Here is a 576,716-nt window from a genome sequence, read left to right as displayed (position 1 = left end):
GAGCTTTAATTGAGAAATATTTAACTTGCATATAATATGGATCCTATTTTTAATATGGATTGAAAGCTGAGAATTTTTTACATAAAATATCTTGATATCAGAGATGCTATTTTTTTCGTTTTTGAAATATGATTTTTCAAAACTAATCGATGGTTCGAAAAACAATGTTTCCCCATTTTTCCCACTACAAAAAGTCATAACTTTCAAACTATTGGACCAATTCATATCATCGACATATCAAATTGAAGCTTACGAGTTATTTTTCTTTGAAAAAATATTACTTTTGCGCAAAAAATTGAATTTTGTTTTTGTAATTATTGATTTAGTTAGTTTTTCATAGTTTTCTCGGTTAAAGATAGGAGCGCTATATTTTTTTATATTTTTTATGGAAAGCTGAGGATTATTTACCTAACATATCTCGATATCAGAGATGCTATAATTATCGTTTTTAAGTTAGAATTATGTAAATTTAACATGTTTAAAGTCTTCGATCAATATTCATATGTGACTAAACTAGACCTATGCTACTAGAATCCAATCTTCCCGCAAGTGTGAATTTTGCTTATTGGCTTCAATTTAATATATCGATCATCTAAATCGGTTCAGTAGTTCAAATGTTATGATTTTTTGCAGAAAGTTATTTTTGGACAAATGGGGAAAAATGATTTTTTTAAAATCATATCTAAAAAACGAAAAAATAGCAACCCTGATATCGAGATATGTTGTGTAAAAAATCCTCAGCTTTCAAGAAAAAATATAAAAAAATATAGCGCCCTCTAGTCGAAAGTCATAAAAAAATAAAAAACGACTACAATCAATAATTACTAAAATATAATTATTTTTTTCGCAAGTTAAATATTTTTTAATAAAAGGCTAGGTCAATTAAAAAAAGTCGATCATCTAAATCGATTCAGTGATTCAAAAGTTATTAATTTTCATTTGTCATTTTTGGGAAAAAGTGGAAAAAAAATATTTTTCGGACCACTTAATAACTTATGTCCTGTAATGTGTTTAAATATTTCAACGATCTACACATACATACATACACATACATACGCGTTGTTAATTTTTATAAAAAACAGTATTTCACCGTTGATATATTGGACATCCACCAAGGCTTGCGGTCTTGTCGTTGATGAAATTTATAAGAAAATGCAGTGTATACTTTCCATCCGCCATGCAAGGCTATACAAGTTTTAGATCACCACACGGCCATGAACCATGTCTGTCGTAACAATATCGAACAGTAACCCATATTTCGTCATAAGCAAACCCGAAAGCAAATGTAAGTTGTTAAAAATAGAATGAAAATTTTTATTCGATGTTGTTTAAATACTTAGAAGACATAGTCCTGACCCTAACTTAACTATTTTTCAATAAATCTCCTTGCATTTCAGCAAAACAATCTTATCTAGAACAGAAAATATTTATCAGAGACAATTTTCGTTCAAGATTTTTCCTTACCTGCAGAGAATGCAATTTTTCATTAATTGTGAATAACCGTATCCTCTCTTTCGTCTGCAATGATGTCAAGGCAAAAGTTCATACACACCAGATGGGCCAACCAGAAGGACTGCTGGGCCGCAGGTTGAGTATCGCTGGTCTAACGTCATGTGTATTGATATATACTAAATATAATAACTTTTCTGTATTAAAACTATGGAAAAATGTCAAATATTTTTGATGTGATGAATAGATGTGAAGAATGTTTTACAGATATGTCTGTAAATTTACAAACATATTTGGAAATCTGGCATCTCCGGTGGTCTGAGAATTTATTGCAAGAAATCGCTTGAAAACATGCATGAATTTGCTTGAGAATGAAGTGGATTGAGTCCGCACCACTTAGTCCAAATCTAGTGGGAAATTCGCTTAATGAACATCGCGAAATAAGAGCTAATAAATTAAGTAGTATGCGCCACAACTCTTGTTCAGGAAATAGCTTGCCTAACTATTTCACAAAGTTCATGTTAGTGCTGTTAAGAATTTCGCGATAGCAGAAGTACCGCATCTATATTTAATTCAAGAACAAGACGCCAATTGATATTAAATCCACTATTGCTGCAAAGAAATTACGAACGTAAACAAGCGATGTTTGCCCAATAGGGCGCTTGAAGCGTGCATATGTATTAGTGATCTGTTGGGCAGGCAAAAGAGATCGCTGCATAGGATTTATATGGATCGATAAGATTGAACTTTGTTTAAATAATTATTTTAGCGAAATAGTTGTAGAAGTTACGCGCTACACTACTTTAATAACATGCGAATATATGTACCTTTACATGAAAATATTTAGTTTTAGCGTCAAAGCCATATATACGGTGAAAAATAGAAATTTATGTTATGGCTATGATACATATCAATCAAAGCAGATTGATTATTCAAAAAGTTTCACAGAAAAAGTGCAAACTGCGCATTGCGATTGTATAGCCGGATTGTGTGAAGTGTGCTCCTATTTAGGCTTCGTGCTTTTGCCTTAAAATGCTGGTCTCGTGAAGAAGTAAACTATAATGAATATTCGTTTGCAGATATTCTTAATCAGTGGTTAGTTTCGCCAAAAAGCAGACGATTATGTTGAAATTAAGAGCATATTCAGCCAGAAGGATCAACCAACACTCAAATATGATTTACGGTTACCTGAATGCTCTACGGAGAAGTGAAATATGGTTATAAGAAAATTGATCGGAAACGAAGAAAATCCATCAATTGGCTAATTCATGAAAAATACAAGGAAGCATTCGAACGTGAGCTCGAGCTTCTGTGTCTTGAATCTAGGTCCGAACATGCTGATAATCCGTTCCTGTTATTTTGACGTAGAACTACGTCTTTCATAAGGGGGTCAAATCAGAAAACAGGTCATGTTTTTGTGAAATAAAGTTAACGTTAATAACAATTTTTGCCTCGAACGGATTTTGGCGATTTACATACTAAACGAATCGGAAATTCCGTAAGATTTGTTTAATATTCCATACATTAGAATCCCCTGGTTAGTAAATGGTTAAAATTCATGAAAACTTTAAGTGTTTCTATTTTCCCATACATTTGTTCTGTCCATTTGAGTGCTTTCCTGAACAGAGCTATCAATAACGAGCAACTTATCGACGACCAACGGAGGGGAAATCGTAGGATTTAAAGTCTCCGTGAACAAAGGAAAAGAAGAAGAATGAAGGGGAATACTTGCCTGGAGTATAAACAGTGGATCTCGCTGAGGCAAACTTTCATTTCATTCCACTCCGACCGTCGACAGAGACGGACGTGTTTGGAGCTCCATTCATTACCTGATTTTTAAAAAGCTATTTATTTCTCTTTTCAGATTGTCTACCTGCGATTCATCAACTACCTGTCTTCCCTTGAGGACTACAATAATGGGGAAAACCCGGTCAACCGACCCAGGCATACCACATGGCACCAACAAACGACATCGATCGGACACCGGCAAGGAGCCAATATTAGAAAGTAACCGCTATGCTTTATTTGATGGCCATACCGAGGAGGAATCAACTACCGAGAACGTTAATGTTGAGAAAAAGGTTAAAGTACCACCTTATTTCACAACATCGAGAGATATAGGGACTTTGAGGTCTGAACTGCTGGCGCTGAAATTGCAGCCAGTTTTTAAAATATGCAGCATCGGCATTAAGATTACTAGTCCCACTCTGGAGCAATACAAAATCATGAATTTCACACTCACGATACCCCGTCTGAAAAACCATTTAAGGTGGTGCTGAGAGGTCTTCCTGATATTGAGTTGGAGGATATCAAAAAGGATCTGGAACAATCACACAATATTCATCCGTTGGCTGTATATCGGATGACTCGGCATAAAACACCAGACAATGGGTATTCCAATGTCTTATATCTGATCCATATCAAGAAAGGATCAGCCAACATAACTCGCATGAGGGAAATCAGTACTATCTTTAACATCTCGGTACAATGGGACCGATACAAACCTCAACATCGGGATGTAACGCAATGTTCGAATTGCCTTGGTTTCGGACACGGAACAAGAAACTGTCACATGAAAACTCGTTGTGGCAAGTGTGCTGCTAACCATCTAACAAGCACTTGCAGCCTTCCAGAGGAAGAACCTCGCAAGTGCGTTAACTGTGGCGAAAGTCACCAAGCCACCAGCCGTAGGTGTACAAAACGTGCGGATTTTAAACGCATCCGGAAGCAAGCTACTGATAAAACGCAGAATAGGAAGAAGGTTCCAGAACTTACTGACAAAGAGTTCCCTCCAATGGTTTCTCGTACGATTCCTGTTCTTCCTCCTCTTCCACTTCCTACAGGTCGCCCCCAAACGGCCTCTTCTAGCGAAAAGCCAAAAAAGGAGCAACCGAGCTATAGTAAGGTTGCAGCTATTGGCTTACCACCTACGCCAACACCATCACCTCATTCTTCTACTGAGGATCTCTATAGCATGCAAGAACTTGCAACCCTGTTTCTTGAACTAGATCGACAGACTAGAAGTTGTCGCAACCAACAGGAACAAGTACAAGTCATGCTACATTTTTATTATAACCATGGATCGGTCATCTCTAAGGCTAATTAATTGGAATGCCTGCTCTCTTAAGAGTAAGATCATCGAGTTCACTGACTTCCTGGTGACAAACAGCATCGACGTAGCTATCGTTACTGAGACGCATCTTAAACCGAATATTAATATTCGAGTCCCGAATTATCGTCTATTGAGAATGGATCGTGCTGGTTCTGGTGGAGGAGGTGTTGCCTTAGCCATCAGAAATAACAACAGATATCGACTTTTGCCGTGCCTGAAACTCAACATCATCGAAACTATTGGGGCGGAAATCACAACATCGATTGGGCCTATTATCGTGATTGCGGTCTACTATCCCAAACAGACGTCAATCAGGGATGGCTCGGCGTTGCTTCTTAAAAACGATATCTTCAAGCTAACACGAAGGCAGTCGAAATACGTCATCGGCGAGGACATTAATGCTCGACATCAGTCCTGGGGAAACCAAAGGAGGAATCAAAATGGAGTGACTTTAAATGATGATCTACAGTGTGGGCACTACAGGATTCTTAGTCCAGCGACCCCCACTCGCATTTATCGTTCTGGAGTACATTCCATAATTGATTTCTTCATTACCAACATGGATCGCCACATCGGTGATCCTATTGCCCTTAACGAGTTGAGTTCGGATCACTTCCCAGCGATGGTTGAATTGGGAGTGAATGTCGTAGTCAGGAGGCCACAATGTAGACGGGACTATCATCGTGCGAATTAGGTGGAATTCCAGCAGCTTATTGACAACAACATTGATCTCGATCAGGCTCTTGAATCTCCCGAAGATATCGAAGCAACAGTCAGCACTATTCAAACTGCAGTTATTCAGGCTCGCCAAAACCACATCCCAGAAACGATTCAGGTGAGTGACTCTGTTCAAATTGATTTCATTACTAAATATTTGATTAGGCTTCGGAACCTCTATCGAAGGCAGTACCAACGTACTGGTATTCGAGAGAGGAAACGACAGTATAATCAGTTAACCAAGGTTATCCAGGCCAGAATGATTGATCTCCGTAACAAAAAATTCGCAAAAGATATTAGTAAACTTCCGAACAAGCCAAGCCATTTTGGAGGCTCGCTAAAATTCTCAAGACCAAGTCTAATCCTATTCCTCCTCTTCTTCAACCTGACAATTCAGAACGATTGATTACACCTGCCGAAAAGGCTAATGCAATTGGCAACCATTTCGCTAGTTCACACAATCTTGCCCAGAACATTACAAGTCCATTTGAAGCTTCGGCGAATGATACTGTAAGATCATATTGTGCAGATGAGCACAATATATTTTTGGATGAGCAGTTTGGATTCCGAAAAGGTCACTCTACAATTCACCAGCTTCGTAGAGTATACAATATAATCAGACGAAACAAGTCAGTTTCAAAATCATCTGCCATGGCACTTCTTGATGTTGAAAAAGCATTTGATAATGTTTGGCATAATGGTCTCATTAACAAGCTTCAGAACTTTGGTTTTCCTACATACTTGATAAAAATTATCAAAAATTATCTTTCTGATAGAGCGTTCAATGTTTCTATAAACAATATTTCATCAGAGAAATTCATTGTGAATGCAGGTGTTCCTCAAGGATCCATCTTGGGACCAATTCTTTTCAATATCTACACTTCAGATATTCCCGCCCTCCCATCTGATGGGAAACTGTCACTATTTGCAGATGACACTGCCATCATTTACAAGGGCAGAAGTATCACAGAACTAAGATCTAAACTTCAAAGAGGGTTAGACTCTTTGTCTGGATATTTCAATAATTGGAAAATATGCATAAATGCAGCAAAGACACAAGTCATATTGTTTCCCCACAACACTCCAAAGCTTGTTCCTCCTCAAAATATGACAGTCAGTCTTAATGGCAATAGTATTGAATGGTCTTCAGAAGTAGTGTATCTGGGTCTAACTTTCGATCGAAAGCTTACCTTCAGAGCACACATTGACAAAACAGATACAAGATGCAACATTTTAACCAGGTCATTGTATCCCCTGATCAATAGATACTCTCGATTATCTCTAACGAATAAACTTGCAGTATACAAACAAATAATATTTCCAGTTATCGCATATGCGATGCCCGTTTGGGAGTGCTGTGCTCCAACACACAAATTAAAACTTCAACGCATACAAAACAAAATTCTTCGTATGATTCTAAACTCTCCACCCAGAACGCGAAATTCGGAGATACATCAGCTGGCCGGGATTAAAACCTTGGATGAAATTATCAATAGTAATTGTATGAAATTTGAACAGAGTTGCGCTCACTCAATACACGGAATAATACAAAATCTGTATGATTATGCTACCTGACTTTCTAGTCGTTACCTTTCAAGGTAACGGCTTTGGGATTAGGGTAGATATATTTATTTCCAGTTAGATAAGTAGTTTAAGTTGGGACAATGTAAATAATTTGGGGAGGGTATCTTATAAGTTAGATTTAGGTATTAAAAAAAGGTAACAAAAAACTAGAAAAGTTTAGGCATGATTTTACAATAGGAAGATGAAACAAACGGATAATGTGTATGATGAAAATCTTTACAGAACTTGACATTACAATTTAAAGATGTAGAACCCTAGGTTGATCACTTGAAATGTAGTATTATATTATAATGTAAACCAAATTGAGAAATAAAAAGAATTTAGGTGAAAAAAAAAGGCAAACCTTCATTCGGCATCGGACTGTTGAGCAATCCAGTTCACTTTGCTTTCGCTGCGCTTCGATCTAAGATTGGACCCCACCAGTGGTAATCCAACTTGGAAATCGTCGTTTGATTTTTCTGTTCGTTTTTCGCGTTATTCGTATCGTGTGTTCTTCTTTCCGCGTCATTCGCGTTGACGGCGGAATGGTGTCGACATCTAGATACGATATTAGTTTGTATGAGGCTAACTATTCTCTATCAGATTAGTCGGGTCTAAGACAGTTTTAATTTGTTAAAATATGTATGAAATTTTTTTCTTTGCGTTATTTGCCCACTATAAATACGTTTGTCTGACCCCAGTTTCAATTATTTTCTATGAATTTACAGATATTCTCACCAAAACTTACCATTATAATATAACATTATCTTTAGACACAATTTTTGTATGATATTTCTTCACTACTCGCAAGCAAAAGTGATTTTCATTTACATAGAGTACTAAATTGATTTGGAAAAAATAATTTTCATTCATAATTTTGATTTTAAAAGTGTATTTTTTTTTTCCGCAAATCCATATTATTATGCCTACTCCCCCATTTCGTAATACGAAGCTCAATGCCGTCAACGCGGATAAATTGGACGCTTCGCGTAGTGTGCGATGAGCAAGAAGAAGAGGAAGGCAGGTTCGAGCCCTGCAAAAAACGAACGCATTGCCAGGGGCAGTATAATTTCGAGGTAAGCGTCAACTAATGATGCACGCGGTGTTGGTGCAGTGAAAAGCGCTCGCACTGAACCGAGCCTTCGCGAATGTGACACCGCAGACGTTAAGGTTGTGCACCAAAAAATTATTTGGGAATACCAAGCATCTTGAATGTCTTACTGGAATGTTATAAGTTATTTGGGTCCGCGTGCCAGTCGCAAAACTGCCTTCAACTAGGATTGCATTTGCGCTAATATTGATCATAATGAAGCATTGCTACTGTTTTCGAGGTTGTTATTATTCTCTTGTTTAGTCATCAAGAAAGTAAATGTTCTTGAATTTTGTATGTGATTAGGTTTTGCTTGCCAGTAGCAAAACTTCCTCCACTAAGGGTGATAGCTGCGCTTCTCTCGAGCATGAGAAAGAAATACAACTTTTTTCGAGGCCAGTAATATTAACAGAAGCGTTTCTGTTGAGAATAGCGCAAAATGATGAGAAATGTTTATATTGCTAGTAGTTTCAAGCCACCAATGTATGGCTCTGTATGCATGCTATGGTGAACGCTTGTTTGGCGCTTGGTTTACGCTTATTTTGTACGAACGATATCTAGAGGTGCGATTCCTTTGAGGCAATACTAAATAACATGTAGCATGATATTTGATACTTGCAAGTGTTGTCATTGTTGTTGTTTACATGCGGTGCCAAAGATATATTGATGTAGTTATGAGATATGGAATAATGGTGCTGGTGCAACATGTATATAATCGACTGTAGCCGAGTATATGTCAATTTCGAAAAAGGCCACCGGAATAGCCTTCGAGGTAAATTTTCAATGCATTGACATGAAATAAATTGCGACATACGATTGTTTTGGGAGGGCAAGCATAAATCATCAACCAATTATCGTCAACTGATTCTACAATGAAAAAATTATTTCAGAGATTATTCTACTAAGCAGTTGTTTCTAAAATTTCACAGCATTATAGAATAATATCCGAAGGTATAAACAAGCGATTTATATAAAATAACAGCGTAGTTCTACGTCAACAATGCGGTCGTATCTTGAACACAACCTCCTATAATTTTTTGACGTAGGATTACGTCTTTCGGGAACATATTGGGGTACAAATTGAAAATCGAAGGTCGAGCACATCGTGAAAATTGTCCAATTTCAAACGCTTATTGCTCAGTCATTTCATTATGGATTGATGATATTTTTGCATCATTCGATTTCGGTACACCATAACAATTTTTTATATTGAAGAAAATAATATATGTCATGAAACTAACTATCGAACAATAGAAAAGTCTCAACCCCTATCCTAACGGAAATATCCACTTCTGATTGGTCGAAATTTATGACACATGCGGCGGGTCCCTAACAGAGACATCAAAACCAAGCTGCCTTGGGGAAATCTGCATTGCAAATACATGAAAGTAGGGGAACTTTTGTTCCTACAGAAATGTATTCCCTAACCAAAGTGCCTGAGGGAAATCGACATTGAGCACATCGTGAAAATTGTCCAAATACATGAAAGTAGGGAAAAATTTTGTCATACCGAAATGTGTTCCCTAACAGAGATATCAAAACCAAGGTGCCCAGGGGAAATGGGTATTGCAAATATGTGCAAGTCGGGAGTATTTTTATATTGCAAGTAAGGTGAGTGATACGAATAATTCTAGCAAATTAAATTTAAATTTGGAACTAGAATATTGGTTTGGTATTAGTTGTTGTTAGTCCAATTAATATTCTCATTAGGTTGAATAAACACTCAGAAAGTAAAAATTATAAAAGAAAATTACCATTTCCATTTCAAATATGTTTTTTCAATATTAAAGTAACATGTTTTTACTGATGATAAAAATTAATAATTGCGTTCGGTATTGGTAATTGTCTTATATTACATTGGTGAGTTTTTTTCTTTTTATTTCATGCATACATAATAAGGGAGGCATCTCGTCTAGGATCACAGAAGGCGGTTTTCATCATATCTCGTTCCAATTCAGTGTCTTTTATCTGATACGCACCATCCAACGACTGTTTACCATCCTTCTGTCATCATCACTCGGTAAACACTGGTGGAGTGAACAAACAATGCCCAACAACCAAACAAAACGGCTCTTTTCAGGGCCACCAAATTATTATCAAAGAGTTTAACGATGTAACTCTTCAAACATATCCAAAATCAACAAATAATCTTACGGAATCCTACGTCAACTATGCGGTCGTGTCTTGGACACAACCCTCCTGTGATTTTTTTTCGATTCAAATCTAGTAGGAAAGTCGCTCAATGAACATCGCGAAATAGGTGCTAGTAAGTTAAGCAATATGCGTCACACAAAAGCTCGGTAAATAGCTTGACTAACTGTTTCACAAAGTTCATGTTAGTTCTATGATATATTTCCCGCTAATAGAAAGATCGCAACTATATTTAAATCATCTACAAGAACGTCGATTGATAATGAATCCGCTTCTGCTGCATAGAAGCTACGAATGTAAACAAATGATGTTTGCCCAACAGATGCTCTGCATGTATGTGTAGCAAGAGTCCTGTTTCAACCCCAACCTCACTGCTGTCAAAACGTTAAGCTTCGTGTGCTTTCATTGGGAGGCGAAAATAATGATGGATATTCAGATGGAATAAACATGCTTTCAAAATCAAAATTATGAACGAAAATTTACATTAACGTATCGAATATTTATTTTATGTGATGAAAAAAGGTTTTGTTTCGAAATTACAAAAAACATATTGAACGAAAACTGTGTCCAAATATGATTTTATATTATAATAGTAATTATTTGTAGAACAAACAGGAAATGGATCGATAAATGGTTAAGGGAGTGTCAGGACTACATGTGTTAGGTAATCGAACAGTATGAAGTAGAAATTTTCATTCAAACTTTTATATTTTTACCCTGTGTTTGGTAGAAACGCACCCCTAAACGCGCTCCTGCGGTTATAACACAGCGAACGAAGAGAACGGAGTATGGCAGAGAGTGAGTGTCCTCACTGAATGAACCATCATCGTCATCACCTACACTATTACCGACGATGATCGAACAAGGGACCTTTGTATGCCGAGATATAAAAGCCAGAATCCTACTAAAAAGGAAGTAATTGTGTTGCGCAAAAATGGTCGAGAAATAATTGTTAGTCTTAAGTCCAATAAATTTGTATAGTTTTGTAAGAGAATAAATGTAGTTTTGTGTAGAGTTTGTCTTATAAAATTTGCGAGTTATAATTTTGTGTTGAGTAACCGAATAAACGGAAACGGAAATTGGTTTCGTCCAGTGTGGATTTGAATGAACGCAGTGTTGTAAATCGGCCCAACATAAGCTATCGAAACCGGAAATCCCAACCCTGAGGCGTCAACGATACAACACCCTGCACTTGGCTCTTCTGATCTGATAGATAATAATTTACCACCCAAGCACTAATATCGCCCCAGACGTCGACACTGTACATTTGTCATCGCAAATATAAACAAATCAGATTATAGAACGCACATCAACAAACCACCGCTTTCGTGAAACTGAAAACTTTTTTTTATTACAGAGTCAATTTGGAACTAAATTTTGAAAATGAATTCGCTAATAGTTTGATGGGTAGAGTCTATCCGGTAGATGTGCTTAGGAAATCGAATTCATGAATTGGGTTGTGATATTTCATTGGTTGATTCATTTCTCGTTAACGTATCTAGTTTTGCAAATTAGGCTATTAGATCTGTTTCATTCTTTACTGTTTTCACCCAGGGTACGTTTATGACAAGGTAACCTGGACTCGAAGTGTTTAGGACACGATTCACTTATACATTCTCAACTATGACATCTTAGCTTTGACAAAAAGTAGCGACCGCAAAGCAATTCATAACAAGTGTTTTTTTTTGCGAATATTACGTGGTTTGCTACTTTTGTTTTGAAAATTCTTCAACAATACGTGAGATAGAGTAGTTAGTGAACCATTAATGTGAAAGGCTTTCCGGAATTAGTATCCTGGATGTGTTGTTTCTGTGCTGCTTTTGACGTAGGACTACGTCTAACCGGAAGATATAGGGGGTGAAATGGAAATCTAGGCACTGAACAAGTAGAAAAAAATGCAAGATTTGGAACGCTTATAACTCGAGCATTTCTCAATAGATCGCAAAGGTTTTTGCATCAATTGATAGGAAATATATCTACGCATCTATCATAACGAATAACATTTCATTTTTCTTGAGATAAATAATGGAATAATTGTGAAATATCAAGCATTGTCATCAATGCACTATGTGCCCATTTTTGATTGGTCCATTTTGTGCTCCTCAAATCGTACCGACCGAAACGGGCAACCAGAGCAGCAGCGAAATAGAATGAAGCACGATTGGAAAGGAAAAAGAAAAAAATGAACGAAACATTGGTCGCAGTGCGTAATTCTCGAGCCAGCCAGTCAGCTTAAAAATCCCCGCTCCGCTGCCGTATCGATCATTCTTTGTGTGGACACCGACTGGACAACATCGTTGCTGGACAAGCTGGACGGCGAGGGATCGAGTGCCTTTCTCAAGGCAAGAGGGCGGAGGTGGTAGCGCTGGAGTAGAGTAATAGAGTAGAGTAGAGTTTTCAAAGGGCCTTTCTCAAGGCTAGAGACGAATGAACTGCAAAAGTTTAAAGTCTCTATAATACAAGACCTTCCTTCCTTCCGTATCGATCATTCTCATTCAAACCGTACACCACATCGGTTCGCATCACAACACATCAACAAACCAACACAAGCAGCCATGTCTGGACATGGTAAAGGAGGAAAAGTGAAGGGAAAGGCAAAATTCCGCTCGAACCGTGTTGATCTGGAGTTCCCCGCAAGGGTAGCTAGGCCGAGCGCGTTAGTACCAGTGCACCAGTCCACCTAGCCGGCGTTATATAGTTTCGGCCGCCGAAGTGATCGAGTTAGCTGGTAAAGCTGCTCGCGACGATAAGAAAACCCGCATTCGGAACAGAACACATTCGGTTCGGTGGACATCAAGACAACAGGCAGTTGCAGCGAGTGGCGAGTGACAAACGCAATCGCAAAACGGCATCAGGTAGCAGAAGAAAAAAGTTTGTACTTTATACAAACTGCTTTGGTGGCAAATCCAGAACAAGGCGGCATCGAGGGCGTTCGAAATGGTTTTTTTCAAAACCACGAGTACTAAGTTTTCTAAATTGGAACCATTCCATAAAACAAGGCGCTTTTCAGGGCCATTAAACCTTCCAAAAAAGAGTTTAGGAAATACAGTTCAATGCTTTCTAAAACAATATCCAAAATAATAATAAAACACAAATAGATTTTTTCATAATTTGTTTGCCAGGATATGATGAGTATGTGAATTTGGCAGTTGTTCTGAGCTTATTGATTTTCACCAATTCTTAAATTGCTTCTAGATTGAAAGTACAGTAATTTACACTTATCTCGACATTTAGCTAATTGGACGGACCTGCAATGCGACATATTTAGTTGGACATTTTTGTAAACATAGAGTTCGGGGTCCAAATTATGACCCCACATTGAAAGTCGACACTGTACCACTGTCATCGCAAATGTTCAATTACAGGTTAAAATTACCTCCAATCTGATACTGAGTGGTGGTAATGCGACGTGCCATTGAATGTAATTTGCTGTAAAATATGTCACAAGCTGGATGGGAAGAAATTTTCCAACTGTGAAAGCTGTGGCGAGTGGCAAATGCAATCGCTAAACAGAAAGGTTTAGCCGAACAAGATGGGGATATCGAGTGATAACAAAACAATAAACTCTTTAGATTGAAGATAATTTTGTGATCCTGAAAAGGACCCTTTTTAGCCTGCATGTGAATCCAATGAGCGAACAAATCGTAATGAATGTATTTTTTTGCCATCGCTCCCTTTTAACGCTCATTCGTTCGTCTCGTTGGACTCGCCCCTCTGGCTGAGTCTGCCGATTTGTCTCTATCCTGTGAGTGTGTACCGCTAGAGTATAAAACACGCGGACCCCAAAAAAATATCTTATTTTCTTTCAAACCGTAAACCCGTGTGGTTGTACGGCATCGGCATCGTGGACGTAACAAAGGAGAACAAGTTAAGGGAAAGGCAAAGTCTCACTCAAACCGTGCAGGTCTCCAGTTCCCTGTTGGTCGCATTCACTGATTGCTCCGCAAGGGTAACTAGGCCGAACGGATTGGTGCCGGAGCACCAGTATACCTAACAGCGATTATAGAGTTTCGGAGTGCTCGAGTTGGCTTGCAAAGCTGCTCACGACAATCAGAAAACCCACATCAAGAACAGAGCAGCTTCGGTTTGGCGCTCATCAAGGCAACAATTAGTTCAGTGAGTGGCAAAGTGTTTCTTCGGCACGTCGCATTAAATGTAATTTACTGAACAATATGTCACAAGCTGGATGGGAAGAAATTTTCCAACTGTGAAAGCTGTGGCGAGTGGCAAACGCAATAGCTAAACAGGAAGGTTTAACCGAACAAGATGGGAATATCGAGTGATAACAAAAACACAACACCAAAGGTTCTTTTCAGAACCATCAACATATTCATAAAGAGTAAACAGTAAACTAATCCATTTTTCAGGTAGATAGGTAGGTATTCACGTAGGAGAAGAATATAAAACAATATACTTAAAATATATATTTAACAAAAGCTGTCCCCTTTGTATAGTCCTACGTCACTCCGGTTATGTCCCCGACATTACCCATCCGTCTTTTTTTTAAACTGGTCTTATACGGCGGCTCGACTGCGAAGGAATATATATATATATAAAAAATATTTCCATTTTCAGACATCTCTATGGCTCGATGTGTGGCACCCGGATGCGTTAGTGTCCAACTCGAATTATGAAAACATATCCCACAAATTATATATCGTCGAAAACTGATACCAACAGGTAAATTTATACAAATCCAGATTATACAATAAATACACAAAACGGTTTATTTTAGCTGTTCTTACTGTCAGAAAGGCCAACGATTCCCATGCCTCGGGAAATCAAAACCGGACGACATGCTGAAAGGTCTTGATTGACATCAAGCAAGAGTTGAATCTAGTAAAAGCATCCGTAAAATCCAGGAATCGGTCCAGCTTTCTAATGGGACTAAACAAGACTATCCCGAGAGGGATATTCCGTCAAAGAAAATCGGAAGCAGCATCATCAACATCTCTAATGAAAAACCTAGCGATTCGGCCGGTTCTGATGGCTTAATTCAAGCAATGCGACAGGAGGTATCGAAGAGTTACAGAGAGCTTCAGGAAGCTGAACCCGAATTACCAAACCACAATTTCCCCAATGTTTTGATTAGGTTTTGAATCTAAATAGATTATCTTTACGCTGCAATGAATAAATATATACATGAGGCTAAAATACAATAGATATAAACTTATTTAGACAAATTTATTATACAGCTGCATGATACTTGCAAAGCTACACGTCACAGGCTCACTACTATTGATGCACTAGTCAGTCCAGACTACCTTTCCATATACGTACCCTGGTTTTCACCCATTTTGGTCTCTACCGGTGCATAAATTTATCGATAGGGCTCTTGCTACACATACATGCAGAGCATGTGTTGGGCACACATTCGCTTGTTTACATTCGTAGTGTCTATGCAGCAGAAGCGGATTTTTATCAATCGGCGTTCTTGTAGATGATTTAAATAGAGTTACGGTCATTCTAATAGTGCATAGAGCTAACATGAACTTTGTGAAACAGTTAGGCAAGCTATTTTATGAACAAGAGTTTTTGTGTAACGCATATTATTTAGTTTACTAGCACCTATTTCGCGATGTTCATTGAGCGACTCTCCCATTAGATTGGAATCGAAAAATTGGCAGAAAAAGGATTATCAACATTTTCGCACCTAGATCAAAGTCACAGAGTCTCGAGCTCACGTTTGAATGCTTCCTTGTATTTCCATGAATTGGTCAATCGATGGATTTTTTCCGTTTCCGATAAATTTTCTTATAAACGTATTTAGCTTCTCCGCAGAGCATTCGGGTACTCGGAAATCATATCTGAGAGTTGGTTGATATTTCAGGCTGAAAATGTCCTTAATTTCAACATAATCAACTGCTTTTTTGGCGGAACTAGCCGCCGATTAAGGATATCTGCACACGAATATTCATTATAGTTTATTCTTTCACGAGACCAGCAAAAAGCTTAAAACCTAAATGGGAGCACACTTCACCTAATCCGGCTATACAATCGCAATGTGCAGTTTGCACTATTTCTGTGAAAATTTTTGAATAATCAATCTGCTTCCATTGATATGAATCATGGCCAAAACAGAAATTTCTATTTTTCCCCGTGTGTATGGCTTTGACGCTAAAAGTAAATATTTTTATGTGAAGAAACATATATTCGCATGTTATTCATATAGATTAGCGCGTAATCTTTATAACTATTTCGCTAAAATAATTATTTAAACAAAGCTCAATCTTGTCGCTCCATATAATTCCTATGGAGCGATCACTTTTGCCTGCCCAACAGATCACTAATACATATGCACGCTGCAAGCGCCCTATACAATCACATACACATTCGAACAAATGTGAAGCTATTTCAAGACGACTGAATAAGAAGATGGGTCAACATCGAGATGGAAAACGAAATATGGGAAGGTATTTTGAATCTGTGACGTCACAGATTTTGTTTATGTATGTTAATTTTCTTATAATAGTCCACTACATAGGAAAAGTGTTGCTATTAAAAGTAAAAATAAGCAGATGAAATAAACGAACTTTTTTTTCTAAATCAATGCTAGCATTCAAAAACATAAGGGCCCGACATTTTGACAGTATTTTTGAAGTGTTCTAAACTTAATTTCAATTCAATTTTACTTCTCGTTACGTCGACCAAAAACGTAAACGAACAAAGTCAGAGTTACACAATCTTTTGTTCCTTTGACGGATTAACATTTGACAGTGCATGGGAAAAAAAGGTTGCAAGTTTTTTTCATGTAAAATGAACTTGAAAAACAAATTTAATTGACTCCGTATGACTTAAATTGAGACGAAAAGTTTTCCGCTTGCGTCTTAGTTTTGGGCGACTGAAGTGTTCAGCACTCTAATTGTAAAAGAAGTAATGACAATTGCTGACGAAAGTCAAATTTCCATGAAGTTGCTCTAGAATCCAAACATAGTAGACATTAGAATACTATTTCTGAAATCAAAGAAAAAATTAAACATTTTAGTTCGTGATATGTTCTGTTTTTTGTTCATAATGCGAAAAATATGATTGGGAAATCTGTAATTAACTTCTGTATATCCTCTTTAGACGCTGTTCGTTAACACATTCAATTTTGTACCATTTGAGTAATTGACTGGTATGCCCGGTATGTGAACTTCCTATCTTCCTGGTTACTAACACAATCAAAGATCAACACAACCAAAACCCGTGAATCTTTCCAACTTCTATTCTTCATCTCGGGTCAACATGCCGTGATGTGACATATACTACAGGTGAGCTATATTTTTTGTATTGTACACAGATAAAATAGCGTGTATTTTGTTTATAAAATTAAATTAATTTATGAAATTCGTTAATTCAAACCCGTTTGTCCGCCTTCTTTTCTCACAAAATAAAAAAAAAGTTCTAACTTTTGTCGTGTTTTAATTCAGAAAGCACGAGAATGTTGTTCATCAAAACTGTCAAACAAATAAATGCTTTTCCTGGAAATTAATTAACACAAAGATACATGAGCGATTCAAGTTGATGATTTCTCCTGTGATATGGAAGTGCGAATTGAGGATGTAGAGGGATAGGTACGGAACAACAGCATTTTATTGAAGAAACTTGTGAAAGGTTTCCACGAATTTAAACAAAAACATATGCTTAAATGTTAAACTGCGATGGTCGGATGGTAACGATGCTATTAGGTGTGAAAAAGTAAATTGGCACAATAAGGAGTTGTGAAGTGTACAAATATGATGGGAAGCACAATGATGCGTTAGGTAACGTTCAGGTAATTTATTCTTTCCGTTAAGATTTGTCTGTGTTGCCCTTCAAAGGATTTTAATAGTTTTAGTTTTTCCAGGTCAAGATATTCGGGGCCTTTTCGGAGATTGGAAACAATGGTGTCATGTATCCACCAATGTTTGAATGACGAAACTAGTAATTATGGACGCTGTCAACAAGGCATACGATGCTGAGTTTTAAATCAGCCGTATCAGATTGTAGTAGGGAAACGTTGGTAAATCATATTTTCCATTGTATGTAATAAATTTCATATATTTAAATCTTGTAAAAACATATTTCTATATCAAATATGAGGTTTATTAGGAAGAAATATATATATTCATTTTTTCTTTAATTTACAAAAACTTTAACGATTCCATTGGCGATCTAACGCAAAACGTAAACGATCGGTGAGACATCTGGATTTTGTTTTTGAACTAAGAAAATGATGCAAATGTAACCTAAAACTCAAAAAGGTAGTTCTCACATGCAGGAATCGTGCATTTTTCTACTTGTATTTGATTGTGCTCTCGAATTTCCTTCTTCAATTCAACCATTGTCAACATTTTTATAGTTTTCACTACTGAAAGAGGTAAATAAATAACATGTTATATATAAAATTGCGCAGAATTAAATTTCTTACAAACTCATCGCAATCAAATAATCTTTTATGATTATAACATTGTAATTCATATAAAGAACTACAAACCTTCCATAAGCTCACATGGCAAAATTTAAAACCATCATCACTTTCACCGCAGCGCCGCCTAGGTGTAGATTTGTACGTTAGATCGCCAATACAAATTCAGGCAATTTTGCATGGATTTTGCTAACCCTAAGAATCCTTGAAGCATACCTGGTTATTATCTAAGTACGTATCAAATACCGTATGCGACACGAATAATTGGACATTGTCGCTTCTAATTGGAATTTTTTGTAAACTTCCTTTGGTTAAGTTTTTACAGCACGATACATTTTAGAAGTGTTCTCAACCTAGATTATGAATTTTGCACATTGGTTTCTATTGGTTATTTGTTAGATCTTCAATGATTTTCCTGTTTGAAATTGTTTGTCACATCGTGTTGTGTTTGATGAAATGCCCAATTACAGGTCACAATCGCCTCTAATGCGACACTGAGTGGTGCCTCGATATGTCCAATTAGAAGAAAATCACTGTAATTACATTTTAAAACTGGCTTCGTGCCTTTTAACCTGATAGTGATTACACTATCGTGCCAAATTAACCAAATTAACAGTCGTCACCAGACGTCGACACTGTACCACTGTCAACGCGATTGTCCAATTACAGCCCAATCGCCTCTAACACGACACTGAGTGGGGCCTCGTTATGTCGAATTAGAGGTAACTCTCTGTATGTATCCGCGATGACAAATGTACCAATACAATTCAATGAGGTTGTTTACTTTCACTATTGCATACAATTCGTACGGCCACATTTCCGCATTCAATGTCACCGCCGCCTTATTGATCCATTGACGTTTCTTAATACCATGGACAGACATACAGCTGTAATAGCATTGTACCTGTACAGTGTTGTACAGGTACAGTAATTTACATTTAATGCGACATGCCGAGTAATGTCCAATTAGAGGTAAATATGTCCAATTAAACATGTCGCATTACAGGTCTGTCCAATAAGCAAAATGTCGCATTAAGTGCGATTCACATACAACATCCACGTCACGTTCACGTTTCGTCACGTCACGTTACGTCAATGATTCTTCCATGCAATTCTCATGAAAACATTCACATACACCAGCAACGTAACGACCCGTCAGCATACGTTCAACGAAAATGACCGGCATGATTTGTAGATAAGAATAATTGACGGAGATGGACGGCTCGTTTGGTTTTTGTCTGGGCTTTGTGTCTCGGCTTTTGTTTTGATTTGGTTGTACAGTAATTTACATCTAATTCGACATCAAGATAATTGAACAGATCTGTGATGCAACGCGTTTAATTGGACATTTATGTAAACATTGAGTTCGGGGCCAAATTATGGCACCACATTGAAAGTCGCCACCAGTCGCGAATGTACAATTACTGGACAAAATCGACTCCAATGCGACACTGAGTGGTGCCTCAACATATCGCATTATAAGTAACTTACTGTACTTTTTATGCCAACATATCTCTTAGCTCCAAATTTCGGAGTGAAAATCATTCGTGACTAGCTGAGAGAAATATTCCATTTTTCATTATTGTTGAATAAGGGTCGGACTACGGAATTTAAGCATTTAAATAATTGAATTCAATGATTTTCATTGAATTTTTCAAAATTTAGAACTGATTCTAGGCATGCTGATTTGAAAGAGGGCATTGCAATTTAAAATTGTTGTAGGTGGCGACACCATGAATAACATTAAATTAATCATTCGTTTCACATTTGAAGTGACGGTGCAGGTGGAAGCATTGACTGCATGTGTGAATTGATGGAGACGCTGACGTAACGTAGACGTTCATCTCCGTAAAGTTCTATGTGAATCGCACATTAAATGTAAATTACTGTACCATCGTAACACGACACACATACTTTGGTTGCGAGATGAAGAATAAAAGGTGGGAAGATTCACGGGTTTTGGTTGTGTTAAACTTTGATTGTATTAGTATCAAGGAAGATAAGAGGTTCACATACCAGGCATGACAGTCATTTACTCAAATGGCACAAAATTGAATGTGTCAACGAATAACGTTGAAAGAGGATATATAGAAAATGATTACATATTTCCAAAAAATATTTTTCACAATACATTCATCATTTAAAAAATAAACAGAACATGTCACGAACTAAAATGTTTCATCTTTGATTTCTCCTTATATCAGTTTCTGCTAAAATTTCAATTGGGCCCTTATGATTTTGAACGCTAACATTGTTTTAAAAAAATAGTTCGTTCATTTCATCTAATTATTTTTACTTTTAATATCAATTGGCGATCTAACGCAAAACGTAAACGATCGGTGAGACATCTGGATTCTGTTTTTGAACTAAGAAAATGATGATAAGGTAACCTAAAATTGAAAAACAAATCACGTATGTTTTACTTCCGGACTTTCTAAGGTAATTCTCACATGCAAGAACCATGCATTTTTCTACTTGTTTTTGATGGTGCTCTCGAATTTCCGTCTTTGATTCAACCATTGACAATATTTATACAATTTTCACTACTGAAAGAGATAAGAAAATAACATGTTATATATAAAAATACGCAGAATTAAATTTCTTAAGAAATCATCGCAATCAAATAATCTTTTATGATTATAACATTATAATTTCTGGAAAGAACTACAAACCTTCCATAAGCTCACATGGCAAAATTTAAAACTATCATCACTTTCACCGCAGCGCCGCCTAGGTGTAGATTTGTACGTTAGATCGCCAATAAGAAGAAAAGTAACACACATAAACAAAATCTGTGACGTCACAGATTTGAAAATCTTCCCTTACATTTTCATCTCGGTCTGCTATGGTAGTATTTGCTTCACAATGCGGCAGATGGCGACACTGTACTTTCTCATCGCAATTTGTCAGAATTGTTTTGTATCCAATTTTCAAACGAACGGATTCTTTTTGTGTCAACCATAAGCGAATTGCGTACACAAAAAGTGATCAAATTGAAACACTTTCATTGAGAAGAATATTTTTGTTGCAGGTACCTTAAATACATTCATACATTTTTATATTGATTGTTCATAGTGTAACTTGTTTCTTAATACAATCACATTAATGGTGTAATATGTTTGTTTCCAATAACGATTTACGATCATAAATTGCCAAAACACTGTGTTTGAGTTATAGTTGTTTTGTTAGCAATATTATTCGCAAGCTTACATTTCAATTTCATTTAATTGTTTCAAATCACACTTTTGAAAGTTAATGTTCAAAAAATCTTTCTCAGAATGGCAGATCTTGACGAGACTATGGAAATTGAAGTGATAAATGAAGGATCCGACATAAAAAGACGAATAACCTATATTACATCAAAAATAAAAGAGTATCAGGACAAAGTAAAGGAAATTATATCCAGTTATTATGTCGATTTCGTACCTAGCTGTTACGCTAATGTATCTATTATGAAGAACGGAAAAATGCTCGAGGATGACATCAATAAAGTTGTTGGCCTAATCAACCAGGACACGTCATGGCAGCATCAAACAACACAAGAAACTATGCAGCACTATCGTGAGGAGCTGAGTGAGGCTATTTTAGGCTACAAAACTTCATTCAAGTTGCAGACAATCCACAGCCTCTTTGAAATGATAACGCGATCCGGAGATGACCATCAAAAGTTAATACAAATCCTCGAGAAAATTAAACTGTTGCTCAACGATGGAACCGACCCTATCTTGACGAGATTGGAATGTTATCAGAACATAAGGCTTCGTTATCACGAAGAGTATCAGATACTTCTAAATAATCTCCATAAGAAGTTCGAATCGTTAATTCAGTTCAACGAGAAACCATTCCAGAACATGAAAACTGTTACGATTAGAATTAAAAAGGACGAGGATAAATTGCATCAGGTTATAACGGCGTTGATTCAAACTAATTACAATGTTCAACGGATTTGTAAATTTCTTATGGATAACGTTTTTGAGCCTATTATTACAAGACCAGTTTCATTAACATCCAATGAGGACGAAGGTGATTTTGTAACACTACAGCTGTCTTATCAACTAAAGTCTAGTGATGATTTGCGGCCCAATTATAAAACGATTTTTCAAAAAATTATGGAAACATTCTACTGCTTGGGGCATATGAACATAATCATCTCAGAACATCAGTGCATTTTCTCCATCATAGCGAAACACATTAAGGGGGATTTTTGTAAACTACTTATCGAGAGCTGTTTACAAAATGATATCCCAGACACAATCACCGAAATGAACGAATGTAACATCATTCAGGCTATTCAAGAGTTCAATAAATTTCTAAAGGATATGCTTTTCTTGGATAACGAAAACGATCAAGCGCTGGATGAATATGCCAGTAAGATTGAGGTATTATTTCAGAAGAAATTTTGTATGAACATTATGACCAGCGCTATTGATATAATGAAAAAAGATTTGCACGAAATGGTTCTCATTGAAGAGTGTGAGTATAATTTTTCAAACGGATCGGACATCTTTTCCAGTTGTATGGTATCGAAAAGTGCGATTGAGTTGAAAAAACTTCTCGATAAGATAGTGGCAGAAGCAATGTCAAGTGAAAAACATTTATCAGACCGTTTATTGAAAACAATTGCGATAATATTGGAACGCTACACCATCGAAGTGTCCCATAATCATGAGAAACTGTTGCTCAAAATCCCACAGCAAACTGCCTTGTTTCACAACAATTGTCTGTATTTATCGTTCTGGATGCAAAAGAATGCCAGCAAACTGGACGGTGGCAATTCATTTGTTTTGATTGGAAATGCGCTTCGTGACCAGGGAACTAAAACATTCAACAGCCAACTGCAGAATCAACGCGCAGTACTTTTACAATCACTGGAAGGATTCGGTTTGTTGGATCATCATTCATTAACATCAGATCACATTATAATTATATGTTTCTTATTTTCAGATCTAGCCGACACTGTTGTTGAACTGGGGCCTGAGCCTCAAAAGGCTATAAGACAGTGTATGCGACAGCTCGATGTGCTGAAAAGCGTTTGGCAAACAGTATTGACGGAGCATGTATATAAAACCAGTATGGGTGGACTACTGACCCTTCTTTGTGCAGAAATCATCAAAAGAATATTTAAGCTCGACGATATAACCGATTCCATGGGACATGGTCTGGTAGATGTTATCGGTATAATGCAGGAAAAAGCGCCCCAGTTGTTCAAGGTAATTTACGAAGCATTAGCGAGCATAGATAACTTGAGCATAATTCATTCCAGAATCCGACTGACATAACGATAATAGTGAAAAATTGGATGAAACTGGTACAACTTAGCAAAATTCTTGACGCATCTTTGGTGGAAATCACCGAAATGTGGGCAGAAGGAAAGGGACCACTTACACTGAATTTCAAATCCGAGGACATCAAACATTTGATAAAGGCACTGTTCCAGAATACGAAACATCGCCAAATTTGTCTAGCATCAATAATACAGCCATGATGTGAATAAACACAAGTCCCGTTTTCATTTTTGTTTGTTAACACTTTGCCGTCCACAGGTCTCGTAAAAATGTATTCGCTTAGCGCCGGCAGCGATAATTCGGATTATTTGGCTTATCACCGGCCATTCTTGACATTATCGGGAAATTATAAATTGTTAAGTTAGTCGTTAGTTCTCATAAATTTTCAACCCTGTTACCCTAATTTCATGAAATTTCGAAGATATACATACGTAAATACATATTACAAACGTGTCCATATTCTCTCCGTTATATTTTATTTATTTATTTACGACTAGCAGACCCGGCAAACTTCGTCCCGCCCAAAATTTATTTTTTGTTATCAATACCTCCAAACATTCACGTTTTCTTACTTACGATCATTGGTCCAATCGCAGAACTGTTCATTGATTCATCTTCTAATTGACCCTTCACAATTTACTTTTAATATAAATTTCTTAGGGCTTTCACCAAAACTCGTCATTATAATATCAAATTATTTTCAGACACAATTATCGTTCAAGATTTTTCAATCACTTGCAAATAACATGTTCCTCCGTCACATCGAATAAATGTTTGATACAGAAAATATGATAGAATAAAGATAGCCCTAAATCGGATAATTCCTTCGTCGAGTTTTGCTCTTATCAACACATTCAGCGATCCATTTTTATTTATATAGATACTAGCTGACCAGGCAAACGTTGTTCTGCCAAATAAATTATTTCTAGTGAATATTTTGGGTGTTGTAAGTGTGTTTGAATATTTTAACGGTCTTTAAAATAAATCGAGTGTGACCGATAAAAAAACGTATTAAATGCGTGTTTAAATCGAATGTGACCGATAAAAAAACGTATTAAATGATTTGAACGAAAGGTTATATGATGTTTCTTGGTGTATTTCATCAACGTAACTGACTGTTTGGAATCGCGTTATTTTATCGTTGTCATTCAATCGAGGAGTATTCACATCGGTAATCTAAGTTTGAAACACAGCCATATTGCTTCCTTTATTCATGGATGTTTTTATTGCTTTTCACCGATTTGTAGAACTCAATATTCATATATGCATATGAGTGATCGGATTTTACAATTCGATCGAAATCGACTTTTACACTCTTAAATTCGTTCGTCTTGTCGCGAAACAATAGTCAAAATAAGTCATCCGTATTTATGGTTCAATTTACTCTCTATCTGATCGGCATAATTCCGGAAATAATTCTAAATTGTTGAAATTTGAATGAAAATTATTATTCGATTTCGTTTGGATGCTAAATTTGTTTTGAATGTGTTTGAATGCTAAATTTTGCGTGTTTATTCCACCCGAAAAACCATTACTATTTTTGCTTCATAGAAATAGAACATGGAGACCAATGTTGTTTACGTCGAATTGCGTGGAAAGGTTGTCACATTTGCTCAACTCGATTGGACTTGAGCTTGAACAGAATACAAAATTGCGTTTTTTCCATTCAACAGAATACAACCAACAATATGTGGGGACGAATACGATCGAACTTCATTTTGTGTTTGAACACACGCGCAATGTCATGACAATGCATTGCGCTTTGGCCTGGCTATAACTAAAGCTGTGTCGGCGTTGCTCATGATAGTGTCTCGCAAGTGAATGTATTATTCCTCGCACCGCTTTTGTTGATTGTGTAGTAAGAATTGCAGTCGTTCAATCTCTACCTTCGCGTATATGTCGACCATAAATTGTTGGCACAGCTTACGATATCTTGAATTGGCGTTTCTTGACCATGTCAAATCACCATATGATAAACATAAAAATCCTTCGAGCGCGCCCTCTGTTTGTTTCGTCGCATGTTCATAAATATTAAATCAAAATGAGAAATGATGTTCATAATGAATTAAGTATCTGTGACGGGGTCTCGTTGGTCTAATGTTTATGCAAGAGATTTTTCGTTAAAGAAACCCTTCTGACTTGCACTGTAGTCACGCGTATTCTTGAGCTTGCCACTCCAGAATACATTCAAGGCGTATTGTTCGTCATAGAAATCTCAAATATTTACTAATAAAAATGACGCAAGTAGTACTACGTTGAGAAGGCAAACCTTGGGAACGTTAGTGCCATTGAAGAAGAACACAGCGAGGGTCGTATGAACGGTGTATGTCAATGATGAATTCCAGATTATTGTTTTTTCTTCGCATTAAATTTCTCGTGTCACCGTGCTATCATGATTCCAGCAGCGCTTGTGCTTTGGATCTACACACGTGCTCTCCAGCTGATGTTTTATCAGGGTTGATGGCAATAGCGTGATTGTCATTTTGTAATCCGAGCAATTGTGATTTGAAGAATTTCGATAACTCATTGTGCTCATTCAAAAAGGTTTCCAGCTCGTCGGGGATGCTCCCTGCTTTAGATGAATTGATGTTACTTGTGTATTTGTAGATGGATGTTCAATGAAGCGGGCGTTACGCCATCAGTCATTGAACAACTTAAATAAATTCGTTCTGATGAAAAAACGAACAACGGTTAAATTATTAGAATATTTTTGACACAAAAATAATAAAATCGCAATTAGAAATAGGGAAGTCAAATTAAAAAAAAAAGACGGGTGGGTAATGTCGGGGACATAACCGGAGTGACGTAGGACTATACAAAGGGGACAGCTTTTGTTAAATATATATTTTAAATATATTGTTTTATTTTCTTCTCCTACGTGAATACCTACCTATCTACCTGAAAAATGGATTAGTTTACTGTTTACTCTTTATGAATATGTTGATGGTTCTGAAAAGAACCTTTGGTGTTGTGTTTTTGTTATCACTCGATATTCCCATCTTGTTCGGTTAAACCTTCCTGTTTAGCTATTGCGTTTGCCACTCGCCACAACTTTCACAGTTGGCAAATTTCTTCCCATCCAGCTTGTGACATGTTGTTCAGTAAATTACATTTAATGCGACGTGCCGGAGAAACACTTTGCCACTCACTGAAACTAATTGTTGCCTTGATGAGCGCCGAACCGAAGCTGCTCTGTTCTTGATGCGGGTTTTCTGATTGTCGTGAGCAGCTTTGCAAGCCAACTCGAGCACTCCGACGGCCGAAACTCTATAATCGCTGTTAGGTATACTGGTGCTCCGGCACCAATCCTTTCGGCCTAGTTACCCTTGCGGAGCAATCAGTGAATGCGACCAACAGGGAACTGGAAACCTGCACGGTTCGAGTGAGACTTTACCTTTCCCTTAACTTGTCCTCCTTTGTTACGTCCACGATGCCGATGCCGTACAACCACACGGGTTTACGGTTTGAAAGAAAATAAGATATTTTTTTGGGGTCCGCGTGTTTTATACTCTAGCGGTACACACTCACAGGATAGAGACAAATCGGCAGACTCAGCCAGAGGGGCAAGTCCAACGAGACGAACGAATGGGCGTTAAAAGGGAGCGATGGCAAAAAAATACATTCATTACGATTTGTTCGCTCGTTGGATTCACATGCAGGCTAAAAAGGGTCCTTTTCAGGATCACAAAATTATCTTCAATCTAAAGAGTTTATTGTTTTGTTATAACTCGATATCCCCATCTTGTTCGGCTAAGCCTTTCTGTTTAGCGATTGCATTTGTCACTCGCCACAGCTTTCACAGTTGGAAAATTTCTTCCCATCCAGCTTGTGACATATTTTACAGTAAATTACATTCAATGGCACGTCGCATTACCACCACTCAGTATCGGATTGGAGGTAATTTTAACCTGTAATTGAACATTTGCGATGACAGTGGTACAGTGTCGACTTTCAATGTGGGGTCATAATTTGGACCCCGAACTCTATGTTTACAAAAATGTCCAACTAAATATGTCGTATTACAGGACCGTCCAATTAGCTAAATGTCGAGATAAGTGTAAATTACTGTACTTTCAATCTAGAAGCAATTTAAGAGTTGGTGAAAATCAATAAGCTCAGAACAACTGCCAAATTCACATACTCATCATATCCTGGCAAACAAATTATGAAAAAATCAATTTGTGTTTTATTATTATTTTGGATATTGTTTTAGAAAGCATTGAACTGTATTTCCTAAACTCTTTTTTGGAAGGTTTAATGGCCCTGAAAAGCGCCTTGTTTTATGGAATGGTTCCAATTTAGAAAACTTTGTACTCGTGGTTTTGAAAAAAAAAACCATTTCGAACGCCCTCGATGCCGCCTTGTTCTGGATTTGCCACCAAAGCAGTTTGTATAAAGAACAAACTTTTTTCTTCTGCTACCTGATGCCGTTTTGCGATTGCGTTTGCCACTCGCCACTCGCTGCAACTGCCTGTTGTCTTGATGTCCACCGAACCGAATGTGTTCTGTTCCGAATGCGGGTTTTCTTATCGTCGCGAGCAGCTTTGCCAGCTAACTCGATCACTTCGGCAGCCGAAACTATATAACGCCGGCTAGGTGGACTGGTGCACTGGTACTAACGCGCTCGGCCTAGCTACCCTTGCGGGGAACTCCAGATCAACACGGTTCGAGCGGGATTTTGCCTTTCCCTTCACTTTTCCTCCTTTACCATGTCCAGACATGGCTGCTTGGGTTGGTTTGTTGATGTGTTGTGATGCGAACCGATGTGGTGTACGGTTTGAATGAGAATGATCGTTACGGCAGCGGAGCGGGGATTTTTAAGCTGACTGGCTGGCTCGAGAATTACGCGTGTGTGAGACTGCGACCAATGTTTCGTTCATTTTTTTCTTTTTCCTTTCCAATCGTGCTTCATTCTATTTCGCTGCTGCTCTGGTTGCCCGTTTTGGTCGGTACGATTTGAGGAGCACAAAATGGACCAATCAAAAATGGGCACATAGTGCATTTTGACAATGCTTGATATTTCACAATTATTCAATTATTTATCTCAAGAAAAATGAAATGTTATTCGTTATGATAGATGCGTAGATATATTTCCTATCAATTGATGCAAAAACCTTTGCGATCTATTGAGAAATGCTCGAGTTATAAGCGTTCCAAATCTTGCATTTTTTCCTACTTGTTCAGTGCCTAGATTTCCATTTCACCCCCTATATCTTCCGGTTAGACGTAGTCCTACGTCAAAAAATCCAGATCTTTTTTCTGCATAGAGCCACCCTATTCGGTGTTTAATGTATGGTTATCGGTATCCTACCGGTATCATATATAGTTTACAACCTATTCTCATACCTACCAAGTATTTTGAGTATAGTTTCATCAAAATCGGTCGAGCCGTTTCGGAGGAGTTCGGTAACAAACACCGTGACACGAGATTTTTATATATATAGATAAAAAGATATAGGAGTGCGTTTTATCACACTAAAATCCATTTCCACTTTCGAACGAAAATCAATTTCGTTGGCGCAAACATCTAATGGACTAACAACGCTTGTCACTATGTAATTATAGAACATATGGGAATTAAATTTTCCGAATTTTCCCATTGCCCTTCAGAGTTTTCGGCAAATTTTCAATTGTTTCAATTGTGTCAATCCAACAAAGTACCATTTATTGCACCCTTTTTCGTGTTTCATTTGTATGGCAGATAACTTCTGATTTTTCTAGAAAATTTGAACGAATTTCATACCAAAAAAACAAAACATCCTCATTTTACTCGTTGCGCCATCTGTTTGTAAATCCAATGTAAATTCGTCAATTCGTTTTTGAGTTTTAGGTTACATTATCATCATTTTCTTAATTAAAAAACAAAATCCAGATGTCTCACGTTTTGCGTTAGATCGCCAATTGTCGAATCCAGATGTCAACACCGTTTCTTAAAAAAAATTAAGCTGAAAACAGTATAAAGTGGAAAAACCAGCCGGGTGCTATGATTGATGCTAGGATCGTTAGCAAAATCTCAAGCAGAACTGTCAGTGGGATACCCAATTCATATGAAAACAAAGGGAAAATGTCAGTGGGATACCCGATATGTTGACTCCTGTCAGTTCAATGGGGGTTCTCTAAAGACGTCACCCGGCTGGGAAAAACCGCCGAGCAAAAAAAGTTAACTTGTTCTTCATGACGTAACTAAATTACAGATCGCGCTCAAAATCGACATTGAGACCGCTGACAACTAAAAATAATAAATTAAGAAATATTCAGCGGAAAGATTTAAAATTACAAATTCCCAATTCCCAATATATTGACAGAATGCATATTTTCTGCATATAGGAAAGACGAGACGTTCGCAACGGAGACGTATTGAATATGGATTTCTAAGTTTTTTGAAAAGTAATTTGCCGTAGCTACGTCATCCCTTCCGCTTCGGAGCATAACTTTCCACAAGTTGCCTCGAAACAAGAGTCACTTTCTCGAGCAATTTATTGCTCTACACAATCACCACAAATGATGAGAACATCTCTCGAGTGTCATAAAAAAGTCATAAAACATAACATAAGTACATGGGGACAGCAGGTCATCTAAGAATGTTCGATTATCTGGGCATGGCGGTGAGGTCGTAATAAAAATGACTATCCTTATCAACTCGACGATTTTGTCGATGGAATGAGTGGTATAAGCTATGTTTTAGTTGAAAATTAGTTTCTGGAACTTTGTTCTTGATTGCATTATCATTTTTATTGTGAATGGATAAGTTCTCCGGAATGCAATTAGATACAATCGGAGTTTGTTTCAAAATGTATACAGAATGCGGAACAACGTTTTATTCTCAACAAATGCAGACCATTTCACTATAGGATTTCAGGCGGACAAAAATCGGAAAAGTGACTGTCACCAATCTGTTTTTATATATTTGCTATAGAAAGAAGACACTTTAACTAAGAAAAGTTCAAAATTTCAGCACTCTAGCAGGTACCATACTTGAGATATTAAGAAATAAACATGAAAATTTAAAAAAATGCAATTTTTTTTTCCGATAAAAGCGAATTTCAAAAAACCTTTTTTTAGTCACAAATAACAGAATAAATTTAAAGTTCATTATATTCTTGAAAACGTTATTGATTGGGCTTTCCGAAAAACAAGTAGTTAACTAGTTTTATTGGGGAAAACTAGAAAATAAAGAAGAAAAAGAAGAAGAAAATAAGAAAAAAAATCATAATTTTAACTTTGTTGATCGGCATCTTTTTACTCCCAGGAGCCCCCGGGTCAGGTCCTTGATTATTTTCTAGTTTAAGGTGTATACTAACAAGTGCTGAAGAGTTTACATGCAACAACCTGCAACGACGAGATTTGGAGCGTTTTGAAAATTCTATACACACATAAATTAGATTCCACCTACCTATCTGCTTGATATTCAACGTCATCGTAACCGCTTTGAATTTCTATGTAACGTTTATAGAATGACTATTGTACGATATGTTATATTGAAATAAATAAAAGTATTTTTACAATAAAACTAAAAACCTTGGTGTTCTATTTTATTCCTTCAAACTTTTTATTCTTCGAAAAATCAAATTGTATATTTATTACATGGTTGAAAATCCTTCAAATTTTTAATTGAAGCTATAAATGTTTGAAAATTTAAAAAATCATAAAAATTTTTTTTTTCTGGTTACCCTATTTCAAAACTAGCCACCCTTAGGCTAATGGACAATTTAAAAAAATACGAATCTAATTTATTAGGCTTATTAGGCTCTTCACAATTTTGAGCAAAATTGTAGCATTTAAAAGAAAACTTTTTTTTTCTTAAAATCGTTTTTGTATATATATATATATATATATATATATATATATATATATATATATATATATATAATACACCATATCTCTGAGAAAGCTTGATCAATATTCACCAAAGTTGGCATACATGTTCCTTGCACATTACAGGTGGCCAGAAGCATATTAAAAATTAGAGAGCAGCCAAAGAAAGGGGAGGGGGTGAATTCCGAACAAATCCTAGAATTATTTCCTCTGGTTTTATTAAAAAAAAGACATACCTCGATCGAAATTTGACCGTAATATGTTAACAAATGATTTTAATCAACTTGGCTCGACCATACCAAGTAGAAAAAATGCCAATAGTGTCGATAAAATGATGAAAATATTTTTGTCCGCCTGCTTGTATGAAAATCCCCCATAGTGCATTTCGGCATGTGCCAATGGAGAACGTGGAGCAAATGGAAAATGGAGCGGAAACAAACAGTAAACTTCCGGATAGGGAGCACTGTCTAGCTATCGAGGTGTAGAATTGTTCTCAGGTCAGGTGACTCACTAACGCCGTCTGTTACTCTTTTGTTGAACATTTTCGTTATTTTATTTTATTCAATGATAATGATTTTTCACCATTGGTGATGGCTGTGCAGCTGTTGTGGAAGAATGTTGGATCGTTTTCATTTGAGAAATCTAATGTTCCTAAAAGAACTTCACTGACTTAACGTAATAATTCTAACGTTTTTTCATTAGTACTTGATTAAGATTCCTATGCCAACTAACATAACCTCTTCATGTTCTGAGTGGTAAGTTCCAGAATACGAGTGTACCGGTGCTGATCGCAAGAAATTTCTTTGACAAAAGAATTCTCGGCTAGACCGGAAATCAAATCCTGAATCGCGTTGACGGCATTGAAGGTATATCCTCCAACTAGTGAGTCGAAAATGGTAAAGGCTTTTCATGTCATTCCACAAACTTTTAATACACAGTTAAACAAGAGTCAGGAATACGCGTTTGAAGTTATTAAATAATGATATACAAATTTTCATTCAAATAAATACATTTTAAAACTGCTTTCGTGCCTTCTAATATGATTTGACTTTCGAGTTTGGCACCGAAATTATGGTGCCCAACTTGAATGTTGACACTATACATCTGTCATCGCGGATTATCAAAAGTAGAAAGCTGGCAACTCGGCCTGGGATAATTTTTTTTGCTAATTCTACGAGAAATCGATTACTCGCGGAATACGAGATTAGTAGAGTATTCTTTCGGGAAGCAGATGGGATATACAGTGATTCAAACTCGTAATCGTTCTCCAACTTGCAAATCTCTTTCCTCTTCTTTTGAAAGTCGAAAACAAGCTTTCGGAACATTCTTTTTAGATAAAGTCATAGTGTCATGCGAGTTAAAAGGTTTGCTATCTGTGTTCAGAATAATTGTTTTTATTACTCTAAGAATGGCGAATGTATGTGCTAATGTATGAAAATTGAATCAAACTCGTACGCTGGTTGAAATTTTAACTCGATTTCGAAGGCGTTGATCAATTTCAGAATTCCATCTTTAGTATGGTATCCCTTGTACATTGCAACTATCTTTAGCTGTCGTTAGCCGTTATCTACCAGTTTTTTGGTGTATTCGGAAGGAATATTAAATTTTTTTTCATCACAGGTTTATAAAAATTTTTTGTTTAGAAATTTGATGGTTCCAGATTTCCTACACAGATCACTTCCTCAGTTTTTTACTCGGATCGATGTCGGTAGATTGTTGAAGAATATCAATAACTTTTGAGCAATTTTGATGTAACCATGTGCGAACTTTACACGCCTTGTGTTCTGGGTCATTGTCTTGGTAAAATTTGAATTTGAAATTTGATTCTATTCCATTTTGTTGACACTTTGCTTTATATTTTACTTCAGGATTTTAAAGTAAATATTCTGATCCAATATTTTAGATTATAGAAAATAGATTGAAAAGTGGTAGTATTGTTCAAAAATTCATAACTTTTGAACTACTAGATCGATTCAGATGATCGACATATCAAATTAAAGCCAATCACCTGGTTTTTTGAAAAAATACTACATCTGGAGAAAATTTGGATTCTGTTCTCGTTATTATTGATTGGATTCGATTGTATTCATAGTCTCGGGACCAAAGGTGCTATATTTTTTTATAATTTTTCTGGAAAGCTGAGAATTTTTCACACAACATATGTCGAAACCAGAGAGGCGTTTTTTTTGTTTTTGAGTTATGATTTTTCAAAGTTAACCGATGGTTCGAAAAATCATTTTTTTCCTCTTTTTTCCAGCATAAAAATTTATAACTTTTGATCTACTGGACCGATTCAGATGATCGAAACATTAAATTAAAGTAAATTAGATAGTCTTTTTTGAAAAATATTAGACTTGCGAAAAAAAATGGATTTTGATTTCGTAATTATTGATTGTATTAGTTTTTTATAATTTACATGGTTTCGGGACAAAAAATGCTGTATTTTTTATATTTTTTCTTGAAAGCTGAAATTTTTTTACATAACATATCCAAAAATCAGAGTTATTTTTCGTTTTTAAGTTACGATTTTTCAAAATTAACATGTTTTCAGTCTTCGTTCAATATTTCTTGCGACTAAACTGGATGTATGCGAATAGAATTCAATCAATTGGCAAACGTGTCATTTTTTCAAAAAAGGCTAGCTAATTGACTTTAATTTGATATATCGATCATCTGAATCGGTCCAGTAGTTCAAAAGAAATAAATTTTTGGAAAGAAAGTGAAAAATGATTAATGGAGATTTTAGGGGGTAATAAATGTTTCTAAAATGGTTTGAAACTCCTCACCCCTCTCTAAAGGAGGTTGATGAGGGGGGTTTTGCATAACTCGAGAACTAATTAAGCAAATTGAATAATGACGAGTTTTGGTAGAAGTACTAGAAATTTTATAGTAAAAGGTAATTTTTAATTCAAGGGTCGATTAGAAGATCAATCAATGAACAGCGATTGGAACCATGAATTTGCGTTTAGAAAGAAAACGAGAATGTTTGAAGGTATTGATAACAGAAATAAAATTTTGGGCGGACGAAATTTGCCGGGTCAGCTAGTATGTATATAAAACAATTCAAAATATTAGGTTGCGGAAAAAAATCCATTATTTTCTCGGTAGCTGACTGCACTGATCGACACTCTCGTAATATCGATCATACAATTTCAAATTAAGACTCGTTGTAAAGGAGACATTTCACACCAGAAAAAATCTTTTGCTGTTTTTTGTTTGTTCCATTCAGTTGTTTTTCGTTTTATAAAGTTAAAATGCAAGCCAGACCGCTGAAATTGTGAATGACGTCTATGGTACCGATACTGTAACAGTAAAATACGAGCAAATTAATTTTTTGATTTTTTTTATTTTTTTTCATCTACATTTAGTGTATTTCAAATGTAGATTTCAACTGTCAACAAATGGATCGTTTGAAGCTAGCGGTGGACCAGAAACGTCTGGTATTGGCCAACAGAAGAGGTGTTGTGTTCCATCGGGACAACGCAAAGCCACACAACTCCGGGAGGTTGATCGGGATATTTAAAAGAGGACCCCTGTCTGGAAGGTAGAAAAATGATGAATTTTCGTGATCTTTTTTCGGATGTTAGGGGGTAGTGTTCGGGTATTTTGTTTATTGTTTCAGGTATATTTGAAGATGTTTTTCCCATTTTTTGAGTGAAGTAATATTGATTATTACGCTGTTGACAGCTGGATGCATAGATGCAATCTGGAAATCGGTACCTTGCTGGTGGTATCGGTTCTGAAGCAACGGAGTGTGGCAGAACGAATTCAAATTAATATTTTGGAACCTTAGGACAATACCTAAAGCGTTACATAGGGGTTTTTGAAAATTCGAAAAATTGCCGAAATGGCGGACATTTTTGTTAAAAATGAGTTATTTCTCTTGAAAAATCGCTGTTTAAAAAATATAGAAAATAAATGAGATATCGAAAAACGGGTATGTAACGCTTCAGATAATTCATTTTTACATGCTGATAAAAAATTTCAGCCAAATCGGTCGATACCACCCGTTAAAAAAACATGGATTCGATAAAAACGCGTTTAAAAATTCGTACAGCAATTCTATATCCCTTGAGGTGGCCTCATAGTTTTGACTGTAACTTTTCAACGAAATCGAAAAAATACTTTTGGGACAATATTTCTAAGGGCAAAAGCTTTCCAAAAATGCAAAAACGAAAAATTCGATTTTCCAGACCGGGGTCCTCCCTTAAATGCATTCACCATATATATAGCCCGGATCTGCCACCAAGTGAGTAAGAAATTGGGGTCAAGAGAAGATTGTAAAAATCTATTGCTAGAGGTTTTTGTTAATAAGAACCTAGAATTCTATGAGAGAGGTATTATAAAGCTACTTTTGGAATGGCAACAAATTTTAGAACAAAACGGTGCTAATTGAACCCAAATCGGACAATTGAACCCAAAGTACCTGGCCGGGTAAGGGAGTAAAAAGTGCCCTCAAACCAAATCACCAGCTCTATGGCAAATATTGTATAGGATATTAAATAAGAAATTTTGGCGGTTATTTGAACCCCTATGTGGTTTAACATAGGATCTATAGAGAAAAACGTATTATTCCGTACATTTCACGCCATCCTCAAATGCATCGAGATAAAAATATTTAAAAAATACTAAATGTGCATCTTACTACGGTGTATCAAGAAAAATTACCAAAAAAAAATTTCATGAAAAATTTTAGTACTAAAAAAAATTTTTTTTTTTGGATTTAGAGATTCAGTGCTATCTAATTTACATTCAAATGTGTTTCTAAGGCTTTTCTAAATAGTGTGATTTTTTCAGATTTTTTAGTGTTGCGCGGTACAAAAAAATATATTTTTTTATATTTCCAAAGAGTCTGGCTGGGTAAGGGAGTAAAAAGTCCCGCAAACCAAATCACCAGCTGTATCACATAATCACACATATCTAGAAAAGCCTTAGAAACACATTTAAATATGAATAAGAGTAGTACTGAATCTCTAAAAAAAAGAATAATTTCAATATTTTTTTAGTACTAAAATTTTTGATGATTTTTTTTTGATAATTTTCCTTGATACACCGTAGTAAGATGCACATTCAGTATTTTTTTAAAATTGTTATCTCGAAGCTTTTGAGGATGGCGTGAAATAAACGAAAAAGTACGTTTTCCACTATAGATCCTATGTTAAACCACATAGGGGTTCAAATAAATCACCAAAATTTCTTATTTAATATCTTATACAATATTTACCATACAGCTGGTGATTTGGTTTGCGGGACTTTTTACTCCCTTACTCAGCCAGACTCTTTGGACATATAAAAAAAAATGGTTTTGCACCGCGCAACACTAAAAAACTGAAAAAAATCACGCATATCTAGAAAAACCTTAAAAACACATTTAAATATCAATTAGAGTAGTTCTGAATCTCTAAAAAAAAATCAATATTTTTTTTTAGTACTAAAATTTTTGATGATTTTTTTTTTGATAATTTTCCTTGATACATCGTAGTAAGATGCACATTTAGTATTTTTTCAAATTTTTATCTCGAAGCTTTTGAGGATGGCGTGAAATAAACGCATAAACCACATAGGGGTTTGGGGGCACTTCTTACTCCCTTACCCGGTCAGGCCCTTTGAAGCATATTAAAAAAAAGGTTTGAATTTCATGCGATAATAATAGATTATTTTTTCCCCAACTTAACATGTTTTTTTTTCGATTTTTTTTATATGCAGCATTCGATTACATAGAGTGAAATAAATGGAGACTGTATATAATCGAGTCCATCCTGTATTGAAAGAGTTATATTTACGGAATTCTGAACTGTCAAAAGAACTCAACTGAAAAGTAATTGTTTTAATCAATTACAATTCTACGTCGAGCCCCTAGGCAAAGGTCCTTCTAGTTTTTGGCGAGGCATTTGCCTAACACATAGAACAATATGTAGCATCCAATGGTCATTACTTTGAATAAAATGCTTGAATCCATTCGAGAACAATAAATGTGTATTTTCTATAAAAACAATCTGGTATAAAACCAATTTATACATAACAAATTCAAATGCTACCACTGGCCGGGTTAGGGTCACCTTCCCCTATTTATTATTTTCGTCATAACTATATTTCAATAAACTATGGTAAGTATTTCTGAAGTTATGGCATGTTTTAATTGATTTAATAATCGTTCGCCCCAACCTAATGTAAAAGTAATAGATTGATACAATGGTTCAAAACACGAAATTAATTTCGTTGAGCGATTTCTTCCCCTATTTGTGATATTCATTCTTGTTATACACCAGCTAGTGCAAGGTATGCTTGTCACGAAGCTCCTGCGAAAACCTCGATTATGTGCAATATCGGTGTGATTGGAGGAATAAAGATGGTTCCGTGTAACAAAGCAAATTCCATTCTCATACAATTGGCACGTCCTGCTTCTGGCATGGGAAATAGTATGTGGTAATGATGAAAGAAAATCGCCAGCTGTCGGTTGTCGTTGTCCACTTCCTTTTTCCTGCAGGCTTCTCTCCGGCGCAAGCAAAAAAAAAAATACATATAAAAAACAAACTACCGTACGCCCCTGGAGGAAACCAATTCGCATATCCTTTTGGTGCGCGGCAAGCTAACCTGGTGTGTTGTTGCCTGACCTCCATCCGGTAGATTGGCGAGCTGTCCGCTTGTCTGCCACCGCCTACGTCTCTCCATTTCCACACTGCGATCAGTTCCATTCTGTCGCATGTTTGCTTCCTTTCTTTCCCCTCCCGCAGCCACCTCATAGTTTCATTCCCTTTTACTAGCGAGAGATACTCAAATGTGTTTCGCTTGCCATTGTGAAAAAAACCTATGAATGAATTTACATGAATGAATCGCTTCATCGTTGCGTTCCATCATTACGTTTATATGGGGACTTGTTCGTGTTCCCCCTCGTCCTGCTGCAACTCGTTACCCTCCTCCTACTGACCGACAGACCGAGGCACTTATTTTACCGCGATCCCCTGATGAACGAGAAAGCGGTGCACTCGTCACGTTTGGCCAGTTAGTTCGTGTTCAGCCAGCAACGTTGTCGGTCGCGTTTTTTTCCCTGCTCTATGTTTGCGCACTGCGTGCTGTTTACCTGTGTGAGTGTTGCAGACCGTTTTTGCATTCACTCTCGTTCGGAACCTCCGCGGAGCGTTGTTTTCTAACCTGATGAGACACGGTAAGCATAAAACGATCGACGCACCCACCTACATGCCAGGTGCCGTGAACTCTCACACCCCCAATTATTCAGTTAACTCACGCCACACAAAGCTCCAGTCTCCTTCGGTGCTAGTTTGCATATTCTCATTCTATTTTCTCGCTCTCCTCTTTTTTTCAGCCATAAATCAATCCAGTGCAGTTTATGAATGTACACGTTCGTCCATTGAGAAAGTGCGCGGGTGTTAATATGGTGTGTCTCTGTTATCGGTGGATATTTGGAAATACGTGTGATAAAACAAAAAACTTGAAACCTGCGCAGAGGTAGTAACTTTCGTTTCGTTTGCCACTCGTGGCAGGCAGTGTGAAGGTATGAAGCGATTCGAGAAATACCTTTAAAGCCCACTGGAACACACGGAACACCGAATGAATAACAGCAGTCTGAAGGCGGTGACGAGGAAAACGAAGAAACGACCAACAGCAGCAGCATAAAGAAGAAGATTGGTTAAAACTAACATCCTGTACAGTGCGCGTGTGTGTCGGTGGTGTGGTTAACCCACGAACGTATCTATACACACGAACCATTGTGTTGCGGATGTGTAAATACTCCAACCACGTGTAGGTGTGTTAGTGTTGAAGCTTTTTTTTTTCTTGAATCAAGCAACAATATACGGAGTGTGCTGTAACGTGCGCGATTTGGAGAAGCTGCATATTGAAGCTTTTAGTTTTGATGAATAGAGTACTGCGAGTGTGTGTTTGAGTGGTGGTGCAGGCGCAGTCTAGCAGCACGCACACCTTCGACGGTTCATTCGGAACAGCAGCAGCAGCAGTTTCGTGTGTATACATTCGCAGACTAGTTATGGATTCAATATGGCTGACGATACACGCAAAGTCCGTGTTGAGGAACAATTAAAGATAAAAATAGGTAAGTTGTGTAGTGTCTTCACGTTGATATATTGCTTGTAATTGAAGCCCCAAATTGTGTCAAGTGCGCGAATAGCAGTGCGAAGATTTACTAAGCTAGTGTAGGCCAGTGAAAATGTGATCCAAAGTTGGAACAATACCGAGATTTTCTCCATCGAAATTTACTCTCCGCGGTTGGCCTCCAGCCAGCCTCTCTTGTGTGTGAATCCCTGGAATCGGCTACCCACACACGAAAGCGCGTCCCAAGGTATCTTCCCGCCAGCCAGAACCCACACACATTCGCCGTCTGTAATAACAGTGCTGAATGTCAACAGTGAGCAGAACAAACCCGAACTGTCAACTAGGCTAGACCAGTGAAATAGCTAATTGCGTATGACACGACGGAAACAAACACTTACTACTACCACTGGTGCCTCCAGGTAAGGTAGCATCAGCGGAACAGGTGGTGCAAGAATCTCGATTTTCGGGCAGCTATTCTCGTGGGAACTCAAGGATTTCTAGTGGACCGTTCTGCGCCGGCAGGAAGTGAGGGATACGTATTGTGTTCCGTTCACATTGAATGGGATACTGCGCTCTTATTCATGGTGGCACGGAGTGTAACAAATGTGTGTGTTTGTGACCTTTCCTTCAAAATTGCTGAAGAATTGTTTTAATCACCGTAAAACTTTAGTTGATTAGAGTGAAATTAAATTGTGCAATCCGTAGGCACATTTCGGTGTGAAAACAAAAACAAACAGTCGTATAACTGTGCGTACCGATTTATAAGTGCGAAATGCTACATTCCAAATTTCTCAATGAATCTCACGTGCAATTAGAAATGGAATAAATTGTGCCTCGAATCAATAACAAGTTCTATTGCAAATACCGTTCGCAGTCGTTAATTTATTTTGCTCTTCGTGGTATAAGAAAAAAGGAGAAAAGTTCAGTTTCGAACATTAAAATAATTGCTTCATACCAGTCAATATATATTTTTAGAAAGCTCCATACAATTGCTTAATGGTAGCATCCGAGTGTGTAGATTGACCATCTATGTAAATGATTTTGGGATAGCGTGGAGCCTAATTTCGAACATACTCAAATGTGCATACCCAACACAGGTCGGACACCATTATATACAGGTTGAAAAACAAATATATATTTTTTTATATTCCAAATATGGCTTATTTGAAATCATATTTCATATTTATATTTCAACGTTTAGGTGAAATTTATTTGGCTATTATAAGTACAGTGGATTAAACATCGTGATATTTGAAGATTTTGATTGAATTCTCACCAGGAATTGCTTATGACGATATTGCAGCGAAATTGAGAATAATAACGGTGGGTGTCAAAGAACAAATTGTAGAACGGATAGAGAGCTTTAACTTGTTTGATAGCATAAATCAAGTTTATTACGAATTTTTGGGATAAACTTAATAATAACACCTTCAAAACCACAGTCTTTTAAAGTTTTAGCGTTCTAAAATGCTATTTAAATCTACGAGTTTGATGTTTTATAACTATATCATGTACTAAATTTTCTCATCTTTTAAATGGAACCAACAGAATCGTCTTCCGTAGTGTACTTTTTAATGTAGAGCCAGTTTGAGACAACAGAGTCCGTAACAGAAAAAAAGTTCTATAACTCTGTCATTGTTGAAATTCGAGCATATGCGTAGAAGGATTTTTTTTCATCAAATATGGATCAAGTTCCGAAATTATATTTTTTATCCAATTAATTTATTTGTAAGGCTCAATCGCATAAGTTTTACGGAGCCGCTAATTCAAAATTTGTTTAACAAACATTTAATGTTAATTTTACATTTAGTAGGATTCGACCGAATACTTCCGGTTTACTCGAGGTTAACGTTTGCATTGAAAAGTGGACTTTTTTCGGATGATGATAAAAAAACTAAGACAGATAATTGAGTTTGATAAATTCCCCATGGAAGGTAATTATATTAGCTTACTTGCAAAAAAATTCTACGCCCTTACGAGCGGCCTTCCGGCAGTTAACCGGAACATTCGCTATGATGGACGAAAACATGCTTGCAGGCATGTTTTTGAGTTCTTTCTTCGTTTTATTTATCAATTCCTTCTCAGTTTTCGCGATAAAATGGTTGGAGTAGATCTTACGTTTCATGTTTGCACAGAAATTCTCGATGGGACGCAGTTGGGGGACGTTGGACGGGTTCGCCGACTTGAGTACCACATCGATATTCAGTCGCTCCCTCTCCTTTAACGCTTCGAGAAGTGGCCAACGCCAGATCCGGCCAGAACACCGCGTCTTTGCCCTAATGGTATTTCTTGATGGACGACGCAACTTCTGGCAGGCACTTCGTACTATAAATTTCCCCGTTTACGGTCAGTCCGGAGCTAAAGAAGAGCGGCTCTGACATCCCCTTCTCGCTGATTGTCAGTCACAGCTTAGGGAACTTGGTGTGTGAAATAAACTTCACTTCGGAGCTCACTTCCTTCGTGGGGGAAGTACAATACGAAGTGCCCTGCCAGTCGTTGCCATTCAGAGTGAGATAGGTCTCGTCGTTCATTACCACCACCACGTCGCGATTCGCCGGGAAAATCGACTTGATTCAGTCGCTGCGTCGTTGCCCGCAGCTCCAAGACCAGCGGACGGGACTTCCGCTTCCTGACATGTATGTCCATGTTCGCCAGGTACTTTTTTACTGTTTGGCCAGTTGCACCGACCACCCCGCCAAGTGCACGCAGCGATGTAGCCACTTTTTCTTCGATCTTCCTCTTCAACATCTTTTGGAGCTTCTTGTCGCTCAGGGTCGTCGGCCGTCCGGAACCGGGCTTTCATTCGATGCTTTGATAGTTGTCCAATAGTGCCAAGATTGTGTAGATGACGGAACAGGCGTATCCGGCGTCCACATAGTGCCGCACGATGTCCGTTTTCGACGCGGCGGGGTACCGTTCGTTGAACACGCACACTTATGAACGAAGTAGCTCCACTGTTTTCGCCATCACGGTTAGAGTTGTCAATTTTTTTCTGCTGACTCATAGGTTACTATGATTGATGCTGCATGGGTAGTTTCGTCAGTGCATGTGAAGGTGAACTCATGAAAAATCGGCAATTTTTGTCCATTTTTCAAATGCAAACGTTAGAAGGGCAACAAATTTTGTGGGACTGGTCCCAGTATTGTGCGCACTGTCTGTCGACGGTGGGCGACATTAATGTGAGATGAGGGGACAAGTCAAAAAAACTAGTAACGAAAAAGAAAAATTATAGGAGGTTGTGTCCAAGACACGACCGCATTGTTGACGTAGAACTACGCTGTAGTTTACTACAAGTCGCTTGTTTATAACTGCGAATAAACGGAGGCGATCTGGCGTAGTGGTAACATCCATACCTCTCACCCAGAGATCACGAGTTCAATTCTCACTCCCGGCATTCTTGCAAAAATGGAAGTAAAAGTGACGAACCAGCTGAAATGTGTTAAAAGTCACTATAATAGAGAAAAAAACTGCGAATAAACGAAATAAACTCTTTTGTTAATCTCAACAACCTCGAATAGAGTAGTACTGCTTCATTATGATCATGATTAGCGCAAATGCAATCCTAGTTGAAGGGATTTTTGCAACTGGCACCAAATAATTTTTTGGTGCACAACTTTAACACCTGCTTCACCATAGCGTCAGTTCAATGCATTGATGCAATGTCAAAGGCACCAACAAAGCCTTTATGATGGAGAAAACAAACCTGCCTCAGCAGAGATTCATTACTAATACCCTAGCGCAAATAGATCCCTCCCGCTACCTTCCCTTCTTGTCGCCACGTTCGGATCGACATGTTCACCCGCAACAGGGTAATACGCAAGCACGTACGTACACAAACATCCATATATCGATGGCTTGAAGCAACTAAATATACACACACTTATCTCTGTTTAGCGCTCTTCTCAACGGAAGCCGTTTTTGTTAATATTGCAGGTCTAGATCAGCTTAGCTGTCATCCTTTGTGGAGAGAGTTTTGCTACCGTCATGCGAAACCAAATCACAGACGAAATTCCAGAACATTTATGAGCTGACGATAGCCTAGCTTGATGATTCCTCACACAATTGTGTAGCTCAGAACCTTAATGCAATGACGTCAGTTTGATGTAATGATTGCAATGCTAGAGACATCAGCGAGTCAGTAATTTGGTCGCGTCCACAGCTCAATCCGAAACTAAGACATGTGAGACTTTAAAATTCTTCAGTTCATTTGTCTCTAACCTTCAAAAAGGCCCTTGTAAAACTTTACTTTTTCCTCGTATTACTCCTCCACCCCCATTGCCTTGAGAATGGCATTCGATCCCTCACCATCCAGCTCGTCCAGCAACGATGTTGTTCAGTCGGTGTTCTCACGAAGAATGAAAGTTTGCCTCAGCGAGATCCACTGTTTATACTCTAGGCAAATATTCCCCTTCGTTCTTCTATTCCTTTGTTCACGGAGACTTCAAGTCTTACGATTTCCCCTTCGTTACTCGTCGATAAGTAGTTCGTTATTGACATCTCTGTTCGGGAAAGCACACAAATGGACAGAACAAATGTATGGGAAAATGGAAACTCTTATAGTTTTCATGAATTTTAACCATTTATACAGCATGGGATTGTAATGTATAGTATATCAAACAAATCTTAGGGAATTTACGATTCGTTTGGTATGTAAATCGCCAAAATCCGTTCGCGGCAAAAATAGTTGTTAACGTTAACATTATTTCATAAAACGTGACCTGTTTTCTGATTTGGCACCCTTAAGGAAAGACGTAGTCCTACGTCAAAACACAAAAGTATTAAATTCTTATACTAGACCTTAGATCGACTACATATAGCAGATGTCTCGAGTTCTCAACACGTCTCTGATAGGAACATAGGGTTGTTTCCTTGAACCTCAAGGGTATTCAAAAGGTACTCTCTAGCTGCGTAACTATCCGTAAATTGCCAAACTGCGTAATCGATGTCATCGTAACCATTTCCACACCGACAGACATTAGTTTGAACAAGATTTATTCAGTGGAAATGCAAATCTAGCGAGTGGTGGTTGGACATAAGTCTACTCATCGCACGAATGAAGTCACGACTTACGTCCATACCTTTTGAACCACGCTCTCGAAGAGACATTTGGTATAATTGAATGTAACCATCGCCCAAGACTTCCAGTGTCCCAATCGGTTTGCCAACTCAAGAACAAACTCTGACGCAAAAATTGGAAAAAAATTCATCGTATGGAATATGTCTATCAAACAATTCGCCTTCCTGGGTACCCACCTTTGCGTGTCAGCCTTTTCATTGTCTGGAGTTGAGCAATGAGAGGGGACCCATTCAAAGGTTATCTTATAAGATCTTTTGATCAGCGCACTTATCTGCTGCCTAACTTTTGTAAGGAAAAATTATATTGAAGAATAATACTTACGCTTCACAATCGTGTATTACTTTTAATGTAGTCATGATTACATTCCTGTTGACTTTTATTGAAACTCAGGACTTGACAGCTAGTATCCTGTGTCATACGTCTGGTATTTCTTTGAAACCGACCATGGGTTGCAGCGCCAGTTCTAGAAAACAATCTTTCGTCTGATTTTTTTCTTTCGAACTGATACAAGTAAACAAAATGACAGGAATAGCTTGCCAGAGGCAGGCAAAGGAAAAAAAGCAACAACAAAAAAATAATGAGACCATTGATCGAATGCATGTACATTTGAAAATGGTTTTTGGCTTCGAATTGATGAACCAACGGTTTACCTAATCATTTTAAAATTAGCAGCAGCATGATTATTTCATCCGTAGAGAGAGCTTTAATATTCAAAAAAAGCGGGTGGGTAATATCAGGGACATAACCGGAGTGACGTAGGACTACACAAAGCGGACAGCCTTTGTTGAATATATTTTTAAATATATTGTTTTATTTTCTTCGGCGTGAATATTATTATTTCGTATATCACTTAAGAATGCATCGGATTGTAATAACTCGTAATAACTTCTAATATCTCTTCTGTGGAAGGTTAGATGACCCTGAAAAGCAGATTTCTCGCCTAAAGCTACCAAACCTTAATGTGACTCTGTATCTATTGCTAAGATCGTTTGTAGGACACTTTTTGATAATTCCACATCAGCGTCTGTTGTGCGAATATTTTCGCTTCACAATGCCGAAAAAAAAGTCCTGAAATCGGATGGCTTCCACAATGATGGACTCTATTTTGAAAGTAAAGAACTATGTATCGGCTCAAAGAGATGGATGAAACCGAAGGAAAATTTGAAGGCAAAGTTCAACAAAACGATTTATAAACATCATACAATTTAGAGGATAATGAGAAAACGTTTTTATAATTTATTTAGTTGTATTGATACGACGATAACAACCCATATATAAGAAAAATAAATTCAAAATGAGAATAAATCTTTCTTTTCAATTTTCCGTAGGTTTTCTGATACAGATTTTCTTTCGCTAAAAATACAGATATGCGGATTTCTTTCAGAAAATTTTACAGAATGACAACTCTGCAGAAAAGCGCAAATGGATTCATTTTTGTTCTCACAATGTCGAAATTTGTGTACTCATTTTGCCAGGCTATTTTTTTAGACAAACTGAATGCATTCACATGCAATTCTTCATCAATACCATCACTGTGCGCTGGATCGATTACAGGAAAGCGATGGGTTACGGTTGTCCGTTGGTCGTTGTTGATTGAAGTTCGTGAAACAGTGGCCTTGACTACAGACTTGTGGCAAACTACAGACTTTTTATCGCCCAACATTTTGATCGGCTTCTTGATCTGTACGGAGAGATGCATACGCACACAATGTATCGATTCAGTTGGATCGGTATTTGCAAAAGCCGTACCAAACCGTGCAAAACTATAGGCCGATGAAATGTGCAAATAGGCAAGGGGTGCAAATCAACTCTTGCGCCCCAGGTGCGGAAGCTTCACTCGACGCCACTGGTGATGTGATTCTGAAAACGCGAACTTCTCGACAAAACGAGATTTCAACAAACTATCCGTTTTGACATAGGAAGGTCGCTGATGAAATTTCTGAACATTTTTATTCATTACTCGTATCACATTTAAATTTTTTTCAATTCTCTCGACTGAGAGTATGTTTGTTACCTTCTTTGCATAATAACCGTGGGTAACAGCTATTATAACCATCCTCCTTAGGGGCTTTGGACCATCTGCTCTAGTTCTCAATAGTTTCAGGTTCATTTTCGGACATGCTACTATATAGATCCGTCATTCGCAGACGGAGTTGTTATTTAATTGAACCGGTACAAGGCTTTTGTTACACAACCCCGAATTTTCAAAACATTTGGAATGATCTCGAGTTTGTATCACTGCCGTTTCTTTCCAATGTTTTGAACTTCCCACCTCCAGTTAACACAATACCTGTGGCTATCTGATGCACTTCAACAGAAATCAAAAGTGAAAACAGCCATGGCCATCCCGTGCCTGCATCATACGCCCATCATACCCGAGGACGAGATAATCAGCAATTAAAGTTTCAGCATTTTTTTCCTTCATAAGCGAACCATTTGAGATGGGATTTAACGCTTCTTCGCATTGTCGTCTGTTTCGTGGTGTTGAATAATGCACCGTTTTAGTCAGGGCTCGAACGCATAGTGCGCATTTTGTAATTCATCATCATACCCAATTAACATTTTGCGCCAATTTACTACTTTCTATTTCATTCCGTCCAATTAAACCACGGTCATCTATTCCTATACAAACCTTACCGCGCTTAGGGAAGAAGCCTTGTGCATGCAGCCGCGGTCACGAGATGGGGATCAACAGCCACCGTAATTATGTCATAATTGTATAAACAATTCACGAAATACTGGCATCACTTAGTGTCCACAGTGACTCGGATGGATTGCACCTACAATTCACGTCTCTCCGGACCGGTTAACTGTGTGTGTGTCTTTTATTAGTTGGATTAACTAAACCAAAACAATGGATCAAAGGGTAATTTTTGTTTCTATTTCTCGGGCGGAAGTTTTCACATCTCGAACTTTTTTGGGCTTCGGACCAATATGTGAATTTCCACTGATCCATGATAATGTAGGCTTACGTAGACGACGTCACACAAAAGGCATCTCATCACACTTCGGACGTCATCATAAAACTCGTCATGGAGGAGCGTAGGCGTCGATTTCACTGCCATTGTGTGCCATCCTATTTAGCATTTTTTACTCCCATCGGGCGAAAGCGAAATCATCGCGACATGAATGTTCGACGGCAATTTACTTTGGGACGATGAACCCCTGAACAAGGCGCCCTGATCGGTCTGGGCAAAATAAATTAGACAAATAGGTTAAAATCACTGAAGATCACACAGTTAGTAATGATCATTGACAATCTTTTTTTCTAGGTCCCCTTGTTGGAAATGTCTGATTTTTGCAATCGCCACTGTTTCCAATGACAAACAAACAAATCAAATTCGGGTCAGTTGTATCGTTGCGGGTTTGCAGTGTGAAGACAGAGAGCCCGAAATCAGAATAATTGATATTTACCGCGAGAAGTCTTCCTCGCTTTAATTTCTGTTAATCGTCGCAATTTTCCCAACTTATGGCGAATTAGTCCGCAATACCGATTCATGAGAATTAACCTTGATATTATGTGGCGTGGTGTCGAGCTGTTCCAAGCTCGTCTTGTGTTTCAAACCAACAACTGGAGTGGCAAAGTGGTTCTACTGCAAAAGGGAAGCGACGAGCAAACCGCAATTTGAACACGTCCGAAGGTTATGTTGCAGTTCGGTCCAAAAGCGAGATAAACCATCTCGCAATATATGGTTTGGCAAAAACCGATGACGAAATACGCGGAATCTTGCACTCGGTGACATGTGAATCATCACTCCGAGATATGTTGATGAAATTACGATACAGTCGATTTACGGAAAGGCAGAAAAGCTCTATAGAAAACTTGAGAGTAACTAGTTGTTTGTCATTCGTGTTGATTAGGTAGAAAACGAGTTAGGTTTTTTTCGCAGGAATTTGAGACCCATTTAACCACCCCGATTCTGTATTCCGATGAGTTTACATATCGTTCGAAGGTGATATAACGATCGAGTTCGTAGTTGTCATTCCCTGTTTCAATCGTATTGCTCGTAAGATGTTCGAAAACAATACAGCACGAACGAAAGCTATTTGAATTTAAAAACAAACTCGAACGAAACAGGGAATGGGATTTGCCATTTCGTTTCGTTTGAGAATTCTTCCATTCACATGTTTTGATAGTCCTAGGCATTATATCAACCTTAAAAGGACGGTCATCAAATTTACCTGTAACGAAGAACATAATCTATTACAATGCATGAATTGATCTTACTTGGCAACTGTTTACACTCTTTACTCCAACCCAAATATGTTTTTTTATCCCATCTGTTTACTTTTATTATTAGGCTCATCTAGCTATTCAGTTGTAACAGAGCCGAATTTATCCTGTACATTTTTCTCATGTTGTATATTACACAGTAGCCATTTAAGCGTAAGAGTTTTCCTATCTTATCGATACACATTTTAATCTATTACACATTAGCCGTTTAGGCGTTAGAGTATTCCTATTCTATCGATACACAACACATGCATTTTACGGCATAAGAATATTCCTGCTGGTCGAATGGTCACATTTGGACACAGCGGGACTGTTGATATGAGGCTCCCATTGTTGTGTTTATAAATAGAACCCATTACCGATGCAGCAGATCGATCGTATGTGGAGTAAGAGGCTGGAATCACAATCACGTGATGATTGATGCATGGACGAAGTAGCTAGAATAAACGCACAAAGATGGTCAGTTGAGGGTACTGAGTTATAAGATCATGATTGTTCGCTTAGTAGCGGACACGCAGCCATTAAGGCTACGAAGACCCCCTAAATATATGCAAATATGTTAAATTCAATTGAATTCGAAAATTGTTTCATTCAATCAATACCAGAGATCGAAATGCTCACCGATTTGAGGGAAAAAACATCCGTTTTCATTCACAGGGAAAATAGTTAATAATATAGGATGCGAGGGAATGTTATACGCTCACTTCGATTCTCGCAGAAAACGCAATGCCGATTTTTATTTTCCGGCGAGTTATGATTGCCGAAAAATGGTTTCGTTTTCAGTGACTTCTTGATGCCGATAATGGTTTTTCACTTCTTCAGTGCAGCTGAAAACATGCGGCAACATTGGGTTTATCGTAAAGTGAACATGAGATGGGTTAATATTTGTATAATTCGGACACTGTCTAAATGCAGGTCGTTTAGACGTTGTCTAAACAGGCTAACGTTGGTAAAGTTAGCTTTGATTTTTCGCTCCCTATTTTCATTGCCAGTTGAGACGAAAAAGCATTCTCGTTGTACTTCAGAGATAGAGTTTTCACATATCTCTTTCTCTCTGAAAAATAATTTGCGGAGAAAAGGAAGAGATGAAAATTCCAACATTACAAGACTCATCGAAAGCTAGATTGATTGACTGAATACTTATCTCGAAGCCGAGCCAGTATTTCGATCTCTGATCAATACAAACAAATGCTTACTAAGCCAACGGTTGTCCTACGTCAACGTTGCGGTTATATCAGAGATGTAAACCACCCATTATTAAATTGAATTGAATTTTGGTTATGGATATAATTTGTAGGACTTCAGTTGTGAATGTTGATGTAGGACTAGGTCTATCTTTAAGGGTGCCAGGTCAGGAAACTTGTATTTATGGAATAATTTCAATAAGATCAGCTCATTTTGTTGTGAACGGAAATTGATGAATTGCTTACCAATTGAATTCGAATCTTTCCAAGATTTGTTTGATTTACCATATTTGCTGAGCATTACAATTTCACAGTCCGTAAAAGGGCGTTAGAAGATCATGATCACATGTAATCTTAGAATTAACGAAAATTAGATGCTTTTTCAGTAGTTTTATGCTCTCCTGTGCTTCCAAAACTGAGCCGGCAAAAACGAACATCTAACATAGTGGTGAAAATAAAGATAAGAAAGGAAGAAAGCATTTGCGATTTAAGTACAAATATTGCGTTTGCGTGCTGTAGTAGTTGAAAATGCAGCCTTCAACGGGGTTCGAGCCGCAGTCGGCTAGAACATCCGTGGTATGCGCGATATGGTCTGGAAAGGTTGATCTCACGTCTAACGAGATATGGTCTGCTAAACAAAAAAGGCCAGGAACTTTATCAAGGAAGTCATACCTTCTCGAGAGGAGATACAAAGTGCGACTATCACTTATTTCCTTGATGATAAAACCAACGGACAGTGCATATATATAGCCGACTGGAGTGTATCAGAATAGATCATACAATAGTCCAAAGCTCCTCTAGAAGAAGAAAAGAATCTCTAAAAATGCCGAAAATTTTTCTCGCGATCATGTTGGAATACAGTTGGCGTTGGCTTCCGATGCGTTACCAGCGACAAAACCATCTAAATCATCGGTCCTTTTCGGGATCACCAATAATAGACTCAATTCTCTAATTCGTTCCATTCTAAAAAACATTATTTACACTATTTACGAAAATTCGTAGTTCTACCTCAACAATGCGATCATAAATTTTTATAGGAAAACCTGAATAATATAATTATAAATGCATCGTTTTATTCCACAACTTGTTTGGTTTATCATCGAAAATTGGCCAAAGGTTTGTTTTTATGTTTGTCGTAGAGTTGAAGTTTTTGTCCGTAAGAGAATCTCGAAGAGACCTGAACAAATGATAATTTTAAAGTACAATATCTGGTTAGTATGGAAGAAGTAATATCACACCAATTCTAGGAATTTTTGTCGGGTTGTCAAAGAGACATGAGATCTTAGCATTGTCCTGGTGGATTATGAAGTCTTTCTTATTGGCTGGTTCTGGACGTTTGCCATGATCGCTGCTCTTGAGTCGTTGTTTGAATTTACCGCCTGGGTGCATGGTAGGCAGGGTTACCAATAATATTTTTTAAAAAAACTGGAAGATTATTCTCAAAAAATTGGAAGAAAACTGGATCCTGCAAAATCGTTTTATTTGAAGAAGTCCGACTTTGATTTATCTAAAATGATTTACCTATTCCGATGCTTGGGAAATAGAATTTCCTTCGAAGCTTCGTGTAGTATTTCTATGTAGTTCATAAAAAACCCATTGATTAACCATTCGAGCAGTTCAAAATAACGTTTCCCACCACTCGAACATAACTGTGAAACAATATTTGAGAATCTTTTCTTCTAGAACCTGTAGAAATTACGGTTTTATCTGGATAAAACTTAAAAAAAATGGTATTTATTGCACGAAAATGTGATAAATTGAGGACCATGAGGACACGGTTTCTGGTTGTAGATTACTGCCTCAATCCTAACCTCAAAACTCCGTTATTTTACTTCTAACACGAATTTTGATATTCTGTAGTGTTTCTTTTGACCATTTCGTTGCTATCTTTTTCGCACTCACTCAGAATGTGATTCATGAGATTTTTAGATTTTCATTTCGTCGAATGGTCGATTGATGTGATCGAAAACAAGATTACTTGAGTTTTATATTCATATCAATTAACACATTGACCCTACCATTTTCTGAACTTTAGAATGATTTGGGCTACCTACAACACCTGATGTTCATATAAACACAAAGCCAGCATAGCACGCGGTCTCTATGATCCATTTTGGATGAAATTCCCCGTTATGATTATTGCACCAGTCGTGATTGAAATAGTAGATCAATTGATCAAAATGTTTCAGAGGGCCTACAACATATAATATTTATATAAACTCAGAAAAAGCGTAGCACGTTGCTGTTTGAGTAGACGCCACACCATATTGAATTCGTAAGTGTAAGCAGGAGAAAAATAACAGTGAGAGTAAAAAAAAGAAAGATCGATCCAAGGTAAATACACCTTGAATCGATCGAACGAAAAATGTCAAAAACAAAATTAGTCAAGGCATAGGAGGAATATTTATGCATTCTGAATTTCTGTTACATAAAATTAGGAAAACTGAATCACATATACAAAAAAACTGGAAGATTTTAGGGTTGAACTGTTTGACTGAAGGAATCCAGTTTAAACAGGAACATTGGCAACGCTGATGGTAGGAGTCCATAATACAGATTCCTTTCATTTCTCACCAGACATAAAGTTGGTCCTCCTTCGGCTGAAGACTGGCTTTGGAAAAAACTAATGGTGGTTTATTTAGCTAACATTGTTGTAAATGATCAATTTTTTGCTCAAGAAACGATTACATTGTTAACGTAGAACTACGAAATTGAAACAATTGAAGAATGAACTCTTAAGCACGAATATGTGATGGTATTGATTAGGACTGATGAATGAACGCTTGTACTGAGATTAGAGGCGATTAAACTGCAAAATTCAAAGCCTCTTCAATACAAAAAAAGTCGAGTTAAGTTGCACTGAAGAGTGCAAAAGCGATGGAGTTTCAAGCAGGTACCCATATTTATATATTTTTATGTTTTTAATAGCTTGCATTCCAAGCAGTTTGGGCCAATAAGTAATAAACATCGTTCTTACATACTTTATCTTCTGAATGAAGTGATTATCATACCATTATCGTAGTTGGTGAGGCGACTCATTAAATGTCTTTTCGGTGAAATAGTTTCGAACCCATACATTGTAGTTATTTACGTAACCAAGTTTCACCAGGTTCCCATGAATGGTGGATTTTTTATGCCCCTTTGCGAATGTTTTATGGGTTAAGGGTGGTGACTAACTTCAGTTACCTAGGTTAAGGTTCCAGACAACCGTCCCCAAAATTGAGGATTTGATTCTAAGTTCGACACATGGATTCGAGACTCAAATTTCATAGTGTCTTTCATTCGTTGCCTTTCCACAAGATAGCTCGAAGTTTGGGATACATATAGTCGACGACAGATGATTTTTGCTGAATCGCGAAATGTCTGCGAACCAAAAATTGTTTACAATACTTTGAGTTTTGCACAACATGTTCAATTTTTGATGCGTTGAAAATGTTGAGTTTCGTTGCAAATCAGTACCATCTGCGGGAAGTTTTTATTTTCTTTTTCGATTGGAAGACAAATTCAGCGCGTCGAATGCTTGTGGATGTTTATGGTGACTCGGATAGATTCTGTAGGGAATAGTTTGGATGATTTGGAAGTGGTGATTTTAGTGTTAAAGACAAAAAGCGTCCGGGTAAACCGAAAATTTTTGAAGAATTGGAAACATTATTCGATCAAGATTCGTGCCAAAAACGAACAGAGCTTGGAGTAACTTGACTAGCTATTTTTGAATGACTCAAAGCCGCAGGATGCATCCAAAAACAAGGAAATTATGTTCCATACGAATTGGAAGTCAGGGATGTCGAACGGCGATTTTTCATGTCCGAGATGTTACTTGAACGAATCAGAAGGAAGTCTGTTTTGCATCGAATCGTTACCGAGGACGAAAAATTGATTCACCACGACAATCCAAAACCCAAATGATCCTAAAATCAATGCCGATGTCTAATATCCACAGTGCCAATGTAATGCTCTGTACCAAAAGGGTGTGATCCACTATGAGCTGCTGAAACCTTGTAAAACGGTAAATGGAGACTTCTACAGGCAATAATAGATCTGGTTAGAGATTTCTGAAGCGTTGAAAAGCGTTGCGACCAGACACGAGTCGATAATATTCCGTTATGACAACGCTCGGACTCATGTTTATGTTCGTGTTGGGAACTATTTGGAAAATAGCGGATGAGAAACTCTGGTTCGCTCGCCTTGTAGCCAAGACCTTGTCTCTTCCGACGACCATTTGTTTCTATCGATACAGAATGCTTTGAGTGGAATACGCTTCACTTGAGAACAGGGTATCAAAAGTTGGCTAGATTCATTCTTGGCTTCTTCATCTTTCGAGACGGAATCCGTAAATTGTCAAAAAGAAGGGAAAAAGTGGTCAATGTTTCTTTATAAATATTTATGAGAATGGCGAAATAGAGTGTTTTATGCTATTCCATTATTTCGCGTAAAAATATTACGGCGTATAAGCCTGGAATGAATTGTGGAGTGGGTTGCAGATCAATCCAACATCCGATGTATCTGTTCGGGTAGATATACTACAAGCAAATACATTAAAAAAATATCAACAACGGTTATTATCACAACATCTGCTAAAGTGCTCAAACGGAACCGAAATTGGCGCAAACGAAATTCAATACGCTTGTTTTTAGTAGTGAGTAGCGAGAATTGACAAGAATGTGAATATTTTGGTGCGACAGCTTTTCAAGAAAAAAAACAAAAGCTTGTTTCAATTGCAATACGCACATAGCAACTGCAGCGGCTCGGCTCTGCTTTCGACTGGAATATAACTGTTTGATAAATAGTCATACAAATTCGCGTCTGGCGGTGATGATTACCGTGAAATGCCCACCGGAATAGTGAATAGTAAAATACTGACGGCTAAAGGAACTCACTTACCAGTACATCAAACACTGCTGCGAGGCAGCGATTTCGCTTCCAAACTTCCGGTGTAAAATGTAATCGTTCGCGGAGAAAAGAAAAAGAAAAGCTTTAGGATTGACTGCGCGTGGAAGTGATGCAATCGAATTTTCTACTATTCACTCGACTCGACTTAGTCTGTGCGTCGAATTTCATTTGCGACTTGTCTGTGTGGGGGTGATCTTTTTGCCCACTTTCTACTACAATTTTCTAGGAAAGCGATAATCAACGAGAGACATACGGTAGAAAGTGTTGCTTTGGCCGAATGCTCAACCATTACTCCCACCACAGCAGCAAGAACCTCTTGCAGCATAATAAACCAAAACTCCTTTACACAACATCATAATCTGTTGAAAAAGTGGGTGTTGGAATGGTCGAAGAAATCCGCTCTTTGTGCTTTATTAGTAAACATAAAACAACCTTCTCTTGTCCATCGAGACTTTGGCGGGCGGATCATTCGGTTGATCGCTCGTGTGTAGGCGCATTATGTGTTGCATCGTCCGGCGATCAGAGTCGACCTGCGCGTGGTGTGTTGCATGTTTTGTGTAGGTTAATTTCAATAAATGCCTCCAAATTGCTAACTGCTGTTCAGCTGATGATCGTATTTTGAGGTACCCGAGATAGACCTGATAAATAGTGGTGGGCTCGGGACGCAGGGAGCTCACGTAATAGGGGAAATCGGCGAACCCTCGCAACAAGTGGTGAGTTAGTCATAGCGGTTGCAACATATCGTTTCACAAAGTAAAGCTGGTGGAATCGTGGCGTTTCGGTTGCGTCTCAAGATTCCCACATGCGTGTACGCATCAATTACCCCACAAAGCTGACGATCGCCGCTACGTCTGGCGTATAGTGCCGTTGAACGAGGATTTAGTCATGCTTCTATTCTTTGTGCGAAGGTTGAAACGATAGGATATAGAACGGACCGCTTCGGGCTGATGACACGCTGCTTGCTGCTTGGTGGGAATGTGAGACATATCTTTGTGCTGTAAAAGTGACAGAGATGAATCAGAACGCCGACTCAGCGGAGTGAGTTGGTAATCCACCACACAATAGCTGTGATCTTACGACCATGCTGATTTGAATGGAAATGCCGTACTCGCGTAACCCATTTGTGTCCCAAATAGGAGAGATTATGATTACACCCAATCGGTTCAACTTCCGTTCGAAGCAGCTCATCGACCGGGCGCTGTCAACGGTGACGGCTTATCATATACACATAAATTTGCTGTAATTGGAGAGATTTGTCATTGGTGTGACAATTGCTGTGTGAGTTGATGTGGCTCATGAGTTCACAAAAAAGCACTATCAACTAATTTGGTTACTACCGCTAGGTTTCTCACTATCGATGCGATGTTGTAATAAAAACAAATGCAGTCATGCTCGAACGTGTCCGGTCTGGTCTTGTACGGGTTCGATATTGCGGCAGCAGCATTATTCGTTTCATCAATAAAGAAGCCAAATGTTTGCGTTACGAATTCTACTCAAACTAGGTTACGGTGTATTAAAACTATAATCACTTAGTATCGACGATTTTAAAATCAATATATAGTTTTGATGAAATAAAAGAAGATGAGGAGTCAAAAAAGATAGTGATTTGTCCAATTTGTCCTTATTTTTCGGCCTAAGACTACGAAATTATTTTATTCAATTTGCTTGTTTATCATTTCGTTATTTCAGAATGCATCGAAATTCTATAAATAATTCTTTAGCAGAAAGTTTTAGTGACCCTGAAAAGGACCGATGGTTTTCATGGTTCGTTTCCTTATGTAAGTATTCATCGAGAACGCTATCACGGCGGTTTATTTCGCAGTTGACATACACTTTGTTACAGGTGATTATGTTTTGTTCCTCCAGCGCCATTATTTCACACTTCTTAACCACTTCAATCTGTTTTTGGCAACGCGCAAAACCAACAATAATGTATGCCTTCGATTCAAATATACTAGAGCACTCTCCATCAGATAACATGGAAATTGACGCGGTGCTTCCAACGAACAAAATTGCACCACTGTGTGTGTTGAATCGATATCATGAAAGCGGAGGCTCTGGTCGGGTGGCGCACGGTTCTGCGGTGTAACATTCCTATTGGACGCTTGAAGCAATTTCATAGCGGAATCTTTTGGGAAAATAGTTCTAAAAAGAACTGATAAACCAATTCCTCCTGCTTTTTAAACATTTCAGTAAAAAATGTTGTAACAGGAACGAAGCAGATGGGTATTATGTTTGGTTTTATACAGTCTATGAACTTCCTCATTCAATTCGCATCTAGCCTTCAAAAAGGCCAATTTGGAAAACTTAAACTAAAGCCTTGCTGCCGCTGCCGTTTGGTCGCGAATTGGATGAATCGTGTGATGGTGTGATGATAAAGTTTTCAATTATAGAGGCTTGAAAAGATAAATTTGGAAAAGATGAACTAAAGGTGAATTAACTCTCGGAGAAAGTCTCCAGCAGCAACAAAAACAACAATTCATATTCATATTTTGATCTTCAAAAATATGTGATACACATCAGTAGAAAATCAATCACATACGTGTATCTCATTGCACATGCCCGCGTTCGTATTGAATCGGCAACTGGAAGAGCAGAGATTGTATGAACTGGACTGTTTCGCGGTATGACCGACTATCCATTTTTCAATTTACGCTTCAAATTACCCCCAAAGACGTAATCCTACGTAAAAATTAAATCGAAAGCCATCGAAAAAATCTGAAACATGAAATATACATATACAAGGGTCTTTTCTGGCCTTTTTTTCTTAAAAAAAAACAAAAACTTCACAATAGTACGGTGATGAAACAGGCGTTCGGCGGTTAACGTTTCGATAACACTGAAGAAATTCGTGACGCAGATACATCGTACTTCAAAAAGTTGGACGCTACGCACTTCGCGCTCGGAATAGAAAAACTCGTGCCACGCTATGAAAAATACCTCGAACGTAACGCGATTATGTAGAAAAATAGAAAATAAAATGTAGATTACGAAAATCGCCTTGTTTTTTGTTCTAACTGTATTTTTCCGCGATTTCTGAGGCAATAAAACTTATTTTTTGAACGACCCTCGTATTTTAGTTTAAAAAAAACACAATTATAAAAATTCGTAAATCTATAAAAATTTTAAAATTTAAATAATGTAAAATCTGAAAAACGTTGAATTTTTTAAAATCTGAAAAATTAGAGATTTTAACAAATTTTAGAACCTTAATTTCTGGAGAAAAAAAATTAATTTAAAAAAAATATGAAGAATAAAAAATCTGGAATTAAAAAAAAACTGACTGAAATGGAGTCTCAAAGTTTGGAAATTTAAAAAATCTGAGATCTTAAAAAATCAGATTTCTTGAAAAAAATTAAATTTGAAATCGAAACAAATCTGAAAATTTTTTCATTTGAAATCTTAAAAAAACTAACGTCTGGAAAAATCTGAAAATTTGAAAAAAAATGAAATTTGAAAAAAAATCTTCAAACCAAAAAAATAATAAAAAATTAAAATCCATAAAAATTGAATCCATAAAATACAGAAATCTTAAAAAAAATAAATCTTTAAAAATATCTGAAATGTAAACAAAAATTATAATCTGAAATCTTGAAAACCTAAAAAAGGAAATTTAAAAATTCGAGATTCAAAAAGTTCTGGAATCTTCAAATGTCTAAAATCTCAACAAAACTTGAATCTGAAAAATCTAAAAAACGGTAATATGAATTTAAAAAAATATCTAAAATCCAAATAAAATCTAAAATCTGAAAAAATCTGAAATAAAAAATTTAAAATTCTAATATTTAATTTTTTTTAGATTTCAGTATTAATCTGAAAAAAAAATATCTCAAAAAATATCTAGAATTTAAAAATAATTGAAAAAATCTGAGGTATAAAAAATTCTGTAATGTTAAAAAATCTGAAATCTCAACACAAATAAAATGTAAAAAAAATGAAGTTTTGAAAAAGCTGAATGACTCTAAAAAATCAGAAAATTAAATAAATCATCTGAAAAAAAATAAATCTGAAATCCATTTAAACTAAAAAGAAAATTAAATCTAAAAATGCTGAAATTTAAAAAATTCTAGAATTTTAAAAAATCGTAAATCTAAAATAAATCTGAAATTAAAAAAAAAAAAAATAATTCTGGACAAAACTAATATCCAAAAAAATATGACATCTAAAATATCTGAAACCTAGAAAAACTAACATTCCAAAAATTTTTAATTTAAATAAAATAGAAATTTAAAAAAATGGAAATTAAAAAAAATAAGTTTGAAATAAAAAACTAAAATCAAAGCAAAATTGAAAATGAAAAAATAAATGAATTTTGAAGAAAAATTAAATCTAATAAAAAGTATGATCTAAAATCTAAAAATAGTCATAAAATCTGAAAAAACTAAAACTAAAATCATGAAATCTATTTTCAAAAGAATGTGGTGTGAACAACAATATATCCGATTGTAGAATATTTATAAGGGTTAACCCTTACTCTACAAGTATAATGAATGAATAAATGAAATGGGGCGATTGCTTTTTCCAAACAGTTCAATTGTTGAAAGTACACGTCCGAATTAGGAGTTAGGCCGTAGTGGAGCCGCAAAAACCTAACCGTCAATTCTGATATTGTTATACAGGTCGGACTCGATTATATGTGATTCGATTATATACAATTTTGGACTCGATTATATTCAGTTTGGATTTTTTTTTATATTTCAAATATGTCTCATTTTAAGAAGAAATGTAACCTTTCAACGTTAAGGTGAAGTTTAAGTGGCTATTACATGTACAGTGGGGTAATAGCGTGATTTTTTAAGATGTTGCTTGAATTTTTACCAGTAATTGTTTATATCGATATTGCAGCCAAATTAATTGATAGAAACAATCTAGTTAAATATAAATTTTTAGGATAAAATTAATAATAACACATTAAAATTATTAACTTTGAAGTTTTTCACTTCCAAAATGTTATTAAAAACCACTAATTTAGTTGTTCCACTATTATATCCTGTACTAAATTTTCTCATCTTTCAAATGAAAGCATCAGAATCGTCTCCCGTAGCGTACTTTTTAATGTAGAACCAGTTTGAGGCAACAGAGTCCGAAACAAAACAAAAAAAAGTTCTAGAACTCTGTCATTGTTGAAATTCGAACATATGCGTAGGAGGATTTTTTTCATCAAATATGATCGTCTATCACCTCCTGGGAGAATCTGGATAAATTTATTTTTTCATGTGAGAAAGGTGTTTTCTGACTCTTTTATTTTCGAAAAACAAAAAATTCATGCAAACAAAAAACAAATGAAAAAACTTTTTTTTTGATTCTATACTAATGAAACATAAATTTTTGCGTTACTCGAGAATTAATCAAGCAAATTGAGCCACATTTGGCACAAATTTCTGCATTACTCAAGAATTGATGGACCAAATGAAACTAAATTTGGCATTTGGAGGTTTTAGAGTACAATAAATGTTTCTACGGTGGTTAGATAGTCCTCCCCCTTCTCTAAGGGGGGGCTGCCATACAAATGAAACACAAATTTCTGAATTAATCGAGAATTTATCAAGCAAATAAAATCAAATTTGGCATGTGGAGGTTGAATGCAATAAATATTTCTATGGTGGTTACACTCCTCCCGCTCTCTAAGGGGAGGGCTGCCATACAAACGAAATACAAACTTCTGCATAACTCGAGAACTAATCAAGCACAATTTGGGATGAGAGGGTTTTTGGGTATGAGAAATGTTTATATAATGGTATGACACCCCTCCCTACTCTCGATTGGAGAGGGGGTCCCATAAAAATATTACACATATTTCAACCAAAAATATTCCGACCAAACATGAAAATTTTCGGAAAACTCTGAAGGAAAAAGGGAAAATTCGGAAAATTAAATTCCCATATGTTCTACAATTACAGTGAAAAGACAAGTACAAGTTAGACAAGTTAGCGCAAACATCAAATGGACAAGTTAGTCCATTTGATGTTTGCGCTAGCGAAATTGATCTCTGTTCGAAATTAGAAATGGATTTCAATGTGATGAAACGCACTCTATATCCTATCTACCTATACAAAAAAAAAGAATCGCCGGATGTGTTGATACGAGCAGAACTCGAGGAATTGTCCGATTTAGGACTGTCTTTATTCTATCATATTGTTTGTATAAAACATTTATTCCATGTAACGGAGAAACATGTCATTTTGTTATTTGCAAGTGGTTGAAAAATCTTGAACGTGAATTGTGTCTGAAAAAAAAAAAAAAAAAAAAAAAATATATATATATATATATATATAATATAGTGTCGTAGTGTTATAATATATAAAGGGTGTGTCACATCAAATTTAATTTTTAGGAATTATATCTTCAGCTTTCGCTTATAATCAGATAAGAGTGTATAGATCACGTTGGCCATGCTTCACTGTCAATTTTTCGTAAATTTGGAAAAATGTCGTCGAATGAAAAAGAGCGTCGTGAATTAATCCTGTGCACTCATTTCGAGAATCCGGAGTTGTCACATCGGGACATCGGTAAGATGCTGGGAATCGTCCAATCCACGTTCAGCAGAGTACTAAAACGATACTTCGAGAACCTAACCATCGACCGGAAGGTGAAGAACGGCAAAAATGGATGCTCCGTCAGTGAAAAAGATCACAAGCGCGTAGTTAAGCAGTTTAGACGTGATCCGAGATTGCATGGTTCGTTTCCTTATGTAAGTATTCATCGCGAACGCTATCACGACGGTTTATTTCGCAGTTGACATACACTTTGTTACAGGTGATTATGTTTTGTTCCTCCAGCGCCATTATTTCACACTTCTTAACCACTTCAATCTGTTTTTGGCAACGCGCAAAACCAACAATAATGTATGCCTTCGATTCAAATATACTAGAGCACTCTCCATCAGATAACATGGAAATTGACGCGGTGCTTCCAACGAACAAAATTGCACCACTGTGTGTGTTGAATCGATATCATGAAAGCGGAGGCTCTGGTCGGGTGGCGCACGGTTCTGCGGTGTAACATTCCTATTGGACGCTTGAAGCAATTTCATAGCGGACTCTTTTGGGAAAATAGTTCTAAAAAGAACTGATAAACCAATTCCTCCTGCTTTTTAAACATTTCAGTAAAAAATGTTGTAACAGGAACGAAGCAGATGGGTATTATGTTTGGTTTTTTACAGTCTATGAACTTCCTCATTCAATTCGCATCTAGCCTTCAAAAAGGCCAATTTGGAAAACTTAAACTAAAGCCTTGCTGCCGCTGCCGTTTGGTCGCGAAATGGATGAATCGTGTGATGGTGTGATGATAAAGTTTTCAATTATAGAGGCTTGAAAAGATAAATTTGGAAAAGATGAACTAAAGGTGAATTAACTCTCGGAGAAAGTCTCCAGCAGCAACAAAAACAACAATTCATATTCATATTTTGATCTTCAAAAATATGTGATACACATCAGTAGAAAATCAATCACATACGTGTATCTCATTGCACATGCCCGCGTTCGTATTGAATCGGCAACTGGAAGAGCAGAGATTGTATGAACTGGACTGTTTCGCGGTATGACCGACTATCCATTTTTCAATTTACGCTTAAAATTACCCCCAAAGACGTAATCCTACGTAAAAATTAAATCGAAAGCCATCGAAAAAATCTGAAACATGAAATATACATATACAAGGGTCTTTTCTGGCCTTTTTTTCTTAAAAAAAAACAAAAACTTCACAATAGTACGGTGATGAAACAGGCGTTCGGCGGTTAACGTTTCGATAACACTGAAGAAATTCGTGACGCAGATACATCGTACTTCAAAAAGTTGGACGCTACGCACTTCGCGCTCGGAATAGAAAAACTCGTGCCACGCTATGAAAAATACCTCGAACGTAACGCGATTATGTAGAAAAATAGAAAATAAAATGTAGATTACGAAAATCGCCTTGTTTTTTGTTCTAACTGTATTTTTCCGCGATTTCTGAGGCAATAAAACTTATTTTTTGAACGACCCTCGTATTTTAGTTTAAAAAAAACACAATTATAAAAATTCGTAAATCTATAAAAATTTTAAAATTTAAATAATGTAAAATCTGAAAAACGTTGAATTTTTTAAAATCTGAAAAATTAGAGATTTTAACAAATTTTAGAACCTTAATTTCTGGAGAAAAACAATTAAATTAAAAAAAGTATGAAGAATAAAAAATCTGGAATTAAAAAAAAAACTGACTGAAATGGAGTCTCAAAGTTTGGAAAAATCTGAGATCTTAAAAAATAAGATTTCTTGAAAAAAATTAAATTTGAAATCGAAACAAATCTGAAAATTTTTTCATTTGAAATCTTAAAAAAACTAACGTCTGGAAAAATCTGAAAATTTGAAAAAAAAAATGAAACTTGAAAAAAAATCTTCAAACCAAAAAAATAATAAAAAATTAAAATTACCATAAAATACAGAAATCTTAAAAAAAATAAATCTTTAAAAATATCTGAAATGTAAACAAAAATTATAATCTGAAATCTTGAAAACCTAAAAATAGAAATTTAAAAATTCGACATTCAAAAACTTCTGGAATCTTCAAATGTCTAAAATCTCAACAAAACTTGAATCTGAAAAATCTAAAAAACGGTAATATTAATTTTAAAAAATATCTAAAATCCAAATAAAATCTAAAATCTGAAATAAAAAATTTAAAATTCTAATATTTAATTTTTTTTAGATTTCAGTATTAATCTGAAAAAAAAATATATCTTAAAAAATATCTAGAATTTAAAAATAATTGAAAAAATCTGAGGTATAAAAAATTCTGTAATGTTAAAAAATTTGAAATCTCAACACAAATAAAATGTAAAAAAAATGAAGTTTTGAAAAAGCTGAATGACTCTAAAAAATCAGAAAATTAAATAAATCATCTGAAAAAAAAATAAATCTGAAATCCATTTAAACTAAAAAGAAAATTAAATCTAAAAATGCTGAAATTTAAAAAATTCTAGAATTTTAAAAAATCGTAAATCTAAAAAAAATCTGAAATTAAAAAAAAAAACATAATTCTGGACAAAACTAATATCCAAAAAAATATGACATCTAAAATATCTGAAACCTAGAAAAACTAACATTCCAAAAATTTGTAATTTAAATAAAATAGAAATTTAAAATATGGAAATTAAAAAAAATAAGCCAAAGAAGTTTGAAATAAAAAACTAAAATCAAAGCAAAATTGAAAATGAAAAAATAAATGAATTTTGAAGAAAAATTAAATCTAATAAAAAGTATGATCTAAAATCTAAAAAAAGTCATAAAATCTGAAAAAACTAAAACTAAAATCATGAAATCTATTTTCAAAAGAATGTGGTGTGAACAACAATATATCCGATTGTAGAATATTTATAAGGGTTAACCCTTACTCTACAAGTATAATGAATGAATAAATGAAATGGGGCGATTGCTTTTTCCAAACAGTTCAATTGTTGAAAGTACACGTCCGAATTAGGAGTTAGGCCGTAGTGGAGCCGCAAAAACCTAACCGTCAATTCTGATATTGTTATACAGGTCGGACTCGATTATATTCAGTTTGGATTTTTTTTTTATATTTCAAATATGTCTCATTTTAAGAAGAAATGTAACCTTTCAACGTTAAGGTGAAGTTTAAGTGGCTATTACATGTACAGTGGGGTAATAGCGTGATTTTTTAAGATGTTGCTTGAATTTTTACCAGGAATTGTTTATATCGATATTGCAGCCAAATTAATTGATAGAAACAATCTAGTTAAATATAAATTTTTAGGATAAAATTAATAATAACACATTAAAATTATTAACTTTGAAGTTTTTCACTTCCAAAATGTTATTAAAAACCACTAATTTAGTTGTTCCACTATTATATCCTGTACTAAATTTTCTCATCTTTCAAATGAAAGCATCAGAATCGTCTTCCGTAGCGTACTTTTTAATGTAGAACCAGTTTGAGGCAACAGAGTCCGAAACAAAAAAAAAAGTTCTAGAACTCTGTCATTGTTGAAATTCGAACATATGCGTAGGAGGATTTTTTTCATCAAATATGATCGTCTATCACCTCCTGAGAGAATCTGGATAAATTTATTTTTTTCATGTGAGAAAGGTGTTTTCTGACTCTTTTATTTTCGAAAAACAAAAAATTCATGCAAACAAAAAACAAATGAAAAAACTTTTTTTTGATTCTATACTAATGAAACATAAATTTTTGCGTTACTCGAGAATTAATCAAGCAAATTGAGCCACATTTGGCACAAATTTCTGCATTACTCAAGAATTGATGGACCAAATGAAACTAAATTTGGCATTTGGAGGTTTTAGAGTACAATAAATGTTTCTACGGTGGTTAGATAGTCCTCCCCCTTCTCTAAGGGGGGGCTGCCATACAAATGAAACACAAATTTCTGAATTAATCGAGAATTTATCAAGCAAATAAAATCAAATTTGGCATGTGGAGGTTGAATGCAATAAATATTTCTATGGTGGTTACACTCCTCCCGCTCTCTAACGGGAGGGCTGCCATACAAACGAAATACAAACTTCTGCATAACTCGAGAACTACTCAAGCACAATTTGGGATGAGAGGGTTTTTGGGTATGAGAAATGTTTCTATAATGGTATGACACCCCTCCCTACTCTCGATTGGAGAGGGGGTCCCATAAAAATATTACACATATTTCAACCAAAAATATTCCGACCAAACATGACAATTGAAAATTTTCGGAAAACTCTGAAGGAAAAAGGGAAAATTCGGAAAATTAAATTCCCATATGTTCTACAATTACAGTGAAAAGACAAGTACAAGTTAGACAAGTTAGCGCAAACATCAAATGGACAAGTTAGTCCATAAATAGTCCATAACACTCCATACGACACTATATTATATATATATATATATATATATATATATATATATATATATATATATATAATATAGTGTCGTAGTGTTATAATATATAAAGGGTGTGTCACATCAAATTTAATTTTTAGGAATTATATCTTCAGCTTTCGCTTATAATCAGATAAGAGTGTATAGATCACGTTGGCCATGCTTCACTGTCAATTTTTCGTAAATTTGGAAAAATGTCGTCGAATGAAAAAGAGCGTCGTGAATTAATCCTGTGCACTCATTTCGAGAATCCGGAGTTGTCACATCGGGACATCGGTAAGATGCTGGGAATCGTCCAATCCACGTTCAGCAGAGTACTAAAACGATACTTCGAGAACCTAACCATCGACCGGAAGGTGAAGAACGGCAAAAATGGATGCTCCGTCAGTGAAAAAGATCACAAGCGCGTAGTTAAGCAGTTTAGACGTGATCCGAGAAGTTCGGTCCGGGATGTCGCCAATAAGCTGAATTTGTCAAGTTCATTCGTCCAGCGGACCAAGCAGCGGGAGGGCCTGCGTACATACAAGGTTCAGAAGGCTCCTAACCGCGACGAAAGGCAAAACATGGTGGGGAAGACGCGAGCCCGGAAGCTGTACACCGAAATGCTGACGAAGCCGCATTGCCTGGTAATGGACGACGAAACCTACGTCAAAGCGGACTTTCGTCAGGTACCGGGCCTGTTGTTCTTCTCCGCAGAGGACAAATTCAGCGTTCCGGAGGAGATTCGCAAGCAGAAACTATCCAAGTTTGCCAAAAAGTACATGGTGTGGCAAGCGATCAGCTCTTGCGGAAAGCGGAGCGCCCCCTTCGTGATGACCGGCACGGTAAACGGGCAGGTTTACCTTAAGGAGTGCCTACAGAAGCGCTTACTACCACTATTGAAGCAGCACGAGGGCCCGACCATCTTCCATCCGGATCCGGATCTCGCTTCGTGCCACTATTCAAAGGAGGTGTTGGAGTGGTACGAAGCCAACGGGGTCACCTTCGTGCCAAAGGAAATGAACCCGCCCAACGCGCCGGAGCTTCGCCCAATAGAGAAATATTGGGCGATTATGAAGCAGGCCCTCCGGAAGAACCCAAAAGTTGTCAAATCGAAGGCGGACTTCAAGAGAAAATGGATTTCTGTTCAAAAAAAAAAAACAACCTGACGTTGTACAGAACCTTATGGACGGGGTAAAGAGGAAGGTGCGAGCATACGGGCTTGGGCTCGAAGTATGAATAAAAAGAAAATGCCAAAAGTTGTTTAATAGTTTTTATTTTACTGTCTAAAATTTTCAAAAGGATCGGTCTACTGGGCGAATTTTTACAGCGTTTTTTCCGTGATGCAATTTGATGTGACACACCCTTTATAATATATATTATAATGATGAGTTTTGTTAGAAATACTAGGAATTTTATAGTAAAATGTAAATTCAATGGGGTCGATTAGAAGATCAATCAATGAACAGTTCTGCGATTGGACCCATGAACTTGCTCATAGTAAGAAAACGTGAATGTTTGAAGGTATTGATAACAAAAAACAATTTTGGGCGGGACGAAGTTTGCCGGGTCAGCTAGTTTTTTATATTTCATGCAGTGTTTTTCGGGTCTTTTATCGAAGAGAAGAATGTATAACGACCTTCTAGATAATTACCAGATGGTAAAGGTTCTGTAATATAAAGTTCGCATATTGCTAATATTATTATATAGTCTTTGCATTCTGGGGAAACTAAGATATAACGCCTTTTTTTAGATGGGGCATAAAAAGATGATACAAAAGGATTTCTGGGAACTTTCTTTTCTTTCTCTTGTTTTCTTGTCGATAATGTCCATTTTAAGAAAATATCCCCGAAACTGTAACTGTTAAAAATTGCCATAAGCCACCGTTTAGTTTATGTTTACAATCCTTCAACAAGTGAAATTCTTTCACAAGTGTATATATGTATGACCATTATATTTAGCGAATAACCATGCGAAAGTCAAACATTTATATTTTGCTCTTGAACGTGTGAATCTAACGACGAATATATCGAATAGTTAATATGTGGATCCGTTCAATCCAGTAACAAAAGGCACTGAAATCAAATAAGAATTGTCCGGTAATGATCTTATGCATTATATACAATAAATATTCCACGCCACTAACATTAACATTTCATTCAACAATATCCCTTTTGTACCAACCCATGCGATACGCTAAACGATGACGAACGACGAATAACAAAGCTAGAGAGAATCGCAAAGTCGTTGATATTTTCTAAGAAATGAACGAATTATTGATTTCTCGGTCTGACAGACCAATACGCGAGTATAGGAGTGTTAATCAGAGTGCCATTTTGGCATGGAAATATTAACTAATTACGTGTATCAATGAAAAATATGATACCAGTTAAATAAATTTTTAAGATGATTTTTTTTATGCGATCGCTGCTACAAATCGATGAAAAAATAAGGACAATAGAAATTAATAACGATACTAATTTGCATGAAGTAATCCAGCGATTTTTCCGACAAAATGCCACGTTCGTTTATACTTCAATTGTGTCTGCGCCATATTTAAGCTGACCCCTAGTCTGACCTAGTCATGCATCGAACAAATTGTTGAATGAATAACCCCTGACACTGACTGGAGAATGTTTTCATTTTAGTTATCGCTACTTTTCTAGTCATGAAACACCACCTCAATACTCAATCGATCAATTAAACCTCCGAATACACGTATGTACGAACAGCATTGCGAGGCGCGGGGTATCGTGAAAAGTCGTGACCTAGGTAAATGTTTACTGCATAGTGAACTCTGTAGAACTTCATTCAGAAAGCGATGGCGAGTATTTTATTCAATTTGCGACGTTTCGTGAATTGAATATTCATTGAGCTCGATCAACACGGTATAAGCGCTGAATATACGCGTACTGTTAGGGATACCTGGTCACACGCTCGTCAGCTCGTCGTAGTGTTATGTTAGGTTGCTCAATTAAAAGCCACATGTCAATTGATGCATGGCACAAAAGGGTAGTCAAGGACTCGACGCAATTAAATTAATATACAGCTTATTGCTGAGTCGACTTCCTGACATGCTCATACATCCCTTCTAGAATCACCCCCTCACGGGTGATCGGGTTTCAAGTCGTTGTTTTACCCACGCTCTCACTCGGAGACGCATACCACACACCAGCGGATGCTTTAGACTTTCTGTGGGAAAAACATACGTGGGCCGGAGCAAACCACCCGTGTAGTGTAGCATTTTTGCACTGAATCGTAACACCAGCAACGATGCCAGTGCGGGATGTGTTTGAACAATCACAGCAGTGGTCCAGAAATGCGTGAATACTGACGATGTTCCCGACAGACATCCGTTACTCGCCCGACCTGAGAACTGAGTTTTGGTTTCTCAAGAATTTATTTGATTGCTGAGTGTGGCTTCCCGTGCCTGTGATGCCGACTAAACATCGTATGACAGAAGCTATTTGCATTGTTTTCCTTTATCAGTCTCTGTCACAATGGTGTTGGTTTTTCTTCCATTGAAGCTACTGCAACCTCGTTGAACATGTGCTTCGGATGATTCACGTGTGGCTTGTTGAGGTGACCGACTCAGAGGGTAGGTATTCGGTTTGAGATGACATTCCGTACTGTCTTACTATATAACTCGGCAAACATTCTCGACCATCTCGAACAGTTTGGAAGGCAATAACACCGGAAATTAAGCCGGCGCGCAATCGTCAACAATTCTCATTTTACAATCAGCCGGCAAACATCCGACTGTCCAACAGATTAAACAAGAGATAACGCGAACACAACGATTGGTGTTTGGCAAATTCCGAAACCGGAGGCTTGGAGTGATAATAATGGGTGCAGTGTAATTATCGTGTTTATATTTGACGTTGCGCACATACATACTGTACATGCTGTATGTTGAGAGTATAAGTGAGTCTTGGGCTAATCGTTCACATTTCATTCATTAATTCATTCATACATTATCTATCCTCTACTTTGCCGCTTCCATACGAGAACCGCAAACAGAGAACGAAAGACACGGTTGAGAGGGGTTGAATAACGACCGGAAACGATTTACTCGCTGATATACTTACGATTACACCCACTAGCTTTGGTACCTCTAGATAGCGTGTTGAATGCCGCTATTCTCGAGAGCTTAGGAGTGTTCTTCAGCCGTTCAGTGGACACTCGAAAGTTAGCGTGCAGCAGGGAACGTGAAAGCGTGTATGAGGCATTGAAAAACACTTCTCGCGTGTTATGAAACTCACGTTCCGAAAGGGTGTGTAATTAAAAGTTTTTTTTCGCCCTTCAAACAATAAATGTCGCCCTCAACCCTGAAGGGTGGCTAGAATTGGAAATGGGAAATGTAGCTAATCTCTTGTTATTTTGTTTTTGTTTTCTCTTGCAGGCGAAGCGAAGAACCTTCTCGGTCGTAATGGCAACAACTGCAGCGCCTCCTCATCGGGCTCGAAGGAAAACCGCGATGTGTACTGCACGGTCGCGTTGGACCAGGAAGAGATCTGCCGGACTCCAACAATCGAGAGAACGCTCAGTCCGTTCTTCGGCGAGGAGTACCAGTTTGAGATCCCACGCAGCTTCCGCTATCTGTCGGTATATGTTTGGGATCGGGACAGACACCTAAAGCAGGACAAACCATACGGGAAAATCGCAATCAAGCGAGAGGATCTGCACCAATATAACCACAAAGACCACTGGTTTCCGCTGCGACCCGTCGATGAAGACTCGGAGGTGCAGGGTATGGCTCATCTGGAAATTACCGTCGACGATGGCGTTGGGAATTTGAAGCAGACCAACGAATTCGACGAATGTGGTCAGTTCCAATCGTCCAACAATAGCACTTCATCGTTCGGTTCGGTGATAAGCAGCAGCGGTAGTAGTGATACGAAAGAAAATTCCACCTCCTCTCATCTCCATCATCAAAACCACCACCTCCACCATCATCATCATCATCATCACCATCATCATTTGGTGAACAATTCTGTGAATAGTACAAATTTAAAAATAAGTTTTCCATCCAAGAGCGGCGGGGGCATTGGCGGCGGCGGTGGTATCGGCTGCGGTGGTGGAGGAGGTGGTCATGGAACTCTAAGGACAATCTTCGGTGGCAGCAGCGACTTCGGTAATAACGTGCAGCAGCAACCATTCCGTAATATACTTGATAGCAGCAGCAGCTCGAGCCGAAGTTCGCGCATCTCGATCAAACTGACCGAGTGCATGGATTTGGCCCGGAAAAATGGTCTCTGTGATCCGTACGCAATACTAACTGCTCACTATTCGAATAAGAAGAAAATTACAAAACGTACTAAAGTAAGGAAGAAAACGGTCAATCCTGAGTTTGGCGAAACCGTCAGTTTCGATTTATGTGTGGACGCGTGTGGAGGTGATTCGAAAAGTGATAGCAACAATACTTATACGGTTGTCCCGCTGGGGGGAGCGGATTTGTGCGAAGTAGTGATAGGTTTATGGCATGACAGTCCTGGTATGGGCGACGACGTGTTTCTCGGAGAAATAAAGCTGCCAGTGCGCGGCAAGCAGCAGCTGAACGCGGTTCAACAGAGTGCATGGTACTATTTACAGCCCCGGACAAGTCACTCGCGACCAACGCGAACGTGTGCGACTCCCCCGGGAACTCGGCTCTCTTGTGATAATTCGCTTGGGTCGCTACGTCTCAAGCTAAACTATAATGCCGATCATGTGTTTCCGCTAGCCACCTACGATCAGTTGCTAAACATCTTAATCCAATCCATTGATCAGAAACCCATTACAGCCAGCGCGGTTCACATACTCGGTGAAATCATCCAAAACAAAACCGAGGTAGCGCAACCACTCGTCCGGTTGTGCACCTACACCAATCTGATAGCTCCCATGATCAAGGCGCTGGCAGACCACGAGATCTCCAAGCTGACCGATCCTACCACCATATTTCGTGGTAACACTCTCGTGTCAAAAATGATGGACGAAGCGATGCGTCTGTCCGGTCTGCATTACCTCCACAACACTCTCCGGCCGATCGTGGACGAAATTTTCGCCGAGAAGAAACCGTGCGAGATCGATCCGGCACGGGTAAAGGATAAAAGCATGATCGACTCCAATCTGATCAACCTGCAGGAGTACGTGGAGAAGGTGTTCGAGGCGATTACCAAGAGTGCGGTCAAATGTCCCGCGGTGCTTTGTCAGATCTTCCACGACCTGCGGGAGTGTGCAGCGAAGTATTTCCCCCAGAACAAGGAAGTTCGGTACTCGGTCGTGTCCGGATTCATCTTTCTGCGCTTCTTCGCGCCGGCCATCCTCGGCCCGAAGTTGTTCGACCTGACGACCGAACCAGTGGTGAGTAGAGAACTTTTTTTATGATTTGCGTTTGATATTTCCCAGGAGGAATTGAATCATCTTATGAGCGGTGATAATTCTTATCCGATTGACCGGATCTGTCGGATGAATACTTACCCTTTGCCAAACAGCAAACAAATCGTTGTAAAATAAAAGAAATATAAAAACGCGATGATCTTACTCCCCAATCCAATAGATTGCGTACAAATGGTGTCATTAGCTACGGATTCGAAAACGGAGAATACGAAATATATCATATCGAGTAGAGGATATATCACCATATCAAGCAGTTGTAATATCAAATGTACCCGAATGCCGCAATCGATCGATGATTCTAATTGGGAGAGGAGTATTATTTGCGCGGGGTATTTCCGAGGAGGAATCGATTCCTACTTTGAGCGTTAATAATTTTTCCTGCTCAACGAAGTGGTATATAGTGATGTCGTTTCGATTTATCACATGCATTTGTTTCTTAGAGGCGAATGAACTGCAAAGTTTAAAGCCTCTTAAAAACAAAAAAACAAAGAAAGAAAGAACATGCATTTGTTTCCTCTGAATTTTAAATAGAATAATCGAGGCAAACTATTGTTCGGTTCGATTACTCGATTAATAATCGATTTTTATAGTATTTGATTAATCGAATAGTAAGTATTGAATTAATGGAATGCCGATTAATCGAATCGCAATACTGACTATAATAAAAAACTAATAACACCAATGACAATGAAAAACCAATGACTACAAAACGAACTTAATAATCTGATAAATCTCATCTCTGTTCATAGATTATTGATTGCGCAATAACCATTCAATTAGTAAACAATTAAACGAAACAACATCATTAGTGGTATGATAATATTTTTATTCGAAAGATAAAATGTCTAAGACAGGGACGAACCAGCCTACGGATGAAAGTCTCTTAAATAAAGACAAAAAAATGTCTAAGAGTTATATGCTTGCTACTTATTGAACTATAAACTTGTTCCAATAGCTTAAAAACAGTCTATTGAAACCTTGGAAATATTGAGCTTGTTAAGCAACATTGAAAATATATTTTTATCAGTGTAACGCGTTTATTTTGCTTGTCGATGCTACTGTCATTCATTCGACGGCAAACAAATTTACAACTGTGTTCATTCATATTCATTCTGTGCTCTCTGAGCTTTCCTTAAAGCTCGAGTCATGAGAATTCATTCACATTTATTCATTGCCATTGAATTGTCAGGAATGTTGTGACTGTTCATTTTCAATGTCCCGATATGTGTGTGATTTTCTCATTGAGTCAGTGCCTTGCTTATTCAGTTGTTTTTGAAGTTACTCCGAAAGGGCAACACAAATCGGTGGCGCAAGCAGAAATGCAAATAAAAGAGCAAGATCTGCATGCACACTCACAGCTAAGGATTGCTTAGGCTTGGACGGCGAGGGGGCATTCTGCAGAATCGATCCAAGCAGCGAATGCGAACTTTGTCAGCCAAAGCTGGATGTTGGCAATTTCATCCGCTACTCCTATAGCATAGTTTGATCCGTTTGCAAAAGGAAGCTCGAAATATTCCCATTGCGGTCGTGTCTTGGACACCACCATTTTATGTTCGTGTGTTCAGAATTAAAACAAAATTAAATGTTTGAATATTGAGTCAAGACGGTATTTTTTACATCGGAATTCTTCTTTTGAAGCATTTCTGACAAGTGGATTTGGAACTGCATATTCACTATGTAAAATGAAAGCAATTTAACTGAGACGGAAACCTTGCATGCTTGAACAATTTAATTTATTGTCACTATTATGAGCATTCTGTACTTTCTTATTTTCCTCAACGAATTTCTCCGTTTCGTCAGTGTCCGAGAACGATGCTGATAGTGAATGAACTGGTATTTTAATGTCAATGAATGACAAAACTAGGGATATTTTCTTTTGCTCACATTCCGTGAACGCAGAACAGAACGAAAAACAGAATGAAAAAAAACTGGATGAATCAACTGTGAGTGGCTTGCTTTGATTGTGAGGTTTGGCGTTGGTTCATTTTCGGTATCCCGAATGCAATGGTATAATGATCGAATGTGGCCGGAAATTCAGCTGAAAAGATTGATGTGATACAGATATTTCCAATCACTGATTGAAACACATACAAATGTGTATAAAAGCGAGTGCCCGCACGAAAATCCATGTAGTTATGATTGTGAAGCTGGCGAGGAATGTTCTCGTTCGCTCACCAAAGCACTACTTCCCATTTCTATTCTACTACCGATCCGATCGGAGCCTCTAGTGCAGTGTTTGGATTTCGATCAAAATCGAATGATACACAATGTGTCATGCAAGTAACCTCTCACGAACATATAACCAAATATGAGAGGATCATTCAGATACTTGTATGAATGACAGTAATCACTTTACATGATTATACCAAGAGAGGAACGAAGACTGTTGTTTGCATATTCGAGCTGTATCAAACATCGCAAACCATTTTCGAAGCCTGCATACAAGTTTGAACCGCATATATCGTCCCGCTCTACTATAGCGAAACCCACTGCACAGGCAAGTGCAAAGCAATACTTATGATACAAGAAAAATTACGTCATCATTCGGTCACCATTTGCGGAGAGCAACAAATGGGGAAAGAGAGCGGTGTTGCTAGTAAAACTATGCGGTCTATATGAATATACATATTTCAAGGGATAGCGGCGTTATAAATGGAAAATACCCTTCCCTTAGCCTCTATCCAGCTAAAGAATCATATAGTTTGCACTCTCTGAAACTTAAAAATCAGGATCTGCTACATTAGCTGAATATGAATTATTCGCTTTGCGTAGTCCGTACGATCCTGCTGTTTCATGATGCATGGAGAGGTCGATATGCAAAGGCAAAGAAGAAAATAAACTTTCTGCACCGAAATCGTTTATGATGGTTCTGCTTGCGTGTCGGTGTATCATGAAGTGCGAATCGATGCAGAGTTGTCTCGTTCTCTTTTGTGTCGTTATTTGCAGTACGTAACAACAAAAGGATGCCGCTGGGGGAAATGATTTGTGTATGATCATATTTGAACGAACGATAGCGATTTTTTCAGTGAATGGATCATTTGGCAAACACTGTTCTAGTGCAGTAATGATGAAAAAGTTCAACTAGAAGATGAAGCTAACCTTTCTCAGGATGTTTCATTTCATACTGTTGATTAAATTTTGATTCATTTAGAAACCGGAATCACGAATTCAGTTGTATCTCGGAATTGGTTAAAGGTACAAAAAACATTGTCACATCAAAATAAGATAACTCAATGTTCTTTTAGCAAAAATATTGAAAAAATGTTCTATTACAGTTATGATGAATTTTCGTACTTTTTTTTTGGATACCTTCCATCAGAGTTTGGACTACCTGTTGGTCAACCTCAGCGGACATTTTATTCCCTAATCTCTTCATGTCTGCACCTTCCCTTCTTAATGTGGGTGTCCAAAACAAAATTTCTTCTCTCGGCATCCATCCTGCACAACTTTTTCAAAACAAAACGGATCAACGTGAGGTTCTCCAAACAATTTGCTGTCAAAAGATTTTAGATACGCCTACTACGATCATTGCTGTAAATGAACAGTGATTCCGGATTCTGACTGAATAAAAACTTAAGGGTAAATAGATAAAATGGTCGCTTGCGCCTTTATGCTTCAGCACAAGTGTCCAAGCCATATTGCAGAATATGTAATACAAATTTGATATGAAAGACTTGGTAAATTGTTTTTATGGAATTTCAATGCTCTAATCGAAATTCGAGAACCTATTCCCAGGCCACTAAGTGACCTTTTTTGAACCTATGAAATTAACATGAAACCCCCGTACCTATTCCGAAAAAAAATGAACACATTGAAAATGTGCGCGTTTTATCGAAGTACCCTTGTAGTACCAAATCACAAAACAAGTTACGTATTTTATAAAATAGTTTGAACGTTAATAATCATTCTAGTCCTGAAGAGATTTTGATGATTTGCATTCGAATAGAATCGGAAATTTCCTAAAAACTTTTCGGTATGTACTTTATGGTTATGACTAAAATCGAGAATTAACGAGAATTGAAAGAAAACATATTTTTCTATCGTGTTCCCGTGGCCGAGGTACAACATTTAAATATCACGGCTAAACAGGTGGTGCACCCGTGCCGAGTGGTTAGCATCACACATTATCATGCTGGGTGCTCGGGTTCGATTCCCGGTCTGGCCGGGGGATTTTTCGTCAAAGAAATTTTTACCATACCAGACGGCAGCGAGGCTTTCGAAATGATCGTTCTCAAGGCCGAGTGTTTAGTTTATTTTTCCAAATTTGTCTTTTCAAGGTTAGAGGCGAATTAACTGATGAATTTTAAAGCCTCTAGAATTCAAAATATCATTATCATCATCATCATTGAAGTCGACTTGCTTCAACTATCAAACAACAGTTTTTTTCAATGCTAATGTCACACACAGCGGTTTTGCTCGATTCTAAGGAAAAATGAAAGATGGATATTGCACAGTATATAGGGCAATTTTGTTCGGTGTTACGTGTATTGTTCTGAGTGCATGTTTTTTTCTCGTGGGAAAAACAACTGTGCCTACAAAACAACGCAAACGACCGCGCCGATTTGTATGGTGAAAAGTGCCTCTTTTTTTTTTGCATCACAACATATTTGAATTATAATTTTTTTCGTTCAGTAAATTTTCAAAATATCCATTCATTCATAGTGGATTGATTCAAATGCAACTTCAAACACATGATTACTAAGCCAACGGTAGTCCTACGTCCACCTTGTGGTTACATCACAGGTATAACCTACCTCTAGCATTGTTAATTAAAGGAATATTTGAATTATACCTTTTTATATTTCTTTTATTTTTGCTGCGTTTCTGGTATTTCTGTCAATGCCATTGTCTATCTAGAATCATTTATCTGTATGGGCTAGTTAAGGGGAGATCATACTCTAAAAATAACGGATTTCAGAGATTTTATTTCGGAAACAAAGCTTAAAAGCATATTGAACTAATTTATTCAAAATATCAACCAAATAATACCTGTGCATAAAGTTTAGGTCTGTTTTCTGCATCAAATGCATCAAAGCGTCCGAAATATGATCCAGAACGGTATCCAAATTGTTACGTAGCGGTTTATAAAAATTCAAACAATTGCCAAAATGGCGGCCATTTGAGTAAAAATAGCTGTTTTCCAACAAAATCACTATTTAAAAAAAATCAAAAAATTAAATTTAGATATCAAAAAACGACTACGTAACAATTTAGATAATTCATTTTTACATGTTGGATAAAAAAACTAATCGGTCCACTAGATTTCGAGATAAATGTACCACCAGCTGGAAAACACGGTTTCGAGAACAAGGCTTTTAAAGATTCATACAGCAATGCTACCTTTCTTGTGGTGACCCCTTAGTTTTTGCTGTAACTTTTCAATGAGATAACATATCGAAAAATCCTGTCGGCACAATATTTCTGAAGGTATAAGGCTCTGCGAAACGCATGTATCTACATTAAAGAGTTTTTTTTTAGTTTATCATCAATACTGTTGAAAACTATGGAAAAAGTATTATATGAATACATAAAGTCTGTATTCATGTCCAAACACCCACTATCCAAATACCAGTTTGCCTACCAATCAGGCAAATCCACAATAACAGCACTACACATGCTTGTGACAAAAATTGAAAAATCTCTCTTGTCAAAAGAAACCGCATTATGTGCGTTTCTTGACATCGAAGGTGCTTTTGATAATGCTTCTTATCTATCAATGGCACAGGCAATGAGAAGAAGACACTTTGATAACTGTATAGTCGAATGGATCCATGGCATGCTCACACAAAGAAAAATCACCTCGGAGCTGGGCGGGTCGTCTAATTATGTGATTGCAACAAAGGGTTGCCCACAAGGAGGCGTTCTATCACCTCTCCTTTGGTCACTAGTAGTTGACGACCTTCTGACAAGTTTAGAGGCAAAAGGTTTTGAAATTGTGGGCTTCGCCGATGATCTAGTCATAATGATACGAGGCAAGTTCGACGACGTGATATCGAGCAGAATGCAGATGGCCTTAAACCTAACACAAAATTGGTGTACCACAGAAGGTCTGAGCATAAATCCCTCGAAAACAACAATTGTTCCATTCACCAAAAAGAAAAAACAGCATCTGCAGTCTTTATATCTTGGGGGAGTGGAAATAAAATGCAGCGCTTCAGTGAAATATCTAGGTGTTATCCTAGATGCTAAACTCAACTGGAATGCGCACTTAGATGCAATAATCAGTAAGGCCAATACAGCCCTATGGGCATGTTCTAAAATGATAGGAAGAACATGGGGTCTTAAACCAAAAATGGTAATGTGGGTCTACACTGCCATTGTGCGGCCTAGAATAACCTATGCCTCATTAGTCTGGTTGCCAAAGACCAAGGAGACTGTAGCTACAAAAAAGCTAAACAAACTCCAACGACTAGCATGCATTGCAATTACTGGAGCAATGCGAAGCACACCCTCGAAGGCACTGGAGGCTATCCTTCACTTGCTACCTCTGAACCAACATGTTCAGCTATAAAAGAAAAGCGCTCTAAAGCTTAAACAATGGAAAAAAATACTAGACGGAGACAAAATTGGTCACTTGAGCATCCTGAATCTCTTACCCGTAGGACCATCCTCAGAGATGAACAGTGATTGGATGGAACCTAGGACTAACTACGACATTCCATACAGTGTAATCGAGCCTTCTCGTTCAATATGGAATGAAGGCGGTCCCAGTGTTCGTAATGGTTCAATCATGTTCTACACTGATGGGTCAAAAATGGTAATCAGAACAGGTGCTGGAGTGTATGGTCCCAGAACAAAAATCTCTGTAGCTATGGGAAACTGGCCAACAGTTTTTCAAGCAGAAATAGCTGCGATAATAGAATGCTCAAATGTCTGCCTTAAAAGAAAATATAGACATGCTAACATCTGCATATTCTCAGACAGTCAAGCGGCACTTAAAGCTCTAAATGCTTTTAAATGCTCCTCAAAAATTGTCTGGGAATGCATTCTCCTCTTACGGCAACTAAGTCGGATAAGTTCGGTACAACTGTACTGGATTCCTGGCCATTGTGGAATAGAGGGAAACGAGCGAGCAGATGAACTTGCCAGGAACGGCTCAAGCTCACCTTTCACTGGTCCAGAACCTTTCTGTGGAATATCTGACTGTGTGTTGAAAGGTGAGCTGAAGAACTGGGAAGACCGGGAAGTATTAGCCAACTGGTTGGCGGTACAACTTAACCAGTCAAAAAAATTTATCACGCCGAGTATTAAAATTACTCAACAATTGCTGAGTCTTAATAAGAAAGACTTAGGCACAATCACAGGCCTTATAACAGGACACTGTCCGAGTAAATACCATCTCAAAAACATAGGTTTAGTGCAAGATGATATTTGTCGTTTTTGTTATACCGAAAGTGAAACCTCAGAACATTTGCTCTGTAATTGTGGAGCTCTAACTAGACGCAGACTGCAATACCTTGATAAGGCTATTTTGGAGCCCAAGGAAATTTGGTCTGCGTCGCCGATCAGGATTATAAAATTTATCAAACAGAGTATTCCTGATTGGCACCTATCTCGCTATAGCTTTCAGTCTACTTCTTCATCAATAAGTAGTAGGTAAGCTTGAAGCGGAGTACAAAAAAAATGGGATATACCACAATAGTTCAGAATAATGGACGCAGTGGTTCACATCCAACAGGGGAAAAAAAAGAGTTTTTTAGTTTAGATCAAGGACAATCGCGCAGATGTTAAGGAAGACTGACTTTTGGATGCAGGCCAATTCCTTCTCCATGTTCAAACCCGTTAATTAGCTATATGTCAACAAGTGACAAAATGAATGAATCATGGGAAATAGAAGCGCATCTCAAAAAATACCTCGTAATATATAAGTGAAGTAGTGTTTATATTATGAGCGGATGCTAAATCGTAATTCACACCTAAGAAAACAATATCGTGCAATTTTGGTGTCTTGAGGAATGAATGTTCTTCTACTTCCAATAGAGATAAATCGATCGATCTCTGTGTATATGCGTTACTTTTAGAGGACTTGTTTAAGGGGGGACCCCTGTCTGGAAGGTCGGAAAATAATGAATTTTCGTGGATTTTTTTTCGGATGTAACAAATAATGTGAAGTGTTCGTGTATTTTGGTTATTGTTTGAAGTATATATGATTATTTATTTTCCATTTTTTGAGTGCACGAATAATGGTTATCATTATGACAGCAGACTGGGAAGATCCTGTCTGAAAATCGGTACCTTGCTGGTGGTATCAATTCGGAAGCAACGTTATGTCGTAGAACAAATTCCAATAAATATTTTGAAACTTTAGAACAATACCTAAAGCATTACATAGGGGTTTTTGAAAAATCGAAAATTGCCAAAACGGCGGCCATTTTTGTTAAAAATTAGATATTTTTCATGAAAAATCTCTAAATAGCGATTTCTAAAAATCGAAAAAAATTAGATATCAAAAGGCTATGTAACGCCTTGGATCATGATTTTCAGATTTTTTTTATGGCAGATCACTTATATAGCAAAAAAATGTGACGGAGCACCTGCATTTTGTAACCAATAAAATAAATCTTATTTGCATTGCCATTACCCAACACGAAACAACTCTATTTCGGTTACACATCTCAGTCACACGACATCTGACCCGGAGTGAACAAGATAAATCACTATATGCCCAGGGAAATTAAATTGAAGAATGTTTTTCTCAAGGAGGGTTTTCGAGTGGGAGCATTTGCTATAACTTCGCGGAGCACAAATTTCCCGCGGAGCACCATTTAAAAACCCTGCCTTAGATAATTACTTTTTACATGCTGATACAAAATTTCAGCCAAATCGGTCGAGTAGATCCTGCGATATCGATACCAATATCATGGTATCGAGAAAAACGCGTTTTAAAAATCGTACAGCAACACTATATCTCTTGAGGGGAACTCATACTTTTGGCTGTAACTCTCGGACAACATTTCTGAGGGCATAAGCTTCCTAAAAATGCAAAAAACAAAGATTCATTTTTTTCGATTTTCCAGACCGGGGTCCCCCCTTAAGTGAATAAGTGCAACGATATCAGAATAGTAGTTATCGGCAACGATCCGCAACTCAACCAATTTTATCGGCAACGATCGGCAACTCAACCCATTCGTTGATAATGCAGAATAAATTTCATTTATTTTCTAAATTATAGATTTGAATGTTTTTCTTAATATTCATTTGACGTGTTCATGTGCACGTTATCTATACCTCTCTCCTCCTCACCATGGACTGGCGAGAGCATATTGTACCTACTAATTAAATAATAAGGTAATGCTCCCATTTTCTCTTCTTCAGTATTTTTTTGTCTTTGCTGACGGAAATTCTGTTTTTCGCGAATTTATCATCGCGGTAAAACAATGATGCACACTTAAACCAAATCAAACACCCTATAATTTTAAATTACAATTTTAATGGTGCGGAATTCATTTAACACGTTCGTCGTCCCGTCACCCAGTCTTCGGCTTAGCCAACATGCCTTCTTTCGCTGGTATTTTATCTTTTGCAGAACATGTGTACCCGGATGTAGAGCACGGTTTGAATAATTTTTCCCCATTTTAATGCGAAAAGTGGTCCTGAATCAATCACCAAGGAATCAGGACAAGGAAGAGGATCGATTCAGGAGTAGGGGAAATCCCCCTAAGCAAATAGCCTAATATTTCCAAACCAATACGGTCTTGATCTCTCTCAATCAATAATGATTAATCATTATATCAAGCTTCAAATTACCAAATATATCATAAAATAAAAGAGGTGATTTTTTAACATTAAAATTTGATGCGGGGTGATTTGGACCGTCTGTGGGGTGATTTGGTTCAGTGTGTGTTTCATCGAAAAAAAACATACTTATGTTTGGGTAAAGTGTTTTGCGAAAAAGGTGCAATCAGTAACAATGTTCTGGGTTCGATACCAGGTGTCTTGGCCAGATTCCACACCAGAAAAATAGGATTGAGACCATTTCGAATTCTGTATGGATCTTTTCACTGTTGATCGAGCATTTTCAAACACTTCCGATGCTTGGTCAAAGAAAATCCGTTCGTGATGGCCTGCATTGCTCTTTCAAGCTCCTCCTTCTTCCAACGTTGTCTGCCCATCCTCTTTTTGTAATTCAGCGGCATCTGGAATCAATTAGACCAAGGAAAAGCTTCAAACCTGTAGGACCAACTTACCCCACAACACGTGTCCATACCCCACACAACATGCAAAAATTAAAATGCAATTAATTTCTTTTATTGTTATCAAACTTACAGTTTCGCTGCATCAAATTGTTTCTCTTCTATAGGCGTTCTTTTTTTATCCCTTTTATTTATTTATTATGCTCATTAGCATTTTATCTGTAACAGAGCCGGGTTTTTATCGTGTACATGTACATATGTTTATGTTTCTATAAATTGTAAATTACACAGTAGTAGTAATAGCCATTTAGGCGTTAGGTTTTCTGTTCCATAACATTGTGGTAAATTACACGGTAGTAGCCATTTAGGCGTAAAGGTATTCTATCTGTTCTTCCATTGTTCAGCAATCCGGACAGCGGAGACAGTTGATATTGATCATTGTTGGGTTATTTATAGAACATCAGTCCGATGTTTCTTGCAGAGCAGAGCAGTTGTATGGATGAATCGATCTTTCTTCCACCATGGATCCATCGCTGATGATGGTTGCGTGGACGTAGTTATTCTATAACAACACAAAGACGGTCAATTGAGGGCCCTGAGTTTGAACTCACGATCGATCGCTTAGTAAGCGAACGCGTAGCCAAGTAGCTACGAAACCACGATCGGAAAACTCACAATTTTTGACAAACAAAATTCTTGCTGTGTTCATGCCTGTCGAATTTTACCAAAGTTTTTTTACGTTAGGTACATACGGTTCAGCAATATAAGGAGATGACATTATAAAAAATCCAAGTTGAGCCGTACTTCTTGAGATAGAGGGGTGGTCCAAATCACCCCGTGTTATCCTACTCTTCGCGTAATAATGGTGGAAAATCATTGTCTCCCGCTTATTTCCCTGATTACCTTCTAGCGTACCGACCATCTGATTTGGTCCCCGCAATAAACACGTCCGAAACGCGTCGAGCGACGAATGTGTTAATTCATATTTGTTTTATCAGCAACGCGGAAGCTATTTAGTAGTCCATCTAATCCGGAATCTAATGTTTCTTCTTCAGGACGAACAAACAACCCGTACTCTAACGCTAATCTCCAAGACGATACAATCGCTGGGTAATCTGGTGAGTTCTCGTTCGGCGCAGCAACCCTGCAAGGAGCAATACACCGGCCAGCTGTACCGAAGGTTCGGCACTGAAAAGCACGTCCAAGCGATAAAGCATTTTCTCGAAGTGATCTCCACCGTAGGTGCTACGATAACCGATGACGAGCCGACCATGCTGGAACCGGTGGTGCTAAAAGAGGGGTGAGTATCCGTGAACATTTGATCATCATTGTTTGACCCGAGCTAGGAATAAATCGGTGGAGTAACTCCAACACCCACACACATACATGCTAGCTGTATCTGTATATACCTAGTCACCGAATAAATGAGTTGCAACCAGGCGTCCCAAAAGTACTGCATTTTCATTACAGTCGGTATGAAATAAAATAGAGACTCACTGTGTGCGCGCTACATTCGCATACAAGCGACAGAGCACGAATGAATAAAATAAACCTGTACTATAGCAGTCGGTGCTTCGTCGAATTTGTCTGATTTGTCGGGCCCGATCGTAGTGAGCCAAACGTACTGTTCATTTTCCATTTTTTCGTGTCTGCTACTCCATTAATTCTGTCGCTGTAACAGTCGCTCACGATGCGATGAATATCATCGGTTTACCCGAGTTACTGTCAAATTTGACTGTCGCAAGAAAAATGTCATGACCAAGAAATCGCGATCGTAAAACAAGCCTTTATTTTATGCGTTTGTGCATTTTCACCAGTACGCTCTGGGATGTGGTTGTGAGCACAAGTTACGTATATACAGAGACAGACGGTTCAATTTTAGATCGGCTGTATCTAGAATGATGTACTGCTGGGATGGCCGAATCAAGATAGGTACACAAATGAGCAGCAATTCATAGGAGAAAAAAGCACGGATCCCTAATGATTCTAGGCGAGAGTTTCTTTGTATATATATTGATGACATCGGGAAATACTCAGTGTTTGGAATGTTTAGATTTATCCTCCAAGTAGGAAATTAATAATTGTGGTGACAGATTAATATATAACAATGCATTTTTGGCCTTATTTCGATCAAATCAATTTCAAATCGCCTCAATAAACACAAATGAAGCCAACTTTAAACGTTCGATCTACGCTAATTCCACCCACAACACTTCCTCTCGCATTTCTTTCAACAGATTCTCCCCTGTTGCTCACACTGCTCACTCGCTCTCCACATATAATAGCCGCGTCATCGACCAACAAATATTTTTTTTCCATTTCGGAATATGCTGCAGAATTCACCAGAAACTGAAAATTATCTTCCGTTTCAAAGCCTACAACCTACAGTTTGCGAATGAGAAAATGAATAAAATACTGGTGAATGAAGAACACACTTTTGTAAGCGAACGACGTTGCATAATATATACAAAGACACCCGACATCATCAGCACGAGGGAAAAAAATCATTCACGACAGTAGCAATGCATTTACGATTGCATTCCGAATTTACAAACAACATGACTAGTTAGCAACCAGGCCTGTCGCAGACGAATGAACAAAATACTCACATATGGAAATGCAGCCGTGTACAGCACACGACAGTAAATATAAATGTCGCACGACATTTTCACTGTGTGATTGTCGTTAATAGATTGATCTAACGACTGTTACGGGCCAATGATGGTGACAGTCGTCAGAATACAGTCGTGGTGCGGTACATTTGGTACCCCTGGTTGCAACCCAAAGAAAATGCATCTGTATTCCGTGACCCGATTTTGATACTAATTTACTGTCCCATTTTTCTTCACTACCCTGCTCTTGCTCTATTTCTTTGATTCTCGTTCTCTCTCTCTCTTTACGAATTACTAATTGTGTACTGTAAATAACGATTAAAAAACACACACAAAAATTCCATTTCCAACATGGCTGGATCTATTGCAATTGTTTCGACAGCGAATGGTAAGTCTCGCCCGTATGGCCATCACTCGTCTCAAATTACCTGTAATTGTCTTTTCAGTGTCTCATTGTTCTCCTGATTTCGCGTTGTCTTCTTATTTTGCGTATCCACTCATTCTTTCTTTCCTAATTTACAGCCCATTCTCGGTAGTATCTCATTCCTCATTGTCTTTGTTCCATGAATCGTAAAAAAAATCCTCACCTGAGAATAATAGCACAAAATAGCGAAGACCACAGCAGCAATAAATTAACCATATCTAATGCTCGAAACACCCCATATTTCTCTTCCAAACACGCCCACCCACTCGCTGAACTCGAACACCACGCCAACACACACACACGCACAGGATGATGACCAAGCGAGCCCAAGGTCGGAAGCGCTTCGGTCGGCGGAATTTCAAGCAGCGCTACTTTCGGCTAACGACCCAATCGCTCAGCTACGCCAAGGCTAAGGGAAAGAGACCAATCTGTGATATACCGCTGTCCGAGATACTCGCCGTGGAGCGGCTAACCGAGAGGAGCTTCAAGATGCAGAACATCTTTCAGGTGAGCTGTCTTTCGTTGTTTTTTTTCGTAAAGGGGGCACGCTTGCACAATTCGAACAATGGCCGGATGCGTGGCTGGGTGGATGTGTGTCCTGATTTACACACGATTAACCATCGTCACGCTCGCAAGCGCAAGTGGTCCCACTTTTGGGCCGATTATTGATTTATCGAGGCGTAGATTTTAGATTGTTTACGAGGGTGTCACGAATATGAATGTACTTTTCTACTCGGAACTTGCCGGCGTTCATCCCAGTTACGTGTGGTCCCCCGATCGTTGTACCGTTGAATTCAAAACAATTGAATATTTTATCATACTTTTTTTTCGCTTTGTGCTTCTTTGTTATCTCTCAATCTCATTAATTATTACTATTATTATTTTCTGCATTCGGTCCGCTTCCGTTCTTAGAAGTCTAGCAATGAGGGCATCACAGCGTGGCGCATCACGCTTCGGTGATCATCCCTGGCGCGACTGATGACCGCTAAGACGGAAAAGCCCGGCAGATTCACACCTCCGCTTTGCGACCGCCACGCATGAATCATCATTCGTCGGCGATTTGGTATTAATTGTTGCTGTGCGCATCATTCCTCATGAATATACTTCGAGACGAGGCTATCAAATTCCAATCACATCCTGTCTACGTGCGCATGAGCGTGCACTTTGTCGCTTCGCTGGACTGCACAAACTAGAACAAGGTTGTTGACCGGGATTCTCCCGTGCTGATGATGGGGTGATGGCCTGCATCTCCCGGAGTGAAATGGTCCGCAACGAAATCGGGTCGACCCAGGCAATGTGGGTCACTTAAAGCGCAGCTACAGTTTAGCACAATGGGGCGGGGGCGCGTGCCCTTTTCGCACTAATGATTTATATTCATTAGCAACGCATGTGTGTAGATTAGATGCAAGATTATGGGAGCGGGTACAGGTAACAATGCCAATCCACAGCATCAATTCTGCGCTGCCCTGACAACGGATATACAATTATGTGCAGCAATTTCGATTGTTATCTCCGTATTGTCTTCTGTTTTCACACATACACAGTTCAAAAATGGCCTTTGATTAGTGTAATTTCGAGATGGTGTCTCATCGCCTCAATCGGGTGGAAACAGCCGGCTGTGAGCGCGTTGTATTTCACTCCGTAACTGAGGGTCTGTATATATTTTCCACGAATTATAACCGAGTTGTTTTTAAAATTGTAAATTGTATCTCTACAATTAGTCGATGTCATTAGAAAGCGCGTCGTGCGATGCTGCCTTTCGTCGTTGGTTCATCCGAATTGTGCACGCGCCCATATGACCGACAATTAAGTACAATACATACACAAACAACACGTTAATGGTACAGACATTAAGAATGAGATCAAATTTCTATGTAAATTATTCATAAAGTCCATTGCAGCGCACAGCAATTGTTGTTCCGACTAATTACTGTAAACGGTGGATGTGGAACCACGTTTCAAACCTACGCGATTTGTCTTTCCGGATAATATTCTGTGTCGGCTGAGAGTTTAACGCAACTTCTTAAATGTGAATGAAACATTTTGAAACAGCAGCTATGAAACCTGTTGTTGGGAACTATAATGTTTTCCTCCCTATTTAATCTGTTTCACTAGTGATCAACAAATCATGTCATCGAATTCTTTGGGTATTTTATACAGGTAGATATGTGCAAGTAATAGGGACCGCACAAAACATCAAGAGCAGTTTTATAAAATAGTTTTCGGTACACAATTTGAAAAATTTGCGATGGATGCACCCAAAATTTAATTTAGCACATGTTTTGACATACGGACTTATTACATTACGAGCTTAGAAATAACAAAAGATGTGATACTCTCCCATACTAGTACAGGCAATTTTTTTTTGTGCGGGGGATAGGGACCGCATAAAAAAATCATGCAAAACTTTACCAGTAGCTTTAAAAATCGTGTTCGGTACACATTTTGAAAAAAACTTTGTGCGGTAGGGACCGCATAAAAAAAGTTTCCCTCAAGAAAATAACTCAAATCCACGCCGTTCACCGGTCAATTTCCTTTTGTCTCCCTGCTTTGCGATGGGACAGTTTGCCTCTTCGGTTGCGCGTGGCTGTTTTGTGCTTTTAGTTGCATGCAGAAACGTGATGCTGTTAGATATCATGTCATGCATAAACTTAGAGCATTTGATGGGAGGAGAGGAATGGTTTCAGAAGTGGATAATTGAGACGCAAATATGCATTTTTCGCACTGAATATATGCATTTCGAAACCATCGAAAAAAACATAAATGGACGATAATTTCGTCAAATATGCTTGTTTTCATATACCACAAAAAAAATCGTACACAAAAAACGCACAAAAAAATCGCACAAAAAAAACCGCACAAAAACAGGTTTTACTGTACGGCATTTGTACATTACATTAGGTTGGGGAAAAAGTTATCCATTATTTTCGCGATAGCTAGCTTCAGTGATCAATATCATCAGGTATATGCTCGTTGTAAAGGTGAAATTTCACACTAAAAAATTCTTTTGCTGTTTTTTGTTTGTTCCATTCAGTTGTGAGTTACAGGGAGGGATACAATGAGAAAATTCGGTATATTTTACGCTTTTGCTTTTATAAATGCGAAAATGCAAGCCAGGCCGCTGAAATTGCAATTAGTGTTTATGGTGTCGATACTACAACGGTAAAATACGTGCAACTCAATTTATTTTTCAATTTTTTTTTTTAAATTTTTATTTTAGTTCAATATACTAGTTGAGAACCCTACTATTTTTTTTTTTCAAATATCGTTTGTTTATAATAAGTATTTACAAAGTTAAAATTTCATTAATCATTCAAATTCAATATGAATTATAGTTCATCCAAATCAATTGCATTGTTATTGTTAATGTAATTTGTATACTTAAGGGGGTATTCTAGTGTAGAGACACGAATTTCGGACGTTTTTTCGAACTCCGTAAAAATAAAACAAAGAATATTTTTAGTATCCATTATATCATTATTCGTTTATCTATCTTTCAACAATAAAACAAAAATAGGACGGAAAAAAAATATTCATAATTAGAATAGTTACATGCTGGTGAAGTGAGGGTGTTCAAAAAAAAGTTGTGCCATGGCGTACACGATTCCAGTCCTTCTGGTTATCTGAAACAAAAAAATCGAACAGATTCTGAATCAGTAAAGATGTCGCTATGGCATGAACCTCGGACAAGTCAAAAACATGGGTTTTAACAAAATGGCGGCCGTTTGAAAACAAAAATGCTGTTTAAAACGTTTTTTTTGCGTTTACCGATTTTTTAAAAATAGTAAAATTAAAAAGTTATAATTTTTTATTGGTTCATGCGATAGAGAGATGTATGCAGATTATTTTCATATAAATTTGACATAAATCGGTTCAGTAGAACTTGAGATATCGTGTACGCCAGTTAGAAAAAAACTAGTTCCGAGAGAAACGCGTTTGAAGTTCATTGTGATGGCCGTAACAGGTTAGATACCACATCACTAAGATGGCTCTAACTAGGTAAATAATAGGATTTTCGATAAGTCCTTTCTAGAGTATATTCTTGAATGCCTAAACTACAGAAATATGGTAAAAAAAATTCGATTTTTTCAGATTTCTAGACTAGAATACCCCCTTAATGAAAAGTCGCAAGATTTCACTTTTTGTTGCTGCTGCTATGTTGCCCAGAACTGGTCGTATTAGTTGGTCAAAACTGAGACGCTGCCAACCGCCGAGTGTCGTTGTCAATTTTTGTTGCGTGTATCCCCACGTGGCAGTTACTCTAGGGCACTCGGAAAATTTATGTTTTAAAGTTTGTCCTGCAGTGCTGACAATTTTGGTCGTTAGCTCTTCCAATGATGTTCTATAGTCTCCGATACTCAGTCTTTTCGTTGATCTATAGGTAGAGGTCGCTCCGCTGACTCGACGACAATCTTTTTGTTGAAGCGTTTTTCCAAATTTGTTTCCAGTTCAGGCCCGGTTGGTTTCGTTTCACTCTTGGCAAATCAGACCGATTCAGATAAAAACTGTGTATTCGGTCACTGGTTGGATTCCGTTGTATATGCTGCGGCAGCAAGGATTATTCCTGACACAGGATTTTAAGGCATGGAAAACAGGGAGGAGGAGGGATAGTTTGGAGTATGAATGATTGGTAGAAGGGAATGGAATCAATTTCTTTCAAATGCCGATTAACAAGTAGCGCTTTACTTTTCATCGCTGGTAGTTACAGATTTAGTCCGCCGTTCTCTCTCCTGCGTGCTAGCTGCTGCATTGGTACTCGTGCTGGCAAACCACGAAATAGAAAGCGCCCCATCATCGTAGTCAACTTTGCAGTGTGAACGTTTTGTGGTGGTAATATTGACGCAATGTACCACACCTTTGCTGTGACGAATGTATTCAGCACTATCACTTTCTGCTGCATATTCAAAGATCGCAAGTTTTGCATCCATATAATTTGGGCGATTCTAGATAATAGTCTGTCCCAGTTCAGCTTTGCCATAAGATGTAAAGAATTAGCGAATATTACGCCCAACACCTTAACATTCTCTGCAGTCTGCAACCCTGGTATCGACAGCGGCTCATCATTGATACAGCCGACGTCGATAGCCACCGTTTTTTATCGATTTAACTTAGCCCCAGCCACACGCTCAAAATCGTCGAACAGCCTGAAAATCCGATCGATTGCTGGTATTGAGGTAGCGATCACCGTAACGTCATCAGCGTATGCAACACACAGATCACTATTACATATACGCTCCAGGCGTGTGAGAAGTGGATTCAGGTATACCACAAAGAGAATCATCGACAACGGATCTCCCTGGCGTACGGATCGTTCTATGTGAATTGGCTGTGACAAGTGTCCATTCATTAGCAGCTTGGATGTAGAAGCGTTCTTTACTCTCGTAAGCCAGCCAACGTAGCTCATCTTCCCTTTCAGTCTCCTTGCATACAGTTGAGCGATGCGGTCTTTTAACGATAGTGTAGCTTGATAAATAGATCGATCATTGCTAGCGCACTTCTGTACGTCACTCAGAGCACGATGAGTCCGAAGTATTGCTTCTAGACGGATTTTCAGTACTCTGCTCAAAATTTTATAGTCAACGTTGAGCAGGCTAATCGGACGGTACGATCTCGCCGTTACATCGCCACCTTTCTTTTTTATTAGAACGATTGTGCCGTCAGTGAAACCTGCGGGTAACTCATCTCTCACAGCTTCGTTGATTATGAAGAAGAGTTCACGGTATATCACGTCGTACGTACGCTGGTAGAACTCAACCGGTATCCCATCGCTGCCCGGCGATTTTCGTTTCTGCGACGTTCGGATGGCATGCTCGATTTCATTGATGGTGATCTCATCCATCAGTGCAGCATTAGCTTCGTCATTCTCGGGTATCGCCCTCTCGCTTCGGAAATTCTCTTCTGTTGCCTGACTCGTCTCTTCTGCCGCATACAGGTTCACGAAATACCGAAACATGTGCTGCTCAATTTCGATAGTACCTTGAATTTGTTCTCCTCGCTCGTTCTGCAATTCTGTTACAGCTGTGTTTTTTCGTCTTCTATCTCCTAGTTGGAAGGTAGACAAACTCTCCCCCGCTACAAACGTCTCGTTGATGCGTAAAAATTTTTTCGTAAACTTCCGCTGTAGTGAAAGCATTTGTGCTTTTACACGGTTGATTGTTACTAGCATAGCGGGATTCTGGTAGTAACCATCATAGGCAATTCGTAGTTGCGCGTGTAGTCGTTGGTTCTCAGCGTTGAAAATATTAAAAATTTCCCTTGACTTCCACCGATAAAACTTTTTGATTTTAGGTTTCGCGTATGACATCCACCACGTCAACCAGCTTGGGAAATTCCTCCGTTGACGTGTCCAAAACTGCCACCGAATTCGAAAATCTTCTACATTTTCGGCAGTTAGAAGATGCGGATGAAGTGACCAGTATCCTCGACCATGTTCGGTGCCGAGATGGGGAAGGCAGATGCGTGCTATTAGCGCTTTGTGGTCCGTAAAGGAACAAACGTGTGTTGCTGCGCTTCGAAGTTGTGCGCATAGCCCTGCGCTTACGTACATACGATCGAGCCGGGATGCCGCATTGTGTGTAACGTATGTGGGTGAAGGCATCGCAGGGTACAGCTTAACCCACACGTCTTGAAGCTGCAACTGTTGAACGGTTGCTTGTAGTGCTGGGCTTGAGTTGGAACTCGTAGAGTCGCACGGACGAAGTACACAGTTAAAATCGCCAGCGAGAATGACGTGTTGTGTGTTGTATCGGAGATAGTAAGCGAGTGTTCCATTGAAAAATCGCTCTCTATCCGCACGAAAAGCTGTACCCGATGGCGCATAAACGTTGCAGAGAGTTATGTTCTGTATTCTCAATGCAATGAGACGGCCATCCAAACTCTTTTCGACATGCGAGAATTGTATATGTTCCTTTAGCGCTATTGCCGTTCCCCGTCTTGTGTGATCTACGTTGCAAACGATGTTGAAGTTAGAAAGAGATAGCTGTTCATTTTCTACTTCCTGCAAGAACACGATGTCTAGGTCTAGCGCTCGGACAAAGGTCCGAAGTGCGTCTATCTTTGTTGCGTTCGTTATCGTGTTGATGTTGACGGACGCAATATTGTAGCTGAAGCGGTCAGTCATTACGATGGTAGATAACTCTCTTCCCGCTTGTCGTCTTCGTCCTCTAAGATGTGCTTCTTGCCTGGTAAGCGAACGCGGAGATTTCTTGTAGAGCGAGTTGAGCCAACTGATGTATCGGTGTCGTACCCATCGGACTTGCCGCTAACAGTTTTGCTTACCACTCCACTGTTAACAGGAGGTTGCTGACCTGTGGTATCGGTCAACGACCCACTGCCCGATGGTTGAGTCGAACCCGAGGTAGAGGGTAATGCAGGCAAATTTTGTTCGTTACGGATCGGTGATGGTAACAGCTTATGCTGAGAATTTTTGTTTGGCGGCGGCATGCTTGCCGGTTTTATCGTGTTTTTAGTTATTTGTTTCGTACTTAATGCGGGATAGTTCGGATTTTTATTTGCTTGGTTCGCTTTTTTCAGCGGTATAGATGGGACACTAGTCTGCTTAGCGGCCTCGGCATACGACTTTTGTATGAGCAGCTTTTTATTCTGCACACAAGTAACCCCAATGTGGATGTATTCACGGCAGTGTCGGCAAGTTTGTCGTTGACCGAAGTACGATACCTGTGTCATCTCTCCGTCGATAGTGACCCAGGACTCTATGTTGTGTTTTACAATCATTTTAACTACTCTGATGCCGGTCGGTGTACCGGGGAAGAGAACATCAGTTCCGTTGAGCTGCTCCCGAATGGAGATGACGTCACCGTACCTTGCGAGTACTTCGGCGATTTTTTTGTCAGAAACGTCTTCGGACAAATCGTAGAGCTTCACTTCCACTGCGCCCTCCTGTAGCGTAATTTTCAGCGGATAACTTTCCCCGTCTACCGTGATCTCGTGTTTATTGTTGTGTTCTTCGCAGATTCGTTGCGCTAATGCGAGGTCAGTGACTTTGACGAATGTTACACCGAGAGCTCTGCTGTTCTGTATTCTCAGCACTTCATCTTGTTTTAGACACAGAACGGTAGCACAGAATTGGTGCACTTTAACATTGTCCGTTTTTTTTCGGTACATTCGAAAAATCTATTCGGAATGTGTTTTCTCGGCGACCCATCGCGAAGTCGTTTGTCCGTGCAGCTACACGGAACGGCTCAGCGATGAGCAGGAAGCGTTTATGATGAAAAAAAAACGACTATACTGGTAATATTAGCTTTTGTTCGACTTCCACGTAAAGATAGCAAAAACGCGTCTGTTCAGCGCGGAAGTTGAGCGCTCACTCGTATTTGACAACAAATGGACCGTTTGAAGCTAGCGATTGACCAGAAACGTTCAAAACTTGCTAACAGAAGAGGTTCTGTGTTCCATCAGGACAACTCAAGGCCACAGATTTGCGAAAGTTTGATTGGGATGTTTTAATGTATCCACCACATAGTGCGGACCTGGCACCAAGCGATTACCACCTTTTCCTCGCATTGCAAATTTCCAGAGTGATAAGAAATTGAGATGAAGAGAAGATTGTAAAAATCCATCGCTAGAGTTTATCGCCAATAAGGACCTCTATGTTAGAGACATTATGAAACTACCTTTAGAATGGCAACAAATTTTGCAACAAGACCCATATTTGACCCAAATCAGACAATCCAAAGCTATTAAAAATAGTTTTGAATTTCACCCAAAAACAATGGATTACTTTTTCCCCTACCTGATATATGCCATAGCAATAAAAGAGCAATTTAGTGACTTTCAGCCTTTGGCTGGTTCATCACTTGAGCCAACGGATTTATTCCGTTGGAAGAATGATGGGAGTGAGAATTGAACTCGTGACCTTTAACGTGAGAGGAACGGATGTTAACCACTACGCCAGATCACCTCCTCATAAGAGCAATATGAGCGAGCGATACAAGAGACACATTGCAAATAAACACACATTAAACCTTTTCGCTTACTTTGCCACACACACGGCTCAGACCGAAAAGAATATAAATTCACGTTTATGCTCTCGTTCTTACGCTCAGGAAACACTTTCCAACTTCATTTTATAATGTGGTGTAATATTGTCACGCATTTTCTGCAACAGAACACGTGGCTTTGTGGATAACGCAGTCGTGTAAAATAGCCTTGCACTCCACCCGGCTTTGGATCGATCCCCGCTTGACAATCGTTTGGTTTTTTTGGGTACAATCCCAAGCTTATGTTCGGTCTGCTCCCATACATACAAACATTTTAACACTTCTGAAAAAGGGTCTCGTATTTGTTCATTCACCCTTTCAGCACACGAGAAAGCATTTTTCTGCCAAAGATGATATATTTTCTGCCAACGCTAGTTTGGGTATAGAGAGCGCACATAAAAAAGTTTCCTGTAGAATTAATTCGATTCCTGATAATTCCACTTTGGGTCGCCGTTCGATTACTGTTTGTTCTCCTGCTGTTCGTTCAAAATTTGCCTTTAAAGGCGTTCAGAATTTTAAGGGCTTCCGGATTATAGCCTAGAAAATTAATGCTAGTCGAAGCATCGAAGGATACGTCTGTTATAAGGATTTTGATCATTTCGGGCCAATAAGAATTCAAATAGGACACTGAAACTGAATCTAGTGGACAAGAGACGTGCCCGAAAGTTATACAATGAGGTTCGTTTTTATTTATTTATTTACTAGCTGACCCGGCAAACTTCGTTCCGCCCAAAATTTATTTTTCGTTATAACATTCACGTTTTCTTACTAAGCGCACGTTAATGGGTACAGTCGCAGAACTGGTCATTGGTTGATCCTCTAATCTTTCCTTTAAAATTATATATTTCATAGATAGAACATTAGAAACGCGAATGAGTTGAGAACACCTCATTTCTCATTTCTTGTGCTTCACAAAATTTGTTGTATTTCAAAGGAATAAATGTTTTCAACTCGATGCCAAGACATATTAAATGTGCAACAACACTTACAGAATACAAGAGGCACTGTAGGTCACACATTAAGGCTGTGTTTTCTTAACAGCCGAATCATGTTTTTTAATTTTTTTAACGAAGATTGTAACTGACGAAGTTTTATACGAACGGATAACTTAGTGTGAACAATTTATTGTTGATCTATATATTGGGTTGGGGAAAAAGAAATGTCGTATATTGTCAATATCTTGTGTTGAACTTATTGCATCGGGTCATATTATACGGTTATTTAAAGACGACAATCTGTGCTACAAGTGTCGATGGAGATGGAAGATGTAGTCCACCAAGCAAGAAATTCGCCATATTTAACGTTTTTACTACCTGCGAGGTAAGCAACGAAGGCGGCCGAAAAAATTCGTGTAGTTTATGGACTCGATACTGTAAGGAGTCGTACAGCACAGCGTGGGTTTGATCGATTTCGTTCTGGTGTAGTGGCTGTCGAAGATACACCCCGTACTGGTAGGCCAATCGTCGTGGAAACCGATAAAATCGTTGAAATCATCCAAGTACACCGGCATGTGAGCACTCGCTCGATTGGCCAGGAACTGGGTATAGACCATAAAACCGTTTGAAACCATTTGCAGAAGATTGGATTCCATAAAAAGCTGGATGTATGGGTGCCACACGAGTTGACGCAAAAAAATATTTTAGACCGAATCCGAAGACAGAGAATCTTTTAGACCGAAGACGCCTGCGATGCACTGCTGAAACGGAACGAACTCGACCCATTTTTGAAGAAGATGGTGACTGGTGATGAAAAGTGGATCAACCTAACAACCTAAAGCGAAAAAAGTCGTGGTCGAAGCGCGGTGAGCCGGGCCAAACCATCGCCAAGCCCGGATAGACGGCCAGGAAGGTTTTGCTGTGTGTTTGGTGGGATTGGAAGGGAATCATCCACTATGAGCTGCTCAACTATGGCCAGACCCTCAACACGGTTCTCTATTGTGAGCAGCTTGACCGTTTGAAGCAGGCGATTGACCAGAAGCAGCCAGAAATGATCAATAGGAATGGTGCAGTTTTCCACCAGGACAACGCATTTTTGATGACCTGCCAGAAGCTACGGGAGCTCGGATGGGATGTCCTAAGGGGGGGGGGGGGGTGTGCCATACAAATGGAACACAAATTTCTACATTACTCGAGAATTATTCAAGCAAATGGAACCAAATTAGGCATAATGAAGTTTTAGGGTGCAATAAATGTTTCTATGGTGGTTAGACTCTCCACCCCCCTCTCTAAGAGGGGGCTGCCATACAAATGAAACACAAATTTCTGCATTACTCGAGAATTATTCAAGCAAATGAAACTAAATTTGGCATATTGAGATTTTAGGGTATAATAAATGTTTCTATAGTAGTAGGGTCCCATAAAAATATTACACATATTTCAACCAAAAATATTCCAACCAAACATGACAATCGAAAATTTTCGGAAAACTCTGAAGGTAAAAGGAAAAATTCGGAAAATTAAACTCCCATATGTTCTAAAATTACATAGTGACAAGTGCTGTTAGTCCATTTGCTGTTTGCGCTAGCGAAATTGATCTTTGTTCGAAACTGGAAATGGATTTTAATGTGATGATACGCACTCCTAAATCTTCTTCTATCTATACCAAAAAAAAGGATCGTCGGATGTGTTGATAAGAGCATAACACGAGGAAGGAATTGCCCGATTTAGGGCTGTCTTTATTCTATTATATTTTCTGTATGAAACATTTATTCCATGTAACGGTTATACTATCAGATTATTTTCAGACACAATTCTCGTTCAACATTTTTCAACCACTTGTAAATAATATGTTTCTCCGTTACATGGAATAAATGTTTGATACAGAAAATATGATAGAATAAAGACATTCCAACATTGGACAATTCCTTACTTTGTTCATGCAAATATGAAGATGTGCTAGTGTGGGTGAACATTGAAAATGGTGTCTGAATAATTAAAATAAAAAATTTTAATCTAAAGGCAAGATTATGTTGTAGAGGGTTAATGGCCTCCTTAATTTCACCCATTGTAGGAGGTAATCATCATTCACTCCACCGGTTTAGTCCACCTTCCCTGTCAATATACGACCAAGACCCCACCTGGAATTTTTTAAGAATTTATTGCTCAACTAGTTATTTAGATAAGGCTTGAAATATTTAGAATCCGGATTTACAAAACCAGTTGTATCTCTGGATTGGTTAAAGCTACAAAAAAAAATTTTTTTTTTATATATCTGAATGCAGATAGTTTCATGTTCTTTTCAGAAAAATATTATATATAATATGTCCGTTACAGTTTAGATGAATTTCCGTACATTTCTTCATATATCTTCCATCAAAGTTTGGACTCTCTGTTGATCAGCCTCAGCGGCCAATTCATTACAAGATCTCTTCATGCCTGCAGCATCCCGAGTCACTTTGACACCCTTATTAAATTTCCGCTTGTCAACTGCCCAATATTGTTTGATTGGGCGTAATTGGAGGCATTGAAATTGGACGGATTGAGGTCTTTTTCAATGCAATCGACCCCATTGTCACGGTACCACTGAAGCACCTCTTAACTGTAGTGGCAGCTTCCCAATGCTGATCAAAACTTCGTCGTACCTTTGTGAGCCTTAATAAACGGGAGGAGACGTTTCTGCAGGTACTGTTTCCTATACATTTAGAGTCCACTATCTTGTTTGTGACGAGAATCTTAGTTTTCTGTCCACAGCTGCACATATTTTGCCAAATCAAGAGCTTCCTGGCAAATTTCTCAGCGAAACGAACTAAAATTTGCTATGGACATCATCGCTGGCAATGGCCTTAGAAAATTTCAAGCCAGGGAGCTGTCCAAAATCCATCTTCACGTACGTTTCGGCATTGCATCAACATGCATCCTTCGTTCTTCGTCAAAACCTTGTTGTACAACATTGGAGCGCGTTTTTTGGCCACCAAATTTTGCTTTAGTGTCCTGTTGGGTTGAGTCCAAGCACGGAATTCACGAAGACCTTCTCATATACGGATTCTCGGTACGGTATCTTGGTTGGAGTTGTGTTTTTTGGCGATGTCGTAGTCCGAGAGTCCCGGTCTTGCCTTAATGGTTCTCAATACCTTCAACCTCAGCTTCCGATCGTAAGTTCTACTACGACGCGTCCTCTAATCCATTCGAACAATAGTTGTACGTTTACGGAAACGTAATGTGGGTGTCCAAAATCAAATTTGTTCTCTCATTTTCCATCCTGCCTAACTTTTCCAAACAATTTTCTGTCAGAAAATTTCAGATACGTCTACTACGATAGCTGCTATAAAATGAACAGTGATTCCCATACCGAACGGATTTGTATGCTGAACATATCTTCTGTATGCAGAAGACAGGAGAACTGAGATCATGCTAAGTCTCTCTATTGAACAGTGGCCTGATGTTGATATTGATACTGTGCATCAGTGACGTCGTGTAAAACATTCGCATCCAGTTCGGAAGTGTCGGGTTAACTCCTATGGGATTCAATTTGTGCTGTAGTTATACAAATAAACCTAAAAAACGGCTCAAAAATTCAATTTGATTTAAAACAGAAATATTTGATTCTATTTTTGAGTCATTTTGCGTGTACCCGAAGGCGGTAATATGAATTACTTGTGAATAAAACAAAAGAGGTGAATGAGAAATTAGAAATTTCAATAATTCAATATTGAACAAAATTTTGCTCGTTAGGCGTATTTAGCTGTTTTAGATACAGTCGGGTGAAAGCTTTGAACATTATTCTCAAATATTCTCTCGAAGCAGTTTATTCTAATATAGAGACGGCACTTCAGGTTTTCCTGGCGCTTCAGGTTTTCCTGGCGCTTCCAGTTACAGTGGCATCTTGCAAGCAAGCTTAAATTGACGGAAAATTATCTGCGTTCTAAAATGAACCACCGACTCAATGGCTTGGCAATTCTTTCGATCGAGAAAGAATCGCTAGCAGATCTTGATTTAGATGCAATTGTGGATCATTTTGCTTCAGCTAAAGCACACAAGATTTGACTAGAGAATAAGCAAAGCTGCTGAAATGCTGAATGCTGTAGCTGAAAAATTGAAAAAAGTTACATTTCTAGTGCGCCGTTTTCATAGTTTGCCGGGGACGCTGTCTACTCTCACTACACCGCTGGTTACTCGTACCCCAACCGGCACCGCGAGTGGTAGGAATAGGAGTTACTGGACAAAAAGCTAAGGACCATGAATGGGGTTTATTTTATGCCTACAGTACGAAGTACTGGTAGTCCAGTTGTTCATCAACCCACTGGTGTACATGACCTTACAAATGGATAGTTTAATGAATTCTGTATTGATAAAACATTGTTTTCATACTAAGTATATATTTTTCGAAAATCAGAGTGGTGCTTCGTTTTTGAGTTATTATTTTGCAAATTTAACATATTTTATGTCTTCGTTCTATTTTCCTATGTGACTAGACTAGACCTATGCGACTAGAATCCAATCTTCCCGCAAGTGTGACATTTTTTCAAAGGAGCTTATTCATTACATTATTTCAAAGGAGCTTCAATTTAATATGTCGACTGTCTAAATCGGTCTAGAAGTTGTTATGTTATGAATTTTTACAAAAAGTCTCACAAAAAAAACCGCACAAAAACAGGTACAATCAATAATTACGAAAATAAATCCATTTTTTATGCGAGTTCAAATTTGGCAAAATTGGCTTCAATTTGATATATCGATCGTCTATTAGTTATGAATTTTTAAAAAGTCATTTTTGGAAAAAATTAGAATAAAATGATTTTTCAAACCACTGTATCGGTTTGGCGGCATGGAATGGCTGTATTTGTACTGAACGACGTCGGATTCCACTAAATTTTCGTTTCCTCGGATTCCATCACACGAAGCCTCTGAAAACACAAAACGGATCACTCCGAGATTTTCACCACTGAAAAGAGTCATTCCTAAAACGAACTGATGTCGAATAATCACAGAACCCGATCACCGTTAAATGAGTAAAAACCTCAGATTCTAAAAGGCTAAAGTTTTAGGTAACTATAACCTTTCTTTGTCAATACTGGCAGTTACGCAGGTAGACACAGAAATTACGTTGCAAATTTCAACACACTGTTGTGTGGCTGCTGACATTCTTCGACTCACTGTTCTGCATAATTTCAACAACTTTTATGCATGCTGAAGAGACAACATAATAACAGAACTCGCGCAGCGGTCCTATTGCAACCGTCTGAAGCGTAATTGTGGGAAATCGCCACTCATTCTTCCCATCGGATTTATGAATTGTCCTTTGAGCTTTATTTTCCATAAGAGAGTAATAATGATCATTGAAATGCGAACAATAGCTTCAGATCCCGCGACACCAATGTGCTTGTGGAGAGTGAGTATTGGAGGAGGAGACTGCTAGCGTCAACGCAACACTCATAGTTTCTCTCCATCGTATTATGTTTGTCTCGGCGGGGCGTTTCTTTTCTTCCATTCATGATGCGATCGATCCTGGGAAAATATCAATGCATATTAGGCAACGGATTGTTCCCAGTTGGCCTGTCAATAAAACACGTGAAGTGAAATCTACTTGGGGGTTTCTTTTTCACGTGTATAACCACGTTCTGTGCGCTTATGAAAATGAGAGAAAACCATTGTTCTTTATATGCTTTGTTTTTTTGTTGTTTATCATAATGATGTACAGATATTTCATTGCGTCTAAGGCGTATATGGCTTTTGCCACCTCTCTGTTTCGAAACGGTGGTTTCTTGATATCGCAATTGGATTTTTATTTCTATTCTTTTAATAAGATGTACTAAAAGAATTTGATTATTTTTTCACGAACCTTCCCCCGGTGGACTGTAAGGTCGAGACCCGCGTCGTTATCAACTATTTCAAGTGAGAGTCACTAAATTTTGCACAATGAAAATTGTAGGAATTGTCACTCTCAAACACCATTCAGTGTGATCTTTCCAGGTTCCAGGTCAATCACTGAGCGCAACTGCGAAGTGTACAGTTTAACCAAGCTCAAACTCAAATATTATCTTCCGAGCATCACCTACAGTGACGGAAAATAAGACCATATGCTGGAGGAAATTTCAAAAAGCACTCTAAATATCCGTAGTAGAACTTACGATCGGAAACTGAGGTTTAAGGACAAACCTGGGACTCTCGGACTACGACATCGACAAAAACCACATATCTAATAATTGTATCATTCGGAGATTCCGTATGCGCGAAGGTTATCGCAATTTCCGTGCCTGCAAGTAACCAAACAGGACGCTGAAGCAAAATCTGGTGGCCAAAAGATGCGCTTGTTGTACAAGGTTTTGAAGAAGTATGAATGATGTATGGTGTTGGATGACGAAACATACGTGAAGATGGATTTTCGACAGCTTCCAGGCCTGAAATTTCATAAAGCCACTGCCAGAAGAGATGTCCCCAGCAAAATTGAACTCGTTTTCGCTGATATATTCAGTTGGAAGTTCTTGATTTGGCAAGGAATTTGCAGCTGTGGGCAGAAAACCGATGTTCTAGTCACAAAAAAGACAATGGTTTTGAAAATGTATAGGGAAGAGTGCTTGCGGATACTTCTACTTCTGTTTATTACGGCCCACAGAATTCCGGTGAAGTTTCGGTCAGATTTGATAGGCTACCATCACAGTCGAGAGGTGCTTCAATGCTACCAATCCTTCCAATTTCCCCCAATTCTGCCCAATAGAAAAATAAATAACATCATGAGATCGTGGAATAAAATAGCCGCTGAGGTTGACCAACAGAAAGTCCAAACCTTGATTGAGGGTATCAAAGTTTGGACTTTTTCGTCGAAACTGTAACGGAATAACTTTTTGACGTAGGATAACGTCTTTCGGCAACATATTGGGGTACAAATTGAAAATCGAAAATCGAGCTCATCGTGAAAATTGTCCAATTTCAAACGCTTATTACTCAGTCATTTCATGATGGATTGATGAAATTTTTGCGTCGATAGATTTCAATACTCCATAACAATTTTTTATATTGAACAAAATAATATATGTCATTAAACTAACTATCGAACAATGAAAAATCTCAACCCCTAGCCTAACGAAAATACCTCTTCTGATTGGTCGAAATTGACGACACATGCGGCGGGTCCCCAACAGAGACATCAAAACCAAGCTGCCTGGGGAAAATCGGCATTGCAAATACATGCAAGTAGGGGAATCTTTTGTTCCTCGAAATGTGTTCCCTAACAGAGACAACAAAACCAAGCTGCCTGGAAATCGGCACTGAAAATACATAAAAGTAGGGGGAGCTTTTATTCCTACCGAAAAATAACAGAGATATCAAAACCAAGGTGCCCGGGGAAAATCGGGATCACAAATATATGCAAGTCGGGGGAATTTTTTTATTGCAAGTAAGGTGATTGATACGATTAATTCCAGCAAATAATATTTCAATTTGGAACTCTAATGTTGGTTGCTTCGTGAAATTTCATATCAATGACCGATCGTGCATTGTGAAAATTTTTGCACAAGTGTAAGTGTAAAATTGTATATGGTAGTAGTTTTGTTAAAAATGATTTGATATATGAAACGATTTATTTCAATTTACATAAATAAACACCAAGGTGTGTTCCCGCTCGAGAACAGGTCGTTTGTTTCAAGCTGTCTGTTTTGTTCTGTTCATTTTCACCCAAGGGAATTTTATACGACGAGAAAAATTGGGAAAATGAAAAAATATTAGAAAAAGTGATTTCCCATATGCTCTACATATAGTAAGAGTTGTTGTTTTTTTTATCAATTCGTTTATTTTTACAGACTCAGTTACTTAAGTTTAAAGGAGCCGAATTCTTAAATATAATTTTGAAACTATATATATATATAAACAATTTTCTTACATCTATGGTTAGTAAGGTGGAAAACCGATTACTCGCGGTGTACTCGAGTTTAGGAGGGTGACATATTTTTAGGAGAAGGATGGGATATAAGGAAATTGTAACAATGTTGATGAACGCTCATTTCATAAATCTATTCGTATATCTATAGTGTATTTACATTTCAACTTATTCTACTATTTATAGCAAGGGGACGAATTACCCGCAAAGGAAGGAAAGGAGGGTATAAGGATGTAGGGGCAATCACACACGAAGATCTATAGCTTTAAGGAAAACATATATATGGGACATGTAATCAAGGTCTAACCGAGCCAACACATCTCTCACCGGCACATTGGGCTGTCTTCCTCGGGCCCGAAGGGAGTTTTCTAAATTCGATCTGGCGACCAGATACACCTCGCACGACCAAACAATGTGCTCGATGTCGTGATAACCTTGGTCACAAACGCAGAGATTGCTGCTGGCAAGATTGAAACGAAAGAGTAGTGCATCTAACGAACAGTGATTGGACATGAGTCGGGAGAAGGTGCGAATAAAGTCTCGACTCAAGTCTAGACTTTTGAACCACGGTTTGAGGCTAACCTTAGGGATAATCGAGTGAAACCACCGGCCCAATTCATCTTCATTCCACTTGCGTTGCCAGTTAGCGATGGTATTTTTGCGGACTAAAGAATAAAATTCATTGAAGGCGATTTGACGCTGATAAATATCGCCTTCAATTGCACCTACCTTTGCTAATGAGTCAGCCCTCTCATTACCCGGAATTGAGCAATGTGAAGGGACCCAGACAAAGGTAATGACATAACAGCGTCTGGATAAAGCACTCAAAATTTCTCGTATTCTCTCAAGGAAGTACGGCGAGTGCTTTTCCGGCCTCACTGAACGGATAGCTTCGACAGAGCTAAGACTATCCGTTACAATGTAATAGTGTTTAACAGGTCGTGAGGCGACGCTGTCCAGCGCCCAATGAATTGCTGCCAATTCAGCAATATACACTGAGCAAGGATTCTGAAGACTGTGTGAGGTGCTAAAAAATTCGTTGAACACTCCAAATCCTGTGGACTCGTTTATAGTGGACTCATCAGTAAAGTACATATTATCACAATTGATACCCCCATACTTTTCATCGAAGATCGTTGGAGCGATCCTCGATCGTTGGTAATCTGAATATCCATGCATATCTTGCTTCATGGACAGATCAAAATGCACAGAGGAATTGATGTAGTCAGGGAAACAAACACGGTTGGGAATATACGAAGAAGGATCAACCTGCATGGAGATGAATTCATGATATGAACTCATGAATCCGGAGTGAAAATTTAGCTCGATCAGCTGCTCAAAATTTCCGATCACCAATGGGTTCATAACCTTACACCGGATGAGGAACCGAAGAGATAATAAATTGAAGCGATCTATTAGTGGGAGTAGGCCTGCCAAAACCTCGAGACTCATGGTATGCGTTGAGGGCATACATCCCAACGCGATACGGAGACAAAGATACTGAATTCGCTCGAGTTTAATGAGGTGTGTTTTGGCAGCTGATTGAAAACAGAAACTGCCATACTCTATCACTGAGAGAATAGTTGTTCGATACAACATTATAAGATCTTCTGGATGGGCTCCTCACCAGGTGCCGGTAATTGTACGGAGAAAGTTTATTCTTTGTTGGCATTTTTTACTCAGATACCTAATATGGGCCCCCCAAGTACATTTGGAGTCGAACCAGACACCAAGATACTTGAATGACATAGCATGAGTGATCGGTTTACCCAAAAGTTGAAGCTTTGGTTTTGCTGGTCTATGCTTCCTAGAAAAAACCACCATCTCTGTTTTCTCCGTGGAGAATTCGATCCCTAGCCCAATGGCCCAGGTTGAAAAATTGTTCAAAGTATCTTGTAAGGGTCCTTGCAGGTCGGATTCGTTTGATCCTACGACAGACACCACTCCATCATCTGCTAGTTGTCTTAGGCTGCAATTTTGTGTAAGGCAATTGTCGATGTCGCTTACATAGAAGTTGTACAAAAGGGGGCTTAAACATGAGCCCTGGGGGAGGCCCATGTAAGAGACCCGACTTACTGCCGAATCTCCGTGAGAAAAGTTCAAATGTTTCTCACAAAGCAAGTTATATAACATATTATTCAATAGAGGCGGCAGACCCCGAAAGTGTAATTTGTCCGACAAAACCTCTATTGAAACAGAATCGAAGGCCCCCTTTATGTCCAAGAATACTGAAGCCATTTGTTTATTTTCGGCGTAAGCCATTTGAATTTCTGAAGAAAGCAACGCAAGACAATCATTCGTCCCCTTGCCCCTGCGGAACACATATTGTGTATCTGAGAGTAGGCCATTCGTTTCAACCCATCGATCAAGGCGAAACAAGATCATTTTCTCCAACAATTTCCGTATACAAGACAGCATTGCTATTGGGCGGTACGAATTGAAGTCGGACGCGGGTTTTCCGGGTTTTTGAATAGCTATAACTCGTACTTGTCTCCAATCATCTGGAACAATATTATTCTCCAGAAACCGATTGAATAAATTCAACAAGCGATGTTTCGCCACATCAGGGAGGTTTTTCAGCAAGTTGAACTTAATTCTATCCGATCCCGGAGCAGAATTGTTACATGAAAGCAGAGCAAGAGAGAATTCTACCATCGAAAACTCGGAATCAAGATCGCACCTACCTTGTGGCACCTACAATTGTGGCTCGAACAATTTTTTGCACAGGAGCGGAATCAGGACAAACCTTCCGTGCAAAATTAAAAATTCATCGATGTGAATATTCTTCGCTTTCATTCGTTGAAGAGCGATTTTCCCTTTGATTAAGTTTTTAAATTGATCTTCAAGGGCTAAATACGTTTGAAAATTTTCAGGGGTTCCACGTTTCCGAAAAGCTTTAAATGCATTCGATTTTTCTACATAAAGCTTGGAACACTGGCTATCCCACCATAGATTGGGAGGCCTTCGACGAATAGTGGAACCTGGGATGGGTTTCGTTTGAGCGCGAACCGCGCTGTCATAGATCAAACGAGAAAGGAAGTTATACTCCTCCAATGGAGGTAAACCATCTCTGGAATTGATGGCTAGAGCAATCGCGTCCGCATATTTTTTCCAGTCAATGTGTCTTGTGAGGTCATATGCCATGTTTATAGATTCAGAAGAATTCGACCCAATGGTGATGGAAATTTTGATTGGCAAGTGATCACTACCGTTGGGGTCCTGGATTACATTCCACTTGCAATCTAACGATAGTGAATTCGAGCAAAGCGAGAGGTCAAGAGCACTTGGGTTAGCAGGAGGTTTAGGTACACGTGTTGTTTCCCCAGTGTTCAAAACGGTCATATTGAAGCTGTTACAAAGGTCATATATCAACAATGAACGATTGTCGTCGTACTGTTCCCCCCAGGCAGTTCCGTGAGAGTTGAAATCTCCCAAGATCAATCGTGGCTCAGGAAGGAGTGAGCACATGTCAACAAGTTGCTTGCGGCTAACCGCAGCTCTCGGAGGCCAATACAAGCTGACAATACAGAGGTCTTTGCCTCTGATGTTTGCATGACAAGCAACAGCTTCGATCCCTCCAATAGGTGGAAAGTCAATTCGAAAAAATGAGTGGCACTTATTGATCCCCAAAAGCACCCCTCCGTATCTATCATCACGGTCCAAGCGTATAATATTAAAATCGTGGAAAGAGATATCATCTCGCGAAGAAAGTCAAGCTTCGGACAGAGCAAAAACATCACAATTGAAGTTATGAATTAAAAATTTGAATGTATCCAATTTAGGGATAAGACTACGACAATTCCACCCGATTCCATAAATCCCGATTGGGAAGTTGAACTGGACGGAAAAATAGGGACAGTTGGGGTTTTTGATGTCCCCTCGAGTGCTGGGTCGTTCGAAGATGAAATATTCCCACGGAAGCCAGGAGGAACCTGATTTTGCTTGTCCGCTGCACTCGATTTTTTAGGCAAGCTAACAGAGGATATAACCGTGGGGACTTGTTCTTGAACTTTGGGAGTGGTCACATTTTTGCGCCGGGGATTCCCTTTGAAAATAAACGGTGTGCCCCCGCTAGCTATGTCCGCTTCCATTTCATCAACTGGCAACGCGGAAAAGGTATTGTGTGTTGAGATTGGTTGTTGTTGTTGGGTCAGTGGCGAAGCGCCCTTTAAAATTTCCGCAAATGTGCGCTTCGAGCGTTCCTTTAAAGAGCGCTTCTGTTTCTCCCAGCGACTCTTGTAAGTTTCACAAACTGAGAGCTCGTGTGGGGATCCCCCGCAATACGGGCATTTATGCTCAGTCGCACTGCAGGATTTCCCCTCATGTTGCTCTCCGCAAGTGGCACAGCGCTCCTTGTTGGCACAATAATCCGAAGTGTGACCAACTGACTTGCATTTGTTGCAAGTCATGGGCTTTGGCACGAATAGTCGCACAGGTAGTCTCAATTTGTCCACCATAACGTAGTCAGGGAGGGCGGCACCAGCAAAGGTGACTCGAAACGCGTCGGACGGCGTAAATTTATTTTGTTCCCATCATAGGAAAGTTTCCCGAGCTGACGACAGTCCAAGATTTTCACTTCCATTGAGGGGAGCTTCTTGAACTTGCCTTTTCCTTCTGCTTTTATTTGTTCGCTCATCAGACCCGTTTCAGTTATCAGCCCCTCAATTTCTACGTTATGGGAGGGTATAAATGTTCGATATTCGAGAGTGAAATGTTGATCAGCAACAATCTCGTTTGCGTGTTTCCGGTCATTCACGACAACTCGCAATTTGTTCGGTCTAACCCTGCGAATTTCAGATACAGAAGTGTATCTGGCCAGATCTTTCATGATCTGAATCACGTTAAGGTTTTTTCCTTTCGGTTTTGGCCGGAGGAAAACAACCCACGGGCCAGTTCCAGATGCATCTTCTGGATAAACTCTGACACGTGGAGCGGAGACAACAGAGGGGGAAGACGAGGACGAGGACGAGGTTGAGGATTGGGTTGGATCGGAAGCATCAGAAGGGGGAAGCGAAATCGATGATGGGAGATGGGGAGTGGAAGTAACAGTGGGTTGAGAAGGGAGGCTTGCAATTTTCTTAGAGGGGGGCTTGGTAGGATGAGCGGATTCGTCCCCAGAAGAATTATCTTCCTTATGAGGGACTCGTTTATGTTTTTTTCCCAGATCTTGTATAAGATTCATTATCGGAGATCTCCATCTCTGGAGATCCTCCACTATTCTCCATTTTACAAAAATTTCTGTTTTATTTCTAATTTATTATTGATTTTAACAATAATCTCAAAAAAAAATAGCAAAAACAAAATTATGATAATAATATTAAACAATGAACAAATAATTGAATAGTAATATTAATAATAAATATGTGTACCTTAATATAAAAGTTGTTCCAATAATGCACTCTACTGCCCTAATCAGGGAGAGACAGAGGCTACGCGCTACGGAGACAACACAATAGCGCAAGAATAGCTTACGGAGCCACGTGATGATGAATCCCGTTTGCGACAGTCACGCGATGGCGATCCCGTTATGTCGAATCAGTTCAACAGCCGCAATCCGGCTCGCTGCAAGAGCGCTGCTTCCTTTGTTCCTTCGTTCCACTTCACAAAAGGTCAGGTCGCGGACAGCAATGACCTTCACTCGTACACGATACACTCGTACCAATAGCACAATAGCAAAAGTGGCAACGCACAATACCGACACTGAACTTTACTCGTCAAGAGTTGGATAGCGAATGTAGTTGTTGTTAGTCCAATTAAAATTCGCATTGGGTTGAATAAACACTCAGAAAGGAAAAATTATCAAACAAAATCACCTTTTCCATTTCAAATGTGTTTTTTCTGTATCAAAGTAACATGTTTTGCTGATGAGAAAAATTGATAATTGTGTTCGGTATTGGAAATTATCTTATATTACATTGGTGACTTTCTTTTTTTTTTCAGAGGGTGGTTTTCATCATATCTCGTTCCATTTCGGTATCTTTCATCTGATAGTCATTGGATGATGACTATCTACCATCCTTCTGTCATCACCACTTGGTAAACACTGGTGGAGTGAACAATTAATACCCAAAAACCAAACGAAACGGCCCTTTTCAGGGCCATCAAATCATTATCATAGAGTTTAACTATGTAGTTCTTCAAACATATCCAAAATCAACAGATAGCCTGACGGAATCCTACGTCAGCTATGCGGTAGTGTCTCGGAAACAGTGTCTCCTGTGACTTTTTATTACGTTTTCTGAAAAGAACAATAAACGATCTGCATTTTGATATAAACACATTTCTTGTACCTTTAACCAAACCCAAGATAAAACTGGTTTTGTTATTCCGGATTCTAAATGTCTTCAAGTCTCAAATTCTCCGCGCGGGCCTTGAAGCAACAGTAGCAGATCTTTTTGAAATTCACGCTTTGATTATTGCGAAAGGCTGTTGGAACGTGCGTCAAATAACTACATCAGTTTCATCATATTCGTGCAAGAACAGTGATTTTCACGGCTTATTTTCAAAATGCAAGGACTTTCACCGGAACGCCGCAAGAGGAAATCAAATTAATGTTATGCAATGATCAGCCCAGTCCCAGTTCTACATCCAATAAAAAACCTGTGGCAATGTGTTAAAAAGTCCGTAAATTCTGTCAAATTAGGGAGTAAAACTGATCTGTGTGTCACAATTCAGGAAGCATGAAATGCTATTTCTATCAGTGCTTGTCGGAACCTCGGTAAATCAATGACAAAAGGAGTTTGTGAAGTGATTCGTAATAGTGGTTATACCACCAGGTAAATGAAAGAATAATTTCTTGAAATTATTTTTTTTAATGAACCAGTCATTGTTTAATTTTTTTGGCGCTCATTTTTGTACTCAGCACAGATTGAAGTTTTTTGTTCGAATATTTTATAACAACGTTGAATATTTTTTGTGCATGATAACCAAATTTGAAACATTAGTAATCAAAACAGGCAGTTGGATCTGTTTCATTAGGATGGTATTATTGTCCGTTATAGTTACTCCATCGTCTTATACAACCGATATATAGACTGCTAACACAATTTATTCGATAACAATAAGTTTATTTTACCTTATAATTTAATTTTCTATAGAAGTATCGATTGGTTTTATTCTCTCCCTCATTAAATTAATAGTTCTGGGAATACGTGAAGGGTGAAGTGAGGAGACTTACATGCATCGTTATAGGAACCGTTTAGAGTAATAGAGGCAGCGCCTAGGGTAATCACACAACCCCCATCATCCCTTGTCTACCTCAACCAACAACAGCGAACAACTTGTTCCCCCTTCTCCAGACACATCTCATCGGCAGCTGCGGAGAAACATGTGCAGCAGCGCTTGCTTCGATTTAACATTTTTCATTCATAAAAACCCAACGGCGCAGTCGCCTACTGCCCACAACACATTCATTCGGCGTCCGAAGTTGGCTGCTATTCATTCGTTCGATTCACTCACACATCGGGCGCTTCGGTTCATTCATTCCACTCTAAGGGACTCTTATTCATATTATTCCATTGTGTTCCTGTTCTTTCATTGATGGTGCACTCCTTGGAGCCTTTCCGTTGTATTCCGTTACGACGCAAAAGCAGAAAGGCAGACAAATATGTAAATTTATTAATTTCATGCCTCAAAAACGACAGCAGCACAACTTTTTCAGTGGTATTTCGCCAGCCACCATTCCATATTGGTATTTTCATTCAGCTTCCTCACGAAAGAATGGTGAATGATTAAGGGGCAACACCTGTGTCATTGTGGATAGCACTGCTGCTGCATAGCAGAGCTGTGTCATCTGTTATGTCGAGGGGTTATATTCCGATTCCAGTGCATGACAGCTGCAGTTACTCTTGATATATGCTATAATGGGGCATTTGCGTGTTATACATAATAATAGAATCGGGTTCCGTTCTTTATCACCCAAACCGTTTCCGCTGCGGTTGTGCTGGAAATCCGTGAAAGCCACGTTTCCGCCAAAGCCATTTTACCTGTAAAAACAGATATAGTCGTTATCTGCCAGATTGTTCTAGTCATCAGTGCACCATTGTGTCGCGCTACTCAACACCAGATGGTGTTATGTACCCTTGCATCCGTTCTAAAGTGCGTTAATTCGTTTCAGATTGTGAGGAAGGAAAGACCACTCTACGTGCAAACGGCCAACTGCGTGGAGGAGAAGGAATGGGTCGATCTGTTGAGCAAAATTTGCCAGAGCAACAAGGCGCGACTTGAATACTTTCACCCTTGCGCCTATATCAACGGCATGTGGACCTGGTGAGTAAATGTTATTGTAATTTTTGTAATAGTGTTCAGGTACCAAGAATATTCTCTGTCTAAAATAATGACATCTTTTGTGAAGGATGGGAAACCATGGCAACACTATATTAGGTTAATGGGGAAGTGGCAGGACCTTAACTTCATTTCCGCCCGCAAACTCAATATGGTGAAGTAAACAGATTTAGTAGTCATTCCCAACGCATCTGGTAGTTTTTCTTGCTTTGATGTTTCTTCATAACATGCGCAATTATTTGCGTAATTAAGTTTTACCTTGCTTTATGAAAAGTAGAACGCAACCAAGTGTTTTGGGCATTGATTAAAAAGTAAAAGGGCATTAGCAATTTATCGATTACTTGAAAAAGATAACGACGATCAAGCTCCATCGCACACAACATTCAAAATTAATCATTAATAATGTTGATAGTGCTACGTTTTGGACAGCCGAAAAAATTGAAATACATTGAATTGCTTTTATTGTTATATGAACGTTATGGAAAATAATGAATGCAAACACAGTTAGGATCCTAGTCCCTTCGGATTGTTGGTTGAAAATAATACTTATTGAAGCTTACCCTTCTCCATCAGTTCCAAATTTTCTATTTATGATTACGTGAGCAATTTGTCACTGGCATTTAGATTTCAGTCGATCAAACGTCTTTGAATGTAATATAAGTCAGTGACAGTTAATGAGGTTTTATAGTTCGTTTTTTCGAGCTCCGTATATATTCATAACTAGCTGACCTTATGGATTTTTGGACTTCATTTTTGGATTTGATTGATCTTCTAACTGACCCTTTACAATTTCCTTTTAATATAAATTTCCGAGTACTTCTACCAAAGCTCGTTATTATAATATCAAATAATTTTCAGATACAATTTCAAATACAACATTTTTCAATCACTTGCAAATAACATGTTCCTCCGTTACATGGGATACATGTTTTATCCAGAAAATATAATAATAAGAAGAAATATCAAATCGGACGATTCCCACCTCGAGTTTTGCAATAACCATCATATTTGGGGATCTGTTGTCCCCAAATCGTTCAAGCAAGTCATTTTGACTGCTTTTCAATTTCAATTAGAAAAATAATAATGACACATTATGACACAATTACTTAAACAGTTGTGAAATTATGTCATAATTACTTTTCTAATTGAAATTGAAAAGCAGTCAAAATGACTTGCTTGGGCAATCTAGTGTTAAGTTACATAGCGCGTTTTTTCACCAGAAATTCCATTTCTACTTTCAAATGTCCTAACAATTCTTGTCACGATATAATTGTAGAACGTATAGTAATTAAGTTTTCCGAAAATTTTCAATTGTCATGTTTTGATTAGTTCTCGAGTTATGCAGAACTTTGTGTTTCATTTGAGAGGCGGAGAAGTATCGAACCGCCATAGCCAAATTTGGTTGCATTTGCTTTGAAGAAAGGGCCTGGCCGGATAAGGGAGTAAAAAGTGCCCCCAAACCAAATCACCAGCAGTATGGCAAATATTGTATAGGACATTAAATAAGAAATTTTGGCGGTTTTGTTAAACCCCTATGTGGTTTAATATAGGATCTATAGTGAAAAACGTACTGTTTCGTTTACTTGACGCCATGCTCAAAATGAAAAATTTCGAGATGAAAATTTGAAAAAATACATCAAAAACTGAAGTATTAAAATAAATATTGAAATTTTGAAAAAAAATTGAGATTTAGAGATTCAGTTCTTTTCTAATTCATATTCAAATTTATTTCTATGCCTTTTCTAGATATGTGTGATTTTTTTCAAAATTTTTTCAGTGTTGTGCGGTACAAAAAAATTTTTTTTTTATATTTCCAAAGGGTCTGGCTGGGTAAGGGAGTAAAAAGTGCCCCCACACCAAATCACCAGCTGTATGGAAAATTTTGTATAGGGTACTAAATATGACATTTTGACAGTAGTACCATATATTATATTTGAGTTCTTAAATGGTACAACATAGGATCTATGGTGGAAAATGCAACTTTTCGTGTTTTTCACGCCTTTCTCAATAGCTTTGAGACAAAAATATGAATAAAAAAATAGTTGTATTTGGAACAATTTTTTCATTTAAAAATAAAATACTAAAAAAAATTAAATAATTTTTTATTTTAATTTTTAAACTAAATTTAATTTTTTTTTATTTTGAGATTCTCTAGTTTGTATTCAAATTTCTTCCTACGTCTATTTTAGGTATATGTGATTTTTTTCAGAATTTTTAGAGCGTTTTTCGCGGTGCCAACAAAAATTATATATATTTTCAGGAATTTCGAATTTTTGAAAAAAAATATTACTTTGAGACCCACTTTTGCTCTAATTTTTATTTAAAGCGTTCGCATGTTTTGTTTTTTGGCCTGTGGGCATTTTTTATTTATTTTGAATTTAGAGACCCAGTACTGCTCTTTTATCTTTTTAAAATTTGTTTTATATTCCTAAATTTTGTCGGTATATTTAGAGTATTGTGCTGTACAAAGATTTTTTTCTGAGATGATCTTGGATTGGATTTAGATGGTTTTCCAAGAGCTTAAGAGCTCTGTGACCAAAAATAAAGTCTTTGTGGAAAAATCATTCGGATTAATGAGAAGAACGCCCAAAAAAATCCGAATTATTATTATTTTTTTAAAAATAATCTTACAATTGAAAACTACGAATACAATAATCGATTTCAAGAAAATAAAAAAATAATGCAGACAATTAAGAAAATTATTTTTGTGTCTCACAATGCTCTTAAGAATTCAGGAAAAAATGACGCCAAATGTAGAAAAAAAGACACATACAAATTATTTTAATGAAGTTTTCGTGTATTGTTATGGAGAATGAAATATACGTTTTGGAAGATTTGGAATAACTTCCAGGAGTGACTTTTTATGCAACAATGAGCAAAAATGCGACACATGAATACTTTAGAACGAAAAATTGACAGAATCCCTCAAAGAATATCTTGTTTGGCAAGCAATCTGCACTTGTGGCAGGAAAAGTAAACCGTTTATCACCACACGCGAGATTGGCAAGAAAATTTACCAGGAAGAATTCTTGCAAAAACGGTTGCTGCTATTCATCAATAGCCACGATGCAAATCCTTTGTTTCGGCCAGATCTGGCAGCATGTCGCTATGCTAAAACCATGAGGGAGTGGTTTGAGGCCAATGAAGTCAATGTTGACAATTCTCTCAATTGTTGAGCTACGCCCAATCGAAAAATATTGGGCTTTGAAGAAAGCGGGGTAACCCATATCCCATACCCATGAATTAAATTGTTGCATTGAAAATTTGAAGGTCTATGGTTGTTTTAGTACAATTTTAGATGTCCCGATAATCGCGGATACAGATCTTTTGAAGTTGTACAATTTTTCTTATTTTTTTTGTTCGAGTCCAGTGAAAATTTGCTGAATATTAAAATTTATTTCGAACCATTAATTTACAACGCTCATATTTTTGTCGCGAGAAAAGCCTTCGTAGTTCAGGACTATATTCGAACAAGAAATTTATGCGTTACGATTATTCTATTCATTGTTTTTGAGAGGCTTTAAACTTTGCGTTACGACTCTATCGAACCCTTTATAAAATCGACAATACCCAATTTAACCAGAAGAGAAAGGGGGTCATTCAATACCACTCAAAAAAAATGCACATAATCTCAAGTACATCGAAACACCAGAATTCATGTCTCGTTTATCTTTGCAGTTGCAGCGAAACCGACCAGTATGCGGCAGGTTGCGCCGCCGTGTCACCGAAACCATTCCAGATGGAGCTGGCGACAGCGCTCGATCCCGCCCGGGACCTCCAGAGGCTACACTCGCTCATCATGGTCAACTTCAGCAGCCTGGAGGAGCTGGACCCGGCGCTGAACGCGGCCTGTGAAGATCCGGCCGCCGCCCGGAAGACGATCAAAAAGCTAAATGAGATTGCCAATTCGCTCGAACGGATCCATCGGAAGTACAAAACGATGCTGGTGCGAGAGATGCGCTACGGCAGCCGACAGGCACCTATAGGCGATGACAACTATCTGCATACGTCACGGCTTATGGCGGCCGGCGGGAACCTGGCGGCGACGGCTGCGGCTGCGGTCGCCTCCATCATCCCGCAGCACTTTGAAAAGTCACCAAATTTGTTTCACCGAAACCACCAGCTGCGAAGTTCGGACAATGAGCGATTCTCTCAGTGTTAAGTTTTACTACTGTATGTTCTACTGTATTTGTATCGTAGGCTTAATTTATTTATTTCTGTTTTTTAAAAACCAGTTCTATTATGTATTTGCCACCTTTTAGAGGACACGGAAGAGATACATCCACACTCTTTTTTTTAAGCTCTTACACCGCCAAGTTCTTTTGTAAAAGAGAAGCAAAATATTTAACACATTACGCACATATTTTTCGTTTTTTATAGTTAAGGCAAGCATAAGCAATTGTACAGTTGATTGTGAACAAAGAATAACTGAACAGAATTAGTTTTCCAAACATTCGTATATCTTTTAGTAACGAACTTTTTGTTGTTCAAACCTAAGCACATCCCCACAGAAACACACCGATCTTGAAGATTCCGTTTCAATAAGACTAAAGAGAAGGTAACAAATTTCGTAATCTCATTCACTTCTTCTTCAGCTTAATGGTTATAGTTGTAAGGTTTAGCGTGAAAATCAACCTGAAATGCAAAGCAGTGAAGAATTGTCATGATGTGTACTGAATGAATCGTAATCGAAGTGCTGTTCTCGACCTGGTTGGGTTACCAAGGGGATATGTTATACTTCGATTCCGACATAAGGCCGGTAGGTGCGTGTTGTCACCTTGCAAAATTCGCTCATCGGAACTCAATATTTGAGTCACGAGGCGAGGAACACGAATCCAACTAGAACAAGTTATTATTATCACATGAGGAGAACACGAAAAAACGATGGCTGGTGTGTAAATCATTAATTCAACTAGCATCCTCAAACCTATCCCCCTCTCTCTATCATATAAACAAACACACACTTTATATGTGCGAAAAGCGATAAACATAGGTACAGAAGAAGACAGAATGAAAAAGAAAAGAGTCCATCCCGACATATTTTACAAACATTCTCCGCGAAATATCAGAGAAAATGATTTATAAATAAAGCAAAAAACTAATTCGAACAAATCCATAAGGAAACCTTTTCCCTTGGTTGCTCATTTTTAATGCGGATGTGATACTATCACTGCTCAAATAACAAATACTTCCCAACAAACATTTTTGTATGAGTAGAAAACAGGTTAACGTAGGACTACGATATTAATTTATTCAATTCGTTAATTTATCACTACGGATATTATTTTAGAATGCATTTAAATTACAGAATTGAATTGTTAGTAGAAATTTTTCGAGGATGATTCAATACTGTCCTCGCGAGAACAATACAGGAGCGGGTTATGTGTCACAACTGCACTGAGTATTCATCGTGATCGTTCTTCTTTGAACGGAAATGTGTGTGTGTGTGATACCGCATAAAAAAGTTCACTATACCTTATGTTGCTATTTATTCATATTTCAGAGCAGTTGTAATGTGAGTAAATACTTGCACTGAGCGGCGCAAATTATTCACGAAGCAGCAAAGCTATGACATTTAAAAATTAACTCCCAATCTCAGCTTTAACAATTAATCGTTGCCATACATCAGTAAGCCGTGGAATAATGGTGAGGTATAATTTTCATCATAACGAATATTGCAGATTTTCTTCGTGATTTTTTCTTGTAGGTCATTTCAGTGTTTTGACGAATATTCCTCGAAGCAGTTGTGAAATTATTGGAGCCATTTGTTTAGCGAGTGGAATTCCCCGAAGAAGATATACGAATCTTGAATTTTCAAGTGTTTTCCGGTGTATGTGTGTGTGTGTGTGTGTGTGAAGCTTCCCGCTGTATTGAACCTTCTTGGTGCAGGATTTCTGAAGATTCCCCGCCTCTGGAAAATATAAAACAGCTAAGTTTTTGTTTTGTGTTACTTAATTAATTAATTAATTTTTTTTAAATTTTTTTTATATACAAACATAATAGTTTTATTTTCTTTGAGTGTTAGGCATTTTATGCTCTTTCTGCTTTAATTTTTATTACACAATTCTATCTAAATGAAGGGGAACGAACCCTTCGATGTTGATATGAGCATCGTAGCTTCTCCTAGTAATTGTTTTTCTGAAGTTCGTCCTTCGAAGAAAAATAAAAAACAATCACAGTTAAATTCGACACAGCCAACAATGGATTCTGTTTCACTCAGTTCGGTTCAAAATCTAATTAATTCTCCTCAACACCCAATCATTGAGAATGTTCCTCCCAATAATCTTTCTCGAATACGACAATACCAGAACGTTTCGGGTTCATTGAAAAATCGTTGGGTGGTATTCTTCCGTCCCAAAGGGAAACCGTTAAGAGTGACCCAAATTTGTAAAGACTTGAAAATAACTCAAGTGTCTTGGAGATTATAAAAGTGAATAAAGACAAACTTCGTGTTGTGCTCTCGGATTGTAAAGACGCTAACGCAGTTGTTAATAATTCTTTGTTCACTGATGAATATCGAGTGTACATTCCGGCACACATTGTTGAAATCGATGGTGTGGTTTCGGATAAATCTCTCCAACTAGCAGATTTCGAAAAAGCAGAGGGTATTTTTCATGATGTAAAAGTTCCTCATGTGAAAATTTTAGAAGTTCGATCGCTGAATTCATTTGGAATTGATGGCAACGAGAAGAAATATTTCCCATCTGGTTCTTTTAGAATCTCCTTCGAGGGCACAGCTCTTCCAAATTATGTGCTCATTGGTAAGCTTCATCTTCCAGTTCGATTATTTACTCCCAAAATAATGTCATGCACTAATTGCAAACAGTTAGGTCACACTAAAACCTTCTGTTGTAATAAAATTAAATGTTCTAAGTGTGGAGTCGATCATGATGAAAGTATTTGCAACAAGGATACTGATAAATGCATTCTTTGTGGAGGTGTTCCTCACACAGTTAAATACTGTCCAAAATACAAATCCCGTTCAATTAAATTTAAACAGTCACTTAAAGATCGTTCTAAGCGATCCTTTGCTGATATACTCAAAGCAGCTCAGGTATCCGAGATTTCAGAAAATCGTTTCTCTGTTTTATCAGAGGATGATGAATCGGATACTACTTTCGATCCAATAATCGCGGGAAGAGCCAGGAAGAGAAAAAACACTTCCTCCTCCAAGCCTGCTAAAAATAAAGAGGATTATCCTCTAATCAACCAGAAACTTCTTCTCATTTTTCTGCTCCATCCAACAGTAACCCTCCTGGTTGGGGATCCTCTAACTATGACGTTCATTTCCCTGAATTGTCAAGTTATTCCAGATTTGCTTCTCGATCGGTTCCTGAACCCCGATCATTTTCATGAGGTATTTGCTTTTCTTCAATTGTTGGATGGAGCTTTGATATTTTCGGAATTTCAGATTCATTGAAATGTCTCATTTCTGCTTGGCTTCCTACTATCAGTCAGTTAGCTAAGCAAATGGTTGCAAAGTGGCCTCTCCTCTCCTTCATTAATTTCGATGCCTAATTTATTGGATGAGCCAGAGAAATCTACTATTCTACAGTGGAATTGTAGAAGTCTTCTTCCAAAACTTGACTTTTTCAAGCTAATGTTCCATTTTTTGAATTGCGATGTGTTTATTCTATCTGAAACATGGCTTCGTTCGGACAATATATTAAACATCCATGATTTCAATATTATTCGTTTAGACCGTGATGATTCCTATGGAGGAGTTCTCATAGGTATTAGAAAATGTTATCCATTTTACAGGATTCCCCTGCCTTTAGTCACAGGAATTGAAATTCTTGCGTGTCAGGCACGCATCAAGGGTAGAGATTTGTGCATTGCTTCTATTTGTATTCCACCAAGTAAATGCTTTATTATCGAAACCTTGTGAATATAATTGAGCTTCTACCACAACCTCAACTTATTTTGGGAGATTTCAACTCACATGGCATTGGCTGGGGTGAATCTTTTGATGATCGAAGAGCTAATTCTATTTATGATCTATGCGATGAATTCAACATGACAGTTTTAAATACAGGTGATATAACAAGAATTGCTCCTTCATCAGGCCGCGCAAGTCGCTTAGATTTATCCCTTTGTTGTTCCTCTTTATCATTAGATTGTCATTGGAAGGTTATCCAAGATCCACATGGAAGTGATCATTTGCCGATCACCGTTTCTATTTCAAATTATTCTTAATCGTCTGGAACTATAAATGTTCAGCATGATTTATCTAGAAACATTGATTGGAAGAGATATTATTCAATTATTTCAGAATCAGTGGCATTAGTTAATGAGTTACCCCCGTTAGAAGAATATAATTTTCTAGCTGGTTTAATTCATGACAGTGCTATTGATGCTCAAACGAAACGTTTTCCTGGGAATTCGTTTCGCAGACGTCCTCCTAATCTGTGGTGGGATCAAGATTGTACAAATCTCTATAAAGAAAAATCGAATGCTTTCAAGAATTGGCGTAAATCAGGCTCCTGCGAACGTTACGACAATTACATTTATCTGGAGCGTAAATTCAAAAGCTTCATAAAAGCCAAAAAGAGTGGCTATTGGCGTAATTTTATGAATGGGCTTTCCCGAGAGTCTTCCTTAAGTACTCTTTGGAGAGTTGCCAAACAAATGAGAAATTCAACTCATTCAAATGAACAAGTTGAATATTCTGAAAGGTGGATCTTTGACTTTGCCAAGAAGATTGGTCCAGACTCAGCACCTGCTCCACCTCTCTTCTTGGAGACATCTGATGATATTGCGCCTCCGTTTAGTATGGCTGAATTTTCGTTTGCACTTCTGTCATGTACCAATTCGGCTCCGGGTCAGATAGGATCAAATTCAACTTATTGAAAAATCTACCTGATAATGCAAAGAAACGTTTGTTAAAATTGTTCAATGTTTTTCTTGAGCAGAACGTTGTTCCGCATGAGTGGCGACAAATTAAAGTTATAGCTATTCTGAAACCTGGTAAACCTGCGTCTGATTATAATTCTTCTGGACCAATTGCAATGCTCTCTTGCATTCGAAAATTATTAGAGAAGATGATTCTATGTCGCTTAGACAGCTGAATAGAATCCAACAACCTCCTCTCACCTTCGCAGTTCGGGTTTCGTAGAGGTAAAGGAACTAATGATTGTCTTGCTCTGCTTTCATCAGAGGTTGACATAGCCTTGTGTAGTAAGCAACAAATGGCATCAGTGTTCTTAGATATCAAGGGTGCGTTTCAGTTTCCATTGAGGTAATGGGCAAAGACAGTATTCATCTGTATAATCTCTTGCAGATTTCTCTTGATAATTTGGTTGAGTGGGCTTGTAAATTGGGTATTGAGTTTTCTACTGAAAAGTGTGGTAGATGGTTGTGTTTTCAAGAACACACCGTCCCGCACAATTGCAACTTAAACTTTTGGATAAAACAATTAGGCACTCGCCGTCATTCATGTATTTAGAAGTTGTGTTTGATTCCAAAGGCACATGGGGTAAACACATAGGTTACTTGAAACAAAAATGTCAGAAACGAATAAATTTTTTCCGATCCATAACAGGGACTTGGTGGGGGGCTCATCCCGACGATTTGATTAGGTTGTATAAAACAACCGTTCTATCTGTTATGGAGTATGGAAGTTTTTGCTTCAGGTCCGCTGCCCGTACTCATATTCTGCAACTGGAAAGGAATCAATATCGCTATTTGCGTATTGCTCTAGGATGTATGCAGTCAACACATTCAATGAGCCTAGAAATTTTAGCTGGTATCCTTCCTCTTTCTGTGCGATATACGTGATACGTGATACTGTGATACGTTGTGAAACACTCAATCCGATAGTGATAGCAATCTTTGAAAAAATGCTAACCTTAGGCACTCAATCTAAGCGAATGTCGCTATATCTTGAATTTCTGACCCTGGAAAGCCCATCTGCTTTACTTGGTTTCCAGACCATTCCTTCAATTTTATTCAATACTTCTATTAATTTTGACTTGTCAATGAAAGTTTATGTGAGTGGTATTTCAGGTGATCTCCGCCAAATAGTCATACCTGCAATTTTCTTGCCAAGATATACACATATTGACTGAACCAAAACTTTTTTTTCTGATGGATCTAGTCGTAATGGTTCCACAGGTTTTGGGGTATTTAATATTAACTTCTCCATATTCCGTAAGCTTAGTTAACCCTGTTCGGTGTTTGTTGCGGAATTGGCTGCAATATACACTGCATTACAACATATTCAGACCTTGTCACCTGGACATTTTTTCGGTAAGGTCTAGATATTCTTCGTATTTCTTGTCTGGAATCCAACAGCTTTTAAGTGTTTTGATAGGAAGATCATTTAATATCACTTTTGTATGGATTCCCTCTCATTGTTCGATACCAGGAAATGAAAAAAGCTGATCTTCTTGCTAAGAAGGGCGCTACGGAAGGACTGTTATTTCATAGGCCAATTACTTTAACTTACTTTAATATCTCCATTTTCCTCGTGAACGTGCACTTCAATCTTGGCAAACAAGTTGGAATGGTAGTGATAAAGGTCGGTGGCTGTATTCTATCATTCCTAAAGTTTCCCTCAAACCATGGTTCAAAGGATATGCAGACTCATGTCTAATCATTATTCCTCGAATGCACATCTTTTTCGAATTAACATCAGTGATAGTAACCTATATATTTGTGGTACAGGTTACCATGATAATGATCACATTGTATGGTATTGCTGTGAATTTCAAAATAAAAGGTTATCTTTAATAGAAAATTTTCGCAAATAGGGAATGCCACTCAATGTTTCGATCCGTGACGTTCTGGCTACTCGTAATCTCGATACAATTATGTTGATTTATTATTTCCTCAAATCCATACACTTTCAAGTATGAGTATGTGTATTTTTCTTTTATTTTTGATTATCGTTTACTTCACCAACTTTTTTGTTTTTTGTTATGAATATTTTTATTATTTATCAATAATATATGGTTATTAACGTTTTCATTTTTCTTCAACTATTTCCCTCAGAACTCAAAAATACTCAGATGCACGCAATTGCTCGCAATCTTCAAGGAGGTGGTTATCTCTATAAAAAATCCACAAGTAGAAGTCTTAAATAATATTTTATAACGAATTGTTGTATAATTATTTATATTGTTCTATTTCTTGAAAAAATCATAGGGTTTTTATGACTTTATAAGAAAGAACATTTGCATAGTTCTACTCACAGAGACTTTTCCCCATTCATAAACACGGCTCATTGATGCTTAACGTTGCTGAGCCAGTTTCAAATAAATTAAATTTAATAAATAATTACTCGTTGTCTAGAGCGACACTTAAACACTGAACTTATTGGATATTCAATAAGTTTCCAGTTTTCAGAAGTTTTTCAGAATCTCTTAGCAAAATTACATCTACATCGCTCCCAATAAGGTCATTCTCAAAGAAATAATGCACAAATTATACTACGCCAGCACCCTTCGCTGAACGGCAACAGAATATCCAAGCGGTGGATTGTGAACTGGCCGGTTTAGCTCGTCTTAAACGTTCCATTCCAAACCGATATAGTGGATCTCAGATTTTCTTCTCAGGTTTTCGTTGTATTGATAGTTTTGTTCATTATCGCAAAATTTCATACCTCGATTATAGCAACCCTGCGCCTCGGCCTGACAGCTCATCTGAGCACGACACACACAAAATCGTGCCCCTTCCTTGTTCCAGCCACAGCAGAGGCAAGATACGTTTCCGCGTTCCGGGGCAAAATGGTGTACTCCACGGAGCTCGGTTTTTTACATTGGCGATCCTGCCAGGAGCAGGAATTCCCTGCAGCACGGCTATTTGTGTTCATCACAGATAATTGACCGTTTGGCCGATTATTTTAGCGTAGTGTTAAAACGAAAAAGCTAAATGAATTTCGAAAAAACAAATGCGTGGAAGTGGAAAACATGGCTGTCGTGCAGTGAAAGTGTTGTGTGACATTTATTACCGAAGAATCACCCAACGCGCTCTGAGAAGCCGGATCACTCTTTCGTTACAGTTACAGACTGGATGTGGGTAACGTGCGTGTGAGTGTGTACTTAGTATATATGCACACAAGATGGGATATTATTGTAAGGTATAACAGGCGATATCGGTACGGTCATTATTATAGCTTATGGCGCCACACAAGTGTGAAGTGATTACTTTTTTTATATGATCGGGCTTGTGGGAGGGATCGGAATCGTGTTGATAAAAAGCGGATCGCGACAACCGCGCTAGGTACTATTAAAAGCGGATCGCGACGACCGCGTTAAGTGTTATTAAAAGCGGATCGTGACGATCGCTCTAGATGCAATCAATAGCGGATCCCGAAGACCGCACTAGGTATTATAAAAAGCGGGTCGCGACAACCATGCTACATTTGATTGAAAGGGGATCATGATAATCGAGAATTTAATTCCATTTGTAAATGCGTCGAGATAAATGGGAAATATGAAAATGCTATCGAGGCAATCAATCTAAAAAGAATGTTCTATTTTTGCTTCGGTATATTGTTTCAGATATTGAAAAAATGAAACTGAGGATAAAATCTTTCATTTATTCCCCAGGTTCCGTTTTTTTAGAGAGGGGGGAGGATGAGTGGACGTGGCAGCACTGTCAACTATAAATATCTCGCCATACTCGTTCATCCCACCATTCCTATATACCTCGATTATAGTAACCTTGCACCTCGGCCTGACAGCTCATCTGAGCACGACCCAAGACGGGTCTATGATACTAGGTGAGGCCGTTGGCCCACCTTAGTATATACTTCTAGGCGCCTTGAGCACGACCAACACAAAATCGTGCCCCTTCCTTGTTCCAGCCAAGGTGTGTATACAGCCATTCCATGCCAAACCGATATAGTGGTTTTCAGATTTTCGTCAAAAGTAGTAGTTTTGTTCCTTATCGAAAATTATGAGACCCGTATTTTGACGTAGGACTACGTCTTTCATTTTTATACCGGGGTGTAAAATCAAAGTTTCGAAAACGAAAGCGTTACGCCGAAGACCGAGATTTTGAGTGTTAATAGCTCCTAAACAACTGAACGAAATGGTATGATAAACACTTCATTCGAAAGATAAAATGTCTACGCGTTCTATACTTGTTACTTTCTGATCCAAAAACTTGTTTCAATAGTCTTAAATTTGCTTTCAAAACAGGCTATTGAAATCACCAATCGGTATATAAGCGAGCGCCGCTCGGAAATCCACTCAGTTCTAATTGAACAGCGATTGGAGCATGTTGTCGCTGTTGTGGTGAAGCTCTTCATTTATCATGAAAGCGCGGATGAACGGTGTCACCAAGAGCCTGTTTGTGCACCTTAGGCCAGAAGGGAATCCATCAGGAGGAGAGTGATGCTACAAACGGTTCCCCGGGAAGATCTCGAAGCAGCCGCTACACACACACACATACACGCACGGAATTCTTTCCGTTTGGATCGAGAAAGATCCGGAAAATAATCTGCCAGTTCCTCTAGGAATTTAGAAATACATTCATGTGAAAGAGTTTATTTGAATGTTTTCTATCCATGTAACACTGTGACCAAATATGTTTCAATCAAGTGCTATTAACAGATGGTTATCGAGTTAGCATTAACCACTGGTGGGCTTCCAGTATCGAGGAAAATGTGGAAATATCTAATCGTTACTGAAAATAATCTGCCAGTTCCTCTGGGAATTTAAAATTACATTCATATGAAAGAGTTTATTTTAATGTTTTCTATCCATGTAACACTGTGACCAAATACATTAGGTTTTGTGATTTTTCAATCAATCGCAATCAACAGGATAGCTTCTGAAGATTATTCTTCCCCATCAGTAGGATATTTCCGTATCCAATATTGGATGCATAAAACCTTGTGCCTCCAACGTAAAGCTCTCGTTTTCGAAGTTCTCCAAATATTCATTCATTCAGAATGAATTCAGATTCAACTTCATACAAATGATCTCTAAATCAACGATAGTCCTACGTCACCCTTGCGGTTATACCATAGATATAACCCACTTCCTGTTTTTGACGTAGAACTACGTCTTTCATTAAGGGTGCCAAATCAGAAAACTAGTCACGTTTTTATGAAATAAAGTTAACGTTAATAACTATTTTTGCCGTGAACGGATTTTGGTGATTTACATAGTAAACGAATCGGAAATTCCCTAAGATTTGTTTATTATGCCATACATTAGAATCTCCTGGTTTGTTAATGGTTAAAATACACGAAAACTTTAAGCGTTTCCATTTTCCCATACATTTGTTCTGTCCATTTGTGTGCTTTCCCGAACAGAGCTGTCAATAACGAGCAACTTATCGACGAGCAGCGAAGGGGAAATCGTAGGATTTAAAGTAACCGTGAACGAAGGAAAAGAAGAACGATGAAGGGGAATACTTGCCTAGAGTATAAACAGTGTATCTCGCTGAGGCAAACGTTCATTCGGCATCGGACTGTTGAGCAATCCAGTTCACTTTGCTTTTGCTGCGCTTCGATCTAAGATTGGACCCCACCAGTGGTAATCCAACTTGGATATCGTCGTGTGGTTTTTTCAGTTCGTTTTTGGCGCTATTCGTATCGTGTATTTTTCTTTCCGCGTCATAAATTGGACGCTTCGCGTAGTGTGTGATGAGCAAGAAGAAGAGGAAGGCTGCTTCGAGCACTGCAAAGAGCGTACGCATTGCCAGGGGCAATCAAATTTCGAGGCAAGCGTCATCTAGTGAAGCACGCGATGTTGTTGCAGTGAAAAGCGCTCGCACTGAACCTAGGCTTTGCGAGTGACACCGCATCTAACAACAGCGAAGTAGGCGACTTCGGCGTGTCGGTCGAAAATGTAAGCGCCGTTACCCAGGCTGTAACCAAAATCAAGCTCCCCCCACTGGTGGTGAAGGCGGTCGCTATTGACAAACTTATCAGCGAATTCGCATCGATGGGTTTTACAGTAGAGTCGAGCTGTGTGACATAATTCAGTGTTTTCCAAGCAGTTAACATTGTTTGTTTTGTTTTGCAGTTGTTTCTAAAATTTCACAGCACTATAGAATAATTTCCGAAGGTATAAACAAGCGACTTATATCAAATAACAGCTTAGTTCTACGTCAACAATACGGTCGTATCTTGGACACAACCTCCTATAATTTTTTTATTTTTTGTTAGGGTGACCATTTCCATTTTAGGGTGGTCCAAAAAACATTTTTTCGCATTTTTGCCAAAAATGACTTTTTTCAAAAATTCATAACTTTTGAACGACTAAACCGATTCAGATGATCGACATATCAAATTAAAGCTAATCACCTTTTTACTATACCTGCAGAAAATTTGAATTCTGCTCTCGTTATTATTGAATGTATTAGTTTTTTATTGTTTTCATAGTCTCGGGACCAAAGGCGCCATAGTTTTTTATATTTTTTTCTGGCAAGCTGAGGATTTTTCATTTCTCGAAACCAGGGAGGCGTTTTTTTTCGTTTTTAAGTTATGTATGTCAAAGTTAACCAATGGTCCAAAAAATCATTTTTCCCCTTTTCACAAAAATGACTTTCTACAAAAAGTTATTACTTTTGAACTACTGGACCGATTCAGATGATCGACATATCAAATTAAAGTCTACTAGCTAGCTTTTTTTGAAAAAAATAACATATTTGCCAATTAATTGGATTATAATCACATACATCCAGTCTAGTCGCATAGAAATGTTGAACGAAAACTGAAAACATGTTAACTTTGAAAAATCATAACTTAAAAACGAATAATAACACCTCTCTGGTATGCGGATATATTATCATAACTCAAAAACTAAAAAAGACGCTTCCCTGATTTCGAGATATGTTGTGTTAAAAATCCTCAGCTTTCAAAAAAAATATACGGAAAGCAGGTATAGTATTTTTTCGAACACCAGGTGATTGGCTTTAATTTGATATGTCGATCATCTGAATTGGTCTAGTAGTTCAAAAGTTATGAATTTTTGAAAAAAAGTCATTTTTGACCAAAATGCAAAAAAATGTTTTTTTTGGACCACCCTAAAATGGAAATGGTCACCCTAACAAAAAAATAAAAAAAATACGGGTCTCATAATTTATATATATATATATATATATATATATATATATATATATATATATATATATATATATATATATATATATATATATATATATATATATACATATATATATTTTAGAACGGGAGCCGAGACCACATTCTTCAAGTCCTCATTTTACTCCTGCAGACCCTGAATTCTTCTTCGCAGTCTCCTCCTCCACCAGGGAATCATTTTTATGCTATGATAAATGGTTTAGCATATTCGATGAATTTCGACGAAACACCCTGACGGTTAAACAAATTTTGTACTGTATTTTTTTGGAAAAATGGTTCCCTTTTTCATTAATCGCGATTACTTTGATAATTATTCGATGTATTCATATTTTGATTTTTCATTTTTCGATACAAAATTACACCGAGAGTCGATTTATCCTCTTGAGCTGAAACATAAAATAAGATAGAGTATATTACAAACCTAGCTTTAACCGTAAAATACTTACCTTTCAACTTTCCAATGCTGTTATTGCCACCAAAAAAATTCCACACACAAAAAGCAAAAAAAAATATTGCAAAATATTGCTGATTGTTTACATACAAAATCCAAGATGGTTGAAAGGCCTTTCTCATAAGTCTCGGTACCGTATTGTATTTATCGTGGTTCCAGCCACGATAGATACAATACGGTAGCGCAACTTATGAGAAAGGCCTTTCAGTCATCTTGGATTTTGTATGTAAACAATCTGAAATATTTTGCAATATCTTTTTTTTGCTCTTTGTGTGAGGTATTGTTTTGGTGGCAATAAGAGCATTGAAAAATTTAAAGGTAAGTCTTTTACGGTTAAACTTAGGTTTGTAATATACTCTATCTTATATGTTTCAGCTCAAGAGAATAAATCGACTTTCGGTGTCGGTCGGTGATGGAGGAATTTTTCCCGCGTTTTGCAGTTAGAGACGTCGGTTAATTATTCGATTATAAAGTTTCTGGAATTTCAAGCTTTCCTTTATCTAATATTCTTTGTTTCTGTGTTCTTGGTTAACAAAAACTTAATGCCTGTTTTTGATGGGGCATAAAAAGATGATATAAAAGGATTTCTAGGAACTTCCTGCGACTTGTTTGATCGTCGATATTGTTCAGCTCATATATTGTAGGAATAACCCGAAGCTGTAACTGTAAAATAACCATAATCCACCGATTAATTTATAATTTACAGTTTACAATTCTTCCGCAAGTGCATTTATTGCACAAGTGTGTATATGCGTGACCATTATATTTAGTGAACAACTATACGAATGTCAAACATTTGTACTTTACTTTTGCACGTATGAATCTAACGACGAGTATATCGACGAATAATATATGAACCCATTCAATCCGGTGACAAAAGGACTAAAATCAAATAAGAATAGTCCGAAAATGATATAACGCATTATATTTAATAAATATTCCACGCCACTGACATTAATTTATACATTTCATTGAACAATATTCTAGAATAGGAAAAAAAGTCACTTGTCCAAAAAAGTTACTCCTGTACGCGCATCGGTGTCTCAGACCGAAGGTGGTGAAAAAGTGATATACGTCCCCTTCGTACCAACTTATATGATACGCCAAACGATGATGAACAATGAATGACGAAGCTAGAGAGAATCGCAATGTCGTAGTATTGATGTTTTCTGAGAAATGAACGAATTATTGATTTCTTGGTCTCTCAGACCTAAGTTTAACCGTAAAAGACTTACCTTTTAATTTTTCAATGCTCTTATTCCCACCAAAACAATACCTCACACAAAGAGCAAAAAAAAGATATTGCAAAATATTGCAGATTGTTTACATACAAAATCCAAGATGGCTGAAAGGCCTTTCTCATAAGTTGCGCTACCGTATTGTATCTATCGTGAGCAGAGGCAAGATGCGTTTCCGCGTTCCGGGGCAAAATGGTGCCCGGTTATCCACAATATGATCGACATATCAAATTAAAGCTAATCAGCTATCTTTTCTTAAAGGTATATTGCATCTGTAAAAAATGGATTTTCTCATTCCAATTTTTGATTGTATTTGTTTTGTATAATTTACATGGTCTCGGGACCAAGAGCGTTATATTTTTAATATTCTTCTTGAAAACTGAGGATTTTTTTGCATAACATATCCAGAAGTCAGAGATGTGTTCTTTGTCAGTTTTGAGTTATGATTTTTCAAAGTTAACTGGTGGTCTGGAAAACAATTTTTCCCTTTTTTTCCAAAAATTCATAACTTTTGAATTACTGGGCCGATTTCATCAAATACATAATTTATTGTATTGAAAAAACTGCGTGATTTTACACAGTAGATCTTAAATAGAATGCTTACAGCAAAAAAACTTATCAACTTGTTGCATTCTTAACAATTCTACAGTTTTTTTTTTCTGTCGGCGCTTCAAAATCGCGTTTTTTTTATAAAAATTACTCCCAAAATCATATAGCCCTAAAAATGGAGTATTGCCAGATACCTTTACTGCCCATGTTTGCATACGAGACGTAATCACCAACACCATTAGTGTTTGGAAAACGCTTTTTTACCTACAAGCAAATTTTCAATTAAATAATCCGTCCAGTTGAAGGATATTATCGGCAAAAAGAGGACCTAGGAGATTTTGCGGATTAAAACATATTTTTTCCATGTGGAAAACGATTGCGTCAATTTATGCGTTATGGGGGAGATGCAGAAACGGCTGGTGGCTGATCAATGAAAGAATGTGCAGGCCACTTCTTCAACATCAGCATTATTAACGGCCACTGCCCCCATCTAGCTAGCACCGATGACGATAGGGAAGAATTCTACGCGGAGCTAGAGCGTGAATACGATCGCTGCCCATAACACGACATCAAAATCGTCATCGATGATTTGAACACTCTGGTCGGCGGTTCAGCGCCCATCAGAGAACCAGCGAATACGTAGCACCTTCTTCCAGCACAGTCTTCAATGCCGTTACATCTAGAGATCAACACAGCAAACAGAAACACAAATTGACCACGTTTTGATCGGCGATCGACACTTCTCGCATATCATCGACGTCAGAACATATCGTGGCGCTAACATCGATTCTGACCACTACCTGATAATGGTCAAACTGCGTTCTAAACTGTCAGTCGTAAATAACTTAAGACACTAGCGCTCAACACGGTACCTCCTACGAAGACCACAGGAGCCGAACGTTGCTGCAACATATTCGCGCAGCGAAACTGCGTTGCCGGGGGTAGACGAACTGGATGCTGCTCCCCTCGATGAATGCTGGAACACCTTCAAAGCAGCAATTAGCAGCACAACAGAGACCGTCATCGGGTATGAACATCGGGGACAACGGAACGAATGGTTTGACGACGAGCGCCGAGCGCTCCCGAACGAGAAGGATGCAGCATGCGCAGATATAGTGCAACGAGCGACTCTACAAAACGTGGAACGATACAGACTGAAGCGAAGGCAGCAAACACATCTCTTTCGGGAAAAAAGCGCCGCCTGGAAGAGAAAGAGTGTGAGGAGATGGAGCTGCCTTATCGTTCTCGAGAATCGCGGAAGTTCTTCAAGAAACTAAACGCCTCACACAATAGCTTTGTGTCGCGGGCCGAAATGTGCAGAAACAATTCATTTTTACGAACGAACGCGAGGTGATCGAAAGGTGGAGCCAGCACTACAATGAACACCTGAACAGCGCGCAGACAGGAGACCAAGACGGCGTTGAGGAAGACTACACCGATTCAGTGAACAACGACGACGTATCATCCACGACTATGGGTGAAGTTAAGCAGGCAATTAGTCAGCTAAAGAACCACAACGCAGCTGGTAAGGATGGCCTCGTAGCGGAGCTCTTCTAGGTTCGGGAAAACTTGTAGAGTATACGCAGTGTATATTGATAGTCAGTATCTGGGACACAGAACAGCTACCAGAGGGGTGGAAGGATAGTCAAATAGTAAGTAGAATTGCGGGAAGTTATCAGGCCGGATTCATTCCCGGTTGCTCGACGACGGACCAGATTTTTACACCGCGGTAGATCTTCCAAAAGTGCCGCGAGTATCGGGTGCCTACACATCACATCTTCGTTAACTTGAAGGCGGCATATGATACAATCGACCGAAGACAGCTATGGAGGTGAGCTGTTGGAATCCTTTGCGCCTCACAGGGGACTTCGACAAGGCGATGGACTCTCCTGTTTGTACTTCAACGTGGAAGGTGTTATTTGGAGAGCTGGCTTGCGGGGCACGATTTTTAACAAGTCTAGTTAGGTTATCTGCTACGCCGACGACGTGGACATAATCGGAACAACACATGCGACGGTAGCCGACTTGTATACTCGACTGAAACTCGAAGCAGGGCTGATTGGGCTTGGGATCAATGCCTCTAAGAATAAATACATGCTAGCAGGAGGGACGGATCGCAACAGAGTTTTTCTTGGTAGTAGTGTTGTGATCGACTGCGACGAGTTCGAGGTAGTAGGGGAATTTGTCTACCTTGGCTCGTTGATAACAACTGACAACAACAACAGCCGTGAAATTCGAAGACGCATAGTCATTGGAAGTCGTGCCTACTTTGGACTCCGCAAATCCTTTAGGTCCAACAAACTCCGACCCCGTACGAAGTGTACCATGTACAAATTCTTAATTCGACCGGTTGTTCTCTATGGGCACGAAGTATGGACGACGCTTGAAGAGGACTCACAAGCACTTGGTGTTTTCGAACACCGAGTGTTCAGAACAATATACGGTGGTGTACATGAAAACGGAGTATAGAAAAGGAGAATGAACCACGAACTGGCGCAACTCTGCAGCGAATCCAGCATCCAGAAAGTCGGCAAAGCTGGACGAGTGCGATGAGCAGGGCATGTTGCAAGATTGCCGGACAGCAGGCCTGCAAAAATGGTGTTCGCACCGAATCCGGTAGGAACAAGAAGAAGAGCAGCCCAGCGAGCGAGGTGGTTGGACCAGGGGGAGCAGGACTTGTCAAGAATCGGTGTAGCCGGGAGTTGGAGAACTGCAGCCATCGAGTGATTCGTTACCTGACCTGACCTGAAACGCATACAGTATGTTTCGAACTGTGAGGGAGCGCAGAAGAGCCGATCCATCAGGAGGAGAAGAGAAGCCGACCAAGAGAGTACCAGTATCGAAAATTGGTTCCGTTTGATGCATCAGAGCTAACTAACTAAAAGCAAACTAGCTTTCTAACGACGAACATGGTGGTTTGTATATATCTATAGTGCTGATTATAAGGTGTTTATGTGGCTGAAATTTGAACAAACTTGTTCTGCCGACGGCCGATTGGAAATATTATCAGGATAAGTACCCATTGCGTGCATGCTGATATTCATTGTGTGTTTTTACTGAATAATTATTACAGCGAGCCGTAGATCGCTATCGCTCAGGATAGTCACCGTAGTTGCTTGTGTTGTGCATTGTTCTGTTTTATTTTGTATCTGCTTTTGCCATTGCTGCCGCGCGTGGCACTCACGAAATGAGCGTGTGCAAGGCGTGCGACGGAGAATTAATGATCAGTGATGATCCTGTTGTTTGTGTAGGTAAGTGCAGTGTTCGACTTCATCGGCGCTGTACTTCGCTTACAAAAGCAACAGCAAAACTGATTACAGAGAATCCGAACATTCAGTTTATTTGTGACGAATGTTTGTCGGACCAAAAAAGTGGCGTGCGAGGTGATGCTTTAGACGTTGGTGGTTTGCAAAGGGAGATGGAAAAGATCTCACTTTCGCTCTCTGATGTCCGAGAAAGCTTCACCGAGCAAATAAGCATCGCGTTTGAGAATGAGCGAGATAAGCTTATCAGATCTTTCGACGAGCTTTTCAAAGAGAAGTTGGCATGCTTCGAAAGCAGTGTTGCCAAAAAGTTGGAAAACATGAAAAGCTTTTTCTCTGAAAAAGTTATTGTTGACAAAAAAGACGGGTGGGTAATGTCGGGGACATAACCGGAGTGACGTAGGACTATACAAAGGGGACAGCTTTTGCTAAATATATATTTTAATTATATTGTTTTATTTTCTTCTACCTACCTATCTACCTGAAAAATGAATTACTTTACTGTTTACTTTTTATGAACATGTTGGGGGGTCTGAAAAGAACCTTTGGTGTTGTGTTTTTGCGTTTTTTTTTACAAACTTGATTCTTGATTTTTTTCTAAAGGCTTTGTACTTATTAAATGCTCAACGCCGGGCATCTTTCGGCGTATGCATATATCGTACAATCAAAATGATGGCTATGATAGGGAATGCATAGGTAGTCATCAACTCATTCACTATCATATATTTCATTATTGAGCACATTACCGTACCTTAAACTGTGGTTTCAGAGACGAATGAATTGTAAGATTTGTAGTATCCGTAAACAAAGTAAATAAAAATAAAAAAGAACTGAGGTTTTGGAGACGATCTGTTGAAAAATAAACGAACTATAAGAACTTAAAATAAGAACAGAGCAGCAGGAAATACATAGCTCATCATGTTGCTCCTTAGTTATTTTCCTATACAATGCAGATGTAACGTCAGTCAGTCAACCAAAGAAAGCAGTTCTTGCTACCGAGAAAATTCGTTAATGCCATCCTGCATACAATGTGTTGTAATTTGAAGCCACTTTTATTTCGGAAACTGTACATGGGTTTGTGAAAACTGAATGATCAATTTAAAAAACCCCAACCAGTTCAAGAACAAGCATAAACAAAACAAAACAGTTTATATTATATGTCATATTATGTCACTTTAGAATGCATTGGTATTGTGAAAAACTTTTAATAACTCTTTTTTGAATGGTTTAATGGCCCTGTAAAGCGCCGTGTTTTACGGTGGCTGGTTTTGCCACCAAAGCGGTCTGTATAAACAAACTTTTTCTTTCTTCTACCTGCTGCCGTTTTGCGATTGCGTTTGCCACTCGCTGAAACTAGTTGTTGCCTTGACGAGCGCCGAACCGAAGCTGCTCTGTTCTTGATGCGTGTTTTCTGATTGTCGTGAGCAGCTTTGCAAGCCAACTCGAGCACTCCGACGGTCGAAACTCTATAACCGCTGTTAGGTATACTGGTGCTCCGCCACCAATCCGTTCGGCCTAGTTACCCTTGCGGAGCAATCAATGAATGCGACCAACAGGGAACTGGAAACATGCACGGTTCGAGTGAGACTTTGCCTTTCCCTTAACTTGTCCTCCTTTGTTACGTCAACACGTCCACGTTGCTGCTTGTTTTCTTTTTATGATGTGATGCGATGCGATGCTAAACGATGCCGTACAACCACACTGGTTTACGGTTTGAAAGAAAATGAGATATTTTTTTTGGATCCGCGCGCTTTATACTCTAGCGGTACACGCTCACAGGATAGAGACAAATCGGCAGACTCAGCCAAAGGGACGAGTCCAACGAGACGAACGAATGAGCGTTAAAAGGCAGCGATGGCAAAAAAATACATTCATTATGATTTGTTCGCTCGTTGGATTCACATGCAGGCTAAAAAGGGTCCTTTTCAGGATCACAAAATTATCTTCATTCTAAAGAGTTTATTGTTTTGTTATCACTCGATATCCCCATCTTGTTCGGCTAAACCTTCCTGTTTAGCGATTTGTTGCCACTCGCCACAGCTTTCACAGTTGGAAAATTTCTTCCCATCCAGCTTTGTGACATGTTGTACAGTAAATTACATTCAATGCGACGTGCCGAAGCACCACTCAGTGTCGCATTGGAAACGATTTTAACCTGTAATTGAACATTTGCGATGACAGTGGTACAGTGTCGACTTTCAATGTGGGGTCATAATTTGGATCTCTATGTTTACAAAAATGTCCAACTAATTATGTCGCATTACATGTCCGTCCAATTAGCTAAATGTCGAACTAATTGTAAATTACTGTACTTTCAATCTGGAAACAATTTAAGAATTGGTGTAAATTGAATAATCAGGAAAGTCCCCAACTATCAATAAGCTCAGAACAACTGCCAAATTCACATACTCAGCAGATCCTGGCAAACAAATTATGAAAAAATCAAATTGTTTTTTATTATTATTTTGGATATTATTTTAGAAAGCATTGAACTATATTTCCTAAACTCTTTTTTGAAAGGTTTAATGGCCCTGATAAGCGCCTTGTTTTATGGAATGGTTCCAATTTAGAAAACTTTGTACTCGTGGTTTTGAAAAAAACCATTTCGAACGCCCTCGATGCCGCCTTGTTCTGGATTTGCCACCAAAGCAGATTGTATAAAGAACAAACTATTTTCTTCTGCTACCAGCTGCCGTTTTGCGATTGCGTTTGCCACTCACCACTCGCTGCAACTGCCTGTTGACTTGATGTCCACCGAACCGAATGTGTTCTGTTCCGAATGCGGGTTTTGTTTTCGGCGCGAGCAGCTTTGGCAGCTAACTCGATCACTTCGGCGGCCGAAACTATATAACGCCGGCTTGGTGGACTGGTGCACTGGTACTAATGCGCTCGGCCTAGCTACCCTTGCGGGGAACTCCAGACCGACACGATTCGAGCGGGTTTTGCCTTTCCCTTAATTTTTCCTCCTTTGCCATGTCCAGATTTGGCTGCTTGGTTTGGTTTGTTGATGTGTTGTGATGCGAACTGATGTGGTGTACGGTTTGAATGAGAATGATCGTTACGGCAGCGGAGCGGGGATTTTTAAGCTGACTGGCTGGCTCGAGAATTACGCATGTGTGAGACTGCGTGTGAGACCAATGTTTCGTTCTTTTTTTTTCTTTTTCCTTTCCAATCGTGCTTCATTCTATTTCGCTGCTGCTCTGGTTGCCCGTTTTGGTCGGTACGATTTGAGGAGCACAAAATGGACCAATCAAAAATGGGCACATAGTGCATTTGGACAATGCTTGATATTTCACAATTATTCAATTATTTATCTCAAGAAAAATGAAATGTTATTCGTTATGATAGATGCGTAGATATATTTCCTATCAATTGATGCAGAAACCTTTGCGATCTATTGAGAAATGCTCGAGTTATAAACGTTCCAAATCTTGCATTTTTTCCTACTTGTTCAGTGCCTAGATTTCCATTTCACCCCCTATATCTTCCGGTTAGACGTAGTCCTACGTCAAAACTTAGCTGTTAACAGGAAACGACGGTTTAGTCCAAGCTCAATTAGTGCTAATTTGGACACTCCGAGCAAGAAAATAATGTTAACGAATAAAAATAATGATTTAAAAGAAAATAATGCTTCGAAATAATAGTAGTAAAATTGAAACTTTCGCGAATGTCGTGGCTCGTAAGGCTCGTCCAGTCATTGTGGTAAAGAGTCTGGCAAGAAAAATGATGAAACAAGAAAAGTCTTGAAGACTAAATTAGATCCTAAAATACACAAAATAGAGAATTTCAGAAACGGGAAAGATGGCTCGATTATTGTTGAGTGTGCAGCAGGGGGTAATATTGAACAAGTGAAAAATGGAATTGAGACCAATCTTGGAGAAGGGTTTAGTACTTTTATTCCAAAGCCAATAAAACCGGAATTGAAAATTATTGGGATGAGTGATCGATATTCCTCTGATGTTTTCATTGACAACTTGAAGAGTCAAAATGAAAACATTTCGATTAATGATGTCAAGGTCGTTGCTGAATATCAAAATCCACGCTTGAAATATAACAAATACAACACGATAATTGAAGTTGACCATAATACTTACAGAAACTTGATGACTGCTAGTAAAGTAAGCATCGGGTGGGATAAATGTACCGTGGTTGTGGCCTTTAATGTATTGCGCTGTTTCAAATGTGGAGAATTCGGGCATAAGAGTACAGATTGCGAGAAAGAAAGAAAGAACAAACATGTTCAAGATGTAATGAAAAACATAAAACATCTGAGTGCTCATCAAATGAATTGAAATGCATAAATTGTACCAAGTTTAATAAGGAACGGAAGCTGAATTTGGATATAAATCATCCAGCTTATAGCACAAAGTGTACTGTCTATCAGAGACTGTTGGACGAGAAAAAAGTAACTTTTTCCAAACCAAATAGCAATTTAGAAAAAATATATGTGAGAAGAAGTTAGCAATAATTTATCTGACTATTGCTGGGCTTCCTACGCAGAAATGCGATATCTTGTAGAAAACATGCGTCCTCAGATGGTTTTTCTTTCTGAAACTCACATAATTGATGAAGAATCATATAATCAATACAATATTCCTGGTTATAAAGTTGCTTTTTGCTTGTCGCACTCCAAACACACTGCAGGTGTTGCAATTTATGCAAAAGAATCAATTAAATTTAACATTTGGTTAAACGAAGCTGTTGAAAATAATTGGTTCTTGACTATTTCAGTTAAATCCGCTGACAGATTTACAAGAAGATCATTCACCAATCTTTCAATTTATTCATTCATCCATTCATAGAGAATTGATTCGGATGCAACTTCAAACAAATGATCACTAAATCAACGATAGTTCTACGTCACCCTGGCGGTAATACCACAGATATAACCTACTTTTTTTTCAATTTGTTCGCTTCAAAACATTACAAATACAACCATAATCGATGTTTTGCACATGTTGGCAAAAAAGTGGCGTCAAATTGTCCATCAAACACAAACAAATGGTCGATAAAACGATTGCAAGGTTTTACTATTTAGGGTCAATCGTTGAAATTGTATTCGATCCAATCTTGGCAAGCAAAACGGAATTTGGGAACGTACTTTTGATGGATAAAGCTCTGTTAAGATCTTGCATATTGATAGGCGTTTCGATTTGTTTTTGGTTTAGCACAAATTATGGCGAAAATATGTTCGGTTTGTTGACGAGCGTTCAACGATGTCGATTTCGGTTCAATTGGCTTCTGAAATTTAAATAAAGAACAAAAATTATATTGAACAAATATAAATTAGAACTGTTCCTGCTTACACAATTTGATTCTCCATGATTTCTTTGTTGTGTTCGAATGACAGCTTATAGAAAATCACAAAAAGCAAGAGCTGCAATCATACCGCTTCGCACAGTACATGCATCATTTGTAGCGTTCGGTTGATGTTAGGTCGATACAACGATACATCGATGTTAATCTGGTTAACTGATCAATAAAGCTCTGTTAAGCGCGAGCGAAATATTATCTTGCATATTGATAGGCGTTTTCGATTTGTTTTTTGGCATGGCATAAATGATGGCGAAAATCTGATTGGATTGTTGACAAGCATTCAACGGTGTCGATCAAACTGGTTGTCAGCGGCGGGATGTTTCACAAGTTGTCACGGGCGCGTCTGAAGTATTTCCCCATACACACGAAAAACATATTCCGAAATGCAAGGTTTTGTTCTAAAATTCTTGTTTTTGTTCATTTTCGTTCATATTGATAAATCGCTGGAAATGCAAAGAACAAAAAAAAAAGTCACAGGAGGGTTGTGTCCGAGACACGACCGCATAGTTGACGTAGGATTCCGTTAGGCTCTCTGTTGATTTTGGATATGTTTGAAGAAGTACATCTTTAAACTCTTTGATAATGATTTGGTGGCTCTAAAAAGGGCCGTTTCGTTTGGTTGTTGGATATTGTTTGTTCACTCCACCAGTGTTTACCGAGTGATGATGACAGAACGATGTAAACAGACGTTGGATGGTGCGTATCAGATAAAAGATACCGAAGTGGAACGACCAATATCAATACGAACACAATTATCAATTTTTCTCATCAATAAAAACATGTTACTTTAATATAGAGAAAACATATTTGAAATGGAAAAGGAAATTCAATGCGAATTTTAATTGGACTAACAACACCTAATTACTATATGTAGAGCAATCACTTTCTAATATTTCTTAACTTTTCCAATTTTGCTCGCCGTATAAACTTTTCTTGGTTGAAAATGAACCTAACAAAACAGTCAGCTTAAACCAAACGACCCGTTCTCGAGCGAGAACAAACCTTGGTTTTTATTTATGAAAATTGAAATAAATCGTTTCATATATCAAGTCATTTTTAACACAACTGCTACCATATACAATTTTACACGTACAATTATGCTAAATTTTTCACAATACACGATCGGTCATTGATATGAAATTTCACGAAGCAACCAACATTAAAGTTCCAAATTTAAATTTTATTTGCTAGAATCAATCGTATCACTCACCTTACTTGCAATATAAAAATGCTTCCGACTTGCATATATTTACAATGCCGATTTCCCCTGGGCACCTTGGTTTTGATGTCTCTGTTGGGAAATACATCTCGGTAGGAACAAAAGTTCCCCCTACTTTCATGTATTTGCCATGTCGATTTCCCCCAGGCAGCTTGGTTTTGATGCCTCTGTTAGGGATCCGCCGCATGTGTTGTCAATTTCGACCAATCAGAAGTGTGTATTTCCTTTAGGATAGGGGTTGAGATTTTTCAATTGTTCGATAGTTAGTTTCATGACATCTATTATTTTCTTCAATATAAAAATTGTTATGGAGTACCGAAATCAATTGACGCAAAAATTTCATCAATCCATCATGTAATGACTGAGCAATAAGCATTTGAAATTGGACAGTTTTCACGATGTGCTCGATTTTCGATTTTCAATTTGTACCCCAATATGTTCCCGAAAGACGTAATCCTACGTCAAAAGGTTATGCTAAGTATAAATAAAATAATGTTAGAAGAATTCAATACGCGATTTTTTTTTGTGAAATCCGGGAAATGTTAATGCTAGAGTGCCGTGAACACGGATCCTATCTAGAACTGAACTTACCGAAGTCGCCACTCTAATATTTATTTATTTATTCACACCATCTTTGATTGAATCGTTCATACTGTATAACTGATATTTCTTTTTTTCTTTACAAGGCCGTGGAAACTGGGCAACGAATCAACTTCAACTTCAGAAAACATAATCCCTACATGAGGAATAACACATATTTATCATTAATAAAAAAAATAACTATTGAAACAGCTGAAAAAAATTGGTTGCGCTATAATTGCCACTTGAGCTTGAGCTTCGGTAGACTGTACAATTCGTAGTTGCGCTCCGTGATTGACCTGAACCAACCAAATTGCACAAAAAACACACAGAATGACGCTTGGAACTGGCAAATCATTCTCGTTGTGCAATTTTCGGCGATTCGAACTTTAAACGGTCAATAACGACGCCGGCCACGTCCTTACAGTCACCAGGGGAAGGGAAGGAATGTTAGTATGATATTCGCCGCCCGAAGGCCAGAAGGGTCGCCTCTATAGCGTGGTTCCCTGGCGATTATCATGGAAGGGATAGTTGTTGGCAGAGGTAATAATCAGGATTTACCGAGGTAAGTGATGCGATTATGTAAACGTGAACTATCGACCACTCGACGAAACGAAATTCCGAAAAGCTCATGATTTACAACATTCATCTATTATTCATCGTAGAGGAAATGTGTCTAAAACGCCGGGCAATTTGACCCGCCTGATTTTCTCGTAAACCAGCTAGAATAGAAATGCAATGGATATAGTCAATCGTGCTACTCAATGATAGAATCCTACCATGCAAGTTTTACATTTGTAACATGCTTTAAAAAAATAAGAAAAATAATTTTCTTTGGAAGCGATTTTCCATGTAATTTTCTACATCATTTCTTTAAGGTTTTTGTTGCTTGAAACCGATTCAGAGGCGATAATTGTGGGTCATATTTATTGAGTCGAATTTCCAGTGAATATCTCAGATGAAGAAAATGGTAAGAAAGGATTCTTTCGTTTCTCAATTTGATATTTTCTGTATCAGCTTACCATCGGGCAGTATGGCATACCCTCGATTGGGGCAATTTGCTCGCTTTCGGCCGTAAACATTTTCACGAGAGAAATAGCTTGTATGTGAGGGATGCCAGATGATTTTTGCAAATATCTCTGCATGGCACGAATAAATGTCTTGAAATGTAATCATAATGAACAAAAATGAGCATCACGATATTTCTAAATCATGTTCGATAAATCACAGAAAAATTGTTTTCACATACTTTGAAATGACGTCAGTATGTTTTCACAAAATTAAATGCCTTCAAAACGAAAACATGTTTTCACATCTGGCATCTATATTATGTGCTCAGAGAATGCAGGAAAAAAGAGCGCGGACTGGAGAATTAATGCACGAATACTGGGAGAACACGCTCACCGGAGAAACGGTTTCTTCTCTTCGCTGGTGGGCATGAAGGGAATAGGTTGATGGAATCTCTCGTTCATACAAGCTGTTTCTCTGAGCTTTATAGTCTCTGAGAAAAACAAGTCATGGGCATATTATACTTCTGCTGGGCAATTTAACACCGTATGATTGGATATTTAGAATTTGGGCGTCTTACAAAATAAAATTCGTAGCACTTTTGTTATTCAGTATCTAAAATACAGAATGATTACAGATGACTGAGGGTTAACTAATCTACGTACTGACGTAGTTGTTACCTTAAATTTTAAGAGCACGGTCAAGATAAATCCATTCTCGCTTACGGGGTGCGTATTACCCACTTCTCCTATACGTATTTTTATCGAACTCCAATCGGGACGACAGAAAATCGTTCTTGGGAAACCTGACAAGGTAATCCGAGAAACTTCTTTAAAATTTATCAGACCGGTAATATACTTAGTTATTTATCGTGTTTACTCTTTATCTCTATTGTTTATCTTTATTCTTCTGAAATAATCGAATCAGTGATATATTTTGTTATTCATTGTGCCTACTCTTTATGAAACTCAATAGTGGCAGCAGAAAATGATCGGAAAATATCCTTTTAAATTAATCGGACTTTCGATCTCTTTGATGCAAAAACCTTCTCTATTCGGGAGCACTTCATGATGTGAGTGATGTGAAACGATCCTTTCTCTCTGGTTGCACTATAATTGCCACTGCTCATTAACCTCAAAAACACTGTTTGCCGCCAGGTATGGGCATAATCGCATCGAAATTCGTTCAACAACACTCATTCACAGATAAAACTCACCCTTCTATTCTCCGTTTAGGCCTCACTTTATTTGAGTCAGAAAACATTCATCTATCCTCTTCGCAAAGTTCATTCTCGATTGGAACGGGAAAATACTGTCTCGATTCCGCTCTTCTATTTGCCTCATTTGCTTGAGCCTGCGAGTGTATCTGTAAAATCATTCGTTTTTCACTCAAATAGCAATCATTGAGTCTCGATCGCGGCAGTAAAATATAGGTAGATAGTTGAAATCGAGTTGTTTCCTGTGCACTATTGCAATGATATTTTTTTGTTACTAGTATGAAACGATCTAAGCCAACGCAAAAGACCATATTAACGCAAGTTATTGATGAGAGGGAAGGTGGATTTCATGTGCACTTCAGCTGACAAGGAAAAGAGTACAAGGGAAAATAAAATCATACATACTAGCAGATTCAATCTATTTTGACTCACTTGTTATTTTGTTTCGTGCGATCCTTCCAAAGAAATATTCATTCATTGAATGTTGTTTTCCACTCTTTGTTTTGTTATGTTTTCTATCAGTCTCGAATGAAGATGGTCGGGGAGTGTAAAATGATTCATCGTGCAATCTCACGATTGTTTGCTGCATTCTTTTCGCCATGATTATTCCAAGCAGATACATGAGTGATTTATAATCAGGTGTGGAGAAATGAGCGAATGAACTTTTCCATACTTGTTTGCCGCTACATTGTAAATTCACTCTATTGCGCCTTACGTTATGCAAAAATCGAAACAATGTTTGTAGCGCAGCGAAAAAAATATTATTTTTATATAGATTTAAAAATTGAATTTTCCATCAAATACACCATTTATTTTATTGAAAAAACTGCACTATTTCACACAGTATATCCTAAATAGAACGTGTATAGTGAAAAACTTATCAACTCGTTGCATTTTTAACAAATTTGAACATAATTCTCTCCCGTTCTAAAATTGTGGTTTTGTTACATAAAAATGACTCCCAAATAAATATCGTACATTTTCCTCTAGAGGCGAATGAACCCTATAGTTTCAATCATAAAAAAAATGAAGTGTTTCCAGATACCTTTAAAAGTTTCTGGTTAAGTAAAATATCGAAATACTATTCCAAGTGCAACGAAGAGAATATTTTTTGTTGGTGACAATATAGCTGCCACAACCTTAAAAAGGGTTATTGTTATCTTCTTATTCTACGAATGAATTCATTCTTGGAAAATGTTAGATCAAAATCTTCCCCTACTTCATTGAAGACACGAGGGATAGCTAATAACAGTGAATTTGGGAGGAACTTAAAACAGAATTCTTTCAAGGAGAGCGGGACAATCAATATTGTCCTGCATTTAATCGAATACAAACAGTACAGTCTTCGGTGAAATTAGTCTGGTATACGTATAGTCTGGTAGACATGTTTTATTTATGAAAATTGACTTGATGGAGCTACTTCAGCAAAGCTTCGCTAACCTATGAAAAATAAACACAATAAATTGTGGAAAAATCTGGTTCGTCGCTTCACCACTCTGTCATTCTGGTGGAGATTGACGATGGAGACGCTTGGTTGTTCTCATCCACTACTGTTTGATGTTTGCAAATCGAATGGAGACGCAAAGACTTAGTTCTTTTCTATTCTTCCGCTATACCACGTCAAATGAATGATCAGATAGACTCGAGTGATTCCAACAGAACGTTGTGCATAGAACTCAAAAAAAAAAAGTCACAGCAGGGTTGTGTCCGAGACACGACTGCATAGTTGATGTAGGATTCCGTTAAGCTATCTGTTGATTTAAGATATGTTTGAAGAATTACATCGTTAAACTCATTTAATGTCTCTGTTAGGGAACACATTGCGGTAGGAACAAAAGTTTCCCCTAATTTCATGTATTTGCAATGTCGGTTTCCCCCAGGGAGCTTGGTTTAGATGTCTCTGTTAAGGAACACATTTCGGTGGGAGCAAAAGCTCCCTCTACTTTCATGTATTGGCAATGCCCCCAGGCAGCTTGGTTTTAATGTCTCTGTTAGGGACCCGCCGCATGTGTCGTCAATTTCGACCATTCAGAAGTGGGTATTTCCGTTAGGATAGGGCTCGAGATTTTTCAATTGTCCGATAGTTAGTTTCATGACATATATTATTTTCTTCAATGCAAACAATTGTTATGGAGTGCCGAAATCTATTGACGCAAAAATTTCATCAATCCGGCAGGAAATGACTGAGCAATAAGCGTTTGAAATTGGACAATTTTCACGATGTGCTCGATTTTTGATTTTCAATTTGTACCCCAATTTGTCCTCGAAAGACTTAACCCTACGTCAAAATGAAAACTATATTTTGATCGCATTTTCAGCATAGCAAAATCTCAGACGTGAAAGTCAACCGAAAATTGTTCTCGGCCTATATATCACACGCATTTCTTAACTTATGAAAAGGGCGTATTTTTATACATTACTAGCTGTCCCGGCAAACTTCGTCCCGCCCAAAATTTGTTTTTTGTTATCAATACCTTCAAACATTCACATTTTCTTACTATGAGCAAGTTCATGGGTCCAATCGCAGAACTGTTCATTGATTGATCTTCTACTCAAGCCCATTGAATTTACCTTTTACTATAAAATTCCTAGTATTTCGAACAAAACTGATCATTATATATTAGATTATTTTCAGACACAATTCTCGTTCAAGATTTTTCAACCACTTGCAAATAACATGTTTCTCCGTTACATGGAATAAATGTTTTATAGAGAATATATAATAGAATAAAGACAGCCCTAGATCGGACAATTCCTTCCTCGAGTTCTACTATTATCAACACATTCGGCGATCCTTTTTCGGTATAGATAGAAGAAGATATAGGAGTGCGTTTTATCACATTAAAATCCATTTCCAGTTTCGAACAATTTCGCTAGCGCAAACATCAAATGGACTAACAGAACTTGTCACTTTGTAATTGTAGAATATATGGGGATTTAATTTTCCGAATTTCCCCTTTTTCCTTCAGAGTTTTCCGAAAATTTTCAATTGTCATGTTTGGTTGGAATATTTTTGGTTGAAATATGTGTAATATTTTTATGGGACCCCCTCTCCATTCCAGAGGAGGGAGGGGTGTGATACCATTATAGAAACATTTCTCATATCCAAAAACCCTCACATCCCAAATTATGCTTGGTTAGTTTTCGAATTATCCAGAAGTTTGTGTTTCGTTTGTATGGCAGCCCCCCTTAGAGAGGGGGGTTGAGTGTATTCACCATAGAAACGTTTCGTGCCCCGTAAACCCTTCACATGTCAAATTTGGCAATTTTGTGTTTCATTTGTATGACAGCCCACGCTTAGAGAGCGGGAGGAGTGTCAAACCACCATAGTAACATTTATTGCATCCTAAAACCTCCACATGCCAAATTTGGCTTCGTTTCAAGTAATTCAGAAATTTGTGTTTCATTTCTATTGCAGACCTCCCCCTTCCCCTCAGAAAGGTGGAAGGAGTGTTGAACCACCTGTAAGTTATGGCTAGCTCAGTGGTACTGGTTTGTATAATTACCTCAGGGTCGGCTCTTACCTAGGAACGAGGTGGACTCACGAATACAACGGAAGCTGTTGGTGATGGATATGATGAGAATATGATCGTAATAAGAACAGAATGGTAAGTATATTTTTTTAAATTTATTATATATTTTTTTCTTTCTTTTCAGGTTAGTAGGTTAGAAAATCGTTGCGGCCGAACAGGAACAGGTTGAATTCAGGTGAGTATGTTGGTTGATAATAGAGAGAGGGTTTCTGTGGGTTTATTTATTCTACTCACGGTGCCCGCACACGGGGATCGGTCTCATCGGTCCAAGTGACGATGAGCGGGGGCTAGGCTCGACCAGACCTCACCGCACTGCAACCTCCGAAACGTTCGACCGACTCACCCGTATACGTGTGGAGCAGCGATAACGTTGGGGGCTCGCTGACCACCGGCGTTTTCTCCGAGGTACCTCTTTCGTCGTTTGAATCCAGCGAGGAGGGTGAAGGTCGCCCGGCTTGTGCGGTTCCTAGGACGTGCCACTCCTTCTTCCCTTATTGTCACTCGCACTTCACTCAAAAAGTACAACTTTAATTTTGTCGATTTTTCGGTATAATTTCTTCGACGGTCCGTGAGTTAAGACCGATTCGAGCCATTCCAATCTTCCTTTACGGCTCGAATCCCCCTTTTATCTCTCTCTCTCTTCTATCCCATCTCTCTATCCCCTTTCTCTCTCTCTCCTCCTATTAATCTTCTGCTCCTTTTTTTCGTCCTTTAGGACTAAAGATTCCTCATAGGTTGTAAGGAATCATTGTTAAACATTGTTAGTTTTTTTTACGAAGATTCTTTTTTTTTTGAATTCGCGTGGCAGCATGCAATGCCTTACAGGTAGGTAGGTGATGATGGGATTTGGGCATGTATTAGTAGGGTGTATAATTATGGGAGGTACACTCACTCTTCGGTCCGTATTACCATATGGTTTATGGTTATATTGTGTTGCGGTTTTTCTAACCGTAACAATTATCCCACTCTCAGGAGAAAAAAAATTATGAAAAGTAATTTTTTTTCAATTTTCCGTCAATCTTCATGATTTATTTTCAATTTATCAGAAATCAATGGATACTAAGGCTCGTAATATTTATAATCATTATTTTTTTCCAGCTTAATTCACTATACGATACCATTTCGACATTTTCATGCATTGTGAATACCACTTTCTGAATTTGCTTTACAGCAAAGAAAATTTTAGTGCTCCCTCAACATGTGAGGAACATCTTTGGAGTATATCTATTGCTCCAGAAATTTCTATCCAATTTACCTAACCGAAAATCTTCACTCATTCATCATCACATTCAATCGGGTACCTTTTACTAATCCTATCCCATTCATACAAAGTCGCATTCAGACCTAATCCTATCTTACTACTAACTGTACAATCGAAATAATCTAAACCTAAATGCTCTAAATTAGAAAAAATGTTGCTTTAGACACAATTGTCTAAAGGTGATAAATCAAACTTCATCATGAGTGGAAAATCATTAAATTTTCAAGCTTAAATTCATCGAGCTGATGAATCTATGCTTCTAATGAGTATTCTTATTGATCAGACAGCTGCAGCTGCTGAAAGTAAACTTTTAATCATCTCCTTTTTATAAAATTAACCGGGTTTTAGGTGAGATGCATGCCAAATTCCTAGTGATTTTCCCGCCAGGTCCTCGATTTCATAAGATGAGGAACCAACCTTTGATATTATCTTAGCAGGCAGATACATTGCCCCATATTTAGCGTTATAATTCTGAACTGCGCTAGATTGCTTCATATTCCTATAATATACTTTTTGACCTAATTCAAAATCTTTCGCATACTGACGATGCCTAAGATTGTATCGATGTTTACTGGATTCATGACCTTCTTTAAGATTCTTTTCGACGATCTCATAAATTTGATTGAAAAGTAGTTTCTGATTATCACACCTCTGCTCTAGAGTACGATCCTGTTCTGTGGATGAATCCTTATGATCTGATCCTCTCAAAAAAAATTCGTGACCATGAGTAATGAAAAAAGGAGTCACGGAATGAACAGAAGAATTCAAGATGGTTTCTATCTCCGACAGCTTAGAGTCCCATAACCTTTGGTCTTCCTTGACATAGGTTCTAATTGCCGCGTTCACAGTGCGATTCACCCTTTCCACAGGGTTCGCTTGGGAATGATACTTGGCGTTTAGCCAGTGACGAATATTGAACCGATTTAATAGAGATTTGAACTCTTTTGACCGAAAACATGTGGCGTTATCTGTTATGATAACTTCTGGGGTAGGGTTTCGAAAGAACCATTGGTCTCGAACTATGTTGCAGAGAGCTACGCTATCGATCCTGCGGACGGGTGTAAGCATAATCCACTTACTAAATAAGTCTAGTACAACTAGAATGTATTGGTAACCCTTCTTACTTCGAGGCAAGGGACCAACGAAATCGATGGCTATTATCTGCCAAAGATGTTTCGTTATCCTTCGATCACCCATTAAGAGGTTTACGGGTACAGAAGATCCTTTTACTTCTTTACACGTACTACAATTTTTTATATATTCGCGCACTTCAGCGGACAATCTTGGCCAAAAGTAGCGTTGTTTGATTCGATCAATCGTCTTGTCTACTCCAAGATGCATTGATTCATCGTGGTTTTCACGAATTATTTTCTCCCTATTATCAGGAGGAGCAACTACTTTCCATTCATACCTATGATCGAATGGTAGATTAGGAGTAGAAACAAATTTCAAAAGTTTTCCATCTTTTATTCTGAAATCGACAAAACTGTCAGGGTTGTCCTGAACTTTTTTAATCGTGTCTTCATACCAAGTTGAAGATAATCTAGTGGAGACAACAGCGATGCTTCTGGAAAGAGCGTCAGGAACAATGTTGTCCTTCCCCTTTCTGTGTACGATATTCATATCGTACTGTTGCAAATTCAAACACCATCGACTACAACGGGAAGCTGTTTTCCATTTAGTCGTTATAATGTGGGATAAGGCCGACGAATCTGTGATCAAAGTAAAGTGGGCTCCTTCTATATACCCTCGAAATGCTTCGATCGCTAATAACGCCGCTAAAGTTTCCTTCTCGCACGCATGATAATTGCGTTGAGGAGTTGTAAGCTTATGTGAAAAATAACAAATTACTCTCTCTGAGCCCTCTTGCTCTTGGGTGAGAATACCGGCCACCGCTACATCGCTGGCGTCGGTCTGAATACAGAACTCCTTGGAAAAATCAGGGCTCATAAGGATGGGAGCTGTGATAAGCCTTTCCTTAATGGCACAAAAAGCTTCTTCTGCTCGTTCATTCCATCCGAGAACCTTACTTTTTGTTTTTAGTAGGTCTGTGAGTGAAGTAGTAAGACCACTAAAGTCCTGAATGAAACGTCGGTAGTAGTTACACATACCTAAGAATCTGCGTAGTTTAGTAATTGTTGTTGGGCGCTCATAATCGACTACGGCTTTAACCTTATCCGGATTGGGACGTAAACCTTGAGTGGACAACAAATAACCTAAAAAAGGCAATTCGTTTACACCGAATTTAGATTTTTCTAGATTTATTGCAAGATTGGCAGCCTTTAGTCGACGTGCGACTTCATTGAGCAACTTTGCATGCTCTTCGAAAGTCTCACTGACGATGACAATGTCATCTAAATAAACAAACACTCGGGGTTCCAGTTCACCATGCCCTAAGACTTGGTCCATGAGTCGGGACAGTGTCGCCGGGCTATTAACCAAGCCGAAGGGAAGTCTGGTGAACTGAAACATCCCTTTTCCTTGGACGCTGAAGGCTGTATATCGACGAGAAGAAAGCTCAAGAGGAATTTGTAAAAATGCTTCAGACAGGTCGATTGTGCTAAGATACATAGCTCGAGGTAATTGACCTAGAGTTCTTCCTGGGTGCGGTAGCGGGTACGCGTCTCGCACCGTGCGTTCATTAATCTTGCGAGCATCCAGACACAGGCGGACTTTACCAGTAGGTTTGATGACCGGAACGACATTGAGAGACCAATCTGAGTGACACCTTTCGATGATTCCAATCCTGAGCATCCGTTCGAGCTCTTCGGCAACCTTTTGCTGAATTTTAGGTGAAACCGTGTAAGGGTATTGACGAACAGCGGGCTTGTTTTTCCATTCGTCATGAATTTCTATGCGATGAGTAATAAGTGGGGTTAAGGGAATTTCATCCGGGATAGCAACTTTAAAAAGTATTTTAATCTCCTCAAGCTGGTTTAATTCGGTCTCTGACATATTTGACCGCGACTCAACATGGGTTGGGTTCATTTTATCAATAAGCAAACATTGTTCAATGGAGGGGGAAATGCCGAAGCGCTCCCAAAAATCCATTCCGAGAATGCAATCTAATAGTAAATTTTCAATAACTAGTGTTGAAAGTATTCGGACTTGATTGTCGAATGTGAATGGTATGTACAATTTTCCAAGTATTTTTAACTGTGTTCCACTAGCAGAACGAATTTCAATAGGGTTTTTCACGATATTCAACTTTGCTTTATTCAATTTTCGATGCATTCTGTCACTGATTAATGTGATATTACTGCCCGAATCTAACAAACCGTTCGTGGTATAGTCATGCAATTTAACTTTAGCATACGGTCTATTGTCGTTAGGGACTGAATTCAAAATAACCTGTATATTAGGAGCATCTTCTGAATAGATTTCATCCGTAGCAGGTTCCCAAAATTCACAGGGATCTATTCTTTCTTCAAATGAATTTATGCGGGTGACGTTGACGATCGGCGACTTTCGATCGTCTGAAAGCCGTTTTTTAAACAAAACGGACAGTGCTGGGTGTCGAATCCTTTAAATCCACACATCCTACAAAAAGGACCTCTGCTTGACCTACACTCATCAATGGTGTGGGTGGTGGATCTACAGAAAATACACTGATTTATTTCCGGCGGTCTATGAATTGCAATCAATCTGGATAACGAACGAATGTTATTTGAATTTCCTTCTAAAGGATCTTCTTGACCTACTGGAGCTCTCGAATCAAAATCATTAGCATACGAAACTTTTGGTTTCGTATTTGATTTAAATTGATCCTTATTTTGTTTGTTATTATTCTTATAATTGTGTGGAGTATCATTGTTGAACGGAGGTTTTGGTTTCCTAAACTCTGACTGCTTATTATTATACGGTCGTGAGTTATTTGGATCTCTATTATCCTGCTTTACAGGTTTAGTTTCATGCACAACATTGGTTGACTTTTCAGAGCCAAACATTTTGTTGTAAAGGGAAAAATTTGAATAATCAATCTGACGACCTGCATCAACTAATTGTTGTAGGTTCTCAGTGAGTTTCCACAATAAATATTTCTTGTAGTCGCCCCGCATATTACGTTTCAACACATCAAGCTTTTCAAAGTCACTCATCTGTGTTGTCATTGACCTAAAGAGCTTTTCCATGTCGTAATAATAATCTTGGAAGTACTCGTTTCTTTGTTGTCGATGTTGGTATATTTTTGACCGCACTAGAGAATCCAACTCCGGATGAACAAAAGTTCTCCTCAATTCTTCAACCAAGTGAGTCCAGTCTCTCAGATGACCCTTGGAACTCACAGACATGAACCAGTAAACAAGTGAAAGGCAGAGTCGAACAACTCTTGCTCTGAGATTCTCTCAGCGAGCGAAAGCTGCTGGACCAACACTAAGAACTCGTTCAAATTGCTGCCTTGATCTGTTCCCGCGTATTTGTCTATTTTCCATTTGGAAACAGGCAACGATTTGTGGCTATACGATGACTGAGATGAAATCGGCAAACGAGGCAAAGATGATGGAATCGGATGAATATTCGGAATCAGTGTTGTTGGAACAACTGGGTTTGGGTTCAAAATCGGTAAATCAGAAAACACTTGCGGTGTGGCCGAACTAATCGACATAGGCATAGTCTGCGGTACCTGTGGTGGGTAATATGGAAAATGTTGATAATGTGGATTGTAAAATCCCGCCAAATTCGATCCATATATATTATGATAATTTCCTGTGTGATTTGAATTTGCCAAACAAAAAGCGTTAGAGTTTGGAGTGGGATAACCATACACAGAAGTCACAGGTATATAACTGCCGAAGTGATTGGGTGCTGTGAACGGAATCGAAACTATTGGAAATGAAATATTTGCTGTGGTTGCAGGAATGCTAAGCTGATGAAACGTATTCGCTATTGGAGGATTCTGAACGCTAACTGATGTCGTTACTCTAGGATCACTCAAGACATTCACCAGAGTAGTGGGTGAATTCACTATTCGAGTATTAGAAGTAGTGGTTACACTGACCGCTTGTGTTGTAGGTATTGTGGATATCGGTTGAGCAATAAGCTTCGCTTGGTTTTTCTGCTTGTAGGTTCTCAACAAATAAAGTTCATGTTCAAACGCTAACATGGCATCTCGAACATCCTTTTTCACATCACCTGAACTATTGGAAGGATCAATGCAACCTAATCTTTGCAAACACTGTATTAGATCATCATCCTCGGGATCTAATAACGCGATTACATTTTCATTTTCACTTGGTGGATTCTGTACGGGTACATGAGCATCGTTTATATTTGGAAGTGAATTTGCTGTAGTTACCGGAATTGTTAGGAAATCTGCTAAGATCACATCACTTCCCAAACTCAGTGTCCTTTGACGGTCACGCTTGTCGTAATAGAAATTATTTAACATTTCACAAACTTTTTCGAGCATTCTATTCAAGTTGCTCTGATTCACTTCATCTACGTGTGGGAATAATCTACCAATTCGTACACCTAAATGCAATAACGTTGACTGACAACGCGGAGGAGCTGTTTGTGCCCCAGTCAAACTGCTAACCACTTGGTTAAATTTTTCAACACAGTTAGAATAATCGATTTCGGGATCAAACTTGTACTTTACCTGCCATACTGAATTCGATTGTCGCTCGTGCTTTAAAGCTTCTCTGAGATTTCCTCGTTTTCTAACCACTTGGACGCCATCTTCACAAACTATTTCTCTTATCCGTAACTCATAATTTAATTCATCATCGTTCAAAAACTCGACTCGAAGATCACTAAAATTTGCCTGTAAATCACCAAGGCTTTCGATCTTTTTATTGCTCTCCATCGCTATAATTCACTATACGGAGGCGAAATATTGAAAACTAACTCGCACTGATCACGCTGATCTGGGTATTTTAGAAACACACCAAAGAAAAATCACTTTTATCTCGCTATGCAACTGAATGCGATTTCTACTGCTTCTCACAAGTTTTCACAATGCTTAAAAATGCATAAAATCGTAATATCGTATCGAACCACGCAATTTGACTCGTTTTAGAGTAGCACTTTGCCTGAAAACAATATATTTCACCGGATTGCTTTCCGATAGCAGTTTTTTCTTCTGCCTTTTCGCGAAACGATCGAACTGATCTTTTCCTCTTTACACTCAACTGAAAACTGAATTCAATCACGAAGATTAAGCAATATTCGCGAGTCTCCCCCGAACTGGTTAAAAATATTCTGAATCAGATGGATTCAGAATATTTTCTTTACGCGGATCGCCAATTGTAAGTAATGGCTAGCTCAGTGGTACTGGTTTGTATAATTACCTCAGGGTCGGCTCTTACCTAGGAACGAGGTGGACTCACGAATACAACGGAAGCTGTTGGTGATGGATATGATGAGAATATGATCGTAATAAGAACAGAGTAAGTATATTTTTTTAAATTTATTATATATTTTTTTCTTTCTTTTCAGGTTAGTAGGTTAGAAAATCGGTGCGGCCGAACAGGAAGAGGTTGAATTCAGGTGAGTATGTTGGTTGATAATAGAGAGAGGGTTTCTGTGGGTTTATTTATTCTACTCACGGTGCCCGCACACGGGGATCGGTCTCATCGGTCCAAGTGACGATGAGCGGGGGCTAGGCTCGACCAGACCTCACCGCACTGCAACCTCCGAAACGTTCGATCGACTCACCCGTATACGTGTGGAGCAGCGATAACGTTGGGGGCTCGCTGACCACCGGCGTTTTCTCCGAGGTACCTCTTCCGTCGTTTGAATCCAGCGAGGAGGGTGAAGGTCGCCCGGCTTGTGCGGTTCCTAGGACGTGCAACTCCTTCTTCCCTTATTGTCACTCGCACTTCACTCAAAAAGTACAACTTTAATTTTGTCGATTTTTCGGTATAATTTCTTCGACGGTCCGTGAGTTAAGACCGATTCGAGCCATTCCAATCTTCCTTTACGGCTCGAATCCCCCTTTTATCTCTCTCTCTCTCTTCTATCCCATCTCTCTATCCCCTTTCTCTCTCTCTCCTCCTATTAATCTTCTGCTCCTTTTTTTCGTCCTTTAGGACTAAAGATTCCTCATAGGTTGTAAGGAATCATTGTTAAACATTGTTAGTTTTTTTTACAAAGATTCTTTTTTTTTTGAATTCGCGTGGCAGCATGCAATGCCTTACAGGTAGGTGGGTGATGATGGGATTTGGGCATGTATTAGTAGGGTGTATAATTATGGGAGGTACACTCACTCTTCGGTCCGTATTACCATATGGTTTATGGTTATATTTTGTTGCGGTTTTTCTAACCGTAACACACCTTAGAAATGTTTCTTGTCCCCTAAACCTCCACATGCCAAATTTTGTTCAGTTTGTTTGATTAGTTCTTGAATTATGCTTCATTTGCATGTCAGTCCCCCCCTCCTCAGAGAGAGAGAGAGAGAGGGGAGGAGTGTCTATTCACCATGGAAACGTTTCGTGTCCCCTAAAACACTGACATGACAAATTTGACTCCATTTGCTTGATTAGTTTTCGAATTATGCAGAAATTTGTCTTTCATTTGTATGGCAGCTCCCCCTTAGAGAGGGGGATTGAGTGTCTTACCACCGTAAAAACATTTATTGCACCCTTAAACCTCCATATGCCTAATTTGGTTTCATTTACTCGATTAATTCTCGAGTACCGCAGAAATTTGTCTTTCATTTGTATGGTAGCCCCCCCTAGAAAGGGGGGTGGAGAGTCTAACCACCATAGAAGCATTCATTGCACCCTAAAACCTCCATATGCCTAATTTGGTTTCATTTGCTTGATTAATTCCCGAGTAATGTAAAAATTTGTGTTTCATTTGTATGGCAGCCCCCCCTTAGAGAGGGGGGAGGGGTCTCAAACTATCATGAAAACCTTCCCCGGCCTCAAATGCTTCAGGACAGCATTGTTGGTGTAACGTCATTGTTTCCGTCGCAGTTCCATTTGCCAATTACGTTTGTTTTTCCGTGTTGTTTATTACCAGACTCGCTCGTGCCGCATTATACTAGTCAACATTATCATATTACTCTATACCTGTATCGTGTCGTAGCGTTGTGTATGAGTATTTTTCATGCTTTTGTTGTGAATATTCTAATGTATTGACACCGCCATCGCCTATTCCTACTCGCTCATATTCTCTCATCGATTCGAAGTGCCACCACGTAGCAAGCAAGCTTGGAAGCTTCGAAGCTTGTCCTTCCATCAGTGGCTGCATAACTGTAGGCGTTTCCAACAACTGTTATCACCGTACTCTAGTGCGACATTGAAATTCAGCTGGTTCGTGATCTTCAAACTTGTTCTGGAATATGGATACATGTCAAGCTTGTTCACGATCCTTGAGTTCCGGGAAGGTAATCACGTGCAGTGGTTCGTGTAGCTTTATTTTCCACCACACTTGTGTAGGATTAACCAAGCTGCATTACTCAGCATGGTCAGCACGAGTCGGACTACTTTGGTTTTGTGAATCATGTCGACTAAATTTTAACCCAGCTACGTACAATCGCGAAAAAATTATTATAAAAGCGTTACGCGAGCTGCTGATACGTACGGACTCCATGGATACACGTTTAGGAAACTACGGCGATAATCTTCGTACTATCAATAAAACCCTCTATGGATCACAACAGCAACTCAGACAAACCAGCCAATCGCTAGACAAGTCAACTTTCCTCCACAACATCGATCAGCTCAATCTAGATGATACCATCGATCCTATAAATCGCTCGAGGTCATGTGACGAATCATCTTTCTTTGAAGTATTGGATGAAGTTAACAGCTCAGTTGCACAACAACCGGACAAGCTCGTTGTAGGAAACCGACGCGTGAAAATCCTGTCGAACTTGCAGTCTAGGCCTACATCTCAGGCAATTGCATCCACATCGGCAGCGCCAATTGGAAAGTCGAATGATTTATCTGCGAACGAGCCTCTATCTAATGCTCCAAACGAAGGTAGTACTAATAGATCTAGTTCAGCTACTTCCGTACATCACAACTTGCTCAGCAACAGTAACCACAATATTACTCGGAATACTACTGGGACTTTGATTGTTGCCAAAGTCAGACAACCGACTAACGATATGGTAGATTTCTACGTGACTCCATTCACCCCAGAACAAAAAGAATGTGGTATAAAACAACATGTTCATGAGATAGCAAATGTAGACCCATCGTTAGTCAGTGTAGTCAAGCTGGTTCCCCGTGGTAAACGTCTGGAAGATCTATCTTTTATCTCTTTTAAAGTGACCGTGAATAAAGCTGTGTCCAACGTAGTAGGCGATACTTGGTACTGGCCAGAAGGAGTCACCATCCGTGTTTTCGATTACGACCAAAAAAACGGCCCTACGTCATCTCGACAGAACTTGTCATAGAATTTACTAAAGCCGATCAAATATTATCAACATCGATCATCGAGGCCAACCCGGGACGCACACAAACAGGTTCTATGGACAGCCCTTATCCTTTCGACACAGTCGAGCCATATCTCATCGGTTCCTGCCGCAGTCGTCCCGGCCCTGTGTTCGATAATGGAGATAGGGCAGTCCAGCCTGCTCCATCAGGCGAGTACAATTTTTTTCCAAACAGACCCACCCCTGATTCGTTGCATGGTTTCAGCATTACACCGTTCAATCGTCAACCATCAAGATTTTCTACGCAACACGCTTCAACTCCAGGACGCAATGAAACTGGCCGCATGGAAACCCCTAATCTCCCCACCACAGTCGAGCTCTTCCAACCATCGTTCAGCAGTCGTCCTGGGCCTGTGTGTGGGATCAGAGAAGGGGTCTGTCACGTCAGGGGGTCCGATTGTTCACGCACCACGGCAACAATCAGTGTCAGAAACGGTGTGGCTCAACCTGATCAAAAAAATTTATCTGTCTACTACCAGAACGTCAGAGGTCTACGCACAAAAACGTCACTCCTGAAACTGAAACTATCGTGCTGTGACTACGATATAATCGTCTTCACTGAAACGTGGCTCAGGTCCGATATCTGTAACACAGAGCTTACATCGGACTACACAGTATTCCGGTGTGATCGCAATGAAGCTACTAGCAACCTTTCGAGGGGTGGTGGCGTCCTTGTAGCTGTGAAATCTAAGCTTCAATGCACGACGGTTTCCTTAGCTGATTGTAGTCAGCTGGAACAGGTTGTTGTAAAATTAACACTTCCTCATCGTTCGCTGTTCGTCTCTGCTATCTACCTTCCTCCGTGCTCCGATGTCGGGCTATATTCGGCTCACGCTGTGGCTGCTCAAAACATATCGGATCGTTCATCACTCAACGACGTTATTCTGCTCATTGGAGATTATAATCTTCCTCATCTACAATGGTGTTTCGAGGAGGACATCAACGGATATTTACCCTCTAATGCATCCAGTGAGCAAGAGACAAATCTAGTAGATCCAATCTCGTCGTGTGGTTTGGTTCAGGTGAACTCATATGTCAACTCTAACAACAGACTTCTGGATTTAGCCTTCACGAGTTCTCCTGATATAACTGAGGTATTCGAACCACCACTTACACTGTTGCCCATCGACACACATCACCCACCGTTCATTCTGTTGGTGGACATACAGAGTTCGGTCACATACCACCAACTTCACTCTGCTACGGATGAATTCGACTTGGACTACAGACGTAGCAATTTCGACTCGCTGAATGCCGCGTTTTCGTCCATCGACTGGCAACATTTTCTGAATAGACAGTCTGTTAACGAAAACGTCCTCATATTCTACGACAAACTGATCGAAATAATCCGCTCAAATGTTCCGCGCCGTCGTCGTAATTCAAGCAACGTTAGTAAAAAACCTTGGTGGACAACTGAGCTTCGCAACTTGCGTAACCGACTGAGGAAAGCACGCAAACGATTTTTTGCTCACAGGTCTGATGTGAATAGAGAGTGGTTACGTGGAATAGAGTCATCGTACAATGAATTAAACATCTCCACCTATCAACAATACTTATCAAGAGTGGAATCAAACTTGAAACAAAACCCATCGATGTTCTGGAGGTACGTTAAAGGACAAAAAGCTAACAACCGCGTGCCAACCAATGTCACATATAATGACTACACAGCCAGCACAGCTAACGAAGCTGCCAATCTTTTTTCTAACTTTTTCCAAAGTGTGTATTGTTCAACTTCACCTGTACCTCGCCCGGGATGTTTCAATAACGTGCCAACCCATAATATTCACCTTCCGATCTTCGGATTTTCCAACGATGAAGTACTTGGTGCATTGGTCAGATTGGATGCTTCGAAAGGAGCCGGAGTGGATGCTCTGCCACCTTTGTTAGTAAAAAACTGCGCTGTATCTTTGGTCGTTCCTTTGACGATGATATTTAACAGTTCAATAGAACAGAGATGCTTTCCAAGTTTATGGAAAACAGCTTCAATGATTCCTGTCCACAAATCTGGCAGTTTATACAATGTTGTCAATTACAGGGGAATTTCGATTCTCAGTTGTTTGGGAAAAGTTTTGGAATCTCTAATGCACAACGTCATGCTTAATGCAGCAAAGCCGATTATCTCTGACTATCAGCACGGATTCATACCACATCGTTCAACTGTGACCAACCTAATGTGCTACTCCAACATACTATTCCATGAAATCGAACGGCGTAATCAAGTTGATTCCGTTTATATCGACTTCTCGAAAGCCTTCGACACTGTACCGCACGCCTATGCAGTCGAAAAATTGCAACACATAGGCCTCCCGACGTGGATTACGGAATGGCTAATGTCATATTTAACAGATCGGAAGGCATTCGTACAGCTCAATTCGTCGCGATCCAGTACATTCAACATACCATCTGGTGTACCACAGGGAAGTGTGCTGGGTCCATTGATATTTGTCCTATTCATCAACGACTTATGCTTTCGTATATCCTCCGGTAAGCTACTATTTGCTGACGACCTTAAAATCTTTCGAGTCATCGCATCTCCATTAGACTGCATATTATTGCAAACCGACATTGACGTTGTTCTGAGCTGGTGCAGAGAGAATGGTATGAGTGTGAACATAAATAAGTGCAAAACGATCACCTTTAGCCGCAGTCGATCTTTAGTCTCACACCAATATCTGATCAACAATACTCCATTGGAACGCGTACAGTCCATTCGCGACTTGGGAGTTATAATGGACTCTAAACTTCGTTCTCATGAGCACGTTTCTATCAGTATTGCCAAAGCTTTTTCCGCACTTGGTTTTATTCGCCGTAATGCTGCTCAGCTAACCGATGTATATGCACTGAAATCGCTTTTTTGCGCATGAGTGCGTAGCATTATAGAATACGCTGTTCCGGTTTGGGCACCTTACCACACGTATCAGATAATCCGCATTGAACGCATCCAGAAGGTGTTTATACGTTTCGCACTACGAAACTTGCCTTGGAATGATCCACTAAATCTTCCTGACTACCAAGATCGTTGCCGCTTGATTAATCTCGAGCTCCTGTCGGTACGACGACTAAGGCTACAACAGCTGTTCATATTCGACGTCCTGACGAACAACATTGACTGTCCCGATATACTACGTGAAATTCCACTTATTGTACCCCCTCGCCAGCTGCGACACTCCGCTCTAATCGCCATTCCTAGGCACAGGACTAATTACGGATACAACAGTTCTCTATGCTCATGTCTCAAAGCTTTCAATGCCATCTGTGATAAATTTGATTTCAATATAACCAGACAATGTTTCATCTGTAGACTTAAAAATTTTGTATAGGTTAGGATTAGTCTGTACGGTACCACCGAAGACCGAATACAACTAAAAAATAAAAATAAAAACCCCTACATACCAATTTTCATGTTGATCAGTTCAGTAGTTTCCGAGTCCATAAGAATCAGACAGACAGACAGACAGACAGAAATCCATTTTTATACATATATATTTCAAGGTTGAACTTGAACTTGAAATATTTTTAGAACGAGTACTTTTAGGAAGTTTACTATCCTGAACTTCGTGATTTCAGAAGACCACTAGAATCATACTACATCATCGGAACACGTTTATCCTTGAAATAGTTGCAATATGGAAAATGTACCGATAAGTGATGTTATTAAAGTCTTTTTGATTTCCTACAACTCTTTTTAACACGTTTATGGCCCAACGCGATCTGCCTGAGTTAAATGCAGGGCCCAACTTGCGGATAAATTAATCAATGAAAGTCAAATTGGTTTGAATACATCTTATACATCATAAAAACCATCCGTAATGTAAATTAATAAAAGTATAGAAGAAACATTATATTTCTATGGTTTTGATTTTATGATTTTTCTACATATACTAAATTCATATTTAGGTGCCAATTCGATCAAATTCGGTTTCAAAATCCTGTCCAATTTGAAGGAGGAAAGTGTCACCCATATCTGAGTGACGGGGCGACGAACGTGTTAAACAACTTTTCCATTCGTTAACTTATTTCCGAGTTACAAATATTTAAATTAGGCCTTTTAGAAAACTCTTGAGACAAAACAAAATCTTCATACTCCTGGAAAATACTTAGTTTCCTAGCAAAATCGACATGACACCTTGTTCCTCTAATGTGGATACTTAGTGGAATACCATCTCCCCGAACCCTGCCTCATACGGTTTAATGGATTCATACCCCGTGAGTTCTCACTATATGGTCGATTCATTCGAACGAATCCGTATGCGGATGAGGTTGTGATACTATCACCGATCAAATCACTGACCATTGGGGCGATTGTTTGTTTCTTTGTTTTTTTATTCCTCAGTGGGTATTTGTCATGATTAAATATGTATCTCTCGTGCTTGTGTCGCGTGTCGGTAATTGTTGGTGCCTACTTACAGTAAATAACATTACAGAGTTATACTTTGTGGGTTGGAAAAAATACATTTGTAGCAATAGCAATTATAAAAGAAAACGCGAGTTAATTTCTCATTTCGCTTCTCGAAAGAAGATATGTTAGGCGGTTTTAATTTGCTCATCAATTGACATTGTTTTTTTTATAATATTTTGAAGTGTCTTACTCGTGATACAATATACGTGTACCCAAACTGTTGAGATGCTTATATAAAAAATACAAAATTTCAACTGATACTTACAGTGCACACGAGACGCTTCTCTGCGATAGAGGTTCATTTCCTGTTAACAGAGAGGGGTTTATGTTGTTTCAGCGGTAAAAATCTATTCATTTGTTTTCGACAACTCGCCAAGCGGAGTCGTTTAGGTCTTTCGAACGAGTCCTTGATTGTTTAAATATATTTACGTGTAATTTACATGTCAGTTTGCTTTTCTTTTTGCTTTTGGTGTGTAATAATTGGCATTTATGGAAACGGTGGATAAAATTATATAAAATGAAACGCTATCAAGAGGCAACGAGAAGGAAATATACATAATCTGCTTGTGAGTTACTTTATCAGTACAGATTAATGTACTGATATTATATGATCGGATGTACTTCCTAGAAGTGACTACGTTTACGCACGATGACAGAGACTTCACTAGAGAGGTTACTATTTCTTTTGGGAAAATCATCAGCGCAGATGAGTTCCAACTAATGGGTTGAAACGATCTCATCACAGGAGTCTTGGACTTCACCAGCACCAAAATGATCTCATCTAAAAAATCGATCGCTTCGAATTGGGGATGGAGAATGCGAATTCAATGAGCCGGTAATATCTAACAACTTCCGTATATTCTTTTCTACAAATTACTACTTGCAAGGGAAATCTTTGAAGACGCCCTGTACAGTGCATAGGAACCTTTATATATGTCAGAGCTCACAACTAGAACCTATAACCACATGTAACCAACAGATGAATGGGAAACAAGTTTATGGTCCAATGAAAAAAAAACTTATACCAGCAGCACAATCAAGAAAATAGCTAACACAAATTTAATCATCACTGATGCAGAAGTAATTTTGATTGCAAACTGCCTTGTCTTTCATCTTTCCTTGTTCAGTTTTCAAACTAGACACTCTCAATTAACTACAACATATTCTCAAACGTCAACAAAAAAAATCTCCTGACATCATTAACCCATTACTGTCCAGGTGTAGGTTATGTTTACTTTGCAACTTTTGCGGGAAATTCGAACTTTGCAAGCTTCAATACACAACAAAACAACATAAAATGACAGATAAAATGACACTGACACAAAAAACACTCTTAAATTGTCATGTGGTATCATTTAAAATGCGTTGTTGCATTAAAAACAGTGTTTCAAAAACGAGCATTTTTGCGTATTAAATTTCATACGCTGGGCACTAATGGGTGATATTGATATTTAGGAACCAGAGATCAATGATTTTGAAACCGGTACTATGAAGACTGAAATTTAAAGGAAATCTTTTATATTGCTGGTACAAAATACAACAATACCATACATCCCGTTATAAAAATGAAACCAAAAGTTAGTGCAACACTAGTCAGCCACTCGTATAAACAAAATGCGACTCATCAGAATTTCAATCAGCGATCGATAAACATAAACATCCACACGCTACATCGACGATCACGCCATCCGGACCGTTCCCACCAAATATGCTGAATTAGGATAGGATTAAATATTGTAAACTATTTCGTTCAGTATAAAAGGCAGGGATAATCTTTGTGAAAAGATAGTTATATTTTAATCAGTGAATAAAGAAGGATCCTCACTCCAAAAGTGAAATCATTTTTTTAAGTAATTTAATCCGAAAAGTATTAACTGGTGCTCGAATAGGGACCAGCGCGAGTGATTGAAGGAAAGTGAGATTCGCTGAGACGCGAACAAAACTATCCGAAAATAATCCGAAATTCCGTCCGCCAGGAGCAGCCTTGTAGAAAAGGCTCCACGAGTAGTAGCAGCGAAAGGGATCAAGCCGACCACACCGGGACGATTTTGGACGCCGCGTTAGGTCTCAACCCAGGAGGATTCCAACCGTTAGAGATACCGGACTAAATTTCAAAAACGAGGACTTTCACCTGAAGAGGTCTCGAAAACTCGCACTTCCACTGACAAAGGATGGAAGTTAGAATGTTTAGGATTTGCATGTAAGTATAAAAAACAAATATCACAAAGTGAGGAAAATAAAGTGAATATTTTTTATTATATGAAAAAGTGAATGAAATAAATAATAATATATATTATCGAATTTCCGTGACAAATAAACATCATAAGCAATTATTAAAAGTATTAGATAAAATAACAAACAATTAGTTTCAGATACTAAATATTTCATTTCAGGTAAGGTTAAACATTTATTTGATAAACGTATTTTTATACTTAACAAATTTTTCAGCATTAAACTTTTTTTGTGAAACAATTTTTTTAAGTAAACATTTATTTTAATCAACATTTCCGACAATTTTTATACTATATAACATTTTTGAAAACTGGATAATTTGCTAGAAGAATTTAATCAATTAAGAATAAACAACATAGAACAACTCGATATTAATCAACTCCTGAGCAGGATTCCCGCTCTAGAAGCCGCTTCCGCTCCAAAAACTATTCTAGATTATAGTGATCCTCCGATGTATTTCACAAAACCAGATGGATCAGGAGTTAATCTTGAATCGTTTGTGAAAATTCCGGATCTCGTGAAAGATGTACGGATTTTCACAGGAGAGCCTAGCGAATTAAACAGCTGGCTCAACGATGTTGACAGTTTGATTAAACTTTACCAAACAAACGAACGAAATTCCATTGAACAGCAGAACAAATTTCAGATGGTTTGCAAAACTATTAGGCGAAAAATTAGAGCCGAAGCCAACGATGGTTTGGTAACCTCAAATATTGGAATAAATTGGCCTTCAATTAAAAAGACTCTCATTACCTACTATGGTAAGAAGAAAGACTTAGAAACACTATATTATCAATTGACGAGTGTCCAACAAAGAGGTAAATCACTCGAAATTTATTATGATTAAGTTAATAGATTTCTTTCATTAGCAGTCAGCAGAATTCGTCGACGCGGCAATAACCGCATCGAGAACGGTGATGACCGTTTTTTATATTATATTTTCAACAATTTCGATTGTGATCGATATACTTGGCGAGCATTGCCACGAGTTGCTGTGCATGCAGAAATATTCTAGGGGGACATTGATAAAATTAATAAAGTCAGTCTTAGTTGAGTAGTCAACGAGTGTAGTTAGTTTTATTTTTTAAAATGGAACACACCGGTCGGAAAAGTTAACTGGCGCCCGAATAGGGGGGCCTCGCGAACGGGAAAAGTATAGTTCGTTTAGTGGATAAAAAACTGTTAAGTGTTTGTACTGTGAAAATTTTAGGAAAAACTGTAAAGCCGTATAGTACAAGTGCTAGTTAACTATTCACTATTACCGAAAAAGCGAATCGTAGGACACCGTGGAAAAAACCCAATCGGTGTTAGGACCCGTAGTAGCAGCAAGGCAAAAAGGACAACCCGACACATGTGCCTACGAATCCCCCGTGGACCGCGAGGATCAGAATAACCAACAAACTCAGACCATTCTGGCAATTCTGTATGTACTTAATTAAGCGAAAATTAAAAGAAAATTTTAAATTAAGTGAATTTAGTAATAAGAGTGAACATTTTATATTTGAGCAAACATTTTTGATTGAAGTGACAAGTGAAATTCAAAATTAAGAGAAAAAGTAGACTAGAATTCTACCATAGTTCACATTTCGCGAAATTCGGTCCAACATGATTCAATTGAAAAATGTGTTAGAAGAAGAATAACCGATGAAGCAGCCGATGTGCTAAATACCAACAATGTTGCTTCAGAATGGAATGAAATAAAATCTATATTTTTGTTGTATTATAGCGACAAGCGAGGATTGAAAACGCTTGATTTCGACGACTATAAAAAGGTGCAACAGAATCTTTGGCAGGTTATTACAGTAGGGTTAATGAATTATTATCAGCTATCATGCAAAGTGCAAACGGACGAAAAATATCGACCTCACGCCGCAATATACATCGATTAATTTAAGGAGAAATCCCTTGACTCATTCATAAGGGATCATGAAAGAAATCTCAGCCTTTTGCTGAAGACGGTCCCTCCCGAAACTCTTAGCAATGCTTATCAGTTTTGTCTAGATTACCATAATATGGATATTCGATCTGGATCATCAAGAAATGAAACAGCGAACGTTTCACTACCTAAACCTAGAGGTTTAGAACTTCCTAGAGTTTCACCACGACCACCACCAAGATTCGCTATGAAACTTTCCATGAATTTTCCCCCACAGTTGCCACCAAGACAAGTCTTTAAATCATACCCACAACAGCCTAGCCCATTTGCTCAAAGATTAATTCATTCCCGCAACTGCCTAACCCATTCATTCAGAGGAACCAATCTAGACCAGAACCAATAGATGTGGATTATAGTATTCAATTCAATCAAAAAACCAGAAAATATATGAAACGATTATCAAGCATGTTGGATGACATCGATACCACTATAAGTAATAACATACAAAACCGCTTGGATGAAGCCATTTACCATCAACCGATCAACCGATTGGGAAGTATTGAAAAAAAAATTATTAAATAAAATAAATGGAAAATAAGAAATATTTTTTTTAGGTAAATAAGAAAACTAGAATAGAAAAAAAGATTATAATTAAAATAGGTATTAGAAGAGTAAAAAATTCTGTTAGTTATGAATTCTGTTAATACTCGTATGAATCAGTAAGCTGAAATTTTATGTATTTTTTTAGTTGAAGATGCAATCTTTATGATCACATAGTAATATAAAAAAGTTTAGTAACTGAATAAGTGTTACTAAACAAGCTAAAATTCATGATTTGAAGGATTTTAAAGAAGATCTGAAGAAAATTTCAGAATGTAAAAAAATCGACGAAGGGCTACAACAAGTTTTAGTAACCCGGTATAAATATTTGAGAGATTTGATTCATGAGAGCATCATTAAACTGCAAGGCGATGCTCTAGAAGAATCAATCTTGGAAAACTTGTTCACTGCAAGGGACAATACAAGTACTGAAGAAAGCGTTAATTCGGATCAGTCAAGTGAAAACATTTTTTTCAACTTTTTGTTTCTGTGACAATTACGAAACAATGGCTCCCAAAATCGATATTGGAATAGCTTTGAAGCTGGTAGACAAATTTAATGGAGAAGCCGAAAAACTGGCGAGTTTTTATGAAACCCTTGACTTGTTGAGAGATTACAATGAAGGGGTTCCACAAGCTGACCTTTTGAAAGCTGACCTCATTAAAACTAAGCTCACGGGTCCAGCGCATGGTATTATTAACAATGCGTTGAACTTGGTAGAAGCCAAAGAACTAATGAAGAGTAAATTTACTATTAAGTTCAGCCCACAAGTCATCGATTCGGAAATGGCGGCGATTAAACAAAATGAGAAGACCATATCAGAATATGGCCAAGAAATTAATGAGCTGGCAGCAAAATTAGCAGCAGCTACATTCCCCGATGAAGCGGCAGCTAATGCGATTATCCAGCCAGTTGCTGTCAAATTGTTCACAAATGATCTAAAAGAACATAGAACACAATTTTATATAAAAGCAAGAAAACCAAGTACGTTCACAAAGGCAATAAGTGATGCCTTAACCATTAACGTTCAAGGATTTCATTGACAACAAAAGATCGAACTATATCCTATGCCCAGAAAATTTGATACAGACCATTCAAACCGTTTATAGAAATTACTTTAGTAGGGGTAAACCTTTTAAAATCTATTTCTTCCGTTGTTAACATATATTATACACAAACTCGCCATTCGCTTGATTGAATGCTATACCAGTATGGATTGATAGTGCACTAAATGATGCAACGATAACGAATTTCCGGAATGGGGGTTCAATTTTCCGTCGTACTTAGAACAACAGGAGTTTTAGAACAGAGTGAGTTTTTTCCAGTATTCGGAAATTCACACACACCCCAAGAGAACTCTCTAGCTTCTAATAGATAGATGTGTGGTGGATGCCCGCCTTAACGATACATTCAAGGCGCGTGATCAGCAGAATTAGCAAGAGTCCAAAGTTCCGAGAACAGGCGATTGCGATTTATGCTGACCGCGGCAGAAAGTGTCACGTAGGCATCGCCGCATGCATGGTAGAATATGTCTGAGAGAGTTAATAAAATCATTCTTACACCTCAAATCATGGCGAGTAGTACATTGCTAATACCACGTCCCTCGATGTCTAAGCTGTACGAGTAGACATCAAATCATGGCGATCCTTCGCCAGTCGAGTAAAAAGTTAACCTTTTTAACAGAGTAAAAGTTGAGTTTTAACAGTGCAAAAGTCGAGTGATAAGTGGCAGAAGAAAAATCGATCACAGCAATCATTAATTACCGACCAACAATGGGTTGGTTTAGCAGCGACGAGATCGTCGCGCCGGCAGCAATTAACAGCACAGCCGAAAACAGCCACGCACAGACGATAGCAATCTGCATACTTGCGGCAGCCGCCGTGGGATACATCGCGATTAAATTAATTGCGAAATTGCACCGCCAACAGACAGCGAGTGGCCAACCGGACCATTCAAATGAACAATTTAGCAGCAAACGTTTAACCCTTAAACTTCTAACGATGTTTAACGTTTGTGCTATGTGAACTGTGAAGTGAATAATCATAAAGACCATAAAGTGAATAATTCATAAAGACTCAGACCAGCCGCACCGTAGTGCGAAATTCAAAACGAAAAATAGCACACAGTTAATTTAATTATCAAAATACTGTGACCGAATGAGAGCACCGGGACAGCAGAACGGTTAAAAGCAGCAACAATCAACCGCAGCGAACAACAGTGAATGCATGCGACCATCAACATTGTCCTGTTATCATTTCACGACGCAATGCGGAATGCGCATCCACAGGCTAACTTCAACATTATCAACAGGCTGCGTAGAGGAGAGCGCCTCCGCAGGCCGCATCCAAAAAACGAGCAACCGGAAACCTGATTCAGACGACCGCCAGTGAAGTGTTCTTCAATCAGTTCAACGACCATGTAGATTAGTACAAAGCAAAACAACGAAAATTAATGTAAGTAAATGGATTTTATTTTTACAGTGGGGGATAGATTAAATAAGCTTTTAACTAATTTAAAAAAGCATAAATCATATACGCTACCCACAAAGAAACAAAAAATTAAAGATATCAAACAGCTATTGCTAGAAGTTAAACATGTAGTGATTGATGCTAGAGGAACGGAAAATCAGATAGCTTTCAAAAACAGATACATCGATCTTAAAAACATAGCAAGGGAGTGTTTGGTAATATTGAAATCAAACGACCTCGAATGCACAGCTATAGAGGATGATGATTTAGAAATTGGGGAAAATACTGAAAATAAGGAAGACAAAGAAGAAGACGAAGTCGAAGAGCAAGAAGAGGTAGAATTGGAACAAGAAGAAGAGGAAGAACAGAATAGTGAATTTTCAGACTTATCAGAAGAGGAAACAAGTGAATCTGAACCTGAACCATCCAAAATGGCTACGCTAGATCTTGGAATAGCTATGAAACTTATTGAAAAATATGATGGCGAGCCAACTGGGCTATCATTATTTTTAGAAACGATGGATCTGCTCAAAGAATATTCGAAAGATGTTCCTGAGGCATCCATCATAAAATTCCTAAAAACTCGATTAATAGGAGCAGCCCATGGCTCCATTGAAAATGTGACTACGTTAGGACAAGTTAAGCAAGTTCTGAAAGACAACTTTACCATACGCCTCACCCCTAGAGCGGTGGAGAGCGAGATTCGTCAATTAAGACAAGCAGCGGCACATTACTGCTTTTTCAACGCCGTCGGGCCAATACCCGACTGCCGATGGGACTGAAAACCAGCCCATCCTCTTTTTCACGATTGATGACCGTAGCGATGTCGGGACTTAATTTGGAAAGATGTTTAATCTACCTTGATGATATTATTGTGTTTGGTAAAACATTTGACGAACACAATAAAAATTTAATTTCTATATTTCAAAGACTTCGAGAAGTAAAATTGAAGCTTAATCCTTCTAAGTGTAATTTTTTGAAGCAAGAACTGCTTTATCTAGGACATTTTATTTCAAAAGAAGGTGTCCTTCCTGACCCTTTAAAAATTGAAACTATAAAAACTTGGAAAAGCCCTTCAAATGCTGACGAAGTTAAACGCTTCGTAGCATTCGCCAACTATTACAGGAAACACATTCGAAACTTTGCTGAAACGTGTATTCCATTAAACTTCCTTACGAGAAAAAACATTCCATTCAATTGGACTTCGGAATGTGAAACAGCATTCCAAAAATTAAAGGAACAATTTATAAACCCACCGGTGTTAGATTATCCAGATTTTAGCGAACGAAATATTTTTAAACTACATACTGACGCTTCAGGTTATGGTATAGGTGCAGTACTCAGTAACAATAATGACAAACCAATAGCCTTTGCAAGCAAGACGCTAAATAGCGCAGAAAAAAATTATTCAACTATAGAGAAGGAACTTTTGGCTGTGGTTTGGGCAGTCCGACATTTCCGTACCTATTTATATGGGCGAAAATTTGAATTGTACACAGACCACAGGCCTTTAGTGTACCTTTTTATATTAACTGACCCTTCAAGCAGGCTGACGAAGTTTCGTCTAGCCCTTGAAGAATACAATTTCGATGTCTATTACAAAAAAGGTTGTGAGAACGTAGTAGCGGACGCGCTATCACGTACAGCTGAATTGAAAGACATGAATACAAAATTAAGCCAAGATGCATTCATAACAACCCGAATGCAAGCTAGAAAAGAAAAATCGGAATCTTCCACAGGTGATGTGATCAATGGCCATGATACTTCACATGGAAAGAAAGCTCAAATTAAAATACAAAATAATGATGTTCAAGAGAACATAACGTGGATCCCTGAGAAAGAAGAAATAATTATTAAACCAACAGAATCCTTGGTATCGTTACGACGAACAATGGATAAACTTGGAGCAATATGCAAAATTAATAACGTCGACGAATTATACATAAAAATCAACAATGAATGTGCGCACAAATTCTATGAAAAAATAATAAATCATGATTTAATCAAAGGGATACCAAATATAATTGAAATCTCAAACAAGGTGAAAATTATAACGGACGAATTAACTAAAAAGTTGATCCTTAATGACTATCATTTGTTGCCAACTGCAGGACATGCAGGCATCAAAAGAACAATAAACACGATCAGACAAAAATACTACTGGAAAGGCATGAACCAAGATGTAGCGAGATTTGTTAAATCTTGTGTAAAATGTCAAAAATATAAGTCAATCAACAAAGAGAAAATTCCTATGACAATTACTACAACAGCTGGCGCAGCGTTTGAAAAGATTTATTTAGACCTTGTTGGACCGTTGATTCCTTCAGAAGGTTATGAGTATATCTTGACAACGCAGTGCGAGTTGACAAAATTCATTACCGCAACTCCAATAAAGGACAAAGCAACTGAAACAGTAGCCTCAGCTTTCGTAAAAAGCGTCGTATTAAAATATGGCGTGCCAGAGAGGATTGCGACTGATAGAGGAACAGAGTTTATGTCGGAACTGTTCACATCAGTTGCAAAACTCCTGAATATTGAAAAACTAAATAGCACAGCATACCACCATGAATCAATAGGAGCATTAGAAAACTCACACAAAGCACTTGGAAATTTCTTAAGAATCCAGTGTGATAACAAGTTATTTTCATGGATAGACTGGGTACCATATTATGAATTTGCCTATAATAATACGGTTCATTCTACTACACAATTTACACCTTTCTATCTCGTGTATGGCCAACAGTCTAGAATGCCATCAAACCTTACAGACAACAAACCTGAACCTATTTATAACTTTGACGATTATAGTAAACGCATGAAACTACGACTACAAATATGTCACAACGAAGTAAAGGAAAGATTAATACGAGAAAAAACCGTCAGGACAGAACACATAAATAGAAACGCGAAAATAAGGAATTATAAACAAGGAGATTTAATCCTACTAAAAAATGAAACAGCAAGGAAATTGGATGAGAAATATTCTGGTCCATTTCAAGTATTGGAAGATTTAGATCCAAACATAAAAATTTTAATTCAAGGAAAACAAGATTTAGTGCATAAATGTAGAGTCAAACCATACATAGGACGTGTGGTGGATGTTTAGAAAATGACAACAATAACAATAATAATAATAATAATAATAATAATTATAATTATTATTATTATTATTATTATTACTTACGATACTTCAAGGAGGTGATAATTAACCCGCACCCGCAATTAACCCCCCTTTGGCATTTAAGAAGCCCGGGGGTAGGTGAATATTCCAGCTCAATGCTGAGAAGTGCCATAACTCTATATAATTATAATATGCCATAATTGTAATTCACCATAATAATTCATTGTAACACTCTATTTGAAACATTAAATGATCTTCAATTAAATATATTTATACAATATTAATTTTTAGCGTTAACAGTTCAATATCAATACAATATCAATGTAATCAATTACAATATCAATTAATAACAATTTATCATCAACTCAATTTATTATATTGCTTATAATACTACTATAAATAAGAATAAGATTATAACAACTTTAAACTTGATTTAAAAATTAAACTATAGCATAATTTTTAAATTTTATAAGAAAGGGCGTGTGGTGGATGCCCGCCTTAACGATACATTCAAGGAGCGCGATCAGCAGAATTAGCAAGAGTCCAAAGTTCCGAGAACAGGCGATTGCGATTTATGCTGACCGCGGCAGAAAGTGTCACGTAGGCATCGCCGCATGCATGGTAGAATATGTCTGAGAGAGTTAATAAAATCATTCTTACACCTCAACTCATGGCGAGTAGTACATTGCTAATACCACATCCCTCGATGTCTAAGCTGTACGAGTAGACATCAAATCACATGAGCCAACCAAAATTACATTTTTCCCGATACCATTCCCCTAGTTTTTATACGCGTAGGATTTCACCATAAAATCAAAAACATCAATGGATCCCACAGTATAAAGAAATATACCTTTTATAATACTTTTTCGAAACATTTTAAACATATTTCTATATTTCTTACATTTTACCTTATCGAGTTTTAATATTTTTTCGATGATTCGATAGGATTTCATACACTTCATAAACTAGGATGCGAAATAGATGCATTAAAATACACACTAATTCACAAAGGAACCACAATGTGATACCACTCAAGAAATAAATTTCTGACAAGCCTAAATTGAACTTTCAAGAGTCAGCGCATACAGTGTAAGAGATTCCTATACTCTTTGATCTAGAAGATTTTTAGAATATGAGGTGCAACAAACCGGATTCGCTTAATGAAGCACAATCTATTACGCTACAATATACGACCGCAGCATTCAGACATATACTCGAGAAGGTAATATTCCGAAAAGTAGTTCGAATGCTCCCCAAAAAACAACAATGTTGTGAAATAAGTTGCCCGGCAAATCTAGATTTAGTCTTAGTCCGTTCTTGTAACAATACGTTTTTCTAAGTGAATTTAAATTTGGGCTATGGACTCGATCATGCCACTCGGAGGTCACACCTGAGCCATACATGAATAAAATACGAGTGCGCGACTCGCCCCTATTTTCGTCAGTTGTACTTCTAGTGAAACATTATTATATAGTTACGTGCACCGCAACAGCAACCAGGTTCACATCAGTAATATGCCACTCCAAATAATTCAAATTCTAGGCAAACATCGCATGACCGATCACAACACTGATGTCAGCAGATTTATCATTAAGATTAGTAATCAAATTAAGAATTTAATCGAGATCAATCCAAGAAAGCAGGCAGTTAAATTTTGGCAGTCCAATTAGAACGATCGATTCGCGTCGCAAAGTAAATTTACAATTGGGTCTGACAATGAAAAATAAATAAATATCTTTTTATAAAGGGTGTGTCACATCAAATTGCATGACGGAAAAAACGCTGTAGAAATTCGCCCAGTAGACCGATCTTGTTGAAAATTTTAGACAGTAAAATAAAAACTATTAAACAACTTTTGGCATTTTCTTTTTATTCATTTTCTTCCATTTTCTCTTGAAGTCCGCCTCCGATTTGAAAACTTTTGGGTTCTTCCGGAGGGCCTGCTTCATAATCGCCCAATATTTCTCTATTGGGCGAAGCTCCGGCGCGTTGGGCGGGTTCATTTCCTTTGGCACGAAGGTGACCCCGTTGGCTTCGTACCACTCCAACACGTCCTTTGAATAGTGGCACGAAGCGAGATCCGGCCAGAAGATGGTCGGGCCCTCGTGCTACTTCAATAGTGGTAGTAAGCGCTTCTGTAGGCACTCCTTAAGGTAAACCTGCCCGTTTACCGTGCCGGTCATCACGAAGGGGGCGCTCCGCTTTCCGCAAGAGCAGATCGCTTGCCACACCATGTACTTTTTGGCAAACTTGGATAGTTTCTGCTTGCGAATCTCCTCCGGAACGCTGAATTTGACCTCTGCGGAGAAGAACAACAGGCCCGGCAGCTGACGAAAGTCCGCTTTGACGTAGGTTTCGTCGTCCATTACCAGGCAATGCGGCTTCGTAAGCATTTCGGTGTACAGCTTCCGGGCTCGCGTCTTCCCCACCATGTTTTGCCTTTCGTCGCGGTTAGGAGCCTTCTGAACCTTGTATGTACGCAGGCCCTCCCGCTGCTTGGTCCACTGGACGAATGAACTTGACAAATTCAGCTTATTGACGACATCCCGGACCGAACTTCTCGGATCACGTCTAAACTGCTTAACTACGCGCTTGTGATCTTTTTCACTGACAGAGCATCCATTTTTTCCGTTCTTCACCTTCCGGTCGATGGTTAGGTTCCCGAAGTATCGTTTTAGTACTCTGCTGACCGTGTATTGGACGATTCCCAGCATCTTACCGATGTCCCGATGTGACAACTCCGGATTCTCGAAATGAGTGCACAGGATTAATTCACGACGCTCTTTTTCGTTCGACGACATTTTTCAAATATACGAAAAATTGACAGTGAAGCATGGCCAACGTGATCTATACACTCTTATCTGATTATAAGCGGAAGCTGAAGATATAATTCCTAAAAATTAAATTTCTACAGCGTTTTTTCCGTGATGCAATTTGATGTGACACACCCTTTACTATCACCTAAGGAAAGGGAAGAAGTGATTATTCCCTTTAAGCATACTCTGGTATCAATCAAAGGAAAACCATCATTGAGTAAGTACTCGAAGCTGAATCGATTCGAGAGTACCACCTCCGTCCATACAAACATACATACAAACATACATGATCCACGAAAATGGAGATAATTTAAAATTTTTATCCATTTTTTTTTATTCACGCCTTTGCGGGGCTATATGAGACAGACCTCACGAGTAGGGGCCAACTAATTTTGAGCTCAGACAGTCACTGTTTGTTAACTGACCATCCAGAGTGTTTTGGGGAAGATCAAGTCTTGCATGTCAGCGCAAATGAGCATTATTGGTCCTTGAAGCCAAGTACACCTGAGTCTTTTTGCAAATCAATTGTGGGCTTGGCCGAACCGTCTGACTTAAGTTGCGAAACTGGCAAAAGGAATGTGGACTGCACAGCATGCTTTAGTGGCGCCTTCATCTCAAAGTGGTGGAAAGAAAGAAAGACGAGGGATCAGGGCATGTTAGGTGTTTTTTTTCGGTGAAAAGCAGGACTTGAAGATGAAATGCACAATAACAACTGTTCACTTCATCTTTGGATCTGGTCTCTTCTCTGCAACACTTGTGGTGGTGTTTTGGGCCTTACGATACTTCAAGGAGGTGATAATTAACCCGCATCTGGACTCAGCAGTCTTGTTCATATCGGTGGTGTCCACTCTGATGGTCTCGTTCCTCGGATGTGGATGGTGATTTCACGGGCCTAAATTTAAATCTGAGTTTTGATGTGTAATTTAGTTTTGTCAAGGGTATGGGTTTAGAACACAATTTTATATAAAAGCAAGAAAACCAAGTACGTTCACAAAGGCAATAAGTGATGCCTTAACCATTAACGTTCAAGGATTTCATTGACAACAAAAGATTGAACTATATCCTATGCCCAGAAAATTTGATACAGACCATCCAAACCGTTTATAGAAATTACTTTAGTAGGGGTAAACCTTTTAAAATCTATTTTTTCCGTTGTTAACATATATTATACACAAACTCGCCATTCGCTTGATTGAATGCTATACCAGTATGGGTTGATAGTGCACTAAATGATGCAACGATAACGAATTTTCGGAATGGGGGTTCAATTTTCCGCCGTACTTAGAACAACAGGAGTTTTAGAACAGAGTGAGTTTTTTCCAGTATTCGGAAATTCACACACACCCCAAGAGAACTCTCTAGCTTCTAATAGATACATGAGCCAACCAAAATTACATTTTTCCCGATACCATTCCCCTAGTTTTAATACGCGTAGGATTTCACCATAAAATCAAAAACATCAATGGATTCCACAGTATAAAGAAATATACCTTTTATAATACTTTTTCGAAACATTTTAAACATATTTCTATATTTCTTACATTTTACCTTATCGAGTTTCATACTGTTTCGATGATTCGATAGAATTTCATACACTTCATAAACTAGGATGCGAAATAGATGCATTAAAATACACACTAATTCACAAAGGAACCACAATGTGATACCACTCAAGAAATAAATTTCTGACAAGCCTAAATTGAACTTTCAAGAGTCAGCGCATACAGTGTAAGAGATTCTTATACTCTTTGATCTAGAAGATTTTTTGAATATGAGGTGCAACAAACCGGATTCGCTTAAGGAAGCACAATCTATCACGCTACAATATACGACCGCAGCATTCAGACATATACTCGAGAAGGTAATATTCCGAAAAGTAGTTCGAATGCTCCTCAAAAAACAACAATGTTGCGAAATAAGTTGCCACACCACCGACACAATTTACTTAAAGAAACATCGTTTCGGAGACAAGTAAACATCATGTCAACAACTATTGGGGAATTTCAAACATGGATCATGAAGAATCAAAAACTTTAAACGTTAAAAATACAGGTGAACCCGAATGAACCCGAAAATTGCGAACAAGTGGAACCTACCGAAAGACCCGATAAACCAGTGGATTCTGAGGATGATGAAGTGCTATGTTAAATTTTCCGCTAGCACACGTATCAAACGCACCAACATAAATAACAATTTTATTCCTTATTAGCGGTTTCCGAGAAACCATTGAACGATTCAAAAAATCACTTCAAAATTACTGACGGATCATTAAGTACACAAGAGAAAGAAGTGTCAGAAAAATACTGATGTGTTAGGAAAACACTAGTAGGTGGATTGACCAATTAGAACAGGTAGAGCGCAGACCATGTGCAACACGCCATGGAATGCATCAATAGGAATAGAATAGCTGACTTGGCAAAATCCATTCACATAAGCGAGCCGCGCTTGTGGTTCGCCCTCTTTTTTGTCTACTGCAGTGCAAAGAATAAAGTCATTATTAAAACCGCGAAATCGTAGTCTTTCTAAAAATCACTTCCAGTGTAAGCAAGAAATTACTGGTGTCAGAAGTGGGATAGTGTAAGTGGTAGTGAATAAATTGATAGTGACAACAGCTCCGGAATTAAGATAAGGCAGAGTCAAGCAGCAGCATCGAAGACACCCTTCTGAGGCAACACACGGACGTCACCAGCTTATCGGTCAACTGGACGACCGCTCACCATCCGCCACTGCACCGATTAATGTATCTCATATGGTGAGTATTACTCTGATTTTTTTACGACCTTTTGTTCTATAAAATAAAGTATAAAATGCCTAGCACTCGCAATGATGAAATTCAGCAGCTCAAGACATTGGTCAGCGAGCTTCAAAAAAAGCTTACTGGTAAGCGAGAAACAAGCCACGACGCTGAAATTCACGAGTTGCGAACCGAATTATCGGGGCTGCGCTCGCAGGTCGAGGCAAGACATATGCAGGGCGGGGATGCATTTAAGCTTCCCGACACGTTCAAGTACCTTTCCGAATTCCAAGGAAACAAAAAGGAACTCACAGCGTGACTCGAAGAGGTACCTCTATGATAATTCTATGCATTCTATGCACTATGCTTTGCGCTAAGGCGGAAACGCTAAATAAACCCCAACACTACTTCAACCAGAAATATTCCAATACACCAAAAATCTTTAAACCGCAACCACAGCAGGCGCAAGCCAGCGGCTCGCAGCTGAAACAAAATAACGAAAGTGAATTTATCTCTGAAATTTTTAAACACTACAATCATAATTCCTGATTCTGCACCAATTAGGAACAGACGTAATTCGGAATATTATTTGGAAATTGTAATACCTTCAGAAAACAAATTTGAAGAATCACATATCAATGACGAATTGCCTTTTTCATCAACATTGATAGAACACAACGAATCGCAAAAGCAGGGAACTGTTCTAAAATCCTAGAACACATCGAAAAACTAGAAGAGGAATATATAATAGACAGCCATTTAATTGATAGCTTCACGGACGAGCAAATGACAACCAGCTTCGACCAATACATTAAAGAGGAGTTCTTGCGGAATAGTTCCAAATGGAAAAAGCAATGCGGATGATTCCAGAATTCAAGGGGGCGACAGCTGAGCCTGACGCATTTTTACATGCAGCAGACTACATTGCTGGTAAAATATCAAATGATTTACATGACGAATTAATTCTGGTTGTATCGTTAAAGCTAAAAGGACTAGCATTCTTCTATTTTAAAAGACTAAAGGGAGCAACTTGGGAGGAAATAAGAGCATGTTCAGAGAAAGAAATTCGAGGCAAATATGAAATTGGAGGAATCATCTAAAAAAAATCGAAACTCTGGAACAGGGACCAACAGAATCGTTTCAAAGTTACAGAGATAAAACCCTAACATTAAAGGAATTCATTGAGGAGTACGAAAACGATGAAGAGAAAACGGAAAAATATTCATTTGCTCTAAGGAGCCTAACGTTGCACTTTTTAGCTGGGCTTGAAAATAGTAATTTTAAAAACCTAGCGAAAACTCAAAAGAGTAAATCCTTTGGAGAACTATTAAATTATTTACAAGAGGAATGTACAGATGTTGAGCACTTATCGATAATTTGAATAGGTGAGATTCTAAACTTAACAAACACACTTTGAAGTGGGATTTCAAGGAAATAATGAAAGATTGAGCCATATATGTCTACAACCAATTTTTAACGAGATGTGTCCATCAATCACAATCATAGCTTTTGAATGTACCGAAGGGCTGGAAAACCAGGAATTCTTTCCTGTAAGGACATGCATGCCCCAATACTTACTTCATGAGTAACTAAAATGTGGGATATAATGATATTAAAGAATAATATTATAAAATAAAAGCAGTAGCAATCAGAGCTTGGAAATATTGAGCTTGTTAAGTAACATTGAAAATATGTTTTCATCAGTGTAACGCGTTCATTTTGCTTGTCGATGCTGATGTCATTCATTCGACGGCAAACAAATTTACAACTGTGTTCATTCATATTCATTCTGTGCTCTCTGAGCTTCCTTAAACCCTGAGAGAGAGGAGCCAGCTCGCGTTTGTTGTGATCACCCTTATGTCAGCGCGAACCAGTCACGGTGAACCAAGGGGAAGTATTGAAATATGTAGAAAATTTCAACATGACATTTTTTTGCAAGACGTTTTATGTGAAAATAATGTTGACGTCGGACTACATCTTTCATTTCTATACTGGGGTGTAAGTTCAAAGCTTCGAAAACGAGAGTGTTACATTGGAGAAACAGGATTTTGAGCAATAAACCCTCTTCGCCGGTTGAAAGAAATGGTATGATAACCGCTTCATTCGAAAGATAAAATGTCTACGCGTTATATGTGTGTTACTTATTGATCCAAAAACTTGTTTCAATAGCTCAAAAATTGTTTTGAAAGCAAGCTATTGAAATCACAAAAATCTGTATATAAGTAGGTGCCAGCTCCACTCAATTATAATTGTACAGCGGTTAGATCATTTTGGAACAGTTACTGCTGCAAAAAAAAACAAACTTGCTGCTGTGAAGAAGGCGACCAGCAAGAAGAAAGCTGCTGCTACTGCTGGTGTGGCTGCCCGAAAGCAAAAGTCAAACAAATCCTCAAAAATCGTTGCATGCAAGCCGAAAACGCCGAACTCATAGAAATCAGTAGCAGCTTCGAAAAAACCTACCATCGCCACACATAACGCACAACTAGAGAGAAAACAAGATAGTGTTTTCAGCAAATCAAATCCAGTTCTTTTCAGAAAGAGTTTATCAAATACTGCGGTCAAATACATTCTTTTTTAATTTCTTCGATCAAGTGCGATCAACGTAAGATTACATCTTTCGAGCACTTATTAGGAGTACAGTGAATCTTGAGAAAGACAATTCATTCCTGCTCGAAACTCGCACCAAAAATGTTCACTCATCAATGTCACACACGGGAAGTGGGTGTTGTGAGGGGGGGCAGAGTGAGCGCAACATTTATGCAGACTGATTGGAAGCGACAGATATGTTGTATATGGGAAATGGTATACAAATTATATCACACATAAAGGGGAGAAAGAATCTTGACCCTTTTAGTTTTTTGGACAAGACTATTGGTTCACCTTCACTATCGGTCAATTCGATTGGATCTTCAGTGATACTAGTGCCTTGATTAAACCTACATGTCAAAATTGAATATTGCATATGAATGTGAATATCATGGCAAAGATGACGAGAGACTGGTAGTATAATTCTCATCTTCATCCGAATGCCTGTTAAAAATGCAGACACAGCATCCTTTTTAGTCAACCTAGTATTATTTCCATCGGACACAAACAAAATTCCCTCAAAATACACCTGAGAGAAATCAATGTTGGCTATTTTCATTGGAAGATTAGCTCTTATTTTATGTATTCCACATACACACAGGTTTTTTTTTACGCGGGGGATACGTATCTCGTAAAAAAACCGCGTTAATTGGAAAATCCGCGTAAAAAAACCTAGGTGTACGCTGCATATTCAAATTGCATCGGAGATAGACAATCATCGCCCACATTGCAAAAATCGATTCGTCGAGCTTGCAGTAATAGATCAACCTGGAACCAGTGAAAGAATACAAGAATTCGCGAAAACTGAATGTACGATCGGAAAAAGTCACAAATGGGCCCAAAACACCCATAAATTCACACAAGATCTCCACCGACAAACAAATCATAAAAGTCAGTTTGCTTCTAATTTTGGATTTTGTTTTAGAAATCATCGAAATAATTCTTTAGGACAACTATATCGAAATTATCAAAAGTAAAAAATGTTTGAATGGGCCGATGCTGCTAGAAGCCATGATGTGGGCTGGTACATCTTTTATTATTTCCTACGTGATCAGTGTTCAAATTTTTACCCCCATATATTCCTGTTAGACGCAGTCCTATGTCAAAAATCAAATCGGGAATAAAACGCACAAATGTACTCACTAACAAAGGTTCACGTCAAGTTTGAACACTTTTCTCATAAATGAATGACAACAACTTGCTTGATTGAAATTGTCAGTTTGGAATTTTCTTGATGAGAATGCGTAAAAAGAATAAGAAGAAAACAAACTATCTGTCATTCAGCTAGCTCCTCTCTCTCAGCTTAAACCTCGAGTCATGATAATTCATTCACATTTATTCATTGTAATTGAATTGTCAGGAATGTTGTGACTGTTCATTTTCAATATCCCGATATGTGTGTGATTTTCTCATTGAGTCAGTGCCTTGCTTATTCAGTTATTTTTGAAATTACACCAAAAGGGCAACGCAAATCGGTGGCGCAAGCGGAGATGCCAACAAAAAAGCAATATCTGCATGCATACTCACAGCTAAGGATTGCTTAGGCTTGGACGGCGAGGGGGCTTTCTGCAGAATCGATCCGAGCAGCGAATGCAAACTTCGTCAGCCAAAGCTGGATGTTGGCAATTTCATCCGCTAATCCTATAACATAGTTTGATCCGTTTGCAAAAGGAAGCTCGAAGCTGTCTTGGACACCACCATTTTATGTTCGTGTGTTCAGAATTAAAAAAAAATTAAATGTTCAAACCAAGAGAGAAACGAATATACGGAAAAAATCATTAAAGATTGTATGAGTGAAAATTGGTGAACAAAAATCAAATACATTTATCTAATTATTAGATTATTTTATAATCTGCTCGCAACAATCTCTCCAAGATTATTACAAGCTCTGTACGTAAGGGCGTTGAAGCACCGCTAATCTTGATGACGTGATGACGCAATTCCTCTCAGTACATCAATAATGAAACCATACTTTGAAAATCATGCCAAATATAGAATTGAAAGAATTTTTAACTACCGCAGCGAATCAGCGAATACATATCATCATGATGAATCTGCATTCCCGATCATCACCTTTGGAGGACAGCGAGTAACATCATCGGCTAACGTCGTTCCCAGGAAATTGTCATCGCTGCAGTTTCTGGTACGTGACAGTTAGGTAAACAATGATTTAGTGAGTAGGGATCGTAGCTGTTAATGTAGATCAGATCAGAAATAAATTTTATAATTCAGTTTTGTGCTCTCGACCTAACCACTTGTCTCTTTACTTTTTAAAAACCGAATGTTCCACTTACCATAACTCATATTTAATAGAAATTGGAGTAATTGTGTTCTCTTCTTGAAGAGCCTCCATTTCAAGAGAGATTTTTTGATCTTCCGTCAGAACAAGTTTTTTCCGTCGCAAATGCCTATGACAACATATTTAATAGAAATTGAAGTGAATTTGTTCTCTTCATGGAGAGTCTCTATTTTAGGAGTGATCTTGACTATGGAAACATATTAGTTAACACCGAGATGACTCCATCTTTGTGAAACGTCAGCATAGCCACCCATAAACCAGACGAATCCCAGACGAAGTGTAGGAGATCATAAATTACCCACCCAGCGGAAGGCGGGCGATCAAGCTGTAAACATTGACCAGATGCATTATCGAGAATGGAACTTTCTCAGGAAATCGATAGCATGATACGAATCATATAAATAGAGCAGGGCAATGAATGTTAAGTCAGTTTCAGTTTCAATTTAGTTTCGTTTAGGTTTAGTTTAGTCTCAAGGAAATTAAAAGTGGAGCATAGCTTCTAATTTTTTTTTCTACTTTAAGCCTGAAGAAAGAAAGTTTACTTATCCAACAGAAATTATGGTAATTTTGTTCTGCCTATGCTAACATATTTAATAGAAATTGTATTAGTTCTGTTTTCTTTACTACATTTTAGGAGTGATTTCCGTCAAAACATAGATGTCGCCGCTAGCTGAAATCAGCTGTTAGCGTTCGTTCAATTTTTCTTCCACCAGCTGTAAAGCGACAATATGAGCGCGCTGCCGTGCCACTGACCGAGCGGGGGATCAGATTACAAAGAGCTGATTCATTACGCGAGTTAGCTACCGAGGCTCACTGCTAACAAGCTGACGGAAGCATCGCACGTGGAGACAGCAAGGAAGACAAAAAAACGGACGACATCGATTTTGTTACGATTGGCATATTTATTGAGGACGGCGATGGATGGAATTCGATCGATGACCACACCGCTAGGAGTGCACCATCAGCAGTTAGAACTGTAGCTAGGGTTTAATTTATTGAATAAATCAGTTTAGATCGAACCACGAATGAAGACGGATATTTTTTAAAAAGTATACCACGTCCGAATAAATTTAACTGGAGGCTCCGGCGAGATCCTCCTAGACGGGAAGTGTATAAAAGTGATTTGTGCAGTGTGAAAATCTTAGAAAAAAAAATCAAAAATCACTGGTTCAAAGAGCCAGATACTGTATCTAACACTGGAAGCGAACTGCAGGACACCGAGGACACTTCTGATCCCGATCGGTACCGCTGGCCCGGAGTAACGATAGTAAAACGGACTATCCAAAAGTACCTGCCTGCAGATCCCCCGTTTTTGAGGACAGCCATCGAAAAGTCCAGCTTATGATGTTGGCCACACCCAGGACTTGGTCCTCTATGTAAGTAATTCCTTTTCTATTTTATCCAGTTTATCTAAGTGTTTGAAATAAGTGAATATAAAAAAAACCCAAAAAGTCCAGAACACTGGCACTAGTTAGAAAGTGAAAAATATCTTGTCGTGAAAAGGCAAAGTTACATTGATCAAATTAATTTAATTAAAAGTGAATCAAACCTTTACACAGGTTTACCGGAGTCCTACATAGAAAACACATAGTGTTTTCACGTATTTTCTAGCTGAACAAATTTATCAGTTTGGTCCGTGAGAGATCATTTCAAATACAAAATTAGCAGGAAAAAGAGCCGATTAGATTTCTACTTCGGTAAAATAATGGCGAACCCTGCACCAAACCATGCACCAGTGGTTCTATCACTGACGATGCAGCAATTTTTAGAAATGGGAAAATTGCCGTACTTTGTCCGAGACATACAAGAATTTAATGGAAAACCGTCAGAGCTCTTAGCGTGGCTCACCGACGTACAAAGCATATTTAACATGTACAGTGAAGCAGGTGCAAGTGCGGCACAAATCGAGTTAATTGAACGCTGCGTTCATCGTAAGATTAGAGGCGAGGCAGCTGACGTCTTAAATTCTAACAATATTATGCACGATTGGACACAGATGAAAAATACGTTATTATTATATTACCGAGATAAACGAGATCTTAAAACATTAGATTATGAGCTCACCTCTATCAGAAAAATTGGGAATGAAAGCTTGGGTAGTTACTATTCTCGGGTCAATGAACTTCTTTCTTCAATAATAGCACAAGTTCAAACTGAGGAAAAATTTGCTTTGCATGCAGAGTCTCATATCGACTATTTTCGGGAAAAAGCAGTAGATGCTTTCATCCGAGGTTTAGAAAAACCTCTTTGCCAATTATTGAAGACGTTCAATCCAAAAACGCTAAATCATGCTTACCAGTTTTGCTTAGACTTTTATAATATGGATTCACGTTCGGCTCCTTTCCGCAACGAACATCCAGTTTCTAATCCAAAACCAAGAGACTTTGACATAGGTAGAATGCCCCCTAGGTCACCACCTAGAAAATTATTTGTACCACCTCCAATTCCAGCACCTAGAAATTTTGCATACCCGAGAATGCCCATGATCAACAGGCAACAATTTCAATCAAATCCATTCTCTCAAAACAGATCACCATTCCAAAATTCATTCCAACCGCCACCCAGACCTTGGGTCCCAAAACCACAACCAAAACCGGAACCTATGGAGGTGGATCAGAGTATCCGCTCCCGTAATATAAATTACAGCAACCGACCGCAAATGAATTTCAAAAGACCACATCCCCCGTCTTATCAAATACCGTTCAAAAGACAGGCTCATCCCATTGATAATAATTTTGAAGATCAACAAGAAGAGTATGATCAGTATAATGATGCTTTCGAATCAGAACAACAATTTTACGACTTCGAACAACCTGAACCTTTTGAAGACCAAACAAATAATTTACAAGATGAACAAGTAGCTTCCACATCTACTAATTTTTTAGATTGGAATCCAAGTTGGTGAGGCCAATGCTACCTTACATCAACTTAAAAACAACGAAAGGAGAATTCCCTTTCCTAATAGATACAGGAGCGAACATAAACATAATAAACCCAAAACTCGCTTGGGCTTACAATAGCAATAAGCCATATAATTTCAATGCCGAGAATATTACTAGTGCTAACGGCACATTCAACGCAACTTCGGAATACTGAATGCACTAAACGCAAACATTGATTTTTCCAACAGAACTTTAACATTGCATGCCGATAGCCAAAGACTTGTTATCCCACTGTGTGAATATTCTCAAATAAATCTTTCTTCTAATAGCATTTTTCGAACTTTTTAATTCAAGAGATGTTTTTCATGAACCTAATGGGAAATTAACATGTTCAACAAATGTTGAATGTATTATTAATACTTCCGATGATATTCCAGTTCACCAGAAAGTATATCCTTACCCAGCAGCTTATAGAGATGAGGTAAGGAAACAAATTGACAAGCTTCTAGAGGATGGCATTATTCGACCATCTCGCTCAGCATGGACAGCACCGGTATGGGTAGTACCAAAAAAGTCCGATGCTTCGGGAGAAAAAAAGTTCCGAATGGTCATTGACTACAGAAAGGTTAATGAAAAAACGATTCCTGACAAATATCCAATGCCTGAGATCAGTTACGTTTTAGACCAACTTAAAGGTCAAAGATATTTCACTACACTTGATCTGGCCTCAGGTTTCCATCAAATAAAAATGAGGGAAAGTGATATTGAAAAAACAGCTTTTGCAATCAATAATGGGAAGTATGAATTCACCCGAATGCCATTTGGGTTGAAAAACGCTCCCGCGATTTTCCAAAGAGCAATCGATGACGTGCTCAGGGATCACATTGGTAAGATATGTTATGTGTAAGTTATCACCATCCACTTTCCCAAAGGATGATTCATCAACCACATTCACTTTCACGATTCTGAAAACATAAATAAAACTTTGTATCAACGAATTTCCGAAAACGCTGATCAACCGTTCATATTTCCAAATATCAACATTTTCATCATCCAACTAATGCAACCAATGTAATGCTGACGAATCACACCACCAACGATTACCGTTCAACTTTCCAAACATCAACATCTTGCATCATTCAACAAACGCACCGAGGAATACTTACGAATCATCACCATCCAGCATTATCTGGTGTTTACAAACCATCCGAATGGAATCTTTATCTAGTCCGATACTTAGCTAACGTTCATTCATCATCGTAGCGAGAAGATAACAGCGAATCATCATCTAGCACCAATGCCACGATCAACTCAACCAATGTTTACTAATATTGCACCGAGAAATCTAAGTGTCAACATTTTATCAGCGCTGAATGAGAAGACATCAACAAGGTTTGCTTTCATAAATAGCGGATAGGTATTTAAGGAAAGAATCGATCAGAATAAAGTCAGTCATAATTCAAAATTGAAACAAACATCTATGATTTAGTTTTTAAAAATCCCTTTGGTTCGGTAAAGTAGTTAACTGACGCAGTCGAACAACGAACAAAGTGAAGTTATCAGTCGAACAACGAACAAAGTGAAGTTATCAGTCGAACAACGAACAAAGTGAAGTTATCAGTCGAACAACGAACAAAGTGAAGTTATCAGTCGAACAATGAACAAAGTGAAGTTAGCAGTCGAATAACGAACAAAGTGAAGATAGCTGCCGAATAAAATGAAATAAATATAAAAAATACAACAGTAGATCAATTGAATAATTAAGCCCAACGAAAATGGGATTGTATGTTCAATGAACGAAATAAGTGAAAAATCAAAAGGAAAGGAAAGAATCCCAACGGAAATGAAATTTCTACTTGTATTAACGTAAGTAATGAATTTAAAAACATAATTTACATAATTTACATCCATGAAAAGGAATTAAATGTTTACAATTTAGTATAAAGTAAATTCCGCGAAAAGGAATTGAAAAACCCACTACACAACATTACAGATAAATTAAATGATATTAAAAATTAAAAACTAATTCCACGAAAAGGAATTAAGAACCCAATCCATTATAATTAAAAGGAATTATACACTACGCAACATTACAACTTGTTAATTCCGCGAAAAGGAATTGAAAATAAATTAATTTTGGGTAGTTGACAAGAATAGACAAAATGGCTGAAGAAAGGATCGCAGAAACGGAAGAAATATTCCAAAGGGCAGAAAAAATTATGCGTGGCATGCAAACACCACAAGCTATTAGAGAATTGCAATGTTTTGATGGAGATGCAGTGAAATTACACTCCTTTATAAAATCTGTTGAAAATATAATGCCATTTGTAACAGCTTTGGAAGGTACACCATTTTACAATGTATGGACGCAATCCATACGCGCAAAAATAACGGGAGAAGCGGACAGAATACTCGAAATTTATGGAACTCCGGTCAACTGGATTGACATAAAGAATAATTTGATTGCATATTATAATGACAAAAGAGATCCCGTTACCCTTACACGGGAACTCTTCCAATTACAACAAAAAGGATCGATTGAAAATTTTTATGGCAAAGTACAAAATTTATTGTCCCTTCTTATAAACCACACCAACATTAATACTATAGAAGAAAACGTAAAAAAAGACAGGATACACACACATCAAGAAAATGCATTGCAAGTTTTCTTGGCGGGATTAAGTGAACCCATCGGAGGCAACGTACGGCCTCGACAGCCCAAGACATTAAAACAAGGATTCGATGCCGCAATCGAGGAACGAAATTTTTTAACCAGGACAGGATTAAATATCCAAAAGCCAAATTACTATCTCCAAACATTTCCTCCTAAGCCCTCAACTAATCCATTACCATATAGAAATTCCTTTGGACCAAACCAATTCGTTATACCCAGACTTCCAATTCCAAACAAAAATGTCTTCGCACCGAAACCTTACCCAACTCCACAGCCTAAACCAGTTCCAATGGAAATCGATCGTTCCATACGATCGAAACAAGCAAACTACATAAACCGACCAAATACAAATAACCCTAGGCCAACGTATCCCTCTCCAAATTTACAACGAAATTTTTTCCAACCAATTGGTCCACCTAGAGTACACGCTGAAGAACTACACAACACGGAAGATCCTATGGTACAGCAAATTTACGATCCATACTACTATCACCATTACTACTCTCAACAACAAGAATTTTATGATCAAAATTTAAATTCAGATGAAAACATTGGGGAAAATGAGCAACTATCTATAGAAGCACCGCCGAAAACCTCTATCGAAAATTAAAAAATCGAGAGGATAATCTAAATTTTCAGATGGTATCGGAAAGAGACAGTCCTACTTAACAAATTTTATACCCTATATTAGACTACCCACTAAACAAGGGTTTGATTTAAAACTACTCATTGACACGGGTGCCAACAAGAACTACTTAAGTCCCCGACTTGTCAATAACTCAACTAAATTATCTGTACCAACTTATGTAACGAATATTTCCGGGAAACACGCTATTAACAGTTATGTAATGTTCAATCCATTTCCAGATTTAACAGAGAATAAATGCTCATTTCATCTATTTGACTTTCATGATTTTTTCCACGGTCTCATAGGATATGAGACATTGCAACAACTAAATGCAAAAATAGATACAACATCTAACACAATATCAATATTTGGGAAAAACATTAAAATGTACAGGAAATACCCTACTGTACTTGTTAAAAAGATCTCAGGAGAATCAATAAATCATATCGAGATGCCTGTATCAGAAAAACAAGGAGATTTTTATATTGAAAATTGTATAGAACTATTGCCGAATATTTCAATTCATGCTGGACTATATCATGCTGAAAACCACAAAGCATTTTTGGTAGTTGAAAATAGTTCCACTTCAGAGCAAATACTCAGTTTAGATTTCCCAATTGAAATAGAACTGAATAACTTTGAACAATACGAAACAAATGATGAATTGAACTGCCTGGATACAACAACCATTAGCAGAAGATACAGAATACTTGTTGACCAATTGAGATTAAATCACTTAAATTCAGAGGAAAAAGCAAAATTACTAAAAATAATAGAAGAATACCAGACAGCATTCTATATCGAAGGCGAAACACTCTCAAATACCACTGAAATAAAACACTCAATACATACAAAAGACGATTTCCCAGTTTATCAAAAAAGTTACCGCTACCCTCATTGCCACAAAGAGGAAGTTAGTATCCAAATTCAGAAAATGCTCAACGAAGGCATCATTAGACATTCGAATTCCCCTTGGAACTCCCCAATATGGGTTGTACCAAAGAGATTCCTCAGGAAAACAAAAATGGAGAATAGTTGTCGATTATAGAAAATTAAATTCAAAAACAGTGGATGATAAGTTTCCAATCCCTAACATCTCAGACATATTGGACAAATTAGGCCGAAGTACGTATTTCACTACGCTAGATCTTGCTTCGGGATTCCATCAAATAGGCATGAACGAAAACGAAAAAGATATAGCAAAAACTGCCTTTTCTACCGACGGTGGTCATTATGAATATGTTAGAATGCCGTTCGGGCTTAAAAATGCCCCGGCAACTTTTCAACGCCTCATGAATACAGTTTTAAGAGGTTTAGTGGGCGTAATTTGTCTTGTATACATGGACGACATCATCGTCTTCAGTACAGGGCTTCATGAACATTATAATAACCTTGCTCAAGTACTAAACGCTCTCGAAAAAGCAAATCTAAAAGTGCAACTAGACAAAAGCGAATTTCTACAGAAAGAGGTTGCATTTCTTGGACATATTATCAGCGAAGACGGTGTCAAACCGAATCCTGACAAATTAGATGCTATCAAAAATTGGCCAATCCCTAAAACAGAAAAAGATATAAAATCATTTTTAGGAACTTTAGGATATTATCGAAAATTCATCAAAGACTTTAGCCGATTGACAAAACCTCTTACCCAATGCTTGAGAAAGGATGAAAAAATTATACACAGTGAACAATTTTTGGAAGCATTTGAAAAATGTAAACAAGTATTGACAAGCTCTTGTATCCTTCAATATCCAGATTTCAGTAAACCATTCAATTTAACTACTGATGCATCGAAGTACGCAATAGGTGCAGTGCTTTCACAAGGCCCGATAGGGAAGGATAGACCCATTGCCTTCGCTTCAAGAACTCTTAACAAACATGAAGAAAAGTATTCAACTATAGAGAAAGAGTTACTTGCCATCTTCTGGGCAACAAAATATTTCAGGCCTTATCTTTTCGGTCAAAAATTTACTCTTTTCACAGACCATAAGCCATTGACTGGTGCGATGAATCTAAAAGATCCGTCGACAAAAATTGCAAAATGGATGATTGCATTAATGGATTATTCATACGATATTCAATACAAAGCTGGTAAGCAAAACGTAGTTGCTGACGGCTTATCAAGAATTCCACACGAAATGAACGTACACGATGAAGTTCAAAACGAAGAAGTATCATCTGATATGGCAACACAACACTCAGCCGACACAGATGATTCTGAATACATTCCTTGTACAGAAATGCCGGTGAATTCTTTTTCCAATCAACTTATTCTAAAAATTGATCAAAATGAGGAAGAAAACTTTGAACAAGTTTTCCCAAAAGTTTTTCGACATACTATAAGCAAATTTAATTTTGGCGTACCAGCACTAATACGAATTTTCAAAACGAAACTGGATTATACAAGAACCAACTGTATTTACTGTCCCGAAAGCTTAATGAATATTATCCAAATAGTTTACAAAAACTACTTTAGCAGAAACAAAAAACTAAAAATTTTCATATCTCAAAAATTATTAATCGACTTAAAACTCTCTGAAGAAAAAAATGAAGTCATAGAAACAATCCACGGTAGAGCACATAGAGGAATCGAAGAAAACTTGGCTGAAATAAGCAGAAATTACTATTTTCCTAACATGAAACAAACAATTCGCCAATTTATCTTAGTATGCCAAACATGTCAAAAATCAAAATATGAAAGACATCCATATAAAATAATGTACGCACAAACACCCATACCCCAAAAACCTATGGATATTCTTCATGTAGACATTTTTATTGCTCAACCGAACATTTTCATATCAGCTGTCGATAAATTATCGAAATTTGGTATGTTATTCCCAATAAAATCAAGATCAATACCAGATATCAAGGGAGGTATCATAAAACTAATAACAACATATGGATGTCCAAAACTAATTGTATGTGACAATGAACCTTCACTAAAATCTGCGGAAATAAGAGGTATGCTCTTAGATCTCGGCACCAATATGTATTTTACAGCATCAAACAAAAGTGAAATGAACGGAACAGTCGAAAGATTCCACTCTACATTAAGCGAAATATACAGGTGTTTACAGGACAAATACGATAATATCAGCAAAAAAGAATTATTTAAAATTTCTCTGGCTCACTACAATAAGACAATTCACTCCAGCACAAATTTGAAACCTGTTGCAATATTTTTTGGTATCAAAGAAGGAGATGAAAGACCATTAAACATTGACGACATTATTACCAATAGAAATAAAATTTATGACGAGGCGATTACTCGCCTCAAAGAAAAACAAACCAGTAATCATAAGTATCATAACAAAAATCGAGAAATTGAGCCAAGCCTCTGCCCTAATGACACAGTATATGTTGCTAGACAAGGTATCAAAAGCAAAACAAAATATCCATTTAAAATAAGCACTGTTTCCACGGACAGAACAAAGACATTCGAAGACACAAGAAATATAAAAATACACAAATCCAAAATAAAAAGACGCAGACAAACGTAGACGCACAATCTATCTTTAAATGAGTTTCAATATTTTAAAATTAGAAAATAGGCTAAGATTTATTTACTCTTAATAATACAGTTTCTTTTTTTTTAGGTTTACTGGAGCAAGCGAAAGGATTTCCAAAGAATAAAACAGATTTGAATCAAATTATTATCTCGTTTTAGGTACATTCAGATAGCAATGGCAACAATAACAATAACGGACCTATCAAGACACACAGGTATCATCGCCTTCAAAGAAAGAGAGACAAAAATAGTCAGAACACACCATCTACACATTCATAAAATTGACATCGAGAAATTTCAAAGTAACATTAAAATGTTCAATCATACTTTGAAAATTCTCAAGGAAAACGATTCATTGACAGAATTTCAAGACGTTCTGGACGCAAGAATAAAAAGCCTCTTGGAATCATTTTACAAATTGAAGCCTTTGAAAAGAACGAAACGGGGTATTTTGAACCCTTTAGGAACAATAATCAAATCTATTACTGGAAATTTAGACGACAATGACATGAAGGATATACAACGTACACTTGACAAGACTGAAGGTAAAATAAATGAAATTATCAAAAATAATGAGAGGCAAATTGAAATAAATAAGGACTTTGAAACAAGAATGAATGTAATTATTGAAACAATAAACAATCAACAATCAAAAATACTCAAAAAATTGTCAAAAATAGGAGATCTGGATAGCATAATACATATTAGGCAATTGACATATGATACAATTTTTAATATGGAATTTCTAGACAAAAAGTTATTTTCGATATTTTCGAATCGATCCAATTTGCCAAATTAGGAATATTATCAAAATCTATTCTGAGTCCGAATGAAACAAATTTTGTTTTGGAAAAACTAGAATGTCAAAATATGAATATAAATACAATAGATGAGATTTACGAGCTATTAGAAATAGAAGTTTTCCATAATCATTCAAATATATTTTTCATTATAAAAATACCAATATTCTTGCAAGGAACTTAACAATCGAGCTGTATCATCAAACTACAACATCGCCATCACAAGTAAAGCGTCAACATTTGTCAGTAATGGTCACTGTCCGATCATAGAACAATATCGAATCTGTCAACAACATAGGTTAATCAATGTCACAGGAGATGGATGTATCCATAACACACTTTGGGGACAAAACGCTACATGTCCATACACTGAATCTATAGTTTCTTCAAAAATAAAACAAATCAACACAAACACATTGCTAGTGATAAATGCTATAGATCCCATAACCATAAACTCGAGTTGTGATCCAACGAATAGAATATTAACAGGCACGATTCTAATTACATTTGATGATTGCATAATCACAATCAACAACGAAGTATACGACACTAAGAAATCAATTGGCTATGATGAAATGAAACTTATTCCAACAATTGGAGTAATAATAAACGAAACAATACTAGAAAATCAACCTGATATTGTTGAATTACATAAACTAAATATTAAAAATCAAAGACACATTGATGAAATAAAAATTAGTCAAAATGCCAATAAAAACGTCACTATCAGCGGATTTCTCATGCTATCAATTATATCATGCAGTCTAGGATTCTGGATACTCATATCCGCAAGAAGAAAACGAGAAACAAAAATTGAAGTAAACCTAGACAAATCAAAACCATCCTCAGAATTAACTCTTTTGAATCACACAAAGATTCGAGACGAATCTTTCCAAAGGGGGGAGAAGTTATCACCATCCACTTTCCCAAAGGATGATTCATCAACCACATTCACTTTCCCGATTCTGAAAACATAAATAAAACTTCGTATCAACGAATTTCCGAAAACGCTGATCAACCGTTCATATTTCCAAATATCAACATTTTCATCATCCAACTAATGCAACCAATGTAATGCTGACGAATCACACCACCAACGATTACCGTTCAACTTTCCAAACATCAACATCTTGCATCATTCAACAAACGCACCGAGGAATACTTACGAATCATCACCATCCAGCATTATCTGGTGTTTACAAACCATCCGAATGGAATCTTTATCTAGTCCGATACTTAGCTAACGTTCATTCATCATCGTTGCGAGAAGATAACAGCGAATCATCATCTAGCACCAATGCCACGATCAACTCAACCAATGTTTACTAATATTGCACCGAGAAATCTAAGTGTCAACATTTTATCAGCGCTGAATGAGAAGACATCAACAAGGTTTGCTTTCATAAATAGCGGATAGGTATTTAAGGAAAGAATCGATCAGAATAAAGTCAGTCATAATTCAAAATTGAAACAAACATCTATGATTTAGTTTTTAAAAATCCCTTTGGTTCGGTAAAGTAGTTAACTTGTATATTGATGACGTCATAATATTTGGTAAGACGTTAGATGAGCATTTGCGAAATCTAAAAATCATTTTGGATGCTTTAAATGAAGCAAATCTTAAAATTCAACTAGACAAATGCGAATTTTTGCATTCTGAAATCGAATTTTTGGGATACGTTATTTGCGAGGAGGGAATTAAACCCAATACAAAAAAAATTGAAGTCATTAACAAATATCCGGAACCAAAAAACTTGAAAGAGCTCCGTTCATTTCTGGGAATGATGAGTTACTATCGGAGATTTGTAAAGGACTTTGCAAAAATTGCAAAACCCCTTACAAACCTTCTTCGGGGGGAGAGAAATCTGTCATCGAATAGAAAAATCACGCTCACTGATAATGAAAAACGTTGTTTCGAAAAATTAAAGAATTTATTATCTTCCTCAGACATCCTGATTTACCCCGACTATAACAAACCTTTTATTCTTACGACGGACGCATCTGATTTTGCCATTGGTGCAGTCCTGTCCCAAGGAGATGTCGGCAAAGACAAGCCGATCCATTTCGCTTCTCGTGCATTATCAGTAACCGAGGAGAAATACTCAGTACCAGAGAAAGAGATGCTAGCCATCTTCTGGTCATTGAATGTATTTAGAAATTATTTGTATGGTGCAAAGTTTAAGATTTTAACTGATCATCAACCTTTGACATTTGCACTATCGCCGAAAAACTCAAATGCAAAACTCAAGAGGTGGAAAGCCTACCTGGAGGAACACGATTACGAGATCGTATATAAGCCAGGTAAAGCAAATGTTGTTGCAGACGCCTTAAGTAGAATCGTATGTTCTATGACAGGAACGCAACATTCTGCAGATGATAGTGACGATCTTTACATAAAATCAACAGAGTCACCACTCAATGTATTTCGTCACCAAGTGATGATAAAGAAGGGACCGGATAAAATAGTAACGGAAACCCCTTTCCCCGGATACACAAGGATAAAAATTGATATAAATGATATTAACGATGATTCATTATTTAAGGTACTAAAGAGACACTTAAACTGTTCAAAAATAAACGGCTTGTTAACAGACGAAATCACGATGGGAAAGATCCAAGAGGTCTACAAGAAAAATTTCGGACAACAAAAACTGTTATATATTCGGTTTACACAGAACATTCTTGAAGATGTGAGAGAAGAAGACGAACAGTGGAATGTCATCCGCACAGAACACCACAGAGCTCATAGGGGTGCACAGGAGAACAAACTACAAATATTCCGAAAATACTTTTTTCCAAAATTAGCTCAGAAAATAGGAGATTTTATCAAAAACTGTCGAATATGCCATGAGTGTAAGTATGACAGAAATCCGATAAAGTTTCCTATTCAAGAAACACCAATTCCCAAGGCTCCTTTTGAAATAGTACATATAGACATAATGTTTTTGGAGAGCCTTCATTTCTTAACTTATATTGATAAATTTTCAAAATTCGCCCAAATTACAAAAGTTGAATCAAGAGCAGCAATCGATCTCACACCAACCATAAAGGATATTCTTCTTAAATACAAAACCCCAGAAACACTTGTGATGGATGGTGAGAAATCCTTTATGACGGGAGAGCTCGTTAACTTCTATAACACACATAAAATTACCCCATATGTTACTGCCACCGGACGAAGCGAGATGAACGGAACAGTTGAACGTTTCCATTCAACGCTTCTGGAGATTTACCGAATAACTAAAACCGAATATCCAAATTTACCAGTTTTAGATCTTGTCCAATTATCCATTCAAAAATACAACAGCACCATCCACTCCTCCACAAAATTCACTCCTTTAGAAGTAATCCTTCCTTCCCCTCGAACACCTGAAATTATCGAAAAAGTTAACAGAAATCTTCAACAGACACAGAAAAACGCATTGGGACATCATAATAACAAGAAGAAACATGTTCCAATAGCAGAAAACATAGACGCCTATGAAACTAATCGACAAAGACTGAAACACAAGAATAGATTCAAAAAAATTAAAATTTCCAAAGTCAATAAAAGTACCATAACGACAGACGATGGACGACGTGTCCACAAAGACGATATAAAAATTAGAAAAATCTAAATAAAGATTCTACTTTCATGTTTCAGATTTTTTCTACTATTCATCATCCAGACTGGGACGATACAATCGGAACATGGCATGACAATTAAGTTACAGGACATAGGACGACAACCAATCCTGGTATTTCATCAGGGTGAAGCACGAATCAGACTCGACCACAAATACTACATACACCACTTCAATCTTACAACCATCAAAACGCAAGTCAAAGGCCTTAGAATTCAATTTGAAAATTTTAGTAAGAATCAGTTCACAGACCTAATAATTGAAAAATTTAATGAAATTGATTTCGCTCTCAGAAGCATTGATCCAGTCAGACGACACAAACGTTGGAATAGTTTAGGTACGGCGTGGAAATTTCTAGCTGGTAGTCCAGACGCCAATGATTTAAAAATTATCAATTCATCTATCAATAACCTTATCTCTAATAATAATGAGCAGATAAAAATTGACCGTGAGATCAATCTACAATTGAAAGAAGCTATATTCAAAACAAAGAAAGCAATTGAACTATTTAATATAGGATTTGCTGAAATGTATTGTACAAAAATGTTATTTCATTTGAATTTCCTGTCTGAAAAAATCGATCTAATTATTGACACTATTATGCTAGCAAAATTAGGTATAGTCAACGAACAAATTTTGAGTTTCAAAGGAATTGAAATCTTAATTGCTGATTTAGCTAGGGAAAACGTAACAGTTCACAATGCTGTGCAGGCGACGAATTATGCGACGACATCAGTAGCATCAAACAACCTGGAAATACGATACGGTACGATTGGTGCCAATCATTCACGAAAACAAACAAATACATATACCCAATCAGCTTTTCTTATTTCACAACGAGGAAATATATCAGATAAGCTCAATAGAACCCACAGTATTTGATCTGCATGAAACACATTTGGAGAACACAACTTGCATACCTAATTTACTAAAAGGTAAACCAGCAATCTGCAATTTTACCTCAAACCCAATTGAAGAAGAAATATTCTTCCTCGACGATCAGCACATACTTGTAAACACAATCAAAAATTTTATATTATCATCAAACTGTGGAATAACGGGCCGAAACCTCTCGGGATCATACGTCATATTCTTTAACAATTGCCAAATATACATCAATAACGTTTTATACTCAAAGAGGGTAAAATCATTACCAGGAAACCCAATTCAACTACCACTAGATGGAATCGAAGTAAAAAAGCATCAAGAGATTTTAAATATCAGCATAGAACACCTACACAACCTCCACATGGAAACAAGGAAGGAGTTAGACGTTATTCGATTATCAACCGATAGTATTCAGTGGCCAGCATGGTCTATTATTGGCGGAGCTGTTTCGCTCCCTTGTATGATAACCGGTATCGCAATTCTTTTTAAATTTCTCTCCCACAGAAGGGCCACAGTTAATATACAAACAATACCTAACACCATACCATCTCATGTACCACCAAGAGATACTCAACCCAACATCAGAATATTGACAATTCAGGAAGTGATTCGGATGGAACCTCATCTCTAAGAGGGGACGAGTTAGCTACCGAGGCTCACTGCTAACAAGCTGACGCAAGCATCGCACGTGGAGACAGCAAGGAAGACAAAAAAACGGACGACATCGATTTTGTTACGATCGGCATATTTATTGAGGACGGCGATGGATGGAATTCGATCGATGACCACACCGCTAGGAGTGCACCATCAGCAGTTAGAACTGTAGCTAGGGTTTAATTTATTGAATAAATCAGTTTAGATCGAACCACGAATGAAGACGGATATTTTTTAAAAAGTATACCACGTCCGAATAAATTTAACTCGCGCACGCGTTCGCGAGTATGGATATAGGTCAGTTGTGCTAGGATCAGCAATTAGATTTCGTCACGGTTTAACCTAACCAGCGACTGGAAGAGAACATACTGTATAAAAAGTATAGCATGGACACATATTCCCGATTCGAAAGGGATACCGAATTTGAACGCCCTTTGCTTCCCGGGTGGCAAAATATTATTGAATGAAATTGTAACTCCTTTCACACTGGGAAGCAAGGGGCATCAAAATTGCTGACAATCCATTATCTTAGTATTTAAGAACCCACAAAGCATGTAAATAATCAGTATCAATAAAGTATCCAAAGAATATTCAAGTAGTACGTTCGGGTCCTCTACATCCGAAAAAGGTTTTCCTCCGGCGTGAGGAAGTTTACTAAGTTGCATATTTCACTTCGCTACAAATCCTGAGTTACTCTGTTTCACTTGTGCTGCAAGTGGAACATAGAAACTTACAAACAAACTTGGAATTTGAATTGGCCTGTACTGCAGGACGGTTCTAACCAAACCTCTCCCTTGCAAGGAAGTTATCATTGGAGTTCTCATTACGCGGGATTTTCATTGTCTAACTTCTGGTTAAGTCTTGGACGGTCTGTTCAGCAGAACGTCGAATACTGACCGGCAACCAAATCGCGTCGTAAGGTCGGCGTGTATCGATCGCCGACATATGGTGGCTCCAGAGAGGACTCGTTCGAATTAAAACGCGACGCGAAGTTAAAACTCGTAAACCGAATCACTAAAGTGAAGATACTCCGGGACCGGTAACAGTCTCGTTAACGCGAAGTGAAAGAACAGAACCACGTAATCCGAAGAAGCATGACGGAATACGTGAACAATCCAAATGGACACTGCCGTTTGTGTACGGCAGAGGACACTTCGGACCGGACTATGGCCGAGTGCTCCAAGTGTAAACACTGGTTCCACATCACTTGTGTGGGACTGGAACTTAAGCACTCCAGGAGGGAAGCATGGAACTGTCCGCAATGCGTCAAAGAGATCAACGAGCTCCAGCAACTGAGAAAGGAGATCGAAGATTTAAAGGCGACGCAACGCAGTCGTCCAACGGAGCAACCAACAGTAGCAGATCCGCTCGAGATAATTCGTCGCCAATTTGAGTCTCAAATGGAGAGTCAAAAGAAGAGGGACGAAGCCTACCAAAAGGCAATGCAGGATCTGGTATCGAGCCTGGGATCTGGAGGATCCAGGACAAAAACAGAGGTACCAGCGGGCACGTTAGCCCCAACGTCGGTAACCCTACCAACAGAGTTAACCAACTTGCTGCGGAAACAAGCAGCAACATCTTTACCCATGTTTCATGGGTCATACAAGGAGTGGCCGAACTTCAAACGTTTGTATGACGAAAGCAAACAAACAGGAAACTTCAGCGATGCTGACAACGTGAGCCGTCTGATGGCTCAATTAGGAAAAAGGCCAAAATCATACGTCAGCGCCCTAATGATGGACCCTGGCAACGAAAGGCAGATCATCGAAACACTATCAAGTATATACGGCCAACCAATGGCGATATACAACGAACTGTGGGCAGACTTAACCAGGTTGAGGAACCCAAGAATGGAAAACCCACAAACAATGATCGAGTTTGTGGTCACACTAGGGAATTTAGTGTGCAACATGAGGATGATAAACAAAAGATCATACCTCAACAACCCACTCCATCTGGCAGAAATAGTAAGAAAACTTCCCTTGAACGTCAGAGAGCAGTGGGCCGATAAAGAAACTAACTGTCTTATGCCCATGGAAGGGCAAGAACCAATCAGATTAACATTGGAGGATCTGCGACGCTACTTTCTCCAGGAAAGGACAAACCTGCATGCCGTGAGGAAGAACAAAATATACTTCCAAGTCATTCCAGTAACATTATCAGCAAGAGGGAAATCCCTCGATACTTTCGCCTTTCTCGACCACGGTTCCTCGAACAGCTTGATTCTAAAAGATGCAGCTGAGGAACTTGAGTTACATGGACCATCCTCACCCCTTAAAATGTTGTGGACTAACGAATCGGAATATTCTGACCCAGAGAGTCAGCAGGTGTCGTTTGGTATCAAAGGTACTAATTCGATGAGAAACGTCCGCACAATCAGAAAACTCTCCTTGCCGATACAAACACTGGATTACGATGAAATAAAGGAAAAATACCGTCATCTAAGAGGACTTCCAATCCACGGATATCAAAACGCTAAACCGACCTTGTTAATTGGGCTAGAACATCCCTTACTATTGACACCAACAAATCAGCGTGTCAGCAAAGAAGGTCCAGTAGCGGCTAAAACACCACTGGGATGGACCATATACGGGAACGATAAATTGGAAACAGACTCAATCTTCACGTGTATTCAAATGGAGACAGAATCTCTAAGAGAAGAAATTCAAAAATTCTTCTCTACGGAAGAATTTGGCGTGAAAGTAACGACGATAGACGAACGTAGTACCGAAGAAAAACGAGCAGCACAAATAATGGAACAAACGACAACATATCTTGGAAATCAATATGAGATGGGACTGCTATGGAAACAACCGAGAGTAATAATGCCTTCCACCGAAAGTTACAAGGCTGCCCTCAAACGACTAGAGACAATGGAGACAAAAATGAAGAAGTCACCAGAATTCGCCAAATGGTACAAAGATAAAATACAAGATTACCTTAAAAAAGGATATGCCAGGAAACTAACATACAAGGAAATAACACAAACTTCCGATAAAACGTATTATCTACCACACTTTGCCGTAGAAAATCCAAACAAATCTCCCCGTCTAGTCTTCGATGCCAAATCCAAAGTCCAAGGAGTTTCCTTAAATACAGAACTTTTAACAGGACCAGAAGAATTACCCACGATTCTCGGCGTTCTCATAAGATTCCGTGAAGGGATGTACGCAGTAGCAGGAGACATACGAGAAATGTTCTATCAAGTGAGAACAAGAGATGAGGACCAGGATGCCCTAAGATTCCTATTTAGAGACGAGAATCAAACAATGGGACACTACGTCATGCAAGTTATGATATTTGGAGCTACATGCTCCCCCGCCTGTGCACAGTACATAAAAAAACAAGAATGCCGATCTATACCATGATAAATATCCACAAGCCGTTGAAGCAATCAAGGCTATGTATGTGGACGATCTTCTAGATAGCTACCACTCAATAGAGGAAGCAATGAAAACAGTAAACCAGATAATCAAAATCAACGATAATGCCCACTTTGAATTACGCAACTTCATCTCTAATAATCATGAGATATTGAAAGCGTTACCAGAAAATCGCATATCACCCTCCTGTGAAAAAAAGGAGTTTGAAGAAAAAACGGCAAAATCAGAACGAGTTCTAGGAGTCTTTTGGGATATAAAATCAGACTCAGTCCAATATAAGATTAACGAGATCAACTGCGAGCGTATACCTACCAAACGAGAAGCATTATCACAAGTAGCCAGAGTATTCGACCCACTTGGGCTAATAGCCCATCTAACCATAGGAGGAAAATTGCTTATGCAAGAAATCTGGAAGGATGGGACCATTTGGGATGAGAAGATACTTGGTACCGAGATTGGTACCGAGATGGAAGCAATGGATATTCAAACTAAAAACCGCGGTCAAACTCGAAATTCCTCGATGTTATTCAACAAAGTTATCAAACACCAGTAAAATAGAACTTCACGTATTTATGGACGCATCAGAAGATGCATTTGCTGCTGCTGCTTATATTCGGGTCGAATGTAACCAAGAAGTGGATATCAGTTTAATCACTGCCAAAACCAGAGTAGCTCCTACTAAAAGGATGACAATTCCCAGACTTGAATTACAAGCCGCAGTACTCGGAACACGACTAGCTAACACAGTAAAGATGGAAACTAGGTTAAAATTCGATAAACAAGTTATGTGGTCAGACAGCACCACAGTTCTAGCTTGGATAAGGAGTGATCACAAGAAATATAAACAATTCGTCCAGAATAGACTAGGAGAAATTCTGGAATCCACAACGGTTATGGACTGGAGATGGGTCCCAACAAAACTCAATCCAGCAGACGAAGCTACGAGAGATAAAACTATATCAAACTCCATATGGTTCACTTCCGCTCCCTTCCTGAAATTAGAAGAAGAATATTGGCCTACAGAAAAAGTAAAGCCAACAACAACCACGGAAGAGGTGAAAATATTCAGGATAGACCAAATACCCGATGTAAAATTGCAGCTAAATTGGTGTTCAAACTGGCAGAGGTTGCGGAAAGCCGTAGGATATTGGATCTTCTACGTCCGAAAACTCCAATCGAAAGTGAGAGGAAAACCATACTGAAATTTTGTAACGGTCAGCGACTACAGAAATGCCGAAATATTAATCATAAAACAAACACAAAGAGAATCATATCCACAAGATTTAATCACGCTAGAAAACAACGGAAGGGTTGAAGTGAACAGCTCCATAGCTGAACTAGAACCAACACTTGACAGTGATGGGGTAATAAGAACTACCGGTAGATTGGACAAAGCAGGATCACTACCATACGCGGTCCGACACCCAATAATAATTCCAAATAAGCACCACGTGACCGACCTCATTACGAAGGATCACCACAAGAGATTCCTCCATCGCCAATTGGAAGCAGTAATTGCAACGATCAGACTAAACTTCTGGATAGTAAACACCCGCAGTGCAGTTAAACGCGCATTCGCGAAATGTCAGTGGTGTAAAAACCAAAAATCCACCCCGCAAGCACCTCGAATGGGATTACTACCCGAATGCAGGACTAGTCCATCAATAAAGGCCTTCATCCACACTGGAATCGATTACTTCGGCCCCATGGAAATTACAGTCCGCCGGTCAACAGAAAAACGTTGGGGCGCATTATTTACTTGCATGGCTACCAGAGCTGTACACCTAGAACTAGCAGACGATCTTACCACAGACGCTCTTTTTTTTTTTTTTTATTATCTGTATTAAAGTGACTTTCAACTCATTTGGCTGGTTCGTCACTTTTACTTCCCTTTTTTGGAAGAATGTCGGGATTGAGAATTGAACTCGTGACCTTGAGCGTGAGAGGCATGGATGTTACCACTACACCAGATCGCCTCCTCCCACAGACGCTCTTATTCGATGCATCCTCACTCTACAATACAGACGTGGCCAAATAAAAGCTATTTACAGCGACAACGGCACAAATATGCAAGGAGCGAGCAACCTCTTCAAGGCATTGGAAAAAAGAACAGCAAGCAAAGGGATTGAATGACATTTCATCCCACCCTCAGCACCACATTTTGGCGGTGCTTGGGAGAGAATGGTTCAAGAAACCAAAAAACTGCTCAAGCAAAAACTATGGGGAAATTCAAAACCCAATGAAAGTGAATTGAGGCTTGCACTCACGGAAATAGAGTACCTGTTAAACAGTCGCCCATTAACACACATACCGCTAAACGTGGACGACAACGAACCGCTGACCCCCAATCATTTCCTAATGGGTGCTGCTGATACACCGTACCCGTCATTAAGTGACGTTAATAAAGCAGAAGCGAGCAGGAGTCACTGGCTCAAAGTTCAGCATGCCACACAAAACTTCTGGGAACGTTGGACCACAGAATATTTACCAAAGCAAATGAAACGCGAAAAATGGAGAAAACCAATGGAACCTCTACAAAAGGATGACATAGTTGTAATGGCCGACGAACAAATTATAGGAAAATTCCACAAGGGAATAATCACCGAAACATATCCATCATCAAGCGGACAAGTGCGATCGGTGACAGTTAAATTCGGAAAGAACCAATTAGTTAGGCCGGCCGTTAAACTTGCAAAACTCGATGTGAAGACGCCGAGTACAACCGTCTTCACAGGACATATCAACCTAACAACACTGCCCGATGAGCCTAAGAGAATTAAACGAATGCAAGAGGTCGGCCAAGACAACTTCCAACATTGGGCAAAAAGGCAAAAAATTGATCTCGACAAAGTAAAGGAGCTAGCTAGTCGGATACCTAAGGCTAAACCAAAAAAGCCGATAAGAAAATCCAAACCTAACATACTGGCAAAATTCCTAACAGCGACTGCACTCCTCTCCGCAATTCAACCAAGTAATACGATAACCATCAACCCAATAAACGATCCAGGCATACTTTTTGACCATGATGGCGGGGACAATATGGAAGAAGATATCGACGCAATCAAAAATCGCCAAAATTTAGAGATGCATGAAATATCGGACAAAATTACCAAAATGCACGCCAAAAATCATCAGCTAAATGACTACATAAATAACAAAATACAACATATGAACCTGAAAATCCAAGGGCTGAAAAGAAAATATACAACACAGGCAGCTGAAGATACAGTACGCCGATTAACCGAGTCTATACTGCTGGCCAACAAGTTCATGGAGAGTACGGTAAACAAATACAAGGTTATCCAATCGCACCCATTCAACTATACGGAGACAGAGAATATTATGAAGGAAATAAGTAACCAACTGCCGAATGGATATGAAATTTTAAACGATCCCCTCGGCACACAATTCGGCTTAGAAGAAACAAATGGACATCTCCATATTACTATGCAAACAGTTATAATAAGCAGCGAAATATACGAATTATTCAGAATCATACCAGTACCCTCGCCAGCAAACCGAACCATCATCGTTTCCGATCATAACTTCATCGCAATGAGTCATACGCAGAAGTTCTTCTACCCAGCACCAGATAGAGAACGCTTCAACAAGAGCCATTACATTTCCGATCAACACACCAACAAAACTGAACCAGATTGCATCACAGCGGCACTTCTTAAAATTCATACAAAGGAACAATGTAAACTCGAACAACTACCATACGATTATATGGAAATAATACCTCTGGCGAAAGTTAATCAATTTATCTACTACACACACAATCCAAACAGCATAAGAATACACTGTGACAAAACGATAACTCCCAGTTATTACGCGGCTTTAGTGAAACTAAACACGAATTGCGAGATACAATCAAAGAAAGGCGTAACATATGCAACCATACAAGAAGAAAGTAATACAACAAAATTGTATCATCGAACCAAAACCGACACTTTACACATGATATGGAACCAAGGAGACAAACCACTCACCAAACTAGATCCAACTGAAGAAGAAGAATCACCTACTATCAACACGAATTCAAACCACCATGGTTTGATCATAGTGATAATCACAATCATCTTTACCACGATATCGGCCGCAATAGTGGCATACTACTTCATCGGCCGAGAAAAGGAACACACAACAGATGACCCGATAGCTATCTCCCGTGAGACGACCCCTAGAAGAAGCGAGAGAAGACCACCACCAAGACCAATACCCAGGATCATGATGACTAACGAAGCAGATAGTATAATATGAACAAATAACAAAATAACTATTCCTAGCACAATTGACAAATTTATCGTAATTCTGTCGAGCAGAATTACGGTGGGCCGGTATGTCGCCGCTAGCTGAAATCAGCTGTTAGCGTTCGTTCAATATTCCTTCCACCAGCTGTAAAGCGACAATATGAGCGCGCTACCGTGCCACTGACCGAGCGGGGGATCAGATTACAAAGAGCTGATTCATTACGCGCACGCGTTCGCGAGTATGGATATAGGTCAGTTGTGCTAGGATCAGCAATTAGATTTCGTCGCGGTTTAACCTAACCAGCGACTGAAAGAGAACATACTGTATAAAAAGTATAGCATGGACACATATTCCCGATTCGAAAGGGATACTGAATTTGAACGCCCTTTGCTTCCCGGGTGGCAAAATATTATTGAATGAAATTGTAACTCCTTTCACACTGGGAAGCAAGGGGCATCAAAATTGCTGACAATCCATTATCTTAGTATTTAAGAACCCACAGAGCATGTAAATAATCAGTATCAATAAAGTATCCAAAGAATATTCAAGTAGTACGTTCGGGTCCTCTACATCCGAAAAAGGTTTTCCTCCGGCGTGAGGAAGTTTACTAAGTTGCATCTTTCACTTCGCTACAAATCCTGAGTTACTCTGTTTCACTTGTGCTGCAAGTGGAACATAGAAACTTACAAACAAACTTGGAATTTGAATTGGCCTGTACTGCAGGACGGTTCTAACCAAACTTCTCCCTTGCAAAGAAGTTATCATTGGAGTTCTCGTTACGCGGGATTTTCATTGTCTAACTTCTGGTTAAGTCTTGGACGGTCTGTTCAGCAGAACGTCGAATACTGACCGGCAACCCAACTCGCGTCGTAAGGTCGGCGTGTATCGATCGCCGACAATGGATATTTCCGTAGCAAATGCCTATGGCAACATATTTAATAGAAATTGTAGTAATGTATTCGGGGGTGTATTCGGCACTAAAAAGTATTTAGTTCAACAGTCATGCTCCGTCGTAATTAGGACTCCTGTGTAGCGTAATTGCCTATAGCAACTAATTTAATAAAAACCACACCGGTTATCAGTAGATAGAAAAAGCCAGTCTAGTATCGATGTCAGTAGTGAGTCTGGTTTCATAAGGTGTCATCAGTCACAGTTAAATGCGTTTATCTGGAATAGAGAGACATAATTGAGACGTTCTCGTTAGCCATATTACCGTGGTAGGTAGGCAATAAATTCGTGAGAAATAATACGTTCTGTCTCAGTGGCCGTATATAAATAAATTCAATTAATGAAGTTATCCGGTGATGTAATTTATCCTCGCATGTTAAGGTGAAGGTGGAAGGAAGCCACAATGGCGCTCATTTCTTTCATCTCCCTCCCTCACCCCTCGCCAGAAAATCAATAATTTTGCGAAATAGTGTAAAGTAAATGATCGTTTTCGCACACTTCCCATCAAGTAATACCAACAAAACTCTAATCGATAATTCACAAGATATTAATTTTTCCTCTGCCGTCGCAATGTATAGTGAAAAACGTTGGAAAACTCGAGCTAGTGCTCTGAAAGTTAATTTTCTTTTTCAGTTTTCTGCAATGGTTTTGTTTGTATTGGTGAAATCATCGTTATTTTTTCGACACTGATGCCAGACAACATCATCGAAACAGCTGTAAAAACCACTCAATAAAATGTTATTCCTGAGTCATAGCGTTTCATGTCATGAGAATCAATAAAATAAAATTGTGTTAATATCAATACAATTTTTATTTTTATGTTTAATGGGTCTATAATTTAAGTTTTAGCAACGTTAACATTGGTTAAGAAAATTGTATTGCAGAGCTCGGAACACTGCCACGGCTGCCTATGCTTTCGAAAATAGTAAAGGGAAAAGTATTACATTCAATCAAAATGCCTTGGCCAACGAAGAGAAGGGTTGAGGCTCTCCAACGTGAATATGTGAAAACAATACGATCAACGAAGGAAAATATTAAGGAATTATCAATATCGAGTTACTGTGCGGAAGAACTTGTTAATACCAATCGGAACACATCGTTCATACATTTTACTTTAGTATTGAATTGTTATTTTTTTTAATGTATTCTAAGACTCGTGTCAGTGAAGCGCCACACAGTCTGATAAGTGAATTGATCTATTTACGTACAAAAACCAAAACAAACGAAACAAATTGCTTTTCTCTCACAAACAGTATTACCCCATGAAAACACGTGATTTTACCTGTACTTCTACAATGGCTTTCTTCCACCTTCACCTTAAGTGTAGTTTTTTCATTCCAACGGTTTCAATATGCTCGTGATGATAGACTGCTTGACTAGTGATCCCCGATTTTTAAAATTAATCGTTCATCAGCTAATCGAATACTTTTCAGCAGTTTGTTATTCGGTACGATTCATCGCCCCAAAAAATCGATTAATCGATTAATCGTCACACTGAGAAAAATAATTAGTTAGACTAATATTTCTCGTTTGCTAGAAAGTCATCTGGAATCAAAACAGTGTTCATTCCGCCTGAAAATTAATTATTATCTTTTACGCTCCCCTAAACTGGTAAACGAAGTTCAATTCGTGTTGACTGCACTGAACTTCGTTTACTAGTTTAGCGGAGCATTAAAGATAAACTAACCAGACGTCCCGCGTTACACGGGACAGTCCCGCATTTCAACAAAATGTCCCGCGTAAGATCCCGTCCCGCAAAACGTCCCGCATTTGGCAAAAGAAACGAAAGTGTCCCGCGATATCAATATATTTCAATATCATAATTTGATCATGTTGATTTTCTTAAATGAATGTACCTCAAAAAAAAACTTTTATTCAGCAGACTGTTCAAGAGCGCTTCTTCTTTCAAAAATTAATACGTTGAACTGGTTTCATTGCACCGACATTGGGCTTTTTGTTTAGAGAGTGTCAACTGGAAGCAACAGCAACAAAATTGGAAAATGATTTTTATAAACGTCCCCTATTGATCCGCAGGGACCAACGTGAGTCAGGCGAAAAGATCATCTTTGGTCCCCTAGCTCGGTCAGGGCTTAACGTTTTAAATAAGCCGGAAGAACTAGTGTATACTCGACAGGAAGAGACAGAGTTGTTCGATGAAGTATCGTAAATAAAGCGCTAGGCGGTCTTACGGAAGTTGGTCGGAACCTGAACCATGGCCGATGAAAAGATGTATATCGGCGTGTTATTTTACCTTTTCGTGGCTTTGGTAGTCGCCTGTCTCTCTATTTTGGCCATTCGCCTAAAAGTTTTCTATCGGGCTGGGGAATGTTGGTGGTCTTCGCGAAAAGGTGTATCTCCAGCCGATCCATCCTCCAGTGATCTTTTGGCATAATGGACTGATCCCAGGTTCGGCATGAAGACCACATCACCTTCCCAACTCCGGCAAGCACTCTGTACTATATATCTCCCCGTTCATCATATGACTCGAAAGAAGAGCGGCTTGGACATTCCCTTCACGTCTGTCAGAGAAGGACCTTCTTCGAGAACATGATGTGAATGATATATTCGACGTCATCGCTTACCTGGGGAACGTAAAGTACCCGGTCCCCTGCCATTCGTTGAATTCTAGCATCAAGTACGTCTAGTCTTTCTTTATGAGTACGGAAAGAAGTTTTTCACATTTTTCGCCGGAAAGAAGTTTTTCACCAGCACCTCAAGCTACTCCTTCTGGGGGATTGCCTGCTGCTCAGATACGGCCGGTCTCGTCTGACGCTTCCGCATAAAAATGTCCATTTTGGCCAGATTCTTCTCCACCGGCAAAGAGATGATATTGTAAATACCAGCTCGGCTATATCTGGCGGACACAGAGTGCCTCAGGATGTCCAACTCCTTCGCTGTGGGTGGAGCTTGCAGTATGGAAAAATCATAAATTTGCTTGACAGTGCTGCTGCTGCGAATCAATAGCCTTGAATTATTTTTGTTGTAGACTTAATAAGCGTAAGATTTATAGAAATTTTGTTCCTATAAATTATCTTTCATCGCCATCCAAAATTAGTCCATTTTTTTGAATGCATACGTTAAAACTGAAATCGATAAAAAATTAATTGGAATGTTCGGGGACTCCATTCGGTAATTTGAAGAAAATTGTAGAATTTGAATCGTGCTTGCCAGGCTTAAATGCTCTGATTGAGCGAGTGATTTTCGGGCTTAAACGAAATCTAAACCACCGAAAAATCACAACTGAGTGCCGATACTCAGAAAGAAATAATACTGACCAGTTTAGACTCGCTTAACTATGGTTTATGTTCACATAACTTATATACATAAAGTTTTGTTTTTTGTGTATCCCGCGTTAGACCTCTGACTATCTGGTCACTTTAATTAAAGATAATGATTGAATTCATGGTAAAACTCCAGCGGCCGTACGTTTTTTTTCTGTGGAATTCTCTCGATCGATTAATCGACGTAAATTATTCGTTCGCTTCGATTATTGGTTGCGCAGTATTCGTTCGATTAATAATTGATTTCTTTAGGAAGTATTCGATTAATCGAACGATTATCGGGGATCACTATGCTTGACTTTCGCACTGAGCAGACGTGTATTTTTGACGTAGAACTACGTCTTTCAGGAAGGGTGCCAAATTAGAAAACAGGTCACGTTTTTATGAAATAAAGTTAACGGTTACAACTATTTTCACTGTGAACGAATTCTAATGATTTGCATACCAATCGAATCGGAAATTCTCTAAGATTTGTTTAATATGCTATACATTACAATTCGCTGATCTCTAAAAGGTTTAAATTTATGAAAACTGGAAGAACATAATTTTTCCCATACATTTGTTCTGCCGATTTGTGTACTAACCCTACCCGTATTTCAAATGCTTATAACCGGAACATTTCTTAACTAATCGGAAAGATGTTTACATCAATCGATAGGAAATATTTCTACGCGTCTATTACAATTAATAAAATGTTATTTTTCATGAGATGAACAATTGAATAACTGTAAAATGCCAAGCGTTATCTAAACGCCCTAACTGCCATGTTTTGATTGGTCCGATTTACGGTTTCCCCAACACAGATGTCAAAATCGATGTACCTGTGGAAATCCGCTTTGCAAATGTACATGCAAGTCGGGGGGTATTTTTGTTCCCACTGAGCTGTGTTTCCCTAACACGGACTTCAAAATCAATGTGCATGGGGGAATCTGCTTTGTCAAAACATGCAAGTCGGGGGTATTTTCTCCCACTGAGCTGTGTTCCCTTAACACAGAGTTCAAAATTAATGTGCCTGGGGGAATCCACTTTGCAAATACACGCAAGTCGGGGGTATTTTTTGGTGTGGAGTACTTTTGTACTCGCTTGACGTTGTGCAGACCGGAATATGTTTCCCTAAAACGTACTTTTAAACTGAGAAGCCTGGGAAAATCATCATTTGAGATACTAGAGGTGAATGAACTTTCGCGGTTCGAGAACTACGTAAACATGAGATGTGCAATAGTTTCAGAAGGAAATGTAAAATACAATGATTGTTTGACAATTTTTCCGTTCACATATTTTGGTAGTCCTAGGCATCATATCAAATGTAAAAGGACGTTCATCAAATTCATTTGTAACGAAAAACATAATCAATTACAAAAATTTCGATGCATTCTAAAATAATATTCGAAGTGGTAAACAAGTTGATTGCATAATATAATTGCGTAGTTCTACGTGGAAAATTTGCGGTCGTGTCCTAGATACAACCCCTTACAATTTTTTCGCTCTATCGAGTCTTCGTTACTTTGGTGTTTTTGAGTCTACGATGGTTTTTTTGCCGTCGGTTTCGGTGCAAATGTAATACCTCCTGTTTCCTGTGCGTTGAGTTCAATTAGTTAAATAAAAATCAAGTTCAATAGAAGCGAAGTTTAGAAAAAAAAATCGTTCCTTAAAAATGCAGAAATCTGCATGGCGTGTGTAATTTCTTTCGTCATTTAAAAATGGCGTTTTTTTCATCATGTTTGATTGGAATTGCGTGTGAAGTGCTCTCATGTGAAATTTACAAATTTAGCGTTAACACAAAAGGCAGAAATTTTGTCAATGTTTTTCGACCCCGGAGGCCACAGTTGGAAGTTCAAAAGTGGTCGGAAAGATGGTCGTGCTGAGTTTTGCGCTGTAAAGTTGTGTCATTTGTGTCTCCTCGCCTCCCGTTTGCGTGTTTAGAAGCAGGGCTAGTAAAAAATGGTCGCAATGACAGTCGTTTACTCCTTTCGGCTTCAGTTCGGCGGCTCCATGTAAAATTTTTATTTTTTCCCTAATTTTTCCCGGCATGGCAGTAAAGTTGAAGAGAAATCCAGCTGTTTATTGGAATTTCCGGAAAAAAAAACAATTGAATATTAATTCTGTTGGTTTGGAAATGTCCCAGTTCGGTTGCGTAATTTGATTTATACATTTGAATCGATAACGAAAGCTATAAGTGTGAGTGTGTTGATCATGATGCAAAAAATACGGTGGTTGCCAGAAGAGCAATAGAAGTGCCATTTGATTCCTGCGGTGGTATTATCACCATAAGAAGTACACATTTTAATCACGGGTCACAAGGAAGATCGTGAAGTATATTAAGCGCCACCATGCCTTGTCTTCGTGTATGTTTGTGTTTCTTCATTTATGACCAATAAAAGGTGTGCAGTACACACACTTCTGGTGCTACAGGGATCTAGTGATACTATTAGAAGTGAATGAAATGTACACAAAAAATAGCCAATAGGTTCTTTTTCTGGTGCAATTTCTGCATCTCATATTTAATTTTATATATTTTGTTGCCAACGAGTTTTTCTCGTCTGATTTCTTTCTTCGTCACAATGTACCGGAGTCTCAGATTTATTTCTTAATTTTTTCTCCCTATTTCATTGTTTAATTTTGGATGTTTATATTTTAGAGATCATGTATTATCCGTTGAAGATTTTAGAATTAAATTCCAATTAATTACAACTCCGTCGTTGCGATAGAGGATCGATACAGAGTAAACGCGATCAATAACATATATATGGCTAGTGACCATTCTATCCTGGATTCCTCGAGTCGAGAAAGACGCACCACGCTAGATATGGGGTACAGACTAGGGGGGCGTTGCTGATTAATGGTCAGCTGCATCCCAATAGGAAGTATCCCGTGTCGGGCACACGTACAGAGCATCGAAGACTGCAACATACCAATTATGAGAACACTTGTAATACTAACCTCGAGCCAACCGCGAGTAATCGGTTACATATTACTAACATAGTTGTAAGCAAACATTGTCAAAATATTGAACTCCCGGCCCCGTTATGACGCCATATGAGCCTTAATAAAATATATATTTTGGATAAAAAAAAAAAAAAATCTTTCCAGATTCTCCTCGATACTCGAAGCCCACCAGTGGTGATTGCTAACTCGATAACCACCTGTTAATTGCACTTGATTGAAAATCCCATAAAAATATTGCAAATGCCTATGGCAACATATTTAATAGAAATTGTAGTATTTTAGTTCTGCCTATGGTAACATATAGTTACGGCAGGCTCGCAGTAGGGAAGCGCAACGTCAACATTAAGCTGCATGGCATTCGTGGACCGCTATGCTGACAAAACATCGTATCAAATTCCTCGCATCAGCACGACCACGAGACGTTGGCCAGTGAGTTCAGTTCAGTCAGTCAAACATTACCATTAACTCTGTACACATCGTAAAAACAAAGAAATAAATGTTTTTTTTAATCAACCGTTTTAAGAACACATAATTATATTTTATAGAAATTGAAGTGATTTTGTTCTCTTCATAAAGAGTCTCCATTTTTGGAGTGGTCTTCCGTCGTAACATAGATTTTTCCGTCGCAAATGCCTATAGCAACATATTTAATAGAAATTGAAGTGATTTTGTTCTCTTCATGAAAAGTCTCCATTTTAGGAGTGATCTTCCGTCCTATGCCTATAACAACATATTTAATAGACATAATACTAATTTTGTTCTCTTCACGACGAGTCTTCATTTTATGAGTGATCTTCCGTCGTAACATTGATTTTTCCGTTGCAAATGTCTATAACAACATATTTAATGAAAATAATACTAATTTTGTTCTCTTCACGAAGAGTCTCCATTTTAGGAATCATCTTCCCTCGTAACATAGATTCGCAAATGCCTATGGCAACATATTTAATAGAAATTGAAGTGATTTTGTTCTCTTCATGAAGAATCTTCACTTTAGGAGTGATCTTCCGTCGTAACATGGATTTTTCCGTCGCATATGCCTTTAGAAACATATTTAATAGAAATTAGACTAATTTTGTTCTTTTCACGAAGAGTCTCCATTTTATTAGTGATCTTCCGTCGTTATAAGGATTTTCCGTCGCAAATGCCTGTGGCAACATATTTAATAGAAATTGCAGTAACTTTGCTTTCTTCACGACGAGTCTCCATTTTATGAGTGATCTTCCGTCATAACATAGATTTTTCCGTCGCAACAGCCTATGGCAACATATTTAATAGAAATTGAAGTTATTTTGTTCTTTTTATGAAGAGTCTCCATTTTAGGAGTGATCTTCTGTCGTTACATAGATTTTTCCGTCGCAAATGCCTATGGCAACATATTTAATAGAAACTGTAGTAATTTTGTTCTGTCTATAGTAACATATTTTATAGAAATTGAAGTGATTTTGTTCTCTTCATAAAGAGACATTTCGTTGGAATGCTACTGTCATTGCACGGCTTTTTCAGTATATGTCAAAAAGTTGAAGCGTAAACAACATAGTTTTTTGCCACTTCGAATATGTCGAATTTCGTAACGATGGGAGTGTTACTTCAATAATCCAATATTAAGAAAAAAGCTGCGGAAAGTCATCGCATTCTGGTGGAAGTTTATGGTGACCATGTTCCAACTGAGCGAACGTGTCAGACGTGGTTCACACGGTTTAAAAGTGGTAATTTTGACTTGGAAGACGAAGAACGTTCCGGACCGCCAAAAAGGTTTAAAGATGAAGAATTGGAGGCTTTACTCGATCAAGATCCGTCACAAACGCAACAAGAATTTGCAGATACACTTGGAGTAGGTCAGCAAACCATATCCGATCGTTTAAAAGCAATGGGAATGATCCGAAAGATAGGACATTGCGTGCCGTATGGATTGAAGCCACGAGACGTCGAACGCTGTTTTTTCTCGTGCATTTTAGGAGTGATCTTCCGTCGTTAATTGTTTTTTTCGTCGCAAATGTCAGTTACCGAGGCAACCGACTTCAACCCTAAATCCCAGGAACAACACCTATCACAGAGACTGGAATACATACAACAATCACAACAACAGATAGCTACATCATTGGCATCATTAGAATCAGTCAACGGAAATAGCCTGGCAACAATCCAACGAACACACAATTTGGCATTCCGTAACCCGACGCCAGAATCAGCAACGGCAACAAGAATGCAGAGTCAACATATACGAGCGGCGGCGACGAACATAACACCCAGCAATTCCAAAGTGCTTAATCAATAGTTTTATTTAGATTAGCAACACCTTTATAAACGTGTGAAAATAAAATAGTTCAGTTCTAGTTTGGATGGTCAAGAGTGAATTTAGTTTTAACTTTTAAAAAAATCCGAAGTAAAGATTAAAAACCTAACTTGCCAATGGCAACATATTTAGAAATTGTAGTAATTTTGTTCTCTTCACGAGTCACCATTTTATGAGTGGTCTTCCGTCGTAACATGTATTTTTCCGTCGCAAATGCCTATGGCAACATATTTAATAGAAATTGTAGTGATTTTGTTCTGCTTATGGTAACATATTTAATAGAAATTGTAGTAGTTTTTGTTTTTTAAGGAGTGATTTTTCGTCGTAACATGGATTTTCCGGGCGTAATTGCCTATAGCAACTAACTTAATAGAAACCACAGCGATCATCAGTAGATAGAAAATGTCAGTCTAGTATCGATGTCAGTAGTGAGTCTGGTTTCATAAGTCATCATACGTCATCAGTTAAATGCGTTTACCTGGAATAGAAAGACATAATTGAGACTATAATTTCGTATTATAAGAAAACAAAAAGGAAATGGAAGTGTTTTCATTAGGAAAGAGTCGAATTAAAAAATGAACCAAAACAAAACAAATGTAAAAAGGTCCATTCTACCGTGTCGCGTGTGATAGCATCGTTCAAGGAGACCCAGACGACCCAGCGGTGAGCTGGCAGCAGAAGAAAAGCGCGACGACGACCGACCCCGTGCTCGTAAACTTTGGCGATCAGCGTAATTTTACCACCGATTCACACCACCCATTTCATCTAAGAAAATTAAACAGAGGAGACATAGAAAAAATAATAACGATATCAAAGAATTGAATACAAAAATAAGAGCAAACTTAGCAATGCATCCAATGACGCCAGCTAAAATGATCGAAATGATATCAAAAACTAACTTTTTAGAGGATGTGACGGAACCACTTGTGTCAATCATTAGAAATTACCAACCTAAAACATTGGAAGATTCACTCCAAACCGATAAACTAAAAAGTACTTTAATCGAATATTTCAAAGTTTCTGGTATGCTTAAAAATGATAACTTCAAGGATGAAATGTAAAATACGACTATACATTATGCTTTGACATACTTGTATTAAGAACAAATACGAACGACGCCTGTATAAGACCAAGTTAGGTTCTACCCCAGAACCTAGAAAACCCTTAGACATAGTGCATCTAGATATTCTCATTGAGCAACCATTGAGCAACGACAACGTGGCCCGGCCTCTTTTTCGCTTGTTATTGCGTGGTGTAGAGTTGTATCTCAATAAAATAAGATTTTTAAAAAGTGCTATCCATTAAGAACGAACGTAACTGGTGTCAGAAGTGGGATACCAGCCCGAGTGTAGTGATGAATAGTGATCGAAGCAACCGCCCCGGATAAGTTCCACACTGAAGGCTACATTTGATCCGCTCACAGCTGTTCCCATGGATGGATGAAAACTCTGTAAGTAGAGTGTTCCTATATATCATATTTACAATGCCAGCAGACACGCGTTCAAGTGAATTGAGCAATTAAAAGCCTTCGTGCAGGAGCTCAAGAATGAGATCTCCGCACGAAGTGAGAAGAAGCGTCGAAACGCTCAAGTGATGGAGCTCCGCGGTGACAACTTCAAAGTTAAATTACAAAATGGTGGATACTTCTTAAGTAGCCTTTATTTAAGGGCTATTCAAAATGAAGTTGAAGGGGAAGCCCGCACAATATTATGTGCAAACGGCAATCCCAACACAATAGAAGGTATTAAAAAGATACTAACGGATCACGATCACGGAGATGAAAAGGATTTCACCATTTCATAGCTCATCCTAATATTGCACTTCGACCCAATTTTACTCATCAACCCTATTCTAGAACACAATATGTTCAACCGAATTATGTACCAGAGATCCTTTTATACCAAAACAAGATAAACCAAGTGCTACTTAAAATGATGAACTGAATTTTTTAGTGTAAAATCTACATTTCCATATTTGTCATACTATGGAAAAAGTGTTAGTTTCTTGAAAATTTTAATAGATACAGGATCGAATAAAAATTACATTCATCCTAAATATACCAGAACTTCACACAATCTAGAGAAACCATTTGAAGTGTTATCTGTTGGAGGAGATATTAAAATTGATAAATACTCTCAAGCTCGATTGTTTAAATCTTATTCTGATAAAAGGGTAGAATTGTTTCATATAAATAACCTAAAAACTTTTGATGCTATTATTGGTCATGATACAATGACAGATTTAAAGGCCATAATTGACATATCTAATGGAAAAATTAATGATGAATAATGAATATACATTTCCTCTATTGCAGCATAGGATTCAGGAAGAGAATCAGGTTATAAAAGATGAACACTTGTCGGAGATGGAAAAACGTCGAATTAATAATTTAATACTTAAATTTCAGGATCTTTTTCAACAACCGGATGGTAAGTTATCCTTCCCCACAGGAATAGGAAAAAAGTAAGAATGAATAATGACAATCCTATTTCTTCAAAATCATATCCATATCCACAAGCACTTAGAGGTGTAGTGGAAAAAAATATTGAAAAGTTATTAAGTGATGGAATTAATGGGGCCTTCAAAATCTCCTTGTAATTCACCAATATGGATTGTACAAAAAAAAATTGAAGCAATAAAGAAATATCCTCAATCAACAAATTTGAAAGAATTGAGAATGTTTTTAGGATTACAGTGGGGGAAAATCCTATAAGCGCACCTGGGTTGTCTGAAAACTCTAGATATTTAGTAGATAAAACCATTCCTTTTTTACGTATTGATTTCCTAATGACTAAATGTGTACTAACTTTGTTGTTTAAGTCATCATTGGTGCAAACATATTTTTTTACTAAAACATTTTTAAAATTATGGTGCGAAATTCTAATAAGCGCAACTGGCCATTTAAATATTTTCCCACCAATATGTAAACATATTGAACATTTTTCAACACATCCTGGTAAGGTTGTAACGTGAAAACGAGCTAACCACAATCAGCTAAGCAGTGAAGTCGCGCAATTGAATTTGAAGCACGATGTCGAAAGGAAAGTTCTTGGACGAAACTGAGCGGAGATTAATAACCGAATTGAAGGATATTGGTTTAAGCAACCGGGAGATAGCAAAGAGGATCGATAGAGGAGAAACAGTGGTTCGGAATTTTTTCAAGAAGGGCCCAAAATATGGCATCAGAAGGAAGAATAAAGGTAACTGCAAAATTTAAAACCGCGACCGGAACCTCATCATTCAGTTTGGGGAGACTGGAACATTTAATGCTTCGGAAATAAAGCAAGAACTGGACCTTGTAGCATACGCATGAATCATCCGACGATCATTTATGACTTTATGACTTAGTTGGACTTTTACACCCATATAATTTTGGAACGAAATCAGTTCATTTCCTAGACATGTGCTTACTAACATTATTCTGTTTCAATCGACATACTGATTAAGGCGGAACAATGACTGTGAGTCATGTTGATTATTTTTCAATCATCATAAGTAAAGCTGACGCATAATTGCAGCGCAGCGCGCGACACATACTTTACGACCATACGCGAGCGTAATAAACTGACCCACTTTACGACCGTGCGCGTATACTCGATGTAAACATAACAAACACGCGCCGAGCAAACCAAACTTCTGTGTTTATGTTTATGTTCATTTCTTTTACTAACTTAGAATAAGGAAACGGAAATGTAAGAAATGATAAAAACCTTGTGAGTCGAATAAAGAGAGTGCAGTAGTGCAGTCGAACAGTAGAGTTCAGAACGAAGACGGAACGTGTTGTTCTTACCGATGACAAAGTCCGTTGGCGGAACCGATGCCTTCAGATCCGCCGCTTGGCGACCGTTCAGATCTGCCACCATATCCGAACGACGTGTTTCCCAAATTTTGCGAGGATCTGGACATCTGGTTTACACGAAGAAGGCAAAGAAACCAAACGTTGGATTTCGCTAAACAGCACATGGATTGGAAGGCAGAGACGGGATGAAGTAATCTTTTCCGACGAGAAAAAGTTCAATCTTGATGGTCCCGACTGCTGCGCGTATTATTGACATGATCTACGAAAAAATCCCGAAGTGAAGTTGAGCAGGAATTTTGGTGGTGGAAGTCTCATGGTGTGGGCTGCATTTTCAAGAAAAGGGAAGACTCCTATCGCCACTATTTCGACAAGGATGAACTCCGACAACTATGTAGAGCTACTGGACAGTGTTTTGGTGCGATTTACAGAAGACATTATGGACGACAACTTCATCTTCCAGCAGGATAATGCTGCCATTCACGTAAGCAAGAAATCATTGTCATGGTTTTCCGAAAGAAACATTCAGGTTATGGACTGGCCAGCTCGTAGCCCGAATCTCAATCCCATCGAGAATCTCTAGGGAATGGGCAAGGCGAGTCTACAGTGGTGGACGGCAATTTGCAACAGTTCGTGAGTTGGAGAGATGTGTAAGGGACGAGTGGAATAAAATTCATGAAATGTTGGATAATCTGATTGAGTCAATGCCAAACCGTGTCTATGAAACTATTCTGAAAAATGGTAAACCAACCAAATATTGAATGCTGTCATTTTCGTGTATAAATCGTTCTTTGAGAATAAAGTCTGATGTGCGCTTATAACAATTACTACCTTGAAAACACGTTTTTCTCATTCTGAATAGCTGTTGAGAATAGGATTGGGACTTTTCTTGGCAAGATAAACTTGATGTTCGAAGGTCATTCAAATCCCATGAAAATATTTTGGAAATTTATAATATATCTAGTTAATCTTACAGCCAAAATATAAATGTGCGCTTATAGGAATTTCTCGCACTGTATATAATAATTTTCTCCAATTAATGTATTTAAAAATCAAATTATATTCAAAATTGGACCTCAATCAAACTATAATTTCACAACATATTTTGGAAATCATAAAATACATACTTTTACTGAACCACATTTCTCAAGCCGATATCTAGAAATAAAATTAAAAGAATTTCTTTTACCAAGTATCTTAAATGGAATAATGACTACAGAACCAATAATGGGTTTAATTCAAGTAAATTTATAAAAAATGGTCGGGTCGAATGAGTTCATTCTACAATAAGAGAAATAATAAGATGTATCAGAAATACAAGTACAATTAATGAATTACCAATTAATGATATAGTTCAATTAGTTGTTCATAAATATAATAAATGTAATAAATATAACAGTTCATTCGTTCATTAATGATACTCCTAAAAATGCATATACAGGAGTTAATATAGAAAATTTATCAATGCAAGACTTCGCAAAACAAAAACAAAAGAATATAGACCGAATAATAAAATTATATGAGAACAAAAATAATATTGGGTGTACAAATAAGTCCCACTCGTATGACTCAATAGGTTTGCCATTTCAAACATACACATCGGACAACACTGAACACAACTTTATTATAAGGATAATGGTTGAGGCTTCGAGTATCAGTGGGTATTGAATCCTCAAAGTCAAAACTACATTCTTCCCATCACACCAAAAATGGAAAATTTCGTTACAACAAAGCCGTTTTTGCGGGGAATTCTTTTGCATTACTGCAAACAAAAGCAGACAGCAGCTGAGACACATCGGATTCTTGTTGAACGTTACGGCAAGCATGCTTTGTCGGAACCAACATGCAGAGCTTGCTACCAAAAAGATGGGAGAAGGCTATAGCTAGCGATGGACAGTACTTTGAATAATCTGTGACTTCAGTTCTTTTTATAATAAAACGTTGAACTTTTCAAAAAAAAACTTTTCAAACTTATTTGTGCTCCCAATGCATCCCAGCAATAATCCGGGAGCCTTCATCCCACCAGACAAGAGTACAGGTCGCCCAACAATATAAATGTTCTCGAAGATCCTTGTAACCCAACGAATACAAACCAATATGCAAACTACGAACAACTTCAGAACGATAAAACGAACTCTCATCATGCAGAACAAGATCTAGAAACAGAAACCTATGACGAAGTAAATTTTTTCGAGGATCGGGATCATCAAACACTGGAATGAATAATTTTCTTCTGCATTTAGAGATCCCTCGAAATAATGACAGACCACTGAGATACGGGAGCCAACAAAAATTACGTAAGCCCCGAAATAGTTCCCGCCAGCAAAACAAAAAAAGGGTTTCAACACAGAGTAAAAAACATAAAACGGAACACATCTCATAGACAAATGTACGTATTTTAACCCTTTTATTAATGACTGTAAGAAATAACCAAATATTGATTTCTTTTATTTCTGTTCCACAATTTCTTTGACCGTCTTATTGGATACGAATAATTGCGAACCATAAGCGCCATAATAAATACTTCTCCGAATACAACCATTGTAGGCACTTTTGAAATTTCTTACTAACGAAGAACTTCATCTTCAATAAGAAGAATCAATAATAAAAACCTTTGCTGCTCGAATGAAAGGAGACTTTCTGATTGAAAACGATATCACTATAGGACAAAATGTCGCGATTCCATCTGGTAATACAGTACTCAAAATGACATTACTACAGTGCCTGTGATAAACTATAACAAGGAAATAGTAACAATTCATGGAGACAAGGAAGCTTTATCTACAGAGCTTCTCAATTTTGAATAAATTTCTCCCCGAGCACAGAACACGAATCTAGTAAAGCCCATAACCATAGAAGAAAATATAAGGACCGAAAATTTGAACCAAGAAGAGGAAAGAAAACTCTTCCAAGTTTTAAAGCAACATCCTGAAGTTCTGTACTAGAACGATGAGAAATTGTAGCGACCCTTAATAAGATTAATAAGAGATCTGTTCCAACTAGAACTTAGATTCATACATGATTTTCGAATAAGAATATCGGAATTTTCCATACACATGGCTGTCCAAGTGGGGACAGCAGCCCACCCGTTGAGTGATTATTTAGAAGCTATCGCGAGTGCTTACGCCATTTTAACCCAGAATAAAGTGACAGAAGTGTTCCAGTAGGGAGAAATTTTTGTGCATAATCTGAAATCTGGCGTTTGGCGCAGATTCGTAAAAACTTCATTAGTGCTCGCTCGAAGTAATTGCCAAACTGTGTATAAAGTGAATTTGAGGAAAACATTTACGAGTGTTGTGAGACAACAGGATTCGAGTATGGCAGCGCGTGTGACCGATTATGTCGGTGAGGCGCTCGTACATGAACAAAAAAAAAGTATCATTGAGAAGATGCGCGATCGAGTTTTTGGTGATAATAATTGGCTTACACAATCCAATGCGTAAACAAAGTGCAACAACGAAGAATAGAAGCAGTTTGATGACAGAGATGGATTGAAATAATGGAAACGCTGTGAGAACGAGAGAACACGGTCGGTGGCGGCGACCACAGGCCAGCGGGATTTGGTGCGTCGTCGTAATACCAGTACAAAGAGTAGTCGAACCTCCGGCATATTGTGGATGAAGACCGTAATTAAAGCTAAGTTAAAACCTAGTTAAGTACAGTTAAATAATTTTAAACAAAAAAAATACTATTAAAAAAATAACAATTATGAGAAATCGCTGATGCATTTGATACGATGCATTCAGCAGATGCTATGAGCGAGAAAAAAAGTTTGAGTTTATTCAATTCTGTAAGAACTGTTTATTCTGTTTGGAAAACATAATCATATCTCCCATACTTCAATTGTATGAACAGGGAAATATGGGGAAATGTACTTATCGATAATTTAAACTGGTGTGATTCTAATTTAAACAAACACACTTTGAAGTGGGAATTTTAAAAAAGGTAATATGTTGGGCCATATTTGTCTACAGCCAATTTATAACAAGAATGTGTTCATCAATCGCAATAATAGCTTTTAAATGTACCGAAGGGCTGGAAAGCCAGGAATGCATTCCTGTAAGGGCATGTATGTCCCAATACATACCTGAATGTTCAGGAGAAACTAAAAATGTGGGATATGATATTATCAAATAATAATAAATATAAATAAAAATAAACCAAAATGAAGTAGCGCTATAAAAGCGAAGAAGGATCATGGGAGAGGAATTCACAACCTCCAATATTCAAAAATTCAAAAAAAAGGAAATTAAAGAATAAAGAAGATTAAGGAATGTTAAAGAAGATTAAAGATTAAGCAATGAATTAAAGGAGGAAATATATATTCAGCAAGAATGATGACAATAAACATGTTGTACCAAGATTTTTTTTAATGAAGCTTTAAACGCTTAGCAATGATAATCGATAAGACTTTTTGGGAAGCTTTAAGGAGATATGACCATTTTAGTTTCAATATACAATAGCGGTGTTACAGAGTTGAAGGAATTTAGTTTTTTAATTACAACCGGAAATTAAGAATGAAAAAAAGGACATTAATCTACACATTCAGATTTTTTGTAACAAGTCGAGCTCATTTGTAGGAGGTATAGCATTCTACGTTATTTAGCTTTCGTTATCAGGCAGCAACATCACTTTTGATGTTAGATTACTGTTTTGGAAAATCGCCAACCTTTAACATACAATATAAAAATAGAACAAATACAGATATACACATACATATAATTTTATCAATTTATCAAAAACATTATACATTAAGATATTAAGATATATATGCAGATATTAAAGCCACTCAAGATCACATTTTTAAACAATTATATCCGTTCATATAAAAAAGCTATTGCATTATACAATTTGTAACATTTCAAAAATTAAAATAATATATAGTCAGTTATAAAGGAAAACTAGCCTTACGAACCAATTTTAGGGAAAACTCTTCTAGTTTCCCCTAAATCTCATTGAGTGGGGGGAGATGTAGCGCCCCTTAATAAGATTAATAAGATATCTGTTCCAACTAGAACTTAGAGTGGATTTATGATTTTCGAATAAGAATATCGGAATTTTCCATACACATGGAAAATTCCATGAATCAGAGATAGAGCGGTAGAGAGATAAACAGAGAGTAAGTAAGAATAAACAAACTCCGCATGTGGAGTGCAGTCGGTCGGAATTTAGATTAAGAATGTTTCGTTAAGCGAATTGGATAAAATAAAAGGTCAGTCTGAACTCACAGCTTGGAGTAAAAAGTTGTATTTATTTCTTAAGGAAAGTGCCTTGGACCGATCGGGCGCTTCAAAATTAACTTTTACAAACACAGTAAAGCATCGGATCGATACAAAAAATGATCAGCCCGTGTTCTAAAAATTATCGCTACACCTTCTACCACAGAGAAGAGGTGCAGCGACAGATTGTGAAAATGTTGGATCAAGGAATTATTCGACCATCGAGTAGTCCCTAGTCTTCACCAATTTGGATAGAACCAAAGAAGATTGATGCTTCTGGTACGAAAAAGTGCCCATTGGTTATCGATTATAGGAAGCTTAATCAAAACACTATAGATGATCGATACTCCATCCAAAACGTCGCTGATATACTTGATAAATTGGGCAAGTGTCAGTATTTTTAAACCTTAGACTTGGCTTCAGGGTTCCATCAAATACAAGTACATCAGAAAACAGCGTTTAGTGTCAACGGAGGGCACTACGACTTCACCAGGATACCTTTCGGCTTAAAGAACGCACCCGCAACGTTACAAAAAGTGGTAGATAACATATTAAGGAACACATCGGAGTGCGCTGTCTGGTGTACATGGATGATATTATCATCTTTTCTACCAGCATACAGGAGCATCTGGTTAATTTAAAATTAATTTTGGAAGCGCTCAAACCTTCGACGTATGCGCTTAATCCGAAAACTCTAAACGATGGACTCATATGCAGTAAATTACGGCTCGAGGAACATGACTTCGAGAGCACATAATGTTCTGGCAAGCAGAACGTTGTAGCCGGAGGATTGTCTCGGATCCCTCAACAGGTCAGATCTTCAGATGCTGCAACAGTGCATTTAGCTGACTCGGACAACGAAAATCTTATTAAAATGACTGAAGCACCATTAATTTCAATTCTTCAAATTCCAAGAGTCAGCAGAATTCGTCAACACGGCAACAGCCGCGATCATCATATTTTTTATATCACATTCTCAACGATATCGATTGCGATCGATGAACTTGCTGAGCGTCGCCACGAGCTGCGCATGCAGAATTGTTGGGGGGAACTGTAACATTAATGTAATCAATAAAGTTAGTCTGAAGTCAGGTGTCGACGAGTGTAGTTAGATTTATTTTTTAAAAACCCAAAACCCGGTCGGAAAAGTTAACTGGCGCCCGAATAGGGACCTCGCCAGCGGGAATAGTATAATTCGTTTCGGAAAAAAACTGTGAAGTGCTGTGAAAATCTTAAGAAAAGACTGTATAATTAAACCAGTCTGCCAACGGTTAAATAAGCCGTACAGCACAAGTGAAAGTGAACAGTTCCCGTCACAGAAGAAGCGGATCGTAGGACACCGTGGTGAAACCCCAATCGGTGTCAACCCTGCCCACACCTGCCTACGATCTCCCCGCGGACCGCGAGGACCAGAAGAACTAAAAAAGTCCAGTAGCCGACCTTGCTGGCAATTCTGTAAGTACCTAATTAAGTAAAAATTAAAATAAAAGTTTAATTTAAAGTGAAAATTAAAATAAAAGTTTAATTTAAAGTGAAAATTAAAATAAAAGTTTGATTTAAAGTGAATTCAGTAACCAGTAACATTCAAAATTAAAAAAAAGAGCAGACTAGAATTTTACCATAGGCTAAGAATGTCGTTACCACTAGTACCAGCACCTGCGCCGCCGGCACAAATTCCGGCCGCCCAGAATTTTATTGAGCTTGGCAAAATGCCCGATTTTTTGAAAGACTTAAGATCATTTTGTGGAAATCCAACTGAATTGATGAACTGGATTTTCGACGTGGAAGGCATTTTCAATATGAATCGCCACATTCCGCAAAATTCACTCCAACACGATTTAATAGAAAAGTGTGTTAGGAGAAGAATAACCGGTGAAGCAACCGATGTGCTAAATGCAAACAACGTTGCTTCGGACTGGAATGAGATAAAATCTACACTATTGTTGTATTATAGTAACAAGCGAGAGTTGAAAACGCTTGATTTCGAATTAACGACTATAAATAAAGGTATGGATTGTCCCGAAAAAAGTTGACGCTTCAGGAATAAAAAAATTCAGAATGGTCATCGATTATCGGAAAATTAATGATAAGACTATTTGTGATAGGTATGCAATGCCCGAAATAGGACAACTAAAAATCAAAAATATTTTTCCACACTTGACCTAGCCTCCGGATTTCATCAAATCCGTATGAAGGAAAGTGACGTTGAGAAAACTGCATTTTGCATTAACAGTGGAAAATATGAGTTTACAAGATTGCCGTTCGGGTTGAAAAATGCGCCCGCGACATTTCAAAGAGCCATTGATGACATCCTTAGAGAACACATAGGCAAAATTTGCTATGTTTATATCGATGATGTAATCGTTTTTGGCAAAAATTTGGAGGAACATTTGAAAAATTTGGCCTTAATTTTGAAAACCTTAAATGAAGCCGGATTAAAAATCCAAATGGATAAATCCGAATTCTTACATACTGAAGTAGAGTTCCTTGGATATATAATCAGTTCAGAGGGAGTGAAACCAAATGAAAAGAAGATTGAAACAATTAAAACATTTCCTGAACCAAAATCCATCAAAGAGATATGATCTTTTCTCGGTATGATGGGGTATTATCGAAGATTCGTGAAAGATTTTGCTAAAATCGCAAAACCTCTCACCAACCTTCTAAGAGGGGAGGGAGTTCATTCGAACAAAAAAGTTTCACATTCAAATGATCAAAAATCCTGTTTTGAAAAAAATGAAAAGTATATTAGCCTCTTCGGATATACTCATTTATCCAGAGTATAATAAGCCATTCCTTTTAACCACTGACGCTTCTGATTTTGCTATAGGAGCGGTATTGTCTCAAGGTGAATTAGGGAAAGATAAACCTATTCATTTGCCTCACGCACCTTGTCGAAGACAGAAGAAAAATATTCAGTACCCGAAAAAGAGATGTTAGCCATTTTCTGGGCTTTACAGACTTTCAGAAACTATTTGTACATCATTTCTACCGAAGCACCATTGAATGTCTTCAGGCATCAAGTAATCATAAAAAAGGGTGAGGATGAAATTAAGACAGAATCGCCATTCCCAAATTCAATAGAATTACTGTGTGTATGAACAATATTAACAACGATTCTCTCCTACAGGTATTAAAAAAGCATTTCGACCCAGGTAAAGTGAACGGACTTTTAACAGAAGAAGAAATCATGGGTAAAATCCAAGAAGTATACAAGGAACATTTTGGTCAGAATAAATCATTAAAAGTTCGTTTTACTCAGCGATTGTTGGACGATATCTGCCAGGACAAGGAGCAGTGGAACATTGTCAGAGATACGCATCTAAGAGCACATAGGTGTGCAGATGAGAATAAGCAACAAATTCTTAGATAGTTTTACTTTCCAAGAATGCAACCAAAAATAAAAGAATTCGTCAGGAACTGTCGCATTTGCCACGAATGCAAATACGATAGGAAACCTATAAACTTCCCCATGCAAAAAACACAAATCCCTACCGGTCCCTTCCAAATCGCACACATAGATATATTATTCCTAGAAAACTTGTATTTTTTGACGTATATCGATAAATTCTCAAAACTTGCCCAGATCAAATTAATACAATCTAGAGCTGCCGTCGATATTGTCCCATCCGTTAAAGACATTCTATTAAAATATCAAACCCCTAAAATTCTTGTCATGGACGGTGAAAAGTCATTCATGACAGGAGACCTTCAGAATTTCTATAATCAATATAACATTGAACCGTATATAACAGCCAAAGGACGCAGTGAAATGAACGGAGTCGTTGAAAGATTGCATTCAACGATTTTGGAAATTTATCGTATATCAAAAAATCCCGAAATGTCAGTAATTGATCTTGTGAATATCTCAATTTACAAGTATAATTCCACAATTCATTCCTGCACTAACTTTACCCCATACGAAGTAATAATCCCTTCTCCAAGATCCCAGACGATAACCGAGACTGTTTTCAAAAATTTAACGACTAAACAGAACAACGACATAAAATACTGTAATAAAAACAAAAAGGACATTGTTACAAACAACAACATAGACGCATACGAGAAGACACGACGAAGACTAAAACATGTTAACCGGTATAAGAAAATTAAAATAACGGACGTTAACAAAAGCACTATCACCACAGATGATGGCAGAAAAGTACACAAAAATGATGTAAAGATCAGAAAGTGAGCTTATCTGAAATCATCTTGTATTTCATTACAGATTCTTCACACTTCTGACGCAAATCTGAACGTTACACCTACAGAGACTGGAGACACCACTATTTAGTTTTGAATATGGCATAGGTAGGATTCAAATTCAATCATACTATTATATACATCAGTTCAGTATAAAAACACTCAGAACTCACATTGAAGTGAAGCGGCCCTAATCGCTTCAGACATCATTATAGAGACGCTTGGAGAATGCTTCGCTCTATTTTTCCATATTTCATTTTAACACGCGCGTTGTTGTCAATTTACAAAAGTACATCCACCTTGGAGATGAACGGCCCTGTTGTTAATTTTTGTTTCCGCGTATGCTAAATTTGCCCTAGTTTAATTGTGTTGCTCTTTACACAATCGCGTGCAGAATCAGCACGAGGAAGCGCGCGCCAAATTTTGTATTAGTAAATAAGAAAACAACAATTGTAAACATAACAAATAATAAAACCATTCGAAGCGCGTGCCCGTGAATTTAGCGCGCGCCAAATTTTGTATTAGTAAATAAGAAAACAAGAATTGTAAACATGACGAATAATAAAAGCATTCGAGGCAGTCAAGCTCGGGGATTAGTACTCAGAATTTCTACCGCGCCGGGCGCGTTCAATTTTTCCTCCGAAAGGTCCATGATTTTGTATCAAGCCAGTGTCCAAGTGGTGACAGCGGTATCAAGTCTGGCGGATTTAGGGGCTTCCACCCTAAGGGGCGCGTCCTCGATCCTCTGGACTCTACCAGGGATTAACGTGAGTTTTGGAATAGCTGCTTATGCGGCTGGAACCCTCTTAGAGTGGTATTCTAAGGATAGGAAGCATTCACGTTTACGTGAAGATTTGGGGATGGCTAGACATCTCATATTAGAAAATGCTGTACCTGTTGCGATATACGATCGTCTTGATCAGTTGCTTAGAAAAACCGATGATGAAGAAGGGCGAGTGGAAGATGTTCTCTCTTGGTTAGATGGAAGAGAGAGCAAACTTCATAACGATGAAATTTCATGCTTTTCAAATGATATTTTACGAAATGACATCATGTTTATTAGTAATCCTAAGGATGATAAAAAGTTGGGGATAATTTTTCCCATCGTGAGAAATGGTACAAATGTGTACTTAGTAAGTGTTGTCGATATTGAAACTTTCAACGTTTCTAAGGAATACGTACCTTGTGGAAATTTAACGACGAAAATGTTGTTGCATAATCATGTGAAACACATGATGGGAGGTTCTTCACGCGATAATGATGTCTATTTGGCGAGTCGCACTCCGAAAATGGCACCAGATGATGTTTTAGAAACTAGACTTTTCAGAATGTCGAAATTCGTCCGCCGACTGACTGGAAATGATGAAGCTAAAAGAAGCCTGCTCCATGCCTACATTCAAGGTGGCACAGTTAAGTGAAGGAGGTCTCTACGGATCGTAAATGCCATAATCCCTGACTCTGTTCCGAGAAGAAACAGACGGAATTCTGAATATTGTTTTGAAATTGTGATACCAGAATACAATGAAAATAAATCTGAACACTCACAAATTAATAATGAATTGCTGTTTTCATCAACAGTAATAGAATTGACCGAATCGGAAAAGGAAGGGAACTGTTTTAGAATTCTGGAACACATCGGAAAATTAGAAGAAGAATATATAAAAGATAATCACTTAATTAATACCTTTACGCACGAGCGTACAACAAAAAGCTTCGACCAATACATCCAGGATATAAAAGCGGAGTTCTTGCAGAATAGTTTCAAAAATTGAACAAAACCTCAATAAAGAAAGAAGCATTATGGCAGATTTTCCAACAGAAAAAGCATTGCAGATGATTCCGGAATTCAAAGGGGCGGCGGCTGAGCTTGACGCATTTTTACATGCAATAGATTTCATTGCGGGTAAAATATCAAAAGACTTACATGATGAATTGATTATGGTTGTATTATTGAATCCACCTTGGAGATGAACGGCCCTGTTGTTAATTTTTGTTTCCGCGTATGCTAAATTTGCCCTAGTTTAATTGTGTTGCTCTTTACACAATCGCGTGCAGAATCAGCACGAGGAAGCGCGCGCCAAATTTTGTATTAGTAAATAAGAAAACAACAATTGTAAACATAACAAATAATAAAACCATTCGAAGCGCGTGCCCGTGAATTTAGCGCGCGCCAAATTTTGTATTAGTAAATAAGAAAACAAGAATTGTAAACATGACGAATAATAAAAGCATTCGAGGCAGTCAAGCTCGGGGATTAGTACTCAGAATTTCTACCGCGCCGGGCGCGTTCAATTTTTCCTCCGAAAGGTCCATGATTTTGTATCAAGCCAGTGTCCAAGTGGTGACAGCGGTATCAAGTCTGGCGGATTTAGGGGCTTCCACCCTAAGGGGCGCGTCCTCGATCCTCTGGACTCTACCAGGGATTAACGTGAGTTTTGGAATAGCTGCTTATGCGGCTGGAACCCTCTTAGAGTGGTATTCTAAGGATAGGAAGCATTCACGTTTACGTGAAGATTTGGGGATGGCTAGACATCTCATATTAGAAAATGCTGTACCTGTTGCGATATACGATCGTCTTGATCAGTTGCTTAGAAAAACCGATGATGAAGAAGGGCGAGTGGAAGATGTTCTCTCTTGGTTAGATGGAAGAGAGAGCAAACTTCATAACGATGAAATTTCATGCTTTTCAAATGATATTTTACGAAATGACATCATGTTTATTAGTAATCCTAAGGATGATAAAAAGTTGGGGATAATTTTTCCCATCGTGAGAAATGGTACAAATGTGTACTTAGTAAGTGTTGTCGATATTGAAACTTTCAACGTTTCTAAGGAATACGTACCTTGTGGAAATTTAACGACGAAAATGTTGTTGCATAATCATGTGAAACACATGATGGGAGGTTCTTCACGCGATAATGATGTCTATTTGGCGAGTCGCACTCCGAAAATGGCACCAGATGATGTTTTAGAAACTAGACTTTTCAGAATGTCGAAATTCGTCCGCCGACTGACTGGAAATGATGAAGCTAAAAGAAGCCTGCTCCATGCCTACATTCAAGGTGGCACAGTTAAGTGAAGGAGGTCTCTACGGATCGTAAATGCCATAATCCCTGACTCTGTTCCGAGAAGAAACAGACGGAATTCTGAATATTGTTTTGAAATTGTGATACCAGAATACAATGAAAATAAATCTGAACACTCACAAATTAATAATGAATTGCTGTTTTCATCAACAGTAATAGAATTGACCGAATCGGAAAAGGAAGGGAACTGTTCTAGAATTCTGGAACACATCGGAAAATTAGAAGAAGAATATATAAAAGATAATCACTTAATTAATACCTTTACGCACGAGCGTACAACAAAAAGCTTCGACCAATACATCCAGGATATAAAAGCGGAGTTCTTGCAGAATAGTTTCAAAAATTGAACAAAACCTCAATAAAGAAAGAAGCATTATGGCAGATTTTCCAACAGAAAAAGCATTGCAGATGATTCCGGAATTCAAAGGGGCGGCGGCTGAGCTTGACGCATTTTTACATGCAATAGATTTCATTGCGGGTAAAATATCAAAAGACTTACATGATGAATTGATTATGGTTGTATTATTGAATCCACCTTGGAGATGAACGGCCCTGTTGTTAATTTTTGTTTCCGCGTATGCTAAATTTGCCCTAGTTTAATTGTGTTGCTCTTTACACAATCGCGTGCAGAGTCAGCACGAGGAAGCGCGCGCCAAATTTTGTATTAGTAAATAAGAAAACAACAATTGTAAACATAACAAATAATAAAACCATTCGAAGCGCGTGCCCGTGAATTTAGCGCGCGCCAAATTTTGTATTAGTAAATAAGAAAACAAGAATTGTAAACATGACGAATAATAAAAGCATTCGAGGCAGTCAAGCTCGGGGATTAGTACTCAGAATTTCTACCGCGCCGGGCGCGTTCAATTTTTCCTCCGAAAGGTCCATGATTTTGTATCAAGCCAGTGCCGAAGACGGTCGGTTCAGAAGACCTAAGAAATAAATTTGATCAGATCGATAAGAATCAATTTTCAGAAATAATATTGGAAAAATTTGATGAAATCAATCATGCTTTGGATAACATAATACCCGACAAAACAATAAGACAAAAACGATGGGATGCTGTAGGAACCATTTGGAAATTTATCGCAGGGTCGCCTGATGCAGGTGATTTGAGAATGATAAATTCAAGTATCAATGATCTCATTTACAATAATAATAGACAGGTCAAAATAAATCGAGATATTTCGCTTCAATTAAAAGAATCAGTCTTCAAAACCAAAGATGCCATACAGCTGTTTAAATCAAAAACATCAGAGTTCTATTCCATCAATATTCTGTTTAATTTGAAAAATCTGCATGAAAAAATAGAAAACATTGTTGAAACGATAATGCTAGCTAAATTAGGGATCCTAAATCAGAAAGTTGTGTCTAAAAACGAATTAGAAATGTTAAGGAGGGATCTAGAAAAAGAAAATGTTACAGTTCATTCGTCATCAGAAGCAGCCACATTTGCCAGAACATCAATAGCTACCAATCACCGAGAAATCATACTTTTTATCAAGATGCCGAAATTGAATTCCAGATTTTTCCGAAAGATCCATGTAACCCAACTTTTCATAATCAACGACAAGTTCATGCAACCAAAAAGTTTTTCCTGATACACCATACCGCAAGATTCACAGTCAAGACGCTGGAACCAACAATTTACAACATTGAAGATACTGAATTAGCCGATTCCACATGCATACCGAATCTCCTAGATGAAAAAGCAGCCATTTGCAACTACACTTCGAAGTCGCCACGAGCTGCTGTGCATGCAGAACTATTGGGGGGAACTGTAACATTAATGTAATCAATAAAGTTAGTCTGAAGTCAGGTGTTGACGAGTGTAGTCAGATTTATTTTTTAAAAACCCAAAACCCGGTCGGTAAAGTTAACTCATGCCAATTCTTTTAAAATAATATTAACGCAGTCTGTTCTACAGCAAATTCAATCTGAAACAAAATAAAAGAGGAAACCCACGACTGAGCCCATCGAGGAAACAATAAAAACTACGAAGCAATTGCCTAACACTTTTTCTTTCCAAGAATGAGAAATAAGGTGACAACCTTCGTGAATATCTGTCCGATTTGCCTCGAAAATGAATATGAAAGAAATTCATACAAAATCAAATATTCCCATACCCCCAGTCCCAGCAAACCACTAGACATACTTCATGCCAACATCTTTATTTCCTCCCCAAACCTATTCCTATCCACTGTCGACAAACTATCTCGGTACAATATTTAAATCGCTTTTAAATCCTGATCCATACCCAACGTAAAACGCGGTTAACAAAACTAATAACTACGTATGGCACCCCGAAAATGATTGTGAGCGATGCGATGTATGATTAGATGTATTAAACGCAATTATCCAGATTCTACAAAGAAATTTATAAATTAGCAACCACATTGTACAACACAACAGTTCACTCAGCAACACAGCTTACATCTACCGAAGTGTTCTTCGGAATTAAAGAAGGCGACGCATTCTTCAAAGAATGCTTGAACATAAAAATGAATTATTTGATGAAATTACCCAAAGATTAGAACTCCAACAAAAGAAATCAATAGACCCTCATAACAAAACCCGAACAGAGGAACCAAATTCACAACCTGAAGAAGCAATTTATAAACATTCAGGGATACCAAATAAAAGAAGAAGAGAATTTAAGAGACAGGTTGTGATTGTAGATTCGACTGTAAGAAGATAAAGAGACTTCAAGGCTCATGATAAAGCTTCTGAGAAACCGAAATTCGACAAAAATAAAGTTGAAAAAACGAAGCCGGTCAACGACACACCTCATTCAATGAACATAGAATCTATTAGAAGTGAACTGATCCTCGACAGGTGCCAATTATACATCCATGAGATCGTCGGTTCAGTTAAGGATTCTTCAACAGCGAAAATATCAATATAATTATTTGCTTGACGCAATAAAAACCAGCGATATATCGAATTATTTACCGTACATTACGTGCACGGACTCACAGACTGAAATGAAGGTTAGACTGCTTATAAATAGACGGGCAAACAAAAATGTTGTACTTTTTTTTTTAAATCTGAAAACATTTCAGAATGTCGTGAAGTAACAAGAAGAGGGATTAAATTGGTCACCCCACAAACACGAATTGAATTTCCATAATTTCTTCGGTGGAATTCTAGGTAAAGATTCCTTACTAAAAATGCTTCCCTGCTAGCAAACTTTATTCGCATACAATCGAAATAAGCACAGTGAAGAATCATGACTGACTGGTAACAACATTTCAAAAACTTTGTAAATATGTTATTTTTGTACAATAAAAACTCTAATGTTAGAATCGTAAAAGATCGGTACACCGCTCGAAAAATAGGTGATGATTGCCTTGCGATATTTAATTTCCCTGACCAGCAGTTCTAGCGTGAGAATTTAGCGTTTGAAGTGCTAAGTCGTTGTGTTCCCATTTTAAAAAAGTCTATATCAGTCTTAAAAATTATAACTGGCGCGGTCTAAGAAGGACCTGCGTCTAGTGTCCTTCTTAGACCGAGTGTTATGGGTTCTGATACAACGAGGACTACTACGAGTGCATATTGGGAATTTGAGGATTCACCTTGTGTGATGCAAGGACCTTTCCGAAATATAAACAAATAATAGCTTCCGATCAAATCCTTGCCTATTCCGGTTTCAATATTTCATTCATTCTAACCACAGACTATGCAACTATGCGATTTGCACTGTCCTCTCTCAAATTGGAAACAAAACGGAAAGACCGATAGCATTCGTCAGGGGTATTAAAGTCCAGTAGAAAAGGAAGCTTTGGCAATCATGATAATGGAGGCTTTTCGGGGGAAAAGAAACCAAAATTAGACGAGAGCACATCGTCTAATCACATGAGTAATATTTTTTCTTTCATTTCCCTTCTACTAACCCTAATAATTTGAATGCTTACTAACCAGTGGAAAACCGCAACAACCACATAAAATAAGAAACAGTTTTAGACGACTTAATAGTCAAACTATTGAATGATCAAGTGATAATCAAAACAATTTCTAATAAGTGCCTGAATAATTAAATAAAATTGAATGCTTCGAAAAGCGACAAAGTGCAAAAATTACAAAATCCGAAATAATTAAACAGTTGAATGATTATAAGATAACTGAACAATAACTGAAAAGTACATTAGACCTGGTATCACTTATTTGGAATTCGTTAATTTGCGACAAAATTAGCGCAATTCAAGCCAACAGTGGAGCGAAAGCCGTAACAACAATTCCGAAGCTGATTTTTCCGAAGAGGAAATTATAGAAACCGGACCTACTAACGCACAACACATGATGGAATCGTTATCAAGAATCCCAGATCCATAAAATATATTCGACGGAAACTCCAAACAGTTAAATGAATAGATCACATCAGCCGAAAATACATTGAAAATATTTGAGCCTACAGATTCGAACAACGTATTCGTAATTCATGAACAGTCAGTGATCCACAAATTACAGGGGAAGGCCAAAGATGCTATATGCATGGCTCAACACCCACTAACATTTTCGGATATAAAGAATATTCTGATATCAATCTTTGGCGTCGAACTTTGGAAACACAAACAAACAGACACTATGTCAGCACATAAGTATTATCGAAGAATCCAGTATTTGGTAGAAAATATAAAAATACTGGCAAAACAAGACAAAGATTAGAACGAAACAAGACAAAGATATGGTGTGTGGGATTTATCCTGAGATACGACAAGTTTTCCACAAGGAGTACTCAGATGACGAACTAAAGAACGTTATTAGAAATAATATAGATCATTCTTATAACAACTGTATCTTCGCGCCAAGGGAAATAATATCCGGTTGTGATAAAAAAAAAGTGGAACCTGCAAGAAAAAATTAAAAGTGTACTACTTTAATCTATTATCGTCAGATATCGTTTCAAGTGCAGACCAAATAGAGTTCATCCGAAAAAATACATCCAATTCAACCATCTCCTAGCGGATCACACTTTTTGTGTTGAGCTGTGTTTCGCATGAATTATATCGAACCTTAAAACTAACGTTCGACGCAAATTCGGCTACCTTACCATTCAATGAAGAGAGTCGTATTTCAGTGTGGTCCTCGATGCATGAATAAACTGAAGTTGTGTATAAATTCAAAAAATCCGAAAAATCCGAACATTCCATGGCGACCGTGACATTGTCACGGTGAGCCTTTTGTGTAGTGACGTGTGAAGCTGAAGATCATCGGGTAATGAATAAAACCGTATAGATGAAAATAAATAGATTTCTCAACGAAATAACAATTCTACCTGCGTGAACACTTAGCACCTGCATCGCTGAAAAGCAAACAGTGATTAAATAAAAATAAGAAGTTACAGATCCAGAGAGAGAGAGTAGAGAGCGCCTCCACTTCATCGAATTGGCGGAAGCCAGTGAATGTATGTAAAATGGGAATCCTTGGAGATAAAGATTTCACCATTATAAACAATCAGGGCGTGCATAGCGAATGCTATGTGGAGCACTCGATGAAGCTAAACATTATTTTTTGTGTAGGTGCGAAAAATTAAATCTATCGCGGATTTAGACAAAGTATAAACCGAGTAGATTGCGACTGGCAAGAATTGCAAGAAAACATTCGAGCGCTACGAGAATGAAAACAGCTTTATGTGATTCGTATAGTGCAAACGTGCAGTATTCAATAAAATGAACAGTGAGACAGTAGCCGAACGAACACCACGGCCATCACATAATGCAATAAATTATGCAGGCAGCAAACAATGACTGGTAATGTTATTATGGCACCTAATACAATACAAGATGATGCTCGAATAAATGCCGCCAACGTTCCATCAGAGAAGCACAAATGTCAGATACAAAATGTAGATGATACACTAATAGCAAGTATAAAAAGAATGATTTGCAAAAAAAAAACCCAAATCGAAGATATGGTAGAAAAACATTGTTAACTAATTTGAACCAAAATAATTAAGTTCTAGACATGATAGTTATTTCTAACATTTCTAAGTAAAACCAGACAATTACGGCGATATCAAAACTTTTATTGATTGACTAGACCGCAATCATTTAGTTTAAGACTTCAGCTAAAGTTTCGCTGTTGTACATATAATAACATACACACAACAATGGCAAGTCCGAAAGTGGATGTGAAGTTAGGTTAGGTTTGAACAATAAAAGTTAGTGTGCGGGTCAGCTCCGAAAAATTACTGCACCGTACGAAAAAGCCATCGTAGTCGTTCAATTTTAAAATTGTGATAGAACTTCGCATGAGGTACTTATTGATCAAAACAGGAGATCCACATAAACTTTAGAATAACTGGTCTCCCTATTATCCCAGTTAAAGAAGAAAGTATTGAATTTCCCAAAACATCTGCACCGGTGACCGCCGAAGAATTCATCAACACAATTAATAACATGCAAACATAGGCGCATTTCGACAACACCACGGGTGGCTACGAGACCGACAGAGAACAACGCGACCGGACATTGGAATTGCCGACGACGCATCATCGAACGATCACAACGTGGACTTCGCACCTGACGACTAAGCAGCAGCGCAGCGTGGCCTGGTTCTGGAATTGCAGAGTTAGGCTTTTGAGCATATTTTGGTAGGCTCGAAATCAATTGAATCGTTGAGAGAACAGTTGCGGTTTTCTTTTTAAAAAGTCCGAAATCCAACGCGATAACTTAATTGGCGCAGTGCGGTGAAGGATAACTCGTTGAGGTGTTCACAAGTAAATTCAATTCGTGAAAGTGATTTCCCACGCGTGTGAATATCGAGTGGCTGAGGATTGCAAAATTTACAACGGACGCACGAGGGACCTAGATTGATCAAGTAAGTAATTAGATCTAAGTTTATTAACAAACATTCATTCGGAGTGATACAAAGCTTAGCTGAAACAAGAAAAGCTGTATCGGTAAATAATAAAAAAAACATTAATTCTGAGAGACGAGCCCGGGTAACACCGTAAGCGACTCTCTTTATATCACAAAAGTGCACGACTAACCTAAAACCAAAACAAACTATAAATTAAAAAACCTAGAAAACCTAACGATATGATTTAATTACTTTTAGCTTAGAGTGATTGTTACGTGAATAACAGTAATGAATCCCGAAATTTCCACGATCCTTCCTCGGAGACATTGGAGACTGCAACATCCCAAATAAGAGAATACGATGTAATACTAACCTCGAGCCAATCGCGAGTAATCGGTTACATATTACTAATATAGTCATGAGGCAAAAATTGTCGAAATATTGAACTCCCGGCCTCGTGAGGCTAACGCCATATGAGCCCTAATAAAATATATATTTTGGAAAAAAAGCTTCAACCATCGCGGATATAAATTAACCTACAGATAAATTCAAAAATCAGAGTATTTCCCAGGCATGCTCGGAAAAGTTAAAATCTTGATCGCTAATTGTGAAGAATGTAAATTTCCCAAGTACGAGAGAAAACCGTTTGAAATCCTAATAACTAGAAGAGTTTACGAGAAACCTCTCGTAACACAATTCATTGACGTTTATATCAAAGAAACTGAAAAATTCCTAACACTCGTTGACTTCTTCTCAAAATTTGCACAAATCTATAAAATCACCCACGAAATATCTGATGAGCTGATAGAAACACTTATCAAATCTTTCAAAATTTTTGACCTTGCAATAGTCCTTGCGATTTTCTTGATAACGAAATATTTCATCCCCCGACGAGCAACGCTGGTCGTTTCCAAGGACATCCCAACCGAAGACGAGTCCGACCGTGGAAACGCATCAGCGAGAAGCAGATCATCCATAGAACCCAAATAGAACGGAATTGAAATGAGCTACATAAACTTCGGTTAGCTACCAAAGCACCGAAACAAGAGCCGACCTCGATAGAAAGGCCACTAGCGGGAGATAATTGGATTCTCTATTTGAAAAGGCAGTCATTAATGACACTGGATTGGCCAAAATTCAAAAGTATATTTGAAAGCACAACTCAGGCTGGAGTTTTTTTTCAAATTTGGAGAATATATCTTCAAAGCGTATTAGAAGGATGCCCAGCGAGATCAGTGCAACAATTAATGTTAAACTCGGAAAACGTTCCCAAAATCATGGAAAGATTAGAGGAAATCTTCGGAAATCCCGACCACGTGTATAAAGAATTACTATTGGACATTCTGAGAGTGAAGAAAGAGAGTGAAACGGCTATCGTAGAGCTGTCTGATGCTCTCGATAATTTGGTAGCCAACGTGGAAGTACTAAAACGTGAAACATGCCTCCAAGATCATTTGAGGTTGACTGAGGATGGTATTAAAAAACTACCATATACAATTCAGATGAAATGGATGGAAACTGTTCAGGTGAACAATATGAAAAATAAAAGACCGCAGTCGCCGCATGCAGCGACTAACAGAATGATGAATTCGAGCAATCAGTCGACGGAAAAGATATTGACGTTATGTAATGAGACGCACAAGCTAGTAAACTATACGTAATTTAAAAGGCTCAACACGTGAGAAAGAATTTAATTCGTATTTGAAAAACGTTCATGCTTGAGTTGTCTGAACTCATCGAATCATCTATTGCGTGACTGTAGACAACAGTTATGGTTATGGGACTCTTTGTTCGCATAAAGTGGATATTTTAACCGCGAAAAACGACCTTAGATTCCCCAATAGCGTTATCAAAATGTTTCGTGAATACCCTGAAAAAACAGATGCATTGTTAAATTCTTTCGAAACCAAGATAATAAACCAACCAACAGATTTGAATGAAGAAGACTACTATTTATATAATGACGTTTTTATATCACCGAACGTAGCAATACATTCCGGAATATACAGTTCAACAGGCAATCACTTTTCCGCCATAGTAACTAATTTCAAAAATGAGCCTGCGAAAATAGAGATCAACACCCCTATAGAAACTGAACTTAACAACTTCTCTTTAGAAGAATCAGTTCGAGCTGAAGGAATCCTGTATAAAACCTTGCGATCCACAATATATGCCAAATGACCAGGAATATCATTCTGGTGAAAACTGAACAAGACCAAATGTTTGGCGATACGGATGAACCGGATAAACAAGAAAATGCCTCAGAAGCAGACTGTGATGAGCAAAATTTTTATTCAACAGAAGAAGCAGCAACGAATTGGTAAACAATTTTTTACCGTTTACCAAAATTTCCACGGACAAATGCCCCCTAAAAATTTTAATCGACACAAGAGCTAACAAGAATTGTATTAGCCCAAGACATGTTAACTTTAGCAAATGTCGTCTTACGCAGACCGTTAAAGTTACAAACGTTAGTGGTTTACACACCGTGGACAAATCTGCTAAATTTAACCCCTTTAGTAACATACCAGACACAAAAAACCAAACGTCCCACGTCTACGAATTACAAGAAGGATATTGAGAAAACTGCTTTCAGTGTCGAAAACGGGCACTACGAAACTTTGAGGATGCCTTTTGGCCTAAAAAATGCTCCTTCGACGTTTCAGCGCGTCATGGATAATGTGCTGCGATAGCATATAGGTGTCAGATGTCTTGTGTACATGGACGACATCATTGTGTTCTCCACCAGCCTACAGGAACACTTGGAAAGTCTACCGAAAATTTTTGATAATCCACCCAAATACAATATGAAAATTCAACTCGATAATTGCGAATTTCTGCATAAGGAAGTCGCCTTCCTTGGCCATATTGAAATACGCGATGGAGTAAGGCCTAACCCAGATAACCTAGAAGTTATCCGAAAGTGGCCTTTGCCCCAGAATGAAAAGGAACTACATGGGTTCCTTGGAATTCTTGGCCATTATCGCAAATTCAAAGGTGATTTTGCGAAAATAGCTAAACCGCTGACCTAAGATATGAGAAAGGATGAGAAAATAGCTCATACTAGGAATTTCGTAAACGCTTTTGAGCGTTGTAGAAATATCCACACTTTGAGCGACATTCTTCAATTTCCTCAATTCGAGAAACCATTAGTTCTAACGACAGACGCCTCTAGTTATGCAGTTGGCGCTGTCTTATCCCAAGGCCCAAGGCAATATTGGCAGCGATAAGATTTTAGCCTTCGCATCCCGGACACTTAACAAATCGGAGGAAAATTACTCCGCTATTGAGAAAGAATTATTGGCCATTGTGTGTGCTTGTAAATATTTCAGACCTTATATCTATGATCGAAAGTTCACTCTCTATACAGTCTACAAACTACTCACCTACAAATTAAACCTCAAAGACACTAACAGCAGATTCATTCATTGGCGCCTCTGTTTAGAAGATTTTGATTATGAAATTAAATACAGACCTGGAAGGCAATACATCGTAGCTGATAGTCTTTCCAGACAACGGGAGGAAATTAACATCAATGAAGTGGAAGAAAACTCTTCTTCCATATCTGAAAACCACCCAACATATAATAGCAGCCCACTCTGCTGATATAGATGATTCTGCATTTATCCCATTCACAGAAAAACCATTGAACGAGTTCTGTAATTAGATTGTTCTGAAAATCGGACCCCATGAAGATGAATTTTATGAAGAAGTATTTCCACGAATTTTCCGACGAACCATCACAAAATTAATATTTGGTGTTCCATACCGTATCAAAATGTTTAAGGACTTCATCGATCCCAAAAGATCGAACTGTATCCTATACCCAGAAAGGTTGATACAGGCGATTCAAATCGTTTATAGAAACTATTTTTGGCAAACCTTTTAAAAACTATTCTTAACAAATTATTTAATACACTCAGACATATTCATAAAACAACTTAATATATTCCTATACAGTCTACAAACTACTCACCTACAAATTAAACCTCAAAGACACTAACAGCAGATTCAATCATTGGCGCCTCTATTTAGAAGATTTTGATTATGAAATCAAATATAGACCTGGAAGGCAATACATCGTAGCTGATATTCTTTCCAGACAACGGGAGGAAATTAACATCAATGAAGTGGAAGAAAACTCTTCTTCCATATCTGAAAACCACCCAACATATAATAGCAGCTCACTCTGCTGATACAGATGATTCTGCATTTATCCCATTCACAGAAAAACCATTGAACGAGTTCTGTAAATAGATTGTTCTGAAAATCGGATCCCATAAAGATGAATTTTATGAAGAAGTATTTCCACGAAATTTTCCGACGAACCATCACAAAATTAATATTTGGTGTTCCATACCGTATCAAAATGTTTAAGGACTTCATCGATCCTAAAAGATCGAACTGTATCCTATACCCAGAAAGGTTGATACAGGCGATTCAAATCGTTTATAGAAACTATTTTTGGCAAACCTTTTAAAAACTATTTTTAACAAATTATTTAATACACTCAGATATATTCATAAAACAACTTAATATATTCCTGTAATTTTTAGATCAATTCTCCAGATACGCTACGTTGATCCCCATCAAATCTAGGAACATTCAAGATGTACGTAAGGGATTAAATAAATACTTTCACATTTATGGTACCCCAAATTTGATCGTCACTGACACTGAACGTTCAATGAAATCTATAGAAATTAAAACTCGTCTGAAAAACTTAAATATCGACATCCATTTCACTCCTCATACCATAGTTCGAGTAACGGTACAGTGGAGAGGTTTCACTCAACTTTGAGCGAAATTTTTCGATGTATTAAACCGAATTATCCCGATTTAAACGACCAGAGCCTTCTTAGAATCGCGTGCACCTCATACAATAACACATTTCATACTGCTACAAAAATAAAACCCAGTGAAATCTTTTACGACATACGAGACGGCGAAGAAAGGCTTCTTGATATAGGCAAAATTCTGGAAGACATAAACAAATTATATGACGAAATTATGTTAGAATCAAACAAAACTAAATCAAAGAATTTGGGTTACCCTAATAAGGAAAGGGAGCATCCACCGGCCCTCCAGAACGACGAAACTGTGTGAAATGAAACGCAAGGCGTTAAGAACAAAGGAAAAGAAAAGTATCTCCCCGTCAACGTTTTTCAAAAAAAAAGAAGAAATCAACACAAACTATACAAATATACGACCTAACGAGAAACCCTGGACTTGTGACACTACAAACGGGAAATACATTAATCAAGACCGGACGACACAGAATTAACCACGCCATAGATCTGGACAATCTCTACTTAACAACATTGAGACAGCTACGGAAGGAATGAAATGTTTCACCAAGTTTACGGACATCAACACCATGTTACAAACGAAACTAAAAGATGCTAAACACTCTTAAAGAAAACTTTAAAAGAAACTTCTAAAACCTTTTATTTTTAAACCATATCGATCTCATACAGAAACATTTAGATTCAATTTTTGAAGTAATTCAGCTTGCAAAAATACATTTAATTTCTAAAAATTTCTTGGAAACAGAAGAATTAAACTTAATTTTAGACAGATTAGAAGAGCAGTATATTACAATATTAAATCCAGACCATGCCTACGAATATTTGGATATAGAAGCTCTGTTCAAAGGATCAACATTCTACTTCATCATAGGCGTTCCACAAATTTCATCACATCAACTCAACAGCCTACTTCTAGAACTTCTACCTATAGACGGTCGAATAATGTACGGCGGTGTACGGAAATCTTACTTATTCCATCAAAGACAGTTGCCAAGACATTGGAGAAAACATGTTGTGTGATGAGTACTATTTAGAGCAGTGGTAGCCAGTGTTGTAAACGGTCGACATTTCTCTCAACCATCACATACTGCTCTTGCGCGAGAGTCACAGCTCAATATGTATTGCGAATGTGACCAAGAATGCATTGCTCGGTTCCAACAGTCACCTCTGAAATAAACGCACAGCCGCAAACACGACAATCAATTGAACGTTTATATATTCTCTCTTTCTGTCGAACGTACCCAGAAAAGCGGTGAAAATATGCTATTTCCATTCTACAATTCGTGCTCATAACCATACTTTAATTTCGGCTACTTTGACTGTAGTTTTTAACTGTCATTTGACATTACTGCAGTTTTAATGTCATTTGACATTAAAACTGCAGTGATATGCATTCTTCTTCTCTCTTTATTCTACATTCAAGCGTAGCTGCATACATACATTCACCTTCTCACTCACACATCCATATACGATGGATGATGTTTAGACGAATTGCTTAGATCAAAGCAACCGACAAACTCTCCCCTATCAAGTGCGAATGTGTTGAATGAACGTTTTCAGCGGTGAGCGTTCCCCGTGAACACTGTTGTTTATTTACGGGCTAATGAATAGCTAATGAATAAGACGGAAAAAAACGAAATGTCACGGAAAAAAACGAAATATAATCTTCGCTTTACATCTAATATATTCCGCTCGAAATGCGCAGCCCACCCTTTTATACATACCGTGCCAACGCGACGCAGCCCTGTCATCCATATTTCGACCGCTTTGAGGTTTGCCTCAGCCCTGCATAATCAAACCCAATCACGCAGGCAGCACGAGTGCTCTTCCTCCTTCGTATTCGGACTGCGGACAAGGTAAGTTGTGTTCGCTGCGACCGTCTAAAACATCTCCAAAATGGCTGGAGTCAGAGTGGCCTAAACTGCACATGCAGCACCAGCTGCTCGGATCAATTGGTAATGTTTTTACGACGGAGCCATATTCTCGCTATGGACAAGGATTCTACGGTGTTACGACAAGACAAATCCGGAAGCTGGCGTATGATTTGGCCGAAAGAAATGATATTCCTCACACTTCCAATAGCCAAAAGCAATTAGCCGGAATAGATTGGTTCTCTGGCTTTCGAAAGCACTACCCACAACTCTCTTTTCGGACATCAAAAGCAACCTCCGCCGCCAGGGCACAAGAATTCATTCGCATTGCAGTCGGGAAATTCTACGATTTACTGGAGGACGTACAACAGAAGTACAACATTCCACCATTAAGGCAATTCAACGTCGATGAGAATTCAGTGATTCCAATAACTATCTCTTATCGATAGGAGAAGCAAATAAACTAAAAAATATTATCTTCATTCAACAGGTACAGACCAGAAATTCCAAAATTCTAACAATGCGGGGAAAAGGCAGAAAAGCGCTATAACTTCAGCTGAGCGCTGAGTGCTGAACACGGAATAACGATTATAGAATCTTACACAGGAGTCCCTTGGTTGCTACTGTCGGCACAATTCAGCTCCTCTACGGGCGACGATGGATGGATCCAACGCTATCGATGGCAATATTGGGTACATAACGGCATAGATATTCTCTGTTCCTGCTTTGAGTAACGAAAAATTGCAGTCCAATCACTTTGATCACATTGTTATATTCTGTAAATGCTAACTGATTGAAACCCAATGAAATATACGTGATAGTTGCAAAATAGAATAAACTTTCCTTTTATGAACTTGTTACGTTGTTTCCTAGCGAAAACATGCTCAAAAGATTGAATCACATGAAATGGTCATATTGCCCCGCATGGTGGACTATTTTGCCCCGTAGTACTTTCGATCGACGGAAATGGAACACATTTTTAAAAGTGTAAATTTTCCACATAAATCTTTTTTAAAGTATATACATACAATTTACATCGATCAATAAGGTTTCAAATCGAGAGGTTTTAACATGTAGCATAATTTATAAACGTTTCTACGTGTTTTAGGACGCTTCGTTCTAAGGGCGACCATATTGCCCCTATCTACCCTAGTTGAAAATTCTTCCATACAATTGAATAAAATAACTTTGTGAGTAATTCTTGTTAATCGTGTGTATCCAAGCTGATCATTTTCTGTTTTCCTTTCCGTTTTTTCCGTGCTAGTTGAACCTTCTGACAATTGTTCTCGTTAGTACTCAAATGACTTTTTCATGTTTTTGGTGCTGTTCTGCTCACACTCGCATTAATTCGTGCAAGTAAGGGCAGTAAAACCGGGTTTATACGTTGTCAGTTACTCGGTTGCAAGTAAACGTCGAACGATTCGAAGAATTACTAACGTACTTATACAATGAAATTTGACATTTGATTTGTATGTATGGGGTAAACGGGCGAGTAGCCAAAAAACATGGAAGTAGCTCGGTTGCGAGTGGTTTTTTTTATCGCTGTGCCGTGTCTTGTGTAAATTGATGCAAAAAAGCGCGTTCAACGCCTTCACTAGTTAAACAAAAAACTTTGACAAAGGACGTGTATTTCAGGGAAAATTGTTTGAAATATACTTTTTTACGTGCATAAATCAGAAAATAGTCTATTTGATACGTCAAAAATAGACAAGTTTGCTGCCACATCCTGTGCTGTAAAAATTTGCTGAGTTAGGAACGAAAATCGTTTGTTCGAAAATTCGAAAGAACGAGCTGCCGACTATGTACTTTATTCAGTGATACGAGAAGGATTTCGTAGTTACACAGCAATTGGATTGCCTTCTTCTTATGAATGTAGGATTCGAGGATGTCTTGAAGGATATCTTCCAAATCATTAATCAACTCGCACGCATTGGATCATCGTGATTTCCAAGCTTCCTTTCTACTTTTTTTTCCTTTTTTTCACTCGAAAACAAACTTAAGTTCAAACAACAAATAGGAAATTTTCAATTTAACCATTTTTTGACAGAATGAGAATTTCTCAAGAGTCGACAACTAGGAAAAATGTTGATGCACTCCAGTCGATTAATGCTGATTTTTCTCGAAGACTGTGGTACTTCAAAGCACATGAAAGAGTTTTCCAATTTTCTCTACCCCATTCAGTTTCGATTATGTACATGCCGCTGAAAACATGCAGATGGAACTCATTGAAACGCAGTGTGATTTAGAGCTGCGTGACAAATTTGAAAACCATGATGTCTTGGATTTCTACTCCAGATTTGTTCCAGAAACGCGATTTCCAGAACTAATAAAACATGCTCATATTACTACTTCTTTGTTTGAATCCACAAATATTTGTGAGCAGTTGTTTCAGTCATGAAAGAAGTGAAATCAAAGTCAAGGAACAAAATCACTAACAGTCATTTGGAAAACACGCTTCGTATCACTATCTCTCACATTCAAGCTGATTTAGATAAAATGGCTCACGAAATATAGTTCGATTGAAATCGAAACGGTGTTGGAGTATGTTTATTTTTAGGGATTTTCCATATTGAAACAAACAAAAAATATTGTAGAAACTTCTTGATGATTGAAAGAACGTCCAATTTAATCGTGATACCGTATTCACATTATCATGTATACTCATAATTCTTTCAGTGAAATCGCGACTGCTCTCAGCAGAGAAATTTGTAGCGAAGAAAAGTGATAACACTGCAGCCGTGTAGTTCGTTGTCCCCCTTCAATCTCACTAAGTTTCGCGGTCCCTGGTTCCTAGCAACGATAAAGTTCAGTTTGTACGAGAAGCGTGCGGGAAATCAGCAAAACAGATCTACGAGCTGCTCGAATCGTTTTCTGTCAATGAATCTATCAATCATTTATTGACGCCCAGTGCAAGAAATCGAAAGAATTAGGCAATTCAATTTTAACATCATAAACGATCGAAAGAAGGACAGACGGAAAACACTATACGATAAGAGCGAACCGTTTGTACGATCCTAAAATAACAACCTATCGGGAGCGGGTGCAATAAAATAACGAAAAGGAAAGGGACCAAAAAGATCGCACACATCTCCTATCGCGCTTAGCCCTTAGAATGCAGTATGAGTGAAAGATAAGCTTTAGCCAGGAGTTGCATGTGGTGAAACACAGATAAGCGATAGGTAAAGGACTCTTTTGCAAAGGAGTAAGAACGTTTATAGTTTTCTCTTTCTTTCGCACGTTATATTTGAACTTAGGCTAGAATTAGGATAGGATAAAAATTGTATAAAAACCCAAGGTTCTCTGAATAAAGTAAGTAGTCTTTGGAATCGTGTCGTACGATTAAATCCGAAATTTCCTATTGAATCGACTGACAAGAGTTCTTCAGATTCAAGTTTTCCAACGTCCGCAGCAATAGTATAATTTGCGCTCGGAGTTCGTGAAGATCTTGTACTCGTTGATCCTCCCGCTTAGTTGATATTCACTAGATTGATTCTGCTCCCGTTCGTTGCTCGTTCCGTACGGAATTAGTGCGAAGGCAGTCAGTTCGATTTGTTGAAAGGAATAACATTGGTTAGCTTCCGTTCGTGGCTCGTTCCGTAGGGAATTAGTGCGAAGGCAGTCAATTCAGTTTGTTCCAGGAACAAGGGTAATTCACTCGACACTTTTCCTTACTTCAACCCAGTCAAGTGCCAATCCAGATTCGCAAGGTTGATTCCTTCGCATCAACCGAGTTTGCGTATTGGGCACCTTTTACCCCCAGATTGAAGCGAATATGTTTGGAACGATGCAAAAAACTCCTAGAGCGGTTAAAAAACGAGACTAGCAACAAACCTACCAGACTTCATCTCCGCAAATTATTGGCCATTTGCCAATCCATCGGATTATTCCCTTTGGGCCAAGTTGGAGGGGCGTGCCTGTGGACGTTCTCATTGGAATTGCCAATCGTTAAAGAATTCTATCGAGAAGCTGCAGCGATTGACGATTGGCCTTAGCGTTCTCGATTCTGATATTTTTACACCTTCAATAAAAGTTATGGGTTTTTACCTCATTTGTTCTCGAGTTATAAATTTTACAGGTATGACAGGTATGACGGAATGCTTTCTAATTTAAAATAAAAAGTAAGTCAAAAAAGTACCATTTAAATACGTATATTCAACATCGAGAGCAACTACAAATTATCAGAAATCAAAATTCTCTACAAACATCAGCAAGTTTAGGGTTATCATCGATTTGTATAAGTTTAGGTCAGAGTGTTCTAATCTACATCAACATACAAGAATCAACATGTACCAACACAGGAAACACAGATCGCAATTGTATCGGGACGCTCCAATCTTAAGGGGGAAGCAGTTAGAGAACGAAGAATACAATTTCCCAGAACATCCGCACTCATTCTGTGTTATACCACCGGTGTGAACAGACGTGCTTGTTGAGCTGTTAATTAGCAGAAACTCGTTCAAAACGTATTTAGACAATTTTATGCTTTAGTTTTATTTCGGTAAAATCCCAAGTGCAATAAAAAAGTGTTTGAGTGTAATCTATTCTATTTCTTGCTCCCCACGCCAATCATCATGAAGGGAAAGAGGACAACCCGCAACCGTAAACTGAGGAAAAAGAAATCCGACGACAAAGCTTTATCGTCGGAGAGCGAATCATCGTCTGAGGGGCGTGGCAGCCCAAAGCGGAAAGTTCTCACAAATTCCATTCGTTCACGCAGTGAGCGCTCTTCGCGTGCGTCGTAAATTTCCTACGCAACGGTGATTCTAACTCCAACAGGAATCGCCACATGGATGTACACTCGCTGCAAAGTGGAGCAGCTAACTTGCCGGATGCACCGGCGTTGCCAGCTAGACTTCCGGTACCAGCCGTCAACAACAAGAAACCTCCACCGATCATGGTGAAGAATATTCCTTTCGACACCCTTTATAAGGAACTGGAAACTAAAAACATTTCTGCCGAATATAAGCTATGCCGCGTTGGCATTAAGGTGTCTGTTGCCAACAAGCTGAGCTGGGATGCTGTTATCAATTATCTGCAGGAGCGGAAGGCGGAATACTTCTCCCATGAGTACAACGTGGAGAACCCCTTCAAGTCCGTGGTGAGAGGGCTGCCGGACATGGACATCAAAACAATCGAGGAAGAGCTTGTGAATCGCTACAAGCTTCAACACATCGCCGTGTTCCTCATGAAGAGAAAGGGGGAAGAAAGCAAACAGTTTCATAATCGGCTTTATCTGGTCCACTTCCGTAAAGGAACCGTCACTGCAGGGGCGTTACAAGCTGTACGAACCATCCGTTCCGTCTCTGTACGTTGGGAACCGTATCGCGGTTCGAAGAATAACCTCACCCAGTGCGGACGGTGCTTGAATTTCGGGTATGGAACTCGTAACTCCTGCTTGAAACCACGATGCAGTCTCTGCAGTCAAGCGCATGTCACCACGGATTTTCAGCTGGATGGCAATGCTGCAAACAAGTGTGCCAATTGCAAGGACGACCACCGTGGTACGGATCGTTCGTGTCCCAAGCGCGAAGAATACCGTCGAATCCGTCAGAGAGCGTCTACATCGAACCAGCCAGAAAGAAAGCGGAACATCCTTCCGCCGCCGCCTGTTATAAACGTGCAGAACTATCCCGCATTGCATGTCAACAACACTGCTCCAACTGCTTCCATACCGACCAACCTAAGCTGGGCTCAAATAGCAGCTAGGGCCGCTCCTACACGAAATGGGCCGGAAACCACCGTTGCTGTTCATTCCAGTGTCTCGCCATCAGCTGGTCCAAGTCGATTGGATCCAAGGACCAGAATCACCCTGCCCCATGCTGCGCAACCACAACAGCAGGGAGAAATGAACAGCGAATTCCTATCGACGGAAAAATACACCATGGAGCAGCTGCTCGATATCTTCAACGAGATGAGTACCAAACTCGCCAACGGTCAAACGCGACAAGAGCAGTTGCGTGTTATAGGCTTTCTCTTTGTCCGGTATGGCTGATAACGCTATCAACATCCAACTGTGGAACGCCTGCTCTGTAGCAGGCAAACGCGAGGAACTGCTCGATTTTCTCCGAACCAAAAATATCGACGTGGTAGCGCTAGTCGAAACACACTTGAAGCCGGAGAATAGTTTCAGCCTTCCAGATCACGTCGTTTTCCGTCTGGACCGATCAACAAGGCACAACAGATCCGTTACGAGAGGAGGGGGAGTAGCCGTTGCGGTCAAGCGAAACATCACCTGCAGGTTGCTGCCTGATCTTCATCTAAAATTTATTGAAGCAATCGAGGTCAGTACTTCGCTTGTACCAGTCATCGTCATCGCGGTCTACTGTCCTAAACAAGCCCACGTACGTGATGGTACTGCCGCTTTTTTCAGGAACGATTTAGCCAAACTAACGAGGAGACGGGCCAAGTTCATAATCGCATGTGATTTGAATGCTCGGCATCAAGTGCGGGGCAATCAACGGCGGAACCAGAACGGGACCATTTTGGCGGAAGACTTCGAGACTGGGCACTATAACATATTAGCGGGGGTTCACTCGATCATAGATTTCTTTCTGACAAACGTGGCCGTACCAGAGGATGCAGTTGTCTACGATGAGCTGCCATCGGACCACTATCCAGTGGTGCTGAAGTTGGATGGTTCTGCTGATGCTGCTACGAATTGTGGACGGCAGCATTAACACCGCCCTACCTTTGGATACCCCTATGGAGGTTGATCTGGCGTTGTAATCCATCCGAAAAGCAATTGAAATTGCTCGTGATCATGCGGTTCCGGTTCAACAATATCAGGTGAGTACCTCTCTTCAAATTGACAGCATCACAAAATATATGATACGTATTAGGAATACTTACCGGCGCCAATACCAGCGTACTGGCGATCGTGATAAAAAAGTTTCTTTCAATAAACTGACCAGGGTAATCCAGGAAAGGATTAAAGATCTTAGAAATAAGGAATTTAATAGAAAACTTCCTCCCCACTCTAAACCCTTCTGGTCTTTAACAAAAATATTGAAAAAGAGACCTAAACCAATTCCTCCCTTGTTCTCGTCAGGGTACTCACGTGAAGGTGGTCTTTTGCTGACTTCCACTGAAAAAGCGAATGCGTTGGGGCAACAGTTTATGTTGTCGCACAATCTTGGCAGGCTGTCGCTGAAGGGGTTGCCATGGTTGATCAATCGAACAATTTAATTCCGGAGGAATCAAGAGTCACGGCTGATGGGCTGATAGCACTTACCAAATGTTTCAAGAATATGAAGGCCCCTGGTTTCGACAACACCTTCAATATCGAGCTCAAACACTTGAGCCATGGCTCATTTGTGTTTGTAGTGAAAATTTTGAATAGATGCTGGGAGCTTTGCTACTTTCCTCCAGTATGGAAGCTAGCTAAAGTAATACCAGTTCTGAAACCGGGGAAAGATCCTTCTATTCCTAAGAGCTATCGGCCCATCAGCTGTGCACTCTCTAAGTTGTTCGAGAAATGCATCCAAAGTCGAATTCTTGCTTTTGCAGATGAGCATGGTGTTTTTCCTGAGGAACAATTCGGTTTCCGTAAGGGAAGGTCTACCATCCATCAACTCACCAGATTTACCAATATTATACAGTGGAACAAGTTGTTATCCAAGACGACAGCAATGGCGCTCTTGGACATTGAAAAGGTCTTCGACAATGTGTGGCACGATGGTCTAGTGTACAAGCTGCAGCGATTTAATTTTCCAATGTATCTTATTAAGATCATCAGAAATTATCTCTCTGATAGGACATTTCGGGTATGCCTTCATAGTGTGTGCTCAGAGCATTTCGATATAGATGCAGGTGTGCCCCAAGGAAGTATCCTTGGGCCCATTCTGTAAAACATTTATACTGCGGACATCCCATCGCTTCCCGGTGATGGGATATTTTCCCAATTTGCCGATGACACTGCGATTTTGTTTCAAGGCCGCGTAATCGGTGCTCTGACTTGCAAATTGCAGGGTGGACTGGATGCCCTAGCAGAGTATTATACCAGTTGGAAATTGTCATCAATGCGGTGAAGACTCAGGCTATTCTATTCCCACATTCGAGATCTCGTAGACTTGTTCCGTCTGATAACGTAAGAATTCAGTTCGGCGATTCACTTATCGAATGGTCCAGAGAAGTGATCTACTTAGGACTCACCCTAGACAGTCATCTGATTTTTAGGTCTCACGTTTATAAAATCGTAACGAAATATAATATTCTGCTCCGGTCGTTGTATTCGTTGATTGGCAGAAATTCTAAACTTTGTCAGGGGAATCAGAGGACTGTCTATAAACAGATCATTTATCCTGCAATTGAATATGCGGTTCCAGTCTGGAGCGGCTGTGCCCGGACACACAAGCTGAAACTCCAGCGCATTCAGAACAAGTTCCTCAAGATAATTCTGAATCTGCCCCCCTGGACGAGAACAACACAGGACCACGAAAGAGCCTGCCTGGATACCCTGGAAATGAAATTCCACAATTATATTCAAACATTTGGAGAGAGAGATGCTCCTATTCCGAACATTTGATTGTCCGGAATCTGTACAGTAATTCCATAGGTTTAGGTTAAGGATAGGTTAAGTAGGCAGTTTGTATTAAAAATAAAAAAAGAAATAGAAATGTCTAACATTCAAATAAAAAAAAACATCAAATAAAACGAGCATTTAATAATGCAGTTTATTAAGCTAGAATGAAGATGCAAAGCATAAGCTGTTCAGATTTAATAGCTTTGTGTAAAACAAAAATAAAATGAAATAAATATATATTTATGTAAAAAAAAAGAACATCCGCACCGTTGACCGCCGAACAATTCATCAACATTATTATGTAACATGCAAACGTAAGCTCATTTCGACAATATCACGGGTGGTGTTACGGACCCAGTAAAATTGAATGATAGGAGCGCGTCAAGGCGCAATGTAAATTTTAATTTAGTAGCGCATTTGGCGTAATTAAAAGAACAAATTTATTTGTAAACAGATTCAGGCGAGCATATGTTTTGACCCAGCCTGGGTCTGTATGAGATAAGCGCAACAGGCGCAAATAAAAATCAATACCAGCGAAAAGAGACTGTTTCTCTTTCCGTCTTTAGCTTCCAACAAGATAAGCGTGCCAGATGTTTCCATCCGAGCCTTATGAGTTATGTTTAGATAAGACCCAAGCGAGAGCACCGGGCCACCCAAGGGGTGCTAGTTTGATCAAGTGCGGCCCAGATAGGGAGCCAGACAAAAATAAATATTTACTGACGGCAATTAGCCAAGTTAGGTTTGTGCCTTATCGCATGAAATGTGCGAAGGGCCGAAAAAGGAAAAGGCGTGTAAACCACAGCGTTTATTTAGATTCCCATGTGGGAGTCAAAACCTAATTGCTAACCGCATGATCTCGCGCCTTACCGCGTGAGAGCGAAGGGCCGAAGACCAAATAGGACGCTGAACGAATGCGTTTAAGCGATAAGCGGCATTTATGACGCACGCAAATTAGAGCATATGTTTATTTGGGACCCTACGCGGTGGCGTAGTGGAGGAAGAGAAAACAGAAATTTCCACGCTGGTAGATTAGATTAGGACCGCACGAAATAGGCGGGTAAATTATTATCAGGATGTTTGTTGACATCCTAAATATGAACAAGGGCGTACACGCCAATAAGCTAGAACAACTTAGGGAAAAATAATCAGGCATATGTTTTACGACAGGCGTAAACATGCGCAAAGCGCACTAATTTGTTTAGGTCCCGTCCTCTTCGGCGCACCAGAGATAAGCGCGAATGACGGGAGACGCATAGGACCGCAAACAAGTGGAAAAGGTTCCATGCGGTAAATACAGATAACCGATATGTTTCGGTTATCTGAATAGGAAACAGCTGGGAAAAATCCCACGCTGAGAAATTCGGCGGCAGATAACCACGTGGTTGGTTATCTGTGAGAATAGGAAAGGGAGATTGTTCTCTCCCTTAGAAAACATGTATATATAGTTTAAGTGAGGAAGAAGTAAGTTAGTCCAATTCTAAAAATCAAACCAAACGGTTCATAGTTCAATTTCATCTTTCAATTCAAATTAGTTCAATTCGTTAATTCAAAGTCCAAAAAATAAAGGTTAAGTTCATTTTCAAAATAGCAGATTGGTGATTCCTTAAATCCGAAACCATTCACCAGCGTTGGCAACCAGGCGCCACGCACCCAAGGCCAGAGCTCCTAACAAGAAAGAAGCTCAACCAAAAAGGTAAAACACCAAGAAACCAGGAAATATCCCATCCGAAAGTAGTTACGAGTTTCACTCGGACGATCCAATCTGGAGTCGTCTGAAACATATTCGTGATTACGGGATATTTTCCGCCGGGCCTAGCCCTTAAGAGACAAAAAACAAGTCCAGGGAAATAGGTTCCCTGGCTTAGCAAAGATTTGGACCCGTGATTCTTAGGCCTCAATTACCTACATCTAGGGAAATAACTTCCCTAGATTAATCACGAAGCGCTCGAGAGAGGACGAGCGAAAAGTCTTGCCTTCATAGCAAGCATCTAGGGAATTTCGATTCCTTAGATTATAGGTGGCAACCAGACCGACAGAAAACAACGCGACTGGACATTGGAATTGCAGACGACGTATCATCAACCGATCACCTTTTAGGCACATTTTGGTAGATTCGATATTATAAATAAATAAATCAATAAGTTGATAAATCAGTCTTAGTTTGAATCGTTTAAGGAACAGTCACGTTTCCTTTTTAAAAACTTCAAAATGCAACACGGAAAGTTAATTTGCATATTCATCAATTTAGTGAACGCAAAGAGCAAGGTCAACATTTCTCGCCGCATCAGGTGACGAGCAAAGAATAAGTATGAGACACGGGACATAACTCGGAATCACTTAGTCGGCATTTATTAGTAGATAAAAGACATTCAATCGCATGTAACCAGTTAGGTATTATTTTACCCTCGGACAATACACAAATGTATTTCAGTTATGGTTGAATAAATTCTTTTTCAAAAAGGCGATCGCGGCCTTATACATGTGATTATAGTTTTCACCACAGTATCAGTTGCGTGCGAGCAATTGTAAAAAATTCATTTCAAACCCGACGTTTTATTTGAAACCCGCTTACCCATCTTTCAACAATAATCTCGCACTATTGATTCATGTCTGACCATAAACCATCTCGAGAGGACTGGTTTGGTGGAATAGGCCCTTTGTTTCGTACTTAATATAGTAATTCATAAGAGTATAGCCTATTCTTAAGATGCGTTCAGTAGCGTGATAAGAAGTTCTTCACAGTTCCTATCTTGAGAAAGAAAAGGGGAATATAAGTTTAACATTTTTGTATATAATCTAGTAAATGGGTTCCAGGCAGACGTAAAAATCTACCAATCACTTGCGACAGTTTCCTTCTCGTGTGCCTCTATCAGCTTTACTCAATGCATTACACTAATATATAGAAAATCATAATCTTAAACGTATCTTACAGTAATACAACTAAATGACTAGAGCCGAAAGGGGGGTTAATTTGATATGGGAAATGAAAATATCTTATTCATAAAATATTCATCTGCATGCAGAAATACTAATGATCGTAGAATCTATATGGCTTGAAATTTAATCATTCAAACTAAAAATGCTGGACGCCATTAAAAAGTCCTGCCCATACTCATCGATCTTATGGATGAAAACAGTAGTTAAAAGTTCCTTCGGATGGAATAGTTTTAATTTGTCAAAATGTTAAAAAATATTTTCTTAGAATAGAGATAGACGGGAATGTCACGTTGCACGGAACGGCAGTGATTCCGTTATCCGCAGGATATAGAGAAGTAACGGCCACGTCACGAATCACGGTGTAAGTCTACTTACTGTCACCGAATTCCTCCTCGCAGGTCAGTAGAGAGTCTTCCGCTATCATTCGATGGTACTCCTCCTGCAGCTCCACCAGTTCTCGCCGCAGTTTTCTTGCTTTCTTCTCGAGCTCCTTCTCCTCGGTCACAATCGACTGCATCCGGCTGCGGGTGGCCTCCGATTGGCTGTGATCGATCACCCAGCGGGTGTATAGGTCCGACCAGAGAATGATACTAAGTGGAGCCACCGAAGGCCAAATCACCGCCACGTTCGGGATGTACATCGGATTGAGCAATGTGTCGATCACCTGCGGTCGGTTGATATGGCTCCACAAACTAATGGTACGCTCGCGCACCTTCAACTCCACCCGTTCCCGTTCCGAATCGCACAGAAACGTCCCGTACTGACTGCTGTAGCTGTGCTCGAACAGACTTATCAGATACCGCGAGTCGAACTCGAAGCTGCACGGAAACTGGTTGTACAGCTGGAAGACACAGTCCAGGAAGAGCACAAACGTAGCACTTGAAGTTTTATGCCGCTGAGCGGATGGCGTGTAGCAGGAGTGTTTGTGCCGTGTTGAAAACGGGTAACCCGCCCACAACCACTCCCGTTCGATTAAGGCTTGCAATCTAAGAATAAAATGGATGCAACATCAACTATTCGCTCATTTTACTAACAAACGGCACACATTATGGTGCAAATACTCACCCTTTGATAGTGCGGCAGTCAGGATTGAGAATTATTTGCGCCACAGAGGTAACGATTGCTGGTGTGTCCAGTCCTTTGCCTCCGTGCACCAGCACGGGAACTCCTTCCAGGGCCAAACATTGCGCCACAATGCACGAAACATTAATCGCGTTGAGCACATACGTTAGCCAACCGGAATTCTCTAGACGCGAGAGCCATCGGTCCGACCCGGAGCTCACATCATTGCAGGCGTCCATTAATTTAACAAAGCTATCTAATAGTGCAGAAACGGAGGAAAGTGGCCCAATGGGTCGGCTCAACACACGCCATTGCGAATAATGTGGTTCGAACTCGGTGTTTGTGTTTTTATGTTTTCCCCAGGTGTCAAAAATGCATCCCTTCTTACCACCCGGTTCCACCACTGCATTCAGAATCGCTTCATCCGCCCGGCATCGTTTCACACCAGGACCAGCCAACGGTTGGGCACAACGGAACAGCACCGCTCCATTGGTGTGTTTGTAGGCGAGCACCGGAAATCGTCCTCCATCGCGAAAGGCAGCTGATTGGATTATTTGCTCGTCGGTTATCGACTTCAACACCATCAATCTGGAACCATACGTTGGGCATACTTTGTAGTCATGGTTTACCGTTGTTAAACGCCATTCCTCAGTGGCAAGTAATTTGGCGAATTCGGTCTCCATTGTGTACTCGGTATGGCCATCTTGGATGACATTATACATCGGAATGTAAAAGAACGGGTAAAGCTTTTTGATTTCCTCCAAATTTGACAGCTGTTCTATCGAGTTGGATATGTTAAAATATTCCTGGGGAGTGTTGATCCTGAGATGAATTATCCTAAGATCCTTGCACTTCAGAATAATGGTTCCACCTTCTAGAACATTATTAGTAATGCATGGTTTGCGTTCAACGATATCCACATTTTGATGCAGCAGCTGGAACGATACAAGAACAAATATACCTTTCTTAATTCTTTTCATTCACTTGCACAAATCGGCACAGCGATAAACTTGCTTCCATGTAAACCATATGCTAGTAACCATTGCTATTCCCACACTTACCCAGGCCTCTCGTGCACCCTCTTTTCTCGTGCTCAGTATCAGGACGTGGCTCGTTATACAAAGCGTTCCATCGATCGGTTCTCGAGTGAGCTGCTCGTACAATTGCACTCCGTCTAGCTTCGGAGTTCTAATCAATTCGGCAAACTCCATTTTGCTGTCGCTGCAGTTTAAACCTCCTGTTGCTTTCTCACTCACGGTCGCGATCACTTGACATTCACTCAACACCAACACGCAGAGTTTCAATTCTTCCTGACTCAGCGCAACTTACACATTTTACAGCGAATGTTCGTTTTAACGAGTGTATAAATAGATGAAGAACGAAGCGAACAATATTCCACAATTACTTTTATCCTAATTCGATTATAGTTCGAAATTATTGATACGTTTGAGCAAGTTTTGAAGCCACGGATCCACCCGATTGCATAGCGACGTTCCACATAATAATATCTTCTGACAGTTCATGTTACAACACGAATGTTTGGTCTGACCAAGATAAGTGAAGTGGAAGGTAAAACGTAATGTCAGAATTGCCGTTCGGACGTATCCCGTAAGTTTGAACTTATTTACATTGATGGTATCCAGTCAACACTAAACATTGACTACAGTTTCTAGTGGCGGTACCACGATCAAAGCATTCCTTGAATCACATTAGCCGAGCCAGCTGGCGGAAGCATATGCATAAAGGTTACTAGGTAACAATTTTCAACGACAACTGTTTATTTATTATACTTCCTCAAATACCTTCGACGAAATCAAATGTAACCTTATCAACGTAAGTAATAACATCAACAATTCCAAACTTTTCGTCTTGCCATTCCTCATACGTCTTTTCTAAATAGTGTAAATTACGAGCCACCTGTTAACTCCATCATCTTGGGTCTGACGAAGATAAAAACAACTGCACATTCATTAGGAATTGTACAATTAAGTACTACTAATAAAAATGACAGTAATACCTATGTCCACACAAAAGGCAAAAAAACGGGGATCAATGAATAATACTCAAATGAACAAACTTCGGCTATCGTGCTACCTGAATCTGATCATAATTGAACACTTTACATAGGCGCTGTAAAACTTCGGATTGCTTGCTCAGATTCTGCGATGTTGTCGGCACTCCATGGATTAGGATCTTGCTGGATGAAATCCACGTAGTTAATATAGCGGCAAAACAATCTGCGCTACGTGTTGGTGATGGACGTAGTCCTCCAGCTCGACAATCGGCCTAATTGTTGGAATGGTCACCAGGTTCCCTCTTCCCTCGGTTGAACTGGAACAACGTAACTCGCTGCCCGCTCTCAGCTCACCAGAGCACAAGCCAGACAATCGGATATCCCCGTCCGGGATATCTTATGTAGCCGCGATTCCGATCTTCTGCTCCATCTATACCTGTTCCTCAGGAACGCCGATATCAACGTTTAATGATGTTTCCTCCGTTGTATCATATCCCTACTATTCGAACGATAAACTTTTACATAGTCGCGGCAATACATACACATACTCTTTACAGATACACGGGCCGAAGGTTGTGCAGCCCACTGATCATTCACCAATTCACTTTCTCGAGTAAAATTCTGCTTCGGACACAAACGTAAATAAATTAAGTACGAGGCACGAAAACGTTTGTTTCTTCGATCGGAGAAACATTTAACAGATAGTGTGAGAGGAAAAAAGTTGCAAGGTAATTTGAAAAATTTGCAAACTACTGTGCATTTTCAAGAAATTTCACACTTTCTGTTCACCCTGGGTACTTTTTATCTATCAATAAAAGGGTTTAGATGTCTGAGAGCGGTTGAACATCTGTATATTTCTCATTTCGTTGATTTTATTCTCACAGTATGTCTCGTATACCAAAGTAACTGGAATGATCGATATATCGATATATCGATATATCGACAGATCGACAGTGAAGGATTATACATGAACTGAAGGAGTTGCTACATAGCACAATTTCAATACATTCATTCGTATTGCGAATTACGCAAATTCAGTTGCTTGTGGCAGTTATTGAACGGAATTGGTGCCCCTGGACGTTATGACTTAGGGAAATGAATGCTATTTTCAAAGCGACATAGTGGCCAGAGCAGACGCGATTGAATGCGACAGATGCAAACAAGATGTGTTATTTTCATTTCGTGTTCATGTTTCGAAATGAACTCTGATAAAGAATATTTACTGTCCGAAAGCGTACGTAATATCTATATCAAGATTTAGCTAATGATCCGAACAAATTTCATAATTATACCCATATCAGCAGGAAAGCTTTCGAATATATTTTATTACATATTGGAGTTATTCTCATGAAAAAGTGGACCAACTTCATTAAAACTCCTATACTCGCGCATTGGTCTGTCAGACCGAGATATCAATAATTCGTTCATTTCTCAGAAAATATCAACACTATGACTTTGCGAAACGTACACGTAAAGACTTCCAGTATCATCTCTAACTGATTCATAAGAACTTCAAATAATTTTCTTGCTGCTCAAATTCCACAAGCCGTTCTGCTTGACCGTTCTTCTCGTAGTTCTTAATTCCTATTATGCGCCTTAGGCCGAGGACATAGTAAACGCGATGTGGTGCCAGATATGATATCACACCTTCATTCTGTATACTTGAATGAATTGGGAGATATTTAATTTAGTAATAAATTGTATTTTTTTTCAAAAAGTTACAACCAAAAATCTAAATTAAAAGTACAGGAAATGAAACATTTTTCTCAGTGACATTTGGTTACTTTTTCTCTCAACAACTCAATTTTTTTCGGTTCGATGAGTTCGGTTGTGAAGATATTTATAGATAAATCGTCTGGCAACCATCACTTGCGTTCACTCGTGGCAAAACACTCCGCACACAGTTTCGCCGCATTTAAATCGCGTTCGCATCGCGTTTACTATGGCTGATGTCACATTAGGCAGATTCGCCGCCGCGGATATTGCGACGGTTTTTTTTCTCGATATGAATTCGCTTCCAAAACCGCCCCGCTCTGTGTGACATGGCTAATTCACAAAACCCTGTAGATCCTCCGCTGCGGTTTTACTCGCGGAATCCGCGGCGGCGAATCCGCCTAATGTGACATCAGCCTATGTCAGGTCCGGGCGGTTTGCATTTGATTTCCCGAGCTTTCCGAGCCTGCGCTCGCGCCCGCATCGCATCGCGTTCACTATGTCCTCGGCCTCATACTTTGGTCGATAAGGAATATGAAATTCATCATATGAATTGTCATATATTGCAAGATGCTGAACTATAGGTGTTTCGTTCTTGACACTTTCATTACATGACGTGAGACGAGTAGCGAGACGTAACTTTCAGAATTATTTACTTTTTGTTTGGGTGTGTGGTTATGATTTCAATGTCAACTCGCTAAGGAAAATAATTGAAGGAAAAAATAAACAAATATGTATTAGTGGAATATAGTGCACAACCTCCTTTTGCCCTAGCCAATTACTTGTAACGGCCCTTTCCGGATCTCCTTCCCGGTATATGCACAGCATTCTCCTCCCTGAACGAAATCAGTGGAGCCACAATCAGCGTTATTTTTTGTCACCAACGCCGTAAGCTGATAGTACTCTTTTCCCCGCCGATGGGAGCCAAACAGAAGTACATTTTGCTTAGAAAGAAAAGCGAAAAGATATACTAAAACATCCTTCTGCACTGTTATGATTCGACAATAAAGCGCGAGCAGCTATTTTGCCAACGAATGCATTTGTCACCAAAAGATACGACTTGTTTTGTAAACAAATTTGTTTTTTCACGAGCAATGGCCGAACAGCAATTTTGACATTGCGGTCCACCTATAGTACAACGCCTTGATATATTGTTTTGGTCAACAGGTTGCATATCGTAAATTTGTTCATGAATTAAACAAAATAGCAATTGCCGGTAAAACAACCGCTTTTTTTTTCAATTTGCTCGTAAAAGAACGTGTAACTGAGGAAATTCTGTATTCAGCTTTCGTTCACTTAGTTTTGCTAACTATACTATGTCAATTTTCAATCGTGAGATATGTGACTCTAATAATCCATTAGTGTTTTTCGACATCCAAATTGACGAAGAAAAAGGTATTTGTAGGATATATTTTGCTTTTGATGAAGAATCTAATCAATTGTTCAATATAGTTGGTAGACTTTTGATTGAACTTCGAGCGGATGTTGTGCCTAAAACGGCGGAAAATTTCCGCGCTCTGTGCACCGGCGAAAAAGGCTGCTCGAAGAACACCGGAACACGGCTGCATTTCAAAGGAAGCAAGTTTCACAAAATAAAGCCACTGTTCATGTGTCAAGGTGGGGATATCGTCAGCTTCGATGGCAATGGTGGGGAGAGCATTTATGGCAAGACCTTTGAGGATGAGAACTTTACGTTGTCGGTGCGGATGATGGATGTTTTACTACCATTTTTCTTATTATCAATTGTACTTTTCCAGCATGAAGATGGTGCAGTTAGCATGGCAAACATGGGCAAACCTGATACAAACAGCTCACAATTCTTTATTACCTCGGGCGATTGTTCTCATCTGAATGAGATCAATGTGGTTGTCGGTTATGTTATCAGGGGTATTGGGATAATCGCGGAAATGGAAAAATTTGCTTCAAAAGATGGTAAACCATTCCAAGATATTATGATTGTGGACTGCGGCCAGATCAAACCCGGTGAAGATTGGGGCATTGGTGATGAGGACGAATCAGAGGATAGATTGCCACCGTTTCCCAGAGATTGGGACGAATGTGGAGCAGATTATACGGTGAGCCTTCTGCGTCGTAGGAATATTTGGTTAAGTGTTCTCGTTTTATTTGCAGATAAAAGAAATGTTGGAAATACTCAATAACATCAAAGGCGCTGGAAATTTTTTCTTCAAGCAAAGTCGGTGGATTGAAGCTTGTCGGCGTTACAAGAAAGCGGAGCGATACCTCAATTTTTTTCACAATAACGTCCGTACCATCGAAGATCGCTCAGAGATGGATAAATTTCTTGTCACCAATTGTCTTAATCAGGCAGCTGCAATGATCAAACTGGAGGAATATGAGAATGCAATTTATGCATGCAAATCGGCGCTCATTCTAGATCCACATAACGCGAAAGCCTTATTTCGGCGAGGGCAGGCTCACCATATGCTCAAAAACTACGAATTGGCGGTAAAGGATTTGCGAGAAGCAATGCAGCAGAGTCCCAGTGACAAAATAGTACTTAGCGAATACACGCGGGCAAAAAGGAGCCTCAGTTGCTACCTAGAGCAGCAGAGAAAGGGTCTTACCAAAATGTTCAAATAAAAAAGTGATTTCCGGAATACTGTGCATGGTGTGGCATTGTGCTTTGATTTTTATTTATGAACAATGATAATAATCTTTTTTTTATTTATTGGTTCAAAAGTATATATTTCGTAATTTTTTACCTTTCATTGGCACAGGACATACGAACAAAAAATAAATAATTGGCATACTTGCAATGAAAGCTAAATTTATAAATTGTATGGAGTAATTATATATGCGAAATATATCTTAAAATATCGAACCATTAGGTATTTCAATAAATATACCCCCTCATTCTGCGCGGCGAACGGACGAGATGGCTGGAACTATTTGCATGTTGACGTATGACTACAACATTGGGCCACATTATAGAAATCGAGTCGATAGGATTTTTGCTCGTTAGCTCTATTTTACTATTGTAGACACCGAGCAAGTCGATAGCATAGACCGACTGGAAGCTATCGATCAACTGTCAGAATTTTCCGAGTTGTTTGGTTTTCTTGTCGCATGCCTTCAGAGAATTATTTTGTTTTGGTTTGCGTCCCTGATATTTTCCATTCTTATTTTGATTTTTTTTGACTAACATTTCAGAAACGCCTAAATATATGTCATCGCAACATGAGAAATTCGAGCTCGGTAAGATTGATTGATTGATTCTTTGTTTTTAAGAGGCTTTAAACTTTGCAGTTCATTCGCCTCTTGCTCGGTAATACCATGGACAGACATACAACTGTACTAGCGCTGTTCGTGTACAGCGTTGTACAGGTACCACGATAGCATGACACACATACTTTGGTTGTACATTGTACCGCATGTCAGACTGACAATCAGAAGTTTGAATTTATTGCATTGTATTTTCACCAATATTTCAATGAAAAAGGTTTTTATTTAGCGTCTAAACTATCGAACACAACAAATATGTTTCAATCTGAGTTATTAACTCAAGAGAAAGTCAATGAAAAGAATGTATACCAAATGTTTTGATTCGTTTTGTTCATGATACACACCACTAACCGTCTATGGCGCCGCGCACAGTACAACTGTAGCCATGTACAGCGGAAAAATAGGTCGGTACAGGTACAGCGATTGTACCGAGTTGCTTGCATGGTTCTAGCGCTGTACATGGTGACAGACATACAATTTTCGAAGTACAACGCAAGTACAGCTGTATGTCTGTCATAAGTATAAGAGATTATCTCGGTTTACAAATTCTTTTTTATTGCTATACTATGCCAAACTATACCACTTTCACTACAATAGATCAAACTAATGGTCGGAGTGGTATAATGCTCTATACCATATGCTAAAGCTATCCTGCAAAACAATAATGATTTTTTTCAAATTACAGATTTGGATTGACATGAGGGGAAAGGTAAAGAAAACACTAGCACACAACAAGCGAGAATTTAGAGCAACAGGTGATGGCCCCAATACAATAAAGCTATCGACGCCGCTACAACAAGAAATCGACGCTAAAAGAGGATTACATGTTGCATTACATGAATAACAAAAATTGTTTTGCTAAAAGAAAAGTGAAATTCATGCATGACTCTTCACGGAATTCCATTGATTTTCTATTAATTATATTTTTTGTACAGCAAATTATTCCACGCTGTCGTTTTTATTACACATGCATGCGTGCCTTACGCCTATTAAGCTTTATTCTTTGAGGGAATATCAATTTACTCCAAAACATAACCATATTAACACTTTTGGAAATACATTTTCATAGCAGATGCCTCAAAAAAAGATTTGGCATCCTTTTTATAGTGCTTCATGAAACATTTCAAACTTGTTTCAAAATATTTCATCACAACCGCTGACATTCGAGCTTGCTAACGAATCGAGCAGTTTTCCTCGATTTCTATAATTCCAGATTTTACTCGGTGTGATAGTGATAGTGATTGTATCGAATCCTCGATTCGATTTCTATAATAGGGCCCATAGTTGCACCAATAGCTTTCACTCGGTCGATGCGACCGACTTGCTTTGCATCTGAAATAGCAAAATATAGGACCCTATTATAGAAATCGAGGCGATAAGAATTTTGCTCGTTAGTTCTATTTTACTATTATAGAAATCGAGCAATTCGATAGCACCGAGCGAGTGATAACTATCGATGCAAGTGTCATAACTTTTCGAGTTGTTTGGTTCACTTGTTGTATATCTTCAGAGAATTATTTTGTTTTGGTTTGTGTCCCTGATATTTTCCTTTGGGAAACATTTCAGTAACGCTTAAATATATGCATTTTCAACACATGTTCGTTTGTTTTGATCAGTATTTGTTTTACGGTGCTGCCAGAATAGTCTATACATAGTAAGTGTTCAATCCAGCGTTATTTATATTAATCATGTTATAATTTACAATGTAGAACTTAGTTCCAGCGCAATCTCAGTGGCTGAAAATGAGTGGACAGACAAATCACCACCAATTTGAACGACTGGTTAAACCAATGGAAGCGGATGTAAACATTGCTCGAGGTTTTTGTGGAGGCATTCAGTGAGGAGCTTAATGCATTCCTAGCAAACATTAAATCGTATAATTTTGCACGTGCTTAGTCTTACAAGAAGTCAGAATAAATCATAATCGCATATAATATCAATCAAAGTATGTATCGTGTACATTTGAAATCGCATAAAATGTAAAAACTCGATTTTATATATCATTATCAAATTAAGTCGCAATTCGGTATATCAAACATCAGTTTTATGATGTACGTTGTCATAAAATATATTTAGTCCGCATCATATGCGTATATTACGCTGATGCAGTTTGTGTGTCGTATAAGCGTATAATTTAAATCGATTCAGTACTGCAGTAAATCGTGTTGCATGTTGAAGAAAATCATGAAACAGTAAATCATATTAGATCCCAATAAAGAACATATTACATCATATTGAAATGTCAATGGAATGTTTCAACAATGACAAATGATTTACAAAAATGGACTTCTGAATATCAGCACTCGAAATTGCCGATGTTCGATGAAAGTAACAACGGCAAACATCCCTTCTAATGAAACATGCAGCAAAACGAATTGAACGCCAATCTTAGATATATACCACATCGAATTTGGCACATTGCATCGCATCGCTTTGCAAGATTGCCAGATTGATTTATTATATTCATTATAATAGTAATCAGAATTCAGTTGGATATGATTAAGAAAACAAATTATATAGTGAAAATTGTAATAAAAATAATTTAAAATTGAGATAGTTTCATTGATATTCATTTATTTTTTATTATTCCCACATCGGATCAGTTTTCACCAAACATCAATCTGTGCCATTTTAAACATTTATATTCCACTCACAACACAAGTAAATAAAATAATTATTATTTCTACAAATATAAATACTTATATATAAAAATGGCGATTCGTGAGGCTATAATAAATAATTTTTAATATTTTTTTCTATATCTGTAATAAATCGTATATGAGTATGGCAAAAGTCGTATTAGGTACGTTGATAGTTCATGAATATATTCATATTCGATCGCAATTCAATTTCAACATAATCACTATTATTGCCGATCAAGGTTGCATATTCATCCAAACTAATTCGGTAAGCATTATTACGTGTTACTTTTGAGAGATTTTTTTTATTTCTATACTATACCAAACTTTCTATACCATATGCTCGATTTCCATAATAGGGCCCGATAGTGATCACACCGACTAAAATCTGGTATTATATAAATCGAGGAAAACAGCTCGGTTCGTTACTCTTGCTCGAATCTCAGCTGTGGTGCTGAAATATTTTGAAACGAGTTTGAAATGTTTCACAACGCACTATAGAAAGAATGCCAAATCTTCTTTTGAGACATCTGCTATGAAAATTATAAATATGTGTATTTTCAAAAATGTTAATATGGTTATGTTTTGGATAAAAATGATATTCCCTCAACGAATGAAGCTTAATATGCGTAAGGCATACATGCATGTGTAATAAAAACGATTGCATGGAACAATTTGCTTTACAAAAAATATAATTATTAGAAAATGAACTTTTTCATGTATTTTCATAACCGCAATCTATGGAATTCCGTAAGGAGTCACGCACGAATTTTCCTTTTTTTTAGCAAAACCATTTTTTTGCATGTAATTCTTTTCTAGCGTCGATTTCGTGTTGTAGAGGCGTCAATAGCTTTATAGTATCTGAACCAAGACGCATTGGTGATCTCAGCGCATTGAACTCCTCTCTAAATTCCTCTAACTTTTCCTTCACCGGGATTATATTAAAACTGCCCCCACAAAAACTTCGAGCAATGTCTACGTTCGCTTTCATTGGTTCAATGAGCCGTTCGAACTGGTGGTGTTTTTATTTCTTCTGTCCACTCATTCTCAGCCTGTGAAATATGCGCTGGAAGTAAGTAAATTATAACATGATTAATATAAATAATACTGGATTGAACACTTACCTTGTGTGGACTATTCTGGCAACAACGTAAAATAAATACTGGTCAAAACAAACGGAAATGTGTTGCAAATTGCATATATTTAAGCGTTTCTGAAATGTTTCCCAAAGGAAAATATCAGAGATGCAAACCAAAACAAAATAATTCTCTGAAGATATGCAACAAGCGAACCAAACAATTCGAAAAGTTCTGACACTTGTATCGATGGCTATCACTCGTTCGATGCTATCGAATTACTCGGTATCTATAATAGCAAAATAGAGCTAACGAGCAAAATTCTTATCGCCTCGATTTCTATAATAGAGCCCGTAGTTAACGAGTTGTTCGTTCCAGCCATTGATTAATCGTTGGCATATTGTTCAAGATTTAAAATCTGTGGAGGTGATCTGGCGTAGTGGTAACATCCATACCTCTCACGCAGAGATCACGAGTTCAATTCTCACTCCCGACATTCTTCCAAAAATGGAAGTAAAAGTGCCGAAACAGCCGAAATGTGTTGAAAGTCACTATAATAGGAAAAAAAAAGATTAAAAATCTCTAACAATTGGTTTCAAATCTGGTAACAGAATTTTTGTCAACGAGAATTCAACAACAGCAAACAGAGTTTTAAAGGTAAAATTCCTGATTATGAAGAAACAAGGGAAGTTGAAATCTGTGTTTACGAGAGACGGAGAGATCGTATGTGTGAAGAGAATTGTTGACGGAGATCGTTATTGAATAACTTCTGAGGATTAGCTGATGGAGCTTTTACAAACGAATTGATCTCTTTACAAAAAAAGCTGTCTTTCCTTTCTCTCCGTCCTTATATCCATCCATGAATCCTCTCCTGAAAGCAATTACCGTCTCAGTAAGTGAACCTCTCCAAAAAGTGCTCTCTATCCTAAAAACTAAAACTGAACAAATTGGACTTCATGATAACTGGATTCTGCTGCTGCTACCGTTGCTCAGTACGCTGCAAGTCATTTTGGCTGCTTTTGACGTAGGATTACGTCTTTCGGGAACATATTGGGGTACAAATTGAAAATCGAATATCGATCGCCAATGTCCAATTTCAAACGCGTATTGCTCAGTCATTTCATGACGGATTGATGAGATTTTTACATCAAAACATTGCGGCACTCTATAACAATTTTTCACCTTGAATAAAATAATATATATCATGTAATTAACTATCGAACAATTGAAAAATCTCAACCCCTATCCAAACGGTACTGATTGGTCGAAATTGACGTCATTTCTTTTTCGCCTGCTTCGCTTCTTTCGTTCCCCGATAAGTCAAATATTTGCATGGCGAGCGAGTGGGGGGCGCCTATTTCTCACATACCAACTGATATAAAAGGACGGTAGCATTTTTGGATTTCTCATTCTCGTTCAACGCTCAGATCGGCAAACATCTGGGCTTCTAGTGTGCAGTGCTCTACAAATCAACCAACACCATACGGTGCGGCAAAGGAGAGGAAGCCATCGGCAACCAACGATGGATGCGGTGCGGCAAAGGGAGCAAAGAAGAGGAAGCAGCGAAGAGCATCGAATTAAATCTAGTGTGCATTGCTGGTGCGCTCCTCTTCACATCAACAATTGGATGCGGCAAATGAGGCAGAGGAGTGAAGTGCATTGCATCGCATCGTATCACACCCGCTATCCGTCGTTTAGCTCGTCGTGGTGGTGACAATCAAACCCTCGCAAATCGACGCACAGAAGCCGATGGCGCCAAAGTCAAGGAAAGCATCAGCGATTCCGTAAAAGCTACCGCTCCCAAAACTAAACTGCTACATCCGACTGAAACGCAGCAGATTCCGCACAACCCATTAAACCATTCCAGTCCTTCTCAGGACTATCAATTTGTCTTGAAACAAAAGAGTTTATTTTACTGTTTTCCACTTACCACAAAAACTATATAAAACCGATCAAAAATACTGTTTATTTTTACATTTTCTACTAACAACTAACATGGAAGGTATCACGTTAAAAACATACGTTTCATCAACCACCTTTTACTGGATTTGGCAAAAGAAGCGAAGGACATATGCATGCATGTATATAACGGAACGCTCCAGTCATACACAGCCCGTTAGGGACGAATTACCTTTGGGTTAAAGTCCCTTCAAAAACAAGAACGAACGATACACAGCCCGTATCAGACAAATGCATGAAGGAATTCTATAAAATAATATTTTTGCGGTGCCTTTGCGCCATCTACACGGGCGAGTAGCAAAAAATGTCGAAGTTCGTGACATCTGGTAACAATATTTTTCTTCTTTTGAATTATAGAGACTTTAAACTTTACGTTCATTCGTCTCTAGCCCTGAGAAGGGCCCTTGCGAAGAAAACTAGTTCATACTCTTTCTCGACCTACCTTTAGAAAGACATTTTCATTGTCGCTCAGCACTCCTCAGCAAACGAGTCTGCTTTCGGCGGCACCAAGCGACGCCATGTGCAATATTCATTTAGGGAGGCAGATTAATCTCCCATCGAACTAGCAGGCCCAAAGGCAGTTTTGAATTGATAAAATTTAAATGTATTTATTTTTTTTTATTTTGATTTTTGACGGCTCTTTTCAGAGCCACCAAATCATTATCAAAGAGTTTAACAATATACAGGTAAACTTCGATATAACGTACATTTCACTTTCAAAATTGTACGTTGTATCAAATTGTACGTTATATCGAAGCATAATAAAGTACCCACAAACGTAGTCTATAATACATTATTGTGTTGCTGTTTTAGTAAAGTTAATGAATAACTTCAATCAGAAGACGAAGCCAACCTTTCTCATGATGTTTCCCTTCGTAGTGTTGATTAAACCTTGATTCATTTAGAATCCGGAATCACAAAATCAGCTGTATTTCGGGATTGATTGAAGGTACACAACTGTTTTAGCATCACAATACATACAATTCATTGTTCTATCAGGAAAAAAAAATGATTTTTTTTTCCTTTACATTTTGGAAATGTGTACGTTATATCGAAGTAAAATGTACGTTATATCGAGTGACGTTATATCGAGGGTACGTTATAACGAGGGTATGTTATATCGAAGTTTCCCTGTAGTTTCTCAAACGTATCCAAAATCAGCATGTGGCAGATAGCCTAACGTAATCCTACGTCAACTATGCGGTCGTGTCTCAGACACAACCCTCCTGTGACTTTTTAATTTAGAAAAATAATAATGACACATTATGACACAATTTCTTGAACAGTTGTGACTTTTTGTACAACTTATTAATAAACGTATCGATACGTTGTACACAGTGTTTGGATATCTATCAATATTGAATGATACACAATGAATCATGCAAGTAACCTTACACGAATATAGAGGGTTTTTTTTTCAATAAGAGAGTTACAGAAATTTTCTTAAATAAAACAAAAGCGGTTTTGGATATCAATGAAATTCTTTATCCGTGTAAAAGTACATGTGATGCCATTATGTATTGAATTCGATTTCTTTTGTATGACCACCACGGGCACGCTGGCAGAAGTCCAGACACTGAATCCAATTTTCTACGGGTTTTCAAGCATAAATCGGCTGATACTGCTGCAATTTCACTTTCGATATTCGTACGAAGTTCGTCAATCGTCATAGATAATGTACTATGTTTGTAGTTTGTATTTATATTGATAAGAATATGTACTTCTATGCTTGAAAAAGTGATCTTAGGTAGTTCATTAACACGTTGAGCCCCGTCTTGGTCCCTAGGGATTGACGTTGAGATTTTCGTCGGAAAAACGTTGAATACTGGGACATTGTTTGTCTTCGGATGTTTTACGATATATTATTGTCTTCTAATCGCATTTGTGACTTTTTTACGTTGTACAATAAATATCTTTGGAAAGCAGGGAAACTGATAGTGTGTAAATGCTTTTGATGCGGACTGAACGGAAAGCATAGCAAGAAAAATTCGGGGCTGAACGTGTGGTTATTAAACAGCGCGCGCTCTAAATCTCTGATATAGTACTACGCCCGAAAACACACAGAACATAACACCGATTCGAACTATGGTTGAGGAGTTATTTCGGTTACCTTCTCAGGTAACCGAAATCGCTAATCTCCGACATCGCGATTTGAGAATAAAATAGAGTACTTGGCGTGAAAAATCATAGAATATATCGCCGATTTGATTCATTGTAAAGAACTTCTTTCGGTGACCTTCTAAGGTAGCTTAATAATAATCTCCGGTGTAGCAAGTTCAGAATACAAGAGAGTACTATGCGCGAAAATCATACAATAAGCCGTCGATACGCGATTCGAGTCATTGTAGAGGAGTTACCTTCTCAGGTAGCCCATTCAGAACCTTCAGGTAGTTACCTTCTCAGGTAGCCCATTCAGAACCTTCAGGGATTACAATAGCACTAGGCGCGAACGATCTCATAATATATCGTCGATTCGAGCCATCATAGAGGAATTCTTTCGATAACCTTTTTAGATAACCCAATATTAATAATCTCCGTCGTCAGGGTCCATGTTAACATAATCACATCACTTACCGCAGTGAATCCTGATTCTTAACCCTCCCCACTAACAACTATCCCTTCCATGATAAACGCTAGGGAACCACGCTATAGAGGCGACCCTTCTGGCCTTCGGGCGGCGAATATCATACTAACATTCCTTCCCTTCCTCTGGTGACTGTGAGGACGAGGCCGGTGTCGTTATTGACCATTTAAAGCTCGAATCACCGAAAATCGCACAACGAGAATGATTTGCTAGTCCCAAGCGTCATTCTGTGTGTTCTTTGTGCAATTTGGTTGGTTCAGGTCAATCACGGAGAATTGTACAGTCTACCCAAGCTCAAGCTCAAGCTTAAGCTCGTACGAAGTTCATCAATCGTCGCTGGCTTGTTGGCATAGACTAAAGACTTGACGTAGCCCCACAAGAAATAGTCTAACGTCGTCAAATCGCACGACCGAGGCAGTCAATTGACTGGGCCATTTCGTGAGATAACACGTTCACCAAACTTGGGTTTCAATAAATCGATTGTTAATTCGTTGTGTGGCTTTTGGCGCCGTTCTGTTGAAACCACATATTATCCAATTCGGGCCAAAAATATTCGGTTATCATTGAGCGGTAAGGCCCAACGTCGCCGCCGAACCATAAACCGTACCAAACCGTATTTTTTTCGGGATGCAATGATGACTCATAGAGTACGTGTGGATTGCTGCCTGGCCAATAATAATTATAGACGACGCCATTCAGCCAGAAATGAGCCTCATCGCTGAAGATGAATTTTCGATGAAAATCCGTATCATTTTCAAGTTGTTGCTCAGCCCAATTCACGAACATACGACGCCTTTGGTGGTCGAGCGGCCATTGACTCCGAATTTCTGTAGTTAATTTTAATAATCTCAACTCGTTGTTGGATCGTATATCTTTCCATTGTGAAATGGCAAACCTTACTGAAGAGAAATGTCAAGAGAGCGGGAAAAAATATGGCGTCGTTTGCTGTCCCTATCGGTCTACTTTTGTAGCGTCTCTATTGAAATACACGTTACAAAAATGTCTTGAGACGAATCTTTTGAGAACAACAGCTCATTGTCTTGTTCAACATCTGTATAACGAATCGAAAGCGATGGAGCTGATGATATGAGTTGATAATAACTCAATTTTAATAACAATTTTGACATGTCAGTAATCACACTAGGATTGGGCGATCTCGGATCTATCTTTTCCATTCCGATTTCCGATTTTTTGGGTCGATCTTTTTTACTCTAAAAAATCGGGAAAATCGATTTTTTTTGCTTTCGATCTTTTCGGTTTCAGGAAAACTTCTTGTAAATTTATTTTTCAGTATACATCGATTTTTTATCCCACCAAAGGCTGAATGCTGACAGAGACAGAACGAGCGGCAGCTACCGTTTTGTCTCATATTCCGAACAGTCTCAAATTCCGAACACTTCATTTTTAAATGTAAATTTACTAAACTTTTATGTTATAAATAATTGAATAATGAAAACACAGACATTCTTTGGGTTATAGTCTTCATTTTAACATCAATTACAGGTATCGATACAGCGTATAATTCATTATACTAAGCATTTGCAAAAAATGTGATAAAATGTTTGCGTTAGTAGATTCCGTAAAAAACGAGCCTTATTTTTTAAGTAAAAAGCAAGTACCATCAATAATTACAGGAACGAAATACAAATTTTTGTGAGTATAACATTTTTCTAAAAAATACTAATTGGCTTGAATTTGATATATCGATCAAATAAATCCGTCCAGTAGTTCAAAAGTTATGATTTGTTTAAAAAAGGCAAAAAAGGCAAGGCTGTTCGGAATTTGAGACAAAAGTGTTCGGAATATGAGTCAGAGGCAAAAATGGTGTTCGGAATTTGAGACAAATGTGGTTAAACATTTTTTTAGTTTTTTACCATGAATATGTATTTGTAAATCAATTTTATTGCAGTCAAGTGATAAAGAAGGCTCTATTGTAGTCAACAATTAAATTAATTTCGTGAAAAAGTATCATTTTGAGTAATGAGACACTGTTCAATGGCCATCAAAGCTTAAGTGTTCGGAATATGAGACAAAACGGTACTGAGGAGATGTACTGTAACCAGGTGCGCATAGAATCACTGAATCAGATGTTGACATCAATTACAGGCGATGGGTTGTTTTTTGGAACTGGCGCTAAAATCAAGAATTGGCTTGTTGATGTATGACACGATTGGCTTTTATGGGATCATTGGCAGCTGAGTTCTGGGCGGTTGTTGAATCTCCAATAATACTTTTTCAATTAATTTATTGTATAAATTCTCGGCCTGACGGTACAAGATGAATGCCCTGTTGCTGTGGCCTTCATGATGAGGAACAACACAAAATGCTTTTGATGTTTGAATAAAAATATGAAACTTGTATCTCCTGTTTAAAGAAAAGACTACATTCATACAGAATAAGCAGATAAATCGAAAAAAGCTTTTAATTTTTCAAACATCGACTTGGCAAAGATCGATTCGACAAAGATCGATTCTTTGGTATTGATTTAATCAGTGGATCGATCCCCATGTCGTTTGGAAAATCGATTCGACAAGATCGATCTTTTTATAAAGATCGCTCAATTCTATATCACACCTCATTTTTAATCACGTGTGAATGATGTTTATATGCTATTGTGCTATATCTAATGTTAATATATTTTTTTTCAAATATCCTGTAAAAATATTGACCGGATAGGCCGAATACCGGATAGTTAACGGACATTCGTTTCATCTCTAGTAATAATGTTATTATTTTGCCCGGTTCATTTCTCTGAATTCACTTGTCCGTCAAGACAACGTGACAACGTAGTATTTCCAATTTTTATCCATAGTATATTTCTGTAGTTATAGATTTATTAAACTTAGGTTAAAATATCTTCCTGAGAGGATATAATTTTGAGACTGCGTAGAAGATGACTGCCTGTAAAAATCAGGCTTTAGTTTTCCTAGAAATCACCACCAACTTTCCGGACAACCCAATATGAGCTATCCTGATTTTTATTTTCATTCTTCCTGATTTTTGGAAATAATAGTTGGCAACCCTGGTTATAAGTTAATAGTAATTTAACACTAAACCTACCGATGTTTCATGTATACCCATTCCTACCACAGCGGGTCAAGTGACCCTTTATGAATAGTTAGTGGACAATGGCTTAATTTATAAAGTTTTGTTGAGGAACATGGTATACCATCTTTCCCCCGTATATTTCGACATTTTTAGAAAACAATTGTTGGCAAAATAATGAAATTACAATTTTTCACACGCAAAATAGCACTGTAGCTTGGAATGGTTACTGTTAGCTCGCTTGGATAGTTAGCAATACAATTAATTCTAATCATTCACATATACAACAAAATAAATAAAGCAATAGCAAAAAATGTGTAATGCAATACTTTTGTATCATAACCACACATACAAATCTTTCTGATATCATATAAATGTTTGCATGGGTCAAATGACCCGTTGCGGTAGTTAGGGCAGATTACATATATTTCTCAGTAAGAAATTTAATAAGAGAGGAGTAAACACTGAAAAATACATTCGATGTATATTTTAGCAAAAGTAGTGTAGGTAAATGTTGTTGTGACAATGCAATTCGCAAGAAAATTTTGACTGAAAGTTCAAAATGGGTCATTTGACCCCTCGTGGTAGGTTTAGTGTTAATTTTGAGAAAAAAAAATATGATTTATCGTGTGTTATTGAGAAATTATTGATTTTTTTACAATATCCGGTATTCGGCCGGATAGTAAGTCACTATCCGATATCCGGCCGGTTAGCAAACATTGGTCGGGTAGGCCGGATATCGGATAGTTACCGGATATCCGTATCATCTCTAATAATTATCATCTTGAAGAAACGATTTTTATTGATAATGTTTGTTTTACAAAAAGTTGGTTGAAGTAATACTTAAGGATACAGAGAATGTTAATTTTGTCGCCTTCTAATCACGATCGGATCTCATTAACAAAGTTTCCAGAAGAGGAAAACGCCTGTTCAGAGTCCAGTACCATTGTCATGTATTTGTCTCTGATCCCTCTTTACGAAAACTCTAGTCCGAGGGTTTTCATCAATCCGTTTATAGACGTTCAGTTTAGGCTGGACGTTGTTACCTTTGTTTGTTGCAATTGTCGTTCAATTTTTTCCTTGATGCTCAACTGTTCTGCAGGTTCCGCATCACCCAGTGAATTTTTTTCCTCCTGTTGTCCAGCTACAGAAAAAATATCATCATCATCAAATTTGATCAAGTCAGGACCAATTCAAATCAGGGTTGCCATAATAAAATCTGTGTTTTCGACCTGAAAAAAAATCTTTTTTTCTTAGTTCTTTTCCAGAAAATCTGTATGGATATCTGTATTGTATTTATAAGTCTAATTTTTAGCCATAATTTGAGCTTTAGTTATTGTACGATGTTGAAGGTAACCACGTGACGCTAGTAAACAAATACATTGTTGTAAAACACAACGCTTCATTGAGGTGTAATGAAAGTTTAAACAGTTGCATTTTTTCAGGCTTGTTTGTATTGCGCAACGTAAATACTCATAACATATTCTAGAGCACACACAAAAATGTAAGGCATAACTGCCAACGAATGAAAACGTAGATTCAAAAACTGGATAACTGTCAACGAATGAAAAGGGGACATTAAATTGACATGAAGCCATGTGTTCAGGATAAGCACAGGTTCTTATAGAAATTTTTATGCTACATAAATTAATCGGTATTCATTTATATTAACATTTTTTGAACTTTTATTGTTCAGCTGTTTACCAATCATTTCAGCAGTAGTTATTTGTCTACTCTACAGTTCAATACCTGTTCCAACAGTTTCAACTCACACGAAGATTTTGTGGGTTTTATAGACTCTACTCAAAATTTCCAAAGTCTAATCCTGCGTATTTAAATTTGATGTATTGTTCTGGGCATATATTATTCAAAGAGTAAGATAAAAAGCTCTGGTTTCTTAGTTGATCAGAGTAAATAAAATTCGTTGAACATCCGCAGACTGCGTTCAACGACGGATTCCAGTGAGAGCAAGCTTGTTGCAGATAAATTAAGAATATTCAATGATTTGAGCTCTACTATTTGCTGAATTTAGTTGAACTCAATGCAACTCGTTAGATCTATAGAATGTATCTTTCATCTGAAACTTATTTCCATCGAAACTTCAAACGACAATAGCTAAAATTTTGAGGATTTCCAGTTCAGTAGACTCATCAATTATGATTGAAGAGTACGAATTTTCAATTTTCTCCAAAGCAAAATGATTATTCATATATGGGAATGAATCTGCGTATACGAAACGTCTTTCTGCAATCCTTCCAATCAGGACTTCAAGCAGCTGCTTCGAAATTTCTGATGGTTGCTCTGATAGCTGTTCTAGTACAAATTGCAATCTGACATCAGCTTCATAAAGCTGCATATAATCTAAGGAACTGGAGTTCCCTAGATGCTTGCTATGAAGGCAAGACTTTTCGCTCGTCCTCTCTCGAGCGCTTCGTGATTAATCTAGGGAACTTTTTCCCTAGATGTCGGCAATTGAGGCCTGAGAATCACGGTTTAAATTTATTAAAGCCAGGGATCTATTTCCCTGGACTTGGTTGGTCTCTTATGGGCTAAGCCCCTTTGCGTGAACAAATCCCGGCTAGGGCAGCCACAAAACTTCAACCTCTTCCGGCTCCAGTGCGGTCCGGTGAAGCGAAGCAAATGGTCTGCTTTTCGGATTGGGATTTGTTCCTTTTGATTATACCTTTTATAGCGTGGCGCCTGGTTGCCAACGCTTGGGTGTATCCGGATTCTGATGCGTGACGCCTGGTTGTCAACGCTTGGTGGATTTTCGGATCACGAATTGAACTTTGAACTACGAACTTTGATTTTGAACTAACGAATTAGACTTCTGATTTGAACTGTTTGATTTGAACTGTTTGATTTGAACTGTGAAATTGAACTGTGAAATTGAACTGTTTGATTTGAACTGTGAAATTGAACTGTGAAATTGAACTGACTTCCTAGGCCAGAATCCCCAGTATATATACCCAAGAATTCATTCCTAGGCGTTAAAACTATAAAGGAGAGAAGAGATCTCTCTTTCCTTCTCAGACAACCGAGCCCATATCGATTGTCTGCCTGCTATTTCCCTACATGTTATTACTACCCGCTTATCTCTGCGGACCTTTGTCGCTCTCGCTAGAGGGGTACAATTTAGAAAGTTTATTACTCATCGTCGGCTTAAAATGTTATTTTTGTTTATAGCCCTTCGTATATTCGATAATGGGCGAGGCCAGGCTTATTACCAGCAATAATCTTTCGCCTGGTGCCTTGTTGTCTTTGTGTATTCCAGGCGCCTTATCTGTCTATGCTGCCTGCTCACGGTCTCAAATGAACACGTGATTTCCTATCTTGTATGCCTGCGCTACACTATGAGTAATACGATCTATTCAGAGGATCGTGCGGGTCACAGATTTGTTTATTTATTTGTCCCTACTTTCTGGTGCGTCATGCACCGCTTGTCTGAAGCTATACAAAAGGAAAAGAAAAATAAGAAAGGGATGAATCACATGGCCGTATCTGGTGATTCATTGGGCTATAAATTTTCTATGCGCTCGTTTGCACTTCAATAACATTATTTTGTTTATTGGCCGGCCTTGCTATCTAAATTGGGTCCGTAACATTCCGGCCCTGATAAATCTACTTGTTCGATTTATAAAATTTCTGAACGGACCCTATGCTACCTGTGTTACTTATATCTCTATTTGTTTACATGTTTTCGGAGCATCATTTATTTTACATTCATCCTTATATTCTAACAGAGTTTAAAAACACTTTTAAATTTCAATTCTTCGGCACGTTGCCTGGTTCCAAAGGATGTCCTCTTCAATGCTTGGTCCATGGATCATACATCTTAGCTCTGACGCGAGCTTACATCAGTTGGCTGCATCTTTCGGATATTGGTGCTCTGGTAGCGAGCACTGACGTCTTCTTCCTGATTAGTTGATGGCTGGATCATTTCCCTTGATAATGTCCAGTACTGCAATTTTAACTGCCGGTCGTTTCAGGACACCTTTCGCGGTTTGGATCTTTGCTTGGCGAACTTGCCCGTCGCTCGCCACAAACGTTTCGATGACTCGTCCTTTAAGCCATTTTCCTGGTGGTGCGTCGTCGTCCGTGATTAAGACGATGTCGTTGACTTTGATCGGTTCTACTTTCTGCGTATTTTTATTACGCTTTAACAGAGTTGGTAAGTACTCCTTCTTCCATCGGTTCCAAAACAACTTGGAATAATGTTGAATGCGTCTCCATTGCGCTGTGTCATACTGACTGGTCGTTGGTGCATACGGTGGGGCATACTCTCCTGCTCTTTCTTCGAGGATGTATCTTGGTATCGTTACGCTATCAGCAGATTCAATAATTTCTAACCAGTGTTGCCAGTCTGACTGCAACTTCTCGGGAATTTCGTCATCCCAATCTATATTTTCTATGTGCAGCCTTTGCATGAGGATTCTTCCATGCACAGTTATATTTGAGATGAGTCCAAGTGGATCGTAGACACTCATCACGAAAGCTAGTACCTCTCTCTTTGTTGGTAAACGTAGCATTTGTGTAACATCACTTCCTAGCTTGTCTAATTTGATTTGATAGCCGAGTGTGTCAGACGTGGTGTTCCAATATACACCAAGTACCTTTTCTGTCATTGAATCCTTTTCTTCGAACATTTTGATTCCGGAAATTTGTACACGTTCCGAGGGTAAACTTTGCAGAAGTTCTCTGCTGTTTGACACAAAGTTTCTGATGTGGAAACCCGCGTGATCGTGAATTTTCATAACATGTAGTACTATCTCTGCTGCCTTATCAAGCTCTTCGAAACTATCCAAATAATCGTCGACGTAGTGTTGCTTGATGATTGCTTCAGTCGCCACTGGACAATATTTTCTGAATTTTTCTGCGTTGTGGTTTTTAACCGCTTGTGCACATGACGGTGAACAGGTTGATCCGAATGTCATCACCTGCATTACGTATACATCAGGTTTCTTACTGCTATCACAATCTCTCCATAAGAATCTCTGAGCGTGTTGATCTTCAGCTCGGATTCGTACTTGGTGGAACATCTCTTTGATGTCTCCACATACAGCAATTGCTCCTTCTCGGAATCTTACTAAAACACCGAACAATGACGTAGTAGCATCCGGCCCTGATAACAGTTCCGTGTTGAACGATACACCTTGTGTCTTTGCCGCCGCATCGAAAACCAACCTTGGTTTAGGTGGCAACTTATTTTTGTTGTGCACAATAAAGTGTGGAAGATAATACACTCTTGATATCGGCTTCATAATTTCTTCCTCTGACAGTTTGCGGATGTAGCCTTTCTTCTCGTAATCCGCAAATGTTTCTATTGCCCATTTTTTCAACTCTGGGTCTTTTTTTAACGTTCTCTCACTCGTTGTCAGCCTCTTTGCTGCATTGTTGTAGCTATTTGGAAATTTCGTTTCCTCATCTTTCCATAGAAGTCCAACTTCGTATCTACCATCCTTGTATTTCATAGTACTTCTTAGAATTTGTTCAGCCTTTTCTTCTTCAGCTGATTTTGGTAGATTCTTGACTACCTTAACGCCGAAGTCTTCGGTGGAGAAATATTTCTGCAAAGCCTTGTTCATTTCATCTTCTTGCTGAATGACCATGATGTGTCCGCCTTGCACATTGGACGATATGTTGCCGAACATGAACCATCCAAGTTTGGTTCGTAGCGCTGTGGGCTCGTTCGGTTTTCTCATTCGCCTTTCGAATGGAATTAACAAGTGACTGTGACTCAGTCCAATTAATATCGTCGGGCGTATACTGCTGTAACTGCTCAACGGCAGATTCTTGAGGTATGGATACCTTTTCTCCATCACCTCCTTGTTGAAGCTTTGCTCTGGGAGTTGGAGATTCTTTATCGTTCTCACTCCTTTCATGACGTATTCTTTTTCATTGTTGCCGTTGATTCGTACCTGAACTCTACGGCTGTTTTGTTCGTTTCTCGTGACGTTCTGCGTCCACTTTAGCATTAACGGATCAATTCTTCCGTTGAGCCCTAACTTGTTCGCAATCTCCTCGTCTATTAGAGAGAGTGATGACCCCGCATCCAAGAAAGCGAACGTGTTGATGATTTTGTCATTATTTTTCAACGTCACAGGAACTATTTGGTAGAATACGTTGGATTTTGTTAGTTGTTGGTGATTGTGTATCTCACCATCTGCTTGTGTATCTGGACTATGCTGTCCTTCCGACTGATTTGAATCACTTGATTCTCTCTCATGAGATTTATGAATTAATGGATGATGTTTGAACTTACATCCATTAATTCCACATTGTTTTGCTCTTTTGCAGTCTCGCATCATATGGTTTGTAAATGCGAGACAGCTCAAGCATACCTTTGCCTTAAAGGCTAATTCATTTCGCTTTTCAGGCTTCATAGCCTTAAATCTGGTGCATTCGAGGAGTTTGTGGTTTCCCCGACATGCTTCACAATTGCGTTTTATTATTGTCGATCTATTTTCCTGATGCGTATTTACGTTAAATCGACGCTCAGGCCTCGTGTCTCGCGGCTGCGATCTGTTAATTTCTCGCGGCTGCGGTCTGCTTGTTTCTCGCGGCTGCGGCCTGCTGGTGCCATTCAGCAGTCTATTGGTTCTCGAATGAGGCTTCAGCCACTCATTGAGATCAGCTAAAGTCTTTGCCCCGTCGTACATTTCTTCAGTCCACTTCACCTGTAGACCGTAGGGCATTTTCCTTATGATCTCTTCCACCAATCGGTGGTCAATCAGGAATTCTTCTCTATCCATAAGAGAAACATTACAGACGAGATTATCCAGTGCTTCGGATATCTCGGTAATCAAATTCCGACTCTCCCTTTTGATATTGGTGAGTTCGGCTAGTAGTTCTTTATAGACTAGTTCGGGTCTTCCGAAATTATCTTCTAGTCTATCAATTATTTGGTCCATATTATTTGGATCCATCATTAACTGTCGGACGCTCCTCTCTGCGTTCCCGTACAGCACTGTTTGCAGGCGATTCAAATTTTCAAGCCTGTTAAATTGACCTTGTTTTGTGGTCTCATCAAAGGCCTTTTTAAATTTCGGCCATTCTCTGGCCGCACCTCCATATTTTGGCAAGCTCATGAGTGCTTGTCGCTTTAGGTAGACAGTCCATTCTGGCTCTGCCTCCTGATTTTGACCTTCGATGCTGTCATTATTGTGTGCTGAACTTGTACCTGGTTCAGCTTCGAATCTCATTGTCCTCATGGACTTTACCAGAGCCTCCATTGCTGCTCTGTTCTCTTGCAAAATTTCTTGCAAGCTGTCTCCGGAAACTGATTGTCTGACTTTGACTTTCAGTTCCATCATTTCCCTTTCTGTGCTCATGCACTTAGGGCATACCCACCTTTCATCTTTCTTGGGTAGGTATGTGAGTCCCACACATGAAATGTGGAACCACCGATCGCATTCATCGCATGCGACCATGTCCTCTTTCTTGTCTTTGTCCGTACACAGACGGCAGTGCCCATTAGGGTTGGCTTTATATGCATATGTAGCCATTTTAATTAACGTGATTCCTTCTTGAATACACGTGAGTTCAATTCAGATCTTTTTTGAGTGCTTAAATTTTCAAGTCTTATCTCTTTCTTATAAACGTGATTCCCTTTTGAATGCACGTGTGTTCAAATCAATTTCTATGAGTGCTTGAGTTCCAAGTCTTATCTCCTCTTACAACGTGATTCCCGTTTGAATACACGTGAGTTCAATTTCACTCTCTGGCGCGAGAGTTCAAATTTCAATTCTTGACTTCTTAGTCTTTTCAAAAAGGCGTGATTCTGAGCCTCCCGATTTACTCCTCTTGCGCGAGGGATCGTGGTTCTTGTCTTGGCGAAGGTGTGAGTTTTAAATCTCCTCTCTGGAGCCACCAAAATATAATCTAAGGAACTGGAGTTCCCTAGATGCTTGCTATGAAGGCAAGACTTTTCGCTCGTCCTCTCTCGAGCGCTTCGTGATTAATCTAGGGAACTTTTTCCCTAGATGTCGGCAATTGAGGCCTGAGAATCACGGTTTAAATTTATTAAAGCCAGGGATCTATTTCCCTGGACTTGGTTGGTCTCTTATGGGCTAAGCCCCTTTGCGTGAACAAATCCCGGCTAGGGCAGCCACAAAACTTCAACCTCTTCCGGCTCCAGTGCGGTCCGGTGAAGCGAAGCAAATGGTCTGCTTTTCGGATTGGGATTTGTTCCTTTTGATTATACCTTTTATAGCGTGGCGCCTGGTTGCCAACGCTTGGGTGTATCCGGATTCTGATGCGTGACGCCTGGTTGTCAACGCTTGGTGGATTTTCGGATCACGAATTGAACTTTGAACTACGAACTTTGATTTTGAACTAACGAATTAGACTTCTGATTTGAACTGTTTGATTTGAACTGTTTGATTTGAACTGTGAAATTGAACTGTGAAATTGAACTGTTTGATTTGAACTGTGAAATTGAACTGTGAAATTGAACTGACTTCCTAGGCCAGAATCCCCAGTATATATACCCAAGAATTCATTCCTAGGCGTTAAAACTATAAAGGAGAGAAGAGATCTCTCTTTCCTTCTCAGACAACCGAGCCCATATCGATTGTCTGCCTGCTATTTCCCTACATGTTATTACTACCCGCTTATCTCTGCGGACCTTTGTCGCTCTCGCTAGAGGGGTACAATTTAGAAAGTTTATTACTCATCGTCGGCTTAAAATGTTATTTTTGTTTATAGCCCTTCGTATATTCGATAATGGGCGAGGCCAGGCTTATTACCAGCAATAATCTTTCGCCTGGTGCCTTGTTGTCTTTGTGTATTCCAGGCGCCTTATCTGTCTATGCTGCCTGCTCACGGTCTCAAATGAACACGTGATTTCCTATCTTGTATGCCTGCGCTACACTATGAGTAATACGATCTATTCAGAGGATCGTGCGGGTCACAGATTTGTTTATTTATTTGTCCCTACTTTCTGGTGCGTCATGCACCGCTTGTCTGAAGCTATACAAAAGGAAAAGAAAAATAAGAAAGGGATGAATCACATGGCCGTATCTGGTGATTCATTGGGCTATAAATTTTCTATGCGCTCGTTTGCACTTCAATAACATTATTTTGTTTATTGGCCGGCCTTGCTATCTAAATTGGGTCCGTAACACTGCATTTCTTCCACAATAGCAGTTTAACAGCGACCAAAACTGGTTCGAGGGCATCAACCAATTCCCTTATCAGTTTTTCATCGCTGAAACTTATCTTATGTTTCGTTTTCAGATCGAGCAGCGATTTTTGAACTGAAGTTCGGAGGTCGTAGAATCGGCGGAACACTGCCGGTTGTGATTTTTCGATCTTATTTTGATTCTCGAGTCATATTTCAAAGCGGCATAAAGACAAATATTATTTATGATGTAAAAATTAAAATTACCGAAATTACCGGTTAATGATTGTAAAATTACCGGTAATTCGGTAATGGAAAATGACACGGTATTACCGGTAAAATTGGTAACGGTAAAACCGGTTAACAATGCCTAGTTGCAATTATCACAAAAGAGGTTGTTGAAAATGAATTCAAGTTAATAAAAAAAACAAGTGGTAAAGTCTGCTTCATTTAATATTGGAACAAATTCTTTTGCTCATTGTGGCGCTCCTAGTGGACGGATTTGGAAACTTTATTCACCCACGTGTCGGGAAATTCATTACCTTTCATCATGTATTTATGTCATAACACCAAACGATAGCATTTTGTAAACAACCGCCATGGAAGCCGAACGGAGAGATAAAATTGTGCACAGTTTTGTTGAAAATCCATTGTTGTCGGCATCTAAGCTAGCTAAACAGCTTAAAATGCCCAGAAATACCGTATGGCGTGTTATCAAGCAGTACAAGGAAGCATTGATGACGGCTCGGAAGCCGCATTCGAAGCGTCGGAGTGGAACTGTCGACCGGAAACTGCGTGGGAAAGTCATCAAGGCCGTCAAGAGGAATCCCAATCTTTCAGACCGCGATTTGGCCAATAAGTTTCAGGCCGCTCACAGTACGGTGCGACGAATTCGTCTCCGGGAAGGAATAAGGTCATTCCGAGCCAGCAAACAGCCAAATCGGACGCTGAAGCAGAACAATGTGGCCAGAATCCGTGCTCGAAAGCTGTACGACCAAGTGCTGACCAAGTTCGACGGATGTATTCTGATGGACGATGAGACCTACGTGAAGGCGGACTTTGGGCAAATCCCAGGTCAAAAATTTTATTTGGCGACGGCCTAATGTGCCGTATTACGGGAAAAGTACGAGAATTTCTTCGAAACAGCAATGAATAATTTTTTAATTTTTTTATTATGAAAGAGTAAAGAAAATGCTACATTTGTATGAAAAACAAATTATGAATTCGTTAATAAATGACTGAACTACACGCAATTGTTTGTGTTCCAATATTAAATGAAGCAGACTTTAAAAGTTCTTTTACAAGTTTACAAGCTATCAATGGTTAAGACACATTTGTGTGTGCATGGAAGGTTGCAGTACACTTTTAGACAAGACAAGTCGTTGTTATTTCCGCATGTTTGATGATTTTTTTGCATTGATAATTGTACAGAAATATACATTGAGCTTGAAATGACCAGAAAAGTTATGGAAACAGAGTGTCCGAAATTCGATTTCACTCTGTCCGAAATTTGATACTTTCATAAGTAGTGTCCGAAGTTTGATTCTAATTCGCTTCAGTTGAAAAACATTCTTATCGATAATTTTTTATGTTTTCAATCAAATAGGTACCACAATAGAAAGCTTAGAAGCATATTGAACTAATTTACTCAAAATATCAATCTAATAATACCGTTCTGAATCATATTTCGGACGACATCATATTTCGGACACTTTGTTCTAATAGCTTGAAATGCTTCATGCACTGATGATATAACTATAAATTTAATATCACAATTGCTTCTTTAGAGTGATCCCTTGGTTTCACTATCACTTCATTTGAGAATAACATTTGAATTATCACATAGTAGGAACATATTCAACAGCACCACTCATTATCGTTTGTGTTTGACGTTTGTTTTGCGTGAGCACGTAGAATTTACCCGTTCATAAATATTTAAATTTCTCCCGTGTTTCATTAGTTCTCATCATCGTTAACAGTTTACTGTGATTGCTTGGTAAGTGTTTCGCAATTCACTATAAAATATAATCAAGTGTAATGTAATTTTAAAATAAATAAAATTACAAAATAAAATGTCCGAAATTCGAATTCAATCTGTCCGAAATTTGATTTAGTATCCGAAGTTTGATTCTTATTCGCTTGATGTGAAAAGCATTTTATTCGATGATTTTTTTATGTTTTCAGTCAAATAGGTACCAAAGTAGAAAGCTAGATGGCTAATTTTTTAAAAATATCTCTCAAATTATACCTGTGCATAAAGTTTAGATCTGTTTTCTGCATCATATGCCTTAAGCGTCCGAAATATGATTCAAAACGGTACCTGTGCATAAAGTTTAGATCTGCTTTCTGCATCAAATGCCTTAAGCGTCCGAAATATGATTCAGAACGGTATGTGCAAGATATATGGTTAAGATGGTCGAGCAACGTCAAAAAAGGAACATTGCTAGTGTGGATATACAGTGACTCAAACTCGAAATCATATCCCACTATGCAGATTGTTTTTCTCTACTTTTGACAGTCGAAAACAAGCTTTCGAAACATTCTATTTAAATAATGATGTACACACCATTTTAAAGCTCAAGCCTTTAGCTTTTGGTATATTCTACGAACATATTGTTATCTTGGTGTGTGTAGATGTAAAAAAAAATTCTTTCTGTAAAAAAATTGTGAATTAACTCCAACACAGTCACTAGTCATCCATTTAAGTAAAGGGTGTGTCACATCAAATTGCATCACGGGAAAAACGCTGTAGAAATTCGCCCAGTAGACCGATACTTTTGAAAATTTTAGACAGTAAAATAAAAACTATTAAACAACTTTTGGCATTTTCTTTTTATTCATACTTCGAACCCAAGCCCGTATGCTCGCACCTTCCTCTTTACCCCGTCCATAAGGTTCTGTACAACGTCAGGTTGTAGTTTTTTTTGAACAGAAATCCATTTTCTCTTGAAGTCCGCCTCCGATTTGACAGCTTTTGGGTTCTTCCGGGGGGCCTGCTTCATAATCGCCCAATATAAAGGAAATGAACCCGCGCGTTGGGCGGGTTCATTTCCTTTGGCACGAAGGTGACCCCGTTGGCTTCGTACCACTCCAACACGTCCTTTGAATAGTGGCACGAAGCGAGATCCGGCCAGAAGATGGTCGGGCCCTCGTGCTGCTTCAATAGTGGTAGTAAGCGCTTCTGTAGGCACTTCTTAAGGTAAACCTGCCCGTTTATCGTGCCGGTCATCACGAAGGGAGCGCTCCGCTTTCCGCAAGAGCAGATCGCTTGCCACACCGTGTACTTTTTGGCAAACTTGGATAGTTTCTGCTTGCGAATCTCCTCCGGAACGCTGAATTTGTCCTCTGCGGAGAAGAACAACAGGCCCGGCAGCTGACGAAAGTCCGCTTTGACGTAGGTTTCGTCGTCCATTACCAGGCAATGCGGCTTCGTCAGCATTTCGGTGTACAGCTTCCGGGCTCGCGTCTTCCCCACCATGTTTTGCCTTTCGTCGCGGTTAGGAGCCTTCTGAACCTTGTATGTACGCAGGCCCTCCCGCTGATTGGTCCGCTGGACGAATGAACTTGACAAATTCAGCTTATTGGAGACATCCCGGACCGAACTTCTCGGATCACGTCTAAACTGCTTAACTACGCGCTTGTGATCTTTTTCACTGACGGAGCATCCATTTTTGCCGTTCTTCACCTTCCGGTCGATGGTTAGGTTCTCGAAGTATCGTTTTAGTACTCTGCTGACCGTGGATTGGACGGTTCCCAGCATCTTACCGATGTCCCGATGTGACAACTCCGGATTCTCAAAATGAGTGCACAGGATTAATTCACGAAGCTCTTTTTCGTTCGACGACATTTTTCCAAATTTACGAAAAATTGACAGTGAAGTATGGCCAACGTGATCTATACACTCTTATCTGATTATAAGCGAAAGCTGAAAATATAATTCCTAAAAATTAAATTTCTACAGCGTTTTTTCCGTGATGCAATTTGATGTGACACACTCTTTATATCCACCTGCTTTTAATCGATTCCTATAACGTTTCTGTAGGATTTTTCAACACAGAGATTTTTTATTGGGATACGTATGTATACGTGTCAGTCCGTGATGAATCTGTGGGTTCTGCTCTAAGGTGCTGGACTCAGAACGTGTGAAGAGTGGGACATTATTCGGATGGTAAGAATAGAGCGGCTCCATTTACTACATGGGCTTAATAGTGTTGGGATTTTTCAACAGACGGCGCTTTAAAAAATGAACAAGATTGATTTCGAGAGGTTCATCTGTCACTAGCTTATGTGTGAAGTTTCATGACATTTCGTTCATTTGTTCTCAAATAACAGTTGTTTAAGTGTCACTACTTGAGCACTCGTATAGAAAAAGGGAAAAAGAGGAATATCGTATTTTTGATGGGAAAAACTCAATCAATGCAATGGTTGACAAAATGTTATTCCACTTCAGCTTCTTCGAGAACAGCAGTTTATCGGTGGCTTAGTGAATTCAAAATGCACATGCACCTCGCTCTGGAATGCCAAAAGGGGCTACGAATTCAGAAAGCGTAAAACAAACGCATCGACTCGTTTTGAACGATCGTAAAGTAAAATTACGCTAGTTAGCTGAGGTCGTATGCATTTCAAAAGAACGAGCGGGATACATTTTGCACGACATTTTGGACATGAAAAAGCTATCCGCGCAATGGGAGCCGCGTTTGCTGACCGTCGACTAAAAACAGCGGCGCGTTGATGATTCAACAGCCGGTATCGGTGTTTTTGAAGCGTAATCGAGTGGACTTCTTTCGACGTTTTGTGACAATGGATGAAACGTGGATCCATTACTACACTCCTGAGTCCAATAGGCAGTCTGCAAATTAGCACTGAGGCATATTTCGAAGACGTAGACGTTTCGTACTACATCGAAATGTTGGAAACTCGTTGTACCAAGTGTATTGCCCTCGAAGGAAATTATGTTGAGGAATAAATACAACTTTTCCCAAAAAACGATTGTTTTCATCAAAAATCGCGGGACTTTTCAGCCCATATAGTATTTTAGCCATGTGAATCACGTGAGAATTTGGTTTTTTCAAAGATAGAGAACGGTGCAAAAGTGTCAGCCAATCGTGTTGGAACTTATGGAAGCAGCGCATGGAGTGGCTGCTGGAGCGAGAAGATTTTTGGAGAGTGACAAATGTTGCGAAACCAGAACCCAAAAAGGAAAAAAAGAGGGCTCAGGACCGGAAAACACGTGGTAATATTGGACTCTTGTTGGACGAAAGTCAGTTGAAAGTGATGAAACATTGTGAGAGCAATCGTGCTGTGGTATGTGGTATGCATTGAAAATTCACCGCGAAAAAGTGTCCATGCCAACGAACGTACTCTACTGGAATATGTTGTGTTGTGCTAGTATATCAGAGGGAGGTTGCATGGGAACTCACCCAGAGCACATGGAAGATTTGTTCGACAAGCTTTCAGCTGCGGGTCAGAATCGCGAAGAATCTTTACGTATGGCGATGGTGTTTTGCAGTGTGCCATCATCCTAATTGAACTTTGTACAAGATTTACAGAATCAAGTTAACCCAGACTGGCCTGTAAAACTTGTGAAAAATCGTTTACTAGAAGAGTACCGCCAACGTCAGAATCGCAATGAGTCACTTACGCAAAATGTAAAAGCGATGAGGTTAGATTAGAGCCGAATGAATGGCAAAGCCTATCTAGGAAGAAAATGAGGTAGTATGTGGGAACCAATAAGAATCTACGTGTGTGTTATGTTTGTCAGCAGATTTCTTTTGGTTTCTTTTCTTTCAACTGTTAGATCAAAGTATCGACAGAGTAGCACAAATTTCCCATACCACATCGTCTCAATAAACCACAGAAACATAGACTATTCAATTAATTTTCTTTCTAACTCGATCTGATTCATAACTCAAAGGTTACGTTCAACGAATAGTTCGTACGAAAACGAGGATAGGACAATTTGTTCGCCAAAGTTGTGTTTTTGAGTAATACTTATTATAAATAAATAAAAAAAAATGCAGACTAAGATTTCGGACAGGATCGCTAACCATTGAGACAAATTCGACAAGATCAACGAGATTGATGCAATAATTATGCTGTGTTGGTCTGTCGATTCATAGTAAGTGTGTTATTCAATTCAAAATCAGGATCTCGTTCGGCATTAAATTAAAATTGCATCGTCAACAGGTAAATTTATTATCAACTGCTTTCGCACTAGTAAAGCAAATGTCGTGTCAAAAAATACACCATAAACTGAAATATCGAAAACAATAGCTCATTTCCATGATGCTGCCCGAAGCTCCGTTTTTGTGGGATAAATTCGTCCACGATAGCCAATATTACTCACTCAAAGTGTTCCGTGTCCGTATCGCGGACCAACATTAGCATGATGGATGTCCGATTCCGGGAAAAATAATGACAGCGATGGATCAATTCAACATCCGCTTAAAGCTATAGGGTGAACTTTATACAAGAGGTACGTAATTGCAGTTTTGTTTGTTCTTACTCTCGTTCACATTCGCTTTTTTTTTGTAGGTACTGCTGTCCAGCTTTACGATGCGTAAAATTGTAATAATCTATCCTAACGAGATTCTATTATATACAAATAACTACTGTTTGTGGTCAATACGCGTCTGAAAGTCTCTCCATTATTCATACAACCATGTCTGGCTCGTGGTAGTTCGATTGAATAGGGTTGTCTACCTGTTGCCAATCACCGTGCTTCGTTGAGCTCGAATATGTTTTGAGTTGGTGGTCGCGATGATTAAAGCATACGACGTTCGGCTGTTAAATGGTGGTCTCGTGTTTCAGATCACTCTGACTGTCGCACTCCTCACTTTCGGCGCCGTTAATTAATTGTTGATTTGGATGCTGCCGATGAGGAAAATTACTTTCCGCATCATCGATGGTTGGAGATTCGTTGTGCTCTTGTGGGGATTTGTGCGTTTGACTTAAATTTATGGAATAGCTGGATGACGCCCTTGACGAGACCAGCGGGGTCGATGCGGTGGAAATGTTGTTTTCCATGACACCACATCCGTTGTTGTTGTTGGGCGGGAACTGGGTGACATTATTTGCCAGACAACTGCTGCCTCCGTTGATGCTTATCAGGGGAATCTTGATGATACCGTCGTTGGCGGCTGATGTCGTTGTTGACGTCGTGGATACCATTGTTGAGACTAGCGTCGAGGCTGACGTCGTATAACAACGGGATCTTCCGCTCAGATTGTTTTTCAGCATTACGACCATTTCAGCGGTCGTGTTGGCTGAATGAGATCCGCGCCCTCCTGGCACAAAGTGACCAATCTAGAGATGGTTAGAGAGTATATGTCGTTAAAATTACATATGTTGGTTGAAATGTCATCAATGGACCTACCTGCAAGGAGTTCCGTCTGATGCAGTTGTCATAGCGGACACTATTATTCGGATGTAAATTGCCCTTGCAGAGGGACCGCTTGGATTGCATCATTGATCGTGCCCGCAGCTGTCGAAAATGAAAGAAGGAATCCTTCAGTTGAGTAAGCAATATGTATTAACTGTCAACAATGTTAATTATTTTTTAGAGGCGAATATGTTCTTTATCATAGTATTTTTCCGATACATGGGATCACATTCCCTCGAATCTATTATTTATGTCACATTGCACGTTGTGATACTTCTATCCCCAAAATTTCCCCCAGTTACCAAATTAACGAAAAGAAATCAGAGGTGGTGAGTGGATTGAATTATTTGTCGTTCTGACTCGAATGACAAACATTTAATATAATTTGGCATCCGATAGCTACTACAAAGACCTTACAACACATGTGATTAGGATATAATCAGCTATGAAAATACCTAATCCGTCATCAGTCATGCTGCCTTTGCGAACGGAATGCTCGACAGTGGAGGGGTGGGAAGCTGGTGTGTAAGATTGATGAGTATTTCGTGCCTCTCTTGCGCTTATTCGATTATTGACTTGTGATCTGGACCATCGGGATTTCGCTGCTAAAATCGGAAGTACGCGTTTTGTATCTTACGCTGGCGGGGATTTCTTCATGAGTTTTCTCAGCCCATAATCGTTTACTTGGTAAAGCGATGAAAATTTAAAGATTTGGCTTCTACGGTGGAAAAGCCACGAAATTGGCTTGTAATCTGAGCGGTGAACAATGGCTTCTTCAGAGCAGCATCTTCACATTCCATCCGTCTTCTTATGTAGAGCATCTTTTTTCGGCGTTTGATGTTTTCATCGGGAATAGCGAATCAGATAGAAGGCTCTCGGCTTTTCATTGTGTGTTTATCAATAATGCAGACGAGAAGGAAGCCTGGCTCTGAAAATACAATGACAGTGAATTATCAAATGCTTTTTGCTAGGGCTTCGTCGTTTAAGTCGAGTTTGTTCATCATTCAATGGATTCCAGACCCTGCCAAGAGGAGCGAACATGGTAATGATTGAGGAAATTTGTCATTTCAATTCTCCTCTTGAATAAAATTAAAAAAACGCAATCAAGCCTCGAAAATGGTTGCTGTTGTTTTCAGTTTTTGATCGGTTTTGGAATCATCCAGGAACCAATACAATTAGTTTATACGGTTTTTTATATTCTGTCTTATATCTAATTCATTTAATCTAATCTTCACCTTTAGTGATGACTGTTAAGCTGTTAAACCTTAGTTCACCATTCATAACTAAATATGGAAGTGTAAAGTCAAACGAATCTGTGAAAAAAATCCACCTTGCATCACTGTTTGACGTTTGTTCTACACTATGACAGTTTTTATTGCTGTTCAAACCATACGGCGAATTAACCTTTTGAACGGAAACGACGAGTCCAGTTCGTCATAAATCTTCCTGAACAAACTGTCAATGATGAGTTGGACTCGTCAGACATTATTGAGGTTTGATGCTTTTTATGAGAGCAGTATCTGTAAGTCATATCGGTCTATTGCTTTGATATACTTGTGAGCATGCTTCTAGAAAAATTACAAAATTAAAAAAAATAAATCGTCTGATAGAGCTGTTTTGACTGGAAATAAATTGTTGTTCAGGAGGTTAAACAAACGACACACAATAAAGCAGCTAGCAATAAGCAATAAGAGCAGCTAGTTTTGTAAAATTGTGAATAAAAATTTGACACAATAGCTGTTATTTATTGATATCACTAGCTGACCCGGCAAACTTCGTCCCGCCCACGATTTCTTACTATGAGCAAGTTCATGGGTCCAATCGCAGAACTGTTCATAGATTGATTTTCTTATCAACCCCGTAGGGTTTACCTTTTACTATAAACTTCCTAGTATTTCTAACAAAACTCATCATAATATCATAATCATAATATCAGATTATTTTCAGACACAATTCTCGTTCAAGATTTTTCAACCACTTGCCAATAACATGTTTCTCCGTTACATGGAATAAATTATTTATAGAGAGGAGGGAGGGGAGTGTTCAACCAACATAAAAACATTTATTGCACCCTCAAACCTCCATATGCCTAATTTGGTCTTATTTGCTTGATTAGTTCTCGAGTCATGCAGAAATTTGTGTTTCATTTCTTTGGCAGCCCCCCCCCTCTCAGAAAAGTGGGAGGGGTATTGAACTACTTTAGAAATGTTTCTTGCCCCCTAAAACCTCCGCATGCCAAATTTGGTTCAGTTTGCTTGATTAGTTCTTGAATTATGCAGAAATGTATGTTTCATTTGTATGACAGAGTACCCCTCCCCTCTCCTCAGAGAGAGAGAGAGGGGGAGTGTCTATTCATTCATTCGCTCAATTTGCTTGATTAGTTTTCGAATTATGCTGAAATTTGTCATTCATTTGTATGGCAGCTCCCCCTTAGAGAGGAGGGTGGAGAGTCTAACCACCATAGAAACATTTATTGCACCCTAAAACCTCCATATGCCTAATTTGATTTCATTTGCTTGATTAATTCTCGAGTAGTACAGAAATTTGTGTTTCATTTGTATGGCAGCCCCCTTTTTGGGAGGGGGGGGAGGAGTGTCTAACCACAATAGAAACATTTATTGCACCCTAAAACCTCCATATGCCTAATTCGGTTTCATTTGCTCGATTAATTCTCGAGTAATGCAGAAATGTGTGTTTCAATTGTATGACAGCTCCCCCTTAGGGAGGGGGGTGGAGAGTCTAACCACCATAGAATCATTTATTGCAAACCTCCACATGCCAAATCTCGTTTCATTTGCTTGGTTAAGTCTCGAGTAATGTAAAAATTAGTGTTTAATTTGTATGGCAGCCCTCCCTAAGAGAAGGGGGAGGGGTCTCAAACTATCACGAAAACCTTCCCCGGCCCCAAAAACCCCTACATACTAATTTTGATGTTGATCGGTTCAGTAGTTTCCGAGTCCATAAGAATCAGACAGACAGACAGACAGAAATCCATTTTTATACATATAGATTGCCGCTCTTGTCAGTCCTTGCATCTATAAGTAAACGAGATTCGACAAAAGCACGTTACGATGAGCCATCCTGTATTAGACGTGATATATTTCTGGAAGGCCCGATAATTTTGATCCGACGAAATAATTTTTTATCTGATATCAATTTCAGCTGCTCTTGGTTCGTTCTGAAGGTATCCCAAAATAGCTTTGGCAGAAAAGATATCTTTATATCAAATATGTTTTTTTCTTGTGTTGATGCGTCAAATGCACAAATAAAAGCTCCTTTGTTATAAGTGAAAAAATGTTTGTATGTATAGAGCAGACCTCTTATTCTCGCAGACTGAATGTCAACCTGAAATTGTACCCAAAAAATTCGAACGATTCCAAGCAGGGATCGAACCACGGCCGGTTGGGTTTTAATGCTGTTCCACATAACAACTGGTGCTGTTATACCAAAGCACGAGAATATTACACCACATTATAAAATGAAATTAGACCTAATAAGTATACTCGGAAGAGAGCTTTTGTGCTGGAACAAAAATAACGGAAAACGTAAACATATTTTTTTTATCTTTGATGCGTGCTTATTTGCAAAGTGTCTCTTATTTTTCTCTCTTATGTTGCTCTTATATTGCTATGGCATATACGAGGGCAGTCGGATAAGTACTTAGCCTACAAAAAAAAAAAATCGGAAAAGTGGTGATTTATTTCTCAACATAGTCTCCTTTTAGCTCGATACACTTGACCCAGCGATGGTCCAACGTCTTTATTCTATCTGAAAAATACGTTCTCTCAAGGTCTGCAAAGTAGGCCTCCGTGGCGGCGATGACCTTCTCATTCGACTTAAATTTCTGCCCGGCGAGTGACTTATTCAAACAAAATAAAAAGTCGCTCGGGGCAAAATCTGGAGAATACGATGGATGGGTCAGCAGTTCGTTGTGCAATTCGACCAATTTGGTCGTGGCGACGGCGGAATTTCCATTTGTTCCATTTTTCTAAAATCCGCGGACCCGCCCGCTTCCACACACGGTCAAAATAAAGCTACGAGTTTGATACGGCTGAAATTTTGACAGTAGCCGTTTACGAGACGATAAGTAATCTCTTTTGCGATACTGACACTAACGAGCGATGAGGCTAAGTACATATATGACTGCCTTCGTATATTATACACAAACTCACATCTCGCTTGAGTGAACGCTGTGTCAGTATGGGTTGATAGAAAATTTAAAGAAACTTTTTGGCTCATTCAATGTAATGTATGAGGAAGTCAAAAATGTGCTAAATATTTTTGGGTGCAGCTTTGATCGATTATTAGATACATCTGAATCTGTTAGTGTCGGCGACTTATCTGTTTATGTATACCGGGAATAATCTCAGCTTTTAAAAGAAATGAACGTCATATCTATGCTTGTATCAACCAAGAATTAAGTGGGCCATTTTGGTGTTGCGGTATTTAACGTGCTTGGTTGACATAAAGTTTCAAACGCGTTTTTTTCGAACCTATTTATTCCAAGCGATATCTCAGTTCTACTGAGCCGATTTATTCCATTTTTTTAATCCCATTTGTTTATTTATCTAGGCTCATTAACATTTTAGCTGTAACAGAGCGAGTAGTCACAGCCTTTTTTAGGCATAAGCGTAACCCTTCTGTTCCATTACATATGGTAAATTAAATACACAGTAGTAGCTCCTTAGGTGTAAGAGTATTTCTTCTGTTCTTTCATCGTTCATCGGACAGCGGAGACACTTGACATGATCAATGTTGTGTTGTTAATAGCGCAACAGTCCGATTTTTTTTCCTTGTTGCAATCAGAGCTTCCATAATAGCAGAGCTTGCATGATGATTGTTGCGTGGACGTAATTATTCTATTACTACACAAAGATGGGTAATTGAGGACCATGAGTTTTGAACTCACGATCGATCGCTTAGTAAGCGAACGCGCAATCAATGCGGCTACGAAAACCTCCCTATTCCAAATTTGATCTGAATAAATCTATATACTTCTCTCTATCGCAAAAACCAATAAAAACATTATTTTTTAATTATACTATTTAAAAAATTGAAATCGTCATAAAAAGCGTGTTGAAGCGGCATTTTTACTGATTCTGAATCTGCTCGATTTTTTCGTTTCAGATAACCAGAAGCCGGAATCGTGTACGACATGGCACAATTTTGTTTACAACCTCCTCTCTTCAACAGCTAGTAACTGTGCTAGTTTTGAATATTTTTTCAGTTTAGATCTTGTTGTATTTTCGAAAGATAGATGAACAAATAATGAAATAATGGATGGAAAAAATATCCTTCGTTTTATTTGTTCAGAGCTAGAAAAACCGTCCGAAATTCGTTCCTGTTCACTAGAATACCCTTTTTACAGGGGCATACTTAAATCACACTGCCGGATCTGTGTTTTTGACGTAGGACTACGTTTTTCATGTCTGTCCTGGAGTGTAACTTCAACCTTTCGGAGTTTTTGATATGTTCTGTAAAAAGACTCTAAGTAAAGACAGGGGCGCAGTTTATATTTTTTTTCTAGAAAGTTCAGTCGAAATAAGTAAGAAGATCAAAAATTAGTCTGGCGGTTTGAAAGTTACAATTTTTGCAAACAATTTTTTTCAATTTTTTCGAACAATTTTTTTGACACGAGTATATTTAGCATTAGAATGGAGAGAAAATTATGCATCTCAATTTTGCACGTTTCATTGCCTTGCCGGTTTTTTTGTTGTTCTATTTTTTTTTAAGAATTCATAACGAACTTCGATGTGATTATTAACTAAATAAATCCAATTGAGACAACCCTTACCCCTTACCAGATCGTATTTGAGAAAATATGTGAAGCTAGCAGATTCCATCGCAAACTTCACAGTGGCCAAAATCATCGCAAATCAGTCTGTGCTGAAGCTGATGAGCATTCTTCGATCAAAAATGGGCCTACCTGAATCTAATTTTGGAGCACCGTTGAAGAAGACTATAAAGAAAATAAATATGAAAAAACATTGAGTTTGCTCTAACAATGTGTTTATACCATTCATTTTGAGTGGTGCTTAGACATAATGCAAAAACCTATATGTAGCATAGTTTGAAGCCATAACATCGTTTTAGTTCTGTAATTGTTGATTTCATAATACGCGTAGAAGTTCCATCCTAAGAAATTCACAATAAACTACCTAACACTTTCACATACTGAAAGAATTTTGGTAAATACAAAGTGCTCGGGGTGAGCAGAAAGTGTGAAAACTCATGAAAATTCAGAACAGATTTAAGTTATGCTTCAATATAGATGTGAATGCATTCTTTTCAAATATTTATTTAACGTGTTCACGTGTATTGTTTATATCTCCTCCACCCTCACCGTGGACAAGCGTGGACATTTTAGTAACCCCTACCCCTCTAAAGGTATCTACGTGGTATGTGGACAGCCCCAAAAAAGCTACAGTCAATTCGAAATTTATAAAAAATGAACATTTCTAAACTTTTCGATCAAAAGTAGGCATTTTGCTAGATATATTTTTTTCCTGATAATTCCAATGAAATACCCTTTTTTTGGGTTTGAGAAATCGCTGATCGATTGAGCGTTTCAGAGGTACAAACCAAGATAGGAAGAATCAAAAATGGGCATAATTTGAAAAACTGTCGATTTTTATAGATTACTAGACTACTAGTAGTCCTACTAGTCTTTCAGTAACGGTGTCAAATCAGAAAACAGGTAACGATTTGATGGAATAATGTTACGGTTGATAACTTTTTTTCACAACGAACGAATTTTTATGATATGTATACCAATCGAATTGAAAATTCTCTAAGATTTGTTTGTGCTATACATTATAATTCCTTAATCAGTTGTTTTGTCCATTTGTGCGCTTATCTCTGTGCTGTCAATAAGCATCTACTTATGCATGCTTACATTACTTAATTGTATTATAGAGGCTTTAAACTTTGCAGCTCATTCGCATCTAAACTAACATATTGATGAGTTACAATATTGATATGCCACTGCGAATCAAATGAAACGTTCGTTCTAGGGGGAATTTAAGAGTAGGAAGGAAATATTGCGACTTAAGCTCCGCACTTTATGCTTTCTCATTTGTGCTGTTAAAAGAGCAAGTTCTGCTACATACCACGTTGTACCGAAAGGAGACATAAATTACGTAAGTCTTTTAGACATTTTCTGTTATTGTCGTGTCACTCCAAATTGCGATCAGCCAACAGCATATGTTTCAGCTAAGCAAGCATCCTGTGCAGAGAGTTTGCGTTTGTCGAATAAAATAAGGCTTTGCTATGAGTGAAACTCGGACTTGGGAGAAGCCATTTTTGCGAGGCTCATATATTTTCAGTACCTAAGGTTATTTTCACAATGGTATGGGTATGTTCAAATTGTGCTTTAGTGCTACTTTACTTGCTCCTTTTAGGCGCAAAACTTGAGGAACAAAAAATTGAACCAATCAAAACGTGGGATTTACGCGATTGTACCGTTTTGTACCAAATTCCGACCACTTGAGCTTTGATGGCCAGTAAACAGTGTTTTATTACTCAACATCGTACTTTTTCGTAAATTTAATGTGATTTTTGGATACAATAGAGCCTTTTTTTCATCTGACTACATTGAATTAAATTACAAATACATATTCATGGTGTAAAACTAAAACTATGTTTAATCACTTTTGTCTCAAATTCCGTACGCAATTTTTGTCACTGACTCATATTCCAAACATTTTTGTCTCAAATTCCGAACAGCGAAAATGCAATTTTTTAAAAAAATATTAAATTGAAACCATTTACCTTTTCTTGAAAAATGTTATAATCGCAAAAAATTGGATTTTATCACTGGTTTTGATAGTCACATTTTTACATATGTTTAATATTATAAATTATAGATTCTTGTAAATGATTCAAAATGAAGCCTATGACCCAAAGAATGTCAGGGTTCTGATTTTTCAATTGTTTTAAACTTTAACATTAAAGTTCAGTAAATTTACATTTAAAAAAGAAGTATTCGGAATTTGAACCATGCGTAGAAACTTGGTTCATATGATGCTTGTTTTTACGGAAATTGCGCTAACGCAAACATTTTATCATTGGTTTTGACTGTCATTTTTTGCAAATGTTCAATATTATAGAAGGTAAATAATTTTTATTTGTCCAGTCTAAAATATGATCATGGTTTGTCCACTTTTTTGAATGCTCTAATTCAGCACACCTTTGTCAAATCAGGTATTCGAATGTTTCGAAACATATAAATAAAATTGTCTTCTTCATGATCTACAGTAGTTTTATAGTATATTTTTAGAGAATCACACGTTTTAAAGGATTATAAGATACACAATCTATTGGTGTCAATGCGCCCCTCATTCGAGCTAACTTTTAATCGATCACCAGATGATTATTTGGCACGTATTCAGACCTTTTCTCGATTATAAAAAAATGGGTGGATTATAGCTATGATATAACCGCAAAGTTGAAATTTTGATTGAATTGAAAAATTTCCGAATTCAATCGTATTCAATATATTTACTTTGTGAGTAAAGAGATTGAATAAATGCCATATATAGTCAATTCATGCATTATGATAGATTATGTTCTCCGTTACAAGTAAAGTTAATGACAGTCCTTTCACGTTTGGTATGATGCCTACGACAAAATATGTGAACGGAGGAATTATCAAACGATTATTTTTTTTTACACTTCCCTCTGAAGTTTGCATCTCTCAAGTGCACGTACTTCTCGAACCACGAATTTGCTTGATTTGACGAACTTCAGGCACTCAGTGCCAGAAATTCAGTGAGCAGAAGATATGAAGGCATATCCTTCAATGCAAACTTGAATAACCGAGCCAAAGCGTTGTGTTCGTACCCGTTTTTGTAATCCGTGTTAGAAAAACAAATTTCGGAGTGCAAAAAAAAACATGCGGCTGAGGAAAGTACCCCCTGCTTGCATGAATCAACAACTTAAACTTATACTTTTTATATTATAGAGCCTTTAAACTTGAAAGTTCATTCGCCTTTAATGTCTGCTGGCTGACCTATGACTGATGATGAATTAGAGAGGTTTTGAACTTTTCAGTTCATTCGCCTTTAATGTCTGCTAGATTTTCCCAGTTTTCTAAGTGTTAAGGAAACATATTCTAGTCTGCAGTACGAGTACAAATGTACTCGCAAGCTGCATTTATTTGCAAAACCGATTTCCCCACGCTCCTTGGATTTCAAGTCTGTGTTAGGGAAACACATTTCAGTCGGAACAAAAATACCCCCGACCTGCATGAATTTGCAATACCAATTCTCTCAGACACCTTGGTTCTGAAGTCTGTGTTGGGGAAACACATTTCGGTCGGAACAAAAAATAACCTCAACTTGCATAAATTTGTAATACCAATTTCCCCACGCTCTATGGATTTGAAGTTACGGAAACACATTCCAGTCGGAACGAAATTACCCCCGACTTTCATGTGTTTCCAATACCGATTTCTCCAACACTGCTTGGTTTTGAATTCTGTGCTAGGGAATACATTTCGGTGAGAACAAAAATCCCCATACTTCCATGTATTTGCAATGCCGATTTCCCCAGGGCTGCTTGGTTATGATGGCTGTGTTGGGGAAACTGTAAATCAGGCCAATCAAAACTAGGTAGTTAGGGCGTTCAAATAACGCTTAACTTTTTACAATTATTCAATTGTTTATCTAATGACAAATAACATTTTATTAATTGCGATAGATGCGTAGGAATATTTCTATCAATTGATGCAAACATCTTTCCGATACAGTAAGAAATGCTCCAGTTATAAGCATTCGGAATCTTTCATTTTTTCTTGCATGTTCTGTGTTTATGTTTTTATTTTACCCCCCATATACTCCGGTTAGACGTAGTCCCACGTCAACACTTACAAATATTGTAAACATTGCTTGCACACCATTTGTATCAGAGTTGCATAGCTAAACCATTAAATTAACGCATTTTGATGAACTCAAAACAAAAACACCCCAAATTTGGACAAACCATAATCATTTACCCTATTATAGGCTATATCGATACCTGTAAAGGATGTTAAAATGAAGTCTATAACTCAAATAATGTGGGTGTTCATTATTCAATTGTTTAAAACGTCGAAGTTTAGTAAATTTACATTTAAAAATGAAGTGTTCGGAATTTGAGACTGTTTACTGTTTGAGAATTATGAGACAAAACGGTATAATGCTTGACATTTTAACTGACATTTGCATAATGCTAGACAATCTCATGAATAGATGGTGTCGTGCTGAGATCTCAGAAGTGTTGTTTTCCACGATCGATTCTGATCCAGCCATCATCAAATGCACAACTGAATGTGACGAGACATCGGTATATGAGTTCGAAACGACAAAAGTTAGGAAAATGACAAGTTGAAGATGAGTCAAGTCATATTACATTAGTACAACCTAGGCGCTACGAGACGGTTACTCGAAACTACCCGGAAGAAATGAAGGGTGTGTCACATCAAATTGCATCACGGAAAAAACGCTGTAGAAATTTAATTTTTAGGAATTATATCTTCAGCTTTCGCTTATAATCAGATAAGAGTGTATAGATCACGTTGGCCATGCTTCACTGTCAATTTTTCGTAAATTTGGAAAAATGTCGTCGAACGAAAAAGAGCGTCGTGAATTAATCCTGCGCACTCATTTCGAGAATCCGGAGTTGTCACATCGGGACATCGGTAAGATGCTGGGAACCGTCCAATCCACGGTCAGCAGAGTACTAAAACGATACTTCGAGAACCTAACCATCGACCGGAAGGTGAAGAACGGCAAAAATGGATGCTCCGTCAGTGAAAAAGATCACAAGCGCGTAGTTAAGCAGTTTAGACGTGATCCGAGAAGTTCGGTCCGGGATGTCGCCAATAAGCTGAATTTGTCAAGTTCATTCGTCCAGCGGACCAAGCAGCGGGAGGGCCTGCGTACATACAAGGTTCAGAAGGCTCCTAACCGCGACGAAAGGCAAAACATGGTGGGGAAGACGCGAGTCCGGAAGCTGTACACCGAAATGCTGACGAAGCCGCATTGCCTGGTAATGGACGACGAAATCTACGTCAAAGCGGACTTTCGTCAGCTGCCGGGCCTGTTGTTCTTCTCCGCAGACGACAAATTCAGCGTTCCGGAGGAGATTCGCAAGCAGAAACTATCCAAGTTTGCCAAAAAGTACATGGTGTGGCAAGCGATCTGCTCTTGCGGAAAGCGGAGCGCCCCCTTCGTGATGACCGGCACGGTAAACGGGCAGGTTTACCTTAGGAAGTGCCTACAGAAGCGCTTACTATCACTATTGAAGCAGCACGAGGGCCCGACCATCTTCTGGCCGGATCTCGCTTCGTGCCACTATTCAAAGGACGTGTTGGAGTGGTACGAAGCCAACGGGGTCACCTTCGTGCCAAAGGAAATGAACCCGCCCAACGCGCCGGAGCTTCGCCCGATAGAGAAATATTGGGCGATTATGAAGCAGGCCCTCCGGACGAACCCAAAAGTTGTCAAATCGGAGGCGGACTTCAAGAGAAAATGGATTTCTGTTAAAAAAAACTACAACCTGACGTTGTACAGAACCTTATGGACGGGGTAAAGAGGAAGGTGCGAGCATACGGGCTTGGGCTCGAAGTATGAATAAAAAGAAAATGCCAAAAGTTGTTTAATAGTTTTTATTTTACTGTCTAAAATTTTCAAAAGGATCGGTCTACTGGGCGAATTTCTACAGCGTTTTTTCCGTGATGCAATTTGATGTGACACACCCTTTACCTTACATGCGGGACGCAACACGTTAATTCCCCATGATTATAATGCGACATCTCAAAGCCCGCGTGAGTCTCATGCGTAAAAGAGACCTTTTATTATTTTTCAATTTTTTCTAACTTTTTATAAAAATTTAAACTCATATCTTGAATCATTTATTTCCGTACCAGATTTTCAAAAATATACTCAGCAACATCTAACATGAATTCCAGAAAATATACAATATCAGTTTCACGAATTTGAGTAATGCAAAATCCAAAATTGATCAGAATACAAACTTGAGTTGAACATTCATTGCAATAAATTATGTCAAGAGTATTGAAATATCTTCTACTCGCCCAAAATTTGTGTTTTTTTTATCAATATCTTCAAACATCCACGTTTTCTTACTATGAACAAGCTCATGGGTCCAATCGCAGAACTGTTCATTGATTGATCTTCTAATCGACCCCGTTGAATTTAACTTTTACTATAAAATTACTAGTATTTCTAACAAAACTTATCATTATAATGTCAGATTATTTTCAGACACAATTCTCGTTCAAGATTTTTCAACCACTTGCAAATAACATGTTTCTCCGTTAGATGGAATAATTTTTTTATACAGAAAATATGATAGAATAAAGACAGCTCTAAATCGTTAAATTCCTTCCTCGAGTTCTGCTCTTATCAACATATCCAGCGATCCTTTTTTTGGTATAGATAGAAGAAGATATAGGAGTGCGTTTCATCACATTAAAATCCATTTCCAGTTTCGAACAAAGATCAATTTCGCTAGCGCAAACATCAAATGGACTAACAGCACTTGTCACTATGTAATTGTAGAACATATGGGAATTTTCCCTTTTTCCATCAGAGTTTTCCCAAAATTTTCAATTGTCTTGTTTGGTTGGAATATGTTTGGTTTTAATATGTGTAATATTTTTATGGGACCCCCTCTCCATTCCAGCGGAGGGAGGGGTGTCATACCATTATAGAAACATTTATTGCACCCTATAACCTCCACATGCCAAATTTGGTCTCATTTGCTTGATTAATTCTCGAGTAATGCAGAAAACTGTTTTTCATTTGTATGTCAGCGCCCCCTTAGAGAGGGGGTGGAGTGTCTAACCATCATAGATACATTTATTGCACCCTAAAATTTAAATATACCTAATTTGGTTTCATTTTCCTTATTAATTTTTGTGTAATGCAGATAATTGTGTTTCATTTGTATGGCAGCCCCCCCCCCCCCCTAAGAGAGGGGGGAAGAGTATCTAACCACCGTAAAACATTTATTGCACCCTAAAACGTCCATATGCCAAATTTTGTTTCATTTGCTTGATTAATTCTCGAGTAATGCAGAAATTTGTATTTCATTTGTATGGCAGCCCCCTCTTAGACAGGGGGGTTGGAGAGTCTAAACACCATAGAAACATTTATTGCACCCTAAAACCTCAATATGCCTAATTTGATTTCATTTGCTTGAATAATTCTCGAGCAATGCAAAAAATTTATGTTTCATTTGTACGAAACCACCCTTTAGAGAGGGGGGAGGGGGGGTTGGTCTCAAACTATCACGAAAAACTTCCCCGGCCCCAAAAAACCCTACATACCAATTTTCATGTTGATCGGTTCAGTAGTTTCCGAGTCCATAAGAATCAGACAGACAGACAGAAATCCATTTTTATATGTATAGACAGAAGATGAATAGTGGATATCGTCGAAATCGGAATTATACGCTTTGATGTCAACAACAGTTAATACAGCTGTGATCCTACTGGCGATGAACATATGCGAGATGGATTCATTGAATGTGTATTCAAATCGTGTATTAATAGAAAGAAATGAGCCCAATTATTGCTAATCATATATTTAACATGCCAAAGGACGATAATCAATACATCCCAGCATTTCAATCGCATGAAACCATTGCCATGTGTAGAGTAACAATTCATCTATATAGACGTAATGAGAAATCCGATATTTTATCATCCATATGATGGTCCGATTCATCACGTTGTGCTTATCACTCTTCCCTCGGTCGAATATATATATATTCAGCGCGTTTTTTCCCTTTCTGCTAATGGCAAATAAGATCGCGCTAGTTATGTCATCCCAAGCGTGAACCAGGTTCAAGCGTTTCTTCGAATGCACGTCCCTCGGAATATGTTCTTTTTATGGACGGTATCCAGAAAATTAGTGGATGGAAAACGAATGAAAGTGGATTAAAACTGTCCCACCCGCCCGCGGGGGCAAATGTCACGAATGTGTAAGGGTATTTTATTGGGAATTCCCGTTTCCTCTGGAACGCTGCTGCCCAGCAATGCTGATTTACGATTGGCGCAAAATGGTCTCATCTCGTTAATGCAAGGGAACATCCTGAATAGAGAGGTTCCACAAAACGTGACCTATCAGAGGAGCCGAGTATACAATAAATCATTAGCATCCGGAAATTGCAATATCTGACTGATATTTCGAATGGAGAAGCTTTGTGGTTTACTGTGTTATGGAGCAGCAAAAAATATCGTTCAAGAAAGAAAAATCGATTGCCGAAACTCAACATCCCTCGATTTCATGTTCATAAATGCTGCTTTAATCTTGTTAGGCTTCCTATTGTGGAATACTTTGAACAGCGTGTTATTTCTTACATAGAGTAAATACACCGTACGAAGGATATTAGCGATTTCAATCGATAGTTTTGGTTTATAACACAGATGACGGTTAGAGTTATTTCTCTACATTTGTTCGTAGTTAAACCTTGTATAAAATTTTGCTTGTTGTTATCGTAACTCCGTCGATAACCTTGAAGTTTATACTATACGACGTGGTGTGCGATTCGAGTGAAGCGGGATGTCAGCGGAAAATTGTTGACAAACGAGTAATTTTTCGTTTATAGCATACTACTACATTTCTGCGTATTCGTCAGTACTCGCTTCAGGCACCCATTCATTTTCCCAAAAAGATTGCTGTACTGAAATCAGAGGCAATTGGAATAACGTAAATTCTATGAATTACATATCCTCTGACGAAGGTGGATGTGAATTTAGGAATTCCATACGAATGCTATGCTATTGTTAATAAAATTATAATATTTAAAAGTAGAGTTGAAGGTTTCAGCTAGAAGGATTGTGTATGATTCGATCAATTACGATATTCATCAACGCTCTAGATTAGATTAAACCAGTTTGATATTACTTCCAACTTATGTATTGAAGCGAAAATTGAAAAATTATACCGAACGGTTTTATGCTCACGTTTGGAAACATTTTCGAATAGCATTAACGTTAATAAAGAGGCTTTTGCCGTCTCAACGTAGGTATTATCTTGCATCATTTTTATTAGTACTTAAGTTGAGATTTCTTATGCCAAATAATATGACTTGAATATATTCTGAATGGCAAACTCTACAATACGCGTGCCCACAGTGTAAGTCGGAATAAAAATTCACTGATGAAAAATCCATGAAAAAATCTAAAAAAAAATCATGATCTAATTGATTGTGGACCCGCTTACTAGCGAGTTATCGTGAGTTCATAAATCAGGGCCCTGAGCTGACCATTTTTGTGTATTATTTCGTCCATGCAACAATCATCGAGTGATGGAAACCCAGCCTCTCGCCGTCCACACACGCTCTGTTGCTTGCAACCAGTGTTGCCACATATTCATCTGTACTAGAAGGGGTAAAATCTTTTTCATCTGTACTTTTTCTTTCAAAAATCTGTCCTATTAAAAATATTTGTTGCATAGAACAATCTATTTCATTAGTCTGAAAAACATATTACTCAAGTTTGATACTCTCTTTTTTCAATTAGCAATAACCGCACTTCGGATGTTCGATATAACAATCGAAGAATAATTGAAATCTGTTTACAGCATATACAAGGTATAACAGATGACTTTCGATGAAAAATAGGGATTCACACTGGATGTTTCGAAAAATATCAATTTTGAAAATGTTTAGTTTTTATATTCATTTTTCCAACTTGCCCGTAGAGCGGGGTAAGTTGAAACGCGGAACTATCATGAGTTTAATGAGCGGTTTTGCTTCTAAAATTATCTACAACTTATTTATGAAACACTATATTGAAGGAATTACATATAAACATTTGGAAAACAGGGTTTTGGTACACGTGAGATGTGGGGGAGTAGTCTAATACACGCGAAATGGACACTACATAATAGGAACTTTTATTGTTGTGTTCAGGCGCGAAACATCCAAAAAAACAAAAATTCCAGCGTTTCATAACTATAGAACCAGATGGAATAACTCTCACTCCTTTACTAAATTAACGCCAATTTCACATGAATTACATTAGGTTTCTAATTCATAGATCATCTTCAGTTCCCAATCCGTTCAAATAACCCATTCGGGGTGGTTTTGACCAAGCTGCGCCATGTTGTAGGGTGTACCTTGTTCTACGCATAGGATACTGCTCGTTTAAGCTCTTTAAATCACTCATACTACTTGTAAGCTGACTCTACTATTCGTACGATCACTCTTCATAAGTTCTTGATACGGTTTTGATCTGGTAAACAAGCTGACCAGTCCAGAATCTGAAGCCCATATTCATCGAACCATGCCATGACTTTCCGGATTTTATGAATTGATCCCAAATTACCCAATTACCACATTGTTTTTTTATGTAAAAACAGTAAATTCTGAAGTACTTCTTTGCAATTCTAACCGTTCATTCGTGTTGACGATAACCTGCCAAAACCAGGCCTTTTTGAGAAAATTCTCCCCAAACCATAAAAATCTCATCTCCAAAGCTGCGGTGTTGAAAACTAATGTGGAAGCCAATCCTATGGGTTTAATTATTTCAGGAGAACTGCTCTGATAAAAAGAAATTCAACTTTGATAGAATTTCTTCATATTAGTAGGACTTACGGAACTGTCACGTAATTTTTCAACTGGTAATTTTGCAGGCGGTAGTTTGATGGTTTGAGGAAAATATTTTTAAAACGACCTGATTCAGATAGCTTTTCATCAACGCCAATGTACAGTCAGAAGGTCAATGAAGTACTACAGAATCATTTCATTTACTTTTGTTTGTACAATTCATAAAATCCGGAAATTCAAGGCATGGTTTATTGAATAGGGGCTTAAGATTCTGGACTGGTCAGCTTGTTTACCAGATCAAAACCCTATCAAGAACTTATGAGGAGTGATTGTACGAATAGTAGACGCAGCTTACAAGCAGTATGAGTGATTTGAAGAGCATAAACAAGCAGTATCCTCTGCGTAGAACAAGGTATACACTACAACATGGCGCAGCTTGGTCAAAAACACCCCGAATGGGTTATTTGAACGGATTGGGAACTGAAGATGATCTATGAATTAGAAACCTAATGTAATTCATGTGAAATTGGCGTTAATTTAGTAAAGGAGTGAGAGTTTTTCCATCTGGTTGTATAGTTATGAAACAGTGGAATTTTTGTTTTTTGAATGTTTCGCGCCTGAACACAACAATAATGTTCAAATGGTCAGTATTTTAATTGAAGATATTTGTTATGTCCTACACTATATACTTCAATTCAACCGACTTCCGACATATCTCAGGGAACTCAGAAAAAATGAGTGGTTCTATAGTTGTGAAACGCAGTGTAGTAGTAACATTGAGTTACGTAACATTTTAACGACCCCTAGTTGCAAAATTAACAAATTTTACATGTATCATGTATCATTATTTTCAGTATCATGTGTATTCAAAAATTATGTAGAACATACTGAGGAATGAAATATGAATGATTCTTATTTTTTTAATTTATCATCATTCATTCATACAGCAATCACCAACAAATTATGTCCGGCATCTGCAGCAATGTTTAAAAAAAGCCGATTTTCATTGGTTTCTACTTACCCCAGGGTTGAAAAAAACATGGGGTGAGCTTAAATGCTCAGAGCTATACGGAAAAAGATTTTTCAGTTTAGTTTTCGAAACCACTACACTTGATTATCCCTATTCGATTACCTGACGTGCAATTCTGGCAATATTTTTGAAAAAAATCAGTGTTTTCGGACCGATTCAGTCAGCGCGCAAAAATGTTTGTTTTAATTTCACGGAGCAAGACAAGGTGAACAAAGGCGTGGATTGCGATAAAGCATTCCAATATTCTGGTAATGGCTGTCATAAGAACGGTTGAATGATAATGTTAACTATATATATTTTTATCACGTAAATCCATCATTTCTAGTGGAAGTTATGATTTCCGTTTTAACTTACCCCGAATTTCAACTTGCCCCGGTATACCTTACCTCAATAGTAGTATTTTTTGGTCATTCCTCAACCGTCAATTATTTTCAGAAATTCGATTTCTGAGGCTCTTTTGGGGTATGAAATTCGTTTTCCAGCTCTTGTAAATCCCCATCGTGGAAACCTGGAAATGCTTCGCACCTAACATTGGTGCTTGTTACATCGGGAAATTTTCTGGTATTCAACATTGTAGCAATCTTGAGGGTCGGATAATTGAAATCGAATCTCTTTCCATCTGCGTTACCAGGTTCATGTAAAAACACGAGTTCTTCCAACCAATTCCTATTCCGTCCAAGGATTGGCTGAAAGGATTCGCATCGGACGCGAAATGTGATAACTGGAGCATCGGACTATAAATTTCTCGAGAAAATCCTTAAATACGATGCGTACAGGGTGAATCAAAAGTCATGAAACTATTCAAACATAATCAATAGTCAATAGTTATACTACCGAACAAACAAGTGACCACTTTACCCCCGCTGACCATTTTGCCCTCACTACTAATACTTCTCTGTCCGGAATGCTGCAAACAAGTTAGGAATGTCGTCTATAGCCGTGCATTCATTGCAATCGGGACCGTCAACTAGAAAATTTCTGTGAACGAGTGTCTGGAAAAGTCTGCTGCCTTCCCAGAAGCAACACAATTGTTCCGTGTTCGTTGTTCTGATCGGATTTGGTATCCTTCTGTTACGGAACAAAGGTCATCGAGTGGTATGCCGCCAACAACGTGCACAAGGCACAATGACAAGAATTCTCCCAACATGCCAGAACTCTGCCCAGCCGGGAAATATTGAGTCATCGTAAAACAGAAGCTGGAGAAGACCCAAAAACTGTTGTAAGCGAGAAATAGTTTCAGACACACTGACATTCTGCGTCGAAAGAAGCGAACGAGGTTACTGTATCTGATGGGAGGACCATCGAAAGGCCCAGCAATTCGGCTTCGGTCATCCACTTTCAATGAACAAGATTCAATTCGAGAGACGAAGAGACTAGCTTATGTGTGGAGTTTCATGACATTTCGTTTATTTGTTCACAAAGTACAGTTATTTTAGTATCACTACCTGAGCATTCGTATAGAAAATGGAAAAAGATGATTATCGTATTTACACCAAACATTTTTTTTTAATGGGAAAAACTCCTGCACGACATTTTGGACATGAAAAAATTATCCGCGCGATGGGTGCCGCGTTTCCTGACCGTCGACAAAAACAGTGGCGCGTTGATGATTGAACAGCCGATTTTGTATTGTTGAAGCATAATCGAGTGGACTTCCTTCGACGTTTTGTGACAATGGATGAAGCGTGGATTCATTACCACACTCCTGAGTCCAATAGGCAGTCTGCAGCGTGTCTGACATAGGCATATTTCAAAGACTTAGACGTTTCGTACTACAGAAAGGGAATCGAAATGTTGGAAACTCGAAATACCAAGTGTATTGCCCTCCAAGGAAACTATGTTGAGGAATAAATGTAGCCTTGCAACATTTCCAACGATTCGGCACAAGAAATTTTGTTTGCGACATAAAATTTCACACAATATGAAATAAAATAAGTAAAAAAAAAACTTTTTAAGTTAAACGGTTTAGTTGTGATTAAACATAATAATGTACTAAAAGCAAGAAAATAATGAGGCAAGTAGCAGTGAGCAGTTATCACACCTCTCCTTCATTAGTCTAGGTCATTGATAAGACTAAAATAACATCGTGGGACATATGATGAAGTAGCTAATTGTGGATAATGGAAATTCAACGTGTCCCACGATTTTATTTTAGTCTATCAATGCCCTAGACTAATGAAGGAGAGGTGTGATAACTGCTAACTGCCTAATTATTTTCTAGCTTTTAGTACATTATTATGTTTAATCACAATTAAACCGTTTAATTCAAAAAGTTTTTTTACTTATTTTATTTTCTAGTTTTTAGTACATTATCTGATTCATTAGAATATTTCTCTACAATAAAACCATTGTACTGTATTCTATCAGTCAAAAAATGTCGTTTGATATCGATATTGAGTGAATTGCAGAAAATACATAGTGTGTTCTCCAAGTCAAGTTCGTTCGTTTGATACACATATCTCAATTAACCTTTTTTTGAGATGATATAGAATCAGCTTTTGTATCGACGGTCAAATTGGATTTTTCAAGATTAGCAGTTATAAAATGGTCAAAGATTAGCAGTTCCTATTGGTCAAATTTCTATTAATGTGGGACAACCCTACAGACATACAAACATATATACGAACAGTACAAGCTAAATAAAATCGTTTAATAAAGTAATTTGCTGATCTTCTGCTTCATCTATACCTGTTCCTCAGAAACGCCGATGTCAACGTTTAATGATGTTTCCTTCGTTGTGTCCCCGTTTCATATCCCTCCTATCCGATCGATAAACTTTCACTTAGTCGCGGCAATACATACACACACTCTTTACAGATACACGGGCCAAAGGTTGTGCAGTCCACTGATCATTCAACAAGAGCCAAAGGTTGTACCGCTTATGACAACTCTACACGAGCTGATGTTTGCGCCGGCTAGTGACCATTCTATCCTGGATTCCTCGAGTTGAGAAGACACACCACGCTAGATATGGGGTACAGACTAGGGGGCGTTGCTGATTAATGGTCAGCTGCATCCCAAAAGGAAGTATCCCGTGTCGGGAACAGGTACAGAGCATTGGAGACAGCAACATCACAATTACTAAAACACTTGTAATACTAACCTCGAGCCAACCGCGAGTAATCGGTTACATATTACTAACATAGTTATAAGGCAAACATTGTCGAAATATTGAACTCCCGGCCCCGTCAGGTTGACGCCATATGAGCCTTAATAAAAATATATATTTTGGATAAAAAAAAATATATATAGGAGGTTGAGTCCAAGATACGACCGCATTGTTGACGTAGAACTACGCTGTTATTTTATATAAGTCGCTTGTTTATACCTTCGGATATTATTCTATAATGCTGTGAAATTTTCGAAACAACTGCTTAGTAGAATAATCTCTGAAATAGTTTTTTCATTGTAGAATCAGTTGACGATAATTGATTGATGATTCATTCTTGCCCTCGTAAAACAATACACAAGCTGATCGTATGTCGCAATTTATGTCATGTCAATGCATTGAAAATTTACCTCGAACGCTATTCCAGTGGCCTTTTTCGCAATTGACATATACTCGGCTATAGTCGATTATATACATGTTACACCAGCACCATTATTCCACATCTCATAACTACATCAATATATCTTTGGCGCCGCATGGAAACAACAACAATGACAACACTTGCAAGTATCAAATATCATGCTACATGTTATTTAGTATTGCATCAGTGGAATCGCACCTCTAGGCATCGTTCGTAAACCAAGCCCCAAACAAGCGTTCGCCATAGCATGCATACAGAGCCATACATTGGTGGCTTGAAACTACTAGGAATATAAACACATCTCATCATTTTGCGCTATTCTAAAAAACGCTTCTGTTAATATTATTGGCCTCAAAAAAAGTTGCATTACTTTCTCATGCTCGAGAGAAGCGCAGCTGTAACCTTTAGTAGAGGAAGTTTTGTTACTATCAAGCGAAACCTAATCACATACAAAATTCCAGAACGAAATTTACTTTGTTGGTGGCTAATCAAGCACGCGAACCCAAATAACTTATAACATTCCAGTAAGACATTCAAGTTGCTTGGTATTCCCCAAATATTTTTTTGGAGCACATCTTTAACGCCTGCTTCGCCATAACGTCAGTTTAATGCATTGATGCATTCTCAAAGGCACCAAAGAAGCTGCTGGGAAAAAGACTTAAACACAAATTTATGCATAACTCGAGAACTAATGAAGAAAATAGAACCAAATTTGGCATTTGGAGGTTTTATTGCTCCCTAAAACCTCCATATCGAAAAAAATGTTTTTCTGGTGGTTTGACACTCTTTTCCCCTCTCGAGAACTAATCAAACAAATGGAATCAACCTTAGCATATAGAGGTTTTATGGATCGATAAACGTTTCTATGACGGTTCCACACACCTACCCCCTCTCTAAGGGTATGGGGGCTACTGGACCCATCAGTAAGAAAACGTGGATGTGATAACGAAACATAAATTTTAGGCGAGACGAAGTTTCACGGGTCAGCTAGTAGAAATAAAAAAGTTAGAGCAAGTTTATCTCATGGTGACTAACGCAGCTTAGAAAAAGTGCTATATTCCTTTTTTTCAATAGATAGAAAAAAACTTTGTTCTACAAAGTTGCTTGCAAAAACTAGGGCTACAACATTGTCGAACTATGTTTACTTCTATCTATAAAAATCAGAAAGTTAGGAACCAGGAACGCTCGTTACAATTTATAGTGTCGATAATAATCTCCATAATTGCCGTAATCTTTACATGTGCTCGTAATGCTAAAACAAATGAAATAGGCCATATCTACAATGTACAACTATCTCAAATGTTTTATCATTAGTGCGAGTCATAGGCATGTGCGTTTAAATGTATTGGGTGCAATCAGGACAAACCAAGGACTCCTGATGGCCACAAAAATACAATCCCAATCAAGCTATTGTTTGGTAAACTCCTCGCCTCCACCATCACAAACTACAAATATATGTTATCCCAATAAAGTGGAAGAAAATGCCATTCCATGCCGTGTCAGTTCGAAAACCTCCATTTGCCATATTTTGTTCAGAGATATAATGAACCTTTTCGTATTGTCCAAGTCGTGAAACACACAGTCACATATACATACTGCTTGAAGTATTACCCAATTTATCATTCGAACTAAATAGGTTAGATTTTCAAACGTCATCAATTTGAAAGCATTCCTATAACTGGGTGCTTTCAATTCCATCCTCTGTCCACCCAGTGCTTTGCAAACTTTGCTGTTCGGGCCATAAGAAGTGACAACGAATTACATTTTCGGATAAAATACGAATCTGCAATGCGCAAAAAGGTAGGGGGGCTACTTCAAAGCAAAACAAGAAACAGGTCCCCTACTCACGCATGTATTCCCATATCATAAATTCTGACTGATGAAGAGTGTCTTCTTTGGGGCCGTCGTGTTTTCCAATGAGCACAAAATGAATTCCAGACATGGCCGAAGGACACACCAGAGACATGTGTTATTTATGAAGTGCGAAATGATTTAACCAAGGGGAAGTTTTCTCATTCTATAAAGTAATTTTAAGTTACGATTTTGCTGAATTCAATACAATTGAGTTCAGATAATTCAATTGTAAAATATCGGATGTTTTAAACGAGTAAAATTTAGAGTGAGTACACCTTCAAAAATTCTCTCGAAGTGTTTCAATGCGAGGTCGGAGGAATATAATTTACCATCCTGAGAAACAGAAGCCACAATCATACCCGGCATACCCGGCATTTCGTTCATCGAAATACTCGTTTCTGGAAGTCGGTTTTGTATCCACCAAAGTTAGCTTCATAGATTCAATCGCCTTGCTGACCTAAGCAATTGCCATTGTGGGATTTTTTCGTTGGCAGAGAAGCTGCCGCAGCATTTTAGATTGCTGCTGCTGAGGGGAGTGTAAGTGTGATCATCTCACCGTGGGTTCAACAATGGAATCTCCGCTGGCTATGCCCCTCATATTATGTATTATTCGTTACGCTCAATTTGGACAGCACGATAAAAATGTACACGATATGAGAAGTTTTGGTCTTTCATTGGAAGGATTCAACGCAGAGGCTATTGAAGCGAAATTGGAACAAAAATTGTTTCTTCCAGTCTTCCAGCATAATAGACGTATTCACTTCACTGCGTGATACTGCTGTTGTTTGGCCTTCCGGAGAACAGTACTTGATCATTTTTATAATTAATGGCGGACCATTTGTTCAGCCGACAGAGGGCGTATTTTTTCTTTTCCCCTTCCTTTTCCGCCAACCGGAACGTTTAAACCTGACAAGGACTTTTCATTGCGTTGTGTTTTCCCTTTCTTCCGAATTGAGTGAAGGCTGGATTTCCGGATAGCAGCTTCACACGGACTCCATCGTGAGGAGGCATTCCCCAGTTTCCGCACGATTAATCACTTGTGGATCTTAGTAGTGACAGTTAAATCTTATGCTGTTAAGCCTTAATCTAACACAGAAATACCAAAGCGTGAGCACTTACCAGCCTTGACGTCTCACAGCCCACGTTGACATCCATCGTGGTCTCGCGGAAGCTCGATTGATCTCTTGCAAACCCAGATCCGTGGCCTCGTCGCCGGCCGCAGAGGGTTTCCCGGAACGCCACACGATACCGATGTGACATCACGTTGTAAAGAATCGGATTGATGGTGCTGTGGGACGAAAACATAGAAATGTCGTAAAAACATACATTTTTTGTGTGTATATTTCCAGAATTTGTTCAAAGATGATAAAAAACACCCTCAGGGAAAAAAGTGAGTACTATGGAAATCTTATACCGGTATTAGTTACTGAATAATTTGCTTGGCTTTCATTACATAAGGGACCCTTCTCGTCATTTACGGTTCAGGGTATGATTTTTCGGAGTAAAAAATCACTGGCGATCCTTTGGCACCCTTGTCCGAAACTGACATTCGCGATTTCTGGGTCAATCAATCAATTTGTAAAGGGTTTGGTTTGATGGTGGGTGAAAAGCAGCGGCACTATGTCTAACAAGAGAAGTTTGTTATATTTTTTTCTTTCTTCCTTTCTTTTAAAGAAAAACACGAGTAGCTTGCGAATAAACACAAATCATTGCCTGTAAACTTGGAGTTGTGTTAAGCCGGGAGCATGGAGAAAATTAGCGTTCGGAACTGTTTTGTTGTTTGCTTCGGCTTTGTTTCCTTATTTGCATGTAGCCTGCCAGGCAGCAACACTGCAAAACCGATAACGGAAGTTTTATTTGCGTCGACATTGGGTAGGATTGTTCGCAAATAAATGGGGAACTTTTGGGAAATTTACGGTTTCTGGTGAATAATTTAGGCAACTGTATTTGCATGTTAAGTTTGAATGATTTCCGTCAACTTTGAGCGGTTCATCTGAGTCTAAAGTTACCATCTAAAGTTCAGGGAGGGATGCTTAATGTTTGGGACGATAAGATGTTTGTTTAATGGGGGTTTACCCACACATGAAATCCTACTGGATGTCGTACTAGTGGATGAGTAAGTAATCATATTTCTTTACATAGGATTATGTCTTTCGGAAACATATTGGGGGTATGAATCGAAAAACGAAAATTTATAACATCGTGAAAATTGTCCAATTTCAAACGTTTATTACTCAGTCATTTCATGGACGAGATGGATAGACGAGATAACACTTACATTGTAGAACATATATATTATCAGGAAACTAACTATAGAACAACTGAAAAATCTCAATCATTATCCGGAAATCCCGCGTTCTGATTGGTTGAAATCGAAGATACAAGCCTTCTCTTACACACTTTTATTTCTCAGTAATATCTTGATGAATTCATAAGATTTTTGCATCAATCGATTTGGGCACTCCATAATAATTTATTACAACGAATAAAATAATATATTTTGTGAAACAAACTATCGAACAATAGAAAAATCTCAAGCATCATCTTAATTAAAATTCCACGTTCTGGTGAGAATGGATCGTTCAATTTGAGCTGTCTATGCCTGCCAACAGGAACATTTCGATAATTGATATGACCTTCTTTAGCCTTCAAGGCCTCCTGTAAACGCTTCGGCATGCTCTCTACAAGGTTTTCCAGGTGTTGTGGGTCGAGTACTTCCCATGCGCGCTCCAGGGCTGCAAAATAATTGTTTTATTTATGACACCGGTTTTGTCGATCTTAGCATCGAGGATGGCCCGCAGGTTTTCAATAGGGTTAAGATCCGGGCATTGTGGAGGCCATTCGAGGGGTTCGAAGCGACACGACCGGATTGATAACGTTGTTACCTTGGATGTGTGCTGAAAAACGAAGCGCACTTCGAGGTCCGTCTCAATTTCATGCAGGATGTTGCAGTACGACTCTGCCGTCATTATTTTCTCAATCTTTACCAAGCTGCCCACCTCACCCCATGAAAAGAACCCCCACTTCATCAAGTAGCCTCCTCCGTGCTAGACCGTCCCTTGGATATGACGCTCCTGAAGCTTTTCATCTGACTTGCGCCACATACGAACCCGCCTCTTTCGATTGAAAAGCTCAAATTTGGATTCGTCTGTCCACAACACCGTTTTACAGTACTCAGCGGCTTATCAGCGTGCTTCCTGGCGAATTCGAGCCGTTTGACCTTGTTCGCCTTGCTAATGAGAGGCCGCTTCAAAGCCATCCTGCTGCTGAATCCGTGCGCTTCGATGTGACGAAGGACAGTCCGATGCGAAACCGAATGCTGAAGCTCGTCACGGATCTGCCGGACTCTGACTCTGCAACTTTTGTGAAGCGATGAAAAAAATGGGTTTTCATATGGAATGAACACATTTTCAAAATAAAAATTATGAATTAAAACTATTTTTTCTATATGAAATATGTATTATATGTAATTCCGACACTAGACACTAAAAAACACTAATGAATTTGTTCATAAACACTAATGACGTCACAGATGTCGACACCGTACAATGTCCATTGATTATGAAAAATTATTTTGACAAATCAGTTGAACGAACCAGGGATGCCAGGCCTGCAGTTTATTTTGTTTACAGCGTTTTTTAAAACCGCTAATCCCCGGCCTAAGGCCGTCTGCACACGGGTCAACTGAAAATCAACTTCAACTTGACGAAGGTTGGAGGCATGTTAAATCAAATGGGAGTCCGAACGCGGGACAACCAGTTGACAAGGTGGAAGCAACCTAGCATGTCGAGTTGTCGCTTTTTGAGGCTGACAACATTTTCGTTCAATTTTTATTCGCGTCATTTTCTGTGATTCGTCAAAATGATGCCACATCATTTTTTTTTTTATCCAAAATATATATTTTTATTAAGGCTCATATGGCGTCAACCTGACGGGGTCGGGAGTTCAATATCTCGACAATGTTTGCCTTATAACTATGCTAGTAATATGTAACCGATTACTCGCGGTTGGCTTGAGGTTAGTATTACAAGTGTTTTCGTAATTGTGATGTTGCTGTCTTCAATAATCTGTACCTGTGCCCGACACGGGATACTTCCTATTGGGATGCAGCTGACCATTAATCAGCAACGCCCCCCTAGTCTGTACCCCATATCTAGCGTGGTGCGTCTTCTCGAGGAATCCAGGATAGAATGGTCACTAGCTGGCGCAATCATCAGCTCGTGTAGAGTTGTCATGAGCGGTACAACCTTTGGCTTTTGTTGAATCATCAGTGGACTGCACAACCTTTGGCCCGTGTATCTGTAAAGAGTGTGTGTATGTATTGCCGCGACTATGTAAAAGTTTATAGATCGGATAGGAGGGATACGAAACAGGGACACAACGAAGGAAACATCATTAAACGTTGACATCGGCGTTTCTGACGAACAGGTATAGATGAAGCAGAAGATCAGGATCACGGCTACCTAAGATATCTCTGACGGGGATATCCGACTATTTTTTTCTCATAACCCCATCAATATGGGAACCAAATGAAACGGCTTGACTAGCAGTTAGTTATGAAAAATCTAAATCTGAAATAGTCGCCACCACAAAATGGCGATATATATAATATAGATTTTTTCAAAACTTCACCAATATGAGTATCAAACGAAAAGGCATGACTAGTAGAACACAGTTATTTGTGAAAAAGTTAAATTCAAGATGGCGACAGTTACAAAAATTAATTGTAAATAACAATTATTTTTTTTTTATATCATATAAGAATCAAATGACAGATTTCCTTCCTTTTGATTGTTTACTTTTGAATTTAGAACACACCTTTATTTATTTTGTCATAATTATTATGCGTGTTCCATAATATGAAAAATCCAGTTTGTCTGCCGCTACAAAATGACTGATACCATATATTCTAAAAAAATATTGATAGGGATATGTATATCAAATGAATGGCCTTGACCTGGAGAACACACTAAATTATGAATAATATAAATCCAAAATGGTTGCCGCTACAAAATGGCAAGCCTGTATTATTATTACATTTAATCACAATGAAACCGTTTAACTTAAAAATATTTTTTTCATATTTTATTTGCCTACACACACATATGCGGTATACTAAATGTATGTAATTAACCCTTTGATTCGTGAACAGGTTTACGAGACAACAGGATTTGTTCAGAAAAAGTGTAACTAATACAGCGCGGACTCGATTATATACAGTTTCTGATTTCTTTTCACTGTATATAATCTAATCCTGTATATATTCGAGTCAAAAAAATTTTTTTTTTCGTTTTTTTTTTTGCATGTATTTTTCGTTTTTTGAATATAAAAGAGGAATTTGATTTTTGATTCATCCCCTTGAAGTCAGAAAAAAACCTTTCTCACATGATAAAAATTAATTTATCCAAATTCCCTCAGGAAGTGATAGACGATCATATTTGATGAAAAAAAATCCTCCAACGCATATGTTCGAATTTCAACAATGACAGAGTTATTGAACTTTTTTTTGTTTCGGACTTTGTTGCCTCTAACTGGCTCTACATTACAAAGTACGCTACGGAATACGATTCTGTTACTTTCATTTGAAAGACGAGGGAATTTAGTACAGGATATAGTAGTTGAACATCTAAATTAGTGAATTTTAATAACATTTTGGAAGTGAACAACTTAAAAGTTAATAATTTTTAATGTGTTATTATTAATTTTATCCTAGAAATGTATATTAAACCAGATTGTTTCTATCAATTAAATTGAAGCTCTCTAACCGCCCTACAATTTGTTCTCTGACACCCAACTTCTATCTTTCTTAATTGGCAGCAATGTCGATATAAACAGTTCTTGATGAAAATTCAAGCAAAATCTTAAAAAATCACGATTTTTACCGCACTGTACATGTAATAACCACTTAAATTACACCTTAACGTTGAAAGGTTAAATTTCTTCTTGAAATAAGTCATATTTGAAATATTAAAAAAAACAATTTTTCCAAACTGTATATAATCGAGTCCAAAATTGTATATAATCGAATCACATATAATCGAGTCTGTATATAATCGAGTCTATATACAATCGAATCCGACCTGTATATGGTTGCATAAAATATAGTATTAGTACGGCTCCTTGCTGTGGCGACTGAGAGCAGTCATACGACCGTAAATGTTTAATCGACTCATAGAACATATTTTATCTTTTGTAATCACAACTTTCAATTGTTAAAAAATTTTACACATTTTTCTTATGATTAATTTACTTTGATAAAATTTTAGTCTGTTTCTGCTCCAATATTCTATTTCTATATAAACCACTTCGTGTACGATTTAATTTTCAAAAAAGTGGACCAAATGCAAACGCTTCGATGGGTCACGTATCGAATAATTTCACTACTCTGCTGAGCGTCTTAGCGCCTTGTGACGATAAAGAGTCGATGTTGTACGTTTTGGCACAATCATTTCACATCGAGTGAGACTTGATGTTGTACGTGAAAGGGTTAAGTAATTGATACATGTATTTTATGATTAAAATGCTGTTAGTTTGGACTAAAGTTTAATAACAGATGAATGAATTCTATGAATATGAATTTCGACATAAATTGCCTAAAGGGTGTGTCACATCAAATTGCATCACGGAAAAAACGTTGTAGAAATTCGCCCAGTAGACCGATCCTTTTGAAAATTTTAGACAATAAAATAAAAACTATTAAACAACTTTTGGCATTTTCTTTTTATTCATACTTCGAGCCCAAGCCCGTATGCTCGCACCTTCCTCTTTACCCCGTCCATAAGGTTCTGTACAACGTCAGGTTGTAGCTTTTTTGAACAGAAATCCATTTTCTCTTGAAGTCCACCTCCGATTTGACATCTTTTGGGTTCTTCCGGAGGGCCTGCTTCATAATCGCCCAATATTTCTCTATTGGGCGAAGCTCCGGCGCGTTGGGCGGGTTCATTTCCTTTGGCACGAAGGTGACCCCGTTGGCTTCGTACCACTCCAACACGTTCTTTGAATAGTGGCACGAAGCGAGATCCGGCCAGAAGATGGTCGGGCCCTCGTGCTGCTTCAATAGTGGTAGTAAGCGCTTCTGTAGGCACTCCTTAAGGTAAACTTGCCCGTTTACCGTGCCGGTCATCACGAAGGGGGCGCTCCGCTTTCCGCAAGAGCAGATCGCTTGCCACACCATGTACTTTTTGGCAAACTTGGATAGTTTCTGCTTGCGAATCTCCTCCGGAACGCGGAATTTGTCCTCTGCGGCGAAGAACAACAGGCCCGGCAGCTGACGAAAGTCCGCTTTGACGTAGGTTTCGTCTTCCATTACCAGGCAATGCGGCTTCGTCAGCATTTCGGTGTACAGCTTCCGGGCTCGCGTCTTCCCCACCATGTTTTGCCTTTCGTCGCGGTTAGGAGCCTTCTGAACCTTGTATGTACGCAGGCCCTCCCGCTGCTTGGTCCGCTGGACGAATGAACTTGACAAATTCAGCTTATTGGCGACATCCCGGACCGAACTTCTCGGATCACGTCTAAACTGCTTAACTACGCGCTTGTGATCTTTTTCACTGACGGAGCATCCATTTTTGCCGTTCTTCACCTTCCGGTCGATGGTTAGGTTCTCGAAGTATCGTTTTAGTACTCTGCTGACCGTGGATTGGACGATTCCCAGCATCTTACCGATGTCCCGATGTGACAACTCCGGATTCTCGAAATGAGTGCACAGGATTAATTCACGACGCTCTTTTTCGTTCGACGACATTTTTCCAAATTTACGAAAAATTGACAGTGAAGTATGGCCAACGTGATCTATACACTCTTATCTGATTATAAGCGAAAGCTGAAGATATAATTCCTAAAAATTAAATTTCTACAGCGTTTGTTCCGTGATGCAATTTGATGTGACACACCCTTTATATGTTTCATGTACGGAATAATGTGAAATTGTCGGATTTAAAAATCTGTGCTACAAATTGAAAAACCAGGTAGACAAATTAATCTCCAAAGCTGGCATCCCTGGTTCGTTGATAAATAGCCAGACCGAAATACGACACTCTTAATTGAATGGTAAGGTACGTGGGTATGCATCGACCGATTGTCGCATGCTAATGCGTTGGATTGATGGTTCAAAATAATTCATGGGAAATTAACACTTCACTGCTCAACACAAAAAGTGTGGTCTGTAGTGTAGTATTGAGATTCATGATATGAGAATCCATATGTCACAGTCTAATTGAAATTCGCGAAACGTCTAGTATGAGTGTAAATGAAACACTAACTGGTGGCATATCTATATATAGGGTTGGGGAAAAAGAAATGTCGTATTTCTGATCGAAATTTGACGCTTTATATAACATACTTAAAATTATCCAATTTAAGTCAAATATGCGCCGTTTTGTTCGCAAACTTGTTACCATTTAGAAGGTAACTTCATTATAAAACCCCTCCTCCTTATTTGCAAAAAATTCAGACAGCCAGTTTTCGCAAACCTCTTTTGAGGCCGACTTAGTATCACCAAGAGCGTTTTGCATGGACCGGAAGAGATGATAATCACTTGGATCCAGGTCCGGACTATACGGTGGGTGCAATAAGACATCCCATCCGAGCTCCCGTAGCTTCTGGCGGGCCATCAAAGATGTGGGAGGCCGAGCGTTGTCCTGGTGGAAAACAACACCATTCCTATTGATCATTTCTGACCGCTTCTGGTCAATCGCCTGCTTCAAACGGCCAAGCTGCTCACAGTAGAGAACCGAGTTGAGGGTCTGGCCATAGTTGAGCAGCTCATAGTGGATGATTCCCTTCCAATCCCACCAAAAACACAGCAAAAAGTTAACTTTTTTTGCTCGGCGATTTTTTGATATGGATAATTCGATTCTCATCTCAACTATGAAAACACGGGTGCATGAATGGTACACCAAAACTAGCGTTGGCAAAAAACATGTCATCTTTCGCAGAAATGATGTCATTTAGTGTGCTGGAGAGTCAAATGCGCAAATAATGAACTGTTTTAAAAGCTTAAAAATAGTTTGTATGTATGCGTGCAGACATCTCTTTCTGTTTTCTTTTCTCATTTCATTTGGGATTGTGCAAAAAAAGTCCATACGACGTCAATGGGGATCGAATCTAGGCCGGCTGGCTGGAATGCAACGCTATTTTACACGACCACGCTATCCACATGGCTAATGATGCTTCAGTGATAATATTGCACCTGATTATAAAATGAAGTTGGGAAGCATTTTCTAAGAGTAAAAAAGGATCGCATGAAGGAGAACAATATCTATCTCGGTCTGGGCCGTGTATGTGGCAAAATATGCGGAAAGCTTATTTGTCTTTTCTTTCGCTCGCTCGTATTAATCTTATATTGCTGTACCATGTATATTATACAAATGATTACCAGTATTTGTGAGTCATGACATTTTCTGTTATGTTATGTCTCGTTTAATAATGACAAAACATGAGCTAAAAATCAATTTTGGGTGTAGTCATTCAAAGAAGCCCGAGCAGAGATGAACGGTTTGTCACGTCATGGGCGACCATTCACCTCTTCAACCGATGAAACCAACGATGATATAAAAGAAATGGTACTCAGAGATCGTCATTTCAGTTTGAGAGAGCTAGCCTATGAATTAAACATCTCTCACGAGAACGTTCGTCATATTTTGATTGATGTTTTGGGCATAAAAAAGTGGCAGCACGACTAGTGCCAAAAAGAGGTGAATTTTCTCCAGAGAATATAATCGCAATCAAGTGGCTGAAGACATGCTGGAATGATCAAATTCTGATCTCAGGTTCATCCAACGCATAACTACTGGTGACGTGGCATGGATGCAAACGAGTGAACCATCATCAGCACGGACCACTGCAAACGAGTCGAAACTGAAAAACCACACCAATCTAAAGGTGATGCTGAGTTTCGTCGTGTTGTCCATTCGGAATTTATTCCGGAGGGCCAAACGAACAATAAAGAGTTACTTGAGTAGCTATGAGGCGTTTGAGAGAGAAATTTCGTCGCAAACAGCCAGATTTGAGGAATGATAACACTAGGATTTTGCACCAGCACCGATCGATCATTGTGAATGCATTTTTGACAAAAATTACACATTATTCTATTATTTGTTTTTTAATCTTTTAAGAACACAAACATATTTAAACGAAAAAAATATTCAATATTGAAAGAGTTACAATCTGGTAAAGTGAGGGCGTTCCGAAAAAAGTAGTGCCATGGCGTATACGATTCCGGCCCTTCTGGTTATCCGAAACAAAAAAACTCAATCCGCGTTGACAGCATTGAGCTACGTTTACTAGTTTAGGGCGCCAAAGATAATAATTAATTTCCAGGCGGAATGAATATGTTTCTGCAATTAAAATTATGAATGAAAATTAACTTCTCTATATCAAATTAGTATTCTATTCAAATAAAAAAACACTTTTCTTCGCAGATGGTGAAAAAATCTCATAAGAAAATTGTTTTTGAAGACAACTTTTAATGAAAAGTTTCAGTAAAAATGTCGGAAATGTATAGACAAATGGCTAAAAAAGGGTCAGAGATATGTGTTTCAAGTAATTAAATAACATGATGTAGAAATATTTATTCAAATTTTAACATTTTAAAATAGGATTCGCGTCTTCTAATCTAGATCACAATATCGAGTTTTGGACCCAAATTATGAGCCCTAATTGAATGCCGTGCAGACGTCGACACGGTACCACTGGCATCGCGAATAGATTCTCAATCAGTGAAGATGCCGCTATGGTATGAACCTCGGACAAGCTTGAAATTGAAAATTGTATTTTCGCATGCGTTTTATAACATTTAATTGGTTCATGCGATAGAGAGATGTTTAAAGATTGCGTCCATATAAATATTTAAAAAAAACTGTTCAGTAAAACTTGAGATATCGTTTACGCTAGCAAGAAAAAACTAGTTTCGAAAAAATAACGTATTCGAAGTTTTGTGTCAAGCCCCTACTATATTAGACACCGCAACACTTAAATAGCTCTAACTCGGCAAGCAATAAGAATTACAAAAAAAACTTCCAAGAGCATATTCTTGAATGTCTGAACTTCAGAAATGTGAAAAAGAACGTCAACACCTAATGGTTGGTTTTGATTGACCTCGCTTTTTCTCATATTTTTGCTCGAGAAATATATAAAGGAAACTCTAACACAAGTATAAGAGTAACAAATAAAATAGGTAGGCTTTCCCGATTTGACTCGTCGCTCACATTCTACAACAATGTAACAAGAAACACTTTTGCATGCAGTTTCAGCGTTAACTTACATGGTTTGGTTTTTTTTCTGCAATGTAGCGTCGCATCAAGCGAGAGGTATGGCTTGTTTGGCTCTTTGGCTTCGATTTTCATTGATAAAGATTCAGCAGTCAGCAGTCCTCCAACTAGCAACCTGACACTAGCGTCGGCGAGGCACGAAAACGGCCTTTTTCTAGGCCGTTAGTGAAGAGTTAGCATAAGTTTTGAAAACTTATGCTTATTATGAAAACGATCACTAGCCTTTTTCAACGCTAGATGCGAATGAACTACAAAGGTTTTGAGTTTGTATATTTACATCCTACCTACTTTTCTCAATTACGATTCGGAAGTCCACCAGAAAACCATCAATCGGAGGCGACGGCAAGTGCGTCCAAAATTACCTTTCACAAGGCGGATAGTTCAAGTTAAATTTTCTGAATAGGCCTTGTTCAGAGCTAAATGCGAATGAACAGCAGAATCTCAAAAGTTCCATAATTCAACATTCTTTTGTAGAGCAGAAAAAGGGACTGCGGTAAGGAATATGTTTGCTATTTCTTGCTACTGATATGAGTATCTGTTCCGCACATGTCACGATGCGTCGAGCGAGAGAAAGATTTCGTAAACAAACTGCTATTATAGATTCCAGAACCGACCACAGAGAGCACTGTACTGGACAAAAACAGTACCGATTCTAAAATGGCAGAGCTTTAAGGTGAAGGTGGAAGCTAGAAAAAATGGCTGCCACAATGGCTTTCGTCTCCCTTCCTCACCCCTCGCCCGAAAATCAATAATTTTGCGAAACAGTGTGAAGAAAATTATCGTTTTCGCACACTTCCCATCAAGTAATATCAACCAAACTCTAATCGATTACTCACAAGATATTGAATTTTCATCTACTGTCGCACTGTATAGTGAAAAACGTCGGGAAACTCGAGCTAGTGCTCTGAAACGTCAATTTTCGGCAATGGTTTTGTTTGTATTGGTGAAAGCATCGTTATTTTTTCGACACTGATGCCAGACAACATCATCGAAACAGCTATAAAAACCACTCAATAAAATGTTATTCCTGCGTCATAGCGTTTCATGTCATGAAAATCAATAAAATAAAATTGTGTTGATATCAATACAATAATTATTTTTACGTTTAATGGGTCTATAATGTAAGTTTTAGCAACTTTAACATTGGTTAAGAAAATTGTATTGCAGAGATCGGAACACTGTCACGGTTGCCTATGTTTTCAAAAACAGTAAACGGAAAAGTGTTACATTCAATCAAAATGCCTCTGCCAACGAAGAGAAGGGTTGAGGCTCTCCAACGTGAGTATGTGAAAACAATACGATCAACGAAGGAAAATATTGAGGAATAAAGATGTTTTCAAAAATGAAAATTTAACTTTCAGAGCACTAGCTCGAGTTTTACGGCGTTTTCCACTATACATTGCGATGGCAGATGAAAACTTAATATTTGGTGAGTAATCGATTAGATTTTGGTTAATATTACTTGGTGGGAAGTGTGTGCGAACGATCATTTTCTTCACACCGATTTGCAATATTAATGATTTTCGGGCGAGGGGTAAAGGAGGGAGATGATGTAAATGAGCATTGTGGCAGCCATTTGTGGCTAGCTTCCACCTTCACCTTAAAACGAAAATATATGGATATGCCTAAGTGACAATCGTCTTCAACTCTTCTTACTGAAAATCAATGTAAAGAAGTTTATCAGATAATAAACAGAGCATTTCTTAACGCATTCTTCAAATTTAGTTAATGTGTAATATCAAGATACCAAAACATGTTATTTAAAGATTATACAATGAGTCATGCATTCGACATTTTTTCCAATAGAAGATTAGAAAAATATATGAAATCTATAAGAAAACCACCCACACCATTCTTCCGCACAATCTCGCATGTCTTTCTTCACAGTTCCACAGTTCATTAGCCAAACCGTCCCATCATCCCCTATCGCTCGGTGGTCTTCATTGCCAAAGTTTGGAGAGCAAACGCTTGACTGAGCTTGTGCCACCGAGAATATTAGCCGCAAGCGGTTTCCCAAACATTTCTTATGGTTGGACAGCAAATTGGTCTTCCGGTTGAGCGCCATTGAGTTGTTTATTTTTGATGCTGTTGTATCAGCATCTGATCGTTTTACGCTCTTAAGTTGGGATGATTTCCCCAAACTTAACTTGTAGCATATTTGGCCTTATGATACAAAGCTTTTAGGCCAACAATTTGGCTCCCAGAAGGAATCGGCCACTTTCTGCGGTCAACAATGTATCCGGTCGTTTTCACACTTCAATGCCTTCGAGCTAATATTTTTTTTCTTCATTAAAATAAAACAGCTTCGTTACTTCCTCTTTTCCTCTCGGTGAACGCCTTCTCGTTTCCTCGAGTGAGGGAAAGTAAACTTCATTCCTAATAATTTCCTGAGCAATTCATTTCGAAATTACGTCGGATTCACTTACGGGCAAAAGTTTTCCTTTTTTCTCAGGAGTCTTATGTTAACATCGCATACAATTCGACCCCATGCCAAACGAAAAATCGAAATGGAAATGTGATTGTTTCTATCCATCACTCGAATAGTTGCATACTGCTTCGTGGTGTTCTCCGGAGGAAAAAATTACTTGCAAGTGGAAGCTTTTCGGTTTCCTGTTTGCGCTCCGCACCCTCCTTTTGGGTTGGCCAAAAGGTCGTGGTGGGTTTAGGGGGCAAATACCGAGATGGCTATGAGAGTCAACAAACCGATCATATGTTGGAGAGTTAGAATGTGGAAAATTAAACAATCAACTTCGATTGTTGGCGCGTCGAAATTTCCCTTCGTTACGTTGTATAATTTTGGGCGGGAAACATTCCACAGCCAAAATGCTGGAGGGAGAGTGTTTGAAATTCTATCAAAGGGAACATGTAGGCACTCAGAAAATACTTTGCTCCACATCACGTACGCAGTGTTGATTGAATAGAGCTATTCTCGGGACCTACTGAATATGCTCCAACATCTTCTGTGGAAACAAACGCACAAAGAGCACTATCAGTGCCACCGAGGAAAAGCTTCTCCCCCGAATAGTGAGCCCAAGGCTGTTTTATTACATTGCGTGACTTGCGTTCCACTGTCGATTGACTTAGATAGTAACTTACATGCCTACCCTACCCCCAGCGAAATGGCAAACGAACCTTGAAAGTGGAAAGCGGAGCCCTCGACTCCAGGTATGTAAATGGAATGTAGTGCGGGGTATGACATCTCATTTCGCACATCTAGATTGGCACGGGACCGCATTTGTTTTTTGGTACTCAAAAAACACGTTCCGGTGGTAACGGCCATTTAACCCTCATTTCATGGTTGTTTGTTATGCAAATTTCGCTATGTGTGTTGTTTCGGAAGGATGTTACGAACCAGAGGGAAGTTGGTTGCGAGTGAATCACGCTGTGGCTTCCGGATATAAACTTCAATGAAATCGAAGTTGGAACGGGTCAATCGAATGAATTGATTGGTGATCTCAAATGAAAATGCAGACCTTCTTCAGACGGCAGTGTTTGATGGAAAAAATTGAAGTAATGTGGAGGAATATCATTCGCATTTTCTTTTTTCGTTTCGGTACAATTAAACCAAGCAGGACGAAATCACTAAGTGATTTTCATTATCGTGTCTCTTTGAACCGACGGTATCATAAAGCTGCCGTTAGCTTGGACTCGTATCTCTTGCAAGCTATGCTTCGATTACTATGGCAGCCATTACCATCACCATCACCTGGAGGGAACATTGAATTTGCATAAAGTGATTTTGCTTAGTCGACATTACGCTCATGGAATTGCCACTTACTGTACATCTTGTTAGCATACCAAGCTTCAACTGCTCTTCAAAACAATTGCAACTGTGTACAGGTTTATCTTTCCCCACGGATTACCGTGAAAGCTTCCTACATTTCGATCAAGGCTCTTCCGGATACTTTTTATCAAGGAGACAGGTAAACAACCCGATAACGACAAGATGAAAACCAAGAACAAATTCAACTAGTAAAAGTGCTGAGATTTCAATTGAAATAAAATGACGATGTATATTTTCATATTCGAAGTAGAACGAGAAGCAAGCGGTTACATTGGAAAATATATTATTTTGCTTTGATCAATGATTTCCTCGCGAAATAGGGTTATCGAATTGTTTTTCCTGTAAAGGCGAGTTTTCTTGCCAAAAAAAAAAAAGTTATGAAATTGTTTTCGTTCTTCCCCATTTTCCGCTTTTGAACTATGAGTTTGCAACTTGCGAAGAAACATATGATAAGTAAAATAATGGCACCTTTCCGCGCCATCAGCATTCGTTTTCCTCTGGAACTTGCATAACGGAAAGTTATATTATCTGTGCAGGTAGCTTTTTTCTGACAGTCCAGGCAACATAAATTATGTATAATACTCAAAATTTCGAATTTCGGGATGACGGCTACCCTAAGCATGGGGTACAATCAAACACAATGTATACAAAATTGAAGCGTTTCATTGTGTCAGCATTGATCTTTAGGATGTTTTCCACAATCACGTTGATTTTCAGGAGATTTACTTTTTATTTCACTATGTTATATGATAAATCAAAAAAGGTATAAAAATGGTGATACTAAAATCATGCGGGGTAACGTTGGCCACCACTAGGGGTATGAAGGCCACATGATTCTAGCCGTATAGCGGATTATTTTTTTCGGCAAAATTCTACAACAGATCAAGAATATTGAACTATTGATCAAGTGTGACAAGAGTGAGAGATGTTATATTACCTATAACGTGCTTAACCCTTTTACGGGTACTGGCAACACTATTGCCACCAACAAAAAATACTCTTTTCGCTGCACTTGGAATATTATTTCAAAATTTTACTTAAGCAAAACCTTCTAAAGGTATCTGGCAATACTCCAATTTTTTTGGGATGTTAAAAATGTACAATATTAAATTGGGAGTCATTTTTATGTAACAAAGCCACGTATTTAGAGCGCCGGCGCAGAAAATTCTGTTTGAAGTCGTTGAAAATGCAACAAGTTGAAAAGTTTTTCACTGTAAACGTACTAATTAGGATCTACTGTGCAAGATGATGCACTCTTTTCAATTAAATTGTTTTATAATAACGTTTCACCTATACACACACACACACACACACACACACACACCAAAATGGGTATGCATTATTGAGAGTACTGCAATACACTAAAACAATGCATTATAATTGCCCAATAGTTGATTTTTTCAATAATCTAGAGAGTGGCCATCTTACCCCGGCTGTTCGTCTTCTCCTGTCTTCCCCTACTGTTCTACTAATCAGCGTGGCAGTGGGCGGAGCTAAAGTTGCCTTCTTGGTGTTAAAAGATTGGATACTATGCAGTACGCATCGAGCTGTGTTAGCGGCTGGTTTGGACTACTCTTACTTTGTAATTAAAATCTGTTCCATTTAGAACTTGGCCGCATAAAATTTCCAACTAACAATACAGAAAAAATTATTTTTCGATTTTTCTGATGAACTTTCGAACTATTCGCATTATCTCCTTCACAGTGACATTGTCTACTGTATCTGCCATCTTCTTTCACCACTTTTTCATATCAGATGGTGTTTTGATTGTTTTGATACACTTATTCAATTTACGCTTGACAATAGCCCAATATTTTTCGATGGGACGAAAGTCTGGAGAATTTAGAGGATGAAACAGGCGTTCGGCGGTTAATGATTCGATAACACTGAAGAAATTCGTGACGCAGTTACATCGTATTTCAAAAAGTTGGACGCTACGCACTTCGCGCTCGGAATAGAAAAACTCGTGCCACGCTATGAAAAATGCCTCGAACGTTACGGCGATTATGTAGAGAAATAGAAAATAAAACATAGATTAAGAACCTTGTTTTTTGATCTAACTTCATTTTTCCGCGATTTTTGAGGCACTGAAACTTATTTTTTGAATGCCCCTCGTATTTTTATACAAAATGGAACGCAACAATCATCATGTGTCGATAATCCCAGTCCCTCACATTTTCGGTCTGTTGCATCTGTAATTGGTACTATTAATAACGCAACAAAGGACGCTGTGAACAGCCCAACTGTGAACATTCGTACAATAGCCATATTCTTACGCTGAAAAAAGGCGACATGTGTTGTGCAACGATAGAATAGGAATTCTCTTGCGCCTAAACGGCTACTGTGTTATAGATAAAACCAATGTTTATCGATAGATAGCAATACTCTTACGCCTCAATACGCAACAAAAGTTATCTTAAGATAAAAAAATGTACACGAATGAATTCGGCTCTGTTATTATAGCTTGAATTGCTAAATGATGAGCCCTAATAAAATAAACTGTTGGGATAAAAAAATCCATACCTCTCACGATTAGGATCACGAGTTCAGATCTCACTCCCGACATTCTTCCTAAAATGGAAGAAAAAATTACGAACCAGCCAAAAGTGTTGAAAGTCACTATATACAGAAAAAAAATTATTTTCAGACAAATACAGTGATTGTTCATTAATTGCGCCGAAAGAATAGTGCAGTTCTATAGTAACAATAGAAAAGCACCTAACACCATCTTTAAACTAATGTTTGTAAGCCTTTCCATCGTAAATCGTCATGCATGCAAACCAACGAGAGTAGAATTGATAGCTGAAAAAATATAAAATTGATATCTAAAAAATATAAAATAGATATTTGAAAAAAACATCGAAATTTAATATTTTTATCAAAGTTTTTTTATTTTTATGTATTTATTTTGTTTGTGAAAAAGTCCGAAACTGAAAACCGAAAGGACAGCGAAAAACCAATGGATTTCTCAAGCGCGGCCTACATGCATGAAACGTCGAAGCCAGTGATTATGAATCTTTTCCTGATCCAAGTTCAGTTTCTCGTAATAATAATCCTTCGTTGATTCCCGTAAATCCTGTGGATAAGACTATCCCTGCCACAGTATTCCAGCATATTGATGCTGTTCGGAATTAGAGGCAGTGACTAAAATGGTGTTCGGAATTTGAGTCAAAACGAGCAAAACGTAAGTAGGATATTCCAAAACTAAGAACTTGCAGCTTTGTAATGATGTTTACTTAATTTCCAAGTGTTAATTTTCAATAAAGTGTAAATAGCATTTAACAGCCTCAGCCTCCCAAAAATCACTTAGAAATTCGATATTGTATCTCGCCCCTCAATTTGTTTACGTAGGACTACGTCTTTCCTTTTTATACTGGGGTTCAAGTTCAAAGTTGTGAAAACGAGAGTGTTACGCCGGAACAATAAGATTTTGAGCGCCTATTTGCCGGCTGATCGAAATGGTATGATAGCCACTTCATTCGAAAGATAAAATGTCTACGCGTTATATGCTAATTAAAACTTGATTCAATAGCTTAAAATTTGCTAAATTACTACTTCGATATAAGGTACATTTCACTTCCAAAATTGAACGTAGTATCGAATCATACGTTATATCGAAGCGTTATAAAGAATTCAGAAACATAGCTCATATTACTTTATTATTATGCTGTTTGGGTATAGTTAGTAAATAATAATGAAAAAACCCATCTAGGAGGTGAAGCCAACCTTTCTCTTGACGTTTCCCTTCATAATGTAAATTGAGGGTAAATAGTTAAAATGACCGCTTTCTCGTTATAAAAACTTTTTTCCTGTAACAGTGCCCCTTTTCCGATGTATGGGAGACTTGTTGGTAGTTGTATGGACTATTCATATATGTAATTACGTTCTGAATTAAAAAAAAATATTTTTGAGAAAAATAAATTCAAATTTTCAAAATAATTTTATAATTAATTATTTTTATGGAAGATTAAATTATTTCCTATATTTCATTCTCTGTCTAAAATTTTGTGGGTCTTCAAGTATTCAGGTAATTCTTTTTCCAAAAAAGTGTAAAATAAAAAAGTCCAACTCAAAAACTACAAAAACTACAGAATTTTGGTCAGACAATGTAATAAAGGAAATTGTTCAAGGTTTTATTAAAAAAAATGGCAAAAAAGGTTCCAAAACAAAAAAAAATATTTTGAAAATTAAAATTCGTTTTTCTCATAAAGCCATTCCTCGCCAAACCCATATAGTGGTTCTCAGATTTACATGAAAAGTGGTAGTTTTGTTCTTTATCGCAAAACATTAGACCCGTATGTTTTTATGTTTCTATTGGGGTGTTCATTTTCATTTTATGGGTGGTCCGAAAAATCAATTTTTTTCATTTTTTTTTTCCAAAAATGCCGTTTTTTAGATGGCCCACCTCATACCCATACACATCTTTTGAAGTGTGGAAGGTTTACGAGCAGATATCTTTCGATAATAATTTTTTTTCAATTCTGAGAGATTCCTTTTTATCTTGCTTCACTTCCGTGTATTCCATCTTTGTCTCTCAATCCAATACTAGTTGTGATACAAACACTTTGCATATATTTTTCAATTCCCTTAAATTATTCGCCCGTTTTGCGGCTTCTGGAAGCTGGTTAAATAAATGGTAACCCTTGTAAAATAGAGAATTTTGTGTGCACGTCTTTTTAAAATTCTGCAATCTAAGATCTCCTGCTTGTCTTGTTTCGTAACGATGTACATCTTTTCCATACACTACCGTGCTTCTCAAGAATTGTGGAGCCATTCCTATCGTCACACGGTATACAAAAACTAATGCGTTAAACTCGATTCGTTGTCGAATAGACATCCATTGCAGACAGTTTAACATTCTTGGTGTCAGCCGATCACAACATAAAATTAAACGCATCACCTTATTCTGGAGGATCTGCATCCTTCTCCTTTGTTGTTTCGTTGCGAGGAACAGAATGGAAGCACAATAATCAAAGTGAGGAGCCATTATTGATTTGTAGACCATAATTTTCGCATCTGTTGTCAGGAAACGATTGACTCTGCACAGTACACCAAACTTTTGGGCGGCCTTACGTATTGTATAGTTAATGTGCTCGTTAAAATTCAATTTTCCGTCCAACATAACTCCGAGATACTTCATTGACTCTACTCTCTGAATTTCCTCACCGTCAATTTGAATTGTTCTATCTATATTAGTACTCAACCGTGTAGTAACAACCATGAATTTTGTCTTGGTAACGTTCAGCTTAAGCCTCCTCCATTTTAACCACTCCGAAAACATGTTCAGCTCATGATTCATTTTATTGAAGTACTCGTCGAAACTGTCTGCAACGACAAACAGTACTGTATCGTCGGCAAAGAGATTGATTTCAGCTTCTTGCAGGATCAATTTCACATCGTTTATATACAATATAAACAACAATGGTCCAAGCACACTACCTTGTGGAACACCTAAGTTTACTTCTGCTGTTGGTGATATGCAACCGTTGTATTTTGTCACTTGTACACGATTTTCTAGATAGCTGTGAAACCAATCCAGCACGGTCCCACGGATACCGATGCCCCTCAGCACTCTTTTCAGCTTCTCCCGATCAATTGTTTCGAAGGCTCGTTTAAGATCTACAAAAACAGCAAGAATTATTTTTCCTTGCTCTATGTACTGCTTCCACTTCAAGAGTAATAAGTTCAAGGCTGATTCACAAGAGTGATGTTTCCTAAAACCGGATTGCTCTTCCAACAGGATTCCAGTACGTTCCACATATGCCATCAACTGTTCCTTCACAATCGTCTCTAAAACCTTTTCGTTATAAATTTTAAAAATTTATAACTTTTGAACTGTTGGACCTATTTAGATGATCGATATATCAAATTGAAAAATTCATTAAAAATATTGAAAAATATACCAAAAAAGGGTTATATTTCCGTAATTATTGATTGTAGTCGTTTTTTATTGTTTTCATGGTTTTGGATCCAAGGGCGCGATATTTTTTTATATTTTTTCTTGAAAGCTGAGGATTTTTTACATATCATATCTCGATATCAGAGATGCTATTTTTTCGTTTTTGAGATATGAGATATGAGAAACGGTGATCCGAAAAATCATTTTTTTCCTATTATCCAAAAACGACTTTTTGCAAAAAATTATAACATTTGAACTACTCAACTGATTCAGATGATTGATGTATTAAATTTAAGCCAATAAGCTAACCTTATTTGAAAAAAAAAATAGGATGTTGTGTCCAAGATACGACCGCATTGTTGACGTAGAATTACGCTGTTATTTTATATAAGTCGCTTGTTTATACCTTCGGATATTATTCTAAATTGCTGTGAAATTTTAGAAACAACTGCTTAGTAGAATAATCTTTGAAATAGTATTACCTCAAAGGAATCGCACCTCTAAGCATCGTTCGTACAACGTAAACGTAAGCGCCAAACAAGCGTTCGCCATAGCATGCATACAGAGCCATACATTGGTGGCTTGATACTACTAGGAATATAAACACTCATCATTTTGCGCTATTCTCCAAAGAAACGCTTCTGTTAATATTACTGACCTCGAAAAAAGTTTCATTACTTTCTCACGCTCGAAAGAAGCGCAGCTGTCACCCTTAGTGGAGGAAGTTTCATTACTAGCAAGCGAAACCTAATCACATACAAAATTCTAGAACGACATCTACTTTCTTGGTGCCTAACAAGCGAAATAAACTCTTTTTGTTAATAACAACCTCGAAAACAGTAGCAATGCTTCATTATGATCAATATTAGCATAAATGCAATCCTAGTTGAAGGCAGTTTTGCGACTGGCACGCGAACCCAAATAACTTATAACATTCCAGTAAGACATTCAAGATGCTTGGTATTTTTCGGCGCACAACCTTTACGCTTGCTTCGCCATAACTTCAGTTCTATGCATTGATGCATTCTCAAAGGCACCAACGAAGCCCTTATGATGACGGAAAAAAAACAATGTTAACTGCTTGGAAAAAGACTGAATTATGTCACACAGCTTGTACTCTAATGTAACACCCATCGATACGTATTCGCTGATGAGCTTGTCAAGAGCGACCGCCTTCACAACCAGCGGGGGGAGCTTGATTTTGGTTGCTGCCTGGGTAACGGCTTTACAGTTTACATTTTCGACCGACGCGCCGAAATCGCCTATTTCGCTGTTGTTCGATGCGGTGACATACTCGCGAAGGCTCGGTTCAGTGCGAGCGCTTTTCACTGCAACAACATCGCGTGCATAATTAGACGACGCTTGCCTCGAAATTTTATTGCCTCGGCAATGCGTTCGTTTTTTGCAGGGCTCGAGCCTGCCTTCCTCTTCTTCTTGCTCATCACATACTACGCGAAGCGTCCAATTTATGACGCAGAAATAAAAGCACACAATTCGAATAATGCGAATAACGAACAGAAAAACCGAACGACGATACCCAAGTTGGATTATCACTGGTGGGGTCCAATCTTAGATCGAAGTGCAGCGAAAGCAAAGTGAACTGGATTGCTCAACAGTCCGATGCCGAATGAAAGTTTGCCTCAGCGTGATCCACTGTTTATACTCTAGGCAAGTATTCCCCTTCATTCTTCTACTTTTCCTTTGTTCACGGAGACTTTAAATCCTACGATTTCCCCTGCGTTGGTCGTCGATAAGTTGCTCGCTATTGATAGCTCTGTTCGGGAAAGCACACAAATGGACAGAACAAATGTATGGGAAATGGAAACGCTTAAAGTTTTCATGAATTTCAACCATTTACAAACCAGGGGATTCTAATGTATAGCATATTAAACAAATCTTAGGGAATTTCCAATTCGTTTAGCATGTTAATCGCCAAAATCCGTTCGCGGCAAAAATAGTTATTAACGTTAACTTTATTTCATAAAAACGTGACCTGTTTTCTGATTTGACACCCTTAATGAAAGACGTAATTCTACGTCTAAAAATCATTCTATATTATTCTAGTCACATAGGTCTAGTCTTGTCACACAGGAATATTGAACGAAGACTTAAAACATGTTAAATTTGCAAATTAATAATTCAAAAACGAAAAGAATAGCACCTATGATATCAAGCTATGCTATGTAAAAAACCCTTAGCTCTCCATAAAAAATATAAAAAAATATAGCACCCTCTATCTTTAACCGAGAAAACTATGAAAAACTAACTCAATCAATAATTATAAAAACTAAAATCCAGTTTTTTCGGAAAATAATATTTTATCAAAGAAAACTAATTCATAAACTTCAATTTGTCGATGATATGTCGATGATCTGAATCAGTCCAGTAGTTCGAAAGTTATAATTTTTTGTAGTGGAAAAATGGGGAAAATTGTTTTTTGAACCATAGATTATCTTTGAAAAATCATGATATGTCGATGATCTGAATCGGTCCAGTAGTTCGAAAGTTATAATTTTTTGTAGTGGAAAAATGGGGAAAATTGTTTTTTGAACCATAGATTATCTTTGAAAAATCATGACTCAAAAACGAAAAAATTGCATCTCTGATATGTTATGTGAAAAATCCTCAGCTTTCAAGGAAACATATTAAAAAATATAGCGCCCTCTAGTCCAAAGCCATGAAAACAATAAAAAACGACACAATCAATAATTACGGAAAAAAAATCTTTTTTTAGCAAATTAAATATTTTTCAATAAAGCTCATTGGCTTCAATTTGGTATATCGATCATCTAAATGGGTTCAGTGGTTCAAAATCTATGAATTTTTCAAAAAAGTCGTTTTAGGAAAAAAGTGATTTTTTAGATCACCCTAAAACGGAAATGGTCACCCTAATTTTAAAAAAATTAAAAAAAATCGGGTCTAGTTCTTCGCGATAAAAAACAAATCTACCACTTTTCACGAAAATCTGAGAACCACTTTATCCGTTTGGCATGGAATGGCTGCATATGAATAGTCCATACAACTACCAACAAGTGTCCTATGCGCTGTTACTTTTGGTATTTTTTTGGAGATTTTTAAAAAAATATGTTTTTGAGAAAAATGAATTTCATTTTATAAATCAATTTTTTATTGTAATTTAAAAAAATGTATTTTTGTATTGTACTCCTAAGACGAGTTGGCATGAAATTCATCCATTGAAAATATGTACGTTATATCGAGGGTGCGTTATAACGAAGATACGTTATGTCGAAGTTCTCTTGTAGTTGTGATTGGAAAGCGACGGGAAGTTGGTCTCACTCGCTCGCTTAGACACTATGCTCTTCTCTCCCAATTGCATTTTTTTCTGCATCCGGGTCGAACGGAGCCTTTAGCGAAAAAAGAAGTGTGGATGACAATTTGTCATTGATTGGTCACACTGGCTATGGATTTGATAGCGGAGATAATGAAATGTTTGATATGGTATAGAGAATATTTTGTTTGATGAAAGCCGAAGTTTTAATAACATTTTTCGACTAATGCCACAATCGATCGATGATTCTAATTGGCGGGGAAGAGGATATTATTCGTGCTGGGTATTTTCGAGGAGAAACCGATTTCTTCTTTGAGCGTTAATAACTCTTAATAACGAAGTGGTAGTGTAATCACTTTATTCGAAATATTAAATACCTAAGAGTTATATGTTTATTAATTATCGACCCGAAAACTTGTTTCAATAGCTTAAAAATTGCTATCAAAACATGATATTGAAATCATTACAATCCGTATAAAGGCGGGTGCCCACTCGGAAATCCTTTTCAAGAACGTCGTGGGATATTTGCTGAAGCGGACACGGTTTGCTGAGAAGTTTCGAATCACAATGAAGTGTCTTTGTCAAGGCAGGTGGAGAAGAAGTTCAGAATGAGGTGTCGCCAAGGGCCCTTCTCAGGGCTAGAGACGAATGAACTGCAAATGTTGAAAGTCTCTATAATTCAAGAAGAAGAAGAAGAGAAAGAGGTATTTCCGAGGAGGAATCGATTCCTCCATTTAACGTTAATAATTTTTTTCCGGCTAAACGAAGTGGTATGATACTCCCTTTGTTCGAAAGATCTAAGAGCTATATGATTGTTACTTATTGATTGTTAAGTCAACGTCATCCTTGCGGTTATATCACTGATACAACCCACTTCTAGTTTTTGTCGAGTATTTTTCTGGTTGACTGGAATTGTGTATATTTGGAAACAATTTATCCTGCCAAAATTCATACGGCCGATGTAATACTTTTCATCAAAGTATAAATAGCATTGCCTTGCGTCCATACGCAACACTCATTGGAAATACGAATCAAATCGACATTCTCATTTGCATACCCTCCAAACGTTATTGGAAACACGCGTTCATTCACTTGTCGTTCTTATTTAGTAGGAGAAGATGAAAATAATTATAAACAACACAGAAAGCGGAACGCTTTCTTAGGCAATAAAACGAGCATTCGAAGCTCCAATTCATGATCTCGTCCGTATTGTGTTATCCATTCATGCGGCACAAATTTAATCCAGGCGACTGTTATTTCTTCCATTCGTCTGAATTCGTCCTTCTTCAATCCAGCAGACAGTCAGTCAGTCAGTCTTAAACGCTTCAGAGATATGGTTTGCAGCGGAAATTGACTCTACTTTGATTGCTTTTTCGATGAGCTGCTTCGTCTCTCCGCCTCCACCGGAATGTTGCCTCGGTGATCTAGAATGGGATTTTCATGGTAAGTTCGTTTCGCTTGGAGCCAACTTAACATTCCGTTCAGCTATCCCGGTAGTCAGAATTAATCAGAGCGCTTCCGGAACACACACCAAAGGGAATCCATTCAATCATCAAGTTTGTTATCATTTTTCGGCACGAGAGAATCCTATGGACGTACCCTGAAACAATGCAGATGAAAAAGGTATGCTTTTTCCACCATGTGGATGATTGATTTAGTTAGCTGATAACGAACTGCGATAGAACCTGATTTTAAATTAAATTCACAAAGATAAATACCATTTTCCATCTTTTAATCAAATTGTTTATGCATTAGCTAATTTATTCGATGTACAACCAGTGGGTCGGGAGATGCTCTCGGAAGTAAAATATCCTTATTTTCTATAGCTAATTCTATAGCCAGATTGATGTATGGTACACTAACATGAAAATACAGTGGCAACTAACAAATTAAGAGAGCGAATAACATGGCAGAAGCTAGCGTTAGAAATGGAGAAAGGGTTTTTGTTTCTCAAATGAATGAAACATACGCCGCTGGCTACCTGAGCTACGGTTCATTCATTACGATAAATTATGATGCACCATGAAGGAGTTCCGTCGTCACGTACGATCGGTACTTACATTGCATACTGGATCAATTTTGGAGTGAATATATTCAGAAACTGTTACATTAAGTAATTAACACGCGGGTTTTTATAGTAACTTCCCTACACGGGGTGACAGGGTTTTCATAGTATGTCTTTAATAAGCTGTATGCTGTTTTTAATTTTCAACCCATTATATAATAAAATGAAAATTGCGTGAATCAGTCGGAACTTCAGGACAATTCTTAGGTAACATGTAGTACTCGGTATTTTCGTAAGCGACACAACAGTTTTTTCAGCTAAGTATCATGATGGGAAAATCCAACCTTCGTTTGTGTAAATCTATTTAGGTCATTTATTTCACGAACATTCCGCTTGTCACCATCAATATTTTTAAAACTAATGTTGAAGTCATTTACATTGAAGTTGAAGTAATAACTTTATTCTTTGCTTTAAGGGCGACTTACCACGACACGTAGTACAGCCATCCGGCGACTGAGAACAGCCAGGTGTTCACCGTGTTGAAGTGCTGCCAATTCCGGGCATACAAAAAGAGCAGCCTTTGGGCGTGGAACGGTGCCCAGCAGACGAAGAACGTTATCACAACAGCAGCTGTGGGTGGGCAGGCGCGCAAAATGGGTGAAAGAAAGAATGAAAGTGATTACAGTTTGTATGAACGAAACCAGAACGAAAATGGGTACGCGTTTAATTTTAATGGTATAATTAATTGGCATAAAACCGGAAGGATCTCGTCTGTCGAGTGACGTGACGGGTTATCTACCCGAGCAGACGCGAGGGATGTGCTTCGAAGGTTGCTTCCATTGCTATCACTTGTCTGTAATGAGCGGGATAATCTGGCATGATTATAAGGAGGTCCTTCCTCTGGTTAGATGTTATGTAAAATTGTCTCAATCAATTCACCGTTTCAGAAAAACGGGGCAAGACGAAATACGAAAATTTATGTACATCACACAAAATCGAAATAGAAATTCCACGGAAAACGATTCATTTAATATGTCACTGAAAAGTTATCGAGCTCCAATGTAATCCACACGAAACTTTGTACTGTTTCATTCAATTCTGCAAACAAACAATTTCACTAGTTGTTAGAACAAAATTCGCAGCCAAAAAGTACCACGGAAGGCTTCCCGTTTATTAAATTGTGACTTGGAAGCAATAACATTTGCGTTTTTATTACGGCAAACAGTGCTTCTTTACAGCAGCAGTCGTACCATGTTGGGGGAGCGAGTCCCCTTGAAATAATTTTTATTGGCTTTAATTTTGGCAAAATGCGCAACTTTCCACGTGTGTGCAATGATTGCCGATGGGTTTAAATTTGCTAAGTTTGAGCATTAGTCCCGGTTCCTTATTTTTTGTTGTAATCGAATGTGGACCGAATTTGTCGATATATAAACCATTCTATTTTGTGGTAGTTTAGTCAATATTGGAATTCAATATCAAACATGCTCACTCACGGTTAGCGCACTGGAATCAGTATTAAGAGTAGAACACAATAACTGCCGACATTCGGCTGTTAATTACCTAGGCGCGGCGTGGTAACTAAGAAATAAATAAAATATTTCAATATTGATGCTCCTGCTAGAGGTTGGCCGCCTCCGTTCATTTAATTGTAGTGAGGGAGAGTTGGAAAGGCTTCCTGGAATGCAGGGTTTCATTAGCCGATAAACAAAGACCCTAATTTAACAGTGCACCGTGTTTGGATTCAGATAATGTATAATGGTTTAATGCTACTAAAGCGAAGATATTCTCGGAGTAAGCACATTTTTGAGCCGAACGGAGCCAATTAAAACGGGGACGCAAAGGGGAATTTTGTGCGGCTTCTGCCTTAGGTTATGATCCTCTTTTGGAGGCGTCAGCCTTTGAATATTTATGAATTCTTTCCCCATAATTAATATTTCATGTCTGAAAAGAATTAGGAGAATTAATATTATGATTGTTAAAAGCATGGTTCATAGTGAATTGGTGTCACGCGGCAGATGAAATAAGTCTGTTTCGCTTTGTATTTGAATGGAATAAAGTTGAGTGAACGGAATAGTTAGTTGTATAAAAAGTTTTTTGTTTTTTGACCGGTTCAAACATCCATCCTGAATCCTGAAAATATGTGGATATTTCAATAAGATCTTTATTTTTTTTAAAACTTTTTCAAATCAATCTGATTAATTATTGTTCAATTTGCTGAGAAATTGTGTGCGAATCGACCCTTCAAACCATGTTCAGCAAAATATCGTTGATTGGATCGATCAAAAATCTTTCAATACCCGAACGGTAACAAGGGGATCTTCTTTGTTTTCAAGGATTATATTACTGAACGTCGTTATTCATTTTTTCGCAACTGTTTCCCTCCAAATTCACCAGAAGTACTCATAAGCTGTTTATTATTTTTTTATCCAAAATCTTCTTGAATGGCGTTCACGTTCCCTGTGGAACTTTTGCCGTCTCAACGTATTCATTAACTAGCGTCGTTCATTAATACTTGGTTGAGATTTCTATGCCGAATAACACGCCTTGAATGTACTCTAAAGTGGCATGCTCTAGAATACGCGTGAACACAGTGCAAGCCGGAAGAATTTTCTTTGACGAAAGATCCCCCAACCAGAACGGGAATCGAACCCGAACACCCGGCATGATAGTGTGGGACGCTAACCACTCGGCCACGGGTGCACATTATCCAAAATATATATTTTTATTTAGGCTCAAATGGCGTCAGCCTAACGGGGCCGGGAGTTCAATATTTCGACAATGTTTGCTTACAACTATGTTAGTAATATGTAACCGATTACTCACGGTTGGCTCGAGGTTAGCATCACAAGTGTTCTCATAATTGGGATGTTGCAGTCTTCAATGCTCTGTACGTGTGCCCGACCTTTGGCTCTTGTTGAATCTTGTTGTTCTGTTTATGTTAATATTCTCTATTACACTATGGCTTATCCTATACTCTTGGGATGTTTTGTACCATTTCGAATCATGTCTAACAACATCCAAACTAATCTTTTAGAGCTTCTAAAAAGTCACTACCTTGACAGTACAGGTCCGATTGAGTTAGAGCTAGCCGCCGTTCATTTGAGCCGGTACGTCAGAAAGAGCGTACGATCTACGGTTCTTCAAAAATGATCCGCGGCTCTCAAATGAACGGCTCTTATATGTACGGCTCTTGAATGAACCACGGTTCATAAAAGAACCGTGTTTCTTTTAAGCGCCGGCTTATTGATAAAGAACCGTGAATTGTACGCTCGTTCTGACGAACCGTGGCTTGCATCAGTGCGGAAGAAATATGTTTCCCATGCTGCTTTTAAGCGGTTTCATTTAACTGTTTGTATGTTTGTAAATTTTGGCGGATTACATATTTTCTCGAAACCCCATAAATATGGGTCTCTAATGAAAGGACTTGACTAGTAGGACACAGTTATTTATGTAAAATGGAAATCCAAGATGGCGGTCGTTACAAAATGGCAGACAACTAATTTCGTCAAAACCCCATCAATATGGGTATCAAATGAAAGGGCTTGACTAGTAGAAAACAGTAATTCATGAAAAATGTAAATCCAAAATGGCGAACGTTACGAAATGGCAGACTAAATTTCTTCTGAAAACCCCATCATATGGGTATCAGATGAACGGGCTTGACTAGTAAATCACAGTAATTTATGATAAATCCAACTCGCATATGGGTAACGAATGAAATGATTGATTAATATAATACAGTTAATCATGAAAACATTCCATTCGAAATATTTTAAAAACGTTTGAGATATAAAACAGGGAGAAAACTGTGTCGTTATCGAAAACTGCTATATTCTCCCGACTGATAATTCGACATGATCAACATTATATGGATCAAGTGAAATCAGTTCTAGTGAAAATAAAAAAACTCTGTATGAATTGATTTCAGAGCTGGTAAAGCGATCTACAAAGCTTGAGTCAGACGAATTAGTTGCCCTAACAAATACTGCTAGATCCTCGCTTCAAGCAGCAAAGTTTTGGGGATAACAGAAAGTACACCTATGCACACCAGTCGTTGATAAGGTGCTAAAAATGACATCCATAGAATACACACCTACGAAACTACCACAAATCGTTGGTGATGGAGCGCTGTCATCTGTATGGGGGGAGTTTGATGCATTGGTTGGCAATCTTCGATCCTCACAAGATCCGAAAGCTGCTGCAACGTCTATTGTAGATAAACATTTAGCGGAACCACATTTGCTGCGACTAAGCGACCCTTCGTTTTGGTGGAATGAAAGGAAATCTATCTCTCCGCGGCTTTATGGTTTTTTTTTGAAAATATTATGAAGTCCGGCGACTTCAGTACCATGTAAGCGAGTTTTTTTCCGAAAGCAAAACAAGTTTGCAGTTAAAGATGTAGTAGACTTTCATCAGATAGCATTGAAAAGATAATGTTTATAAATAAAAAAAAATAAAGAAGGTCATTGTGATGGAAATATATCAGAGAAAACTTTCAGTAAAGTAATATTTTTACTTTTCTCTGTACTGATTATTGTTTTAAACCTTATTTTTACGTCTTCCATTCTTTACATATCCGAAAAACATATCCGGTTCTTGAAAAAAGCCGTCGAGCCGCTCGAATGAGCCGGCTCTTTTCATTGAGCGCACGGCTCTGAGCCGCTCATTGGAATGAACCGTTTTACCCATCTCTACTCTGTATCTAGGATATCGAATGAAAATTATGGAATCAGTGTGCAGATTACAGATGCCAGATATCAATTTCGTCGTAGAACTACGTCTAACAGGAATATATGGGGGGTAAAATCAAAACCTAAACACTGAACGACCATTTCTTAATAGATTGCAAAGATGTTTGGATCTTTTTCTACCCGTGTATCACAATGAAGAAATTTATATTAGTTTTTAGAGAAACAGTTGAATAATTGTAAAATGTCAAGCATTATCTAAACGCGCTCAATCCCACGTTTTGATTGGTCCAATTTGTGCTCCTCAAATTGTACCGACCAAACAGGTAACTAGGATAACAAAATACAATTTGAATGCATCGAAAACAATCGTAGCTATCTATCGAGCATATCGGGTAAAGGAAATGAGAAAAAAAGCGTCGCTAGCCCCACTCCTAAGTGATTATTGAGCTAGTCAATTTGAATATATTTCGCTACTGATCGATTGGGATCATTTATTTTTCGGAACCGGGAAGAAGTTCAGATTAATTTTTTCAGATTCTGATTTAGGTTCAGATACTGTATCATTGCTTTTATTTCTCTCCTTAGTATATCATTCGTGTTTTTTTGTTGACCAATAACTGCAGGCTTCTGAACACGATGAATGTTATGTTCTGGTGAGTTTCTAAAATTTGTCAAAAAAAAATCCTAAAAGGTTTTCGGTCTCAGAACAGTGAAAAAGCTAGGAAAAGTTCGCCGTTTATTCGTTCAACGTTTAAATTGATAAGTTAAAGATTAACGATGCATCGCAATGTTAGCTCTGTGTAGATTTTTCCGTGATATCTACTTTTTTTCATTTTCTTCTTATTTCCTGATATCTATCTATTTATTTTTCTATTCGTCTCTATTTTGTACCAAACTTCATATTCATTTTCATTAATCCATCACCTTATTCATCGGATCCTTCACTTTTTTCGCAGAAGCGTAGAGTCTAGTAATGTGTTTGAGGATTATTTTCAATTATTTTTGTTCACTTTATTCGTTTTCTTCATGGTTGAAACCCTGCCTATGTTTTTGTTGAGTAAATAGTATTGATTGAGATATTGGGACATACTTTCTCGTTCTTCGTAAATGTAAAAAATGTGGTAGTAATTTACACTCAAATTCTATCCTCATCCACATATATCCGTGAGGCTGAAAATTCCGTGCTTTTGTGCTAACCGAATGATAGCAGCCGAAACCGTAACAAGCAGTAAAGTTTTGTATACAGTTCTAGCTAAACAATGGTTCATACTGGTTGATCTATTATTCATACCCGGTATCCACTCCTCCACACTCCTGAAGTTGTTAAAACAATCCTCAACAACACCGTAAAATGAGACAAAATAGAGCTCGAGCAAGTTGATGCAGACCACTGGGAGAGGCAAATAATTCTGCATTTTTGACTAAAGTTTATTTCCCATTTATCACGTGCAGCATTCCGGATAATAGAGTGATGTACTCTATTTCGCACACCAGTAGTGGGACCGAATTACGTCACAACTAAGACAGTTAGAAGTTTTGTCCCACCGGTTCCGGATCACCTCGGGCCCAGCTAAGCAAAGTTATGAGTGATTCCAACAAATTTTATTCGGTACCCGAAACTTGTACGTCTGTGTTGCCGTTTACAAGAGATAATGTTGTTTCCATGCAATATGTAGCAAATTCGACAGAAATATACCAAACCTCTTTTAGTCGAAATGTGTCCTGTTTTCGTTGAATCGAAATTTTCCGCTTCCTATCACTCCAGGCGCTCTTGCTCTTTGTGCTCGGCGGCTCGGTCTGTAGTACATATGCGTTTACGCAATAATATCTAATCTCAAATTGATTCTCTCCCTGCCAGATGTGCCATATCGCACATTCGGATTCATCAGGAAGCTATCCCGCAAATCCCCAGAAAATTGCTCATGATCTTTGCGTTTGTACGATAAATTTAATCTTTCAATGTTGGTGAGGCCAATAGAATGTTGTTGACATAGGTCACTTGTGGTCTTTCGCCACTCCGCCTTTGGTCAGCCGTTTAGAGCTGGATCAGAATGCTGATTGCAGACCAGAGCTCGATTGAAGATAGGGATGGAGCAACAGGCGGATATTATTTTCTGTACTGACTGAACGGAAAGAAACGGATGGCGTTTAGACAGTGAAGAGAAGGGGCTTTTACTAGAGCATTACCGATTGGTAAAAGTTGAAAATCATCACATTAAAGTAGTATAACAATTCATGACACTTGACACAAATTTTATCAATAATTCGTGATGAGCGTATTTTCGTTCCCAGCCTTAGTTTCAAAGATCTTTTTTTTTATTTGGTTTTCATTACCAGACAGCAGCCTTGCAAAGATGGTGTTCGCATCGTCTCATGGTCTCGGGACCAAGGATGCTACATTTTTTTAAATTTTTTATGGAAAGCTGAGGATTTTTCACATAACATATCTCGAAACCAGGGAGGCGCTTTTTTTCGTTTTTGAGTTATGATTTTTCAAATTTACCCGATGGTCCAAAAATTATTTTTTTACTTTCATTTTTGGAAGAATGTCGGGAGTGAGAATTGAACTCGTGACCTTTAGCGTGAGAGGATGTTACCACTACGCCAGATCGCCTCCACGGGTCCAAAAAAATCATTTTTCCTTTTTTTCCCAAAAATGACTGTCTCCGCCTAAATAGGTTCTAAGCGGAGTTCCAGAGTATTGAGATGAGTAGAGTAGAGAATCCTGTCTACAGCGCCAAAAATGTCTCCGTCCAGAGAGGTATCTGAGCAGAGTTCCGAAGAGTATTAGAGTAGACTGGCTACCCGATGATTATTGAAGAAATGAGATCGAATATAGTCAAAAGCGCTTGATCTATACTGATCGATGAGTTTATTGCGACTGACTCTGTTTTTAACATTTCGTGGCCTATTTATTATGATTGGTCCCATAGTGATTTGAATAATACAATTGTTGTATGGGTTGCGTTTAGAATATTCGCCATAAACAATTGCGCTTTGTATAGCGGGTTCATTTCCATGTGTCCCTGTCTTTTGACAATTCGCTTGTTATTGTTATGATTGTCTATATGTTGTTTTGTTCTGATGTTGCGTTGTGTTTTGTGAGTGGTAAGTACTGTGTGTTTTGTATTGTGATTGATGTAATGTAATGTTTTGTAGGTAATTGTGGCTGGATGAGAAGGTAAGTGAATAAAATTCGCATGTATATCTGCTCTAATTGTTTTCGTTTTACAGGAGCGGATTCCGGACGCTGTTAAAGTGTTTTTATAGTGTTCGTAGTGTAGTTTTTTTGTGTTATGTTATGTTGCGTGCAATAAATGGTCTACTAAAAATGTGTTTTCCTTCCGATATCCGCGTCTGGGCCGTAACAATGACTTTTTTCAAAATTTATTACTTTTGTACTACTGGACCGATTCAGATGATCGACATATCAAATTAAAGCCTACTAGTTAGTTTTTTTTTAAATATTAAATATTATTATTATTGCCAATTAATTGGATTATAGTCACATACACCCAGTCTAGTCGCATAGAAATATTGAAAGAAAACTGAAAACATGTTAACTTTGAAAAATCATAACTTAAAAAGGAAAAATAACACCTCTCTGGCATTCGGATATATTTTGTGAGAAAACCTCAGCTTTCAGGAAAAAATATGAAGAATATGGCGCACTTGGTCCCGAAACGATGTAAGCTATAAAAAAAAACAAATATAATCAATAATAATCAATAATTACGATAACAAAATCCATTTTTAATTAGAGTATAAAATTTTTTCAAACAAGACTAGATTGGCTATAGGACGGAATAGGACGTAAACTATATATATATAATACCGCTAGGGTACCGATTACGATATGTTTAATACCGATTAGGGTTGCCACATACAAATTGGCATAAATGTACATATAACCTCAAAGGATCACCCGCATCTCCTATTTTCAATCGCGATTTTAGTATTTTATAATTTTAGTTTTAGTATAATATTCAAATAATCGACCCGTCGTTCATTTTTTCAAAAAGAACGAATTTATTTACGTTGTTAAATGACAGATGGCGCTAATTTCGCTTAATCGAACTTTCATCCATACATGCGCCAATAACCTTAATTTGGCTAAAGCCATGCGTTCTCCCGGCTGGAAGACCTTTCGAATAAACATAATAAATTATTGAAATTCTTCATATCATATATGCTCGGATTGCAAGGTGACAATCACATTATTGTCATCAATCCTAATAAAATACCGAGTGGAGAACACGTGTGTACATTCAATGCGTATGTTGTTGAAGACATTACTGGAGTCATAGTAGGCAACTGCACAGCGACGCGAGAAAATGTGATTCGAAGAAGAAAAAAAAATTGGAGTTCATTGTTGACACACTCCATTTGAACGATGCTCTCCATATTCTTCTTCAATGGTACAACGGTCATTCCTAATGGTCCTAACGTTCAGCATCTCAACGTAGACATATTTGCGAACGACTGAGAGGTGAAGAGCGAACAGCTGCGATTCTAAACAATCTGAAGCGGTGTGAAGAAAAATATACTCACTTGCGTGACGCTATCATGAGCAACGTCGCATAGCTTTTGCTATTGCTAGACCTAAACGCATGCATCGTCATGATATTATAGCACGTGTGTCCGAACAAAAAATGAATGAAATGAAGAATGATCTTCATTAGATCATTACACGTATTCGGTCCAACCTTGCTGGTTGGATAACAGAAGCGAGGATTACCTCATATGCACATTTTGAATTTGCATAGTCGTCAAAACACGTCCTGAGGAAATCGATAGCGTAATTTTCTCAAAAATTCCAGATGCGTATTCCGTGATCGTATTCTGAAATCCGAACGTGTCAAAATTACCCGAATCGATTGGTATATCGCATTCTGTCATCCGTTCGATTTCGACGAGTTGCGCAATTGTGGCAACCTTGGAACGCAATGCGATATAGACGTCATTGAGCTTCGTGTTCCATTACTGTGAAGCGCAAATTATTATGAATTTTGAGTGAAATAAACACACTTTTAAAACATAAATTTTAAATGAAATTTCTCTGCAGGCAGGGAAAAATCTTGAACGATAATTGCCTCTGATAATTATTTTATATTATGGATAATGTTTTGGCTGAAATGCAAGGAGATTTATAAAAAAAAATAGTTAAGTTAAGATAAGGACTATGTCTTCTAAGTATTCAAACAACATCGAGTAAAAATTGTGATTCAAATTTCAACAACTTCAAATTGCTTTCGGGACTGCTAATGACGGAATATGGGTTACTTTTCGATATTGTTACCACAAACATGGTTCATGGTTCTGTCATGGCCTTGCATGGTAGGTGAATTGCCTCTGATAATTATTTTATATTATGGATAATGTTTTGGCTGAAATGCAAGGAGATTTATAAAAAAATAGTTAAGTTAAGATAAGGACTATGTCTTCTAAGTATTTAAACAACATCGAGTAAAAATTGTGATTAAAATTTCAACAACTTCAAATTGCTTTCGGGACTGCTAATGACGGAATATGGGTTACTGTTCGATATTGTTACCACAAACATGGTTCATGGTTTTGTCATGGCCTTGCATGGTAGGTGAAAAATGTACAATGCATTTTTCTACAGATTTCACCAATGACAGATGACAATGACAGGTGGATGTCCAATATATCAACGAAGAAGTACTGATAAGGACGGACAATCATTCATAAAAATTAACAACGCAGACATTGACATTTAACTCTGTGTGGTCGTTTGTCTGCTCTTAGCCACCACAGCAAGAAACCATGCTAATCTTATATTTTACTCAACCATGTACCAGTTTATGTTTTTTCCTAAACGAAGCTCGATGTCTTTCACGAATCAATACGGTGCTCCTATGTGTAATAGATAATGGTACACATTAAAATACATTATTAAGTTAACCCCTTACCGTATTATTTTATACGTTCACACATGAAATGATTTCACTAGCCTGCTGAGCGTTCTAGCGCTCTATGTTATTCAAGTACCCACGAATGAGACTCGATGTTGTACGGGAAAGGGCTAATATAGCTCAGAAAAAAAAAAAAAAAAATGTTTATTTTTCATAATCTTGCATGTAACGGGTATTTCAATAGGGACGCTATAAAAGTAGACCGATAGGGACAGCAAACGACACCATATTTTTTCCGCTCTCTTGACATTTCTCTTCAGTAAGGTTTGCCATTTTATATTGGAAAGATATGCAATCCAACAACGAGTCGAGATTATTTAAATTTACTACCGAAATTCGGAGTCAATGGCCTCAACATTAAGAGTGCTATGTCCAATTTATGATCGTCATAATCGTCCTGCCAGATTAAAAATTGAGCGTCTAATAGAAATATTTCAATCCACAGGCACAGTATAAAATGTTCCCTTGCCAGTGAGACGAAGAAGTGCCCGTAGTGTTGAGAATATTGCTGCCGCTAGCGCATCAATTGTAGTTAGCGCTCAACTTCCGAGCTGATCAGAAGCATTCGTGTTTTGCTATCGACTACGGAAGTCCTTCGCCGGCTATATTTTTCCAAAGTTCTTATTCGAGTTTCGTAGGCTATCGCGATGTCCGCGATAAAACGCCGCGAAAACACATTTCGTATTGACTATGCGAATGTGCCGGTAAAACCATCGTCGGAAGAGGTACACCGTTTCGTCGGTGTTACTTTAGGCATGACGCGAGACGAGATAAAGCGTATCCAATACAGTCGCAATCTCGGAGTCGCCTTTGTGAAAACCGCTTCTCTCGAGTTGGCACTTAAAATCGTCGAAGACAACGACAACACGCACGAGATAGTAGTGGACGGAAAATCGTACGCACTACGACTAATGATGGAGGATGGAGCAGTGGAGGTAAAGATCTTCAATCTCTCCGAAGATGTAACGAATCTCAAAATCGAAAAATTCCTCAATACATACGGGGAGGTTCTGTCAATTCGAGAGGAACTTTGGGACGAGAAACATTTCTTTCCTGGGCTACCGACCGGTGTCCGCATCGTACGGATGACAATAAAGAAAAACATAGCATCCTACGTTACGATTGACGGTGAAACGACACTGGTGTCGTATTACGGCCAGCAGCAAACTTGCCGACACTGTGGCGAATTTATCCACAATGGTGTTTCATGTGTGAAAAATAAAAAGCTGCTGGTTCAAAAACTGGCCACAAACAATTTCTCGTACGCAGATGTTACGAAAAACAACTCGAAGTCGCGTACAAAACCTTTAGCCGCGCGATTACAAGCTGCGAAGACCATGGTACCCTCAGCGGGAACCGAAAAATCATCACCAGAAACCATAGAAACATCTACAAGCAAAACAATGCCTCCTCCTGCTGATCTATCTCATCGTGGCGAGTCCGATGACTTCGCTTTAGCAGCAAGCATACAACAAGAAGAAAACGAATCATGGACCAAAGTTCAGAGAAGATCATTTCTACAAAGGAAAACAAACGGTAACGAGACGGACTCATCAAGTTGTAGCCGACGTTCTACACGCAGTAGCAAAAAAATGCGCTGTGACGAAAACGACGACCCGCAGGACAATGACCCCTGAAAATAGTAAACATGTTCACCAGTTATAACATTGCGACTATAAACGTGAACACAATCACGAACACTAACAAAATCAACGCGCTTCGAACATTTATCCGAACGATGGAGTTGGACATCGTGTTCATTCAAGAACTAGAAAACGAGCAGCTTATCCTTCCTGGTTACAACGTCATAGCAAATGTCGATCACTTGAGGAGAGGCACTGCTATCGCATTAAAAGATCACATCAAATTCTCGCACGTAGAGAGAAGTTTGGATGGTCGCCTGGTCGCTCTGCGTGTTCAAGATACTACGCTTTGTTGTGTTTACGCTCCATCCGGCACAGCTCTCCGCACTCAGAGGGAGCGATTTTTCAATAACACGATTGCCTATTACCTTCGACATCGTACGGAACATATGATTTTAGCTGGCGATTTCAATTGCGTACTGCGACAGTGTGATGCAACAGGCTACAACATAAGCCCTTCTCTCCAGGCCACAGTACAACAGCTGCAACTACATGATGTGTGGCTCAAACTTCGCATAAGAGACAGTGGTCATACCTTCGTCACGGCAAATTCTTCCTCTCGATTAGATCGAATTTACGTAAGCGGAGGACTATGCGAACAACTACGAAATATAAACACACACGTATGTTCATTTTCCGATCACATGGCTGTGACATCACGCATATGTCTACCAAATCTCGGTCAACCCCAAGGACGGGGATTTTGGTCGCTCCGTCCTCATCTTCTGACCGACGAAAACATAGGAGAACTTCAGATACGATGGCAATTCTGGACACGTCAAAAACGCAACTACCGTAGCTGGATGGAATGGTGGTTACACTATGGCAAGCCAAAAATAACCAGCTTCTTTCGATGGAAATCGAAACAAGTTTACGATGAATTTCATAACGCGCAACAAACACTGTATCAGCAGCTACGACGAGCATATGATAGCTACTATCAGAACCCGAGAATGTTAGCAACCATCAACCGCCTCAAGGGGGAAATGCTCGCTTTGCAACGTCGCTTCACACAAGCTTTTGTACGCATCCACGAGCAAATTGTAGCAGGAGAACCTCTTTCGGTGTTCCACCTCGGAGAGAGGAGAAGAAAGCGGACAACAATTACACGACTTGTTGGAGATCGGGGTGAGATAATCCATGATTCGGCAAATATACAAAACCACGTGCTTCAATATTTCTCCAATCTGTATTCGGAGGAAATTGAAGGAACGGAGCAACACAACTTCCAGTGCGCCCAAATCGTTCCCGAAAACGATGCGACGAATGAAGCTGTTATGAATGCGATCACAACAGCCGACATATGGACCGCAATTAAATTGAGTGCCTCCAAAAAATCACCTGGACCGGATGGTATTCCGAAAGAATTTTACCTCCGTGCTTTTGATGTTATCCACCGCGAAATGAACCTTGTTTTGAACGAAGCACTATCATCGAATTTTCCGTCAGAATTTGTGGACGGTGTTATCGTTCTGGTGAAGAAACGAGGAACTGGCGACACTGTTGGCTCGTATAGACCGATTTCGCTTTTGAATTTCGACTACAAACTCCTCTCCCGTATTTTGAAGACACGTCTGGAGAATGTAATGATAACACATCAAATTCTGAGCAAATCTCAAAAATGCTCGAACGCACACAACAACATATTTCAAGCCAATCTGGCTCTGAAGGATAGAATCGCACAGCTGACCACGAGCAAACAGGTCGGCAAGTTGGTGTCGTTCGATTTGGATCATGCCTTCGATCGAGTAAGACACTCATTTCTTTTTGATAACATGCGTTCTCTCGGTATTAACAGCACATTCGTGGAATTGCTCTGCCGAATTATGACTCTATCCTCTTCCCGCCTATTAATAAATGGACATCTGAGTACATCGTTTCCCATCCAACGATCGGTGAGGCAAGGAGACCCCATGTCCATGCATTTGTTTGTTCTATATTTACACCCTTTGTTGACATCGCTCGAACGTGTATGCGGCACCGATTTGATTGTGGCATATGCGGACGATATTAGCGTTATCGTCACATCTCGTAGCAAAATAGAGGAAATGCGAAATATATTTCGTTGTTTTGGGCGAGTTTCGGGAGCGGTACTCAACCTACATAAAACTACGTCCATTGATATCGGTTTCATCAATGGAAATCCGATTCAAGTAGATTGGTTAAAAACAGAAAACAACATCAAAATCCTGGGTGTGATTTTTGCTAAATCGGTACGGCTTATGATCTCCCTTAACTGGAATAAGTTGGTGGGCACCATCGCGCATCATGTGCGGTTACACTCTATGCGCACCCTCACACTGCAACAGAAAGTGATTCTTCTCAACACCTTTATAACGGCGAAGATGTGGTATTTGTCATCAATTCTGCCACCTTACAATATACACATAGCAAAAATAACAGCTACTATGGGCATGCTCCTGTGGAGCAGACAGCCGGCTCGCGTTCCTATGCAGCAACTCGCGAGACCACGGGATCAAGGAGGATTAAATCTACAGCTACCGGTGCTGAAATCCAAAGCACTGTTGATCAATCGCCAACTTCAAGAGATCGATTCCACTCCCTATTATACTTCCTTCCTCAACCAAACATATACCCGCCCTCCTCCAGCTGACCTTCCTTGCCTGAAAACAATCCTGCAAACATTACCACGTTTGCCTCCCGGAATCAAACGAAATCCTTCCTCCGGTCAAATCCATCGGTTTTTCATCGATCAGACAGCGAAGCCGAGAGTAGAGCTGCGTCATCCTACAATTAATTGGAAGCGTGTGTGGCTCAACATTGGAAGCAGAGAATTGACTTCATCCCAGCGTAGTAGTTGGTACCTGCTGGTAAATCAAAAAATTGAGCATCGAGTGCTGTGGTGCACGATTGGTCGAGCGGACAACGAGCAATGCCTGCACTGTAACGCGGCGAGAGAAACAATTGTACACAAATTGAGTGAGTGTCAACGAGTGACGGCAGCTTGGCAAACTTTACAGAGAGTATTAGCGACAGTAGTAAACAGCCAAAGAATATTTTCAATCGATGATCTATTGTATCCCATTCTGAGCGGTATAGGCAGAGAACAAAAAACAAGAATCCTCAAACATTTTATCAATTATGTTACCTTCATTATGATTTGTGATAACGTAGTGGACATAGGGGAACTAGAGTTCCATCTACAAGTTGAATTTTAATTTATTTTCGTGTAAATAGACTTAACAAATAACTGAAATACACTAAGTTTTTACAAAAAAAAAAAAAAAAAAAAAAAAAAAAATTGAGGAAGACTCAAATCAGTCTCTAACACGTCGTTCTCAAGCGTTGAGCATCTCTGTGACGTCGTTGTGGCGAATTTTGCGAAAAGATATTGGCATACATCCTTACAAGATCAAATTGACGCAAGAACTGAAGTCGCTTGACCACCAGAAGCGTCGTATTTTCGTGAATTGGGCTGAGCAACTTGAAAATGATCCGGATTTTCATCGAAAAATCATCTTCAGTGATGAGGCTCATTTCTGGCTGAATGGCTTCGTCCATAAGCAAAATATGCGTTATTGGTCAGGCAGCAATCCACAGGTACTCCATGAGTCATCATTGCATCCCGGTTGGTGATTACGGTTTGGTGCGGTTTATGATCCGGCGGCGTCATTGGGCCGTGCTTCGTGATAATCAAGGCCGGCACGTTACTGTGAATGAGAATCGCTCAATGAAAACCGAATATTTTTGGCCCGAATTGGCTGATATGGACTTGGACAATATGTGGTTTCAACAGGACGACGCTACGAGCCACACAGTGAATTTAACAGTCGATTTATTGAAAACCAAGTTTGGTGAGCGTGTTATCTCATGAAATGACCCAGTCAATTGGCCGCATCGGTAGTGCGATTTGACGCCGTTAAACTATTTCCTGTGGGGCTACGTCAAGTCTATGGTCTATGCCAACAAGCCAGCGACGATTGATGAACTTCTTACGAATATCAAACGTGAAATTGCAGCAGTATTGGCCGATTTATGCATGAAAACCGACGAAAATTGGGTTCAGCGTATGGATTTCTGCAAGAGTGCCCGTGGTGGGTATGCAAAAGAAATCGATTTCCATACATAATGGCATCACATGTACTTTCACATGAATAAGGAACTTCATTGATATTCAAAACCGTTTGTGTTTTATTAAAAAAAACTTTTGCATCGCTCTTATTGAAAACCCCTTTATTACGACCGCAAAGGGTTAAAATCGTTGGGCAGTTCCATATTCGCCTCAGCTGAGCAAAACATTCAATGCTCACATCAACCCTTTGCGGTCGGAATTAATTTCCCATGAAAGAGAACCTTTTATCTTTCCATTCAAATAATATTTTGTTTATACCGAGAACCGTTACCAGTTATTTAGACACTAGCTGACCCGGCAAACTTCGTCTCGGCCAAAATTTGTTTTTTGTTATCAATACCTACGCCTAAGCCCCCTCTTGTACAGTTTTTACGTCAATGATATAGATGATTGTCTAACTAGAGATTGCACGTTGAGACAACTTGCAGACGATGGAGTTATTTCCATCACGGGTACTAATCCCGCCGTTCTGCAAAATTCCTTGCAAGATACCCTGAAGATACCTGTTCACGTGGGCTCTCAAGCTGGGTATCGAATGGTCCTTTTTTCTAGGAAGCACGAACCCGCCCAATTCCAGCTTCACCTATCCGGCAAAACGATCAAGCACTCGATGTTTTTCAAATACCTTGGAGTATATTTTGACTCTAAATGTACCTGGGGAATACACATTGCGTATTTGAAACAGAAATGCCAGCAAAGAATCAATTTTCTCCAAACAATAACCGGAACATGGTGGGGTGCCCATCCAGGAGACCTCATTCAGTTATACAAAACAACGATATTATCAGTGTTAGAATATGGCAGTTTTTGCTTCCGATCAGCTGCCAGGATTCATATTCTCAAGCTGGAGAGAATACAATATCGTTGCTTGCGTATAGCCATGGGGTGTTTGCATTCGACACATACGATGAGTCTCGAAGTTTTGGCAGGAGTACCCCCGCTTACTCTTCGGTTCACAGAATTATCCTACAGATTTCTCATCCGTTGCAAGATCATGAATCCATTGGTGATTGATAACTTCGAAAATCTACTCCAACTGACTCCTCAGTCAAGTTTTATGTCTCTATACCATGAGTACCTTACCCATGAAGTGCACCCTTCACCGGGCATCTCCAACCAAGTTTGCTTCCCATACTTTTGCAATTCCTCTGTCAATTTTGATCTGTCCATGCGACAAAAGATCCATGGAATCCCAGATCATCTACGCTCCGATTACATTCCGGAGATATTTTCGGCAGAATATGGGAAAGTTAGATCTGATAAAATGTTCTTTACTGACGGTTCATGCATAAACGGGTCCACTGGCTTCGGCATCTTCAATGAAAATTCCAGTGCCTCTTTCAAACTCAAAGATCCTTGTTCCGTGTATGTCGCTGAACTGGGTGCGATATATTACGCATTAGGGATCATTGAAACATTGCCCATCGACCACTATTTTATTTTTTCAGACAGTCTCAGCTCAATAGAGGCAATCCGCTCAATGAAAGTTGATAAACGCTCATCTTATTTCCTAACAAGAATAAGACATCTATTGAGTGTTTTGGTCGAAAAATTATTCAAGATTACCTTAGCATGGGTTCCCTCTCATTGCTCGATTCCGGGGAATAAGCAATGAGAGATAAGGTACTCATGGTATAGAGACATAAAACTTGACTGAGGAGTCAGTTGGAGTAGATTTTCGAAGTTATCAATCACCAACGGATTCATGATCTTGCAACGGATGAGAAATCTGTAGGATAATTCTGTGAACCGCTAGCTAAGGTGGGCGCTTCAGAAGGCACACTTTTTGAAAGGCAAATTACTTATAACGAATTTTTTCACATTCCTCGTCAGGACACACTCGTTAGTTGGCAGCGCATGTGGAGTGAAGATGAGTTCGGTCGTTGGTTACACACGATTATCCCTAAGGTTTCGACGAAAGCTTGGTTTAAGGGATTGAATGTCGGTCGTGATTTCATTCGCGTGATATCTCGGCTTATGTCCAATCACTACAACCTAAACGCGCATCTCTATCGAATTGGGCTCGCAGCAAACAATCTTTGTGATTGTGGCGATGGCTACCACGACATCGAGCATATTGTCTGGTCGTGTATCCGGTTCCATGCTGCTCGCTCTCAGCTCTCTAGAGCACTGAGAGCAAAAGGCAGACAATCGGATATCCCCGTCCGGGATATCTTAGGTAGCCGTGATCCTGATCTTCTGCTTCATCTATACCTGTTCCTCAGAAACGCCGATGTCAACGTTTAATGATGTTTCCTTCTTTGTGTCCCTGTTTCGTATCCCTCCTATCCGATCTATAAACTTTTACTTAGTCGCGGCAATACATACACACACTCTTTACAGATACACGGGCCAAAGGTTGTGCAGTCCACTGATGATTCAACAAAAGCCAAAGGTTGTACCGCTCATGACAACTCTACACGAGCTGATGATTGCGCCGGCTAGTGACCATTCTATCCTGGATTCCTCGAGAAGACGCACCACGCTAGATATGGGGTACAGACTAGGGGGGCGTTGCTGATTAATGGTCAGCTGCATCCCAATAGGAAGTATCCCGTGTCGGGCACAGGTACAGATCATTGAAGACAGCAACATCACAATTACGAAAACACTTGTAATACTAACCTCGAGCCAACCGCGAGTAATCGGTTACATATTACTAACATAGTTATAAGGCAAACATTGTCGAAATATTGAACTCCCAGCCCCGTCAGGTTGACGCCATATGAGCCTTAATAAAAATATATATTTTGGATAAAAAAAAAAAAAAAATCAATACCTTCAAACATTCACGTTTTCTTACTTAGCGCAAGTTCATGAGTCCAATCGCAGAACTGTTAATTGATTGATCTTCTTATCGACCCCGTTGAATTTAACTTTTACTAAACAATTCCTAGTACTTCTACCAAAATTCATCATTATAATATCAGATTATTTTTAGACACAATTCTTGTTCAAGATTTTTCAACCACTTGCAAATAACACGTTTCTCCATTACATGGAATAAATGTTTGATACAGAAAATATGATAGAACAAAGACAGACCCCTGCCCTCTTCTCCCTGTAGAGAGGGGGAAGGAATGTCTATTCACCATAGAAACGTTTCTTGCCCCTTAAAATCTTCACATGCCAAATTTGGCTCCGTTTGTTTGATTAGTTTTCGAGTTATGCAGAAATTTGTTTTTCACTTGTATGACAGCCCACCCTAAGAGAGGGAGCAGGAGTATCTAACCATCATAGAATCATTTATTGCACCCTAAAACCTCCACATGCCAAATTTGGTTTCGTTTGCTGGAGTAATTCTCGAGTAATGCAGAAATTTGTGTTTCATTTCTATGGCAGCACCTCCTCCCCCTCTTAGAGAGGAGGGTGGAGTGTCAGACCACCGTGAAAACATTTATTGCGTCCTGAAACCTCCATATACCTTATTTGGTTTCGTTTGCTTGATTAATTCTCAAGTAGTGCATAAATTAGGGTTTCATTTGTATGGCAAACCCCCCCCCTTTTCTAAGAGAGGGTGTAGGTGTATCTAACCACCATAGAATCATTTATTGCACCCTAAAACCTCCACATGCGAAATTTGGTTTATTTTGCTTGATTAATTCTCTAGTAATGCAGAAATTTGTGCTTCATTCGTATGGCAGCCCCCCTTAGAAAGGGGGGTGGAGTGTCTAACCATCATAGAAACATTTATTGCACCCAAAAACCTTCACATGCCAAATTTCGTTTAATTTGCTTGATGAAATCTCGAGTAATTCAGAAATTTGTGGTTCATGTGTATGGCAGCCCATCCTTAGAAAGGGGGGAGGAGTATCTAACCACCGTTAAAACATTTATTGCACCCTAAAACTTTCACATGCCAATTTTGGTTTCTTCTTCTTCTTCAATGGCACTAACGTTCCTAGGGGAACTTCGCCGTCTCAACGTAGTATTACTTGCGTCATTTTTATTAGTACTTAGTTGAGATTTCTATGCCAAATAACACGCCTTGAATGCATTCTGAGTGGCAAGTTCTAGAATACGCGTGATCACAGTGCAAGTCGGAGGAAATTTCTTTGACGAAAAATTCCCCCGACCAGAACGGGAATCGAACCCGAACACCCGGCATGTTAGTTATGACGCTAACCACTCGGCCAAGGGAGCACAATTTTGGTTTCGTTTGCTTGATTAATTCTCTAGTAATGCAGAAATTTGTGTTTCATTTGTACGGCAGCCCTCCCTTAGAGAGGGGGAGGAGTATCTAACCACCGTTAAAACATTTATTGCATCTTGAAACTTTCACATGCCAAATTTGGTTTCATTTGCTTGATTAATTCTCGAGTAATGCAGAAATTAGTGTTTCATTTGTATGGCAGCCCCCCCCTTAGAGAGGGGGAGGAGTATCTAACCACCATAGAAACATTTATTGCACCCTAAAACTTCCACGTGCTAAATTTCGTTCCATTTGCTGGATTATTTATCGAGTAATGCAGAAATTTATGTTTCATTTGTATGGCAGCCCCCCCTTAGAGAGGGGGAGGGGTCTCAAACTATCATGAAAACCTTCCCCGGCCCCAAAAACCCCTACATACTAATTTTCATGTCGATCGCTTCAGTAGTTTCCGAGTCCATAAGAATCAGACAGACAGACAGAAATCCATTAGATTAAAATTATTTTAGAAAGTATGAACACTATTGAGCGAGATTGAGGATGAGTCTTATGTTGAACCGATCAACAATTGGATGTAGCGCAAACAGTTTTTGCATACTGGCCATCCTCAAATCTCGCAAATAGGAGTACGCAAAGGATATGACGTACATTGTTCTCAGACTTGTCCCGGAAGACAACACTCTCACACCCCATCGCGGCTTTCACCAGGTGGAACGCAAATATTGTGTTATTCCTCGTCGGAATATTTTGATATCCATCCGCTGGCGCACATAACCTTATCACAGCCACAAATCTTACATTGCAATCAACGAACGTGTCAACATTACGCTGGAAGACGGCTCCCCTTGGCTTCGTGCTTCGAAACTGATCCGCCATCAACAACAATTCCGAATTCGGAAAGCGTAACTTCTGCTTGGCGAAACAGTAAACAATGAACAAGTCAACATTCGCCCGGGAAGTGGTGAAGCGATTCGCGCTCGTCTAATCCTCGTGGGTTCCTCTCCGGCTGAGGAAACGCTAAGTCACAAGGAAAATAGACTTCACCACATGGACTGAGCACCCGAGAGAGATTCGAACATAAATTTCCCATCCAGACTTTTCTACGAATGGCAATTGCATAAGTATAACTCGCAGTCGTTCTGTTTGTGTCATATCTTATAGTGTTTAAGTTTTATATGCTAGCGACGGATATTCGAGGGAGGAAACTTTAGCCGTATGTGAGTATTTGCTATGTTTGAGGTGACATCGTCGGATAATTAAATAAGTAACCTCTGCACACAATGGGTGTCAAAGTTTTTCCACAAACGTCATGCTGATGGGAGGACAGAACTAGAATGTTTCATCATAGGTTCTCTAGCGCAAATAGTTTTGGAAGACTCTTCCTTTTCGGTGGTTAAGCGTTGGAAAAATATTTGTGACACCATTCCTTTTTTTTCTTATAACCGAAAAAAAAACATATATATCTCGAGTTTCAACCGATAAATTATTGATTCTGTTCCGAACTCCATTTCACGCATCAAGCGTTTCTCGAGATTCATCATGTTCGCTTGGTATCCTCTGTCGAGTTACAAATATGATTTATCTTTGTCAGAACGAGAAACGCAAAATTCAAAGGTTAACAAACCTAGAAAGCATCGAAAAGGATCTTTCATCACGCCGGAGCATGAAACATAACAATTTTTTCTCAGGGATTGTGCAGAATGCCTACTAAACTCCTGAATGTTGATCCTTGATACTGAACCGATCAATCACGAGATTATCCATTTTTTTGTTGCACCTAGAGGTGTAACATTTCACACCGCCTTTCCACTTCCGGGGGCAATCCCACAGCTGCACGATTTCATTGACTTATTGGTTGGCTCCTTCTCGGGGTTTGCTGCATAAAAATGAAACATCACCCGAGAGCCCCACCGGAACCCTAAACGATGGTAATGAAAGGCCATCCAACAGAATTTGACTCGGTATTTGCTTTCTGCTGCCACTGTCGGATTTCACGGTGCCCCCTGACAACGCCACTACCCACCGGAGAGATATTTGTTTTCCACTTTCGTTCCCTTCTTCTAAAACTTTCTCTTTGTTAATTTTTTTCTTCGTTTAGCTGGCCTAAGTTCAACACATTTCGACTCGACAGAAGGCTGCAAGGATGAAGAGATGAAAAGTTATAGAGCTGCGAGAAGACCGGACGGATTCCATGAAGGGCAATCGTCGCGGCATCGGTGCGAAAGCGCAGGGAAGAAGTACCAATCACGGTAATTGGATGACGAGTGCGAGACAATCGGTGCAATAAGTTGGCATTGGAGCACATTGAATTGAAATGCGATTTGAAGGTCGAACGGGGCAGAATTGGTTGGTAAGGAGTTTCGTAATGAGCTGAAGATCATTTTGACATGAATCTCAATGGAAGTTGCTCTTGTTACACTTATTGCGCTCTCTTTCCGCGAAAAACTCTGCACAAAGAAAATTTTGAAGTTGTATTTATGAATTCACTTTCAACCTATTTGAATCATTTTGAGCATATTACGTTCGCTTCTGGCGATAGTAATTTCGTCGAGCTTTGCATTTAAAAATTCCATTTTAAAAACGCGCATCATTCATCAGAATCGAAAATTGCTCCATATTCTGCGAAAATTGTTCCGTGAACTCCTTGAAACGAAAGTTTGATCATTCTTCGATCTATAAAACAAATTGCCTGCAGGAAGAATGTTCGATGTTGGTCATAAATTGTTATGTTCCTTTTTACTCCTCGCCACAGTTGTAGCATGTTTCGTAAATATTCCACATTTTGCTCTCTTGAAGCAAACAAAATTTCTTGAAATTAGTTCGAATCGTCTCGATAATAGTCAATTTATAGGCAGTGAAAATTAAATCCTCTTCTTTCTTGTAAACTGTAAAAGTTTGAAAATAATTGGGAGAGGAATGATAACCATTGTGGACGTGATGTTTACATGACATCATATCGTGGTCGACTTTAAGCTGAATGTTATGCTATTAAAAATTAGCATAACTTATTATATATCTGTCATTAAAGGTAATTAATCATTTCAGAATCTCAGATGGGATTTTCTTGTCTCTGTCGAATTACTGAAACTCTACAATACTAACGTGGAAGTAGAGCGTAATCCATCATTTAGTTTGCTTTCAGTGCTCGATTTAACCCTATCGTATTCGCGTGCAAAATTATAACTCGTATACTCGCGCATGGTGACACAGACCGAAAGTTGAACTTCTCTGTAATAATTTTATTGTGTATTTTTTATGCATCATTGGTAATTGTTTGAAGAAGATCATACTTTCTTCTTGAATGAAAAAACTACAGAAAATATGTTTTCTTCGTCTTCATTCAGTTTGATTAGTAATCTAATTCGAATTCCTCTAAACAGAGTAATTTTTGATTTCAAGGTTCTGGAATATAAAGTTTGCATATTTCTAATATTCTATGTTTCTGTGTTCTTGGTTACACAAAACTTAATGCATGTTTTTTTGATGGGGCATAAAAGATGAAATAAAAGAATTTCTAGAAATTTCCTATAAGCTATATAAAAAAATATAGCTTCCTCTAGTCCAAAGCCATGAAAACAGTAAAAATCGGCTACAATCAATAATTACAAACATAAAATCTGTTTCTTTTGCAAGTTTGTTTTTAATAAAATATAAGGCCTTGTTTTTAATTGAAAAAGGCTAGCTAATTGGCTTCAATTTGATATGTCGATCACTTGAATCGGTTCAGTGGTTCAAAAGATATGAATTTTGGAAAAAAGTCTTTTTTAGGAAAAAGTGGGAAAAATGGTTTTTTTCGGACCACCCTAAAATGGAAATGGGCAACCTAATGCAAACATAACAAAATACGAGTCTAATATTTTGTGATAAAGAATAAATCTACCACTTTTCATGAAAATCTGAGAACCACTATGTCGGTTTCACATGGAATGGCTGTATATTATCTTCGAAACGTAGTAGAAGAATTTCTCGAGTTTTGTTTGTAGTTGGACAAATACCTTTTAGTATAAAATGGCAAATGCGAACTTTTGGCTCATAGTAAGGGCAAAAGTGCGCACTTATTGATTTAAACTTCTGAGATAACTTGTTACAAGAATAAATGTTTTATCATTATCAGTGGGAGAAGCATCATTCCTAGAGTGTGATGGCACCATCCAGTGGGGTCATGGGGGTGTTTATTTTTCTTTCTCATCTACGATTTCAGTTCTGAGGATTCCGACGCTTTGCCTTGGAGCGCTGTTGCTTCATTGCGCTGTTGTGGGGTTCGAAGAGACAGCTAGAAGCCTATGTCGGGCCATTTCGAGCATTTCTGGAGTGCATTTTTTCAAATTTACTTCCTTATTGTTTAGTTGAAAACATTTCATAAATTTTTTGAGAGCAAAATGCTGGTGCTAACTTTTGCCCCACAAGCAGTTTTTCAACTAAAAAGGTTTTAACTTTTTACAAAAACGAATACGCTTTATTATCTATTATAGAATGAAGGTTTTCCTTGACAATGTAGTTTCTAACTTTCCAGTTATTTTAGGTAGCTAAATCGTCATCCCCAAAATTGAAAAAAATAAAACAGAACAACGTAAAATTCTTCTTACCTTATGGCTTTTTTCACTTTCATGAAATGTATCTTATTCATATGTGTGAGCTGCTGGTATAATAATGTGTCAAACAAACAAACCGTTGCCGGATTTTTATATTCGTTTGTTTTGAAAAGGCCGATGCGCACTTTTGCCCCGTACTACTCTATACTTTTAGCCGTTTTTTCTAGCCGATTTTTCAAAGTTTGTAGTAAATTAAAGGAGCATTTAATCGCGAATCTATCAGAGTACAAAATGCTACGCGACTTTCAGAATGAATTGTGGGTTAGGAGTGCGTGTATGTGTGGAAATAAGTATCTATACGTGTGAGTATCATCACTTCTTTCAATCCTCGTACGTATAATCGCATGAAAACAAAAGTTACGAATCTTTCTTTCTGAGAGTCGCGTAGGACTTTTTTTTACTTCTGGTACGATTTACCTAATCTTCTCTAATTTACTCAAAACTTTGAAAAATCGGCTAGAAAAAACGGCTGAACGTATAAATTTGAAACGTTCACAGATGTTTAGGAATTACACTAGGCTAAAAATTTTATTGCAAACATTAGAACTTACTGCGATATTTGTAGAATTACAGTAGATTTTTCAAAACACTCTAAAAATCCTTTTTTGACACTTTCGATGCAAAAAATTCAACAATTTTTTTTTCTCGTCAAAGTAACAAATTATCATCGTTGTGCAGCATTAATTGGAGTTTCCAAAACTGCCTTTCGATTTGCAGTGCGATGGTTGTTTATTGAATGATTCATCATCGAAAACGGTGGAGTATTTTTTCATTCAAACTGAAATATCTCTGTAAAGAAAGGTCTAACAGGAACGTTCTAGGAACCAAATGAAAGCTGGTTGATAAGGGTAATTGGATTTGCTAATGAGTTGGTTAGCCAAAAATTGTGTTAGTCCAGAAAATCTTTGAAAAAAAAAAACAGAGAAAAATCGATTTTTCATTTCTTCCCGATATTGTTGCCCACTACAGCTACACACACCAAAATAAAAATATGTACGTAAAATATTCTAATACCTGAAAGTTGTAGCTTCAAAACCATCGATATGCGTTGATTTTTCATGAAGTAACAGCAAAAATCACTTAAAATTTCCGTCTTCGCACCCTGTTGCTCTAATTAATTTGTCGAGTGTATATCGTAACCAACGCGCGTTGAAGTCACTATCTCGATTTTTTCAAATAACATTTCGTAATTGCTATTTTTGAATGTCGTAAATAATGCACTGTTTCAAAAGGTGCATTGTCGAAGTAAAATGAGATGTTTCAATCTTCTGAATAGTCAACAACGCCGGCTAGATCCATACAGTCACCAGTTCGAAATAAGAATGTTGAATGTTGATTGGAATTTTGAATGAAGATTCGATTCTAATGTTCTGTATTTGTAATCTTCATAGTTAAAAGTACCGTGCATTGCCATTATTTCAATGTAATTTGGGCTGTGGAAATTAGACAAAGAATTGATTCAAACTTCTGAGAACATAATCCTTATATGAGGAAGAACACATAGAGGAACTGGTACAAATTCGGTACCCCATTTTGTTTTTTTGGCTCTTGGCCAATGCTCGGAATTTCTTCATATTACATCAGCTTATGGAGGGATATATTGCGGACATTTACCCGCAAACCGATTTCAAAAATTTTGATTTGGCTCGGAGCTTTGAGCATAGAAGTGAAACAACTCAAACTCGAGTACCCGAGATGCCTGGGTATAAATTCAACACCACATTTTTTGTATTTTTTCAAATTAAAAGAAACGTCCTGAAATCACTGAAAAATGTATTTTTTGACATTTTCATACAAAATAGAAGTGAACTACTCTATCTTACGTAAATTAACTCAACTTTGACTAAAAAGCATGCAATTTTACATAACAAAGAGGAACAAAAAAAATATTTTTTCAAGAAAAAGTGAACAAATTTCATCTCGATTTATTTCCAACTAAAATAGTAAAACGAATCAAAAGCCTATCAAAAATCGCAAGCGTAGTAATCACTTTGTTTACATTGGGGTGCCAAATTACCCGCATACCGAATTTTAACTTTGGAATGAAATCTATGAAATTTGTGAATAAAATCTCGATACACTTACTTGAATTCGTTGAATAACATCAATTTCTTGATCCAAATCAGCTTTAATATTTAAAATCGGCTCACTATTCGATTTTTAATGGTTCTTCAAAAGACGCATATGATAAATTTTCGAGATTTCAAAAACAACTAAACTTGAATTTTTTTTAAAAACCACAAATATTTTGGGTTTTTGGCATCTGACGTTTGTTACTACATTACTAGAACACTTTTTTTTATTCACTACCAGAGTGCGCTCATTACCGCCGGAGATCCGGGTGAGTACCAAATTACCCACAGGGTACCGAATTTGTACCAGTTCCTCTATCTACCTTTGATAAAAAAAACTATTGTAACAATTGAAAAAATCGATGGCAACTTAGTTGCCACTGCCCGTTAACCCCAAAACACTGTTTGCCGCTGCCTTGTTAGCTCACTTTATTGCCTCTTTGGTTATGCAAAATTCAAGCAATATTTTTAGTGCAGCGAAAGAAAATATTTTTTTATATAGACTTTAACCCTTTATAAGGCCGTTGTTTTGACTTTGGCATAACCAAGGGTTAACGGGCAACTATATTGTCACCAATTTTTCCAACTGTTTTAATAGTTAATTTTTTTTTCAAAGGTAAATATTTGTTAGTCCCCATGTAAGGCTCATGTACTTTGAAGTTGGAATCAATTCGTTGCTTAGTTTCCACGGCCTTATAAAGAGTTAAAGTTTGTTTTGGTGGATTTGTTCCAGTTGTAGGGAAACCAGCGTTTTTGTGACGGTCTGTATGTCTAAGTGTTTTCATATATACCCAAAAAATGCCCATTAAGGAACAAAAGCCTTTTTTCACTCCGGATAATCGAATTTTCCGGATAATCGAATCGTAAAAAAATTAAAAGAGCTCCCCCTGGGAGAGAGGGAATGTTTTGAGGTAATCGAAACAAAATATTGATCGCTTTGTTACAACTCATGGACCAAAATATTATTCAAATGGTCAAGCCCAACTACAAGCAAAAGCTTATGCGTGAGCAAAAGCTTGGCATTCAAGAGCCAAGAAAAGTTCGATGACATGGTTAAGCGAATCACCATTAGGAATACTATGTTCTAGGTAACCGAGACTTGGGACGAGGTACCGGCTGATTCTGATTCTGAACGACGATGAGATAGACAACCTTGTTTAGTCCAAACACATATTTCTGGGATGATGAAATTTTTTTGAAAAGCGCAGAATCACCCAAGGGATATTAGCAAAAAATGAATTTCGGGATTTAGGTGACAAAAAAAATCGAGATAACAGTAGATCTCGATGTTTCATGAAATTCAAAGACATTTTCCGATTTCATGCACTTGGATGATTTTATAGTTTTCGGAAGGCTCAAACTTTGGCGTCTTTGTGACAATGGTAAATAAAGTCCGATTGAGCTGAAATGTTGTATAGTGTATTTTTTCGAGGGAATCAACATTTTTCAGGAAGACCCATTCGTACATTTGAGATGATCATTTTCGTTGGTCAAAGGTTTATCATTTATTTTGTATTCTTTGCAATAATCTCAACACTCCAGCCCCAACTTTTCCGTTTCCTTATTACGTTTATGATTATTCGAATGATCATATTATATATGATACACTGTGGATTTAAACATACTATACGGACCATGCTCATCCTACTTGTATCCATATTTCATTGAATTATTCTATTAGGCATGTTTAAATATTAAATCAATGTATTTATTTAAATTTAGAATTTTCAACGTATATAAATCTACTGCGGATAATCGAAACTAGTTGTATGGAACAACCCCTTTTCCAGCCTTCTCTACTTAGCTACGTCCTAATTTTGTTCAAATAATCATATTTATAATGTATATTAACAAATTACTCAGAATTTCTGATGAAAAAATTCAAAACTAAAATACTTGGATAATTGACTATGCAATGCAACTATGCAATTATGGTTAGTTATGTTATATACGTAAACGATAGCAATAACAAATTTGATTTTATTTAAATCGAGTAAACTTTGTAAAACATAAATTCAGGATATATCCGAACATATCTGGTCGGAAAATATCACACCAGCCTGATAGTCTTCCATTCCATTTTTTCCTTTGGACAGAATTTTCTCTCTCACATTTTTTTACACTAAGTACTAAGTTAGATGTTTACCGATCTAATGCTAACGTATCTGAAGCACATCCCACCGCACCGCATTACCATTTTTGTGATTTTCCAATGGGCTCGTACCCAACAGAACATCTCTCCAAAGCTAACACTTACCGAGCATGCGAATAATGGCCTTTCGTGATTGGGATATCCGTGATGGACCATTTACCGAGTCGTTCCGAACGCCTGCAATGGTAAGAAGGGGAAAATGGAAGTGAAAAAAGCAGCTGATTAAATACAGGTCGGATTTATTCATATAATCTTATCTGCAGAAGCGATACATAGCTATTGTCGACCACTTCACAACAGCACAACTTTGAGCGTCGTTCTGGCCTTTTCTCGGTATAATTAGCCAGAGGAAGCATCACAACGAAAAGAGCCCTCATTTCCAATCCATTTTTATGATTGCGACGACCGTTTCATTAGGGCGAAGAACAATGGTCCGTTTATGGATTGACGAAGAAATCAATATTTCGAATTCTTCCACGTGAATGCATCAACAAATATCAATTTCATAATGAGAGTCCCCTCCGATGGACTGGTTGGGTCGATGGATTTTCGGATGAGCGGGTTCACATGCGAGATGTATCCTATGGACAAGATGTCGCGTAAACATGTTTTGATAGTTGCTTTCCTGTCCAGTTCGAGATGTGTGTGCTCTTGTAACGAGTATATCCACTATGATGTGTTGAGTATAGGGTAGCACTCTCAAGTAGGATTATACAATGGGATATATTTCGGGTGAACCTAAGAAACAATGGGTTCTGTTGATGATAGCGTTCATTGGTTTCAATATAACAGAGTAGGTCGTCAGCTGTGGTACCCTATTCCATCTCCCTAAAGTAGGCACACATCACGTGAAAGCGACGGCAAAAGTAGGAGTGATACGATTGACCTTGAGTCGTGAAGCTACCCTTGTTTCAGAGACACGGGAATCTAGAAAATTGTCGAACTAGGATGGTAGATAGCTACAGATCTGTGATAATGAAATATACGTTAGCCATGCAAAACGTAATCATTGATTCGTTTGGTTTCATTCTCGTTCTATTGAAGTTATAATCAATAATAATAAAATAATAATGCACAAACGCAAATTTCGTAAACTGTATCATGCCTAAACGTCATATACTCAAACCATCACCACTATATATTTTTAAATGCAGGTCAGAAGAAAAAAAAAGAACAATTCCACATAAAATAAAAACTTGAACTTGGAAAAATTAAATAGTTAAAAAATCGGAAAGAAAATCGAAATACTACATTATCACATCGTTTATGATTTGTTAATTAATTAAATGATAGATAAATTATGGTGTGCGATGATGTCATGTCGGTTACGAAGAAATAGAGACATTAGTTTTGACGTAGGACTACGTCTTTCATTTCTATACCGGGGTGTAAAATCGAAGTTTCGAAAACGAAAGCGTTACGCCGGAGACCGAGATTTTGAGCGTTAATAGCTCCTAAACAACTGAACGAAATCCGGAAATCCACTCAGTTCTAATTGAACAGCAATTGGAACATGTTGTCGCTGTTGTGGTGAAGCTCTTCGTTTATCATGAAAGCGCGGATGAACGGTGTCACCAAGAGCCTGTTTGTGCACCCTAGGCCAGAAGGGAATCCATCAGGAGGATAGTGATGCCACAAACGGTTCCCCGGGAAGGCATCGCTACACACACATACACATACACACATACATCTTTCCGTTTGGATGCCATTCAGCATCGAGAAAGTTCCGGAAAGATCTAATCATTTCTGGAAAATAATCTGTCAGTTCCTCTGGGAATTTAAAAATACATTCATGTGAAAGAGTTTAATTGAATGTTTTCCATCCATGTAACACTGTGACCAAATACATTTGGTTTTGTGGTTTTTCAATCAATCGCAATTAACAGGATAGCTTCTGAAGATTATTCTTCCCCATCAGTAGGATATTTCCGTATCCAATATTGTATGCGCCCGCAATCGATTATTGCTCAGTCGCCGAAAGTTCCGAGCTCAGAGAGTTCGTTCCCCTCTAGTTTGCCATCCAAATTGCCATCGTAAACCACGCCTTCTCTCGATTCAATCACGCACAAAAAGCATACTTAAGCGATATTCTGGTGGTGAGACGCATTCATTTTTCGTGAGGACATCGACAAGACAACATCGTTGCTGAGGGTGCTGGACGGCGAAGGATCGAGATCTGCCCTGAAACGCAAGCAGTTTGTTTGAAACTGTGAGGGAGCACAGAGAAGCCGATCCTTCAGGAGAAGAGAAGGTGACCATCGGAGCAGCCGCTACACACACACATACACGCACGGAATTCTTTCCGTTTGGATGCCATTCAGCATCGAGAAAGATCCGGAAAATAATCTGCCAGTTCCTCTGGGAATTTAAAAATACATTCATGTGAAAGAGTTTATTTGAGTGTTTTCTATCCATGTAACACTGGAACCAAATATGTTTCAATCAAATGCTATTAATAGATGGTTATCGAGTTAGCATTAACCACTGGTGGGCTTCCAGTATCGAGGGAAATGTGGAAATATCTAATCGTTACTGAAAATAATCTGCCAGTTCCTCTGGGAATTTAAAAATACATTCATGTAAAGAGTTTATTTGAATGTTTTCTATCCATGTAACACTATGACCAAATATGTTTCAATCAAGGAAAATGTGGAAATATCTAATCGTTGCTGGAAAATAATCTGCCAGTCCCCCTTGGAATTGAAAATTACATTCAAGCGAAAGAGTTTATTTTAATGTTTTCTATCCATAAAATATCCATATAATACATTTGGATTTGTGATTTGTCAATCAAGTACAGTTAGCAGGAAAGCTTCCGAAGATTATTCTTCAGAACAAGGTTTTTCGTATCCTATATTGGATGCATAAAACCTTGTGCCTCAAACGTAACGCTCTCGTTTTCGAAGCCCCCCAAATATTCATTTATTTATTCATTCAGAATGGATTTAGATTCAACTTTAAACAAATGATCTCTAAATCAACGATAGTCCTACGTCACCCTTGCGGTTATACTATAGATATAACCCACTTCCTGTTTTTTAGATTTTACCAAAAACCTAATGCATGAAATATTTTGAAGGTTATTATTCAACATATTAAGGACCGGAAAGAAATCTGTAAGACATACGCCTAGGACTGCACGTTTTGACTTGTGTGAAGTTAGTGGATGAAAGTCCAGCGGATAAAAGTTTTTGTTGTGTGCAAGTTTCTGTGCAACGTCTTGCTGGATTTAATGAATAATTAATTATTTCAGTTGAAATAAATTGATTGATTATCAAGTAACAACCTTCAGAATCATGCTCATTAGATAGAGAATTGAATCATTCATCTTTCCTCATAATTTTTTTTTATCGTGACAGAGAAAAGTTATAGACTTAAACGTTAGCATAGGTCAATATAGGACAATATACAGAATTTAAAAAAAAAATGTTCAAATAGAGTTATCGAAGTTATTCGATAGATAAATATTTTACCTATCTTCCAGCCACAATTTTATTAATCGAAAAAGGGTCAGGAAACAGTTATAGACCAAGTTGTATGGGAGAAATTAATTATTTAAAAGAAAATTGAAAAAAGTTATTCGAAAGGACCCAAACCACATTCTCGAGATAGTACTCATTCGACATAGAATATTTTTATCTATCTTTAGCAAAATTTCCATTGGTCGAAAAAGGGTCTAAGAAAAATTATAGGCCAAAAACTTGCACGGGAGAAATTGATTACTTGAAAGAAAAGTAAAAAAAAAAAGTTATTTGAAAGGACCCTAAACACATTTTTGAGATTATACTCATTGGATAGAGATTATTTTTATCCATCTTCAGCCAAATTTTCGTTGGCCGAAAAGGGTCTGAGAAAGGTTATGGGCCAAAACGTATACAAGTTGTAAGTGGAAAATTAATGAATTCAAAGAAAATTGGAAAAAAGTTATTTGAAAGGACCCAAAACACAGTTTCAAGATAGTACTCATTCAATAGAGCACATCTATCTATCTTTATGCAACTTTTCATTGGTCGAAAAAGGGTCTAAGAAAAGTAATAGGCCAAAACCTGTACAACTTGTATGGGTGAAATAAATTAATTTAATGAAAATTGGAAAAAAGTTATTTGAAAGGGCCCAAAACACATTTTCAAGATAGTACTCATTCGATAGAGAATATTTTCATTTATCTTTAGCCAAACTTTTGTTGGTTGGAAAAGGGTATTGGCCAAAACGTATACGAGTTGTACGGGGGGAAGGATCTGGCTGGGTAAGGAAGTAAATAGTGCCCCAAACCAAATCACCAGCTCTATGGAAAATATTGTATAGGGTACCAAATAAGAAATTTTGACTATTTTTTAAACGACCATGGTGTTCACTTTTTCACAATTTTTCATTTATTTTACGCAATTGAGAATGAGCTTCGAGATAAAAATTTAAAAAAACATGGGTGGGTTATATCTATGATATAACCGCAAGGTTGACGTGGGACTACCTTAGCTTAGCAATCACTTAGCAAACAATTTCCAAATTCAATTGAATCCAACATATTTGCTTTGTGAGTAAAAAGATTGTGTAACGCCATGTAAGGTCAATTCATGCATTGTGATAGATTATGTCTTCGTTACAAATAAATTTAATGACAGTCCTTTTACGTTTGGCGTGATGACACTTGGGTTTCGAAGTCTGTGTTAGGCAAACACATTCCAGACGGAACAAATATGCCCCCGACTTGCATGAATTTGCAATGCCAATTTCCCCACGCTCCATGGATTAGAAAGTCTGTGTTAGGGAAACACATTTCACTCGGAACAAAAATACCCTCGACTTTCTTGTGTTTGCAATGCAGATTTCTCCAACGCTGCTTGGTTTTCAAGTCTGTGTTAGGGAACACACTTCGGTGAGAATAAAAGTCCCCATACTTCCATGTATCTGCAATGCCGATTTCCCCAAGCCTGCTTGGTTTTGATGGCTGTGTTGGGGAAACCGTAAATTGGGCCAATCAAAACGGAGCATTCAGGGCGTCTAGATAACGCTTAATATTTTACAGTTATTCAATTGTTTATCTAATTAAAAATAACATTTTAATAATTGTGATACTAGCGTAGAAATATTTCCTATCAATTGATGCAAACATTTTTCCGATCCAGTAAGAAATGTTTGAGTTATAAGCATTCGGAATCTTTCATTTTTTTCCTGCATGTTCTGTGTTTAGGTCTTCATTTTACCCCCAATATACTCCAGTTAGACGTAGTCCCTCGTCAAAAAAAACGAGTGGGTAATGTCGGTGACATAACCGGAATGACGTAGGAGTATACAAAGGGGACAGCTTTTGCTAAATATATATTTTAAATATATTGTTTTATTTTCTTCTCCTACGTGAATACCTACCTATCTAACTGAAAAATGGATTAGTTTACTGTTTACTCTTTATGAACATGTTGGAGGTTCTGAAAAGAACATTTGATGTTGTGTTTTTTCGTTTTTTTACAAACTTTCTCAATTTTTTCTCACTATCTTATAGTTGCTTCTTGATATTTTTCTGAAGGCTTTGTACTTATTAAATGTTCAACTCCGGTCATCTTTTGGCGTATGCACATATCGTACAATCAAAATGATGGCTATGATAGGGAATGCATAGTGGTGCTCAGCTCGTTCACTATCATATATTTCACTATTGAACACATTACCGTATATTTAAACTGTGGTTTCGGAAACGAATGAATTGTAAGATTTGTAGTCTCCGCAAACAATGTAAATAAAAATGAAAAAGAACTGAGGTTTTGGCGACGAACTCTGCGATCTGTCGAGAAATAGACGAGCTATAAGCGTTCTGAAAAACCAACAGTGAATAAAGGGACGGATGACCTTTAAAATTAGAACAGAGCAGCAGGAAATACATACTAGAGGCGAATGAATTGAAAAATTTAAGCCCTCTTGAAGCCAAAAAGAAGAAGAAGAAGAAAGAAATACATAGCTCATCATGTTGCTCCTTAGTTATGTTTCTATACAATGCAGATGTAACGTCAGTCAATTTTCAACATCAGTTATCAACCAAAGAAAGCAGTTCTTGCTACCGAGAAAATTCGAGAATGCCATCCTGCATACAATGTGTTGTAATTTGAAGCCACTTTCAATTCGGGAACCATGCATGGGTTTGTGAAAATTGAATGATCAATTTAAAAGACCCCAACCACCAATAAGTTCAAAAACAAGCATAAACAAAATAAATCAGTTCATATTATATGCCATATTATGTCACTTTAGAATGCATTGGCATTGTGAATAACTTTTAATAACTCTTCTTTAAAAGGTTTAATGGCCATGAAAAGCGTCGTGTTTTACGGTGGCTGGTTTTGCCACCAAAGCAATCTGTATAAACTTTTTCCTTCTTCTATCTGCTGCCGTTTTGGGATTGCGTTTGCCACTCGCTGAAACTAGTTGTTGCTACCGAACCGAATGTGTTCTGTTCTGTAGGCGTGTTTTCTTCCTATCCTCCTGAGAAGGGCCGTTTTTTTTGGGTTTCGGAACACACCATTCGCTTGAAATCTAGGTCACTTGTGCTTCGTTACCGCTTTGGTCCTCGGATCAGTAAATATTTACTTTCCTTTACAGCATATATTAAATGAGGGGCTTAGAATGAAAGGGGTGTAAGTGATTTGATCGATTTCTCTACATCGACTCTCTCTTTTGGTCATAACTCCGCAGCAAATACATTCCCAACTGTTTTTCACAATGTAGGTCAGAACCTCATCTATCGGATTCTATAGCAAACTTAAATTGGAACGTTTTTGCAGTTGAGTTATTAACTGAATAAAAAGTTGCTGAAGAGAAATCGATCAAGTCACTTACACCCCTTGCATTCTAAGCCCCTCAAATATCTTATGAAGCATAGGATTCCTTCCTACCTTCTTCTTGAATCGAAAATCGAGCGGACAGATCTGATGGGTGATTTTTTGTTTTTGGTTTCCCTTTTGCCAGTCCCCTCTGGTTTTATTGTGGTTTTAAATGTCGAGCTAAATGTAAATTACTGTACTTTCAATCTAGAAGCAATTCGAGAATTGATGAAAATTGAATAATCGGGAAAGTCCCCAACCATCAATAAGCTCAGAACAACTGCCAAATGCACATACTCATCATCCTGGCAAACAAATCATGAAAAAATCAATTTGTGTTTTATTATTATTTTGGATACTGTTTTAGAAAGCATTGAACTGTATTTCCTAAACTCTTTTTTGGAAGGGTTAGTGGCCCTGAAAAGCGCCTTGTTTTATGGAATGGTTCCAATTTAGAAAACTTAGTACTTAGGTTTTGAAAAAAAAACCATTTCGAACGCCCTCGATGCCGCCTTGTTCTGGATTTGCCACCAAAGCAGATTGTATAAAGAACATACTTTTTATTCTGCTACCTGCTGTCGTTTTGCGATTGCGTTTGCCACTCGCCACTCGCTACAACTGCCTGTTGTCTTGATGTCCACCGAACCGAATGTGTTCTGTTCTGAATGCTTTTCTTATCGTCGCGAGCAGCTTTGCCAGCCAACTCGATCACTTCGGCGGCCGAAACTATATAACGGCGGCTAGGTGGATTGGTGCACTGGTACTAACGCGCTCGGCCTAGCTACCCTTGTGGAGCAATTGGCGAATACACCTACGCGGAACTATAGACCAACACGGTTCGAGTGGGATTTTGCCTTTCCCTTCACTTTTCCTCCTTTGTCATGTTCAGACATGGCTGCTTGTGTTGGTTTGTTGATGTGATGTGATGCGAAACGATGTGGCGTACGGTTTGGATGAGAATGATCGTTACGGCAGTGGAGCGGGGATTTTTAATCTGACTGGTTGGCTCGAGAATTACGCATGTGTGAGACTGCGACCAATGTTTCGTTCATTTCATTTCTTTTTCCTTTCCAGTCTTGCTTCATTGTATTTCGCTGCTGCTCTGGTTGTCCGTTTTGGTCGGTACGATTTGAGGAGCACAAAATGGACCAATCAAAAATGGGCACATAGTGCATTTGGACAATGCTTGATATTTCACAATTATTCAATTATTTATCTCAAGAAAAATGAAATGTTATTCGTTATGATAGATGCATAGATATATTTCCTATCAATTGATACAAAAACCCTTGCGATCTATTGAGAAATGCTCGAGTTATAAGCGTTCCAAATCTTGCATTTTTTCCTACTTGTCAGTGCCTAGATTTTCATTTCACCCCCTATATCTTCCGGTTAGACGTAGTCCTACGTCAAAACTGGAGGTGCATGTTGGCAGCACTTGCCTGAACGTACCTTCCTATCCCATGCTACTTTGGCCAACACATACACACAGTGACAAGTGGACCGACATTTCACTGGGTGGGTATAAACAAGGGATTGCTAAGATGGCCGCCTTTCTGTAGCCAGCATACAAACTTATGAGCATAGAAATCATAACCTGAAATTAGAAATGAATTGCTTCGCACGATCCTGTAGCAGTGATTTTAATTACAAATCGACAAGAAAGCTTCCGGATGGGTATCCAAACATCGCTTGCCAAAGGAAACTATCCAACGTAATCAAATATTAACATATATGACTCCAAACAGTAAACAATACGTGAGCCCCTGAGCACGAGCCCTGTTTTATGCTGCCTACGCTCAATTTTCATTGGTTGGGATAGGGTTGCCAGAGCCCCGGGTATGAATAAACAAGAACAGAGAAAACGATGGTATTAAACGTATCCATGCAAATTTATTGAACTACAAACTACTTAAACTCTATTGAACTAAAGTTGAATTAAATTAAATTAACTGAAGCGTCCAGTATCGATAAAAAATATACATAAAAAATGTAAGGGGTTGTATCTAGGACACGACCGCATATTTTCGACGTAGAACTACGCATGTATATTACGCAATCCACTTGTTTACCACTTCGAATATTATTTTAGAATGCATCGAAATTTCTGTAATAGATTATGTTCTTCGTTACAAATAAATTTGATGAACGTCCTTTTACGTTAGATATAATGCCTCGGACTATCAAAATATGTGAACGGAAGAATTGTCAAACGATCATTGTATTTTACATTTCCCTCTGAAATTATTGCACATCTCATGTTTACGTAGTTCTCGAACCGCGAAAGTTCATTCGCCTCTAGTATCTGAAATGACGATTTTTCCAGGCTTCTCAGTTTAAAAGTACGTTTTAGGGAAACATATTCCAATCTGCACAACGACAAGCGAGTATAAAAGAACTCAACACCAAAAAATAGCTGATTCCCCCAGGCACATTGATTTTGAAGTCCGTGTTAGTGAAATACAGCTCAGTGGAAACAAAAATACCCCCGTCTTGCATGTATATTTTCAAAGCGGATTTTCATAGGTACATCGATTTTGAAGTCTGTGCTGGGGAAATCGGACCAATTAAAACTTGGCAGTTAGGGCGTTTAGATTACGCTTGACATTTTACAGTTATTCAATAATTCATCTCATGAAAAATAACATTTTATTAATTGTGATAGACGCGTAGAAATATTTCCTATCAATTGATGCAAACATCTTTCCGATCTGTTAATAAATATTCGAGTATAAGTATTCCAAATACGGGTAGGATTAGCACACAAATCGGCAGAACAAATGTATGGGAAAAAAGAAGTTCTTCCAGTTTCCATGAATTCAGATGTGATAGTTGTTTTTATGATAAATAATTGTATTATTACAAAATCTCTGAATTGTTCAGATAGAATCTAGACGCACTACTCATTTGACTACAGCGCTCTATGATCGGTTCTGGAATGTTTTGACAGCAGATCGTTTGAAAAATTCGACAATTAAAGTCTGGTTACGACGCATTCATATTTTAAAGAAAGTGACTGACATCCATATCTAAAATCCGACGTCAGGATCAAAAATTGCAAAATCTCCCAATGTATTAATCTACATAACCAACCGATCAAATCTTTTAAATAATAGTGTATAATATGTTATTATATTTAAATCACTCGGATAAAAATTATCGTCTTAAATATAGTGAAGATACTTTATTTTCCATTGAAAATGGCACAAAGTTGTTGGTTCTCTCCTAGAAAAAAAAGGGTGAAGTACAGTAGGTAATAATTAGGTTGAATTGTATGACCGAGAATTGTGAATTTAAATGTTAATGAATAACTTCAATTTTCTCGAATTGTGTTTAATCAGAAGAATTATGAAGATTATGATTATGAAAAACAAAACATCACATCTCTTCTTCAGAGCATATGGCGATAGTGCTTAGGCTTGTGCTTGTGACGAAACTTAGTGCTTATGACGAAATATAACGATTCTTACGTTAATTTTTAGGTGACTTAGGTTTTTCCAAACCCTCTGCGTAAAAAAATCCTGGCTGTATAGAATATATTGGAGTTTTCAAAAATGTTTTTCTATGACTATTTATTGAACTATTCATCATCAAAAACGAATTCGAAATTTTTCGTTCAAACTGTTCTACAACAACGTTATAGAAATCAAGTGAAAGATAGTTGACAACGTTAATTGAATTTGTTATCTTTGAAAAAACAGAACAAAATCGATTTCTCATTTCTTCTCGATATTTTTGTCCAATACATCTACATACAAATTTCTCTGTAAAATATTCCGTGTAAATCCATGTAAATTATGCTTTAAAGTGATTTTTATCCCATCTTCATGTGTTGATATTTCACGATTTTAAAGCATTTCAAAAATCGACTAAAAATTTTGATTTCGCACTCTGTTTCTTAAATTTTTTTTTTCGAGTGTGAAAAAGTTCTATTTCCATTTTCGTTAAATCATTAATTTCCCTCCTACAACTTGGATGCATTTTGCCCCATAACTTTTCTCAGACCCTTTTTCGGCTGAAAATGGATAAAAATATTCTCTGTGTTTTAAAAATTTCCTTAAATTAAATAATTTCCCCCATACAAGTTGTATAGGTTTTGGATTATAACATTTCTTAGACCCTTTTCCGTCCAATGGAAATTTCGCTAAAGATAGATAAAAATATTTCATATCGAATAAGTACTATTTCGAGAATGTGTTTTGAGTACTTTCAAAAAACTTTTTTCCAATTTTATTTCAAATAATTATTTTCTCCCATACAACTTGGCCTATACCTTTTCTCAGACCATTTTCTGATAAATGAAATTGTGGCTGGAAGATAGGTAAAATATTTATCCATCGAATAACTTCGATAACTCTATTCGAACAACTTTTTTTGATTTTCAAAATTCTGTATATTTCCTATATTGACCCTCACGTTTCAGTCTGTAACTTTTCTCTGTCACTATCAAGAAAAAAATGAATTATGTGAAAAGATGAATGATTCAATTCTCTATCTAATGAGCATGATTGTGAAAGATGTTACTTGATAAACAATCAACTCGTGAAAACTCGTGAGCGGTCCGTAAAGTGTTAAGACGGATCGTGTTGGTGATATAACAAATTTTATATATATATATATATATATATATGAGAAATTAGAAATACAATAAAGAGTCAGTTGATTAGTGACGGCCATTCTTTGTCAATCACCGTTTATAATATTTTATGTTGAAATAATCACTACTGAATCCCCTAAGATAACCCTTTCCATAAGAATAATTTCATGCGTTTAACTAATATCAGTGAACTATCCAAATTTCTGCCACCCGAACAGCTCTTGGGGCACTCACCGAGTTCGGCTGTCCTCTGCGTTCGGGAGCGGATCTGCATGCCCATCCTGCCGTACAGCACTATCATCACAACCATCGGAGCGGCGAAGAATAGACACGTCGAAAGCTCCCATAGGGGGATTCCCTCCGGATTGCTCAGCATCGCACAGAAGGCGGAATCCATAATTTTCTCATGGGCTGCGGAACGAGAAGGAAGAGAATTTAAGAGATACAAAAAGTGGTGTCGAGTTGGTTTCTGGTTGATGCTGTAATAGAGAAAAATAAAATGGATGGGTTCCCCGGAAATAGTATCCGATTGTGGTCATAGGAAAATAATGCCACATAAAAATCTAGCAGATGTATTTGAGACACCGATTCCTTCGAGGCAATAAATATGTAGAACAGATCAGATTTATTTTTTATGATGCATACTGATGTTGCCACACAAGTGACAGAGCCTTATTTCAGTGGAAGTTAATCTGGATTATTTATTGTGTTCATGCGAATTTTTTAAACCTTTGCAGTAACAACTCACTATATTTATTTCACGTACAATCCCTTCCTGTCGCAGACTCATAATTCACATTATACCTTTCCACATATATTAAATTTTTCGTACAATTCGACGATTACTGTAGCGTGATACTGTTGGGCTCCAGCAGAGTGCCGCAAACAAACACCTTTGCAGACACAGCGGTCGGCGAAAGGATATATCATTATATCTGACAACGCAGAAAGCGATATACGGTGTTGGAAGCCTGAACCCCACGAAGCCGGTGGCACGAGGGAACATTCTCACGTAGCGACACATTCATTATCACGACTGGACGAATTCGTTGTGTGGCGGGATAAAAGCACTTGTATGTATCTCAACTTGAATGTAACGAAGGAAAAATGATAATTCTTTTTCGAGGATGTTTATGTTTCCTATGTTTCCGCTTATTCGTTGGTTTTGAGTGTAGCGCTTTTCTCAGCTGTAACCCTTTATGGGTTCATTTGGCAGAATTCCATTTGTCTATCCACGGGCGTCATCACGTTTCCTGTATTTTAATGGAGATACGAAACAACAACCACGGATGATGTATGGGAGAAGATTTCGTGGAATATTTAGTAAGATCGTAATGAGGATATCTATATGGGGGTTTAAAAAGCGAGCATCGTTATATTATCTTTCAGAATTAAAATCCTAAGTAAGATACTTAAAACAAAACGGAAGAGTCATATCTCATCGTTGGATGTTCTGTTCAATGTGTTAATAGCAAGAGAATAATGCATAAAACGACTCAGAGCGCTCACTTGACTTTCTTGGAACACAGCAAGAATATAAATGATAAACTTATGGAACATCATGGTGGTTAACAACAGCTTCTTAGTATGCAAGTTTGACAGTTGTAAAGTGCTTTAAAAAATAATAGTAGCAGTTTATAATTTAATTCTCGGCATTATTTCGGTAAGGTTTTTATTGGTAAACAAGATATTTCAATTCTTGTATATTTTACCTATTTCTCCTATATGCGTGTGAATGTTATTCGCTGTTTGTTTCATACTTTAATGTGTCTAGTTATTTGAAAAACTATTGATGAATGGATTTCAACAGTTAGTTTGGAACAAAATTACAAGGTACGAAAATGAAATACGGATTTGACGAAAACAAATCGCGCAAATTCAAATGTACAATGTTTCCGACATTGAACTTGGAAATCCACCGTAAATGTACCAATATACCAATATCTTTTAGAAAGAAGTCGGTGATTATCTTCGTCTTAGTCTTCACCTTTTTCCTTCTTCTTTTTTGTGTAATTTAAACTTTTAAGTTCATTCGCCCCTAGCCATTTGATGATCCAAACCGATTCTCCCTCAATCTCAGCCTCGCTTAGCCTTAAGTTTACTGCTCGTTACCCGATTTCTATCCATTTCGCTTTCCGATTTTTAGAATCGATTCATGGTACTCGAAAAAATCGCGAAAATAGATTTTTTCGATCTTAGAAAAAACTTTTTGTGGATTTGTTTTTCAGTGTACATCAATTTAGTTCTCAGCAAATACCACTAAACAAATTAAAAGAATAGGCTCATGCTATTATGTTTTGGTCGTGGCTTTCACATTATCTGGCCACTGGATGAACAGTTTAATGATTTCTGTACTAATAAAACATAGCTTTCATGCTCGAGTTTGCAGTGTTTTATTGCATTATCCACGATTTTTGTTATACGCGGTGATCTTTGCTAGACTATTTCCCGGATAATCGGAGTTCTACTGTAAAGTGAATATTTGTATTACTTCATTAAGGCGGTATTCCAATTTAGAAATAAAAAAAAACAATCGTTTTTCTTATTATTTCTGAAGTTTATACATTGGCGAATTTCATGCCAACTCGACTGGCCGTTGCCTGCACCATCTCAGATAGCAGTGAAACGTTGTGGGTGTAAAGACATGGGTCACTTAAGCAACTTTGCATACTTGAAATATTCGAAAGATAATTAGACTACTTGTTGGAAAAAGACAAATTTTGTTTCTTAATTGTTCGCGACGAACGCGACCCGAGCCAGCTGCAGACGAACAGGGGGAGAACGATGATGCAATCGGAAGAAACGAATATGCAATCGGCTGCACTCGTCGATGCAGTCGTACACACACACATAGCGAGAAGTGTAGTTTTAAGTTTTCTGTTTTTCTTATTCTGTTAGTGCGAAAGGATGTGTAGATTTAAGTTTTTCCTCATTCTGTTTGTGACCTTTAGAAGAGCAACATCAATTATATAAGTGAAAATTAAAACAGCCTTTTCTTGAAGAAGTGTCCCAGTGAAGCAGCAGCAGTGAATTCCAATCTGGCCAACAGGGCGACCACCGTAATTTCCATCCTCCGTTGTCTTGTGAGTCACCGGGCTACAAACAAGCAACGAACGTGTTCGATCCTGTCATCCTTTTGCTAGCATCGTGTTGTGCAGCGGTTAATGGCGTGTTTTAGCCGCTGAAATTTCTCTGCGGGTGCTGCTGTGTGTCGCTGAGGGTGAATTATTTCGTGTTGTTTTACGGCGAATGTGCGCCATGGTCCTTCGACGAGTCAGAGCAAGCTGCGATCTGAGTGTGCGATCGTCAGCGACTTTGTGTTGTGTTGAGACAAAACATTAATTTTTTACAAAAATTTAGAATTTAAAAACTATGATACCTACAAAATTCTTGTCAAATTATGGAATGAAGGAAATTGTTTAAATTTTCACAAAAAAATACCAAAAATTTTTTGGAAAAAAATTTCGCTGACAAAAAAGTTATTTTAAAAATTAAAACTAATTTTTCTCAAAAACATATTTTTAAAAAAAATCCCATGAATATATATATATATATATATATATATATATATATATATATATATATATATATATATATATATATATATATATATATATAAATAGCCCTTACAATTGTCAACAAGTCGTCCATACATCGGACGATGGGCACTTTTACATGGAAAATGTTTTTCAAGCAACAACTTTTTCATGTTTTCTTTGAAAAAAATACAACTTATCCTAATTTTGTTTAAAGTCAATATAGCGATACAGTTTATTCGACAAGGTTTTAGATTTTATTAAAATATAAACTTTCGTGGAAGACGTGATCGTTCTATCTTTTATAGTTATGGAATATAAGCAGTTTTTGTATGAAGACTCCTGAAAAAATAATGTATTGCTCGTAACATTTGTGTGTGTGAATTCTCACGTTTGACATGTTCTTGACATGTTTCTAAATAGAGAAAATTTAGCAGAGCATGTAAATTGCGATAATTTATACATAAAAATGTTACGAATTAAACATCAATAGTATTTTTTCAAAGAAAAAAAAAAATGAAAAAGTTGTTGTTCGAAAAACTTTTTCCGTGTAAAAGTGCCCATCGTCTGATGTATGGAAAACTTGTTGGAAATTTCGAGAAAAATGAATTTTAATTTCCAAAATACTTTCTTTTTAATGACATTGTTTTCCAAAAAATTCTTTGATAATTTTTAATGGAAACCTAAGTAATTTCCGTTAAAAATTATCAAAGAATTCAATTTCCTACATTTCATCCTTTGACAAGAATTTTGTAGGTATCATAAAAGATAAAAAATAAAAAGTTTGGCTTTTTCCAAAAAAAGTAGTCTAATTATTTTTCGAATATTTTAATTATGCAAAGTTGTCTAAATGACCCATGTCTTTACACCCACAACGTTTCACTGCTATCTGAGATGGTGCTGTTGGTCTGTCTGGAAGGTCGAAAAATAATGAATTTTCGTGATTTTAGCGTCATAACTAACATGCCGGGTGTTCGGGTTCGATTCCCGTTCTGGTCGGGGGAATTTTTCGTCAAAGAAATTTCCTCCGACTTGCACTGTGATCACGCGTATTCTAGAGCTTGCCACTCAGAATGCATTCAAGGCGTGTTATTTGGCATAGAAATCTTAACTAAGTACTAATAAAAATGACGCAAGTAATACTACGTTGAGACGGCGAAGTTCCTCTAGGAACGTTAGTGCCATTGAAGAAGAAAGAAGAAGAAGAAGTATTCGGGTATTTGGTATTTGTTTAAGGTATATTTGAAGATGAATATTCCGTTTTTTTGAGTGCACGAAGAATGATTATTACGCTGTTGACAGCTGGATGCGTAGATGCTGTCTGAAAATCGGTATCTTGCTGGTGGTATCGGTTCTGAGGCAACAGGGTGTCGTAGAACGAATTCCAATGAATATTTTGAAACTTTGGGACAGTACCTAAAGCGTTACAAATGGGTTTTTGAAAATTCGAAAAATTGCTAAAATGGCGGCCATTTTTGCAGAAAAAAATAGTTATTTTTGATAAAAAAAATCGCTCATTAGCTCATAAGCTCATAAAAGCTCATAAAAAAATCGAAAAAATTAGATATTAAAAACGGGTATTCATTTTTATATGCTGGTAAAAAATTTCATCCAAATCGGTGGAGTAGATCTGAGATATCGAAACCACCAGTTGAAAAACATGGCTTCGAGAAAAACGGGTTCAAAAATTCATGCAGCAATACTACCGTTCTGAATCATATTTCGGACGCTTAAGGCATATGATGCAGAAAACAGATCTCAACTTTATGCACAGGTATTATTTGGTTGATATTTTTAATAAATTAGTTCGATATGCTTTTAAGCTTTCTACTTTGGTACTTATTTGATTGAAAACATGAAAACATCATAGAATAAAATGCTTTTCAAATCAAGCGAATAAAAATCAAACTTCGGACACCATTTATAAAAAATCAAATTTCGGACAGATTGAATTCAAATTTCGGACTCTTTATTTTGTAATTTTTTGAACGAAAGTTACATTACACTTGGTTATATTTTATAGTCAACTGCGAAACACTTACCAAGCAATCACAGTAATCTGATAACGATGATGAGAAATGATGAAACACGAGAGTAATTTAAATATTGATGAAGGGGTAAATTCTACGTGCTCACGATAAGCAAACGTCGACACAAACGATAATGAGTGGATTTTGGATTTTGATGGATTTTTCCCTACTATGTAATAATTCAAATGTAATTCTCAAATGAAGTGATAGTGAAACCAAGGAATTACTCTAAAGAAGCAATTGTGATTTTAATTTTATAGTTATATCATCAGTGCATCAAGTATTTCAAGATATTAGAACAAAGTGTCCGAAATATGATGTTGTCCGAAATAAGTGCGCAACACATATAGCGTCACCGTCGCCGTCCCGTCAACTATTCTATTGGACTTATTTTGCCGACGTCAAAGTTGCCGGTGATTTTGTATGTGAATGCTACCATACAATTTCCATGGGAGAATATTTAACATTTCATTCCTTTACGTTGATTTCACGGTGACGGGACGTTGTATGTGTAGCGCACTATATGATTCAGAACGGTATATCCTTTGGGTACCTGCATTCTTTTGTATGTAACTCTCCAACGAAAACAAATATCGAAAAATTCTTTTTAGGACTACAGGACATTTATATTTTTTCGATCTTCCAGACCCCAGACCCCTTAACAAATCTAGAGGAGTTAATTCTATGTGTTCACTTGTATGTACTGTAGATTTGCGATTCGCAGATATTTCTTTCACCACTGTTCGTAACCGAAAGTCATGTTCAGAGGAGGCAAAAAAACGAAATAAAGTAACTAATAATGATTTAATAATTGACCTGATTCCATAATCGCCCATCCGGCGCTAATCAGTCATTGATGAATGCTAAAGGCGTTTGAGAAATTATTCCAGGCATTCATGAATATTAATAAGACATCACAATTTAGAGCTCATTTGTATTCACAATTTTACAACACGATACACGATCAAAAGTCTGAAAATTTTGAGACAGATTTTATTTCTGAAAACAAATTTGTCACTCCTAGAAACATTCTACTCTGACGTGTTGACGTGACTAAAAATAAATAGGTTTCGCGTTTGATGCCACCATCGGCCATACCAGCCGTCATCCCGCCGAAATGATATTATTAATTATCTAAACTTCTAACAATTTCAGCTTTGTAGCGGTGTGAGGCACACTTTTGAAGCTAGCGCCAAAAGTTGTGCGTATCGAAGATACGGGTGGGAATCTAACTCGTGACGACAAACACACACACGTGTCAAGTTGCAAAATATCCCTCTGGCTAGAAATTCGCCACCGTCAGCAAGATGGGGGCGATGGGAGCAACTTTACGAAAATACTTTCCGCCGTTTGACAAGTAAACGCGCAAAACCAGTTCATTTATCACTGGCGAAAGCATTACGAACACGTGCGCTTACAAACACGTATGACATTTTCATGAATGTTATTCAATATCGCTCAGCACTATCATTTCTTGGGAAGTAGGATTAGAATCTTTCCGATGGTAGGACATAGTAGGAAGCTGTTTGCCTGAAGGAAAAAAAATGATAAATGGTTCTGGACATGAAGGGCACCCCTGAGGCCCGGCATGTATGTGAATTGATATAGATTGTGACTGTATCTGGCGTATCACATTCCAATGTGAAATATCCACTGCTTCGAGTTACTTGGTTTTGTTCTATCGGAAGGGCTGTTAGTATGAAATGAAAATTATATAAATAGGAAGACACTCTCCTGGGGAAACAAGCCGATCGATTATTACAGTTTAGGTACACTTACTGGGGGGATATTCGAGGTAATCGATATCGGTGAACACGGCGAAAGGCACTGCGCTGAAGATGCTTACGACCCAGAGCCCGGCGATAATCCGAACGGGGCGTTGCAGCCCGGACATCGTGTAGAGATGCAGTGGATGACAGATGGCCAGAAACCGCTCCATCGAGAATGCCACAATTGTCAGCACCGACACGTACGTGGAGGCTTCCGAAACTAGCGCCCGAATCTTGCAGAACACCAGCCCTAAGTTGTACGGATACTGGTGCCAGTAGAGACTGATTTCGTACGGAAGGCCTGGAAGAGAGATAGAAATAAAAAATCAGGTTCGATTGAGTGGAATGGGATTTGCATGTTTATACGAGTATGTTTCCTTAGAACAATGAGGTTTTCGAAGCAGTTCATATTATTTACCGCTTATCTCAATTTCACATTTTAGAGCTTGAGCTTGAGCTTGGGTAGACTGTACAATTCGTAGTTGCTATCCGTGATTGACCTGAACCAACGAAATTGCACAAAGAACACACTGAATGACGCTCGGGAGTAGCAAATTATTCTCATTGTGCAAGTTTCGGTGATTCGAGCTTTGAATAGTCAATAACAATAGTTCTCTAGCGTTTATCGTGGAAGGGATAGCTGTTAGTAGGGAGAGGTAAGAATCAGGATTCACTGAGGTAAGTGATATGATTATGTAAACACAGATTCTCTGTCGCTTGGCGAAACAAAATTTCGAAGAACGAATGCAACACCCGCCAACAAACCTGAAAACATAAATAGGAGAATTCTTCTAGTAAAACAAACCGATATGAATTTTTCATGTACATATATCCCCGGGCTGCTAGGTTTTTCTTGTGGTACCTGAGAAGGCAACTGGGAAATCTTTTCTACTATAAAACAAACCAATATTGGGCCTGATTCTCGAATACACTTCACGGTGGAAACGCAATAAACGGCACGCCATTGAACTACGTTTTACGAGTCAGTAAAGTGTCGAAGATAATAATGAATTTTCAGGCAGAATGAGCACTTTTCAAATAAAAAATCATTAATGAAAATTAACTTCTTCGTATTAAACTGGTGTTCAATGTGAATGGAAAATTTAGTATTCTTCATGTGGTATAATAATCTCATACAAAAATTTTATCTGAAGATAATTTGATATTATAATGATAAGTTTCAGTGGGAAACTGATTTCGTATTGTGGCATATACCACAAATTACTTTGGAGAACCCCTCGTACTATTTTCTTCAGCTCAGAATCAACAGCGGTGTGTGCTTCTGAGTGTCTTTCTCTGTGTAGAATGAGATGCATGGCAATGCGAGTGCCGTTCCCATTTTCGATTTGGGCGGCTGACCATATTGAGTGCCAGGTGTAACTCGGCGGCTCAATTTAGCCAGGACGCAAAGCACCAACACAGACTTTTTTTCATTTTCTGTTTTTTTCCCCCAAGTGGAAAGAGTCTTTCGGCGGGTTTTCTTGTTCTTGGAAACCTAAAACCGGCCAGCGACTCGACTTAAACTGCGCTCGGGAGATGAAAAGACAATTGCCCGCGAATGTTTGAAAGCGGGACAAATCCAAGCACAGAAGGGACTTCGGAACGACTACGGAATTGCTAACATCGTTAACAATTGCGTAGTTCCGGTTCCAATGAATATCTGGCTGATCTGAGGATCGAAAAGTGTGGTCGGCCATTCCGACTTTGTCAGTGGAAGAAGGCAGAAGTGGTCAGTAATTGTGTACCGCGTAGTAAAAGATTGAAGGTAATAGACGGAGTTTAGTGCATCGCAGTTAGTATTTTTCAAAGTTTTTTCTTTTTTTTTCTCGTTATTTTCATTAGTGTGATTAGATTAGCATGATTAGCATAAGTGTATCATTGTTACGCTGAAAGGGATAGATACTCTCCAGTGCACCAGCAAATTAAATTGGAGGTAAGATCAAACACGTGGCATGTGGCATGACTAAGTTTGTAATATATGTGGCATTTGTGTGGTGTTTCGTTTCTGCTGTTAACGTTTAGGGAGTACCGCTACTGACGCCACGTACGAGGTCCGGAATTTTGCCGCCACACTCGTCAATTCTGGTGGCCGCGCGGAGCGCTTACGCAAAACGGCACTCGCGCAAGAAAGGAAATCATCACAGGGTACGCAGCACGGAGCCATCACTCGTTCGTGTGCGTACTCGAGATTCATTGTCCCGTTCACCGTCTCCTAGGTCGTGAGTAGAAATCTATTTATTTCCATTATTAACATACATGCGCATGTAGGGAATAAATAGAGACAGAAGAACCACACAACAATGACACACTAGAGTTTGAAGAGTGTTTTTACCGACAGTGAGCGCAAGCCCGTCGGCAGATAGAAAAGCCTGGATGAGATGAGGCGATAGAGTAGTTAGGAAACGTGCCGTTCAAAGAATCGATGGGTCAGAGAGAAATTACCAAATAAAATGTTTATATAGATGTTTAAGGAAAATAATGTTCGTAATTTATGTTTTCTCGAATATATCTAAAATGAATCGTTGGGGGGAAATATATAATTAATTTGTTCAAAGATTATTATTGTAAATAAATGTTAATGTAGCTCTTGATTGTTAGGCAAGGAAAACTTTGCGTATTTACTGGTTCGCGGTGTGGCCTAAAACCCGTCAAACCGAATAGATTTTTCAGTGTGTGAGGTCACGAGTCCAGGGTTGAGACTCGTTTCTGTTGTTGCATACAGCTTCAACCCCCGCTTCCTCTTCTGAAGCAAGCTTCAAGGTGGGTGGGACCGATCATCATTGAGGTAGATCCAGTGATGAGAATTTCAGTATAAACGGTGTTCATTGAGAACCACCGGAGTGAGTTTCTGTTGTTTTAGATTCGGAACGCGGACAAACGGTGTCGCGGGTCTCTCTTTGGAGCGCAGCCAACAGTCGCGGAACAAACCGGGTTTAGCGACAAAAGGACAAACCCGCTCTCAGGTGTTGGGTGTCTCAAAGCCGGGCAACAACAGCAAACACGGCGGCTGGTCTCCTCTTCGCAGGAGTGGCGCATAAGCCAGCCGCTTATCTACGTAAAAGCCCCGGTAGCGACTGGCTCGCACGCTTTCCCAGCGTCGCGGGTTACAGTATCCAGATGCCGACACCGTACCGTTGTCACCGCGAATACGTTTCATTTCGTTTCCACCGTGAAGTGTATTCTAGAATCAGGCCCATTGTGTTACGTATCTCATCGAGTCGTGATTTATCAACATTCAATGATGGAGGATACCAACCGGTTACCTCAGAAGGTAATTGGGAGAATTCCTTTAGAATTTAGATTAATCGACGTTATCTTTCGTAAGTCATTGTGTCGCGGATTTTTTAATTCTTAATGTATATAAATAACCGTAGACGGAGGGTATCACGGGTTACTTGAGAAGGTAACTAGGAGAAATTTTGTACTACGAAACAAACAAACTACTTCAAAACGATTCTTGACTCATTGGGTCGCGATCTTTCTCATTCCTCACATTTATCGATATCCGGTGGCGAATAGTATCCATGAGTTTCCTGAGAATGTAACTGAGACAATTCCTCTACTTGAAAATGATATGTTTCGAAACTGGTTGCGTCGCTAGCTCCGAATAAACAATACTATAAAACTCCCTCACTATGGAAAGGAACGCCAACTCAAACATTTCTACCCGAATTAAATCGTAGTTGTATTTTTCTATTTTGTTGAGATTAGTATGAATCTCTGGCAACACAGATGGTGAATCATCGACTTAAGGTGAAGCCACAAATGGCTGCCACAATGCACAATGGTCCAGGAGGTGCATTTAGGAAATTAGCATTACAGCTCGACAGTTATTCTCTAGACAAAAACTGTCTTCGACAAAGTTGTTACATATGACAGAGCGCTCATTTTTATGTTATCAAAAATAGAGTGACCAAAATTGTCGATGAAATAGAAAATATAACTTTCTTATCTCCAAAATAGAGGTAAACATAGTTCAACAATGTTGTAGTCCCAGTTATTTGAGATATCTTTGTAGAACAAAGTTTTTTCTATCTTTTGAAATAGTTACGTTAGGGTCACCATGAAAAAAACTGTTTTATTGCTCTAACTTTCATATTTCAAATTCTACATAAAAACTGTCTTCGAAGGACTTTCAGAGCAGAGCTTACTAATACAAACATTTTGCGATGCATAACTTGTCAATATCTCAACTCCACTCAAAGTTATTGATATTTCTTCCCAAAAAAACGCTCTCTTCAATTGCTTGCCATTCTTTCTGGGGCAAACACGCCAACTACTCTGCATCAGAGAGTGATTCCGTTTCGACGTGTGCAAAACATGGTTATCTCTGCAAACAATACATCTGTTTATGTTAACTTTTTATTCATTAGAGGTGTTGTAAACTGGAATATGTTACCATCCGAGTTAAAACGTTCAACATCGGAAGCAATTTTTAGGAGAGACTGTTTACGCTACTGGAATAGTTTATAAATGAATAATTTAGTTAGATTAAATTTTTATTGTATAAGTCTTGTCTATGTTTCATCACAGTATTGCCATCGGAAGTAGTGATTTAAAAAGGTGTTCCTTTATACAACTGGACAATAAATAAATAAAAAAATAAATAAAATAAACAAAGTTTATTGGTGGCATTGAAAAATCATAGTTCACTCTATATGATGTGTGATTCTCAAAACTATGTTATTTTATGTTTTATAAATCATGAGTTTTTGGGTGAAAAGCCATCAACAACTTTGAGTACGATTAAGATATTGACAAGTTCTGTATAGCAAAATGTTGGTCTTGATAAGCTCTAAAAGTCGTACGCAGGCAGTTTTAATGTAGAAAATGAAATAGAAAAGTCAGAGCAAAAAAACCCCGCCTTTTCATGGTCACCCAAATGCAACAGGAAAAATGCGCTAAATCGATTATATTAAGTGATAGAAAAAAGCTTTGTTCTACAAAGTTATTTAAAATAATTGGACCTACAATATTGTCATATTATATTTACCTCTATCCATAATGATAAGATAGTTAGCTTTTTTATTTCATCGACAATTTTGGCCACCCTATTTTTGATAACATGAAAATGAACGCTCTATCATACATAACAACTTTTCCGACAGGTTTTTTTTCTAAAGAATAAATATCTCCCACAAAGTTGTTTTTTAACTAACTTTCATTAGGGTAACCATGAAAACCCCGGTTTTTTACTCTAACTTTTATATTTGAAATTCTACATCAAAATTGTCTTCGCATGACTTTTAGAGCTTATCAATACCAACATTTTGTGATGACTCATGACTCAAAAACTCATGATTCCAATTTTAATTCACTCAAATGCAAAAAATAATATATCTTTTAAAATCACATATGAGGGCCTTAGAATGCAAGGGGTGTAAGTGACTTGATCGATTTCTCTTCATCAACTTTTTCTTTAGTTAATAACTCAATTGCAAAAAAGTTCCAATTTAAGTTCGCTATAGGATCCGATAGATGAGGTTCTGACCTATCTTCCACATTGTCAAATACAACTGGGAATGTATTTGCAGCTAAGTTATGACCAAAAGAGAGAGTCGATGTAGAGAAATCGATCAAATCACTTACACCCCTTTCATTCTAAGCCCCTTATATAATATGTGATGTGATAAATAGAGTGAAATTTGTTCTTTCAAATTCCGTCAACAAACATTTTTTATGTTTGCCCCAAAAAGATTGGCAAGCAATTGAAGAGAGCGTATTTTTTTGGGAAGAAATATCAATAACTTTGAGTTTAGATATCGACAAGTTCTGCGTCTCAAAATGTTTGTATTAGTATGTTCTGAAAGTCTTTCCAAGACAGTTTGTATGTAGAATTTGAAATATGAAAGTTAGAGCAAAAAAACAGTTTTTTTCATGGTGACCCTAATGCAACTTAGAGAAAAAGCGCTATATCGGTTATTCCAATAGATAGAAAAAAACTTTGTTCAATAAAGATATCTCAAATAACTGGGACTACAAAATTGTCGAACTATGTTTACCACTATCTATAAAAATAAGAATATTAGATTTTTATTTCATCACCATTTTTGGTCACCCTATTTTTGATAACATGAAAATGAGCCCTCTATCATATGTAACAACTTTGTCGAAGACAGTTTTTGTCTAGAGAATAACTGTCGAGCTCTAAATGCTAATTTTCACTTAAATGCATCTCCTGGACCATTGTGCAATGGCGCTTACTTCTTCAATCTCCCTCCCTCACCCCTCGCCCGAAAATCGATAATTTTGCACAATTCCCATCAAGTAATATCAACCAAACTCTAATCTCTTACTCACAAGATATTAAATTTTCATCTGCCGTCGCAATGTATAGTGAAAAACGTCGAAAAACTCGAGCTAGTACTCTGAAAGTTAAATTTTCATTTTTCAATTTTCCGCAATGGTTTTGTTCGCATTGGTGAAAGCATCGTTATTTTTTTGACACTGCTGTCAGACAGCATCATCGAAAAAGCTATAGAAACCACTCAATAAAATGTTATTCCTGAGTCATAGCGTTTTAAGTCATGAAAATCAATGAAATAAAATTGTGTTGTTATCAATACAATTATTGTGTTTGCGTTTAATGGGTCTATAATGTAAGTTTTAGCAACTTTCTTATTGGTTAAGAAAATTGTATTGCAGAGCTCGGAACATTGCCACGGGTGCCTCTGCTGTCAAAAATAGCGAACGGAAAAGTATTACACTAAAAAAAAATCCAACGAAGAGAAGGGTTAAAGCTCTCAAACGTGAATATGTGAAAAAAATACGATCAACGAAGGAATATATTAGGCTGTCAAAAAAGTCCTGCGGTATTTTTTTTTGAATTTTCATTTGTTCATAAAATTAGTTACAATCATCTGTTTTAAGTCAAATATGCGCCGTTTTGTTCGATGACTTGTTCCCAACGAGATGCCAACTTCATAATACCCTGTTATAGAAGCTCGCTTACTTATTGGCAAAAAACTCGGATAGCCAATTTTCACAGGCCTCTTTTGTGGCTTCTGACTACCTAGCTCGTTCGCCATGGACAAAAACAGGTGGTAGTCACTTGGTGCAAGGTCCGGACTATACGGCGGATGCAAAAGAACCTCCCATCCGAGCTCCCGGAGCTTCTGGCGCGTCACCAAAGAAGTGTGTGGCCTGGCGTTGTCCTGATGGAAGACAATGCGGCCTCTGTTTATCAAAGATGGCCTCTTCTTCATGAGTGCTACCTTCAAGCGGTCCAGTTGTTGGCGATGACAATCCCACCAAACACACAGCAGAACCTTCCTGACCGTTAATGAGGGCTTGGCCACCGTCTGAGCCGCTTCAGCGGGCTTCGACCACGACCGTGCGCTTCACGTTGTCGTAAGTGACCCACTTTTCATCACCAGTCACCATCCGTTTCAGAAACGGGTCGATTTTGTTGCGATTCACATGCGTCGATACGGTCAAAGATGTTTTTTTTTTGCGTCAACGTGTGTGGTACCCATACATCGAGCTTCTTTGTGAATCCAAGCTTCTTCAAATGGTTAATAACGGTTTGATGACTTATCCCCAGCTCTTGGCCGATGCTACGGCTGCTACTATGCCGGTCTTTCTCGGCTAATTCAGCGATTTTGTCGCAATTTTCGACGACAGGCCTTCCGGAGCGTGGCGCATCTTCGACGACCTCTACACCAGAATGAAAACGTTGTAACCATCGTTGTGCGGTGGAAATGGAAACTGTATCGGGTCCATAAACTGCACAAATTTTATTGGCAGCTTGAGATGCATTTTTGCCTTTGTCATAGTAGAACTGTAAAATATGTCGGATTTTCTCTTTATTTTGCTCCATATTTGCGACACTATAACTCACGAACGACTTAACGACACCTGTCAAGGACTATATTATAGCGCGCAAAAATACCTTTCCAACAAGCTATAGTATGACTCGATACAATGAATACAACTAGAACTACGCGCTTACAACGACACCTCGCGGAAATACCGCAGGACTTTTTTGACAGCCTAATAAATATTAAAGAATTATCAACATTGAGTTACTGTGCGGAAGAACTTGTTAATACCAAAAGAGCCGCAATTCGCATGTGTTATAAGCCGCAATTTGCATGTGTTAATGTGTCATGTTACGCTAGCGTATAATCAGAAGTTTTACTTCATATGCAAATACACCTTCAATTATTGATTGTAGTCGCCGTTTGCTGCCTCATGGCCCTGGACTAGAGGGCACTATATATATTTTTTCACTTTCTCCCGAAAGCTGAGGATTTTTTACATAACATATCTCGATATCAGAGATGCTACTTTTCTCGTTTCTAAGATATGATTTTGCAAAGCCAACCGATGGTTCGAAAAAAAACGATCTTTTCACTTTTTTCCATTACAAAAATTCATAACTTCTGAACCACTGGACCGATTCAGACTATCGACATATCAAACTGAAGCCCATGAGTTGGTTTCTTTGAAAAAATATCACTTTTGGGGGAAAAAAAATTGATTTTGGTTTTTGAAATTATTGATTGAGTCAGTTTTTCATAGTTTTCTCGGTTAAAGGCAGAGGGCCGTTTATTTGTTTATATTTTTTTGGAAAGCTGAGTATTTTTCACATAACATACCTCGATATCAGAGATTACCTCAATTTCACATTTTAGAACCGTAAATACAAACACATCAAGTTAAAAATTGGAATTAAATTCTTCTCACGAGACAGGTGGCAGGCAATATTCAACAAGTCTTATAACTTTGAACACAGTGAAAATAAGGTTCAATAACATTTACCCGAAGTGCACTCACCAGAATGCAACATATACTCGAATAAATGGTATTAGGAATGTTCGTGTCCCTGAGGACACGAACTATAAGCATTTGAGGAACAAGGCCGGGAAATACTTAGAACGTGTATTGGAACGGAAGAAGAATATGCGAAAATTGTTGGCCTTCCGAGAAAAAAAACGGAATTCGCGTTCAACCATAAAGCTATGAACGCGAACGCGTTATACAAAATGCATACCAATCGAATCACGAAAAGTAAAGTGCTGAGAGACGACACGTGTGCTGATAACGCCCCCACTCTTCGGGAAAAAATGCCGATGACAGCTGTAATAAGTATGTTAGATTCTGTTCGATTTGTCAAGTTCTCAGATGGTGCAAAATTATTATGTACGCTCAGTACCAGCTCACGTGTTACTCAGAACTGCTGGGGTTGCATGTTATTTGGGATGATAAATGAGGAATTTACAAGATTCACTCCTCCCGGAGCGCGGAGAGACGAGCAGCACATGTGTGCGGAACGACTAACAACAATCGATTCAATCGAAATTTGATGGTACATTTATTGGAGTGGATTGTACGAAGGCGTTGCAGTGATCCCAAGCGCGGAGCCCGGAAAGGGAACTACATGTGCTGAATTTAGCATATATCGTATGTAGTAAACACTTCACTTTACATATTCTCGAATTGCTTCCATCTTTACTCTAGCTGGAAGCATCTGAGCGTTTGCTCTGGGAATCGGATAAACAGCTCTAAGATGGAACGATTCATGTAAAGCCTTCCTAGGTGAATTTGTCATACATCGTAACCGGATGTGTGGAAGGGTGATCATTCATCGGGATGATTCAATATGGATTCCACATGATAATAAATTCCGCAATTGTTCATTGTCACGGACACTGACACAATTATTCATTTTTCTAATCTTTTCTTCTAAAATCGAGAATGATAGAAACAGTTCATCCTGTTTGAAAGGTAAGTAGAGCAGTGCGGGGCAAAAGTGCGCATTGGCTTTTTTGAAGCAAACGAGCATAAAATTTCGACAACACTGTAGTCGTTTGATACATTATTACATCAGCAGCTCACACATATAAAAAAGATACATTTCATGAAAGTGACAAAAAGTTATGAGGTAAAAAGAGTTTTGAGATGTTTTGATCTAATTTTCTTTAGTTTTGGAGATGACGATTAACTTACCTAAAATAACTGGAAAGTTCGAAACTACACTGTCCTGGAAACCTTCATTCTATAGTAGATGATAGTGCGTATTCGTTTTGTGAAAAAGTTCAAGACCTTTTTTTGAAAATTCGATTAGTTCAAAAATTGCTTGTGGGGCAAAGGTGCGCAGTGGCTGTGGGGCCAAAGTTCACATCAGCGTTTTGCTCTGAAAAAAATATAAAATGTTTTCGACCAAATTTTTAGCGAGACCCACAAGACGAAAACTGGTTTGAAGAAATGCAGTCCAGAAATGTTCCAATGGCCCGACAGAGGAGAAGGATTGTTCGAAGCGTCGGATTGCGGCAGACCTCGGTATTTCAGAATCAGCTCCTAGGAAGAGGCTCATATCAGTGAGTGATTTATGATTTGAATCTTCTTTCATTGACATTTTTACTTCTGCAGGGATGTACCAGCGACCACCTAGGGCGGTTGAGACAAGTATTTACGAGTGAGCAGTCTGAGGATCTGAAGGACCACTGCAGAGCACTGGACAAAGCTTTCTATGGTATGACTCTCAAAGATTTACGTTGTCTGGCGTTTGATTTTGCGTAAGCCAACAACCTCCAGCGCGATTTCAGCCAAGTTGCAAAACTGGTCGGAAGATATTTGGATTCTAGCTTCATGAGGAACCATCATCTGTCTCTTCGAACTTCACAGCAGCGCAACGAAGCAACAGCGCCCCAAGGCAAAGCGTCGGAATCCTCAGAACCAAAATCCAAGATGAGGAAGAAAAATGAACAGTTGCTTAAAAATAATTAAAAATGAATTTCAAATGAAAAATGTTTTCACCATGCATTCAATTCAACAACGGTTATGTTTTGTTTATGTTTATGTTTTCACAATGAACTTCAAATAACTATTGTTTTTTTTCAACAATGAGTTTCAAATAAATCAAGTGAAGGTAACCATGTATTTATAAAGCTGATCTATAATAATAAAAAATGATTTGGTGTCCGTTCCTCGCAATTTAACTCAAGAACGGTGCAACGGATTAAAGCTGTCAGTATCAGGATCGATGCGTCTTAGTCTGCATCAGGTTTATATGTCAAAAAAGATATTATATACCGCGAGTTTAGATTATGTGCATAATAATAATTTTTGTGGGAACTTGAGTGTTCGAAATGATTTATATCAATATATCAATTGTGGGTGGGAAGAAGTTTGCCGGGTCAGCTAGTTTGTTAATAAAAACGAATTCTGTTTAAAATGTTGGACATTTTCAGATATATTGTTAGACTCCTCCCACCTAAAAATTTCCACGTGTTATGTTCGACCATAACACCCACTCATCTCTGCCCATAAAACATCATACAGTACCCCTTCCTCCCCATTGGAAGGTGCCTACACACTCTGGTAATTATGCTTCTCCCGCTGGCAATGATAAACCATTTATTTTTGTTTCAAGTTACCTCAGAAGTACAATTCAATAAGTGCGCACTTTTGCCCCGTACGGTACGCAAAGGTACGTACCTTTGCTTCCCCTATGGGGCAAAAGTATGCATTTGCCATTTTGTATCAAAATAGGCTTTTGTCTAATATTGTTAGACTCCTCCCTCCTAAAAATTTCCTCGTGTTATGTTCGACCATAACACCCACTCATCTCCGCCCATAAAACATCATACAGTACCCCTTCCTCCCCATTGGAAGGTCCCTACACACTCTGGTAATTATGCTTCTCCCGCTGGCAATGATCAACCATTTATTTTTGTTACAAGTTACCTCAGAAGTACAATTCAATAAATGCGCACTTTTGCCCCGTACGGTACGCAAAGGTACGCACCTTTGCTTCCCCTATGGGGCAAAAGTATGCATTTGCCATTTTGTATCAAAATAGGCTTTTGTCTAACCACAAATAAAACTCGGGAAAATCTTGTACTACGTTTCGAAGGTAATATACATAGCTACAATTTGGTAAGCAAACTGAATTCTATTTGCTTTTATTTCAAGAGCTATTGGACGATAACACTCAAGTGCGCACCATTGCCCCGCACTACTCTATTTGCGGAAGAGTGAAAGCAGCTGCAAAGCGCTGTGAGGGAAGAAAAACACATTTAACATATTTATTCCGACGTTATTTACCTTGCGCTTCCATGCAGCGTGGAAACATAAATCCAGTAATTTTTATGATCTTTTTTCCTCAAATCTCCTTCTTCGTGAAAATTAGATGCAAAATGATTTTATGATGGACATTTGATACTTTGTGTACGTCTCATGTTGTTTGAACTGATTTATTCTATGTCAACATATTTTCCTACGGTGCTTGATGTCAAATTCTATCCAGAAAGTTGTGGTAAGTAAAGCTCTGGCGAGCTTGATATAGGGGAAGACCGGGCAAGACGCCCATGTTAAGCAAAACAGGATGAAGCATGTATTTTTACTACATATTTCTACGTTTCTTCACATCCACAACGTAGCCACGTCTGTTTTCTTTGTAATGAAATGAGCAAGAACGATTACGATTAGGCTAACCAACAGAAATAACGAGAATTTCAAACGCATTTAACGCATAGCTCTGGTAACATTTGAGAATGTGTTCAAGTTTGCACAATTTAAATATGTTTTTTAATACTTCAAAAGCATTATGACAGAAGCGGTCAAAGTTTCATGAAATCAGGCATTTTTTACATATATATTATTTTATGAAAATAGATATGGTTTTTGGTGCTACAATACATTCAATTGTGTTTATAATGAAGTTATAAGCACATAAAAATCCTGCCGATTACCGCGTTTTCCATGATTTTTCATGGTGGGGCGTGTCTCACCCAAAGTTCCCCTATAATGCGTCTCCATTTTCCTAAACACGAAGCTCATTTTTACTATTTTATTGTCTGAATAGGTTCCCAAACATTCAAAGAATAAACATTAAATTATTTTTTTATTTGTTTTTTAATGTTTTGGCGAACGGATGAATTCCTGAGGCTCTTGTTAATCTAGAATTTAGTATTGGTGATGTTGTTCTAAAATAAAACATCCGAATCTCTCACTCTAAAGGTCACGAGTCAAATTCTCACTCCCGACATTGTTCCTTCGGAATGGAAGTAAAGCCGTGGTTCGAGTGACGAACTAGTCTTTAAATTGTAGGTAGACAATAAAATAACACTGGAGGAATTTAGAATAAAGGGTGTTCGGATCAAAAAGTGGTCAACTTAAATTCGCCGTATTTTTTCTAATCATTCATATACAAAACCTGATCACCCCTCATTTTGTAGGTGTGTGTGTAGAATGATGCCTCTATTTGGATTTAAACATTATATCTTTAGTTATCAAAGCAAGAGGAGCGACGAATCAAAACTTTGTACATGCGTCGTGAAAATCCAAACTACACGCACGCAGAAATAGCAAAATCGTTGAATGTGGCCAAATCAACCGTCACCAAAGTAATAAAAGTGTTCGGGAAACGTTTGTCGACAACTAGAAAGCCTGGATCTGGGGGAAATCGAAAGCCGGGAGCCGCAGTGACGAACAGAAGAGTGGCTAGCGCTTTCAAGCGCAACCCCAACCTCTCCGTTCGAGATGTCGCAAATAAGTTGGGAATATCGTCTACAACCGTGCATAAAGCTAAAAAACGATCCGGACTATCGACTTAGAAGAAGATAGTGACTCGCAACGATAAGCAAAACCTTACGGCAAAAACAAGATCTCGGAAGCTGTATACGACATTGTTGACAAAATTTGATTGCGTGGTAATGGACGACGAAACCTACGTCAAGGCAGACTTCAGACAGTTTCCTGGACAAGAGTATTATACAGCAACCGGAAGGGGAAAGGTGGCAGACATTTTCAAGCATATTAAACTATCAAAGTTTGCCAAGAAATATCTCGCTTGGCAAGCTATCTGTACCCGTGGCTTGAAAAGCGACATTTTCGTTGCAACCGGGACCGTCAACCAGGAAATTTACGTGAAAGAGTGTCTTCAAAAGCGTTTGTTGCCTTTCCTGAAGAAACATGACTTGTCTGTGCTGTTTTGGCCGGATTTGGCATCCTGCCATTATGGAAAAAAGGCCATGGAGTGGTATGCCGCTAACAAGATGCAGGTTGTGCCCAAGGATAAGAACCCTCCCAACACACCAGAACTTTGCCCAATCTAAAAATATTGGGCGATAGTTAAGCAGAACCTTAAGAAGCCCCAAAAAACTGTGAGCAGCGAGAAGCAGTTCAAAGCAAACTGGCGCTCTGTGGCGAAGAAAGTGGATAAGGTGACTGTAAAAAATCTGATGGCAGGCGTCAAACGAAAGGCTCGCCCATTTGGACTAGGTCGACCGGAGTCTTAACTAAGTATTTATTCCGTCTTTTATACATATTGAACTTCAAAAAGGAACATACTTTGATTTTTTTAATAAACAAATAATCGATTTACACGCAATTTAGTTGGATCACTTTTTGATCCGAACACCCTTTACATCGTTGCTCGTTAATATTGCCCGGAAGTTCCGAATGAGACAAAAATCAACGGCAAAGCTTTTTATATCGAATATCTAATATCCATAGGAGCACCATTTTGATTCTTGAACAAGTTCACTAGACTATTAAATTCGTTTAGAAAAAGTGTGAACTGATATATTGTTGCAAAAAGTATAAGATTAGTATACTTCCTTGCTGTGGTGGCTGAGAGCAGACAAACAGTCGCAAAGAATTAAAGAAATGTATAATATGGAACACCGCATAGTCGATATTTTTTATGTATCTCCTTTTACTTTCTTCTTAAAAAGGAACTTGAAAAGGAAAGGAACATTTTTTCCGGAAAGCTTTATTCGGATAGACTCTGTACACATTGATCATTTTACTACAGCGCTATCCCGGCCTGTTCACGAATCTTTTGACAGTTGATTGTTTGAAAAGTTTCCCTATGTCGGTGGTGAATGTATTGAAGAAGAGAAAGTGAAAGTGAAAGTACACATCCAGTTTTTGAAAAGTTGGGGAAGCCGAAAGAAAGAAAGTTATTTTTAGAGATCCTCGTCGGAAATATGACATGGTCATGTCCACGTGGATGCGATCTGGCGAAGTGGTAACATCCGTACCTCTACCGCTAATGGTCACGAGTTCAGTTCTCACTCCCAACATTCTTCTGAAGTGGAAGTAAAGTGACGAACCAGTCAAAAGTGTTGAAAGTCACTATAATTCAGAAAGAAAGAAAAAAGTTCAACAATTGCATCTTGTTGCATCTTGTCTTGTTGGAAGGAAAACTTAGGAAGTCTGATATTATATTGTTATTTTACATTATAGTTGAATTTACATTCGTTTCTAACCTCTTCTTGGCAATTCCTTAATCTAGAATCCACACCGATTCGGTTATTTTAATGAATTGTAAGAACTCTAATTCACCACATACCACGAGAGTATACTTTCCGTTCGTTTACCAATCCTGTTCAATGTTGTTAAAACGGGTACCACGAAGCGGTAGTTTGAGTTTCGGAAAGAGAGAGTACGGTGCTTGTTCAATCACATTTGTGTCGTTTTTGTCAAAAGATCGTTTACAATGATCGATCGATGAGCTTATGCATTATCGCGGTGCAAAATCCAAGTGTTATCCTCCCACAAATCTGACCGTTTACGACGAATTTTCCCTCACAAACGACTCATAACGCCAAGGCGCTTTTACTCTTAATTGACTGTTTGGTCCTCCGGAAGGAATTCTAGGGGCACGGACGGGATCTTGACATAGGACTGTGATTGTGTGTAGTAATTGCATTTGAATTAAGTTATTGCATTGTTCAAAATCTGTAATTTTTTTTTTTTTATACTTCGAATGGAAGCCCTGAAAAAGCAGGAGGATTCGAGGAAGTGAAGCGGGCTTTTTAATGTCTTCCTTATATGGAGAACATAATATTAAGATCGCGACTACTAAGCTTAAGCTATCATAATATGATATGCTTGAGTATACCCATCAGTACTTCTAAATCAGCAGCCAGTTAAATTCATTAATTTGCACATTTACATAACCAAACAACATGCTCGATATTATGACATCCTGGACTAGAATTACATAAATTATTAGTGGCAAGACCTACACGATAAATAGGTGAATTGAGCCCGATTTGATTGAACTTTGAGGAGAATAGAATAAAACCATCTTTAAGATTATCCCTCTATTAGTTCTTCCAACTTATAAATGCCTGTTTGTCCGAAAAATGAAGAATAACTCGTGATAAGTATCGACTCACACTGTGGGCTAACGCCGAATTGTAGGCAAAAAGATTGCTTGTTGCGTTCGTGAAGATAACGTGGTGGATAACGAAATTGCTTTCTAAATGGCAACAAATTTGCGGACAAAACGGCTCAAATTGGATAATTTTAAATATGTTAAATAAAGCGTCAAATTTCGATCAGAAATACGACATTTCTTTTTCCCCAACCCAATATAAAAATGGATTTCTGTCTGTCTGTCTGTCTGATTCTTATGGACTCGGAAACTACTGAACCGGTCAACATGAAAATTGGTATGTAGGGGTTTTTGGGGCCGGGGAAGGTTTTCGTGATAGTTCGAGACCCCTCCCCCCCTCTCTAAGGGGGGGCTGCCATACAAATGAAACGCAAATTTCTGCATTACTCGAGAATTATTCAAGCAAAAGAGACAAATTAGGTATATTGAGGTTTTAGGGTGCAATAAATGTTTCTATGATAGTCAGACTCTCCAACCCCTTCTCAAAGGTGTGGGGGGGGGGGGTGGTTGCCATACAAATGAAACACAAATTTCTGCATAACTCGAGAACTAATCAAGTAAATCAAATCAAATTGAGCATGTTCAGGTTTTAGGGTGCAGTCAATGTTTCTATGGTAGTCAGACTCTCCAACCCCTTCTCTGAAGGGGGCTGCCATACAAATGAAACACAAATTTCTGCATAACTCGAGAACTAATCAAGTAAATGGAACCAAATTGGACATGTTAAGGTTTTAGGGTGCAGTAAATGTTTCTATGGTAATCAGACTCTCCACCCCCTTCTCTAAGGGAGGGCTGCCATACAAATTTCAAATTACTCGAGAATTATTCAAGCAAATGAAACCAAATTAGGCATATTGAGGTTTTAGGGTGCAATAAATGTTTCTATGATGGTTAGACTTTTCACCCCCTTCTCTAAGGGGGGAGGGATGCCATACAAATGAAACACAAATTTCTGCATTACTCGAGAATTAATCAAGCACATGAAACCAAATTTGGCATGTGGAGGTTTAAGGGTGCAATAAATGTTTCTATGATGGTTAGATACTCCTCCCGCTCTCTAAGGGTGGACTGTCATGTAAATGAAACACAACTTTCTGCATAACTCGAAAACTAATCAAGCACAATTTGGGATGTGAGGGTTTTTGGGTATGAGAAATGTTTCCATAATGGTATGACACCCCTACTTCCTCTGGAATGGAGAGGGGGTCCCATAGAAATATTACACATATTTCAACCAAAAATATTCCAACCAAACATGGCAATTGGAAATCGGAAAAAGGGAAAATTCGGAAAATTAAATTCCCATATGTTCTACAATTACATAGTGACAAGTGCTGTTAGTTCATTCGCGCTAGCGAAATTGATCTTTGTTCGAAACTGGAAATGGATTTCAATGTGATGAAGCGCACTCCTATATCTTCTTCTATCTATACCAAAAAAAAAAAGGATCGCCGGATGTGTTGATAAGAGCAGAACTCGAGGGAGGAATTGTTCGATTTAGGACTGTCTTTATTATATCATTTTTCCCGTATATAACAATTATTCCAAGTAACGGAGAAACATGTTATTTGTAAGTGGTTGAAAAATCTTGAACGAGAATTGTGTCTGAAAATAATTTGATATTATAATGATGAGTTTTGTTAAAAATACTAGTAATTTTATAGTAAAAAGTAAATTCAACGTGATCGAATAGAAGATCACTCAATGAACAGTTCTGCGATTGGACCCATGAACTTGCTCATAGTAAGAAAACGTGAATTTTTGAAGGAATTGATAACAAAAACAAATTTTGGGCGTGACGAAGTTTGCCGGGACAGCTAGTTTTACTATATTTTCGGTTCGTGTTTTGAACACAAAAAAAGCTGGATAAATTCCCTGTCTAATGGTATATAATACAACACATGTCGCAGAAACGATTTTGAGTAATATGTGTTTGGAATTTGGATACAGGGCATTCAAAACAATTTCGATACCTTATTCCTACTGTACGCGTGATTTTCCAAATTTGATAAATGTGGTATGTAGCTTACGAAATGCCTCACCTAATGCAATGAATAACTCGAAATTTTTAATTTTGCGACTTGGTCCTCTCTGACTTAACACCGACCAACTATCGTAGATATTAAATTAAATGACAAAATAACTCTTCAATTTCACCTAAATCCCATGATTTTTTGCTCCATCACCCATGATGAAATTTTGAATTTTGCGACTATAGTACAAATAGAACTCATTCCCCACAGCCTCCTCCTCCTTAGACGTTAAGCAGACTTGAATGATTACTTCGATACACGATACACTAATTAACCCCGTAATGAACCACGTTCCTTTTAGCTTCTTCAAAGAAATTAGTACCGGCATGTCCGACTCATGTGTATATCATGGGTCTTGAATTCCACGATACAAGACCACACAGAATTCGGAGAAAATAAGAGATAATTGGACAGTAATATCATCGGCATAATTGGACTGTGCTTTCGTGACGCAAATCGCCCAGACCAGCCGTTCATCTGATGGTCGGTCGATGAAGCGAAAATGATGACTGAAAATCGTCACTCAATCTTGAGAGTGATAGCCACTAAACTTTTTGTGTCTCTTTGTCACCACATAAACATCGGGGATTAATTACCGATAGAACTGCTGCAATCATCAGAATCTGACTTTGGGACATTTCTCACAGCCTACATTTTCATTGGAAGTCCCTAGTCGGAACCAGAGCAGACTTAAATGATTGATTCAGATTACGATCCCACGTCATGTATTTTCTAATTAACCACGTAGGCCAATAATACATTGGAATAAATCATGTTTCTTTTAGCTTGTTCGAACAAATCAGTACCGGCCAGTTTGACGTGATTTTCGTTGGTCTACATTTTCATGACGAGCACACACAGAATTCATAGGAAATACGACATAATTAGGCATCATCGGCATAATTGGACTGTGCTTTTGAGACGCAAATTTATCACACAGAAGCAGTCCAATCCATTCTTCGAAGTAAGGGCCAATAAAAATTGTTCTCTGGATTATTATTATTATTATTTTCGCAAATTCATAATTGCAAAACTTTTAATGATATTATAACCCTAAGCAGAGTGCATCATTTAAACTTTTTTTAAATCGTGGGGACATTGTCTAGCCTGATACTCATCATGATTATTTCAGCAATTGGAATGAGTATAATGAGCAAGATATATGAGGCGATACTTTTATTTTACTTAGAACAGTTTTTCTCCACCATAAATTTCAAAAAAGATTCATTTGGAGAGATTTCTCTGAATCGGAAAAGTTCCAAAGTAGAAATTAAATGTGCCCAAGAAATAACGATCCGATAAATCAACGTCAAACATCAATTTGTCAAATGGCCCATACCGACCGAAAGTATTCCGAAACTCATTAGATTTCGTTTGTCATGGTTAGCACTAACAGAGTTAACCCTACGGATGTTGAATGGGTTCACCGAAAATCATTGACTTGCTGCTGTTGATCAACTTTTGCTCGCCCCATCTTTACAAAGCATTTGCTATTGAATTAATCTAAAACGGAACCGAATCAGACAGCGTTCATTATCAACGTAAATATTGGGTTGGGGAAAAAGAAATGTCGTATTTCTGATCGAAATTTGACGCTTTATTTAACATACTTAAAATTATCCAATTTAAGTCAAATATGCGCCGTTTTGTTCGCAAACTTGTTGCAATTTAGAAGACAACTTCATTATCCCTCCCTTATAAAACCACCCCCCCCGCCACCCTATTTACAAAAAAAATAAGACAGCCAGTTTTCGCAAGCCTCTTTTGAGGCCAACTTAGTATCACCAAGAGCGTTTTGCATGTACCGGAAGAGATGATAATCATTTGGAGTCAGGTCCGGATTATATGGTGGGTGCAATAGTACATTCCATCCGAGCTCCCGTAGCTTTTGGCCGAGCGTTTTCCTGGTGGAAAACAACCCCATTACTATTGATCATTTCTGGCCGCTTCTGGTCAATCGCCTGCTTCAAACGGTCAAGCTGCTCACAGTAGAGAACCGAGTTGAGGGTCTGGCCATAGTTGAGCAGCTCATAGTGGATGATTCCCTTCCAATCCCACCAAACAAACAGCAAAACCTTCCTGGCCGTCAATCCGGGTTTGGCGATGGGTTGGGCCGGCCCACCGCGCTTCGGCCACGACTTTTTTCGCTTTAGGTTGTACGCGTGACAATTACATCGTGATCCACTTTTCATCATCAGTCACCATCTTCTTCAAAAATGGGTCGAGTTCGTTCCGTTTCAGCAGTGCATCGCATGCATCGCTCTCACGTTTTCTTATGCGTCCATCCCTCGCGAACAAATTATGGATTTAACGAGCCCATGCGAAGGATGTGCCGTGTCTTCAACAGATACTACGATGTGTTTGACTTTAATGTTTCACGTTGTAGAAATAAGAGTTGTTTCCGTAGAGTTTTTAATTAATATGTGTAGTGTCGTAATTTTCATGTCATTGGGCGTTGATTCGGTCTAAAAGATTTTTTTGCGTCTACTCGTGTGGCACCCACACATCCAGCGTTTTTGGGAATTCAATCATCTGCAAATGGTTCCATCGGTTTCCACGATGATTGGCCTACCGGTGTATCTTCGACAGCCACTACACCAGAACGAAAGCGATCAGACCAACGCTGTGCTGTGCGAACCGTTACAGTATCGGGTCCATAAACTACACGAATTCGGCCGCCTTCTTTGCAGTTTTACCTCGCAGGTAGTAAAAACGTAAAATATGGCGAATTTCTTGCTCGGTGGACTCCATCTTTGACACGCTATAACTTGAGACTGAAAAGGACAATCACAACACTGTCAAAACGACACTTGTAGCACAGATTGTCGTCTTTAAACAGCCGTATAGTATGACCCGATGCGATAAGTACAACATAAGATATGTTTAAGTGTTGCCATATATTGACAATATACGGCATTTCTTTTTCCCCAACCCAATACAATTGGCAAAATTGAGGAACTGTGTAATACACTGTGTAAAGAGGCTTTGAAGAGCTTGGCGGGATCATAATCAGCAATTTCTGTTGATTTGCGACAATCATATATAGAATCATTAGCGAGGGAAACTTTGAAATAACCGTTTAGCTATATAAATTGCGTTGTAATGTTATAGTTCGATACAAGAAAAGCTGAATACGCGTGACAATTACATCGAAAGCCGTACTGAAAAATATTGGGTTTGAATTTTATTCACACATTAAACTCTTTTTTTGTGTTTTACACAGTCATCTATTGATTTGAGTTTTATACATCCGCAATTATCATGTTTGAGTTATTCCTGTTATTTATTCCTAGAAAAACAAAACATTAGTACCGTGAGTCGGTCGTCTTTTTCCTCTTAATCAAAGCGGCTTTGCAATGAATTGCCACCATTTGTCACTGAATCTCGTACTCGTACCATTAGGGATGTTCTTCTTACATTACAAAGAACCAGATTTGCCGCATCTAGCATTCCCAACCCACTCACAACAAAAACATGCTCCTAAAGGAATCCATTCATCAACATGATCGTTCAAGCCGTTTCGAAATAGCCCCATGCCTGGTTCGGAACGAATGCCCGGGTGGAATGTGGTGACGGTTCGATGGCATTGTCGAACATTGTTTTCTATGGATCCTGAATTTTCCCAACAACATCAAATGGTTTTGTGGTGACGCATCGCACGAATTTCACGCTTGTCCGGAACCATCATGGGGCCAACTACTGTCAAAGCATAATGTGCACCGACCGTAATGGTCGCTTAGACCTATCCGATGATCGATTATTTTTTACCGCGTGGAAGCAATCAAATTTACGGTTGAGGTTTCAGCTTGGTTATTTGGGATTGGATTTCAAAAGCATTTTTCAAAACGACGAAACGTTCGTCATGCTCACACTCTCGATAATTTAATAAATCGCTTAATATGGTGTAAAAAAGCCCGCTTACATTTCCATTACACGTGCGATATGAATCTCTGACGTTGTCTCTCCCGGTGCGTGAATCGTCTCTATACATAGGGCTCGCCGCTTGTTTTGCTTAAAACTTTTTCGTCTTCACCATGGCAGCGAAATATACTCAAGGATTTTCCCAAATTAATTACACCCGAACGCGTCCCGTACACCTTTCACCCCGAAAGTGCCGAAGAAAAAGAAAGGTCAAACAGATTTACGCGTCTCGCCTCATATATTTTGTTTATTGCGAGCCCATGGAATCCGGGCGAGACATGAAGAAGACAACGCTCCGCGGGTGGTGTTGCTGTTTTGACGTAGGACTACGTCTTTCATTTCTATACCGGGGTGTAAAATCAAAGTTTCGAAAACGAAAGCGTTACGCCGGAGACCGAGATTTTGAGCGTTGATAGCTCCTAAGCAACTGGACGAAATGGTATGATAAACACTTCATTCGAAAGATAAAATGTCTACGCGTTCTATACTTGTTACATTTTGAACCAAAAACTTGTTTCAATAGTCTTAAAATTGCTTTCAAAACAGGCTATTGAAATCACCAATCGGTATATAAGCGAGCGCCGCTCGGAAATCCACTCAGTTCTAATTAAACAGCGATTGGAGCATGTTGTCGCTGTTGTGGTGAAGGTCTTCGTTTATCATGAAAGCGCGGATGTACGGTGTCACCAAGAGCCTGTTTGTGCACCTTAGGCCAGACATGAATCCATCAGGAGGAGAGTGATGCCACAAACGGTTCCCCGGGAAGATCTCGAAGCAGCCGCTACACACACACATACACGCGCGTAATTCTTTCCGTTTGGATGCCATTCAGCATCGAGAAAGATCCGGAAAATAATCTGCCAGTTCCTCTGGGAATTTAAAAATACATTCATGTGAAAGAGTTTATTTGAATGTTTTCTATCCATGTAACACTGACCAAATATGTTTCAATCAAGTGCTATTAACAGATGGTTTTCGAGTTAGCATTAACCACTTGTGGGCTTCCAGTATCGAGGAAAATGTGCAAATATCTAATCGTTACTGAAAATAATCTAAAATTACATTCATGTGAAAGAGTTTATTTGAATGTTTTCTATCCATGTACCACTGTGACCAAAGACATTTGGTTTTGTGATTTTTCAATCAATCGCAATTAACAGGATAGCTTCTGAAGATTATTCTTCCCCATCAGTAGGATATTTTCGTATCCAATATTGGATGCATAAAACCTTGTACCTCCAACGTAACGCTCTCGTTTTCGAAGTCCCCCAAATATTCATTTATTCATTCATTCAGAATGGATTCAGATTCAACTTCAAACAAAGGATCACTGAATCAAGATAGTCCTACGTCACCATTGCGGTTATACCATAGATATAACCCACTTTCTGTTTTTGTTCACGCGGACTTATTAAAAAAAAAAACCACACAGGGAAGGGAGAAAAAGTTTGATGTTTTCGTTTGGAAAACAAAAACAATCAAAAGTCACGTAAGCCGGTGTCTACAAGTGCTGTTTGCTTTCCTAAAGAATACTTTTAAACGATTTCCATATTTCGAGGAATGAATTGGGCAGCTTTTTGCTAGAATAATACAAGTTTTTTCTTGCAAGCGTGCAGTCTGTTTATTTTATGGATTCATCTCAATAATTACCTTTGTCGTTTTTAATTTCATGGAATTGTGGAAGCGAACTATCCGTGAGTTGGAGAGTTGAGAGTTACCGGGCAAGAATAGTTTGTATTTATTTCTGTAATTTTCTTGAATAAAACGGACATTATAGAGCACAGGTAATCAACTCTTTTCAGAGAAGTCATAAACACGTGTTAGTCATGGTGTCGAAAAAAATTCAAACCAGAAACTCAAGAATGAAAATCTTTAGTACAAACATTTGGTAGCACTGACAAGGGCCGATGAATGAATGCTTTCACTGAGTCAGGGTTACGCGAAGTAAGAAAACACCAATTCCAAATTAACTCTCAGAATTAACGTGTACAGTACTCGTTTGCTAACTGAGCTGCAGGGACTTCTTTGTTGAATTCTATAACAACTTGCTAATTGGGCTGACATACCAAACGTCACAAAAACTGAGGGAAACTTCAATTACTTGTTTGATTGAAAAAAACTCATGCGCTTGTAAACATTCTAATTTAGTCTTAAAGGTAGTTTCCTGTACAGTGTAACGTTTTTAATTGCATTTTCTGAGCGCTAACCATCTGGAAATTGGATATACCCAAGGTTTCCACTAAAATTTCATGAGATTAGAAATGTTATAACAAAATAATGTCAAATTATATAGCATCAAATTGTATTCGATTGCCCCTCACATCTCATTTGACATCTATTATTGATACATAACAGTCAAGGCGGTATAATAAGGTGGAACGTTATGTCAGAATTGCTGTTCAGCCATTACTTGAGTTCGAATTGACAGCGGCCAAATGAACGGCTAGCGTTTCCGAGAAAGAGGATAACAAATGGCATGCAATGAAGAATGCATACCGCTATGTGTTTGTTTGTTTACGCTGTTGGCATCATTGTTGTGTTTCGCTGACTGCTGCAAGTTATTGTCTTCATTGCTGTTTTACGGGACGTGAGGGTTGTTGCCGTTGCTGCTGGGATTGGCAATTCAGCGATTGTGGGAGCTGTGCTAGTGGGTATATGAAAGAGCCACTACCGGCGGGCTTGTACCGTACTGCTCCTAGTTCCATTCGCTTTGATCACATTAGTCGTTGACGACCCTTTACGATTTAGTGAGCGCAACGGTACGGTTTGGATATCCAGGCATGTCGTTTCCCGACGACTGCTGCTTCAGCTGGAGACTCACCTGATCGTGCGGGACACAACAGCTAGTTCGATTGAAACCGGTCCAGCGTAGGTAATTGTTGGTGTGCAGAAAACGCTTTGTAGCATAACAATTGGACCTGGTTTGTTTATAAACAAAAATAGTCGCTGTCATTTTTCATCCCCTCTCGCATCTTCCATGCCTTATCCTCATACTGTCGAAAACGAACCACCTGTCAATTCCAGCTCCTTGATAACAGTCTAGTTAAAGAACATCCAGTAAACTAACGACTACTGTGTTGTTGATTGAACCCTGTCTTGAACGACATTCAAAAACTGAACTTACTGAATATCCAAGAAGTTTTTCAGTATATCTTAGCAAAATAACATTTTCAACGCTTCCAAAACCAACGCTCGAAAGAACACTCAGCACGGTAACAGAAAATCCGAATCGAATTAGGTGCGTGATGGCGGCGTCGACAGCAACCGTTGAGAAACAAATTTTCACTTTCAGATTTCCATCGATGTACGCCGCTCTCATCGTAGAAAAAAACGAAATATTCACATCCGACTCGAAATGTGCTGCACTTTGACGCCACTGTTAACCTGGGAACAATGTTCGAATTCACTAAAATTGATTGATTGATCGGGAAAAGTTATTAATAAATCATTCACCAAATGGCCTTTCTCAAGGTTATTTGGAAACCATCACCAATTTCTAAATTGGCATTTTTTAAGGCTTGAGGCGAATGAATCGAGAATGAGCCTTAGAGCCTGAGAAAGCGTCTATAGTGGGAAACATCATCATTATCACACCAATAAATCCAAACGCGCTCCTAAATCCACAGAAGTTCCCTTCCAGCAAAAAAAGTTATACAAATCAACGAAATTTTGATTACTTCGGATATTATTTTAGAAAACATCGATTTTTTTCTATTCGATAACACATAAAATCAACCATTTGTGCTTGTAATTTAATCATACACAACCATTCTCCACATAAAGGAATGAAAACCGACGTCGTACTTAATATTTCTCTTCTGCTTCATTCCTGCCCGTCCTTTCAAGCTCTGCACTATATCATATCGTGATATAAATCATCTGCTCTTCGTTTGCATCGAGCCAAACAGCTGTGTCTGAAATCATCATTCAGAAACACTGCTGTCTGCTAGCTGCAGCAAGACTGTGAATAATGATGACTATGGTTTTAATTATAGAGACTTGAAAATTTCTCAGTTCATTCACCCCTCGCGTTGGAAAAGGCCGATTTGGACAACTAAACCAATCTCTCGGCCTTCAGAAAGGCCATTCGGAAAACGTAGCTGTCGCATGTTGAATATAGCTGCTATAGAGGAACAGCATTCGTTGTCTGTATATGCTGCGATCTATGAACCAAATTAAAGCTTTCTTACTGCCTTATATATTTTTTTACATCCAATTTTTATCTTTCTCAATTTCGCTGCAATATCATTTTAAACAATCCATGATGAGCCTTCAAAAAAAAAAATCACTAGTTTTACACTGTATTACACCCAATTAACTTTCATCTTGACGTTGTTATAGGAGGGGCTCAGAATGCAAGGGGTGTAAGTGACTTGATCGATTTCTCTTCATCAACATTTTATTTAGTTAATAACTCAACTGCAAAAACGTCCAATTTAAGTTTGCGTACGATCATAGCGTCTAGAGAGAAGCAGGGTTACCGTAATAAAATCTGTGTTTTTGGTCTCCATAGCAAAAAAGTATACTAATATTATAATTTATGCAACAATGTATCAGTTCATACTTTTTCTAAACGAACTTGTCTTGTCTTGTGAACTTATTCACAAACCAAAACGGTGCTACTTTGAATTATGATTTATAATAATGAATGAATAATAGATAACGGTAAGAAGGGATTAATAAAAAACTCCATGTATTGCATATTATATCAAATATTTTTTAAACATAAACATAAAAACATTGTTTCGTAAAAACTTATCAGGGGTTCATAAAAATAAAGGAATCTTGTCCATCTTCCATAATCTCACAAGTTATACATATACTGCTCTTTCAAGTAAAAAATAATAGCGACCAGTACGGAACACGCGTTGAAATTTAATACGACCGCAAAGGGTTAAATTTATAAGTTCAATTTTGATGCATAATCTTAGCTTTAGTATCATTGATTGATATAGTTGGTATAGTTGAATTTGACGATGTTGATGGTATCCACGTAAAAACTCGCACTGTGTATAAGAAGGAAAAAGATAAACAGTGTTATTTATTTGTTGTAAAGCTAGCCGATGTCGCAGACTTTTGCATCTTTTCGCCTTATATTGAATATGAGAAAGCAGTACTACACGCTACATGTGAATGTCAAAATGACTCATACAGACTGATTCAAATGCTATATGATTAAAATTGGTGAGTTGGGAAAAATATTATTGAGAACAAGCCATAATTAATATTGGATCATAGTTTTGAAAAATCTATAAATCTGTATGGAAACCAAAAAAATCTGTAATCTGTATCTACAGATTCTCGGTTTCAAAAAGTTTGAAAAATCTGTATAAATACCGATTATTCTGAAGATATGGTAACCCTGAAGAAAAGCAACGTTTTTCTGCTGAACTAACAACAATGTTATATTCTGGAGGTTTAAATCAATTCTACACGGCTTTTTCGATTTGACAAGCAGCAGTTGTGACCAGTGAAAATTAGAGCTTTTATTCTGAGAAATTGTCGTATATGATATAATATAAACTCAAAAGGTGAAAGGTAAAATACTTTGTCGGGCGAAATAAGTAATGACAATTACTCGATATGATTTCCCCATAGTTTGTGATTGCAAGTACTTTTTGTCCATTTTGTGTTTCGGACTGACAGTGCACTAACTACAGGGTGGGCCATTTAAAGTGGAAGGATTTATTTTTGCAATAGCAAAGTAAAGAAGTGGAATTTTAATTTTTTTTTTTGAAATTAATTTATTTTGGTCCAAGGAGATTTGTTCTAACTACTTTTTGATTATGATATCTCGTAAATGACCGCCTCTGGCCTTGACCGCAAAATGTGCCCTTTTTCGGCATTTTCCATCACTTTGCCCAATGTTTCGGCCGATATGGCAGCAATTTCTTGTCGGATATTGTCTTTCAGCGCAGCCAGGGTCCTTGGTTTACCAGTGTATACCTTGGATTTTAAATATCCCCATAAAAAAAAGTCAGGAGGCATCAAATCAGGTGATCTCGGTGGCCAGTCATAATCGCCGTTTTTCGATATTAATCTTCCGGGGAACATTTCGCGCAATAATTTGGTCGTGGCAGCCGCTGTATGGCATGTAGCGCCGTCCTGTTGGAACCAGTAATTGTCCAATTCATTTTCACGAACAAATGGCAATAAAAAATCGGTTATCATTGTCCGATAACGCTCCCCATTCACGGTTACCGTTGCTCCATTTTCGTTTTCAAAGAAGTACGGGCCGATGACTTTATCGGCATAAATGCCACACCACACAGTAACTTTTTGGTCGTAAAGAGGTTGCGTTTCGATGAATTGAGGGTTATCAGTAGCATAAAACCGACAATTTTGTTTATTCACTCCTCCATTCAAGTTGAAATGCGCCTCATCAGACATTATGATTTTTTGCCAAAAGCCACAATTGAGAAGTTATTTTGAATGTACAGCTGAACAATTTCAGCGCGTTGTTTAGGTGTGTCTTGTTCCATGGTTAAAATTGTACTGAAATGACGCTTCCAACGCGGTATGACATTTGTTAATCTGACATCTCTGTCAAAAGTTATGGGGTTGCCAGATGCTTCCACTTTAAATGGCCCACCCTGTATAAACAGTTATTCCAATGATCGTCGACATTTCTCTTGATTTTGTTATAATGAACCGTGGAAATAATTAATTATAGAGACTTGAAAATTTCTCAGTTCATTCACCCCTCGCGTTGGAAAAGGCCGATTTGGACAACTAAACCAATCTCTCGGCCTTCAGAAAGGCCATTCGGAAAACGTAGCTGTCGCATGTTGAATATAGCTGCTATAGAGGAACAGCATTCGTTGTCTGTATATGCTGCGATCTATGAACCAAATTAAAGCTTTCTTACTGCCTTATATATTTTTTTACATCCAATTTTTATCTTTCTCAATTTCGCTGCAATATCATTTTAAACAATCCATGATGAGCCTTCAAAAAAAAAATCACTAGTTTTACACTGTATTACACCCAATTAACTTTCATCTTGACGTTGTTATAGGAGGGGCTCAGAATGCAAGGGGTGTAAGTGACTTGATCGATTTCTCTTCATCAACATTTTATTTAGTTAATAACTCAACTGCAAAAACGTCCAATTTAAGTTTGCGTACGATCATAGCGTCTAGAGAGAAGCAGGGTTACCGTAATAAAATCTGTGTTTTTGGTCTCCATAGCAAAAAAGTATACTAATATTATAATTTATGCAACAATGTATCAGTTCATACTTTTTCTAAACGAACTTGTCTTGTCTTGTGAACTTATTCACAAACCAAAACGGTGCTACTTTGAATTATGATTTATAATAATGAATGAATAATAGATAACGGTAGGAAGGGATTAATAAAAAACTCCATGTATTGCATATTATATCAAATATTTTTTAAACATAAACATAAAAACATTGTTTCGTAAAAACTTATCAGGGGTTCATAAAAATAAAGGAATCTTGTCCATCTTCCATAATCTCACAAGTTATACATATACTGCTCTTTCAAGTAAAAAATAATAGCGACCAGTACGGAACACGCGTTGAAATTTAATACGACCGCAAAGGGTTAAATTTATAAGTTCAATTTTGATGCATAATCTTAGCTTTAGTATCATTGATTGATATAGTTGGTATAGTTGAATTTGACGATGTTGATGGTATCCACGTAAAAACTCGCACTGTGTATAAGAAGGAAAAAGATAAACAGTGTTATTTATTTGTTGTAAAGCTAGCCGATGTCGCAGACTTTTGCATCTTTTCGCCTTATATTGAATATGAGAAAGCAGTACTACACGCTACATGTGAATGTCAAAATGACTCATACAGACTGATTCAAATGCTATATGATTAAAATTGGTGAGTTGGGAAAAATATTATTGAGAACAAGCCATAATTAATATTGGATCATAGTTTTGAAAAATCTATAAATCTGTATGGAAACCAAAAAAATCTGTAATCTGTATCTACAGATTCTCGGTTTCAAAAAGTTTGAAAAATCTGTATAAATACCGATTATTCTGAAGATATGGTAACCCTGAAGAAAAGCAACGTTTTTCTGCTGAACTAACAACAATGTTATATTCTGGAGGTTTAAATCAATTCTACACGGCTTTTTCGATTTGACAAGCAGCAGTTGTGACCAGTGAAAATTAGAGCTTTTATTCTGAGAAATTGTCGTATATGATATAATATAAACTCAAAAGGTGAAAGGTAAAATACTTTGTCGGGCGAAATAAGTAATGACAATTACTCGATATGATTTCCCCATAGTTTGTGATTGCAAGTACTTTTTGTCCATTTTGTGTTTCGGACTGACAGTGCACTAACTACAGGGTGGGCCATTTAAAGTGGAAGGATTTGTTTTTGCAATAGCAAAGTAAAGAAGTGGAATTTTAATTTTTTTTTTGAAATTAATTTATTTTGGTCCAAGGAGATTTGTTCTAACTACTTTTTGATTATGATATCTCGTAAATGACCGCCTCTGGCCTTGACCGCAAAATGTGCCCTTTTTCGGCATTTTCCATCACTTTGCCCAATGTTTCGGCCGATATGGCAGCAATTTCTTGTCGGATATTGTCTTTCAGCGCAGCCAGGGTCCTTGGTTTACCAGTGTATACCTTGGATTTTAAATATCCCCATAAAAAAAAGTCAGGAGGCATCAAATCAGGTGATCTCGGTGGCCAGTCATAATCGCCGTTTTTCGATATTAATCTTCCGGGGAACATTTCGCGCAATAATTTGGTCGTGGCAGCCGCTGTATGGCATGTAGCGCCGTCCTGTTGGAACCAGTAATTGTCCAATTCATTTTCACGAACAAATGGCAATAAAAAATCGGTTATCATTGTCCGATAACGCTCCCCATTCACGGTTACCGTTGCTCCATTTTCGTTTTCAAAGAAGTACGGGCCGATGACTTTATCGGCATAAATGCCACACCACACAGTAACTTTTTGGTCGTAAAGAGGTTGCGTTTCGATGAATTGAGGGTTATCAGTAGCATAAAACCGACAATTTTGTTTATTCACTCCTCCATTCAAGTTGAAATGCGCCTCATCAGACATTATGATTTTTTGCCAAAAGCCACAATTGAGAAGTTATTTTGAATGTACAGCTGAACAATTTCAGCGCGTTGTTTAGGTGTGTCTTGTTCCATGGTTAAAATTGTACTGAAATGACGCTTCCAACGCGGTATGACATTTGTTAATCTGACATCTCTGTCAAAAGTTATGGGGTTGCCAGATGCTTCCACTTTAAATGGCCCACCCTGTATAAACAGTTATTCCAATGATCGTCGACATTTCTCTTGATTTTGTTATAATGAACCGTGGAAATATATTTTTTGGATTGGTACCGAAAATGAAAAGCGAGACTAATTCCGTGGAATGACGAAAGAAAGTATTCAAACAAAGGTTCTCGAGAAATGAAGCGAGGGAAAACGATGGAATGTGCCATTGTCGCCCACGTCTAGTCTCGCGAAGTGCTCTAATCAACTGGATTATAGTATAGTATGCGTTATTTACTACGTTTTCTACTAGTTTGAGTGATTGGTGAGAGTTATAAGAAGTTCAACTTTTTTTTCGATATATTCCGAACATAGTCGAACGATTTCATATCAATATATCAATACATATGAATGTGTTATGTTACAAACTTTAAGCTACATTTTTTGAACTAATAGCATCTCGGAAAAATAATTCATGTTCTTGCTGAATTATCACCTTGAGGGATCAAATACCGTGGCACCAGCGTGATAAAAATAAGAACAAATTCATGATCCCGCCGAAATCTCTTCTATATCCCATCAGCAGCATTAACCATCAAATTTCGTTCCTCCGTTCCACAATGTTCTTTTCTCTTATTGCTGCTGCTGCTCCTGCTGCTGAAACAGTGTCTCTAGCATCCGAACAGGAAATGAGGCCGAACATCTTCCGGTGACGACTTCCAGCAGCCGACGCTCACACGGTAAATGTTGTAATGTTCTCACATTAAAAAGTTATGGCACTAAATAAGAATCAGGGAGGCAAGCAGTAGCTGGGGCGGAAAAACGCCTCCTACCGGAGAGGACTCGGCCCGAGGAACGGACGAACACATCGAAGGGATGGTTTTGATCTCTTTCTGCTTTTTCGGTGGGATTGGTGTTCTGTTAATTTATTCTCTTGAACTTTGTATCTTTTTGAGGACCGTCGTAATCATTAGCGCGAGAAGTTTTGCTTGGACAGCGTCCCAGCTAATTAGGTACGTCAATTGATTAGCTTTCGCCAAGTTTTTTTTTTGTGATAGCCTGTGGCCATCCCATCCGATAGGAGAATACGTTTAGCCAACAGGTCAAAAGAGCGATATAAATCGTACCAACAAGCTTTGATTACGGCTCATTCTGGAACGAAATAAATCTGGTTCAATATTTGATTAGGAATCTTTGGGGCCTTTAAAGGTGTTTTAGGGCGAAGTTGATAAAAATCTTTTATTGTGGGAACCTATACATTTAATAATTGTAAATTTTGAAATAATACACAGTCTCCAATTTCTTTTCACTGTATATAATCGAATCAAAAAAACATTTTTTTTAAATTGTTTTTTAGATACAGCCATTCCATGTCAAACCGAAATAATGGTTCTCAGATTTTTGTGAAAAGTGGTATATTTGTTCTATATCGAAAAATATTAGACCCGTATTTTTTTTTAAATTTTTTCATTAGGGTGCTCATTTTTATTTTAGGGTGGTCCGAAAAACCATTTTTTCGCCAAAAATGACTTTTACCGAAAATGCATAACATTTGAGTTACTGGACCGATTCAGATGATCGACATATCAAATTAAAGACAAGACAAGTTGTTACTTTTCAGAAAAATGTCACACTTGCAAAAAAAAATTGATTTCGTATTCGTGAATATTTTTATGTAGAAAACCGTGAATTCAGAGCGCCGGCGGAAAATTATGCCTCAGTTCGTTGAAAATGCAACACGTTGATAAGTTTTTCACTGTAAGCGGTCTATTTAGGATATACTGTATAAGATCATGCGGTTTTTTCAATAAAATAAATGGCGTTTTTGATAAATAATTCAAACTTTAATTTTGTTTCTTTGTAAGTCTATATAAAAAAAATCTCGCTGCACTACAAATATTGTTTTGATTTTCGCGTAACCAAAAGCACAATAAAACGAGTTCACAAGGCTGCAGCTTACAGTGTTTTTGATAAAGGCAAATATATTGTCACAAATTATTTCAACTGTTTCAATAGTTTATTTTCGATAGATATGACGAATTTCATGCCAACTCGTCTTAGGAGTTGGCAGCATCATCTCAGATAGCAGTGAAACGTTGTGGGTGTAAACACATGGATCTTTGAAGCAACTTAGCATACTTGAAACATTGCTTTTTGCTGAAAAACAAAAAAAATTTAAAAATTAAAATTCATTTTTCTTAAAAATGTATTTCTTTCAAATTCTCAAAAAATTATATGAATAGTCCTTACAATTTCCAACAAGTCGTCTACACATCGGAAGATGGGCACTTTCACAGGGAAAAAGTTTTCTAACAACAACTTTTTCATGTTTTTTTTGTAAAAATATCAAATAATCCTAATTTTGTTCAAAGTCAAGATAGAAATATAGTGTATTCGACAAAGTTTAAGATCTTATTAAAATATGAACTTTTGTCGAAGACGTCAACTTTTTGTCTTTTATAGTTTCTTGAATAGAGGGCGACCAATGAAAAAATAATTTTTTTCTCGTTACATTTTCGTGTGTAAATTCTCGTGTTTAACATGGTCTTGATATGTTTCTGAATAGAAAAAAAAATCGCAGAGCATGAAAATCGTGATAGTTTTTAGGTAAAAATGTCACGAACTAAACGTTAATACTTATTTTTCAAAGAAAAACATGAAAAAGTTCAAAAAACTTTTCCCCTGTGGAAGTACCCATCTTCCGATGTATGGACGACTTGTTGGAAATTGTATGTATATTGTTGTATATTCATATATATTTTTTCGGAATTTAAAAAAAAACATGTTTTCAAGAAAAATGATTCTAATTATAAAGATATTTTTTTTCAATTAATTTTTAATTCGAAAATTAGCTTGATGTTTTCTAATGAAAACAAATAATTTCCTACATTTCATTCTTTGACTAAAATTTTGTAAGTCATACAGATATTGTAAGAGAAATTTTGAAATTTTTAGTTTTTTTCAACTTTTTTTTTCGAAACTATAATAAGATCTACAAAATGTTGGTTGAAGAATGAAATGTAGGGAATTTTTCATGTTTTTATTAAAAAAATATCAAGCTAATTTTTGAAAAAAAATACATCGAAAAAATTTTTGAAAATTAAAATTTATATTCGTCGAAAGCATTGTTTTTTTTTAATTTTGAAAAAAAAATAAGAATAGCCCATACAATTTCCAACAAGTAACCCATACATCGGGAGAAGGGAACTTTTACAGGAAAAAAGTTTTTAGAACAACAACTTTTTCATGTTTTTCTTTGAACAATAAGTATTAACGTTTAATTCGTAACATTTTTACCTATAAACTATCACGATTTTCATGCTCTGCGATTTTTTTTTCCATTCAGAAACATATCAAGAACATGTTAAACACGAGAATTTACACACGAAAATGTAACGAGAAAAAATTAATTTATATGTTATTATATAAATTACTATATACGTTTAATTCGTAAACATTTGTATGTATAAATTATCGCGATTTACATGCTTTGCTAACTTTTTTCTATCAGAAACATGTCAAGAACATGTCAAACGCGAGAATTTACACACGAAAATGTAACGAGTAAAATATTATTTTTTCAGGGGTCTCCATACAAAAATGCCCTATATTCCAGAAACTTTAAAAGATAGAAAGTCCACGAAAGTTTATATTTTAACAAAATCTAAAACTTTGTCGAATACACTATATCGCTATCTTGACTTCAAACAAAATTAGGAATAGTAGTAATTTTTTCGAAGAAAACATGAAAAAGTTGTTGTCAGAAAAACTTTTTCCCCCGTAAAAGCGCCAGTCGTCCGAGGTATAGACGAGTTGTTGGAAATTGTAAGGACTATTCATATATTTTTTTGAGAATTTAAAAAAATACATTTTTGGGAAAAATGAATTTTAATTTTTAACATATTTTTTTTTCAGCGAAGTTTTTTTCACAAAAATTTGGGATTTTTTATGAAAACTTAAATATTTTCCGATATTTCATCCTTTGACTTAAATTTTGTAGGTATTATAGTTTTTGAGTCATAAATTTTTGTAAAAAATCAAGAAAAATTTTTCGCCCTTTTAAAAAATTATTTTTTATTTTGAATATTTCAAGTATGCGAAGTTGCTTAAAAGACCCATGTGCATACATCCACAACGTTTCACTGCTATCTGAGATGGTGCTGCCAACGACTAATCGAGTTGGAATGAAATTCGTCATATATGTTTTTCTTCATGTAAGGATTATGTTCTCTGAAGTTGGAGTAGATTCGTTGCCTAGTTTACACGGCCTTATGAAGGATTAACCCTTTTGCGGTCGTACTGAATTTGGACATGGGTGTCATACTGGTCGGAATCATTTTTCCTTGAAAACTTTGTCAACTATATATGTGTAGAGCAATTCGCTGCAATGACAAGTATACTTAACCTACTTTAAATATATTATAACATGCAGGCTTTTGAATTAGCATTTTTTTGTGGCCACAAACATAAATATAAATATGTAAAAAACTTGAAAAAATACCACAAATAATTTTTTACTTAATTTTTTTATGGGGAATGATCAAGAAATAATAGGGTTTTGGTAAACAGTAACACTCGAAATATAAATGGCATTGGGAATGACTTCATATAATTTAGGCTTGGCAGCGAATGAGTTAACTTAACAATGTATTTTAATGTGATGTTTTTATATAAAAAATATTTTGTCGCTTGAGACACTTATGCGATTATTCAAATAACTTGAGACATTTATGCAAAAAGTAGCTCTGGTACTTATGAACAATCTTTTCCATCACGCCAAAGTGTTTTAAAAGCTAAATTCTGCTGTTGTAATTATTGTCCCACATCCCTATGCATTCAACGCAATGTGCGTTGTCTTGTGTGGGTGACTTTGTTTGATACTGAGTACCGTTATCTATTACTCATAGGAACACCGTATTGATTCGTGAGCAGGTTCACTAGACATCAAGCTTCATTTAGGAAAAAAATAAAGTGATACTTGATTGAGTAAAATAAAAGATTAGCATGATTTCTTGCTGCGGTGGCTGAGACCACAAAGAGTTAATAGCCGATTTTATTCGCCTTTAATTTGATAAGAAAAAAAAATCGGAAGAACGGTTCAAAAATTACGAATTTTCAAAACTAGCTATAATTGCAGAAATGCCGATTTTTGGACTAACCTAACACAAAATGGGGAACCTTAAGAGCAAAGTAAAATTTAAACATTTTCGGAACATTAAAAAAAATTATGAAAATATGCCACGAAAAAAATTATTGTTATAATGCGCAATCAAAGACAAATGGGGTGATGTTTCATTCATTCATGGATGTATCAGTGAAAAAAGGTCTTACTGGTACGTTCTAGGAGTCAAATTAAAGCTGAATATTTGGGCCTATTGATTTGATTAGAATTGGATAAACGCAGTGTTTTTTAGTTCCACTGCAAGACAGCAGGAATGTCTTATTCCAATAACGAAACTCTGCAAAGTATTGATCGCGTATTTTCAATATTTTATTACAAAATAAAAATCCAGTCTTATCGGATGATTGATAACGGATGAATGCTAAAATAATGCTGAATTATGCATCAGTTATAAAAACCCGGGCAGAACAGGTACGATACAGTAAATGGACAGACTGGTAATTTAAAATTCACAAAAGAAAACAGAGTTTCTCTGACACATAATCGAGAAAGCGTTAAATCGTGTTTTACTCAATGAATAATAAGCCTCACGAAGCTATGAATAATATTAATAATTCTAATTGATGAAACTATTTCACGTTCGATGCGCTTGGAACAACTTCCTCTTATTAAGTGAACCATTCTGGATCTTTCTATCAATCTCCATTCAATCCTCACCTGTTGCAGTGTGCGCTATCAAATCGTTTAAAGTGAAAGGTAAATTGCATTACACACTGTATAAAAATCCGTTTTGATTGCTTGCGAACCTAATAATCCTTCTTTGTGATTTTGAAACATTAATAAATGTTTTATTTCCGCTGAATATCAAGTTATATCAAACAAAACTATATGTATGATATTGTCGTTTTTAGAACTTTGGTACACTTCATTAAATAGGGGCAGTTCGACCCTCAACAATTTGGTTTGTATTATACAGGAGAACATTTAGCGACAGTCGAGAAAATAGTAAAATCATGGGAAATATAGATAGATACAATTTACATAATTCTAGAGCTAGAGTTTCGTTGTTTCGAGATAATTTATGAGTAGGAAAACTTATTGTATAGTGAAAAACAACCGACAAAATGGAGATTCAAAATGTATATTTTTCTGTCAAAATGAAGTAATGATCGTACACACAAACGTTAATCGACCAGCTGTTCCTGAAACATCCGGCATCCATGCATTGATAATCTCTTACACCTGAATATCGAATGACTTGAATGGCCACTCCTTTTTTTTAATGTCTTACTTATATTAAAAAAAAATCTTGTTATTTTGTTTCTCGAACAATTCATATTGAAATACATGTTTTTCTGTCACATCCAGCTTCTGGAGAATACATTAACCATATGGCGGGCCAGTCCAGTTCAACGGAGGAGCGTTTTAACGATCTCTTCCTGAACGTCAAAAAAGTCAGCCACTTGATCGGTTTGGACGTGTTGGATCCCAGCTATCGCTTCACAGTACGAACAGGCCTTAGCTGTGTGGTGTTCGTCAATACGTTATTCATGGCTCTTTACTCGATGTGGTTGGAGCGAAACGATCTACTCAAACTGATGGAGGTAGTTCCCGTACTGATGCTGCTACTGCAAGCATTCCACAAACTGATGCTGAGAATTACCGTTCCTGCGAACTACAGGGTACTTTATGGGAAGACATATCACATTTTTGAGCTGATGCACGATAACCAGAGCAACAGGGTGCTGATGTATGGTTCGCTGCAGACCACATGGATTTTGCAGAAGTTACTACAGCTTATGTACTCAGCAGTGGTTGTGCTCATTTCGTTCATCCCGGTCATTATCTTCATGTTCACAGGAAACAAAACGCTTGCCATACCTTTGCTCTTTCCGGGTATCGATGAAAGTACGATGATGGGTTTTTGGGTGCTACTGATCATTCACCAAACACAAATGTTTTTCGCCGTCTGTGGATATCTGGCCGTTGATTGCCAGTTTCTTGCCCTAGTTGTCCCTATCAGTGGGTATGCTGACGCATTTAGGAATGAAATTGAAATATTAAACTCGTTGCTTGATCAGTCTAATCGAGACGAAGAGAAAATATTCAAACAGTTCACCCATGTCTGTAAGTTGCATCAAATGCTGATTGAGTACGAGGAGATGTTTGAGCAGCACTACGTTATCCCTAATCTTACCAAGATTGTTTCGATATTTATCGGTTTGATTAGCAATATTTTCCTCGTCTTCAGAGGCGATTTCCTACAGGCGTATTTGCTGCTGGCTGGGTTTTTCGCGCAGTTGACCCAATATTGTTCGATGGGAACAGTTCTCACGGTTAATGTACTGAAGCAAAAAAAAAAAATCTTCCGAACCCAATCCAAACTAACTTCCCCTCTTTACAGAATGATCAGCTTATCAAGGATGTGTACAGTATTAAATGGTACCTGTTGAAAATCAGCGAGGAAAAACATCTTACACTGATGCTGCAGAGAGCACAAACCGCCCCGCTTTCCACTATTGGCAAAATGGCTCCGCTGAATGTGGAGACTTATGTGCAAATTTTGAAATCGATTTACAGCATTGTGATGATGTTGGTTACATTTTTGGAGTGAGAAACTACGATGTGATCAAATTTAAATGAATATAAGATCACCAAATTTGCACCGTGTTTTGTTAGTGTGTTTCTTGCATAGCTGCACTGTTCGGTAATAATCTATTCGGATGCAATCAAATACTACAGGCCTCTGGATGTTCGCATACCACAGTATACTCGTAGAATGTGAGTTAAAATATTTGGCAAGGATGCAATCAATAAATAATCAATTTTCGGTTCTACTAAGCGATTGTAATTATTCCTTATTGATCCTAAATGTTCAATTCTGGGTGCCAATCTGATGTTTGAGGCTGACAGTTTGCTGGTAATAACTGGATTTTACTTGAATCGTCACAATAATACACAACAATTGTATTTTGTGGTATAATAATCATTAAAAACCACAAGCACAACTCTTTCCTGCAGAAGCCGATCCACTGAAAGCGGTCCCACTGCGGCGATTTAAAAAAAGTGATTTCGCGTAAAATCGTGTTGTCTCCTCCAGCGAGAAGTGGCAGAACTCGCCTGAAGACTGTTGATAGGAATCAGAGCCATTGTCGCTCCGTTCCAGTGTTGCGAAGTGCTCTTGTCATCTGGAGACATAATCAGTTCCAGAGAAAAACACTTTAGACTGTCTATTTGGCTAAACAATTTGTACCATATTGAAGAGTAGTGGGAAGGTTTTATGTTCAACAGTTCGCGGACTATTTTGAATATAAATGTGACCACTGCTGTTATCGGAGATTGTTATCGCCAATTTAGATGTTGCCAAGCCGGGTTAGACGATATCAATTGTTTGTGCCACTGTGTCAAGACAATATAAACTCAAAAGGCTTCCCTCCTTTGTGGGCTATTTCCTATCTTATCCTGTCTTTCGTAATTTTTCTGTCTGTGGAATATCTATTTCCGGTGTCTAGCGGACATTTTTTGCCTTAACATTTTTGAACGCAAATGGGTTTGAATTAGTCCAAACAAAGAAACTTCAATTTCTGTAGATTGCGTCAGATTTGTATCACAATTGTCCGCGGTTATTCTCAAACAAATGTAATACAAACAGCATTACGAAATGAAAGAAATCTGTTCCTCATTATAAATCAGATGTATTATCGTGCTAAATCATCGTTCAGTCAAGCAACCGCTTTCGGAAAGCTTCATTTCAAACCAATAGGAGCGCAAGGTACTGTCGGTCCGCCCGCAAAGCTCATACCTCGCACATCTTCTTCTTACAAGTCCATAGTCTGTGTATTGGTATAAAAAATTGGACCAAAATACATGAAACTGTCATCTCGATTTTTTTTTGTCAAAAATCAATACTCTGGAACGTCGTTTTTTCAGAATACGAGGTTAAACGTATGGTTTGGAGTGCCAATGAAAATAGTTATCTTTGACAAAAGATCCCGAAGTGTCATACAGTTTGAAGACATTTGGAATCAAAAAAAAAATTGAAAACCCCAATTTCATGTACCACAATCTCCCCCTTGGGTAATTTTTCGGTTTTTAAAAAACTCAAAGTTTTTAACATGTTCGATATATGGGTGACGCTTTCCTCGTTCATATTAAATAGTATTTTTAAAGGAAATTTGATGGAATAGGCACCTATATATAAATATGGGATACATAGAATAATCATAAAATCAAAACCTTAAAACTAGAAGCGGCAACCGCAAGGTAGACGAAGGACTACCGCTGGATTGTTTTCATTTCATCTGCCATTTGATTGAAGTTGCATTTGAATCAATTCTCACTGAGTGAATATTTTGAAAGAACGTTGATAGTTGAGTGAATGAGTATAAGTATGGAATTATTTATACAGGGTTGGATATGAAATGCCACTCTTTTGGACTTGTTGGTGGTCCTGGAAAGAACCGAGGCGCCTTGATGTTGCGTTCGTTTTCGGGAACACATTCCGATCAGCATAAATGTAGACGAGTACAAAAGGACTCGCAGCTTGCATGTGTCTGCTACGATGATTTCCCCAGGCGCATTGATTTTGCATCCGTGTTTCTTTTGCACATTCCGATTCCGAGTAAAAATCCACATGCCTTCAAATGTTTTTCGACCTAACTCCTAAACATATATTTTTACCATAATGATGTATTTGGAAAAGTTGTTAAAAATTATACGCAAATTCAGAAGGAGAAATTTAGAAGGAGATTAATAGAAAGCTTTTTTATTTAAAAACACATCAGGATTCATAATTTGTGGCTAAAAATGATTGTTACTATACAAAAATTCGAAGTGTCGAAAATTCCTTAAAAATTCAATGTTTCACAAAGTTCGTCAAAAATAGTTTTACCATCTTGGACTCATTTTTTAAATTTTCTAAATTACTTCTGTTTTATATGGAAAAATAAAAAAAAATTAAATAAAAAATGCATATATAAATAAAACAAAATTATAAAATTAAAAAAGACAATAAATTAGAAATGTTTTTTTCAAATATCTCGAGAATGGCTGCATTTAGCAGGTGATTGATAATGAGTTTTTTTTTGTTTTAAATTACATCAGGATTCATAATTTGTTGATAAAAATGATTGTTAACACACAGAAAATTCGAAGTTTCGAAAATTCATAAAAGATCGATGTTCCTCAAAGTTCGTTAAAAATAGTTTTACCATCTTGTCCCATTTTTAAAGTTTTCTACATGACTTCTATTTTATATGAAAAAAATAAATAAATATATATATATTTTAGATATTGCAATTCAAAGGTTTTTTTGTAAATAAAAAAAGAGCATTGATTTTTCTCCTCTTTTTTTCACACTTTAACATCAACACTCTATAACCCTTCTAAGACAGTATTTCAATACGACTTACATTTTTTGAGAGATAAATTATCAAAGATTTATTTTACTAAAACCGATACGCCCTTTTCAAAAGTTAGACTTACATCAAAAAAAATCCAACTGCTGTGAAAAACTCGTATTTTCTTTTTAGGATGATTTCATTTGGAATTGCTCATATGCAGTCGTGTTGGGCATATCGGCCGCTGTTGCTACTAATGTGCATGCTGTATCCGACAGAACCTTGTTGCGTTACCTGGATAAACAGAAAGAAACCGGTAGATTGGATCTCTGCAAGTTGGGCCAGTTCGAGACAGTTTTTACCGCAAAACAAAAGGGAGAGCTAGTGAAACATATAATCCAGAAGACGAAATATGAATTTGAATTAACGTTTCAAATACAGACTGATCAATAAGTTCGAATACACTTAAAAATGTGTTAGAAAATGAAAATAAAAGATATTCTTTTTTGCGTCATTCTTAATTGAGGCAATGTTTATTGAGAACCTTTATAATATATTAGCTGAGACCAGGCCGTCTCCCGGTACCGACGGATTATGGTAAAGATGAAATTCCGCTTCACCCTGTGGGATTTCAACCGCCGGAATATGTCGCCGGATCGCTTACCTCTCGCAAACAACTTTACTACGACGCACAGTGCGTTGAATATATGGGGATGCGGGACAAAAATCAAAACAACCCTTATAGTCCTTTTTTCGGATAGGTATAATGGAAAAAATATTAGTCATGATGAAATCTACTATTTGCATTAAAGACTTATGTGTTATACGTAATCGAAAAAGTGTGTGGTTTCGGCTTGTCGACAACTAGACCCATCCTTGACTTGAACGCCTCTTGAATTTCTCGCTTCCTGCTTTCATACTCTTGCTTATGTTCAGCAGTTTTCACTTGCCAGGCTTTGAACGGCAATCTGTTGAAATGAATGATAGTTATTATTTATACACTATTAAAAAATTCTATAATGTTAACCTGTAACCGATGTGAATTACGCATTCAAAACATTTTGTCTTGCAATGCAATGGTGACAGGCGACCTAGTTTCGGTATTTGGTAATGTCTCAACAGCCTTCGATGTATTCATCTTTTTCGGAAAAGATCCACAAATTAAGCATTTTGCAGTAGCTTTATTTCCGGAAAGCACATTTGCCACCTTTCCATCTATCATAGTAAGATGGAATTCAAAACTTACAACGATCTGAGCGCTATTGTTGTTGATGATGAAAATCTGTAACGCTGCCGTCAAAACCCCATTTACAGACGAGATTGACTGAAGTTGAAGTCATTAGCGAAATTTCTTTGACGATGCTGGCGGAGGTGCAATTCATAAAATCTTGTGAATCTACTTCAGCAGACTTCTCGGTCGCAGAGATCAATTTAGGAATTATTTTTGCTTTTCCTTGTTTCAATGCATAAAGAATTGGTAGCAAATTTGGATGTATTTCATTCAAAGTACTTCGAAGTACATTGTACTTTCTTTCATAGAGATCTAAATCAACATATAGAGCCAGTGCTTGTGCCGCCGTCAGTGTTTTCTCCTGATTTCCACTCGAACAGATTGATACATTGGCAGCGAATGCAAGCTCTTCAGGTGCATTGTTGTTAACAAGATCTTCAACACGTCGCCTTTTTGTCTTTTTCGAACATTCGTTAAACGATTTCTGAGGTCTTCCTTTACCAATTTCAGGAACAGACTGCAAATCGTCTTTAGTTTTACCTTTCTGATATGCCGGAAGCTTAACTGGTTTTGACAACCAGTCAGAATTTTGCTTTACGAATTTTGAATATGATCTGCAGCATTTCGACCATCTCTGGTTAATTTTGTAGCAATAAACTTTGCAAAATTTCAAAAGCTATTCTTTAAAATCTTTAGAGAAATCATCCGTATCATAAAAACTCAACAAAAAGGTGAACAAACGATCTTTTCTTTGGGAGGGGTCAACTGGGAGCCATTGTTCGAAAATTTGCTTATTCTTGATTGTAGAAATATCATCTAAAAAGGTAAACTGTGTTCAGAAGAGCAGACTTGAGTAACAAGAATCACTTGCAGAATATCAAGGGTATGATGACTGAAAAGTTGAGGGGTATTTTGGAGCGGAACTCCGCGGAATTTTTTTTGCCGAAGGATTTGAAATTTTAGTATTTTTTTTAAGGAACAAAACTACCTTAACAAAGAAGCGTTTATTTTCACAGTGATTGCGGCATGTCCCAATAATAGTTGAGGAATCGGATTATACTTGCGTGTTGCTACCGTCGCCATTTGGGGCTTCACTTTAAAAGATATCGAACGTAAACGAAAACTCAATGTAAAACTGTGATGAATCACTGAAAATTAATTTGCCACGTGCTTAGAAGAAACGTCTTGACTGCACATGCTTGTTCTGACAAATTGGGTGGGCTAACAAGGCTACTGAGATCGTTTCAGCATGCCTGAAACATGTATAAAACACACCGCCTACTTAGTTTGGGTGAATATAAAAGTGAATTTTTTGACTTTTGTCTATGGGACGCCGCACTGTGCGACGTCGGGGTACTCCTTCATCGTGCGCGGTTAACAAAAAAAGGACCAATCTACATTGATCGATTCTCTTCATCGACATTCGGTTTCGTTAATAACTCAACGGTAAAAGCATTTCCCGATGTGTTCAAAGATCAGGAGTATACAAGGATATCTCGTTTATCAAACCATGTGGCAAAACTGGGGCCAAATCTGTCTACAAGGCATAGAACATAGAAACGAAATCAGTGGTAAGCGGATGTGCTGAATGGCTTTTAAAATCGTGTATGTTAATCGTAGGAACGTTGAAGAAAATGTGTTGAGGTAAATATTAAAAAAAAACATTAATTATAAGCATCACTCTCTCTTAGATTTTATGGAAGCTAATTACTGCATCACATCATTTACCCTGGTTTTTTTTTTTGTTGCATACATATGTACAATAAGATGTTTTTTTTGCGGAAACAGTGACCAACTAATTGAAAAGAACGGTTCGCTTTCCTCGTTACTTTCCTCAGTGAAAACTTAAAACTTCACTTGCACTTTCACATCACATTAGATTCATACTTCATTCAACAAACAAACCTGGTGTACAAAATTCTAGAACAGACGTTGAAAAAAAATATGATGCCAGTGTTCTTGACAACGTGAATTATAAGTGCTGCAAAAGGAAGCGGTTTCACGCCAAATGCGTTCTGGTAACGTCAGACCCGCTTCCGTTTTTCACCAAGTTAAAAATACTGTGCGAAATAAAAAAGCTACCTACCTTCTGCTCAAGTTTTTCCCCATGGATGGATGGGTAATGCTGCCAATACTGATAGTGCACAGAACTTCTTCAAAGCGTTTTCTTTAACGGTGCTTCGCGAAGCGTTCCATTTTTTAAAAGACTATCATCTTCTGCATTCGTAAGCTGGCGGGGAAAGTGTACTGTATATTCACGCTCGTTTGGGAGTTTGGGAAAAGTTTGCGATAACAGCGAAAGAAGCTTTTCCTCAGTTGCTAGGTATGTGTGGGTTAGTATTCTCTTTTTCATAATAGTTCTTGCAATGCGGCGAAGCGAATGCGGAAGAAGGTAGCGAAAAAAGTATTCCTGTGTAAGCAGATTGTTCTACAATATTGGACCACTTGGAAAACGGCAATAGCCGGATTATCCGTCGTCAGGAGTTGTGAAAGTGATTGAAAGGATGTTTACATAATGCTTGATTTGTTATTTTCAAATGTGTGTTTCTCACAAGGACCCTCATTGTCAATCGGCATGATGCAAGGAGTGTGTACTTCTCCTGTGTTTCACACATCGAGAGCGTATGTTCGTCAAAAGTGGTTTTCAACAGCATCCGTACTTAGGCTTAGTAATTCTCAGGATGAAATGCATTGTTGATTGTCAAATGTCACGAAGCTTTAAATCGTAAACAGTACGTTGATCGGATGTCGTATCATCTGTGCCTCTGGATTATGACTCGTTTCTTTAATTACGAATTAGTATTGTCCGCACAAAGCACGACTCCAGGATGGTGGGGAAAAGAACTACGAACCACTGGGAGGGAAACGAAGGAACGTATGTTTTTTTTTCGAAATACCCTAAAAAATATTTCCAACATAAAAACTCATCTCCATGTGCTTTACCTTGAGAGGGACATATTCCAAGGCGTTAGTTTCAGCCAGCTAAAGCTCAAGTGGTACATCGCTACAAAATAAGATATGGCTCACTGAATGTATTAGATGTACCGGTAAGTTTCTTCGGTTCTACAACAGATGGCGTAACTTGAGTATTATTCAAGTGAATCAAATTTCCAGACATGCGATGGAAAGCTACTGTGATTGCGCGTCTTTTTCAGTATATGTCAAAAAGTTGAAGCGCAAACAACATAGTTTTCTGCCACTTCGAATATGTCGAATTTCGTACTAACGAGAGTGTTTTTGCGGAGAGTGCAGCTTTTTACTATAATATGAAGAAAAAAGCTGTGGAAAGTCATTGCATTTTGGTGAAAGTTTATGGTGACCATGCTCCGACTGAGCGAACGTGTCAGAAGTGGTTTGCACTGTTTAAAAGTGGTAATTTTGACTATGAAAACGTAGAACCTTCCGGACCGCCAAAAAAGTTTGAAGATGAAGAATGTCGCGAAACCAGTCAAAACATACTTGGAAACGGTGAAATGGGAGGTCCTATCCCACCCGCCGTATCCTCCAGACATTGCTCCTTCCGATTACCACCATTTTCGATCGATGCAACATGTCCTGGTTGACCAGCACTTCCGCAAAGGGATCCGTGAATTACCAGAAAGATAGGAAAAAGTTCTGACTAACGGGTGTTAAATAAAAAATGAGAATTTTTTCAATCAAATATAAATTTTTTTTTGTTTTCATCGATTTCAGTATTTTTTTATTAATAACATAATGTATTTTCTTCAAAAAATGTCAGCGAATGTTTGAGTAAGGGCCGTGGTCTGCTGTTCGACGCAACTTTGTCGCGATGCTCTCACAAGAACGTTGTACGGCACTTACGTTAATTTTCCGGATACAATTCCGGATTCTTGTAGTCAGTTGCTTCGTGTCCATGGCCCTCCAATTGTTTTTATGCACTAGGGCACTGAGTGAGCCAAATAAATGCTCTATTGGGCGGCACTGGTGCAAGTTTGTTGGGTTACGATCTTTCGGCACGAACGGTATCTTTTTCTCCTCAATGGGAAGACGCCTTGTCCGGCCAGAAGACGTACTTCCCATCCGCGTGATGCTCGCTCAGGAACGGCAGCAGGATTTTATCGAGGTACTCTTCTCGATAGATTTGTTGGTTGATTTCCAGACCGCTCGGCTTATACCAAGGCTTTGAAATGCCCCGGTCGAAAATGGCGATGTACAACATAACCTTTTTTTCAAACTTGTGCTTGAACTTGTATTTCACTTCAGGCGGTGTGGATGACTTGTCGCTGGAGTAGTAATTATCATTTCCTGGAATATGCGTTTTGGACAACGGAACAAGCTTTCGTCGTCCAGAACGAAAGACGTCCCAATATTTTTTGGTCATCCACCGACACTGTGATTTAACCGTCTCAATGTGCTTCCTTCCATCTTGAGGGTCCGATGAATCAATACGTGGGAGCAGCCATATTTCCGATCGGCGTCACGCAGGCTGGTTGCGTCCTTGTTGTCAAACAGCTTCTTCAACGATGTCTTCCTCTGCTTCGTCATTATCGTCACCGGACGACCACTTCCGACCTTCCGCTCTACGTTCAGGGAACCCAGGATACGATATACCGTACTGACAGGTACATTTTCTTCCTTAAAATGTGCCACCGTAAATTCAAACTAGCAAAACCAAACACGCCTACTGTTTTTAGGGAGCCCAAAGAGCAATTTTCTTGGAGAAAGAAAATTTTACGCTCTTTATTTGAGCGTTTTTACTGAAAGGTATTGAAAAAATTCTCTCAATTCTCAATTCTCATTCTCATTCTAACACCCGTTAGCAATGGGCAATACTTTGAATATTAAATTTGTAACCATTTTTGCAGAATAAAACATTATTTTTTGAAAAAAACGAACGAACTGAGTTTGACTTCATACAAACGAACAATAAAAATCAACATTTCGTCGAACAATAGTCCTTCCGTATTCATCAAATTTGGTTCCATGTTTTTTCTTTCTGCTCCTGCTTCTTATTGAAGATATAAGAAAAAAATGCTGAACAAACTCAATGCAACATTACACAATGGTCCGGGAGAAGCATTTAAGTGGAAATTAGCATTTAGAGCTCGACAGTTATTCTCTAGACAAAAACTGTCTTAGACAAAGTTGTTACTCATGATAGAGCGCTCGTTTTTATGTTGTCAAAAATAGGGTGACCAAAATTGTCGATGAAATTAAAAATCTAACTTTCTTATCTTTATAGATAGAGGTAAACATAGTTTGACAATGTTGTAGCTCCAATTATTTGAGATATCTTTGTAGAATGAAGTTTTTCACTATCTCTTGAAATAACCGATATAGCGCCTTTTTTTCTAAGTTACGTTAGGCTCACCATGAAAAAAAACTGTTTTTTGCTCTAACTTTTATATTTCAAATTTTACATGCAAACTGTCTTCGAAAGACTTTGAGAGCTTACTAATACAAACATTTTGCGATGCAGAACTTGCCAATAAAAAAAATTTTTGAAACTACATTTGCAAATGAAATAAAATTCTGATTATACGCGAGCGTAACATGAGCAAATTTATATTACATTATAGACCCATTAAACGTAAAAATAATGATTGTATTGATATGAGCACAATTTTATTCTGTTGATTTTCATGACAAGAATAGCCATGACTCAGGAATAACATTTTATTGAGTGGTTTTTATAGCTGTTTCGATGGTGTTGTCTGGCATCAGTGTCGAAAAAATAACGATACTTTCACCAATACTAACAAAACCATTGCCGAAGATTGAAAAATGAAAATTTAACTTTCAGAGTACTTGCTCGAGTTTTCCGACGTTTTTCACTAAAAATTTAATATCTTGTGAGTAATCGATTAGAATTTGGTTGATATTACTTGATGGGAAGTGTGCGAAAACGATCATTTTCTTCACACTGTTTCGCAAAATTATTGATTTTCGGGCGAGGGGTGAGGGAGGGAGATGAAAGAAATGAGTGCGATTGTGGCAGCCATTTGTGGCTAGCTTCCACCTTTACCTTAAATGCATCTCCTGGACCATTGTGCATTGCAATACGACTTCAAAAATTTGAATGTAATAGTACTGATCTCCTAAAAGAAATTCACTTCAGAAGTATCGCATGAGATAGAACATATTTTTAATGAGACTTTAAATAATTGAATGATGAATTTCGTCTGATAAAAACAAGTCTCCATACTCATTGTCAAGTAATTCTCATTGTAGACAGTAAAATACATGTCCAATTTGCCGATTCATGAAACTAAAAAAGTAACGAACTGAAGGCTGAAGGTTGAAACATAATATGTTTCAACCTTCAGCCTTCATAACTTTAACAGTAATAATTTATTATACCATAAACCATGTAACCAGTTTTAGACATAAAGAATTACTTTGGAAATGAAAACTCAATGCGTTTCGGTTCTCTTTACTTCTATCATACAACTGTAAAAGTTGATTCAGCAATGGGGGTTTGGCAACATTAAGAAAACATCTTCCTAGTCATTCAGTGAAACAGTAATTGATGGAAACAAATGGCATACCTTTGAAGGCCACCAAAGAAAGCATTTGTAAAGCCGGAGCTACCGGGCCGGGTAACGTTCAACAACTGTCTCGAGTGAGGACCCTCATTTGCCATGGCAGACTCACAAATCTTCCAATCGTTAGAAAATAAAGAAAACACCAGAGTTCCATCCCCGGTCGGTCGTTAAATTTGACACGTGCTCCCTAGTTCGACTTGACGGCTTACGCCCACTGCTGATCGGTTCTAAAAATGGCAAAACGAATTGCTTCAAATCCCTTTTACCGCCCCACAAGCCGGCGAAGATTTGGCACGCTTAATACGAGATCAATTTGAATACCGAGTGAACCGGAAAAGAAATCTTCACCCTGGTTTGCCCACCCGCATCCACGCAGGATTCAATGAGGATGTTTCGGGTGGGGGATGTGGTATGCACGTCATTTATTCCGGCGTTGAACTGTGAAATGTTCACGGGTTTACGGGCAACGCCTTTGTAGATGGTTTGGGTCATAGCAGAATATTGGCGGGAGCACATTTCACTCCATATTACGTGCATAGTGCGAAATAGCAAATCGACAGGTTTAATGGAAGAAACACAAAAGATAAACCTGAATTCGCTGTGTGTGTTAGATGTGATACAACCAAGTCAGCACTATTGCGCTTTTCTTCTATGGTAATTGATACTACGTGTCAACATATCTGCCCTGCACATCATAAACATTGACGGCTTGTACAAATTAAGGTTATTTTATTACTTAATGTGACATGTTTTCGTTCTTCTAGAAATATGAGCCGTTATTCTCCATTCGACACATGTGAACAATTACATCCATAAATTCTCCAAATGTGCTGGAAACATTCCTCAGAAAGTTTTTTTTGCAGAAAATGATGCGCAAATTGATTTTAGTTCAAATAAACCATAATTTTCCAATATAGACAATCTAATATAACATCAAAAATAAAATCGCTCCTTTGCCGATTCTCGGAAAGAAAATAAAACTGTTCGAATCTCAATAAATTCCATAATTTCTGTTTCCGTACTGTACTCTGAGAGGAAATTGAGAGAAGAGCAAAGAACGATTCATGTCCGATTGGATGAATTTATTCAAAACAAAAGATGCTCCACTCGCGAAAAACAAAAGTTTTCTGTCGCCATTCTGCTTTGTTGCCAAGTGGTATAAACGGTTTTTGTTCCCGAAGCGCTACCGGCGGCTCAGCACTTTTCGATTGAATTGCCGTTGACTTTTCGTCTGTAGTATTAATACGACAGAGTATTTAGGGGATCGCGCCATCAGGGTGGAACCTACTACCATGACAATCGAATATTGATGACAGAGATTTTCTCTATTTATAGATTATTTTTCCATTTCAAATATCATAAAACGTATTCTAGTGAAAAAATCCTTGGTTCATTAAATTGCGATATATAAAAAAAATACATGATAACATGCACTTTTGGCTGCTTCAGCTTCAGTGCACTGCTCAAACGCATCAATTGTCGTCGATAGAGGTCCCCCGTAACTGTTTCATTCGGTTTTAGAAGCTCATAGTACACCACACCCAGCTGGTCCCACCAAATAGACAGCATAATCTTCTGGCCGTGAATATTCCGTCGATGTTGATGCATGAGCTACTCCAAGTGTATCTGCAAGTTCTTTTTGCTTTTGTGACGGATCTTGATCGAGTAAAGCCTCCAATCTTCAAACTTTTTTGGCGGTCCGGAACGTTATTCGTCTTCCAAGTCAAAACTACCACTTTTTAACCGTGCAAACCACGTCTGACACGTTCGCTTAGTTGGAGCATGGTCACCATAAACTTCCACCAAAATGCAATGACTTTCCACAGCTTTTTTCTTCATATTGAAGTAAAAAGCTGCACTCTCCGCAAAAACACTCTCGTTGGTACAGAATTCGACATACTCGAAGTGGCAAAAAACTATATTGTTTACACTTTTTAACAATTTCCCCCCGATTAACTCGGTTCGTGGCTATCTCGATATTCGACGAATCATATTTGGCGTCAATTCAGACTTCGAAGTTGCGTAAGGTGGCCCGCCGCGCTTACGCCATGATATTTTGCAAACAACATTTCTATGTTTTACCCAATTTTTATCACTCGTGATGATTTAATTCAGAAATGGAACGATTTCGTTCTGTCTCAATAGAGCTGATGCTGATTAAAAGTTCGGTTAATTCCTTTGCGTTAACTCATGTGGCACTCGAACATAGAGTTTCTTAGCTTAGCCGTAATTTCTCAAATTATTCCAAACTGTTACATGATTGATTTATAGTAACGGGTATTTCAATAAGGACGCTGCAAAAGTAGACGGCATATTTTTTTCCCGCTCTCTTGACATTTCTCATCAATAAGGTTTGCCATTTCATAATGGAAAGATATACGATCTAACGGCGAGTCTAGATTAATAGAATTTACTACCGAAACTCGGAGTCAATGGACTCAACTTTAAGAGCGCTACGTCCAACTTATGGTTCTCATAATCGTCCTGCCAGATCAACTATAGAGCGTCTAGTGGAAAAATTTGAATCCACAGGTACAGTAAAAATGTTCCCTTGCCAGTGAGACAAAGAAGTGCCCGTAGTATCGAGAATATTGCTGCTGCTAGTGCATCAATTGAGGAAGACCCAAATAAGTCTCTCACACGTCGTTCTCAAGCGTTGGGCATCTCTGTGACGTTGTCGTGGCGAATTTGCGAAAAGATCTTGGCTTACATCCTTACAAGATCAAATTGACGCAAGAACTAAAACTAAGCCTTCTGTCACGTTCAGCTGCCCGCATGGACTCTTTATATTCTCTCCCAAGGATGGCTCAATTTCAGCCTTTCTATATTAGCTAGTAAAGGAAAACACACTCTTATAGGTTACCTAACGAGACGGCGTTTATTAGCTCGGTTCTGACCTACTTCCCTAGCTCCTATTTTGTATTACAGTACTCACAGGTGTATTGGGTATTGTGTCAGGGCCCGCCGCTGCCTCTGCATCCGCTGGACCAGTTCCAGACCGAAACGTTGCACTAGTTAGGGGTGTTCTGTATCGCCGTATCCTCCGCCTCTTCTGGACCAGTTTCTAACCGGAATATTGCCCCGGCTGGGTATAAGAATGCTCCTTCTTTCGGCTCGATATCTCCTCGAACTCCCGTTCCTTGACTGGTGCACAGGAACCGGGATGTTCCACTCGTTTCCGTTTGTCGGGTTATTGCTAGCGCGTACCACAGAACTCGCGCACAAATGAACTCGGACGTTTTATCTAGTGGAGTCTGAACACAACTTTTCAGACAGGTTTATCAACGATGATGGATGGAATACGTCTATTCTCTATCTCGTGTCTCAAGCAAGTCCCATCTTCTCAGGCCGGAATTTCCTCCAACCAGCCGAGTAATCATTGGGATCGATTTATCCCGCCAGGAATCCACTCGTACCAATCGTAAAGCCTTTTATTTTGTGGTGTGTAGTGTTGTGGCTGCTGTATATAAACCCTGGTTTCGTGTAATGTTTGTTGCCTGTGCACCGTCCTTTTAATTCTAGCTAGCTCGTCGTTTAAATTAAAGTCTTTTAAATTAAATTTTTATTTCGCTTCATATAGGTTTTATTTTTATCAATTGGGTGCATAGTTTCATTTTTGTGTAAATGTCCCTAAGTAGCTTATTTATTTTTCCCATAGATGTGTGTTTTGCCTTTTTTTCCTATATTTTAATGCCGTGGGTTGAAATAGAACCCCGAACAACATAAACGAACAGGTGACCTGTCACAAACTGAAGCCGCTTGACCACCAGAAGTATCGTATGTTCGTGAATTGGGCTGAGCAACAACATGAAAATGATTTTCATCGAAAATTCATCTTTAGCGAAGAGGCTCATTTCTGGATGAATGTCTTCGTCTATAAGCAAAATATGCGTTATTGGTCAGGCAGTAATCCACACGTACTCCATGAGTCATCATTGCATCCCGAAAACATACGGTTTGGTGCGGTTTATGGTCAGGCGGCTTCATTGGGTCGTACTTCTTCCGTGATGATCAAGACCGGCACGTTACTGTTAATGGGAATCGCTACCGCTCAATGATAACCGAATATTTTTGGCCCGAATTGGACGACATGGACTTGGACAATATGTGGTTTCAACAGGACGGCGCCACTCGATTTATTAAAAACCAAGTGTGGTGAGCGTGTTAACTCACGAAATGGCCCAGTCAATTTGCTGCCTCGGTCGTGCGTTTTGGCGCCGTTAGACTATTTCCTATGGGGCTACGTCAGGTCTATGGACAAGCCAGCGACGATTGATGAACTCCGTACGAATATCGAACATGAAATTGCAGCAGTATCGGCCGATTTATGCTTGAAAACCGTCGAAAATTGGGCTCAGCGTGCAAGCGTGCTTGTGGTGGCCATGCAAAAGAAATCGAGTTCCATACATAATGGCATCAATTGTACTTTCACATGAATAAAGAATTTCATTGATATCCGAAACCGTTTTTTTTTATTAAAAAAAAGTCACAGGAGGGTTGTGTTCGAGACACGACCGCATAGTTGACGTAGGATTCCGTTAGGCTATCTGTTGATTTTGGATAAGTTGGAAAAAATACATCGGTAAACTCTTTGATAATTATTTGGTGGCCCTGAAAAGGGCCTTTTGTTTGGTTGTTCGGTATTGTTTGTTCATTTCACCAGTGTTTACCGAGTGATGATGATAGAACGATGGTAAACAGTCTTCGGATGGTGTGTATCAGATAAAAGATGCCGAAGTGGAACGAGATATGATGAAAACCGCCCTCTGTGATTCTAGACGAGATGCCACCTGTGTAATGTATGGATGAAATAAAGAAAAAAAACTCACCAATGTAAAATAAAATTATTACCAATACATGTTACTTCAATATATAGAAAACATATTTGGAATGGAAAAGGAAATTTTCATTTTTAATTTTTACTTTCTGAGTGTTTATTGAACCTTGTGCGATTTTTAATTGGACTAACTCCTATTCTACATTCTATCCAACTTTTATAAGACTAGGTGATGATCTTGCTGCTTGGTGTCATTGTAAACAAACAATGCTTCAATTTATATTCTAGTGTGTAGGTATTGGTGACTACCATACACTGCATGATTTTCATATGTGTGTGTGCAAGCGCTGAGCGTAAACGAATGTTTTTGTATTTTTCAAGTGTTAAGTTTCTATAAGACCAGTTACATTTTTCTTTATTTTAGTTGTTTTGATCAATTAATCTGGAAAATGACGAAGGGAAAAGTGCTTACGGAGAGAAAAGAAAGACAAATCGATGCATTTCATCAAGAAGATGTTGGTATCAGAGAAATTTCTCGTCAGATTGGACGATCCCATCAAGTAGTGCTCTATTATTCGGTGAATCCTCACAGAAACGGTAAGAAGGAGAGAGCTCCACGTAAATCGAAGCTCTCCGATCGGGATAAGCGAGAAATAGCAAGAACAGGTTCGAATACCTCAAAATCGCATGTGCAAATAAAACAATATTTCAACTACTCTGAGTTTTTCCAAAGCTCACATGAACCGACAGTGGGACATGGTATGTTGTGAGAAAGAATGTTTCCTAAAGAATACATTTTGCTACATACCATAACGAAAAGTTTTTCAATGTATAGGTTATCTGCACTGACGAAAAAAGTTCAATTTGGATGGTCCTCATGGTTTTAACGGGAATTGGCGTGATTTACGGAAGAAGGAACAGTATTTTTCAACCAGGAATTTTGGTGGAGGCTTGTGCATGGTTTGGGCGAGATTCTGTGCAACCGCAAAGCTCAAGATAGCTTTCACATCATTCAAGGATTACACACATGTTCTGGAATCCTCTCTCCTACCGTTTTTGCGTGAATATCGTCACAAAAAAATCATATTCCAGCAAAACAATGCTACTATTCATACCAGCAAGTGAACTAAGCAATGAATTAAGAACCAAAAACTTAATTTTTTGGACTGGACGGCTCGCTCTCCAGAATTGAATCATGTTGAAAATCTCAGGGGGGATCCTTGTACGCAGGATCTACAATGAGGAAAAGGGTACACCACGATTGAAGAGCTCAAGGTCGCAATTTCGGAAAAATAAAAATATCGAGAAATCCGTTCAGCAGAATTTGGTAAATAGTAGAATTTACAAGGTTATTAGTCGAAATGGCAAGGTTGCCAATTATTGACATGTAAATCAGCCGATCGTTGTGAATTTTTCATTTATAATACTTATGAATTTTGAAGTGGTCTTATAGAAACTGGACAGCTAAAACAACTCTTTCGAACAAAATTGGCGTTAAATATACTTTTTTCTAAGCATTCAACAATGTATGAATGCATCTTGTTGAAATTCTGTTAGAAATTCTGTTAGTGTTGCAACGAAATATAATCAGGGTGGTCTTATAGAAGTTGGACAGAGTGTATACTATATGTAGAGCATATGGGAAATCACTTTTTCTAATATATCTTAATTTTTCCAACTTTTTTCGATATAAATGATATAAAACATTATTTAGTAACAAACAACCATGGATACTTTCTGAATGTCCCTTCTTTATTGACGTTTTTCTAGACAAGAGGCGAATGAACTGTAAAGTTTAGAATGAAAGAAGAATCTTGTTATTATTATATTATAATATTTTATAAATATATTATATAATCAGTATCAGACATTATTTTCACACTTCCAAAAAAAGTGTTACACTATTGTAGAGAATATGTAAAAAAAAACTATTTGAATGTAAAAATAGTCCCCACTTCATGTTGGCTCCTAAAAAGATAATATTAATAATTAAGGACCTGCTACATGCGCTTCGGCATACTCCCCACAAAGTTCATTAGATGCTCTTCCCTGGTGCGCTCCAGGGCTTCAAAATAGTTATTATTATAGTCTGGTTTTGTCAACCCTGGGATCGAGAACCGCACACAAATTCTCGATGTGGGTGACGTTCGATCTCTGTGGAGGTTATTCCAGCGGTTTGGTCCGACAAGATCGAAAGAAAGTCTTGGTCTTCTTGACAGTAGGCTTCGGGTCGTTGTCCTGGTGGAATAAAAATTTCTCTTCAAAGCCCGTCAGGATCACCGAAACTTCTAGATTTTTCCGCATGATGTTGATATAGGAAACTGCCGCCATTACACTCTGATTTTCACGAGGCTTCCCATTGAACGCTACAAAAAATACCCCCACACCAACACATTTCCTCCCCATGCTTCACCGTGCCTTGGATGTGGCGCTCCTAAAGTTCCTTACCCGATCTGCGTCACACACGGACCCGCCGCTTCCCGTTGAACAGCTCGAATTTCGATTTGTCCGTCCAGAGAGATTTTCCAAAACACTGGTGGTTTATCAACATGCAGGAAAAAATGAAAGATTTCCTGAAAATTTCAGTTGATAGGAAATATTTCTACGCGTCTATCCCAATGAATAAAATGTTATTTTTCCTGAGATAAACAATTGAATAATTGTGAAATGTCAAGCATTATCTAAAAGCCCTAGCTGCCACGTTTTGATTGGCCCGTTTTACGGTTTCTCCAACACGGACTCCAAAGCCAAGGTACCTGGGGAAATCGGCATTGCAAAAACATGCAAGTCAGGGGTATTAGTGAGTCATTTTGATACTCTGCTGAGTGTGTGTATCTTACTTACGATCGTAGCAGTCCCGCATCATCACACGCCTGAAGCATGTATCCATTTCACATCGATAGACGACGAGTGAGGTTCGATGTTGTACGTGAAGGGGTTAAAGTTCAAAGCCTCTAAAGTATAAAAAGGAAAAGTTGAAGTTGTTGATTCCTACAAGCCGGGGGTACTTCCGTACCCGCATGTTTTTTGCACTTCGGAATGTGCTTTCCTAACACGGACAACAGAAGCGGGAACGAACACAACGTTTTGGCTCAGATATTCAAGACTGCATTGGAAGATATGTCTTCATATCTTTTGCTCACTGAATTTCCACGCATACCGTTTGATGAGTAGGCAAAATGCTGATAACCATTTGCTGCGATAACGTCGATTGATTCAACAACATGTGTTCCGTCCGAGAAACGCACGGAAGGGGAAAACGAATGATGTCGTAAGTACCACCCCTCCATTATTCGATACGAAGCGATTCTGCATAAAAATGCGCCCCGACCGTGTGGAGCGATCAGTCTTCAATCAACCATCACCAAGTGCAAAAGTGCAAGTCAACAGCAAGCAGCAAGATAAGAAGAAATATCCAACACATCATCGCAAGAATGCAGTAGCAGCAGGGCAGCAGAAGCAACAGTCGCAAGAGCGCGACAGCAGCAGCAGAGTTAATTGCAGTAGATTTATTTTGCCATCGATGAATTCACATCAGCGGTGGCATCATCAAGCAGCAGCAGTTATTAATTTCAAGATTAACGACGCAATAATGTCTAAAGAGAGAAAATGTGCATAATATAAATATATGAAGAAAACCATGTGTTCACTTTGCACTACTCAAACCCTTTTCTGAAGCAAATCCAAAGGAGTTACATGCTCTTTTCAGAGCATTGGAGCGGAGCCACAAGGGGCTCCCACCCATTGAACAAGGCGTGAGGAACACAAGGGTTCCTTCCACGCACCGGTTGTCTCCACGAGGGGAGCAACCTTCTAAATACAGTCCACCCCTAGTTCCCAGCAGACGGAACATTTGGTCCGATCGAACCGGATAACATCGGTGACAGAAGAATAACCATCCACGAGCGGATCGGTTATGCTGTATACGAGCAGCAAGCAGGGTGAAAAGTAGTGTGAGTGGGGCATGGTGTAAAATCTAAAATCAAGTGAGTTTAAGCAAACGAACATTCTAGACTTTCAGACGATTAATAACAAAAGAGTGTGTTAGTGAGTGCATTGCATACAAGGAAAATAATCGCGAAGAATTCAAAAGAAGAAACCAGCGAGATGGACGAAGTGGAATCATTCATTTACAATCGTTGGACGTCTTTACGTGCAATTACAAGAGTCAAGGACACCATTACCATTGCGGAATGGGAGCAAACTGAGCTCTCTTCAGCACAGGTTAAAGTTTATATGAATAATGTAGCAAACGGCCGCAATTCTTTCCTCGTGTGGCATCACAAGATACTGGCGAGAATTTCATCAAAAGAACGCAAGAAACAAGAAGAGGAGTACATTTCATTCTGCGATTTGTATGAAGAAGTAGCTATCCATCTCCAAACGCGCATGGACAGTTTGAATGCATCCATCACACCACAAGCTCACAGTATCAAGCAGCAGGTTATATTGCAACCACTCCCACGTATCACATCAACTTTACATCATTACATGTACACGCATGAAGAGGAATGCACCACCACCACGGCAGCAAGTCAGAACAACGCAGTCAATGCAACATACACGTCAGATTCTACACAATCACATAAAATTATCGACGCACACACCGAGAAAGATGATCCATTGCACACACACATAGATGCACTTCTCGACGCACCAACAGAGGATGTTGTTACGATAGATCGGAAAGCAAAAGTCCACAATGCGAGGAAGGAGCACGTACCAGAAATACAACCGTCACACACACAAATACAGCGCAGCGAAGTGAATTTCGAAAATTTAGCTAAACCGATGGAAAACAGCAGCACCAACACCTCAATAAAAATGTGCAACGTTTCGAAACCACCAAAGCAGCAACAGCCCACATCCAACACAGCAGACGAACAACAAACTGCAGACTTTATGGCAACCACGAGGGTGAAGCAACGCGAGCGTGGACAGGTTCGTTCCGGTTTCGAATTTCAATATCGAATACAAGATTGAACTCCAATGACACCACATCTTTCGTCGGCGGAGTATGTTCCGTCCGAGAAACGCACGGAAGGGGAAAACGAATGATGTCGTAAGTACCACCCCTCCATTATTCGATACGAAGCGATTCTGCATAAAAATGCGCCCCGACCGTGTGGAGCGATCAGTCTTCAATCAACCATCACCAAGTGCAAAAGTGCAAGTCAACAGCAAGCAGCAAGATAAGAAGAAATATCCAACACATCATCGCAAGAATGCAGTAGCAGCAGGGCAGCAGAAGCAACAGTCGCAAGAGCGCGACAGCAGCAGCAGAGTTAATTGCAGTAGATTTATTTTGCCATCGATGAATTCACATCAGCGGTGGCATCATCAAGCAGCAGCAGTTATTAATTTCAAGATTAACGACCCAATAATGTCTAAAGAGAGAAAATGTGCATAATATAAATATATGAAGAAAACCATGTGTTCACTTTGCACTACTCAAACCCTTTTCTGAAGCAAATCCAAAGGAGTTACATGCTCTTTTCAGAGCATTGGAGCGGAGCCACAAGGGGCTCCCACCCATTGAACAAGGCGTGAGGAACACAAGGGTTCCTTCCACGCACCGGTTGTCTCCACGAGGGGAGCAACCTTCTAAATACAGTCCACCCCTAGTTCCCAGCAGACGGAACAACATGCGTTGGACATGCATGTCACAATCGAAACTGAGTGCCTGATGTTCATCAAACCAAGCAAAGCATGATCATCGAATTTACTTGTAACGAAGAACATAATCTATTACAATGATCACGAATTGATCTTACATGACATTTGTTCAAATATTTACATACAAAGAAAATATTCTCAATTCAATTGAATTCGAAAATTGTTGTGTTGTTGTGTGTTTCATTCAATCTAATTTTTCATTAGAGGAGCATTCAATCGCAAATCGCGAGGAGTGCGTGTTTGTATGAAAATGCGTATGTATACGTGTGAGTATCTTCCCTCCTTACAATCCTCGTACCTACAAACGCATGAAAATAAAAGTTCGTTCGTTCTGAGAGTCGCATAGGATTTTGTACTTCTGGTACGATTTGCGATTAAGTTTGAAAAATCGGATGGAAATAACGGCTAAATCTATCGGTATGAACCGTTCACAAATGTTTGGGGAATACACTAGGCTAAAAATTTGCCTGTAAATATTAGAACTTACTGCGATATTTGCAGAATTACAGTGGATTTTGTAAAGCACTATAAAAGTCCTGTTTTGGCATTTTTTTTGAAATCCATGCACAAAATTTAATATTTTTTTTCGTCAAAGTAATAAACTATCCTTCTGCAGTGTTTATTAGAGAGCCTGTACAGCAGCCTCTTTACAAAGTGAAAATAACAAAAAAAGAATTCAACGTTTGTATTATAATTTTTTATATGATAACTAACTGACCCGGAACTTCGTCTCGCCCAAAAATTGTTTTTTGTTATCAATACCTTCAAACATTCACGTTTTCTTACTATGAGCAAGTTCATGGGTCCAATCGCAGAACTGTTCATTAATCTTCTATTCGACACCATTGAATTTACCTTTTACTATCAAATTCCTAGTATTTCTAACAGCACTCATCATTATAATATCAGATTATTTTCAGACTCAATTCTCGTTCAAGATTTTTCAACCACTTGCAAATAACATGTTTCTCCGTTACATGGAATAAATGTTTTATACAGGAAATAATAATATAATAAAGACAGCCCTATATCGGATAATTCGTTCCTCGAGTTCTGCTCTTATCAACAGGTTTTAGTTTTCCTGTGCCATATCCGATGGTCTTCCTGAAGAAAGAAATGTCACATTATACCGAGTCTGAGCTATCAATATCCAGGTGTCCTTCAATCGCTTAATATCTGTTTTCATCTCATTTGTTTATTTATTTAGGCTCATCAGCATTTTAGCTGTAACAGAGCCGGGTTTGAATCATGTACATGTTACACGTTTTATGGTTTCTATAAATTGTACATAACACAGGAGTCTCGCGCGTGCAGTGATCGATAGCAGACGTGTTATTTGTTCGATCCTTATTTAGATTTATTTTCTAGTGTTCTAGTGGCGTCATGGAAAAGAACACTGTTTCCAAAACAGTCCGAAAGTTGTTTCCGAAGAAGCTTAGCAACCATTGATTTGAAGAGTGATGTTTTTATGTTGAAATGGGAGAAATTAACAAACCAAAGCATACCAATTCATGGTGCTCTGTTGAAGACGGTGCTCAGTTTCTTATATTTAACGTGCCGCAGTTCTAGGCTGCATATGTGTGTGCTTGTGATTGTAGCGCAGTTTGAAGCGAAGGGTCCCTCCTGCATTGGTGAGAACCCCAGAACAACATTTATGTAAGAGACACGATGATGAGTTGAACAAGCTAAGTTAATTTTTCCTACTCTCTTTCTCTCAATCCCTCATATTTTCTGTTACCCTCAACTGTTGTATTACTGTTTTATGGTGTAAAGGAGTATTTGTATTGTTTGTATTTGTTTGTAGCCTGCCTTGTCGCGTGTAGTTAAACTATTTTTGCATACAGAGTGAGGGGTGGACAAAAGTACAGCAGAAAAAAGAAATGAAGCGGTAAAAAAGGAGTGCTGGGAAAGTGCCTCTGTGTGACAGCGAGCGAGAGAGATTATCGTAGTGAGAGTGTTGTATCTATCAACGTGAGGTTTTTTTTCTCAATCCCATGGGCGAATGGATGTAAGTGGGAATGCAATAGAGCGAAAGAAACATGGTCATCGTCCTCGCTCACCATGGATAGTTTTTTCCTTTTATTTTTTTTATACGTCTGTGTTTGTGTTCGTTGATGCTAGATTAATCTCTTCGCTCGTATACTTGCACCCTTTCCACTACACAGCGCCGCACTCTGAGAGTGGCGGTCTCGCGAAGCCAAGCCAACCTAATGCAGTTAGGGTTGCTCATTTTTTATCAGCCAAATATTTACGATCGTTGCTTCTGCATTTGTCTTTCCGCAACCATAGAAGTTGAAATGTGAAATTGCACTGTAATTCTTTCTGAGGTATCTTTAAACTTGGATTAATATCTGAAGGTGATGCAAATTTGTCGGGCTCGGGTCCTTACTTTACTGTATTGTGTTATTGTTGTCTTATTTTAAATCGCGTATATATCTGTGTCTGTAGATCACATTATCATTTCTATAACCTTGTTGTGCATATACAAGTTCCTGTTTTTGTATTCCAGTTTTCAAACTCCAAACATCCTTAACAGTGTATCCGCTGGAGACTGTGTAAAATTGTAATTATTGTATTTTTTGTATTATTATTTGTAGAATATAAAATGTTAACTTTTAAGAGTTCTGTGTTTGGTTTTAGTCTGACCTTCTTAGGTTTAAAAATAACTTCGGTCGTTACGATTGAATAATATTTTCAAAGATAATACAATAGGTTTGGTCTCCATGATTGAATAAAAATGTATAGATCAAGAGTTTTTAAAGGAGTTTTTTATGACCTTCTCAGGTCAGGAAAAATATCTATTTACTACGCACGATGAATAATGAAATGCATGATAAGAATGTATATTCTCTTCAAATCACATTCGCCGAATAGTTGAGAGTTCACATTTTTAGAATCACATCACTTACCGCAGTGAATCCTGATTTTTCTTAACCATTCCCATTAACAACTATCCCTTCCATGATAAACGCTAGGGAACCACGCTATAGAGGCGACCCTTCTGGCCTTCGGGCGGCGAATATCATACTAACATTCCTTCCCTTCCCCTGGTGACTGTAAGGACGTGGCCGGCGTCTTTATTGATCATTTAAAGCTCGAATCACCGAAAATTGCACAACGAGAATGATTTGCTAGTCCCAAGCGGCATTCTGTGTGTTCTTTGGGCAATTTGGTTGGTTCAGGTCAATCACGGAGAGCAACTACGAATTGTACAGTCTACCCAAGCTCAAGCTCAAGCTCAAGCTCGAGTTCTGCTCTTATCAACACATCCGGCTATCCTTTTTTTGGTATATATAGAAGTAGATATAGGAGTGCGTTTCATCACATTAAAATCCATTTCCAGTTTCGAACAAAGATCAATTTCGCTAGCGCAAACATCAAATGGACTAATAGCACATGTCACTATGTAATTGTAGAACATATGGGAATTTAATTTTCCGAATTTTCTCTTTTTCTTTCAGAGTTTTCCGAAAATTTTCAATTGTCATGTTTGGTTGGAATATTTTTGGTTGAAATATGTGTAATATTTGTATGGGACCCCCTCTCCATTTCAGAGGAGGGAGGGGTGTCATACCATTATAGAAACAAAATCGCTCACATCCCAAATTGTGTTCGATTAGTTCTCGAGTTATGCAGAAATTTGTGTTTCATTTGAATGGCAGAGCCCCCCCTCCCCCTTAGTGAGTGGAGAGGGTGGAGAGTCTAACCATCATAGAAACATTTATTGCACCCTAAAACCTCAATATGCCCAATTTGGTTTCATTTGCTTGAATAATTCCCGAGTAATGCAGAAATTTGTGTTTCTGCATAACTCGAGTATTAATCAAGCAAATGAAACCAAATTTGGCATGTGAAGGTTTTAGGAGACAAGAAACGTTTCTTGAGTGGTTAGATACTACTACCCCCTCTCTTAGGTTAGGCTGTCAAACAAATTTCTGCATAACTCGAGAACTAATAAAGCAAACGGAGCCAAATTTGGGATGTGAGGGTTTTAGGGTACGAGAAATGTTTCTTTGATGGTATGACACCCCTCCCTTATCTGGAATGGAGAGGGGATTCCATAAAAATAATACACATATTCCAACCAAACACGACAATTGAAAACTTTCGGAAAACTCTGAAGGAAAATGGGAAAATTCGAAAAATTCCATTCGCATGTGTTCTACAATTTCATATTGACAAGCGTTGTTAGTCCATTTGATGTTTGCGGTAACGAAATTGATCTTTGTTCGAAAGTGGGAATGGATTTTAATGTGATAAAACGCACTCCTATATCGTGTTCTATCTATATAAATAAAAATGGATCGCCGAATGTGTTGATAAGAGCAAAATTCGAGGAAGGAATTGTCCGATTTAGGAATGTTTTCATTCTATCATATTTCCTGAATCAAACATTTATTCCATGTAACATGTCATTTGCAATTGGATGAAAAATCTTGCACGAGAATTGAGTCTGAAAATAATCTGATATTATAATGTCGAGTTTTGGTAGAAGTACTGAAATTTTATAGTAAAAAATAATTCTAAGGTGTAGATTAGAAGCTCAATCAATGAACAGTTCTGCGATTGGACACATGAACGTGTGCTTAGTAAGAAAACGTGGATGTGATAACGAAAAAATAAATTTTGGGCGAGACGAAGTTTGTCAGGTCAGCTAGTATAAAAATAATTATCTTCGTAATTACACCAGCAGGAAGGGTTTGCAATTTCCGTCTCGTAGGTGTCTCAATAGGAACAGAAGCAAACCTAATCTAGCACCCGTGAGTGTTTGTATAGACTAAGGCTATTGCCTTCAATAACATTCCAGAAAGAAAGAAATCAAACCGAGCAGGAATGTCGACCATCTACTTCACACGTTCCCGATCACGTTCACATTTTCCCAGAGCATGTGCCAATTCATTCGGAACGAACATATAATGGATAAAACCCACAAGCACATTATTGGAATTGTTTCACAGCTTCTATTCAAACCTAACAGCTCCGTACGTTTTCCATTCTCCTGTGGAGCTATTCCACGAAAAATAATGGATCGATCTAATTCGGGTGGCTCCGATTTTTATGAAACGTTGCATATGCACTTGGTTTAGAAGACTGTGTCAAGAAAGTTGTTCGATGCAATGGCCTAGAGTTTAATGTTGCCAAAACAGAACCAATATCGCCGTTGACACTTTACTTGGCGTAAAGTAAAAAGGAATAACGGTGGGCTTAGACTAGTGATACATTCATGTGAAGAAATACGATGAGATTTATAGTAATCACAACAACCGTTTACACTAGTGCGAACTTATATAATGAATATATGCATATTTTTGGTTCACCTAAAGTAAAACTGCATCCAACATTAGTGTTTTCTCTCCAGTGAGAATTTCACTAGCGTTTACAAAGGCATCTATTTTCCGGTGAATAAATCCATCTATAGGTACACCTAAACTAGCGTTGGCTGAAAACATTTTATCTTTGGCAGAAATAATGTCATTTCGTGTGCTGGAGGGTCAAATGCGCAAATAATGAGTTGTTTTAATAGGTTAAAAAAGATCATCATCTCTTTCTTTTCTCTTTCTTCATTTCATTTGGGATTGTGCCCAAAAAAAGTCCGTACGACGTCAATGGGGATCGAACCAAGGCCGGCTGGAATGCAAAGCTGTTTCATACGACCACGCTGTCCATGTAGCTACTAGTGCTGTTATATAAAAGTGTGATAATATTACACCTCATCATAAAATGATGTTGGAAAATGTTTTCTAAGAGGAAAAAGAAAAGCATGAACGAGAATAGATATTTTTCTGTTTGGGCTGTGTATTTGGCAAAGTATGTTTCGCCTGTTTCGCTCGCTCATAGTGGCTGTAGTATATATATATATATATATATATATATATATATATATATATATATATATATATATATATATATATATATATTATACATTTTCTGTAATAAATCGGGATGAGATCTCCCTAATGTTATGCCCCACGCACCTATGAAAAACTAAGTGCGGATATTATCTTTGGAAACAAAAATAATCCGATGGTTTGCGTGTTTCCAAGAAATTCGAAAGGGCCTTAGATGTTGAGGTTTTTCTATATTTCTCTTTCACATTTTATTGTAGGTTAAATTTGAAGTTGACCAATCATTACAATTCCACTTCCTTTGTGCCACCATGTCTGATTCATTTTTATTTATTTCATATCATCATTTTTAAAGTTATTTCTTCACTGAAGCACCCACACAGTTACGAATTTATTTATTTTTATGATGTTACCAACATCGACATCGACGTGATGTCGACCACCAAGTTCAACCCGCGTTCGATAGCTCGAAAAAAAAATACGAGTGAGGAATTTCCAATTTTTCACTTACCCAACAGCAGGAGGATGAGATCGGAGACAGCCAGGCTGAACAGGTAATAATTGGTGGCGGTGCGCATCGATGGGTGACGAATAATCACCAGGCACACAATTAAATTTCCGATCACTCCGGTGACGAGGATCCCCACGAACAGCACCGTTACCTGCGGAGAAAAGGAAGAGCAGAAAATAAAACAAGTTAGGACGAAAAATTTAATATTCCATTATGACGCCAGTCGATCGAAACAACTCCCGGTTCTAATATTCAATACATTTGATGGAAGTCAGACCGTAGGAAATTGATAATGGAAAGTGAGAAAAATAAATCCCCTATCTTCTCCACGGGGTGAAAGATTAAACTGATAGATCCCGCCGTGGGGCTTTGTTTGTTCGCTAGATTCCGTTTGATTCTTCAGCAGACAGAGCAACGCAAAGAGGTTTGTTATGCAGTTACTACGAGAAGAGGGACTTCGTGGGGACTTTTGTGAAATTTCAATCTGCGCCGGAGGCTTTAGGATATGCTCAGCAACAAACTGGAGCATCTCCATGAGTAAATATTAAACTTTTGAAACTAATGTTACGCAATAACTTTTTCAATTTTCGTCCACCCGATGGCGTCGTCGAGAGTGACGACCCTCCAGATAGTTTCTGACCGTTCTGTTACAGAATGGCATCGTATGAAGTTGTTAATGTGCTCTTCTGGCTTTCGTGCTTTGTGATTATTCCGTTGGGGTCCCGGTGATGGTCAATTGAATGAAGTCACGTTCCCCCACCGCCCTTCGGTCCCCCCCCCAGTCACGTAATAAACGGGGGAAATTTATTTTCCGCGTGATGGCAATAACGGAGACGCTGACTCTGCCTTACATGGTATCAATGTCGGGGCGCTCAAGAGTTTATTTTTTACGATATTCTCCATTAGGGAAATGGTATTACACCGTGATCAGAGAGGAGGTAAATACACGGGATTTATCCCCCTTAATGGTTATTGCTATGTTCGGGTACGGTGGGTGGTTGAACTTTTTTTCGCAATACCCCAGATAAAGATAAATAGTTATTATTCGGTTTTCTCGTTCGATCGAATCATGTTATTGGTTGTGTAAAATCGGCAGTAAATTTTGTATTGCTCAACATTTATTGGATTTGTTTTTATTTTGTTTTTCATCGAAAAATTTTACAATGTCATAATTAGCAGTAATTGTGGTTGATGGAGACGTAATAATTTGTGGTAGTGTACAACAAAAAGGAATCTTTAGATGTGTTTTACGATGTGTGTCTATATTACGATAGCTGTATGAAGGTAAGTAAGGAAGAACACGATAGGCATCATTTTTATTTTGAACGTGATAGTGAAAAATAAAAAGTAGTTTATCATTCTTTATACATTTTTACATGCATTCTAATAATTTGTTGAAGCAGTTTTTTTTCCTTTCGCTCAAGCGACCTATGGTCCGTTTTTGTTGCTCCAATAACATCTCTTATTTGACGACTAGAAACGGAAGCCAACTGTATTATAATGTGTGGAAGTACATCTGTTTTAAAATCTAGTTCAATTAAGAAACTAAACCGTTGCATTCGAGCTAGGACTGCATTACTGTGGGGTACAAAAAACGTCACGATCCTTCTAATTGTAAAACTTTTCGATTATATAGTTTGTGACATGATACAACCGCAATGTGTTGGGGGCAAACTTTATCTCCGAAGATGAGAACTGTTGCATCCTGATGAAGCACCATCATGGATAAACTCATTGAATACAGCTTTATACGTCTTGATTTATGAACTGTTTCCTGAAGATTATGTTTCTTTGTCCCGAGCCATGTACCTGTTAATCTGTTAACAGCAAAACCACACACAAATATTTTGCGTAGCTCAGCACTGGGAAAATAAGAATGCAATAATTGGATAAGGGAACGATTTCACGCTGTAAATTTTCTTGGAAAGTCTCTCGTTCTCGTGCCAAAATGAGAATTCTTCTGAGAAAATAATGATCCCCGAACATTCGGAAACCGTGCGTCGTCTCCAAATTCCACCAGCTCGATAATTCCCTTTTCTGGAAAATGGCTGCACTGAAAGCATGGTAGCAGCCACCGCCATTAACAGTTCAATTAAAAGGAAATTCCGTAAGGAGAGCAAAAACACTATCGATGGTATCTTTCAGGGAAGGAAAATATTTCGTTGTAAAATATTCCTTGGAGTGGAAACCGAAACGAATTAACCGATGGGTTCAAAAGGTGGTTGATTATTATTCCGTCCGCCATTCCCTTGATCACCGGTTGGAGTGAACATTCATTTCCGCTTTCGTTGCTGTTTTTCGAGACTGAAAAAAATAGAGGAGTACGGAATCAACCACCTATTCCACAAAAATGGGTTTTATCTGTCAATCTGTGTAACTGGTACGTTTGAAACTCGTTAGAAAGTTTAAAGAGAGAGTTTTTCTGCTTGTTTTCCGTCTGCTGTGGGCTGCGCTGTGCTTCCAGTTTGTTATTATCACAGAGAAAGTTAGATAAACGTTGAGCGTTCTTGATTTTGAAAAAACCGAGAAAACAAATCAACTAACAGGAGATAATAATCATCCAAATTAGTTTGTTACTTAAACAGGTCTACCCAGCAAATAAAAAAAGGTTGCTCCGGAGGTTTCTTCTCTCATGAAATTATACCTTCAACTGGATAAGTTTGGCGTCTACAAAGGAGCTAATTGCAGTGCTTGCTAAGTGCAGTGATACCGATTATTTCAGCAATTTACAATATTTCTAGTGCAGCGAAAAACTTGTTTTTTTTATATAGAGTTTCAAAGAAAAAAATAGAAAATTTGAATTTTTCATCAAATACACCATTTATTTTATTGAAAAATGGCCTTACACAATAGTTCCCAAATACAGATCGGACTCGATTATCCGGAGTATTGAGATTTTTTTTTACTCCGGATAATCAAGTCATGAAAAAAAAACGAATTTTCTATAATAAACGTAATATAATTATGATTTGCACTTATTTATTAAACGGTTTTATCTAAGTTGACCCGTTTGTATGTTTGTGACTTTGTAACTTTGTATGTAGCGCTATACAACATTAATAGAAATTTAACCCCTTTCCTGTTGACCGATTGATCTGAAATTTGGAACACATCTTTATCTCTGGTGTCATTATAAAACTGCGTATTCCATGATCTTGAAAATCCAAGATGGCGGCCGCTACAAAATGGTGTTATGTATATATTTTCTCAAAACCCCATCAATATGGATATCGAATGAAAGGGCTTGACCAGTAGAACACAATTATTTATGGGAAATGTAAATCAAAGATGGCAGATTACATACTTTCTCAGAACCCCATCAATATGTATATCAAATGAAAGGGATTGACTAGTAGAATATAGTAATTTATGAAAAATGCAAATCCAAAATGGCCGCCACCACAAAATGGCGCCATATATATTTTTACAAAACCTCATCAATATTGGTATCAAAAGAAAGTTCTCGACTAGAACATAGCAGATCATGAAAAATCCAACTCCTAGGTGGCCGCAGTCCCCAAACAACTAAATACTTTTTAGATGGTTTCATTCAGCTTGAACAGTTTGTATGTATGTTTGAATGTTTGTAGGGTTGTTCCACATTAATAGAAAATTGAACTCGTTCCTGTTGACTGATTGATCTGAAATTTGGAAGACACTTTTAATTCTACTGTCATTATGAAACTACGTATTCCATGATCTTGAAAAATTAAATTCGGCCGTCGCTGAAAAATGGCTTAATGGCTTGACTTGGAAAACACGAAACATAATAAACAATATAAATTCAAAAATGTCGCCACCACTAAATGGTCGACTTTGTATTTTTTGCAATCCCTCAATATCGGTATCGAATGAAATGATTTGACTAATAGAATACAGTACATTGTGAAAATATTCCGAAGAAAATTAGGTAAGAAATGAACGTTGGATTTTTGTTATCCACAGTTAGTTGTTTCATCATATACCTCACAATTTTATTTTAGTCTCATCATTGTCCTAAATTAATGAAGTAACGGATTTGATAACTACTAACTGTTACTTGACTGATTATTTTCTAGCTTTTAGCACATTAAACCGTGTTGTGTACTATGAAATAAGTCAACCAAATAAGTGACCATCCTTCTGTCACAGCATAGTTAGAGTGAGGCAGGAAAGAGGATGTTGTCAGTTTACCCTTTTTCTGCTCGCATGCCATAAAATATAGGCAAATAGAATACACCCACACACATAGTTAAGCTTTATAACACAGGAGAAAAATTTATATTTATATATTTAAGCTGATAAAAATTGATAATTGTGTTCGGTATTGGTAATTATCTTATATTACATTGGTGAGTTTTTTTTTCTTTATTACTTCATACATAACACAGGAGGCTTCTCGTCTCAGAGGGTGGTTTTCATCATATCTCGTTCCACTTCGGTATCTTTTATCTGATACGCACCATCCAACGACCGTTTACCATCCTCCTGTCATCATCACTCGGTAAACACTGGTCGAGTGAACAAACAATACCCAACAACCAAACAAAACGGCCCTTTTCAGGAGGCCACCAAATCATTATCAGAGTTTAACGATGTAATTCTTCAAACATATCCAAAATCAACAGATAGCCTAACGGAATCCTACGACAACTATGCGGTCGTGTCTCGGACAGAACCCTCCTGTGTATTTTTCATTTTTATTTCTTACCCAACTTTCTTCGGATTATTTTGATCATGTACTGTGTTCTCGGGTTATAAAATAAGCGCGAAAGTGATCGGTCGGATGGAAATAAAAGATGCGTATGGTATGGCTTTTAGAATTCAATTGTTTTATTCGCTTATCAGCTTTTATATATAACCATCTCATTAAACAATAAGCTTTGAAACATTGATATAATGTACCATTGTGCTATGAAGAATGCGTATAGTAATCGCCACAATCGTCAAGGGACACATCCTCATCTTCCGTCACAACATAGACCGCCCACCAAATTACGATGGGAAATTTCTGCTCTATTCCTTCCTGGCACGTACTCGTCATCTTCCAAAGGGATTCGCCGGATCCGTCGAATATCCCGCCTAGTAATACCGTTGGTTGTTCTAACAGCCACTACCCTAACGTGACCATCGGCTCCAGGGAAGGCGTCGATAATGCGGCCCATAGGCCATTGCTTGGGTTTCTCGTTATCAGCGACCAATAATACAACATCGCCAACTGAAATGTTCGGTGCTGCACGTTGCCATCTTGTCATCCGTTGAAGTGTTGATAGGTACTCGGTCTGCCACCGAGCGCGAAATTCCTGGATAACTCGTTGCACATATTCCCACCTGCTGAGGGATCCGATACGACGCTCCAACTGGTTAATCTCGGGAACAGTATTTAGCGGTCGACCGATGAGAAAGTGTGCTGGTGTGAGAGGCTGAGGCTCGTTGGGATCACGTGTTCGACGACTGACGATACTAATCGGTCCAGCATAGTCAATGCCGGTGATGGAGAAAGGCGGATTCGGTTTCAGGCGATCCGCTGGTAGTTGACCATCTGGTGCAATGGAACTGGTCTTGCACGAACACATTCGACGCAGGCTCGACACGTCTTCCGGGCTGCACTCGTACCACGAACAATCCAAAAGCGCCGTCACACCACCGCTAGTAACGATTGCGGACCACAGTGAAGTTGCTCGTGATGCTCATGATGGAGAATAAGCGCGGTGAGAGTTGAGTGGCTAGGCAACAGGATCGGATGCTTCGACTCGTAGTTGAGTTCTGACAGCTGCAGTCTACCGCCCACCCTGAGGAGACGGTTTTCGTCCAGAAACGGTTGCAGTTGACGTAGCGAGCTGTTATTGTTGATTTCCCGTTTACTGTCCAGTTGAAAGATTTCCTTCAAGTAGTGCTGGCTCTGTACGTAGCGCACAAACACTCTCATTGCGTTGTCTATTCCCTTTGGCGTTAAGATTCGTAGTTCTAAATTCTCGATGACTGAAACGTAGCATCGAGCGTCGAGCGTCGAGGAAGTTATTATCATACTTAGCTATACATGCTACGGCAATTGAACGTTGTTCTCTCTCTACTTGTCTCTGCAGAGTCACGTCGAGCGCGGGAAGGACTTGTGATGATACGTGGTCACTGGTTGTGCTTATCTAGCATGGTCCGTGCCACCTGAGAGAATTGTTAATAATTTGCGCAGGTAGAGCACCGCGCGAGATCAAGTCTGCAGGATTGTTGTTGGTGTCCATTTGCTGCCAGTTGATTGCCGGAAGTAATGTGGTGATTTCAGCCACGCGGTTGGCAACAAACGTCTTCCATCTCGACGCACCGCCATAAATCCATGCTAGTGCCACTGTGAAGTCCGAATAAGCTCGTATTTCGATGAAAGGGGTTGAGATTGCCGCGATAACGCTCGCCATCAGGCGGGCCAAAATCGCCGCCGCACACAGCTCCAGGCGAGGTAACGTGGTCCGTCCATTTCCGATAGGCGCCAATTTAGATTTTGCGCACAGCAGATGTGATGATGTGTTTCCTCCTTCGTTAGCAGCTCGAATGTAGACGCACGCACCCATGGCTCGCTCTGACGTATCACTGAAGCCGTGCAGATAGATTCTGATCGCCTTTCGAACGCCGATTACTCGTCGAGGTACCTGTAAGTAATTGAGATCGGAAAGGCTTTGTTCAAATGAAAACCAATGTTAAACAAACTCACCGGGGAGAGTTTCATCCCACAGTCCACCCTCAGTTCCCACAACTGCTGCAGGATCAGCTTCGCTCTGACGATGATTGGAGCCAGCAATCTAAGAGGGTCGAATATGCTGGCGATTTGCGAGAGCATGATCCGCTTTGTGGGCTGAAGGATCTTGTTCGGTGTGTTGGAGAACTGGAACTCGTCGCTGCGTGGCTGCCAGTGGATGCCGAGGGCCTTGATGGTGCGGGACTCGTTGATCTCGATGGATGATTTCACCTCTCTGTCTTCCGTTGGGATGTCATTGAGGACAGCTGCATTATTCGATGCCCACTTCCGTAGATGGAAGCCTCCGGAAGCGAAAATGGTTGTCAATTGTTGACGTAATAAAGCTGCTTCCTTTTCAGATTCAGCACCCGTTAAGATGTCGTCCACATACGTGTTTTTCTCCGCTTTTCCTACTGCTACTGGATACTGCTTACGATGGATACTGCAATAACTGCTGCACACATTTTGTTGCCAGATATAAGGCACTTTTCGTCCCGTAAGTGACGGTGTTTAGGCGATATTCTTTTACTACGTCGTCGCAAGACCATCGCCAAAGGATCCGCTTCGTGGATTTGGATCATGCGATACATTTGTTTAATGTCACCGATAATTACAACGGACGGGAATCGGAATCGGAGAAGAATGTCGACTATTGAGTCTTGCAGAACGGGACCACACATCAGCATATCATTCAGTGACTTGCCAGTGGTGATCTTGGCTGAGGCATCAAACACGACGCGACATTTCGTGGTGGAGCTATTCTCCTTAACCACACAGTGATGGGGGAGGTACACGGCAACTCTCGGAGATGATTCTTCGGCAAGTGTCATGTGACCAAGTTCACAATATTCCCGAAGAAATGCATGGTACTCCTGTTCCAGGTGCGGGTTTCTTTGCAATTTCCTCTCGATTTGAAACATACGCTTTTCGGCTGTTTGTCTGGAGTCTCCAAGTTGACTTGGGGGATATAGGAACGGCAAGCGAACAATAAATTTTCCAGTGTCGTCACGAGTGGTGTGTTTGTGAAAGTGATCTTCACATGATTTTACCTCCTCGCTGAAGTGGGGCGTAGATGTGCACCATTCCTCCAACTCCCAAAATCTACGCAACTGTTGATTGAGGTTATCGTCAGAGACGGTCAACAAACACGTCGAAGACTTCGTGTATGGTGAGATGGTGGGTTCACGATAGCGACCAGCAAGTGGAGGCGATCTGGCGTAGTGGTAACATCCATGCCTCTCACGCTGAAGGTCACGAGTTCAATTCTCACTCCCGACATTCTTCCAAAAATGGAAGTACAAGTGACGAACCAGCCAAATGAGTTGAAAATCACTATAATACAGATAAAAAAAAAAAAAAAAGCGACCAGCAACCACCCAACCTAGCTTGTTGTTCTGGAAGGTTGGTAGATCGCCATCAGGACTCAGAATGATCTTTCCAGGCTCAAGCAACTGGAAGAACAATTCAATGCCGAGGAGCACGCTGATTTTACTTGAACGGTGAAACACTGGGTCGGCAAGGTTGATTGAATGCGGCATGGGCCAACCGTCAATGTTCGCTGGTTTAACAGGAAGCGTTTTAGTGATTCTTTCTAACACCATACACGGAACTGTGGTGCGATAGTCCGTACATCGAGATGTTATGACGATTGGCACGCATTTGTCTGCATGCGCAGGTGTAACCGAGGTACCTTCAAGGTTCATATCAGCTTCTTGCAACTCGAGACCAAGTTCGTTGCAAAAACTCTGGCTGATAAAACTTACTTGAGATGCGAAATCAAGCACAGCGCGACATGCATGTGGCCGTCCTTGCTTGTCCAGTGCGTTGATGGCCACTGTGGCGAGGAGTACGTTGGAAGCATCGAAATCTGTGGGAGCATAGAGGGCCGAAATCAGTGATTGTGCGGCCAGACTACCACTATTGGGGACAGCATGCGATGTTGGCGTGAGGGCAGCGTGCAGCAGAGTGTGTTGGAGTAAGCCACATTTCCTACAATTCCCGGATCTGCACGATTCACCACGATGATCTTTTAAGCAATTGCGACACAGCATTTGCGAGTCGATAAGGGAAAGCTTCTCCGCTGAGCTCATATGAACAAATTTACCGCACTGGTAAAGCGGATGAGCTGATTTGGAACGGACGTTGCAATTTGAAGAAATGTTGGTGGCAACGAATGTTGTTGTTCCTCTGTACGGTGGCTTCACAGGTGGCTTGGACACAATTGTTCGCGGCTTAAGAGGTTGCGCAGATTGCAGAGCGAAACTATGTGAATCGATGAAAGCGAGAAACATCTTCAGTGTTATGTTCCCTTCGGGCATGTCAGTAACCTTCTGGTACCAAAGCTGCTTGGTTTCGTGATCCTATTTCTGAATGAGGATGAATAATAACCAAGTATCGCGGTTGCATGGCTTGGAGGGCTCGAACAACCTCGTCGGAGACGTCGTGAAGCGAACGCGATCCATGAGCAGACGGTGCTGTCAGGGCTGGTTCATTGAGAAAGCGTTCGATGTGTTTGTGAGCTATCTCGAGTGGTTTATCGAAGCGTGATTGGAGCTTTTGCAAAGCTGGACCGTAATTTGCATCTTCGATCTTTAGATGAGAAATGAGCAATGCAGCCTCACCGGTGAGATTGGTTTTGAGGAAGTATAATTTCTGACTATCTTTCAGCGATGGATTTTGATCGACCATGCTCTTAAAGAGGTCGATGAATGACTGCCATTCTAAATAGTTTCCACTAAACGCAGGCAAGTTCATACGTGGCAATTTCAGATCCGTCAGTGGCATGACGGCATCATTGTGAACAATGGTTGACGTGTTCGCTCCAGAAGCCATTCTGTCCATTCAGCAACTCGGCATGTTGCTGTGAGAGTTGGTTGATTATAGCACTATGTGACGACGATCGGTCAGCCATGTTATTATCGTGATTTTTCAGAACTTTTAACACTCTCGACAACCGATTTTTTAACGAAATGTACACCTTTTCTACGCGGCACTGATGCTGAACAGCATCATCGTACAATTCTTCGCTATCACTTATGTCCAAAATTCGTTTGTGCACTGAACAATAGGCATTCCAAATATCACCGAGAACATCGAGTTCTGTTTCTACCTCGGTTTCTTCAGCCGTTTCAGGCTCTAATTTTGCCACCATATCGGACACACGCTTGAGCCGTGGATCAAGTGATTTTCTCTCACGGTTAAGTTTATCCATCATGGAACGGATCACTCACTGTTTTGCGGATTGACGAATGCAGGCGATAATGCCAGAACGCGCGACAGCGATGGATAAAAACTGTACGGTTCACGACGGATATTCCCGCGATCCGGCTCGAAGGACCAAATTATGTGTTCTAGGTCGACCTTTTTGTGGCGGCGACCTTTTCAAATTTATGTTGTTCATAGTGTAGTGTATTCTCCAAGTCAAGCCATGCAGTAATTTTTTAGCGGTGGCCAAATTGAATTTTTCAGGATCATGGAATACTTAGTTTTATAATGACAGTAGAATTAAAAGTATGTTCCATATTTCAGATCAATCTGTCAACAGGAACGGGTTCAATTTTCTATTAAAGCGAGACAATCCTACAAACACTCAAGCATACATACAAACAGGACAAGTTGAATGGAACCATGAAAAAGTAATTGTTTATTTGGGAATTGCGGTCATCTTGGATTTGGATTTTTCATGATCTACTGTGTTCTACCAGTCGAGAACTTTCATTTATTACCCATATTGATGGTGCTTTGAAAAAAAATATGGCGCTATTTCGGATTTGCATTTTTCATAAATAACTGTGTTCTACTAGTCAAGCCCTTTCATTTGATAACCATATTGATGGGGTTCTGAGAAAATATGAAATCCGCCATTCTGTAGTGGCCGCCACTTTGGATTTGCATTGTTCATAAATAATTGTATTCTACTAGTCAAGCCCTTTCATTTGATACCCATATTGACGGGGTTGTGAAAGAAATATATATAGCGCCATCTTGTTGTGGCGGCCATGTTGGATTTGAATTTTTCATAAATAACTGTGAAAATAAAATACTCCGGATAATCAAGTCTAAAATTCCGCATAATCGAGTCCGACCTGTAGTACGTTTACAGTGAAAAACTTTTCAACTCGTTGCATTTTCAACGAATTTCAACAGAATTTTCTTCCGGCACTCTACAATCGTGGTTTTGATACATAAAAATGACTCCCAAATTAATATCGTACATTTGTAGCAGCCCAAAAAAGTTGGAGTATTGCCAGATACCTTTAGAAGATTTTGGCTAAGTAAAACATTGAAATAATATTCCAAGTGCAGCGGAAAGAATTTTTTTTGTGGCAATATAGTTGCCAGTACCCGTCAGAGGGTTAATGTACGATTTTAATTCAAGTGCAACCTTCTGAGCGAAATACCCAATGGCTTTTTAAATGTCTATCTTTTGGTGGAACCCTTGAAACGTTTAGAATTTTGTGGTTTCTATGGTTTCTATGGAGATATGTTTATATTTATTGACGTTATTCAGAAAAAGCTGAGGAAATAACTTTTGACGTGGGACTACGTCTTTGATTTGGAAAAAATCGACCCCTCGAACATTTGGTATGGGGTAACTTTTTGAAATTTTAGCTATTCTTCCGTTCACATATTTTGGAAGTCCACCAACGCTAGTCCTACGTCAACCTTGCGGTTATATATTAGGTATAGCCCAACCATAGTTTTTAAAAATCAAAAAATCACCCTCCCGTTTCAGAGAAATCGGCGGTTTAAAAAAATGTTTTTTGATGCCAAATGTCTTAAAAATGCATGGAACGTCGAGATCTACTGTCATTTCGAATTTTTTTGCGGTTTAAAAAAAAAACTTTTCACTTTTCAAAAAAGCTTTCACGTCCAATTAAACTAATATTTTGCATTGGCTATATTATCGTGCAAATCAACGTGAAAAATCGAGATACGTATTTTTATTGGTACCCAAAATAATACGTTTTGCCTCGTATTCGAAAAAAATACCAGTCCCAGAGTGTCAATTTTTGACAATTTTTTTTCGAAATGACAGTAGATCTCGATGTTCCATGTAATTTTAAGACATTTGGCACCAAATATTTTTTGAATTTTACATTTCCCTCTGAAATTAATGCACATCTCATGTTTATGTAGTTCTCGAACAGCGAAAGTTCATTCATCTCTAGTATCTGAAATGGCGATTTTCCCAGGCTTCTCTGTTCAAAAGTACGTATTAGGGATGCATATTCCGGTCTGCACAACGGCAAACGAATACAAAAGTACTCAACACCAAATAATACCCCCGACTTGCATGCATTTGGAAAGTGGATTCCCCCAGGCACATTCATTTTAAAGTCCGTGTAAGGGAAAAACAGCTCAGTGGGAAAAAATACCCTCGACTTGCATTTTTTGACAAAGCGGATTCTCCCAGGTACATTGATTTTGAAGTCCGTTTTAGGGAATAACAGCTCGGTAGGAAGAAAAATACCCCCGACTTGCATGTATATTTGCAAAGCGGATTTCCAAAGGTACATCGATTTTGAAGTCTGTGTTGGGAAAACCGTAAATCGGGTCATTCAAAACTTGGCAGTTAGGGCGTTTAGGTAACGCTTGACATTTTACAGTTATTCAATTGTTCATCTCATGTAAAATAACATTTTATTAATTGTGATAGATGCGTAGAAATATTTCTTATCAATTGATGCAAAAATCTTTCCGATCTGTTAGGAATTGTTCGAGTTATAAGCATTCGAAATACGGGTACGGTTAGCACACAAATCTGCAGAACAAAGGTATGGAAAAAAGGAAGTTGAAAAGCCCCAAGTTTCTAGTTGCTAATACTGCCATAAGGCATTGAAATCATTCATATTTTTATGTTTTTTAACGATTTTCCTCAAAGAGAAATTATAATCATGGTTTGTCCACCTCTGATCATGGTTTGGTTTTAGAAACCATAATTTTTAAATGAAAAATTTCGAATTTTCAAGTGGATGTTGCATTTATCATTGTTTAAGTTTACTGTCATCATATTGACCCATTCATAATTTAGGCTTTCTTCAGAATATTATAAGGACACCATAAACAAAACAAACTGCAGCGCGCCAAGCGGTTGCCGTAGAAATCATGTGGACAAACCAACATTAGTGAATCGGACAACTCATGATCAGAATTGAGGTCATCTGCATGCATTAATTACATGGTTTAGCTATGTAAATCTGATACAAATGATGTGCAAGCATGATGTTTACAATACTTGTAAGTGTTATAATCCAGAAAAGGTTTGAATACGTACCAAATAATCATCTGTTGATTGATTAAAAGTTAGCTCGAATGAGGGGCGCATTGACACCAATAGAAGGTGGATTTTACAATCCTTTAAAACATGTGAATCCGTAAAAATATACTATAAAACTACTGTAAATAATAAAAAAGACAATTTTATTGATATGTTTTGAAACATTCGAATACCTGATTTGACACAGGTGCGCTGAATTGAACCATTCAAAAAAGTGGACAAACCATAATCATATTTTCGACTGGACAAACCAAAATCATTTACCTTAATCATAGACAAATGAACCCAGCGGTTGCTGCGTTAGCTGCTTATCTCATAGCTTGCAAATCTATCATGGATCGTCTAGTCAAACGTAAATCCACTGTCTGTTTCTTAAGTGGATATACACTGAATAATCTAAATGGCTATCGGGTTTGTGTCCTGCAGGTACATAAAATTACGAAAAGATCTACACACCAATGGCGATTCCCCATCGCTCCTCTCTAGGTCGATTTACTCAGTATAATGCCTTTCGCAGCGCTGTGATGGTCGAATCTGAAGTTCTACTGCATAAATATTTATCCTCATCTTTCTTCCAACCCGCGGGTCATATTTATCTGCAACGTTTGAAAAAAAACCCGGTGGATCGAATAAAAACAAAACCAAATTCCGTTTTGGAGGATTTTCTGCCCCGAAAGTAGTCTTATCAGGCAAGATTCCTTTCCGAAAAACTCCGTGTTTCCGGCGAATAGAGGATTCCGTGCTAATCCCGCAATGTTGGTGAATCCACGTGTTTTCATGAATTTAAACCGCTTAGAGATTAGCGAATTGTAATGTATAGCATATCAACCAAATATTAGAGAGTTTCCGATTCGATTGTTATGCAGATCATGAGAACTCGTTCACAGTGAAAATAGTTATTAACGTTAACTTTATTTCATAAAAACGTGACCTGTTTTCTGATTTGGCACCCTTCCTGAAAGACGTAGTTCTACGTCAAAGAAATACCGACCAAATACCGTTCTGAATCATATTTCGGATACTTAAGGCATATGATGCAGAAAACAGATCTCAGCTCTATGCACAGGTATTATTTGGTTTATATTTTTAATAAATTAGTTCAATATGCTTTTAAGCTTTCTACTTTGGTACCTATTTGATGGAAAACATTAAAAAATCATCGAATAAAATGCTTTTCAAATCAAGCGAATAAGAATCAAACTTCGGACACCATTTATAAAAAAAATCAAATTTCGGACACTTTATTTTGTAATTTTTTTTAACGAAAATTACATTACACTTCATTATATTTTATAGTCAACTGCGAAACATTTACCAAGCAATCACAGTAACCTGATAACGACGATGAGAACTGATGAAACACGAGAGAAATTTAAATATTGGTGAAGGGGTAAATTCTACGTGCTCACGCTAAGCAAACGTCAAACACAAACGATTATGAGTAGATTTTGGATTTTGGATGGATTTTTTTCCTACTATGTAATAATTCAAATGTAATTCTTAGATGAAGTGATAGTAAAACCAAGGGATTACTCTAAAGAAGCAATTGTGATATTAATTTTATAGTTATATCATCAGTGCATCAAGCAATTCAAGATATTAGAACAAAGTGTCCGAAATATGATTCAGAACGGTAATTTGGATTGCCTCATCTCCGTCATTTACACAACAAGGAATGCAAACGCGTACAAAAGGCGTAGTTCACAAATTACGTAACGATAAAAATGCGGTTGACAAACCCCCTCCTCATTATGTTTCGTAACGCTAACATTATCTGTACACAAAGTCAAAGTCGTTTGTAGAAAAAATATTATACATTAGATTTTTTCAAGTAATGAAAATACCAACATAAAAATCACACATCTGCCCAGGTCGTAATTAATTGTTCATACGGAAGTTCCTTGTATGCAAGTAGTGACTTCGGAATAACTTTCGACAAGTTCATAGAATTTTGAACAAACGGAGATGAAAAATTAATGCTCACATCTGTTGGGATTGGTTTTTTCAAACCAACTGGCGTTTCGCTAAGAGGAACATGGGCTGGTATAAATTGATGTTGATTTTCACAAAAGTAACTACTTCTAAGTCGGCACATTATACTACTTGCAAAAGGTACAGGGATGTCCGTACGTGACGAGCAAACCACTCGTCTTAATATCGTACTAATTCCGATTCATCGATTTGCGGACTCAATATATTCTGCTTTGACGGAATATCCATCGATAGCTATGTTATTCTATACATCAACCAAAGATTGTCCTGCATACTTAAAATGTGTTTGCGCCTCAACGTATAAATTTCACTTCCTGAGAATATAGAACTAGGTATATGGAAATGGAAAAACAATAATTAAAATGAATATCGAAAAGAAATATGATTAACCATTCTGTCCGATTTACTGGTAATACTTTTTATTCACGCCCTATGCAGTTGTTTCTTGATAGCGTGAATTCACAAAGATGTTTTTGAATTCTTCTACATTACTTGCTTCACATTACATCGTTGGAGCGTTACTGTTCAAAAATAGTATACCGGATATCACATTCCACTGCCGTTCCGTAGAAAGGGAAATTCATATTTCAACATACAAACTCTAGAGAGAGACTTTTCGTAAGATCACATAATCCCAGCCGGAGCGTCGTAGCCCCAACATGTGTCACCCAGCATCTGTGTAAATTAGCATAATTCGGAAGAAAGCTCTCCAGAATCGAAATGAGGTCGTTTCGCGTTTGCCCCCCCAAAGAGGGGATGTGATTGCGTGGAACCGTAGGCACACGGTTAGGATACGGATATTGGACCGCATTTTGATCTTTTTTGGGAACGAACAACAATTAAACAACCACACACCTTAATTATGTGGAACGCATTATGAATTGAGAAATCGGAAGGAACAATGTTCCTTGCAGCAAGATATTTCTAATTTTATTAAATAATTCGCAAACTACCCAAAGCACTTACAAAATGAATGTAGTAAATTGAATCGAATAATCCCAGCAATTTAAGCTCGTCCCAGGTCCATTTAATATTCATTTGGGAATGGACAAACCTTGCACTCCCCCGATCTTGTTTTAATTTCCCACACTAATTTCGTTCTTTGGCAAACGGTAATCCCAACCTTCCGAGAGCAGATTTTCCACCAACACGATTCGAGGATGACAGGACCACTCACACAATATTTTGAATATAAAACATTCTCCTATACCCAGAACCGACCCTACTCTCGTTTCAGATCCTGATGCGAAATTGTCGAAATGGTGGAGCTATTCAGTTCAATATAATCATCCATCGGTCGTTACGAATACTAGAATTTACATGTCGAGTTTATTGAATTGGGCCGTCGCTCGTCAGTGACCAATGCGTTGGGCAAATATTCGCAAAATGATATTAATTTTATTCACGGATCAACGATGTAGCTTATTAAATGAGCTCAGCTATTCGGACAGGCTGATAGGATTTTAAATTAACGGAATGTTGGGCTCGCATCGGTTGGTTGCCGACTGCGAAAATATTCAACGCGTGGATTCACCAACATTGCGGATTTAGCACGAAATCCTCTATTCGCCGGAAACACGGAGTTTTTCGGAAGGGAATCTTGCCCGATAAGACTACTTTCGAGGCAGAAAATCCCCCAAAACGGAATTTGTTAGGGAAAAGATTATCGATTGTCTGGTTTTGTTTTTCTTCGATCCACCGGGGGTTTTTTTCAAACGCTGCAGATAAATATGACCCGCGGGTTGGAAGAAAGATGAGGATAAATATTTATGCAGTAGAACTTCAGATTCGACCATCACAGCGCTGCGAAAAGCATTAGGGTGGGTTTAGACTAGTGATATATTCATGTGAAGAAATATGATGAGATTTATAGAAATCGCATCAACCGTTTACACTAGCGAGAACTTCTATAATGATTATATTCATATTTTCGATGAATTTATTCACCTGAAGTAGAACTGCATCCAACTTTAGTGATTTCTCACCAGTGAGAAATTCCCAAGCGTTTACATATGCTTAATTTATTCAAGTTATATATACCTCGAATAAGTGTATCATATTTATTCTTACCCGTTTACACCTATTTTCACGTGAATAAATCCATCTATAGCTATAGATCTCCCTAATGTAAACCCGCCATTATATAGAGACGAGTGATGGGGAATCGCCATTGGTGTGTTGATCTTCTCGTAATTTTATGTACCTGCAGGACACAAACCAGTTAGCCGTTTAGATTATTCAGTGTATATCCACTTAAGAAACAGACAGTGGATTTACGTTTGACTAGACGATCCATGATAGATTTGCAAGCTATGAGATAAACAGCTAGCGCAGCAACCGCTGGGTTCATTTGTCTGTGATTAAGGTAAATGATTTTGGTTTGTTCAGTCGAAAATATGATTATGGTTTGTCCACTTTTTTGAATGCTCCAATTCAGCGCACCTGTGTCAAATCAGGTATTCGAATGTTTCAAAACATATAAATAAAATTGTCTTTTTTATTATTTACAGTTGTTTTATAGTATATTTTTACGGATTGTAAAATCCACCTTCTATTGGTGTCAAAGGCCCCTCATTTGAGCTAACTTTTAATGAATCAATAGATGATTATTTGGTACGTATTAAGACCTTTTCTGGATTATAATACTTACAAACATTGTAAACATCATGCTTGCTCATCATTTGTATCAGATTTACATAGCTAAACAATGTAACTATAGCATTTAGATGATCTCAATTCTGATCAAGAGTTGTTTGATTCACTCATGTTGATTTGATTTCTATGGCAACCGCTTGGCGCGCTGCAGTTTGTTTGTTTTGTTTACGGTGTCCTTCGCGTAATATTCTGAAGAAAGCCTAAATTATTAATGGATCGATATGATGACAGTAAACTTAAACAATGCAACATTTACTTAAAACTAGAAACAACTACTAGCAACTAGAAACTTGAGCCTTTCCAACAAACCCAAATTCGTATTGATTATATGTGATTTTCATGAAGAAATATCGATTTGCATTTACTAGTTGCGTGGAAACACCCTAAATCGGACAAACCAATATCATTTACCCTACTACATTATATTTCCCGAGAGAGTTAGTCCGATGTTTGTGTTTATTCTTCCTTATATTTACATCAATTTTTGCTTAACACCTTGAGCCCCGAATTGTTCTTGCTACGCCTTCCATTCAGCCCCCATCAAGAGCATTTGCACAATACAGGTCGGACTCGATTATCCGGAATGTTGATTTTTTTTCATTCCGGATAATCGAATCATAAAAAAATTAAAAGAAAATCTCTCGGTAAACGTAAAATAACTATGATTTGCTCGGCCTTTTGCTTGGAACGAGGTACTAAAGATGAAGATGTGGAGTTTGAGGCCCTGATCGACGGTGGTATAATCAACATTGTTTTGCATCCAAACACATATTTCCACGATGATGAAAATTCGTTTTCGACTGTCGAGGGTGCGAATGCTTCAGAAGTTTTGGAAATACTTTAGGTTGATGAGTTATTACTATTACTTAACTGAGGATAACGGATTGCCATAGAAAGACCTGCTGCGAGAATAACATAAAAATATTTAAGAGAAAAATGTTAATTTTCAATTTTTGCCTTGTTGCATATTATGCACATTAGAGTGCCAAAAAAATGGGAAAAAATGACATTCGAATTTTCGAAAACGATTTCCTGCAAAATATTGATTCTTGCGAAAAAAAATCCCTATGAAAAATTTCAGCTCAATCGGACTTTATTTACTTGTGACGCAATGAGGTACATATCGAGGTGGAGCAGTAGGCGAAGTATATCTGTATTGGCAAGCAAAATATCGAGTCATAATTATTTGCATTCAATATGGAATGTATTAGGCTGTCAAAAAAGTCCTGCGGTATTTTTTTTGAATTTTCATTTGTTCATAAAATTAGTTACAATTATCTGTTTTAAGTCAAATATGCGCCGTTTTGTTCGATGACTTGTTCCCAACGAGATGCCAACTTCATAATACCCCTGTTATAGAAGCTCGCTTCCTTATTGGCAAAAACTAGGATAGCCAATTTTCACAGGCCTCTTTTGTAGCTAACTTCTGACTACCTAGCTCGTTCGCCATGGACAAAAACAGGTGGTAGTCACTTGGTGCAAGGTCCGGACTATACGGCGGATGCAAAAGAACCTCCCATCCGAGTTCCCGGAGCTTCTGGTGAGTCACCAAAGAAGTGTGTGGCCTGGCGTTGTCCTGCTGGAAGACAATGCGGCCTCTGTTTATCAAAGATGGCCTCTTCTTCATGAGTGCTACCTTCAAGCGGTCCAGCTGTTGGCAGTACAGGTCCGAATTGAGCGTTTGGCCATAGGGAAGCAGCTCATAATAGATTATTCCTTGACAATCCCACCAAACACACAGCAGAACCTTCCTGGCCGTTAATGAGGGCTTGGTCACCGTCTGAGCCGCTTCAGCGGGCTTCGACCACGACCGTTTGCGCTTCACGTTGTCGTAAGTGACCCACTTTTCATCGCCAGTCACCATCCGCTTCAGAAACGGGTCGATTTTGTTGCGATTCAGTAGCGATTCACATGCGTCGATACGGTCAAAGATGTTTTTTTGCGTCAACGTGTGTGGCACCCATACATCGAGCTTCTTTGTGAATCCAAGCTTCTTCAAATGGTTAATAACGGTTTGATGACTTATCCCCAGCTCTTGGCCGATGCTACGGCTGCTACTATGCCGGTCTTTCTCGGCTAATTCAGCGATTTTGTCGCAATTTTCGACGACAGGCCTTCCGGAACGTGGCGCATCTTCGACGACCTTTACACCAGAACGAAAACGTTGAAACCATCGTTGTGCGGTGGAAATGGAAACTGTATCGGGTCCATAAACTGCACACATTTTATTGGCAGCTTGAGATACATTTTTGCCTTTGTCATAGTAGTACTGTAAAATATGTCGGATTTTCTCTTTATTTTGCTCCATATTTGCGACACTATAACTCACGAACGACTTAACCAAACAAAACACTGTCAAGGACTATATTATAGCGCGCAAAAATACCTTTCCAACAAGCTATAGTACGAATCGATACAATAAAAACAACTAGAACTACGCGCTTACAACGACATCTCGCGGAAATACCGCAGGACTTTTTTGACAGCCTAATATATGGAAGAAACAAAACAATGTTGAAAGTTCTCACGGTTGCATAATAATTGGAGCCAAAATTCTCATGAAATCGTTCAACTATTTGTTTTTTAACAGATGACAATTGTATCGTGGCCTATTTGTTTCTATGAACGTGGGGGAGAGAAAATGACACATAGAAATATTACTTTCATTCGTCTTTTTCGATGTGATTTCACAAATATTCACTGCACGCTAATCTTATATTCAGCGTAACGATTTATTAAGAGTTTTCAAATGCATATTACTCAAAATGGTTATTGCGACATATTTTGTGTTATATATCATTAGACAGGAAATTTATTCAGATTTTTTTGCTTGAAACATGAACAGTGAATATAGTAAAACAAGTTAACAATTTGACGATTTAATTGGGTATGACTTCTTTCGATTGCACTATCCACTCGCTTCCACCCCTATGCAACGAGCAATCTTTTTGCCTAAATTCGGGCGTTAGCTCAAAATGTGAGTTGATGTGTAAAATGAATTTTTCTCCATTTACCGTATTAATAGGCATTAATTTTATATTATATTGTATGTTGTCCAATCAATTTGTGCTCAATTCATGTTGTTATCGTATCGGTCTCACTACTAACAATTTGTATAGTTGTGGTCCAGGATGTCATAATATCGAGTATGTTGTTTGATTATGTAAAAATGCAATAAATGTATTTAAATGGCTGCTGATTTAGAAGATGAAGTATACCCACGTAAATCAGATTATGATAGCTTGAGTAGTCGCGATCTTACAGGAATATAAAGTTATTACAAACAATGTTCCGGACAACGTGGTAACGAAGGAGATAATGCTATTTTTATCTATAATATTATATATTTTTGTAGTCATAGATTGATTTGACTCAGGCTTCTATTTATGTAGGTCTTAACTATTTAGACTTGTGTTTCAAAATGATACATGATGACTCTTTGTCTTCTTCTGCATGATTGAATAAACAGAAGAAAAAGGTAGTAATGGCTTTAACCCTTTCGTTACGAGCGTCGTTTATAGACGACAACCGCGCGACGTGTACGAGCGTCCTCTTTAGACGACATGAAATTCATACTGCTCTTCGATCACACCAGTGCGAATGTGCATACTTTTCGGCGCAGTGCTCCGTACAGGGGTAGCACTTCGGCGGAGCACACTACCGTAATGAAAGGGTTAATGGTATTTTTGTGAACATTTTGGAACAGAATGCGGTACCGAATTCTACCACGTTATGTCATCTAACCTGTTTAAAGAATACAAGTACATACAGGAAACTGTTTTTCCAGGGCATCCATTTGATGTATCAAACGAGAAAAAAATACAGATTTTGAACAATGAAAAACTCAATTTAAATGCAATTACTACACACAATCACAGTCCTATGTCAAGATCCCGTCCGTGCCCCTAGGCTCGGACCCATCAACTTTCTAATTGATAAATTACTTCCATATATTTTCACATGGATGCGGTGGGCAATCAAAGATAAACACAACGACTGACGTCACTATTTGAGAAATAGTTATGACAGCGCATGTTATGTCGCTCGAAACTCCACTATCTTCATTACCTTTTTTCCAGTACATTGCTAGTGACGGATTTCGGGCCAACTCGGCTAGATGTTGGCACGACTCTCTCAGAACTCAATTAAACTTTCTGGGCATGAAGACCTTACTTAATAAAGCAAATTGGCATACTGAGTTTTCCGAAAATTCATCTAGACCAACATATGGAAAGGGCTAAATATTTTTGATCATTTTTTTTATAAAATTTGTTTACTCGAAAATGGTAATTCCTACAAAAAAGTGTCCTGTGGAAGAGTTTTAGAAAAATAATTGAATTTTCAGAAAAAGATACTAACAAAAAATTTTTCAAGATTCTTTCTCCAAAATTTTCTATTTTGGTTAGAGTTTGGTTTGGTTTACTGTTATACAAAAAATCAATAACAGGTAGAAATGGATTCATGGTGACCCTTGGATGCTAAAGTACAGTTTTCAGCTTGTTTTTGTAGTCAAATACAATATGTTTCAATTCAGAGAGCAATGACAGCTCTCGAACGAATAGTTGTTGTAGATTTAGGTATCTATTAAGAGTCACTGCAAGTCACGGTCGATATGATAATAATAAATGGATTGTATAGATACCTAACGGATGAATAAAGTGGCTCTGCGGTTGTTTGAAAATTACCAGTCGTGGTCGGCGGCAAATGTCTAGTGACAGGAAAGAAATAGCATAATTTCGTTTCTGCGTAATCATCAGAATTAAACAAAGAAAAGTGTGACATTATTTAGCAACATGAGTCAAGCCGTGATCTCCAGGTTTTGCAAGGATTACAAATGTAGCATCTGAGATGACCATTTTGAGCAAATCGACTTTCAGTTTTTGAAAATGTGGAATTTGAAAAAAAAATTTCAGTGTTTTTTCTGAATATTCAATGATTTTCCTCGAACTCATCCTTAGATCACTTTTTTGTAGGACTTACCATTTTCGAGTAAAAAAAAATTATAAAAAAATGACCAAAAATATTTAGCCCTTTCCATATGTTAGTCTAGATAAATTTTCGGAAAACTAAGTATGCCAAGTTGCTCAATTAGGTAAGGTCTTCACGCCCATAAAGTTTCAATAAGTTCTGAGAGGGTCATGCCAAGCCCATTGACGAGTTGGCGCGAAATCCGTCTAGTGTCGCACAACAGTCAAAGTTTCAGTTTTTTGAAAACCGTAAAATCACCCAAGAGATATTATGAAAAATCGAATATTATTTTAAAATGCAGCGAAATTTTAGAAATAACTGTTAAGCAGAATAGTATGGTCACTCCGAAATTTTTTTTATTGTAGAATCAGTTGACGATAGTTAATTGATGATTCATTATTGCCCTAGCAGAACAATACAATGTACAGAGCCATGCATTGGTGGGTTGAAGCGACTAAGAATATAAACACATTCAATCATTTTGGGCTATTCTCAAAAGAAACTTTTCAGTTAATATTACTGGCCTCAAAAAAAGTTTAATTAATTTCTCATGCTCGAGATAAGCGCAGCTGTCATCCTTAGTGGAGAATGTATTGCTACTGGCAAGCGAAACCAAATAACATACAAAATTTTAGAACGACATTTACTTTCTTGGTGACTAAATAAACGAAATGAAGTTCATTCTGCTAATCTCAATAATATCGAAAAGAGTAGCATTGCTTCATTTGGATCAAGATTAGCGCAAGTGCAACCCTATTTGAAAGCAGTTTTGCGACTGGCACGCGAACCAACATAACTCATAACATTCCAGAACAACATTCACGATGGTCAAATTTAGTATTCCCCTAATAATTATTTGGCGCACAACCTGACGCCAGAGCGTCAGTTGATGCAATGTCAAAGGCACCAATAAAGCCCTTATGACGACGGAAAACAAGCGATGTTAACTGCTTGGAGTAACGAAAAATTTCTTCCCGCTATTTCCCCTCCTTGTTTATATTTATCATCACGGCTGCATAATTTGGATCACCAAACAATCGTCCATCACAGCATCAAAAAAACTGGAGCAGAAACAAATGGATACAACTACAATTTCAGCGTAGCGAAGATGTACTATTTGTATGTACGGGTTATAAAGCACGCGCTTACGCACACAAATATCCATATATTGATGGCTTAAAACAACTAAATATACACACCCTTATCTTCGTTTTGCGTTCTTCTCAACAGAATCCCTTTCTGTTGATATTACCGGTCTCGATTAGCTTTGCTGTCATCCTTGGTGGAGATAGTTTTACTACGGTCATTCCTGAACAATCATTTTCTTGGCGATCCGATGATAGTCTAGTTTGATGATTCCCCACACAATTGTGCAGTTCAGAAGTAGTTCAGAACCTTAATAGAATGACCTCAGTTTGATGTAATGATTGCATACCAGAGACATCAGCGAGTAAGTTATTTGGTCGCGTCCACAGCTCAGTCCGAAACGAAGACATGTGATGACGCAAAACAAGGAAGAACAAGCGATGTTTATTGTATCATATCTAGAACGACACTGAGATCCAATATTTATGCTCCAGGAAAATATTCCCCTTCGTTCTTCTTCATCTTCTTTTCTTTGTTCCCGGAGATTTAAAATCATTCCCCTTCGTTATTCGCCGAAAAGTTGCTCGTTATTGACGGCACGGGTAGGGAAGCTCGCAAATGAGCAGAACAAATGTATGGGAAAATGAAAATGCCTCTAGTTTTCATCAATTATTTACACACCAGGGGAATATATAGCATAACAAACAAATATTAGGAAATTTCCGATTCGTTTGGTATCCCAAACCGTCAAAATCCGTTCGCGGTAAAAACAGCTATTATCGTCAACTTTTTTTCATCACAACATGACCTGCTTTGTGATTTGGTACCCTCAATGAAAGACGTAGTTCTACGTCAAAAGTTTCGAATTTTCCAAAAATTTCCGAATAAAACATTTGAATTCCACTAGCGAAATTCTTGAAAATGTGTGTGTACAGGTGTCATTGGAAAATTTGCAAAAAAATTCGAACTGGGAAAATCTGGGGGTGTCAGTTTTATTCTGATATCCCCCACATAAAAGGCAGTGCCAATCGTTGTAAGTTAGTCTGAATAAGTCAAGAGAATGAAGTGGTTCAAGAAATATATTTTTTTAGTAAGTTAGTTGTATATCAAAAATTAGGGCTAGAGCTTCACGAGACGTTTTTTTTTCATCCAAAATATATATTTTTATTAAGGCTCATATGGCGTCAGCCTAACGAGGCCGGGAGTTCAATCTTTTGACAATGTTTGCTTACAACTATGTTAGTAATATGTAACCGATTACTCGCGAGTTGCTCGAGGTTAGTATTAAAGTGTTCTCATAATTGGGATGTTGCAGTCTTCAATGCTTTGTACGTGTGCCCGACACGGGATACTTCCTATTGGGATGCAGCTGACCGTTAATCAGCAACGCCCCCCTAGTCTGCACCCCATATCTAGCGTGGTGCGTCTCTCACGAGACGTTAATACCGTTAAAGTAAAGATACTGTACGGTAAATTTTATTTTGGTAAAAATCTACCAGAGAAACGGAGTGGGACTGGGACAGTTTCTATTCATGAATGCGGCACACTTCATTTGTTGTTGTGGACTGTTGAATTGCGTTGTGTTCCCGTGGTTGAGAGGTTAGCGTCACGCATTATCATGCCAGGGGAGGGTTCGATTCACGTTCTGGCTAAGGATTTTTCGTCAAAGAAATTTCTTCCGACTTGCACTCGCGTATGCACTTCCGATGAGTTCTCGCGTATTCTAGACCTTATCCCTAATAATACACTCAATCTTATCGCAAAATTAGGGCCCGTATTTTTAATTTTTTTTTTCATTAGGGTTCCCATTTACATTTAGGGAAAAATAAAATCTATCCTCTTTCTACAAAAATGCCTTTTTTTTTCAAAAATTCATATCTTTTGAACGACTGGATCGATTCAGATAATCGACCTATTAAATTGAAGTCAAAGAGCTGGTCTTGCTTTGAAAACTGGGTTCTAGTCGCGTATATCTAGTCGAGTCGCATAGGATTTTTGAACGAAGACTGAACACAAGTTAATTTTGAAAAATCATAGCTCAAAAATAAAAAAAAACACTTCTCTGATTTTTGGATATGTTGTGTAAAAAAACTTAGCTTTTGAGAAAAGGTATAAAAAAAACATGGCGCCCTCGGTTCCGACCATGTAAACTATAAAAAACAAATACAATCAATAATCACGAAAACAAAATCCATTTTTTTAGCGAGTATAACATTTTATCAAATAAGAATAGCTCATTAATTGGATATGTCGATCATCTGTATCGGTTGAGTAGTTCAAAAGTTATGAATTTTTGAAAAAAAGTACAATATGTGGTATAAAGATCTGACATAATTTTTTGTGTTTTTTACTTCTTCTTTCTTTGTTTTTAAGAGGCTTTAAACTTTGCAGTTCATTCGCCTCTAAGCTGTGTTTTTTATGATTTTTAACATCGTTACCGTGTTCATATTCTCCAGAAGTGCCCCACGTCTGAAAAACATTCGTTTGTGCATTTATTCGATATACCGTTGTTATACATTTACATTTTTCGCGAGTGTTTTGAGCTTTTGTTAGTGAAACAAAATAATAGACACACTACTTTCCACGCCGATTTTTTGTCCTGAAGCGACATCTGCTGGATAACAAATCAACGATCGCTCCTAAGCTCAACATCTCTAGCGTTTGCATCTTCACGGATCACTGAAAGCTCATTCGTCTTGAGTGCAGCATAACCGTAGGCGCTTCTGGAACCTGTTTTCACCGTCGTATAGTGAGACTTTGCAACATACTCTTGGCGTTAGTAGCTGCATATTTGCACAAAACTATGACTTGCCCACGCTGCAGAAAGGTTACTTCTGACGCGGACCGCATCATCTGCCGCGGTTACTGTGCCGCGTCTTTCCACACTGTGTGTAAATGTCGATTATCCCGTACTTGACATTTTAAAACTACAAAAGAGAAACCTGCTCTGGATGTGCGATGCATGTGCCGATCTTCAGAACCACTTCAGAAGAATGACTACTCGATGCGACGACTCTAGCGGATCTACGGATGCAAAAGTTATTGACTCGCTAAAAGTAGAGATGGCCAAGCTTAATGACGCGGTAAACACGCTTGCTGCCAAAGTTGATTCTCAGCCTAAGACACCCATTGGTGATGCAGCGAAGAAATCTTACACGCCGAAACGCAGAAGGATCTCTATTGGTGAGTCCGATCCCAATCTGAGCACTGCACCTGCCATCAATAGAGGATCCAAAAAGAGTACCAACGAAATTATAAAAACAATCCAAGTCAACGATGACTTGTTTTGGTTGTACCTCTCGGCGTTTGATCCAGCTACTACAGAACAGGAGATCAGCGACTTGGTTCGAAATTGTCTAAACATGAACAACGATCAATACATCCCGAGAGTGGTTAAATTAGTGCCCAAAGGTAGAGACCTATCGACCATGAGATTCGTGTCATTCAAAGTTGGCGTCATCAACACTATGAAGAATGCTGCACTTCGTTCTGATTCCTGGCCTCAAAATATTCTCTTTAGAGAATTTGAGGATCGCTCAAAAAACTCCCCGCCGATTGTACGCATCCATACGGAACATCAGCCAATTCCGGACGACACGAGAACTCAGAACAACTCTACGACGACATTGGACCAAAACGATACGAGACTAGTGTGAGGAGCCGAATATCCACCATTACTACCTTCTCTGCATCACCAGGACGCACTGCCCCCAGTACTAAGGGAACCTCAACTCCACCCGATCCAGTCGCGCCATCGTGTTGTTCCAGCCATCGCTGTCGTCCTGGTCCTGAGATCATGGTTGGAAATGGGGTCTCCCGACAACATATATTCGGCAAGTATAAATGCGCTGGAAAGAATTTCTGCCCTAATTCGCTTCCGCGTTCCAGGCCTAACCATCGTTTCGATGATGCGGATTTATTGACACCTCGTAGCCTCGTTTTACCATATCCTGAAAGTCGTCCTGCCCCTGCGGCTGTGGTCGATGAAATAGCCTTTCAGCCTGTGCTGACAGTGAATAACGATTTGGTTCTTGCGCTTCGGATTTATTATCAGAACGTTCGTGGCCTGAGGACAAAAATTGACCTGGTGTTCCTCGCTACTGCTGAACTGGACTATGATATATATGTCTTCACCGAAACTTGGCTCGACGATTGTATCCAATCTGCACAGCTGTTCAGCAGTAATTACAGAGTGTTTCGAGTAGATCGCTGTGACACTAACAGCATCCGTCGACGTGGTGGAGGGGTGTTAATCGCAGTGAAGCAGGTGTATGGCTCTGCAGCTGTCCGTTATAGTAATGTCATAACTATGGAGCAGTTATGGGTAAAAGTATCGGTAGTAGGAGGTGATATTTTGATTGGTGCTTTTTTTACATACCCCCAGATAGAAGTCAGGATAGCTCTTTTGTGCAACTTCATTTTGATGCAGTATCTGAGGTATTTAGAACCCAGACGGGTGTAATCACTGTGGTTCTGCTTGGCGATTTCAATCAACCACGCTTGGTTTGGTTAGAAACGAACAACGGAGAATATGCTTCTGTGGATCCGTCGCAGTCATGTATCAATATGGCCAGCCAAGTTCTCCTCGACAATATATCATTTCATGCACTGCGACAACACAACTTGATTCGCAATTGCTCGAATCGTATACTTGACCTCATCTTCTCGAATGGCACGCTCGTGAGCAACGGTTCCGTATCCGTCACCCGGGAACCGATAGTTCCGATTGATCGCTATCATCCTGCCTTAATTTATTCTGTGGAATGCAAACCGCCTGTCCAGTATGAAGAAGCTTATGACTTCGAAAGACTCGACTTCCGCCGAGCTGATTACGACGCTCTGAACCAATTACTATCACAAGTAGATTGGTCGGAAGTTTTCCAATCCCTTGATGTCGATAGTGCCACCAACAGCTTCAACCATATTCTTATGAGTTGCATAACACAGACTGTGCCACGTAGCAGACCACCAAGAAATCCCGCATGGTCTAATGATCGTCTTCGAACACTACGCAAAAGGCGCGTCAAATTTTGGAAACTTTTCTGCCGCCAAAGATGTCCCATCCTTAAACGTCAATTCAATGAGGCCAGTCGAATATATCGTGGATACAATCGCTTTCTATACAAACGTTACGTTAAGAGAAGACAGGACGATCTTCGCCGAAATCCAAAACGGTTCTGGAGTTTTGTAAATTCTAAACGCAAAGAGTTCGGGCTGCCAACCGTTATGCATCTTGGAGATTCGTCGGTCAAAACTCCACAAGCAAAGTGCGACCTATTCGCGCAACATTTTAAAAGTGTTTTCGTGGATAGTATTCCTACTGAGGACGAAAAGACAACAGCGATCAATGGAACCCTTAGAGACGTTATTGATTTCGACGTTTTCGAAATTACCGAAGAGATGGTAGAGTCTGCGATAAATAAAATCAAGTTCTCCTACAATCCCGGGCCGGATAAGATTCCCTCTTGCGTTTTTAAGAGATGCAAGACCTTGGTACTACGACCTCTTCAAATTATTTTCAATCGCTCTCTCCAACAACAAAAACTTCCGACTGTCTGGAAATCGTCATATATGATTCCTATGTTCAAGAAGGGCGACAAAACCGACATCTCGAACTACCGTGGCATAACATCGTTGTCGGCGGGATCAAAACGTCTAGAATCTATTGTGAATGCTGTCTTGTTTAGTTCATGCAGAAGCTACATTAGTGCTTTCCAGCACGGATTTTATCCAAAGCGATCAGTAGAGAGTAATCTTTGCGAATTCACTTCGACTTGCATCGGTGCGATGGACGACGGATTACAGGTGGATGCAGTGTACACGGATATCAAAGCTGCTTTCGACACCGTAAATCACGAAATCCTACTGACTAAACTATTTCGACTCGGAGTTTCGGAGAGAATGTGCAACTGGCTTCATTCGTATCTGCGCAACAGGCAACTTTGCGTCAAAACTGGATCCTGTGAATCGGCACTTTTCTCGCCACGTTCTGGTGTACCACAAGGCAGTAATCTAGGTCCATTGCTGTTCACACTGTACTTCAATGATGTGGTAACTCCTCTGCGAAACGGTGGGCTACTGATTTATGCTGACGATCTTAAAATTTTTCTTATTGTTCAAAACGAAGTTGACTGCAGAGAGCTGCAGGAGCTCTTGGATCGTTTTGTGTATTGGTGCACTATAAACTTTCTCGAAGTGAGTGTCGCTAAATGTTCGATTATAACCTTCCGGAGATGTAAAAGGCTTATCATATACAACTACACCATTCGTGGAGAACTACTTGAACGCATCGAGAAAGTTAAGGATCTTGGAGTGTTATTGGATTATCGACTCTCTTTCAAACTGCAATACACAGCTATAATTGATAAAGCCAATCGTCAATTAGGGTTTACCTTAAAAGTCGCCGAAGGTTTTGTTGATCCCTTGTGTTTGCGTGCGCTCTACTGTTCGCTAGTCAGGCCAATTCTGGAGTATGCATCTGTCGTTTGGTGTCCATTTGAAGCAGTGTGGATTGCGAGAATTGAGTCCGTGCAAAGGAGATTTGTGAGGCGGGCACTGAATAACCTGCCTTGGCGTGACCCGATGAATCTCCCACCTTATGAGGATCGATGCGCGCTGTTGCATATTGGCTACGGGCTGAAATTGACAGTTCTGAGCTACTGGGTCGCATGCGCATATATGCACCTGAACGAGTTCTGCGATCTAGGCAAATTATCCAAGCTACACGCAGGAATACCCGATATGGCTCACACGATCCAATTAATTTTGTTTGTAGACGTCTTCATGTAGCATACAATTTGTTTGATTTTAATGTGTCTACTTGTACATTTCGTCAACGTTTATTTTCCGCGTGTCCATTTTAATTTATGTAGTAAGTTTCATAAAGACCTTGATGTCAAATGATGAATAAATAATAATAAAGACAATAATAATAATAAAGACAATAAATTATTCTCGCATAGTAGGGATGAAAATTAAATTTATTTCAAGAATCCTCAGGCGTAGCATTCACACCAAAGGCAAAACCAAACGGCGTTTGTACAGATACGCTTATACGTAAGAATAGTGTGGCTTTTGAAGCATATTTAAAGGTCCACATTGAACGGTGACCGAAACAATTGATTGATTTGAATTCAATAAACAATTTATGTATATCGTTATAATTATTATTTTAATCACAGAAGCTCACTGTTTTATAAAATTTTGAATTTTGGAATTTTAGCTGTAGTGAAAAATGGCAATGAATTTAACAGATTGTTTTGTTTTGATTGTTTAATTTAATTATCAAAATTAATACAATATTTGATAATAAAGTTTGTCATTGATAAAACTCAATAAGCCTGTGTATCCGTTTCAGCGATTTCATAGCTCGGAATATAGTGGAATGATTTCCTGAAAACCACCAGCATATTTTCTCTGCTTTCAAACAAATATTACAGAGAGAACAGTTTTAATGACTTCAATAATTCGCGAAAGCGGTATAATTGATCTTCTTTAATTCAATCTGATTCCGAAATGGGTCCTCCGAAGCTGCTTTGGCTCTTCCGAAGTTTCCCATAATTTCACTTGGGCTTACGTCAGATCGGAGTGATAAAGTGATGAAACGGCACTTGCTCAAAATAAACCCTCATAAATTTAGGATACTGTGTACGTTCCATTTCCGGCCCCCCTCCCCCTTATGATGACTCAACAGGATTCAATCTGTGCGCCCCGGAGCCGACACGAATGTTTCAGTGCTAGAATCAATGTAATCGGATCAAGAGATTTCTCATAATAAAACACGAAACGGAGGAATAAACATTGTTTTATATCTGTTCCATTCGAGTTGTTTCCTGGGAGCAACGAATGTGCGCCATTGCCATTAGGGGAGCACCGAAATGGAACCGATAAAATCTGCTCCCGCTGGAGGTAATGCTGTATCTGTTTTAAAAGTTAATGAAATGGGCATCTATTTACAAATTGTGTAGTTATTCTACGCCTCCGCTTGCTCATCCTGAACCTGGTCTGGTACCTTGAAATATTTGGCGTGAGTGGGTTTTTTGTCGTTTGCTTTGTTCGCATTTTGTTTCGCAATAGTAATCTACGATTTCAAGAATTTATTATATTTTATGTTTATACCACCTTTACCTTCACCTTGTATCGATAACAAATCAAAATTGATTATTACCGACTGCATGCTTAGAATAAAAGTAAACTGCTTTCACGACTAATTTTCGAAGTACCAAAAATTTTTAATATAAGAAAATTAGATCACAATCTACATTCAGTTCCCCGTCTTCGTTTAAAATCAATCCAATTACTATTCTCAACCCTTTCGAGCGATTCGCTTCCTCAAGTAGGGAAACACGGGTACGTGACTAAGCGTTTTCCAGCTGTCCTCGATGAGAACGGTAATTAATTTTCGACCGCTCGAACGTTTATCTCTTTCGCCGCCTATGAAATCTGATTGTGCTTCACCCTATTTGATATCCCGACATCATCGACCTCACCCCGGAAATCTTTCCCGAACGCAAAATAGTTTGGTAATTAACAGAACATTTATGGATGGAACAGACTTTTTTTTAATACTCACAAGAAGAGCGGTCGTTAGTGGCATCTGCTGCGGACCACGGGCGTACTCCAGAAACTCCTGGACGGTGCATTGGAAGTCAACATTGCTGGGATCGCAAGGGTGCAGCGGCTGGGATGACTCGTTGAGCGAACCGTGGTTGCCGACACTGGTGAAATTTGCATCGCCCAGTGTGTAGTTCAGCAGTGGCAACCAGGCCCGGTCCGAGGGCGTGGGAAACGGCAGATTCACCCCTGGAGAGCTAACTGTTGCCAAGGTAGTGTAGAGTGTGATGAGAACTGCTGTCGTGGCGTTTGGCCAATGTGCCAGAGTGGCACCGGTAGTGCCATAACCGCTGTTGGGCGTCATCCTCGAGACAGGAGGACAGAAGCACTCTGGACGTGGATATTTTTCTTTGGTTTAGGATATTTGTTCTTGTTTACAGTGAGTGCTTCCCAATGAGTTGACACTTTTCTTTGATATCACACGCAGTAAACAGTACTCGGTACAAACACGTTGTCACGGAAGACGAGTCTAGCTTCTGCAATGGAGGCCAAGGAGCGGCGATGTGGATTATGATGGATGCAAAGAGCATTATCATCGGTGACTTTATCACACTGGTGTCGGTGTTTCGGAACGGTTTAATGTCTGCTTTATTATAAGCTTTTAGTACCTTCGCAAACATTGTTGTGCGGGAGAACATTTTTGGATGCTGTAACGAAGGCGTATTTGATTGCAATTTTCATTTAGTACGGACGGATGGATACCGAATGACGAGTGACACTGAGGGTAACGATGTGAACACAGTAACAACGTTTTTATGAAATAAATCCGTTTGTGAAATGATTTAGCTCCATTCTTGATGCTCAAGAATTTTTTTTTATCTTAAATAATTGCTGTGGATAGTTAGATGAATTGATTGATGTAAACGACTGTTATTTGGCGTGAGATTACGTTTACACGATGAGCCCTATGTCGGTCCCTAGGAACTGACGTTGAGCTTTTCGTTAGGAAAACTTTGATCACTGGGACTGACAGTCACAATATGAGGAAATATAATAATCTATTTGTTTCCGGGTGTTTTACGATATGTGACTTCTTTCTAGTCGAATTCCTGACTATTTTCTTTATATGTATACAATGAATGTGCGGAAAAAAATCATGACCAAATTTAAAGAACCGACCATGTACATTTTGTTTATTGGCCCAAAAAAAATGACCTTTCATGATTTCTGCTCAATCGGACATGATTTAGGGGTGCCTCAAAGCGCCCAAAGTTTTGAATTTTTGATCCTCGAAAATCTTCCCGAAGTGTGGGTAGGGGAGGGTGGTTTAGGTTGGGGTACATGAAAATTTGAAAATCGAATTAAAATTTTAAGCGTTTAGAGGCACCCTTAAATCATGTCCGATTGAATCGAAATTTTGCACAGGTCTTTTTTTTTTGGGCCAATAAACAAAATGTCTATGGTCGATTCTTTAAATTCGATGATTATTTTTTCCATATCTTCATTGCCACTCAGGCCAATCAATAGACATGCATTTTTTTTCGATTTTCCAAATTCCATTTAACCACTCCACCATGACATGGGTCAATTGAGCAATTTGGCTTTTATGAAATGAGAATTTTTTTTACAAAAAAATAAAACCAAAAAACTATGATTCCTACAAAATTCTGATAATATGAATACGATAATAATATGTACGAAATTGTTCATATTTTCATAAAAAATACCAATATATTTTTTATTTTTTTTTTTAAATTAAAACTAGTTTTTTTTAACGTTTTTTTTTTAATTCACAAAAAAATTATATAAATAGCCCTTACAATTTACAACAAGTCGTTCATACATCGGGGAAAGGGAACTTTTACAGGGAAAAAGTTTTTCTAACAACAACTTTTTCATGTTTTCTTTGAAAAAATAACAACTAATCTCAATTTTTGTTTAAACCCACGATAGCGATATAGTGTATTCGACAAAGTTTTAGCTCTTATTAAAATATGAACTTTCGTCGAAGATATCAACTTTCTATATTTTATAGTTTCTTATATATAAGGCATTTTTGTGTGTAAATTCTCGCTTTTGATATGTTCTTGGCATGTTTCTAAATATAAAAAAGTTAGCAGAGCATGTAAATGTTACGAGTTCAACAATAATAGTATTTTTTCAGAAAAACATAAACAAGTTGTAAGAAAAGCTTTTTTTCTGGGAAGGTGCCCATCTTCCGATGTATGGGAGACTTGTTGGAAATTGTAAGTGCTAATTATATCTTTTTTCCTGAATTTTAAAAACGCATGTTTTCGAGAAAAATAAATGTTTATTTTCAAATTTTTTTAATGGAATTCTTTTTTCAAATTTGTTTTGATATTTAAAAAAAACCCAAATTATTTCCTACATTTCATTCTTTAACCAACATTTTGTAGATCATATAGTTTTTAAATTAAGATTTTTCGAAAAAAAAATTGAAAAAAAGACCCAAAAACCTCTCACAAAATCTATCACACCTACAAAATTTAAGTCAAAGAATAAAATGTAGGAAACTATTTGCGTTTCCATGAAAAATATCAAACAAATATTTGAAAAACAAATCATTGAAAAAAGTATTTCGAAAATTAAAATTCATTTTTCATGAAAACATTTTTTTTATTCTAAAAAAATAGATATGAATAGCCCATACAATTTCCAATTTTTTTTCTGTTTAGAAACATGTCAAACGCGAGAGTTTACACACTAAATAGAAAATTGACGTCTTGAACGAAAGTTCGAAAGTTTGTCGAATACACTATATGGCTATCTTAGGTTTAAAACAGTGGTGGCCAACCTGCGGCCCTCCGACGCTGTAGTTGAAAATTCTTCCATACAACTTAATAAAAATAACTTTGTGAGGAATTCTTGTTAATCGTGTGTGTCCAAGCTGATTATGTTCTGTTCTCTTTTCCGTTTTCTCGTGCTAATTTAACGTTTTGACAATTGTTCTCGTTAGTACTCAAAGAACTATTTCATGTTTTTGATTCTGTTCTGCTCACACTCGCATAAATTCGTGCAAGTAACGGCAGTAAAACTAGGTTTCTATAAGTTTGACATTTGATTTGTAGTATGGGATAAACGAGCAACTAACCAAAACACTTTGAAGTAGCTCGGTTGCGAGTAGCCCCGTACTTTCGTGGTATGGGTACGCTCGTAATTCTTTGGATCATTTCGCGTTTACTCGCAATCGAGTAACTGACAATGTACACTGGTGGACATAAGTATTCGTCATGAATTAATTTATCGCATTTGTATTACATACACAAATAGTCTGTGATATAAACTCAACTGTGCAGGTGCAGTAGATTCTGTGAAGTGTACTCAGTAGAAGCAGTAGAAGTTTTCAATGATTTACCCTGCTTTAATAAATTACAGGAAAGAAAAAGGCCGAGTTCCACATTTTTAATTGGACAGAAGTATTCGTCACGTTGAAAAAAATGTTAATTTATCGATCCCTAAAGATCTGGAAACACTGTAAATGAATGAAACTGACACATTTAATCACTTTTGTATATTTTTAATAAAAATCGGCTGCGTTCGTATGATTTTTATTCCGTGGTAACAAAATGGGCAGAAAAGGTAAGGAAACTACGATGGAGAAAAGGAAAATTGTTTTGAATTTGTTCAAAATGAATAACACAGTTTCCGAAATAGCTAGGAGTGTTGGTATGCCAAGAACAACGGTACAGGATATTATCAATCGTTATAAGAACAGCGATAACTTCGACAAAAAACCTAGGACGGGAAGTCCTTGCAAGTTAACGGATAGAGAAAAGCGAAAAATAATACAAATTATTGAGAAAGAACTGAAAACATCTTCATCAAAAGTGCGAGGAGAGCTGCTGGAGTTCAGGGGGCAAGATGTTCTTTCCAAAACGGTGCGCAGAGTGTTGAATAATGCCCAATATAAAGCCCGTGTTTGTCGTAAGAAGCCTTTTATTAGCAAGGTTAATCAGGCTAAAAGGTTGAACTTTGCGAAAGATTACCAAAATCACCCGATTAGTATCTGGAACAATGTGTTGTTTTCCGATGAGGGCAAATTCAATGTTTACAAATGAGATGGAAGGGTATTGGTATGGCGAAAACCGGATACTGAGCTGCAGAAGAAAAATGTTCAAGCTACCGTGAAAAAGGAGGTGCATCAGTCATGGTCTGGGGCTGTATGGCAGCATCCGTTGTCGGGGAATTGGTATATGTAGATGGTATCATGAAAAAGGAGCAATATTCAAATATTTTGAAAGAAAATATGAAGAAAAGTGCTGAAAAGTTGGGTATAGAGAGCAATTTCTACTTCTAACAAGACAACGACCCTAAACATACTGCGGAAGCGGTATCCCTCTGGCTGCTATATAATACACCCTATCAGCACAAAACGCAACCCCAATCACCGGATATGAATCCCATAGAGCATTTGTGGGATGTTCTAGATCGACGTGTACGTGAACATCATGTAACATCACAAAAGCAGCTGAAAGATATTTTTCGTGAAGAATGGTATAAGATCGAGCCTAAAGTATGCGAGAAGCTGGTTCACTCAATGACAAATCGATTGAAAGAGGTCATTGCACAGAAAGGATTAAACACAAGATATTAAATGTCTAGATAATTTTATCAGAAATGTTTTTTTGGAGAAATGTTCTAAGTGCCGAATACTTTTGTCCAGCTGAATTTGAAGATAAAGTTATGATTTTTGTAAAATAAGCTAATTGTTTTCATTGTTTTGATTTCCCAATAAAGTAAATTTATAATAAGACTATATTGTTTCACTTGAATAACCTTCGGAAGTGGATTGGAATAATATCGCTTAGTAAAAAAACATTCGTGGTAGATTCATGCATATGCCGAATATTTATGTCCATCAGTGTATAAACCCGCCTGAACTGCTGGAAACTGTTTCAAGAGTCTTATGAGAGAGAACGGGATGTATATACGCGTGAGTACAAAAGAGAGAGAGAGAGAGAGAGAGAGAGAGAGTGAGAGAGAGAGAGATTCGTGATACCGTATTCACATTATCAAGTATAGCCATAATTCTGTCAGTGAAAACGCGACTGCTCTCAGCAGAGAAATTTGAAGCGAAAAAAAATCTCATCAAGTGTCGTGTTCCCATCAGTACTTGTTCGGTTTCTTAGCAACGATCAAGTTCGGTCTGTACGAGAAGCGTGTGACAGCTGTCACGTTATTTAATTGTGGAAAAACGGCACAACAGATCTACGAGCTGCTCAAACCGTTTTCTATCAATGAACGATTCGTGGTCCGTACACTACAACAGTACAAAGAAACAGCTGATGTGGGCAATAGGCCCAATAAGGAACGTTCGAGGTCGGTACGGCTGCACAATGTTATCTATGTTGTTCATGAACGCGTTCAACGCAATCCTCTTCGGAAAAAAGCGTTCATCAGTCTAAATAAATTGGATAAATAAATTGGCGCGTACATCGATGCATGAGTTATTTATCGACGCCCAGATTGAAGCGAATACGTTTAGAACGATGCAAAAAATCATAGAATGGTTAAAAACGACATACATAATTATATATATATATATATATATATATATATATATATATATATAAGTTACCGTCAATTCCAAACGGCAACACCAGCCATGCACCAGCTCGAACAATCTAAACAGCGGCATCATCACTTTTGGCCAAACGTCCCATCTTCACTGAAATAACATATTCAACGTAGACACCACAACACGAATCAGCATAACAGGCAACGGTACGCAACTCGAGAATGTAGGTATCAAATTCCCTTCGGCTCATTGAGTAGGCATAAATCATAAGTCATGTAAACTGGAAGCGATAATAAAGTTAGTCTTAATCTTACAGTGAACAAGTGTAGTTCTTTTTTAAAAACGCTCTCCTTTAATTTAAAAACGTAAGTGGCGCAGTCGTGCGGATTGCGGTTTTAGTTAGAAGTTCGCGTGTGTGACCGAATCGACGGCTTATCGATTGTAGTGGCACCCCAAGGACAACTAACAAAACCAAGCGATCAGAACCAGCGAAGGAATATCGCAAAAATTAAGGTAAGCAAAAGGAGACTAGGTATAGTGATTTAATATTAAGTGATTTAATAACGAATCAAAAGGTGAATTTTTATAACCGGTACCAAGTGAAATACTTTATAAAAGGATATTTTAATTTCCTAGAGACTAGGTGTAGTGATTTAATATTTAGTGATTTAATAACGAATAAAAAGGTGATTTTTTTTATAACCGGTACCAAGTGAAAAACCTTCTTCTGTAGGAGCATTGAACCACTGCGACCATTAGTTTGATCTATTGTGGTGCAAGTGAAAAACCTTATAAAAAGATATTTTAATTTCCTAGAGACTAGGTGTAGTGATTTAATATTTAGTGATTTAATAACGAATAAAAAGGTGAATTTTTATAACCGGTACCAAGTAAAATACTTTTTTAAACAAGGAAATTTTAATTTCCAAAATTAAGCGATTTAGGAATTTCAATCGAGGCCGAGACATGGCAGAGAACCAGCTCGAACTTCTCCAAGCGAGTTTGGAACAACTGGCCAGCCGTCTGGCCGAGAAGGATGAGCAGATCGCTCAATTACAAATCCAAGCAGCGCAAGGTGAGCGAAATGCTCAATCACTTGCCGCCCAACTGGCTGCCAACAGGCAAGCGAACCCCGTGCAGGTGATTCAAGTGCCGGAGCAAAGAACGGAATCGATACTAAAATCGTTACAGACGCCCCAAATTATTCGGGATCTTCCGTGTTTCGACGGAAACCCGTTAAAATTAAACTCATTTTTAAAGGGGATTGATAATATAATCCCTCTGCTGAATGAGGCACAGAATACTAACGTCTATAGAGTGTGGATTCAAGCGATCCGCACAAAAGTAATTGGGGACGCTGACAACGTACTCGAACTATACGGCACCAACTTAACGTGGGCCGAGATAAAACAAACCCTAATCACACATTACAGCGACAGGCGTGACGAGGTCTCCCTCACCAGAGACCTCTTCAAATTGAACCAAATCGGAAACGTGGAAGAATTTTACTCCAAGGTATCGCACATCGTTTCACTGCTCACAAATAATCTGAGCATAACAGAACAAAATGCAGCCGTGAAACAAGCAAAGAAAGAATTTTTCCAGGACATAGGGCTAAAAGTTTTCCTCGCTGGCTTAAGAGAGCCGCTAGGACCAATCATTAGAGCCCAATGCCCCACTACAATGAAAGACGCTCTCCGACTTTGTATGGAGGAGCAAAACTATAATTATGTAAAATCATATAAACCAATGCTACCACCGAAACCATTTAATCATCCAAGAGCTCCTATTCCTCCAAACATACCTACCCGGCCAGTGAATCCTTTTAAATTTTCAGCACCATACAATGGTCCTGTGAACGTACCCCGTTTTCCACCGAACCCCAAACCAATCAATCGGCAACCTAATTTCTCTCCAAACCCAATTCAGAGACCCCCAATTTTCAGAAATAATTTCACCCAGCAACCAAATCCTAATTTTCCCCGCAATCAGTTTGGACAAAACCATCAAAATAATTTTCCCAAACCAGTCCCTATGGAGGTGGATCACTCGATCCGAAGTAGGAACGTAAATTACATGAATAGAAACAATAATAACCATTTTAAACCACGCCAGAATTTAAATCCTTTTCACCCAAGTCCCAACTATCATTTCGAACATTGTGAAGAAACATATTTGCCCGATTATGGACATGCTGAAAATGACAATTATGCCTTAGCGAAGGTTGAGGGAAATTACCCAGACTATGACCCCCATAACAACATCTATTCAGAAAATGATCCAAACATTTTCGGAGGAAACATCGAAACCAATGAGACATCTGAGAACACAGAAGGAAATGTAGATGATTTAAATTTTCAACCGGATTCAGACAGTTCAAACGGGAGATAACAAATTTTATCCCATATGTAAAATTAAACACGAAAATAGGAGAGATGAAATTTTTGATAGACAGTGGCGCTAACAAAAATTACATCAATCCTGCGAAAATTGCAAATCTAAAAATTTCCAAACTAAATCATTCTTTCGTCAGAAATATCAACGGCACCCATTCCATTAGCGAATCCGTTGAATTTTCTCCCTTCGATGGAAAACCTCCCATCACATTCTTTTTGTTCAAATTTCATCCCTACTTTGACGGACTTATTGGCTATCAAACATTGACTGAACTTGAAGCCGACATAATCACTTCTTCTAACACACTTAAATTTCCAGACTATACCATCCAGATGAGTAGGAAATATCCTAATTCCTACGACATCAACTTGAATGCAAATGAAGAGGTTCCTATAAAACTTCCAATAGACATACAGAACGGTGACTTCTATATTCCAGAACTTTACTCCTTAACAAACGACGTGAATATCCTTCCAGGACTCTATCGATCAACCGATAATAAAGCTACTGTCATGATTAGAAATACTAGCCATTGTCCGGTGAAAGTTAATTCAAACAGACCTATTTTTTCCGAATTAAACAATTTTGATGAAGTCTCACCTCCTGATTCAATGAATAATAACCCTCAAGAACTGCTGAAACAAATCCGCTCAGACCACCTAAACTCAGAAGAACGCCAAAATCTGTTCAAAATAATAAAGAAATACAGCGATATATTTCATCAAGAAGGACTAAACTTGACCTTCACAAGTGCTATTAAACACGAAATTAACACCAAAGATGAAATACCGGTACACTCGAAATCCTATAGATACCCTTATTGCCATAAAGCTGAAGTGCAACAGCAAATAAGCAAAATGCTCGATCAGGGTATTATTCGTCACTCGAGCAGCCCTTGGTCTTCCCCGGTGTGGATTGTCCCCAAGAAAGAGGACGCATCAGGGAAGCGAAAATGGCGTCTAGTGATAGACTATAGAAAATTGAACCAAAAGACTATCGAAGACAAGTACCCTATACCCAATATAAATGAAATATTGGACAAACTGGGACGTTGTCACTATTTCTCTACATTGGACTTAGCTAGTGGGTTTCACCAAATTGAAATTCAAGATCGGGACATACCAAAAACCGCCTTCAGCGTGGAGCATGGGCACTATGAATTCCTTAGGATGCCATTTGGTCTTCGGAATGCTCCATCCACGTTTCAACGCGTGATGGATAATGTCCTTAGAGATTATATTGGCACCATATGCCTTGTGTATATGGATGACATTATAATTTTCTCCACCAGTCTTCAAGAACACATTGAAAGCCTTTGTAAAATTTTCGATAGACTTAAAAGATTTAACATGAAACTTCAGTTGGACAAAAGCGAATTCTTGAAAAAAGAAGTTGCTTTCCTGGGTCATATTGTGACTCCAGAGGGCGTTAAGCCTAATCCCAATAAAATACAAACAATAAAAGAGTGGCCTTTACCTAAGAATGAGAAACAACTCCGTGGGTTCCTCGGCGTGTTAGGATATTATAGGAAGTTCATTAGAGACTTTGCGAAAATCGCAAAGCCCCTAACAAACTGTTTGAGGAAAGGTGAGGAAGTCCATCATTCAGAGGAATTTATTGAAGCTTTTCACAAATGTAAAAATATATTAACAAGTAGCGACATACTGCAATACCCCGACTTTACACGAGACTTCATCTTAACCACAGACGCCTCTAACCACGCGATTGGAGCCGTATTATCCCAAGGCATAATAGGTCGAGACAAACCAGTAGCGTTCGCCTCGAGAACTCTAACCAAATCCGAAGAAAATCTCTCAACGATCGAAAAGGAATTACTAGCCATTTGGTGGGGCTGTAAATACTTTCGACCATATTTATTTGGCCGCAAATTCACACTATACACTGACCACCAGCCCTTGACTTACGGTTTAAATTTGAAAACCCCCAACAGTAAATTGATCCGCTGGAGATTAGATCTTGAAGAATACGACTATGACATTAAATACCGACCAGGCAAACAAAACACTGTTGCCGACTCCCTATCTCGGATTCCCCTAGAGATCAATCTCAACGAAGACACAGATAATAACGAAGACGAAAACGATACCGACGACGCAACCGTTCATTCGGCAGACACGGATGACTCGGAATTCATACCTATGACACTAAAACCACTGAATGCATTTTCAAATCAAATAGTTTTAAAAATTGGACAGACAGACAGTGAAGAAGTCGAAGAGATTTTTCCACGCGTGTTCAGAAAAACGATAACAAAATTACATTTCGGAGTTCCGACCCTTCTAAGAATACTACGTGATTACACAAATCCAAAAAAATTAAATTGCATCAATTGTCCAGAGACCGTCCTACCTTCTCTTCAAATAGTCTACAAAAACTATTTTAGCCGAAATAAAACTTTTAGAATGAGAATATCCCAAATCACCTTAGAAGACGTCACTACCGAAGAACGCCAGAACGAAATCATACGAGGACAACACGATTTCGCCCACAGAGGTATTCAGGAAAATCTTCAGCAAATCTCTCGAACATACTATTTCCCTAGCATGAAAAGAAAAATCAGAACGTACATAAGATTATGCGATCAATGCAATAAAGCCAAATATGATAGAGCACCTTACAAAATCAAACTAGGACAGACCCCCATCCCAAAACGGCCACTAGAGATTATCCATGTGGACATATTCATATCTCAACCGGATATGTTCTTATCCATTGTAGATAAATTCTCTAGGTTCGGAGTTTTAGTAAGTATCAAGTCCAGAACAATACAAGATATAAGAAGAGCCCTTCTGAAGTTCTTTAGCACTCATGGGAAACCTCAACTTATTGTATGCGATAACGAGCCATCCATGAGATCTATTGAGGTTCGAGGACTCCTCGATGACCTAGGCATACAAATATATTTTACACCGACAAATCATAGCGAGACCAACGGAATAGTGGAAAGATTCCACAGTACACTCGCCGAGATTTATCGTTGTAATAGGCATAAGTATGAATCACTATCCAACAAAGAATTATACAGAATTTCTTGCACTTTATATAATGAAACCATACATTCTGCAACTAACATGAAACCCCGAGAAATCTTTTTAGGTATCAAGGACCAAGATGAAAGACCTCTGGACGCCGAAGAAATATTGGCAAAAAGAGATAAATTATATGACGAAGTCGTATTAACACTGACCAAAACACAAAGGAACACACATAAACAACACAACCGGCATCTGGAAGACGAACCAAAATTGGTCCCAGATCAGCAAGTGTTACATAAAGTGCAGGGAATTCGGAATAAAACGAGAAAACGATATTCAACGGTTCAAGTTGTCGAAGACAGATTGAAAAGCTTTATTGACGACTCGAATCGTAGATTACACAAAAATAATATAAAAAGAATAAATAATAACTAATAATATTTTTTCTTTCAGATGGCACTTTGTCTGTTGATCCTTCTTGTTCTGCAAATGCAACTTTATTTTGGACAAATCATTCAAATTCAAGACATTTCAACAAACCCCGGACTATTGACCATACGAATGGAATCAACATTCATCAAAAACGGACATATTCACGTTTATCACGAAGTAGACCTCGACCTATACCAACCTATACTTAACCAACTCAACACCATAATCACCGGATTAGAAACCTTTCCTAACATCAGAGAAATCACAAGAATGTTGCGTAGTAAAATGCATGAAATTACAAACTTATACAGAATCCTTTCCCCTAAGGAGAGACACAGAAGAGGAGCCTTCAATTTTTTAGGGTCTACAATAAAATTAATTACAGGAAACCTAGACCAAGAAGATTTAGACAGAATTAACACGGAGATTGAACATCTCAAGGCAGGAAATCGACAGTTAATTAATGAAAACAATTTACAAGCAACAATCAATGAAAAACTACAAAATAGAATAAATAAAATAATCCAATCCATTAATGACCAACAAAGTAAGTTGGTAAAACAAATTATTTCAAATAGACAAGCTATATTAGATCCCAACAACGTAAACCAAAATTTCACGGCCCTCAGCAAAGTAATCAGAGTTTCATTTCACCTAGACCAAATACGAAACCACCTAGACACCGTATTCGAAACCATTCAATTAGCTCGCGTAAATGTGATTTCGAGGAACTTCCTAGAACCGGAGGAATTAAAAGTCATAGTGCATCAGTTAGAAAAACAGAACATTACATTGCTTAATTCAGAACAGGCTTATGAATTTATAAGTATAAAAATAGTCTTTAAGAACAGCAAATTATATTTTGTTATCTCAGTGCCATTTGTTAAAACGGAAATATTTAACGAGTTGCTGCTGGAACCATTACCAATCAACGGAACATCTCTAAAACTACCATCAAGGACAGCAATAGTAGGAAGCCAATCAACTTATCTTCTCAACGGGCGATGCCAACCTGTGGGACAAAATACCATGTGCGATCAGAACAATCTGATAGACGTTTCCAACGACGCATGTTATTCCAAAATCCTACGAGGATTTTCCGGAAAGTGCAGCTTCGTGGATCACGATGCCAATTCAGGCGTCAAGCGGCTAACTGATTTCCATATCGTGCTGAAGGACGTTCAAAAAGTATTCATACAATCGGATTGCAAACTGACAAACAGAACACTATCAGGTAGTTTTCTAATATACTTCTCAAACTGTGCAGTAATCATCAATGGCACAAAGTTTGACAATCGAGAAAGACACAACAAACAAACACCACTGGCAATATCGCTAGATGGTCTACAAATAGAAAAAGGCGCTCTCGAGGAGAATATAACTATAGAAAAACTACAAGAATTAAACATCCGCAACCGTGAACGAATGGATTCAATAGAAGAATCATTTGCAATCCATATCTCAACAAATATCGGAATATTTTCGATAATTATAATTTCTGGAATAGTAATAGCCATAACGAAAATCAACAAACGCACTAGTAACGTATTTAAAATTGGCCAGCATCCATTCCCAGAACCCCGCAGAACATTACCAGAGAAGAAGGAAAATTCAGAGAAACCAACATCCGCTAAAATCGAACCGGGACGGTTCGAACTTCATGAGGGAGCAGTTACCGTCAATTCCAAACGGCAACACCAGCCATGCACCAGCTCGAACAACCTAAACAGCGGCATCATCACTTTTGGCCAAACGTCCCATCTTCACTGAAATAACATATTCAACGTAGACACCACAACACGAATCAGCATAACAGGCAACGGTACGCAACTCGAGAATGTAGGTATCAAATTCCCTTCGGCTCATTGAGTAGGCATAAATCATAAGTCATGTAAACTGGAAGCGATAATAAAGTTAGTCTTAATCTTACAGTGAACAAGTGTAGTTCTTTTTTAAAAACGCTCTCCTTTAATTTAAAAACGTAAGTTATATATATATATATTATATATATATATATATATATATATATATATATATATATATATATATATATATTTTTTTTTTTTTATTATTCTAAAATCATTGCGGCCCGCGGCTATCATGAAAATTCTAATGCGGCCCGCACCATGTCTATACCTGGCCACCACTGGTTTAAACAAAATTAGGATTAGTTGTAATTTTTTCAAAGAAAACATGGAAAAATTGTTTGTTAGTAAAACTTTTTCCCTGTAAAAGTGCCCATCTTCCGATGTATGGACAACTTGCTGGAAATTGTAAGGACCCTTCAAATATATTTTTTTGAAGGAAGGCAATCTGACTTAGCGGTTAGAGACATCCTGGCTAGTCGCGACCTCAACCTTATGCTTCCCTTTACTAATTTCTCAAAAGAAATGATATCTCTGTTTTATTCCTCCCTTCCTCATCAAACCAAACTACCCCACTCGCTCCATCCTAGTCCTAAATCCTAATCTTGTCCAATTAATCTAATGTTAGATTTAGTTATTACTGAATTGTTAGTCTCAATTATATAGAAATAAAGTTATATTTAAGGTGAAATTCGACTCTGTAAACGTTAGATAATAAGTAATTGAGTCTGATTAATAAACGTTTTTGTAAAAAAAAAAATATTATGAAAAATTATGATAATAAATAAAGTAATCAACATTTCGTGAACAATAAAACACTAATAATTTTGACAAGAAACCCAAGATTAATTCATCTCTCGTCACTCAGTATCCGCCATCAAAAGCATACGTAGGAATTAATCTATGTCATTCTCATTTTTCCACCTTTTTCATAACACTATAATAGCTTCTGACATTCATTTTTTTTCCCAGTGCTCGCCTTTTTGTCCAATTCAGCGATGTTGCCGTTTCAATTATCGCACTTATTCTCAAACAGCAACGAATTGAATTATACTGTCAGGGTGGCTGGGTCCTACTTCACTTCACCTTTTTCATCAAAGTTTTAGCATGAATGCGTAACCGGAAAGCACCCATCCCAGCGTGGATCTAGCATCACTTTATTCCACACAATGTGTCACTTTGCATTATACTGCATTTCGCTTTTTCGGGGAGAAGTGGAAAGGACTTATGAAGGATCACAATCTAGAAACAATTTAAATCACTCTCTGCCTCACAAAGAGGCGTACACAGTCACCCACTTTAGACACAGCGCGGTCCGGAGAAAGCACCACAACGCGATACAATTTTCTTTCATTGCATTCATTCACTCCACTTTCACTTCGGCACTTTCCGCCATCCATGCATTTAAACTTCTGCCCTAGCCCTAGCGTTTTAATTTTGTTCCGCTACCACCATCACTCGCAGACTCAAATGCCTCGGATTTGCATCCCAACGAAAGCAATCGTTTGGTGGTGCGAGAATCTTGTGGCTTTGTTTTTCTTTCTTCCGTGTGGCTCCAACGAACGAAAAATTGCTTCTCCCCTGGCGATAAAATTCGAAATCTGAAACGAGAAGAAAGCGAAAAAAATATTCAGCAATTGGATGTAGAGCAATGATCGAGTGTTAAGAGTAGATGAATTTCGATAAGCTAATGTTGTGAAAATTGTTTCGATTATACAAAGGACAGTAACGTATTTGTCGATGCTGGTTGTGTTTTGTAGAGTTTAGAATGAAAGGGACCCATTTTTGGGGTGAAGGTGCATACTAATATCGTTGCTTCGATTATTCCATTTCTTTTTATCTTTTTCATACCTATCAATTGTCAATCGATAATTCAATATACCCCACGTGTAGAATTATAATCGATTTACCAATAAGTATTGTGACCTGTTGAACTCGACACGACTCTTGTCAACAGCAAAGGCGTGAGCTGAATGTTTTGTTCTCCAGAGCAATATCAACTTTAACGCACGAGTTGCTCTTCTTTGGAAGGAATTCAATCGTGTAAGAAGAGGTTCTGGAAAATGTGGGCCTATGTTGAACAGAAATTGACTACGTGTTTCACTGTTCAACGGAATATCTATCATGTTCTCAGATGATTTCTGATTCCACCTTTTCTATGTTGGAATACCCTACCGTGCTCTGCAACACGCGAAGCGTGCGGAATGTGAACTCGGTTGAACTTACCTGTAACTAAGTACAGGGTGGAGGCGCTTGGTGAGCAATAGACTAAACGATTGCCCGTTACTACAGAACTGATTCATATGCATAGTTAAGCCGAGTATTGCGTTGCAAAAAAAAGTAATCGTTTACGCGTTTGAAGGTGCGGGGAAATTACCATAGAAACTCGCTAGCAGAAAAAATGCGTGGGCCGGTTCTAGAGCCGGACTAGAGTCCATACTGGTGCCCTGACCGGTTTTGTATCGCATTTCATACCGTTGTTTTGATGAATAGCCTTCTATGTATGGAATTATATCAGCAGATATTTCTTATGCATTTTTACGGAAGCATTCCTCGAGTTTTGACGTAGGACTACGTCTTTCATTTCTATACCGGGGTGTAAAATCAAAGTTTCGAAAACGAAGGCGTTACGCCGGAGACCGAGATTTTCAGTGTTAATAGCTCCTAAACAACTGAACGAAATGGTATGATAAACACTTCATTCGAAAGATAAAATGTCTACGCGTTCTATACTTGTTACTTTCTGATCCAAAAACTTGTTTCAATAGTCTTAAATTTGCTTTCAAAATAGGCTATTGAAATCACCAATCGGTATATAAGAGAGCGCCACTCGGAAATCCACTCAGTTCTAATTGAACAGGGATTGGAGCATGTTGTCGCTGTTGTGGTGAAGCTCTTCATTTATCATGAAAGCGCGGATGAACGGTGTCACCAAGAGCCTGTTTGTGCACCTTAGGCCAGAAGGGAATCCATCAGGAGGAGAGTGATGCTACAAACGGTTCCCCGGGAAGATCTCGAAGCAGCCGCTACACACACACACACACACACACACACATACACGCAAGGAATTCTTTCCGTTTGGATGCCGTTCAGCATCGAGAAAGATCCGGAAAATAATCTGCCAGTTCCTCTAGGAATTTAAGAATACATTCATGTGAAAGAGTTTATTTGAATGTTTTCTATCCATGTAACACTGTGACCAAATATGTTTCAATCAAGTGCTATTAACAGATGGTTATCGAGTTAGCATTAACCACTAGTGGGCTTCCAGTATCGAGGAAAATGTGGAAATATCTAATCGTTACTGAAAATAATCTGCCAGTTCCTCTGGGAATTTAAAATTACATTCATATGAAAGAGTTTATTTTAATGTTTTCTATCCATGTAACACTGTAACCAAATACAATAGGTTTTGTGATTTTTTAATCAATCGCAATCAACAGGATAGCTTCTGAAGATTATTCTTCCCCATCAGTAGGATATTTCCGTATCCAATATTGGCTGCATAAAACCTTGTGCCTCCAACGTAACGCTCTCGTTTTCGAAGTTCTCCAAGTATTCATTCATTCAGAATGAATTCAGATTCAACTTCATACAAATGATCTCTAAATCAACGATAGTCAAGTTGTAATTTACGTCACCCTTGCGGTTATACCATAGATATAACCTACTTCCTGTTTTTATCAGAAGCACGAAGAATGAAGCACAATCTTGCAGTGCCTCGGTGCATGAGTTATGACTTCCAAAATATTTACATTACTATTTGTTTTTCAGAAGCAACTATTTTCTAATAATTATATCAGGATCACCCAAAACTCATTATTCAACGATCGAAAGCAATGCGCCTTGTGGATTCCTTCTACCATGATGTATAAAAATCAAACGCATAAATTAGTAGCTGTTTATATTCATCCTCCCTAACTACGGGCTTTCATCTGTAACTATAGTTTCTACAGCAAACTAACGCAATTGACGTCGGCGGTAAATATAATATTCAAACATCTCTTATCATGTTCCCGGTGACAGAAGCGATTATCACACATGAACCAGACCTGTTTTTACTTCCCGTTTATAACGATATTCTCTTCTGCTCATGCCTGCTTGTGTGGGTTTTATAAGATTAGCAACAATTACTGAATCGCAACCGCAATTCATGAAAAGGATGGTACCGTTTTGTCTCAAATTCCGAACACTTCATTTTGAAATGTAAATTTACTGAACTTAAATATAAACTGACCAGACGTCCCGCTTTTCGCGAGACAGTCCCGCATTTGAGCAAAATGTCCCGCGTCAGATTCTGTCCCGCGTTTGTCAAAAATGGAAATGATTGCAATGAATGTTCTGGCTTCGTGTCTGTCGAAATTGTAGAATTCGCATTGTGCTCACCAGGTACAAATGCTGTGATTTAACATTTTTTTCAGTCGTAAATAAAATCTGGATCACCGAAAAATCACAACCAACTGTCGATACGTTAACCCACGTTAAAGCGTTGGCAACTATATTCACCTACACCTATATTCACCTACACCTATATTCACCTATATCACCTACAAACAATATTGTTTTCGCAGCACTTGGGATAGTGTTTTAATATTTTTTTAACTGACGACTTCTGAAAGTATCTGACTATACTTAATTTTTTCTAAGGCTGCTGAAAGTGTAGGATATTAATTTGGCCGTCATTTTTATGCAAACAACCCGCGATTTTAAAACGCCTACAGAAAGTTCCGTTGAAATTCGTTGAAAATCCAAAAAGGTGATAAGTTTTTCTCTAGAAACGTTCTATTTAGGGCCTTCTGTGTAAGATCGTGTAGTTTTTTCGATAAAATAAATAGTTTATTTGATGAAAACTTTCAAATTTTCAATTTTCCCTTTGTAAGGCAGTGGCATCTGTACTGCTTCTCAAGAAAAAAATTATTTCGCTGCACTAAAAATAATGCTTTTATATTTTGTTGAAATAAGCCCTTTTTGTCTTAATTGCACATTGTTTATTTTAAACTGGCAATGAAGTGAACTTACAAGGCAGCGGCAAAAATATTGCCACCATATTCAGGCATACCAGTTTCTGTGCGATCTCTTTTTGTGCAATTCCTTGTTTGTGTGAATCTCTTTGTTTATTTGTTTAGTTTAAAGTTCATCTGACAATTTCGTCTTAATGAATAATTATAAATAGTTCTAAATAGTCGAAATAACACTAAAACATGGCATTGAGCACATCGGAATTCTCGATTCTGTTTTTGAAGCGTCGTGCTGGTTCTCCAAAATCAAAAAGGTGCTCTACTAAGGAAAATGTTCTTATCATCTCCGTAATTGGCTCATGTTGACCAAATGATGAACGATGCGGTAGCGGTTGCAACAAATACGAGGATCGTAGGACTCGGCTGGGGGCGTGAAAGTTCACTCTCTCGAGCAAGTTAGGTGCAATTTCAGCAGAAATTAGTTTGGCAATGAAAGTGGCTTGTTGAATACGTCTACGTCGCTGAAGTGTATCCAGATTCAGTAATCGACATCTAGCAGTATATGGTGGCATGTTTCGCGGATCATGCCAAGGCAGATGCCTGAGTGCTCTACGAATGAACCGTTTTTGAATTCGTTCAATCCTGATGCTCCACATGTGCTGATAAGGGTTCCATATTACCGATACTGTTTCCAGAATTGGCCGAACAAGAGAGCAGTAGAGTGATTTCAGACAGTAAGGATCACTAAATTCTCTAGAAATTCTCGAGATGAACCCAAGCTGACGATTGGATCTAGTGATCAGCGCAGAACGGTGTGCGTCGAAGGTGAGTTTAGAGTCGAGAAATCCAAAATGAAGTTATCGATCGTGTAGTCAAATATAATTGGCTGTTTTATTCGATAGAAACTCATGATCACACACTTAGTGATGCTGATGGAGAGTTTATTCAAGCGACACCAACACACGAACTGGTCGAGCAAGCTCTGCAAACGACGGCAATCCTCAAGAGTTTTGATGGTGAGATAAATTTTCAAGTCGTCTGCATAGATCGACACATAGCCGGATGCTAGAATAAGCGACACATCATTATAGAAGATTGCGAACAGCAGTGATCCTAGATTACTGCCTTGCGGAACTCCCGAAGAAACAACAAACGGAGATGAAGTGTAAGACTGGAGCTTGACACGGAGCGTTCTTCCAGAAAGGTATGACCTCAGCCAGTTTATGAAACCTTCAGAAGCACCAAGACGGGATAGTTTTCTCAGTAGGATGCGATGGTCAATTCGATCGAAAGCGGCTTTTATGTCGGTATAGATAGCATCGACTTGAGCACGTTCCTCTAAGCGGTTCACACAAAACGATGAAAACTCGAGAAGGTTGGTGCTAACCGAGTGTCCTGGCATAAAGCCATGTTGTGTTGGTGAGATATAGCTCTTAACTTCGAAAAAGACAACATCGTTTACGATCAGCTCAAATAACTTAGATCCAGCAGATAAGCTGGTTATACCACGATAATTAGTCACGTTACCCTTGTCTCCTTTCTTAAAGACGGGAAACATAAAGGAGTGCTTCCACACGTCAGGAAATATCCCTTGATACAACGAAGCTGTGTATATACGGGAGAGTGGAAAAGCTAAGGATGTAGCACAGCGACAAAAAACTATCGCTGGAACGCCATTAGGACCAGGTACTGTTGAACGTTTCAACTTTTTTACGCCCTTCACAACCATCTGTGGGGAAATAACGAATGGCCGCAAGTCTATTAAATTCTCCGGAACGTTAGCTGCAGCACTCTCGGCTTCCGATGGGGTGGCTGCATCAACTACAAACACTGAAGCAAAGTGTTTTGAAAACAAATTATATGTTTCAGGAACAGAGGACGACTCCCGATCTCCCAAGAATACCTTAGACGGAATATATGCAGTTTTCCGCTTGGAATTGACAAAATTCCAGAAACTTCTTGGATTTCTACGCAAATCCAAGATTTGTCTGGACACGAAGCACGTACGATTTGTAGAGAGTTGCGTTAAGGCTGCGGTATGCATTGCTAGCGAATCGAAAGTTGTGTTTTGTTTCAAGAGTTCGTCGTCGACGCAATTTGCGTTGGCATGAGTTTTTGGCGCGACGTAGGACACGAAGGAGTGGAGTGCTCCAAGCTGGATACATCGGAGGTTTCTTTCGAGGAGTATTCGTTACGAGCCAGTTGCAGACAATTTCGCAAAACCGCGCCGCCATGTCAATCACGTCCTGACCAAGGACACTCCAATTGTAGCTACCCAGAAACTCATTGCAGTGAAATCAATTTTAGAATAATTCAGCGATTGTTCAGCTTCGTTTCGATTCTCAGCAGCCGACATTGCTCCACCTGTAGTCGATAACGATAGTACTAACGGAAGATGGTGGAGATCCACCGCTAACAGTGGCGCTACGAATTCGCTGATGGCTATATTAACGTCGGGAGCGCAGAAAACTAGATCCAATGTGCGGCCACGAAAATTCCGAATGAAGTTGCACTGCTGAAGACCGAGAAAGGTGACTCCATCCAATAGAGCAGCGATTTTATAATGAATCACACGATCGCACAAAAACAGTTTTGCCTGTATGTATAAAAAAGAAATAAAAAAAATTGTGATTCGATTGTATGCAGGGTTCGATGACATACAGTGGAAATAAATCGAAGATTATATATAATCGAGTCTGCTCTGTATATTGTCACAATTTTTATCAACTGATTCAATAGTTTATTTTTGATCAAAGGAAAATATGAGCCCTTCGTCATGTAAGGATTATTTTTTACTGAAGTTTGCTAACTTGCCTAGTTTCCACGTACTTGTAAAGGGTTAAAAGAAATATTGCAGGACAGGTTTAACTTCCACAACACGTGCGGAGACTTAAGTTAAAATGTCTTTAAGAATTTACGTAAAATACACGTAAAATACACGGAGTCGAAAAACATCTTATATTTTAAGGTTTTTGGAAGGAAGAATGTCGGGAGTGACAATTGAACTCATAACCTTTGGTGTGAGAGGTACGGATGTTAAACACTACGCTAGATTGCCTCCTTTTGCTGCAATGTAAATATTTTTCATGTAAAGTATTTCACGAGTGAATAATACTTAAAGACTTACTAAACAATTGTACTTCTTCAGCTTATATTCACATAACTTACTTTTTTTTGCGTCCCGCGTTAGACCTCTGGCCATCTGATCACTTTACTTAAATATTTCAAATAATTGAATAATAAAAATCCTGACATTTTTTGTGGTATAGGCCTCATTTTAACATTATTCACAGGTATCGATACTGCTCAAAACTTATAATACTAAGCATTTGCAAAAAAGCGATAAAATATTTGCGTTAGCAAATTCGGAATTTTAATCAAGTTTCGATGCAAACAATCCAAATTTTTGGAAGTGTTATATTTTTTCAAAGAAGAATAGCTAATTCGCTTTGATTTGATATATCGATCATCTGAACCGGTCTAGTAGTTCAAAAGTTATGATTTAAAAAAAAAATTGCGTCTTGGGTGTTCGGAATTTGAGACAAATGTAATCAAACATATTTTTAGTTTTTCACCATGAATATGAATTTTTAAATTAATTTCATGGTGACCAAATGAAAGAAAAGGCTCTATTGTATTCAAAACCACATGAATTTCGCGAAAAAGTACCATTTTTAGTAATGAGACACTGTTTAATGGTCGTCAAAGCTTAAGTGTTCGGAATTTGAGACAAAACGGTATATAGAAAGCGCAATGTAAATTGTTTTTTTAATGTGGTAGAGGAGAAAAGTGGTTTGATAATTGATCGTAATGTCTAGCTAAATTTAAGAAAATAATTAGGTCAGTTCATGCATTTTGATAGATTACGATCTTCGTTATAAGTACATTTAATGAATAAGTCTGATCGGTCGTTATTTTTTTACGTATGGCACGATGCCTTGGTCATTTCATTCATTCATGTGAAAGAAGAATCGTCAAATAATCATTATATTTTACATTTACCTCTGAAGTTATTGCATCTCCCAAGTGTACGTACTTCTAGATCCAAGAATTTGCTTGTGTTCATGAACTTCAGCCACACAGTTTAGTTTTGACATGCACTCCAAGTTTTTATATTATAGAAGCTTTTAACTTGCAAATTCATTAGCCTCTAATATCAATAATGCTGATTTCCCCAGGCTCCTTTGCTTTGAAGTCCGTATTTAGGGGAACCACAATCCGGTCTACATATATGCATGTGAGAACAGAAATGGCCCCCGCTTGCATGTATTGCACTGCAAATATTCCGCAGGCTCCATGGTTTTGGAGTTCGTGTTGGGGGAAACACATTCCGATCTGCACAAATGCAAGTGATTACAAAAAACATTGTTATGTAAATACTTATTAGAAGTTTACAAAATATAGAGAAATCTTGTTCATCTTTCATAGTCTCTCAAAGTTATGCATCACAAATTTAACACGACCGCAAAGGGTTAAATGTATTAGTTCCAGTATATATTTTTTTAAGCTTAAATGTCATTGATCGACATAGTTATTATGAAATTCACGATATTGATGGTATCCACGTAAAAATTCGCATTCACTGTGCTTTAGTAGAAAAAAGATAAACAGTGTTATTTATTTATTGTAGATCAAGCCGTGGATGCAGACATATGCATCTTTTAGCCTTAGATTGAACACTTAGAACTGAGTACTACACGCTACATATGAATGTCAAAATGACTCTCATTCGGACTGATTCAAATGCTATATGAATAAGATTAATGAGTTGGGAAAAAATATCATTGAGATCAAGCCATAACTAATATTGGATCGTTATTTTGCAAAAACTGTATAAGTACAGATTATTCTGTAGATATGGTACCACTGAACAGATCCACTAGACATTAAAATTATTTTAGAAAAAGTGTGAACTGGTATATTGCTGCATGAAGTACAAGATACGTATACTTTCTTACTGTGGAGGGTGAGAGCAGACAAACGACTGCAAAGAGGTAATTTGGTTGACAGAAACAATCAAGTTTGTTATGATTTTTTGTGACAAAATGAATAATAATATATTCAAAACCACTAACTTTTATGTTTTTCACTTCCAAAATGATATTTCCACCCACTAGTTTAGATGTTTCAAAACTATATCCTGTACTAAATTTTCTCATCTTTCAAACGGAAGCAACAGAATCGTCTTTTGTAGCGTACTTTTGAATGTAGAGCTAGTTTGAGGCAAACCGGGCCCGAAACAAAAACAAAAGTTTTATAACTCTATCATTGTTGAAATTCAACCATAAGTCTCACAGTCTCACAATCTGATTTCAGTCTCCAAATTATTTTTACTGTATATAATTGAATCCTGTATATAATTGAGCAAAAAAATTTTTTTCGTTGTTTTATATAGACATATATTTTTTTGTTTTTTTGAATATAATGTTTGACGGGGAAGAATGAAATGAGATAATCGAGTTGTAGAGGGAGATAGCGACTAAACGCCCGACTGACTACTGAGCCATGTTGACGGAGAAACTGCGCGAATTAACTATCACATTAACGTTGAAATATTGTATTTTGACGTAGGACTACGTCTTACATTAAGGGTGCCACATCAGAAAACATGTCACGTTTTTATGAAATAAAGTTAACGTTAACTATTTTTGCTGCGAACGATTTTTAACGATTTGCATACCAATCGAATCGGGAGTTTTCTAAGATTTGTTTGATATACTATACATTACAATCCCATAGTCTGTATATGGTTTAAATTGATGAAAATTGGAAGCATTCTCATTTCTCCATACATTTGTTCTATCCATTTGTGTGCTTTCCCGGACAGAGCTGTCAATAACGGGAAACATATGCAGCCGCTAGAATAGAAACAACGAAGGGAGATAGCGGATAGAAAACATTTACGAAGTAAACTCCACCCCTGCATAGTAAGTAAGCTGTCGCTAGCGTATAGGTATTGTATCTCCTCTGAGGAAAATTCTCGGAATCTTTCTGTGCCCGAAACAACAAATGTCGCTTATTCTGATCGTATTGTGTTTTATGTTTCCTCTCGAGCTGTGAATGCTAGCGAATATTTCACTTGAAATACATCTAGCATTGCAATTAACACAACCATCCAAGCCATGGCAAAGCAGGTGAAAAAAGAGAAGAGTGCAAATGCTTATTGGTCGCTTCTAGCCATCAGTGTGTGTGTTGCATGTTTTCGTTGCGCGAAACTTAGAACTTGATCATGTCCTGTACATGTGAATAGCACACCTTCGATACTTTTAAAGGGTGTGTCACATCAAATTGCATCACGGAAAAAACGCTGTAGAAATTTAATTTTTAGGAATTATATCTTCAGCTTTCGCTTATAATCAGATAAGAGTGTATAGATCACGTTGGCCATGCTTCACTGTCAATTTTTCGTAAATTTGGAAAAATGTCGTCGAACGAAAAAGAGCGTCGTGAATTAATCCTGTGCACTCATTTCGAGAATCCGGAGTTGTCACATCGGGACATCGGTAAGATGCTGGGAATCGTCCAATCCACGGTCAGCAGAGTACTAAAACGATACTTCGAGAACCTAACCATCGACCGGAAGGTGAAGAACGGCAAAAATGGATGCTCCGTCAGTGAAAAAGATCACAAGCGCGTAGTTAAGCAGTTTAGACGTGATCCGAGAAGTTCGGTCCGGGATGTCGCCAATAAGCTGAATTTGTCAAGTTCGTTCGTCTAGCGGACCAAGCAGCGGGAGGGCCTGCGTACATACAAGGTTCAGAAGGCTCCTAACCGCGACGAAAGGCAAAACATGGTGGGGAAGACGCGAGTCCGGAAACTGTACACCGAAATGCTGACGAAGTCGCATTGCCTGGTAATGGACGACGAAACCTACGTCAAAGCGGACTTTCGTCAGCTGCCGGGCCTGTTGTTCTTCTCCGCAGAGGACAAATTCAACGTTCCGGAGGAGATTCGCAAGCAGAAACTATCCAAGTTTGCCAAAAAGTACATGGTGTGGCAAGCGATCTGCTCTTGCGGAAAGCGGAGCGTCCCCTTCGTGATGACCGGCACGGTAAACGGGCAGGTTTACCTTAAGGAGTGCCTACAGAAGCGCTTACTACCACTATTGAAGCAGCACGAGGGCCCGACCATCTTCTGGCCGGATCTCGCTTCGTGCCACTATTCAAAGGACGTGTTTGAGTGGTACGAAGGTCACCTTCGTGCCAAAGGAAATGAACCCGCCCAACGCGCCGGAGCTTCGCCCAATAGAGAAATATTGGGCGATTATGAAGCAGGCCCTCCGGAAGAACCCAAAAGTTGTCAAATCGGAGGCGGACTTCAAGAGAAAATGGATTTCTGTTAAAAAAAACTACAACCTGACGTTGTACAGAACCTTATGGACGGGGTAAAGAGGAAGGTGCGAGCATACGGGCTTGGGCTCGAAGTATGAATAAAAAGAAAATGCCAAAAGTTGTTTAATAGTTTTTATTTTACTGTCTAAAATTTTCAAAAGGCTCGGTCTACTGGGCGAATTTCTACAGCGTTTTTTCCGTGATGCAATTTGATGTGACACACCCTTTAGGTGCCATTCGTATTTGCTCTCGTGCGCATCGACTCTGTTCTGATGCAACAAACTCCTAACTTTGTTTTTGTTGACGGTTTTGACCGAGAGTCGAGAAACGATTTTTCATAAACGGTCATTCTCGCGATGTTCCATTTTTATCGCTTCAACTGTGTGCATCTGTTAGACGCGTGTTTGACGCTTGTTGAATGGCGATGCACGGAAGATGCCTTTCGTTAGATACTCAGTGCAATGCGTGCATTGATATAAAGAAACAAATTGCGACATATCTATATATATATATATAAATAGATTTCTGTCTGTCTGTCTGTCTGTCTGATTCTTATGAACTCGGAAACTACTGAACCGATCAACATGAAAATTGGTATGTAGGGGTTTTTGGGGCCGGGGAAGGTTTTTGTGATAGTTTGAGACCCCTCCCCACTCTCTAAAGAGGTGCCGCCATACAAATTAAACACACATCTCTACATTACTCGGGATGAATTCAAGCAAATGAAACGAAATTTGGCATATGATGGTTTTAGGGTGCAATAAATGATTCTATGGTGGCTAGACACTCCGCCCCCCTCTCTAAGGGGGGACTGCCATACAAATGAAACACAAATTTCTGCATTACTCGAGAATTAATCAAGCAAACGAAACCAAATTTGGCATGTGGATGTTTTAGGATGCAATAAATGTTTTTACGGTGGTTAGACACTCCACCTCCCTCTTTAAGGGGGAGCTGCCATACAAATGAAAGACAAATTTCTGAATAATTCGAAAACTAATCAAGCAAATGGAGCCAAATTTGTCATGCGAATGTTTTAGGGGACACGAACTGTTTCCATGGTGAATAGACACTCCTCACCTCTTTCTGAGATAGGGGGGGCAAGGTCGATTAGAAGATCAATCAATGAACCGTTCTGCGATTGGACCCATGAACTTACTCATAGTAGGAAAACGTGAATGTAACAAAATAACAAAAAACAAATTTTGGGCAGAACGAAGTTTGCCGGGTCAGCTAGTGACCAATAAGTGTAAGGCAAAGGCAAGAGACAACCGTTGCTTCTCGAAATGATTCTACAAAACCACGCAAGCCATTTAACGTTTTCAGGGTCCCGGAACTTTTTATTAAAGAGTTATTCATGAAATTTCGACGTATTCGCAAATAATATCCGAAATGATAAACCAACAAATTTCAAAAAAGAAAGATTGTTTGGGTTTTCAACATTTCATAAATTGTACCAAAAATGTAAATCCGTCTCTAATTTTTGCACATGTAGAATCTACCTCAAAGTAAATTATAAGTAATTATAAGTAAATAATAAAATAAAAAAAAATAAAGTAAAAATAAGAAAACCTTTCTAATATAAGCAGATTTCTAAGAGAAAATATAAAATAATAAATGAAGTATCCAATGTAACCAAGAAAACCGATTAGAAAAAGGTTTAGTGAGCAATATAAATCGTTTTCTTTCGGTCAGATACCTTTGCAATGGAATACTATATATTTTATATTTAATTTCATGGAGAGGGAATATAGGACACTGTGATTGAATTGTATTCACTAAATGCTTCAGGAAAATCCTAATGATTTTAGTGGTTTTTCTGTTCCCAACCAAAATAACTAATTCTATGATTCTATTTGATTTTTTATTGTTTCAGACAACTGTTTTTGTTTATTCATCAACCACGTCTCATTGCATCTTTCCTCGAAAACCACTCACTACGCGATACTGGTTCGCTCCGTCAGCACAGCTGCCAGCTAAAGTTGTGGCCTAACTTGCAACGGAACGCCAAAATCTCGTCTCGCGGAAACCACGAAACCATTTTTTGCTCTCATGTGTCCAATTTTTCCTACACGTGTCTTTTGGTACCTTGTAGTACAACAAGCGAGCAATAGGGTTTGTTGCCAAATTAAAAAACAAACAAACAACTCAAACCATTCAATGTTCCGTGCCTGCCAACGATTTCCCAGGGTGTGCAAATCGCCCAAAGCGCAATTTTTTACGCTCTATCTGCAAGCTCGCAACAAGACTTGCGAGAATTGATTTGCATACTGCAACCTACATGTTTCATCTAGTGAAACAAACAGCTTCGTATCAGTTCGAACAGAAATCAATCATACTACGGAGGAGAATAGTTGCAAAAGTTGGGTAGAACGCAATACGCTTGCAGATCCAATTAGTCAATAAGTTTTAATACAGTTAACATGAGTTCGGTGAGCAAATTGAAATACTCAAGATTTAATGATTGATGTAACCATGGGCAACACTAGTGCCATAATTCGTGCAATTGAAACGTAATTCACGTACGACTGAAGCTCTGTCTGCATGCGGTTGGCGATTGGCCATTGGTCACCTGAAGCTCGACCACCATAATTAAAAGAATGATGTACGGTTGAAATGAACCAGAACCGGAAGACTATTAACAATGTCACGGAGATAAGGTGGCAATTAATTTCACGCTTTGTGCTTCAATTAATAACGATAATCTTAGGTGCGAAAACCCGTCATGCATGGTAATCAAATATTATGTCGGATAATAAGCATTTGCCAGTATTGAAGCAGTGAAATTTCAACGAAAAGTATAAAGCTATAGTCAATTCGAATTCAGAATCACAGCCCGTTTCATAGGTGTGCCCGTAGTGGTCGATTCTATAAAATTTTCACAGAAATTCGCTTTGAAAGTGTTTCTTTACAATCCGTTTAGATTCTCAGAGTTGTGCAAAAAATGCAAAAATTACAAAATCGTTAAAATTGAGAACAATTTGGACGAACTTAGGGCTCATGGAAGTTGTTGTGGCCAAAAATATAATTCCGGTGAAACACCTACCCGGAGAATCCGTCAGTGGCAGCGATCTCAATAATGACCAATCAATTATCACCCAATAATTGCAGCATCAATCACGAACCTCACTGGCCTTGCCTCCGAACAAGTGTTCCCGCAGCCAGTAAGTTTTCATTCGAAGTGTTTTTCCGCTGACAGAAAAGCTTATCTCTGTCCAAGAACTCGAAGGAATATTCAAAGAAGATTATCATGAGTATTTGTTCTTCTCTTCCCCTTTTCACTTCGCTCGCTAATTTGGCTTCATCTGAATTCGTGCTGTTGGATATATACTCATAGTTAAGAGGAACTCTTGGGTAAAAGTTTTTCCATTATTTTTTTTACCACATCGTTCTGTTCATAATCTCCTAGGAGTACAAGTTTTTCCGAGCTCCTCCTTGTCATCGAGGATTTTCTCCCTACATGCCAACATGTCTCCGCGTTCCCCGGCGTTCGGTTACGGTCCGTTACTTAAGCCTAGAATGAACCCATCAAACACTGTAACTCGCGGATAGATATAAACGCTCGCTAACTTCCTCCCCAAAATGTGAATAATTTAGCATTTCTTAGTCCGCCGATGAAATTGCACTACTTCCTGGTGCTTGTTTCCACCCTCGTAGTGATGCCGTTGTTGTTTGCTCGGGGGAAACTTCTTCTCTCCCAACGGATTTTCCGGCCCAGAATGTGCCGTCGTCTATCGAAATCATCCTGCCTCTAGACGGAACGCGGATGTGTGCGTGGGTGCTTTTATATGGTCCTCGATTTTTATGACCATGCATGGCAGTTCATCTTTAGCCGGGGCCCGTGCTATCTCCGGAGCAATGCATTACGATCGTATTAAATTTACGCCCGTTTCGCTTCCCGCCACTCAGCCATTGCTTTGTGTTTGCCGGTTTTATCTTGAAAGCGACAGTCTGGAAACGGGTCGTTGTTGCGGCAAAGTGATAAAAGACCGCGTGATGATTTAATCCAGCTGCAGTAACTACCTCTTGGATAAACATCTACGCTGAATGGCCTCGCATCAGAAGGTGGTGGCGTATAATTACTGCCGCTGATTGTGGAGACTAGGCTTGAGATAAACGCCTCAGAGCTCCAGCGCAAACTCAACGTGTTTCGATCGGTTATTTTGCTGGAGAAAAACAGCCAGATAAAAATATGTGAATAACGAATTTTCTATTGGGCAGCGTGATTTTATCTTGCGTTTCACAGTGTGAGTATCAACAGATTTCATCCAGACGAATTCAAGTACACATTCACAGTTTAATGTTTTACATTGTATCTATATTTAGGACCTTAACTTAGTTTCGACTTGAAAGCATTTATTGTATAGAAAATCACATCCTTTTGAATATTACTCATGGCGTCTAAACGCTTGGGAACAGTTGCTTCAGTTTCAAGTTCATTCGAGCTCTCTTTCATGCTTCATTTGTCATTGTTACCAATTTTATACCATTGTTTCATTTTTTTTGACGTAGAACTACGTTTTTCAGGAAGAGTGTACCAAATCAGAAAACAGGTCACGTTTTTATGAAATAAAGTTAACGTTAATAACTATTTTCACTGTGAACGAATTCTCATGATTTGCATACCAATCGAATCGGAAATTCACTAAGATTAGTTTATTATGTTATACATTACAATTCGCTAATCTCTAAACAGTTTAAATTCATGAGAACTGGAAGAACTTCCTTTTTCTCTATACATTTGTTCTGCCGATTTGTGTGCAAACCCTCCCCGTTTTTCGAATGCTTATAACTCGAACATTTCTTTACAGATCGGAAAGATGTTTACATCAATTGATAGGAAATACTTCTACGCGTCTATCACAATTAATAAAACATTATTTTTCATGAGATGAACAAACGCCCTAACTGCCATGTTTTGATTGGCCCGATTAACGGTTTCCCCAACACAGACTTCAAAATCAATGTGCCTGGGGGAATCCGCTTTGCAAATACATGCAAGTCGGGGGTATTTTTTGGCGTTGAGTACTCTTGTACTCGCTTGTCGTTGTGCAGACCGAAATATGTTTCCCTAAAACGTATTTTAAACTGAGAAGCCTGGGAAAATTGGCATTTCAGATACCAGAGGTGAATGAACTTTCGCGGTTCGAGAAATGCGTAAACATGAGATGTGCGATAATTTCAGAGGGAAATGCAAAATGCAATGATCGTTTGACAATTCTTCCGTTCACATAGAAGAACGTTCATCAAATTTATTTGTAACGGAGAACATAATCTATTCTAAAATAATATTCGAGTGGTAAATAAGAGAATTGCATAATTTCGACGTAGTTTACGTCGAAAATATGCGATCGTGTCCTAGATACAACCCCTTACAATTTTTGTTTAAAAGTGACACAAAGGCACATGAGAAAAAAATACTCTTTCACGTCCCATTTTTGACAAAAAAAAAAAATGAATGATGACTGGATGAGATCGAAAAATGTCGAAACTTAAAAAAAGTATTAGATGTGTCAGTAATGAATACTGTGTACCGTTCTGAATCATATTTCGGACACTTATTTTGCAGATGCAGTTGCAGATGCAGAAAACAGGTCTAAACTCCTATTTGATTGAAAACATAAAAAAAATATTGAATTAAAAGTGTTTTTCAATTGAAGCGAATTCGAATCAAACTTCGGACACTATTTATAAAAATAGAAATCAAATATCGGACAGAATGAATTAGAATTTCGGACATTCTGTTTCCATATGTATAAAACTCAATTTATATTTCTAATGCAATGAAATTATCGAACATGCGAAAATAACAACGAATTGGCCAGTCTCAAAGTGTACTGCAGCCTTCCATGCACACACAAATGTCTTGATCAATTATCTACAATCATTGATGGCTTGTAAACTTGTAATAGGACCGTTACCACTTGTTTTTTCTAAGTAACTTTAAATAATTTGTAACTATGACCATCTCAGATAGCAGTGAAAAGTTGTGGGTATAAAGACATTGGTCATGGTCATGGTCAAAAAGCCAAATTTTTTTTCTAAAACTTTTTACAAAAACTTATAACAAAAAAACTATGATACTTAAAAAACTCTTGTCAAAGGATGAAATGAATGAAATTGTTTAAAGTTTCATAAAAAATACCAAAAAATTGTTGGAAAAAAAATTTGCTGACAAAAAAGTTATTTAAAAAATTAAAATTCATTTTTCTCAAAAACGTATAATAAGTAATTTCCTACATTTCATTCTCTGATCAACTTTTTGTAGATCTTATAGTTTTTAAATTAAGATTTTTAAAATTTAAAAAAAACCCACAAAAAAATCTGTCAGACCTACAAAATTTTAGTCAAAGAATGGAATGTAGGAAATTATTTTGGTTTTCATTAAAAATTATCAAAGATTTTTTTGGAAAAAAATTCCATTGAAAAAAAAATTTTGAAAATTAAAATTCATTTTTCTCGAAAACATATGCTTTTAATATTCTGAAAAAATATATGATATGAATAGTCTTTAAAATTTCCAACAAGTTTTCCATACATCGGAGGATGGGCACATTTACATGAAAAAAGTTTTTCGAACAACAACTTTTTAATACCGTAAGGGTTATATTGCTTAAATGAATAATTATATAATTGAATTCAAATTATTTGTTGTTCAAAGTAATAAAATAACTCAAGGTTATTCACAGAGTTTGAATCTTCATTTTTCAGTTTTGTTACATAGTTCCATCTATTTTGTCATTATCCTCTTGTACCAATTTCGCTTTCTTAATTCGAGAATTTGCACCTTTTTTGCCCTTTTTCAGTTCTTCGAGTTTTTCTTTCTGCTTCATTCATTCTTCCTGCTTCCTCAACTTAGCTAATGTTTGAATTTCTTTTTCTTCCCGTTCTAATTCAATTTTTCTTCTCCTTTCCTCAAGTTTTTGGCGCTTCGTCAGTTCAATCCACTTCTTCGTATGTTCTACCTCTTTATACAACATATCCCAGGACTCGCTTGTGGCCACTGCAGAAGTAACGCGAGGCTTACTTCCACTGTGTGTTGATGAGTTGCTAGGACACACGGCAACAAAGGGAGTTCAACGTTTCTTTTGTTAGAAGTTCATCCAGTTCCATATTGTCCAGTAATATTCAGATTCCCTCATATCTATCTGCTGCTCTGTAGTTGAAAAACATGTGAATTACATACAAGATTTCAAATTATATTGGAGCGTTATATGAATCTACGCTACATATCCATAATAAGCCTGAAAACTTACATTGTAGTATCATTAATAATCGTAGGGAAAAAAATCGATTAGAATTTCGGACACTTTATTTTGTAATTTTTTTAATTACATTATACTTGATTATATTTCGTGGGTGAATGCGAAACACCTACCAAGCAATAACAGTAAACTTATAACGATGATGAGAACTGATAAAACACGAGAAAAATTTTAATATTGAAGAACGGTTAAATTCTACGTTCTCACGCTAAGCGAACGCCAAACACAAACGATAATGAGTAACGTTTGCATGAAAAAAAATGGACAGAAATTGCCGATTTTTCATGGGTTCACCCCATCAATCATAGTAAGCTCTATCAGTCGAACTCTAACCGTGATGGCGAAAACAGTGAAGCTACTCCGTTCAGAAGTGTGCGCGTTCAAAGAACGGTACCCCGCCGCGTCGAAAACGGACATCGTGCGGCACTTTGTGGACACCGGATACGCCCGTTTCGGCATCTACAACATCTTGACACTAGCCCGGTTCCGGACGGCCGACGACCCTGAGTGACAAGAAGCTCCAAAGGATGCTGAAGAGGAAGATCGAGGGCAAAGTGATTACATCGCTGCGTGCGCTTGACCGGGAGGTCGGTGCATCCGGCCAAACAGTGGAAATGTACCTGGGGAACATGGACATACATGTCAGGAAGCGTCGTTCATCAAGAAATACCTTAAGAGCGCGGTGTTTTGGTCGGAGGTTGGTTAGAGGAGATGGAGCGGCTGAATATCGATATGGTACCCAAGTCGCGAACCCTCTCAACGTCCCCCAGCTACGTTTCATCGAGAATTTCTGGGAAAACCTAAAGCGTAAGATCTACTCCATTAATTTTGTCGCAAAAACTGAGAAAAAATTGGTAAATAAAACGAAGAAAGAACTTAAAAACCTTTCGTCCGCCATGGCGAATGTTCCGGTTAACTGCCGAAAGGCCGCTCGCAAGGGCGTTGAATTTTTTTGCAAGTCAGCTAATATAATTACCGTTCATGGGAAATATTTCAAACTCAATTATCTGTCTTTTTTTTATCACCATCCGAAAAAAGTCCATTTTTTGAATGCAAACGTTAGTGCTGTTGGATTTTTTCCTTCTAGGTTATAATTCAAATGTAATTCTCATATTAAATTATAATGAAACCAAGGAGGTATTCTAATGAATCAATTGTGATATTAATCTTATAGTTATATCATCAGTGCATTAAGCATTTCAAGATAGTATTACAATGTCCGAAATATGATTCAGAACGGTATATCTTAGATAGCAGTGAAATTTTGTGGGTGTAACGTGTGAATACATTGGTAAATACATTTTTTACAAAAAATTCTTATTCGAATTTTAATTGGTCAAAAAATGAAATTCCGGAGGATGTTAAAAATTTTCATGAAAAAATACCGAAAAAAAATCGAATAAAATTTTACTATAAAAAAATGACTTCAAAATTGTTTCATTTTTCACAAAAACATATTAAATTCTCAAAAATAAAATACTAAAAGCCCACACAGTTACCAACAAGTCATCCGTACATCGTAAGATGGGCACTTTTACAGGGAATTTTTTTCGAACAACTTCTTTTTCATCTCAAGTCATGTCATGACAATGTTTTGGTCAGAAGAAGAAATGTCTTGAATTCAGACCAAAATCTTTTTTTTTTGTTTTTTTAGTTTTTTCGATATTGTTCTATGAAAATTTAAACAATTCCCTTCATTCTATTCATTGAACAATTTTTTTTTAGATTTTGTAGCTCTCGATCTATAAATTTTTGTAAAAAACAAGAAGTGGGTTATATCTGTGATATAACCGCAAGGTAGACGTAGGACTACCGTTGGCTCGGTAATCATTTATTTGATATTGCATCTGAATCAATTCTAAATGAATAAATGAATGAACATTTTGAAAGATTGCTGAAAGTTTTTCTTGTTAGTGTGTGGTTGGATGAGTATGAGTATGGAATTGTTATTAACATGAAATTCAACTCTTTCGAACTTGTTGGTGGTCCCGAAAAGAACCGATGGAATTGGAGTGGCCGTGTAAAAGAAACTGAAGATGTTTGATACATGATTCACTTTTTTTTTCGTGAGAATAACACGAGATTTTCATGATCACTCCATGCGCAGAATAGAAACTGAAGGTGCCCCTTCACGGTGAAAACGAAATAAAGTCTATATAACCTTGCATAAAAATCATTTCTTTTTTATCGTGATGTGGCAATTTTTCATGATTGTTCCATGCGAAAGCAGAACAGAAACTGATGCTTTTGACGAATTCACGTTAGATTTACAACCAGATGGCGCAGCGAGTAAAATGATGATGTTTTGTTTTTTTTGGTCGTTCAAATTTTTTAGAAAAATCAGAATTTATCGTCAAATTTCTCGATTCCACGTATTCTTTCTACGCTTAAAAGGTTAGAAAATCGTCATTTTACAATGTGGTATGTATATTTTGAAGAATGGCTTGGTATAAGTGTTGTAACTTTAATTTTTTTCAACCAGATAAACGATGAGTAGCATATGTTGCGCTAAAAATACTGCAAATCCTTCTTGTATCGGCCCTTACATTATCCATGCGAAGGCAGAACAGAAACTGATGCGAGTAAAAGTACTCACGCCTTTCATGTGTCCGCTGTGATTCCCGAAACACTAATGCAAGCGAGCACGCAAGAAATCGCAGCTTGCATGTATTCGCTATGACGGTTTCTCCAGGTGCCTAGATTCTGCGTCAGTGTTCGGGAACACATTGCGATCACCAATCATCATCAATGAGAAATGATGATTTCAATAGCTTGCTTTCAAAGCAATTTTCAACCTATTGAAACGATTTTTTGGACCAATAAGTGACAATCATATAACTCGTTGACATTTCATCTTTCGGATGAAGTGATTATTATACCACTCCTTTCAGCCGGTAAAGAGGTATTAACGTGCAAAACCTTGCACTCCAGCGTCACTCTCTCGTTTTCGAAACTTTGAACTTACACCCCGGTACAGAAATGAAAGCCGTAGTCCTACGTCAAAATTGACATAAATGCTTTAGCACTTTTCAAAAAGTAACCTAACTTTTGATGTAGGACTACGTCTCTCATTACTTTACTGTAGTGTAAATTCAAAGTTTTGAAAACGAGAGCGTTATGCCGGAACAACAAGATTTGATACCTCTGAACTGAATTGTATGATAGCCACTTCATTCGAAAGATAAAATGTCTACGTTTTATATGCTTATTAATTATTGACCCGAAAACTTGTTTCAATAGTTTCAAATAATCATATAGTCACTTTATTCGAATGGTGTCTAAGAGCTATATGCTTGTTACTTATTGATTGCCAAGCAACGCTTTTTAAAACAGGCTATTGAAATCACACAAATCTGTATATAAGGCTTTCGCCCTCTAGGAAATTCATTTTATTGTGATTGGAATCGCTCAATCACTATGCTATTCTCTCCCAATTCCATTTCTTTTCTGCAGCCGGACCGAACGGAGCGTTTAGCGAAAAGTGTGGATGTGTGAATGACAATTCGATACAGATTTTTTACAAATGGTGACATTGGCTATGGATTTGATAGCGGAGAAAACGAAATGTTTGAAATGGTATAGAGAAAGTTCCACCATATCAAAGAAACCACATTGTTTGATGAAAGCAGGAGTTATATGATTATTAATTGTTGCTTCGAATACTTGTTTCAATAGCTTTAAATTTGCTTTGAAAACAGACTATTGAAATCCTAAAAATCAGTTTAAAATCTGGCGCTCGCTCGGAAATCCATTTCAAGAACATCGTCTGATATTTGCTGAAGCGGAGGAGGAGCGTCGATCGACAATGAATTGTCTTTATCAAGGCAGGTGTAGAAAAAGTTTGTATTTAGTTGTCCCCTTCTTAGGGCTAGAGAAGAATGAACTGCAAATTAATTAAAAAAATAATTCTCTTCCGTCCAAACGAAGTGGTATGATAATCACTGTTCGGACGCGCTTGAAGCTTGATTTTTTCACTTTTCAAATCGACATAACGATTAATTACTTCACGGGGTTCTGCTATGTATCACTCCCTATGATCACGCAACTCCGACTTCTCTGCGGTAATTTCAACATGGTGGTCATATGATCAAACCTGTCGTTTCTAGAGTTCAGTTAAATTCTTAAAAATTCACCGCTGTTATAAAAATCAACCTTCAAACGTGGTAGAAAAAACGGTTCTTCTTTTCTCTTCCAATCGTTTCTTATTCTGTCAACGCTCGCTGCGACGCAGTTGAAATTTGCAGAGCTCTGTTGCCAGAACAACCACTTTATTCCTAGATTCACAGTATAACATCGTAAGAATGGGAAATGCTGTGATGCTGCCTCAATTCGTTGGTGTCCGGTTGTCGGCCATGGCGGTCGAAATTAGACATAATCCATATTCCTTCCAAAATCTTACTAAAAATACTCAATTAAGCAGAATTTCTTTCCTCCTTTTTAGAACCAAACATTGATTCTTCGCGCATTTCTTCAACTATTTTATTTCTCCTCTGCTCATTTTTAAGCTCTAATTTCACTTGTTATACACGCGAAAAAATGTTTCTTCCGCATTTGCCTTTGCATCACTTTAATTAAATGAAAAGTATAGCAGAAGTTTATCAATTACTTGAAGAAGGTTATGGTGAATAAATGCGAAAATAGATGGGCGGATAGATTGCCTTGATATGGTTGGTACGATTCAATTCTATACCAATTTCAGATCAGATTGAAATTTAAAATTATGTTTGATGATGATTATGATGATTATGATTAGTTGGAAAAGAAAATATTTTTTGACGTAGGACTACGTCTTTCATTTCTATACCGGGGTGTAAAATCAAAGTTTCGAAAACGAAAGCGTTACGCCGGAGACCGAGATTTTCAGTGTTAATAGCTCCTAAACAACTGAACGAAATGGTATGATAAACACTTCATTCGAAAGATAAAATGTCTACGCGTTCTATACTTGTTACTTTCTGATCCAAAAACTTGTTTCAATAGTCTTAAATTTGCTTTCAAAATAGGCTATTGAAATCACCAATCGGTATATAAGCGAGCGCCGCTCGGAAATCCACTCAGTTCTAATTGAACAGGGATTGGAGCATGTTGTCGCTGTTGTGGTGAAGCTCTTCATTTATCATGAAAGCGCGGATGAACGGTGTCACCAAGAGCCTGTCTGTGCACCTTAGGCCAGAAGGGAATCCATCAGGAGGAGAGTGATGCTACAAACGGTTCCCCGGGAAGATCTCGAAGCAGCCGCTACACACACACACATACACGCACGGAATTCTTTCCGTTTGAATCGAGAAAGATCCGGAAAATAATCTGCCAGTTCCTCTAGGAATTTAAAAATACATTCATGTGAAAGAGTTTATTTGAATGTTTTCTATCCATGTAACACTGTGACCAAAGATGTTTCAATCAAGTGCTATTAACAGATGGTTATCGAGTTAGCATTAACCACTGGTGGGCTTCCAGTATCGAGGAAAATGTGGAAATATCTAATCGTTACTGAAAATAATCTGCCAGTTCCTCTGGGAATTTAAAATTACATTCATATGAAAGAGTTTATTTTAATGTTTTCTATCCATGTAACACTGTGACCAAATACATTAGGTTTTGTGATTTTTCAATCAATCGCAATCAACAGGATAGCTTCTGAAGATTATTCTTCCCCTTCAGTAGGATATTTCCGTATCCAATATTGGATGCATAAAACCTTGTGCCTCCTACGTAACGCTCTCGTTTTTGAAGTTCTCCAAATATTCATTCATCCAGAATGAATTCAGATTCAACTTCATACAAATGATCTATAAATCAATGATAGTCCTACGTCACCCTTGCGGTTATACCATAGATATAACCCACTTCCTGTTTTTTATATTACAAATAAAGATTATTCCAAGAAAAAAAATCAATGATAAGGCAGAAGTAATTTGGCTGTTAGTACAGTAAAAAATTCAATTGATGATTCACCTGGAACTGTTTAAAATTATATTGGTGCGAAGTTAAGAAAAATAGAAGTTAGGTGTGGAAAAACAAATTGTAGAGCGAATAGAGAGCTTTGGTTGATATGAACAAACAAAATTCCACTGATTCACAACTATTTCCTATACCAACTTTTATCATCTTTTAATTGGAAGCAACAGAATCGTCCTAGGTAGCGTTTGAAGTAGAGACAGACAGAGTGAAAACATACATAGCCTGAAATGAAAAGAAGGCCAATAACTCTGTCATTGTAGAAATTAGAACATATGCGTAGAAGAATTTTGTCATAAACTATGATCCTCTATCGAGTCCTGAAATAATTTAGATTTTTTATGTGAGAAATGTATTTTCTGACTTTAAGAAGATAAATCAGGAATTAAATTCTTCATTAATAAAACAACAAAATATATGTATATAAAACAATAAAAAATTAGTGAAAAGATTTAGAGAATGTATATAATCGAGTTCGCCTTGTACTCCAGAATTTCATAGAACATCGAGTCACCGAGAACAACCATATGCTCCAGTTGAATGTGCATGCCCATTTGTATGAAGGGAAGTGGGTTAATTTGACTCACCAAGACTCACAAGTTCAAGGTTTGAGGAATTGTGTTTTATGATTCTGCTGTAAGTATCGACGCGTATTGACGGTTCGACCAAATAAGTGATTATTGTGTTTGTTTGTGCATGTTTTTGATTTTGGTTCATTAGTATATTAAATAAATGCTCAATCACCTTCATTCTTCCATTTTCCGACCGTATACATCCGAATAAGTCTTATCTTTTGTGCATTTCCAAGGTATTCCCACAACACACATCATAATTTCTGAGAATGTTTTCACTTGGTTTTGGTTTTCACTCCATAAATATCACCGCTTTCGTTTATCTCCTTCCAAAGGCACCGCTTCGGTTGATATTCTCCGAAGCAGCCTCCCTAGTGGAAGGGTCAGTAACGGTTAATTTAATTACGCCTGTCTCCACCTTTCAATTATTCACTTTATAAACACATTTCTATCGATTCGCACCCATGGCCACAAAAATCATTTAATTTCACCGACATGACAATGCATCCACTGAATGTGCCAATTACCACCATTATGAAGCACTTGTCAACTACAGATTTCGAGCAACTGCAGAGAAAAATTCAATTCATCGCACAAACACACTTGTGCTCGGATTTTTCACTGGCTTCTTATCTTTGGATACACATTTCTATCCACTGCAGTCGTGAAAATGAATTAAGATCAACGGCAGCACTCGGACGACATCAAATTCTGATAAAGCACTTCTAGCTCAATCCTTTGAGACAATTAACGAAGCGGGTCGATGACAAGTTTGGTCGAGGCATAGGCGTAGGCGTACGCAAATCTTCAGTAGATCTTATCAAGTTTTCAACGATGGAATCAGATACGAAGCGAAAAATCAATCAACAAGTTAATATCCTCTATTCAATCTTCATTTCTTTGAGCACGTAATGCCATAACATATTGACGGAGAGCTGATAAAGCATCACTTCACTTCATGCACTATTCACCAGCAGATTCGTTATCAATACTGGATGTTATCCTTGCGTAGAAGAAAATCCTCTTATACTTTTTCCAACATCCTTCTCTCCAGCGTCAACCACTTCCGAAAGTATCACAGCGTGAAATCGCTCAATTCGGTAGATATATGATTACAGGCCATTTAAGCCTTCACTTCGCTTGAACACCAGGCTTCCGTGGCGCGCCAACGTTTTAGGCCGCCAGCGAACGACAGACCGACCGAGCCGTTCAGCTATGCGATGATAACTGAGCTGCAAAAATGATCTTGAAAATATTTTTTATCTTTCGCTCTGTTCGGTGCCTTGTTGCTTGCATTCCAAAAAGCACGCTGGTGAGCTCAACGAGAGCCAGCAGCCTCAATGCTCATGATACGGCTGCCCGCCAAATTCGTGAGATACCGCGGGCGTGGAGAGTCGCCAAATTCATTGAGTGCAATTATTTATCTCCTGCAAACACTGAGTGAGCACCGAAACGCACGTGGTAGATAATACTCTGAGTGCCTGTAAAGACGATAAAAAGCGCTAGTAACCCGAACTCACGCTCTCTTTCCATTTGAAATGTATTTAAACTTGACATTCCATAGCCTTCAGTCTTATACTACAGTAAAATGAGATATGAAAATGTCAAAAATTAGAAGAAATATAATTCGGAGCTTTTTAGACACCCAGAATACATTCTGAAAAATGTTCTTATCTTAGTCGGTACGCTCCACAACAGTTTAGGATTGGGCGATCTTTATAAAAAGAGATGATGATGACCCATCTCATACCCCTACAAAGATTTGAACTGGCCGATTTATCTAATAGATAATATTTATATTTAACCAAATTAAGATATCAGTATTATAAAACAAAACAGCGAACTGACTCTGTTGCAGGCATGAATTTCTATTAATCGAACATCATAAATAGGCAAAAACTTTAAAAGAAAAACAATGGTCCTATCGTTATCGACATTATCATAATGATAATCCCAACTTCAGACCCAAAGTTTTTTGAAGGCATGTCAAGAAAATTTCCAACCCGGGAAGATCCTTGACAGATTGGGAATCGAACCCAATATCTAAAAGTGTCTACTTAGAACATGATAGAGATCTGCCACATTCAGAAATACTCGATATAACCATCTAATAAAAAGATAGTTTACGACAATTCTGAATGAGCTATCCTCATTCCAGTTTCCACTTCAGACCCACATAAAAATTTCATTATGTATCAGTATTCTGCCAGTGTTCCATTAACATAGTCCAGGCCCACCAAACGCGCGCGAGGCTCAAACTCTCGTAGACAACGCTTATTACTTTTTTTTACAATATACATTAACAAAACAACAAAATAAAATCATCAGTACGAACATGGTAGTTTAACCTGTAAATAAATTTTATTAATTTTTATCAATTGAAAACATAAATGAATGATTTAGGAAAAAAATTATAAAAGATCAATCTCGACGAATCGATTTTCTAAACGACCTAGAGATCGATTCACTGATTAAATTGGTACAAAAGAATCGATCTTTAAAAAATCGAAAGCATTTTTTCCAATTTATCTACTTGTTTTATATGAGTATCGTCTTTTCTTCGAACATGGAATAAAATTTTACGATTCAATTTAAAAATAAGAAGCAGTTTTGCTTCTCAACATGAAGGCCACAAAAAAATAGATATTCGAAAAAAAAATTCTAGAGCATGCCGCTTGTACCATTGTGGAATCATTTAATTAGATAAATTAATTGAAATAACTTCATTAGAAACTCAACAAGTACATAGTAGCTGTCGCTAGTTCTAATACTGTCAGAATTTGTGCGGAATTAAATCGCAGAATGTTCAAACTGACTTTGTTAGCAAGCCAAATGAAGTGCTTCAAAGGGGTCAAATATTGCCATTATGTTTATAAAATTTATCTGGCGATCTTTGGTACTGAAATACAAATTTACAAAAAGTTTGTCTCAGATAGAAAAAATCGAACCAACATACACAGCAGCTTCACCTAGATTCACTATTTTCACATCCTCGAAAGTGATCCAAACGATGACATCAGATTTATAATATTTGTCAGGTGGTGAGATTAAAACAATTTCTTAGATCGAAAAAATCGAAAGAAAAAGATCGATCTTCGCGATTTTTTCAGGTACAAAGAATCGATCCAAAAAATCGGAATTCGAAAAGGAAAAGATCGATCTTCTGAAAATCGATCCAAGATCACCCAATCCTACAACAGACGCGGATTCGGGGTGGACTAAATATGAGTTATGGAGTTTTCTTTTTTCTTCATTTATAATGATAATACATAGCCATACATACATACATACATAATACAGCAGGGTGTGAAGTTCACACAGTCTTTTTATGCCATAATATTAAAACAAAGAAACATTTCTTCTCTGATTATTTTTGATTACCGTGGTAAATTAATAAAGTAATAGTGAAGTTAGTTCAGTTTGAATCATACATCTGAAGCGCACCGCGCGGTCCGAGCACATTTATTTAAAAAATAAAAACACAACCGTTTTCGTCCGTGGCAGACGATCGACTCCTTTTTCTTCATTTCTCTCTTCTCTTCTCATCCTTCACAGAGGATGTATATTGCTCTAAAAAACTAAAACTATTAAGCTATGAATCGCACGATCCACTCACTAGGATCGTGCATGGGAGACGTATTTATTCTTCGAACGTCTCGACCCTATTGTAGCCTTATCTAAAATAAACCGAATTATAAATTACACGATCCGTAAACAAGAATCGTGCGTAGGAGATGTATGCTTATTCGGGTTCCACCCGTCTGTGTTTTATAGGGGCGCTGCACATCTTTGTATTTGATTGCGATCCGCTTTCCGACATTATCAAAAGCTGTACGCACGACTCCGATTGGACATTTCTTTCCAGATCTACACCAAATAAATTTTAAAAGGGTTCAAAGTTATATGCTTTACCCCACCAAACTTTCCTAGAATGTATCTTCAAATGATGTAGTTAAACACTTCTAGTTAAACCTATGCGCCGGAGCTAATTTCTGTTGAAAGCAGAAACTCTCTTTTCCAAATAATTCCCTGGCAGTGCTCTCCAAATCATCACAGCTGAAGCATTTCTAAATTGTTCTGCTCCACTTTTACCAACTGGAATATCACGAAGACATGCTGTACATACACAATAATTTGGTTTGCTCAATATATTCTCTAAAGTAAACAAATTTTCATCCAAAAAAATATGTTATTAGCACCTTTCGTCCTCAGCAGTAACCGAATTCTGACAAATCTGTCGGCAATATATTCATCAGAAAATTTTTGCCGGAAATCTCCTGTTTTTTTTTCAAAATTCCATAATTACTTCGGGCATAAACTCGTGTTCATTTCACGCGCCGTTTTTCTTACTGAATAGACTGGATTCTGGCAGATACTTTTCTTGACCGCATTGACCTTCCACTGCAGACCGCACATTTCGTTTTTACCCGATTATTTTTTGGATTGCGACCTGTGTCGCAATCAGAACAAACACAGATGATAACGGTATACAATAACAATACTACTTTTTAATTTTTCACGAATTGATTGATATAAGAATCATTTCAATAGGTTTTAAATCTTTAAAATATGGCGAAACAGCCTGCGTGACGCCGGTCGGAAATATGGCTGCTCCCACGTATTGATCCATCGGACCCTCAAGATGAAAGGAATCGTCTGCAGGAAGAAGACGAGGTCGCCGGAGTACACGGAGGAGCAGATTGAGACGGTTAAATCACAGTGTCGGTGGATGACCAAAAAATACCGCGGGGCGTCTTTCGTTCTGAGCGACGAAAGCTATTTTCCGCTGTCCAAAACGCATATTCCAGGAAATGATAATTACTACTCCAGCGAAAAGTCATCCACACCGCCTGAAGTGAAATACAAGTTCAAGCACAAGTTTGAAAAAAAAGGTTATATTGTACATCGCCATTTCCGACCGGGGCATTTCAAAGCCTTGGTTTAAGCCGAGCGGTCTGGCAATCAACCAACAAATCTATCGAGAAGAGTGCCTCGATAAAATCCTGCTGCCGTTCCTGAACAAGCATCACGCGGATGGGAAGTCCGTCTTCAAGCCGGACAAGGCGTCTTCCCATTACGCCAAGAAGACGCTGGCGTATCTTGAGGAGAAAAAGATACCGTTCGTGCCAAAAGATCGTAACCCAACAAACTTGCCCCAGTGCCGTCCAATAAAGGATTTCTTTAGCTCACTCAGTGCCCTAGTGTATAAAAACAATTGGAGGGCCAAGGACACGAAGCAACTGACTACAAGAATCCGGAATTGTATCCGGAAAATGGACGTAAGTGCCGTACAACGTTCTTGTGAGAGCATCGCGATAAAGTTGCGTCGAACAGCTGACCACGGCCCTTACTCAAACATTCACTGACATTTTTTTGAAGAAAATACATTATGTTATTAATAAAAAATACTGGAATCGATGAAAAAAAAAATTTGTTTTATCTGTGATTGAAAAAATTCTCATTTTTTATTTAACACCCGTTATTATCAATGAATAAAACAATTTACCCCGAGCTCCGTATTCCCGTTCCGAAACACAATTGCGCTTTCGTTAAGTCAAAAATAGTGTCTCTTCGCTACAACATCGTCTGTTGTTTCTGTGCTTTCGTGCGGATCGCTTGTATTGCGATGCTACAGTTCCCTACAGTTCCTGGCTACTAACGTCTTCGATTTTGTTGAAGGTTTTTCAACATGTCAGACATTTTTAAGCTGTATGAAGTGTGATTTGATGCTCACTATGTCGACATAGAAAAATCACCGAATAATACCATAAACTGTATAAACAAAACAAATAATGTTCGGGCTCTTCCCGCAACGATGAGCTGTATGTTATATTTCGTAGCCCGTATAAGATTGTCACGTTAAATTCAGAAAATTCCATAAAAACAAAACTTTCTGTGAGACAGCGAGTCTCGTCAGTAATCAACTGTTTGCCCGGTTCACATTTGTTTAATAATTTACTATTGAATTAAGCTTTACATATCACTTCTCATATTTGGAAAACATGATACAGGGTGTTATGTGATGACACGGAATATTTCGAACAGGTGGTAGAGGTGATTTTATATTTGATAGAATAAAATCCTTCTACGCTTATGGTCGAATTTCAACTATGACTGAGTTATTGAAGTTTTCTTGTTTTGGGCTCTGTATTGAACCGATTCGGAGATTCTTCTAGAAGTGTTCAAATGATGTTGCTGCGAAATGAAAAAAAATAAGTTGAAAGTGTTTCAAAGAATAAACTGTAGAACGGTTAGAGAGCTTTAATTCAGTTCATATAAGTAGTCAAGTTTATCATTTATTTTTGGGAGAAAATTTGAAAAACTCGTCAGAAAACAATAAATAATAAAACAATAGAAGTTTCTACTCTTCTACCTAATTGAAATGTTTCATTACAGTATGTAGTACAAAATTTTCCCACCTTCCAAACAGTAGCAATCGTTTTAAGTAGTGTTCTTTTTTATTAGAGTCAGGTAAACGGAACCCAAAACATAAAAAGTTCGATACCTCTGCCATTATTGAGAATCGAACATATGGGTAGAAAATATAACAATCCACCATCTTACGCCGTTGGTATTTTGATTTTGGAAATAGTTTCAAACCTCTGTTCAGCCTACATTCAATCTTAAAAAAGCGAAATTGACAACATTGCAATTTGCATACCTTTGCTGGATAACGACCAGATGTTTGAAACATCGAAATGCAACTTTCATAACATTTCATGCCTTCGGAAAGCAACCATATGCTAAAATTTTTGCACCGAAATCTATAAGTTACCACTTACTTTCAATTTAATGATATTTGTATAATTTTATTGGGCTATAAATTCGATTCAAAGCCATAATGTGCGGAAGGTGTTTTCATTTTTTTTTTAAATCTAATGAAATACAAAAATATGCGAGCTCTGATAAAAAAGAACACACATTATGATGAAGGATAGAAACCATTCGGTTGAACCTCTTACAGAAAAAAATAGATGGAAAATAATGTGTTCGAAAAATCGAAACAAATCGCCATAAAGAACATTTTTACCTGCTGAATATTAACCAACACATATAAACTACCAAGCGTGTTCAGGATAGTTTTCTCCAGAAGGCGTCTCCATATCTGAATGTTTATAAACATCGATTAATTCAACGAATATTTATGTTCCGTTTTTGTTCGCAACAATCTTAGGTGATAGCATTCCGCACATTTTCGAATGTGGAGGTCGTTCGAAATTGTTCGTCTCGCAATGTAATGCTACTGCATTCGTGAATGCCGTTCAATTATTAGATAGTGCTCCCGTGGCCGAGCTGAAATCAAACCCGAACCCCCGGCATGATAATTAGGGTATCATGCCGGGGGTTCGGGTTTGATTTCAGCTCTGACCAGGGGATTTTTCGTCGAAGAAACGTTTGCCGACTTGCATTGTGATCCACGCGTAGTCTAGAGTTTGCCACTCATAATAGATTCAAGGCGTGTAATTTGACATAAGAAATTTCAATTAAGTATTAATAAAAATTACGCAAGCAAAACCTACGTTGACACGGCGGAAATTTCACTGGAAATGTTAGTGCCATTGAAGAAGTGCAATTCCACGCCAATTCATTCATCATTTATCTTTCTCCCATGAAATCGTAACTCAAAATCTTCTTGAATGGCGTTAACGTTCCCTGTGGAACTTTTGCCATCTCAACGTATGCATTAAGTAGCGTCATTTATTAATGCTTAGTAGAGATTTCTTATGCTAAATAACACGCCTTGAATGTATTCCGAGAGGCAAGCTCTAGAATGAATACGCGTGGCCCCAGTGCAAGTCGAAGGAAATTTCTTTGACGAAAAATCTCAAAATAACTCAAAATGTCTGATTTAAAAACGATGTTTGAAATGTAAGATGTAAGAAAAATAACATTTTAAATGAACTGTTAAAAATCTCACTCGAAAATTGAATTTAATATTAAAAACTCTCAAAACACCTTCCACTCTAGATATTTTTCTGTATATTTTTATTGGAAATTCCATTCTAATTTAATAATTGAATTACACAAAGTATTGAAATTTTGTGTCACCAAAATGGAGGCATGAATTTTTGAAAATTTATGAAATTTCAATACTTTGTGAAATTGTAACCATTTAAGAAAAGTAACATAAAAAATTAAATCTACATGCGTTTCAACATGAAAAACTATATATAACGTTTTATCCTAGGACTAACCGTTCTAGAGATATTTTTTTTCAGCATGGTCATTAAAGGGTTAATATGTGTAACTCTCGTGGTTTTCTCGACAGAACATCTATCTCCGAACATAACAGTCACTCTTTGTAGCGAATGAGTTCTGGTGAGTGCAAAGCACGTGCTTTTTCGGTAAAACGCGCGCAAGCTTGTCTTTATTTACTTCACTTCGGAAGTGAGATTTTGAAATGGAAAGTTATCGGGAAATAATGAACAGAATGAACACAATTTTCGAATGGAAATTAGGACTAAATATGTTCCTCATGATAATCATAAACTAAGTACCTGTTTCATATAGGTAAGAAGTGAATTAAATGATTTGTTATAAAGCGTATTGTTTGTGCGTTCTCGAAACCCACTCCATTCTTTCAGTTGGAGGTGTCATTTGGAGGATTTGCTTCAATTTACTGTTAACTTTTTTGAAGTACTACTTTTCAATAATGTCTTAAAAGATGCTATTATTTCGTCTCAACATTGAAGTGTTCATTGAATAGCATATAAATTATCAATCAAATGCCATGTCCACTATATAAGCTATCACATCCGCTCTGTGAATCACACATTGTGCGTCGTTTGGGTACATTAGAAGAAACTCACGGCGAACGTGGTATGAATATATATCGGCGAAACGAGACAATGTATTTACACGGAGCATTTTCGGTGTAGAGAATCAAACCAGCGGAAAACTCGCAGTAAGTATCTAACCAGACTAATTCACCTTCTTCCGGACTAATCCCCATCACCCACATACTCAATTTTCGCCGAAGAAGCTATTTGGTTAGATCAAATTAGAATTTCGGAAACGGAAATCAGAACAGCGCAAAGCTGTTCGGTTACGACTTGATTAGTATCGATGTAAGAATAGAGAAATAGTTGTATCAACCTGCGATTATTCGATGCTCACGTAATCGGTGAAGCTGGAGAATATACCGGAGATACGAATGATTTTGAGATCCTGTTCCACGATATTTTAATCAAGCATGTTCTGGAACTAGTTCAACAAAAAAGTTTTTTTATGTTCTTTTTCTTTGTGTTTTCTCGTAACATCATCGTTCTGTTATCTTTTTCTGCATGTTCTGTGGTAAAACTGAAAACAGGGCGGACTCGATTATATACAGTCTCGGTTTTATTTTCACTGTATATAATCGAATCCTGTATATAATCGAATCAAATTTTTTTTCTTTGTTTTTATCGTTATTTATGCATATATTTTAGATTTTTTGAAAATAAAAGAAGAATCTAATTTTTAATTCATCCCCTTAAAATCATAACATACCTTTCTCATATAAAAAAACCTAATTCATTCGGAAGGTGATAGAAGGTCATATTTGATTAAAAAACACTTCTACGCATATGTTCGAATTTCAACAATTACGGAGTTATAGAACTTTTTGTTTGTTTCGGACTTTTTTGCCTGAAACTGGTGCTACATTGAAAATCACGCTATAGAAGACGATTATGTTGCTTCCATTAGAAATATGAGAATATTTAGTACAGGATACAGTTGTGAAGCATCTAAATTAGTGTATCTGAATAACATTTTGGAAGTAAAAAACTTCAAAGCTAGTAATTTTTAATGTGTTAATATTAATTTTATCCTAAAAATTCTTATTAAACATGATTGTTTCTATAAATTCAATAAAAGCTGTCTAACCACTCTACAATTTGTTCTTTTACACCCAACATCTATCCATCTTAATTTCACTGCAATATCAATATAAACAATTTCTGGTGAAAATTCAAGCAAAATCTTCAAAAATCGCGATTTTTATTCCACTGTTCATACACTTTCACTTTCACTTTAACGTTGAAAGGTTACATTTTTCCTTGAAATAAGTCATATTTGAAATGCAAAAAAAAAAAATTTTTTTACAACTGTATATAATCGAGTCCAAAATTGTATATAATAGAATTACATATAATCGAGTCTTTATATAATCGAGTCCGACCTGTACTAAAGATACATTGCACAGTAAAGAGAATACATTCTCAGTGATTTGCAGGAATAAAAATCTAGTTGTGGGTGTGGGAAAATGTATTTTGTTGATTATATTTATAAGATGAAAATTCTCTAAATTACCTTTCCATTACTCTTGAGCTCAGGTAGGCTGAACAGTTCGTAGTTACTGTCCATAGTTGTCCTGAATGAATAAAATTTCATAAAAAACAATTATGAAGAAAACAATTATGAAAAGTACGTAGAATTCATCCTCAACAGTTGGGCATGGAAGCAATGAATTAATGTCCGCGGCTTAGCGTAGACTTTATCGAGCGTAGAGTCTATGAGTGTACCAGGGAGAATTCATTGGTTCTAATCGCGCGCAACCGTACTTAATTTTCGGATACTTAACAGCAGACTTCCTGTCATATATGTTTGCATCATCGATTAATTTCCTCAAATCCTACATTCACATACTGGAGCTTTTGGTAGCCTGAACAAACAAGCATTCAAACCCTCTTCCCAAGTACCAAGCTAACGGTTTGCGTTTAGGAGGAAGTATTCACATCGTCTAAAAAAACATGTTTTTTTTTTGTACCTGTTCTGGAACTGTTCAATTTTTTAATACTGAAATTCAATAGCGATAGGTTTTATTTCTGATTTGGTATTTTTGATTAATCAATATGTTTAATGAGATGTATTCTATTCGATTTCACGGGGTTGATTTCCTCTTTCTGGTCTGGAATTTTTTATGTAAAACTACGTCTAACTGGACCATATTATATGGATAAAGTGAAACTATTAATTCTGAAAATGTAGGAAACAAAGAAAAATTCCGACAACTTATAACTCGACTGTTTCTCAATAGATCGCAAAGATGTTTACATCAATTTATAGAAATATCTCTACACGTCTTTCACAGTAAAGAAAAAAAAAAGTTAGATAAGCAATTGAATTATTGTAAAAGCTCAAACATTGCATAATTTGTTCTAAATGCTTTTACTTGCAATAAGATCCTTGTTCTTTATTGACGTCCTGGTACATACAAGATTTAGCCAGATAATAATTCCGCTGACTGTACTGTAGTATTATGAAATAAAATAAGTAAAAAAAAACTTTTTAAGCTAAACGGTTTCTTTGTGATTAAACATAACGGGGGTTAAATAAAAAATGAGAATTTTTTCAATCACATAAAAAAAATAATTTTTTTTTTCATCGATTTCAGTATTTTTTATTAATAACATAATGTATTTTTTTCAAAAAAAATGTCAGTGAATGTTTGAGTAAAGGCCGTGGTCTGCTGTTCGACGCAACTTTGTCGCGATGCTCTCACAAGAACGTTGTACGGCACTTACGTCCATTTTCCGGATACAATTCCGGATTCTTGTAGTCAGTTGCTTCGTGTCCTTTGCCCTCCAATTGTTTTTATACACTAGGGCACTGAGTGAGCCAAAGAAATCCTCTATTGGGCAGCACTGGGGCAAGTTGTTGGGTTACGATCTTTTGGCACGAACGTTATCTTTTTCTCCTCAAGATACACCAGCGTCTTCTTGGCGTAATGGGAAGACGCCTTGTCCGGCCAGAAGACGTACTTCCCATCCGCGTGATGCTCGTTCAGGAACGGCAGCAGGATTTTATCGAGGCACTCTTCTCGATAGATTTGTTGGTTGATTGCCAGACCGCTCGGCTTAAACCAAGGCTTTGAAATGCCCCGGTCGGAAATGGCGATGTACAACATAACCTTTTTTTCAAACTTGTGCTTGAACTTGTATTTCACTTCAGGCGGTGTGGATGACTTGTCGCTGGAGTAGTAATTATCATTTCCTGGAATATGCGTTTTGGACAGCGGAAAATAGCTTTCGTCGTCCAGAACGAAAGACGTCCAGCGGTATTTTTTGGTCATTCACCGACACTGTGATTTAACCGTCTCAATCTGCTCCTCCGTGTACTCCGGCGACCTCGTCTTCTTCCTGCAGATGAATCCTTCCATCTTGAGGGTCCGATGGATCAATACGTGGGAGCAGCCATATTTCCGACCGGCGTCACGCAGGCTGGTGGCGTCCTTGTTGTCAAACAGCTTCTTGAACGATGTCTTCCTCTGCTTCGTCATTATCGTCACCGGACGACCACTTCCGACCTTCCGCTCTTCGTTCAGGGAACCCAGGATACGATATACCATACTGACAGGTACATTTTCTTCCTTAAAATGTGCCACCGTGAACTTTTTTCCTTACTGGAAATGCGTTTCGTGGAACCGTACAATGCGTTCGCGGAGCACGTGCTGTTTCGACGCTATCTTTGCTTTGACTAAATTCAAACTAGCAAAACCAAACACGCCTACTGTTTCTAGGGAGCCCAAAGAGCAATTTTCTTGGAGAAAGAAAATTTTACGCTCTTTATTTGAGTTACTGAAAGGTATTGAAAAAATTCTCATTTTTTATTTAACACCCGTGAATAATAATACAGATAATATACTAATAGCTAGAAAAAAATGAGGCAATTAGCAGTTAGCAGTTGTTATACCCTTTCATTCATTAATCAAGGACATTGATGAGACTAAAATAAAACCGTGATAATAACAACTGAAAGTCACAGGAGGGTTGTGTCCGAGACACGACCGCATAGTTGACGTAGGATTCTGCTAGGCTATCTGTTGATTTTGGATATGTTGGTAAAATTACATCGGTAAACCTTATGATAATGATTTGGTGGTCCTAAAAGGGCCGTTTTGTTTGGTTGTTCGGTATTGTTTGCTCACTCCACCAGTGTTTGCCGAGTGATGATGATAGACGGATAGATGGAAATAGTTGTTGGATGGTGCATATCAGATATAAGATGCCGAAGTGGAACGAGATATGATGACAACCTCTGTGATCCTAGACGAGATGCCTCCTGTGTTATGTATGGATGAAATAAAGAAAAAAAAAACTCATCAATGTAATATACGAAAATTACTTATACCGAACACAATTATCATTTTTTCTCATCAGTAAAAACAGGAAGTGGGTTATATCTATGGTATAACCGCAAGGGTGACGTAGGACTATCGTTGATTTAGAGATCATTTGTTTGAAGTTGAATCTAAATCCATCCTGAATGAATGAATAAATAAATATTTGGGTGACTTCAAAAACGAGAGTGTTACGTTGGAGACTCAAGGTTTTATGCATCCAATATTGGATACAAAAAACCTTGTTCTGAAGAATAATCTTCAGAAGCTTTCCTGCTAACTGCACTTGATTGACAAATCACAAAACCAAATGTATGTGGTCGCAGTATTATATGGATAGAAAACATTAAAATAAACTCGCTTGAATGTAATTTTCAATTCCAAGGGGAACTGGCAGATTATTTTTCAGCAACGATCATTTTTTTCCAGGTTTCCTCTCTATAACCAGCAAACGAAATGAGTTGCGCGCGTGTATGTGTGTGTGGCGGCTGCTTCTATGTCTTCCCGAGGAACCGTATTTCGATGCTGATACTCTCTTGGTCACGAGAGTATCAGCATCGGCTTTTCTGCGCTCCCTCACAGTTGAAACAAACTGATTGCATTTCAGGTCAGGTCAGGCCAGGTAATGAATCCCTCGATCCCTCGCCGTTCAGCTCGTTCAGTAACGATGTTGTCTTGTCGATGTCCTCAGGCGTCGTGCACAAATTACGTAACGCTAAAAATCCGAATTTTGAACCACCTCTCCCCCCCCCCTTTCGTAACGCAATTTCCTATCTCTAATAAACAGAAAGTAACGCAACATCTACCCCCTCCCCCCTTATCGCGTTACGTAATTTGTGCACGACGCCTCACGAAAAATGAATCGGTTTCACCACCAGAATATCATTTCAGTATGCTTTTCGTGCGTGATTGAATCGAGAGAAGGTGTGGTTTACGATGGCAATTTGGAAGGCAAACTAGAGGAGAATGAACTCTCTGAGTATGAAAATTTCGGCGACTGAGCAATAATCGATTGAAAATTATATAATTTTCGCGATACGAAACATTTTCCGTTTTTCATGTTATGCATCCAATATTGGATACGAAAATATCCTACTGATGGGAAAGAATAATCTTCAGAAACTTTCCAGCTAATTACACTTGATTGAAAAATTACGAAATCAAATGTATTTGGTCGCTGTGTTCGCCATATAATTAGAAAACATTAAAATAAACTCTTTCGCATGGATGTATTCTTCAATTCCCAGGGAACTGGCAGATTATTTTTCAGCAACGATTAGATCTTTCCGGAATTTTCTCGATGCTGTATGGCATCCAAACGAAAATTCTCGTTTCAGTTTGGCCTGCAAAAAACTTTTCTAAACTCTAATCCATCAAATTTGGAGCCCTGAAAAGGGCCGATGATTATATGCTAAGCTAATATACCACCCTCTCCTTGGATTCGATGGGCCAGCTGAATGTCCTTGGGCATGATGTGACGCGTTTTGCATGGATAGCACACAAATTTGTATCTTCGAATAAGCCTCCTGCAGCGTCATAACCGCGGAACTTTGGAAGCGCAAGTCGGTTTTGAAGTCCTGAGCAATTCCACGATCCAAAAGCTGCAAAGGTAAGGTAGCTTGCGGATCAGCAATTCGGTCGACTTCCGATAGCGATGAATTTCACGCAAAGTTCCCGGTCGATAGCGATGTGGCTTCTTCACCTATCCTGCGGCTGGTGCGCTTATCCGAGCTGCTTTCGTGTGCCTTACCACTGAAAGACTAACTATCTATCTGCTTGGTCCCAAACAAACGAGTCGTCACGGTGCGAGAGTAGAGTAAGAAATGAACGAAAGCAAAGGAAGCGTCATTTTATAAACCATAAAAGTATAGAATCTAAACCCCACCCTTATTATATTCGTTGCTTACCCTGAGAGAGAAACGAATAACATCGAAGTAAGTTTACAGTAATGTATTTGAATCCGGACACTTTGCGTTACATTTAATACCATACCGCAGCCACAACATTTTCTGCATGTTGAATTATTGCGATTGATAAGTAACTATCAAGAAACTATCAGTAACTATATTAGCAACTATTAATCGCATAAATTCAACATGAAAAAAATTTTAGTCATTCGGTGGTAAGGCACACGAAGTCAGCTCGGATAAGCGCACCAGTAGCAGGATAGGTGGAGAAGCCACATCGCTATCGACCGGGAACTTCGCATGAAATTCGTCGCTATCAGATATCGACCGAATTGCTGATCCGCAAGCTACCTTTGCAGCATTTGGTTCGTGGAATTGCTCAGGACTTCAAAACCGACTTGCGCTTCCAAAGTTCCGCGGTTATGACGCTGCAGGAGGCTTATTAGAAGATACCAATTTGTGTGCTATCCATGCAAAACGCGTCACATCATGCCCAAGGACATCCAGCTGGCCCATCGTATCCGAGGAGAGCGTGCTATATTAGCTTAGCATATAATCAACAGCCCTTTTCAGGGCTCCAAATTTGATGGATTAGAGTTCAGAAAAGTTTTTTACAGGCCGAACTGAAAGGAGCATTTAGCGAAAATCGTGGTTTCGGTAATAATTCGTTACCGATAGGTGCCATGGATATGGATTTCCTTATGAAGAATATGAAATACATGACATGATGTAGTGAATATATCCGAAGTAATCACTTTGGTGAAACTGCATTATAAAATTATTTGTGTACGAATGCCGCAATCGATAGTCGACTCTAATTTGCGCTGGGTAATTTCCTCGGAGGACTCGATTCCTCCTTTGAGCATTAATAATCTCTTTCTGGCAAAACGATGTGGTATGAATCACATTATTTGAATGATATAATGAAGAAGTTTTCTGCCAATTTCCTTCAACCTCCAAACGTATCTTTCTCCCGTTTGTCGTTTTCGCGTTCGCTAATCCTCTCTCACAACACCCATTTCTAGTTTGAGAAATTGTTGAGTAAACATTGTTTGCCAGTGCGCGTAGAGCGGGAATTCCTAAAGATTCATTGCACCTCTAATAAATTGCCGAAAGACGTGGTCTTACGTTGATCGCACTTGATTGAAAAAATCCAAAACGAAATGTATTTGGTCGAAGCATTATATGAGTAGAAAGCAAATAATCGCTCGAAAATGACTTGATTTTCGCGATGTGAAACATTTTCCGTTTTTCATGTTATGCATCCAATATTGGATACGAAAATTTCCACTGATGGGGAAAAAATATTCAGAAGCTTTCCTGTTAATTGCGATTGATTGAAAAATAACAAAACCAAATGTATTTGGTTGCAGTGTTATATGGATAGAAAACATTAAAATAAACTATTCCGCATGAATGTATTTTTCAATTCCCAGGGGAACTGGCAGATTATTTTTCAGCAACGATGATAGCAACGAGAATTCCGCGCGTGTATGTGTGTGTGTGTGTGTGTGTGTGTGGCGGCTGCTCCGATGTTTCAAGCGGAACCGTGGCATCACTCTCCTCCTGATGGATTCCCTTTTGGCCTTAGGTGCACAAACAGGCTCTTGGTGACACCGTTCATCAGCGCATTCATGATAAACGAAATTAACTTCACAACAACAGCGACAACATGCTCCAATCGCTGTTCAATCATAACTGAGTGGGTTTACGAGCGGCGCTCGCTTATATACCGATTTTTGATTTCAATAGCCTGTTTTGAAAGCAATTTTAAGACTATTGAAACAAGTTTTTGGATGAAAAAGTAACAAGTATATGACGCGTAGACATTTTATCTTTCAAATGAAGTGTTTATCATACCATTTCGTTCAGCTGTTTAAGAGCTATTAACGCTCAAAATCTCGGTCTCCAGCGTAACGCTTCCGTTCTCGAAACTTTGGTTTTACACCCCGGTATAGAAATGAAAGACGTAGTCCTACGTCAAAACTTGTTACTTTAATATAGAGAAAACATATCTGAAATGAAAAAGGTAATTTTCTTTTATAATTTTTACTTTCTGGGTGTTTATTCAATCCAATGCGGACTAACAATACCTATACTATACTATGTGTAGAGAAATGACTTCTTCTAATATTTCTGCACTTTTCTAATTTTTCTCGTCGTTTAAACTTTCCTTGTGTGAAAATGAACACAACAAAACAGACAGCTTGAACCGAACGATCCGTTCTCGAGCGGGAACACACCTTGGTTTTTATTCATGAAAATTGAAATAAATCGTTTCATATATCAAGTTATTTCAACACAACTGCTACCATATACAATTTTACACTTACACTTGTGCTAAATTTTTTACAATACGACCGATCGAAAAATTTGATATGAAATTTCATGAAGCAACCAACATTGAAGTTCCAAATTAAAATTTCATTTGCTAAAATTAATCGTATCACTCACCTTACTTGCAATATAAAAATGCCCTTGACTTGCATATATTTGCAATGCCGAGTTCACCCGGGCACCTTGGGTTTGATGTCTTCGTTAGGGAACACTTTTCGGTGGGAACAAAAGCTCCTCCTCATTTATTTGCAATGTCGATTTCCCCCAGGCAGTTTGTTTTTGATGTCTCTGTTAGGGAACCGCCGCATGTGTCGTCAATTTGGACCAATCAAAAGAGGGTATTTCCGTTAGGATAGGGGTAGAGATTTTTCAATTGAAGCAAGTTTCATGACATATATTATTTTCATCAATATAAAAATTGTTATGGAGTGCCGAAATCGGTTGACACAAAAATTTCATCAATCCATCATGAAATGACTGAGCAATAAGCGTTTAAAATTGGACAATTTTCACGATGTGCTCGATTTTCGATTTTCAATTTGTACCCCAATATGTTCTCGAAAGACGTAATCCTACACCAAAAATATTTTTTTGACTCGATTATACAATGATAAACATTCGTTTAGCCGCACTTGAAAAAAAATTGAAACACTTACAAAACAACTAGGAATGTTCTTTTTGTCGGGATACTTATTTGCTGTAGTGATAGTATATTTAAGTCACTTTTATTGAAAGGACGTGCGTCACAATCACACACACATAGCGGCATCGGTGGATATAAACATTCAAACGTCGTTTTTTCCCGAGACATACGTTTAGCCGCAGGACATAAAAGTCGAGTTTTCGCATAATCACCAATCCTTTATCTGTGTTTTTTGAAAAAATACTTGGGAATGTTCAATTTACAAGATAAATATTAGATGTGCAACGTAAGAAGTTGGTCAGATTACTTTCTTTCTTTCTTTGTTTTTAAGAGGCTTTAAACTTTGAAGTTCATTCGCCTCTAGGTCAGATTAGTGATTTACGTAGAATTTAAAGAAATGGCGAAGGGTATTCTATTGACGGAAGAGGGGTGGAAAATAATAAAGATATTCAGGGAACAAAAGTTTTATAATCGCTCGATCGTAACAAAAATTGGTCTATCTGAGGAAGTGGTACGGAATTTCTTTAAATAGTGCCAGAAATATGGGATATAACGACCAACAAATGGGAACACCAAAGTTACTTTGCGAATAAGACACGAAGCAACCAGGAAACGATGTCCTGCTCATACATTAAGGCAGAATCGGTTGTTCCAGTAACGAAGAGGCATATTGCGCGCATCTTGAATGAGTCACCAAACATCATGTGGAGGAAACCTCAAGGGAAGCCGTAACTGACCGCCACCCATAAGCAGAACCATCTCGTTTTCGCCCGGCAAAACATGGAATGGAAACTAGAATGGAGAAATGTTGTACCGTTCTGCATCATATTTCGGACACTTAAGCCGTATGACGGAGAAAACAGATCTAAACTTTATGCACCGGTATTATTTGGTTGATATTTTGAATAAATTAGTTCAATATGCTTTCATGCTTTCTACTTTGGTATCTATTTGGTTGAAAACATCCAAAAATTATCGAATAAAAATGTTTTTCAATAGAAGCGAATAAGAATCAAACTTCGGACACTATTTATGAAAAAAATCTAATTTCGGACAGAGTGAATTCAAATTTCGGACACTCTGTTTGCATAACGGTTCCTTGTGGTTTTAGGCTTAACTTATAATGCTGTACAATTAATAATGCAATAAAATGATCAAACATGGGAAAAGTGAAGTGTTCAGGTATTTTGGTTATTGTTTAAGGTGTTGAAGATGTATTTTCCATTTTTAGAGTGAACGAATAATGATTATCACGCTGTTGACAGCAGGACGCGTAGATGTTGTCTGAAAAACGGTACCTTGATATTGGTCGCAGAACGAATTCCAAAGAATATTTTTAAATTTTAGGACAACACCTAAGCGTTACAGAGGGGTTTTGAAAACTCGAAAAATTACCAAAATGGCTAAATCGGTCGAGTAGATCCTGATATCGATACCACCAGCTGAAAAACAATATTTCGAGAAAAACTCGTTTGAAAATTCGAACAGTAATACTATATTCCTTAAGGTGATCTCATACTTTTGACTGTAACATTCCAACGAAATCGAATATCGAAAAATCGTTTTAGGACAAAATTTCTGAGGGCATAAGCTTCCCAAAAATGCGAGAAAAAAAAAGGAAATTCGATTCTCGGCCTTCCAGACCGGGGTCCCCCTAAACCGCAGTAGAGCCTGTAGAAATGTATTCTATTGCTCTTAATTTACATGATGTTTATTGTTATTGGTTACATTTTCATATATCTCATGCGCTCTCATCCATGTTGAACATCCGACTGGGAACGGTTTTTTAATCCCAACAGCTTTATTTTAATAGGCTCATTTAGCAAAATCAGTTGTGACAAAGCCGAATTCATTCGTGTACATTTTTTATCTTTGTTTTATCTATAACACAGTAGCCGTTTCGGCGTAAGAGATTTTCTATTCTATCGATGCACAACACATATCGCCTTCTTTCGGCGTAAGAATATTGCTATTGTTCGAATGTTCACAGTTGGGCTGTTCACAGCGGGACTGTTTATATGAGACATCCTTTGTTGCGTTATTAATAGTGCCAATTACCGATGCAGCAGACCGAAAATGTGAGCGGTAAGGGACTGGGATTACCGACACATGATGATATTTTGCTTGGACGTATTAGCTAGAATAACACACTAAGATGGTCAGTTGAGGGGCCCTGAGTTATGAGCTCATGATCGTTCGCTTAGTAGCAACCAATTAGGTTACGAAGACCCCCAACTGGGAACGGTTAATACTTGTAATTGAGCTTTTGACGCCAGATATGCCTCGACTTCTGCGAACCAAGATCGCACATTTGCTTCAAACGATCCTTTTCGCTGTGTTTGGAAATAGCAGGATGTCTCTCAACAAACTTTGCAATTCGTCCTTATGTTGGCATTCCGTGGAGGAAAACGTTCTGTTTGCCCAATATTGGCCGACACTGATTCTGAGGATTTCCTCGCCCACGGGAAGCCCAGCTGCAGCCATTTCCTCCACCCAAGCAGTGATTTCTCCTACTTCTGCTTCCGTCAGAACCGTTGGTTTTCGGACCGGATTTGGGTGTGACTCCGTCCAACAGTCGACGGATGATCCTGCTCGAATGACATCTAAAGTGTCTTCAACTTTGTTTTTATTGTATTTACGCTTAGCATCCATAATAAACTTGAAAACACACATTGTAGTATCACCAATTTTAACTGTCCGAAATATGAATCGTACGGAAAAAAATCGATTCAAATTTCGGACATTTCATTTTATAATTTTTTGAAGAAAAATTACAATTACCATTACACTTACCAAGCAATAACAGTAAACTGATAACGATGATGATCACTGATGAAACACGAGAGAAATTTAAATATTATTAAACGGTTATATTCTACCTACTCGCGCTAGCAAACGTCAAACACAAACAATAATGAGTGGTGCTGTTAGATTTTTGCCTACTATGTTATAATTTAATAGTAATTCTTATATAAAATGATAACGAATCCGAGGGGATAATCTAAGGAATAAATTGTGATAATAATCTCATAGTTATATCATCAGGGCATTAAGCAGATATCATTACAAAGTGTCCGAAATATGATTCAGAACGGTATTTGGTCCGGACTGTTACAGTTGCTATTGGTACAATTTAAGTCAACAGCATGCCGTGAGATCGAAGCGAAACTTTAGGGGAACGTTTTCTATCACAGCAAGCTTCTCATTTGTTTCATTTTCACCCGAATGAACTCCGAAAAGTATCTTCAATTACTGAAGGACGTTTTGATTGGCCATATTGAGAATAACGCTACCGAGGATGTCGTTTTTTCAGCAGGATTATGCATAGATCCACGTTTCCAAGCAATCGAAGGCATGATTTGCCGAGAAGGACATTCCGCTTCTTGAATGACCTGCTGGCAGTCGATTGCAATCCCTTAGAGAACCTATGAACAATCTTGGCCGAGATGGTATATGCAAACGGATGACAATTTGACAACATTTCCAGTCTCAAGGCAGTAATTCAGGAATGTTGGCCTATAATCAATATGGCAACACTTTAAAAGCTGTCTGACTCGAAGCCAAATCGAGTTTTCACAGTGATCCGAAATGGAGGTGGACATAAAGGGTGTGTCACATCAAATTGCATCACGGAAAAAACGCTGTAGAAATTTCATTTTTAGGAATTATATCTTCAGCTTTCGCTTTAAAATCAGATAAGAGTGTATAAATCACGTTGGCCATGCTTCACTGTCAATTTTTCGTAAATTTGGAAAAATGTCGTCGAACGAAAAAGAGCGTCGTGAATTAATCCTGCGCACTCATTTCGAGAATCCGGAGTTGTCACATCGGGACATCGGTAAGATGCTGGGAATCGTCCAATCCACGGTCAGCAGAGTACTAAAACGATACTTCGAGAACCTAACCATCGACCGGAAGGTGAAGAACGGCAAAAATGGATGCTCCGTCAGATCACAAGCGCGTAGTTAAGCAGTTTAGACGTGATCCGAGAAGTTCGGTCCGGGATGTCGCCAATAAGCTGAATTTGTCAAGTTCATTCGTCCAGCGGACCAAGCAGCGGGAGGGCCTGCGTACATACAAGGTTCAGAAGGCTCCTAACCGCGACGAAAGGCAAAACATGGTGGGGAAGACGCGAGCCCGGAAGCTGTACACCGAAATGCTGACGAAGCCGCATTGCCTGGTAATGGACGACGAAACCTACGTCAAAGCGGACTTTCGTCAGCTGCCGGGCCTGTTGTTCTTCTCCGCAGAGGACAAATTCAGCGTTCCGGAGGAGATTCGCAAGCAGAAACTATCCAAGTTTGCCAAAAAGTACATGGTGTGGCAAGCGATCTGCTCTTGCGGAAAGCGGAGCGCCCCCTTCGTGATGACCGGCACGGTAAACGGGCAGGTTTACCTTAAGGAGTGCCTACAGAAGCGCTTACTACCACTATTGAAGCAGCACGAGGGCCCGACCATCTTCTGGCCGGATCTCGTTTGGTGCCACTATTCAAAGGACGTGTTGGAGTGGTACGAAGCCAACGGGGTCACCTTCGTGCCAAAGGAAATGAACCCGCCCAACGCGCCGGAGCTTCGCCCAATAGAGAAATATTGGGCGATTATGAAGCAGGCCCTCCGGAAGAACCCAAATCGGAGGCGGACTTCAAGAGAAAATGGATTTCTGTTCAAAAAAAACTACAACCTGACGTTGTACAGAACCTTATGGACGGGGTAAAGAGGAAGGTACGAGCATACGGGCTTGGGCTCGAAGTATGAAAAATGGAAAATGCCAAAAGTTGTTTAATAGTTTTTATTTTACTGTCTAAAATTTTCAAAAGGATCGGTCTACTGGGCGAATTTCTACAGCGTTTTTTCCGTGATGCAATTTGATGTGACACACCCTTTACTAAATATTAGCTACCGATTGGACTCGAAATTTGCCGCACAATTTTTTTTTTATTGAAATTTTAATATGCGGCTAAACGAATTTTTTTTTTTGAGAATGAATTCGATGAAAATAAACAATCGTCTTTTATGAGCAAAACTGTACAAAAAATTGACTTATTTTTAAAAATATTGAGGAAAAAAAATGAGTGGGTTATATCTATGATATAACCGCAAGGTTGACGTGGAACTACCTTAGCTTAGCAATCATTCGTTTGTATTGATTAAATTCTTGATTGAATGAAACAGTTTCCAAATTCAATTGAGTTCAATATATTTGCTCTGTGAGTGAAAAAAATGAACAAATGCCGTGTAAAGTCAATTCATTTATTGTGATTGATTGTTCTTCGTTACAAGTAAATTTAATGACGGACCTTTTACGTTTGGTATGATGACTAGAACAAAATATATGTACGGAAGAATTATCAAACGTTTGATGAACCAGCCTAAGGCTGAAAATCTTTCCAATAAAGACAAAAAAAAAATTATCAAACGATTATTTTATTTTACATTTCCTTCTGAAGTTAACATCCCAAAAGTGTACATACTTCTCGAATCTCGAATTTACTTGAAACTGGGAAGTTCATTCGTTTCTAGTGTCTGCACGATTTTCCCAGGTTCCTAAGTTTAGAAGATCATGTTAGGACAGACATATTCCACTCTGCACAAAGGCAAGCGAGGACAAAAGTACTCGCAGTTTGCATTTATTTGCAGAGCCGATTTCCCCAGAAACCTCGGTTTTGAAGTCTGTGTTAGGGAAACACATTTCAATCGGAACAAAAATACTCCCGATTTGTATGAACTCGCAATGCCGATTTCCCCACGCTCCATGGATTTGAAGTCTGTGTTAGGGAAACACATTCCAGTCGGAACAAAAATACCCCCGGCTTGCATGAATTTGAAATACCGATTTCTCCAGGCACCTTGGTTTAGAAATCTCTATTAGGGAACACATTTCGGTGGGAACAAAAGCTCCCCCTACTTTGGTGTGTTCTTCTTCTTCTTTTTGGCTTTAAGAGGGTTTAAACTTTTCAGTTCACTCGCCTCTAGGCTCTTTCGTGTGTTTGCAATGCCGATTTCGCTGCTTGGTTTTAAAGTCTGTGTTAGGGAACATTTTTCGATGAGAACAAAAGTCCCCCTACTTTCATGTATTTGCAATGCCGATTTCCCCAAGGCTGCTTGGTTTTGATGGCTGTGTTAGGGAAACCGTAAATCGGGCCAATCAAAACGATGCAGTTAGGGCGTTTAGATAACGCATAATATTTTACAGTTATTCAATTGTTTATCTAATGAAAAACAATATTTTGTTAGTTGCGATAGATGCGTAGAAATATTCCCTATCAAGTGATGCAAACATCTCTCCTATCCAGTACGAAATGTTCGAGCTATAAGCATTCGAAATCTTTCATTTTTTCCTGCATGTTCTGTGTTTATGTTTTCATTTTACCCTCCATATATTCCGGTTAGACGTAGTCCCACGTCAAAACAGGGTGCGGCTAAACGAATGTCTACCACTGTATACAGTGAACGGAATCTGGAGACTGTATATATCAGTGTGTGATGATGTGATGATACGAGGTATGGCTATTAAATGACGAGACTGGTTACGAAAAAGGGTTCTATTTTAAAAATTGCGGTACCACGATATGCTCCCTTTCAATATACTCCCTTTGGCTCCTCACACACCTTTCCATACGTTTTTTCCATTGTTCGAAGCAGTGCTGAAACTCTTCTTTTGTGATGGCGTTCAAAAGCCGCGTCGCTTTTTCCTTCGCCTCTTCTACGGACTGAAATTGGGTACCTTTCAACACGGATTTGATCATGGGGAATAGAAAAAGTCGCATGGGGCTGGATCTGGCGAGTACGGGGCATGTTCGAGCACTTGAATGCCCTTATCGGCTAAAAATGGCTTCACCGATAGCGCGTTATGGGCAGGTGCATTGTTGTTCGTGTTTTTCGTCACACATGATTTCCGACGCGCACTACAAACCACGTTCGCAAACTACTATACTTGTATCAATCAATCTTCATCACGGGCTTAAAATTTCATGGTGGGACAGTTATGCCTAGAATATCAACATGGGACAATTGAGCTTGGTGTTGTTTTTTTTAAATACTGAGAACAAACTATAAGTTTTTTTGTGTTTTTCTAGAAGATTAGGCATAAAAACATCGTTTTTTTGCAGAAAAGTGAAAATTGTCAAAAAGTAACATAGGACAACTATGCGTAGAACGGTTGTGTAAATATTACTAATTAACAAATAATGATTACACAACTATTTTAATGAAACAAAAAGTACGGCGATGTAGAGTTTCATTCGATTATCCCGTTTATTCCAACTGACTTTCAATCCAGTCGATATATTTGGAAACGATTGTGTATGCAATAACTTCATTATCGCCGCCACATCCGTTCCTTCCTAGGCTTGCTATTCCGTACAGGAAGTACCGTGACTCGATTCTCTTTATCAACGAGCTGCCTGATGAATCGCGACAGTGGTTTCTATCCGATCCTTTGGCGCATAAATATGTTCCGTTGTGATTCAATCTCAGCGGTTCCAATAAAGTATTACACTGCTCCGTATCCATTATCACCAGGTCGTGTCTTCGTTTGACTAAAATGAAATGTAAACTTTCAATCGATTTTCAAAACCATCAGCCAACCAGAAGTACCGGATGTGTCATCACTCCACCCAGTCGTAATCGCGCCCCCTCCGGTAATATTGCGTTCGGAAGAATCTATCGGAAGACAAATCGGTCTGATAAAGTTAGAAAATGGTACGTCACGAGCCAGCCGGATTAGAGCAATGTCGTTGTTTATTGCGTGTCGTCCTTTGCTGAACTCTGGGTGTATGATGATTTTTTCAATATCAACATCTACTGGTGCATCAGCACATCCATTCTGGTCGCAGTCGGGCCCTTCATTTGACAGGTCGTACTCTCCCAGACGAACGCCAACTCTAAAAAAAAAATTGGATTTTAGTAACTAATATAAGCTTTTTACACTATGCGTCTTAGCCTACAACTTCGACCTCCTCGAATTAATGCAATGTGCCGCAGTGAGAACATAGCGCGAATTAATCAACGATCCTTCACAATAAAATCCAACACTTTCACCAACATTTTTATACATAAGCAGAACGGTCCATCCAAAGTCATCCAACTTCACAGCGGGAATTAAGATCAGGTTATCGACATTATTTCCACAATGCGGAGTCCTGGGGAGAGTGGCGTTCTTGCTAGTAGAACCAGGAATAATGCAGCAAACCTGTGAGAAAATATAAACCTTACATATATGAAACGCTCAAAATGTGAAATCTAAATATGACCGCGTTATTACAGGGCGATTCAATTTTTAGTCAAAATATTGAAAGACTTACTAATTCGTCTTTGTTCTGGACTCCACATCTACTCTGCCTGAAAAGCTCCCTCACCGCTCTGGAAGCCTCGGACTCAGTGACATTTACACTCAGTGATTTACATTCACTTAACTTTATGCAATGACCTACCTCGCCGACCGGATTCGTGCAGGGGTCATTCAAATCTGGAACGATCGATAAATTCATTGATAAATTATTTATTATTTTAACCATCACTGTTCCTACTTAGCATCGATCCTCCTGTAACGAGTCCAACAAGGGTAAAAAAAAGCCACCGTTTCGAGTGCAACAACATTTCTCGAGTTACAGTTCAAACAGCTGTTTAACCGCACACCACACAAATGGCAAAACTCAACTAGTGCAAGCAAGAAGTGGGAGCAGTTCTTATATGACGTGGAAATATGCCTGTTTAGTAAACAATCCAATGAACACATCGTGATTGTCAATGTCTTTTTTATATTAAAATGTTTACTCACAATAACTAGGGAAAACCAAAGGAATCGAGTTCTGTTAACAGAGCTAATTTTTTCTAACTTTGCGTAGAAACAAATTATCAACGGGAACTTCTGAATGTGGTACGATTCAAGTTTCAGCTCATGAATGTTCAAAATATAATTCTTGAATTGAATGATTTTCATCAACCTCGAAATGCCATAAAATATTTACCAATTTGGATTTTTTTTACCCCATTTAACTGGAGATTTAATATGGTTTAACCCTTTATAAGGCCACCAACAAAAAATATTTTTTCCGCAACACTTGGAGTATTATTTCAATATTTTACCTAACCAAAAACTTCTAAAGGAATCTGCCAATACTCCTTTTTTTTGGGCTGCTAAAAATGTTAGATATTATTTTGGGAGACATTTTTTATGTAACAAAACAGCGAATTTAGAGCGTCGACAGAAAATTCTGTTCAAATTCGTTGAAAATGCAAAAAAGTTGATAAGTTTTTTTACTGTAAACGTACTATTTAGCAGTTCTTCTAATTGTATTTTTCTTCTTTGAAACTGTATATAAAAACAGTTTTTTTTCGCTGAACTAAGACATGTGGTTTTTGTAGGAGGCTATCTGGCGTAGTAGTAACATCCATACTTCTCACACAGAGATCACGAGTTCAATTCTCACTCCCGACATTCTTCCAACAATGGAAGTAAAAGGGACGAACCAGCCGAAATGTGTTAAAGGTCGCTATAATAGAGAAAAATAAATTATGTAAAAAAAAACTTTTTAAGTTAAACGGTTAAATTGTGATTAAACATAATAATGTACTAAAAGCTAGAAAATAATTAGGCAAGTAGCAGATAGCAGTTATCACACCTCTCCTTTATTAGTCTTGGGCATTGATAAGACTCAAATAAAATCGTGGGACATATGATGAATTCGCTAATTGTAGATAATGGAAATCCAACGTGCCCGATTTTATTTTAGTCTTATCAATGCCCAAGACTAATGAACGAGACGTGTGATAACTGCTATCTGCTACTTGCCTAATTATTTTCTAGCTTTTAGTACATTATTATGTTTAATCACAATTTAACCGTTTTACTTAAAAAGTTTTATTTACTTATTTTATTTTCTAGTTTTAGTACACTATCTGTTTCATTAGAATATTTCTCTACAATAAAACCATTGTACTGTATTCTATCAGTCAAAAAATTTCATTTGATACCGATATTGAGTGGATTGCAGAAAATACATAGCGTGTTCTCCAAGTCAAGTTCATTCGTTTGATACAAATATCTCAATCAACCTTTGTTTTGAGATGATATTCTTCTTCTTCTTCAATGGAACTAACGTTCCTAGAGGAACTTCACCGTCTCAACGTAGTATTACTTGCGTCATTTTTATTAGTACTTAGTTGAGATTTCTATGCCAAATAACACGCCTTGAATGCATTCTGGCAAGCTCTAGAATACGCGTGATTACAGTGCAAGTCGGAGGAAATTTCTTTGACGAAAAATTCCCTCGACCAGAACGGGAATCGAACCCGAACACCCGGCATGTTAGTTATGACGCTAACCACTCGGCCACGGGAGCATGAGATGATATGGAATCAGCTATTTTGTAGCGGTGGCCAAATTGGATTTTTCAAGATAAGCAGTTTTGAAATGACAGCAGAGATAAAGGTATTTTATAAATTCGGCCAGTTCCTATTGGTCAAATTTCTATTAATGTGGAACAACCCTACAGGCATACAAACATACATACGAACAGTTCAAGCTAAATAAAACCGTTTAATAAAGTAATTTGCTATTTTGAGATTGCGGCCATCTTGGATTTGAATTTTTCATGATCTACTGTGATCTACTTTTCAAGCCCTTTCATTTGATACCTTTCATGATATATTAATCTGGTTTTGAGAAAATATGCAGCCTGCCATTTGATAGTGGCAGCCATAATAGATTTGTATTTTTCATTAATAACTGTGTTCTACTAGTCAAGCCCTTTTATTTGATACCCATATTAATGGTGTTTTGACATAATATGTAGCCTGCCATTTCGAGTGGTAGCCATCTGGGATTTGCATTTTTCATAAATAACCGTGTTCTACTAGTCAAGCCCTTTCATTTGATACCCATATTAATGAAATTTTCGAGAAAATATGTAGTCCGCCATTTTGTGGTGGCAGCCATCTATGATTTGCACTTTTCTTAAATAACAGTATACTACTAGTCAAGCCCTTTCATTTGATACCCATATTGATGGGGTTTGGAAAACTTATATTGATGAAGTTTTGAGAAAATATGTGATCCGCCATTTTGTAGCGACCGCCATCTTGGATTTTCAGGATCATGGAATACGCAGTTTTATAATGACTACAGAGATAAAGGTGTGTGTCAAATTTCAGATCAATCGGTCAACAGGAAGAGGGTCAAATTTCTATTAATGTGGATCAGCGCTACAGCCAAACATGTTACAAACATACAAACATACAAACATACAAACATACAAACATACAAACATACAAACAAATTACAGGGCAAGCTAAATAAAACCGTTTAAAAAGCTAGGAAAATTGTAAATCGCTGAAATAATCGATATCGCTGCACTAGAAATATTGTTTTGATTTTTGCATAACCAAAGGCGCAAGAAAGTGTATTTAAAAGGCAGTGTTTTCGGGGTTAACGGGCCGTGGCAACTATATTGCCACCAGTTTTGACGTAGGACTACGTCTCTCTGTACGTCATCTGTACCGGGGTGTAAGCTCAAAGTTTCAAAAACGAGAGCGTGACGCTTGGAGTGGAAGGTTTTGAACGTTAATAACTCTTTGGCTGCTGAACGAAGTGGTATGAAAATTACTTCATTCGAAAGATAAAATGTCTAAGATTTATATGATTGTTACTTATTGATTCAAAACATTGTTTCAATAACTGAAAAACTGCTTCGAAACATACCATCGAAATCGGTATAATATGATGTACTATGATGTAGATGCCAACCTCTCTCAGATTCTATTCTGCTTTCGCATGGAATAGTCATGAAAAATTGTTTGCTTGAGTTTGAGCCCGAGCGGCGAAATATTTGCACACATTTGCGCATTCGAATAAGTGCTCCGTGATGGAATACAAGAGCATCAGTTTCTATTTCGCATGGAATGGTCATTAACAATCTCGTGTATTGTAAGATATAACCCACTTCTAGTTTTATCAACTGTTTCGATAGTTAGAATTTGTCCACATGTAAATATGTGTTCGTCATGTAAGGATTATGTTATCTGAAGTTCTGAGTCGATTCGTTGCCTAGTTTCCACGGCCTTATAAAGGGTTAATGTGCGGGCATAAACCTTGAATCCAGTTCCAAGAGAGTGGGTATAACTCGATAGATTTTGGACTGAAATTTTATTAAATTAGCCTTGATAATGCTTCTTATGTATTATTGAAAAAAAATATATTTTCAACCGGCATTATCAATTAGAATACAACAAAAAACAGACTAGTTAGCCTCAAAAAATTTGAAATATCTTCAGTGTCGGACAAACTTGATGATGCTGATGGTTTCAGATGGTTTCTATGCGTTCTACGCATAGTTGTCCCATGTTCCAAAATCAGCAACTGAGAAAAGCGCAATCAAAGTTTTCTAGCATATTTGTCTACCAGAAGCTTTAAGCATTTCAGTTTGGCAATACACAGGGTTTTTTATAAATAGTAAACTTTTATTCAATGAAATGTGAAAAGTTTCCCTCACTTGAATCAATCGAGCTTGATTACGGGTTGAAAATGCATGGTGGGACAGTTATGCACAGAATAACAACATGCGACAATTGATCTTGATGTTGTTTTTGACGTAGAACTACGTATTTCTTTAAGGGTGCCAAATAAAAAAAAAACAGGTCTCGTTTTTATGAAATAAAATTAACGTTGATATCTATTTTTGACGCCAACAGATTTTGATGATTTACATACCAAACGAATCGGACTTGTTATTATGCTATATATTGCAATTCCCTGCAATTCCATAGAAAATCATTACTTCAAAAAATTACTATTCCAGCAATATTGTTATGAACCAGTGTGTGTGACGTGAAATATTCTAGGCAAACGAAAATTATTTCACCGAAAAAGCTACTATTCCCGATGACTTAGACTAAGACTAATAATAAGAATAAGACGATGGAAAGAACGCACAATACCATAGCTATCCACTGAGAATAAATCATTTTTTGAATTCTTGTGTACTCAAAATATCACGAGATCGTAAGTATTTTCAATATTTATTTGTGTCTTTCCCCATTAACTTCATATTCAATGTAATGAATGACGACATATTTTTTGGTTTGCCGATCCAATATCCTTCATCTAATATTGACGACCCTACACAAAGCTGCACCAATTCATGTGACACCGAAATTAGAGCTCAGAACCACAAAATTGATGATGTTTGTATTTCTACGCGCTTAAAAGTGAGATTCGGTCGTGATTATTAGATTTTGGTCAACTCTCCTTAACTCAATATCCAAAGGACTATCGAGTTAGGGAGGTATCGAGTTATGGAGAGAACAAGGCTTGTAAAATCAATCAAAGGTGCCATAAGGTTCATCGAGTTAGGGAAACTATCGATTTACAGAACATCGACTAAGGCAGGGCTGACTGTATTTACAACGGTTCATTACGCGATTGAACTAAAGTCATAGATAATCTTCGAAATTTTTAAGTTTGAAATTGCATATAGGTTATGGGCACTAACTTTCGGTCACTTTTCAGAAGCTCATGCTGTGGATAATGGCAATGCAATCAATATCATATTAAGTTGGATTATATCACTGATTATGCTGGAGATTCCGTTCGGCCGATACGAGAAGGTTCTGCAGTATTTGAAGCGCGTAAATTTAACATAGATTCGTCAATTCCACCCAATGTTATGTGTCACACTGATATTCATTAAACATTTTCAGTTAGAAAGTTAAACCTCCTGCCAAAAGCTAAGTTTTGTTTTTGTTCGTTACAACCCATTCGACGGTTAGGAGTACATATAACAAACGCCCATTGTCATGGCCACCATTTGGAGAATCAAAAGAGTTCATAACAGACTTTTGAACAATGAAAAGAATGACATATAAAAAAAATCATAAAAAATACCAATTTTTGTTTGAAAAAAAAATTTCGTTGAAGAAAAAAATATTTTAAAAATTGGAATTAATTGTTCTCAAAAACTTTTTTTTTTAATTTTCAAAAAATTAATTCAATAGCCCTCAAAATTTCCAATACATCGTCCATACGTCCATACATCGGAAGATGGGCGGTTTTAAAGAGAAAAAGTTTTTCTAACAACAACTTTTTCATGTTTTATTTGAAAAAATTACAACTAATTCTAGTTTTCTTTAAAGTCAAGATAGCGATATTGTGTATTTGACAAAGTTTTAGATCTAAATAAAATATGAACTTTCGTCGAGGACGTCAACTTTCTATCTTTAATTGTTTCAGGAATATAAGGCATTTTTGTATGGAAATCCCTGAAAAAATAATGTTTTACTCGTTACATTTTCGTGCGTTTGACATACTCTTGACATGTTTCTGAATAGAAAAAAGTTAGTAGAGCATGTAAATCGCGATATTTTATGCATAAAAATGTTACGAGTTAAACATTAATAGTAATTTTTGAAAGAAAAACATGAAAAAGTTGATGTTCGAAAAACTATTCACCCGTAAAAGTACCGATGTATGGGTGACTTTTTTTGAAAATTGTATCGACTATTCATTTCTATTTTATCAGAATTAAAAAAAAAAAAATTTTCGAGAAAAATAAATTTCAATTTTCTAAATATATTTTTTCAATGATTTTTTTTTCAAATTTTGCTTGATATTTTTTAATGAAAACATAAATAATTTCCTACATTTCATGCTTTAACCAACATTTTGTGGATCTCATAGTTTTTAAAGTAAGATTTATCGAAAAAGAAGTTGAAAAAAACTCAAAATTTTAACAAAAAATCTATCAGACCTACAAGATTTTAGTCAAAGAATGAAACTTAGAAAATTATTCATGTTTTCATTAATAAATATCAAGCATATTGTTAAAAAAATTCATTGAAAAAAACATTTTGAAAATTAAAATTCATTTTTCTCGAAAACATGTTTTCTCAAAATTCTGAAAAAATGGATATTAATAGGCCTTACAATTTCAACAAGAAAAGAAAGAAAACTTTTTCCCTGTAAAAGTGGCCATCTTCCGATGTATAGACGACTTATTGTAAATTGTAAGAGCTATTCGCGTTTTTTTTTGAGAATTTAAAAAAAAAATACTTTTTTGAGAAAAATATATTTTAATTTTAAAAATAATTTTTTTGGCGAATTTTTTTTTTAATTTTGGTCTTTTTTATGGAAATGTAAACAATTTTGTACATTTCATCCTTTGACCTGAATTTTGTAGGTATAATGGTTTTTGAGTTATATTTTTTTTGAAAAAAAAAATCAAGAAAACAATTTTGGCCCTTTTAAAAAAGTGTAATTCTTTATTAAATATTTCAAGTATGCAAAGTTGTGTTTACACCCACAACGTTTCGCTGCTATCTGCGATGGTGCAGCCAACTCCTAAGACGAGTTGGCATAAAATTCGTACTTTGAGTAATATGCGTTTGAAATCTACATAAATCGTTACATTTTTCGAAGAGTGACTCTCCTATATAGAAATGAAAAACATAGTCCTATGTCAAAAGCTTTCCTCTTATCTTTGAACCAGCGTTTGATTCAACGAATTAGCACACCGAATAAATGAATCGTGGGATGATTGGCATCAAAATGCCGGATCATCGCAAACCTGTAATCAAAAAAAATGCTTTTAATTAAATGGAATATTTTCTCTTACATTGTACTAGTTTTACGTACATAACGTATGAACGCTGAAACTCACGCAACTGACCTTCCTCTTATAAATAGGAATGAGCACTTTCACTTCTCGGAGCTCAAAACATATTTTCTGGAGTTTTTTTCATTCAATTATATTTTTTTATTTAAATAAATACCAATAACACCTAGAAATACACAATAGTAACATAACGGAAACACGCACAGTCTGGAACACCGTTCGCGAGTATACGGGTTATCATTTTGGGCGCGATTCTAGGAGGGTAAAGTGATGTGTGAGTGTAGTGAAAGTGTATGTGGAGAAGATCTTCGTGATAAGGCCCCTCATATCTCTAGTGCATTTGCTTGAAACTGGTTTTTACAAGAACGGGTTATAAGCTTTCGCGGTTAATGTTGTACGTTTCGCACGGCTATACTTGAGAGAATTTTTTTTTGCGTTTCAAACACTGGGCCATCCGCAAACTTTTTCGTGACAAACCATCCTAACGTCTAATTTTTCGGAAGCTTTCGTTAAAATGAGATCAACAGTGCTATATAACTTCTACTTTTTACAATGTGAATCGATTTTGAACTGGAGATCATACGGTTGATGCGGTTAATGCTTACCGGCAATTATTCATTCTGTCTAGATATATGCCCCAAGCCGCCCGTTGATGTGTTATAAATGCTATTCAATTGATAAGATCATCAATGTCTGAGCGAAGTTCGTTTCACGTTTCACGTTTAATGCCCTTGTGTTCGAGGAAAAAAATGGTGCGACAAATCATAAAAATATTCTAAAAAGTCCGTCGTGGGTTCATTATCATAATCGGGATTGCCTGGAGCTCCTATTATATGGTTTTGTTCTTCAGTCAGTCCAACAAAAAAAATATCAGCAAAGCAAGAGAGACACACTCCATTAGCATTGGAAACACAAGAAGGCGGGAAACTTTCATGGTTTCTTGAAATTCCCAAAAGCGCAGAAATGATCATCGGTTTTCATATATCTTTATTATGGTGTCCTTCAGCATTCGGAAGGTTTACCACCGGGCTTTTATTGGTTTTAGCGTACGTAAGACAATAAGAAAATAAGTAAAAAAAATGGAATCTGTTCTACCGATATGGCAGATGCATAAAATAGAAACAAAATGAATGCGTTATACATCTTTCAATTAATATATTGTAATCTGTTAATGATAATTATAATAATAATAATAATAAACATCAAACCGGAACATCTAGTATTCGCATGTATACCAATGAATTGTATTCCCAATACATCCAACATCCAAATTCACACAATGAATACTTCTTTAAACTATGAAAACAAATACGACACATAAACAACGATCATTTCAAACAAGTTCTTTCTCCGCTGGAGTATTCATATGCATGTTCTCGTATAGGCTCGAGAAATACGCGACTCGTCTGCTAGTAGCCACGCTGTGACAACCACTACCACTTTTTTGGTTTCTCCACGTTCGAACTGAAAAATCCCAGCATTTGTTGTTCTCGATTATTCGTTCGTAGAATTTGTCCTCTTAAGTAGCATTCGGCGTCGATCCTTGAGCAGTTGAGTTGTGTAGTTCGCGTAGTGCAAGTCGAAAGTCAATCGATACGAGAAAGATGGTCCGGCTATCACGACAACTGCCGTGTTTTGTCCTTCTGGCACTTGCTTCCTTTGCATCGGCGCAACGGAACCTTCCAAGGCCTCCCCAGTGTGGGCTCATGGTAGGGGATCGTATCATTGGCGGTCAAGCCACCGATTTGAAGGAATATCCGTGGTCCGCTTTGATTTTATACAGAAAACCAAACGGAAAACCGGGTTATAACTGCGGTGGATCCCTCATTAATTCGCGATACGTATTGACGGCCGCCCATTGTATTGATGCGATTCCCAGCGGATGGGAAGTGTGAGTAGTGCTGCTGGAGATGATAACGTATAATTACAGAAAGTAATGATGTTAATGTCATCCATACAGAATCGGTGTTCGACTCGGGGAGTACGACTTAAATAATAATGGAAATGATTGCGTCGATGGAGTCTGTGCCGATTTACCGTTGGATAATGATATCGATAGAATAACTGTTCACGAAAGCTACGATCCTCTGTCGAAAGGTCAATATGATGACATTGCTTTGATTAGACTGAGCCGTGATGTGTCTTATTCGGATTACATAAAGCCAATCTGTCTACCCACGGACTCTGCAAGCCGCTCCCGTAAAATCATCGGTACAAAAGCCGTTGCCGCCGGATGGGGGAGAACTGAAACGGGTAAGATGATATGAGATAGTTGAGTGATTTTCTTTCTGACTTTTTGTCTTCATAGCGGGACAAAGTCCGATCAAGCTGAAGGTTGACTTGAATGTAGCTGATACTAATCAATGTGCCACCGTTTACCTTCGCCAATATGGTATAACATTGCGAGATACACAACTTTGTGCAGGCGGTCTCGCGGGTAAGGATACCTGCACAGGAGATTCCGGTGGGCCACTGATGAAGCGCATCAAGGCAAACCATTTCCTGTACGGTATAGTGAGCTTTGGACCAAATAAGTGCGGTACCAAGGATGTACCCGGGGTCTACACCAACGTTGCCAAATATACAGACTGGATTGAAAAACAATTGTATTGAAGAAATTCACCCTGTGTAGAAGGGTAATTGTGCACTTCAAGAAATAGATCAAAATATAGATCAAGCTACGAGCTACAAAGTGTGAGAACAAAGTTTTGCTACAATTATGAAGAAATTGTCCAACAGTATCAACATTACATCATACGAACATTCCTACTCGAAGATCAACAATGTCTAACAACCATTCTTATAATTTACATAGTTTGCGAAGTAATTGATTAAAAAAAATGATAAACAGATTTTTACCATACAGTAAAAGCTCTCTATAGCGACATCGCAAGGGACCGTCGTAATAGAGAATTGTCGCTATAACGGACTGTTGCTATAGAGGATTCGGACGTTATAGAGAGAGAAACGCCCAAGTCTACATGAAACAATAATATGACATCATTAACATTAACAGATCATTAATTGATTTCTAACAATCACGAAACAAAATATTGAACAATAGATACAAAATTAAGCTCATTTGTCCATGAATGCATTTTTCTTTAAATCAAAAAATATTGAAAAGCTGTCCTTTGGTAAATTTGTTTTAGTTAATAAACCAGCATCAATAGTTTGGAAAGCATCTTATAGCTGGTTTTGAGTAGGTGGACTTATAGTTCCACTGTGAACTATTTCGCCAGACACTGAATGAGTTTCATCATCATTGTTATCTATAGATGATTGCTCTTGCACTGTTTTTATTATGTCATCGTCAGACAAAATCGCTTCTTCGCATAAGTTGTCGTCAAAAATCACGTAGTATGGAAAATACAAATTGCGATTATACCTTATATGATATTCGAAAATATTAACCATTAATCTCCAAAAGAACCAAAACCTTGTTCAACGAGCGCTTCAAAATTTTATCGGAATGCATAACGGCCCATGTCGTTATCAATGCTGTTTTCGTAAACGCATATCAAATTATCTGATTTCACAAAATCAGCTGTGACGAAGTAATTAACAATAATGGATTGTCTGAGCTAAGTTGGTGTTTAATTCAGATGTCTGGCAATTGAACAGAGATAGGGGAAATTGACAGCATTCTTTTTTTGCCTCTCTCTAGCACTGTCCGCGCTACGGACTCCTCCTCGAAAAGCTCCCACGCCTGAACAGGCGGAGCGGACTGATCGGAAAACTTTGTTAACTCTTTTTGAGTCTTAAAAAAGACTATTGGTTTCGGTGGATAGAAAACTCGCTGCTTCCTTTCGTTTGTTTATTGGTGACGGTTTACACAGAAATGAGATGGGATGCTGTGTCGGTGACCGGTATTTATACTGCTAGTGAGATGTTTCGTGTGTGATGTCTATTGTGCACAAGAACAGCGTTTGTGTTATCTCGTCTGTTGAGTGTTATCTCGGGCTACTCTAACTTATCTCGCGTTGTACGCGACAAGCACTGTTTTAGCGGAATGGATTTAGTTTGCGCCAGATTCATTTTGAGTATCTTGAGAAAACGTGATCCACAACGTTTTCTCTTTACCCACACAGTACCATTTAGATTGCTTCCTACTGCGCACCATTTTTGAATTGCTTTTTCGCCATACGAAATGGTACAGCTGATCATGTGCAGTAATATTCTGAACAGAATTTCAAAATTTACCGTCAGCAGAATCGCATCTAAATATGTGTTCAGGTAAAGTACTATGTTTCAAATTTTATTTCCTCTGTTTTTGTAAAGTATCCGAAAATTCATATTAGTTGCGAGCGAACAGATGATTGATGTTTATAAAATATAACAAATCATATTTTCGTTCATAGTCATATACTAAGTCCAATTCAGCTAATTATTAGTGCAGTGACCCTCTCCCACGAATAGAACATCTCAGATAATTTCAATATGAATAAGTATTTACAATAAGAAAGATTCCTACTGAAGATAGGGGAGAATCCAACCAAGGATTTTCCAACAGGAACGATGGAATTTTCCATACTGTGCAAGTTGAAAATTCCCTACACATAGCAGGTAGCCAGTAAGTTAGTTCTGACGTTTTTAGAGTTCTGTACATCCTCACAGAGGGATCGAGGATTAGAGAAAAAAAAATGAGTTGATAGTTGAACATCGAGAAGAATAGTTGTTTCTCTCGATAGAACAAAAAAGAAAAGTGCCCCAGACCGCTCGGGCCCTACATTTGGTGACAGCGGTGGGATGCTGTCCAAGTGGGGACAGCAGCCCACCCATTAAGTGATTATTTGGATGCTAGCGCGAGTGCGTTATCGACAACCAATTTCAGTGTGCGCGGCGCATTTTATTCTTCGAATCAAGAAGGATCTTTTGTTTTTGTGACGGAACAATTTCAATCGAAAGTGTGAGAAGAAAATTCGAAACGAGAATCGAATCAAAAATATAATCAATGAAAAAAAAAGTATCAGAAACATTGTGGAACAAAAGTTAAAAAATTAAGTAGTGATCGTAATTGACAGCAGATCAAGTGACATTGGATCTTCCAAAGTGTATGGAAGCAAAACCAGAAAACCAAAATCTGAATCGAAGTGGTTATCCCACCAAGTGAAAAAACGTTTGAATAGAAACTATCAAAACAGATTGGATTAAACGAAACGGTACAAAAATATTACAACAGTGCCTAATCTCAACAGCCAGAATGAAGACGAAACATGTGACGGAAGGCAATGCTGTGGAAGAGACGGTTCCTCTCAACGCAAAACTGTTGATCAAGTGCAATAACTTAAAATGGAAGCAGTTTGATGGCAGTGATGTATTCAAAAAAGGGAAACACCGTAATATCGGGATACGTCAGTATCGGTGACTAAAGACCGGCAGGATTGGCTGCGTTATCATGAAGCCAGTATTATGAGAAGGGGAACTTCTAGCAGGATTCTGGTTGGAGGAAATCGTTAATAAAGCTAAGTGGCACCTAATTAAGATAGTTTTATAAAATTTTTTTGGCAGACTTATCTCACTTCTTAACTAGGCGAACCTAGCCAGAATTTTCACCTGCCCCCGGGCTTCTGAATGCCAAAGGGGGACTAGGCTCTGCGGAATGCACGTATCTGCATGCTCGTGCTGTTTTAGTCCTGACCGAGGAATTGTCGGACAATCGCGCAGGTGCTAAGGATGACCGACTTTTGGATGCCGGCCAATTCCTTCTCGATGTTCAACACCTTTAGCGCTTCCAGAAGTGTCTTCGGGATAATTCCAGTTCCAGAGAGAACGACTGGAACAATTCTTGGGACCTCCCTTAGCCCCCACAGTTCCTTGAGCTCCACGGCCAATGGTCGGTACTTGCAGATTTTGCGACCGTGGGTCTCCTCCAGATTCTGGTTCAGTGGAATAGCGACATCGATGATGGTGACTTTGCGGTCGCTCTTGTCGTAAACCATTATATCTGGGCGGTTGTGGTGGATCGAGAGGTCGGTCAGAACAGTGCGATCCCAGTACAGCTTGAAACGGTCATTTTCCAGGACAGGTGCAGGCAGGTACCGGTAGTTTGGTACGTTGTCTTCCAGTAGAGCACATTGGAGCGCCAGTTGTCGATGAACAATACGGGCCACGTTGTTGTGGCGCTCGGTGTAGGCTGCGTTGGCCAAAACGGGACAGCCTCCCATAATGTGCTCTATGTTTTCACCTGGTTGATGGCACATCCGGCAAATGTCATCAACGTCTTGATGCCAGACGTACCGCCTGCAGTTTCTCGTCGGCATTATCCTGTCCTGGATGGCTATCATGTCGGTTTCTACTACTGAAGAGAGTTCACCACGCGTTAGCCACAGATTAGATGCGGCCTTGTCGACGTGTGGCCGGTCCAGTTGATGGGGGTGGGCACCATGCACTGCCTTCTGCTTCCAAGCTGCAATCTTCTCCTCCACTGTCTGCAGATTGCAGTTGAGTTGGTACTCCGCTTGCGCCAAGTGCAGAGCGCTGTATCCTCTGTCGGCGGCGCAGACAGCCCGGTATAGCGCGTTTTGGTTGGCGCGTTCTGCGAAGTACTCGCGCAGTTGTCGTACCTGGGCAACACACAGTGCAGAAATGTCGACGATTCCAAGTCCCCCTTCTTTGCGTGGTAGTGAAACTCTCTCCAGTGCCGATTGAGGATGGTGCATTCCGGCCTCTTTGAATGCTTTCCTCATCCTCTTCTCAAGGTCCTCTAGGTTAGTTTTGCTCCATTTGACTACACCAAAACTGAAGGTCAGCAGGGGAACCGCGAATGTGTTGATCGCGCGTACCTTGTTCCCCGCGTTGAGGAAAGTCCTCAGGACACAGTTCACTCGACTCAAGAACTTGTCTCGCAGCTCCGTCTTGATGTCGGAGTGGCGAATCCCGGTGAGCTGTCGGAATCCAAGATATTTATAGGATTCGCCACGAACCATGTCTCTTATAAACTCGCCGTCATAGACCTCGTAGCCTCCGGATTCGGTAAGTTGTCCTTTCAGCAGGTGGACACAGCGACACTTGTCGAGGCCGAACTCCATACAGATGTCCCTGCTTATGTCTTCGACAACCCGGATAGCTACACCTAGACGCTGACGTGAATCAGCGTAGACCTTGAGATCGTCCATGTAAAAGGTATGGGTCACTTCTTCGTGGGCGCCGTCGCCATACCTTATTTTATAGCCATGACCGTTTCTATTGAGCGTCCTACTGAGGGGGTTCAGTGCCAGACAAAACCAAAGCGGGCTGAAAGAGTCGCCTTGGAATATCCCCCTCTTTATCTGCAGCGTTCTAGACTGCAACACATTTTCCCCATCACTGAGGTGCAGAGACGTACTCCACTGCCTCATCGCATGCTGCAGGAACCTAACGACGACGGGATCAATTTTGTAGAGCTCCAATACCCGGACGAGAAACGAGTGAGGTATGGAGTCATAAGCCTTCCTGTAATCGATGTAGGCCATACTTAGGTTCCGCTGGTTATATACCGCCTGGCCGACTATGGCTGCGTCAATGATGGCCTGGTCTTTGCAGCCATGCGTATTTTTCCTGCATCCTTTCTGCTCTTCTGCGATGATGTGATGCTGTTCGCAGTGAGCAGAAACTTTGGCGGTAATTATGCTGCTCAGTATTTTGTACAGACTCGATAGGCACGTTATCGGTCTGTACTTTGATGGGTTCAATGTGTTGCTGTCTTTCGGGAGGAGGAAGGTGACGCCACGGGTGGCGAATTCAGGAAGGTTGTGTGGGTCACGTAGCACCTTGTTTAAGCACTCAGCTATCTTTGGATGTGCGACGGTCAGCTTCTTGTGCCAAAAGTTCTGGACACCATCGGGGCCCGGTGCTGCCCAGTTCCTCAGGTACCGCGAGGCTTCGCGGACATCGTTCTCTCCGACGATGATAGCTGGCATCTCTCCAATTTCACCACAACTCTCCTCCTCCCGTCTTAACCACATTTGCCCGTCGCGATGTTCTACTGGGGTCTCCCAAATACCAGCCCAGAAGTTCGTCACATCGCTAATATCTGGCAAACCTTCGCGGTAGTCGGGCTTCTCGTCGCTAATGTGGTCGTAGAACGCTTTTTCGTTATCTCTGAACATCCGATTTTGTTCCTGGCGCTTTGCAGAGTCAGAGTAACGTTTCAGCCGTTTAGTTAGGACGCACAATTGCTGTACCAGTGTGTCGAGTTTTTCCGTCAGCTGGTGAGCTCCCAGCTGGCGAAGTTCAGTAGGCCGCACGATCACAGCAACTTGGCGACATAATTTCGCCGATCTGCTGCCTCTTTTGTACGCCATCAGCTTCCAATTGCGGCGCGCTTGTTTAGGATCCGTTGCTCCAATCTCCTTCGCCATGGAGGCTCACGCCTTTCACGGAGATGTTGGAGCAGTCCGCCTCTTGGCCTAATACGGTATCCTAAACTTTTGGCGGTCGCCACAGCAGCACAGTAAACTTTCAGTTGCAGCTCCTCCATGTTCTCAGCATCAACCAAGTGCAGCGGAAGAACGTGCTCGTTCATGAGCTTTACTGCACTTGTCAGCCTGCGGGAATGCTGCAACTTCGGGATCCTGGGGCGCGACAAAGGGTCCGTGTCGCGGAACTGTGAGATCGCCTCGTCGTAATGGAAGACCAGATCGCGTAGTAGTTGTTGATCTGGCTGTGGATCTTCCGGCTCAGGGGGTTGTTGTACTGTGGCCTCCACTGGTGCTGATTCGCGTGCCCCACTCGCGAATGAATTGCTCAGCCGTACTGAACTTCGTCTCGACACATCGCTTGCTCTGCTTGTTCTGGAGCTTAGTTCTCTCTGCACCTGCTGCTTGATCTCGTCGACTTGCGTTTGGGAGAGCATATTGTTGCGTACAATCGCTCTACGCCTCGCGTTCATCGCGTTTTGGTCAAGCCTCCCGACGAACTCTGGATACGCTTCCTCGAACATTGCGAGTATTCGAGGGCGACCGCTCATGTCCGTCTCCAAAGCAGTGCAGATGTAATAGGCGCGGATCACGAATTCATTCATTTCATGTGTCCACATGATCCGTCGCCTAGTAGTACCCACAAGTGTGGACGACTGTCGTCTGACAGTCGCAACACGCCTCGTAGGCGCAGCGTTTCGTTGGTGATGTCGATGGCTGCTGTTTCCGTGTGGCGGTAGCTCTTCGGGTTGAACCCGGCTGGTGGCCCGCTCTTGCACATCGCCCTCCAGCCGCTGGCCGCTCGCTCTTACGCCCGTTCCAGGACCAGCTCCAGTTCGGGGACCCTCCTCGGGCGATCGCATTCTGAGTATTCTTCGTGAACGTAGCTCCATTTTCTGGGTGTATCTCCTTTGCCCGGGAGACAGCGGGTTGGCAAGGCCTCCATGACCCGGGAGGCCTTCCCCGGGAGAGATATAGCGCTCTGACTCGCTCGCACCCCCTCACTTAGCCACTTTCGACACCCGTTCTCGGAGCCAAGACCAGGTGTGTGTTTCCAGTTCACGCCCGATCTAAAAATGTCGTCATATGATCTTCGTGGATGCGTGAGATAGGAACATTTGAGACCAACAGGTAGGCTCCTACCCTAGTGTTGATCCCCATTTGAGAACCTTATAAAATTATAAAATAAATTATAAATTATAAAATTTTATATTTTTTATTTTATTATATTTTTTTAATATTTTTAAAAATAATTTTATTTAAAAAAATATATAAAAAATGATAAAAGTATACTATTAAAAAAATACGAGAAATCGCTGATGCATTTGAAACGATGCATTCAGCAGATGCGAGGAAAAAAACTAGGGTTATTCAATTCTGTAAGAACTGTTTATTCTGTTTTGAAAAAACAATCATATCTCCCATACTTCAATTGTATGAACAGGGAAAGATGGGGAAATGTACTTATCGATAATTTAAACAGGTTTGGTTTCAAATTTCACAAACACACTTTAAAGTGGGATTTTTAGAAAAAGTGATAGATTCAGCCATATATGTCTACAGCCAATTTAACAAGAATGTGTCCATCAATCGCAATCATAGCTTTTGAATGGATCGAAGGCCTGGAAAACCGGGAATTCTTTCCTGTAAGGACATGCATGTATTGAACTTACTTGAAAGTTCAGAAGTAACTGAAAATGTGGGATACAATTACATGATCAAATATATAAATGCGATAAAAATATATAAATGCGAAGAAAATTAATAAATGCGAGAAAAATTAATGGAAGAGCAATACACACTCTTCTAATATATAAGGGAATAAATGAAAGAATAAACAAGGGGATATTAATAATTATGCGGATATGCGAGGAAATATTTTCAATGTAGCTTGAAGGCTCTACAATGTTGATCGATAAGACTGTTTGCGAATTTTTATGGAGATATGATAATTTTATTTTTCATTTGGAATTGCGGAATTTCAGAATTGAGGGAGTTGAGATAAATAAATACAGATATCATAGCAAATGAAGAACACACAAAAATTGAAATAATATACAATCAGTTATATATAAAAATAATCTCACAGACCAATTTTAGAGGAAACTCTTCTAGTTTGCCCTAAAACTCATTGAGTAGGGGGAGATGCAGTGACCCTCTCCCACGAATAGAACATCTCATATAATTTCAATATGAATAAGTATTTACAATAAGAAAGATTCCTACTGAAGATAGGGGAGAATCCAACCAAGGATTTTCCAACAGGAACGATGGAATTTTCCATACTGTGTAAGTTGAAAATTCCCTACACATAGCAGGTAGCCAGTAAGTTAGTTCTAACGTTTTTAGAGTTCTGTACATCCTCACAGAGGGATCGAGGATTAGAGAAAAAAAAATTAGTTGATAGTTGAACATCGAGAAGAACAGTTGTTTCTCTCGATAGAACAAAAAAGAAAAGTTCCCCAGACCGCTCGGGCCCTACATTAGAGCACTGTGAATGGGGTGGCATTGAAAATTGTCGCAATAGAGAATGATTTGTATAAACGAAAATGTGTCGCTACAGGGCATGGTCATTATAGAGAAATGTCGCAATAAAAAAAAAGAATTTCTTTGCGATTTTGAAGGGACCTTTGGGCATGTCGTTATAAAGAGATTTGTCGATATAAAGATTGTAGAGAGCTTTAACGGAGTATTCAAATGTTCACTCAGCTCGTGATTATATTGTTAAATAATGTGAGAACTGTATCGCAATATTGCCAGTAGTTCACAAATCGCTAGAGAAATTTCGACATGTGTACCGTGTATATATGATCTTCTGGTGGGTTAAAGCTGTTAAACCGCAAGGTTGACGTAGGACTGCCGTTGGTTTAGTAATCATTTGTTTGAAGTTGCATCTCAATCAATTCTCAATGAATGGATAAATGGATATTTTGGAATATTGTTGACAGTTTTCTTTGTAAGTGTGCGAGTGAAAAAATATAAGTATGGAATTATTATTTTCTAGCAGACCGTGATAGACTGCGTTCTTCTCTGCAAGTCAATGTAATGAATAAGTCTGACCGTCCATTAACCTTTTACGTATGGCATAATACCTTGGTTATTTAATTCATTTCTAAAATATGCGTACGGAAGAATTATAAAGCGATCTTTCCTTGCTGTAGTGTATTGGCTACCTTGTATTAATAAACCATTGCAACACACCTATTTACTCACGCCTTGTATTGCCTCACGTTGTTATTTACTGATGCATACCTTCTATATTCATATACATTGATGGGTGGGCTACGAGCTGTCATTCGGGTTACGAACGAGGAAGAGAACGGACGCGAAAGCTGATACGGACACAATCTTACACTCCTTTACACTTCCTTCTTAACTTATTGACGTATTTAAGCATTAGCTCATGCGTCACCGTCATTAGAGCTCAGAACGACAAAATTGATGATGTTTGTATTTATACGCGCTTAAAAACGAGATTCGGTCGTGATTATTTTAACTAATTTCTATTTAAATTAATTAATACCATTGAATGTAGTAAGTAAATGGTAAGAAAGACGCACTGCGACCTCTTTGCGATTGAGTATCGCGTATACGTACCCTGTTGCAACGTCGAAATAGACGGCGTAATAACCGAAAAGGATTTGACCCAAAAAGAGATAATCGATGGTGTTGGTCGCTTCAAGCACTCCACACTAAAAACTGTGAAGATTCTTGCATGCGATCGACTGAAATCTGTGTCACATAAACATGACAAAAGAATTCTCAATCGGACAAACTCTTTTCGTGTGACTTTTGAGGGTTCCGCCCTTCCAAACTATGTTTCAATAGGGGCACTTCGTTTACCTGTTCGGTTGTTTGTACCCCGGGTGATGAAATGCAACAAATGTATGCAACTCGGTCACACGACCGCCTATTGTTGCAATAAAAAACGTTGCGCAGATTGTGGAGGGAGCCATGATGAGAATCCTTGCGCGAAAGAGCACAAGTGTCTTCAATGCGGCGGGACTCCTCATGATCTCCCTCAATGACCGGTGTACATACAACGAGGGGAAAAAACAAACGTTCCTTGAAGGAACGTTCCAAGCGAACTTATGCAGAAATGCTTAAGAATATCTAAACGACACAGGACAATCCCTAACCCAATTCTGCAGAACGACGAGCCTGTTGCTGACGCTCCCAATGCAGGAATTTCCGGTACATTGCAGGGTGCCATCAGGAAGAGAAAAATTACTTCTTTTCCATCACTCCCCAGAAAGAAGACCGAAACTTCCCAAGTTGGAATTAAACTGCTGAGAATAGACCGAATTGACCGATCCCCGTGCGGGATATCTTAGGCCGTGACCTGTTGTTCTGCTTCATCTATACCTGTTCCTCAGAAACGCCGATTCAACGTTTAATGATGTTTCCGCCGTTGTATCCCTGTATCATATTCCTCCTAACTGATCGATAAACTTTTACTTAGTGGCGGCAATACATACACATACTCTCCTCAGATACAAACGACACGGGCCGAAGATTGTGCAGGCCACTGATCATTCACCAAGCGCTGAGGATTGTACCGCTCATGACATCTCTACACGTGGAGGCGATCTGGCGTAGTGGTAACATTCATACCTCTCACGCAGAGATCACGAGTTCAATTCTCACTCCCGACATTCTTCCAAAAATGGAAGTAAAAGTGACGACCAGCCGAATTGTGTTAAAAGTCACTATAATAGAGAAAAAAATCTCTACACGAGCTGATGACCGTTCTATCATGGATTCCTCGAGTCGAGAGAGACGCACAACGCTAGATATGGGGTACAGACTAGGGTGGCATTGCTGATTAATGGCCAGCTGCATCCCAATAGGAAGTATCCGTGTCGGGCACACGTACAAAACATTGAAGACTATAACATCCCAACTATGACAACAAATTGTAATACTAATCTCGAGCCAACTGCGAGTAATCGGTTACATATTACTAACATAGCTAATAAGAAATATTGTCAAAATAATGAACCCCGTCAGGCTAACGCCATATGAACCTCAATAAAAATATATATATTATGAAAAAAGAAAAAGGAAAACGTCGTGTGTCCTCAGCATATTCTGCTAAAGTTAGGGGAGGCTTTAATTGTCCTCTTGTATCCCAGAAATGGTGTTCTAAGAAAACTCTGTACAGGTCGGACTCGATTATATGTGATTCGATTATGTACAGTTTTAGACTCGATTATATACAGTTTCGAAAAAAAATTTAAAATATGACTTATTTCAAGAAAAAATGTAACCTTTCAACGTTAAAGTGAAATTTAAGTAGCTATTATAAGTACAGTGGGATAAAAAATATAGTTTTTAAAGATTTTGCATGAATTTTCAACATGAACTGTTTATATTGATATTGTAGCGAAATTAAGAAAGATAGAAGTTGGATGTCGCAGAACAAATTGTAGAGCTCTCATAACTACATCAATCTTTCGTTGGCACCGCAGGGAAACAACAACAATGGTAACACTTGCGAGCGGTGTTGCCACATTTTAATCAGCACCAGAGGGGCTAAAAATCTTTTTCATCTGTACTTTTTCTCCCAAAAATCTGTACCATCGTTGTAGAGAAAATTCTATTTTATTCGAATGAAAATACTCATTTATTTACTATAAATACTACATTTACATTTGCTAGTCATTCCTGTGTTTGGTGTTGTTCATACATAGTTTTTTTTCTGATTTTAGATTGCATTCTATCATTCAAGCTGCCGTCACGGCCTTTAATCAGATCTGTTGATCTTAAAATAACGTTCATCGTATCGTTGCAAAGCCGATTTCGAAGCTTATTTTTGTTCTGATTATGTTCAGAACAAATCTCTCGACAGTTGTCGAGATTTTTTCGCCGAAAATCCAAGCGAACCGTTCATTCTTTTTAGACATCCGATTTTTATTCATCAATCCTGCACATGTTCGTTTTCTTAAACTGTGATGATCTTACAGAGTAATTTTACATTTAGGGTACGGAATTCATCCTACAGACTTTGTATATTTCCATCGTAGAACGTAGAACGTAGAACGCATCTAACACAACGTTGATGCTTGTCAAATCGGAAAACTTTCTGGGATTTAACATTGCCACAGCCTTGAGCGTCGGATCATCATAATCGAATCTTTTTCTCATTTGCTTGATCAGCTCTAAGAGAAAACTACGACAAGTATCGTTAGAAATGATCAGCCTTTCGCTGTCCATTGTTCTGATAGTTTCTTCTGCTGCCATCCCAATCTAAAAATTCTTGCCGTTTTTCAAATTTAATAGCATTGGACATTGAAACAAGATGCCACGCAGATATTAGTGAGAATGATAAAAATCTTTCAGCTCTCATGTAGCATCGTGAATTCATGTTTTTCAGTCAGGAACAAACGATTCAATCTGTTTGTCTGGGGCCAAACATACTTCAAAAAAGCAACAGAGATTTTGCCATTAAATCTTTGTGATTTTATACAAATGTATGAAATTTCACACGCGCAAAAAAATCTGTACCAATCTGTACTTTTTGACGAAAATGTGTACTCTGTACCGTACAGAATCTGTACCACAGATAACGGAAAAATCTGTACTTTTTAAGATAAATCTGTACGTGTGGCAACACTACTTACGAGTATCAATATCAAATATCACACTACATGTTTTTTAGTATTGTCTCAGTGGAATCACACCTCTAGACATCGTTCGAACAACGTAAACCAACCAGCGTCACTCAAGTGTTCAGCATAGCATTTATACAGAGCCTTACATTGGTGGCTTGAAGCGACTAAGAATATAAACACTTCTCATCATTTTGCACTATTCTCAAAAGAAACGCTTCTGTTTATATTACTGGCCTCGAAAAAAGTTGCATTCCTTTTTCATGCTCGAGATAAGCGCAGCTGTTATCCTTAATGGAGAAAGTTTTTCTACTGGAAATTGAAATCAAATAACATAAAAAATTTTAGAACGACATTCACTATCTTGTTGACTAAATAAACGAAATAAGTTTTGCCTGTTAATCTCAATAACCTCGGAAAGAGTTGCATTGCTCCATTATGATCAAAATAAGTGCAAATGCTATCCTCGTTGAATACAGTTTTGCGATTGGCACGCGAGCCCAAATAACTCACAACGTTCCAGCATGACATTCACTATGGTTTAGCTTGATATTCCTCAAATAATTATGTGGCGCACAACTCTAACGCCAGTTTCGCCATAGCGTCAGTTCAATGCATTGATGCAATGTCAAAGGCACGAACGAAACCCTTATGATGACGGAAAACAAGCGATGTAAATTGCTTCGAATAAAGAAAAAGTCTGAATATTTACCTCAGCAGAGATCCATTATTCATACCCTAGCGCAAATATTCCTCTTCCGCTACCTCCCTCCCTTCATATTTATTATCGCGACTGCAAATTTGCACCACCAAACAATCGTCAATCATAGAATCAAAATATCAGATGATTGTTGCATCGCGACAGGGCCAATGCACTGGGAGCAGAAGCAAATGATTTCAGCGTAGCCCAACCAAAACTTTTTTGACGTAGGACTACGTCTAACCTTTCAATATAGAGGCCCATTTCAATATTTCGGTGTGAAAAGGTGTTCAGTTTTTGAACGCTAATACCTCCTCAATTAATGAATGGATTTTGGTTCAAAATACACACGTTGTAGGAAATATCCACAGCAATTGTTTATATGCTACACATTACGGTTTTTCAGCTCATATAAAGTTCAAATTGATGAAAAATTTGAAGAAAGAATTCCCTACTTTCCCATACATTTTGTCTGCGCTCCCGCAGCTATTCATTACAAGCAACCACGGGTACGGGCGAACCCTATGAACAAGGTGACGGAGGGAGACAAAAAAGAGATTATAAATAAATATGGGCGGTCGCTACAACGTTAACTATATGGCTATATAAAGTGAGCGATGGTGGGGCTTACCTAATTTTCCGATTCGCGTAATATCGATGCTATTTCTTCAATT

General features: G+C 38.2%; 8 protein-coding genes and 2 long non-coding RNA genes across 20 annotated transcripts; 6 read left to right on the top strand and 4 right to left on the bottom strand.

Moving 5' to 3' along the window:
- The first annotated feature begins 17,157 nt into the window (after nucleotides 1-17,157).
- LOC129779096 (uncharacterized) lies at nucleotides 17,158-18,023 on the top strand. The gene is made up of 3 exons (XR_008743565.1): nucleotides 17,158-17,335; nucleotides 17,495-17,838; nucleotides 17,911-18,023. It is a non-coding gene; the product is annotated as an uncharacterized LOC129779096 (long non-coding RNA).
- A 3,352-nt stretch (nucleotides 18,024-21,375) lies between these two features.
- On the top strand, nucleotides 21,376-24,215 carry LOC129775964 (centromere/kinetochore protein zw10). Of its 2 annotated transcripts, XM_055781262.1 has the most exons (5): nucleotides 21,376-21,502; nucleotides 21,749-23,352; nucleotides 23,416-23,681; nucleotides 23,735-23,957; nucleotides 24,015-24,215. In XM_055781262.1, the coding sequence occupies exons 2-4, from the start codon at nucleotides 21,750-21,752 to the stop codon at nucleotides 23,954-23,956; spliced, it is 2,091 nt and encodes a 696-aa protein (XP_055637237.1). In that variant the 5' UTR covers nucleotides 21,376-21,502; nucleotide 21,749; the 3' UTR covers nucleotide 23,957; nucleotides 24,015-24,215. The 2 variants fall into 2 exon arrangements, with proteins under 2 accessions (XP_055637237.1, XP_055637235.1); XM_055781260.1 differs by having other exon boundaries at nucleotides 23,735-24,215.
- A 14,355-nt stretch (nucleotides 24,216-38,570) lies between these two features.
- On the top strand, nucleotides 38,571-116,620 carry LOC129776002 (GTPase-activating protein). 6 transcript variants are annotated; one of them, XM_055781354.1, is made up of 7 exons: nucleotides 38,571-38,736; nucleotides 38,896-39,639; nucleotides 70,271-72,210; nucleotides 83,435-83,679; nucleotides 85,724-85,922; nucleotides 111,342-111,493; nucleotides 115,187-116,620. In XM_055781354.1, the coding sequence occupies exons 2-7, from the start codon at nucleotides 39,585-39,587 to the stop codon at nucleotides 115,668-115,670; spliced, it is 3,075 nt and encodes a 1,024-aa protein (XP_055637329.1). In that variant the 5' UTR covers nucleotides 38,571-38,736; nucleotides 38,896-39,584; the 3' UTR covers nucleotides 115,671-116,620. The 6 variants fall into 6 exon arrangements, with proteins under 6 accessions (XP_055637329.1, XP_055637330.1, XP_055637334.1 ...); XM_055781355.1 differs by lacking the exons at nucleotides 38,571-38,736; nucleotides 38,896-39,639 and adding an exon at nucleotides 40,183-40,243; XM_055781359.1 differs by lacking the exons at nucleotides 38,571-38,736; nucleotides 38,896-39,639 and adding an exon at nucleotides 40,702-40,735.
- An 89,518-nt stretch (nucleotides 116,621-206,138) lies between these two features.
- On the top strand, nucleotides 206,139-232,627 carry LOC129775796 (uncharacterized). Its single transcript, XR_008743013.1, has 3 exons — nucleotides 206,139-206,234; nucleotides 226,634-226,711; nucleotides 226,766-232,627. It is a non-coding gene; the product is annotated as an uncharacterized LOC129775796 (long non-coding RNA).
- Nucleotides 206,156-258,282, bottom strand: LOC129775795 (myotubularin-related protein 9). 2 transcript variants are annotated; one of them, XM_055780897.1, is made up of 4 exons: nucleotides 257,854-258,282; nucleotides 256,796-257,727; nucleotides 256,106-256,716; nucleotides 206,156-206,184 (listed from the first exon to the last, which is right to left on the bottom strand). In XM_055780897.1, the coding sequence occupies exons 1-4, from the start codon at nucleotides 258,001-258,003 to the stop codon at nucleotides 206,171-206,173; spliced, it is 1,707 nt and encodes a 568-aa protein (XP_055636872.1). In that variant the 5' UTR covers nucleotides 258,004-258,282; the 3' UTR covers nucleotides 206,156-206,170. The 2 variants fall into 2 exon arrangements, with proteins under 2 accessions (XP_055636872.1, XP_055636871.1); XM_055780896.1 differs by lacking the exon at nucleotides 206,156-206,184 and adding an exon at nucleotides 214,449-214,966.
- Nucleotides 258,283-261,661: 3,379 nt separating this feature from the next.
- Nucleotides 261,662-263,321, top strand: LOC129777036 (peptidyl-prolyl cis-trans isomerase D). The gene is made up of 4 exons (XM_055783085.1): nucleotides 261,662-261,914; nucleotides 261,972-262,219; nucleotides 262,277-262,594; nucleotides 262,650-263,321. Exons 1-4 carry the CDS (start codon nucleotides 261,836-261,838, stop codon nucleotides 263,118-263,120), a joined length of 1,116 nt encoding a protein of 371 aa, XP_055639060.1. The 5' UTR covers nucleotides 261,662-261,835; the 3' UTR covers nucleotides 263,121-263,321.
- Nucleotides 263,322-278,985: 15,664 nt separating this feature from the next.
- LOC129774228 (uncharacterized) lies at nucleotides 278,986-282,570 on the bottom strand. The gene has a single exon (XM_055777936.1). The coding sequence runs from the start codon at nucleotides 282,568-282,570 to the stop codon at nucleotides 278,986-278,988; it is 3,585 nt and encodes a 1,194-aa protein (XP_055633911.1).
- A 7,828-nt stretch (nucleotides 282,571-290,398) lies between these two features.
- On the bottom strand, nucleotides 290,399-527,944 carry LOC129775527 (neuropeptides capa receptor). Of its 4 annotated transcripts, none has more exons than XM_055780365.1 (12): nucleotides 526,908-527,944; nucleotides 501,576-502,252; nucleotides 488,091-488,129; nucleotides 487,442-487,958; nucleotides 455,183-455,333; nucleotides 388,869-389,159; nucleotides 381,758-381,934; nucleotides 370,220-370,291; nucleotides 341,271-341,415; nucleotides 315,661-315,829; nucleotides 291,562-291,669; nucleotides 290,399-291,491 (listed from the first exon to the last, which is right to left on the bottom strand). In XM_055780365.1, exons 4-12 carry the CDS (start codon nucleotides 487,784-487,786, stop codon nucleotides 290,973-290,975), a joined length of 1,977 nt encoding a protein of 658 aa, XP_055636340.1. In that variant the 5' UTR covers nucleotides 487,787-487,958; nucleotides 488,091-488,129; nucleotides 501,576-502,252; nucleotides 526,908-527,944; the 3' UTR covers nucleotides 290,399-290,972. The 4 variants fall into 4 exon arrangements, with proteins under 4 accessions (XP_055636340.1, XP_055636338.1, XP_055636341.1 ...); XM_055780363.1 differs by having other exon boundaries at nucleotides 487,442-488,129; nucleotides 526,908-527,153; nucleotides 527,766-527,944; XM_055780366.1 differs by lacking the exon at nucleotides 488,091-488,129.
- Nucleotides 527,945-551,954: 24,010 nt separating this feature from the next.
- On the bottom strand, nucleotides 551,955-553,405 carry LOC129775533 (CLIP domain-containing serine protease B4-like). Its single transcript, XM_055780372.1, has 5 exons — nucleotides 553,253-553,405; nucleotides 553,028-553,191; nucleotides 552,671-552,915; nucleotides 552,321-552,607; nucleotides 551,955-552,262 (listed from the first exon to the last, which is right to left on the bottom strand). The coding sequence occupies exons 1-5, from the start codon at nucleotides 553,320-553,322 to the stop codon at nucleotides 551,979-551,981; spliced, it is 1,050 nt and encodes a 349-aa protein (XP_055636347.1). The 5' UTR covers nucleotides 553,323-553,405; the 3' UTR covers nucleotides 551,955-551,978.
- Nucleotides 553,406-561,839: 8,434 nt separating this feature from the next.
- Nucleotides 561,840-563,037, top strand: LOC129775534 (CLIP domain-containing serine protease B4-like). The gene is made up of 3 exons (XM_055780373.1): nucleotides 561,840-562,223; nucleotides 562,293-562,585; nucleotides 562,641-563,037. The coding sequence occupies exons 1-3, from the start codon at nucleotides 561,937-561,939 to the stop codon at nucleotides 562,943-562,945; spliced, it is 885 nt and encodes a 294-aa protein (XP_055636348.1). The 5' UTR covers nucleotides 561,840-561,936; the 3' UTR covers nucleotides 562,946-563,037.
- Nucleotides 563,038-576,716: the final 13,679 nt, after the last annotated feature.

This window comes from Toxorhynchites rutilus, chromosome 3, assembly GCF_029784135.1.
Source record: "Toxorhynchites rutilus septentrionalis strain SRP chromosome 3, ASM2978413v1, whole genome shotgun sequence".
NCBI classification, from domain to species: domain Eukaryota; kingdom Metazoa; phylum Arthropoda; class Insecta; order Diptera; family Culicidae; genus Toxorhynchites; species Toxorhynchites rutilus.
Note: the sequence above shows the minus strand (reverse complement) of the source record. Positions and strands in the feature narration are given on the sequence as shown.

Excerpts from the sequence above, each read along its gene's own strand:
- LOC129775527 (XM_055780365.1), bottom strand. The coding sequence starts at position 487,786 with ATGACGCCCAACAGCGGTTATGGCACTACCGGTGCCACTCTGGCACAT. Across the intron at positions 370,292-381,757 it reads GCAGAGGACAGCCGAACTCG|GCGTTCGGAACGACTCGGTA; the intron begins GTGAGTGCCCCA and ends TTACCATTGCAG. Across the intron at positions 291,670-315,660 it reads GCTGTGAGACGTCAAGGCTG|CTGCGGGCACGATCAATGAT; the intron begins GTAAGTGCTCAC and ends CATTTTCGACAG.
- LOC129777036 (XM_055783085.1), top strand. The coding sequence starts at position 261,836 with ATGTCAATTTTCAATCGTGAGATATGTGACTCTAATAATCCATTAGTG. Across the intron at positions 261,915-261,971 it reads CCAAATTGACGAAGAAAAAG|TTGGTAGACTTTTGATTGAA; the intron begins GTATTTGTAGGA and ends TGTTCAATATAG. Across the intron at positions 262,595-262,649 it reads AATGTGGAGCAGATTATACG|ATAAAAGAAATGTTGGAAAT; the intron begins GTGAGCCTTCTG and ends TTTTATTTGCAG.
- LOC129774228 (XM_055777936.1), bottom strand. The coding sequence starts at position 282,570 with ATGGCTACATATGCATATAAAGCCAACCCTAATGGGCACTGCCGTCTG.
- LOC129776002 (XM_055781354.1), top strand. The coding sequence starts at position 39,585 with ATGGCTGACGATACACGCAAAGTCCGTGTTGAGGAACAATTAAAGATA. Across the intron at positions 83,680-85,723 it reads CCGGTGGTGCTAAAAGAGGG|GATGATGACCAAGCGAGCCC; the intron begins GTGAGTATCCGT and ends ACACACGCACAG. Across the intron at positions 111,494-115,186 it reads ATCAACGGCATGTGGACCTG|TTGCAGCGAAACCGACCAGT; the intron begins GTGAGTAAATGT and ends TTATCTTTGCAG.
- LOC129775964 (XM_055781262.1), top strand. The coding sequence starts at position 21,750 with ATGGCAGATCTTGACGAGACTATGGAAATTGAAGTGATAAATGAAGGA. Across the intron at positions 23,353-23,415 it reads ACAATCACTGGAAGGATTCG|ATCTAGCCGACACTGTTGTT; the intron begins GTTTGTTGGATC and ends TCTTATTTTCAG. Across the intron at positions 23,682-23,734 it reads AAGCGCCCCAGTTGTTCAAG|AATCCGACTGACATAACGAT; the intron begins GTAATTTACGAA and ends AATTCATTCCAG.
- LOC129775534 (XM_055780373.1), top strand. The coding sequence starts at position 561,937 with ATGGTCCGGCTATCACGACAACTGCCGTGTTTTGTCCTTCTGGCACTT. Across the intron at positions 562,224-562,292 it reads ATTCCCAGCGGATGGGAAGT|AATCGGTGTTCGACTCGGGG; the intron begins GTGAGTAGTGCT and ends TCATCCATACAG. Across the intron at positions 562,586-562,640 it reads ATGGGGGAGAACTGAAACGG|CGGGACAAAGTCCGATCAAG; the intron begins GTAAGATGATAT and ends TTGTCTTCATAG.
- LOC129775795 (XM_055780897.1), bottom strand. The coding sequence starts at position 258,003 with ATGGAGTTTGCCGAATTGATTAGAACTCCGAAGCTAGACGGAGTGCAA. Across the intron at positions 257,728-257,853 it reads AGGGTGCACGAGAGGCCTGG|CTGCTGCATCAAAATGTGGA; the intron begins GTAAGTGTGGGA and ends GTATCGTTCCAG. Across the intron at positions 256,717-256,795 it reads GACTGCCGCACTATCAAAGG|ATTGCAAGCCTTAATCGAAC; the intron begins GTGAGTATTTGC and ends TTTTATTCTTAG.
- LOC129775533 (XM_055780372.1), bottom strand. The coding sequence starts at position 553,322 with ATGTTGTTGCACTCGAAACGGTGGCTTTTTTTTACCCTTGTTGGACTC. Across the intron at positions 552,608-552,670 it reads AATTCGAGGAGGTCGAAGTT|AGTTGGCGTTCGTCTGGGAG; the intron begins GTAGGCTAAGAC and ends TTTTTTTTTTAG. Across the intron at positions 552,263-552,320 it reads GTGGAGTGATGACACATCCG|TCAAACGAAGACACGACCTG; the intron begins GTACTTCTGGTT and ends ATTTCATTTTAG.